The sequence below is a fragment of the Thamnophis elegans genome, chromosome Z, assembly GCF_009769535.1.
Source record: "Thamnophis elegans isolate rThaEle1 chromosome Z, rThaEle1.pri, whole genome shotgun sequence".
Taxonomy (NCBI): domain Eukaryota; kingdom Metazoa; phylum Chordata; class Lepidosauria; order Squamata; family Colubridae; genus Thamnophis; species Thamnophis elegans.
The window spans coordinates 92,516,432-93,055,918 of record NC_045558.1 but is presented as its reverse complement, the minus strand read 5'-3'; the positions used below and the strand labels follow the sequence as shown (position 1 = coordinate 93,055,918).

General features: G+C 39.8%; 9 protein-coding genes across 13 annotated transcripts; 3 read left to right on the top strand and 6 right to left on the bottom strand.

Moving 5' to 3' along the window:
- Positions 1–61,002: 61,002 nt before the first annotated feature.
- On the bottom strand, positions 61,003–70,083 carry WNT9B (Wnt family member 9B). Its single transcript, XM_032235917.1, has 4 exons — positions 69,947–70,083; positions 65,720–65,976; positions 63,563–63,828; positions 61,003–61,482 (listed from the first exon to the last, which is right to left on the bottom strand). Exons 1-4 carry the CDS (start codon positions 70,081–70,083, stop codon positions 61,003–61,005), a joined length of 1,140 nt encoding a protein of 379 aa, XP_032091808.1.
- A 34,341-nt stretch (positions 70,084–104,424) lies between these two features.
- WNT3 (Wnt family member 3) lies at positions 104,425–130,132 on the top strand. The gene is made up of 4 exons (XM_032237089.1): positions 104,425–104,504; positions 123,854–124,095; positions 128,555–128,820; positions 129,653–130,132. The coding sequence occupies exons 1-4, from the start codon at positions 104,425–104,427 to the stop codon at positions 130,130–130,132; spliced, it is 1,068 nt and encodes a 355-aa protein (XP_032092980.1).
- Positions 130,133–135,534: 5,402 nt separating this feature from the next.
- On the bottom strand, positions 135,535–202,244 carry NSF (N-ethylmaleimide sensitive factor, vesicle fusing ATPase). Of its 3 annotated transcripts, XR_004256933.1 has the most exons (22): positions 202,169–202,244; positions 195,827–195,912; positions 194,692–194,791; positions 193,232–193,271; positions 186,400–186,566; positions 184,763–184,870; positions 183,646–183,721; positions 177,153–177,308; positions 166,823–167,022; positions 162,145–162,310; positions 160,919–160,993; positions 159,750–159,937; positions 157,190–157,285; positions 156,908–157,064; positions 155,542–155,675; positions 152,556–152,622; positions 151,947–152,026; positions 142,575–142,709; positions 141,066–141,179; positions 138,776–138,831; positions 138,138–138,253; positions 135,535–137,744 (listed from the first exon to the last, which is right to left on the bottom strand). XR_004256933.1 is itself a non-coding variant. In XM_032236750.1 (21 exons), the coding sequence occupies exons 1-21, from the start codon at positions 202,178–202,180 to the stop codon at positions 138,190–138,192; spliced, it is 2,277 nt and encodes a 758-aa protein (XP_032092641.1). In that variant the 5' UTR covers positions 202,181–202,244; the 3' UTR covers positions 135,535–138,189. The 3 variants fall into 3 exon arrangements, 2 of the variants coding, with proteins under 2 accessions (XP_032092641.1, XP_032092642.1); XM_032236750.1 differs by having other exon boundaries at positions 135,535–138,253; XM_032236751.1 differs by lacking the exon at positions 138,138–138,253.
- A 6,922-nt stretch (positions 202,245–209,166) lies between these two features.
- On the top strand, positions 209,167–229,953 carry PSMD11 (proteasome 26S subunit, non-ATPase 11). The gene is made up of 14 exons (XM_032235665.1): positions 209,167–209,300; positions 213,021–213,122; positions 213,587–213,711; positions 213,843–213,914; positions 214,508–214,565; positions 218,303–218,497; positions 220,674–220,818; positions 221,748–221,808; positions 223,907–223,969; positions 225,170–225,295; positions 226,970–227,005; positions 227,366–227,417; positions 227,744–227,886; positions 227,988–229,953. Exons 1-13 carry the CDS (start codon positions 209,210–209,212, stop codon positions 227,884–227,886), a joined length of 1,269 nt encoding a protein of 422 aa, XP_032091556.1. The 5' UTR covers positions 209,167–209,209; the 3' UTR covers positions 227,988–229,953.
- A 6,650-nt stretch (positions 229,954–236,603) lies between these two features.
- Positions 236,604–329,213, top strand: FMNL1 (formin like 1). Its single transcript, XM_032237886.1, has 26 exons — positions 236,604–237,270; positions 273,761–273,844; positions 278,565–278,648; positions 281,323–281,396; positions 290,675–290,758; positions 296,593–296,730; positions 300,122–300,230; positions 301,565–301,641; positions 302,347–302,440; positions 306,316–306,390; positions 307,184–307,294; positions 307,925–308,074; positions 308,877–308,999; positions 310,916–311,150; positions 312,169–312,528; positions 315,909–316,033; positions 316,121–316,323; positions 316,553–316,787; positions 317,704–317,772; positions 318,868–318,948; positions 319,467–319,596; positions 320,395–320,558; positions 322,316–322,417; positions 323,767–323,865; positions 324,037–324,163; positions 326,654–329,213. Exons 1-26 carry the CDS (start codon positions 237,115–237,117, stop codon positions 326,755–326,757), a joined length of 3,393 nt encoding a protein of 1,130 aa, XP_032093777.1. The 5' UTR covers positions 236,604–237,114; the 3' UTR covers positions 326,758–329,213.
- A 1,870-nt stretch (positions 329,214–331,083) lies between these two features.
- On the bottom strand, positions 331,084–382,990 carry MAP3K14 (mitogen-activated protein kinase kinase kinase 14). The gene is made up of 16 exons (XM_032235638.1): positions 382,903–382,990; positions 361,528–361,803; positions 360,821–360,890; positions 359,324–359,537; positions 357,810–358,412; positions 352,960–353,097; positions 350,662–350,791; positions 349,369–349,500; positions 348,867–348,971; positions 346,920–347,083; positions 344,718–344,868; positions 342,994–343,323; positions 340,759–340,865; positions 338,315–338,459; positions 336,608–336,708; positions 331,084–336,084 (listed from the first exon to the last, which is right to left on the bottom strand). Exons 2-16 carry the CDS (start codon positions 361,781–361,783, stop codon positions 335,920–335,922), a joined length of 2,811 nt encoding a protein of 936 aa, XP_032091529.1. The 5' UTR covers positions 361,784–361,803; positions 382,903–382,990; the 3' UTR covers positions 331,084–335,919.
- Positions 382,991–417,290: 34,300 nt separating this feature from the next.
- On the bottom strand, positions 417,291–427,580 carry LOC116522194. 3 transcript variants are annotated; one of them, XM_032236961.1, is made up of 4 exons: positions 427,493–427,580; positions 424,568–424,854; positions 420,366–420,455; positions 417,291–418,704 (listed from the first exon to the last, which is right to left on the bottom strand). In XM_032236961.1, the coding sequence occupies exons 2-4, from the start codon at positions 424,815–424,817 to the stop codon at positions 417,596–417,598; spliced, it is 1,449 nt and encodes a 482-aa protein (XP_032092852.1). In that variant the 5' UTR covers positions 424,818–424,854; positions 427,493–427,580; the 3' UTR covers positions 417,291–417,595. The 3 variants fall into 3 exon arrangements, with proteins under 3 accessions (XP_032092852.1, XP_032092851.1, XP_032092854.1); XM_032236960.1 differs by lacking the exon at positions 427,493–427,580 and adding an exon at positions 427,307–427,483; XM_032236963.1 differs by lacking the exons at positions 420,366–420,455; positions 427,493–427,580 and adding an exon at positions 427,307–427,483.
- A 4,580-nt stretch (positions 427,581–432,160) lies between these two features.
- Positions 432,161–446,525, bottom strand: LOC116522195 (B-cell antigen receptor complex-associated protein beta chain-like). Its single transcript, XM_032236964.1, has 6 exons — positions 446,321–446,525; positions 441,564–441,617; positions 440,360–440,644; positions 437,488–437,606; positions 435,021–435,062; positions 432,161–434,486 (listed from the first exon to the last, which is right to left on the bottom strand). Exons 1-6 carry the CDS (start codon positions 446,388–446,390, stop codon positions 434,388–434,390), a joined length of 669 nt encoding a protein of 222 aa, XP_032092855.1. The 5' UTR covers positions 446,391–446,525; the 3' UTR covers positions 432,161–434,387.
- A 65,909-nt stretch (positions 446,526–512,434) lies between these two features.
- LOC116521226 (zinc finger BED domain-containing protein 5-like) lies at positions 512,435–513,469 on the bottom strand. The gene is made up of 2 exons (XM_032235916.1): positions 513,064–513,469; positions 512,435–513,015 (listed from the first exon to the last, which is right to left on the bottom strand). Exons 1-2 carry the CDS (start codon positions 513,467–513,469, stop codon positions 512,435–512,437), a joined length of 987 nt encoding a protein of 328 aa, XP_032091807.1.
- Between the last annotated feature and the right edge of the window lie 26,018 nt (positions 513,470–539,487).

The window sequence follows — 539,487 nt, the reverse complement described above, 5'->3', positions numbered from 1 at the left end:
TTTAATGAATAAAAGAAATATTGATAATTATAATTATAATGATTCTTTATTACCAGTGTACAACATGTACAATGAGATTGCTTGTGCTCCCTCAGTGCACACACCCCAACACAATACAAATCACAGTGAAGACCCCCCAAAAAGAAAAAAATATCCCTAACTCCATAAATCATTAAGAATACCCAGTCCCATTACACCAGTGTGAACATTGTGCCAGCCCTGCAAGTCTACTTAGTTATGATGTTATTTTGCGTTCAGGAGTCTGAGCTCACAGATAAAAACTGTTTTTCAGCCTGTTTGTGTGGCTGGCTATGCTTCTATATGAATAAAATTATACTGATCTTCTGCCAGTCCCATTTCCTCTATACTAGAAATAACACTAGTGGAGCAAATTAGATTTGCGATAGGCTCATTAAAGGGAGAAATCTACTTAGGTTGTGGTTGTCTTGTCAGTCATCCAGGTCATGATTGTCCTAAAGATGCTTTTTCAAGAGGCAATTGGGTTTTTTTTTCCCTTTGAAGACATTTCGCTTCTCCTCCAAGAAGCTTCTTCAGCTCTTAAAGAGAGAAGCAAACTAGAACTAAGGAGAATTTTCCTGTCAATGAGAATAATTAACCAGTGGAATGGCTTGCCTTCAGAAGTTATTGGTAGTTAATTACTGGAGGATTTTAAGAAGAAATAGAATAGCCACTTGTCTGAAATGTAAAGGGTCCCCTGGTTGATCTAGATTCTAGAAGACCTCCAAGGAACTCTGTATTCTGCCATTGTAACTAGCTTACCATTATCCCAAATTGAAACTTTGTCGCCCATGGGTTAGACTAATAACCCACTTTCAGGGCAACATTATTTTTAAATATGGCCAAATAGAGGGAGACCAGAAAATAATTTTCTTCCCATCACAGGATCACCAGCCTTCTTCTAATAGGAAAAACCAGCTCTGTCTGTCTGCTCAAAACCTTTATATAATCATATAAAATCATCTTTATATAATCATCCATCTTTTACTAACTTCAGGTGGCTCTCAATCAAAAAGTAAACTAATCACCTTAAAATATTAAAAAATAACAAAGACCTGGCACCAAGTCACACTTATAATGTGCAATTACCCAATTTACAGACAAGAGTAATGAAAAGGATTTACACTTGTTCTCTTTGGATCAAGCAAGGTTAGGGATCTTTACGGAACTTGTCAAAGAATTTACTTCACTGTCACCCATACAAATGAATACTTTTGCCAAAGAAAAATTTGCTGAAAATTCTTTTCATGCATCGCTTAGTGAATGGTTTGTGGAGGTGGGGGGAGGGAGAAGACGAGATCAACCTCAGAACTGAGCCGCAGCAGATCTTTTTTATGATCATGATTCCTGAATGCAAAACTGGGTACAGTCATTTGAAAATTACTTTTGAAAATCTAAGATAATGGTTCTCAGGAAATGCATGACCTTTGGCAGCTAATAGAGTAAAGAAAAACGTGCTTCTAATTATTCAGGGATAGGTCAAAGCAAGGCCTTTGCAAATTTTACAGGAAATTACTTTTGTATTAATGGAGCTAACTCTGCATTCTTTATCCATCCGCCTCTCAACCTATTCCATTTTTTTCTCACCTCACCTGGGGCCAGACAGCTTCAGAACGGATGTTCTGACCTAGTTAAAAGCATTCCAGCAAAACCCTGTGATTTACTTAAGCCAATTTGACCTATTGGACCATAAACTATATGCACAATCTCACCATACCATGTACTAAGCTAAAATGTTTGCAAATTCAATGCATGTGGACATGATTTATCTTTTTCTCCTTGACATTTTGAGTCAATTGTAAGTACATGTGTTAAATAAACAAAATTCATAAAAAGAGATACAGCAACACAATAATTATATCTGGATTCCATCTTTCTCTTCCCTACCACAATGAAATTAAATTTGAGACAGGATATTCACAGAGTAAAATATTGTCATTTTGGTTCCATATTTTGAGGATTCCGTGGCAATACCATTAACTCACCAAGCCAATAATCTTGCCAAAGGTGTTTACTTCTCGTGAGAAGATAGCATACCGCAGAGCCAAGATATTGCTATTCTAGTATTTACTTTATTCCTAGATCATCATTGATGCATTGTATGTATACAATCTATACATAAAGTGATGCTCATGATACTTAGCTGTGCCCAAGGTGGTACTTTTACACAACTTCATGTTGGGTATTAGTTGTGCCCCTATCTGGATCAGGAGACACTGTGTATAATCATTGACACTTCACTTATTTCCCGGGTGAATTATGGCCATGCATTCCATATGGTGCTGCCTGTAAAGAGCATCTGGAACTTGGTTTAGAACAGGCGTGTCCAACCCAGCCCATGGGCTACATGCAGCCCTGCACAGCTACTAATGTGGCCTCACAAGATTGTAAACTTTGTGTGTGTGTGTTTGTGTGTGTTTGTGTATGTTTGTGTGTAGATTTTCGTGGGTGTAGGTATGCTGGTCTTTTTGTATTTGGGTCTTTTCCCGTGTAAGATTGAGATTGTCTTGGCAACGTTTCGGCGAGGTCTCACTCACCAACTTCAGGCTGGTGCTTTCAGCTTAAAGCGTGGTCGGAGCTGCCGTCTGTCTATAAATCTTGGGTGGGTGTGGAGTGCTGGCTTTGTTTCAGCAAGTGGATGGATTGGCTGTATGGTTGTATCATGATTGGTAGATTGGTGCTGATTAGTGCTGGCTGTGTGTCCGTTGTTGTTTTGTGTTGTAACCGGTAGTGGGTGGGGCTTGTTTGTTGACTAGGGCTGGTTTCCAGGTGTCTGGTAGCTGGGAGGTATTGTCACATTTATTCATGTTGTGGGGGTGTTTCTCTATTTCGATAGCTTTAAGGTGCTGGAAAACGGAGAAAGTTTCTCTTCACCCAAGTGCCTATAAAAGAAGCATTGACAGCTATCCAGAACAAACACAACCCCCCTAAACACATCCTGGACCTGACCAACCACTGCCTAACCAACACATACTTCATCCATAATGGACAAAGATACAAACAGATAGAAGGAGCACCCATGGGATCACCCTCTCACCCGTCATCGCAAACTTCCACCGCAAACACACACCAACCACTACTTAAACGCACAATCCCATCACCACCCTGCACAGATCAACTCTGTAGCCAAGATCCTCATCTCCAAAACCAAATGCCTAGCCAACAAAGACCACCTCACAAACATATTAATCTCCAACGGATTCCAAAGAAGCACAATTACCAACCTAACCCAAAGGGAGACTCCCCCCAAGAACCAAGACACAGAACAGGACAATGGCATCGCCCTCCTCCCTTACATCAAAGGCATCACAGATAAAATCAGCAAAATTCTCCACAAACACAATAGGAAGACAACCTTCAACACTGACCAAAAAATAGCCAACATCTTAAGAAACCCCAAAGACAAAATCCAGCTAGAAAACCAAGGAGTCTACGACATACCATGCAAAATCTGCCCTGCAACATACATAGAACAAACGAACAGGAGAATAAATGCACGCATCACAGAACACAAGAACGCAGTAAGAAAAAAAGAAAAAAAGTCCTCCCTTTTCCAGCTACAGGACATGAAATTAATTAATTTTGAAGGAACCAAATTAATCTCCAAAACTGAACACTTCAACAAGAGAATAATTATGGAAGCTATCAAAACAGAGAAACACCCCCACAACATGAATAAACGTGATGATATCTCCCGCATTCCAGACATCTGGAAACCAGCCCTAGTCAACAAACAAGCCCCACCCACCACCCAGGCAGTTACAACACAAAACAACAACGGACATACAGCCAGCACCAATCAGCACCAATCTACCAATCATGATATAATCACACAGCCAATCAATCCACTTACTGAAACAAAGCCAGCACTTCACACACCCCCACCAAGATTTATAGACAGATGGCAGCTCTGACCACGCTTTAAGCCAAAAGCACCAGCCTGAATTTGGTGAGTGAGACTTCGCCAAAACGTTGCCAAGACAATCTCAATCTTGAGACCCAAAAAGACCCGAATACAACAAGACCAGCATATATATACATATACACACATACACACACACACACACACACACACACACATATTTAACTATATTATATATTTTATATACAGCCCAAGATAATTCCTCTTACTCAATGCAGCCTGGGGAAACCAAAAGATTGTACACTTATGGTTTAGAATGGGCAGGAGCGGCACAAACAGTTATGACTGCACCTTGGTATGTCCATGTAACATCATGTACTGGTTCTCAGTAGGATTCCATCTTCATGGCATGAGGCCAGGATATTTGAGGGATTGCCCTCTCTGAATGTTACTGCTCACTCTATCCAGTCTAGCAGGAGGGACATTTTTATTTATTTTATTAATTAATTTTTTTATGCCACCCGTCTCTTCTATAATGTGACAAATTAATGATAATACCAGCCCTTTGAAGATTAAATCTGCCCCAACTATGTTGGCCTTTCTAAAAGTGTTTTAAACTTTCTGTTAGGCAGAGGAAATGGGAAATAATGTGATTTCTAATTTGACCTAAGGCATGAAAGCCAGCCTGATGACTTTGGGCCAGTCACTCTTTTTTATCCCAAGCCACATCACAGGGTTGTTGTTGTGGGGAAATTAGGAGGAAGTAATGTGTATCTTTGCTGCTTTGAATTATCTATAAAAATAATAAAGATGGGATGTAAATAAGTAAATTAAATACATTATCAAATATGTGTTTATCCCTCATTGGCATTCTTCATTCTTCTAATTTTATTATTAAATTATTTTAATTACGTATTATATTGATATTTTAATCTTTTTCATTATACATTGTCACTTTGGAAGATGAGCAGCCATATAAATCAAATTAAATAAGCAAAGAAATAGTTCAATTTTAAAGGTGTAGTACCGTGATGGCAAATGTAGGGCATGCATGCCACAGATGGTCCGCGGAGCCATATTTGCTGGCACGGCAGCCCTCAGGTCTGGTGCACATGTGGGTTCCGGCCAGCTGATTTTTAGCCTTCTGAAGGGCCAGGGAAGGCTGTTTTCACCCTCCTCAGACTTCAGGAAAGCCTCCAGAGCCTAAGGAGGGTGAAAAATAGGCCCAACGGGGCAACCAGAAATTCATTTCCGAACTTCCCATTTGGCCGTTGGGCTGTTTTTCGCCCTACCCAGGCTTCAGGAAAGCCTCCAGAGCCTGGGGAAAACAGGCCCAACAGCCCAACCAGAAGTTCGGAAATGATCCCTTTCCACTTTTTAGAGGGCCTCTGGGGGCCAGGGGAGGCTGTTTTCATCCTCCCCAGGCTTCAGGAAGCCTCCAGAGCCTGGGGGGGGCCCCCCAAAAACTTCCCCCATGTATCAGGGCGCATGTGCGCATGCGTGTTGGGGTAGCTCGCGCAGGTGGGTGGGACACATTCCATTGTGGGTCTGGGCACATGTACGCAAACACAATTTTGGCACAGCTTTAGAAAAAAGTTAGCCATCACTGGTACAGCATATAACTGTCACTTATATCAATTTATTTATTTGTTTGTTTGTTTGTTTGTTTGTTTGTTTATTGCATGCAATTTACAACTCACACCAATCTCAAAGAACTCTGGGTAGTGGATAATGTCAAATATCAAAAGTTAACCACAAAAGAAAACTAAAAAGAAAGAGATGCTTGCAGTGGTCAACTGGGACAAAGGGCAAATTTGAAATAAAATAGCTTTCATTTGTTTATGGAATTGCAAACGTTTTGGGCTGCTTGTGTTTCTGGGAGGATAGTACTCCATAAGATGGTAGCTACTTCCGAGAAAGTCACTGCACACCTCATGAAGAGAGGGAACTTTTAGCAGGCCATTTCTCCATGCAGACCAGATGGCAGGGTGGCATGGGGTTGCTTGAATATGCTGAGGAAATACTATATTGGAGATGAACTATTAAAACCAAAACCTTGAATGAGCCAAGAAGCCTACTGGTAACCAATGCAGCAATTTTAATATAAGTATACTTATTTATTGTTGGGGTTCTCCTGCTAATAGTCTTGCTGCCACAATTTGTACCAGCTGCAGCTTCTGAATCATTCCCACATACAGCATATATAAATTGAGATATTGAGAAAATTGAGAAGAAGGTTTGAGTTACTAGTCAAGGTATGTCATTCAGGTAAGGTTGTAACTTGATACACCAGCCAAAGCTGGTGAAAGCCACTTTAGCTGCATCTTCCACATGCTGTTTAAACAGAAATCATAAATCCAGGAGGACCGCAAGACAACCATCTCATTCAGGAGAAGAAGACCCTTATCAGAGTAACTGTAATTGGGATTAATGTAAGGTTAAATATCTCTGCCTTGATAGGATTTGATACGATTTTGTTTCACCTCAACCAGACTCTGACTGCCTCTGTATTGAAGTGTTCTGAAGCATCATTTACTCAGCCCATTTTGAGAATGTATAATTGATTGCCAGCAACATAAAGAAGTGATATCTGACAGATGACCTCTTCTTGTGGTTTCATGTGGATGTTAAACGATGTGGACTCCAAAATACAGGACTCTACCTTGGAGCTCCCATAAATTCATGTATTCCTTCACTAAGATCACTGACTGAACTGCACTTTCAGATAGGAACAGAACCATTGTAAAACATGAATCCTGTAGATCAGTGGTCTCCAACCTTGGCAACTTTAAGACCTGTGGACTTCAACTCCCAGAGTTCCTCAGCCAGCAAAGCTGAGGAACTCTGGAAGTTGAAGTCCACAAGTCTTAAAGTTGCCAAGGTTGGAGACCACTGCTGTAGATGGTTCAGAAGGATGTTGTGCCCTATGATATTGAACACCACAAAATGGTGTATTAATGCCAAGGGTGGGTGTACTCCTTCCATCTAAGTCGCTGCAACGGTCATCTACCAGAACGAACAATGCCTGCCTCATGCCTGGGCCTGTATCCTGACTGAAAATGATCCAGGTAATCCATATCTTTTAGAATTCTCTGGTGCTGATTCTCCATCGTCTTCTCAACCACTTTCCCTAAAAGGAAAAGATGCAAACAGGGCGCAAATTACATTATTGCTGCTCAACTAACACACAAAAGAAGTAGAGAGTGTCTATATCCAGATTATAGCAAACATGATTTGCCTATCTAATCAATGGGCAAAATCACAAATGACATTTATTGGCAGGGATTGCATTACTTTTCTATTCTTCATAAAAGCTATTTTTCTGCTATAAGGGAAAAAGAAAGAGGCTAGCAAGATTACAGATAGTGACAATATCATGTGAAATCCCTCCCTATGTAAAATGCAAATAAATGATATATGACAATGGGACCTCAAGTAACGCAGAACACTGGGACCAGCGTAATTAACTGCTGCTGACCACAAAGAAGATGTTGCTCCAATGCTAAAGGCCTTGGCAGCTCTCAAGTTTGTTTAAAGACTCAATTTAAGATAGTTGATTTTGCTTTTAAAGCCATATGCAGCCTGGGGGTGATATATTTAAAAGCCTTTTCTCCACGTGAACCTGTGTGTCAATTATGATAATCTTCAGAATCCCTTCCCCAAGAACTTCTGCTTTCTGAGGTCAAGCAGGTTACCTGACAGAGGTCACTTTCTGATGTGTTGCCAGCCTGAGGTGCTCTTTTTCTAGATAGTTATACCTGGCAATATCTGTTATATCTTATGTAGAAGGCATTGAAGGGCAGACGGCAAAGGAACTGGGAAAGAATGGTGCTAAGAAATATTGAGAAGAGAGATATGAAAATTATACAACTAGTGTGGATTAGGCATGTATAGTATTGTCGGACTAGTTAGATGGCAACCAAGGAGGAAGGACAGATTCATTTGGTGTAAACCAGAGGTAGTCAAACTTTTTATACCTACCACTCGCTTTTGTATCTCTGTTAGTAGTAAAATTTTCTAACCACCCACCGGTTCCAGAGTAATGGTGATTTATAAAGTAGGGAAGTAACTTTACTTTATAAAATTTATAAAGCAGAGTTACAGCATACCACTACCGCCAACCATGAAAGCTGGAACGCCCACTCATGGGCGGTATGGACCAGGTTGACTACCGCTGGTGTAAACAGAATTATCCAGTTCCTTATCTAACTCCAGACTATTTACTAGCATGTGGATATGGAATAAATTACAGAATGGAAAAATGAGTCAGGGTTGCAGCTGAACCATGATTAGGACTGACATCATTTGAAGGGTATTAGATACATGAACTATGTATTTTTGTAACAGGAAATACTGTATGTTGATTTAGTTTACCTCAGAATACAGTAATAGAGCCAGGTGATCTCCCCCTTTCATTTTTTTAAGGGCTGTTTCCTTAAATCAACTTATTTCAAATAAATATGAGTCAGAGTGGTATTCAGCAGGTTCTGACCAGTTCTGAAGAACCAGTAGCGGAAATTTTGAGTAGTTCGGAGAACCGGTAAATACCACCTCTGACTGGCCCCGCCCCATCTATTCTCTGCCTCCAGAGGCCCAGCTGATCGGGAGGAAATGGGGATTTTGCAGTAACCATCCCCTGGAGTGGGGAGGGAATGGAGATTTTAGAGTATCCTTTCCCTGCCACGCCTACAAAGCCATGCCCACCAAGCCATGCCACGCCCACAAAACTGGTAGTAAAAAAAATTGAATCCCACCATTGATATGAGTTCTAGTCCCATTTGGGCATGAAAAACCAGCTGGGTGACTTTGAACCCGTCATTGTCTCCCAGACCAGCCTGCATCACAAGGTTGTTGTCATGGAAAAAATAGGAGGAGGAAGGAGTATTTATATGTACACTGCCTTGAGTTAAAAGCAGGATTTTAAAAATCTTATAAAAACAATCCTTTATTTTAGGTTGGCTGCTGTGCCTTTGCTGATGAGAAATAATAGTCTTGTTCTATTTAGATTTGACCCAATAAGGGGAAAAAAAAACCCAAGTTAGGTTTGGGATGTTGCTAATTAAGAATACAAGTCAACAGGAACGTGTTCAGAGGATGGTAAGAAGATTGTGATGGTATGGAGATAAAATTCTCTGAGGAAAGAATAAATAAACTATGTTCAGAAGAAAGTAAAGGGGTAGTCATATTCAGGTACCTGAAGAGCTGTCACATCCGATATGTTTTAAATATATTTTTTGTCTCTGATGTTGGTGAGGTCCAAAGCAACAGGCTTATAAGTCAAGAGAAACAATGTAGCTGGTATTGTCAAGACGCTCATTACTAAAAAGTCTTCAAACAATTAAACAATGGCTAAATATATGGACATCACCTGACACACAGAAATTAAATTAACTCTATTTCTGGTACAAGGAAGTGAAAACGCTCAGATATAACAGCAGAGCTAAGGCCAGGAGCTGACTGTAGAACAGATCATGCGAGGAAGGATCAAACAAATCAAAGAACGTTATGTACAATACAGATGGAACATGACAAAACAGACTGACATCCAGTTGGCAAAGAGGTGAAACAAGGCTGTGTGTTCTTCCCTTATTTATTCAATTTATATACCGAGGGAAGCTGAATTGGAAGAAGAATGTAGTTTTAAAATTGGAAGAAGAAGCCAGCACTGGCAGGTGGTATAATTTGCAAATGCTTTGCAAGCTCTAGTAATGAAAGTCAATGAACACAGTGAAAACAAAATGGACTAAAGTTAAATATAAAGACCAAATGAACATCAGGAGGCATAGCAACTAGCCTTAGAATTTACAATTAAGATATTAAAGTAGTAAATACTTCTGCCTTTTAAGATTAATTAAGGAACTAGAGATCAAGAAATATGATGTAGGCTGGTAGAGTAACAACAAAAGTTCTGGAAAAATACGAGATGCTGTGATGTGTTTATACTTGTTGTCATGCAAAGAATGATTTTCCCTCTTATGATTCTTTGATTACATGGTCTCAAGTCAATTTTACAGAACCAAAATTTGGATTTTGAAGAAACAAGAAAGGAAGAATATTGATACTTTTGAACTTTTGTGTTAGAGAAAACATGAAAATACAATGGATGTTCAAGAAAACAAAACCCAAGTGTATACTGAAGAAATCAATGCAGCATTCTTACTTGAAGCACAAATGAGCGAGCTCAAATGATCATCTTTGGACATATTGTGGGAAGACTTAGCTCTTTGGGAAAGGCAAAAGAACAACAAGAAGAGGATGACCCAAAACAAGTTGGATGGGTTCAGTTATAATGACGATGGGTGCACCAGTGGAAGACCTGAATTGGGGATGGATACTTCTGGAGGAACTCTATCTATGTGATGACTGCAATGTCCAGTCTCCTTCACAACAGTTATGATGACTGGTGCTGCTGATTTTCTTTTTGCAACATCTGCAAATCCTGCTTGTAATCTCTTCTCCTAATTCTCTTCCATCTGAATTATGAATAGGCCAAACTACAGGCCAAACTTTTAGCTTTTTTTGCCAGCGTTATAAAAACAACATTAAAAAAATACAGCAAACTTTGATGCAACTTTATTACTAGTACTATATTTAATCTATAATAATTGAAGGACAGAACAGTAGCTGGGTGGTAAACTCAGCTCTCTCATCTCTGTGACTCTTTAGAACAAGCATCCAAATTACAGACCTTTGCTCTCCCAGTGAAAAGGGCTAATTGATATTGATGCTTGTGTTCTGATTTTTGCAAACTGAACTTATTTGTTTGTTTAGTCCAGGTGCAGAAACCCATACATATCACAGAAAATCTGGGACCAGGCATTTGGCTCAAATAGCTGACAACAGCCAGGAGTGTGGAGGGGTAGGTTTGGAAGGGGTGGTGTGGAGGGAATGTTCTGTTTGAGGAAAAGCTATTGTATTGTAAACAGGATAAAGAGAGAGGGAGACAATCACTTAAGGCTTGTCTGATATACCCCCAGGTCATTTTGGAGGTTCTCCCACAGCAGTATTTGATGGAGAAAAAGCATGGGCCATTAGCATATCTTTTTAACTTTTGAGGGCAAAGGTGACAGATTCCTTGATCTGAGTGATCTTCAGATGCCTGGTGAATTCAGCAGAATCCTGGATGTGGTTTTCCACCGGTCTTCACAAGAACAAGAGCTACCCAAACTAGTATTCAACTATCCCCCTCATGTCTTCACCATCCTTTCACTATTCACCAACTGCAAGCTTCCATGCTCCTTCTCATCTTCTCTGCTTTTCAGAAGTTTTTCATTTCTTGAAAATAACAGCAGAATTCTCATATCCATGTTATTTTTAAATATGTCAAATGGGATTTTTTTTCATGACAGAATTGCCCTCCTGGATAATCAAATCTGAGAAAGTCCTTAATATGTCCCACAATTGCCCCGGTACAGAATAGTCCATTCTTGAATAGCGTTGCCAACAACTACTTTCCACTGAGCAAAATTCTTTTCACTCATGACAGGAAACATGTTTCAATCCTGGTTTTTTGCAGGTAGCAGCACTGATTGATCTTGGCTTGGTTTGGGAACTAAACAATATTGCAGCTTTAAATGGGAGACCACTAGATAATCCTATAGACTGGAAAAGAGCCACTCCTTCCTATTATCAAGAAAGCAATCCGAATGCAATCCTCATAATCATCAGGGATCAAGCTCATCTTGAGGGCATCTTCACAATATCCAGATTTATTTCTATCAATATCAGAATAGAAGAATATCCTGTTTTTCCCTGTTGTGAGTAAAATTATTTGTTTCAAAAGCCTGTTTGGAAAAAGGTGAAACAGCACAAAGTTCTCTAGTTCCCTCCTTATTCTGCTTTAACAACATATGTTCTTAAGACCATTATATATGCATACATGCCCCATACAAATAACATTCAAACAAATCTGTTGAAATATTTTAAACTATGTATGAAAAGTGTGTGCCAAGCCAGCAAAAGCACCACTGTTTAATTTTCCTGAACTCTCAAAACTGCATAAATATTACTGTGATGCAACAAGCTTCTTCCCAAGATTGAATGTTCAAGAAAATTTGGATTTTCCATCAACCATTTAGTAAGATATAAACATTTTGTAAGGTGCGAATCTGGCATTGGATTGCTCCTGTGCAATGTGTATTTGTGACACATGCAATAATTATTCCTTAAATAACTAGAAACGAGCAGGCTTTCTTAACAGTGATAATTTTACTGACTTTGTTTTTTGTTTTCCTTGAAGAGCCAAGGTGGGCTGGGCCTAAGGGGATAGGAGAGGAATGAGTTTAAGTGCAGCTAGACAGATGCTCCTCACTTGGTTGGTCTCCCTTCAGGCCACGTTGGGGCCGGTCTGTCCAAAGGTTGACAGATTCCCTCTTACACAAGCCAGATCTCAGGTTTTCAGGGACAAGGAAGGAAAAAGACAAGTGCCAGAAGTCTTCCAACAAAAAGTCTTTCCGATGATGGGCAGCTTGTAAGATCTCAGGTCCTTTTAAAACATCTGGAGAGCATACAGTCTCTCCCATCCTTTACATTTTAGGGGACTATCTTTTACAGAGATGGGGAGAGGAATGACAATGCCCTGCAGGTAAACATAGTTTTCTTACCTTAGCATTGCTATGTGGGAGGCTTCCAAATATCCTTGAAAGGATTTAATCTAGAAATGCAGTATAAATAAGAATAACATGAAAACATCAATAGTCCAAGAGGAACAAAATGAAAAACTTAGATAAGAGTAATGAACAGTAACGTAATGAAATTACTTTACTGTATGATTTTTATTCATGATAGTAAAAAATGCCATTATGTTCTAAATTAATACAATGGACCCCAAGTAATGACCATTTGTATGGAGCAATAAATATACTAGCAATGACAGTATGATACCCACTGCCTAGCAATAAGAGGATAAAAGATAGTCAAGATGGAACAGTCAAAAGGCTTTTTAAAAAAAACACCAGTCTTCTACTTACGTAAAGCTTAACTAAAATCCTTTAGGAGAATGTGTTCAGCACTCTGCAGTTTGTGTTCCCCAGCAATATTGGCAGTATTATGTCATCAGAACTAATGATCCTTGCTAATTAAGAAAAATGTTTATTTTTGTACATGACTGGATTAAGATGACAATATAATATTACAATTAAACAACTAAAGAAGAAAAGGAAGAAATCTGAATAATGATAATAAATGAAAATAAAATAACTCCAATTTATTTGCCCAATTTTTTGAAAACTTATCTTCTTTGCATTACCTCAAAAAAGTTTAATCCAATGGTTGGCACGTAATATACATTAAGAACCCATTGCCACAAAAGGTAAATGTCTGAAAAAAACCAAAAATGACTGAAAATAATAGGCAAAAAAATGTGCTGTAATCAGGGAAAATGTTTAGCAAAATATTTGGTATATTGGTAAGAGGAGAGCTGCCCCAAATTCAAACATATATTTTGTGCATTTTTTAAAAATTCAACTGAAACGTGATGGATCTAATTCTGAACTAGGAAAGGAGACATAGAAAGAAAGCATGGTGCACAGATTTGTCCATTTGTAATTAAGGTTTGGGGTTTTTTTATATCACAGAGAGAAACTCAACCTAATGTTAGGCAATGGACAGTCATTGCTACAAAAATCAGCTAGCACTTAAGAGACAGGAAAGTGTGGGCATCAACTCCCAGAATTCTCAGCAGCAGCAGAATTCTGGGAATTAAAGTTTATGCAGCTGGAATTTTGGGGAAACTATCCTAAGGATACTACTCCAATGGCAATTTCTGTACTTAGATGCCACTGGTTTTTATCATTAACAGGGGAAGGGCCTTATGTCATGGAAGGTCTTGGGGATCCCCTGAATACTCACATATGTTAGAGATCCCAGGAATCAACTTCAAAAGAGTAAAAACTGAATCTGGAATGACTTTTTTTTTCCCAAAAGGAGCAGATACTCTTATAATTAGTTAAATTAGACTATCTTCTTCCACCTTCCATTCTTTTATTGATGAAAAATCTAGGATGTTCTAGGTTCGGTGTTTTAAACCAAGGGAGTCTGCTTTAGAAGATATTTAAATTAGGCAAATAAAAGAGCACATTACAAATTTAAAATGTTCCACACTTAATTAAAACTGCCCCAATGGCATAATGGCATTTTCAAATGTTACATGAAAGAAATTCAACATCTTATTGTTTTTATAATATGAGCAGGACAATTAGAGAGAGGTCAAAAGTTGAAGATACGGTATAGAGCTAAGCAATTATTCATTGCAATATTTGAAAATCACCAAAATATCGTGGTTTTTACATTAGGTCTCATATGTGCACAAATGAAATTGAACAGAAATATGTTGTTTTCTCCCCTATTGCATCTGGATGCTTGGGAGGGGGGGATAGAACAAAAAATAACATTAAGAGATTTTTCAGTGATCTTACTCTCCTGCAGAATGAAACATTTCACCTTTGTTTATAAAAGGTGGACAACCAAGTCTCTTAATCCTCCCTTATTAATCATATGAAATATTTTATAGATCCTAAAGTTCCATTTGAATTTTCATGAACCAAAGTCATAAGATTAAGAGCATAGGAACATTTTCACCCTATTTGCCCTCTCTTTTTAATGTTTTCCCCTAAATTTTTTTAAAAATATACTCCAAATATTTCCTCACACGGTGCTCAGATTTTTTTTCTTACCATTTTCCATTGTTGATTTCTCATCTTTTCCACCATTCTTTTTAAGAGGGTAATGAAAACTATATAATCTTCCAAATATGGCCCCACATAGATTAGCATACAGTAAATACCAAATTCATTAATATATCACGAAGCGAAAAGATTGGACATCAGTATCTTGTGTAAATAAAATTATGCTTTCCACTGCAACTAAAGCTGGGAAAGAGCCCTGCCTGAAATCTCAGGGCAATGATCCTATACTATATGAGGGAGTTTCCTATATTTCCGAAAATACGCTCCATGTCATACAATTTAGGGGGAATATCACTGATGTGAAAGACTTCTTATTTTTAGAGTAAACAGCATAATCCTGCTCTTTAACACTCTTTCTAGATGGCTGCTGCTTTATTACAGTTTAATACAGGGTTGTGCCTGTTAGCCTGAAACTGACATAGATCCAAGGACAAAGGGTAGAAGGCTAGCAGAGGTGGTATTCAGCAGGTTCTGATCAGTTCTGGAGAACCGGTAGCAGAAATTTTGAGTAGTTCGGAGAACCACAAAATACCACCTCTGACTGGCCCCACCCCCCATCTAGTCTCTGCCTCCTGAGTCCCACCTGATTGGGAGGGAATGGAGATTTTACAGTATCCTTCCCCTGCCACACCCACCAAGCCACATCATGCCCACCAAGCCACACCCACAGAACCAGTAGGAAGAATTTTTGAATCCCACCACTGAAGACTAGGATTGATTAAGAGAGTCCTATATTTGTCTAGACAAGGGTGTCAAACTGGATTTCTTCTGAGGGCTGGATCAGCATTGTAGTTCTCCTCTGCAGGTTGGCAGGAGGGGGGGAGATAGGACAGACACTCTTGCAGCACCTTGCCAATCAAAACAGGGCACAATGGGACCCCATGCACCTCATTTTCAGCCTCCCCGGCCTCCTGCAGTACTCTGAGTTTGACGCCCCTGCTCTAGACCTTCAATATTATTTAGTCATCTAAATGAGCATTTAATGACAAGCATAAAATCAGAGAGACAAAGCAAATTCTTTACTGTCAAGGAGCTCTGGCTAAATAAGCATGTACATGAGATGTCTTGACTGATTACTTGAGGAACAAAAATAAATTAATAAAGTGGAAACAAAGAAAAAAAACCTATTGTGAGTCAATCAGTTAAAACCTTTACCCCTTCAGTCAATTCCTGATTGATAGGCTCTGTGGGAGAGTTCTAAGTTCCTTCATTGTTGAAATTAAACAAAGTGTGTTTTTTTCACAAATGTAGGGGGATTTCTCTTCTTTACCATGACCAGGGCATGGGTTAAATCTGGTTTTGCATGCAGTGGATTTTACCTGCATGATGAGCACATAAGAAATAGACTTTGTGAGTATGTGCTCTATAGGAATACCTGCATGTGGCTCATTGGAGATGGGAGAATACAATATATGAATGGTTCACTCCCAACTGATTGTCGGAGCTACCAGTTTGCTCGAACCAGTCCGAACTGGTAAAATCCCACCCCTGCTTTTACCACAGATAATAAAAATGTTAGTAATTTTGTTAAATGAAGGAAGGAAGTGAAAACAACTGCTTTTTGCCTTTACAATGACTGGCACTGTCTGTTTTATTTTGGATTTTTTTAAATTAAATCATTTAATTACAGTAGAAAGAGTGATCTCTTCTTATCTTCTCTTACAACATCCTTAATATATATCCTTAGTACATTTTTCTGAACTTGCACAACAAATTGAATCCTAAAGCAAGAAATACAAATTTATCCCATGATAAACCAAACAAATTGAGAAAGTTATATGAAGACAACCCAACTCAATGACTTGCCTAGGAAAAATGCAGTGCCTCCCAATCTAGGTTTGGACAGTAACCTGGGATTGTTACTGATGTGGTTTAATAGGTATGAATGTAGCTATTTTCTGACCTGGGCCAATATAAATAAACCTAACACTGAAAATTGTGAAATAGTGTGCTTTCCAGAACTACTTAGAGAAAGGATAGGAAAAAATTCTATTAATAATGTATGTTATGAATTGTTGGTTACATATTTAAATAGCTCAAAGTGATTAAACAAATTAATAAAGAAAAAGGGATAAACTATCCTGCCCTGCATCCAACAACTTTTTTCCACTTATGTGAACATGATATAAATATATCTTGACAACTTTTTTCCTGCTGTGTCCTCTTGATGTCCTTTCATCTAATCCATATCTTAAGAGCGAGTCACTTTTGAGTCACTCTTAGCCAAACAAAAACTGGAATGTATAATCTAATATACATCTAATTAATGAATAAAGTCATTATTCTTTTCCCTTGTTAGCCTGATATGGGTTTTGCCATATGGAGACAATCTGTAGAACTTCACCAAGCCTTCTGATGGTGGTATAATTAGATGGCCCCTACTGGGTTCAATAAGCCCACTTCCTACTGGTCACTTTAGGGTGGGGAAGAATTACTCCCTTCAACACCTTGGCCCTGATCTATTTTAGACTGGGGTATCTCTTCTGGCTATCAAATCTCTCAGCCAATTCCCAGCTCAGAGGCTTTGAAAGAAGGCTAGCTTGATCACTGCATAGAGAAGCAGCAAAATGAAACCCATTCATGGCTGGCCAGCTGCTATTCAGGCTCCTTTCTAAATATGATATTAGTCAAAGTGCATTCAAAAGGAACTGGAACAGTAGCTGAGCACCTTAAAAGGGAATAAGTGGTTTTGCCTCCCACCCACCCACTCAATTCAGTATTTGCAGCATAACTTTGTCCTGGTTGATGGCATTTGGTGGGAAAGGACCAAAATTAAGCCAGGTGAATCTCCCAGTCTCTGTCTTTAATATTCCCCATACATTATATATAAGAACAATAGTTTTAGCTGGCATCACATCAGACTGTGCTGGTATGAGAATAGCAAATGTTGAGAATTGGTTCAAGATCACATTTAGGTCAGTCGTGGGAGAAAGTTCTCACGTTTGCTGGATCATTTTGAACAACATTAACTAGATTGATACTTGGTCTGATTCACTCTTATAGTGAAGAGGTAAGGGGGAACCTCTACTGGGATTTAAAAATGGGTGGTGAGTCTAAGAATAGGAGACAATACCATCTAATGGGAAACCATGCTTGGTATGGGCACTTTTCTGACCATAGAATTCTGTTTCTGTATCAGCAATATTGAAATATTCAAATAAGCATATTGAGCTTTCACTACTGTGGAGGAGAGGGGATGTAGTGGCTCAGTAGCTAAGACACTGAGCTTGTTGATCAGAAAGGTCAGCAGTTTGGCAGTTTGAATCCCTAGTGCCATGTAACGGGTGCGCTCCTGTTACTTGTCCCAGCTTCTACCAACCTAGCAGTTCAAAAGCATGTAAAAATGCAAGTAGAAAAATAGGGACCACTTTGGTGGGAAGGTAACAGCATTCTGTGCGCCTTCGGCTTTTAGTCATGTCAGCTACATGACCACGGAGACGTCTTCTGACAGCGCTGACTCTTCAGCTTTGAAACGGAGATGAGCACCGCTCCCTAGAGTTAGGAATGACTAGCACATATGTACAAGGAGAACCTTTACCTTTAGTGTGGAGGAGAAGCAATGAGAACAGTTTTTCTTGCTTAATTTCTATGTTATGAACAGAACTACTATGTATATGTATATTACTCAATTAAAATGTTAAGAATTGAAAATACCACATTCATGGCATTTTTAAAAACTTGGGTCAAAGTTCAAAATGAGATTTCTACCCAAGACAGTTCTGCATTCTACATTAAACTTATTTCTGAAAGGGACATGGGTTTATAATCAGTCCATGCTACAAATCACACTTCTGTTATGGATAACAAATCTATGCAGTTTTCCATCCCATTGAATTAAAAGAAGGCTTGAATCAGTAACTAAACTTCACAGAGTGAGATTACACTTAAGAAAGCCGTGTGATGATATTTTTCTAGGAAGCTCTATCACCCTTTTTTTAAAAATCTACAACATAAGATATAAGAAATTTTCTATTGATTTGAGGACATTGTTGGTAACCTCGTAACAAAAGCCAAATCACTCCATATATTTGATGATGTATATCTGATGATACACATCCACTGCCATGTCAATGGATAGCCTGAAGCTATAGGTAAACTCACAACAAGCAAACTAAAGTTTTTGGATTTCAGTGAATGCTAAATGTTTGTAGAAACCTTTGACCTTGCACTAATGGCCAAAACTGACCACACCAAGTCTTGTTATAATCACCAGCCATCCATTAGATTCTGCTGCTTGTTTTGGTGTCACAAGTAGCATTGAGGCAAAACGATTCCAAGACAGATAGGTGTATAATTTACAAGATGCATATGTGTGTGTATGAAAGAGAGAGGGAGAGAAGGTGGGGGGGAAGCTATTTTACTGGAGGGACAAGAAAATAGCATAAGCACACTTCAGGAGACCAACTTGTCAGATTCATTACTGAGAATGTTTCACAAGGAAGATTAAAGAAAATCTATCTGAAGGTATTCACAGGTGCCCAGCAGCTAAAATGAAGTGGTCAAAGATGGAACAGAATAGAGAGCATGTTGTTGAAAAATATTTCTGCAAAAATCACAAAGAATATCAACATCTTAATTAACAAAATAATAACCTATAAATTCAGTGAAGATTTTTCACTAAACAAAATTTACAGGCAGTTCAATTTTACAGATACATTAGTCCAAAGCAACAAAAAGTAGAACTTCTGAGTTAAGAGCAGAGATAACATTTAAAAATTAAAAAGAAATAGCAAGCACATTGGAATGAAAGGTGCCTGGGATGATGGATGCTGTAGTCTAACAACTTAAGGGTATCATTTGAGACCAGGCTGCCTCCAATACTGAATTAGTTCTCACCTTTTTAAAAAATTACAGAATACACAAATTGTAATATTAGGTCTACAGTTCAGAATTTAAAGTGGCAGAAACCTCAACAATATCTTTCAAGTGGAGGAGAAATTGTGTATTAAATTAGGATATGCAGAGAAATTCACAGAAGAGAGTCAAACTCTGCAAAATGGCAGACACATTATTGTGACTGATTGCCTACCATCTTGTCCTGGATATTGGCAAACCTTCTCTCTGATGTGTGACTTTTGTGATGCCTTCACTTGTGGATCCTGCCCCAGTTCAAAAGCAGCTGGGGGGTCTTTCTGCTCCCACCTTACCAGCAATGCCGGAAAGGTGAGCTGATTTATTGCCAGTTCAAATAAAGTTCATCAGAAACTTCCGCAAAGCTATTTTTTCTTTTGAAATATCCAGCTGGTTGGCAGCCCAGTTTCTTTATTGATGGAGATTTTTGCCTCTCTGTCTTCTGTCTCCTTAATTTAAGGCAACACTGCAAACAAGCTCTTGATTTCCACTCGCTCCTGGAGCTTAAATTGAGGACACATTTCACAGAAATTCTGTTAAATCGGGCAAAAGAGAGGCAAACTCAGTCTAGAGGCAACAACAGCTCTTTATTAGTGTAGAACAGACTATGTACAATCCAGCGAAGGTTGAGTCTGACAGCAGCCTTTTATAAGGAGCTGTCAGACCCTTCAACTAATCAGGCTGAATCTCTGTTCCCGCCAGAACAGAGAGGACCTTGGTGTAAACCACTGTAACTGACTCTAGTATCAAACACCCCTCCCCTCTTAGATGGGATCAACCTACTTGTGACGTAGTCATGCAGGTAGGTGGGCTTTCTGGTGGCTCACCCAGACCTGCGCAGTTCAGTTGCTGGGTGTTCTTCAGTCAGGTTGGACTGATCTGTTGGCTCTGCGGCTTCGCCTGGTGGAAGCTCCTGGAATCTTTCCCAGGCCGCGGCTGGAGCTTCTAGAGCTGGTTCGCTCGGAGTTCACTGTGGGCCTGCAACACACGTAGATGAGTATCCCGGTGTCTTTGGGTTTGAGTTGACTGTGGAAGGAGTGACTTTGTGCTCCTTTTGGTAGGGCTTTGACTAACTCGTGCAGGAGTTACCTCTGGTTGCCTAATATTGGAGTTGGAGAGGTGGCCACAGAGTTGGTCAATGTGCCTTCTCCAATTCCTACCGTTCTCGAGCTCTACTAGGTAAGAGCGAGGTCCAGTGATGCCTATCATTGTGACAGGAATCCACAGAGTTCCCCCAGTGTAGTTGTGGGCATAAACTGAATCCCCTATGCTAAAATTCCATATTTTGCTTGTCGAATCTAGAGGCAATGCGGCAGAGTAGTTTGGGTATAGCCGGTCTAAGTGGGACCTTAGCCGGTAACCCATTAGAAGCTCGGAAGGCCTTCTCCCAGTGGTAGCAGTTGGCATGATGTGTTGAATTAGGAGAAATTAATCAACCCATATTTGCCAATCTCCCGGGCCCATCCTGGATAGGGCCTCTTTTGCAGATCTCACCATTCTCTCCGCCTGACCATTGGAGACCAGATGGAATAGAGCAACCAGGGTATTTTTGATTCCGTGCACTGCTAAGTAGATTTCGAACTGCATGGCCATAAATTGGGGCCCATTGTCACAGACCAAGACATCGGGCAGGCCATGTGTGGAGAAAAGTCTCTGTAGTGCCTTGATGACCACTTCTGCCCTGGTAGAGGTCATGAGGACTACCTCTAGCCATTTCGAGTAGGCATCCACAACTACCATGAAAGTCTGGCCGTGAACTGGGCCAGCGAAATCTATGTGCACCCTAGACCATGGTGCTTGAGGTGGCTCCCACTCCTGAGTGGGCGCCTCTGGGGGAGCTGGTCTCGACTCCTGGCACAGTGTGCAGCTATCTCTCTGTCCATGTTAGGCCATCATACATAACTCCTAGCCAAAGACTTCATCCTGACAATTCCAGGATGCCCTACCTGGAAAGCCTCTAATACTGCAATGTCTTTTGCAGTCTTTTGCAGTCTCGAACACTTCCTGTCTGCAGTAGCTTAGGAACATGTTCTTCTTGCGGCCTTCAGAAGGGCCCATGAGGTCGTTGGCTTCGAGGAAGCAGTCGAACCTCAGCATATAGGATTGCCAGTGCTTGGTGACTGGCTTGTATGGAGCCGATGGGGCGTGCATGGCCATCTTGTGTTCTGAGTGTATTTTGAATCTGCTGCTCAAAAATGGCTGCTCGATGCCACGCTGAGCTCCAGGCTGGATTTACTTGCTGGATTGTGGTGCTTTTTTTGTTTGCCTACTTGCCTTCCAATTCCATCCTCATCGCCAGTGTTAAATTGGGTAAAGGCAAACTCAGGCTAAATGCAACAACAACTCTTTATTAGTGTAGAACAAACTATGTACAATCCAGCGAAGGTTGAGTCTGACAGCAGCCCTTTTAGAGGGAGCTGTCAGACCCTTCGGCCAATCAGGTTGAATCTCTGTTCCCGCCGGAACAGAGGACCTTGGTGTAAACCACTGTAACTGACTCTAGTATCTAACAAATTCAGTATCAAGATGGTTCCTGAAAAGAAAGAAAAAGACTAAGCAGCAGTTTTTATTGTAGTTTTTACAGTATCTAGGTGACACCAACCAATGATAAAAGAGAAGTAGACACAGTTTTGTCAGTTTTACACTGCACTGAGGCTGCTATTGTGCACAGCAAACAGCTGTAAGGACAACAGTAAAAACAAGCCTCTCAATGTAGGGTGTCTACATTGTTTAGAATTTATCTCTTCTATTCCAATACCCCAAAAAGTTTGAATTTACAATTAAAAGAAATTTAGGAAAACAGCTGATTGCCCAAATGTTGACATGTTTACTTGTTCAATTCCACAGGTTGCCATTGCTTTTGTAATGCAAGCAGAAGAAATAGGACTGGAGCCTCCTGGAGCCTCCAATTGTTTTGAACTCTCAGATTTGGGAGGGGGGACTTGTTTTGTTTTGCAAAGGACAACAACTGTATGCAACATGTACTAAAAATATCCTTTTGTTGGAGTGGGAAGCAAGAACACTAATAGACATTGCATCCTATTTACACTTTCTGATTTATTAGCTTTAGGAAGCACTGGTGTCCCGTACTATTCCCAGTGTTTCAACTTCGACTGAAAGATAGTTTATTGGCCATTAGGGGCTTAAAGGGTAAAAACAAGAGGGGTTGCTTTACTTATTCAGAAATCCTCTACTTGCAGTTCAGTGGCTAAGTGCACAGTTCTACAACTTTAGTTTATCAGTATCTTTTAAAAGTTCTATCTCCGTTTTCCTTTTCAGATTGTATTCAAAACTGGATATCTCTATCTCATTCTGCTCCTACCTTAAATTCAAGACTCAACAACTGATTGCAACTGCTTTTACTAATGGTGGTCTGCTTATTTTGCATTGAACCATGCAAAAACATTCATTAACTAGGATTTATCTCTTTATTGGTTTAGTTTCCTTAAATATTTATTTTACTCTTGGCCACACTAGAAAACAAATTTTAAACAAAACCATTTCTTTCCACATTTTCACACTTTCATATCATCTAATCAGATTAGCTGGAATGGTGTAGAGTAATAAATTGGGAGTTGAATTATATCAGCTGAGAACCGAACCACCATTTTGTTCAACGTGGCTTATAAAATAAACCACAGTTGGTTGTTTCAAAACCTATCAAGTTTATTAAATATTTTGCATCCTTCAGTGCAAAACAAGTAGTATGTTTTTGCTGTTACAAAATTGTTCATGAATTGCCCTATAAATCTATATATCTAATTATAAGTCTATAAATCCTTTAATTTTGGAGGGGCAGTTGCTGTTTCAGTTCTGCAATTTATTTTTGGTTCAGTTATTTTTTAAAAGTTTTACATTTTTTAAACAATCCTATGATTGATCAATTTTATATAATGGTTGACTGTGAGTAATATGGACTACTTCCTCATCCTTTGTGCTTATAGAATGAAAGATATGATAGTAAAAACTTTGCCCAATGTTCAAAGTAACTACAATATTTTGATATATTATTTTTAACTCTGCCATTGTGGGGAAAAATACCTGTATGTGCACTGTTTCTAAGATCTCTTGGTGCTTTTAATAAAATATACATTAGGCAACTATTCAATCTTTTCCTGTTTAATAAGCATTTTCCCTGGGGGAATGAATAAGGGGAAGATGGAAGAAAAGATAAAAATGGTAACATAAGGGTCTTATCTTAATGTTCTAAAATGAAATGAAGCCATTTGCGGACTTTCTATGTGTAAATACAATGGCAGATGGTAATTTGAAGATTAGTTTTATCTTTAGGATAACCTGTTAACTGGTGGGTTTTTTTTACATATGTATTGTGAACAAATGTTTTGTCCATTTGATTATTAGGGAAATAGATTTCCACATAGGGATACTTGTTTATGTAATATAGCATTTTGTTAAATATAGATGGAAAAGTCTATAGCTATTTATAGATCTGTTATGTAAGAGGAGGAGAACATACTAACTTTTTGATGCATCTTTCTTAGCCTTCCATCCTTCTGAGGTGGGTAAAGTGAGCACCCAGACTGTTGGGGAAAATATGCTGACATTTGTAAATCACTTAGAGAGGGCTGTAAAAGCACTACAAAGTGATATATAAGCCTAAAGGCTATTGTGATTGCTCTTCAGCTGGAGTGGATTTTTCTATCCTTAATATAGATATATTTGATATATTTTTTCTTTTTTGGGATGCATGGATTTATTTTTGTTACTCTTAGTGTTGCATATTTATTAGTCTGTTTTTTCTTTCTTTTTGTTTTGTATTTTACCTTTGGTGAAACAAATAAATATGTTTAAAAATTACAAGTAGTCCACAATTGAGCCCAAAATTTCCATTGCTAAGCAAAAAAGCAATGTGTTTTGCCCCACTTCATAATTTTCCTTGCCACAGCTGTTAATCGCTCCGATTGTTAGTTTAATAATAGTTGTTAGTTTAATAATAATACAGTTGTTGTGTATATCTGACTTGGCTTGTCAGAAGATCGCAAAAGCTGATCATGTGACCCCAGGACAGCTTCCAACTTTTGATCACGTGATCGCAGGGATGCTGTAATAATAGTACGTGCCAATAATGGTCATAAGTCACCTTTTTTGGTGAGTTTGTAACTTTGAACAGTCACTAAATAAGTGTATATGTTGAAGACTACCTGTATGCATGAGAGAGTTGGGGATGATCAATTTTCCCATCAGACTGTCAAAGCAAAGATGGTCCTTTTGTAACACCAGAGTTGAGGGTCCTCTTGAACTTTCTGTCTCAGTTTATCTTTCTCCACTCTGGGAGCTGAAAAGAGTGGTTCAGGTAAGCCTCCTTCCCTCTCTGTCCAGCTGAGCCACCACTGATTTCAAACATTTTCTTTACTGATGAGCAAAATATAACACAGAAAATATGGTTTCATGTCTGATTATGGCATTGCTGATTTCCAGCAGCCTCTGTGGTAAGTCAAAGAAGTCAGGATGGCAGCCCAACAACATGATCAAACCCTAAGGAGCAAGGGTTTCATCGGGCAATTGAAGCCACTATCTTTACTTTTTAAAATCTTCTCTGCAGATGACCCTGGCTGATTGTGTGCTGTTGGTCCACAGTCACTTGCCTGCAGGGATGACGGTGATTATGTAAACAAAACCATCAAATATGTATTTTGCAAAGTAGCGCATGTTAATTCTGGCAGATAAATCAGTCTGCATTTTTGTCTGCCACTTCTCTTTCAATCTGAAAGAGATTTGGCTTTACACATTTGCCGAAAGGGAAGAAATGGTTTCATATGGGTGGAGATTTAGATGCAGGTTAGCCAAAGGGTATATGGGAAATTTATTTCATTGTGTGCTTATCTTCACGATGGTCTGTAGATCCATGGGATTTTCTCATTTCAATAACAAGAAAAAGTACATAGGAATTTTTCCACTTATCTTTTTCAAGTAGTAGTGTTGTTGTTACATAAAGGCAAAAATTGCCCTTGGGAAAATTTGAAAGAATTTTGAAAGGCCATTTGTGCCCAGTCTCAATGTATACTGGAGATGTTCTTATATTTTTAGCCCAAAGCCTTGGAAGGATCCAGAATATATTGAGGGTGGCAAGGATAGAAATATAAGGCTCAAAGATGATATAAGCCTAGAGATTTCTTCTTCCCCATGAACTGACCTTCCATGAAGAGTTCTTCCCTCCCTAGTTCTTGTTTGGTGGGAAGAAGCTTGTTGAGGTTAGGTGCTGGAATTTTAGCTGCAGGCATCTCAGATTTGATATGATTCAGCTCAGCAATCTACAGTGCTAATCTGGAGCTAAGTTGGAGACCAGTCTCTTGTCTGGAGACCAGACAAAGACTGAGCCATTCTGGAATTGCTTCAGGCTTTCCTTTTTGGCCTTCAGTCCCTTTCTTCTAAACTCTTTTTAAACCTTTAACATCTCTACAATTCTCCCAGGCTGGACCCTTCCACGTGGCTGAGCTGTCATAGAGGTAGCCAGACTGACCTTCCCTGGCCTGTGATACCAGGTAGCGCTGGTATCGGCTGCTCCTCTCATTAACTGCTCCTCTCATTAACTGCTTGCCATCTGCCTTAACTAAGGGTTGTAGGTAGCCAGGGAAGTGTGCTGTATAAAACACACAAGACTCCTGAGTTTGTCAGTTGGGGATGAATATCCAGTTTGTATGTTGTTTCCAGTAAGATTTTTACTGAGTTTGACCAAGAGTCCTTATAAAAAACCAGATTATACTTACTGGATTTAGTTCAATTTTCTTTCTAACATGCACTTTTCTGTCTCCTTGCTTCATATTAAGAAGAACAGCAATTTTCTCACAACCATAAATAGTTCCCAATTCCTTAAAGGAGAACAAAAATCCATGAAGCTAGCAACTCAAAGAATAATACAAAAAACTAAAGAGAACAAACAATTGCAATAAAATGGTCTATAACATAAGGTAACAAAAAAATATGCATTTTGACTGACAAGGAAGCTGACTGTCAACCATATAATATCACAACCTCATTGTATTTTCTTCTGTGATTCCTGCATTTTGGGGGGGAAAGGTTACCATTCAGTTATTATTCTCTTCAGTTCTTTTCAATTACTTATATAGGAATTTAGAGACATACAATCCCAGCAAATTTTGGGGGTTAAAATTGCAGAACCCCACTTGATATGGAGAGAGAAAAGAGGAGGAGGAGAGAGACAGTCAGAGGCAGAGAGAGAGACAGAGAGAGAGAGAGAGGTGATCAGCTTTTTATTTTTAAAACATTTTTGTTTTATAGCGAGCAATCAGGTCTAATAACATATAAATAGTCCTGCTTCTCATTTTAGTGCAACGTTTTGTTTCGTACAATGGGCAATTTTCTTGAAAAGTGTTGTTTATATTTTTTTATATTAACTTACATTTAACCATTTGTCATTTGTTAATCATTCACCAGTTTAAAAAAATATCTCTGGAGCTCTTCTGGAGTTTTTTTTTTAACCTTAGTTTGTAATTATGCAAAATGTCCATCTTATTGCTTAACTCCCTAGCAGAGTCAGAGTGGGGTCTGAAACGCATTGAAACAAGGGCTGGATTTAATAAATTAAGAAAGAAACCAGGATAAGGAAATTATGAACAAAATTTGGTAGGCTGTGGCCAGATCTTGTCACAGTATCCTCCTAGATTTTGGAGAGCCCATTATTGATTATGATCCCATGTACTGTACTGTATGATGAAAGTAATGATTATATTATAACTGAATTGATAAAATATTGGCCATTTCCTTCCATGGGGTGGCTTGATTCTCTTCATACCAAGCAAATGTGTATTGCAGTGATACAAAACCCACTCCCATCTCCATTCTTCCTAAATATGTCTGCCCTGATGGTCCATGAAGAATCTACAAAGAATTGCCCCAAGGAACTCCTAGTGATACATTCCTTCCCTGACAATCTCTCTCATCCAAGCAAAGCTCTCTCCCTAGGTAAATCTTCTGACACATTATGAAACCACAAGTATTTTAAGCTGAGTAAAAGGGATGACAGTGGTCTGTAATCCAAACTGACAAGCAACCCAAAGGGCAGTGGGTGAGGGGAGGAACAGAAAGGAAAAAGACTGTTTGAATAACAAAAATAATTATTTGTGGCAGGTGTGGTGGATAGAGTAAGAGGAGGTGTTGAGACTAGGAGGCGATGGGCAGAGATTAACTACTTGCCTCTGGGAAGATATATATTTATGTATTTAAGGCCTACTCTGATCAAGACTGGTCTACATATAAGAAGAGCTGGCATCACCATGACTCATAGTGTCAATAAAGCCAAAACAGAATAGCAAACTAATGAAAGCAGCACAGAGTAGAGCCATGTAAAACACTTGGGCTTACATAAAGACATGGGAATTGCTTTGGAAATAAGTTATGGAAGATTCTCAATCATCCAGGCCATGGTTGTCCCAAAGGTTCTTCTTCCAAAAGGCAACTGGATATTCTTGGGTGGTTTTTTTTTCTTTGAAAATGTTTCGCTTATCATCCAAGAAGTTTTTTCAATAGTTGAAGAAGAAGTTTCTTGAATGAGAAGCAAAATATTTTCAAAGGAAAAAAAAACAAGAAAGTTCAGTTGCCGTTTGGGAAAGAAACATCTTTGTGATATGTTTGTGAAAGTGCCAGCTGTGCATAATGGTGGTGCTGCCTCTTCAGGCACTCCAGTCTCCTATTTGCCCAAGGCAAAATGGCCATGGTGATCCCCATGGAAGAGAGAATGGAGGACAGCAGTGGTGGGATTCACTTACCTTCGCTACGGTTAACAAATGTGACTGTGTTCACATGCGCAGAAGGTCACACATTACATTGGGGCAGGTGGGCAGAGCCTCCAGCCACCACTACCAGTTCACCCAAACCAATAAGAACCAGCACAATACCACCACTGGAGGAGAGTGACCATGTCTATGAAGAGCCCAACATGGCCATAGGATTTGGGCAATTCCTAATTATGTCAGAAACCGTATTTTAGGTCAAGTGTTCCAGAACACATCCAAACATTATGTTGGGATAAAAGAGAATATACTATTTAAAACTGAAACAAGTAAGTCTAAAATGACCTCTACTATGGACTGGAGATGAGATGAAGGCAATGTGGTGGCAGAAAAAATGAGTTCCTGGGTCCTATTGTATTTACAATATGTGAGATTAAGCTTCATGGCACTCTCAATGAGTGCTGCCCAAACTTTATTTGGAAAACATAATGCTCTAAAAGAAGGAAATGAATGAAAGAGGGTGCTTTGTGATTAAATCATTGTTTCTCAACATCAGCAAATTTCTCCAATCAGCATGCTGGGAATTAAAATCTACATACATATTAAAGAGGTTGAGATTGAGAAACACTGGCCTAAACAAAAGAAAATATACACTGACAATGAATCTAAATCCAATTTTAATTGAATCTGGGGCTACCAAAATCATAAAAGTATAGAAATCTATTCAGTTTTTATTCCTTCCATGCACTAATAGATAAGATGAGGTTGTGTTTCCAATTCCAAGAAAAAGGGTCCTCTTTTAAATTTGTTGAATATTGGTATCTTTGGTGCTCACTGATCTTGGTTACTAGCTTGCATCTATTCTATCCAATTAGATAATATTATCAGCCCTAGTGAGTGTAGGGTTAGCACCTACAGTATGATTTGATTTTTTTTTTTTTTGATTTTTATTAATATTTGTAGGCCGCCCTTTTCCCTGAGGGGACTCAGGGCGGCTCACATAAAATCAGGGAGGGGGAATACAGACATTGACATAGTGACATATAATAAAATAGTAAACAACATACACTCATCATTCGGGAGGGGCGGCTATCCTTATCCCCAGGCCTGACGGGCTAGCCAGTTCTTAAGGGCTGTGCGGAAGGCCTGGACGGTGGAGAGGGTACGAATCTCCACGGGGAGCTCGTTCCAAAGGGTCGGGGCTACTACTGAGAAGGCCCTCCTCCTTGTAGTTGCCAGCCGGCACTGGCTGGCCGATGGAATACGGAGGAGGCCTAATCTATGTGATCTTATTGGTCGCAGGGAGGTAATTGGCAGGAGGCGGTCTCTCAAGTATCCGGATCCACTACCATGTAGGGCTTTATGGGTGACTAATAACACCTTGAAGCGCATCCGGAGACCGACAGGCAGCCAGCGCAGCTCGCGGAGGATAGGTGTTATGTGGGTGAACCGAGGTGCACCCACAATCACTCGCGCGGCCGCGTTCTGTACTAGCTGAAGTCGCCGGATGCTCTTCAAGGGCAGCCCCATGTAGAGCACATTGCAGTATTCCAGCCTAGAGGTCACAAGGGCCCGGGTGACTGTTGTGAGAGCCTCCCGATTCAGGTAGGGCCGCAACTGGCGCACCAGGCGAACCTGGGCGAATGCCCCCCTGGTCACAGCCGTCAAGTGGTGGTCAAACGATAGCTGTGGGTCCAGGAGGACTCCCAAGTTGCGAACCCTCTCTGAGGGGTATAGAATTTGACCCCCCAGCCTGAGAGATGGAATATTGGTGGAATCTTTGGGAGGGAAACACAACAGCCACTCGGTCTTTTCTGGGTTGAGCACAAGCTTGTTAACCCTCATCCAGTCCATAACGGCTTCAAGGCCTCGGTTCATCACGTCTGCCGCTTCATTGAGTTGGCACGGGGCGGACAGATACAGTTGAGTATCGTCCGCATATTGATGGTATCTGATCCCGTGCCTGCGGATGATCTCTCCCAGCGGTTTCATGTAGATGTTGAATAGTAGGGGGGATAAGACCGAGCCCTGAGGCACCCCATAAGTTAGGGGCCTAGGGGACGATCTCTGCCCCCCCACTAACACCGACTGCGACCTGTCCGAGAGGTAGGAGGAGAACCACCGCAACACGGTGCCTCCCACTCCCACCTCCCGCAGTCGTCGCAGAAGGATACCATGGTCGATGGTATCGAAAGCCGCTGAGAGGTCAAGGAGGACCAGGATGGAGGAATGTCCTCCATCTCTGGCCCTCCAGAGATCATCAGTCAATGCGACCAAAGCGGTTTCAGTGCTGTAACCGGGTCTGAAGCCTGACTGGAAGGGGTCGAGATAGTTTGCTTCCTCCAAGGACCGTTGGAGCTGGAAGGCCACCACCTTCTCAACAACCTTCCCAAGGAAGGGAAGGTTGGAGACTGGGCGATAGTTATTAAGAACAGCTGGATCCAGAGATGGCTTCTTTAGGAGGGGTCTCACCACCGCCGCTTTCAGAGCGGCGGGGAAGTTCCCCTCCCGAAGAGAGGCGGTCACAACCGCCTGGATCCAGCCTCGTGTCACCTCACTGCTGTTAGTAACCAGCCATGAGGGACACGGGTCCAGTACGCAGGTGGAGGCACTTACAGCCCTCATGGCCTTGTCCACATCCCCGGGGGTAACATCCTGAAACTCAACCCAGAGATGTTCCACCTGATCCTCTTGTGCCTCGGCTGGAACTGCGGGGATGGAGTCCAAGTCCGACCGAAACCGAGCAATTTTGTCCGCTAAGAATTGGGCATAATCCTCAGCTCTGCCCTGCAAGGGTTCCCCCGCTTCCCTTTTATTTAATAGGGAGCGGGTTATCCTAAACAGGGCGGCTGGGCGGGACTCAGCGGACGCAACCAAGGTGGCTATGTGAGATCTTTTCGCTGCCCTAAGTGCCCTGGTGTATTCCTTGGTGCAGGTGGTTACCATTGCTCGGTTCGATTCGGACTTATCGGACCTCCATCGGTGCTCTAGGCATCTCCTCCGGCGCTTCATCTCCCGGAGTTCCTCGGTGAACCAAGGAGGTCTCCGGGATCCGCCGCCTCGGAGGGGCCGTAGTGGCGCAATCCGGTCGAGGGCCTCTGATGCCGCCGAATGCCAAGCGGCAACCAGAGTCTCTACCGGACTGTGGGTGAAAGTATCAGGAATGACCCCAAGCTCTGTCTGGAACCTTAACGGTTCCATAAGTCGCCTGGGGCGGAACCACCTGGTCGGTTCCTCCTCCCTACAGTGGGGGTTTGGTCTCCGGAAGTCGAGCCTCAGTAGGCAGTGGTCTGACCACGACAGGGGTATGATGTCGTTACCCCTCAGACCAAGGTCACAAATCCACTGCTCCGAGAGGAATACGAGGTCAAGCGTGTGACCTGCCGAATGGGTTGGGCCCCGAATTACTTGGGTCAAGCCCATGGCTGTCATGGAAGCCATGAACTCCTGCGCCCCATCAGAGTTTTCACCGAGCGAAGGCAAATTAAAGTCCCCCAGGACCATCAACCTAGGGAACTCAATTGCCAGCTCGGCTACCGACTCGAGGAGCGAGGGGAGGGCTGCTGCAACGCTGTTGGGAGGCAGGTACGTTAACAGCAGACCCACTTGACCCTTGAGGTCCAACTTTATCAGCAGAGACTCACACCCGACAAGCTCCGGAGCAGGGACCCTACGAGGAGCTAACGACTCCCGGATAACAATGGCCACACCCCCACCCCTTCCCTGGGCTCTCGGCTGGTGCAGCACCTGAAATCCTTCTGGGCACAGTTCTACAAGGGGGAACTCCTCCCTCTGGGCCCAGCCAGGTTTCAGTAATACATGCCAGGTCTGCCCTCTCGTCTAAAATTAAGTCCCGGACGAGAGGAGCTTTATGTACCACAGACCTGGCATTTAGCGACAGCAGCCTGAGTCCAGGGTCCTGACTACTTCCGCCATCTGGTCTCGGAGTGGGACTCATAGGGCCGGAAGGAGGGATCTCTGTGATGTAGCGAACCCTCCTTCCCCGGTAATGGCCTGCCCTAAAGTCCCCACCATATCTGCCCCTCCCTGTTACGACCGTAATACCCCGACCCTCTCCCGTGTCTCTAGTCCCCTCAACCACCCCCATGGCCCCCGCTTCTCCCGGCAGGTCCTCCGAATCAGGCATACTCATTCACTCACCCAAACAGTCCCCACAGAAAAGTTAAAACACATAAAATACAATGATAATGAATAATAAAAGTGGGATCATTCACTCAACCACATACAATCCCATACACTCATCATACCAGATAAAAATTGTGCGGATGAGCAGTTGTGCGAATTGGTGAAGGCAAGATCTTAAAAATTGGCCTTCTCGTTAACAAGTCTAGTGGGAGTCCAATAAGAAGCTGTATAAGGTCCAGAAAAGTATATGGCCAGAAAGAAGTACCAATAGTGGCCACTGGAGGGAGTCCAAGTTCTTGGCACACTGCCTCTCTGATGTAATAGTGCTTGATGATAATAAGGGTATTTGATGGTCCAAGAAAAAAATAAAAAATACCCGTAATGGCCACTAGAGGGAGTCCAAGTTCCCAGCCAACACAGCACTCCTGAGGCAGTGATGATTGCAATGGTGGCAGCTGATGGTAATGGCTGCCGCAGGGAGCCCGTAATTGAGTTCTTACAGCTTTGCTTTTGAGCCAAGCAGGCAGATGGTCAAGCCGTTCAAAGTCCTGCAGGAACAGCGGCGAGATCGCAGTAAAACGCCGCTTCAAAGTGCAGGGGGGGAAATCAGCGAAGCTATAGTGGAGACAGGAAACCAGTTCCTCTGCCTCCCGGTCCCAGTCCCAGTCCAGTCCAAACATCTCTCCTGGACCTCCCACCCCCTCTTCGGGGCATAAACCAGCCCCACGATATTGTTCAGTCAGTGAGGGGGTTCGGCACCCCTCCAAACAGCGGGGCCAAAGCCTCCGCCTCTCGCACAGAGCCGTCGCCGCCGCTTCCCAGCTGTTTAAAAAGGCCGATGTAGAAAGCCACGCCAGGGGGGATATCGTTGTTCCGGAGCTGTTTCTGGAGCCGCTCAAAGGCGGCCCCCTCCCCAAACAACCACCACCCTGGGAAGGCTGAAGGCTGGCGCCCAAAAAGAACCCCTCCGTTACCATGTTAGGGGTCCTGGGCGCCGCGGTTAGTATCTTCTTGTTCTTAGGCATTCGGAGCGGCGGAGTTCGGCAGCCATTCTATTCTCACGCATGCGTATGTACAGTTGCTTGCCCTGCCAATATTGGTGGGGTATGATTTTCTCCTTGGTAGTTCCTTTATTAGGATATTAGTTTTTGTTGCTTTATTGTTTGTCTAGTATTAATCCCTGCTTATCTGAATGTAGGTTCATGAAGAGGAAATGTTCTGGAGGTTTTGTTTGTTTGTTCATTCATTTCCTTCTTAGTTTTTTTAAAAAATTGTTTCCTTTGGATGGCATGTAAATATGATTTATTTCTACTAATGGATAATTTGTCTGACAGCCAAACTTCCAGGTATTCTCTTGCATTTTTAAAAATTTGGATTGGTGTAAGATATTCAGAGTTTTCCAGTTGAGACTATGGTTGAGTCTGTCCATGTGTTCTGAGACTGAAGAGTTTTCATCACATCTTTGGACTGCTAAGTGGCATCCATGAAGGTATTTAATTTTCTTCTTTAAAAATAATATATGGCACTATGTAAGGAATTAATATATTCATGCTTTTTAGATATTTGGATATATAGCTCCCAGTAAGCCTTAGCAAGCAGAAATAATGACAATCAGCATGAGAACTTAATCCAAAACACTTGGGAAGTGCCAGATTGACTACTCTTATCCATAGTGACCCAGCAGTGGATCTATAGGATATAAAGAATGCTTTCCAGGCTTCAGTTATCTCCAGAAACGCTGTCTAATGTACCAGTGCTGAGTTGATCCTTAGAAGAGAGCACACACAAACATTTAACATGACCTCCTTATTTGATTTTTGCATCCCCCTCCTATAAAAATAAGCCTTTTCAGGTATAATAGAGATTTGTCTTTAGTTTTCTTATTAAAATAATACATGTCACATTTCTTATATGTTGGAAATGCCGATGTGAATTTGTTTTAAAATTCTCTTGCATATGATTAGTGACTATGCTCAATGTGGCCGGCCCAGACTTAGAAAGATTATTCTTGCATCTGATCATGACATGATCTGCGCCTCTAGATTGCCTTTATTTTTGGAGAGGCACCAAGAAGGAAGGTTATGCTTTTACACTTTACTTAATGGTAACTGTAATGAGGTCACATAACGTAGCCTTTTTCTCCAGAGACATTTGGGCATAGGCTCCCTTGTATAATGCATGATTCTGTTATCCCATCCTTGTACATTCCTGAAGGCACACCCCTTGGTTTTAGTTACACCAAAGAGTTCAAAGTTGAGCACCACAAGCCATTATTATTTCTTGGGACAAGTTGTTGTCTGTCCTGAAAGAATTCTACCTGGTCCCCTTGGGGCTAATAGTCACAGAAGATTTCTCATGTTTAAACCTGACCCGCCATCCTCTACACTTTGAGCAGGAGGAAACATGAGAAGTAAGGCTGGCAGGACTGGGATTGCAGTGTGTGTGCATGCGCGTAAGAGAGAGAGAATGTCACTTGCATGTCTCTTTCACACATACTTTCCCCATCAGCAATTCCTTGATCCCTTCTTGGAGCAAGCCAAGTGCACACCTGTGCACCTGTGCTGTTGGAGGCCTCCAGGCCTTGAAATGACATGGTACCGAAGGGGAGGAGGGTGGGGAAAAGTTAAGTTTCTTCTTGTTTAAAATCTGCAACATACTGGTTTCAGGTGACCCTCCCCTGATTTGGTTTCATTCCCTTACTCAGAATGAGGCATGTCAGGGGTTGAGGCTGAATGGAAGCCAAGAGCACTGAAAATGGTTCACTACTCAATCACTGGGCTAGTCTGGGCAGAAGGGCAGTAAATTGCTGGCAAATGGCATTCCCTCCTGGTGGAATTTCCTGCAAATACCTGAGTCACTCACATCTGTAGAAGTTTACTCTAGTGAGTCACTGCAGCCGGCAAGAGCAGAAACTTCCCTGCTGATGCCATCCAGATGTGCTGGCCTTTGATCTCATTTCCCAACCATTGTGGCCTCTGATGCTTGAACCAGGTCATTGCAGAAGGTGGCTTCTACATAGGCAGGAGCACAGCCAGGAAGGAGCAGAGAAGAGGGAAAGTTGGGGGAGGGGGCATTTTCAGCTCCTTTCTTTTCTTTTTATACCAGGGGTGTTGGTGGGGAAGAGAGGGAAGGGAAATGGAGAAGGGTAAATGGTACTGCTCATTTAAAGCCATTCTGTATATGTTCTATCTAGTTGGTCCCCACCCTAGCCTGGTTGCAGCTATCTTTTCCTTTTCTTTCCTGCTCAAAAATCCCCCTGGGTATGGCTCAGTAAATTGCTTGCTGAACAATTTAAAAATTGGGCCCATAGGATATTTGTTTATTTGCTTATTTATTGAGAAATATTTTCATCATACTTATGTGGCTGCCCATCTCACAATCCAGTGACTCTGGTTGGCAATGTACAACAAAACGTTGGAGCTACAGACTGCTCACCACCTTCTTCTGTAGGTCTGAACATTGGTGAGTGAAAAATATTTATCTGCACTCACCCCAAACAACATGTAACTTTCCAGATGTCCTGCATCTCCTTTTGCATCTATTCCCACTGACGTAAATATTCCTTAATTGCAAGACTTTTCCTTATCTTTGCTCTTGACATACGTAAATAATCATACCAGTCTATCTTTGGAGAGCTGTGGTAAACCGATAACCCAGATGATATAAAAGGTTTTGAAACTTGAAATGAGCACTTTAATATTTTAAACCCCTGAAATATGAGCAACCCTTCAGGTTCTAATCACTGCGCAGGCAAGCTCCAGGTTGTATCACCAAAGCTGAAAGTTGCATCAGCTAGCATTATTCCAGTTTGTTAGGCTTCAGGCTGATTGCATAGACAACATGGCTGAAATTGTGTGGTTTACAGGGGTATCCACGGGGTATGGTAAAAAGTATTATAGTTTTTGATACCTCTGCTGGTTTGTGATCCAATACACACACACACACACACACACACACACATCGACAAACATAGAAAGCGGCTTTGGATCTCAAATTTCTCAAATATATACATACATACATACATACATACATACACACACACACACACACACACACACATACATACATACTTTTAGAAAGAATCATAAGATTTCTGAATTGTACTTTTTGAACATTAAATTATACTTATAAGTATAGCTGTTGAATCATTTGGAACTTTAAAATATTTTTTCACTTATAATAATCTTTGTAATTTTAAATTAGGTAAACTGTGAATCAGCTGAAGGGAGTCCCTGGCTGACTTTGGATGATCTCAGGAAAGCTAAGCAGGGTGGAGACTATTGGGGGAGAGGGGGAAATCCTGTGTCTGTGAACTAAACTGAGAAGTTTTTTTAAAAATCATCCTGAAAGGTGGTATTAGCAAACCACATTGGCAAAGTTCCAGGAAAACAATGTGGAGTTTTCTAACTGACCACCAAAAGTTGAACCTGCTTGAACAGATTCATGCTTAGAAAGAAGCGGGGTAAATAGCTCATGAAATGCTAATTATTCTTATTAGCTATTAGTATCATAATTCAGGAAGTGAGAACAATGAAAACTATGACATATCCATAATATTAATTGGAACAGAAACTCTATCTACATTAATGCACAATTACTAAACAAGAATGTTGGGCCACTAAAGTTTACAGTTCAATGTATTTATTTTAATTTAATTTACTTTTAAGTAAAGATAAATGTTCATCTCTGACATATTTTACATCCATATATGCTAAGGTTCCCATTTGTGACATACAAATACTATAGCATGACACAATCATTGCTGTTATATTGGCACAATTGCTGGATGAATCTACTCTGAGTTATAACAGGGAATCTTGCCATAGAAATAAATACATTAGCAACAGCACTTAACATTTAGGCTTACATACCACTTCACAGTGCTTTACAGCCATCTCTAAGTGGTTTACAGAGTCAACATATTGCCTCCAATAATTTGGATCCTAATTTTACCAACCTCAAAAGGATGGAAGGCTGAGTCAACCTTGAGCCCCTCAGGATCGAATTCCTAGCAGTTGGCAGAATTAACCTGCAATTCTGCTTCAAGCCACTGCACCATCAGATTCTTATAGGAATAAGTTTATTTATAGGCCGCCCTTTTCCCTGAGGGGACTCAGGGCGGCTAACAACTTATATGGGAGGGGGATACATACAGTAACATATAACATAACACGTAATTAAAAGAATAAACAACATTCATTCAGCATTCGGGTGGGGGCGAATCAAATCTTTACCCCCAGGCCTGATGGGATAGCCAGTTCTTGAGGGCTGCGCGGAAGGTCTGAAGGGTGGTGAGGGTACGAATCTCCACGGGGAGATCGTTCCAAAGGGTCGGAGCTGCTACAGAAAAGGCTCATACTATTATTCTCCTATACTATTAGAAATAACATGGAAAGCAGAAAAGAGCCACTGAAAATAAACATAGCCAGATGAGCAAATTAATAAAGTGATTACCAGATGCCTTTAAAGAGGATTGAGGAGCTTCTAGCTCAAAGACTGACTCATAAAGTTTTACTTGAGATTTTTCTCACTCTCTCCCCTTCTTCCTCCATTTTGAGGGCTCTTTGGTACTCTCTGAACCTGGTTGGTTTTTTTGCAAATGTTTCATTACCCAAATTATGTAACATCATCAACAATCAGGTGCCCTGACTGATGCATCAGATTAAGTACTGAAGATGTTACCTAGTTTTGGTACTGAAACATCTACAAAAAAACAACCAAGTTCAGAGAGTACCAAACGCTGGTCATTTCAATCTTGAGCTACAAATATTCTCCTTTATTGGTCTCACCATTTTACTTGGAAGTACAAGTGAATCTTACCAGCTTTACTGTGGGAGTTCCAACAGAATTGGCTCCACTTTGCTAGCATCTTGAAATGACCTCCAAAGCCAAAACAAGAAATGAAGCTGGCACAAGCTGATCCTCCACCACATTGGCGGCACTTTGCCCACACTCTGCCAGTTCCTAAAAGAAAGAGACACGGGCAGAGCTTAATGAGAAATAATCTAGTTTAGCCTGTCTTCATCCTTCCTTTTAAGGGAAAAGATGGATCCATGGCTGAAGCAGTGGGATTACCAGAAGCTCCCTTTCTGAACTGGAGACTGTTACGGATTCATCTAGCCTATATTTTTTTCTGTGGTGGCATTTCTAAAGTGACTTGAGCAGTGGCAAAGATCCTAATAGGTGTTACTAAGCTAAGGAAGCAAATTGTAATTACCATAATTCATACTGATACATTGAGTGTTGAAAGAAATGTCCTTCTGGGTTCGGCTCCAAGTGGGGAAAAAGACACTGGAGACATGGAGGCTGCTTGGAAAGATGGTTTATTGGTGGACAGGACCACATGGCTTGAGCCCTGAACAGAAAAGGTGATCACATGCTTCAATGTTGGTGGAGAAAAGAGAAGGAAGGACTGAGATGCTGAGTCCCTGGTTTTATGCCCTCTCTGGCCTTTGATCTTGAGCTTGTATTCTGATTGGTTGTCAGATTCCCATGGGGCCATGCAGGGACAACTCTCTAGGCTGTGTTTTCAATCCAGGTTTGGTTGAGTTCTCAGATGCCGTGTGGTGAGTTGAATAAAGTGCCAATATTATCATGCCTTAATCCCATCCTCCTGGAGCTGAAGTAGAGCACTCTTTATTATGCAAAGGGACTAGCTTGGACTTCTTAATGGCCCATTGACAAAGTAGAGATGGGCAGGAAGCTACAGGCAGCTATTCTGTCTTTTAAAACACGTTTCTTTCTTTTCACATCCAGAGAAATATTCTGCCTTTTCAATATTTCCTAGGATATTTCATTTTTCTCGGAGAGGGCTGGGTGATAACTTCCTACATTACTGCAAAGAAAGTTAAGATGTAGTGAGTGGTGAGTATGTCAAATCAGAAGAAAAATAATGCCTTTCAGTCTCTCCTGCTGAAGTAGGTTGGATATGAGGAAGGGGACAAGTTTGGACAGAGGGTTAGAGCAGGGACCAATCAGACTGCTGTGCAATCTGAGCAATTGACCTGTCAGACCCATGTGGAAACAAACGCCCCATCAGCCAAGTTACTCTGTGGGATGCTACAGCAGAGCAATCTGCCTGTGGGACATTTATTATTATCTGATAGGGCGGTCATGTTAGAAGGTTTACTGCCCCCTCCAGTCATCTTGGGTGTTGCTGCTGTTCCTCTCCAGGTGTCATGTCAGTCATGAAGGCAAATCAGTGGCAACCAGAGAGAAAAGGGCATGCAGGCAGCAACCAAAAACTGCCAATAGCAGCTGAGCAGAAGATTCAGTCGCTACCAAATTGTCACAAAACCTTGCATAAAGCAGCAGATATGTTGGAGGAAGATGAAAAATATTGCCTCTTTGTCAGATCAGAAAAGTTATTGTTGGGCTGGGAATGAGAAGAAGGCTGCAGCCAATAGATACGCCTTTAAAGAACAGGTAGCAAGGCACCATCAAGCGATGTTAAAGGGACATGTGGACGTGCCTTTGAAGACAAATCAGCGGGCTCAGCAGGAACAGAGTTCAACTGTTTGAGTCCTTATTTGATAGAGCTGCGACTAGATAGATAAGTAGATCCTGTCACTTCCATCCTGCTGTTGGGCTTATGGGCTCCATTCAGAGTACTGGCTTTGATCTTTGACTCTGTAAATCAGGATTGAGCAACCAAGGAAAACATGGTCCCTTTGGCAGTCCTAAAGCCTCCACTGTCATGCTGCCAAAATTGAGCAGGATTTGATTAATGACGGAAGGAGGGGGGGTGTTTCTACTTGTTTGCATAAAAACTCTACTTGTTAGGATTCAGTCTCCACCCCCTTACTAAAGAGGCCTATTTTCCTTTCTAAAAATCCCACCATCATAAATAAAAAGAAAATGGAGATGACGTACGTTCTGCCTGATTTCCTTTGATTAAGTCAAATTCACCTGTCCTACAACTATTAAAGGAAAATAGTTTTGGAATTTCCAAACAATACTTTTGTTTATTTGATCTCTTCCTATTTTAAGGTGACTTAAAAAAAAAAACAGGTACGTTTTCTATTTTTATTGCATCTGCTCATTGCAGCAACCCCTCTTTCTTTGTTAATTAGATTTGGTATGAAGTTTTAACTACGTTTTGTTATTAAATCAGTTATAGAAATTGCTTTGTGATTTCAGAAATTCATTACAGTGAAACGGAGAGGATACATTTGTTTTAGATTCCTGGGGGAAAAGGCAATTTTGATTATGGCTGAGAGAGATATTAAATGCACAATAAAAATAACTGTGCAGGATGAGCAAGAAAGTAAATTAAGGTAATACAGCATACTACAGTAAAAAGAAAATTCAGTCTGGTGCAATGCAGAAAGATTACAGTGAGATACCTCCATAAAAAGCTAAAAAGAAATGAAAGATGTGCTTACAGAATTAGGAACAGGAATAGGGAGAAGGCGGAGGTTGTTAAACATCCATTTCTTTCCATTACCACTAGGTAATTTCACATTACTCACTCTCTTTTATTTTAGGTTCACATGGTTGCATCCTGGCCACAATTGTTCTGTTGAAGTGCCAGTCCTATTTCACTCTAAAAGGGCAAGGGCAAGTTTCAGCCATGAGCAAAGTTTCCCATTCTTGTAACAAAGTGATGGAGAATAAACAAAAAAAGGGGGGCTCTATGCAGCACAAAATCAGGGAACTGGATTTCCATTTCAGGTAACAAATATATTCCTGTTTGAGCTATTAGGTCTTCTTGGGTGGTAGAATTTAGAAGCTAAAGGGATTTTGTATCACAGGACACATGGTGGATTCTGATGCAACATTGATTATATACAGTACTAGCAGAGACAGCAAAATAGACTGTTTTAATTAGACAAAAGAACAGCTTTGTTTCTATTGGACTTGGTGCTTGAGAAAGGGGGGGGAAACCAAAATCTTGATTTAGGGTTTTGCTGACTAATCTAGTTGTAATAGAATTGACTAATACTGTTAAATTAATAAAGTAAAATGTAGAGTGTTTTGAAGTTGACATAGAGACTGCAATTCTATTTTGTATTCTGCTGAAAAAAAGTTGGAATTCAATGCTTTCTTTTTATTTCTCCATTTATCCTACACCTCTCTTTCCCTTTTCTTTCCCTTCCCTATTTTCCTATTATTTTTCTTTTCAATTGCATTTTATATCGCATAAACTTAATAAAATTCTTGGTGCAGCCCTCAATCTGACAGAGACTGTATTGCCCAAATTTAGGACTTGGGTCCTTATGGCTGATTATAATCCAGTCCGGAATTGCTTCTTTATATACATCTGTATTACTTGTATTTTGCCTGGAGATTATCTAGAAGTAAGAAACCTGTTCTGATTTTCTCTAAAAGTCCTACTAGTGTTCAAGCCATTTTTACAGGTGGTTTTGGTCTTCTAGTTGGACTCACTTGCTTTCTAGCAATTCCTTGCATGTTTTTCTTTCCTTCACCCCACAAAAAATCTTAAGAAATAAAAGACAAAATAGCTTCTCTTTTTTTTTCTTTTTGGTCTTTTCCTTAGTAGTGATGATGGTGCACCAGAAGAGCCGGATGGAGTTGATTGGTGACTTAATCATTAAAAAAGCTGTTGGGTGTGTGGAGTGAATAGGAGTACAAGTAGTCCTCAACTCAAAATCATTTTTAGTGACCATTCGAAGTTACAATGATTCTACAAAAGTGACTTGTCACAGTTTCTCACGCTTATGACTGTTGCAGCATCCTTGTAGCCGCGTGATCAAAATTTGGATAGAGGAAATGGATCCAAATGGAAAGTATTTATCATGGTTGGAGTGTCCCAGGGTCCCCTGGTCACCTTTTGCAACCTTTTGACAATCAGAGTCAATGGGGCACCAAATTCACTTAACAGCCATGATACTAACTTAACAACTGCAGTGATTCACTTAACAACGGTGGCAAGAAATGTTGTAAAATAGACTAAAACTCACTTAACAACATCTTGCTTAGCAACATAAATGTTGGGCTTCATTGTGGTCATAAGTCAAGAATGACCTGTAATAGCAAAAGTCTTCCAGGCATTGAGTTGTCTAGAACCCTGAGATTTGGGCTATTTCTCATTGTCTTCTTTCTTTTGCCTTGTGATTTCCCTCAATAGGAAACTGTCCTGCACAAAAATTAGGCCAGTCTTACTCAGAGACTTCTTTCCTAGTCACCATCCATCACATTTCAAGTCAGAATTGATGACCTTGTCTGTGTCACTATCAGCAACTTAAGACAGGATGTAGGAAAAATAACTGGGACATCTCAAGATCCTGTGATGGTACTTTCTCCCTTTTTTATGGTACGTCCCAAAGCAGTGATTCTTTGGCAACAAACCTAGATTGTATAAACCTCAGGAATATTCTACCTCAAGAGGTACTGTGGGAAATTCCCAGACCTTTACTTTTAGATCTTGGGGCGAAGGGAAAGGACGCGACAAGAAGTATGAGGAAAGTGACTTTTATTCAGCTCATAGTGGAAACGATTCAACGAGGCGTATTTCGCGCCCTACATTTATACCCCCAGGTTTGAGTGAGGGACCAATGGGCGTCGAGTAGCTCGACCAATCAGGGCGAGGATTGGACCGGCTCTGCCCGGGAACCAATCAGGAAGAGTCCTTTGTAGCTCGACCAATCAGGGCGAGGATTGAGCCGGCTCTGCCCGGGAGCCAATCAGGAAGAGTCCTTGTTCGCGCGCTTGTATTTCCCGCGCTAGTATTCAACACCCCTCCCCCCCCAGTCATAGAGTTCCTTTAGGAGGGGCAAACATAGTCTTGTAGGTAGGCGGGACGGTGGCGTTCTCGTCCCGATCTCCGTGGTTCCCCGGCGGTCGTCGACGGGGGGGGGGGCCGCTGGCGGAGGCGTGTCCGTGGTGGGGGCTTGAGCCGACGGCGCGGCCCCGCGAGAGGGCACTGGCTCCGGGTCCCGTGCCCGATGTCCGTCCGCCTGGGGTGGCGTCTCTGTGGCCAACGGGGTGTCTGGTAGGGGCCCCGTGCAGTCCGGTTGGGGTGTAGGTTCAGAGTCTCGAGAAGGGCTCCGCGGAAAGGAGTAACCAGCTGGGGTGCGCCTGCCCGGAAGGTTCGCGACGGCTTGACCCCCGTTCGCCGGGTGGAAACGGTCCGTGGGGAAAGGAGTCAATGGGGGTGGCTCCTGTTGAGAGCAGATTTCTGGGAAGCTGGGGCCGTCTCTTTCCGCAGGAAGGCGACGCCTTAACTGGTCCACGTGTCGCCTCCATTGTGTCCCGTCGGCCAGGCCGACCCTGAAGGAACAGGGGCCGGTCAGAGCTGTGATGGTTGCGGGAACCCACCGTGGATCCCCGGAAAAGGAACGGGCCCATACAGGATTCCCTAACTTAAACGCGTGGGACGGAAGGGCCCCCAGGTTGCTTGGCGGATCTCCTGCGTAAAGTGGATGGAGCCTGTCTAGGGGGGTTCGCAATCTCCTACCCATCAAGAGCTCCGCGGGACTTTTGTTGGTCGTTGGGCAGGGTATGGAGTGCTGGCTCAAGAGATAGGCCGCTACTCTTTCTTGCCAGTCGCCCTGGTCCATGCGGCCCAAGGCTTCTTTTGCTGAGCGAACTGCGCGCTCCGCCCGGCCGTTGCTAGCTGGGTGATAGGGGGCTGTGGCCGCGTGTCTGATCCCCTGTTCGGCCAGGAATTCTTGGAACGTGGTGGAGGTAAACTGGGGCCCGTTATCGGAGACTATCACATCCGGTAACCCATGGGTAGCGAACATCTTACGGAGGGCCCTTACTGTACTCTCTGCTGTGGTGGAGGTCATGATTACTAGCTCCACCCACTTGGAGTAAGCATCGACTACTATCATGAAGTTCCGGCCGTGGAAGGGGCCGGCAAAGTCGATGTGTAAACGGGACCATGGGCCTCTAGGGATCTCCCACTCTCGAGGGGCGGCTATGGGGGGATTCGGCCTAGAGTTTTGGCAGATCCTGCATCGGCCTACGTAGTCTGCGATTTCTGTGTCTAACAAGGGCCACCATACGTAGCTACGGGCTAAGGCTTTCATTCGTGCTATGCCTGGGTGGTTTTTGTGGAGTGCGGGCAGGATTCGTGCTCGTAGGGCTGTAGGGATCACTACCCTATCCCCCCAGACAAGGCAACCCCCGTGAAGGGCGAGTTCAGCCTGTCGCACTTTGAATGGGCGGAAGTGTTCCGCTACCCTTTCCGTGGGCCACCCCCTCAAAACCCATGAAGCGACCTGAGATAGGACGGGGTCAGCCTTTGTGCAGGCTGCCACGTCCGTGGCAGAAACGGGGAGGTCGGATTCGGCAATGGACAGAACAGAGAGCGCGGGCACGTGGGCTGTGTCCGTCTCTGGCAGGGGGCAGCGGCTCAGGGCGTCTGCGTGTCCTAGCTGTTTGCCCGGACGGTATAACAGCGTATACGAGTACGCCGTTAGGAACTCTGTCCAGCGTGTCATGCGGGGGGACAAGATGGGGGGAGTCGGCTTGTTACCCGCCAGTAGCCCCAGGAGGGGCTTGTGATCCGTGACTAGGGTGAACTTTCTACCATAAAGGTAGTCATGGAACCGCTTAATGCCGGACACTGCAGCCAGGGCTTCTTTATCGATTTGGCTGTAGTTCCGCTCCGTGGAGGAGAGTGTCCGGGAATAGAAGGCTATGGGGGCTTCTGAGCCGTTTGGGAGGACGTGGCTCAGCACCGCCCCTACGCCATAGGGGGAGGCATCGCAAGTCAGAATTAGAGGCATCCTATCGCTGTACTGGATTAGGACTGCCGATGAAGTTAAAATATCCTTTATAGCCGCGAACGCGTGCGCTTCACGGCTACCCCATTTCCAGGCTGCTGACCGGTCAAGTAGACGGTGTAGCGGCTCAGCTAGTGACGCCTTGTGGGGGATAAAAGGGGCGTAGAAATTTAAGAGCCCCAGGAATGCTTGTAACTCCGCCCTAGAGGTGGGTGCGGGTGCATTTTTGATGGCGGCAACTTTGGAAGGAGTGGGGTGGATGCCTTGGGCATCAATGAGGAACCCCAGGAATTCAACTTTGGGAACTGCAATTTCGCATTTGCTGCGCTTTAATTTCAGTCCCGCCTCCCTGAAACGTGTGAGGACCTCCCGCAGCGTTTTCAGGAGCTCCGAGTGGCTGGGGGCTGCGACCAGGACGTCGTCGAAATAGGGAACGACGCCTGGGAGCCCGTGGAGCAACCGCTCCATGAGGCTCTGGAAAATCCCAGGGGCGACCGAGACGCCGAATTGCAGACGGCGGCAACGGAAAGCTCCGCGGTGGGTGACGATAGTCTGGGCTGTAGCCGCATCGTCGTCTACGGGGAGCTGCTGGTAGGCCTGTGCCATGTCTAGCTTAGCGAAAATGCGGCCCTGTCCTAAGGAGTGGAGTAGGTGCTGTACTACGGGAACCGGATACGGGTTTGCCTGTAGGGCCAAATTGATGGTCGACTTGTAGTCGGCACATATTCTCACCGATCCGTCGGGTTTGACCGGGAGGACTATGGGGGTTTCCCAGCGGGCGTGATCTACGGGCTCGAGTACCCCTTGTTCAATTAACTTATCGAGTTCCGCATCTACCTTTGCTCTCAATGCGAAAGGGACCCTGCGTGCCTTTAGCCTAACCGGGGCGACCTGAGGATCGAGGCAGAGAGAAATGGGGGTACCCTTGTAACAACCCAATTTCCCGTCGAACACATCTGAGAACTCGTCTAGGACGCTATCTACGGGGAGGGAAACTACCCTGTGTACCCCTTCTATGGTGAGGCCCAAAGCGGAGAACCATTCTAACCCCAGGAGAGCGGGCAGGTTGTTCCTTACGACTAAAACTGGGAGTTTCCCTTTAAAATTTCCATATTCCACCCGGATGTGGTATAACCCAGCTGTGGGAATCCCATTTCCCTGGTAATCTAGGAGGGAGACCCTGGCGGGGCGCAGCTTTCTCTGGGGGACCCCGGGGCAAAGGCGGGAGAACAAAGCCCAAGATAGGAGAGAACGGGATGAACCGGAGTCCACCTCCATTTGGCAAAGCTGACCTTCGAGACGGACGGCGGTGCTTATTTTCCGGTGGCCGGCGGGAACGGGGGATGCCTGGTAGACCACGCAGTCGGCGCTGGGGGGCTGGTAGGTTGAGTGGCAGTCCTCCGTGCGCCTCGCGGGACGTGGCTGCTGGCGGCGTGGTGGTGCCGGGCGCTGGTCGCTGGGCTGCATAAACGACGGGGCTGGCAGGGGAGCCCGGCATACTCTGGCGAGGTGTCCTTCTCCTTGGCAACGGCGGCAGACGGCAGAACGGTACGGGCAGGCTGTGCGGCTGTGGCGGCCGCCGCATCCGCGGCAAGGTGCGTTTGAGGCCGGCTGAACGGGTGCCGGTGGTTGCTGGGGTGGCCTCCGTTTGGGCTGCAGCCTCATCTGGCCGACGATTTCCTCCTCCTCCTCCTCCTCGTTTTCGGCAGGGGAGAGGTCGTCGACGAGGTTCGTCTGGGCGAGCGGCCCCGCGACGGTTTGTGCGGGGGGGTTTAGCTGGAGGCGTTCCATGTCGGCCGTGGATTGCTCGGAGAGTTCGGCGGCTCGCGCTATTTCCACGGCTTGCATCAGGGTAATCTTGTGATTCCGGAGCAATCGGCCGCGTAAGTGTGCGTCGCGGACCCCGCACACAAATTGCTCCGCAAGGTTTTCCTCCAGGTCTGCAAAATCGCACTGGGCGGCCACAGTGCGCAAGGCCTCCAGAAATTGGCTAATGGATTCATTAGCCCTTTGTACTCGGCGGCGGAAAGCGAAACGGCGTGCAAATAAAGAGGGTGAGGGAGCGTAGTGGTTCCTCAGCCTGGACATCAGCTCGGCCCACCCAAGTTTGTATGCTGGCCTCGGGGCGGCCAGGGCTCTCGCAGAGGCGAACATGGACGGCTCACAGCAGGACAGGAAGAAGCTGCATTTCTCCTCATCGGTCTGAGCCTGGTTTTTCGAAGCGATCAGGTAACACTCGAACCGCTCCATGAATCCGTCCCATGATTCTCCGGTGGCTCCGCCGAATGGCGCGAAAGGAGGAAGCGATGACGCCATCGTGGTGTGGGGCCGGAGAGGGGAGAGGAAGGACGAAGAAAAATTCGCGTTCGCTGCCGGAGTTCTCGGTCTGACGATAGCGTTCTGGCTGGTTCAGACGCGGTGGCAGCTGGCTGTTCTTCTTCGTGGTCGCGGGAATCGGGATCCCATCCTCGTCGCCAGTTTTAGATCTTGGGGCGAAGGGAAAGGACGCGACAAGAAGTATGAGGAAAGTGACTTTTATTCAGCTCATAGTGGAAACGATTCAACGAGGCGTATTTCGCGCCCTACATTTATACCCCCAGGTTTGAGTGAGGGACCAATGGGCGTCGAGTAGCTCGACCAATCAGGGCGAGGATTGGACCGGCTCTGCCCGGGAACCAATCAGGAAGAGTCCTTTGTAGCTCGACCAATCAGGGCGAGGATTGAGCCGGCTCTGCCCGGGAGCCAATCAGGAAGAGTCCTTGTTCGCGCGCTTGTATTTCCCGCGCTAGTATTCAACATTTACCTCTATAGATTCAGGAGCAGCAGTACTTGTCAAGTCTTTAGCAGAGTCATATGGAATGTGGCTGCTTTGTTAAGTAACATTTTGGAAAATAGCCTTAACACCTGCAATAGCACAGCAAAGATAGCCAGAGGTTTGCAAAATTGGGAAGCTCTTGAAATCCAAGAAGCCTCCACACAGGCCTTTATGAATAAGGTCACACCTGGTTCCTGGGGGGGGGGGGGGCATGCATGCATTTGCCAAATATGTATGTGATCTAATATCTGTTATTACTCCAAGAGAACTAGAAGTTCTGTATCTGAAATTGCTGAGTCAGTTTGAGCCATGTAATGCTTCCCAATTCTTGCCAGAAAGAAGGATCATCTGCACTGCCCTACAATCTTGGTTCTGTCTGTGCCATAGAGAGAACCAAGTAACTCTTGTGTGAGACCATAATATGTGTGAACCTCTTTAAGAGCAGAGGCTTTTTCCTTAATCCATGGTAAACATTCTTCTGTAATCTGGCTCATTGTGATTATACTCCATGAATGCATACTTCTAACAACTTGTACATTCTGTAAACTGAGTATGTCCATAAGATATCAAATGGGCTGAGATGTATTCATATGTGAAGCATTAATAATCCCTTCGAAGTGCATGAACTTACTTGATCAAGATTGATAACTACGCCTGGATTCCTGTATCATTAGCAACCAGGCCATGAAACTTTTTACTCTGAGAGTGTGACACACAAACACAGCCATCGTGGTTTGTAAATCATAGTTTATAGCTTAGCATATTACATAAGCCTACTTAATTTGGCAGTGAAACTCTTTGCAGAAAGATAAAGCAGAATAATTTGGAACAGTTCTAAATTGAAGGTTCCTGGTCCTTCCAGTCAAGTTATGCTGAGTGTTAACTAAATATTAGGAGAAGATTGGTAACATCTTTCCCAATTAACAAATGACTTTGGGAAAAATGCAAAGAAGAGCAAATAAGATGATTAAATTAGATGAAGTCTTAGATGACTTCAACTCGTCCAGAATGCAGCCGCGCGAGCGATTGTGGGTGCACCTCGGTACACCCACGTTACACCTATCCTCTGCGAGCTGCACTGGCTACCGATCGGTCTCCGGATACGCTTCAAAGTGCTAGTCGTAACTTATAAAGCCCTTCATGGTATTGGACCTGGGTACTTGAGAGACCGTCTGCTGCCAATTACCTCCCAAAGACCCATTAGATCACACAGGGTCGGCCTCCTCCGGGTTCCGTCCACCAGCCAATGCCACCTGGCTACTACCCGGGGGAGGGCCTTCTCTGTGGCAGCTCCGGCCCTTTGGAACGAACTCCCTGCGGAGATTCGGACCCTCACCTCTCTCCAGGCCTTCTGGAAAGCCGTCAAAACCCGGCTGTGCCGGCAGGCCTGGGGTTGATGAGTTCCCCTCCCCTCTCGACTTGTATGGTTGTATGATTCTTGTTTATTTTAATCACATGTATTGTGCTTTATGTTCCCTTTTCCCCCTTTGAGTTGTTCGCCGCCCTGAGTCCTTCCCGGAGAAGGGCGGCATACAAATAAACTAAATCTAATCTAAATCTAAATCTAAAGGCCTGGAGACTAAAAATATGAATAATGGTTGCAGGATTTGGTGTGGTTAGTCTAGATAAAAGAAGGATTAGAGGTGACATGATAGCGGTATTCCAGTATTTGAGGTACTGCCACAAAGAAGAGGGGTTCAACTTATTTTCTAAAGCACCAGAAGGCAAGAGAAGAGACAATGGATGGAAACTAATCAAGGAGAGAAGCAACCTGGAATTGAGGAGAAACTTTCTAACAATGAGAATAATTAACCAATGAAACAGCTTGCCTTCAGAAGTTGTGGGTGCTTCATCATGGAGGTCTTTAAGAAGAGACTGGACAACTGCTTGTCTAAAACAGTAAAGGATCTCTTGCTTGAGCTTCCTTCTAATTAATTGATGTTATCAAAAGACAAATCCACAAATTACAACTTCTAAAGTTAAGGCCTTCTGAGGTAGCCAGAAATGTTTGATGGATGTAGATTCAGCAGTCTCAGTTGCCATAGTTTATTGCCCTATGGTAATTCTGAATTTTAAGGGAAGTTTGAGGAAGTTTGATATTGCAGAAACAATGAATGAATGAAGACAGATTTGCAAACTCTATGAATGAAAAGTAAATGGACTGAGAATGATAAAATCTAGCAAGCTGTGATAGGATGGAATTGATGAAACCCACAGAAAAGGATTTTCACAAACTTAAATAAAACTTAAAGCTTAGCAGTGTTTCTCAACCTTGGCAACTTGAAGATGTCCGGACTTCAACTTCCAGAATTCCCCAGCCAGGGAATGCTGGCTGGGGAATTCTGGGAGTTGAAGTCCGGACATCTTCAAGTTGCTAAGGTTGAGAAACACTGGCTTAAAGCAAGCAGTATATGGCTATATTGAAAGCAAGAATGATTTTAAAGGATACAAATGTAGGGAGCAGTGGAGTATGAATAACTGTATTTTAATTACTATAGTATTGCTTACTTATTTGCTTTGTCTGATGACTCTGAACTTGAAGGAAGCAGCATATTGGGTATGCATGTGTCTATAGGATAGAAAGCCAAAACAGTACAATGAGAAATAAAATGCTTTATTCATATATTGGAATGTGGCTGGACTGTTTAAAAGCCTGATTAGTGTTATTTTTAATAGAGTTTTAGAAATATATTGTCTGTGAAATCTATTTCCTAATAAGGTTCATCACTGCATTTTTCATCAAGCATCTGTTTTATTTTTAAATTGAAAGCAAAAAGCAGCAGTAGGATAGCAGTGAGCTCTCTAGGACTTAAAACTGAATTGCCGCAGATGTTGCAGTATAAAATTGTTTCAAAAACAATTTCAAAAAAGGCAATATATCTCCTGGAATTAAATTTGGACACAGAACCATCACTAGCTGACCTTATATGAGCATTTCCATGAAACTTTACAATGTTGGGGACAGAAGATGATATTCCTTCAGCCATACAAATAGTTCTTGACTTACAATCAAAATTGGGACCAGAACTTTTGTTTTTAAGCAAGACAATTGTTTAGTCATGCCTCATTTATTCTCATTTATGAGAATAGATTAGGTAGGGAGATGGTTGGACTAGGTCAAATGGGAAGCAATGGAGCTGGTTTGTCGTCATTTAACTAAATGACACATGAATATATGAACACACTTCACTGAAAAGCACTGTGTTTCAGGGAAGTGATACATGTTTAATGCAATTACTTTAACCACTGCTACTCCCCTTTTAAAAAAATATTTATTAATAAATGTATACAGTTGTTTATCTCATCAAAGATGACTCAAACATATTCTTGATTAAGTATCAAGATTTAAAGATTTAAACATACACAGATATATTGACATCACATCATATACAACAATAAGAACATAATTCATTAAACAATCTTGCAAAATATAAAACACCCCTCCAATTTTCCCAACATTCATAAAAGCAGGGAAAAGGAGGATTCAGAAGAGCTACCCAGAAATGGAATTCAGTGACTGCCGAAGAAGCACTGAAAGGTTAGTTTTGGTAGCCATTTCCTAGTCATTAAGGGGTTGTTGTCCGTCTACTGAAAAATTCAACTCAGCTTCATATGGCTTGGTTAGAGTTTCACCGTACTTATATTTTGCAATATCCAGCCTAAAATAATCCACTGCCCATCACTAACCATAGAGTTATATCTCTGAATTGTGCTGTGACAAAAAGGATGAAGGTCTCTCATGTTCCCTGCTCCAATCACAGCTGGGATTAAAATGTCATGGGAAATGGCACCTTGGCAAACAGCAAGAGCAAAATTTTGTTCAGCCATGCTGAAAATCCTCTCACTGCATGTTTCATTCGTGCCACAAACCTTCAGAAACCTTGAAGCAATGGTTTGCTGGTGGGAGTTGGCTTTAGGCCCAACTTTAAAAACTCATAGAAGAAAAAGCTAATTGAGCTGAAATCAATTCCTTATTCTTTAGATTCAATAACGTAGCGGTCCGAGATAAGAGCATGAAGACATTTTCATTCATCTTGGAATCCAGTGGCAGCTTCTCCAATATGTAAATATACTCATGAGATTGGATCAATGTATCAGTCAGTGGATTCAAACTTCACACTATTAATTGGTAAGACCCATTTTGGATCTGCAGATCAACTGCATGCTTGTTTCAGTTTTAAAGACTCCTGGAACTTGAAGCTAAGGCATTTAAGACAGTTTACCACAGTGAGTGACATTGTCATTAATTAATTAAATTACAAATTCAATAATTCCATAATATGTCGTTACTAAGGCTTCAGTGATATATTTTATCCCACTCGTCTTCCAAGGAACATAATGTAGCTAATATTGGGTTCTTTCCCCTTTCTTTATCCTCACAAGGCTGGGATATGTTCAGCTGCAAGTAAGACAAATTCAAGATTCTCATGAATTTTACATGGCAGACTATGGAACTGAAATCTTGGATCCACACTTTTGGCCTACAACCCTAACAGCTATTCCATATTTTTACAATAGTAGTACGTTATTAAGTCAAAGCTATTTAAATGGATTAACAATCCTATTTCTAATAAAAAATATTTTCCAATCAAAATAAATGGTTTTCGAGAGATCAGTAAACTGAATATCTACATTTCCTTTCTAGTGAAAGTAGCTATAATGGTGGCTAAAACTCACATTTTCATCTTTATATTACTGATCATAATCTTTATGCTAGCTTCTACTTTAAAAAAAGGAAACTCAAGATTAAAAAGCAGAGTTCTTTAAAATACAATATAAAAGATATTAATGGGATAATAGTAGGATTTAAGCATTGCAACATCTAAACATCTGGACAAATGATTACAGCAATATATTCCCATTAAAAATGAAAGGCTGTAGCTATGTATTATTTAAAAGTCATATATGATAGTGTTACATTTCAACAACCCAATACACAAATGTTATGAAAAATGTACAAGACCCATAAATAATATAAATATGCTCAAACGTTATACATTTTGAGGTAGGAAATAAAGCTCCTTCTCCTAAAAGCATGGACTCTCTTTTGCAATCATAATAATGTGTTAATGTAACTAAGATATATCAAGCTTTCCCTGTTGGTGTGGTCAAAATACCACGGAGTAGCCACCATGTGATACTCTGAAATTATTTGCTCCTTTTCAACTATTGTCTTCTTTCTACTTTGCTGTGCAGTCATCCACATTTTAAAATCTGTTTCTAGTGCTCTTAAAAAGGTTCCCCTCTGCCTCACCCTACAAGTTAATAAAATAAAAGGATGAGAAATTATTGGAGAGTGAAGCCACCTTTACATTGTACTATTTGAAGCAGAGAATTAGACGGTTCTCTGTCTGTAGCCAAAATTTACACTTTGGAACTGAACTTTAAACTTTAGCTCCAGAATAAAATATCTCCATTGCTCTACAAGGTTTGTTAAGCCTAACAAGGGAAGTGCAGGAGAGGTGGGCATATAATCAGGTCTGTATTTACACCACCTTCTACCATCACTCAAGTCCTTACAATAGAATCCTAAAGAGTTGAAATGACACTTAAATGAAAATTGGAGACAGTTGTAATCAAGTCTGGTTTAAATTACTTATCTGGTGATCCAGGCCAAACAGAGGATTTCCTGGGTTATTCTGGTAGCAATTATCTGGGCTGGTGACTCAAAAAACTTTGCAATAGTTATTTCTTTAAAATATATTTCGTGGCCTGATCAGGGTCAGAACTGCTCTACCCATTCCTCACTTTACTTTTGATTCTGCCTTGGAAAATGGAAAGAAGAGAAACAAGCAACGTGAGGACACCTACTTTTGTGAATACCGTAGGTCTTCCTGCCAGAAGCTGGAAGAGAAAGCTAAAATCCACATAGCTGTGCCATCTGGGTCTGTCGATGAGGAACCATAGATAGTGGTTTTAGCCAATAAAACAGTTATTGGACAGGTAAATGACCTCGCAACCCAGACATGCCTGGGTTTTCAGGTTCAGATACATGCTTGTCCCTGACGTTGCTTAAAATGTTGTATGAATGCTGCGTCTATATATTTTACAGGATTACCAGTTGTCAGGTATTTAAGCTGTTGATTCAGTATAGTAATTTTGAACATTTCAAGGTTGTATCATAGAAAATCAGTCATCTTATTGATTCTACTTTATGGCATATGTGCTATTTTCTACTTAGCATTTAAGAAGCCAAGGATTTGTAACCCAAATATGATGTGAAAGCTTGTTGATATTTTCCTCTTAACCTGGATATTTGAATGACCCTTAGAGAATTAATATGTTACTCATATATGGGATTGGGGAATTGTATTGTAGTAATAGTGTCACACCTTACTCTCATCTGGGATTTGTTCCCATGGAAGGACGCATCTCATTCCAAGATTTGGGTGAGAAGTGAATACGCTCCTTTTCAACTCACAGACACTGGAGCTGATTGAAGTTTGCATCAAGGTTTTTGCTGCTGGCTGAGATCCAGAATCCATTTTCAATCAGAGATAATAAAAATAGGAATATCTTCATTGCTAAACAACTTCTGCCTTTACATTCAGGAAATGTAGTAACTGCTTAAAAGGGAAAGACTAAAATGCAAGGAAGAGCCTTGGCAAAAACAGCTGCTTCATTCAACAGATTCATATTTGCATTCAAATATTATAAGGTGTAACTGTTTAACTAATTTATTTGAAGTGTCTACTAAAATACAGGAGTGGATGCTATATGTACTAAGTATTCATTGCCCTGTTATGATACTATATAGGAACCGGGTTGGGGATTAACAGCTCAAAGTATCTGGTGTGGGAAAGGGATAGGAAGATAATTTGGATGGGTTGGAGAAGTGTTTCTCATCCTTAGCAACTTTAAGATGTATGAACTTCAACTACTCAGAGTCCCCCACAAAGCAGAATTCTGGGAATGGCGGTCCACACATCTTAGGGTTGCTGACGTTGAGGAACACTAGGATAGAATTTTGTTCTTCCTCTGTATTTGATAGTCAAAAGCAGCGTGGGTTTAAACAAAAATTGAATACAAGAATGCCAAAGAATCTCTAAGTGGCTTAGGAGCTCTATTAAATAGTATTTCTCCTCGTCCCCAATTCCCATATGTTGCAGCAAAGTACAAACACTAAACTCCAAGAAACACTTCCTTATGACAAGATGGCTAGTACTAAACTGCAAGCTGGTTGGAAACCAAAAATATATTCTTTAAAAACTATCTGTGAAATAGATTGTACTACTGTATGGATTGTTTTCCTCACCTCTGATTCTTTTCTCTCCTTAGTTTCTGCTAGTGATTGTGGATTCTATTCCTCACATACCTTTTTCACTGCCAACAACTATGAAATATTGGCAGAGCTACCAATTTGCTATTTTGACACATACATAAATGACCCTTGTCACATATACAAATTTCTCATTTTTGCTGTTGTATCCAAAAGGCAAAATTATTGGATGAAGACTTGATAAAGCAGGTCACACCCAACATTATTTGCATGTTGTTAAGTCCCAAACTTGGGCAGGCCTACTTGAGGATTTAGCATAACTAATTTGCAGAGTCATATTTTTCAGAACCGAAAGCCTCACATTGTGATAAATCCATTTTATTCCATCTCCTAAATATAACTGTGCTGTTTGTGAGGTCAGTGAGGAGGAGAACAAATAGATGCCTTTCTCCCCCAGTTTTGTTTTAATAAACTAGCTAAATTTCACCAAATCCCACGGGAATCACCCAAGAAATATTCTCTTTACAGATTAATAAGGTTAGTACATAAATCTTGGGTCAACTAATGCTTAATAAGCATGAAGAGTGTTTGGGAATCAAGATCAATTAGAGTCCAACTGGTAATCCTGTGCAGATTAAAACTACATCAATGAAAATTAAGCTGCAATATTTATTTACAAGGGCAAGATTGAATAAAAGATTTAAAGAATTGCCGAGCATATGTAGTCAGAAGAAAAGCAGTAGCATAAATAAAACAAACTCAAGTGCTAATATGCACAATACCACACTGGCCTTCCCCAACATGGTGCCCTCTAATTTTTTTTTTTAAACTAAAACTGCAGTTCTGGTAGCATTTAGCAAGCTATGGTTTCAAGACATGTAGGGGATGGCAGTTTCAATTTGCCATATTCAGATATTCTAAAATTCAGAGTGCTCACCATGTCTGCACTTCAAAGAAGGAGGTCCCCTCCTTTCCAATATCTCTTGTGGGACATCAGTCTCCTGGAAATAGTTGCACATTCAATATAACTGTCTGCAGAAGGAACAGCTTGCTCATGAACCAGGACTCTGATAAGGCAAAGTCATATTGCGTTTGCAAGAGAAATATTCAAGATATGCTTGTTGTGAACACGGCAGACATTTGAATAATAGCCCAAATATGTAATGTAGCATGAAAACTTGGAATTCTTTTACACTAGGTATCATAGCACCAATAGCAGCTTCCTAGTACTAGAAGCAGGAGTAAATTATCTAGCTCTGTTGTATCATTAACTTCATATGTGGTTAATAGAAAGTTAATCAGATGAATATTCTTGTGTTCTCTGTGCCAAATTCCATTCCGCATTGCGTGCATTAAAAGTACAAATCAGATGTGTCCAACCCATGGCTCCACAAAATCATACACTTTTAACATTATCATGCTAATTATAAAACTATATTATATATATATATATATTATATGGAGCCCAAGATAATTCCTCTTCACTCAGTGCAGCCCAGCCAAGCCAAAAGGTTGGACATCCATAGTTTAGATGAAAAACTGCTTCACAAATGTATAGGTATAGGACTGGTGCAAGATATTGTACCACCCGCAACAAGAGTGTCCCCCCCTTTTGTTGCACCAGGATAGATTATCTTGCCAATTAACATCTTGCTTCAGAGCAAGACACCTTGGAGTAAACAATCAGGGTCCACCCCTGTTGTAAAGCACAGAGCTTACTCCCTGTATGGAGTCTCTGAAGCAGACAGACAAACCTCAATAGAAGGCAATCTGCTTTCCAATTATATTTGCAGCACCACAAAAACAAACTGAAATGTCTTCCAATGTTTTTAGGCTTAGGACACCTTACGTGACAGGATGTGGTATTTGTACCATTCTGAAGCTGGCAGCCAAGTACTTACAGCAATCAGAAAAGAGCATGTGATGTCTACCCTTGAGATGGAGATCTAATCCTACATTAAATCTATGTATTTAAAATTTGTGCAAAAGATCAGTTATTTTCATTCTTTTTTTATTCCTTCAAGGGAACTTTTTAATTTTTTACTCATAGAAAACTTGGGATGTAAACCAAACTGAAAAATAATGACCTACAGTATTCTACTCAAGCTCTTTCTTTACCCATTCCTTTCACTGCAAAACATTAATCTTTATCAGTATTCTCTTGGTCTACTAGTTTGTCATCTTGTATTATTACAACTCTCTATGTATCCAAATAGCTTTTGCACATTATCATTAATAGTATAATAATATCACATCATTCTGTATTTCTTTAAGTTCGCACTGAACAATGATTTGTACAGGGTCGCCCAGCTTGTGATCTACCAAAATCACAGTCTACCATTTTTAATGGCTTACAAAAGCTTAAATAAATCAGTTCAGCCAACTTTCATTCTTAGGTGTCTAACCAAAGTAGATATTTAATGTGTTGCTAAAAAGGAAATTCAATTTATTTTCTTTCTAGTTCTATATGCATATGTATAAACTTGTGTCTAGTTCTGTATTAATTTCTAATTCTATTTGTGCTAATTTAGACTCAGAAATAGTTAAATTGTGGATGTGCTCAGTCAGTTGCCCAGATGCTAATTGTGGATGGCAACTCTAAAGGCCATAATAATCTCCATTATTATTTAATTTTTAAGACACCTTTAAACTGGTAGATTGAAATAGAGAAATATCCTCTGAAAAATAAATTCTCATAGATTATGAAATATATGATTTCAATTACTATTCCTTCAACTTTGTCTCAATATTTTATATTCTATTTTAGCTTTCTTTATCCATATCAAGATAATATACTTGTATTAACATTAATATTAATGATTTCCACATACAAAAAAACTATGTTCTGCAAAGAAAACTAATCCCAAAGCATGCCATAAGGATTCTTAAATGGAAAGAACTCTAGTAATTCCTACAATTCAGGAGAACTAGTAAACTAGAGTTCTGCTATTATCTAATTTTAATACTTGCTAAAAATAATAAGACATAATGAAATAAAGGAAAGAAGTACCTAAACCACTGTGCAATATACCAAACATTCATTTTGTGTTGAAGCTGCCTGCCATCCTTTCCCCCCCTCTAAACCAGAGAAATGGACCTGTTCTAGGGCTTAACCTATTCCTAATGCAATACCTTGTCTAATAGATCAGGTGATACTACATATAGGATTTAACCAAAAAATATTGACAATACCCATTTCTCTCTTAATAGGGACAAACAGGGACCCACTTGGCAGAAGGACTAGTAAAATTTGTATCTGCCAGCTTTATTTACATCTTCCATTTTTTAATGAGGGGGAAAAAGAAGAGACTCAAGTGAAAGAGAGAGAATAAGAGAGAGAGAGAGAGAGAGACCCAAAGAAAGGAATAGAATTTTGGAGAAGCTTCATTACTTGAGGTTCTGCAGATGGTTCCACCACAAAACCGTGTAGGACAAAATCGCGCTCGACGAAAGCGTGCATTTGACGTCATCACAGCGCGACGAAAACATCACGCTGTGATCGAAAAATGTAAAAATAAAGCGAAAACCTTACCCTAACCCCCCCAAACCTAACCCTAAACCTAACCCTTAACCTAACCCTAAATCTAACCCTAAACATAACCCTTAACCTAACGCTAAACCTAACGCTAACCCTTAACCTAACGCTAAACGTAACCTTAACGCTCTAAACCTAACCCTAACCCTTAACCTAACCCTAACCCTAAACCTAACCCTTACCTTTATGTGAATCGGCTTGCTTTAATTTTAATTTTATTTCAATTTTTAATTTTTTTCGTCGCGCTGTGATGACGTCAAATGCGCGCTTTCGTCGAGCGCGATTTTGTCCTCTGCGGTTTTGACGGGTCACGTCTGCGGATAGCTCCATTTAGCAAGTAGATCCAGTGATGGGATTCAGCTTGTTTACACCACTTCAAGAGAACCGGTTGTTAAGTTTCTGAGCAGTTTGGTGAACTGGTTCTTGGAAAAAAATCATTAGGGCAGAGAACCGGTTGCTAAATTATTTGAATCCCACCACTGGTTAGATCTATTGATTCCCCATTCTAGTCCTAGATGTTAGTTTGGCTTTACAAATGTGGCATTCCAGAACATCAAAACCAGGAACTTTAGTTCTCATTTTATTCAAAGTATTGCAAATTAGATATCTTCTCTCACCCTCTCAAGTACTAAAATTATTATACTGAGTGTGCTTATGCTCCAAAACTTGCCTCTTTAAATCTTCTACAACTGATGTCAATAACTATTAACTAGGATATTTCACTGTGAACCAAAATTATACATTTCCACCACCACACCCAACTCTCATTTCCCCAAAGGCTTACAAATATTGGTAGTCTTTCTCAGGCTTACCGTATTGCTCACACTTATTCTGTCTCAGCCTTGAGGAATGTAGCCTTCAGCACAGATCCTACCCCTAAGTACATCAGGGGATAAATAATTCTGCCCTGGAGCTCTCTAATCAAGGACAAACATGATCGGCATGCAAGTTTTGGTTGACCAGTTTTGGGAGAACTTTCACCCAAATTTCCCCAGTAGCATTATTTTCCATCTCAGTAGAAATGGTAGCAGTGGTCAGCGGTGCTTAAAGAACAAGGTAGTCCTCAACATACAACCTTTCATTTGGTGACCGTTTGAAGTTACAATGGCATTGAAAAAAGTGACTTATGACCATTTTTCATACTTAGGACCATTGCAGCATCCCCTTGGTCACAAGATCAAAATTTTGATGCTAAATATTTATAACAGTTGCAGCATCCCAAAAGATCACCTTTTGTGACCTTCTGACAAGTAAATGGGAAAGCTAGATTCACAACTGTGTTACTACTTAATAATTGCGGTGATTGACTTAATAAGTATGGCAAGAAAGGTCATAAAATGGGACAAAACTCATGTAACAAATGTTTCACTTAGCAACAAAAATGATGGGCTCAGTTATGACCATAAATCGAGGACTCGGTGTAGATAGATATCAGCTGCCCAGAGTCACCCAACTACTTTTTTTTTCAAAAGGCCCAGGGGAGGATTCAGTAAATGTGGCCTTTCTAGAACAATAGGATTGCTACTAACTCAAGATGCCTTAGAATGATGTTGGACCTGAGAACAATTGGGAAGTTTTGATTTGTTTGCCTTCTATTCAGAACTGTTTTTACCATTTTGCTATTTATTACTAGTTGCTACCCAGATCTTTGATTTAAACAAGATATTTTGCTTGGTCTAACATAGCATGCCTATAGGAAATGATAAGGCTGAGGCCGAGGGACGGGTCAAATGCATCATCTGCCTCAAGTCCTTTCACACCTACAAGAGATCTAAGTCCAGCCCGCCTTGAATTTTGTTGACCTTTATTTGCTTTGACCATTAGACATTCAGATTATTTTAGAGAGCCTTGGATACAAACATTCATTAGATTTCCTGCGCTTGACAATATCCTAACTTGGAGCTTTCAGAGTTATTGTATCTCAAGCCTCATCATTCCCAAACAGAATAACCCATGACCATTGGAAATGAAGTTATATTACCTGCAGAGATTCAAGTTAGGGAATGCTACTTGCAAAATCAGGAAGTGGAGGGTAAAATTATTCATACTTCTCACATTTAAGGTTTCAATTTTCAGTTTCGGACTTCTCCACTTGGAAGAGGTCTTGGGTTAAGAAAGACATCTTACTTTGATCAGAATAAACAGCCCTAAGACAGGTGAACCAAGGTCCTGGTTCTGGTTAAGATAGGTCCTTAACCATCTTCTAGGCAGAGTTCTCCGACTCTGTCGAGACAATCCTGAGGATCGGTTTACACTTATTTTATGCTTTCTCCTTGCCTGCTGGACCTCAAATCAGTCATTTCAATGCTTTGACCTGGCACAAATTACTCCTATTTTAGGTTTCGGATTCAATATCGAGGTGGAAATTACTATATTAAAGAAGTCCAAGTCATCGTGATATTTAGACCTAGATGCAATCTTAATTGGAAACTAGCCATTGTTCGCCAACTCCCTGGTTCAATGTCTCATTGCTTGCAGCTGTAAACCACTTCTTCCTGCATGCACTGCTGGCATTCCACATAGCAGCACCATTGCACCTGGCAATGGCAAGAGAAGGTAACAATGTGGGTCTGGATATTGTAACCCCGGCCACAGCACATACTGTCACAGTTGGCCTCACGGGAACACGTCCTTCCAGCTGTGCCCACTGAATACCTGCTAGGTCGGCAGAAGCTAGGAGAATCTTCCATATAAACCAGATCGGTGGGGCGTGGAGCAGCAGGACCTTTAGCTAAGCGGCCATGATGCTGCTGGGGGCTCACGAGCTCTGATTGTCCCATGGCATCATTGGTGGCACTGAAGACTTTGACAGCAGCATCATAGCGTAGCTTCAGGAGCTTTCCTGTCTCATGGAAAGGAGACAACTGTTTCCAGCAAGTTCTCACAGCACACGAGCCAGACACACCGTGGCACTTGCAAGTAGTCTTCAGGCCATTTTTCACAGCCTGTGGAAGAGAAAGGAAAATAGCATTAGCCACGTTGCAGAGTTATCAATAAGTGGAAGGAAGGACAGAAGGAAGAAAATCAGAAAATTTATCAAGCAAGATCATCCATTCAAATAGCTTTGACCGTTCAGGTAATGACTTCTCCAAATAATTCACCAAAGAATCCAAGAATACACTCTTTGTTCAAGTCCAGTTCAGTCAAAATGCTTCCTCAGGCCTACTTGCCTCACAGAACTGTTACTATGTGTATAAACTCCCCAATAAGATATCTTGAGCTCTGGAGGAAAAACATAATGGAAATCTAACACTTTAATAAGCAAACTTGTATTCATAAAGGAAAAGGAAATCAAATTACAGTATACCTTAAAGACCAAGCAGTTTTTACTATAAGCTTTTGTAGACTAAAGTCATGTCCATGTATCCAATTGTACCAACTATATTGCTCAAATTTAACTTCTGGAAGTATAAGAATTGCATAATCCTGATTAACCCCAAAACACTTTAGCAATTTCATATTGGAATCTTCTTTTGGACATTATCAAAATCTAGAATATCAAATAGATATAAACCCAGACTGTGTCTGAAAATATTTTTATGAGTCTCAGCAAATGAAGATTTTAGATAAAGGAGGAGTAGATAAAGTGAAAATAATTAAACTTATCAATAATTGTTAGAAAATATAAAATGAAATCAGGGAACTGGCTACTGAAGGATTTGGTTTTCAATAGTTTTTTGTATGCACTGTTAAGAGAAACAAATTAAGGTAGACGACAGGACATTTAGAATTGAGCAACAGAAAACAATATTTGAAATTGAATTATGTACAAATGATAAATGTGTAATTGCAAAAATATAAAAACTTGCTGAAATTCATAGAAATTAACAAATGAAAGAGTATATGATAAAAATGAGCTAAGAATTTTAGGCATGATACATTGTTGGATCACTGAGAAAGCATGGGATTGAAAGGACTGAAATTCAAATTTTGTAATAATGTAAAAGAATTTTTTTAATAAAATGGTGGTACCTTTGATGTATGACTCCAGAAAGATTATCTAGAATGCATAAAGCGACTTCAAATTTATGTTGCAAATGTGGGCAACATGAAAGGTCATTTTACCCTGGTTGGTAGTTTTGTAAAAAAGCAAAATTTGGGGCAAAATTCAGTTAACTGTTTCTCTTAACAACCAAAATTTGGGGCTCAATTGTGGTCGTAGGTCAAGGACTACTTGTATATACATCATTGGGACTAAATTGCCTCCTTGTTATTTTAGGTTATAATACCACACACAGAGATGATATGATAGCCCACTGAATCAGTGCCTCTGATTTCTGCGTTGACACGCAGTACAGACATTCTGTACTGACTGTAGCACTTAAGCAAGTAATTCATCAGAGAATCAACTTTGCATCTGAAGATAATGTTTCTGAACAAAGCAATGTGTTTCCTGCTTTTAGATGGCATGCACATGTGTAGAAAACATCATCTTTTAGGGGGGGAAACAAGGGAAATCTTTTAAAATGCTTACTGCAGAGCTACAGCTTTTAAAAAATGTTTTACATTCTCTTTAAATGTCCATCCAGTTCAAGTCAAATTTAAACATCAAGATATAGTGAGGTGATCCATATAATCTAATTTATCTGGAGGTTGCCAGCTGACAAACATCTGCTGTAACCTGTACACAAGCATTTATCCTCTCTACTTCTTAAGCCCTATCCATGCAAGCTTTTAACGATTTCCAAATATTGTTTGTGCATTTCTGACTCAACCTTTGCATTAGGGTTGTCAATTTAGGATTTTGCACCTCTTTACAAAATCCTCAGAAACAACAGGATGAAACAAATGACCCATCTCATTAAAAATGCTTGCTTTATTCTACCCTGTTGCATAATCACTTTTATAATGTCACTGTGGAAACCACTGTTTTGACCATATGCTGCCAAGAAAGATACGGATCTAGTATTTCAGAGTTCAGTTAATCCCCCAGTGGGAGTGGAATGGTGATAAAGATTTAAAAAAAAATATTTTCCATCTCTTTCTCTCTCACCTGAACTGGTCCTGCAGCAAATTCACCCTTACCTTGATGCCCACGTTTGTGTTATGGATGTCCACCTTGGCCCTCAGATCTTTCCCAACCTTCTTCTGGCCCAAGAAATTCTTCAGGAACCTGATGCTATACTTGAGGTTGTCACCACACACACCCCACTGCCAAGCTTTGCGGTTCTCTAAGTCAGGTGAATCATCACAGGTACAGCGCTCCATTCTCCCAGCACTGCATGCTCGAGCAAGGGAATGAGTTAATGCTGCTGAAGACACTGCATAGAGAAATGCTGTTTCCTTGAAACCTAGGAAAACAAAGCCAAGCAGGAGTGAGGGTCATAAGAACTGAATAAATCTAAGCTGGAAGTGGAGATGCAGACAAGAATCCCTTGTACTATTTGCATGCCTCAACAGGCATCTGCAGAAGTACTGAAGTTTTGCTTCTGTATAGGCTTAACCTTTGCATGGGCTCCATCCTGTAAGAAAGGTAAATCCTGCTGTGGTCCTTAGCTCTTGAGACTAAGTTGTTGTTTTCTCTGCTAGAAAGGTGTTTAATTAAATGCCTGCAACAAGATAAGCTGAAACTTTTCTTCATGCCTTTGAGTTAGTCTTAACTTCTGACACTACATAAGTAAGTCCCTACAATTTTCTTAGCAACATTTTTCAGAAGTGCTTCTCATTCCTTCCTCCTAAGGGTAAACTAGAGTGCCTGGCCTAAAGTCATGTGTCTAAGGCAGGTGTCCAGCCTTGGCAACATTCACATTTGTGAGAGTTGAAGTCCACAAGTCTTAAAGTTGTCAACGTTGGACACTCGTGATCTGAGGCAAGTCTACAATTCTGATTTCCCCACTTCTGGTGTAGCTCCTTAATCAGTACACCAGACTGACATTCTAAGTAGACTCTTACTATTGATTAACATCTTGAAACTAAAGTGAATATTGGAAATGTTTTTCCTTAATTTTTTTTGACAAGGCACATTCTTTTATTAATAGTTTGTTTAAGTACTGCTTCGCTCCCCTCTCTTTTTTTAAATCATGCTACATAATCGTATATGAATGTATTCTCAGAAGTATCTCCAATTCCACACAGCTAGATTTATTGCAAAGCAAAGGTGTATGGGATTGGAGTCTTGGGCTACGAGCTATTGTGAAAGAGTTTTTAAAATCACATCCTATTGCTTTGCAAACAACTTTAAACAATGGAAACTGCTATAAAAGGTTTCATACAAATAAAAATGACCATACTTTTAGGATCAAAGCATACCTGAGTGCAAACATTGGAATATCACATCCTTATATTTAGCAAATGAAATGAAAAAGAAGTGAGAGGGAATTCCATGCAGACAACTCCACAGGATAGCAGAAGAGAAGCAGTTTGTTCTATTCCTTCCCCACTCGTGTGAACTACTTCCAATAACAATTGCACACAGGAAGAAAAAATACTTTCCTAAAAGCCTAGAGAATATCTCAAGCGAGGGGAGGATAAAAGATCATTGCTATCCAGCCTGCTAAAACTCTAATCACCTAGTGCTTATGTTTTGAGCCTAGAGAGGAAGGCTTCTTCTTATCTGCATTCTTAGACCGCCTTCTGCCAATTACCTCCCACAGACCCGTTAGATCGCACAGGGTCGGCCTCCTCCAGGTTCCGTCTACCAGCCAATGCCATCTGGCTACTACCCGGGGGAGGGCCTTCTCTGTTGCAGCTCCGGCCCTTTGGAATGAACTCCCCGCGGAGATTCGGACCCTCACCCCTCTCCAGGCCTTCCGGAAAGCCGTCAAAACCTGGCTGTGCCGGCAGGCCTGGGGTTGATGAGTTCCCCCCCCCTCTCGACTTGTATGGCCGTATGACTCTTGTGTATTTTAATTATATGTATTGTGTTTGTATCCCCTTTCCCCTTTGGAGTTGTTCGCTGCCCTGAGTCCGTCCCGGAGAAGGGCGGCATACAAATAAATTAAATCTGAAATCTGAAATCATTCAAAATTGAAAAATTAACTAAGTTAATTTAATATGGCAGTCTATCAATTTTGTGATTTGTTAACAAGGTTAAATTATCTCTCCCTGGATGCCTTTTTTCCTAGCTTCTTATTATGACTGAAGGAATTGGACAGCCCAAAGAGAAAGAACCCAGGAGGAGAAGCTTCTGGGGGGAGGTTTGGGGGGTGTCATAAACCTAATAGATCAGATGTTTCTGTTTACCTCTCTTCAACAGGTTTGTCCTCCCATCAAGGCTGCAGTTCCAACGCTCATTGCGAAACTGGTACTGGCACTCAAGGACTCCGAGACGGGTGGCATCTCGTAAAGTCTCGGCCAGCCCCGGCTCCCGACGACAAAGCCTCTTTTGCTTCTGGGAGAGCCTGAGCAGGTCACATTGCTTCAAGTGAGCCTTCCAATGGGCAGGATTTGTTGAAGATCCCAGCAGTGGAAACTGAATCAAGGTTTCTTTTCCGGTCAGGCTAAGAGAAAGAGAAGTAAGTTTTGCTTGGCTTGATAAACCAGAGAATGAATTATTGCCACTAGGCCTTAACAGATAATCAGTATATGATGGCCATCTCAGTTACCCATCCCATGTTAGCTCAGGTCTTGGTTACATGTAGAGAATTGAAATGGTTACAGAATTGATATGGGGTGGGAGAAAATGTGAAGCCCTTCTACTGAAAACTCCACATCTGAGACAAAGCAGAAGCAGCAGAAAAGATCTGTCTATGGATTGATAGGGATACACCTTGGGGGATTCAGCCGTAGGAAAGAAAAACAGCTTGCCAAGATTTCAAGAGAGATGAACAGACAAATTTTGGGGGTTGAATGTTTGACTCAATATATTTTTTCCATTAAAACAAGTTGTTGCAATATAAAGAAGATAAAAAGAACCAAGTAGCTTTCTTCTAATGGAGATTCTAAACGCTTAAAAAACTTCTGAGGTCAAGTCTGCAGTTTGGTGGTCAAAATTCAGATATCTTTAAGGAAGATTTGCCTTTGGAACAAGTTTTGGTAAAATAAAACTTTGAACAGGGAACAAACATTGGGATGGATTTTAGAACCATCTTCATTTAGTTAGTGCCCTCTACAGCTATTAAACAAAGTATCCAATTATTCCCCAATAGAATGACTATAGAAGATGATAGGAATTATACTAGTATTTGCACTACTTGTAGAAAAAGGAAAAGGAAAAGGAAAACTAAACTATATATTGTAGAGGTGTCTCACAGAGGCATAATTCTGGGAGTTGAAGTCTGCATAATTTAAGGCAGCTAAGGTCAAAAAACACTGATTTAGATGAATTACCAAAACTACACTTTGATTTACTTCCATTAAACTAGGTTCAGTCAGAAGTAGCAGAGACCACATTATTTTGCTGGATTTCTTGGGGGATGGGATGTCCACTGGAAGATTTCAGATGATCCAAAAAGCTCCAAAATCCACACATTTAGCTTAAACTAGAATATGTTAATCATTTCAAAGGGTGCCCCTTTGCTATACTGTAACCAGATACTTAAAATTATGTATTTATGTATGTACATATGTACGTACAAATACACACTTTATATAATAGTATTTTCAGAATTTGTCTTCAGAATTTAGATATCACCAGAAAAAAACATTAACAATAGTTTACTAGTGTTTTTTTATTCTTTTTATGAGGGTTTCTTTTAACATGGCATTATAATCTATCCTACTAGCCGGGGATTTACTCTCAACTTAGTTTCTCAATCAACCAAGGTTGGCCAGTTGTTGTCACATTAGCTAGATCATATGTGTACCACATAAGAACAATAATATAAAAGTAGTATAAGAAATATTTAGATGATATCTTTGCAAAGTGGAATGGTATTGAGATTATATCATAGTTTCTTTTTATCAGCCAGATTTTAAAGTTGAAAGCAAGTTATGAATTAAATCTTAAACTGACTGGGATTTTGTAGTCTTACCAAGTTTGGGAAGATGAATCTTTGAATACCCAGGTTCATTTATTCACAATACATTTTTCCAGCATTCTTGATATTGTATTTCATTATGATTCTATCATCTTTCCATCTGCTACCACATGCAAATTAATATATTGTAGAAGGGAAGATTACCAAGTTAGGGGAATCACTCAGTTTTTCATACAGGGCCAAGTGCTCATAGCTTAAGTTTAAAAGGAAAGTTATTGCAACAAATTGCCCAATAAAAGAACAATGCCCAATAAAATAAACATCACCGTTTTGTTCTTAGGAACAACAAACTTGGATTGTATTAAAATGTCTTTAGAGCTTACTACTCTTTCTATATCTCAAACAAATTATATCAGAAGTTCAGTTGAAAAATCACAGCCAAGAGAATACAATTGAAAATACAATTTATAACTCAGAGCCAAACTCTAAGTCATGTTACATACTTCTAAGCCATTTTCCCCTACCCTCTGCCCGCTCATTGCCCCCTCCCCCAAAAAACCTGAAATGCATTCTTAGACTCTAATGATTTTGTTGTTATACATGTTTCTTCCAACAGTTTTGTTTTAATGGGTAGAAAACACTTTAAGAGCAGGTGGATTGATTCTGAGTAATGTGAGAAAAGAGTCAAACATCTTCTCACTCAACCTCATCCTCCAAGGTTGCCTATTAGTAGAAGAAAAAGAGAGAGAGAAACTGCCAGGAAGTTCAACATAAGTCTCCCGGGGGGTTTTATTCTATAATTCATCCGCCATCCTGGCCATCATCATTCCAAATCAATCTCTTCAATATTACTCATGCCCCTGGTGGCTATTGCTCTCAAGATTTTGCCTCTGCTGCTTGTATATAACCCGGTCCTGAGATTGGGCATTTCCTGGACCTGACCCGAGTTCATTTACAGGACATGTTGTACATCGGAACCTGTGATCTATCAAGCATGCATACGCCTAGCGCCAGGCAGCCAAAAGGCCTCCAGTCTTGAGAGAGCATGCAAAGAAAGAGATGCTTATCACTTCCCAAGGGTGGAATGCTCAAACTCTTGCACCCACCCAGAGGTCTTCTTCCAGCCAATGCACGATGTTGGTTAATGATTAAGTAAGTAAATTTCCAAATAACCAACAGAGAACAAAATGGCTGCAATTTCATCAAGATACAAGCTGTGCCGATGCAGCATCCACATACAAGCTGAACTGTTCTAATTTCCTCTGGGCACTTTGAGCTCCAATCAGTTTGGAAGTGAACTAGAAGGACCTCAACAGAAGACCACAATTTCCAAATCATTTGAGGATTAATAATAATACTACAATATACTACAATACAATATAAACTTTCTGTAACTATCAATTTATAGAATTATTTGGATAATAGTACTTCTCAGATTAGACAAAATCCCAAGCTTTTGGTATTAGCTGAATTTCTAAGAAGTTATGTTCCTAAAGCTTGTTGTAAATTATGAGAAATATAGTTCTCCTATTCGGGGAATAGGGACAACTGATTTGGACATTAATCACTGTTTGCTGCATTAAATATTTGTACAGCTTTATGTTGTGCATGAGTTGCACCCCTTCCTGCACCACGAGGGTCTATTCACTATCACTCATGCCCTGGGTACTTCCAGGATGGATTACCATTATGCACTCTACCTGGAGCTGCCCTTGAAGAGCATTTGGAAGATTTAATTGCTGAATGTGGTTGCATGGGCAGTTATGTGTGCCTTTTGGATGGCACACCTTACACCTCGGCTCCACAAACTACATCGGTTGTAGTTTGGTTGGTTGGAACTACATTGGAACTGATTTGTTTCCAGGTGCATTTCAAGTTGCTGTGGTTACATCTATCCATCCCATCAGGTCCTGCAAAAGAGGTCTATGCTCCAGGTCTAGACTGCTAAGGAGATCATCCTGGTGGGTCACAAGAGGCAACTTTATTTTCTACTGTAGCTTCCACCCCCACCCCCCCACCCGCAGAACATCATTCTCTCTGAAATAAAATTAGCACTATCTAATCCTTCTGGAAAGTATTGGAATTGTGGTTCTTCCATCTACCTTGGGGATCAAATGGTGAGATTGCGAGGTGACTGAATGAGGCTAAATGATGGTTATCCTTCATCTCTCCTAGGATTCTTTATGTTTTTATGTTTTTGATTGAAACATAATTGTGGAGACACAATTAAACAAATTTGGATAATATTAAAATGAATGTTTTCAGTATAAAACACATTGAAAATAGTTGCCCTGGCATTGCTTTGTGAAAATATTAAAAATCACTGTTTAATAGAACATTGGTCCTAATTGGCTTGTCTCAGTTGTATTTGATGAAATAGGACTGACATATAAATTTATGGGCGCCTCAAATACATAGAATTCTGTCCATTGAGTCCTGTTATTTAAGTCTAGCCTCCAATACTTTGTCCCAAATTCCTTATTCTCAAAATGCTTTCTAGCTATCCGAAGAGTCTTTTCATCAATAGCTGTCAATTTGCTATCTATCCTACACTTCTCTGTTGGCAGAACTGTTTGTATATGGTTTGTAAGAGGCCTTAGCTGATGTTTCTGGGACCAATTCTAATACTTCCAGATGTGTTGAACCACAACTCCCTTCATCCTCAAGCAGCACCATTCCACAGAACATGGTTTAGCATCCTATGAGAAACTGCTCCCCAAGGATGAAGGGACATTCTAGTTCAACACATCTAGGTAGACCAGACCATGTTTCTAGATAGACTAGACCAAGAATCAACTCCACAGGATAACTATTTTTTTTATTAAGATTGGTTATAACAGTGATGGCTAACCTTTTTGTCGTTGCATGTCAAAAGCGCGTAACAGCACGCGCGTATGTGTGCCCACCCCCATAATGCAATGTGTGTATGACACCCACCCATGTGCCCCACCCCTCTGCACATGCACACACAAACACTCCCCCATGCACGCACGCATGACCCCTCCTTGCACCCCATTTTTGTCCTAGCAGGCCTCCTTGCAGTCTCCTGGGACCAAACATGGGTTGCATGGGGGAGCCACCCCCCACGCTTCCCTGCCCACCATGCACGTGCATCTCCTGCATGCACCCTGGCATGTGCAGCAGAGACCTGAAAAGCAGCTGGCCAGTGGGAGGCGTGCGTGCATGCATACGCGGTGGAGCTGAGGTGGGGCAACGGCTCATGTGCCTGCAGAAAGGGATCTGCATGCCACCTCTGGCATGTGTGCTATAGGTTCACCATCATGGAGTTATAACAACAGAATCTTGCAAGTATATACAATCATCTTCCTTCTTATAACAAATAAAATGAATAAGGGGGCCCTTCCCAGTTCACTGAGGCACTTATGTAGGCTGTTTCTTGTAGACTTAAAACAGAGTTCATTCATCATCACTCTAGTAACAGAACTTGCATATCTGTCAAGGTAATCTTCTTTACCCTCTACATCACCTCCCATGTCAGCCTTGGTTCCTTCCCCCTATGTGTCCAGAAAACTCTGAGTCAAGGTTATAGAACAAAATGTTGCTCTCCTCCTCCTCTGCTGCCAACTCCTCCAGATCATCTAAAGAAGTCCTGTAACACCAGCCATGCACTGAGGCCAGAGCATCAGGAGAGTTCTCTGAGCTGAAAGCAAGCACTCTCTCTCTCTCTCACTCACTCTCGCTCTTTCTCTCCCTCCCTCCCTATCTCTCTCTATTGCAGCCCCCACACAGCAATGTTTACAGGGCTAAAGACAAGTTGTCCACCAGAGGATGAGGAGGGTGATAAAGTTGCATCCTCCCCCAAAGCAGACCTGAGGAGCAAAACAGCAAATCATTGGATGCTGGTGAAGTTGGCAGAGATCCCAAGGGTTTCAATTCCATTGTGTGGTCAGCCCCTTGCTTTTCCAGACAATCCAACTGATTAGAGAAGAAAGGGGAAACTGAAAATGGCATTGATGCTAATGACCAAGCAATGGCAGCTTCTGGAGCATCAGCGGAGGAGAAAATGACTCTTTTCTCCATTGTCCTTGCTTGTTCACAGCAGTTCCTGTTGGAGCTCAGCACAACCAGGTTTCTTGAAGGGCAAGGAAGGACCTGGAATGCTAAGGATCTGCCCCATGGTACATATCTCCCCTGGCTTAACGACTTCTGTCCTCTGTTACATAGTGGCCAACTGGGTTTATTAGTGAAATTCACTTATGTCACTTCCCAGCAATATTTTTTTAAGGCAAAGTGCCTATGATTTTATAGATAGTATTATTACTCGCAAAGAGCCTTCCTTGAATCTACGGGTTTGCTCTTAAAACTATCCAACCTGGCTAGTGTTGACAAAGAGCATCAACAAGCCCATTCATTGGCTTTCAGAAACAGAAAGTAGAAGCTAGAAATTGCAACATTTATCTGTGGCTGGTCCTTGCTTTGAAAGGTTGGTAATAACAAACAGGAAACTCACTCAAAATATGCAACAGTTCCCATAAAGAACTGGAGTAAAATGTTTTATCAACGGAAGGAACACAGCTGTTGCAAGATTGTGGCTCCCTTAAGTTACTTAAGCAACCAAATCCACCTAAAGCAATAATCAATATTTGTTTTGCATTAAGGAAGTGATACATGGGAGAAAAAAAAATATTACCTCTTGCTTGGGGTATGAGCATGCACTTCCTGAAAGGAGAAACGGTTGACTGAGATCTCATTCTGAAATGCAGGCAGAGATAGACACAGCAACCCAGATGAGAGATGCTATGACAGGGGTCTTCTAAAACAAGACACTTCAATATGTTATAATTCTTGAAATTCCCAGCCAATATTTCGAAGTGTGCAGTCCCAACATACCAGGAACATGATAAAAGGATAGCCGGGCTGCTGGCTGGGAGATTCTCAGAATTGAAGTTCACAGATCTTTAAGCTGCCAAGATTTGAAGACACTAATGTAGAGAGTACTTGAGTTCCTATAAATTTTGACTAGGATTGTAATGATCATCTCTTCGGAGAAGAGAAACAATTACCTCTATAAAACTCTGTATGATAATGCTTGTATCCTTAGAGCAGATCCAGAGTTGATCCTAATTCACTCATCAACGTCCATAGAATGTATATAAATGGCTAGTGATTTCAAATACATTGAATCTGCTTCATAGTTTTGGATTCCAACAGTATTATTTGTACACTGCTGGATGCAGCATACAAAATTGAACACAGCATTTCAAACTTGCCACAAAATCACATAAGGTGGCTTAGTAGATCTTTGTTGCAAGGAAAAATATATGCATAAGTTCAAAAATATTGTATTATTCCTACCTTTCTCCAGAACAGGTGCTGAAAACAACTTAAATCTCAAAATCTCAATTTTGAACTTTTAGAATTCAATGCTCAGTATTTTTAAAAAAAAAAAAAACATCAAAGCCTTAAAGAGTATATGTATTGGTTTCTGTAACTCTTAATATTGAAGGGTAAGAATAACTACTAAGAAAAGACCCCTTTAGTCTAGAAACAGGCAATCTGGTTTTCTCCAGATCTTTTCGACTACAACTGCATTAGAATGGTCAATTGTCAGGGACGATGGGACCTGTACTTTGTAACATTTAAAGGCACTAGTTTGTCTAAAGTCCTAATCTAATTAGGCAGTATTGTACATTCCATTTTCTCCTCTTTAATAGACTTTGGGAGGGTGTGTGTGGAAGAAACAGTAGAAAAATATATGTGGAAATATCTACATTTGGGTCATATAAACTTATGGAAGAGGGTAAATACATAATAAACCCTTCTGGAACGCAAACTGTATTTAAGTGAAATCACTGGCCTATGCATTTATCCAATGTAGTAAACAAGGCTTAATTTTTGACATTATGTGAATTCCGTGACCCGTCAAAAGCGTGGTCCACAAAAGCGTGATCGACAAAAGCGCGCGTTTGACGTCATCACAGCGCGACAAAAAAAATTAAAAATTGAAATAAAAATAAAATTAAAGCAAGCCGATTCACATAAAGGTAAGGGTTAGGTTTAGGGTTAGGGTTAGGGTTAGGTTAAGGGTTAGGGTTAGGTTTAGAGCGTTAGGGTTACGTTTAGCGTTACGTTAAAGGTTAGCGTTAGGTTTAGCGTTAGGTTAAGGGTTAGGGTTAGGGTTAGATTTAGGCTTAGGTTAAGGGTTAGGGTTAGGTTTAGGGTTAGGTTTGGGGGGGTTAGGGTAAGGTTTTCGCTTTATTTTTACATTTTTCGATCACAGCGTGATGTTTTCCTCGCGCTGTGATGACGTCAAATGCGCGCTTTCGTCGACCGCGATTTTGTCGTCCGCGGTTTTGTGGTGGAACTGTGAATTCAACCAACATGGTTTGTATACAGTGGCTTATGCTTTAATGTATAACTAGAACTGAACAAACTGTAGTTTGTTTAGGAAACCATAAATCAACAAACCGTAGTTTAGTGTGCTGCAAGAAGGTCAGAAAACTCCCCTGACACTATTGCTTCTGCAGACAAACTCACTTTGCAATATATCTAAAAATACTGAATTTTGGGGAGAAATTGGACATAGAGATTGCCAAGATGGAGAAGGATAAAATTAAATCAGACTAAAATAATGTAAGTGGATCAAAACATGGATTACATCATGAACTCCTCTTAAACTTATGATCAGCAAACTAATTCTGCTTCCTGGTTTACTAAAAATATAAAAACACTTGCATTGTTGAAACTAAGTAGTGAAGCAGAGTTAGGCATTTAAATAAATGAAAAAAATTGCCTAATGTTTTGGAAAATGGAAGGATTGAGGTTTGAAAACTAAAATTGTACATGGATACGCAATCTCAGGTATTATATAAGAATCTTACAGATTAATATCTTTCCCTTGCTCATCAAGAGAAATTTGATGCATGCAGTATTTTACTGATGTATCTCCTGAGAACTTTTGAAATAATATAATACAATCTTAATCCTTCATAAATTGGTCTCAATAATTAAAACAGTGTTTACCTTTAGGTAAGCATTTGTATGTTTGCAGTCTTGAGCCAGAATGCAGGTTTTTATGCAAATACAATCTCTTGAAATTCAAATCTTAAGAGCATTTCAAATACCTGCATCACAAGGCACACATATATGCACCCTCACACTCCTTACAGTAAAGTGCAATGTACGTATAATCCCAAACTCTTGAGATTGTGTTATGTCATGGCTTGTAGACTGTAATGAAGAATAAAAAGGTGTAAAAATGTACTTGTAGTAGATTTTAACTTGTTTAGGGGTCCTCTGAAATTATAAGGAGTTCTAACTAGCGAGGAGCTGCCTCAATCATTCCAATGGAAATAAGCATGGTTGAGACTGTATCACCTTGTAAATCACACCACCTGTATGATTGAATGGCAAGACTTGTGGTCCTCTCTTCCAATGCTGGAACTCCTAGCAAATACACACGCGGATCAACCCAAATGATAGGCTTCCCGAGGGACCAAATTGGTCCTTATTTCAGTGAGCGCGTTCAGCAAAACTCCCAAAGCCCGGAGGGCATGGAAGAGTTTTCTGCATCTCTGGATGGGGGGAAGGGAGGACAATTAAAAGCCTCCTCCCAATCATAGAATGAAATACAGAACGCGTCGGAATCTTTAAAGGTTAAAATCCATAACTATAGTGAGACAAGAAAGTAATATGAAACAATTTACTTATCCCACATACCACCACCACCCTCCCCCAAAAAAGCTTGCAATGTTTATATGGTCGGATCTGGCCCCATGTCCGTTTTCGATCGACTACGCGCTTCTGTCTAGTAAATGCAACCTGCCCGAGTTTTGAGCTGGCGATGGATCTGTTGCAAAAACATTTACAGCCAGAAGGGTAGAAGAGGGGAGGAAGTGAAGGGTCACCTCCAGCAAATCTAACTGATGCCATCCCCTGTCAGGTTCCCCGACAGTTGAGCTGACTTTGTCATGTATTCATTCGCAAGATAACTGTAAAACCGGCAGTACGCCTGGCTAGCAATTAAGATGCAGCAACTTCCTTCAAACCGTAAAACTCTGGAGAAATAGAACTGTATAATCCTAGACAGCGTTTAGGATCGCAACTATGTATCCAACCACTCAGACTGGATTGTTTGACGGAAGGAAACGGAAGGGAAAGAGATAAGGAGAGAGGGATATGTACCATTTAAAGTCAACAGAACAGAAAGGGACAGGACAACTTTAGGCGTGTCCAGTGTTACGTCGGAAGTCAGTCGGACACCTGTTAAGGCGGCTTAGCTTCGCCATCTGAAAGCAAAGGGTTAGGGAGCAAAAAAGTAAGAAGGAAAGAAAGATTTTTTTGGGGGGGGGAGGTAAGGTTAGAGAAGAAAAGCAGGTGGAAGGAAATCCAATCAAAGGCAAAGAAAGAGACGGGAATCGTTCAGAAAAAGGAGGGGGCGGGGGGGGGAAGCAGGAAAGAAAATAGAAAAGAAATACAAAACCAAATTCGTACAAAAACGGAAATTAAAAGAGGAGGAGAACACCTGAAGAGAAAACATGTAATAATCTAAACTTAAGAGAAGAGGTTCCCACGTCCGAAGCCAAAGGAGAAAACGCCGCTGACCCGAAATACGCGTCCACTTGCAGGAACAGCAGGCAGTAAGTGGCGGCTGTGGCGACTAGAGAAGCGCGCAAAGGCAGCAGCGCGGACACCCCCGGCGGCAGACGCATGGTGCCAGATTCTGTTGCTGCGTCGCGATCCGCCGCTACCCTGGCTCGGCATGGCGCTGCGCTCTCAGCGCCCGGCGCTCCCGCATCACTTTTAAAAGGCACCTGGGCGGGCGAGGGACGCCCTCTCTCGGTCCCGCCTCCGAGCTGGAGGGCGAGGGCAAAGGGCCGCTGGAGGTGCGGCTCGCCTCAGGGGCTGAGAGGTGCGCGGATCCCTCGTGGAACCTCCGGCCAGTCCCGACAATGGCCCTGGCGCTTGGCCGCAGTTGGGCTCAGAGGATGGCTGTCAAACTGCAGTCCACGAGGAGACAAGAAGGGAGATTTATTTATTTATTTTATTTGTCAAGCATGTTTAAGATAACAGATATAAGTATAAACATGATTCTGAATATAGGAAATGGATACGAATAAAAAGGAACATTAGTACCTATCCTAATGTTCCTTTTTATTCGTATCCATTTCCTATATTCATAGGCACTCTGGTGTGTTTATGCACACCCTCTTACAGACTTCTTAGGAAGGGGGTGAGGTCAACAGTAGATAGTCTAAGGTTAAAGCTGTGGGGGGTTGGGGATGTAACAACAGAGTCATGTGGAGCATTCCAGGCATCCACTACTCTATTGCTGAAGTCATATTTTCTGCAATCAAGTTTGGAGCGGTTTGCCTTAAGTGTGTGTCTATTGTGTGCTCCTGTGTTGTGGTTGAAGCTGAAGTAGGTAGGACATTACAGCAGATAATTTTGTGTACTACGCTCAGGTCATACTGAAGGCAGCATAGTTCTAAATTATCTAAGCCCAAAATTTCAAGCCTGGTGGCATAAGGTATTCTTTTGGGAGCAGAGGTGTGGAGGACTCTTCTTATGAAATATCTCTGGCTCGATTGTATTAATATTCAATATGCAGTGAGTGTTTCGGGTAAATGAGCTGTATTCAAGATTTGGTCTAGCAAATGTTTTGTATGCTCTAGTTAGCAGTACAATATTACCAGAGAATAAGCTACACGAGATTAGATTAACAACTCTTAATTAGATGCTCCCTAGATCATTGGGGGTATTTCCGCCACTAGGCTGCCGCATTATAAGGAATATAAGTGGGCTGGCTGTGTTGTTTTAAGTTTGTAAAAGGGCCTTGTCGCCCCTCGTCTGGGAAACAGAAATGATCATTGCCCCACAACACAGAAGAGCATTTGAGTTTGCACCATTTACCAACTACAAAGTAGCCAGCCTAGTTTTACCTTGTTGTTCAAACCCAGTCAGGAAGGCCAGACTGGGTCACCCAGGATCCTAGCTCATTAGGAGGGTCTTAGCCCTGGCGGCCCCTATTTGCTCACTTGAAGTATCCGCTGAACATGATGCACCAGACAGGACTTTACACGATGTCTTCCTCCTATTTTTCCATTTTAACCTTCCATATTTTCCCAGCATTGTTTAACACACTTATACCTCATGGAGAAGACTAAAGTGGACTTTCTCACTAACTGGTAGAGCTGAGAACTGTCCCTCCAAAAGCACTCTAAAAAAGAAGCTTTTATTGGTGCAGAAGTCGGTCTTCTGAATTCAGGATTCATTTATGGAGTTAGAATATACAATACAGCACTGAATAAGCAGGAAAAAACCAAGGGCTTTTCTAGGAAAGATTTATGTTGCATGTGTGTATGGATACTGTGTTTAGCATCCCATTTGTACCCTCATCCTACTGGTATATCCTACTGTATCTTTGTCTTATGCAAATCACAATAGATTTGTTAAGCAAATATGACTTTGTCCGCCTTCAGTATTGGAATGGATGGCACCCAGTATTCTCTATTTTTAATGATGTTTAACATCAACCAGTGAAAGATTTACCCAATAGCATCTGATTGTTTATTTACATATTGTCTGATCCTTGCCACTGTGTCATCTTACAAAAGATGCTTATTTCTCCTGGTATTGGCACCTCTTTTTTATACCAAAATACAAAATAATCTTCAATGGAAAAACTGTCCTTCGTTTTTAAAAGGAAACGTTTCTGTATTTATATGAATATATTTAAGGGACATGGTGGCTCAGTGGCTAAGACACTGAGCTTGCCGATCAGAAAAGCTTGACAGTTCGATGGTTCGAATCCCTAGCGCCATGTAAGGGAGTGAGCTCCCCTTACTTGTCCCAGCTTCTGCCAACCTAGCAGTTTGAAAGCATGTAAAAATGCAAGTAGAAAAATAGGGACGACCTTTGGTGGGAAGGTAACAGTGTTCCGTGTGCCTTCAGCGTTTAGTCATGCCGGCCACATGACCATGGAGACATCTTCGGACAGCGCTGACTCTTCACTTTAGAAATGGAGATGAGCACCACCCCCTAGAGTTGGGAACAACTAGCACATATGTGCAAGGGGAACCTTTACCTTTACCTATGAATATATTTACAGCTAGTCCTTGACTTACAATCATATATAGGACCAGAATTTCCATTGCCATGCAATGCAATTGTAAAGTGAAACATCACATGACTTCCCGACCCTCAGTAAAGTGGGGATCCAACCTTCCAACTGCTGTTTCCAGGTCCCCCCACCCCCACCCACTTGTCTATTTCTCCCACCCCGTATCTGTCCTTTTGCCTGGTTTCCTAGTACATGGCAAACAACCCTCAAGTTGTGTGGTTCTGGAGTTGCTTGCCATTCCCCCAGGAAGCTGCAAGCACCCCCACCCAGTCCTATTTGCCCTTGCCACTCTGCACTCTGAGACTCCTCCCACTCTGCGCCCCACCACATCAGCTGATCTGCACCATCTTCTTGCTTCCACTGTTGATAAAGTGTGTTTGAGTTGGGCTGTGGCTGTGTTTTGGATGTGTCTGGTGGTGGGGAGGCTAAAAGAGGCATGACACCAGAAAATCCCCTTGCACTGAGAAGAAAAAAAAGTCAAAAGCAGCAACAGCACAAAGGGGAATTTTGTGGCTTTTTTCATTATTATTTTTTTTCTGTAGCATGGAGAGGCCTTTTGGTGTTACAGATCTGGGGCTGCTTGCTTGCTTGTTGTGATGTTCCAGGCTGGAAATGGGCTTCCTGTTATGTTGCAAGAAACAGGGACAAGCAAACAGCAGTCCCAGATCCTCAGTGCTCTATGGAGCACAGTCCCACATTGGGGCACCACAAAAAGCAAGCAGGGATGCGAGCAAGCATGCTGCCAAGGGATGCCTTGGTGTGAAGGACCAAGGGTGCGAAGGGATGCTTCGTCAGAAGTGGAAACAAAAAGATGCCAAAGGTCAGCTGGGATGGCAGAGTGCAGGGTGTCAGGAGGCCAAAAGGGCACAGATGGGTGGGAGGTGCTCAGCTGATGGCAGTTGAAGTGGCCCCATGATCATTGGAGTACCAAATTTTTGATCACATAATTGTGGATGAACTACAACAGCCATAAGGTCAGGCCCAGGTCATGTATGTCCCTTCATTGAGCACTGTCATAACTTTGAATGGTCGCTGTATGAATGGTCATAAATCAAGGATTAGCTATGTAGTCATTATTTCATAGGGACTTGTGAAACAGTTGCTTGCAAATAACCAATTTCCATCAGTAAGCATTTTTTTTTAAGATACTAGTGATCTAATTAGACACCTTGACTGATTGATGCATTTGGCAGCTAACTGACTGTAATTGCAAACATCATTGCAATTTTGAAGATGTTTGATTTATAACCCCGTTCCTACCCATTTGAAAAGATCTATTTCCAATGTAGCATATGCCCTAATACATGAGTACACCAGCATAGCTATGCTGTTAGGAATTCTCTTGTTGATGGGGTACAGAGAGTCCAGTGTGGGTAACCCAGATTAGGGCAATGTGGCTGACATTCTTTGAATTTAAGGCACCCATTTCTTAGAAAAATAACAAATTACACAATAAGAATGTATGGTTTGAATTATTTCCAAGCCACCTGATAATAAAACTTTTCTAAACAGATACTGAAGTTATTAAGATATCAAATTTTGGGAGATTTCAGGATTAGGGGAAAGATTTTGTCCCTTTCCCTTAAATATGAACATCTGAGACCATCTGATGATAGATAATATATGTAGAACAACAAAGAAGTATTAAATAAGATGCATAAATTCCATATATATGGACTTGTCAGCTTGGGAAAAAATTATAAATTGATTAGATAGGAGAAGCTAGTTACACAAGTGCTATTATTCCTTATTTAGGGGTTTCCTGGAACTTCTGGTTGGGCATTTTTTAATCTTTATTTTTCTTTTTTTGAAGCCCAAGTAATTATAACAAGGCTTTCAAGTTCTACGGGAGTTGTGCCTAATTAACCTAGAGTACAAGGAAATATTTAAATAATATTGTTTCATGCCAGAAGTTTAATTGACAGTATTTATTTGCATGGTCATTTGCATCTCTAATTAAAATCTAAATGCTATGATTTAGTTGGCTGAATGTCATTAGTTAAAATTTGGTGTGTTTTTGCAAGATGAGTCCATTCAAAAGCAAACCCTTTTGAACTATTCAAAACTGATGCGCATTCAAGGAGAAAGGGTGAAAAAAACTAAATAACAAATTATAATATAATATATTTAATGTTTTTATTTTCATATGTTTATCTTCATTACCGCCGTTACATTTGCAAATGTATAAGAGATATGGATTCACAGATGGGCTGTTACGTTTTCAGGATTTTATTGAATGCCATAATTGCCTAGGATTACATGTTGCACTAAAGCATAAAACATGGTTTACACAACATAGCACCTGAGTTCCCATAATATGCCAACATTACCAAAACAATCACATTGCGGTTATATTCATGTATCATAGTAAAACATGACATCTTTGGTTTGGTTTTTCTTAGTATGTTATGTGACTATGATGGCCATAAGGTAAAAGTAAAGATTCCCCTCACACATATGTGGTACTCGTTTCCGACTCCAGGGGGCAATGCTCATCTCTGTTTCAAAGCTGGTTGGCATGACTAAACACCGAAGGCACACAGACTGCTGTTACCTTCCCACCAAAGGTGGTCCTCATTTTTCTATTGGCATTTTTATGTGCTTTCAAACTGCTAAGTTGGCAGAAGCAGAACAAGTAACGGGAGCTCACTCCGTTATGTGGCAATAGGGATTTGAACCACCGAACTGTCGACCTTTCTGATAGACAAACTTAGCATCTTAGCCACTGAGCCACCACGTCCCTTTATGATGGCCACAGTATGCATTCTCCTTTCTCTGATATGAATGGATTTCTGGGGATAGCTATGGGAGTTGTGAGAATCTTCTCTAGCGCTTTCAGAGTAGTGGCAATACCAGTAAAGTTGGGTGTCTGTACTTTACAACCTATACGTCACCAGAAATTGCTCATTTGAAGGCCAGGGAAGAAACTCAAACCTGGTAAAAGTCCTATCTCTATTCACAGGTCATGTGGGCTAAAATGGGTTTATGAGCCAACACTGAAGGAACATTCTGTGTGAGATGAGAGGCATTTACCTTAAAATATAAATTTAATTTAAAAAATGAAGAATTTTACAAGTGACAAAGAGGAAGTGAATTTATAATTATATTTAAAATTGCTGTAAAGTTTGGAAGCTACCTGCTTGTATCTTTTTCCTTTCTTTTCTATTTTTTTATTTTTTCCCTTGCTTGCGTTTTTAACTTTCTCTTTGAATTCTTTCTTTTGAAAATGTTCAATATGATGCATGTTGCAGAACTTCACATAAATGTCAATGGAATTGAAGCTGGCAGAATATTAGAGCTGAAATAGTAGCTTCGTAAAAAAAATTGTACCTTGAAAATAGAAATAAAAAATCCTTAAGAAAGAAATAGGTGAAGGTTTTTTTTTAATATTCTAATATTTTTTAGAAAACAAAGAGTGAAGATAAAGGATAATGGTAGAAAGATAAGATATGGTTTATTTTGCTCTCAGTCCAAAATCTAATATTTCTGTGGACATTAATAATATCATCAATGCCATTCTTGCCAATGCTATCCTGATCTTCATTTGCTAGGATTAATAGAGTTCAACTTGCCTCATGTGAAAGAAATGCTTAGACTGTCAAAAACATATGTGATTAAAGAACAAAATGGTCCTATGTTAGAAACAATGATGTTGGTCATTAAGATATTCAAAATTAAGCAATACTTGAAATAAATGCCCAGTTTATTTTTTTTCTGAAAGAAAATATATGTTTCTATAGATGGGAACACCGCTGTTTAGATCAGGAATGTTTATATATATATTCCTTATGGCTGTCAGATCTGGGCTGCAAAATTCTAGAAAACCACTTGGTGGCAGTTATGAATTTGTCTTTCCCTTTGCTGCCATCTAGTGGGCATCTGAATATTTGCAGTTCAAATTTAGTAGCTCATTCCTTCATATGTCATTCAAATGGAAATGACAACATAAAACCACTATATAAGCCTAAATTTGCCATGCTGCATATCTTGTTTTGCATAAACCCCAAACTATCCACATTCAAATTTGGATGCTATGGTAAATCAATATATAACCAGATGATCAGTATTTATCCATTCTTTCACCTTTGGAAACAATCCTTTTTCGGTTTCTTTCCTCTTCCTTTTAGAAATCTAATTTTGAATGAAATGAATCCACCCATAAGCTTGCCTACTGAATTTATTCCAGCCTGAGGCACTTCTGGGCTCTATTTCCAAAAGATTGGAAGAGAAACCAATGCCTGTAAATGGATCAGACCACAGTGAAACCTTGCAATGAGGAAGACCACCTGCCCCTGATGTTTTCAGATATTTCTCCATGGCAGGCCTAAGCGCTTTATTTATGTCAAACATGTATATTTCACATAAATGTTAAAAGGGACTTCTTATAAGGTAAGATGCTCAGGCCTTTTCTGAGCCTTAATATCCAACTTTTGCACTGTTCATTTTGGGGCAGATTTTTTAACATTGTTCATCACTTTCTTGACACTTTTCCCACTTCAGCTTTGCTGAGAATGATGGCCAGTGTATGTACACACACCCATATTCCATTGATTGTAATTGGAAGAACGAGCTTGTCATTTTTATTTCCAAAACCGCTGGCTCTTCAGGCAGTATTTCTCTCCCTCTCTCCCCCCCTCTCTCTCCCTCCCTCTGTGTGTGTGTGTGTGTGTGTGTGTGTGTGTGTAAACTGCTTTTTTCTGGGCAGCAGAACAGAATTTTAATGCATCTGCGCGTGTGTGTGTGTGTGTGTGTGTGTGCTTGCACTTACATGTGTGCACGTGCACACACAATGTCTAGTTATATTGTACTTCTTAAAAAAACATGACGGGAGGTTTAAACAGAGAACAAAATACAGATCTGCCAAAATGTTGGCTCAGAAACTCTGGCATTTGAAGCACGTAAGTCTTAAAGCTGCCAAGTTACAAGGCCCTTGCACCCCTAACCGTTTAGAAAAAACCCCCAGGGGTGTTCAAACTTGACAGCTTTAAGACTTGTGGACTTCAATTCCCAGAATTCCTCCTCTCGCTCTTCATCTTGATGATGTGCGGACAGGTGGGGGGAGCGAGCTGGAACCGGTTCTAAACAACACTCTAGATTTGTGGAACCTCTTCTATAGAAGAGGTTAGAACTGGCAGGAACCCACCCCTGCCTTGCATTAAACAAAAAACAACCAGACACCACACTTTCTCCTGCTGTGCAGTTTGTAAACAGGTTTTTTTTTTAAATTAAATTTAATGTGCAGGGTTACCCAAGCCAACTGTGATTCATTTAAGAAGCCATGATTGAGTGAACCACATCTGGGGGAAAGTGTTGATCTAGGGGAGTCTTCATCCAAGCCCAACATTTTGTTGTCCTCCAAAAGATTCATGGTTCCTATAAAAGTAGTTTTAATTGCAGCCAAGTGGGACTTGGGAAATTACAGTCCAGAGGATTAATCTTTAGCTGTCAAAGGCACTTCTTCTGGAATCTCCTTTTTCCCATGGTAATTAAGCAAGAAAAAAAATGAAAGATTTCTACCAGTATTTCCAACTCGGATTAAAAACACAGATGTTAACTGTGGGCAATGCAGGTTTTGTGCACGTACACAGTAACTAAGTTTATAAAAACTGATTTGTATTAGACCTAATAGAATTTTGTCTTAAGTGACACAATAGAGGAAGATTTCCTTGGCAAGACATAACAAACAGCTTCACCCCTGTGGATTTTTTTTCTTCTTAAAATACTTCTCCCTGGCCATTAAGCTGAGGCACCATGCCTACATCTGTTGTGCTTAAGGATAATGAATTCAAACAAACCATCTCATTCTTTCAGATTTAGCATCTAAAAAGACACATCCATGAGAATTTGTTCTCACAGGGTGCAAAGAAAACTGCCTGATATAATATCTGGCTGTTTCTATTACAAGAGACAGATGGAAAATGTTTCTCCCACTTAAAGGGAATTACTTTTAGCCCTTTACATAGAGTGAGTGGGAGAAAGAGACACAAGAATTTGAACCCTGATTGCAGAAGAAATAAAACATATATTTGATACATAGAAGTTGCTTTTGATACATATGCTGTTTGGCATTTCTGAGAGAGAGAGAAAATACAAAGACCGGAAATTACTTTGAAGTAATTCAATGTGCGAATCTCTTCACCATTGGTTCTCTTTTGAAATACCCCCAATAGAAAGTTCACCACCTTCCAAAGCTATCTCTTCCATTGTTGAACAGTTGTTAACATACGGGCAATTTCCTCCGTGTCCAGGTGACATCTTCCTTGTATTTTAAATCCATTTTTTTCTTGTCCTGGTTTATGGAACAATTTGGCCCCCAACATCTATAGGACAAGCTTTCAGATACTTGGACAGATATCATGTCCAAGTCCTCTCCGAGCATCTTACTATCTGGGTTCTCCCCACTGAAAATGCTCCAATTTTTCAGTATCCTTCCTAAAATGTGTCCAAAACTGGATATAATAATATACTACGTGCACCTTGACCAATACTGAATACGAGTTCTCTTAATCTCAACTCTACATTTTCTCCACTACCTATAACATAGGATTTAATCTGCATTTGCATTTGATGAAAACTACCATTCCATGAAGGCAAAAAAGCATGTCTTTTAACTTATAGCTTATTCCAGTTATTCCTTATTTAAAAGCAGACTTTGATGTCCATCTCCATTAACTGGGCTAGTAGTAGAACTGGTTAGCAAGATTAGATGGATAGGGGGGGGAGGGAGGGGGAGAGAGAGAGAGAGGGAGGGCGAGAGAGAGAATATGAATAATATGAAGATGCTATTTTTATTTATTGCTGTAAATAAATAAAGCTCTACCTTTAATATCAGGAGCCATTGTGGCCCAGTGATTAAAATGAAGTATTGCAGGCTAATTATATCAACTGCCAGACATTCGATTCTCACCAGTTCAAGGTCAATTCAGCCTTCCATCCTTTCAAGGTTGGTAAAATGAGGACCCAAATGTTTGGGGGAAATAGGCTGACCCTGTAATCAGCTTAGAGAGGGCTGGAAAGCACTATAAAGCAGTGTATAAGTCTAAGTGCTGTTGCTATCATAAAACAGAAGATGCAAAAATATTTAGCACTGTGCATTCAAAAAGAAATTGTATTGCAGGGCTTGGGGGGGGGGGGGCTCTGTAAGCTTAGTTGTTTTCTTGCAGGTGTTTTAACTAGATTTAAAGTAAGAAACTGCATGTGCATTTTTACATGAATGGGAAACACCTAAATTTGTTAGAAATACAGAGGAGTCTATGGAACCTGTGGAGCCTAACCATTTTTAAGGTAATTAGTCTCTACCTAAATCCTGGGTTGCCAATCTCTGGCTTGGGAATGTTTCTGAGATAAATTTCCAAGCCATTCTTACTATTTTCTATGCATGTTGGATGGGACTGTTGTTCAGATTCAGCCTCATCTTCAAAGTCAGGGCTTGCCTATACTCCTCTGAGCAGAGAAAGACAAGCAAGTTGCCTATGAGAAACAATTGAAGTATCTCAGTAACACAGTCTTAAAAAATAGAAAGATTATTGGATATTACCAAGTATTTGATGCAATAATGATGCAATTCTCTCTTGCATCACAGAGCAGAATAAGAACTAAATTGCAAAGAATAGGATAGGATAGGATAGGGTAGGGTAGAGTAGAGTAGAGTAGAGTAGAGTAGAGTAGAGTAGAGTAGAGTAGAATAGAATAGAATAGAATAGAATAGAATAGAATAGAATAGAATAGAATTCTTTATTGGCCAAGTGTAATTGGACAAGGAATTTGTCTTTGGTGCATATGCTCTCACTGTACATAAAAATACAAGATACATTCATCAAGAATCATAAGGTACAACACTTAATTATAGTTATAGGGTACAAATAAGCAATATAAAATCCGTAGAGAATCACAGAGAATAATAAAAAAATAAAGAAACCATTAGAGAGCATTTCACCGAAGCAGCCATTGGCAGCACCATCTTGGATTAGAAGAACTAAGAAGAGCAGTTTATCCAAGGAAATGGGTACCTGCATTTTATTCATTGTGTTTAAGCAGAGGCTGAAGACCCAACTAGTAGTCAGTAGCATTTGCTATCTTGGATCTGGGTCAGAATGAACAAAAGCAACTTTACCTGTTAAATGTCTACTTGTTCACAAAGAGAAAATCTTGTTTTCCTGAAGCAGCCTTTCATCAATGTTGACAAATTTAATCTTCGAGTTGAGTTCAGGGGGAAAAAAAGGAGTTCCTACCTTGGACCTCGGTGTTCTCGGTCTAACACAACACAAATACATTCTAATGTGTTATGGTTTAGGAATCACAAACTTACATATACTTGGCAGCTACAATGGGGTTCAAAATATCTTCTTGAACAGAGACAGCAGTGGTTAGAGGACAGACTGTTTAATTGCTTAACAGCCAACCACCCGGCTGATAAGATGAAGATAAAATTATACTCCAATTTCTTCACAGTGAGGTGCAAATATTTAGCAAGGAGATTCCCAAAGGACTATTACCACAAAAAAAGGGAAAGGAGGGGCAGTGGGGGGGGGGAAGTTCCCTCATCACTGAGAGAAATGAGTTTGTCTCTGGGGTAGGACCATCCAGGAGGGTCTTACTTCCTGAAAGATTCCTTTTTAAAGTCAATTGATAAGTTAAATCAATATATATGATATATATTGTCATAGCAATATGGTAGAATTTGAGAAAACTCAAGATCCCCAACTCAAATCATTGCTGCTTTTTATTTTAAAGAAAAGCTCCTTGCTATAAGCTTTAAACCTACCTTGTAATTAAAATTCAAGAAATCTGCTAGGATAATGATGGCAAACCTTTGAGAGACCACGTGCCCAAACTACAACACAAAACCCACTTATTTATCACAAAGTGCCAACACGACACTGATACTTAGGTTTTACTACCTAAAATAATGATAAACAAGGCAGAGTTCAGCTACTTGTTCTAAGAAAAACAATGTACTTTTATGCCCCTTCATATTTTTCTGCTTTTGAAATATTACGTTTAGCAACAATAAAAAAGAAAAACTTTTGTAATATCATTTATCTCTTCCCCCACTCTTCCCCTCTTTCTTTCTCTCTCTCTTTCCCTCCTCTCTCTGTTTTTCTCTCTTTCTCTCCCTCCCTCTCTCTGTTTCTCTCTCTCTCTTTCTGCTTCACTCTGTATCATCCATCCATCCATCCATCCATCCATCCATCTATCCGTGCTTTCCTGCCCAGCTTCATGTGTCATGTGAATCCAATCACTTGGGCTGTGGCGTGGTAGTGGAGGCTGGCAGCAAAGCCAAGCATTAGAGATCTATCCAAAATAAGGCAACTCCAACCTAAATCCTGTCAGGGAGACACCTCCACCCATCCCTCTTCCTCTGTCCCCCCATGTCGGGGGCCTGGGCAGCCTGAGCGAAGCTCTTTTCTCGGAGGCAACCAGCAAGCAAACAAATGTGGGGCGATGACTGGGAGGCAACGGCCTGGAGCCCAACTTCTGGCCAGCAAGAGCAGAGCAGGCAGAATGCGCACCTTCCCTGACACCACAATGGTGGCGCTAGCCAGGAGGGACACGTGAGCTGAACATTTGAAGCTGCACTTAGTGGAGTTTGCAAGCGGACTCGGCAGGGCAACTTAGCGGGGAAGGAGACCCTGGCCCGTTTGGTTCACTTCAGCGTAGGGTGGGAACACAGAAGGCAGAGGAAATCCATGCCTCTTGGCGTTCAGCCCTCAAAACCTTTGGGGTGGCTGGGAGGGGAAGGCATGGGGCAGGGCCAGCCAGTGGTGGGATCACAAGAAAGGGAGCCACAGCAGAGGGATGAAAGAGCCCTCTATTTGCCAACCGCCCTATGGCATACTGTGCTTGGGCGATGGTGTGTGTGTCCACAGAGAAGCTCTGCATGCCACCTCTGGCACATGTGCCATAGGTTGGCCACCAGAGTGCTAGAATTTATTCTAATTGCTTTTCCACAAACTCAATACACTATGATTTAACAAAATTTTGAAATTTATTCCTCTCTGAAATTGTGTAAAAATATTGTGGCTGTCTGATACAGTTCTTTCGTGTGTGTGTGTGTGTGCGCGCGCACGCGCACATGCGTATAAATACATACATATGTATATGTCACAAACACACATGCACACCCATACATATATGTATGTGTGTGTATAAATATACGTACGTACATACGTACGTATGTATTGATACAGAATATACTTATATTCTGTATCAATACATATATTCTGTATCACTTTTCTTTTGGTTTCTCAAGAGTATTTGCTCTTCTGAAATAATACAATTTTGTCTTATTTAACGTAGAAATATTTTTAACTTTCCACTAGGTGGCAGCATTATGTCAAATAATAGAAAAAGAATAGAAAACTGTTTAGAATTCTACTAAATAAATAACATTTTATTCTGTTTGGGTGAAGCAATTACAATTATAGTAATCAATTATATTTTCCATTCCAGATTATTAGCAGCTTTTCTTTGTTTGTTGTTTCTTTTTTTTAATTATTTATTTATTTATTATTTATTTATTTATTTATTTATTTATTTATTTATTTATTCTTTCTTTCTTTCTTTCTTTCTTTCTTTCTTTCCCTTCCTTCCTTCTTTCTTTTTCCCCTCTCATCATTACAGACCAAGAAAGCATTTCTATTATACATTTCACTTTTTTACTGTTACAAATATGTAGTCCATACAGAATATCAGATAGTCCTAGAAAATGGATAAAGTTTTGTAAACAGATTAAACTGTGATGCCCCTCCAAAACAATAGAAGAAATAGATAGCAGAACCTATGTAAAGACTATACAAAAAAATGGGCTTGGGAATATTTTTCTGCTAAAGCATACTTGGAACCCACATATACTTCCTGCAGTTTTTTGTTGCTTGTCTGTGGGCATTTATGTGGCTTGGATGGGCCATTTGAAAGAAGCAAGACCAAGAACCAGTACTACTTGTACTAGGATCTTTTAAAGTAGCAACGAAATCCATTCGCTGACATCAAAAAGTTAAAATCCTCAAGTGCTCCTCCCTCCCAAAAAAACCCTCTAGGACCGGGCGAACCTATGACACACATGCCACAGGTGGTAAGCGGAGCCATTTGTCAGGGCATGCGAGACGTTGCCCTGTCAGCTGGCCAGCTGAGTTCAGCTTTTTTTAAAGCCATTTTTTGCCCTCCCCAGGCTCCAGAGGCTTTATAGGAGGCCCTCCAGAGGCTTCAGGAGCTTCCCTGAAGCCTCCGGAGTGCAAAAACCCGGCACTTTGGGAAAACTGGAAGTTTGGGAACAGACTTTTGGTTGCTTGTAGGGTCGGTATAAGCCCTCTGGAGGCTTCAGGGACTTTCAGGAGGCTTCCCTGAAGCCTCTGGAGGACTAAAAAGGACACTACGAGCAAACTGGAAGTCACTTCCAGTTTCCTAGTAGGGTCAGTTTAAGCCCTCCGGAGGCAAAAGCGCCCTACGAGCAAACCGGAAGGTCCCTGAAGCCTCCGGAGGGCCTCGGGGGTGGGGGGATGCGGGAGGTTGTTTTCACCCTCCCCGGGCTCCTATAATGCCTCTGGAGCGTGGGGAGGGCGAAAAAAGCATGCAAAAAATGAGGGAGTGCCTCTCATGCGTGCATACGCACTGAGGGAGTCACACGTTGCATTATGGGTGTGGCATGCCCACGCATGACCCCCCCCTGCGCTCCTCCCTTATGGCACGCGAGCCAAAAAAGGGTCACCATCGCTGCTCTAGGAGCATCTCACACTACATCTGTAAATCTGATTGAAATGCTTGCTCAGATAGCCCTTCTGCACTATCATTGCAGAACACACTAACCCTAACTATGGTTCACTAAATTGACTCAATTGTCTAACTTGAGCAACACATTGAGCTACATACTGACAAGCCGCATTTTAGTCTATGTGTTGTGGGAATTAAGCTTAACTTTAGTAGAGTATGCAACATCAAACTTCTGAAATAAATATAGTAAATAAATAATGACATTACAGAAAGCAACCATGTTTGGATATCTACCAAACCTAGCTATCTTTTCATATTAAAACACCACTGTTAATCTTCAAAAAGCATAAATTACATAACCAATACCTCCTTGCATTTAGTTTTTCTTAACTTGCACTTTCTTTCTTTATGCACAGCTCCCAAAGGAAGTGCATGGCTGGATATTTTGCCTTCCCTGGCAGCCAGACCGATGTTGGAGAGATTGTTCCTTTCCAGAATGATATTTGGAGATGTATCATAGGCAAATCCAGAGGATCCAATCGATGATTGGGTCTTTCACCGGTCTTTTTATAGTCAATTACTAGCCACAACAGTTCCTCTTCTTAAGGTAGTTGCAGATTATTTGAAGAAATATTAATTTTGTCTAAATTTATCATTAATCCTGAAACAAAAAGGGAGTATGGTTAAAGTGGTACTTTTATAATCTATATATTATATCTCCTTTGACAATTTTAAAGGGTGTGTGTGTGTGTGTGTGTGTGTGTACACATCTGTATTCATATGTGGGTATGTGATATATTCAGAGATTATTGTTGGGGACTCTTTTGTTAAATTTTCTTATGGTGCTATTATTAGCTGCCCAAGTATATATTGTATAAGATGGATGGTCATGTAAATCTTATAAATGATTAAATAAATGTACTAGGAAGACTTACACTTTTTAGCAATTTGTAAGTTGTCTTCTTTGGGTTATGTATACTTCCTGGTAATTAGTTTCCAAAGAATGAATCTTCTTGCAAAATGTTTGCTTTCATTACTCACTTCTTAGAAAAACAGACCCATCTTATTTTAATTGCCAGGGGCAGTTGTGGGAATTAAGCCTTTGATTTCATTAGCTCAAATAGAGATGTGATCAAGTGAGACACAATGCTGTAAATAAAATTTAAACCAAGTGACTCAAGTGACTATGGAGACTAGGCTGGTCAAGCTATAACAAGGCAGTGCCAAGAAATAAATTAAAATTCAGTGACATTTAATTAAAACTCCATTGGTCACGCCCAATAAATATCTTGGCAAAATTACCCTTTATTTTAAATAAACAAGTTAAACTTTTTTCAGACAGCTTATCTGTCTGGGCTGCAGAAATCGAAATGAACACCAGATGGCAGAAATGTATATGTTTCTGTGCTGCCACTGGTGGTCATCTAGATTTCTGCAGCCCAGATATTGAAGGCTTATATGAGACAATCCTGAAAGGTTTGTGTGTGTGTGTGTGTGTGTGTGTGTGTGTGTGTGTGTGTGTGTGTGTGTGTGTGTGTATCTGTGTGTGCACATTTATGCAGGCAGATTTTTAAATACCACAAATGGGTGCCAATGACTGCCCCCCCCCCCATTTTTACTACATATGCATTATAGGAAGTGATTTGCTTGCCTTTTGCTTTTGGTTCACAGTGGTGACAGAACAGCTTTTCTTAGCATATTTTAATGATACTTCATAAATCTTTAATCTAATATGAAATTCAGTGATAATATGCACACATAAAAAGAAGACACGCATGCAGTGGAGCTCAGGTCTTAACCAAACTTGTCATGAGGTTGATTAGACTTTCCACAGCTTCCGCAGATCATTTTATTTCACTAAGCTGCAAGTTAAGCTTAGAGGTAGGTGCCTGGCACTAATCTAAAATTTCCAGACTGGAGAGTCTAAGACAACAGGCCTCCCTTTGTGCATTTCCCCCATCATAGTCAATAAGTACAATAAATGATTTGTATTCCACTGTACATGAAAACTATAAAAAAATGTAACATTTGAAGGAGTTCTGGGCAAAATTACACTCAATTTGTAGCTATAGAATAGATTGCTGAGTTCCCACTGTAGAAGAAGCTTTCTTCGGATACCAAATGTTAAATATTAAATCTAGAGGGGTGGAATTTGAATGTGTAGTTCCTGGCTCAAGGTGCTTTCTTGCCTCTTTACTCTTTCTCCACAGTAATTTTCAGTAAGAGTAGTCGATATTGAAGCTGCTTGCCGAAATGTTTCCCCCCCCCGCTTCCTGTTACTTTAAGTAACATTAAGTGTAAATGTCCTTTACGTGATGTTTTTACAAGCTTGCCACTAATGATCTTGGGCATCTTCTTCACAGCATTTTGGAGCCCAAGTGCATGAAATTTCAGCCTTTCCCTCCCAAAAGGCATCAAAGAGCTGTAGCAATTACCACAATCTCGGGGCTGGAGAAAGCTTTGTTTAGTGGATTTCAGACTCTCTGCACCAGGGAAGAGAAGAAGCCGGGACACTGTATTTGTAAGGTAGCTTTGTGGATGAGTGAGGAATACTTGGGCAAAGAAAGTGCCCCTCCAGAATAAGAAATGGGAAGCTGCCTCTTGCTTGGCCCCACTTATGGGCAAGAGCCATTTCAAATATGGGGAGTGGGGGTGTTTGCCGTACATTCAGTATCTAGGAGGGCGAGCATAGGGACTGCTCTTCGTGGCTTGGGTGACGAGGAAGGTCAGGCTGGGATCAACGGCAGTGACAGATGGCGAGGGGGATCTGTAGCAGAGGCTAAGGACAGACACCCTCCCCGTCCTTGAGAAAGGAAGTTTTTGTGACACAAACAACAACCGCCACTGACAAAAGAGGAAAAGGAGTAAAGGCCTCCTGTGGGGCCGGTTGCCATGGAGACCCCAGGGAGGTTTGAATCATTGCCATCATTGCCTTGAGTTGTGGGAATCATTATGGGATGGCGATAACGAATGACATGCGCTCTTTCGGTCACAAGCGCTGACTCCTTTTCCCTTTGCGCCAGCCAGATGGGTGTCGAAGACTGGAAAACATTCCCTCTCTCTCTCTCTCTCTCTCCTCCTCAGTCCTATGCAAGATGGCAGGAAGCCGGCATCATGTCTCTGTTCAGACAGGATCTTTACTCTAACAGAGCACTGGGGTAAATTCCTCACTTGTTTGAGGCAGCTGGTATAGAGAGGCATTATTGTCTCATGTGCACAACTGGGGAATACACACACACACGAATACACATTCCTTTTAGGTTTTGATCTTTTAAAAATTCTTCGGACATGTACCTTGGCTGCTTAAAATGGAAGCATGAACGAAATGGCTATATACAAATCCAGACATATAATAAATGTTGCTAAACATGTTAGAGCTGCAATTATTCTATTACTGATGCACATGTTAAGATAGAATAAACAGGGCTAAAATGCACTTTTGGCACCTGTTGGACATAGCTGTGTTTAAGGAATTCTGAATAAATTCAATGCATTTCAGGGAAATGTATGTGTGAGAGGAGGGGAAGATTAAACAATAATTCTTGATGTTAAGGAGAGTGGCACTACTAGTTAGCAAGCATGTCCTTGTTTTCATCTACACAAGGAGCATGGGCAAAGGTGGGTTCCTCCCGGTTCAGCCCAGATCAAGAGACCTGGTAGTGGCGGTGATGGGAGACTCCGCCCACCCACCCAGATGCTTCTGCGCACGTGCAAAAGAGTCACACGCGTGAGCACACATGTAAGCACGAACAAACCGGTAGCGCCAGGATTTGAAACCCACCTCTGAGCATGGGTGTAATTTTTTGAAGTTATTACCCAGCTAGCCAGCCCAAAAACATTGAAATAATAATTCTGCCAAATGGCTCAAAGAAATGATACCATTCTCATAGCCTGTAGTTTTGTCACATCCTTTGTTGTAGAGCCTGTGGTTGGGACCTCACAAAATTTCCCTGCAATTCATATGTGAGCTTCTACGTTGAGGGGGGAAGCTTGCGAAGAAAAAGTAGGTCAGATCTACATAAATGGCAAATTATAGTAACAGATTCCTGTTGGAGAATAATGAGTTCACCATTTTAAATTGGCTGGTTAAATGTTCTGAATTAGAAAAATTGTCTGGAACTAGAAAACAAGAGAAGAGGATTCTGATCAGTTCTTTCAGTGTTTTGCATGTTTGCAATGGCAAAAGGGAAGGAATTGTTCAAATTTGTGTACCCACAAAGAAACAGAAAGTTCTGCTTATCTATAGGCAAGTTGTATATCTATAGGTATTTTGTATCCTTTTAGCACTGTTTATTAAAAGCTACTTTTATTTAACTATAGCACAGTTATGCTCTGCTGCGTCCTTGTGACGCAGCTTTTACTCTTCCACAGCTCATGAATGAGAAAGGTTATCTTTCTAGCTGTGGTATCAAAAATATTTATTCCCGCTTAGTTGCATATTGTCTAAGCCGGGGTGGGGCTGCATCTTCTGGGCAGTGGACCGCTACTGGGTCATCAACCCACTGAAGCAGGAGGTGAGCGCGCAAAGGTTAATTTGTGCATGCACAGGATTTAGGTTGCACACACAAAACCATTCTCTCCACTCCCCACTGCCAAAACTACCAAAGCTGTCGCTGCTGTGACTGTGTTACCAGTTTACAGAATCAAAAACGTTGGGGACCCCTGGTCTAAGTGTAGCTATGACATGTGTAAAATTTGTTAGGAGTAGTTAGAAACTAAAGATAGACCTACACTTAAGACCACAACTGAACCCAACATTTATGTTGCTAAACAAGACAGTTAAGTGCCACATTTTATGTCCTTTCTTATCACAGTGGTTAAATGAATCACTGTAGTTGTTAAGGTAGTAACAGAATGGTTATAAGAGGATCTGTCTTCCTTACCAACTTTGCTTGTGATGTCACAAAAAGTGATCACATGATCCCAGGACACTGCAAATGACATAAATATGTGCCAGTTGTCAAGCATCCAAAATTTGATCATGTGACCATGGGGATGCTGCAATTATTATAACTGAAACACAATCATAAAGTCACTTTTTCAGTGCTGTTGTAACTTCAGTCACTAAACAAATGGTTGTAAATTGAGGATTACCTCTACCACTCTGCCATGGGAAAATCCTCACAATAAAGTTTACATGGAGGATTCGGATGGTTCCAGATTCAGGTCAAGCATATATGACTGCACAATAGGTGAGGTCAGGTCCCCCCTTATTCATTTAAAGAAGAAGAAGAAGAAGGTTAAGTGTCATGTGGACTTTTAAGTCCAATTCCAGCATATGTTTTATAATCATTCTGGACCATCCTCCTATATCTAGTTGACAATATTTTCCTTTTATTCGTTGGCTGGCTCATCATCATAATTTATTGTATAGTTTATAAATTATACAGTAACGTAATCCTAGTCATTTTTAGTTTATTCAGTGATCTACAGTAATGCACAGCATGATTTAGTAGACTAGGTACAAGCAGACACAACATTTTTAGTTATCTTTTTACTGAAGAAGACTATCATGTGGCACAAAATTACTGCTGTGCTTCTGCCAAATTGTTACACCCTATGTCCCAGCTGGTAAGTATGGCCCAGAACACCCCTTAAAACCTAGATATGTTTAAACAAAGTGCATTCAAATGCTTCTCTTTGACTCCATGCTTCTAGATTTTGTTTGTTGTTTCAATATCAAGTTTTAAAATGTTAAGTTCATCCAAAAGGATCCAGTAATGGTAGGATGCTGAAAAGGACCATAGATACTGATGGTGTTGTGAGAATGTCATCAGATAATTAAACAGATAATTAGGTGGTGGAGGGGGGTCGCTTCATACAGCTAAATACAATAACTTCAAGCTTGTTTAGCTTGAAGGTAGTATATTAAATACATACTGACTGACTGAGTTTGACCATAACTTATGGCTTAGAATGAGATGTGAGTCATGCAATCTTGACCTACTCATCAAACCATCAAATGTACAATATTTAAGCAATCTTTCCTCTGCTCAAATTTTGATAAAACTCTAATCAAATATATTATTTATGTATTATATATTTAGATTAATTACATAAACATATGCTGCCAATTAAATTCATATGAAAAAATATATAGAGGAAAAAATAGTAATAAAATTAAAAAATTATTAGACCAGCATAAAACTTTCATTACTTAGCTATAAGCTTTATTTCTTAAAGCAAACCTTATTTGACAATTGAGTCTAGTGAAATCTCCTAGTAATGAACTAATTAGAGGTGGGGGATAGCTATTGTTGGAAAGGAGGCCATTAAACCAGAGATTAGAGCATCCTGGGCATTTTTTCCATTTGCATGATAATTCAAATTGAGCAAATGACACAAATAATTTTGCACTTGGTTCTACTAAAATTAGAGGAAATGTGTTTCAAAAAATGCCACTTTTGGAAAGGATTTTTTTTGAGGGGGGGGGGAATTGCCTACTTCATTTCAGCGGTTCACTGACAAATGCACGCTCGACAAAAGCGCAACCGACAAAACCGCGGCAAGGAAACCAAGAGTTCAAAATCGCGCCGACGAATGAGCGCAGAAGCGCGCCGACAACAGCGTGCCGACAAAAGCGCACCTTCAACAAACAAATAATAACAACCTAATAACCCTAACCCTAATCCTAAGCCTAAACCTAAACCTAACCCTAAACCTAACCCTGAACCTAACCCTTACCTTAACTGAAATCGCGCTTTTGTGGGCATGGTTTTGTCAGCGCGTTGTTGTGGGCGCATTTATGACATCACGGTTTTGTCGGCGCGCTTTTGTCGTGCGCGCATTTGTCGGGTCACACATTTCAGCAAAAGGGGCACCAGTAAAGGTTCATATATGAGGGAATAGTTGGTTAGTTATCCCAGGTCTAAGACAGAATTCCAACAATTAAAACCAGCTTTTTTAGTTGAGCCTTTAAAGATGTAATTGTCTTTTGAGACATGAAAATATAAATAGAACAATGCTTACTAAAAGAATCTAACTTGATGGAAACATCTTCTGAATCCTTTTCAAAAGTTCAGGGGAAAGTAAATTGTAGTAGCCAACCCAAGTCAAGGTCTTTAAGATCAGAGGGAGGGTGGGTGTCTAGCTGTTTTGCAGTCTTAATAAAAATTATACTACTTTATTGAAGGTCAGTGAGAAGATTAGAAGACCCTGGTTTTACTCAGATATTAGTCCAGGTGGTGTTTTGTTTTGGTTTTTGGGTTTTTTTCTCTGTTAGAGTAGTTTCTCCTTCAGGACACACAAACTAATTTCACTTATAGATGAAAACTTAAACTGAATTAAAACTGATCTTTTCCCCCCACTCAGGGTTGAACAATAATTTTTGCTATATTATATGTAATGCTTTCTCATCTTGCTTTGGTCTACTTCTAGATTTCAAATGGTACTTCTATGCCTCTTTATCTCAGTCTCCTGCTATTTTGGGCCAGCTATGCCATTCATGTAGGGGGCTATCTAGTCGAAATTATTGAAAGGAATGGGCCCTAGCAATGAACATGCATACATACTGCATTGTAGAAATCTTAATTGCCTATTACACATTTTACTTCAGGATTAACTTGTGATGTTCTTTCATATAATTAGCAATTCTCAAAAATACAGTGTGCATTATAACCAACTGAAGAAATTACAAACCTTAAGAAATCCTGCACTGTTTCCTAATTTGAGTAGGCTACCTAATTAAGCACAAAATTTGGATTTCCTTTACTATTGATTTGGAAAACAAATACTTAAAAGGACCTTCCAAGCATAGAACTTGTCTACCTTTTGAATATCAGATAGTAGTCTACAAGAGTTTTTCCTTATGCTTGTAGATTTGTAGCCCCATCTGTTTTGGCAGTTTTGGAAACCTGATGTTGGACTAGATGGAACTGTGGCTAGATCCACCAGGGCAATGGTTTCCAAACTGATGCCATGAGTTCCATGAGAACACGATGGTGTTCAATGAGAAATACTTAAGTAACAGGTTCCATTGTCTAAAAACCCCTCTAGAGCAATGGTCTCCTACCTTGGTAACTTTGAGACCTGTGGACTTCAAGTTTCAGAGTTCCTCAGCCAGCTTTGCTGGCTGAGGAAATTTTGAAATTTGAAATTTAATAAAATTTGTATGCTGCCCAATCCCTTGGGACTCTGGGCGGCTTACAGACAAGATAAAAAGCATTTAAAAATTAAGGTAAAAAATTAAAGGTGAAAATACAATTGTTAAAATTGCACACCATCCATTCTGTCTAAGTGGGGCTGGACATTGATCAACAGCCCCAGGCCTGCCGGAACAGACAGGTCTTGGTGGCTTTTCGGAAGGCCGGGAGAGTGGTAAGGGTCCAGATCTCTATGGGTAGATCGTTCCACAGGGCCGGCGCAGCTACAGAGAAGGCCCTCCCCCGGGGGACTGCCAGCCAGCATTGTCCGGCTGACAGCAACCGGAGGAGGCCCAACCTGTGGGATCTTGAAGGAACTCTGGGAGTTGAAGTCCACAGGTCTTAAAGTTGCCAAGGATGGAGACCACTACTCTAGAGCTTCTAGTTTGATGATTACAGACTCCATTCTTCCTTCCAGAAAGATGCCATTGTATCTTTACTGGGGCTAGTCATGCCATATCTTTTTCTTGTCTAGCTCTGGACTGAGGGGTTTATTTTCTGGCAGACTCTTCCAGACATCTTTCTGAATTTGTCGCTCAACTGACTTCCAAAACCGGTGTAAATCTCCTTGCTACCCCTTGCCTCAGGTAATTTTCAAGGAAATCAAGACAGCTGCTTAGTGGATGAATTTCACCCTTGGAAGGGCAGCGGGGGCCATTATGCTGCAGAATGCAGAACAAGTAGAGGCAAATACCTTAACTCAGCTTGTGCCCTGAAGCACAATCCAGTGGCCATTTACAGTTTGACTTTTTTTTAAGGGTTGGAGCAGAAGGAAGGGGGAGGTTTACAGATGAGAAAAGCAACACAGACAAGAGATGAGAGCTCTTCAACTTCAGGGAAACGCAACCTCTCTAAATCAGAGGAATCATTGCTTGCGAGGGATGGGCTGCTGAAATTTGACTGAATTAAACCAAGGATGTTCCCAGCAGGAAAATAATGTAGAGCTTGCTGCATCACATTGTGCCTCTGCTTCCCATAGAGATAAACCCGATGCCCTATTTTTTAAAATAATAATAATAATCCAAATAGTGCCTAGATTTACATCATACTTGGATACCAAGTTTTTAAAATCACAGTTGGTTAACTCAACTACAGATGATTGCAGTAGCAGCACACACTAAATCCAACAAACCACATTGTGGCTGTGTGTGCTATATATGCCCAGGCAGAAAGCACAAAACCTTTGTTTACTGCTTGTGGTCAGCATCCAGTATTCCTTTGGACATGAATTTTTCATTGGTGGTCCCTGTGTCCACAATTTAATGCCCTCCAGATATGTTGAACCAACTACCAGGCTCTCTAAGAAGACCAACATGATAGGAAATTGTCTCTAAACTATGGAAATGGCAGAATATATTTATACACTACTGAGAGAAGGGAGCTCTCCATTTGTCCTTCCTCATTTTGTTAAAAAAAATGTATGGCTACTGCTACTTACCACTTGTTTTTTATTCATCGTTACGGGATGGATCTATATTCATTGGTGATTCATGAGAACTGGGAGGGGCTGTAATTCCTGCTAAAAATTGCTTATCCTGCAAAGGTCTTTATGTACTAAGCCAACTATTCTTCAGTTTGAAATCTCAGTCCTGAAAGTTGGCTAATTAAAGTACATGAGTTTTACTGATTTATCACCATCAATATGCTCAGATTCTTTTTCCTAATAATATAAGCAAAGAGAATTTTAAAATACAGGAAGTCCTCAACCTATGACCACAATTAAGCCAAATTTCTGTTGCTAAGCAAGATAGTAGTGAAATGAGTTTTGCCCCATTTTGCCACTTTTTTTACCACAGTTCTTAAGTCTATTACACTGTAGTTGTTAAGTTAGTAAAACAGCTGTTACGTGAATCTCGTTTCCCCACTGACTTTTCTTGTCGGAAAGTCACCAAGAGTGATCACATGACCCTAGGACACTGCAGCTGTCATAAATACATGCCGGTTGCCAAGCATCCAAATTTTTATTGTGTGACCATACAGATGCTGCAACGAAGTGTGAAAAACAGTCATAAGTCACTTTTTCAGTGCTATATCTTTGGTTACTAAATGAATGGTTGTAACTCGAGGTTCCCCTCACATATATGTTAGTCATTTCCAACTCTAGGGGGTGGTGCTTATCTCCATTTCAAAGCCGAAGAGCTAGCCCTGTCCGAAGACATCTCTGTGGTCATGTGGCCGGCATGACTAAACGCCAAAGGCGCACAGAATGCTGTTACCTTCCCACCAAAGGTGGTTCCTATTTTTCTACTTGCATTTTTACATCCTTTCGAACTGCTAGGTTGGCAAAAGCTGAGACAAGTAATGGGAGCTCACTCCATTACGGGTTTTGAGATTTGGGATGAGTCACAAAGATGTAGTCAGGAGGGAGTGCTATGAACACTAACAAATAAGGGAAGAAAAAAAGCCAAATGCTGATAATATTAAATATTGTTAAATTTAAATGCTGCTTTCAAAGAACTAGAAGGATAATGTATAAAACTAGAAGGATAATGTATAAAAATATAAATGAGTCTTCTTTCTTCATCTTCTGCTCACTGGTTCAATCAGGAGCTATACCATCCCTCTTCCCTGTCTGCCTGCTTGGGACTATTTGGCTAAACAATTTCTAAAGTGAAAGCGATGGATGTTTTTCTGATCAGCTGATACTCTGTTTTCTGCTTCTTTAAGCTTCAAGGTTTGAACTGTTTTTGCCTGACTGTTTCTCCTGCTGACTGGAAACCAAGCTACTTGCTTGAAACTAAAAATCAATAGCCTTTGTGTTCCTTTGACTGCTGCTCTGAACTCTCCATGTATCAGTTGCTACAGCAGGCTTTCAAACAGAGCAGAAGCCTTCATCAAGCTAATAAAAGCAAGTTCGGCCTGAAATGGCAGACACAGCACAGGAATTTTCTCCTAAGTTTACAGCACCCTGTTTAGTTAATACATTAAATCCCTCCGGGTTCTATATTCACACTGTGGAATCCATTATTAGTTGAAAGGTGACACAATCCAATGGCACACAACATGTTTTTCTTGGAAAATATCCCTACATTAATTCCTGTCATTTCTAGTAGACTCTGGAGAATCACCATCTGAACATCACTGGATTCACTAACTTTAGGTTTTGCCATCATGGGTTCAATTGTCTTAAATTATATTTGGCTGGGCTTACACAACACAACAGTCAACACCCAAAAAAAACCACAGGATAACTCTAAGAGTGATGTAAAGTAGGTTAGTCCTGAGCTACGTAGACATTCCATTGGCCTAACAGTGTAAAAGACAATGTCTTCTGTTTCTATAAAAAGCAGGGAAAACAATTCATTTTGAGGGCACATATATCTTTTAACAGACTCGTACCTTTTTTTTCTTTTTAAAGTTTAGTGTTGTCACTATTTATGATTTGTGTTTAAAATTCCTGATTTTACAAGACAAAGACAAAATATTAGCCTTAGTTTTATTTATAAAGAAATAATCCATCAAATTTATTGTTCAGCCATATTATGAATTTTTTAATTTCACAAGTTGAGACATGGATTCATCCAGGCCTTTGGAGATAAACCAGTAGGGTGTCATAATTCTTTATTCCTGTCATGAAAACCATTTGCAGAAGTGAGAAAATTGGGTGGATCATACTTTTATCTTAAGAAAATTAACAAACCTGAAGGGTCCTTGTTTCTTACAATCCCTTGTTCAGGAGTAAAAGCATATTTTAAATCCTTCCTCCCAGATGGCTTAGTTTTTAGATTACATGCAGGGAAATGCTGTGAAGACCAGTAGCTTGAATGCAGAAAACTGCTTTTATAACCACTTGTTTACTTATCTATTTCTATATTCAATTATTGATCAATTATTTAATCATTCCCTCTTTGTTTCCTGACAACAATCCTGCAAGTTATGTCAAAGTCCCCTAGGGAGCTTCTGTAGCTGATAGAGAATTTGGAACCAGATCTCCTTGATGCTAATCCAGCATCTTAATCTTTATATGAAAGTGGCTCTCAGGAAAAAATGCTCAGTCTGAAATTGCAGGTCATATTTTATCCAAACATATAAATAACTGGTGACTGAGAATAGTTTTGGTTGAGAATAGAATCCCCTACTCCCAAGGCAATTTTACAGGTTATGCATCTTCACTGTCTTATAGATGAAAAATTATCTGTGTTTTTCAACTGAATATCTTTAATTATTTATTTAAACCATTTCTGCCTCATTTCCTCAAGGCAATTAAAAACAAATGTAGGAAAAGAAAAAATGGAAAAGAAAAAAATGCAAAATTGAATTAACAATATACCTATCTCTAAATACACGAATTACTGAAAGTCCTTCAATAGCGCCATGGAAGAACAATTACATTCAAAATATCTCCTATCCTTTTCTAGAGGCAGGCTTTAGGCTATGTGCATGCAGAGATGAGGCCAGGCGGGCTTCTTCAGGGAATCCATAATTGAAATGCAGTGACAGAGAAGACATTCATACTCTCCACCGAAGCTGACAGGACCAGGACTCCAGATAGTCACTGTCACTCAGGGGTGTGACATACTGAACTATTTCTCATAAGGCCACAGTATTGCCTCATCAATTGCATTCCATTTACTGATATTAATGGCCATAAAATATATTTCTTTGATTTCAAACACAATGATTTGCTTGCCATTCTACAGATTATCCAGGAGAACGTAGGAGTCCAAGGAAGGATATTCTTTTTCTGTTTCTTCAAATTATTAAAGTGTTCAGGATGTAATCAGTTTAATTGTAATCCAGCAAGGTGGTGTGGTGGTAATTCTCCTTTTATTTTTTACATTATTCTTGCACACGGTCAAAATAGTAGAATGTGTAAAATCTTTTTGAGTTCATGAATGATTTTTCCTGGATTTATTCAATGTATGTAACTGAAATATTAATCCTGTATTGGCCAAAATATGCATGTAGTTAAACATTCCTCTCTTCCTTCTCCTGGCCCCATTTAACCATATTATGGTAGGCAAATAGCACTAGAATCAGGACAGACAGGAGAGGCTTTTGACATAATGTTTTTTGCTAATATTTTGCCAATATGTTTTCAAATTTCTCCTTCCAAAGGCATATTAATATAGTCAATAGCCCATGCTTAGAATCCAATTTGATCATGCGACTCCCTCTATTAAATATGTGAATGAAGAATGAGTGAAAAGTTTATTACATACAGTCAAAGGACCCAAGAATAAAATAACATAAAAAGAAAACAGCATACATTTTGACATTTCACGGGAAACAAATTATTCAGAAAATGGTTTTTTCCCATGTGGATAAATTAATCTCTCTTGACCCAACTTGTTGCATCTCAACCTATAAATGTGTAAAGGATTTAAAAAAGAATGTTTAGAAATGTCGGTATCAGAATCAACTGAGACCTTGATGTAAGGTAGGAAATATAGTGCAGTTCATATATTAGCTCCTTAACATCAAAAAGCCTATCTTAAATGGCTGCAAATTCACATTTTGTACTTGCCATCCAACTGGCAGAGGAATACATAAGGAGCCCTAGAAAGCATACAAATGAAATTCAAGAATTTCCCCATTCTCACCTTACCTTCTAAGCTTAATCATGTCATGGCAGATGAGCCATAAACTGTACATCCCGTGGAGAGTTAAAAAAAATAGGGGAAAAAGACAAAGGGAATACACTAGAAAACTCTCTTTCAAGGTTTGCCTATTACTCTCTGTAACAAGCAGTACATTGCTGTGTTTGTGTGTGTGGGGAGAAATGTTGGGATGACTGACAGCCTTGAACTATAGGCTCATCCCTCACCTTAGGCCGTGCAATCTGATTGGATGCTTCCTGACATCTCCAAAGCACAGCACATTTTAATAGACGCTTTGGTAGTTTGTCAGGGGTGGGTGGGGGAAAAGGTTCAGCGAGGTGCATTTCTGACCAGCACAAAGTCATTTTCCACTTCAGGAATATTTCTTGGCTTTGGGTGTGTGTGTAAATGTGAGGGGGGAGGGTGGGGGGGGTAGAAATACCTGTGGGTTTTTTTTCAGGGTGGGATTGTTTGTTTTGATTTTTTGGGGGTCCTTAAATGTTTTTCTGCAAACTTCGTGGAGAGTGCTCTTCTCCTCAGCACCAAGCCTGGACTAATGGATTACCACCTGCTTGGATTAACTTTAGCTTTTTTCTTCGGTGATACAAAGGTCCTAGCCGGTTACCCTATTTGGTGGTAAGATTTCTTTTCTCCTCATCTCAAACTTTTTGGCAGCCTACCTCTTTCCCCCTCCTTCAGTATATTTGCATTCTCTCTGCATCCTGATTCATGTTTCTCTCATCATTTTGCTTTTTCAGAATTTGTGCAAAGTTCCTATGTGCTCGCCTCGCTTTTTTCATTTTGGAAGGGTGATACTTAAAAGATTTTTTCCTTTTGCTTGAAAAGCATTGTGTCTGTCTCAGTCATTTGTGGCATCAGAATAATATATTGGAATATAATTTATAAGCAGCAGGCATTGTAAGACAATCAACTAAAATAATATAAATATTAAACTACTATCAAGATTCACTATTAGGTATTTGCCAGCAAATCACAAATGTTTATTAACAGTGCTATGTAAAATGACTCTTCAAATGTGTTCTTTCACTTTAAATATATTTGCTTAATGATGCCAACATCTGCAGAAAAAAAAATCAAGAAAACAACCAAGATCTAAGTTTTAATTTCAATATTTTTTTGGAATGACAACAATTTGACATTTTAATTTCCTGCTTGCTTCATAAAAATCTTGACTCCATTTAAGCAAACCAAGAAGATAAAAGCTAAAAATTATTTTGCCAAAGATTCATTTCCCTGTACTAGGACATGGGATGATCTGAGATTTTTTTCAGCAAAACCAAAATTTAGGTTATTAAAAATACTTAGCATTTAATAATCTAATGTTGGCTTTTCCTGTTGCTTAATTAAAATATATCCTTATACAAAAATGTTTTAAATACTTGAAGTAGAAATATCAACAGCTTTAAGTTAACTTAATATGGCCTTCCATTACCACTTTCAAAGTTTTCTTTTTATGTAAATTATTCCCTTAATTCCTTTTTAAATATAATCAAAAGTGTGGTATAAATATAAATCAAAAAATGTTTAATTTTGAAAAATAGGTTGTGTTGTAAAATTTTGGTTTAGATGCCTACTATAAATAATAAAGAATAAACATTCAGTATATTTAACAATGTTTTTAACCTTATTTTGTCTGATTATATGAAGATAATTGAGAAAAATTAAATCACAGCAACATCAAAAAATGCTTGTATTTTCCATGCCAAATGGATATGACTCATATATATTAAAGTTCAAAAAGATTCTCCTGTCAGAATTTAGATTAATCAGATCTCTTTTAGCCTCAGGTTTGATGAAACAAACTTCCTATAAAAGAAGCTGTAAACTATTAAGAATCAAACGTTTTGTTTCAAGTAGAACTGTCAACGAGAACTGATTCAGAGAATTTAGTTCAGTAAACAGAATCTGGCTGTGCTGCTTATTTAAAGTTAAAAATTTCAGGGTATAAAGAAAAACCTTGGTGTTTTAGTAAAATTTTGCCCTTCCAATCATACTTATTAACGTAGAGAGAAGCACTATAAAAAATCTATTTTCTTCCAGTCTGCTTAATTTTTCTCTTCCCCTAAAACCTATTCTTCTGGTAGATATCTTTTGTCTCAAAGAAAAAGGATTAAGCCTCTGGATTTTAAAATACAGACATACATAATTCAACAACAATATGCACCTACGCATATTTTAGGATAATGAAAATTATCTATAGAGAATTTATAAAGCGTCACAGTGACTGAGCTGTGCTTTTGGCTTGTATAGTTGTGTTTTCTAGTACAGTATAGAGCAAATGTTGTAATAATTATATTGAAGAACAAGGCTCAGAAATGAACAAATCAATTATCAATAATTGATAATGAGCTGTAAGTTAGTATATACATTTCATAGCAATCCTCACATTGCATGTTTTCTAACTTCGTTATTCAGTTCCTTTCAAATTCAAGTGATTATTTTCACTTGATGTGAAAGTGTATGTACCTATATTTTGCATTATTTAGCAGGATTTAAGTGAATTGGGAAATATCTGAATTTATTTAAGTTTCTTGCAAATGTTCAATCCCTCTTCAGGATATAATTCCAGCTGAAGAAGATAGTCAGTAAATAATTGTTTAACAAACAATAATAAAAATTAATAACCATGCACAATTTTGCAGAAAAAGGCCAAAGTGCATACAATCAATGTATTAGTTTTATTAATGTATAGCAGGGGAGAGAAATTGTCAGTCATAAAATATGGGACAGCGGTCAACTTTCACATATATAAAACTGGGAACGTAATAATTTACTTCTGCATTAAAAAATAATCCAGCATTTTCAAAAAAGATTTAGAATTCTTCAAACTAAACAGTCTAACTATATAATGTAATTTTGATCACCTAGTCTTATCTTGAGTCAGTTTGTTTGAGCTACAAAACTGAAATTCCAGGTACAAAAGACAATGAGAAAGCTAGTTAGGAACCTGATGTTAGGAATAAAAAATGAATATATCGAAAAGTGTGAAAAAAGCAGGTTGCATAGTTTCAAATTGCCTGGAATGGGGGTGGGATGAGGCAAAGAGGAACAGGAACAGGTAGTGTGGGTGTACACACATACATACATATACATATATATAAAAGTGCAAAGGCTGGCTGAAAGCTTTGCATAAGGAAGAAAGCGAGCAAGAAAGGTGATACTAGCTTTAGTTTCATTACAATATTTTCATACGTAGTTCTGTATAGTAATACTATAGCACTATTAAATCTAGCCAACTGAGCACAAGAGCACAAATGTATAAAACCAGCCCCTAAAAAATGAGATTCGCAGAGAATATGTACCAGTATTTTTCTCCAGCACTCCATAGCCCATCATCTCAGGTTGTGATGACAGCTGTGTACGCTGTACATGTCATATATTAGAAGAATATAACTGAATAAGAGTGACCTGCATCTTTGACCCAAGCACATATTAGGTATAACAGATTTTTCCTGGGCATATGGAAAAGACAATGGCCAGCATAGAAGTCAACTCTTAAATGTCCGTGGAGATTCTCAGTTATCCAGGTCATAGTTGTCCCAAACGTTCTTTTCAAAAGGCAACTGGATTTCCTTTGTTTTTTCTTTGAAGACATTCTGCTTCTCATCCAGTTGGAAGCTGAAAGAACTGAAGAATCTTCTTGGAAGAGAAGCAAAATGTCTTCAAGGAGAAAGCAAAGAAAGTCCAGTTGCCTTTTGAAAAACTTCTTGGGCCAATTCTTAGATCCAAGTCTAAAGGTGCTGCCATATACATGACTTAAATTGTGTCCCATAAATTAGGATACAAATGGAAAAGCTATGTTGGCTTAGATTTCTATATTTGACCCCACCTTAGTAATATTCGCTCTTGTGGAAAAGTACTTCTCCAACATGATCTTCAATTTTCCAGAACCACTTTTGGAAATCTAAAAAACAATGACCTCTGGCTAACCTTTAAAATACATCGCTTGTATATGCTTTGTTTTTAAAAAAAAAATTGAAAGAGAAAGAGAGGTTGCTGTAGTTGAATTCAGATGCTAGTTTCTCCAAAACCTTCCTGATTTTCAACTGAATGATCTTTACATTGTTTGCTTTTTGTATAATCAAGTTCATACCATATAGAAATAAGATTTTAAAATTCAAGAAAATAGGGAGAGAAGCTTGATCATTAGGACAGGTGGTGGCATTCTTACTTGATTAAAAAGGGACCAAGAAATGGGAAAAGTCAAAATCTAGAATTGCATCAAACACAATGACTTTTTTTAAAAGGAGAAAATCTACTGTGATTTGTTTTTCTTTGTAAATCATGCTTTGGAACTGTATGTGTGTGTATATATATGTGTATATATATGTTTCTTTCACTGAATTTTATACAGTTTGAAAAGCTTCTGAGAATGCTGCAATATGTGTAAAAACAAAACCACAAAAAGAAGGTGCAATAATCTTTACAGCCTGGGCTCTGGTCCCTGCAGAGGGCTGCTTTCTTTCTAGAGCTGTGATGGATCTGGAGTTGGATTTGCCTCTTCAAAGTGATGTAGTCCAGGACTAATATAACCAGGGGTTGAATGGAGGAAGAATAAGAATGCCCTGGACCACCTACACAATCCTACTGAACATTCCTCAGTTTATAATTCAACACTTGGTCTTCTTTAGAAAGCATCCTTGAAACCAAGGAGGTAAGGTCATCCAAAATACAAGAATGCCATAGGAATTGTGGAGGGCTTTGGGAATTATTTTTAACTTCATTGGCACTCTTGATGAAGGGGAAATGGACTGCAGTAAGAAGACCTTACCAGCTTCTTGGTGACAGAAGAAAATACACAGTTTGGATTTACTTATTGTGCTAAGTCATTACAAGAAGCTATAATGTAGTTTGATTTGGCTCTACAAAGTTATAGGAATGGTACCTTACAAATTCTTTATTAATCACTATTTCTGAACTTAGATCTTTTCACTGGATACTTAGATCTTTTCACTGGAACTCTACTAAAATCAGACTTTCCCTGCCTGTCAAATGTGACACAATGCCATCTTGGTGGTTGGGAAGACAACAATACTTTAGCAGCTGAATTTCATCTTTAACATTTTGCCTGCTGGCTTCAGATATTAATTGACAACTGATGTTGCCAAAAGCCTATTGGCAAGTTGGATGCCAGCCAATGGATAAACAACAATTGAGTTCAACCAGTGAGATGAGCCATAATTATGTCTATGCATATCCAAAATCAGTATCAATAACATTTAAACTCCAGATGGTGCAAATGAATTTGGAAATTAGATCTACCAAGGAAGAAAGCACAGAGATGATTAAATTGGACAAAGCTCATATTCCAGAGCTGAATCTTGGCAGTAGAACATTCACCTTAGCTAAAGATCACACATCCTGATCAACTCGCCAATCTACAGAAACCCAATATTAGAGTGTCCTTTCCCAAGCTGACCTTTTCTAGATATGCTGAATTACAATAGCCGTCATTCTCAGCCCACAAGGCATTATCCCTGCTGGATATTGATAATCAATGCTATAATTAGATACTTAGAAATAGGTTGATAAATACTGTGCACCTCCATGGCCTCACTTTAAAGAAAGGTTTGGATAAACAGAATAATCCACCTGACCTTTGTCCAATGATTCTGTGAAAAATGTAGAAGTTTTTCAAAGATAGGAGAAAAGCATTTGCACATTCTCAAAGGTATTATTCCATCTCACCTATTAAGCAAACTCTTCCCTCCTTTTTTGTGACCTTTGTCTTCTTTCAGCCTTTTCATATTTAAACATTTATCCCACTTAGTAGAATATAACAAATGAAATGAGTGGAAATTCAGCTGTAAGATTTCAAGAGTAAGACATTTGGCAAAATTCTAGAATCAATAAATTGCAAAGAACATTTATTCCATTATCCTCCATAGTTTCCCTATGTATTCCCTAGATACTTACTGTGTAAAGAATGAATATCTCCCTTCCTTTATTTTTTAAAACATTTCTGAAACTTTCCATCAGGCTAATTAAAACCTTAGAAATGGCCAATACTGTATTAATAATTACCATGTTTCTAACATTTCCTATGACAGAAATGTATGTATGTACATGAATAGTACAGCATAAAATGTTTAAGACTGCTTATTATTTGTTTAGTTATTTACATGTAACTAGTTTACATAAAGTTGCTTAAATGATGTCCTCATAACTCTATACATAAAATGAAACACTCTGCATTCAAATATGACATTTCCATTTGGCTTTGTCTTCCACGAAAGAGGTTTTTCTCTTGAGATGGATTTCCTGCCTAGCATTTATTATTTGGTTTGGTTTAAAAAAGGAATGGTTACAGGCGTGCTTAATACCCACGGATGTTTGTTTTCAAGATGCACATTTTTAATTTCAGATTTTTTTAAAAAAAATCATTGAGTTTATGCTCCTGTGACCAGAAGTTTTAAAATTAAAATCTTGGATGCCACGAAATAGTTTCTAGAGTCAGGTATGTTCTTGACTTAAGACACAATTGGATAAATTTTGGTTAATTTCTTTCCATGCTTCCATCACAATTCAAGAAATAAAATTTACCTCAATCTTCCTTTGGGGTATTAGGGACAAATTTAAAATAGCCCATCTCACAGATATTGTAACAACATCTTTAGATAAACATTACTGATGCAATTTATACCACATACAAAACAAATATGAAATAAATTATAATTAGTATTAAGAAGGCAGCTAGATGTTAAAAGTTATATAAAACAAACTGACAGTCAGATTTATTTAAATATAAAAGGCTGGGGAAAATGGACAACCCAGTATCAATTTTATTCATATTCAAATTGGCTGAAAAGGAAGATTTACAACATATTTTTTTTCTGGAATTCAAATCCTAGGAGTGATCTGTTCTCCTCTAGAGCACCAGAGAACCAACTATAACTCTCCTCCTTATTTCTTTGGAAACTGTTAAGTTCTCCGTGGAATTAGAGATAATTAAAATTTACTCCCGACTCTTGTTCTGTCTGTTCAGGTACATTTAAAAAGGCCAAGCAGAAATTAACTGACAAACATGTTAGTTTTTAAATTATGGATTCCCGCCCACTCTAAAATATGATTCTATTATAACAAATTCTAGATTTTACCGTATTATCAGGTTGCGGGATTTCGAAAACATTATGAACACTTTTTGCTCGTCTAGTCTTCTACACCTTTATGTGAGTTCAGATCGATCGATCGATCGATCTCAGTGGGAATGATGGTTGAATTCTACACGATTGCACCATCTCTGCAGATTTATTTATTTTTAAATCGGGTTCGAATGTGATAACTGTTTGCCGACACTCGGGGGTCATTTGCTCCCTGTGAAGTAAGAAACGCGTATACTGGGAATTAGGAAAACAGGCTGGCTTGGAGAGAGGGGCCGCTGGCTAGTCGCGAGGGAAGAGTGAGGCACGGCAGATGAACCTGGGAAGCTGCTCAGGGCGGCCGGAAGGTGCGAAGGGAATTGACCCAACTTTCTGGAATGCAGCTGCTAATGTACAGTAAGGGAACAGGACTCCCGACATAAAACCTCCAGGCGGATCTGATAAAAGATGACAAGGCTTCTGAAAAAATGTTTAAACCTGTTCCCCTTCCCCTCCTCTCCTTTCTTTGGGCCACGACAGGGGAGGAAGCGTTAATGTACTCAAAACATTAAAGCCGATTAGGAGAGCCAACACTCAGAGTAGGAAAATAATTAAACACTTTTAAAACTAGTCCTGTTATTTCTAAATAGGCCATCGAGATTATTATTAAAACAAAAAGTTGGTGTCCCAAGTGCCTGGTGGGATTTAGATTTCTCAGATTAAGGAATTCTCTTCTAGACATATAAAAGGGGGGGGGATCGTCTCCATTTCAGCGTCTCCTTTGATTCAGATTTAGTAACATTAATTGTTTAGGAAAACAGACAGATTAGTAGTTAAAATCACAAGCAAATGAACTGATAAAAGGTAAATTGTTGTTATTTAACTTGATACTTTTGCAATAGTGTATTGTTTTATGTTTTATTTTTATTTACAACAGCTTTCCAAGGGCAGAGATAATCAAACAAAACCAATAATCTTCATACATCATTTGCAATCTAATATATAAGAAAACAAAGTAGAGAAACATTGAAAAAAACAATCTCTCTAAACAAACCAAGACCCATTACAAGGTTTTTATTACCATCGATACTAACTTTGACTAGTGTTAATTATGCAATTGCTTGGTTTTCGTTTAGCGTGCTGTATGAACAGTCATTCTAGAGTATGGTTTACAGCTTTATGTAAAAAGCATTTGGCTTGTTTAACCTATTATGGTTACAGAAATTGGCTTTGTGTTATACAGAATCTATTTTTACTTAGTTCAGATGTAAACCTGAACTCACCGGAAAAGTTAAAGGATGTAGCCAAGATATGATTAATCATGAATAATCATGCTTTTAGCCTACCTAATTATCTGAGTACATACAACTAATTGAACCAACATAGTTTTTCACAAATCACTAAATAACAGCTGGACAATTTATTATTCAGTCCATCATGAGCCTTCTATCTTTTTGTGAGATATACTATGCACAGCGCTACTAACTGATTAAAACTCAAGCTTTGATTAGAAAGAAAAGAACGAAGCTTAAGCTATTGCAACTCATTCATATCAAAGTAACCAAAGTAACCGCAAGATAACACATTGTAAGTAATGAAAATAAGGAGGAAAAATATCTGATTCTGAAGAAACTAAGCATTAAATCCAAGGACACACATCCCACAATATAATAAATTAAAGAGATTGGGGAACAGCTGTATTTTCCTTCCCTTCAGCCTCCTTGGACATTGATGGTCTCCTTTACAAAATGAAGTCAGGCAAGAAAGATTACTGGAAGAGGGAGGAACAACTCATACTTGGAGTCTCTAATGTTTACTGTAAAGGAGATGAATATTTTCTTCTGGTAACATCCTTGGAGTCTGCAGAGTTGACACCCACCTCCAATACACTTGACCCTTTGGCAGAGATTAAGAGGGGTGTTGGTGAGAGGGGAGAGAAGGAATGAGGGTTTTTTTTTCTATAGCTTCCTTTACTTGGGATGCAAGGCCAAGGTTATAGACTGATATATGTTATATGCTTCTCATTAATTTCATGGAGATTTCACTTTTACTTTTAATGTGAGACTATAAAGATGATGGCTGGGTTCACATACTGTTGTAAGCCATAATTGTTTGGTTTGGGCTTAGCGTGATGTTTGAAGCCAACCATTGATATATGGTTTACTTTGTAGAGTTAAACCAGCCAGTTTTGGCTTGTTTAACCAACAATAATGCAATGTATGAATTTAATAGGGTTTTATGATTTGGGGCTGCCCTATATCAAGTGAAATAATGAGCCTGAGTAAAGTAGAATTAACTTATAAAGCAATCCTGTTATTGTTGTTCTTTTATATGGCATGGGCACACAAATAAAAATAATATGCCCAGAATTGCCCAGATCTCATGGGCCCTATTGGTTTATTTGTTTTTTTTTAATTACTCTATATTTTAAAACAAGCTGATATATTCAAATCTCAAGGATGACTGGCATGTTATTTTGTCATAGTTAAAGTGCTCTCTCCGTGCAGGTTCCATTCACAGTGTATTCTCATGAGTGTTCCTTGGTGTCAGATCTTTATTCAACCAAGAGTGCTGATTCTGAACAATCCGAATAAAGAACTGGCATTCTTTCATCCAAAAATAGTTGTTGGAGTACATGTATTATACAACTCCTGAGCAGAGTAATGTGAATGGGTTCAGATATTTTATTGATTTCAAAATATATTTTGATTGGTTTTAGCTTAGTAAGTTGTGCAAAGAACTAGGTTGCATTTGCTTAATATTTGTGTGAACTTACCGTATTTATAGGATAGATACAGAATAATACTTGGAAGGGATCTTGGAGGTCTTCTTGTACAGCCCCATGCTTAAGCAGGAACCCCTATAACATTTCAGGCAAATGATTGTCCAATCTCTTCTTAAAAATTTCCAGTGTTGGAGCCCCCACAACCTCTGGAGGCAAATAGTTGCACTGATTGTTATAACTGTCAGGAAATTTTTCCTTAGTTCTAGGTTGCTTCTCTCTTTGATTGCTTTCTACACATTGCTTCTTGTTCTACCCCCCCCCCCCCGGTCCTTTGGAGAATAGGTTGCCCCCCCTCTTCTTTATGGAATCCTATTAGATATTGAAACCCTCCTATCATGTCACCCCTGGTCTTTCTTTTTATTAAACTAGACATACTCAATTCCTGCAGACGTTCTCCATGTTTTAGCCTCCAGTCCCACAATCATCTTTGTTGTTCTCTGCATTCTTTCTAGAGCAGAGGTGTCAAACTTGCATCATCATGACATCAAGTGACATATCACAATTTCCCCCCTTCGCTAAACCGGGTGTGGGGGTGGGTTCTACCACAAAACCGCGGACGACAAAATCGCGGTCGACGAAAGCGCGTATGTGACGTCATCACAGTGCGACGAAAAAGATCGAAAAAGATCGAAAAATGTACAAATAAAGCTAAAACCTTCCCCTAACCCCCCCAAACCTAACCCTAAACCTAACCCTAAACCTAACCCTAAACCTAACCCTTAACGTAACGAAAAACCTAACGCTAACCCTTAACCTAACGCTAAACGTAACGCTAACGCTCTAACCCTAACCCTTAACCTAACCCTAACCCTTAACCTAACCCTTACCTTTATGTGAATCGGCTTGCTGTAATTTAATTTTTATTTCAATTTTTTGATCTTTTTCGTCGCGTTGTGATGACGTCACATACGCGATTTCGTCGACCGCGCTTTTGTGGAACGCGCTTTTGATGGGTCACGGTGGGGGTGACTAGCGTATGACATATTCGGCCCAGGACCCGCAACTTTGACAGTCCTGTTTTAGAGACTTAACGTCTTTTTTATATTGTGGTGAGCAAAACTGGATGCAATAGTCCAAGTGTGGCCTTACCAGGTCATTATAAAATGATAACACTTCATGTGATTTGCAATAGTGGCGAATATCTGTAGCTCAGATGTAAGATGAGGATGAAGGTTCATTCTCTGAGCTTATGGGTTGGTTTCTGAATATTTCATAATAGGATAGGTAACATATTCAGTGTAATAAACAGCAGAACACTGACACTGACAACTCCTAAATTACATTGAAGATGTTACCTACGTACCTTGGTAACAAAATGTTCAGTAACCAATGCACAAGCTCAGAGAATGAACTTTCAACCTCACTTCACATGATCTTGATTCTATCTCTCTGTTACAGTGATAGGTTCCAGATCCCATTGCAACCGGTAAGGCTGCAATGGGGCCTGGCGTCCACCACATGTACGTGTACAATGCGCATGCACACACAGTGCATGCATGTGTCCTTACCTCTTGCAACACCTCCGTGAGCCTCAGTGATGCTCCAGCTGCTTGGCAGAGCATTGCGCAAGTGCCGTGTGCTCCGTGCGCATGCATGGAAGCGCCAAAGAACTCAAAGACATGTAAGGAGCTCAGGCAGGCAGCTGGGTCCTCCAGAGCACCGTACCAGAATAGTACCCAGTGCTTCAGGCAGGCACCGGTACGCCCGTACCGGGGCGTATTGCTTGAAACCCACCACTGCTCTGTTAATGCACCTCAGAACTGTATTGGGTTTTTTGGCAACTATGGCATACTGCTGGCTCATATTTAAGTAATTGTCAACTAGGACTACAAGATCCCATGTGAACTTACTACTATTGAGCCAGATACCACCTATTTGATATCAGTGCATTTGGTTTTTCCTGTCTAAATACAGAACCATCATTAGCACCATTTCTGGCTTTAGAGTTTACTGCAGCCTTCGAATAATCAAACAAGAATGTTCCAACTTCATGTCAGCCATTCATCTGGATAGGGTGGGGAGGACACTTGGTGACCTAACTTGTCATCTCTCTTTGGCAGGAGGCTTGTAACGGAACTGGTGCCAACAACTTAGCTGGCGCTGCCTGGGTGCTAAAAAATAAGTCATTTCTTGCCCTCAAGTCAGGTTCCCTCCAGAGATAATAACAACAAAGCAAGCAGCCTGCTAAAGAAGAATTATCTCAGGCTAATCACCTCCCTGGGGCAGAGAGCTTGTCAGAGTTCAGGCAAGCAAACAAGTGAGGCTGTTCCTAAAGCAAAGATAGAGAAGATTGACCACAGCTCTTCCCACACATGCTCATAGAAGACTCAGTCCTGACCTGCCAACAGGCCTAATGTCCTAATGTTTCAAAATTTGAAGCATATTTATTGTAGAAAATATCCACTGGAAATGTCTATGAAGATTCTCAGTCATACAGATCATGGTTGTCCCAAAGGTGTTTTTTTCCAAGAGGCAACTGGAATTTCTGATTTTTCTTGAAGATGTTTTACTTTTCATCCAAGACGCTTCTTCAGCTCAGAAGATTTGATTTGATCATCCAGGAACATACTTTCTCAGTAATGCTACTTTAAAAGTCTAAAACCCAATGGAGATAGTTTCATGGAACAAGGCTAGTAATGTTTGTTAGGGTTCAGTTAAGATCAGCGTAGTCCTTTAACTAATTTTCAGTTCTAGGCCGAAGAATCAATTTATTTTAAGAAGTGCTGGATTTTAAGAATCTTATTTTAAGAAGTGCCTATCTATGTTAACTGATTTTTAGTCAACAGATATTTCTATAGGACATGTTTTTTTTTAAAGTGAAAATGACAATCACAATCAAAGCTACAGCCATTTTTATGTGTGCCATAGAGCTTCGATTGCACCATCTAGGACTCTCATCCTCTCTCTTTTTTGCCACAACCTGCAGACAATCCTGCCCACCACATACTCCACTGGAGGAAAGGAAGACTGAAGGGATACCATCTCTAGTCACATTTTTGCTGTGCACCCACTTACTGGCATTACTAGATTACCTTCAAGGGAATGCAACTTGTAACAGAAAAGTGGGTCCCTACCTCTGCGCTACTCTCCATTGTAAATACATATATCTCCCAATTCCTTTTATGCTGGTGAATGCCCAAAAAGGCATTTAGGGGCAACATGTAGCATTTTAGGTTTTATTTTCAATATGGTTGGAAGAGCTGGGAAAGATGATTAGTGGTAGCCAAATTCAGACTGACCTTACTCAGAAACAAATTCTATTGCGTTGATGGAGCTTGTTTCCACAAATTGTCATAGATGCTCCAGGGTACCTTTTGAATGTACAGTTGTGGGTGATTTTGTGTTGCTTACATGGTGGGCTGATTCCATTGTGGAGGTCTATAGTAGAAAACTCCCATTATAGGGACAAGAGGATTTAAGCATCTTCTAATGAGGTAGCCAAGGAAACGGCCCACTAGGGTTAAGGATGCCATCAACCCCTGTGGTTGCCCTTTAGATAAGGAGCGCTCTCAGCTGGGAGAAAAGAAAGGATCACAAGGAAAAGAAGCTTTGGAAAGTCCTTAAGACATCTGAGGCTGTTGGACACTCCTCTTGTTCTGCCCTGCTTGCTTTTATAATAAAATTCAGACAATGGCATTTGTTGACACTCCCCTGCATTCAAGTAGGAATGCCAGAGAAATTCTCAACTTTTCTATTTCTTCAATAATATTCAGGTTCCATGCAAGCTCCTTGGTCTTATTTCTGGAGCAACACATCTACCTTATTTTAATTGTTATGGACTTCCTCTTGATCTCTCACATATGGAGTTTCTTCCAGTTCTTAGTTACTCTTTTTTATGCAGATAACTGATAGATATTTAAATAAATCCACACAAAGAAAAATATTATTCTGATTATGAAAGTGTAGTGTCATTCCTTTTGCACTCTGATTAAATGAAGGTACACATACTGTATGTACACAGCATCAAGCAATGAGTAAAATGATGGAAACAGAATTTCCATTCATTCCACCTGAGCCCATCCTAAAATTAATTTTAGAGATTCTAGAATATAGTCCTCAAATATTATGTAATGTTGCAATGGCAAAATGATGTGTGTGAATATATTAGATTCTGGAAAAGAGAAAAGCACCCTAGAAATCTTAAGTCACACTCTTAAGATTATACAAACAACATCTGTATTAATATTTTATTTCATTTTTTTTCAAACATTGGGTTCAAATTTTGATATTTTGCACACTTTGCAAGTTTACAGTCTCCCATTTTACAAGTTTTAACTTGGTTTATTAGTACTGTTTTGTTACAGTTATTTTACTTATATAAGCCATTTGTATATTTAGACAGACAGGCACTTGATGTTAATACTTTAGGGCTAGTTGCCAAGGTTGACTTCCCTCTTGACTGAAAATGTGGTTGCATGCGATTGTGATATGAATAGCTCAATGTAAACATCAGTTGGAGGAATTAAGCTAAAGGAGGGAAGGTAAGCAGGATAGCAGCTGATATGATCCATGCCTATTTGAGAGCAAAAGGAAAAAAGCAGCACATGAAGGAAGTTGAGAAGCTACTGTAATTAGTTTAATTAATTTTTCAGCTCCAAAAGGAATAACATGGGCATTATCCACATTACAAGCAGACATGGAGACAGTTTTTTCCCTTGTGCCATCACTCTGCTGAATACCTAATTCCCACAGTACAGTCCTATGCCTAAGTACATTTATCCATTTAGTATAGCTGTATCACTATTATCCTTCTCATCTTTTTTTACTACCTTCTCTTGTTGGTATCATTATTATGATTATTATTACTCTGAGAGTTTATGTACTGGCGACAAATTCCTTGTGTGTTCTGTTCTGGCTAGGTTACGTCGCGTACAAATACACGACCTAATAACTCATCACATAAAATTATGTTGTAGTTTCATTGCTTTGGAGTAAGGGGTATGGGTGAATCAGATCATTTTGTCTACATTGTAATCCATGTGCTTGTAATTTGTTTGTTTGTCAAAAAAACCCATCAAATATCCTTACCATTTTATTTCAGTTCAATCAATGATTCTACTCCCAAATTATATTAAGCCTTTTTTCTCTGTACTATATGTGAACCTACTGTGGCTTGGTAAAACAGATAATATCTTAGCCATGATCAGCTATATCATACATATAATCAAGTCAACAAGCTTTGTTTGGCTTGTTCCTAACTTGTTTTTCAGGCACCCATAATATTGCTAGCCATACTACTCCAAATATTCTATCAACTTTGGGGTATCTGAGCCATCTGTTTTCTATTTTTTGTGTGGTATGTTTTTTGCCCAAGTATTTGCTAGGAATTGGAGAAAGATCTTTGTGTAATGAAATTAAATGCCTGTTTGTTTATTGAAAATCAGGAATATGTTATAACCTTTCAGACTAGCACATTAAAAATTATAAGCTTTCACAACCTAATTACACCATGCATCTGATGGTCTGTGAATTATAGTTCACAAAAATATGCTAATAAAACATTTAATCTGAAAAGGTGCTATCAAATTCCTTCTGACATATGGCTTCCATAGACTAATACAGCTCTCCGACCATAGTATCGATTTATTTATCTCCCACCTTTATTGTTTTTATAAATAACTCAAGTGGCAAACAAAGATAATGACTCTTCTTCCTCCTATTTTTCTCCACAATTACAATCTTGTGAAGTGAATTTGGCTGAGAGCGAATGATTGGTGCAAAGCCACCCAGCTGGTTCTCACACCTAAGGGATTAGTCTACTGGTTTCTATCCTGTTGCCTCAACCACTACACCAAACTAGCTCTCGTGAGTTCCTGGGACTCTTTAATGTGGCGTGTCTCTGTCTGAGTTCTTGGTTTTTCTGTTTCTTTGTTGGAAACCATGTGAATTATGGAGAATGGAGGGCTGAGTGCTTTGCCTGTTTGTAACTGCCTACATGTATTTACCTCCAAAGGAAGCAAGGAGCAAAAGCAATTCAGAACCAGCAATACAAGTGAGTGGAGTGGATAATTTATCATGACTGCATCCCTCCTTTCCTTCAAGAAGCTGCAGGATGCATTTTTCCATTTCCCTCCCCTGTAGTAATCCTGTGGAACATGCTGAGAACTAGTGATTCAGGCAAGAAGCTGTGAAGCTAAGCCATTAATTCTACATTACTGATTCTGGTCAAAGGACAATAAACTTATGATGTTGTATTGGTTCTCAGGTGATAGTACTGGCATGTAAAACATGAAAATGAAACAGAACAATTCATTTTATATTTATGTAGCAAATGGGGAATGACCTGCTATAATGGGCTGTGAAAGTAATGTTAGGAAACAGGAGGAAAAGGAGCTACAGACTCAGCAGTGGCCAGACAAGAAATATCTCAGAAATATCTCCCACAGAAGAAATGGGGGCAGAAAAAGCATCTCAGAAGGGACTCTTTCTATTTCTCTGGAATTAAGGCAAGGAAGGGGAGAAGGGCTTTCAGACTTGCATGTTTCTGTTACTGCAACCTTACAATAAAGGTAAGTATTAGTATTTATGATTTTGGTTACTTATCTGGACTGCCTGGAAGGACTGACACCTGCTCATCCCAAATTAGAATACTGCGGATAGCCCCCCAAACCCCCCTTTTTTCCAATAACATGTCTTTTTGAGTAGAAGTGTAAGATAGGAATAATCAATATTTCTTTAATAGGCACTACATAACACTCTTTGGGCTTTTGGTTTGCTAATAATTGATTTTAATTTTGGATAGACTCTTTGAATATGGAAAAAATAATAGAAAGGTGCCATTTAAAGATTGGCTGAAAGGTAAAGTATTATTTTCTAGCACAGTTTTCTGAAAATGCCACTGGACTCCATTGTTAGGCAATGAAAGAGCTAGGATATTGGCTAACGATCAATATCCCCAATGTTCTCTGCTAAATGGGTATTGACTGGCCATGCTTATATGGGGAGCCCGTTAGTGAATAGACAAGACCCTCCTTACTAGCAGCAAGCATTGAGGACATGGGGTCAACCTTTCAAATTGTCCAAGAGCCCTCAAAGAATTGCACCTCTTTGATTATCACAAACCCAACTGCATCCAACATATTTGATAATATTTGGAAATACAAATGATTGTCAACAGCTGGATATCTATCCTTTATTGAGGAGTGATTAATGTTTCTCAATATAAATCAGGCTTATGATATTTTAGTCTTCTACCTGCAAACAAGATTACATGTTTCTTTCCAAATGTAGGTGGTGAGATTATTAATTTTCTTTTTTAATTATTTATTTTACTATTTTCCCTATTGTTCTAGGTTTGAATTTATAATAGGTTTAGAGAGACCCTTCTCACCACTCCATCCATTTGTTATACAGTTGTTGCCTAATGCTTTTGGGATTTGGATGACAGATCTAAAAATCTATGTTGACCAGAGAGGACACAAATTACAATTCATCACATATCATATTATCTGGGTAGGAAAGATTGAATCAGAAAACAGAGTCGATGGCATTAAATTGATCATAAGTCACAAAGGCATTGCTAGGTCAGACCATGCAGCACATCAAGATAATAAAATTCGTCTGCAGGTACTAAACCCCAGAAACTCAAGATTCAGCACTTTTTCTTGGATAGCTCCTTTTGCAAGAAAACTGACCAGCCCAACTTCTAAACATTCATCCTTTTTAAACAACTAACAATATGACTTTTTCAAATATTTAAACACAATATTCATTGTGCTCCAAAGAACACCCTAATACAGCAGGTTTGTTACTATGAACCTACCAGCCATGTAGTTAGGAAAGCAGCACCTTACTAGGCTTAAGTAGTAATGCCATCACCATACACTGGGGCCTTTACAGATCAATAAAAATGTACAGTACAGGTAGTCCTCAACTTACAACAGTTCATTTAGTGACTGTTCAAAGCAAAACAGCATTGAAAAAAGTTATGTATCATCATTTTTTACAATTATGTCAGTTGCAGCCTTCCCATGTTCATGTCATCAAAATTCACTTGCTTGCTAACTAATATTTATGATAGTTGTGGTGTCCCAGGGTCATCTGTTCACTTTTTGCAACCTCCTAACAAGCAAAGTCAATGGTGAAGCCAGATTCACTTAACAAACATGTTACTAACTTAACAACTGCAACAAGAATGGTTGTAAAATTGTTTTGTTTATTAATATAAATTTTGGACTCAATTGTGGTCATAAGTCAAGGACCACCTGTATGTGTAGGGAAAAGAATATTTCCACAGGGAGAAAGCAGAATTTATAGTCTATATTTTGGCAGCAGAAAAAGAGGTGAAGGATATGAATTACAAGACCCCTAGTTCATTCTAGAGGATTGATGAGGAGGGGGGAATCCTCTGGCTTCACAAACAGATTTTCTAAAGTACCACCCATACTTCCTGAACTTTGCCATCATATCATATGAAATGAATGTGCAATTCTAATATTTTCTGCTTACATCTGTGCAAATAAGAAAATTTAAGCAAGTTAAAAAATAAGTCCTAAAGATAAGCAGATTAATATGTTGATTTTGTAGTAAGGCTAAAAATATAATTTAGTGGTGTTAATAGTATCCATTGAGAACGAATGAGACATTGTGATTATGGTGTTGGATTATGGCTGGTAAAAGTCTCCCTTCAGCCACAGGACCTCACTCAGTCTCAGCCCAATCCATCTTGCAGAATCTTTGTGATAGGAATAAAATGAAAGGAGATTCTTAGATAAGACACATTTTGCTCCTGGGGAAGGGGCAGAATATAAATCTAACAAATAAAATTATATTCATTAATGGGGCAAACCGTGAATCAAAAAAGAGATAACAGTTATCTCATTCAAAAGTAACATCTTATAATTCTTCAGAAAGGGTGCCTCCAGGTTTTAAGAGAAATATTTTGAATGATGGAATTTAAGATGTCTAAGAGAGAGAGAGAGAGCACTTTGAACTTTATGCCATGCTGTAATAGTTTTTTGATAATTATTTTTTGGCATGAACCACTTATGCAGAATTAATGCTTATCTGACTGTGAAGTTCAGCAGGCATAGCATTGGCATCAGATATAAATTTTATCCCAGCCAAATTGGGATATTTCCAAATCCCAACACATTTAGCCAATGTGGATTGGATAATGCTATTGTAAGTAAGTGATGTAAAATTAAATGGGAACTTTTGCCCAGAATCTGTTTCAAACATATTAACAGAAGCACAGCCTGGGATTTAACATAAGGTAATTTTTCTGGCCATTTTGTGTTAAAATATCCTGGTTTCCTGTCTGGATTTATTCAAACAAGAACATTCAACATGTAAACCAAATCATACACAGTTTATGCAGTTATATTTTTTTCTAACTAATATGAATATTCTATTTTTCTGACTCTTCTATGATATCTATCATTGCATCTTTAATTTTATTTTCCAAATTTGTCTCATTTTATTTTATTTATTATTGCTTGTTTCCAATCAACAAGATCAGTTCCTATTTCTCCTTTCCTGCCTTTCATAATTTTATTCATTTTAAAGAATTTTTCAGGAAAAAAACACATTTTCAGCAGAATAAATTATTAATTAATCAATTAATTGTCTGCCTACCTCGAATGGGTTATGTTTGCAAAGACAATCAATGTAATCCATAAGTTGTTGAATTCCAGTGTTATTTAATACAACCAACGGTAAGGAATGATAGGAGCTATTTTCAACAATATATTGAAAACCACATATTGCTTACTTCCTTATTGCAGAAAAAACATTACTCATTTGAAAAAGAAAGTTAAAAGACAACTGAGATCTTTTAAACAAGTTATCCTAGATCAGTATGTAAATTACCGATTCTATGCTAGAATGTTTCAATATTATGCAAAAATAAATTAACAAATCTTGAGTAGAAATAGTTGAAGAAGGAAGCATTTGACTAACATATCTACACTACAGATAAACCAATCATTTCTGAGTTTATCTAGAAGAAAATGTAGTAATCATTGTATCTTTCAAGAGAAGAACCTATGAATTAATTATTATGTGAGATCCACTTTGGACAAACATAAATTGGTGGAACTTGACATGTTGGAGGCCCAGTACACTTTCAGCTATAGACTGTATCTATTCTCTCCATGCAGGTCCCTTGCATTAGGCCAACAATATACATCCCTGGGCTCCCAGCCAATTCTCTGTGGTTCAATTCCTGGCTTAGTGCCTAAGCAGCTTCGCTTCTGCCGAAACTACATTGAGATCATGCCTAGTGTGGCTGAAGGTGTGAAGTTGGGAATTCAAGAGTGCCAACATCAGTTCCGGGGGAGACGTTGGAATTGCACCACCATTGATGACAGCTTGGCTATTTTTGGGCCTGTTCTAGATAAAGGTATAACACATGGTATGCTGGGGGTGGGGGGGTGGGGGAAGAGGGCAGAACATTAGGCAATATGTTTTACATGCTGGAATATTAGTTTCTGTGTTCTCTAAGTATTAGGAATGTTGTGGGGGTCAGGACTGGGAAAGGCTCTGACATTGGGAGAATCAATTTCATCAGAGCAAAAAATGGTTAGATGAGAATAAGAAAAAAAAAAACCCTCCCAATATTCACATATTGTGATTAGCCATAGTTGATTTCCTTACCCTTGGTTGAATAAGTCATTGTGATTTTAATTAATTCTGCATGCTAGATCATAAATATTGGGTTGTAAACCACAAATGGCTTATACTAAAACCAAAACATTGTTATGACATAGTGTAATTTATGCACTCAGACTCTTTTAAAATAGTTGCATATGTTCATGCTTGGGTCATATTAAAATCTTAATATGAATTCTATAAACTGAATTCTAATGCTTTATGTGAATTCAGTTCCACACTGTAGCAAATTATAGTCCTGAACAAATTAAAGGAAATATACTGTATATGTCAGGGAAGCAATTATTAAGAGGATGGTAAGATATTCCCAAATATATTTTCATAGGGAGAGAGAGAAGCCTATTATTCAGTTATTGAGTAAACCAGAACAAAGTCTCTCAAAGTAAGTGCAAGTATAATTCCAAGGTTTCTTCTTCTTCTTTTTTCCTCCAATGTCCTCCAATCTACATTCCCAACTGGGAAGTAACTGAGATACTGTATCTTAAAATAAAATAGTCTTACTTGTAAGAACTGACCATTTTGTGAGAATGTGATTGCACTTCATTTGTATACCAGCAGTCCAGAGAAAATTATTAGGAATTGCAAGGCCCAAAGAATGAGGCTTTATTATTTGTTAAAATTTCTGAGTTTACTGAATATATTTTCTTTAGACAACTAAAAAAAATTAATGAAAAGGGTATTTTAAAAATGTGGGATTTTCACATAGAAACTAATCACTATCTAGAACACTATGATGCACTATATATAAAGCAATGGAAAAGATAGCAGTAATTTTTATAGATATGGCAATAACTTGAGGAAGGGGATGGTAGAAGAACAGAGCAAAAAGAATTGTAAACTATAGAGCTCTGATGATAGAAATAGGTAAATTAAACGAACGTTTATAATTAAACAATGTTTGACAACTAAATATTTTGGCTTTATCAATTGTGAATTTTAAAAAACACTTAGAATGAGCACACATTACATTTTATGATGTTACTTGCATAATTCTTAGGTTTTTGGCTGGAACTCGAATTTCAAATATGTGATTCGCTTTGTTTGTTCTTTGAACTGTTATTCATTAATAAACACAAATAATAATTGTAGTTCTATAATTATTATTTCATGTAGTAAGTCCCAATCAAGTGAAACAGAAGGGCTGCAGAAATGCCATGTTTTTGCATGATAAATACAACTCATTTTAAATTTTCTTTACATGTAAAGAGAAGGAAAAATGTGCATATATCTTTCACATTAAAAAAGAAATAATCCTATACAAAAGTAGCACTACTATTTTGAATAAAATATATATTAAATGCCAATCACTAAATAAACATATCCATATTAGTTTTTTGGCAAAATCATGTAAGCACTAAGAACTTACATTTTTTTCAGAAGCAATATTAAATGATTTACTTGTTTTTACACAGATACAAAACACACCTCCAAGTCAGTGTTTTGACTTCTGGTGACTGCTTAGGGAAATTTTCTTGGTAAGCTTTTTCAAAAATTGGCTTGCCATTTCCTAGATGAAGAGTGAATGACTGGCCCAATATCACCAGCTGGCTTTGTTCCTAAAATGGGACTAAAATCCACAATCTCTTGGTTTTTAGGCCAATGCCTTAACACTACACTGAAATAACTATGAGGACCATTATTTCAAACATTAAAAAGCAGGACTTCTACAGAATCACATCCAGAAACTATTATGTATATCATCATTATATGACTGTTGCTAATTACAAGATCTGAGATAGTAAATTAGCTATATTTAATAGACATACATTACTTGTTTTGTTTTGGCTGAATAAGGAGCTCCTATTTAGTTACACTCTTTTCATTAAGACAAGCATCCATCTGATCTGAAAATCTAGCAATGCAGCAAGAATTGTTCTGTGCTTTGAATCCAGAAAAAAAAGGCTGAGCAACGCAGCCTGCTTAGTACACCAATAACTGATTGGCATCTTAAGAACTTCCTGTGTTGATGACTTGTTTTTCACTAAAAGGGTAAATTTACTTTAGCGTGGAGGTTCAGATTGATATGCATATGTTTCTCTGTGCAATAAAGTTATGTTGATATAAATAACTAAATAGCACAAATCTTTGAATGCACATGTGACTTTTTTCCCCACTGTATGATGATTTGTTTTGTATAGGGCAACCGGCAAATATGTGAGCCCTACACAGGATTCTCTCCTCAGAAAATGCTCAGCCTAAGTAAAAAGACAGGTGAAAGGGTTGGGTTGTGGGTGGGGTATATGAAAAAAAACAACAACACTTGAGTCACATGGTATGCAGAGAGGTTAAAATGTGTAACCTATTTTTACAGATAATTGTTTTAGAATTCCATAACAAATTGAGGAAAGGAGCCTGCCCATATTTCTGTGGAACAAATAAGTACAACAAAACCTGTATCTCCAGGGCTTCTGTGTTTTGAGAAAAGAAGAGAGACTGCTTGGCTTTGCAGGCTGCAAATGGCCTACAGCATTGTGATAACCCAGCAGTGTTTTTCAGCTGTGACACAGATGACAAATTTGCATTTAAAGAGGAGCTGGGATCTAAATGGCAGAGATTTCAAGGCAGCACAGTCGGTGGGGAGGGAGAGAAAATGAGCTTATGGGCAAGAGAAAAGAGCTAAGCTGCAATCCCCACTGTGCACCAGAGCAAGGGATATCATTCCTGGCCTCGAACTGCTTCACAACCCCGCACCATTCACACGCCCTTTGGCCACTTAGAGCTCAGGAGGGGAGAAACAGCATTAGAGGACTCAATAGAGATTTCCGAGCCTGACTGGTGGGCTCTCAGGGGGATGGCAGGGCAGGGTGAGTACAGGCCCCGTTGCCAAGGGGTGGCCGCAGAGAATGCCAGCATGGGCACCACTGCGCCTGGCGGAAACATTCCACATTATGTGGGTAATACAGTGTGACACTCCACAAACAATGGCAAATCGAGTGTCCCAGCAGGTAACAGGGTCTGGATAGGAGGCCATGACAGTGAAGCTCTGTCAAGAGTCCCTAATCCACCCAAGCTCTGCTCCCCGCTTGCCCCCTTGATGCCTCTGAGAACTTCAGTTGTATCACTGGGAAACCTCTCCCAGCCACCCCCAGCCCCCTCTTCCCATCTACAAGAGAATTCCAGGGTATAATTGAGAGGGGGTCAGTGGGATGTGGGCTGATTCTTCTATATACACAGGCTCCAGGACAGTTTTAAATTACCCTCTGGATTCCCACTTTGAAGATAGCATCCCAGATCCAGTTACTCTGGTTCGTTCCCAAACTGCGAATCCTAGAGCTCTGCCTAATGAAAAGCAGTTGCATTCTCCCATTACTCTTCCTTTTCAGAGACAGAAGAACCATTTAACTCACGAGCCTCCCCTTGGTATGACTGCTTTACTTACTGTCCTGTTCAAATGTTTGCTGGGAACAATTGTTTAAATTATAAATGCCACTATTTTAAAAACTAACCTCAAGACTCTTCAAAACCAAGTCAGAATGGGCAGAATGATAGTCCTCGTCTTCTCCCTTTTCTTTTCTTCCTCTTTTAAAAGGGGTGCTTTTCCTGATTTATGGCTTAGGCTCTGGCTTAATGCAGTGTATCAAGGCAACTCAGCTGGTACTTTATTAAAATTAATGAAACTACAAAACCAGCCAAAAATAGAAAGGAAGGGCAGTCATGCACACGTATGTGAAAATGTACACAGACATTTAATGCTGTAAATGTAAATGATTGATCCAATTATTTGCAGGAGATTGTTTATTGTAACCAACTATGATTCTGTTTTGCACAGAACATATTCACTGGATCACCTTAATACTATGCCAGCCACAATTGTAGAGGTCAAATATTTTCTATGTCATTCTGGAGAGATCAGCTAAATAACTTTCTCATGTTTTGCTGCATTGTCCCACATACTATCCTTGTGCTCTGTTCTAATAACATCTTTGCTACTTAAGAGCTTCAATTGGCCCAGGAGAAAAATGTTTTCATGTCTGAAATAAGCAAGACAATTGCTAAATTCTTTTCATAGAATGTGAGGATCACTTCAGTATAATGCTGGAATTAACCTGGGATTTCTGGTGCTATGTAGTTACAAATTGAATTACTTTAGTTTTTAATTATTCATATTCCCATATTTTTGTTATACCATGGAATAGTTTTGATCATTGAGTGTAACTAAATAAATGGGGTCTTTCCACCTTCTTTTGCAGCTACACGAGAATCAGCTTTTGTGCATGCCATTGCCTCTGCTGGTGTAGCATTTGCCGTCACACGCTCATGTGCTGAAGGTACTTCAACTATTTGTGGCTGTGACTCACACCATAAGGGACCACCTGGTGAAGGATGGAAATGGGGAGGATGCAGTGAAGATGCTGACTTTGGAGTACTTGTCTCACGAGAGTTTGCAGATGCCCGAGAAAACCGTCCAGATGCTCGCTCTGCCATGAACAGGCACAATAACGAAGCTGGAAGAACGGTGAGTGGTTTGCCTCTTTAGATTCTTCTGAAAAAGAATGGGCAACAAATCATTTTTGCCCTTCATTCCTGGGGATTCACGGCTGGAAAGTTGGTCAGCACGAGTCCAAATCTCAGCAGTCCTCTGATCCAGACTGTTGATGGCCTCAATCAATGGCAGATAGAAACTTCTCCCTCTTTCCTCCTTATCAGCAGCAGCCACTCAAGGCCTGCCATTCAGTCATCTTCTTCCCCTTGTCACCATAGCTCATGACCCATCAAGAGACAGAAGAAAAACATATAAAACCCTCTGCCCTGAGAGCAACTGTGTGCCTATAGTGCTTTCTAAGAAGTAGCATTATCTGGAGATTAGGAAAAAGAAAGTAGATAGGTGTGTATTTGATGACTCAGGCAAAGGGTCTAGCCAGTTAAAGAGATCAATTACATTTTGGCTTATCCAAAATTCCTGAGGCATTTGCTTAAACTATCATGATAAGGGAATGACTGCCTGCATCATGCTGTCTGATGATGATTCAAGTTTTAACACTTCTAGACAGCATGAAGTTGGATAATGATGCTTTTTTTAAATTGTTCCTAAATTCATGCTATCCCAATTCATTATAAATTCTTAAAATAACATAGTTCTGTTACAATTTTGAAGAGTGCAATGCCCTAATAGTTTGATTAACCATCATTGGTCAAACTAAAGTTACTCCTCTAGAGGAGAGGACAGATGTGTTTGTCTTTTTAGTAGCAGGTCAAAAGGCTGCAAGGACAAAATTGTTCTAATGAAAATTGCATAGAGGAAATCCTAAAAGCTTGACTCGCCTCATTTTTTGTTTTCTTTTGCACAGACTATCTTGGATCACATGCATTTAAAATGCAAATGCCATGGCTTGTCTGGCAGCTGTGAGGTTAAAACATGCTGGTGGGCCCAGCCAGACTTCCGGGCCATTGGTGACTACTTGAAGGACAAGTATGACAGTGCTTCGGAGATGGTGGTAGAGAAGCATCGGGAATCCCGTGGTTGGGTGGAGACACTGCGTGCCAAGTATGCCCTCTTTAAGCCACCAACCGAGCGTGACTTGGTCTATTATGAGAACTCACCCAATTTTTGTGAACCCAACCCTGAGACTGGGTCATTTGGTACAAGGGACAGGATGTGCAATGTGACCTCACATGGGATTGATGGGTGTGATTTGCTCTGCTGTGGCCGTGGCCATAACACTAGGACAGAGAAAAGGAAAGAGAAATGCCATTGCATCTTCCACTGGTGCTGTTATGTCAGCTGCCAGGAATGCATTCGTGTTTATGATGTTCATACCTGCAAATAAAAAAAGGTATGTGTGGGGTAAAGGACTACCTAGAGCAAAATAGGTATTTTGTTGTTGTTGCAAAAGTAGCTAAAGAGTTTGAGAGGGAAAGTCAGTTTAAAGTTCACCTCCATCCTAAGCAATCTTAAATAACAGGCAGTATGGACATGCCTCACACCTGAAACATTTGTGAAGACTCCTGTGCTATCATTATCTGAAATGCTCAGGAAATACAAAATGCTCTGTAAGAGCACTCATTATTAAACAAAATCTTGCATGAATTTTAATGCAATGAATTTAGAACTTTCCCTAAGCTAGAAGACTTCCTTCCCAATGTTTTTGGCATTAGCTACTATTTCTTATACACAAGTATGCAAAGTGGGGTCCCCAATGTGATCTTCCTAGGATAGTTGCTCAGCAGATGACAGAAGACACTGGATATGGATATGTCACTATCCGAATAACTCTTAAGAACAGAGACTAGCATTCAACAGGACAGTAAACAAAACATAAGAGGCTGAATCATACGGGGAGAACAAATAAGGTGGTGTGTGAAATATAGAAAGAAATAATTCTGTGAGTACTGAAAAAAAATTATTTAGGAAAACACATTCCAGATATAAACACTTCTAAATTAGATTGTCATTAATACAGATACAACAGCTTTCTCAGCCCTTACTACCTTTCAGATGTGCTGAAGATAAGGCCCATAATTTCAATTGAGTACTCATGCTTCTTGGAACTTTTATGTCTGGAACTCACCATTGTTGGGGGAAACTGAATTATGAGCAAATGGAAAACACAGAAAGCTATTCTTCTACATGGCAGAGCTATCAAAATTGGGGTCCTATCACTATTCAATTTCCAGATTTTTGGAGGAGATATAAATAGCAAATTGACTATAAACCATTTCTTTCATGACTTCAGTTAGAAAGTGGAGGCTTATTAAATATGTAAGTCATAAATCAAACTCAAATAATAAATCAAGTTCTCTGAAGAACTTGAATACCTTCCATTTTATGCTATGTAGCTTATCATAATAAGCATTTTAACATAATTTTTTTGATTTTGGATCAACACAGCACAGATTATTAGAGAAAATTTGAATGAACAAATATGCTTGCAAATGCAATGCGTTGCTTCCATTCAAAGTGAAATGCTGTTAACACAATAGGACACAATTGGATTGAATGCAAAGTTGTTAAAAAAAAATCAAGGGTCAATGGGCTAGTTCAACTATGGAAGTATAGGGTCAATCAACAGACTAACCTGTTCCTCCCAAAGGGAATTCTATTTCTATCGCACCTTGTGAAGGTTACTAACTTAAAGAAAACCGAATCCATTCAGAGATAAGAGAAGCACAATTTAGTTTAGGAAAGAATTGGAAAGTTCATGTCACAACAAAAAAAATGTAATTATTCATACCATTTGCTTATTAATTTTCTGAGGAAATAGCTCTATGGTATTGCTGGAGGATAAAGTGAGTGACTGCCTGGAAACATGGTAGTTAAAGTTCCTGACTCAGGATAATGGAGAAGAAAAAAAGATAGCATGCCCAGCTTCCTTCTCAACTAAGGCAGGCAACGATGAAATAATCTCCTTGAAAACAATCCAACCGGACTTCTTCAGATAGCTTACTTAGCAACATCTGCATTTCTTCTTGAACAGGTTGCATTATGGCGGCTGACAATGAGCTCTGAAGTTCCTGAGGTAATGTTCCCAATATTTAAAGGTTATTTGTTTTGCACATATGAGAATATATTTGTTTAAAAATCCCTATGAAAGGAGTAAAGGTGTTGCAACTGTGACAGACACTCATTGTAACTATTCATGGTAGTAAATGATGTTCAAAATGCAGAGAAGGAAGAGCCAGGCTCAAAAAAATGTGAAAGGAACAAACTCAAATGATAGCAGGTTGTTTTTCCTAAACACTTCATCAAGTGCAGTTATTTTATGAATAATTTAATTTTCCCTCCATGTCCACATTCATACCCTGCCCTATAATCATGTTTTTTTTTTAAATCTGCAACATAGCTTGGATTTTGGAGCTGAAATCTTAGAGTGACAGCATTTCATTTTTTTTCAACTGACCAAGTTTTTGCTTAGTACAACTTTTAGTCTTTTGACCAACAATGATCCATCACACAGAAACACACATCATGTTTAACATACACAAACATATATAGTATGCATACCCCCACACTTTCAATTAGAGTCCCAGAACACATAAATAGAAATTACAGCAGGGGTGTCAGGCTGGATACGACATGTGATGGCCATGCCCATGCCGTTTAGCGAAGGGAAAAGTCACAATACGTCATGTGACACCACCACGACAATGCGAATTTGACACCCTTAGACTAGAGGAAGAGAAAGTGAGCCTCTGAAATACCAGCAGCCAGCTCCTTCTTCAAAATTTAAATTTCTAGCTAAACCTGCTTGAAAATGCTGAGTTAGACTGAATTAATAGAAGAAAGAGTTAAGATTGGCAACCAATCCATTGGGGCATGTTCTTTTTGTTCTGTTTTAACCAACAAAGCTAATAATTATTCTTGCTTCTCCCTCCAATGATTCAAGTGAGCAATTCTCTCTCTTCATTTAAGTGTCTCCACAGACACTTAAGATGTCAAGGTTCCTGGAGAACAATAAACATACTCAGACAATGTTGATACTTCTTCCCCTTCTACCTTTATTTTCAGACCTACATATTTCTGGATACTTAGAGGATACTATTAACTATCTTATTTTGGAGTGTTCTAATTTCTTTACATAGAGACATGAGACTTCCTACGTTAGCTAAGGTATCTGCCCCTCCCATCAATACTCCTCCTTTCCCACTGAATAGATTTAAGTTGCTGCTGCTGACTTCAGGATATTTTTCTTAAAATGATGCTCCCCCTGAAATTTTAATAATTTTAAGTTTTCTATTTTTATTTTTCTCAAACACATAATTTTGCTTCTGGCTCCTTCCAAAATACTGCAGTGGTACCACTAAGTCAACCCACCTAAAGTTGAATTGATGATTTGAACTCAACTGGAAAAGCTGAGGATGATTGTTGCTAACAAGAATAGATTTTCTACTTATAAGGTGCTCCAAAATATTTGAGATATGTAATTAACATCTGCTTCATATTACAGTTTCTTTTCTTCTGGTCCAAACTAATGTAGATCCTTGCTTCATTGGAATTTGCCATTTACACTCCCTTGTGCATAATGCTGTTTTCTTAAGCCTTCTCAAAATGTCCCACTTTGTATCGCAGAGATATGAAAATTTAATTCTTGGAATGGATTAGTACTGAACCTTTTTTCCCATTTTTTTGATATAGCATACACTGTGGGTAAAGATGGTCTAACTAATCTTATGTGACGCTAAGTCATGCTGATAAATTCACTCAACTGGCTTTATTTGCCAAACCATTCCCTACAGTGTGTTACCTGTACTATATTGTTTAGCTAACCACTATCAGCCAAAAGAAATATAATGTTTATCTACAGCCTTATCATCCACTTAATAAAACCTTTTCCATTTTTTCACTATTAGCATAACTTGCTGCACATCTATCATAGAGAATCTTTCTGTCCAATTTGATCCTTGCTTGCAAAAATAAAATAAGAAAACAAAAAGTATTTTTTCTAATAATCCCACTTATAATGATAGTATAAAGATAAATTAATGTTAACCAACATTCATATTAATTAATAAGTTAACAAAATTCAAACTCTGAGCAGAGTAACTACTGTTAGTCAGTTTTGACATCACTGAACATAGTTAAAATATTCTATCCTCAAATAGAAATATGTTCTACTAGAAAAACAGGAACAAGCTTATGATCAACTCAGCCTGCTTTTAATCTCTTAGAATAACTTAAAATGTAACCTTTGAGGAGGAAGGAATACTAGGTATGCTTGCCACCTTGAGTTATTTAAAAAAATATTGGTGAGCTATTAATAAAAATAATTAAATAGAGAAATAATTTGTCACTGCTGTTTCCCAGAATTTTTTTAAGCTTCTAAATTTAACTTCCAGCAGTAATATTTTCTGGTAATTCCTATCCAAGTACTAATCAGATCCAATTCTGCTTATTTTTTTTGAGATCAGCCAAATTCAGTGAGTTGCATGATCTAACTTCAATGGGTTTAAGAAACCTCTAATTTTAAGCATTTGTAGAAGAGGAGTAGAAATATGCATTCCAATAAGTTCTAAGCATCATTCAGGAAACATTGAAAATTGGTTTGAAAATGCACTTGCTACATTTCAAGAGAAATATTTTCCATATTTTTTGCCACATTTAGAATGTATGCTTGCTGTCACATTGAAAACTGACTTAAAAGTAAGGAAGTTGCTTCAAAAAGTATATACTCCTTATTAGACTACAGTGGCTTTGCCATTTTCTTGCTATGTAGATATTCTAGATTTAAAAAGGGATATATAGTTATATGAAAGAAAGCCTCACAATCTATCTGTTTCCTTTGCCCTCAACCTGCTGCATCCAAAATTCTTTATTAAGCAGAAGACATTTCCCACAACCTGGTGTTCCTTTAAGAGAGTTGGATCACAACTCGCAGAATCTTTAAACAGTTCATTTTAATAGATCAGCGAAGATGAGAGCTATCAAAGACATCTAGGAGAACACCAGGGGACAAAGCAGTTCTAGAGGGTATTCATCTTTTTTTAAGTTGTATTCTAAAAATGCTGTTTTTATAATTATTTATTATACAATGTATATACCTTTGAGTTAACTAAGATTATATATTATATAAATATATAGATATATTTGAAGAAAAATATTTCATCTTTTCCTTGGTTCTCATGTCAGTAAAGGTACATAGGCACTTAAAACAATATTTTTAATATTTTCATGCTGTTCCTGTGGAAGGTGTGGACGTAATCAACTATTATGTAAAGGAAGTGTTGCTGCCTATGATTTTTAAAGACTGTAATTTTTCTGGGTTATAAAAAGAGATCTGAGAAAATGCAGTTGGAATCCACGTACAGCAGAACAAAATTGCAATCAATTTTTTTTTTGCAATTTAAGTATAACTGCTTTCCATTCTTCTTAATGCTAAGAATTTCAGCAATTATATATAGTAGAGATACCAGGACTTCAGTATTGGCCCAAATTTTAGATAGGTATTTCACGTTTGCTCTTAGCTAACCCTAATCCCTAACTTTTGTATCTCAGTAAACGTAGCCCTGAAAGCATACCCCCCAGTCTAGTGAGGCCCAGTCAATTTTGGCCAGACGTTAAGCTTGGTAAAAAAATTTGTTCTCTCCCAACTCTATCACAGGTTAAATGTATCCTTTAATATGTAATAGTCAGTGATTGGTGGAGAAACCTTGTTCCTTTGAAATGAGCATTTTTTGCAGATCTTTCAGGAGAACTAATTTACTCATCCCGTCATTTCAACTCAGAAACCATCAATACATTTTAAACATCTGTGCCTTTTTATTGCATCCTGCATTTTAACATACAATCAATCTTTATATATATATATAATACAAATATATATATATATGTATTTTTCTTTCTCTATAGCTTTGGACAAAAAAAACAACAATAAAAATGTTTATATTATTTGATCAAGACAATACAATATGTATGCTTTGCTTTCAGTGAAAAATGAAGGGAAACGGGAGGGGGGGTGGAGGTTTGGGAGAACAGCAAAGTTCACCTAAAAGCAGTTCAATCATATCACCTACAAAACATGGGAGTCTTACATGTCCACTGTCATTCACACATTATCGTTCATGGCAGAAAAATCAATAAATATAAATCCAAGACAATGCTAATCCACAGTAAAATAAATATCCATTATAATTCAGGTACCCTGCAAGAGTTTCTAATACTGCAGGTCTGTCTTTTGCAGCACAGAATTGGAAGTTGTCAAGTATTGTTTTTATTCTTCTAAATTTAGCAACTTGAAGAAACAAGGAAAGGGAACCATGCCAATAATGGAATAGCCCATTTGTTAATTGTGAGTGAATGGGTTACATTTTAGGGCCATGCAATGAACTTTTTCTTAAAAGAGCTTAAGGGCCAATAAATGCTTCGCTGTAAGAAGGAATGGCAGCTGTGCATTTAGTTTCCTTCCCTTTCTACCTATTTAGAAGACCTTATACTCAGCTGCATCCCACTCCTGCTCTAGTTCATCACTCCCTATACTACTAGGCAAACTCCCTTTGATGAGAGTTGCAAACAAACTCCTTAGTATGATAGGAATGGATAAGATGTGTTATAATTAGTACTAGGAATAGGTGGCTAACTTGCTCCAGTTTAAGTAGCTACTACATTCTTTAGGATGTTGATCAGTGTGCTTTCCCTAAAGGATGGAATGGTAAGAAATAAGTGATAGAGCATTCTAAATAGCAGCCTATTACTCTCACTGATTCAATATTGCATTGCACACCAAAAATCACAGGAAAACACTTCTGGAAAAGGCAAATTAGGCTTTTCCCTAGTTTCTACTATACAAAATATGAGGCCAACAGCAGACAAGAGCAAGCACAGTGACTGAGATTAATTGCTAGACATGTGACTAAAGTATCAATAAACTACTTGCTAAGTGGCAGAGGAAGGAAAGTAGATACAGTATAAGCTCAACATCTTACACCTACACACTTGACAGATCTCTTAAAAATAATTTTGTGCAACATTTTCATAAAGGAGACAGATTGTAGCAGGTAAGGGCTAATGTGACAAAAGAAAGAAGAATGTTCTGAAAATGTTATGGCAATCAAGGGCAGTTTGTTGCCTGTTCGTAGTTTAAGTATGTCAGATGCTCTGCTGCTGCTTCTGTAGCTGGTGATCAAATTATATTGGACCTCAACTAGCTGAGCCACTGCAAATGCTGATATGTGCTTGCAGGCCAGCAGTTAATCTTGCCTAAAATCTAGATAGAAAGCAGCCCTTGGATCTTAATTCATCTGAAACTAGAGGCAGCACTTTACACCACTTTTTTTTTTCTTGAGAGGAGTCTGAAACCCCACAATGTGGGACAAATCTACAAGAACAAGCAGCTATTTAACAAGATTGGAGTGGGAAAAAATTATCACCAAGAATTTATAATCATGCAGACTGTTACCAGCTTTCACACTGGATTGATGTAAGCTAAGAATGGAGGGATTTCCCCATGTTTTATGCCTGAGTTTCAACATTAATGTCTGTAGGTCTGTACATGGTGCATTTCCACTCCTTTGCTTGTGCACCGATATCAATCAAGTGGGTGCATAACACCAAAGTAGTTATTCTAGAATAAGTTTGATTTGTCACAATACAGCAGGATATCAAAGACAAAGGTAAAGTACTTAATTGTGTCTAACATGCAAAAGAAAAAAAAGTTGAGGAGAATCTCTGAAGAGAACCAAGCATTATGCAGTTGTCCAAATGTGCCACATGGAAGAAGGTCCCAGAGAAGCAGTCTTCTGCTTGGCTGTTTTCCAGGTCACCAGCCTTTAACAAGGTTTAAGCTTCATTCTAAATCCAGTGGACTACTGCAAAGAGAGAGAGTGCAACAGCCACAAGGATAGGCAGGTCTTGGGGAATGGGTGGTGGCACACAGAGATGGTCATCCAAAAAGGGAAACTGCATGCAAATTCACAGGCCAGTTGTGCCCCAGATATTACTCTCAACAGCTGCAAAAAAAAGAAGGTTGTACTCTGACTGCATTAAGACAGGATGTGGGAAAATGGCAAAGCTAGAAACTCTTTTCCTAACATGCTGGTTAAAGAAGTGAATTCTATTTCATCCCAGCATTAGGTGGCCACCTGAACAGGGATCATTTGGAGCTCATTTACTAATGAATGAAGTAGCATTTTAATGTACTGGCCCAGTCCCTGTTCTGGAAGTTATGAAAGGATTACATAATAGACTTGTGAACACAAACGATGCACTATCCTTCCTATTAGACCTGAATAGATCTAACTAGAAGAAAAATGGTATCAACATCTAAAAATATCTCTAATACTATCTTTTGAGTTATTATGGTTTTACGTGGGCAAATAAATACATATGTAAGGAGAACACACATTACTGTAAATTTTCATTCACCAAAAACTCCCTCTACTCGAAGCCAGCATGTCATGGAGTCAAAGTGTTAGCTTTGCTTGCTCCTTGATGTGCTAGTTTTATATATTCAGAGAATCTGAAAAGGTAAAAGCCAGAAGAAAATTTAGGGTAGAAACATTTTTGAGCATGAAGCATTGAGTTTGAATCTGTTGGTGACAGAAAGTGGCCTGGAACTAGAATATAAACCAATGTGTGAGTTGGGATTGTAGAACAGGGAAAAGTATGTAACGTAACTAAGTCATCAAAGTCAGTCCTGAAATATTTATGCATATGACTTTGAGAAACACAAAGCATGGCTTATATGCATGCTTGAGAGATTAAAAGCTCCATCTCCTTTAATACATACACACACACGTATATGCATTTATATAGCAATATCATCTGTCAACACAACAGTGTGTCAAGCCCTAAACAATGGAACAGGCTGATTTGGGGGTGGAATAGTTCAACAGCTGTCATGAATTACAACAAATGTTTTTATAAAACAAAATTTACAAAGCAAACTCCCACAAAATCCCTATCTGGCCAGCAATAAATAGTTCTTAAGTATGCATGCAGATTAGGTAAGCACATTCCTAACAGTTATTTTATTACTTACGCTCCTTCCTCTCGTAGAAGTGCCAGGAATTTTCTCACACGGTACTCAGGATCCATCTTCATAAATTACATGTATTCAAAACACACATAGTTAACACACATACACATACACACACACATTCCAGTTAATCACAACAAATTCAATGAACAAAAGGAAAGTTAAGAGAGGCAGTATCAAATAGACCCCCCCAAAAACAATTTATCACAGTTAATATGTTTTTTTTTAAACTAAAGAACCAAAGATAGTGCATCTAGCCTTTCTGCTTCTATTCACCTCATTCCCAATTTGATGTTGGGAAACAGTGCCTGACTTCAAAAGTACTAATCCAATATTGTCAGAAAAAAAGAAAGCTAAGCAGATATATGACCATTCTGTAATTCCTGCATTCAGCCCAAAATTTACAAAAAAGAACTGCATGCTGAAATATTAAACCATGCAGATCTTTGCAGTTGCTAAAATAGTTTTCAGCAGGCAATGAACATGTTCGTATAACATACTAAGCTATAATAAGGATTAAGGGTAAACACACCAGGCTAGTCCTTACTGTTAATGCCTACAGGTTCCTCCCATGGATTGGAAAGTTGTGTCAATTTTACAGCTTCTATTTGCTCCCCATGTTTTTTGGCCATTGGCAAAAGACAAAATGAACATTAATCTTTCTTAAACAAAAGAGCCTGCTGAAAAACATGCTATATTCATGATTGCAGATCTACTATTCTATTTTTGCCTCATTTCAAATCTAATTTCAAATGCTAAGGAATATGTCTAATAAAAGGATAAGAATGATAGGATGACAAAAAATATATCAAATAAACTGTCTTCCATGATTCAGCCCCTATTCCCTTGTTAGCTAGAAAGGAAAGAGGGAACACAACACAATCTTTTCTTCATCATTCCATTCTGTAGCTCTTTCCCTTTGAATATTAAATCATATGAATTCAAGGTACTAAAATGCAGGATCAGTAAGAGGGATCTTCTTAAGGCAATAAAAAGAGTGAAATTGGACATCACCAGGCCAGAGTCAAATGGTACAGGTCTCTGCCTATTACACTTTAATAGGTGTGAGCAATAAGTTACTGACTTTTGCCTATAGCTATGAAAATAAAGAGACAAGGGAAAGAGAGGAAAAAGTAATCTAGATAAATGACTTCGTACCCTCAGGTGACATCCAGTCAAAGCAGATCCCAAGCCTTATACAAGTTTCAACAGAATTGCAAAGAACAAGTCACTCAGAAGGGAGTGGGGAAGCGTTATAACACAGTGACGAATTGCATATTTCTTGCCTTATACTTAAAAGCTGTCCGAAAAAGAGGTAAAAAGGTCTTCATTTATAGTTACACCAGCTGATTAGCAGGCATCAGTCCTAGAGAGGTATAAAATTGCCCATATGCATCTCAGTTATTAATGCATATCTGACCTCCATTTTCATTTGACTGGCACATTTATACCGAAGCTAAGACATGTAAACTTTAACTAGGTTCATGGACTATAGCCTTTGGCAGGTGATCGGATTTCACTAGCTTCTTTTGCATAAATTGTTAAGCCATCATTTTACAAAATAATTCACTAGTCGCCTGTGGAGAATTATTTTAGGTGGCCACTAATAATCTAGATGGCATGAAATTAATTTAAAAAACTATGTTGATTCAGATATATAACTTCTAAACACCTGTAGTTTTATATAGCAAATGTGAATGATAAAATCAATGTCAAACTCTAGTAGAAACTAGATCCCTAAAGTTTTGCTTCCTAATATATGAGAGGGAAAATGATTTAAACACATTTTTCCCTTTTGCATGACAGATGCAACAATTTATTGAAGCTTCCTATCCTCTGGAAATGAGTCCCATTAAATTTGGAGGGCCCTTGGTTAGAGAATGAATAGTTGTAAAATGTTTACAAGGGAGCCTTTACAAGAGAGTCTATGCAAAGAAGTTCCCTCTCTGCTAAGTGGAAATTGCTAACTTCTGCCCCACTGTAATCAAGTTACATTCTACTTTGTGAAGAAAAACAAAATATTTCAATACAGGGTTAACCTTTGTTAAAAGCCTTATTTTTCCCAATGCCCAGTGCCTTTTTAAAAAATATCCTGGCTTGACCAGGGGCCAAGCAACCCATATGTCTAGTTCAGAGATGGGCCAGATGTGGCCCTCCAAATATGTTTTTCTGCTCTTGACAACTGTAGGCGACATAAAAAAATGATAAGGAATCCTTAACTACAAACCAATGAAGTTCTGGAGAGCCACATCTTTTATTTTCTTGACTTGATCTAAGGGCAAAAGCATTTTACCTGCATTGACATCTCAATTAACATCAGCAGTTTCTTGATGCCAATCCAGACCTCCTTCCCTTTGACGTTCTGAGCGATAGTGCTGCGTTCCTTGTCTTTGAAGACACTCAGGAGCTAGAAGTTGGAAAAAGAAAGTTACCCAGGTTATAAGGAAAGCTGAGTCAAGGGAATGGATGGGATCTGGTTAACTCTGGACTCCATTTTCTTCTTATACAGCAGGATTTTTTATATTAACTACTCGAAGGGTAGAAATTATGAGTTCTATTGATGTTCAAATTTCTGCTCCAGACAGAAGCAGATCAAATTAAAAGCGAGGTGTGGACATGGGCACTGTTGTCTTCTTCACCTTATTCTATTATTTCAGGCATTTGTATAAACATGACACAATACCATAAGATTTAGAAGAGATTCCTTCCTACAAAATGTAAGAGGAAGCAATGTCTCTTTTGAAATGTTGTTAATTTTAACTAACAGGTTGTGAACAACTTAAGACTGTCACAGTCAGTAACTTCTAAAATCAATTGGGATTAATAACAAATTTAACTGTCACTTCACTGCAATTAGTAAATCCAGCTACTAAGAACTCTACAATATTGATAACATAAACAGAAATCCTAATTTAAATGGAAATACTAATGTTCATTGTAAATGTTGCAATAAGTTGATCTAATTAAACATTAGTTCAAAGATTGTTTTCAACAATTTCAGTTTATATAAAACCATCAGTATCTGGGATGGGTAATTATCTCTACTGCAAATTACATAATTCAAGAGATGTTAATTACAAAACAGCAGCTGTAATTTAAATATGTATACAATGCAATTTCATTAATTCTAAAATCTTCAAAATCAAGAATCTTCTAGAATCTTGCCTCTAAAGGAATAGCTGTATAAAACTGCATAGAAGCAGCCTTCACTGTTTAAACAAATAAATGTGGACATTATAGGACCTTTTAAAATAATGATCTGCAGACAAGTAGTATTTTTGGACAAGGAAACTTAACTACTGGTAAATCTTTCCTACGGAAATATTTTCATTTCAGATTGTAATTGTTCATGTATTTTAGATGGCAATTATTTCTCAATCATGGGCAGAAGAAATATTTATTGCCACTTCTACTCTTCATTCCAAGATAAAGTTCTGTTTTTCCAAGATAAAGTTATATTTTCACTCCTAAATATTGTTGTAGAAAGATGGCCTTGACAAAGATATGCAAGATCTGTTGGCTAGGCTAAAAGGGAGGAAATCTAAAACTGCTAGATAATATTCCGAAGTGGCTCAGACAGACAACTCCCTAATTCACAAAGTAGTGGGTGATGCAGAACATAGCCAATCTTAATACCAGTAGCTTCAGCATTCTTGTAAAGCAGATTTCCTGGTATGGGCTACCTATTAAGGATAACAAAATAATTTCAAAAGATTCACAGACTCAATTTGTCTGACACTCTGAAGAAATTCGATTCTTTTTTCAGATTTCTTCCTCCAGGGCACACTAGTGATCTCCTCACCTCCAGGGCCTCCATGAGATGATCACCAGTAGCAATGTTGGGAATATGGATAGTAGTGCTAAACGCATCCAGCATCTCCATCTCCTGCAGGACATCTTTGCGACTAGTAGTCCCAACAATCAAGAGCTTGCGACCCTAAATATTAATAAAAAATGCGAAGGTAAAAGGTAAATGAAACTGAACATTTTTGAAAATAACTCAAATTATAATTTAACCCTTTGGCTTTCATCATTCCTTTTCATAGTTGGCAGCTTAGTAAGCTCATCCTGCTGGACCAGTTCAGTGCTCCAAACCACTTTTTTACACTGAGGCAAGTCACATGAAGCCAAGAAAGCCAAAAGAGGCCGTGAAAGCAATGGTTTCTCAAATATTGTTTTTTTTTAAATAAGTAAACATGGAAATACCACTCTGTTACCAATGATAGTAGCTTTTGATATCCTTACACTCCATGCATTTTAACTCTTTAAAAAAAAAAAAACTTTAAATGCTCTTTCCAATAAATCTGAAAACTACTGTGACTTATGGAAGACCCTACATTCTTGTTAAATTATACTTTATAGATTTCAATTAAGCATAGCTTGGCTTAGGTTACTAGTATAGTATAAAAAAGGAAAAAGTTCCTATCAAGCAAATGAAAAGTATCAAACTGCCAGATTCATCACTAATCTTGCCTGAATTTCCAAACACCTCTGTCTCTCCTTGGTGAGATGCTGACTAAAACAGGAGACTGGAAAAGATAGCCCAAAATGCAACATGCTCAGATACTGCTTGAAAAGACACTAACAAGCCATTAAAGCAAAATTAACACTTCAATTGAAACTATTAAAATAAGTAATTTAAAAACTGTATTCATTTAATTACATTTCTGTAGCACTCAACATCTAAAACACTGTGGGAATTTCCCAAAATAAGTGATTTTATAGTAGATACTGTTCACAAAATTGTTTCCACTGTTCTTAAAAGTTAGTGGAGCAGTTGGTTTTCCCCATAAATTTATTTCTATCCTTCTGATTCTTGTGAGTCACCCCAGTGCTTGAACTAACCTCTGGCAAGATCAATCTGATTAAGCACAAACAGTGGTGAAATATGTGAAAGAGAACAGTTTTGTCAGCTGCTGGAAGTAGAGAAAGCTATGCTTTTAAAGCCATAAAGCAATTATTATGATGAAAGATGGAGCCCACCCAGGAAATAATTTTACATTGCCAACTGGAAGGTCATGAAGTTTAAATGGTGAGATGGATATCAAAACACCGATATAAAAAATGTACTTCCAGACAAATCTTTCATGTAAACTAGGAAAACAATTAAGGTACTGAAGTATTAAATGATATAATTTTTTAACTCAAATGGGCAAGTACTGCAGTTCTTCCAAAGTCCATTCAGCCAGGGTGGACTGGCACTAGAAACCAGGTTCTGGTCCACCCTCAGTGACAGAAGTCCTCTGAATGACCTTGGTCCAGTCATTCCTTTTCAGCCCAACCTGCTTTGCAATATGGTTACTTTGGAGAAAACCAGAGAGAATGCTATTTAGGTTTTCTTCAATGTCTGTAAAAAGGCAAGATATAAATCTAATAAACAAGGTGGTGTCAAGTGCTGGGGAAATCAGGAAATTCAGGCAGTTCAAATGAGTATAAAGATTTATTGTAAGCTCAGCTCTCTATAAGAACCTGGCCAAGTGACCATTAAGGGAATATGTGGGAGTTAAGAAAGGAATTCAAGGTGGCCTGGACTTAGATCTCTTGCAGGCGCACAGGGACTCATGACTTATGACACGTTTGACCCTCCCTCGGGTTCAGCCTGGTCATTTCCTACAGATGGTAAATAATGAGTTTAAACTAAACTTATTAGGTAAAATGAAATGGGAGCGCTAGCACATATCAGAGTGTGGAGTCCTGGTGCTTTCTAAGCTTCGTTGTTTTCTTGCAGATGTTTCACTATCCAACTAAGTCACATCTTCAGTGCTAGAAGGAAGGGTAGGAACAAAAATGCAGGTGCAGTGCAATAAACAAGTGCAGTGGACCATACTTCCTCACCCTCCAGATATTGCATCAAATCAAGTGAAACAATTCCTTTCTTAAAAATCAAACTTCAAAAGCAAACCATGATTGGCACTGCCATTTTTCCAAATAGAAGAAGCTAAAAAAGAATTGCAATTCTTTGCAATTTTTGACTCCCCAGGTTTTATCCAAATTGTTCAAGAGTAGGAAAACAATCTGTCTGAAAATTGGCCAATATATAGACAAAGATTTTTATTCTCCCCTTTCATCAAGAACATTCACTGTGGAATTTTGAGAACTTATTTTTAAGTTTTATTGGATCTTGCAAAAATGTATAAAACCTGGGCCAAATTATAGTAGCAATGGCTATTAAATAAAGCTGCTGGAAACAGATTCTAATTATTCAACAGACCATATTAATGCTACTTTGGGAGTGGGAGGGAAGCAAACAAACTCTCCCTCTCCAATTCAGGTGAATTCATAACAAAGAAAACCTAATATTCTATCACATCAGCATTCAATATTAAAAAAGTAAACAATTACAGTCTGACAATTACATCTCCAATTATGTGGCTCGTTCAATTTTCTGACTGCACGTCTAAGATATTACATTTTCTGAAGAGGGGAAGAATGCAGTACATATTACTCTTGTATGTACTGGATTCAAAACAGAGTAGCTGATTCATAAAGGGTATGGAAGGAAATCATCTCTATTTGTAAGCATTTCAACTAAAAGATGAGCTGTTTTTCTGAAGCCATGAGGACACCAGTTTTAATTATCAACCAATCCTAAGATCTAAGAAAGTAATTTCCACCAATGAAAGAGAATTGTTGTAGCTCAGGGCTAAACTGTGATGTCCTTGGTGCTCTCTGAGCTTTGTTGTTTCCAAGCTCAGAGAGCACTAAGAAGCCCACAACATACTTCCTCAAAGATATCAAATCTTTCTCTAAGTTTATAGAATGAGGTGGGCTATTAATTTAGTTTAGTTTAGTTTAGTTTATTATATTTATATGCTGTCCTTTTCCCCCGAAGGGGACTCAGGGCGGCTCACAACTCAAACCAGGGAAGGGGGATACAGACAAAAATTAAAAACGACACATAACAATGCATAATTTAAAACACATGACAGTCATACCATTCGAGACGGGGGCAACAGCTCTTTAGCCCCAGGCCTGTCGGAACAGCCAGGTTTTAAGGGCTATGCGGAAGGCCTAGAGGGTGGTGAGGGTTCGAATCTCCACGGGGAGTTCGTTCCAGAGGGTCGGAGCAGCCACAGAGAAGGCTCTCCGCTGGGGAGTCGCCAGTCGACACTGGCCGGCAGATGGAATTCGGAGGAGGCCTAATCTGTGGGATCTAATCGGTCTAGTGGAGGTAATTGGCAGCAGGCGGTCTCTCAAGTACCCAGGTCCAATACCATGAAGGGCTTTATAAGTGATGACTAGCGCCTTGAAGCGTATCCGGAGACCAATAGGCAGCCAGTGCAGCTCGCGGAGGATAGGTGTTACGTGGGTGAACCGAGGCTGCATTCTGAACAAGCTGGAGTCTCCGAATGCTCTTCAAGGGCTGCCCCATGTAGAGCATGTTGCAGTAGTCCAGTCTAGAGGTCACAAGGGCGCGAGTGACTGTTGTGAGGGCCTCCCGGTTCAGGTAGGGACGCAACTGGTGCACCAGGCGAACCTGGGCAAATGCCCCCCTGGTCACAGCCGACAAGTGGTGTTCAAAAGTCAGCTGTGGGTCCAGGAGGACTCCCAAATTGCGAACCCTGTCTGAGGGGCATACTGTTTGACCCCCCCAGCCTGAGAGATGGAACACTTGGCCAATTAGTAGGAGGGAAACACACCAGCCACTCGGTCTTATCTGGATTGAGTACAAGCTTGTTAACCCCCATCCAGTCCCTAACAGCCTCGAGGCACTAGCACATCACGTCAACCGCTTCACTGAGTTGGCACGGGGCGGACAGATACAGCTGCGTATCGTCCGCATACTGATGGTATTTTATCCCGTGCCGTCGAATGATCTCACCCAGCGGCTTCATGTAGATATTAAACAGGAGGGGGGACAGGACCGAACCCTGCGGCACCCCATAATTCAGGGGTCTAGGGGTCGATCTCTGCCCTCCGACCAACACCGACTGCGACCTGTCCAAGAGGTAAGAGGAGAACCACCGTAGAACAGTGCCTCCCACCCCCACCTCTCGCAGTCGTCGCAGAAGGATACCATGGTCGATGGTATCGAAAGCCGCTGAGAGGTCAAGGAGCACTAGGACGGAGGCACAACCTCCATCCCTGGCTCTCCAGAGATCATCGATCAATGCGACCAAAGCGGTTTCCGTGCTGTAGCCAGGCCTAAATCCCGACTGGAAGGGATCTAGATAATCAGTTTCCTCCAAGGACCGCCGGAGCTGAAAGGCTACCACCTTCTCAACAACCTTCCCCACAAAGGGGAGGTTGGAGACTGGACGATAGTTGTTTAAGACGGCTGGATCCAAAGATGGCTTCTTCAGAAGGGGTCTCACCACCGCCGCCTTTAGAGCGGGGGGAAAGAACCCCTCCCGAAGGGAGGCGGTAACAACCGCCTGGATCCAGCCCCGTGTCACCTCCCTGCTGTTAGCGACCAGCCAGGAGGGGCATGGGTCCAGTACACATGTGGAGGCACTTACAGCTCCCATGGCCTTGTCCACGTCCTCAGGGGTAACAGCTTGAAAATCAATCCAGTGATGTCCTGCCAGATTCTCCCCTGGTGCCTCAGCTGGCTCTGCGCAATTGGAGTCCAGGTCCGTCCGAAGCCGAGCAACTTTATCCGCGAGGAATTGGGCGTAATCCTCAGCTCTGCCTTGCAAAGGATCGCTCGTATCCCTCCTATTTAGGAGGGAACGGGTTATCCTAAACAAGGCGGCTGGGCGTGACTCAGCGGAAACAATCAGAGAGGCAATGTCTGTTCTTTTGGTCGTCCTAATTGCCCGAAGGTAGGCTCTGATGCTGGATGTTAAAAGCGCTCGGTCAGACTCAGACTTACTGGATCTCCATTGTTGCTCTGGGAGTCTCTTTCGGCGCTTCATCTCCCGGAGTTCCTCAGTAAACCAAGGAGCCCTCGTGGGTCCACTGCCTCGGATCGGCCGTAAAGGTGCAATCCGGTTAAGAGCCCCTGCCGCTGCTGAATTCCAAGCAGCAACCAGAGTCTCTGCCGGACTGCGGGCGAGGGTATCAGGAACAACGCCAAGCTCCGTCTGAAAGCCCAAAGGGTCCATAAGTCGCCTGGGGTGGAACCACCTAATCGGTTCCTCCTCCCTACAGTGGGGGTTTGGTCTCTGAAAGTCAAGCCTCAGTAGGTAGTGGTCCGGCCATGACAGGGGTAAGATCTCACTACCCCTCAAACCAAGATCACAACTCCACTGCTCCGAGAGGAATACGAGGTCGAGCATGTGACCCGCCAAGTGAGTTGGGCCCCGAATTACTTGGGTCAAGCCCATGGCTGTCATGGAAGCCATGAACTTCTGCGCTCCATCAAAGTGTTTACCGAGCGAAGGCAAATTGAAATCCCCCAGAACCATAAGCCTGGGAAACTCAATTGCCAGCTCGGCTACTGACTCGAGGAGCGAGGGGAGGGCTGCTGCAACACTGTTGGGAGGCAGGTACGTTAACAGCAAGCCCATTTGACCCTTGAGGTCCAACTTCACCAGCAGGGACTCACACCCGACAAGCTCCGGAGAAGGTATCCTACGAGGTACTAGAGACTCTCGGATAACAATAGCCACACCCCCACCCCTTCCTTGGGATCGCGGCTGATGAAGCACCTGAAAACCCTCTGGGCACATCTCTATGAGGGGGACTCCTCCCTCCGGGCCCAGCCAAGTTTACAATCTAAACTTGTTATGGGAGACTAATCTTATATCTCAAAGTTGTATCTGCAGTGTAAAGAAACTAGTATAGTGTTTCTATGAGCCTTACATAGCAAATTGTCCTCAAGAGAAAAGAAATGCAGCCCAGCTATCTGCTACAGCACACTCACGGCCACAATTAGCAAGTTGCTGACAGGGAGGCAATGACATTGTGCGAGACAGCATTTCCAATCACAGTGGAAGAGATTAGAAACATACATAAGCAGGTGCCTTTTTCCCAGCACAGTGTGGGGAGAAAGAAACCATCTTCCTTCCCTAGCACCAGACTATTAGGCTCTCTGCTACAACTACAGGGGCAGGTCTATGACAACAAAATGCCCTTAGGAATAGGATTTTTTTTTAAATATATGGCAAATTTCTAAGGTTGGTTGTCATTTTTATGGAAAGAAAGAAGAGATTTCATTCAGTATAAATTGTCTTGTGAAATGCCAAGACATTCTGGACATAATTCCTAGAAAGAAATTATTGTCTCTGGGGCTGGGAGGGGGGGGGGGATCAGTAACAGGTTACATTTCCCCATTATTCTAGCAATGTTAGTTGAACATTTTTAACTTTTTTACATTTTTATTCTCATGTATGGATTGCATGGTCCATCAGCTTTTAATAAAATATTGAATGAAGCTACAAAGAGTTGAACAAAATCTATACCATTCTTCCCAACTGCTGGCTATGCTTACTACAAATTCTGCAATGGGCATCGCTTACATTATTTAAACTCTGAGGCCATTGTTTCACTGAGAGTTTTCAAGTTCCAGAAAAAATAAAATTAAAGCCATCAAATTATGGACTATATCCTTCTCAAAGACAGCAGAATTAAGGCATCTCTATCCATAAAGACTATAGAAGTAAATAAGGTTACATAGGTATGTACATACGTACATACATACATAAGTACATACATACGTACAAACAAAATCTGTGAGGCTCACAAAATAATTGCTTTAGTCCCATAGTACGTACGTACGTACACACACACACACACACACACACACACACACACAGAAATTTGTAGGACAAACATAGGGAGGGTGTCTTAAGCAGGCCCCATTCAGAAGATCCCCAAAACAGTTTGCTGGGTTTTTCATAACATTACCAAAATTGTCAATCTAGCTTAAGGGGGAAGAGGGGGAAAGGGGGAAGAGTAGAAGAGAAGGATACTGCACTGGGCTTTTACCCTCTAAGTCTAATTGTTAGTTTTTTCATAGGAACCAGCAGGGAACCCCATGTGAAGCCTCTGTGGGGTTCCCGAGCAGAGCATCCAATGCCTTGTGTGACTCTGCATGTAGATGAAGGAAGCCTTTCGGGCTGCTGGGCTGTTACTGCTCCTTTCTCAGAGAAATGCTTTTTTCTCTGGCTTGGCTCCCTGCTGGGCCAGCGCTTTTCAATCTTCCTCTCTCCTTTCCCTCCCCCACTCCTCGGTCCTTGTAAAAAAAATCCTCTCCCCTCATCTCTCCTTTTTGCAAAACCCATGGAAACATGAAAAAAATAAGAGAGCGCAGAGACGTGGCATTATTATTTTTCTTTTCTTTTGGAAAATCTATATTAATTTTAAAAAGCTTTAAAAGTCTGTATAAGAAAATATACGAATTCGTGAATATAGACCACTTGTATGGAGGAAAAGAACTGGATATTTCTTTCTCTGGATGGATTTTTACAAGGACGCGCCACTTCTAAATGATGTCTGTCTGTCTGCACACACACACACACATATACACACACACACAGTGGAAAGCTGATAACCTGGTTTCGAAAACCAAGTGCCATGTAACAGAGTGAGCTCCCATTCTTATCCCAGCTTATGTCTACCTAGCAGTTCAAAAGCTTGCAAATGCAAGTAGATAAATAGGTACCACTTTGGTGGGAAGGTAACAGCATTCCATATGCCTTTGGTGTATAGCCATGCTGGCCACATAACCACAGAAAATGTCTTCAGACAACACTGCCTCCCTCAGCCAAGAAACAGGGATAAGCACTGCACCCTAGAGAGTGAGATATGACTGGACAGGGACCAGGACAGGCAGACAGACAGACAGACCCACACACACACACACACACACACGGAAGTACAGATCTACCTACATTAAGGGCCAAAATTGTGGAAATGTTTTGGGAAAGGTGTATTTTTAAGGTTTGATGGCTAATAACACCACTTTTTTTCAGTAGTACCATAAAATTATATATCAATGGAAAGATAATTTAATCAAGAATGTAATGCAATGAAGTTTATTCAATTATCTGTATTCTATGAAATGTTATAGACAAATAACCAGAAAAAGAAACCACAACTTGCTTAGGTTGATATCAGGTAGCTTTCCTTCATCTGATTGTAGCAAATGAGCATGAGTGTTTAGAGAGCCAATCAGGTCTCATCTTGTTTTAGCAATGAGCCAATTTGATCACAGTAGGATTCAATTATTGATGTCATGTATTGAAGCTGAGAGAAGAACATTTGTCAGTGTGTTATGTGATTGCTATTAAGATGGTTGAAGTTTTTATTATTATTATTCTTTCATTTGGTGAGCTTGTAAAAAGTAATAAAATTAAAGTAATGGTGCAAAGAGTTGACTAAAACATGGCTAAAATCATTTACCTGGACAGAGGAACAATGGGACAGTGTTATTTGGAGTGATGAGACCAAGATCTCCTTGTCTGGTAGTGATGGCATAAAAATACACTTTTCCTAAAAGGTTTTCACAATTTTTCCCACTACTGTATATATACAGCAAAAATGCCTCCCTGATTAACTGTTTTCAGTTTTTTATGGTAACCCCCAATGCAAATGTAGTGAAGTTATCTTCCAAACTAAAAAAAAGAGAGAGAGAGTAGATTTTAATTGTTAGGGCCCATTCTGAAATCAAATTTGGTTATCTCCTCCCCGAGATCCGGCATGCTCCTATCCTTCTAGTCTTTTAAAAAGCCTTAAAGACCTGGATTTTCCCATAAGCATCGAGGTAGTATATGTCTAGAGCCTAAAAAAGCTATATGTTGTATGTGAATGGTGTGATTTTCTTCAGGAGTTTTTATATTAATATAAATCAATGTTTTTATACTTTATTACTGTTTATAGGCCATGCAAAATTATTGATACATAGCATATCTATTTTAATCTAAAAAATAAAGCCTGAAAGCCTTTCTACAGCAGTTTCATAATGACATTACCATGCATAGCAATATCTATACAAGCATGCCACTATGCAGAATAACATGTTGAATTATTTTCCTCAATAATACCTCAGAACTCAGAAATGCTAATTTTCTCCTTAATATATACCCTAAACAGAAAGACAAATTGACTTATCATCCAATACAAAATATATTTAAAACTCTTCTAATTGAAAGGGAAAAAGACTGCCCTGTAAATACTTCATCTCTTTTATATGAAATTGTTTCATTGTTCTTAAAAAGGCTCTTGGTCTCAGATGAGCACATAGCTCAGCTAACAAATACTTTGTCTTGTTGCAAGACAGGATACTTACCTTAGGTGGTGCTTTTTTCAATAACACCAGAAGGGCCTGTAACACCAGGTTGGAGAAACGTGGCCCGATTGGAACATAATCTGAAAGTTTAAGATAACAAAATAACACACATATTTACACAGCTCATGGAAAGCCATACAGAGTGGCAATAAGTTGAAACATTGTTCCATTTCAAAGTTTGGAAGTCGGGTCAGTTATACTCTTCCAAGTGTAGTATTAAGCTAACTAGCGCTCCAATTTCATTTGAGCCTTGCTGCTGCCACCTCAAATGTGGTTAATATCAAATAATGCCAATTAGGAAACTAGCTATGATAACAATAAACCTTTGAGTTGATAAATTAGAGCAGGTTAAATAAAACTCTCCTTTAATTTAATCTCAGGACCCAACCATCCTTCCTTCTTCTAGTGTCATGTTACCTTCTCTTCCAAATAACTAAAGGTGGATACAAACTCTATCATCTACACCTGCATAAATTGCCTCCAAATTGCTACCTCCTTATCCAAGCTCAAGCACACCAGGCACAAGAACCTTTGATTTCATTAAAAAAATGGGGTTTTGTCCCAAGCTCATCTGTTCTTCACAGATATTTCCTTTACAGGCATTCTCACCAAGAAGCCGTTCAATGTCGTCCACTACCACACAGCTGAGCTGAGACTTGTAAGCATCATCAAAGATCTAAACATCAGGAAACAGAAGCAACAAAGCATTTTGTTAATGGAGTCTTCAAAGAAAATAATAATAAAGCTTTGCCACTTGGAACTTAAGATTTAAATTCTACCAAATTCAAGTGTTTTAGTTTAACTTATTTTAAAAGAAAAGCTCTTTAACTGAAGTTATATAACTACAAAGGGAGAAACTGATTCTGCACAAAGCACATTCTAAAATCAGAGATTAAGAAAAAATATTTTGTATTATAGATATCTAGTAATTTTGTTTTCCTCCTTTGAAGGGTTTATTAAATATTTGAAATTTTTGAATGGAACTGCCCTCCAATTTTTGGAAATTATTCCTCTTATCCAGCCCTATGCCATGTAAAATATGCTGAAAATATTTTTTTAAATTTCAATTTCCTAAAATTTGGAAGATGATGATGTTATCTGTGGCCCATCCACATTCTTAAAATTAATTTTTCCTTTGCTTTATGGCTCTTTCCTGCTGCAAATGCAGATATGTATCTTTCCTTACATAGAAATGTGAAGACCTTTTAATTAGATATATTAGATTTTTGTTCTCTGCACCACTCTTTTAGTAGATTCACAGATTACGTGAACTTGACTCATTTATACACCACCAAACTTCTCTTTTGTCTTCCCTAGCATTTCAGTTTAATATCCTACATAGCCTAAATTTATTATTCTATGTGACTAACCATAATGATCATTATTCACTCTGACAACATCCAGGGAATAACAATGAGATTCAAGATATCTACTGAAAATGATTTTTTCCTCCTGTGTTGGAAGCACTGTTTTAAGCAACATTATGAAACTGAAAATAAAGTAAGACAATTTATATTAAGCTAAAAAAAGGCATTCCCTTGCTCTTCAAAGAGTAGCTGTAGAAGACTATTTTAACTATCTATTGCACTTCAGACAGATTCTGTTTACATGGGTCTTTTTCATTAAATATGATCAAAATAACTGATACCCCTCTCTTCTCCCCCTCCTAATTTGCAGTAAAGTAAGTTGAAACTGATACAAGTAAATGACATCCAGAGACACTTAGCTTTTGATGCATGACTCTCATCCTTTTTCTAAATAACAGAGCAAATGAAAATGGCATGGAGAACATGCTATATCCCTTACAGGTAAAAAGTCACTACTGGATTTCAGTGATTTTTCAGGCAAACTATTTACTCAGGCTATTTGAATAGAAAAAAGTACTGTTTGACTATTTGACCAGGAAGACCCCATTTCTGAAAGGCAGATACAAAAGTCCAAATGTTTAAGATTATCATGCAAGTCCCCAAATGTGTATCTAGTGCAGCTTTAAGATGAGAACCAGAAATTACAAGTAGAGAGGTAATACCTAGATCTTTAATTATTGGCTAAAAGTAATATTTAATCCAACAGGCTGATTAGCATGGGTAACTTCCAATTTACTTGAAATGTATTCATTAGAGAAAAACTAGAAACCTATGGCTTCTCTAATGAGGATAGGATTTGACCAAGCAAAAAGATTCCTGAAGGACAGAGTCACTGACACAGGATGGCAACCAGAGCTAGACGCTCTTCTAGCACCATGCCAGTCAGTTATTAATAATCCTTAATAAATAACAGACATCACAAAACATTTGTTCTGGTTAGAGTCAATGCAGTCCCTCCAGCAGTTATTGACAGTAAGTATCAAAAAATTCCTTTCCATGAATAATTTTGCCTCATATGTAGAATGCACTGCTGCACTCAAAAATTTGCAAAAGTTCTGTAATTCTGTATAAGACTTCTACACTAGCAATTTGAGGAGTGGCCAAACATTTGTTTCTTCATTTATTAAATTCACATGTCATGCATTTCTCTGGGTGACTCTGGGTGGCTTACAGATCATAAATAAATAAAAACATTTAAAAATTATGCAAATTAAAAATGTTAAAACTAGCGGGGGGGACGGGGACCCAGAATCAAATGCTAGATGGTATAGGGATAGGATCTTCTTACTCTGTCAGCCATCTCCAGCAGTGAGACCCCCCCCCTCAGGGCCCCACACTAACTGGCCAAAACAAATTGTAACACCCTTCTGGAAGGCCAAAAGAGAGGGTGCAGTTTTCACCTGCTGTGGTAGAGTGTTCCACAGAGTTGAGGCCAAAGTGGAAAACAATTTTCTCTTTGGCCCCACCTTCTGGAATTCCTTGGCAGACAGTGTCTGTACAAACCTCTTCTGTTGGCCCAAGAGGGGCGGGCTAATGCTATTGGGGTGATTTGACCACTCCTCAAATTGCTAGTGTAGAAGTCTTATTCAGAATTACAGAAGGTACTTGATTGCAGTTATTGCCTCAAAGCAATCCCGTGCTATGAAATACTGATATCCCTAACTTAATATTTCATAGCACACTTTAAGGCAATAATTGCAGTCATCCTAAAATTGTGATTCTTTGGGGGAAAATATTTTTGGCAAGGCTGTACATCCAGTAGGAGAATTTGAGGAAATTTCCCCCAACAGGGAAGAATCACATTGAAGGCGGTTGATGAGTTAAGAGGCAATCCCCCTCATGCATTTTCCTCCCTCCTTCCCGATCTTTTTACTATAATTCTATTTTTCATTGTAATTTCCATTTTTATTGCCTTAGAAATATTTATATTTTATGATTTTAATGTTTTAATTCTATAAGCAACCCAGAGTCACTTCAAAACAAGATGGGTGATAAGTAAATAGATGAATAAATAAATAAATATCTGTTTTAGCTTTTTGAATATCTTTTCCTTTGCTACAATAAAATTATTTTCATACTTATGTTTCTTAGATCCTGATTTGAATTAAAAGCTACATAGCTAATTTGTAAAAATATTTAACAAACTGTTAAACAGAGCAATAGAGAAAAATTATTTAGTAATATATCAGAAAAAAATGATTAGTTATAAAACAGGTTAGTAATTATACCTTCTTAATTGCCTGGCACTTGGCAGTTTCTGAAAAGCCAATCATTTTATCAGGAGAACAGATCTTGATGAAGGGGAAATTAGATTCCTCTGCAATCTTTGCAGCTAAAGCTGTTTTCCCACTATGTGGGGGACCTGTTGGCGAAAAATAATCCAAGGATAGACAAAAGGAATAGCATGCCTTGCCAGTCATAAAAAGACAAAGTCTCTCCATGAAAACTGAGTACCCATGGAAGAAAAGATCTCTCCATTTGGCTGAGACTTACATGAACTTTCATGTTCTTAAAATAGCTATGAATCTAGAATCTTCATTGAGACACAAATCACTTTTAATACTAAACCATATGCTAACCTCTAGGAACTTCATTAAGTTTGTCTCCTTGATGCATTGGCTCTTATGATAGAACAGAGGTTTTATCTATCATCTATCTATCTATCTATCTATCTATCTATCTATCTATCTATCTATCTATCTATCTATCTATCACATTCAACCCACTGATCATCATTAACTGCTTGAAGTTATTTAAAAAATATACAGAATAATTTTGAAATTTCTTAAATTTGTGGGGTCAGGAGTGGAGATGGTATAGAACATCTTAAAATTTTATCAACTCCATTAATCTAAACAACAGAAATTGTAATTGTGGGTTTGAAACTAGCATCTCCCACTATTACTAGATACAAGGACTCCTTTCTTGATATTTTTTATAGCACTGAAGTTTCAGGCTTGCCTGGATAAAATTAATTAATTAAGCAATGCTATTACAAACTGAATGAAGACTTGGTGATGATCCTTTTGGATAATCTACTCCCAGAATTAGACAATGACAATGCTTCATTGTTGCTTTTGATGAAACTCTCAGCAGCTTTTGATATAAACAATTATTATATTTTTTTGGATTGCCTCTTTCCCAGTTCTAAACTCTACATCTATCTTCATGATTTGCACTCAGACACATAAATCTTTTAGAAATTTTAAGAAGATAAAGCAAGATAGAGAGTATGTATTATTTTAACCATAACATTAGATAGCAGCACTAATCATATGTAGAAAATCACTTCAATGGTTCCCAGTTTCAGTTTGCTAATTGTTAGAAACCAAGTTACAGCATTTCAGATATCACACTAAATATGATTTGAGGTTATGCTGAATTAAGTTTCTGTAAGTTGTTAAGAGGGAGAAGAATATACCAATCCTTTTTTTCTCACAGGGGTGCCAGAAACCCTTTTTATAATCCAATATGATACTAATAATCTTCCTTTAGAAATCGCAAATCATTTCAGATAGAAATAGTCTCTCTCAAGCCCAGCACCCTTTCTAGGAGACCACATTTAATCCATCCTCTGTAGAGCAACCAACATACCTTCCAAAAGAACACTGACCAAGGGAGTCCGATCACTATTTTTGGCCTGCTGAACAAGAAGCTCCCCATCATCCAGCACCCTAGTAACAGGGTCACCCCACTTAATAATGCCATTCATAACATAGCTTGTATAATCTTCCTGATTGGTCCCAAATGCCTGTGGTTGGAAAGAAACAAATGTAGTAAAGCAAATAATGAACAATTACCTCCATTTGCAAGAGTGGGAATGACATGAATTAGTTCTCCTGTTTAGCAACAAGAAGAAATGAGAGACACACTCACCGGCTTAATATCATTCTCCAATGAAGTCAAAAAGTCTCTCCTTGTCACCTGCAGAGATTCTGCTTTTTCCATATCAACTTCCACCTTAGTGCTGGCCTAATAAAAATGGGAGATAGCACATCAATAAGACAGCCAACAAAATCATAAATTAAAATAGGTCTACAATAAGTAAACAGAATGTATCAGAGTACAATTCATGAGTATATGCAGAAAGTAAAAGAAACAAGAAGTTTAAAGTATATAAACATAGGAACTGGTACATGTCTGATGAGTGTGAAGGATGGTTTGTAAGAACAAAAGGTATGGAATGGTATAAAAAAGTGTTTGAAATAAGTTAGTTTTAATTATTTCCCCTTTTCGTCTCCTGCTTTATGTTATACAAATAAATCAGTTGTACTATTTCTTATTTCTTTACTGCACCTTGCATAAATAATATTAGTTACTCCAAAAAAGAATCAATGAGTAAGTATGTACATATGCCTGCACGCCTTCATTCCTTTTTATTTGCTTCTGTCTATGCTACTGAACGTTGTGTAATTAGGACAGTTGAGCAAAATGTATGATTTGAACTTGGACCTTTTTATTCCACATTCATAAAAAGATCCCCAGCATTTTCTCTCTGAAATCCTTACACAACATGATTCTTTATTGAAGATTTACAATTCTTCCTTGTTAAGTGCCCAAGATAATGGAAAGATGTGCACATTTGGATTTCAATTAATGTGAGAATGCATACAATCTTTCTGTATATTAAACGATTGCATTAAGAAATGTGACAAAGAAGTGTGCAGAAGCTAACTAGCTTCGTAAGTGATTCTGAGCTGGGAGAACAAGGGAGTGACTTGATAAAACCAGGGAAAATAGATCAGCACCATGGAACCTGGCACTCTATGGAATTGCCATAGAAAAACTTTCTTCCACTTTAGATTTTAGACCATCTTTAAAGTGCATTTTCCTTCAGGTTCATTTTTATAAGCTACAAAGGTCTCCTGCCTCCCCAAATTCATCTGCAGAGCATACACACTAAGAGCTATGTGTTCCAGGATGCATTCCAAGCCCAACACCTGTTACAGTCACAGGCTAACAAAAATCAGCATTTCAACACTCTCCAATATAAAAAACTAATTTAGCTTGTTTCAGCTAATCTCTAATTTACTCATCCTGACATTTCACATCTGACATCACTCATTTCCTGCTAAAAGCCCAGTGACCTTTACAACCAAAAAATGAAGGAGAAAAAGAAAACAAGAGAAAGAGAAGAAAGGAAAGGAAAGAGAAACACTCCAATAAATATCTCACCCTGAAATCAGGCCTTTGGGAACTAAGCAATAAAACTGTTGTAGATGTTTACCCTCTTTGTGCATATAATTCATGATATATGCGTAAAATCTAATTCCATTTCAATATCTAATAGTAGACCAGGAAGACAATGTTTGTTTTAACTCAGAAATAAGGAGACAAATGTAATATGAAGGAGATACAATCTATTTCATGTATCCTACCAGTGTATCACTCTTAGCCTCTATATTCAAATTTGCATGTTTTTTGCCTGTGCACCTGCATACTTTTTATCTCTTTGTGAAGTGAACATTTCATTAGGTGAGCACAGGCATAACTTTGCACTGAATTTATTTAAAAATCCAATCCATATGAACAGGCAGCCAAATGTTATTTTCAAATTGAAAATAACTGGAAAATAGGTATGCATTCTATGAGGGAAACATTCCAATCCCAGATTGTTCCAAAATGGAAGTTAAAGTAGCTCCAAAACATTTAGAAGCTTCTGTTACAAAGTCAAAACATTCCATGATAGAATCTCACAGTACTATCAGGTATATGTACCTGCTCAGTCTTGTTATAGCATTTAACAAAGATGAACCCTGCCTCCAACAGCTGGCCTCAATACCTAGAAATTAGCAGGTAAGGGGAAAAAAAGCTTGGGACAATGGTGCTCAAAGAGCTAAGGGAAAGAAGATGTAGCTTTGAATCATACTGTCTAAATGATGTAGACATCTGAACAACAAATAGGGTGATCATTTATTTTATCTAGTTTTAGATTACAGCAGAAGAAGCTGCGTGCTTCAATATTCTTTCATCTTTTTTTGAAATAACATAAATCTCCCTTGAAAACTATTTTTACTTGTTACGTTTTCTTCCCCCAAATATTGCTAATTTAAAGATTTATTCTGCCTTTTAGGGTTAACTCTTAAATTATTTATAACTAAGCAAAACTCACAAGGGCATTTCTTTACCCTCCTACCATCAGGAAGGAGATAAAGAAGCATAGCCAGCTGCACAAACAAGCTGAAGAACAGTTTTTATCTGTGGGCTGTCAGACTCCTGAATGCAAAATAATATCATAACTACATAATACTTGCAGAACCGGCGCAACATGTAGCATGTTCACACTGGTGCAATAGGACTGGGTATCTGTTAATATAATTTATTGGGTTAGGGGTATTGTAAGAAGAACAAAAGAGGAAGCGGCACAAGAGGACAGGGCCCAAGCTCATTATCTAGTGCATCTGAAGAGACTGGGTAGTGCTAAGGAAGAGCAAACCTTAATATGTCTGTTCATAGCTGTGGACTGGGCTGCCCGAACCAGACCCTCAAGTTCAGCACCACTAAAGTTCTTGGTCTCCCCGGCCAGTTCTGTAATATCCACATCCACAGCCAGCAGTTGGTGGGTTCGCATCCTTGATGTGTGGATATTGAGAATCTGCATTCGACCTTTTTCATCAGGCAAGCCTAAACAGATAAGTTGTCATTTTGCTTTAAATCATTTTTTCACAATGATCTTTTCAGATGTAGTGTGTCTGCAACTTTCAAAGATCTTATAAAGATCTTAATTGGGGGATTCTGGAAGCAATTGTCCCCAATACATCTGGAGACAGCCAAGGAAAGGCTCTTTGGACGTTACTATTTTCTCCCATGATTGCAATATTGTAACAGGCTAAGTAACACCTTTCTTTCCCAAATGCCAGCCCCCTGAGTTGATTTTAATGAGTGGGAAATGGGGTAGAGATTGCACCTCATTTTCAACTAGGATGCAGTAGAGATTTATGAATCATTTCGTTACATTTAGGCACAAATAATGTCTAACTGAAGAGTTATGGAAACATCCAGGCAACTTTCTTAGCAATAAATCTTGCAATTGCCTAGGGTTTTTTTGGGATTTCCCAGTCTAGACTTTTTCCCTGATATTCCTTAGGAGAGTCCTATCCTATCCAAATCACATTTATACTTCCCCATATTTGCTACAGATGAATATAACTATGGATGAATATAGCTTAAACTTCTGTAGCTGTACCTACCTACAGTATACAAACTTGGGAATAAGAACAAGCCAACATGTGGAAGGAAACATTAAATGTCCTTCTCTATTGCTGAAAATGGAAAAGACACAAGAATTCAAGCTCAAGGCTTGTTGTAGCTTGATATTCTTCTAATATAAGAATTCAACCAGTTCTGTATGAGCCCATAGAGGAAAAGACAATGTACATGAAGCCAAACTAATGGCTTGTGATCTGCAGTAAATGTTGCTTTTGTCTTTTGTTCAATCTCTATGAGTATTTTTCAGTCATGGGTATCATGGTTCTGTAAGTGTTCAATAGAATTCATACTGCACATCTTCCTTATTCAACAGGCCATAGAACCATATTTACCAAATCATTTCCTACCAAAACTTTTCAAATAATTTTGAAAATAATTGTTGCCCTGATTATTTACCAATCTCCATTTTCACTTCCAGTCGTCCAGGTCGTAAGAGTGCTTCATCAATCAGATCTGGTCTATTGGTCATACCTGGACATCAATAAGAAATTACTACTAGGTTGAAAAAGAATGAGTCCAGATACTACACCTGATTCTTAGGTTAGCTGTTTGAGTCTTATAAGCACCAAGCAAACTTCTTATTTAATTGTTATATGTTTCCATTAAGCAAAAGTGACAAATCAAACATAGCATTCCCACCAGGCATGATAATGTTCCTTTTACGTTTTATTTATATATGGAGATCCCAAAAGGACCTCAAAAGAGGTGTAGGTGTGTGTGTGTGTGTGTGTGTGTGTGTGTAGGAGCTATATAGTCATATGAGAGATAACGAAATGAGGGAAATGAAAAAGGATTGTTCAGTCTTGAATTGTGATACATCTAGTAATATCTAAGGTTCCAAACTATGTTTCAGAGATATGTTGATACATCTGTTATCTGTGAGTTGCTGTCTCAAGTTTTACTATTCAAATGAATGAACATGTTGATAGGATTGCTACTAATCTACAAACTAATTTGCATGAAAACAAATATAAGATACAGTATGATAGAGAAAGAAAGAGAGGGGGAGGGAGGCAGGGAGGGAGAAAGGGTGGGGGGAAATACCACCACCTTGCCTTGTACTCCCACTAACATAAAGTAAAAGAACTGGTTCTTCCACCAGTATTATTTCTTGGGTTTGTTCTTACTTTTTCTTTTCCAAGCAGTTATCACATCTTTTTAACACCTTTTTTCTGTTTTCCATTTTGTCTCTTTTAATTATTAATTTAAATATTACAATTTAAAACCTTCTTTGAAAAACAGTAGTATAAAAACTTACTGCAAAAGATATCTTTGATAATACAAAAAGCTAAGAATGTCAATTAAGGATTAATAATTCTTAAGATTGAATATAACTCATAATGTATTGTTTTAGTTTTGTTACATGTTGTCCAGGTTAACTTGTTGTAATTGGCGGCTATATTAATAAGATAAAAAAATATAAAAATTCCCTATTATATTAGATAAATTATCTAAGTTTGTCTAAGGCTCTAAAACTTTTGCTTTAGTTTCAAGACTCTGAAGAGTGAGAGTCATTCTCTGCATCCAGAAATATCTTGCATCCATGTCTCCCTGCAAATACATCAAAGATATGGCAAAGTCTCCCTCTCAAGAGAACCCAAGAGAACAAGGCAACTGCATACCGATTACCAAGATATTGTTCAGCTGTTCAACACCATCAATTTTAGACAAGAGCTGGTTCACAACAGTGTCATGGACTCCAGTGCTGCCTGCCATACTCCCTCGTTGTTTGCAGATAGCATCAATTTCATCAAAGATGATGATATGGACACCACTGTTTGCCCCAAGCTGATGAAGAAAAAGCAAAGTATATGATTAAAATACTGTCATCCTTATTCTAATAGCTATCATAGTACTGTTTTAAGGAATGCAGAATAAAGCACTTAAGCTTGCAAAAAACAATTCCACTCTAATCATAATAAAGGGAGGAAGCTTTTAATATTCATTTGGTTTAAGGCTTATGGCCATAAATAAAGCATTGTGCACCCATTTCCAGCTTCAGTATTCCAGAACAGCTCAATTAACAGTAGATTAATTCATATTATTAAGATTACGAAGGCCGCTAAAATATCTTAGGGAATAGAATATTACAATATTACATTCAGAATTTTATGAACAAACATTTTTTTTAGAACCCATGATCCATTGGGTCATCCTTTCAAAGGTATTTCCTTACCGAATGAGAAATAGAATGACATGAATGGACAAAAAGGCAGTGACAACAGGAGTTGTCTGACTCTCCTTGTGGGAAACTGGCAGGGAGCATCATAAATCACAACACATAACCACAACTAAGAGTGATGATGATGCAGCAACCAGAGCTTTGTAAAAACAACTGATGAGAAGATCCTTGAAATTTCAATTACAGTAAAAGTAATGATGGTACTTCAATGGCAGTAATGGGTTCAAGATTTTGTACCATTAAATTAATAGATTTGAGGTACTTTGATTAAAGTAGAGAGCTGAGGTGGTGCAGTGGTTAAATGCAGCACTGCAGGCTACTTCAGCTGACTGCAGTTCTGCAGTTCGGCTGTTCAAATCTCACCGGCTCAGGGTTGACTCAGCCTTCCATCCTTCCGAGGTGGGTAAAATGAGGACCCGTATTGTTGTTGGGGGCAATATGCTGACTCTGTAAACCGCTTAGAGAGGGCTGAAAGCCCTATGAAGCGGTATATAAGTCTAACTGCTATTAAAGCATTTTTGCACTATGATGCATCATTTGGGCTAATGCTGCATCATAGTGCAATCAGAAAGATTATAAACAGACAGGGGAGTTTTAATAGCATATAAATATAGATGTAATTCACTCCAAAGACTCAGGTAAATTACAGAACTTCCAGTTACATTGACTGAATTCCATTTCTGGCCAAGTCAACAATTACAAATTTTTAAAGCTATTAGAAACAAAATAAACATATACAATATGAAGTATTATCGGATTGCAATTAAGCAGAATGAATTATAAGACACAAAGGATTGCAGTTCTTTTCTCAAGAATTATTACTTGTATTTTAGATTTTTGGATTTTCTGAATCTGTGTATCATTTTGCTGACTGATATATACAACATTTCAAGTGAATGTTCCTACTGATATAAAGACGAATGAGCAAATAACATTTAGAATTTGTTTATTTTATAAAGAAAATTATGTAATATTTGACATGGCAGAGTGAGAAATAAATTCTTTCTAGAGATTTAGTTAGAGGTACAATAATTGAAGCCATATTCTTCCTGCAGTTGCTGATAAGTCGCACCTATATGAATTTTAATCCAATCCTACATTGTTAATGGGTTCAACTCACTATCATTTGTTGATTTTCTAGGCTGAACTAATTATTTCAGATCCTGCCCAAAGTTTCTATGGAATCTGTAATTGGGTTTTCTATTTTCTTGAATACCTCATTTTATGTTTGGAAATATATTTTGCTGAATGTCCCATTTGTACTTCAGGCAATGCCTTGATATTATCCAGCAGGGTATCTAATACAATACAACAGTGGTCCACAAAGGCTTGAAGAAATGGTATGATTTAAATTCTGAGTTACGTTTTGGGGTTCCATAGCCATGGTTCATGGCCACAAAAGGGGATCCACAATGAAGAAAAGGGTGAGAACTATTGCAATAGAGGATTCCTTCCTTCCAATGATGACAAGTCATCCAAGTCTAAGTTACCCTCTAATTACCATCACCATGCTTATAGCTGGCACATATTTAATTATTATTTTTATGTTGCTTTTTTATTAGTTTTATGCTGCTGCAATCAATTGACTCTCAGAGTCTTACAAAACTTTAATCAACACTAAAAACATCAATATTGGCCAAACCCAATAATAATCTATAACTTGTCTATATATAGTATAGACAAGATATATAGTTATAGTATATCTATAACTTGTAACCTTCACTAAACATGCAGCATCACTCCTTTGGGAGCAGTAATCTTCCATCTCTACAGTTCTTACATAGTCAGGGCAGCATAATTCAATGCAGTAACAAGAATAGGGTTGTCTTCCCCTCCGGAACAGAGGAGAGGGACCTTCACTGAAAATACTTGCATCTTCCAGATATTGACATTGTCTCAAAAAAAGACTGGAGCTCCCTCTTGGAGCACATTGAAGGGGCAGATTGCATGAAACCTATGTCTTAATATGTAACTGAAAGTGATAACCAATATCCTGCTTGGATGCGGTGCTTGGAAGCTAAATGCTCCCCAGTACACCCCTTGTAATAAAAATCTTACATGCACAAAATAAACCAAGCTCACTACTACCCATGTGATTGCATTTTGGATAAATGGAAGCTACCAGAAGGTCTTCAAGGGTGGTCCTATGCAGTGCAACTTCCAAATGTGAGGTGACAATTACTTAAGGAACTGTCAATAGGCTTCCTGGCTCAAAAGTGGTCGCAACTGGTGCAGAAGGTAGAGTTACACTGAGGTCTTCCTTCAAGCAGAAAAAGAAAGTCCAAGAAGACCTCCAGATGGTAAACCACTTTTGAATAGGATGGAATAATTCATTCATGGTTAATGATTATTTCTGGAATCTGACAGCTTCCAAATCTATAGACATTCCCTCTTATTTGGATTACGTCTAAGCTATTTTTTCTCTATTTAGATCCTAACACAGTGTCTACACACATAGGAAAAGTATTGGATCCCATCTCTTATTTCTTCCAAACTGCACATTAATATCCTATGGAGCTAGATGGTCTCCTTTGGCAGCTTTATTTATATATTAATATTTTAAAAAAATAAAATATCTGTCTATCCAGGTCCTTGGGAAGGACTCAGTAGTTAGATAAAATCAAATTTAATATCTGGCTGACTATGTAGTCAATCAGTAATAATTTCAGGTTCTTAATAGGTGAATAAAAATGCCAAATCTTGTATAAATATCTGTCTGGGCTTTGGTGAAACTCTCAAACTTTCAAAATGGTTTTCCAGAATTATAGCCATCAGCGGATTGGGGTGGGGTTTTGTTTTTCGTTTTAGATTGTGATGTTTTTATTGAAGTCTAAATTTATTTTAACTGGAACATGATGTCCTTCTAGAATCTGTGGTGAGAAGTTCATTGTGATAAGGGCACATGGTTTGTAAAATGTATATAAAGGACAGCTGGCCCAAATCAGCTCTGATTGTTAAATGAAATTTTCACATAATTGGCCCTGACTATTTGAACTGAATAAATAGAGGCAAGAGCAATGGCTTTTTAATAGTGGATCAGAATGATGGAGGTCTTTGTTAATGAAAAAATGAAGTAAGAATCATCTTTGTTCACTTGGATTCTAGGAATATTTTAATAATGTTCAATAGCAAAGATTCATAAAAATCTAAAAGTGGGCAAACACAGAACTGTACAATATTTGAACTTTTTAATACTTAGAAAAATGACAAGTAAAGGAGGCTTGATAGTATTATAATAAATGCTATTTGTTGCCTCTAATAATATCAGACAATATTCCTCTAAATAAAATTGTTTGATTGATTAGTTAGATGGGTATCCTGACTTTCTTTGGAGAACTTAGTTTCTATAATAGCCATCCTCTGAGGTAAATTAGGCGGAGGGTATATAAAGGACAGAGAATAACATACTGAATTTTCCACAATTAATGGTAGATTTCTTTCTCCAATCCTAGTACAGTTCTTTAATGACTATATCACAGTGGTTCCAGATATTAAAAAGCATTTTCTGAAGGATTCTATGTATCCTTGCACTGTTTACTGACTTTTCAAATCAACTAGTTAGTCTCTGTGGGAACAAAAAATAACAGCCCTATTTGCAAACTGAATCAACTCTCCTGTCTCAGTCTTCCTCCACTCCATTCTATAGTTAGGGTAGCCAGACACATTGCTACGCTAAATTTCCAAATGAAAAGATTTCTAAAATTGACTGACAGTCATTGGAATAGATCCAAATTCTTTTCCTCCCCTAGAATACCCACATTAACAAAATTGCAATCCCATGAGCTACTACATCTCAAACTGTATATCACAGAGGCTGTTAAAAATAAAATATATCTTTGCCATTTCTTTCACTCATTAGGTCTAGTTATTTTTAATTGGGGATCGTTTCTGCCCAACTTTACTCAATTTCATTGTTTATGAGAACAGGAAAATATGCCATACAATGATGCAATCTCAAGCCACAAATTTCTTAATAATAATTATTACATGACATGAAGAAAAAAAGTTGCCACAAATTGCTCCTGTAGCAGTTAACATATGCTCTGATGATTCTACTACTAGCTTGAATCCTAACTCAAACAGAACACCATGTAATTTTTTTCATGTTTCTAAATTACCCTCTTTTGTTCTTCTTCAGCATCTGCAAAGAGCTTGCGAATGTTGGCCTCTGATTCTCCGACATATTTGTTAAGGATTTCGGGCCCATTCACAACTTTTGGCTCCCTGGCATTCAACATTTTGCCAATCTGCCTGGCCATAAGTGTCTTACCACAGCCAGGAGGACCGTATAAGAGGATACCTTTCACATGTTTGCAGCCTAAAAAGAAAGAAGAGAAAACACAATCATGAAACAAACAAAGAAAATCTTTTTTTCGCCAGAACAATAATGGGTGCAAAATAGAGCAGCAATTATTACTTGCTATTTATATCACAGTTTACCAGAAAACTGATAAACATATCATCTTACCAGCTGTCTATTTTTAGGCTTTCCTCCATACGTACAATTCAAAATCATAGGTATTACTATTTAAAATTACAGACAGGTTTGGATCAGAACAGAACTTATTCCCACTAGCCCAATAAATCTGCCCATCAGCCATTTTTGGAGACTGCTAAAACTGCTTTTATCTTCTGAGGGGCAAAGGATGATAACGGTATCCAGGCACTGGCTCAGAAATAGAACTATCTGCATTTTTTTTTCTTGGCAAAAATATGTAAAGGAAATCTTAGTGGAGGCTATAAATCTAGTAAGTGAAAGAAGAGGAGTGACTAAATGAAAGAGATAGGTACATGACCTTATTTCTGTAGAAGGAAATCTGAAATTAGAGCTATAAAGTTTCTTTCTGTAATTGTTGGGGAGTTGGGGATGAAGCACATGGTAAACATCCCTCTGATTTCAGTAACTCCTCCAGAATACCTCAGCTGAAGCAGATTATTTCCCTTTTTTGTTTCAGTCACACAATTATTTTCGTCATAGATTTTTATATTTTTTGAGATATCCCAGCATGTACTGAAATTAATACCTTATTTTGGGGTGATTTTCATTTCTTTTCTAAGAAACGTTATGAGTTTATTGTTTACAAAGATATACAGAAACATGCTGCTAAAGAGCTTCTTGGAGGCTTCCAGAAGGAATCTTCTAAATATGTTTTAGATTTCAAGGAGACATCTTCCTCTTTTCTGTTCTTTTGTAATTATCCCTTTAATGCTAATTAGGCTAAACAATTCAAGGGTGGAATGGGTTCTATCCCAACACTTTTTTTATTGCAGGGGAAAGACGTAGAACCAAATTTTTAAATCTCATGTTATATACTTACACAGACACACATCAACTCTAGCAGTCACCTCCAAAAATTACTAGCTATTATGAGATGAAGAAGACTAATCCTCTTCCTTTCTTCACAATTTTGGTGAACACTTTAAAATTTTCATGGCTCATCTGGTTAATTATTAGGCTCAGAATCTGCCAGTGTCCTGTATTCTGCTTTTACAACTACTTTTAACACTTAGTACCAAAACAATGAGCTAAAATGCAGACATTTTCCAAATAGGAATATTGTAGAGAGGAAAGTATATGCATTTTATATATTATATTTATAAAAATAAATAATTTCTGTGCAACTAAAAGAAGTATCTAGAAAATGATGGATACATAAGAAAATTATTTCTGAATAATCTTGTTTCTAACACTCTCAGTCACCTGAGTCTATATCAAATGTACTAAACAGCAACATTAATTAAGATGAGTGGGGCCATCTTCTGATGCTAGGTACTACACTTAACATCCATATGCATGTGAGAGAATAGCAGGTGAGAAGACGAAGAAAAGTAGACAGGGCCATGCCACAAACAGAATATGGCTAGGATTTCCCAGTTTTTCCAATACTTAGGTAAGGCAATAAGTTTTTGTTTGTTTCTTTGTATTTTCATGTGTAATACAAGACTTAATGCATTACCCAAATGATTGTAATGAAGGAGTATATAAAACACAAACATAGAAAATGTTTATGTATTGGGATATGAAAATAAACTTACTGGCAGATGACTAAAGGGAAGCACAGTCAAAAGGGCTAACTTTATTTCCGGCAAGCAAGATTTGGGACCTTTCTGAAAATGAAGATGTTTTAATGTTTTAATCCTATGTTATTTTATTCTGATATTCTGGTACTGTAAGCAGCCCAGAATCCTTTGACAGAAAAAAAGGTGATGTACAAATTCAATAAATAAGATAAATTAAGAGAATGATATTATACCAAGTTTCTGAATTTTAGCTCAGGTGGGCTTTCAAGTTGGAAAGGCAATATCATTTTAAGATGGGCTGAGTCATAGCAACCAATAATGGCTATGACTCATACTGTTGACATCTGTAATTTTTTCTAATGCATCTGCTTTGCCATTACCTTGATGGGGAACCGGACAGAGAAAAAAATATTATTCAACTCTTAGGTATTTTAGAGAGACAGATAGAAAAGCAAACACTCAGTGCAAATGGGGGGAAGGAAAGAAAAAAAACAGTGGAGGTGAAAGACTAATTATACATATGAACCAGCAAGGTGGTGATAAATTAAAGATGATCCTTGTCAAATTAGTGTCAAAGAAGAACCTGTTAACTCAGCAGATAGGGAACACGATCTCTTGTGTAGCCAAAAATCAGTGAGGTGGGATTTGAATGATGAGTGATGCCAGAAAAGGGGAATCCCAGTTTACTGAGATGAGAGAGGCTACAAAAAAGCTATGAACAAGTCAGAACAGATTTTGTACAAACAAGTTTAGGGAATTTCTGTTGCCAGGCAAACCAGTGAATGTAATCCCTTGATGCTGTACACTAGCCTCTTATTGAAAAGGCAACAAGGTAAAAGGGATACACCCAAAATCTCATCTACCTGAGGTATGCCATTATCAAGCAACTGCATGTAACTAGAATGACTGAGAGTTTGCACAAGACACACAGATATATTAACTTTTATTTGATTGTGATACCAAAAAGTAATTCTTAAGGGCTTATGCACACTAATCCTCTGTGATAACAATAATTTACTCTGGCAGAAACTTCAATGCTACCGGACTTCAATGAAGAGGAAACTGACTTGGCAGAAAACTAAACTTTTCTTTTTAGTGTTAGAGATACTATTAACAATGAACCATTGCTATAAGAGCACAAATGAGATTTGCAACTTGACGTTCACCAGATGTTTCATACAACATCCATAGTCCTATACTACTAGGCAGGTTGATTAGGACTGAAATCCAACACCTCTGGAGAATACAAGGTTACTATTCCAATATTAGATTCTTAGGGCCGTTACTTTAAAGATTGGTCTACATATTTAGTTCTATTCCTTGGCAGCTATAGCTCTTATAAATAGGGATGTGTTAACGCAATTGTCAAATGTATGTTACTTTTCTTATGTATATTTCCCAATTTTTATAGGTCTTCTTGCTATCCCCTCGTGACTGCATACAAGAAATAAATCAAATTAAATCTACTTAGAGGAGTTTGCCTATAAATCTGTATAATTTAGATGTGGCCTTGTTTCAGATTCTGTAACCTCTGTTATAGATCTGCCAACTATTTTGCAAAGGAAATTTTTCATTGATTAAAAAGGAAAAAAAAATTCTTCAAAATTACTCAAATGACTCTTGTCCCTTCATCTTCATGAGACATCACGTGGAACTTCAGAATCAATAAGTTACACAGCAATTTAGCAAGCCCTGGTGAAAAATATCTGATGAATACAGTATCTTTATTTTCTAATTTTTATTTTCAAATCCTCCTATACCTAATATTTATTTTATTTTGTGTAAGCCTTTTGATTCCTGGTGACTGCATGGACTAGTTCCTGCATTTTTCTTGGCAAGGTTTTCAGAAGTGATTTGACATTGACCCTTCTTAGGGCTGAGAGAGGGTAACTGGCCCAAAGACATCCAGTTTGAGTTATGCGTAAGCTGAGTATAATATTCATGGTCTCCTGATTCTAGTTTGGCACAATAATCTCTACACCAAACTAGCATTCTTTTACCTACATATTTACATTTTTTTGTAATGGCCCTCAGAGAGTGTACATTTTTCCAGTGCATTTAATTTCTTTGAAATTTCTGAAACTCTTTACACATGAAATGTCTTACATAGGTTTTTTTGGAAAAAAAACCATAATTATAAATTATATTAAATAATCTGTTCCCACTTGGTTTCACTAATAGTTTTAAGTTATAGATTACCACTTTCATATCGGTTGAGATTCAAAGTGTATTATACCAGAATTTTAGTGAAACTCCTTTCATATAATTCTTATTATTATAAACTTTCCAAGATATTGTCTTAATTTGTAGGATATAAATGATTAAAATTAAGCCTGCCATCAATTTTAATTCTGAAGAGAGTAAATTTAAGCATTCAGGAAAAGGATGCTGCTGACAGCTGAGCACTAAATGTATTATAATTCTCTGGGAGTTGTCAATCTCTGCTACAGTTTATATAACAGACTAGTTGCAAAAATAATGTCCATCAAGACAAGAGGTCTGAGGAGAAATATCCCCGTGGAGATTCGTACCCTCACCACCGTCCAGACCTTCCGCACAGCCCTCAAGATCTGGCTATCCCGTCAGGCCTGGGGATAAGACCCTAATCTCGCCCCACCCGAATGCTGAATGAATGTTGTGTTTTATTGTTTTATTTTATTATATTTCACATTTTCTTTTTGTGTTTTGTCTTGCACTCCCTTCCTACAAATTGTAAGCCGCCCTGAGTCCCCTCAGGGAAAAGGGCGGCCCATAAATGTCAAATAAATGACTAAATGACTAAAATTTTTCTACTCCCTTATCCTTGATCTCTGACCATTACATATAACTTTCTTCTGAAATAGTGATTAAGGATAACCTACCAATATTACAAGTTTCTGTTTTATTGGTCCGGAGAACGTAAGTAATAAAAGCCACTGTAGTCTCCCAGCCATATGGGTAATGACACTGCTATTCAGACATTTCAGAAATGACAGCACAAACCAGGTGAAATAACCCAGTATGTTGAAGACATGCAGCCCAATCCTCAAATCCTACTTGATAAATTTTGATTCAGATGGGGAATATGCACTAAAAACAAATGTTTTGAAACCATTGATAACAAAGAGCAATAGGAATTTATAAAGGTGCCACACATATGAAATCAAGTTATCCTAGATGGGTATAGCACTTTGTAATTAATAATTCTAATGGAAGCAAGTCGTGAGGGTAATCAGACTAGGTCTCTAAATATGGGGAAGTCCATCTGAGACCTAACAGTACTAATGGACCTATTCCCTCCCCCTCCATAAAATTGCCTAACCCCCTTTTAAAATTAAAACTGTTCATCATTGCAAAAAAAAAATTCATCTGCTCTGAATCTACCAGTTATCAGAGGGCTGCCCAGAGTTTAGTATTTACATCAGCAAGGGTAAAAGTCAGTAGAGCTGATTGGCAGGAACTTCAGGAGCTGGAGATGCCACAGATTAAACCTGGGACCTTCTCCATACAAAGCCTCTAGGCTGGAATACTGCAATGTGCTCTACATGGGGCTGCCCTTGAAGAGCATCCGACGACTTCAGCTAGTTCAGAACGCGGCCGCGCGAGTGATTATGGGCGCACCACGGTTCGCCCATATAACACCAATCCTCCGTGAGCTGCGCTGGCTACCTGTTGATCGTCGGGTGCACTTCAAGGTCCTACTTACCACCTATAAAGCGCTCCATGGTAGTGGATCTGACTATTTGAGAGACCGCCTCCTGCCAATTAGCTCCCTGCGTCCCATCAGATCGCACAGAGTAGGCCTCCTCCGAATTCCATCCGCCAGTCAGTGCCGACTGGCGACTACGCGGAGGAGAGCCTTCTCAGTTGCAGCTCCGACATTATGGAACACCCTCCCCGTGGAGATCCGTACCCTCACCACAGTCCAGGCCTTCCGCACAGCCCTGAAGACCTGGCTATCCCGTCAGGCCTGGGGATAGGATTACTCTCACCCCGCCCGAATGTTGAATGAATGTTGTGTTTTTATGGATAATTTTCTTTTATTCACGATTTTTTTTTCCTTTAAGTCTTGTCTTGCACCCCCTTCCCCTCACTATTGTAAGCCGCCCTGAGTCCCTCCAGGGAAAAGGGCGGCATATAAATTCTTAATAAAATCTAAAATCTAAAAAAGCACACACTCTACAGTTGAGCCCTCCCCCACACTTTCACCTCTTTGCACCTAATAGCGGTCTCTGTACAAAATGTCCCCACCTGGCCAACATGGAAGACTCTGAAAACATGAAGACAGGCCTCCTTTCAAATAGAGAGGTGATGACAAACTTCAAAATGAAGCTACTCTGCATTTACATCTTATCTCCCTTCTGAGAGAAAAGCAGGCAGTGTATCCAAATGTCAGCATTGTTAACAGACAGCTTTTAAAACTCAGCCTCTTCCTTAAGATAGGTGTATCTAAATGCCTCTGCTTACCATCATTTGCTGATCAAAGGTCACTCCTTAAATAGGGCACCAGTTTCTAATTATTTGCTCACCCACTTGTAACACACAATTCACATGGGAAACTATGCTCATCAAAATAACAGAAAAAGATATTACAAGGTCCAAAGACAATGTTGTCAGTATGCCATTCTCAGTAGCTTGACATTTGATACAAATGAAAAGGAGATAAACCACATCATTAAGGTAGTTTGCAAATGCCAGTCTGAAATGCCATTTACAGGATTATTTGTTTTGCTTTAGCTCCCAATATCCCATTCACTCAAACTGCCACATTTCTCATATTGTTTAGTGCATGGCTAAGTGATATTCGTATAACAGAAATAAACCACATTGGGAAAAGAATTTAACACACAATTATTAGGCACAATAACTTGGCTGGTTAAGGACAATGGGATGTGTAGTTAAAATAACAGGCCTAGAAAGCTGTAAGTTTATGACAGATGCTTTAACAGGTTAGATTACAGAAATCACAAATATATACATGGAGAGGAGTGAGAGAGAGAGCCAAGAAATTTTAGAATTCTAATAGCATCATTTCTATAACATCTTACAGTATTTCATAAGCAAAAGGAGAAATGTTTGAAGATTATACTTCAAATATCAACAAGAAAGGACAAATGGGAGATGAGGAGAATACTGTATCGGATGTTAGCAAATGTACTTTCTGTATTTAGGCATGACTGCAAGTGGGAATTAAAATGAAAAGTTGCACAAGTTGCTTAGTTAAGGAAACTATTGTCCAGACTGAAAGTCCCAAATGCTTACATCAAGACATGACATTGGTCCAGGAAATATACTGTAATTCAGTGAAAATGACAGTATTATGGAATGTATTGAAAAATTCCTGTAGACATTTTTGTAATCAAGTTGTAAAAATTTCTGGCCTTCTTGTATCACCCATATCCAATGATAAGAGTCAGAGCAAGTAAATTTATACTCTAAGGCAGATAAGATAATAGCTAAATGCATTGTGGCTCTTTCTAGTGATTACAAAGTTTCTGAGCATAATTTCTATTGGCCTCCAGTGCTATAGTAAAACCAAGACCACCTGCAGGAAAAATGACAATGAAAGAAGATGAATTGGAACCAATAGACCCTCTAGGATTTATGCAAACTGGAGAACAATTATCTCTTCTGATGGAATGCAAACAAAATCAGATTAAAGCAAGAATTCCTAATGCGTATTGAGAAAAGCCCTGGGCTAAAAATAAAAATTGCACATATTTAAACATAACTTGAGCCCAAAAGTGGGACTGAGAGCTTGCTTTTTATTATTATTATTTAACTACATTTCATTTACTGTAATTTTAGGCTTTTAGCAAAATCACAGCTGCAGAGGAGACACACCAACAGCCTAACTTTCTAAGAGCTCGAAATGAGAAGGCAGCCCAAAACGTGCTTGAAGATTACAGAATAGGCCACCAGCATTGATGGGTTACAGCCCACTTAACCTTACTTTCAGCCATTGAATTCTAAATTTTATATTATTGATCCATAATTGCTAGCAATTTTCTATAGGTTTTAAAAATCTAGCATGAGTATTTATTGTAAAATACAGAGCTATAAATCTAGTGTTATTTTCTGCCATACGCTTCTTTGACACAAGTAAACTTACACACATGTCCATTCTATTTTGGAGTTGATTACAATATTTACCCATCAAGCATTGCTTTCATTAACTCAGGTTTATGGTGTGGCAATATTTATTAACATTCCTAGAAACTGCAGTTATGGAAAATGCTTCTGGGTATTATGTATAGGAAGATCCTTATTTCCTTAAATGATCAGATCATTGAAATGATATTTAAGGACCTTAATTCACAAATATTCAAAGTTATTTGTGGATAAATAAAAAATACAATGAAAATCACATGATCTGGGAAATGATAAAGAGGCCTAATATACCTTAAACATTTACATTTATTGCAGTAAGGATTTTATCATTTGATACTGCTGATTTTTTCCATTATGCATAGATTAGTCTTTAAGAAGCCAGAAGTTTCCTCATTTTGTTGTTAAACTCCAACTAATAAGCTTCCCTTTGGCATTTGAGAAGAAGAGTCAATGCAGTTTCTTCACTGTAATAAACTTGTTTCTTTCTCCATACTGCATCTTGAATAGTTACTATTCACTTCAAAGATAAACTAGATGATCTCAGGATGAAAGCTACCTCCAATTCTACCATTCCATATCTATGGCCTCATAATAGGCATGTCTTTGTGGATTCGGCAGAGTGTAGTTGATTTATATTCCTGTTTTTCCCCCCACTTCATTTTACAAATGGAAGAATTATAGAACCCCTATTCTGAAGCAAACTGTAATGCAGATGATCAATCCCGCCAGGCTACACAGGTGGCACATTTATCATTTTTCATTTTTGAGGCAGAAGAACAGAGAAATGAAAACATAGAGAGGGAGAAGATCTTCTCCTGCTATACATAGACTCTAAGTTTTTTTTCTTTTCCCCTCATGAATTATTATGGTAAACCTGAACAGATGTCAACCTGGCATTTGAGCTCTGAAATATAGTTGGAAAAGCAAGTTATAACTAATGCAGAGAAAAAGGATGGGTGTCAGGAAGCAGCCCTCTTCTTCAAATTTCAGATAAGTTTCTCTTGCCTAAGGGAGGGGACTGTCGGGGAAAAAATGGAACTGCAATGGGAAGTTTTGCTTACTAAAAAGCAACTTCTTTATTTGAAAACGACTGTAGCTTATCAGGGGAAACAAGCCTTTTTAGGCTATAAGAGCCTCAATCCCCATCATCTTCTGTCAGGAAGTCACAAATTTGCTGACTTCTGAAAAATTAACTCAGTCCATGGCCAACAGAAATTTAAGAAGTGTAAACTGGTTGAGGTAGAACTCCATGAGACAAAGAATGGCTGCCCACTGTATCTCTGCCATATCTTGTCTACTTTCCCTTCCAATCTATAATTTTGGAAGATTGCCTGGACAAGTCCGTGTAGTTTTCTTGGCAAGGTTTTTCAGAAGTGGTTTACACATTGCCTCCTTCCTAAGGCTGAGAGAAAGCCACTGGTCCAAGGTTACCAAGCTGGCCTTATGCCCCAGGCAGAACTAGAACTCATGGTCTCCTAGTTTCTAGCCTGATGCCTTAACCACTACACCAAACTGGCTGCCTTGTGTCCTTAACTGCACTTTAAAATGAAATATACTGAAGCATAACAAAGGAATGTTTCCAATTTTAATTAAGAAGTAAGCTTGCATCATTAGACATTTAAGCTGGCAGAGTAGCCAATCTAGAAACTGTTCTAGAAACAGTAAAAATAATATAATTTTATCTTTGTCTTGTTAGTTGAATTGTTTTGTACGAAAAAACAGTTTATCCAATCCTGCCCATTTCCTTAGATTGATTTGAAAGTGATTAAATAGATACTTACTGTCATAGGAGGAGCCTTTAAGTCTTCACTTTAGCTAAGTGAAATTTTTAATTCGTACTACATAAGCACTTTAAAGCTAAGCAAACATTGAATTGGCTATGTTGGCAGACTGAATATGTTTCAAATCTTTAAAGCAGGGATCCCCAAGTCCCAATCCATGGACCGCGCCACGGCATGCCAGAAACTGGAATGTGCAACAAAACCACTCTCCCTCTGGTCTGTAGAAAAACCTCTCTCCATGGAACCAATCCCTCGTGCCCAAAAGGTTAGAGCCCACTGCTTTAGAGTATCTGTTGATTGTGCAATGAACATACTATCATCCACCCAGCTATTTTTATTGACCTTACCTAGTTTAGAGCTATGGGGAAACTATCTCACAAATCTTTTCTACATTTCTTGCTATGACAGTTTTTATATTTCATTTCTCTCAATCCATATTTTCATCCTTGCACTAGCCCTTATTGTGTTCTTTTGGACAGGGCTGTAATTTCTGTGATGTGCACTGGGGGTCATATAATATCGTTAACATCTACTCATGTTTATGTTTGGTACAAACCCATTTGCTCCACAATCTCAGGTGGGAATACTCGAGAGGCAAATGCCCTTCGGAATATGTCAGAAAATTCTTTATCAAGACCTCCAATACCCATCTTCTCAAAATTCCAATCAGGGTTGATGATAGACTGACGATTTTCACGAGTTTTGGATTTGCCTGCAGGAAAAAAGAGCAAATTCAAGGCCAATAATTTTAATCAGAACTGTTATAGATGGCTACGATACATTTCATACACTATTACATATGTCTGATGCACAGAACAGTTTATTAAGAACATGAGCTAAGAATTATTTCAAACTTATTTAGTTAAGAATAGACTGAAAGATTGCAGAAAACTTCATTAAAATAGAAAATATTACCCTTGTCTAAAATGTGTTTGCATGTATACGCACACTCAAACAAAACATACATACAGTATATCTTCAGACTTAACAAGAATTTAGTTAGCCAAGCTCGCCATCATTTCATCATGTTTTAATAAATTATGTATGTAGGTGTAGATTGCATACAAACAAAAAGCACTATTTTAAATTAGTTAAAGCATTCTTTGTTTTTTTATACGTAAAGGATCTAATAAGATATAATAAGTCACAGAATCATATAATAATACATCACAGAGACTGCACTAGATTTCCTATATTTTAATGGGGACAGTCCAGTACACCATGCTGAACTTTTGATATTTGCTCATGACCTGACATGTTATGAAAGATTATTGAAATATCTGAAAACCTTACTTTTCCTTTTGTTTAGGAGAACCAATTTTCTAGATTTCATAGATTTGGAAATATTTTTGAAAACACTGCAGAGCACTGTAGTCATCTAAGCGATTGTGTTTTCCATCACTCCAGCAGCTTTCCTCTAAGAATAATATTCTAACAATGCCAAACTAGAAATCTATCCATGATTAACTTGAGGTTGAGAAACAAAGAATGTTCTCTTCCTTCCTCCTTCTCTTTATCTATCTTTCATATTTCTTATCCACCCATCTCCCTCAGAGAGGAGCTCTGGTTCGTATACGATACACTTTGGCATAAGGAAACTGACAAGAGAGGCACAATAGGCATAACACCCTTATTTTTTTGCAGGAGATTTCATCAACAATTTGTTTCCAATAATGACTTAATTAATTTGAAATAGTAATTAATAAGTCAAAAATCTGAATGAACTTTATAAATTAATATTAGCACCCAAGGTTAATTTTAAGAAACTATAAATGACTAAAGAGCAAAAATATATTTTTCTCAATGCATGAAAGGGGGGGGGGAGAGAAGATGTATTTAACCACTATGTATTAAGGGGCCAGTATATCTAACTATTCTAACCATAAATCATTCTAATGGGCACAAAGAAAGTTACTTATATATTTCTACACAGGAGATATAGTAGTTATTGGTAAATTAGATCCTGCCCTTCATTTCACCAATCCATTTTGAAAACAAATTAGAATTAAAAATCGGTCTCACATTTTTCTTAAAACTAAAAGGGAAAGAAGAATTTAGAAAACCATAGTAATGGCTGCAATAATATGCATCATCTTATGTATGCCTATTTATTGTTGCAGAGCCTTTTATAACACCAAATTCTTTCCTGCAATAGTCTCACATGATAACTCTTCTGGGGCCCAGAAATGTGCTTTAAACTGATAGAGCTCAGCCCCTTCACACAAAAATCGGGTTTTTTAAAATTTGAGTAAAATAACTGAAGAGAAAACAGAACATTGTTTCTACAACACTTGGGAATCAAGAATGTTGGCTGGGCTGTTGCAAATGGCTCAGAGTTCTAACAATCTATTCAGCTAATGTACTTCCCGCTTCTGCCTTCCATTAAATTTCTATCTTGAAAAGCCAATCTAGCAGGCCTATCGTTTGTAAGGTACATCACCTAGGGAGTTAAAGCTGGTGTAATTCAGTCTTCTTGAACTTGAGGATCTATTTTAAGGTGTGGAATTCACCTCCCAGAATTTTTCAGTTAACATTGAAATCCTGGGAACTGAGGTCTACACTATTTATATGGCAAAGTCTGTCAAGCTTTTTAAATAATATTTCTATTATATTTTCACAAAAGAACAGATAAATGACTCAGACCAGTCAGTGGAACCTAGGTGAAATAAAGGATTAAAAATAAAAAGGAAGACTAAGAGTTGACATGAGTCCAAGTAAGAATGAAGGGAAAATAGGTAAGAAACAAGGATAAGAAAAAGGGAAGAAAACAAATCTACAGCAAAAACGGCTAATTAGAGAAGGAGTTTGAAAAATGTACTGGTACGGAGATCTAGAACACCTGAATGCTTTGGACAGTTGTGCTGTGAGGATTGATAGAGTCTGACAAAATCCAATCTAGGAGTTCACATGTACATTACATCCCTTTTTTCTTCATCAGTTCTTCTTGCTCTTGCTCTCTAATTCTCATTGTTCCTAGCACTCTATAATCTCCATGGATGAGGGCTAACAAGCTTGTACTCAACCCGGAGAAGACCGAGTGGCTGTTGTGTTTTCCTCCCAATAATTCGATCAGTGTTCCATCGCTCAGGCTGGGGGATCAAATTTTATACCCCTCAGAGAGGGTTCGCAACTTGGGAGTCCTCCTGGATCCACAGTTGACTTTCGACCACCATTTGACGGCTGTGACCAGGGGGGCATTTGCCCAGGTTCGCCTGGTGCGCCAGTTGCGACCCTACCTGAACCGGGAGGCCCTCACAACAGTCACTCGGGCCCTTGTGACCTCTAGGCTGGAATACTGCAATGTGCTCTACATGGGGCTGCCCTTGAAGAGCATCCGGCGACTTCAGCTAGTCCAGAACGCGGCCGCGCGAGTGATTGTGGGTGCACCTCGGTTCGCCCACATAACACCTATCCTCCGCAAGCTGCGCTGGCTACCTGTTGATCTCCGGGTGCGCTTCAAGGTGCTACTTGTCACTCATAAAGCCCTCCATGGTAGTGGATCTGCGTACTTGAGAGACCGCCTCCTGCCAATTACCTCCCTGCGACCAATTAGATCGCATAGATTAGGCCTCCTCCGAGTTCCATCTGCCAGTCAGTGCCGACTGGCAACTACACGGAGGAGAGCCTTTTCAGTAATAGCTCCGACCCTTTGGAACGACCTCCCCGTGGAGATTCGTACCCTCACCACCGTCCAGACCTTCCGCACAGCCCTTAAGACCTGGCTAGCCCGTCAGGCCTGGGGATAAAGCTAATTTGTCCCCACCCGAATGATGAATGAATGTTGCTTACTATTTTACTTCTATGTATTGTTTGTGTCTATTGTCTGTACCCTCCCTTCCTTATTTTATGTAAGCCGCCCTGAGTCCCCTCAGGGAAAAGGGCGGCCTATAAATACTAATAAAATCCTAAAAATCCTAAATCCATGCCCCACACACATTCTTCCTATTTCATATGGTTGCGTTTTGGCATCTTTTTTCTTAAATGCAAAACTACACTGGCCCTTGACATGTTAGTTTCTCCAAAAGGTCTTAAGGAGGAGTGAAACAGGAACTCTGCTGAAGTATTTTGTTATTATGTGCAACATATTGGACAATGGTATCATATAACCAGGGGTGGGTTTCAACCGGTTCGCGGCGGTCCCTGCGAACTGGTTGGTCGGCGAACCCGGAAGTAAGTAACTTCCAGGAATGGCGAAGGGGCCACCCGCCCGCCCGCGCTCCTTACCCGGTTTTGACGAGTTCTGCGCTTCCACGCATGCGCAGGACGCATACAGCGCCTGCGCGATCCTCCAGGAGCAGCTGGAGCATCGCACAGATGCTAGTACACATGTGTGCACCGCGCGCGTGCACGAGGACGCCGCCAGCTCCATTCCAACCGAACCGGTTGGAATGGGGCAAGAAACCCACCCCTGCATATAACCATGTCAGAAGATCTAGATAGCAATAGGCCAGTGATGGCGAACCTTTTAGACACCAAGTGCCCAAACTTTGCATGTGTGCATGCCCAAACTGAAAGGTGCATGTGTGTGCAAATGCACGCATGAGCAGACATGCACATGCACAAACATGTGCAGGTGCAAGCACAGATATGTGCACATACGCAGCAGAGACCTGAAGACCAGCTGGCCAATGGGAGGCAGGGCACCCCAACACTGGCAGCGCAGTAAGAGGTAAGATTTTTTTGTTTTGTGAGCTTCTGTTTCGTCATTTTCAGGGAAACAGAGGTTCACAAAAGAAACATCACAGAGATCTGATCTGGGGGGATGGCGCATGTGCCAACAGAGAAGGCTCTCCATGCCACCTCTGGCACGTTGCCATAGGTTCACCATCACTGCAATAGGCCTATGGCTTTGGAGTCAAAATAAAAAAAAGTGTTCAATGAATTGGCAATTTGCAGGCTACAAGAATTTGACCAACAAAAAAGTGGAAACAAGAATGAGAAGGAATAAAGAAAATAATGGGGGAAGTACAAGACCACAGTTAGAGCTTTGGTTATGAGGGGCTGTATAAATTGACAGGAAGGAAAGTACGAAGGCTTGAACTCATATATTAAAGAATCAAAGGTAAGGGCGGGGGGGGGGGGAGAAGGATTATGTCTTTACTTTAGTCTAGATTTGGAGGGGGGGCAGACTTCATTGTTATCATTCTTGTCTATGAAAAAGGTGCAGGGAGGTCATAGGGAAATTCATTAAGAGAATTAAGGTAAATGGTTAGCTTTTAAGTTGCAGGGCTCTAGTATTTTATGTTATTTCCAAGGAAGCAGCAAAATTAACCACTCAGCTTTTCCATTTTATTTTTCTTATTCGATACTGCCACATCCTGGCCATAAGTGGTATTTGAAACTCTGACAGCAAAATAATTGCAGCTTTTCTTTCATTCCACAATACATGATTTATTAACCATCAAATCCCACAAGCATTCTCCAATCCCAAAAAATGGTTATAACATAGCAAACCCAAACATATTTAGTAGAGCCAGCAAAACAATGCAAGTTTCTGCTAAATTAGGAAGATAATTTTCAAAAATATACCACAAATTTATTTAAAACACAAGGTTGTCATAAAATGTAATATTTATCAGGCTATACAACATGTAATCATAAAAGCATGTATAGATTGTTCCCAGATCCTGATAAAATCCTTCAAATGTCAGATTACTAGCATATCTATATTATCAGCCTTTTACCTAGGCATGGCATACTGCATATAATAAATCCAGAGGTAGAATAAATCCAGAGAATAATTTCCCACATCCAAATGAAAAAAATGAAATAAAATGTAGAAAATCCCTTAGTATTCAATCAGTTTCAATGAAATGACTTTCCCAGGGGTCATCAGTGATGTGGATTTTTGTCATCTGAAGAAACAGCAGAGAAAGGAACTGTCTAGCCAAAATATGATATAATGGTTAAGGAATTTGACCAAGACTTGAGAAACCCAGATTCCTCATTCAGCCAGGCAGACACATTGATCTAGGGCAATCATTGTTTCTCAACCCACCCATCCATAATGGCTTTGCTGGGAAGACAAGATTAGAAGAGTACTATATATGCCACCTTGAGATAAAGAGTGAGATATATACCGATCATAAGCCTCATTGTCATTGATTCTAAGTCCCCTCAGGATAGAATACAATTCTACATGATCAATAAAATAGAGAGGCTGTACAAGAACAATTGGCAGCATCAACATACAACAGTCAGTATATCTGTGAAGAAATATATATATAACAAATCAGTGGTAGGTTGCCAATTTTTTACTACCAGTTCGGGCACGCAAAAACATCTGGGTGGGTGGGCGGCAGAGCCTCTACTACCGGTTCCCACAATCCAGGCCGAATCAGGAGCAACCCACCTCTATAACAAATGTATTTTAATATGTATTTCCCATGATGTATTTGTTTTTGCCAACTTTCCTCCTAATGCATCTCTTTAATTTGCACATTTTTAGATATTCTTAGTATATTTACTAAAAAGGAGTACATTTCTAAAAGCAGTTTAAAAATGAAATAAATGTATTTAACCACCATTCACTTTATATTTCAATTCAAAGGAATATGACTAAAATAGATTTATCTAAGAATGTGAGCCAACAAAGGTATCTAAAATTTATAAATGCCAATAAAAAAAGTAACTGGGTTCACATTCTCATGACCTGGCTATAGGATCTTTGATTATTAAGTGGGTGACATCTCTCCTTATACTTCTGGATACTGAAACTTTTTCCATGCTTCTTTTAAAGGCTCAAAAATGGTAATTTTCCTTTGCATCTAGTTATTACCAACTCTTTTCTATATTCTTGTTTTTCTTAAACCAAGATGTCATTAGTACCTTTGGTTAAAAAACAGTGTCTTCAGGAAACTGAAGCATCTGATGTTTGTAGCTCCTAAAAGCTTATCCCCTTTAATAATATCTGTTGGTCAGAAAAGATGAACTTGACTTCTACTACTACTAAATCCATATAAATGGGGAGACAGACTAGTTAAAAATGGATTAATAACTTTTGTGACTTCTAGTTGGAATCCAAAACTATTTCTCATCATTAGACTTACCAATAAGAGTGAGAGAAGAACTCTCAGCCTTCTCAAATGCAACTTGACTATTTCCCACAACAAGACCAATTTCAATCTAAGCATGGAAACAAAATACACAAATAAAAGCCTTTAGGAATAATGACATTTTTAATATTTCCCACTGAGATGCAGAAGGCAAGAAACAAATTGGCCAACAACAGAATATAAAGTTATTTTAATCCGACTGGCATTCTGCCTTTACGCTATTTTCAGCAGCATGTTTAAAGGAGGCTAATTCATGATTATCTGCTCCCTGCTCAAACTATGAAAACAGGAAGAGGATCAGGCATCTAAGATTCTAGAAAGGAAAACAGCTGCCAGCACAGAAGGTAGATGCAGAAAATACCATCACTCACACTGGGAAATGATACAAGTGGGAACAGAACAATTCTAATATAAGAACATAATAAAGTAAACAAAATTTGCCATATTTATATATGACTAATATACATGATGTACATTTGGCACAGGATTTGATCTCGATTTCTAGAAGCATTGTTGAGCCATATGCTGTTTCTTAAAGTGTTTATTTTCTGTATTATTTCTTCAACTTTTCAAGGTTGGTTTGATTTTCACTGAGTATGAAATTCTCTTCTTAGTCTGAGAACTAGGATTGTGATAGTTTTGCATGGTTCATTTTATGAAAAATTAATGTTAATTCACCAAATAATAAAAGTACAATGCTTTCCTCCCTTTAAAAATCAAATAATTACTTTGTTTGGGGTGCCTTTTGTTTAGATTTCAGACAATTTCAGAGACACAGTGATGACATCCCGGAATCAGGAGGATCTGAACTCTGCAGTTCATTTTTCATCTTAACATGTCAGCTTGTTTTGTAAGAAAATCAAGTTTTCAAAGACTTCAATTTTTCTGCCAAATTTCAAGAGATGTGGTCTTGGAGAATTATAGGAACCCCTCAAGCTTGCTCAATCAAATGAGATATTCAGATATAATTAATACAAAATTGGCCAAAGTACCAGCAAGAAGTCCACCACAAGTGCTCTTTCCCAAATTCTGGGGCTTGAAAGTTCAGATGCTATTTTTCATGTCATGATCTTTGTCTTAAGACTGTATACATATACAATTTGCAACTTACCTTCTGTTTTTTACTTGCGGTAGAATCTCCTTTAAGAATACTAGGATCCATAGCTTCAATGTCCTTGACCAATAAGCCAAAAAGTTTGTCATTAAAGCTAAATACAAGCTGCAGGAGTAAAGAAAAATACACATTAAAATAATATAGCAGGATAGACAACCAATATTCCACATACAAAATTGGGCAATATGGTTTATCCTAGTTATCAGGAGATGGTACATTGTATGGTACATACCATGAAGATCAGGGCCTCTGCTGATCTGCAAAGTACAGGCAGTCCTCAACTTACAACAGTTCATTTAGTAACAATTCAAAGTTATAACAGCACTTATGACAACCACGTGCATAGTCATATGAACAAAATTCAAATGTTGGCAACTGACTCATATTTACGACAGTTGCAGTGGCCCTGGGTCATGTGATTCGCTTTTGTAAGCTTCTTACGAAGTCAATGGGGAAGCGAGATTTACTTAATAAACAAGTAACAACTGCAGTGATTCAATTAATAACAATGGCACAAAAGATTAGAAAATGGAGCAAAATTCATTTAGCAACAAAAAATTTGGACTCAATTGTGGTTGTAAATCGAAGACTTCTTCTATAAATTGAACTACAGGTTGCTGAAAAATCACATCCCTAAGTAACAGTCTCTTCATGTCTCCTTTAATCACTATCAGGTTGTATCTTATATTATACAGTCTATCTGTTCATCCATCTTTATTATTAGATGGTGAGGGTAGAGAAAGAACAATGTCACTGATTATATTATAATCCAGAATTAAGAAAAAATGTTTTGGGTTAAAGAAACACTCCAACCATTCTTCATACACAATGGGAACTTTGGAAGTAATCACCTGAATGCATCTGGAAGGCATTGTTTTTCAATTTCAAACCCAATATCAATTATACCTTATTTACTTCTATTCTGTATTAATCACCTTGGGTACAAAGTCAGCTAAATCACTTTCTCTCAGCCCCAGGAAGGAGGTAAAGTCAGATTATTTCTGAAAAACCTGCAGGAAGTCTCTGAGAGTCAGACACAACTGAATGGAAGAAGAAAAACACTATTATGCATTCTTTGATCTCTTATAGCATGGATCACTGGATCCATCTACACTTAGCAGCAGAAATAATTTTAAGAAATGGTGAAAATATAACTTATTTTTTATTTTCTATTTTCTATTGCAATTATTATCCCATCTAATGGTTACAATAAACATATAGCTTGACTTGTACCATCCCTAAACAGGCCTAGCTAGCTTCTTCCCTTTTCTGCTCTGATAAATTTGGCTAAAGATTCTAGCAAGCAGAAGTCTTGTCCAACAAATGTTGCAGAATACTATGGATTACTTGAGATATTCTGGCTGCATAAATACATTATATCATTCAACAGCTTTTTAAGTGATGTCCTTTAAAATGTTGCCTACATCTAGGCATCAAGAGCCCAAAATAATCTCCAAAAGTTTGTAGCCTACAAAAATATATGTAAAAGCCAACAGAAAGCCTTTTATTATTTGCAATATAAAAGGAAGTGTATGCAACTTATCATTCATAATTATTCCATATCTTGGTATCAAATATAAAAGTTATTGCTAAGTGAGAAACATACAAATGTGTAAAACCATTGGAGCACGAACCTGCTGTCCAACTGTGAATGCTTGGTTATTGAATTGCTGGATGAACTCTGCTGCCATTTTGTCTGAGTCATAGGGATTTGAGTCAATACTTTTCTTCTGCAGGAAGTCTATCTCAATAGTCATAGTGCCAATACATTGCTTGGTCTTATCAAAGTTATACAAGGAAACTGTGAGAAAACAAAAAACATTCTTCAACCATGATTCTTTTTAGCAGAACTTTGTGCCCAAAGAAAATAAAAAAAAAACATTACTCATTTAATAAAAAACATGGATATTATAAATTGCTCATAATATTATGTGCCTCTAATGCACTGATTGATTGATTGATATTGCACTTATAAATGACTGGAGGGGGGGTAATTTAATTCTAAAATGAATATATGAGCCAAAAATGTCTTTTTAGAAGAAAATTTTGTTATCATTTTGTGTGAATTCTAAGAACTCTGCAGGTGCCTATAGACTTTTTATCCCTTTGAATCATTTGTGAATATTTAATTTCTTTTTTAATTAGCAACTTTCTAGATAGCAGGTTAAAGACGGTTAATCATCTGTTCATGTATAATGTCAAAACAAATGGTATGAAAATCTAAATGGTTTCTATTTGGAAGAACATACTCTTCCCCTAAAAAAAATAGATAATGAATACTCTGGTTTATGTTTATTTATTTTTAAACACAGATAAAACTATTAACACTGACATAAACAGGATAAGGACTATAAAACATTATTATTTTAATAATTCCAGAGACAAAATAAATTGAGCTTACACACTATATTTTATTTCTTTTTTTTTAACCGGTCCACATTTTTTTCACAAAACAATAAAGGTCCTTTTCAGTTAAGAAAATTTTTTATAAAAGACCACCAATACATATTAATATATATCTTTAAAGTCATAATTGTCCACAAAAAAAGTCTTTATCAAATCATGCTATTAATTCAGGCTTGGAAATTAAGATGGGGTTTTTAGCCAAATAAACCAGAGGGCTATCTTTTATTGTCTAAAGCAGGGATACATATTTTGGCTTACAATTCTTATGATAATTTCTTACAATCCATGACCATTTCTGAAACTAAATTCAAGAACATTTGGAAAACATCAAAGTGGCTATTATTGATGCAAAGGTATAAAATAATTATATATAGAATCTAAAAGGCTATCTTTAATTGATTTCTTTTCTCCTTCCAAAAAAAGTTTAACACCTGTTGACTTTTGGGCCCCGAATGTTGTTAATTTTATTTTTAAAAAATCACATTTTAATTTAACATTGAAACATGTTAATTCAGAATACAACCAGATGAAAAAAGGAAATTATGGGGGAGAAATAAAAGAAATGAAAGGCTTTTTGCATGATACTTTACTTTCTTTAATTACAATAATTCTTTAATTACAATAATCAATCCTATCCCTTCACAATTTTTTTCTTTCATTATGTCAAATCCTTCCTGCTCACAAAAAGAAAAATCTTAAATACTTACAAAATATCAACAATTATCACTTGAAGCACACAACAGGAAGTAATAGTAATGTTTTATACACGGGTGACACAATTATTTTATTGTTTTTGTTGGCTTTATTGTGATCAGTTTAGGATTACTGCATTTAAAATAGGTATCCATAATAAATTTAATAAGTAAATAAATGTGAAATTTAGCAGAAATAAAGGTATGATTGTTGCTACATTTGTATTTGCAATTAGTTGCATATTTGTATTGTGGTACATACATTTGTATTTGATTTGGGAAAGCCACACAATTCTTTTTCCCACATGTAACATGTTAGAAACGGGAGGGAATATTATTTGCAGCTGATATCATATAAATAGTCAGTCAACTCTACATACTTTGTAGAAAAATAAGTCTTAATAATGCTTAGAAGAATTAATACTTAACATTAGTTTCCTTCTATAATGAACTATCTTTCAGAATTGTTATATTTTATCATATTGTCACCAAGTGTGAAAAAAATATCCTGTTCCTACTTTTTTGAATTGTTTGTTATTCCAGTTATTTTAAAATTCTGAACCAATAAGGCATTTTTGACAATTGTTTCAAAAAAATTCATCTTTATTAAATCTTGCAATAAATATGAATTCTCTATCATCTGATCACTTTTTGTATGAACACTTTCATGAAAATAAATATTTAATACTGAAGCAAGTGGTAATAGGGCCAGAGTAAATCATCTATATTTATTATATACTATTACATGCTGTTTTTAATTACTGAATAATCTCTTATAAAATAACATCTATATTTGCATCCAACCAAAAATATTTTTGTAAACATTCTCTATGGCAATATGATTCAATCTGTAAACCAACTTAAACTTTTGGTTCCATAATAAATTTTATTATCAATAAGATTTGATATAGGCAGGCCATATTTTTCTTTCACATCTTGAATTCTAAATTTAATCAAAAATTGCATAACAAAATAAGGTGAGTTATTTCTCACAATCTATTCAGTTCTTATTGCTAATATTTGAAATAAAATATTGGCCTTGGGTAAAATGTTCATTTTTACCACAGATATTCTTTCTAACCAGAAAAAGTTTATTTTTTTCTATGTGATGATTTCTGCCATAAGTTTGTGAGTAATTATTCTTGAATAAATTTGGATATTTTTATAAATCTATCAATAAAAAAGATAAAATGCTTTTTGTTACTTAGACCAACAAATATCTGTTTTGGATTAAATTTTATAATAAACAAGTAGATGGATTATTTTTCTAAAGGATATTTAGGTCTCCATGTGTTTAAGAGAAAATGCAAAGACATGCAGTGTAGAATACTTTTCCTATTCATTTCCTTTTGTAAGAACCAGAGTTGTAAATATTTTAAGAGAAATATTAGTATCACCAAGAACCTGCATGTCTCTCATTGTAATTTTCATAAGATTTTGCTTCACTATTGTTTCAAGCATTAATTGCAGCAACTGCATTTTTCCCCAGTTCCATGTGAACTCCCTGTTTCATTAAGCACATATTTTCCAAATTCCCTTCTCTGATTCAGTGCATTTTTTCCTGTCTGCTAGGGGCCACAAACTTTTGATCTCTCTATGTTCTAGCAAATTAATTGTCTTTTTTAAAATATAGACTTTTATTAGACATACATATGTATTTCCCTTTTTCAATTTTCAACAATCTCTTCCCTTTTAAATTGGTTTTTTTTAGTTCATTAATATCTGTTGAGAATATTTTTCAATTTTTAAATTAATTAATTAATTAATCCATGGTGTTGGCTATCAATTATCTTTATGAAAGGACAGCTACTGCTTGATCCATTATTTGATCTGTCTGGAAGTTCTTTAGCTTACTCCGTTGCTATTAATGATGCAAGTATTTTATTAATCTCTTGTATTATTGCTACCATTTCTAAAAAACCTTCAGATCAGATTGAGATGCCCATTTGCATTTAATCTCTCTTTTTTGGAGTTCTCAAAAACCTCATATCTCTTCACCTTCTATTCAATGACATCTGATAAAATCACATATGTTCAGGTTTTAAAGAATGCTACACCTTTTTAAAGCCAGCATTGCCTCAGCATTTCCTGATAATATATACATGGTAAGTTTCTTCTATATATTGTCCATGAGTTTATTCTGTAGATTTCTCAAATTTGTAATGATTCTTCTTCATTCAAAGTCATTGACAGTGAGGTAACATACATGTTTAAATTATCGCTTATCAATTATCAATATCATCTAGATCAATCTATTTTTTAAATAGGTGTTCCACTTCTCTTTCTAAATTATATCTTTTCAAAATATTATGGAATTCCTCTGAATTTTATATATTTTCTCTGACAATTTTTTTTTACTATTTATAATCTAGCCTCCATTTTATCTCTGACCTTCAGATTCCTTATCTGGAGGATAATACTTGTCATTCTGCATCTATATCTTGCCTATTTATTTATAGGCATCACATTTAATCTAGAAGCATTCATTACATAAGTAGTCAAAATGTATAACTTCTAGTCAGTTATAAAAGCATATTAAAATATTTCTAGCTTTTGTAATAATGTGCTTTTTATTTTATATTAAAAATTGCTATTACAAAAAAGGAGTAATGGAAATAAATGTTAAACATGGATAGATACAATATCTCTCCTAGCTGCCCATGAATGGACAAGTCCCTATACAATATTAAAGAATCAAGTCTCCCACTTCAAAGACAAAAAAAAAAGTTTTGCCATCAGCATGTTTCCTCAGATGCAATTGACTTAATTTCCTGTTTATGAATTTGGAGTTAACAACTGCATATATCAGGGACACAAACAGTATTGCAGAGAGTAGAATTCATTTTCTAATAACTTTGACAACTGTAGCAAAAATTAAGTACAGGTATCTCTCTTTTTGTCTTAATTGCAATCAGTTTTATTTCATTCGACAAAATTTTCAAAGCTTTTAAAAGGCTAACTGCATAGCTATGCCCTGAATTACAGTCACTAAAAATGAAAAAAGTGACAGTGGCAGAAATTAGAATATGCCACACAAAGGTGTATATTTCCATGCATCAAACATAGGAAACAACCTCCAAATTTAGATACAGGTGGGAATTATACCATTGCAATCACTAATTAGCCTTCCTGTTTTGTAAGTATCTACTTTGTAGGAAAAGATTTCCACACTCCCTATGGGAGATTTTCTGATAAAAAAGCTGAGAAGCAAACACCTTTAACTGAAAAGAGAATACATCTGTGATGGTAATGTTAGATTTAACAGATGCAAAGAGGCAATATATGCAGTTATTATACCGCAATGGCTATACAGTTTTGTCTAAATCATCAAAAAGCAATTTAGGATGCTTGAAGAGTGTATTCATTTGTTTTCTTATATTACTGAGCAATAAAAATATGAGCTTTTAGTGTGTAAGATGAAATGATAGAATCCATCTCTTTCTAAAAACTTGCTTCTCATAGAATTATAACTAACTGCAGTTATAAAACAACAGACACGCACTCCAGAAAATATTAGCACCTTGATAATTGAGACAAGAATCTCATTGCTAACATTCTTTTTGAGAGAGACTGGGGTGAAAAGAAGGAAAATTCCATTAGATACCACTGTAGGAATACAATACAATATAATACAATACAATACAATAGCAGAGTTGGAAGGGACCTTGAAGGTCTTCTAGTCCAACCCCCTGCCTAGGCAGGAAACCCTATACCATTCCAGACAAATGGCTATCCAACATCTTCTTAAAGACTTCCAGTGTTGGGGCATTCACAACTTCTGGAGGCAAGCTGTTCCACTGATTAATTGTTCTAACTGTCAGGAACTTTCTCCTCAGTTCTAAGTTGCTTCTCTCCTTGATTAGTTTCCACCCATTGCTTTTTGTTCTCCCCTCAGGTGCCTTGGAGAATAGTTTGATTCCCTCTTCTTTGTGGCAACTCCTGAGATATTGGAAAACTGCTATCATGTCTCCCCTAGTCTTTCTTTTCATTAAACTACACATACCCAGTTCCTGCAACCATTCTTCATATGTTTTAGTCTCCAGTCCCCTAATCATCTTTGTTGTCTTCTCTGCACTCTTTCTAAAGTCTCCACATCTTTTTTACATCATGGCGACCAAAAATGAATGCAGTATTCCAAGTGTGGCCTTACCAAGGCATTATAAAGTGGTATTAACACTTCACGTGATCTTGATTCTATCCCTCTGTGTATGTAGCCTAGAATTGTGTTGGCTTTTTTGACAGCTGCTGAACACTGCTGGCTCATATTTAAATGGTTGCTACTAGGACTCCAAGGCCCCTCTTATAGGTACTACTATTGAGCAAGGTACCACCTATACTGTACCTGTGCATTTCGTTTTTGTTGCCTAAATGTAGAACTTTACTTTTTTCACCACTGAATTTCATTTTATTAGATAGTGCCCAATGTTCAAGTTTGTCAAGATCCTTCTGTATCAAGCCTATCTTCTGGAGTGTTGGCTATTCCTGCCAGTTTTGTGTCATCTGCAAATTTGATGAGTTCCTCATTTATTCCCTCTTCCAAATCATTGATGGAGATGTTGAAGAGTACTGGGCCTAAAACAGAGCCTTGGGGTACTCCACTGCATACATCCCTCCATGTAGATGCAGTTCCATTGAGGACTACACGTTGAGTGCGGTTGGTTAGCCAGTTACGAATCCATAAGCAAGATGCATGCATGCAGATCAATAACAATAGCACTTAGCCTTATATACCACTTCACAATGCTTTACAGAGTCAGCATATTGCCCCCAACAATCTGGGTCCTCAATTTACCGACCTTGGAAAGATGGAAGGCTGAGTCAACCTTGAGCTGGTGAGCACTGAACTACCCAACTGCTGGCAGTCAGCAATCAGAAGAATTAGCCTGTAGTAATGCATTCCAATCACTGTGCCACCATAGCTCAAATGCAAAAATCATGTAGGTATCTATTTACAGTTGTTAGTTTTTCACCAATTCATTTCTAACTTCATCCAAAGGGATATTTTATTTGCACCTTTGATTATTTAATAAGGTAAAATGCACTGTGTCCCCATTTCTCTTTTCCGATGTATCTATTTGTTTGGCTCTTTTCTCTTTTGATCTGCTTGTTTTATCTTTATCATCATTAATTTTTAAATATCTTACATAAAGCTTTTATTTAGAAATGAGAAATAATAATAATAAAAAACAGGCATTTAAAGATCAGTGTAACTATCCCAGCACAGTATTTCATATAGATCATGCCAAATAGAAAAAAGAGGATTAAAAAAACCTGCACTGCAACAGAATTCAATCCAACATAAAGAGCTTTAGAAAAAAAAAGTTTCAATTATATTAAATCAAATATACTAATTATAGTAAAAACTTACCATCTATTTCTTGCCCAATAGAAAGACCAGCCCATTTTCTCTAGAGAAAAAAATGCATACCAGAAAAAGAACAATCATTTACCTACATTAAATATGCATATATATTCACAGAGGAAAATATCTATCTGAAGTTATAATGAATAACTTTTGTGTAGCAGCCATAAGCACAGTAAAATTCATGTCAGGCTAAAACATAGTTGCAATCCTAGATTACTTTGTCCCCTATAGGCAACATGCGATTATTGGCCTATTATACTGTACATAGTTGTTATGAACATAACCAGATATCACTTCATTAGCAACGTCATAGTTATGGAATGAAGAGCCTCAAGATCCAGATGGCTTCCATCCTGTTAGTGTTTGAAGGGATCTGATTGTTCTCCCAGACCCTGTGCTAATGTGAGTGAAAGACCCTTCTTCTAAGATGAAATGGATGGATATTTATGGTGTCTTCCAGGTTCCACATCTATTTCTATTTCTTTTTCTTTTTATCTAATTTGGTTTTCTTGTATTTATTTAAAAGGTGAGTTTTATATCTTCAAAATGAATAGCAAATAATTTTGTGCTTTTTCTAGTAATCATGCTCTGGCCAGGGGTTGTTATTGAATGACTGGGGCCAATTTTTCCTACGTCTGATCTAGAGCAGCTTTCCTCAGACTGGTACCCTCCAATGTTAAGTATGCTGAAGAGGAGTTCTAGTAGCTATGATTCCAGCATATTTAGTATTTACCTACTTTTAAGAACTGCTAGACCAGATTATTTTTACTATGTCTTGATACATAAAACCGTAGAACTCAAAGAGAGTGTACCTTTTTTCCCCACATGATCGTAACTCTATTAAACAAAATAATAGAAGTAAAACATTATTTTGCAGCTCAGCAAGCTGCTTTTTTATTCTTTTATTAGAATGAGTCCTATTCACTCACATAAATTCAAGGCTACGCTGTTCTTCATTCACAAGTCCAAACTGTTAGCTAACACCACAGGGGAATCAGGGAAGCCGCAAAGATTAGTCACATTTTCTGAAGGTTTGTTGCTAAATAGCTGATGAGAAGCTACATTTGAAAGGTGTTGGTACAAGAAACTGAAGTTGTTAGATCATACATAAATTATTATTTTTTTTTCAATATTGGAGCTATACAGAATGCTTATTCTGCAATAACAATCCTCATATCTTGCATCATAGCTACAGAGGTCATCAATCCAGCTGCTTGATTGCCTATATTGTATCTTACATAACATAGGTCTCTGTTCTCAAACAACCCACTTTTCCTAATATTTTATCAATAAAAGGTGCTTTACTAGAACTGAATAATTTGCTTTCATTTTCATACGATATCCAGAAAGCATACTTTTCTTTTGAGCCCCTGCAATTTTAATTTTTGTTGAAAATAGTTACTTTTAGTAGCAATATTGCTTGTATTTGGGATCAAAAAGGAAGCAAATAATCAAAGCCATACCTGTGGCAGACTGAAAGCAATGCTACTTGGCACAACAGATGTATGACTTCTCAAGGTAAAAACATATTTGTGGTTGGGTGAGGTCTTCACAAGTACATGCCTATAAAGAGTTTGGGAGAAGAGGAACAAGAGGTGGAAAAAGCATAATTATTAAAACCTTTCAATATCTCAGTCAGCTCAAGCAATATCTGTTCTATGAAATAATTGAAGTCTAATATCCAAAACTATGCTTTGCAATAAATATAGTACAGTATTTTATTTCTTGAGATTTTTTTAATGAAATAATTTCTGACTGGATAGAAAAGAGTTAATCATAATAAAACAGCAAAAAAAGCCAAAGGATTGGAAAGGTCCTTTTTTTAAAAAACTTCAAAACGATTTTCCAGAAACATTCTTTCTTACATGTTGATAATGAAGCTTCCAGAAGGCAATTTGCAGGTGAAAGTTATCATACACCTTAGTTTACTTAATAGTTAAAAAATTGATATACATACTCTATATATTGTAGTTTTGGTTTGAGCCAAACTAAACAAATGAAGTCACTATGATTTTGTTGTCTTCAAGTAGACTTGACTTCTGGCAAACCACACACACAAAACCTTGATGTCTTTAGAGGGTTTTTTTTGGGGGGGGGGGCTATTTCTTTATTTCTAGGATTAAAAGTGAGAGTGGCTGGCCCAAACTTATCCAGATGACTTTCATGTCTTAAGACAGGATTCCAATTCACATTCTTCCACTGCTAGGCCAAATTGGCTTTCCTATCTTCTTTGATTGTTAAGATGGAAAACATGAAAAATTAATCAATATTAATTTTTGCCAGTAATATGTAAATCTGATTAACAATCAGATCAATAAACAAATAACTTTCTATAGCCTAAATATCAAAGATAATGCCTCGTCTTTTCCCCCTTTCCACACAAAAAATTCTAATGCCAAATAAAATACAATTCACAGAACTGGTGTTTTATTAACAGTATGTGTGTGTGTGTGAGAGAGAGAGAGAGAACTCATTTAGCACATTGCTAATAATAATCATATAATTTCAATATTTACTATGTATAACTTTGGGGGGGGAAACAGGCTGAAGAAAGTCTATTTCTGCAATCTTCTCTAAAAAGAGACCAATCGAACTTACAAGCCAGATTGAAAGTCCTTTTCATTGACCACAGCACAATTGCTTAAGGAGAGTTCATCTGTGGGACATCTTGCAGCTTGCATAATCTGAAAATAAAATAAAAGACAAGTGGTCAATAATGAAGAGCATGAATACAAAATGGCTTTAATTTTTGAAGTTCGATTTTATTTTAGAATAAGCTGTGCAAATTCACTGTTTCCCATTTGTTTAGCATTTATATATTTTTGAAAACTTGTGTATGTTTGGAAAGAGAGCTGTCACACACCATTTACAAACATAGCTGGCTGATTATTAGTATAAGAAACAGAAACTATGATAGAAGGTAGGACAGGTTAATCAAAAAAACACAATGATGTTGTACACAAATTGCATCACTTCAAAATGTAAGCAGTTATGTACATCTGAACGAAGAAATGGTGAAGATGGTTCTGTGAAAAGCGAAGCCAACAAACTCAGTGAAAAACCATGAGCTCGTGTATATACCAGTTCTTTGGAATCTCCCCAGCCAGGTAATAGCCCACAATCACTCTAAACATCTGCTCTTCAGCAGGGAGATTACAAGACAACTATCACTGGAAGAGTTTGAGTACTCAGAGATGACAGGAGTAATCATCTTGCTCATAACCATTATTGAGGCCTTTTAAAAGACACCAAGTTTGCAAATTTCCTTTCCTAATCATATTCAGAAATTGCTTTATAACTGCTTTTAAGCTACCCGAGACCTTCAGTCAAGTCTGAAAAGTCTGAAAACATTCGGTAAGTTTTCTTTTAATCCTTAATAAAAAAATTTTTTTTTTTCAAAATTGAAATAAACAGCAAAAAGCTAAACAAGCCTTTGGTCTGATAAAGTTATAAATAGATTAAGGAATCAGAGGAATTTGGAATAACAGTTTGGAATTAATTATTAAAAAATCCTTCTTGTAAGAAATAGATTTGTTTCGCATTTTTGTAAAGATGACTAGTTTTAAAAATTGGTCATAATAGGGAACTAAAGTTTTTATTTAAAGGAGAAAAATACATTAACGTGCTTAACAGCTAATTAACTGGACTTATAAAATGATGTAAAACATTAAAATATTGAAAATACTGAAGGACACATTTGAAAAATGGAATTGAAAATTAGTAACAATGTCAATAGTGATGTTTACTTCTACGGACAGAATTTGTTCAGAAGACATTATGGAAGAAATAGCAGAGGAACAAGTATTATATGAGAAGATAGAGATGGCATTGAAATTGGATCTACAAATAACAGGCAACACAGTTGATATAAAAAATGATGTCTCACAGGAAAAATCAGTCGACATTTCAAAAATCAAAAGCGCAATAAATGAAGAAACTGACCTGGATTGTGTATTTATTTTCTATCTTGAAATCAAAAACATTTAAGCATATGTCCTGCAAACCTGAACTGTAAAATAATGTAGCTCTGATCTCACCACAACACGGCTACTACATAAATAAGAAAAAGTGAGTTTTATAATGTCCTCAAAAATCTGGGTCATGAGACAAGTTGCCAGAGATGGTATGGGTGGGGGAGATGGCAACAGAAGCAAGAATATGATCGAAGAAAGGAAATACCTTTAAATTAGGAAGAGGGATTGGGCACTAGAGTACAGGGAGAAGCACTAAGCAAAGTGCACAAGGAATAGTCTTGCACTTAACCCTACATCAGTTTAGCATTAAATTAACATGCTAAGAGATTACACAAAGATGAAAGCAAATAACAATGACAGATGGTGCCCAGATTTACGGACAATTTTAGTATAAAGGACTAAATGACCTCAGAGCTATGCTGAGCAAGAGCCAATATAGGAGGATCCATAGTTTCATCCTGAGCAGTAAAAATAAATTATTATCCTATTATTTAAGATTGTCTTCAGGGTGTAAATACAACTGTTCTACGTCTAACTACAATATTTATATCTAGGACATATACTCTCTTAAGATTAAGTACAAGTAGAGTATCCAGGCCATACTAAGTCATCATTTTGGAGATATTTTCTCTGGTGTGTTTCGGACTGTACAAGAGGCGCCATATGGTCAGAGATGGTATGATGGAGAGAGCAGTATGGATCGAGAAGGGTATGTGAGACAACAGTGAGGATCATGGTGTGTGAGAAAAGTGCTGTATGTGTCAAGGAGAGCATGCTGGATCAGAAAAGGGTTTTGGGGTGTTTAAGAGATGCCATGGGTATCAGGGAAGGCTCAAGGAGGGAGGGCGTATGGGTTGGGGAGGGTGCAAAGGGATGCACCAAAGGTGCTGCATGAATTGGAAAGGTGGGGGGACAGCTTGGGTAGGTGACTTATGGGGGTGTTGCCTGAGTTGGGAAGCTGTGTAAAATTTCCTTCCTCCCTGTTCTTCCCTCCCTCCTTTTTTTCCTCTTCTCTTCCTAGTAGGCAGGTATCTTTGCACAGAGATATGTTTCTATGGGGAACACAATGAAGCTGACTAACCTACATTTGGTTGCCAGGCTGATGTCCTTGCTTTTCCATTATTTGGCTCATGTTCATCATTGCTGTATGACCCAGTGCAATCTGATGTTTCTTTCTGGGCTGCATTCACTACTGAGTGATCTGACACCCTAGGAAAGTGAATTTTTCCATGAATTTTATCTCTTCACCATTAATTTATATTTTAATGTTTTCATTCCTTGCAGAGATCATCTTTGTGTTGTTTATAAAGAGACCAAACTCCTCATGCCTAAGACCTCCTGCTTGAAAAAAACATGGCTGCAACTTGCACAGAAGACAAAATTAGATAAATCTCTCCAGGTCATGATCAGGAAAGTCCAGGAAAAATTCCAATCCAGAAATCTTTTACTTTCTAAACTTCATACCACTCCGTTTTGATTACAGATCTCATCATTCTCAGCCTATATATTAGTGGGTAAGATGATTGGAATGATGGTCCCAAAGACCTGGAAAGCACTAGGTTAGGGAAGCCTACTCAGCCATAATATCTTTGATTAAACTTATTTCTAGCCTGATAAAGTTAATAGTCCATATGATGTGCACTTGATTTATAAAAGCTGAAGCAATGGAGTCTATACATGTAGATCTACCCCATAGCCTAAATAAGTACTTGAGATTAATAACAAAGCTGGAAAGACATGTAAACAGCATAGGGGCTAGGAAAGTGAGGAAGACTAGTTTGGGTGTAACAGAAGGTTAGCAATCTTCACTTTTTATTTGCTAGGCTGATTAAGACTAAAATTCAAGATGTTTCAAAACATTCATATTTCATTTACTCTTGGAATACATCCATCCCTATATGAAGAAACATATCACTATAATTGCTCAGTGGTATGTATTTCATCGACAATGACTATTTAAATGGATGCATTTTAAAAGATCACATCTCTACTAGGATGATTAAGCAGAATCTGCTCAGCTTATGGCAAGCCTACATGTCCTTTGGATTTTCTTTCCAGAATGACTAGCGCTGATTTATATGGCAAATAGCCAGGCCAAATATTTGGCATTGCAAGTCCAGTTTCTTTAAACTTAAACAAACACAGCATTGTTACTATATGTATCCTTTCAAATCTTTTGCACAATTTGAATAGAATTCAAATCCTTTCTAGTCACCCTTTTTGTTGCTTTAACCAATCTTGCTGGATGTCCTTTAAAAATGAAAGCTCCCAGACTATTTCAGGAATTGATTCATAACTGAATGATGGGTACAATTCTATAGCTATCAATCAGCATGGTCATTACAATTTTGAGACTGATAAAAACATTTTTGCACATCCTCTAAGCTGCTAATGCTCAATGTGCAGTCCACTTCAGCCTACCTCTGTAAAAGCATCACAGCCTCCTCCTCAGTCAGTCTAACCAACAACAGCCCATCCATCTTCTCAGCTCCATTTCCCTGCATGCTCTAACTAGCAGCTGTTCATGAGAATGGGTTAGGGATGATAAGTGGTTCACAAACCATACAAGTAAACAGGTACTAACGTGAACATTACGAATGACAGTAACAGACTTAAGGTAGTTATCAGTTGTTGAAGATACATATGCTATTCTAAGTGCATTGTGCTCTTGGAAAAATAATATCAAAAAAAGAAAAAGAAAATTGGAATAGGAAATACGATGGATGTCTTAAAATGGAGTTTCATTACACTGAAAATCCACTTGCTCCAGCAGCTCAGTATTAAGAGATTTTACTGAAGAAAATTCTTGACCAGCATACTATGATAAGAATCATTGTTCTCGTGGTTTGGAGTACATAAAATAATAAAGGGATAAATACTAAATTTTATATTGAACTTTTTGGGTTAAATATAATTTTTAAAAGCCTTCAAGGACAAAGAGGATGGAAAAACATGAACAAATACAAAGGCAACCATAATTATAATTCTATTCACCAATAACTGAAAAGTCTCATTTTCTTAAAATGTACGAAAGACATCCTTGTTTCATTGGGTGGTCACATTTTTGTTGAGAAATTAAAATTAACTAAGTTTAACAACAAAAATTTCAGCCCAAAATTAAGTATTTGTCACTTGAATGGGAAAGAAACAATAAGTATTAGTACCTTTTGTTTGAATGACAGTTCCTACTGGATTCAATAAAATATTCCCACTGGCATATTTTACGGTATTTTCACACTAGTGTTTCTAATTTCCATGTGACAGTCACATTTTTTCAAGCCACAGAATCTCGAATAGATCACATGTCTAAGTCAAACAGTGTTCAATCCAATGACTCTCTGAACATATGAAGTCATAAAAATTCCCTCACACCTCCTATGTAAGAATGCAGTATAAAACAAATTTAGATGTTCTCCCATACAATGGGAAACCACTGCAGAAAACATCCAAGTTGTCTTCCACCATTTTCTTCACTGCAGTTAAAAGCCTCCAATGAAGTGGCAGTATATTAATAAAAGTGGGAGGATACTGAGGAGTCAATTCTCAAAACCAGCCAACATCTTGTGACAGTGTAGGTTGGAGCTGTTTTTGAACTTGTTCAATGTTCTTACATGAAAATGCCCTAAGATTTTCACAAAGCTCAAGAAACAGATTTTTTTTTACTATTAACTATCAGGATACTTAAATGTACACTGGCATAATGCCTTGAGTTAAAATAAAAGTAGATGTCTAATTTATAAATTTTTAATACTGTAACTAAACTCACATTTTTGTATAGGTTTGTATATTATGTTTATTATAGTATACTTCCTGAAGCTATCTGGATATGTTATAATATGCAGAGAATGAGAAAATTATTCTGCTAGGTTCCTAAGTCAACACTGTCCTTTTTCAAATGGAAGTACTGTAGCCAAAGTCTATAAGGTTTGGTGATGTTTAAAAACATTTATTGAAAGGACATCTTTATATAATGACCCTTTTTTCAATATAGCCCATTTTTGTTGTACTCCTGGTTTTAAGAAACCAAGTGGCAGGCATAGAATAAGCCACTTGAAAATAAAGCAGCAGTATATTTATCTGAGTTAATAGCATAACTGTGGAATCTGAAGGCAGGGTGCTCCATCACTAGCCAAATACATTGCAGTAAAAGTGTGAACTGCATCAACAGCTTGACACTCCCACCTTTTCACCCACCGGATCCTCCTGTTCCAAATGGAGGAAGTAACACAACAAGAGCTAATTACTGGGAGGCCACCAATGAATGAATATTTGTTACACAGAGAAACATTTCAGCAATGACAAGTGAAGCCTTCCCTGCCTGTGCAATGCCTTATTTAAGAGTAACAAACGTAGGAGAAAAGGAAGTTTTTGTCAAGTTTTCAAAACAAGGGGGAAAAAAACACCTCCTCATCTATTTCAAGAATATGGAAATGAGGTTTGCCCTCCCTTCTGTTCCCCTTCTAGGTTCACTGCAGTGATCTGAACCTAAGAAATGGGAGGGGGGGAGCAATTTGCTAAAGGCTGGCGAAGAGATGCTACTCTATGACTCACTGTGATGGTTCTCACAGAGGAAACGTAGCTAGATAGTACATGCATTTGTTCTGCGGTTGTTATTTTCACGTACGAAATTTTTCCAGGGTTATTAAACAAATCCCACTTCAAAAGGCGGGAGGATCATCGTGTAATCGAAGATCTCCTCCCTTATCAATCCCTTGAGTTTTAGGAGCCCGGAGGAGAGCGTTTGCCACTACTCCATAAATCCTTCAAATAGGCTCTGATGCAGATTCGGGTCCTGCCGGTCCTACTTAAAAAAAAAAGGCAGATACACCAGTCCAAAAAAGAAGAGGGGAACTGAGCTCTTAAAATAATACGGCTGTAATAATTTGAGAAAGAAAAGGGTGGGGGCAGAAAGTGACTTGCTGACACGTCATTGCCCCCGCCTTCAGTCATTCATCGGTTCACTCACCCGGGCCGCCATCTTGCTGTTCCGCAGCCGAAGTCGCGACTGACAGGGGATGCGAAGACTCCAAGCGCGAAATCTGCCGAGGAGGGGGCGGGAGGAAACAGTTACATCACTTGCTGGAGGCGTGGCCAATCCGCCTCCCGCCCACTTCCGGTCTTTCCTGCTTTACTCGTTCCTGTGTACATGGGGAGCCAGGGGGGGATGAGCATCTGCATTGCTGGATGGCGTCTGTAAAATATTCTCCCTGATTAGACCCACGAGTACCGTACAGAAGAGGGTAGTGAATGCTTATTTAGTATCATAGAAAATTATTAGCTTGAAGGGAGGAGGGTAGGCAATCGCCAAGATGGACATTAATAGAAAGCTTTGCGGGATTTTATTAAATGCTGTCATCTTGCAGATAAGCCTAAGGTTTTTCCACTGGCAATGCTCATGGCTACTTCACAAGCTGAGAGAATGAAGGTGGCTTAGAAAATCTATTGTAGCTTTTTATAGTATATATAAACGACTCAGCCAAAGCCATAAGTATTTCTGCATCCATAGTGGGGATTTATTTTTAAAATGTACATTTAAAATCAACTAATGGCTAAAAGCAAGCATAATGACTTCAACTTGTTTAAGAACTCTTTGAGAAGAATAAATATTTCAGCCATCCATACCACTGAGGAGGACAGTATATTAAAAGCCAATGAGCCTGTCACCTGATCCATGCTTTGAAAAGGGGCCAGACCTTTCACCTCTCTATATTGTAGAGGCATTATACAACCTCTAACAATACTATTGACCCTCTCTATATTCTTGGATTAAGTGGGTAGATTGTGTGCTATGAAAGAAAGAAGAAACATGGGGAAACCTTCAGCCCATTTTGGTGCAGAGAATGATCTCTGAGCAACTGATTCAACAGCATCAATCCAATAAGGATGCATGTCCTGAGCTGTAGTTATAGACACTAGGATGTTCATGTATTTTTAAAGTGTTTAAAAAGACCAAGAAGTAAATATAAACATGAAAATACATACATGCCAAAAAGAGCATATTTTAATAAACTGCTTGAAATGAATTTCCCTTGCAATTTGCAAATAGATCAGCAGATCATGCTGTCAATATGGCTCTGCACTACATTCTATAATATCACAGGTGGATTGTTCCCGGTTTGGCCCGGATTGGGAAAACCGGTAGTAGCTTCGCCCACCCACCCTGACACTTTTGTGCATGGGCAGAAGCACCCCGTGTGCGCAGAAGCGCACCCGAACTGATAGTAAAAAAATTGACAACCCACCACTGTACAATATACTGAATCTCCAAGGAGTTATGCAATCAGTCTTTTTTGTAGACTTCAGCTCAGCTTTCAAAACCATTATTCCAGATATTCTTTTAACTAAACTGATTCAGCTAGCCATAGCTGACAACACTTGTAAGTGGATCATAAGCTTTCTAACAGGAAGCAGCAGGTGAAGCTAGGCAAAATCACATCAGATATCTGTAGAATTAGCATAGACCTCTCAAGGGCTGTGTGCTCTCTCTATTTCTCTCTATGCACCAATGACTGCATCTCAAAAGATCCCTTTAGTAAAGTACTGAAGTTTGCAAATGATACAACAGTGATTGGTCTCATTTGAGACAATGATGAATCTGCATACAGACTGGAAGTTGAACAACTAGCCTTATGGTGTGGCCAGAACAATCTTGAACTGAATACACTAAAAACTGTAGAAATGATAAGAGATTTTAGGAGAAGCCCTCCTACCACCTCTTACAATATTAGGTAAAGGTAAAGGTTCTTTTTGCACATATGTGCTAATCATTCCCAATTCTAGGGGGTGGTGCTCATCTCCATTTCAAAGCCGAATAGCTAGCGCTGTCCGAAGACTTCTCCCTGGTCATGTGCCTGTCATGACTAAATGCTAAAGGCACACGGAACGCTGTTATCTTCCCACCAAGGTGGTCCCTATTTTTCTACTTGCATTTTTATATGCTTTCAAACTGCTAGATTGGCAGAAGTTGGGGCAAGTAATGCAAGTTCATTCCGTTACATGGCACTGGGGATTCAAACCACCAAACTGCCGACCTTTCTGATCGACAAGCTCAGCATCTTAGCCACTGAGCTATCACATCCCTCTTACAATATTAGGCAAGACAATATCAGCAGTAGCGTCCTTCAAGTTTCCAGGTTCTATAATATCTCAAGACTTAAAATGGACACCTAACATCAAAAATGTCATTAAAAAGGCACAATAAGAATGTTCTTCCTGCACCAACTCAGAAAGTTGATACTGCCCAAAGAGCTGCTGATACAGCTATCAGTGGTGAAATCAATTTTTTTTTTACTACTGGTTCTGTGGGCGTGGCTTTGTGGGTGTGGCAGGGGAAGGATACTGCAAAATCCCCATTCCCTCCCCAATCCTGTGGGAAGGATATTGCAAAATCTCCGTGCCCACCCCACTCTGGGGCCAGCCAGAGGTGGTATTTGCCGGTTCTCCAAACTACTCAAAATTTCTGCTATCAGTTCTCCAGAACCTGTCAGAACCTGCTGAATTTCACCCCTGAGTTCTACAAAGGACTTATTGAGTTTGTCATTTGCACCTCTCTAACAGGCTGATTTGGCACTGCAACCAAACAAGACAGACAGACTTCAGTGGATAATTAGAATTGCAGACAAAACAATTGCTACTAGCCTGCCTTCCATTGAGCACCTGTATATTGCATGAGCCAGAAAGAGGGCTGTGAAAATATCTACAGACCCCTCACATCCTGGGCATAAACACTGTCATCTTTTTCCTTCAAAATGACGTTATACAGCAGGGATGTCAAACTCAAGGCCCCAGGGCCAGATCTGGCCAGTGGGGTACTTAGATCCATCTTATAGGGGAGCCCTGGAAATAGCGAAGGATGAGTCTGCAGTGTGTCTGCCAGCGAAAAAGTGGCCCTCCCTAGCTCCATTTTTGCTGGCAGAGCATTGCAGGAGGCCATCCCAGCCAAAAAATGGAGGTTGGGAATCTGTTTTCTTTGGCAGAGGACTTGGGCCTCAGGCACCCCTGCAAAGGTGGGTTCCTACCAGTTCACACCTATTCGGTAGAACCGGTTCATAAATCTACTGAACAGGTTAGAAGAGGTTCCACCATTGGACCTGGAAAGCAGGCCACACCTACAGAAGAGGTTCCAAAATTTTTTGAAACCCACCACTGCACCCTTGACACATGTGATGTCAAGCTGGCCATCCTGACCCTGGCCACACCCACTCCAGCCCTGAGGTCCAACACAACCCTGATGCGGCCCTAAATGAAATCGAGTTTGCTCTATAGAAAATTGCACACAAAACAGACACAAGGACAGTTACATCCCTGCCCCCCACTAAACAAATAATCCCACAACATTCTCAAACCACCTACTAGGACTGTATTACCATTCTTCTCATCTTTCCTATTATCTCTTATTATCTCTTATTTATTTTCTTATAACTATAGCTTTGTTGCTTGCATCTTATGATTTATATTGTTTTATTTAGTATCCCAGTATGATTTATATTGATTGCTTATTTCGTAGCTTATGACTGTCACTAAGTATTGTATCTTATGATTTCTGATGAATGTATCTTATCAAATTATTACCATAATTTTCACTTGTTCCTCGTATGTACACTGAGAGCTTATGCACTGGAGACAAATTAAGATAAGATAAGATACTTTATTTGTATGCCGCCCTTTTCCCTGGGGGACTCAGGGCGGCTCACAGTTCAGGGGGAGGGGAGGACAAACCAAGTTACATATAAGACAATACATCATTAAAAGCACAACATTCATACTATTCGGGCAGGGTTAAGGTCTTTAGCCCCAGGCCTGTCGGGACAGCCAGGTTTTAAGGGCTATGCGGAAGGTCTGGAGGGTGGTGAGGGTACGGATCTCCACGGGGAGATCGTTCCATAGGGTCGGAGCTGCCACAGAGAAGGCTCTCCTCCGCGTGGTTGCCAGTCGACATTGACTGGCTGATGGAACTCAGAGGAGGCCTAATCTGTGGGATCTAATTGGTCGAGTGGAGGTGATTGGCAGTAGGCGGTCTCTCAAGTACCCAGATCCAATACCATGAAGGGCTTTGTAGGTGACAACTAGCACCTTGAAGCGTACCCGGAGATCAACAGGTAGCCAGTGCAGCTCGCGGAGGATAGGTGTTATGTGGGTGAAACGAGGCGCAAATTCCTTGTGTGTCCAATCACACTTGGCCAATAAAAATTCTACATTAATTATTCATAATTTATTTCAATGTACACTATGTTTTTGTAAATAAACACATGGTCTTAGTTCCTTAGTTCCTATCATAGGATAGAATTAGTTCAGCATTCTATTTCCAATCATAGCTGCAATAATGTCTAATATAAATTATTATTACTGATTTTTTCCTCTAGTGCACTGCCATGCCAGACTCAGTCTGCTGCAGACTGCAGTGAACATATTGCAGTACTGAAGCTATTGAAACTTAGAGAATAAAAAAGCTAGGAAGTGTTGCATTGCACAAAAATGTGTGTGTAATATGTGTGTTTATTTAACATGACTTTTTGTTTTGGGAAAATAAGTGTGCTTTCCATGGTATATATAACACAAAAGAAAAGCAGACAAACTGGGACATTTTTCAATAATTTAAAGAATGTTTTGGATGGAAAAATTGAAAACATATTACAGTAAAAGTGGAGGAAAACATTGCTATGGAAACTAGAATTCTAACAAGAATCTGCTATCTATTGTCTGTGCATGCGTGCGTGTGTATGCATGCATGTTGGAATATAGTTTTATTATAGAAAAGATACTATACATAGAGCAGAGTGTATTGTATGATATATAAGTAGTCCTCAAATTATGACCATAATTGATCCCAAAATTTACATTGCTAAGTAAGACAGTTATTAGTAGGTTTTGCCCCATTTTCTGATCTTTCTTGCCACAGTTATTAAATGAACCACTGCAGTTGTTAGTTACACAGTTGCTAAATGAATCAGACTTCCCAATTGACTTTGCTGAGTATTTTGGTCACGTGACCATGGGGATGCTGCAACCATCATGTGAAAAACTGCCATAAGTCTCTTTTTTCTGTGCCATTGATTGTAACTTTGAACAGTTGCTATACCAATGGTTGTAAGTTGAGGACTACCTGCGCTAAACAATTATGGTAAGTGCAACAACTAAGCAAAATCTAGAAAACCACTATTTAATTATTCTTTATTGCCATGAAATCATTAGAGACTTTAGATCATTTCCTATATCTGAGTTGAGTCCTTAAGCTAAATTCTCATCTTAAAACCATAATTGAGCACAGTTGTTGAATGAATTTTGCTCCATTTTACAACCTTTCTTGCCACAGTTGTTAAGTGAATCTGGCTTCTCCATTGAGTTTGTCTGTCAGAAATTCACAAAAAATAATCACATGACCCCAGGACACCTCAACCATCATAAATATGAGTTGATTTCCAAGCATCTGAATTTTTAATTGTGTGACCATGGAGATGCTGCAAACGTTGTGTGAAAAACGGTCATGTCATTTTTTTCAGTGCAGTTGTAACTTCGAATGGCCATTAAATAAATTATTGTAAGTGGATGATTACATATAATTTAGATAATGGCAATCTACTTTGCAAGTCTGTAATAATTCTCAGATAATCTAAGCTAGTGGTGTCAAACTCATGACGACACTTCGTCACATGACATATCACAACTTTTCCCTTCGCTAAACCAGGGGTGGGTGTGATCAGCGCAAGACACATCCGGCTTGCAGGCCACGAGTTTGACACTCCGGATCTAAGCTTTGGGTAGCAAGTGCTATTAATGAGCACAGAAGCATTAAGTAAAAAATTCAAGCTGCCATGTGTTGGAAGAAGTGTCCTTCTGGCTTCAGTTCCAAGTGGGGAGAAAGACACTGGAAACATGGTGGCTGTTTGGAAAGATGGCTTTAATGGTAGACAGAATAACATGCCTTGAAGATGTTGGATGAAGAAAAAAAGGGGAGAGTTTTATACTCTCTCTGGGCTCTTGAATTTGAGCTTGTATTCTGATTGGTTGTCAGACTCCCATGGGGCCATGCAGGAGCAAATGTAGGCTGTCCTGAATCCCAGGCTTGGTTGAGCCTTGCTGGGTGATGTAATCTTCCCAGGTGGCATGTGATGAGATGGGTAGAGGGCTAATCCTAACATGTCCTGAGGAACATGTCTTAATTCCATCACTCTAGAGCTGAAGGGGGGGTGGGGGTTGCGGACAGGGAGCTGTAGGAAGCTGCTTCGTCTTTAAAAACAGATTTCTCCTTTTCTTAGCCAGGGAAATGTAATATTCTTCTAGCAGGGTGGGTGCTAACTTCCTATACATGAAAGCAATATACATATACTGTACACCTTTCTTTCACAGCAACTTGAATTTGATTTGCCTTCTGACTCTATGCAGTTTTAATTACGTGCCATGTAATTCTTAGTATCTTAAATTCTGTGGTCTAGCATCATAGATCTACTCTACTGAATTTCAAAACATTTGTGTTTCATTTAAAATAAATGGCTTTCCATTAAAACTTTTTTTCAAAAAAAAAGTTGGACTGGGGCTAAATCACTTGATTTTGACTTGAAATAGTGGTCTCTATTCTGGATTTATAAGGGATTCTGTAGAAACGTTTAGAAACAGTCCTATTTGAAATCAGTCTGGTTACAGCCGTTACAGAATGAGCAAACATCTAATAAATTTCAGTCAATTGCAGGTGTGTTTGTTTGTACCTAACAATGGGCGTATTCTGCGTACTTCTATGATGTTGAATTAGCGAAGAGCGTAGACAGCTTAACGCCTCCTCCCTCGCTTCACCGGTTTCCTAGTAGCAACAAGTAACCCGCTTGATTCCGAAGATGTTAATAAAGCACTACATATCCCAGCCAACACTGCTTCTTGGTGGGGTAATCATAGAGTTGTATCATTACAGCTTGACGCAGCAAAGTCGAAGGGGAGGAAGTGAGACAAGCAGTTTCCGGTGGAAATAAGGCCCTCTGATTCCGGCCGGCGTGAGTGAGCGAGTTTGGCTTTTAAGATGGCGGCTGCGGCGGGCTTGGAGTTCCAGCGCGCCCAGTCTTTACTGAGCACCGATCGCGAGGCCTCCATCGGCATTCTGCACTCCATAGGTGAGTTGGGCCGGCCCGAAAGGGGGAAACCGGCAGGTAAATCTGGCTGCCGAGGGTGCAAAGAGATTTGGTGATGATGGGCCTGTGGACGGGATAGGCTGGAACCGCTGCTGACTCACTGTGTGCAACCCCGAAGGGAAGCCGGATCTCCCGGGAAGGTGGGATTTGGAAACTGGGAGCCTTAGTGGGAAAGGTCTCTAAGATGCTCAGCGTGGCTTCGTGGGAAACGGAGAAAGCAAGTGGGGATCGGAAGACGGTAATCGCGTGGGGGGGGAGGGGAATGGAGCTGAGGCGAAGGTGGGGGTTAACAGGTGGCCAGGCGGTCTCTCTGACCTGCCTGCCCTCGTGGCTTTCATTCAGAAGAGGCGACTTAAAGATCAGAAGGTAAACCCGGCGGATTTGCCTGATAGGAATGGGTTTCTCTGCCGCTTTTCACCTGCTTTGTAGCCCTGGGCCAGTCAGGCTACTTTGTAACTTCCTAAGCGGGCAGTCGGGCCTGCTTCATTTACCCCATGTCACTTTTTCGACTCTCGGTTCCAAGGCGCCAAAGGTAATGAATGGCCGGGAGTGGACAGGGCGCCTTGGAGAGAAGCGTGTATGAGGTTCTGAAATGTAGGTTGATTTTCTGATGTGAGTGGAAAGTGGACTCTCGGTTACAGTTAATAGTAAGTGACTATATTGCACTTGCTTTGCTAGTGGTTTAATATGTTCATCATTCAGTATTTATATTGCAAGTTTTGACAGGCAGGTAAAGTCCATCATAATACATTTTAAAATTTTCACTTGTTGGTTGTGGAAAGCCAAGGCACTCTATTAATGAGTGTAAATTAATATACCCTGAATATTTTATTGATTCATTTTTAGTTGGGATTTTTTTTTAGGTAATAGTTTGCTTTTGATGGGATTGTCCTGCTACAGAATGGAAAAGGAGAAACATGTTCTAAGTAAAACTGAGGTGACTTTTTAAGGAGATGGAATGTTATATGGTGCAGAGATGGCACTAAGATGGGCAATGTGAAGAGTAAGAATGGTGGATCTAAAAAAAGGCTAAATTGGATGTAGAAAAAAAATGGCAAAGCAACATGAATAAAGCTATTGGTGTAGCATATGTTATATGTTCCTGATTTTTCCCTGTAAAGGTATTTCTGGTTACAGCTTGTCATGTTCCAGAAGTCCTCATAAGTAAATACAGATAGTCCTCAACATATGACCATAACAGAGTCCAATTTTTTTGTTGTTAAATGGAAATTTTAAATGAATTTTGCCCCATTTTACGACCTTTTGCCACATTAAGAGAATGATTGCAGTTGTTAAATTAGTAACACGGTTGTTAAGTAAATCTGGTTTCCCCATTGACTTTGCTTGTCAGAAGGTTGCAAAAGGAGATCACATGACCCTGGGATACTGCCACAGTTATAAATATGAGTCAGTTGTCAAACATCCGAATATAAATCATGTGACCATGGGTGATTCCTCAACAGTCTTAAGTGTGAAAAATGGTCGGAAGTCCCTTCTTTCTGTGCTGCTGTAACTTTGGTTACTAAATGAACTGTTGTGTGTCGAGGACTGTCTGTATATGGTGTGGAAATATCAGCTGCTGTTATTAAACAAGTAGCTACTATTCTTATGTCCATTTATGAGAGTGGTTAACTACAAAATTATATAAGATCTTGTTCTGATTTTAGAAGAACGGTCTTTGTAATGTTCTTATGTAAAAAGAATTTTGTTGAATTAATTATATAATTCTAAACACATTCCAGAAAGGTCTATGACAACTTGCCAGGGCCAACGCGCTGCAGGACAACTCATTCAGGACAAGAGTTACACTAATATTAAAGAAATAGTGGAATAGAATCATTAAAGAAAGGAGGCAAAAGGAGGGACAGAATGAAATGTAAATGGCAAAAATTAAAAGAATTAAATAGAAATTTTAAATTGTTTCCCAATGAGTTGTCCCACTGGGTGTTCACCATAGTGAGTTGTCTTGCAGCAAGGTGGCTATGGTGAGTTAGCCCATTCTGTTCCAGAAAGAGTAGGTTTTCCAAATCCAATAATAAGAGAAAATCCAATTGGCTATAACAAAGGTTATGTATGAGAGTCTCCCTTTTTTCTTCGGTGCAGATCTTCTTACACACCTATCTGAATAGTCTAATCCAATGATCTTCAACCTGTGGACTGGGGACCACTGGGAGACTGTAATGTTATCGCAGGGTGGGGTGGGGGTGTCTATGAAAGCTTGAAGAAATGTTATAGCAATAGCAGTTAGACTTATATACCGCTTCATAGGGCTTTCAGCCCTCTCTAAGCGGTTTACAGAGTCAGCATATCGCCCCCACAGTCTGTGTCCTCATTTTACCCACCTCGGAAGGATGGAAGGCTGAGTCAACCCTGAGCCGGTGAGATTTGAACCGCCGAACTGCAGATAACAGTCAGCTGAAATGGCTGCAGTACAGCACTCTAACCACTGCGCCACCTTGGCTCAAGATTTATGATTTAAATCTTGACTTAAGTCTTTGAGGGTGGGGTCTGTGCCCATGGTCTTCAGCTATAAAAGGTATTTAAATGTGGTCTGTGGTGAAGAAAATGTTGAGAGAACCACTGCTCTACTCCATACATTTCACATTTAACTTGATTTTCTGTAGAACATGCTGCTTGGTAACACAGTTAGACAGCATAACTTCCTCTCTTAGACAAAATAAATAAGTAAGGACATCTGCTTTAAAGGTTTTTTACTTTTGTGAGCATGCCAGCAGTGAAGAGATAAGGGAGATGAGTACACCAGAGGACAAACTGCTACTACCTTTGTTGTCCACCAAAAGTTCCCTGGTATTGCTTAGTGAATCCTGGTAGTAAGTTACTGGAATTTATAAAGAGACAACTGACTTAGGGAATTGGTTCCTATGCATTTTCACTGTGCTAGACAATGAATATTTAGCCTAGGACAAAATAAATTTTATGAGATTCTGATTTTTCTATTTAAAAAATTGGTTCAAAAATTAGTATTAATTTGGCTGTAACTTTGCTATTGGGAACTGTTGGTTCTTAAGAGTGTTTTAAGGTTGCAGACCCCTGTCTTAAGATGAAAAGAAGATAGAGTGGACTAATTCTGCCAATGAGCCTTTGTAAGCAATAGTAGATTATAGTGGAGATACGTGTTTTGTTTTGTTTTTGTTTTGTTTCAAGACAGTATATGATCTCAGTATTGCTAAAGAAAGTTGGATGATCTTTCAAGCAAGAAGTTTGTATTTCCTTCATGCCTTAAATTTGAACATTGCACTGGGCAGAAACAAGCTTACTGTATTGGCTTCTCTGAATAATAGTGGTTTTGTGTCTATTTGTTCATACAAATACATTAGCACTGATGACATATCTGTTTTCATGTTGAATATCTTTGTAATAAGACAATATACATTGTCTTATTTTCAATATCTAGTAACACATTCAAGAGTGTGGCGGATTCATTTCATTGTTGAGGACATATTTATGCTGATTCAAGTATTAACACCAAATGAGGTAACATCAAGCCCTTGTATAAATATTCTATGCTTTGAGCTGCCTCATCATGCAAAACTTTCTGCTCCTTTCCAAGACTCAACAATTTGTCAGGCATATGTTTTTGGCTTATAAGAAGCAAATTTAAAATGGAAGTTTGGGAGACTTGTAAACACTCTTTGATTTGACATATACCTCTTCTTTCATCAAAACCTTTTATTTTCCCAGTAAAACGTGATGTTCAAGAGAATGATGAAGAAGCAGTCCAAGTCAAAGAACAGAGCATTCTGGAACTTGGGAGTCTCTTGGCCAAGACAGGACAAGCCGAAGGTGAATCCTATGTTTAAAGCAATTTAATGGTCACATTACTAGCGATTTTTTTACAATTAGCATAAATGCTAGAATAGGATTTCAACTTGATTTTCATCAAAACATCAAACAATTTAAACATTCTTTCCTCCTCATCACCTTTCTCTATGTTAAATTATGATTTAAACATGGCTGGTTTCACACATTTCATAAAGCCATAAACTAAAAACACTGCCTAGGTGCAAATAATAATTAGGCAAAGTGACATTTCAATTACACATGGAGAAAGACCCCTGTAGTAAAACTGTAATGGAAATCAGAAGAAGTTTAAATTAATATGCCTTTTGTGTCTCAGATAACTGACTGCTAAAATCTATGTGTGGTCATTTTTTCTAGAATATGAACATAACCTTTTACAATGCATTCTGATAACAATTTCAGATCCTGAACTATATTTCTACTTGATTATTTTATTGTTAATATAGAGCTTGGAGGACTACTGAAGTATGTGCGTCCTTTTTTGAATTCCATTAGCAAGGCAAAGGCAGCTCGTCTGGTTCGGTCCCTGCTAGACCTATTCCTAGATATGGAAGCTGCAACAGGACAAGAGGTGAGACAATTGAAATTCAGGCATATCTCTGCAAATGTTCAGAGACAGTTTATGTAGAAAATGATATAATGACAGCAGTGATTGTGCAAATAGTAGAAAAAATAATTGAATAAATGTGGTCTTTCTTTTAGGTTGACCTATGTCTTGAATGCATTGAATGGGCCAAATCGGAGAAGAGGACATTCTTGCGCCAAGCTCTGGAGGTAGGATATGACATATGCCCGTTGTAGTTAATGGAATAATGCACAGTATTCTTTCCCTTGTTATTGGGTATGGAACCTGACATCCTATATGTCAATCTATTATACTCAAAACATTTGTTATTACTTTTTCTCTAGGTTCTTGACAGCATATTCTCAAGTAATAGTTTGGAGCATGATAAGCTTCCAAACTGATTCACATGTTATTACAGGCAATTTTCCTGCAGCTTATAATGCAAATGTATTTTTCTTCCTAAAGAGCTTTCTCAGATATGGTTGACCTAAGATTTTATCTTATAAGATTGTAAATGTGTTAATAAAATGGTGCTCCTACCTGCAAGGATTAACACATGCAGTTCCACGTAGGCCTTTAGTCCATGTTTCTATCCTTGCCATTTCAAAAACATTACTTCTGATTTCTTTTGTACTACTGTGGTTGTGTTTTATAATATGGGTTTTCTTCCTATGTTTTCTTGCCACTCCTAAAACATTTTCCCGAGAGTATTTCCTGGTTCATATTTTACACATTTTGGCTCTTAGATCAGTATTTAATCATCATAAGTTTTCACAACAATTCTTTACTTTTCTCCCTTTAGGCAAGGCTGGTTTCTTTGTATTTTGATACAAAAAGGTATCAAGAAGCTTTGCAGTTAGGTAAGTTGACTTCTGTAATCATCCCTAAAGTGACCCCAATGATTAATTATCATTATTCTAGGAATGTATACAATGGTGAATGCATGGAGCAGCTAGTTTGAGGTGATTTCTACATGAACTGAGAACATGTTTGATCTCAACATGAAATGAATTATCACTGTTTTTGATCTGGAAACAGTTTGAAAAATTTGTTAAAAACGGATGTGTTTTTAGATATGATGCAAGAAAGAAGAGATGGCAAAAATCAAGGCCAGTGAGGTTGGTAGAGGCTATGGGGAGATGGGAAGATCCTAGAAAAATTGGAGATGAGCAAGAGAGAGGGATACATTGCACTGGAAATTGCTAAGGGAAGAAAAAAGGTGATCTGCACCAGGCTTTGCCATATTTATCCCATAAAATCACTCCACAAAATATCATAACCCAGAAGTATTTCTCTTTTCTTTTTCTGCTGAACTACAGCCAATCCAAGATGGTTTGGTAAAATGTCCAGAACCCAATGTGTTTGTTGTAGGTTTGAAACAATATGTTCTTAATTTTTCAGATTCAGTTTATGAATAAATTCATAGTGACTTAGTTAAGCAACTGGAACTGCTGGGTTCTTCATGTTGTCAAGAATAATAAAATATCTTATTAATGGCTAATACCCTTAATTAGGCAGATAACTAAGGTATGTAGAAGCACACCACAATAGTAATGGGAGATTTTAACTACCCTGACATCAACTGGGAAACAAACTGCACCAAGTGGAAGATCCAACAGGTTCCTAATGAACCTAGCAGACAACTTTGTTTCCCGAAAAGTAGAGAAAGGAACAAGGGGATTGGCCATATTAGACTTAATTCTCACTAACAGAGAGGAAATGATAGAAGGTGTTGAAGCCATAGGAACCCTGGGGGCAAGTGACCATGCAATATTGGAATTCAACATTATGCAAATACAAGTAGTAGAACAAAGTCAAAGAGTCTTGGACTTTAAGAGAGCTAATTTCAATAAACTTAGAGCGCTTAGGAAGAATTCCATGGATGAGAATCCTCAAGGGGAAAACAACTCAAGAAGCTTGGGAAATTTTGAAAAATGAGATTACAAAAGCTCAGTCTAGCACAATACCAATGAAGAAGAAAAATAACAGCTCCCAAAAGAAACTAGCATGGCTGCATAAAGAACTCTCTAACAAATTGAAAGACAAAAAAGGTAAATATAAAAAGTGGAAAGGGGGGGACATAACTAAGGCAGAATATTAGCAAATAGCCCGAGCCTGTAAAGATGAAGTAAGGAAAGCTAAGGCTCACAATGAACAAAGGCTTGCCACAAAAGTAAAAAATAACAAAAAAGCTTCTTCCAACATGTTAAAAACAAGAAAAAAGTTAAGGAAACAATTGATCCATTGCTGGGAGAAAGTGGCAAGAAGGTGACAAGCAACAGGGACAGAACAGAACTATTTAACTCATTTTTTGCATCTGTCTTTACACAAAGGGATAAAACAGTCCAACCTATCAAAAACAGCAGCACAAAAATCAGATTAGGAACACAAATTGAAATAGGGAACAAAATGGTAAGTGAGCACCTGTCTACCCTAGATGAGTTCAAATCACCAGGACCAGACGGATTACAGGAACTGTACAGACGAGATCTCAGAACCCTGAACTATATCTTTCAGTGATCCTGGAGCACTGGGGAACTGCCAGAGGACTGGAAAAGAGCTGATGTGGTTCCTATCTTCAAAAAGGGGAAAAAATAGATCCAGGAAACCATAGACCTATCAGCCTGACCTCAATATCAGGAAAGATTCTGGAAAAGATAATTAAGCAACAAATTAGCGAACACATAGAAGTAAACAAACTAATAGCCAAAAGCCAAGATGGCTTTGTCAAAAACAGATCATGCCAGAGTAATGTTACTGCATTCTTTGACAATGTGACAAAATTAGTGGACCAGAGGAGTACCGTCGATATAGTTTACTTGGACTTCAGTAAGGCATTTGATAAGGTAGACCATAACCTACTACTAGATAAAGTAGAAGAATGTGGATTAGACAGCGTTCTCACCAGATGGATTCGTAACTGCCTGATCAACTGCACTCAACGTGTAGTCCTCAATGGAACTGCATCTACATGGACGGAAGTATGTAGTGGAGTACCCTGAGGCTCTGTTTTAGGCCCAGTACTCTTCAACATCTCATCAATGATTTGGATAAGGGGATAAGGGGAACTCATCAAATTTGCAGATGACACCAAACTGGCAGGAATAGCCAACACTCCAGAAGACAGGCTTAAGATACAGAAGGATCTTGACAAACGTGAACATTGGGCATTATTTAATAAAATGAAATTCAATGGTGAAAAGAGTTAGGCTACATTTAGGCAAGAAAAATGAAATGCACAGGTAACTTGGAGGGATCTTGGAGTCCTAGTGGACAACCATTTAAATATGAGCCAGCAGTGTGCAGCAGCTGCCAAAAAAGCCAACACAGTTTGAGGCTACATAAACAAAGGGATAGAATCAAGATCACGTGAAGTGTTAATACCACTTTATAAGGCCTTGGTAAGACCACACTTGGAATACTGCATTCAGTTTTGGTCGCCACAATGTAGAAAAGATGTGGAGACTTTAGAAAGTGCAGAGAAGAGCAACAAAGATGATTAGGGGACTGGAGACTAAAACATATGAAGAATGGTTGCAGGAACTGGGTATGTGTAGTTTAATGAAAAGAAAGACTAGGGGAGACATGATAGCAGTTTTCCAATATCTCAGGGGTTGCCACAAAGAAGAGGGAATCAAACTATTCTCCAAGGCACCTGAGGGGAGAACAAAAAGCAATGGGTGGAAACTAATCAAGGAGAGAAGCAACTTAGAACTGAGGAGAAATTTCCTGACAGAACAATTAACCAGAAGTTGCCTCCAGAAGTTGTGAATGCCCCAACACTGGAAGTCTTTAAGAAGATGTTGGATAGCCATTTGTCTGAACTGGTGTGACCCATCAAAACTGCGCTCGACTAAACCGTGCCCCATTAAACCGCGTCGCTGACGTCATCAACAAGGCGACAACAGCCAGCGCGGAGAAAGAAGGGCGCTTTAAATAGCGCTTTGAAAGCAAGCCGATTCAACTTAAGGTAAGGGTTAGGTTTAGGGTTAGGTTAAGGGTTAGGGTTAGAGTTACGTTAAGGGTTAGGGTTAGGGTTAGGTTAAGGGTTAGGTTTAGGTTAGGTTAAGGGTTAGGTTTAGGGTTAGGTTAAGGGTTAGGATTAGATTAAGGGTTAGGTTTAGGGTTAAGTTTAGGATTAGGTTTAGGGGGGCTAAGTTTAGGGTTAGGGGTTAATTTTAGGTTTAGGGTTTACAGCGTGCTTCTGTCTCCGCGCTGTTGTCGCCCTGTTGATGATGTCAGCTACGCGGTTTAGTCGGACACGGTTTAGTCGAGTGTGGTTTTGTGGTGGAACCCTGAATTGGTATAGGGTTTCCTGCCTAGGCAGGGGGTTGGACTAGAAGACCTCCAAGGTCCCTTCCAACTCTACTATTGTATTATATTGTATTTAGAAGCTTTGTGGATATACTGATACTGTAAAAGAGAAATGTTGGTTTTTGTATTTAATGTATTAGCTTTTTATGTGCTGTTTTCAGTCTTCCTACATTTTGATCAACTGATGTTTTAGACTTTTCTTTTTCTGATCAAATTAAAGGATTCAGAGGAAAGCCTTTAATATGGTATCTGTAAATGCCACCATCCACATTGTTTTTATCAGGCTCACAGCTTTTGCGGGAGTTAAAGAAGATGGATGACAAGGCCTTGTTGGTGGAAGTGCAACTATTAGAGAGCAAAACGTACCATGCTTTGAGCAATCTGCCAAAAGCCAGAGCAGCATTAACCTCTGCCCGAACCACAGCCAATGCAATCTATTGTCCACCCAAGTTGCAGGCAGCACTGGATATGCAATCAGGTAAAGCCTTATGCTTTTTTGTATTATGAATGCCTTCATTGATCTTGGGTCTTCAGTACTTGCACAATCAGAGAAATAAAATCCAGTGTTTTCAAGTCTTGAGTATCTGGATTATTTCAATCTGCAATATATCCCCAGCCACCTTGCTAGCTGTCCAGGACCATAAGAATTCTTGCATTCTTATAACAATCGGAGCACAAAATGGGAAAAGATTGGCTTATAATGTCATGCAAAACAAACTAGGTCACAGAAAAAAAAGAAAAAAAGCCAGTTTGGGATAGTCATTAAGGTGCTGGCCTAGAAACCAGAAGGTGGGGGTGGGGGAAATTCTCTAAGCATGAAAGTTGGCTGGATAACTTTGGGCCAGTCACTCCCCCTCAGTGTTTTACCTATATATTAGGCATGTTCACTACCTTGAGTTACTGTATTTTCGGACTATAAGACACTCTGGACTATAAAAACCTAGCTTTTGGGGAGGAAAACAAGAAAATAATATCTGCCTCCCAGCAATTTGCCTCTTTACAGCAAACAGCTTGGTCAGCTTCAGCCCAACCTGATTTAGCACAAGCTGCTAAAGCAGTTGGATCTGTCTCCCAGAATATCACCCATCAGCTGTTCCAGGCTACGGAGATCATCACCGCCATTGCCACCTATCGCCACTGCTGCTTCTGCGCACCCCATTTTTGGCCTCTGGTGTCCCATTTTCAGCCTCTGCGTGTCTCATTTTCGGCCGGTTCCAGGCAGCAGGGATTGCTGCTGCTGCTGCCTATCCCCACCGGCTGGAATGGGCCTAAATCAGGACACACAGAGGCCGAAAATGGGGTATGCAGATGCCAGAAATGGGGAATGTGGGGGCAGTGGCAGTGGCACCGGGTGACGCTGGTGCCAATGGGCGATGACGATCCCTGCAGCCTGGAACAGCTGATTGGTGGTATTCTGGGAGGCAGCTCAAACATCAATCAGCTGCTTGCACTAAATTAGGTTGACCAGGCTGTTTGCTGCAAGAAGGGAAATTGCTGGGAGGTGGAGGCCGAAGAATGGTGACCATCAGGTGGGTGAGGCTTTATAAGATGTGCAGACATTTCCACCCATTTGGGGAGGGGGGAGTGCATCTTATAGTCCAATTTTTTTTAATCTTATATAAAAACAGGATAAAAACCTAATACTAATATTGCAAAAATGTTTATAAGACAGAATCACACTAAAGCAGTCTGTCTAGGGAAAATTGTACTATGTACTGTATGTTCCAAAGATTATTGAATAATTATTGTAAGCTGAGAATATTTGATTTGAATGGTAAGTTAGTCCTCGAGTTACAATGGCAGTTGAGACAGAGATTGCCATTAGTAAGCAACAGCAACCATTATTAAGCAAGGGACTCATGACCATGACTTCTGACCATGACTTCTGATTACTTTGATTTTGCTTGTGAGAAGTAACAGGGAACATCAGAAATTGTGCTCACGTGATTGTGCCTTGCAGCAGTATTATAATTTCAGGCAGTACTGTGGGAACATTTTAGTGGCTAGAACTCAGAGGGTCCGTAATACGTCCCCTCCTTAAGAGCCATTGTAAGTTTGAGCAGTTGCTGAACGAATAGTGGTAACCCAATGACTGCCTGTAATTTCTGGATTTCTTGTAGCATTTTGAAAAGAATTGCTTTATTTTATTATTCATGCAAAATAGAAAAATGACCAATGTTTGAGTGATTACAGGAACAGATATGGTTTTTTATAAGTGTTTAGATGCAGTCATTAGCAATTAGTTACAGAACTGAATAGTTTGATAATGTTCTTTTGTTAAACTTTATCCTGAATTATACAGTTGAACATCACTTGATTATTTCCTTGACATGATTTCTGTGATTTAGCAGATACTTAATATAGTTGGTGTTGTTTTGAGTCTCATTCAATCTGCTATCAGAAAAGTTGGTGAAACTTTAAATATTGGAACAAATTATATCTACTATTTTGCATGAATATATGAAAATGAATTTTGTGAAGATTAGAAATTCTTTAGCTATATGCATAAATTTATGTTTTCTTTCCCTACCCCACAACAGGAAAGTTCAAGAATTTTCTGCTTAGAGAAATAAATAGGATTTGGCAGCAGTGTTTTCCCTTATCTTGTTCTCCAGTTACCTCTGTTATATTCTTTTTTATTTTCCCTTTAATAGGTATTATCCATGCAGCAGAAGAAAAGGACTGGAAGACAGCATATTCTTACTTCTATGAGGCATTTGAAGGTTATGATTCCATTGACAGCCCCAAAGCCATCACTGCGTTGAAGTATATGCTGCTGTGCAAGATCATGTTAAACTTGTATGTGATTTTATTGCATCAAATAGGGAATGCAACATGTACTTGTTTCCTTATTTTACACCTGCACAGAGGACAGTTGCTCTGATCATACCACAGGCTGCAGTTAATTAAACTCTTGTATGGATAAATTGATTTTCAAATCCTGATGGTGGCTGAAAAAATATGAACACAAAGGGGGAAAGAGGGGCAGGGATTAAAAGCCAGGAAAAGGAGCAAAGAAGGGTAGAATGTTTGCCTTTGTGTCCCATTTAGATTTTTCCATATTGGAATTGCGTTATCACTGGCAAAATATTACTTTTTTCAGCTGTGCTCTAAGAAACCTATGGGTGCTTAATAGAAGCAAACCCTTAAAAGTGAAAAGGCCACTATATTTGAGCTCCTTGCCATCTAACAGAATTGAGTGTCTTATAGTATGCTTTCCTAGTCAAAATATGATTTGGTCTAGGGAGTTAACTATTGAGAAAGCTGGAGGTTCTTGAAATATAACTTGTTTACTTTTCATTTCTGACAGCTAAGAGAAAGCAAAGGTTCTCTTGATTTTTCTTCCGCATGGTGAATGGCATTTGAAAAAGGAAATCCTAGAAACATTTTGTCCAATCCCTTATATCAATGCTGTTATTTTGTTCTTGATGTCAACATTTGGTTTGTAGTTTCATGTATATTTCTTGATTTTTTTAAAATTATAACTCTGGCATTTCCAGTGTCTACAAGCAAAAGTTACTCTTTATGCCTGGAGTCAAAAATATTCAAATAGCTGGTTTCTTTTTTTCTTGATTATCTTTGGTTCATGCTTATTTGGCATTCCCTTAAATATATTAATATAAAATTGATTGTAGAATGCAGATTTTTCTGGAAAGCAATGATTATATGGTGAGGTACTTTTGTAGGCTGAATTCATGGACTCAATAAATATCTATGCTTTTTTATAGACCTGAGGACGTGCAGGCATTGGTGAGTGGGAAGCTTGCATTGCGGTATGCAGGCAGGCAGGTATAAAAATCCTGAACTACTATTCTTTGTTCCTGAAATGTTTTCCAATCCTTGTTGACTTTTTAATCCTGCTCAAAACAGTTAGCTACTAATTTGTTCTACTCCTAGCAGTATTTTATGACATGTCTTTTATGCATCCTGAGTGGTTTGGGAGCCAATCAATTTGCATTTGTTCCCACCTGAATGGAGAAAGATGGGTCAGCAGCATTAATGATGTGATTCATCAAAATGGGCTTATGATCTTATATCGTTGGATTACTGTCTTTGAGCCAATTGAATTGGGAGGCTGGTAGCCTTGACTGTCTGTGGTGTTGATGCATCAGTTTCCTTTTGTCCCCTTTCGTGGTCTGAGTCAGAGAAGTCAAAATGGATCAGATCTCATACAGATTGGCATGATTAAAGCAAATTAGACCACTTTGGACTTGTTAAAGTGTGAAATATTTCCCTGCTTTGATGAGGGAGTTAAATTGTAGGGCTCTTGAGATTTATAAAGGCTTTCTGCATTGTTATCAAATTCAAGGATACCAAGTCAGTGTTTTGGCGGTTGCATCCATTATTTCTAGTTTTTAAATTCATTGTATTCTCAGTATTTTTTTCTCACAGTTAGGTCCAGAAGAATTAATTACTACTGTTTCTAAGGCCTCATCTGCAACATGTTTTTGGCATTATTTTAGGAGTATTATTTCAACTTTGTCTTGACAAGAATGCTAGGGTTACTGGTTGCTGTGGTTTTTATAATTTGGCATGCTGCCCTTGGCATTGGGTAAGATAATTTCTGCTCAGGGTAATGGATTGAATGCACTCCTTTTTTCATCCTGAAAAATGCAGAGTTGATATATCTGAAAAATGCCCCTCAAAGTGCCCAAAACATGAAGGAATTGTAATTGATTAAATGACAACAAAATAATTTGATATCCTGCCACAGTTGGTTATTTTGAACAGCAAACAGCACTTTGAAAAATAGCGGCTAAATGCTAGAATATAGTAATAGATTTTCTAGTAAGCCAGCACCCACTATTAATTCTATTAAAGTGTAAATTTAAACAACTTGATTCATTTGAATTGTATAAAACTGTGTCTGTTTAGATTTCTTTTGAGCTGTCCACTGCTAAGTGGCAGTCTTTTAAGCTTCTGTGGAAACTGCTAATCTATCTGCAACTTTTGCCCAAGAGTTTCAAAAGCTGTTTTTTAAGGAATCCATATTCTTGTTTATAGATGGTTAATATTCGAAGATAAAAATTACTGTTCGGACAGTCAGTAGGCATCTTCTGGCAACAAGGTCTGTTCAAATTGTACGAATTGTTGCTTCAGGATGAAAGCTAAAGAAGCATTCTGATCACCTGTTTCCTTGTTTATAAGAGGAAGACAGCTCTAGAAATGCTTGTCTTTTAAGTTCTATTTCCAAATCCCAATTCAGATGGTCATATATATTTGAGGTGTGAATAAAGTCAGATTTGTCTTGTTAGTTTTATTTACAATTTTTGTCCAGCATAATCATTTTGTCTTCTTGATTTAGGTAAAATATGGACTTCTTCTGTTGTATAGGGGAGGTGATTTTGTCTTTTATCTTCAGAGGTTAAACTGGATTAAATTCAGTATTTCAGGGTAGTATAGCTATCTAATCTTCAGGGGATAGTTAACACTGAGTAACAGATTTAAATAAAATAAGGATAATATAGATAAAATGAGAAAAAGCAAATTGATTCTCCTTTTGGTTCACCAGAGCCAGTTTCCCACTTCCAGTCCTAGTTTGCACTTCTATATTTTAATGAGTTTAGATCCCGATGGATGGATTTGAGTTGCATTGACTCCTTGGATGCTTTCAGGTACTTCATTATCACAACCTAAATCTCCATTTCCACATTGAAGTCATTTTGTCTGGACAGTTTTTCAAAAACATAACTCAATACTTCTGTGATTTAACAAATGTGTGAGTTAATGAGGGTAGAAGAATCAAAGCAGTCGTAGTATTTTGATCCAAGTATCCTTCCTGAATTACATTCTATCCAACTTAATCAATTTTCTCATATGAGAATACAAGCAATATTACTATCTAAAGGTTCAGAAGAATGTAAGTATTGGCTCTACTGTTTTACAGACAGAAGCACTGAAATGTGTAGCTCAAGCCAGTAAGAATCGATCACTGGATGATTTCAAAAAGGTAAGCAGCAATAATAAGGAAAATGGGTTGAATATCTTTGGATTAGATTAATTCTTAGACTTAGAAAAGGCACCTCTACACTGAAAAGCAAAAAAAAAGAGGGGGGAGATGTCTTCCCTATACTCAGTTTTTGGGTCTTCAAGATACACTTTTCAAGGTCACATTTTCAGTTGTTAAGACCTTAAGTCAAAGGTCTGATTTCTTCAGAAGATGCATTTTAGGTTGCAGATTTTTTCTTCATTGAAAGTCAGAAAAATCAATAACTTGGATCCTGCTATTGTATGATAAGTCAAAGCATGTGACAGTGAAAATATTCTGAAGATAAACCAAAGCCAACTAGAAAAACTCTTGGAACAGAAAGAAAAAAATGTAACTTCTGTTGCTAGGAAATAAAGTACTATGTTCAAATATTTCCTTCAAATGTTTACCTCTGTATATATCTTGGGAGAGTGTTGAATATCTTGATTTGCATAACTAATCAGAATTCAGGCTTATTTACAAAATTAAATTTTAGTTTGATTAGGGCTACTTCTGTATGAGAAGCCATTTACAGCCAAAGTGGAAATGATGCTTTTAAGAAAGCATGGGAATGTTTGCTATCCCTCTTTATATCTCCATAAAAAGACGGCAACATATTCATTGATACCTACATTCCCTTCAAGGTGCTATTTTTCCTTCAGTTCTGAACAAAAATGCATCACTACCTAGGAATACCATATGGTTGCTGCAAGAAATGAAAAGACCAAGTGCCTAATGGATGCTCATAGGTCTGTGTATTTTTAGTGAATGTTATTTTCATTAGTCAGATAATAATTTCAGTCCTATAAGTAATTTAAAAAGAATTACAGTTTTTATTCTAAATATAGCTATAAATGATCTGCAGGATCCAGTCTGGGTCAGTGACCGGGATCAGAGGTTTAGTCTTCCTAGCTTTTTAACTTGTGCTGGAGCCCATTTTCAGGGAACCTCTCTCTACCAGGAAAAAAACCCCACACATTTCAGTAGAAAAAAACTTCCCTGAAGATGGGCTCCATCTTCAAGTCCCCATCACAAGTCCAAAAACTTGGAAAACTGAACATCTGGCACTGGTGACTGACCCAGATTGGATTTGCAACATTATCCCAACTTCAGGTAACCTAGTCAGAATGGTAGTGAAATAGTCTCCTGCATTCAGTAATGATTGAACTTGATCTGCTACAGGCACTGAAAGATTATAAAATGGAACTCAGGGATGACCCCATCATCAGCACTCATTTGGGCAAACTGTACGATAACTTATTGGAACAAAACCTCATCCGGGTTATTGAGCCTTTCTCCAGAGTGCAGGTAAAATGTTTCTGTAGAGCTACCCATGCCATTTTTCTGTTTCTCTTAAGTCATGGTTTTATCTCTCTCACCATTAAACTGGGCATTAAAAGTTTATTTTAAAACATTGACATTTTCACATAAAAGTAATCCAAGATTTGCTTTACATCTTTTAAATATCTGTCTTGTTGAACAAGTTAGAGTCTCTTAATTATGTCTTATTTAGCCAATTCTGATTTGCCTTCTTTCTGCTTCTTTTGGATGGAGTACAAAACCAAACTGGGACTAAACTATTATTGTGACCTCAAACAAAATGACAAGCCCTGGTTAAAACAGGGAAGGATTTGTAAACTTGGAGCATTGTATTGTGGTTTATTATATTTATAAAAAATCATGTTTTTTCCCCCTTATATTGTATTTTTATTTATTTGATTGTTTTGGTCATCATGCTAAACATAGTATGACATAGTATTTTAGAAGAAAAGATATACTGTATATACTCGAGTATAAGCCTAGTTTTTCAGCCCACTTTTTGGGCTGAAAAAAAGCCGCCTCGGCTTATACTCGAGTCAGTGAAAAATTTGCCCGAAATGGAGGAGAAAAAGGGGCGGGGCCATGCCGCTGGGTGACACTCGTGAATGGCCCAGTGCCCCTGTGAGTTTCCCCTCCCTCTGTGTCAGTTTGCCGCGCAGCGCGCACCGCACCATCCCCCCTCCTCACGTTCTAATGTAATGCAGGGCTGCCTTACGATTCCCCTTCCTCCCCCTCCTGCCGCTCTGCAACGATGTCCCACCTCCTCCTTGTTATGGCAAGCAGCCACATAGCGATGTCCCACCTCCTCTGGTACAGTGATCCAATGATAGGAATCACTGTGCCGTGTGTCATAGGAGGCGGGACATCGCTCCCGCGGCTGCACGGGACATCATCATCACAGCGGGACATCAGCATCATGAGGTGAGTGAAGTATTTCATTGAATACACCGCTAGTTTACTGTTTTTCTTTGAAATAAATATTCAAAAACATTATTGGTATCTATTTTTATTTTTGAAATTTACCGGTAGCTGCTGCATTTCCCACCCTAGGCTTATACTCGAGTCAATAACTTTTCCAGTTTTTTGTGGTAAAATTAGGTGCCTCGGCTTATATTCGGGTCGGCCTATACTCGAGTATATACGGTATATGCATAAATAAAATAATAAAATAATTTTGTTTAAGCCGGGCGATTTTGAAATTTTCTGTACACAATTTAGGACAAAAGTAGTACAGAAAGAAAAAATCGGAAGATTCAAAGTTAAAATTATGTAGAGATTAAGGAAGGTAAACTTGACAGATCCATTGTAATATCCATTAGCAAGGAGAAAGCATATATTAAGTCTACAACAAGCAGAAAATATCTGGAAAAGACTCAGACAAATACCTCCCTAATTCACATGAACATAAAAAGGCAATGAGGTATAGCACAATCAAATATGTAAGATTCCGTTATTATAACTACTCTTAATATAAGTTGTTTTAGCCTTCTATGGAGTGGATTCTTGACCTGGTCTATCTGGTAAGGCTGATAATTTCACACAATCAATTGTGTGAATGCAGTGGTAGAGGCAAATAGTGTGAAGATTAACTCCATATTGACTGTTTCTATCAAAAAAAAATAGCACTTCCTCATTGTGGCCCCATCTTATTTTCTTTTGCAGATTGACCACATATCTAGCCTTATCAAGTTATCAAAGGTAAGAGCTTAAATATAGTTGTCTCCATAATGCTATTTTCAGTCATTTTTTGTTTCAATGTCAATTACAGTTGTGGGGAAAAATCACATTTTCTTAAGCAGCAGAAGTGATATAATAAGAAATTCCAAATTCAATTTAATGAAAAGAAAAAAGAACTTAGGAAGCCTGAAATACTGTAACCAGACACTAGTAGAACTCAGCTGTATTGCTAAGCAGATATTCATGGGTTGAACTGTGAGGATTTTGGCAACTGTTTCTTTGAAATAAGTAGTGGAAAATAACTTTTCAAGGGAAAAAAGGAAAGCATTGTTCTAAGCAAGGAGCATTCTCTCACTTGAATGTTTCCTGGTTCAATTTCAGGCAGATGTGGAAAGAAAGCTCTCTCAGATGATCCTGGACAAAAAATTCCATGGTGAGTCAATTCTCAAGAAAAGAGTTTGTTTCTGCCCTTAGTAATATTTGATGGTATTTTTTTCTGAATAAATATGATGTACCTCAACAAGCATTAACAATATAATATAGATTGAATTATATTGAGGAATTCCCACAACTTGTAGGGTTTTTCCTTTATCTTTAAAAGTTTTGCATTTGGAATCTATAGAGTTGGGGTATGATTTTTATTTATTAAGTACGTAATCCTACTCTGGTCCTTTGAAGTCTGTCAAAATTAAAGTAGAACATTCTGTGTTGGAAATGTAAGTTATCCAACAATCTTAATTGAAACTTTTCTCTCATCAGGGATTCTTGACCAAGGGGAAGGTGTCCTGATTATTTTTGATGAACCACCTGTAGACAAAACATACGAAGCTGCCCTGGAGACCATTCAGAATATGAGTAAAGTAGTGGATTCATTATACAACAAAGCCAAGAAGCTAACATAGGTGAGCGGGTTCTTACAGCCCATGGTTAAAACGGTAACAGATTTTACAGAAGGATTGTGCTATTGAGTGATATGTCTCCATCTTTTTTTTCCCCCTTGCAGAGTTGAAAACTGTTGGCTGTTTGCAGCGTTGGTGCGTGAAACCTTTGGGGGGTGGGTGGAACAAAAGGCTTAGAAGACGGTGGGGGTTTTTTGGGTTCCCCATGCCCCTTTTGCTCTCCTCCTCACTTAAAAAGTTTAAGACAGCCTTCCCCAACTAAGTGGCCTCCAGATGTGATGGAACTACAGGTCTTTCAATTCCTAATCAACATAGCCAGGGATTCTAGGATTTGTAGTCCCAATATATCTGGAGGCCACCAGGGTAGGGAAGGCTGTTTTAAGACTTCCTCATCTGATCCATCTTGTCTATACAATTGTGTGTTCCAGTTTCCATGTAACCTTTTATCTGCTGAACTTTGTACTGGGATGGGGAAATAATGTTAAAAAGAAAAAAGAAATGTTTCAGGGGTGGGGGGAAGGGAAGCAGTGGCAGCATCCTAAATAAAAGGAGTGATGCATATGCTACCTTTAAAAATGAACCTGCTTTTCATTTTCTTGAAGGTGGCAAAGGGATAGGCCAAGATGTCTTGTAAGTCACAAGAACCCAGCCACACAAAATTCCTGCATAGAAGTTATTTCTTGTGTGCATTGTGTCCAACATGATTGTCCACAGGTGTACATGCATTGGGTAATCAAGGTTGATTACTGCAGCTAAGCATGTGCCCAAGTAGCAAATGTCCATGGGTGCATGTTGGTTTCCCACAAACTCCTTCCATAGCATTGTGTTCTATGTAGGAATTTTGTCATCTGTAAAGGGTAAAATTAGAAATTGGGAGCTATATTAACTTTGTGTTCAGAATTCAGGAATCAGAATGGCTAAGCCACATCAATGTTCACACTTATTGAAGAATCAGTAAAAAAAAATGTTACAGGTCTCTGTCATCCTTAAGTGCCCCATCTACAATTCTAAGGCCTTATCACAAGGGGCCTGCTTAAAATACAGTTTTCCATATTAGAAAAAGGGCAGATAATAGCCACTCTTGAACAGTGGTATTCAAGGTTTCCTGATTCTGCACTGCATGCTTTTTTTTAAAGGCTAGAATGTACTTGCCTTTTAATTTTACAAGATATGCCATTGAAAGTACAATTGAGCTTCTGTTCCTAATTGTTTATTTTTTAAAAAAAACAACAGTACATGGGTTTTGACGGAAGGCTGGTTTGGGCCATCCAGAGGTATTTTTAACCTTTGTTCCATTTCCCGAGCATCAAGAATAAAGCTGCCCTTTGAGGGTGAAGGCATGGCTGCATATTACACTACCCATGTGGCTGCTATCTGAAACTGCATTCTTCTGTTACTATGCCAGATACCTAAGGGGATTTACTGAAGAACAGATTTCCTAAATTTTACCATACTGTCATTTCAGCAGTGAATTTCATCATAGTCTGTGTTAAGAATCAAGCAACTAGTTGCTCCAATACCAAATTAATCTGACTACTAGATATAATGGTGGAGCAAGTAATAATTATTGAATTTTTTGGCAGCCTATTTTTTACAATGGTAAGAGGGATCCCTGCCTGCTCCACTATTACTTCCAGAAAGCAATTATTGGCCATAAACATTTCATCAGGGAGAGGGAAGATCTTTTCAGAGGCAACCCTGCAGCAAAAGTAAAGTAGCCTTCTAACTCCTAGTGCCCACAAATTACCTTGGAATTCAACTCCAGTAATTCCAAGCTGGCATGGTCTGAAGAGCCGGGGGTAGGGTGGGGGATCCTAGAATGAAGAAGACTGGTGTAAATGATTTGCCTCTTAAAACTCTCTCTATTCAAATCTAGAGGAACTTTAGAGTGGTGGTTTTGTGTGGGAGAGACGACACTCTTCACCCTGGTGTTTTGTCATTGAATAATGAAGTTATATATAAGGTGTTGCTTGACATACGAGTAGTGTAACCTTCCACATCATTGCCCTCATCTTCCATTTTCTTTCCCTGCTTTCTCATAATTATTTTGTAAGCTTGCTTCTCCTATGCCACAATGTTTTTGCATACGCATGACATCTCTTAACTGGCTGTATCTACCCCTCTTTTTTCATGCTGCTTTTCTCTTTATTTTTTTTCTTTTGTCTACTTAGCATTTTTAAAGTTTCATTCTGTGTCAGCCAATTCAAATATTCTGGGGAGAGGTGGGTTTGGGTTTTTTGTTTTTGTTTTGGTCTTGGGGGAGGGTTTGGCACCATGAATTTCAAAATGTACAAATGGTTCACGCTAACACACACCAGGTATATCTGATGTTCAGATGGCATACAAATAAAAAATATTCTTTTTCAAAAAGAACCTGTCTGTTGTCATTGGCTACAGAGGCACAAATGTAAACTCTTGATGGTATCAATGGCATGGTGACTCAGTCCCTATCATTATTAATCTCCATAATACGTTGCCTTAGTAAGATTGTTCTCTTTATAATTATTCATTACTAAAATCAGTCAATCAGATAATTCACTCCATCCTACTTCATGTGATCTCGCTAGATCTTGTCTGAATATGGAAGCATTTTATTGCACCTTGTCAGCAATAGGACAATCTTCTGGAGAAAACCTACTATCTGAATATGTTAAGTGAGAATTTTGAGTTGTAAAGTCTTAATCAGCAACACCAGTCATGTACTTGCAAGTAGCCACTTTGCACCTCTAATCTTATACAAATTCAGTAAATAGCCATAGGTTAAAATTTATCCTTACATTCTACCCCCCTCTGCATAGTATCTGTAAAGAATTGTTGATTGCATATAAAGTGCAATATAATTGAAGGGACTATAACAGAAGTAAGCATTAATTCAAAAACATTGTTTAGCTGAAAATAGCTAAAGACAGGGGTGTCAAACTTACGGCATCACAGCACCATCACGTGATGTATCGGGACTTTTGCCCCTTCGCTAAATTGGGCATCGGCGTGGTCAGCACATGACGCACCCAGCCTGTGGGCCATGAGTGTGACAGCCCTGGCTAAAGGGATGATGCTATCGATGTTGTGGAAAACTTAAATGCCTTCTCTAGAATTTATCAAATGTGTAGCCTGTGGGGATGGTCGAAGTGTAGAATTGGATCAGGGACTATTTTAAAAAAAGTCTTCTATGAAAATTCTTTAGTTTATAGAAATTTTATAGTTTTATTTACATGCTTTGTCTTTATAGATTTTGTTTCAGAGAAAGCTTTAACACCAACCTGTAGTACTTAAAAGTGACTTATTTACATTTTGAGATTTTTATTCTTTCCGTCCTTTCATGTTGAGGTACTTCAGAAATGAGCTAGCTCTAATGCAAATACTTATTTATAATTATAAATAATTAAATTTTTCCATAGCATCATAGCCTGTGCTTGCTGTCTTAATACCAGTATCAGTTTTTCACATCAACTATGAAAGCTTGTTTACAACCTTTATGGTGGTCAGTTGTGTATTATTGGTTGCAATATCTGAAGATTTACTTTTTTTAAAATATCCCATCTTGATAATGTGTGTGTGTGTGTGTGTGTGTGTGTGTGAGAGAGAGAGAGAGAGAGAGAGAGAGAGAGAGAGAGAGAAATACCACTCACACATCATCACAAAATCTCCAGAACCGTAAAGCTTACAAACTTCAAGTCCACCTCCCTCCCCTTCAGTCCTCTTCTGAACCTTTACACAACCTTCTCACCCACCAGCATCAAATGAGAAAGCTCTTCTTTTCTGCTGTCCGGAAGTACAATGTTTCCAAATGACATATTTTGGAGCCAGAGAGGTGAAGGAGGGAAATTTTATACCAACATTCAAAAGTGCAAGGGCAGGCCTACCACAGGATAGGGAGTATCATGGCGGGGCCTCAGCACCAGCCTTCATTTCTCCAGATGTACTTTGTTGGTGATGATGACATCCGTTGTGGAATCTACCCAGGTGTTAATCCACAACTGGTTAGCCAACTGCAGAAGTTGCTGCGTGAACACCAGAAGCATATTCTGGAACTTAAGGCTGCTGTTGATTCTGTGCCTAAGGAGTTCTACGTGATGATTAATGCCGATAGGAAACCTGGAGAATATCGAGGTCATTTCAATGCCCCCATAGCTATAGAAGTGGCTGTTCTCATTGTTGGCCAGGATTTTGAGACAAGAGATTGTTCTCCACAGCAGAGACAACAGGTTGTTACTAATCAGTGAGATGCACAATGCCTATGACACTCTCCAGTACCCTCTGATGTTCTGCCATGGAGAAGATGGCTATTACATCAATATACCTCAGTGCGAACCAAACACCAAGGTTCCTCTCAAGAAGACCATATCTGCTGCTGCCTTTTTTTAAAAAATTTTTTTAACAAACATGTAAAATACACACACAACTTAGATGTACACCGCATTTACCCAATGCAACACAAACAGGAGCTGCCTGTTCTTTCTAATAGCAATTATCAATTACCAAGACACCTCCTATTTTAACTAAAACAGCTGGCCTTATGTCATGGCGGTTTTCATGGCTAAGGCAGGACTAGAACTCACAGTCTCCGCTTTCTAGTCTGGTGCCTTAAGCACTCCCATATATCTTGTGATAAAGGATGAATTATTGGGCATTTTAGTTTATCAAGATTAGAACAAACGTGAAAATTACTGAATATAATCATTTCCATGATAGCAAAAAAGTCTCCCCCCTACTATTGCAATCTACGTCAACTCCATATTATAAAGATTTTGTTACAGCTTGCTTCTTTTAAATGTTAGCAGTGTTCAGAAATCCCCATAGGCAATTCTATGACGGATTCTGGAGATAAAAAAAAGGCTGGATCTGTTCTAATGTGGCTTATGCTCAGTGATGGTTCTGAGAACACTGTGCTTGTTGAATATCTTTTACTTTGTATAGACTCATAATTGGACAGGATTCATGGAGAAACACATGTTTAGTTGGCCTGAACTTCCTGGGAGATGTTCTTTCACATGGATCTTTCCTAGCCCAAGGAACTATTGACTAAAAAAAAAAAAGATGGAAAAGACTTGCTCAGATTTTGAATAGTATAGCTACTGAAATACATATTTTTTTCAAAAGTGTATTTTTTTCAAAACTGTATGTATAAATATAGATATACGTACTTCATAAAATTAAGAGATAAAAGTCGTCATCTTAAAGGGTTCAAAAGCATTGGGATGAAGCAGGGAGATAAATGAAATAATAAAATTAAACATACCAGAATACACACAATGAGTTGTTTTACAACTGGACAGCCTTGCCCATCAATTTTGTTAACAATGGCTTCCTGAAACTGAACGAAAAGTTATTTTACTATTTTCTGTTGTGATTCTTGCCTTTAAGAATATTAAGTAACTCCAGAACCTTTCATGTTCTATAACAGTGATGGCAAACCTTTTTTGCCTCGGTTGCCAAAATCATGCGTGTGCGTGCTATCACGCTCGCGTACCCACCCCCATAATTTAACGTCTCCCCTGCGGCATGCCCCATGCATGCACAACTTTCTTGGAGCCTGGGAAGGGCGAAAATGGCCTCCCCAGGCTCCATTTTCCAACGTCTGGTGGGCTCAATAGGCTAGTTTTTTGCCCTCCTCAGGCTCCAGAGGCTTTCTAAGAGCCTGGGGAGAGCAAAAAACGGCCCAACACACAAACCAGATGTTTGGGAATGGACTTCCAAGTTGCCAGTTGGGCATTTTTCTTCCTCAGGAGGCTTCCCTAAAGCCTCCAGAGAGTAAAAAAACAGCCTAAAATGCAAATTGGAAGTCCGTTCCCAAACTTCGGATTTGTCTGTTGGGCGATTTTTTGCCCTCTGGAGGCTTCAGGAAAGCCTCCGGAGAGTGAAAAATTGCCGAAAATGAAGGCTGAAAATCAACTGGCCAGCGCACACGTGAACTGGAGCTTAGAGGACAGTGCCTCAGAAATGGCTCCGTGTGCCATCTGTAGGAGACATGCCATAGGTTCGCTATCACAGTTCTATAATAAGCTAAAGCAGTACAAGATAGGGATAAAAGCAATTCAGCATTTAGAACCGTGATGGCGAACCTATGGCACTCATGCCATAGGTGGCACATGGAGCCCTTTATTAGGGCACATGAGGCATTGCTGTCAGCTCCAGCACGTATGCATGCACTGGCCAACTGACTTTGGCCTTCTTTTGAGACCATTTTTTGCCCTCCTGAAGCTTTCCTGAAGCCTCCAGAGTATGAAAAACCAGCCCTATAGCCGAACCATAAGTTCGGGAATGGACTTCTGGTTTGCTCGTAGGGCCGTTTTTTGCCCTCCGGAGCCTTCAGGAGGCTTCCCTGAAGGCTCCGGAGAGCAAAAAATGGCCCTATGAGCAAATAGGAAGTTACTTCTGGTTTTGCTATAAGGCCGTTATTTGCCCTCCGGAGTCTTCAGGGAGGCTTCCTGAAGCCTCCGGGGTGGGGTTGGGGAGGCTGTTTTTGCTCTCACTGGGCTCCTAGAAAGCTTCTGGAACCTGGAAAGTGAAAAAAGAGCGCCAAAAGCGGGGGAGGGGAAGTGCTGGTCACACAGGCATGTGCACAGAGGGGGAAAGCATCTGCATGTGTGGCACACACCCACGCACGACCCCCTGCGCACTCCCCCTACTTTTTGCACGCAAGCCAAAAAAGGTTCACCATCACTGATTTAGAAGATTGATTAAGCTTGGGATATAGAAAAACTATACTGCAGAAATGAATTAGAAAGGAATACTGGCCAGATTTTTTTAAGGAAGTTTCCTCAAAGGGAGAAAGTACGAACAGTTGGAGAATAAGAAATCTTACTCACTGTGGACAATAGTACACCACAGTGTTCTGCAATATGGCTATTGATTTTTACAACTGTTTATGGTCTTTAACATTAGAATCTCAGTGCCAGCTGCTTTGGACCAGTAATGGGAGTATGATAATATTATTGAGCTTTTCAAAGATATTTGCTTGACCAGTGTGAGAGCAAAAGGCTAAATTAGAAGAGCTTTCTAATTTAATAGTAGTTCCTCAGATTTTAAGAAGCAAAACCAGAATGATAAATAGCATGAATCTTGCCAAGTTTGCTTGTCAATAGTCTCTCCATTTTTGCTTGCCTTCCTTGGATGTTGTGATTTTGTTATTGCATCTTGATAATTAATAAAATCTGCTTCCGCAGAATTTTGTGGTGGAAGTAAAAATGTAAATATTATAATAAAAATCGAGAAGACTAACTTGGCCCTTGCCTCTTTTAGTGGCCTCCAGTTCTTTCCTGTTAGGAATGTAAGCAGGACTAATCAATAGGTGCGCTAATCAGGGCTTACTCTTATCAGAAGGCTACTGGAATCTTTTAACACCCAATTGTTTTTGGTAAAAATGTGAAGGAAGAGATCGGTTGGCTCCCATTAAAAGTTTGCTGAAGAGAGCCATTTTAACCATCTGCCACTAGAGGGTGGATTTTAGGATCTACTTTGATAGAACGCGCCTCTACCATGGCTGCTTCGAAAGAGACCCGAAGATGCTGATGTCCTTTAATGCAAATAGGTTTAGCGACGTGGGTTTATAGAAATAATGTATTTTGTTCCTCTAGCGTTGCCCTTTTCTGCCTCCATTGCTGGGGAGATTAGCTGTGTTAGCTGAGGGCCCGGTGAGACGAGGTTATCCAGCAATTTTGCGGGATGTATCTTTTGAAAGAATGATGGCGTGGGCGCAGGGTGCGTGCACTCAGCGCCGCACCGTCAAAATGACGTCTATTTCCTCCCTTCAAAAGGTGGCAAAGATTTGAGGAACCTAAAGCCCTCCATTCTTGGCACGTGATTCCTCCCGCCCTCTTCTCTCTTTTCCAATGTTATATGTATACATGCACCTACATTCTAAGGTGGATCTAGCTGAACGTGGTATATATCCCTACCTCGGGTACCCAATGCCCATTCCCTCTTCTCTTATCCCAGTTACGGCTCTATGATCGTCTTCACACTCTCTAAGACAGCCTTCCTCCGCTGTGCGCCCATCACCACCACTTTTGCTGACCGAGGATAATAGGACTTGTAATCCAGCATATCTGGAAAGCGCCGACTTGGATAAGGAGCCTGGCCTTCAATACCTGCAGTCCTGGCAAAAATTCTGAAGCTCGTTCTATTTTGGAAAGGAATTAAGAATAAGCTAATAACATTCCCCGAACGGGAAACCGTGGGCTTTGAGACCCAGGGAGCTCTCCTTCCGTCTCTTGCCTCGGTTGCTATTACTGCCCGAGACCCTCATTCCACTAGCAGGTGACTGCTACTTCGTCCCCCTCCTTCCCCACCCCCCGGCGTCTCCTCCCTTCTAGGCCAAGGCTCCTGCCTAAGGGAATGGGCAAGCTGTGTCGTCCCTTTCGGCTCTCTTCCCCTGCTTTCCCCATCTACCCATCCCAGTCTTTGCAAAATCCGCGCGCTCCCTCTGCGGCTGCTTTCTGCCTTTCAGCCCAACGGAGACCTTCCGTGCCAATGGACGAAGCCACCGGAGGAGAGATCTAACGTTTTCGCTTGCGACCTCTACAGAAGGGGACCTGCAGCGCAGCGGTGTAGAAAAGTTGCCGCTAGCTTATTTTCGGCGCACGAATATTCCAAGCCAAAACACCTGCATTTTGACTTCCTGTGCTCTCGCTTTCGAGCCTTCCTCTTTTGGGGGTGGAGGCGAGGGGGAAGTTAAGCTGAGCAGCTCGTCACTTCTCGCCTTCCCAATAGCAGCCACGCGTTTTTTCTCTCTCTCTCCGCCGCTTGCAGCGGATCAGAGGATGCACCTCCCTTTTCTGAAAAAAAGTTGCGTTGCTACCTTCGCGTGGAAATTGAGCCCATCTATTTGAATGCAGAAAAGCGCGAGGCAGCGCTCTCCTGCCTGGTGGTGGCCCCAAAGGAGCGGAGCTTAGCGGTCACCGCGTTGGGCGACGTTCCCTCTAGTCCGCCGCGGCCGTTATATTTCTCCTGTTTCCGGTAACTCCAGACGCCAGAGCAAAGTCATGGACAACCGTCACGGCTCCTTCTTGCCATAGAAGATTTTTTTAAAAGCACGTGCAAGGAGTTTCTGGAACACCCTCCATCTTTTTCCCGCCTGTTTTTATTTTATTTTATTTTATGGGTGTGATTTTTCTTATAGGAGACTCTTCCTCCCCTTGAACCGTTTTCTGCTTCAGGGGAAAATCCGGGGAATTTTCAACTCGCAGCCTTTTCCCAGATTTTTAATTTTGTAATCTTAAAAATCTGAGAATGGGTAATGCAGCCAGCAGCCTGGAAATGTCTCCAGCGAAGGAGATTAAAACCCAACCGACTGCTTCTTCGCCTTTACCCCCTAAACAACCTGCACCCCCCAAACTACCGATGCCTAATGCTGAGGAATTGGAAGAACGATTCGGACATGTTCTGGTAAGTCTCTCGGAAGCCTTCCTCAACCTTTTACCTCCTCCTCCTCCTCCTCTTCCTCCTCCTGCCGCGGCTTCTACCGCGGCAAAAGCCGATTTTTAACTTCACCTTCCTTTCCCCTTCATCATTCTAGTTACTTGGATGTGGGGGTCTTTAACATCAAACGGGTATCAAGGGCGAGGTAATCTAACAAGGGGAAAGAGGTATTATGTGCCGAACAGGGAGGGTGTTAATGTAGAGCACTTTGAAGTGACCATGACTGGTGATGTGATAATGTTTGAGACTTCTGTTTGTGGGTTATATGTTAACATTAACACTTCTTGTGCCATATCTCTCTCTCTCTCTCTCTCTCTGATTAAAATGGCATGAAATGGAGTTCCCGGGCTGAGAATATAGTCGGAATGAGCAGTATTCATTGGAATGAACAGTATTCACAGACTCATATTATGTCTTGTTAGGATTCCTATCTAAGTTGGAGGGTGTGACTATGGAGGGAGCAGAGAGATTCATTGATCTGGAGAGGTGTGTGCTCATACGTTGCCTCCAGTTCCTCATGGAGGTTAAATCTTGCTTAATGTTTCCATAAATATGTGTCTGTTATAGACTACAGATCAGCTTCATAAAAAAAAAACAGCTCTCCCCGTTTTTTTCCTCTTTTCTTGTTTGATGTTAGTAACAGTAGCCAATTCCTCACTGCCCTTTTGTAACCTTGAGTGCCTAAATGAAGTTGAACTAACATCACTCACTGCCGCCCAGCTCAGGGAATAATGTCCACCCCCTCCCCAAAAAAGGGGTAACTGTCCAAATTCTACAGAGCAGTGTATCTCTGATGCTGCTGTTACAGACCACACAGCTACGTTCCTTAAAGCAGCCTTCTTGGTCCCTCTGGATGTCTTGAGACTTCGTAGTCGTCCTCTGCCTTCATCATGGTGGCTGAGATTTCAAGGGAATTGTAATCCCGGCACAATGGAGAAAACTGAATTGAAAAAGCCTGGCCATATTTGAAGGGGTTTCCACCCCCACCCCTACCCCCGGATTTGGTATTTTCAGGTTCATGTTGGATTTTGTCTCTAAGGAGACAGCCATTCTGAGCACTTAAGTTTAGATGTGACTTGACAAATCCCTAGCAAGCCACTTTTAAGACATAGAAAATAAACTCTTTTGAGAACCATGACTGAACTTTGTACTCCATAGCTTCAGGGTTTTTTTGTTTTTGTTTTTTTTTTAAATCAAATACTAATATACCCTTATCCTATTAGTTTGCTTCAAAGCTTTACTAATAACCATGTGCCTGCCACCAAAAAGAAGTTTGGTTTATTTTAAGTATCCTGAAATGAATGATCTGCTCTCTAGTATTGAAGATGGTGGCAGAAGGATGTATGATCTACAGTTCTCTATTTGAAGCTGGAGTTGTGCCTCCAAATTGTTCCTGTTCTTTTGTGTGTGGCATTTTGTGTAAATTCATAGTTTGTGGGAATTACCTTTGTAGGACCTGCTAGAAATGGTACCTGTTCTATTATAATCAATAATTTAAATACTTGCTGTGCCAGTTTTCTTGAACATTATTTTGAGTAACCAAGATTCCTTTGGAGAAAAGATGATGAAGATTGAAAAAAAAGGATTAACTTGAAAAGCAGGGGATAATGGGTATTGTCAGCAAAGAGAGTTGACTGAGCATTATTTCACCTGTAGATGTTTAGAAACGTATGCTCATAAATTGCTAAAAGCAGATTATTCTCCCTTATTTTTAATAATTCTTGTAGAACCATAAAAAAGTAAATGTTCATTTTCATATCCATAGTTGCAGGGACTCCTTGACTTACAAAAGTTCAGATAGTGACCATTCGAAGTTACAATATGACCATTGCAGCATCCCCATGGTCACGTGGTTTACATTTGGATGTTTCAGAACTGGCTCGCATTTATGACGGTTGCAGTGTTCTTGAGTTTATGTGACTCTCTTTTGTGACCTTCTGACAAGCAAAATCAATGGTGAAACCAGGTTCACTTAACAACCGTGTTATTAATTTAAGAACTGCAGTGATTTACCTAACAAATGTGGCAAAAATCGTAAAATGGGGCAAAACTCACTTAATATATTTCTCACTTAACAGCAAAAATTCATCGTAAAATGAGTACTACTTATATTAGCAAAATCTTGTAAAACCAAAAGTAAGAGTGTAAAATAGAGAAGGCATCTCTAGTTCTGGGTTTGTATGTATAATAGCATAAATTTAGACTGCAACAATGAGGAATGGAACTTTCAACCTGTTTTCTATACATAGTGAGGATTTGTATGACTCTCCTGACTTCTTTCAAAAGCTATTATCCAGGTTTTGAGAATGATTCAACTTTTGGTTGAAATTGCTGCATAGCTTGACCTACCATGTTTATGTTCCTGGAATATGTTCCTTTAAAAAATGGGCATTGACTAAGCAAAGAAATTTGCAGTTCAGAGATCCTCAATTTCCAGGCAAATAGGCAGAGAAGGTTTTACACAAAGGAAAGGATGGGTTGCAAATTATCCTTTCCTAAATGTGAAAAAAACAAACCTGATTGACAGAAGGTGGAAGAAGAAAAAAATAACAAGTGTTTCTCTGCAAAATTGATTGTTGAGCCAATCAGCAAGTTAGCACAATTTGTGTAATTATGACAATTGCTCAGAATCAGGTGTAACGGATAGTGAAGTTAAACTTTTGACCCAAGGTCAGGCCACTTTTGTCAAAGTGGGATAATTGAGGTAATCAGCAGTCACAAGCCAAATCTGCTGTTACATTGCTTCAGTGCTCCCTCTCAATCCCCTTTGCCTCCACATTACAGCATTTTACACATAGAATAAAAAGTTTTCAGCTTGCCACAACACTGCCACTTACAGCATACAAGAAAAACAGATTGGGACTATTGCTCTGTGGAGATGCCCTTATATATATGGTCCAACAATTCACATTTTTAAATGCCATGAAATAAAATCAAAGCACTTTGCTCTCTACACCATTCAGAAGCAATTTTTTTTCTAGGCAAAAATCTGTGTGATGAGTATGGAGTAACTTAATTTACTACCCTGCTTGCAATAGAGCAGCTTTCTGAATACAACATCCTGCAAATATGTTAGGATTACAGCTTCCAGAATTTTCAGCCAATATGCTAATAGGATTTCTGGGACTTACAGTCCAATAATTCTGCAAAGCAAAAGGATAGAAATGCTAAATCAGAAAACAGTAATTAAAATACATGAGAACCCAATAATGGGATGTACTCTTTCCAGATAAGAGATCAACTCAAGCAATGAGAGACACACATCCTGGTTAATAATAATTCTTTTCACATTCATTGCCAATCCATGCGGAGAGAGGGATTGCTCTGCTATTGAACCTGTCAGCAATCTGCTTTTGAGATAGCAGTATCTCAATTTCTCAGAACAAAATAGCCATTGGGAAAAGTGGTAGTTGACTTGATTGCCTACAGGGTACTTTTGTAAGTATTGAAATTTACATTAAAATTTGTTATCACTGAAAAAGGATGCATCATACTACATTTTATTTAAAAGCATGGAATTCAGAAAAGAAATAGTTAAACATGGACTTATAGGGTTCTTCCACCAACAAAATAAATCTCCACCCATAAGATATGGAAGAACAGGGGTGACATCTTAATTGCCCTACATTTTTATGCTATCTGAATGGGTGGTATATGCCCGTAATGGTGAACCTATGGCATGCGTTCCTGAACTTCCAGTTTGCCCGTAGGAGCGGTTTTTCGTGCTCCAGAGGCTTCAGGGAAGCTCCTGAAGCCTTCGGGGAGGCAGGGGAGGCTGTTTTCAACCTCACCAGGCTCCTATAAAGCCTCTGGAGCCTGGGGAGGGTGTAAAAAGCATGCAAAAAATGTGGGGGGGAGCGCTGGTCATGCACATAGCATTATGGGTGTGGCATGCCTGCACACGATCCCCCTGCGCTCCCCCCACTTTTGGCACGCCAACAAAAAAAGGCTCCCCATCACTGGTATATGCAAACCAAACTATAAGTGTAATCCAGAAAACACTGGATCAGGCCATGGCTCATTTCCCAAAATGACTAGTTAGATAGGAATCACCTTAGAATGAGATCAACCACATTTTCTCCTAGAAATTGTTATCATTCAGAGATTCCCTACTTGTGTTCTTAGAAAAGCCATATATAGCTGTTAGCATATATGGCATATAGCATATAGCCAGATTTTTAACACGGGTAAAAAACTCTCTGCTTTGAATCTGATGCCCATGTCTTTTCTTCCTTCTATGGAGAGTTAACAGTGATTGGAGGGACATGTAGAGGGGTTTGGGAACAATTGCTCTAGACTCCTCAATCCTCAATTACTTGTGAATCTGTCTAGTTTGCTGTTAAGGATATCCAAGATGGTAGGTATTATTATATGTTAATTAAATGAACTCGAATTATGTGCTCTGTGGTGAAATGCCAGTTTTGTTTTACCTGCCATTCAAGTTCATTAAATGTTACAATTCTAGTATTATAAGAAATGGGGGGGGGGGGGGTTCCATTTTCTTTACTCCATGTGTAATTTTATGTACATTTATCATCTTTCCTGCTATTTATCCTCAAGGATCCATCATTTTCCAGCTGGGGTCATGGGATGCCTTCTGAAGCGGAGTAAACAGGATACTTTCCTCTGTAGTTTCTGTCCAGGACCAGGAATCAAAAGGGCTGAATATAGAATTCCTTTGACTCCCGTAGAATGGTAGTGCATGACTCTAATAGTAATTCATTTCATAAGAAGCTCTCTAAACCAGATAATTACTTGACAGAATTTTCGGAGAAGTTTTGGGGATAATTGACATAAGCACATTTTTCTTTTTAAGAAGAAAAAACACTTAATAAACAATATTATTTAGTAAGTTAAGTACATTACTTTTTATTCCAGGAATACATATACACTAGAAAAAGTTTGGGTATTATAAACAAATGAAAATTGATCGCTTGCTCCACCCTTAGACTACTTCACTCATTCCACTGGTCTGCAAAGTAATGTGTGAGGATCAGTATCATGTCTGTTATTCAAGATCAAAGGATGCTGTGCAGGTATATGTACACAGGATTAGTATTAAAGGAGAAAAAGTTTTTTAAAAACCGTTAATACATTTCTGTGACACTTCTTTTTACTATAGAATTGAAGTGCACCCATTTCTCCTTGCTGCGTTTTCCTTCTCTTGTTGCAATTAGGCCTATAAAGTGCTTTATTCCAGAAAGATACTTTGGAGTTTTGCAGAGGTGTGAATTTGTAACATTGGTCTCAAATTCATAAAAGTAGCTGTAACTTTTCTCAAGATATCAGACTGCCCTCTAAAGCTGCCATTGTCAGACAAGTGCTACTTTAGGTAGCCCTTGACTTACAACCACAGTTGAGCCCAAAATTGATGTTGCTAAGTGAGACAGTTGTTAAGTGAGTTTCCCCCATTTTATGACCTTTCTGGCCACAGCTGTTAATCACTGCAGTTGTTAAGTTAGCAATGTGGTTAATTGAATCTGGTTTCCCCATTGACTTTGCTTGTCAGAGGGTCACAAAAGATGGTCACATGGCCTTGGGAACTGCCACTGTCATAAATCTGAGTCAGTTTCCAAGCGTCTGAATTTTGATCACATGACCATGGGGGTGCAGCGACAGGCATGTGAAAGATGGTCATAAGTTACTTGTTTCGGTCCCACTGTAACTTTGAACGGTCACTAAATGAATTGTTGTAAATCGAGGATTGCAGTCACACATGCAATGAAATATATTGTTTTGAAATTGAATTTAAAGAATTGCCAAGCATTAACAGCATCAATATATTTAATAATCAAGAGTTGATTGTTTTCTTTGTCACCTCTTGACTTCCTCTTTGTGTTTGCACCAAGGGAAGATTTATGGAGATAAGAAAGAAGACTCTTGAACCCGTTTCCTAGAATGAATGGATGCTCCATTAACACTGTGTACCTTTTCCTATGAAACCCAAATAATAGAGCCTCCCGTTGTAATCTGCTGGATAATAATATGACCTAACAGGATTGTTATAAGATTACAGTTTGATAATGCAAGTAACGTGCTCTATACACTTGGAAACACTACGTAAATATATGTAAGAAATGCAAATAATTGTTTGCAAGAAAAAGAACTCATTCAAACTCTAAGGACAAACATTTGGGGCATTCATCAGACACAATTAGGAAAGGTTGCTTAACATTAGGTAGTAGTTTATTTTGAAGTGTATGCTTTATAATTTATTTATTTTATTAGGTTTATATGCTGCTCCAATCAATACCATTTCTAAGTGGCTTACCTACCTAAATATATAATAAGACGTTACGGTTTGTTCCCTTACAAACATTACAGCTTCCTAGAATATAAATATAATATATTCCAGACACTCTGCCTCCCACTGACAGTCTACTGAAGTTCAGCATGAATGCTATCAGATTACATCAATCAGGCTTGCATTGAATAGGAAGACAAAAGTTTTTATTGGTGTTTAATACTCTTTACAATGTCATAACCAGCTTACCTGGAAGTCAAACACGGTTACTGGCATATCTTGGTAAATGAACAAAGGCTGGCCTGGATTAATAGCATAGAAAGACAATATGTGGAAGATGCTAACTTGAAAGAGGCCTTTACTTTTCCTTTTGGGTTGCTGGAATTCCCTTGTGTACAGGTGTCATCTTAATTATTGATGAAAATCTCCAACTGCTGCCTATAGAGTGCTTAGAACAACCTTTCTCATCTTCAGAACATAACCTTCATCATCTCTAGTGGGGTATTCTAACCTATATAGAAAGCGTTAGTCAGAAAAGCTGGCACAGATCTCTTTAAATTGCTGCTGGCAAACTAAAGCAATTACTGGTGCAAAGATGGAAACCCTTGCACCTTATGTGTCTTTGAAACCATTTTATATAACTTCTATAGTACTCAAAAGTTTGCACTGTGTTAACATTTGTGGGCAAATTACCCAAAAATTGGAAGCAGGATTTCCTCTTGCTCCCCATGAAAAATGAACTAAATACAAATCTGTTAAGTTTAGTTTAAAGGGACTAAACTGGGACATCGTGGCTCACTGGCTAAGACGTTGAGCTTGTCAATCAGAAGGTCTGCATTTTGGCGGTTCGAATCTCTAGCGCCATGTAATGGAGTGATCGCCCGTTACTTGTCCCAGCTTCTGCCAACCTAACAGTTCGAAAGCATGTACAAGTAGAAAAATGGGAACCATCTTTGGTGGGAAGGTAACAGCGTTCCGTGCTCCTTCGGCGTTTAGTCATGCCGACCACATGACCACAGAGACGTCTTCGGACAGCGCTGGCTTTTCCGCTTTGAAACAGATGAGCACCGCCCCCTAGAGTCAGGAACGATTAGCACATATGTACGAGGGGAACCTTTACCTTTACATTTAAATTTAGTTTATTTAAATCAGAAAAAAAATAACACTTCCAACTCGGAACACTGTCAACTATTTTGGAAAAAATATTCTGAATGCTCAATTGCACAACATGTTTGGTGTGGTAGTTGAGGCATTAGAAACTCGGAGGTCTTGCTAGTCCTGCCTTGGGCACTAAGCCAGCTGGGTGACCCTTGGCCAATCACTGTCTCTCAACTCTAGGAAAGACTACAAGACAAACAATTTATTAGAAATTTGGATTTTTAATCATAATAGGAATAATACTAATATTAATAACAATGTCTCTTGTTGAAGTCATCCTGGTTTCTGAAAAGCCGTGGAAAATAATTTTCAATAACTGTAAAGTATTATATTCAATGAAAAACCAACATTTTAAAATGTAAGGTGAAATACCTCCAGTTTGGTGCTAAGAAAAAAACGTACAGTTATGTGATAGTCTCTAGAAAGCCTGTGTGTGTCTATGTGCAGCTACTAGTTATAAGGGAAGGTCAAGAATCTAGGGGCTATCAGAATTTTACTTAGTTATTTATTTAATCAATTTATATGGCCACCTATTTCGCAAATTGTGACTCTGGGTGACTTTATGTTTATAGTATTAAAGCAGAAAACAATTTACAAAACCAAAAGCATGGCATAAATTCATTATCCCCCATTACAAAATGGGTTAATGCCCAAAAGAAAGCATTAGCTTTCCATCAGGTGCCCTAACAGGCCGTTAAACTACATCTTTGAGACCAAGTAATCTTTTTCATTTTGGGCAAGCGCTGGTCTGGAATTGCCCTTTGCATAGGAAAGCTTCAAAAGAACTCTGGCTTTCTGGAATATTTCTCTTTTGCAAGGTGATCACAAAGAAACATCCCATCTGTGGCTGCAGCTTCTCATCAAAATCCCTGGGGATTTCCCTATTATTTACTTTCTCAACTGCAAGTGAAAATTTTCCCACCTTTTATTTCTCATGGTTGAACTGAAACATGAGTTTATCAAGGGCAAAGCCATCACTGCCTGGTCTATATACTAGTAGCTTTTGCCTCCCTATTTTTGAAATTGTTTTGATTTTCCTGAGGTTACATTATTACACAGCTGTCTTGTCCTCCCTTCTCTCAATAATCAGCCCCTGAAAAGGGGAGGAAAACTGCAGGTGGGGAAGAAGCCTGATAACCACTGATTCTTAAAAGTGGAGATGCTCAAACTTATTTTATCCAGGCATGGAAGTTTTGAAGTTGTAAATCTCTCACCAAGCTTTATCAGTGCAATCCTATGTATTTTTACGCAAAAGTAAACCTTATTGTTCAAGGGAGGTTGTTCCTCCATAAACATTAGCACTGAAATCCATTATTTATGAATTTTAAAAGGCTGCATCTTTAATTGAAAGGCTTACCTACTGCCATACAGTAGAGCTTCCAGGCCATTCCATAAAAGACAAGGTAGAATTTATAAATAAAATATATTAAATTGAAGGCAAAATACACACAGTTATGGTGTCCCCAGAATTCCCTATAGGATCCTGGCTCTAAGAGTTGCATTTCCAATACATTAGGGGCAGAGGTGGGTTCCTACTGGTTCGGCCCGGTTCAGCAAAGTAGATAGTAACTTGGCCTGCCACGCCCCTGAACCCGTTCTCTTGGCAGTGCCGATCTTGTTTTTTGCTTCTGTGCATGCGCAGAAGTAATTTTTTTAGTACTGTGCATGCGTGCGTTGCGTGCTCATGCGGTGCATCCCTGAACAAGCCGGCAGTAGCAGCAGCCGGAACCCAAGCCTGATTAGGGGGATGCCAAAATGGGGAAGAGTGAAATCCATTGAAAATTCTAGGGAAGAAAAGAGCCTTCCCTGTGCCAAAAGACACTGATTGATTATGCTTCACCATGTTGGTGTCTTAGCAACCCCATAGATAGATTTTCTGCATGCCAGTCTATTCCTAACTTGGTATTTCAGATCTTCCAAACTTTAGTTGCCTCTGTATCTGAGAACATCCATTTTGCTGCTGGTTGTCCTCTTCTCTTTCCTTCCAATTATAGAAGGAATGATAGGATCACAGTATAGACCTCTCTAAAAACTCTATGTAATGTGTCCCAAATAGAACAATCTGAGCTTAGTCATTTGTGAGAACGCTGTGCCAAAAGATAGCAATAGTGTTAATAGGTAGGTCTCTATAGTGGGAATTTAAGATGGGTTTTCCCTTTCTCTACTGTTTTTCTATGAGTGGCGGAAGCTGCCTGGAGGAAAGATCTCTCCTCACCTGTCTTTATGGATGAGTCAGTTGGTATGGGAGTACAGTCAGTCCTCAACTTACAGCCACAATTGAGCCCAAAATTTATGTTGCTAAGTGAGGCATTTGTTAAATGAGTTTTGCCTCACTTTATTACTTTTCTGCCCACAGTTGTTAATAGCAGTTAGCAGTAGCAATAGCAGTTAGACCTATATACCGCTTCATAGGGCTTTCAGCCCTCTCTAAGGGGTTTACAGAGTCAGCATATCGCCCCCACAATCCGGGTCCTCATTTCACCCACCTCGGAAGGATGGAAGGCTGAGTCAACCCTGAGCCGGTGAGATTTGAACCGCCGAACTGCAGATAACAGTCAGCTGAAGTGGCTGCAGTACAGCACTCTAACCACTGTGCCACCTCGGCTCAAGTGAATCGGTTCACTTCGGCTCAAGTGAATCGGTTCACTTAACCTCGGTTAAGTGAATCATTGCAGTTATTACATAAAGTAATAACTTGGGGAAGCCAAGTTCATAAAGTGAACTTGGCTTCCCCATTGACTTTGCTTGTCAGAAAGTCGCAAAAGCTGGTCACATAACCCCAGGACACTGTAACCATCATAAATATGAACCAGTTGCCAAGCATCCGAATTTTGACTATGTGATCACCATAGGGATGCTGCAATGGTCATAAGTGCGAAGATGGTTATAAGTCACTTTGTTCAGTGCTGTTGTAACTTTGAACAGTGAGAAAACAAACTGTTTGTAAGCCGAGGACTACCTGTGGATGGATTTTCAATATCTACATCCTAAACCATGTAGAATTTTAAAGGGACTTTGAACCAGTTTGGGAAATATATATTAAATACCTTTAAATATATTCTTATTTAACAGTTAAGGAGCTGTACTTTATATTAAATTTTCTAAACAAGGCCATCCCCAGATTGTAAAAAGAGTAAAAAGAGCCAGACTGCCCAGTATTGAAGAGATTCTTATTCATCTGTCTTTGAGCCAGCTTAGTAACTGATTAAATTTAAATGCATTTGCATATTACTAAAAATGGAAGACCACTGCCTTTTTGTGACAATGAAGGAAGTGTGAAAGAATGCACAGTTTTAAGAGATTATTACTATCCATTATTAAGGAGAAGGTATTTTATGTTTTGTATTATATTATCACAGCAATAATATATGAAAACCAATGTAGCATAAAAAATGAAGTATGCTTTTAATCCATATTTTCTGATTTAAAGTCGGTGCTCTAATCATTTCCAGCTTTAGAAATAAAGCAGCCCTCAAAACAAAAAGTTCATTAAACTAGGTCAAATCTGAAAAGATCCCTGCATATTATATATATATATATATATATATATATATATATATATATATATATATATATATATATATATATATATATATATATATATATATATATATATATAAAAAACTTAATACACTCAAAATTAGCTGTGAAATAGACACGTGCACATTCATGTTGGACAAATTGTTTTCTTGGGTTCTGTTTATAGTTTCAAACCTGCACTGAGATGGCATAGACATTATTTTTGTAATGATTAAATGATTGCATGTCATAAAGGAACATGGTAAACAAAAGGACTGTTTCTAAACGTATAGCTTCTAGTAGGCAGGCCAGGCAGGCAGGAATGAAAGGAAAGAGGGGAAAGAAAGGAAAAGGAAAAGAAAGGAGAAAGTTATTCTGGGATTTCTTTTCAGTGGTAAGGAAAAGATACAGACAGCGATGGAAAATATGGGTGGGCTACAAGTGTCTTCTCCCCATATTTTGAAGCAGAAAGGTGATACAGAGTGAAGCCCTTTAAGGCAAGAGCTCCAGCTATGGAGGTGCTAATGTACACATCTGGAATTTTGACAACAGGTCATGGATGCTCCCATACATTGGTTGCCACAGTAACTATGTCCACCCACAAGGCATTCATGTAAACAGGTAGTCCTTGGTTTACAACCATTCATTTAGTGGCTTCAAAATTATAGCAGCACTAAAATAAATGACTTATGGTCATGTTTTAGACAGCCGTTCCAGCATCCTCATAGTCACATGATCAAAATTCAGATGTTTGCAACTGGCATGTATTTATAAAGGTTGCAGTGTCCCAGGGCCATTTTACGATCTTCTGACAAGCAGTCAATGGGGAAAGTGTTACTAGCAATAGCACTTAGACATATACCGCTTCATGGTGCTTTTATAGCCCTTTCTAAGTGGTTTACAGAGTCAGCATGTTGCCCCCGATAATCTGTTTGTCCTCATTTTACACACCTCGGAAGGATGGAAGGATGGATCAATCTTGAGCCTGGTGGGATTCGAGCTGCCAAACTGCAGGCGGCTGGCAGTCAGCAGAAGTAGCCTACAGTACTGCACTCTAACCACTGCGCCACCGCAACTCTACTTAACAACTGCAGTGAATCACTTAACAATTGTGATAGGAAAGATCATACAATGGAGCAAAACTCACTTAACAACTCTCTCACTTACCAACTGAAATTTTGGGCTCAGTTGTGATCATAAGTCGAGGACTACTTTTACCAGCAAGCAAGCAAAATACTTGGCTGGAGTCACTCATTTTTGAACTGCATCAGGATGTGTTGAGGTTCAAAAGCTTTGTTACGCATATAGGATATGCTTGAAGCTGATGCACTGAAGCATATTCTGAAAATCAATCATTTGCTAATTATAAAAATCTTAATTAATTACAATTAATCATCACTTTGATGGCTTAAGTCCTATGGTCTCTGCCAGACCCTATGAAAGAGCAAGATATTGGGAACAACATAAGTGAAGAATGACAGGAGGAATAACATAATTTCTTCCCTTACTGAAAGAGCCAATATGAGTTGAAGCCAAGAAGCTATTTAACCTGGGTCTCCAGTGGGAAGACAGGTCCTGAAGAAGAGAAATAGGAAGGAGATGAATAACAGTGAAGTGAAAGAACAGTAAATCTGCTTGAAGTAACAAGGCAACGCTGTAGCTAGGGACATCTAATAAGTTTTCAAACTTCAGTTGCTTATGTTAACCCACATACTCTTCATGAACAGGAAGTAGATTTGTGCAAGACATTTCCGTCTTTTGAGAGCTCAGCTCTTGCAAAAGCATATGGACCGTTTGTCAATAACTTTAAGGAAATGTGGTGAAGAGTAAACGGTTAAGATGAAACTGATCACTGCCAAAGGCAAATGTAGTACGCCAGCAGCTGTCCAAAAATTTTAAAAGAACCATGGAAAATTTTTATTTCTGCGGTTTTTATAATCTAATTTTGTAGTTCAGACCAGCCTGTACATATAAATAGCAGCTTTTTCTCCTTTTTGGTTGTGATGTTGGTCCATTCTATGCAACAACAGTAGCCTATGGAGCAAGTCCGCAGGTGCAAAGATGTAACTTGGGTGTAAATGACCTTGGTTAGAAAGGTGAATGGATGCCTTTAATAGAACTGCGTGACTTGAACTGGGGAGAAGGTAGTTGCCAAGTATAATCTCTACAATGCCAAAGTTTCCATGCCCAATCCTTGCCATATCTGGAACAGAAAATTGGAGAGCTAGGATAGGAAGGGGGGGGGGGAATCCTGAATGACCTGAAGAGATTCTGGCAATCAAAGTAGCTAATACAGAACTGGATAATCCAATGGTCTGACTGGACATAAAGCATTTCAACCATGCAGGCTAATTTGCAATGCTATTTACTAGGAAAGTTTGTATGTTATGCATCTATCCACATGTAACACCAGATAATTACTGCATCAATATATTCAGTACAGAAATCTAGTGGTGTATGTAGGTATCAGCTATGCTTTAAGCAATCAACATCTTATGTGCTAGATCTGGTTTCCAGGCTTTTAAAAACAAGTCTGTTAACGATATCCAATCTTTTTCATGAAGAGATAATTATAAAGTTGGAGCTGGTTGGGTTGGGTTGGTTGGTTGGCTGGCTGGCTGGTTGGCTGGCTGGCTGGCTGGCTGGCTGGCTGGCTGGCTGGCTGGCTGGCTGGCTGGCTGGCTGGCTGGCTGGCTGGCTGGCTGGATGGATGGATGGATGGATGGATGGATGGCTGGCTGGCTGGCTGGCTGGCTGGCTGGTTCATTGGTAGCAATCAGTGTGGTGTTAACATCCACATAAATAGACCCTTTTCAGAACGATCTGCCTGGAACCTAGTTTTTCAGGTTTTCAAATGGTATAATCACTGCCACAATTGGGTTAATCAAGCTTGTGGCTTTTCTTCTATTTCTAGTTCCTTCTGCCTTTTCTAGTTTATAACTCTGCAAAGGAGTTGGATCTTTTCATAATATTTCTAAAATGAGATAATTTGAGGTTAATCATTTTTAGAGTGAGAACTAGATTGATTTGTTCTACATTCCCATTTGTTTGCTTTCTTGGCTACCCATGGTATTCTCAGGAATCTTCTCCAACGCTAAAATTCAAAAAGCAAAAAAGCTCTTCCTGATTTGCTTCTTCAAAGTCTAATTTCCATTTCCATAGACTGTCACAGGAAAACCACTTCCTGCAACATTCTAATCCTCGTACATACAGACACCAATATGGCATCTGGATATCTGTTCCATGCCCTCCGTTGCTCCTCTACCAAATGCTAGGCTGTGATGTGTTTCTTGATTGCTGATTCCTTTATTGTTAATAGTCAACCTTAAAAACCAGAAGTTATCCATCACTTCAATATCTTCACTGTCAATTCTGGTTGCCATGTCTGTTTGCTTTTATTTATAGATAATCACAGCCCTGCTTTCTTATTATGCTCCTTGACTTTTGTGATTGGAGAATATAAATCACTTGTAGTTTAATAGTTATAAAAGCCAAGACATGAAGTAAAGAAAAAGCTACTATTCTGCTCATTTGATTTTAAAAACTCCCTTTCCATTACTTTAAAAAAAATTTTTTTGGTAAATGAAAGAAGGCACAGCAAAAGAAATTTTCTGATTTCCTTTTCACAATAAGACATAGTATTTTTAAACAATATTTCATGAGGAGAAGTGATTGTTGCTCTTGGGGGGGGGGGATCAGAATCTAGTCATATATTTATTTTAAAACAAATACACAAAACCAAAGAACAAAGACAAGAATTTAATATTTCCAGCTATTGGACTTTTTAGTGGCTTAGTGATTTTCTGACTGTTGAAACTTAAAAATAATCCTGCCAATGCATGCAGGTTGTTATGTAAGCTCCACACTGGGACAGCGAGTGCATTCAGAGAAGCGTTGTGAGAGTTGTGTTGGAGAACACACAAACCAGCACACAGATACACTGTAGTTTAAATAGTCTTTTATTTTCGTGGAAATAGAGGTATCAGAGTCCATCAAACAGTCCAAGTCATACATGGATAAGACAGTCAGTCATCAGTGTCTTTCAGTTAAGGGATAATCAAAATAACATAGTCCATAAACATACAAACAGTCTGGTACTCAAAGTTTGCTAACAGTTGCAAAACTTACAATAGCTCACAGCGCTTTCTAACAGCCAGCTTCCAAAACACTCAGATCAGATCAGCCCAGTATCTAATAAACAGAGAGCTAACAGTCATTCCCTCTTATGGCCGATTGAGGAATCAGCAACCAATCACATTTTACAGTATGATTTAAAGAAACAGGTATAGCATTGCTGCATGATTTATATATTGACAACCCAACCGTTAAATTATATTCCTAACACAGGTAAAGTCCGCATTATTATATCCACATTGCAGGAGGCTGAAAACTAGCATACTGACATGGTAAGATTGTCCAGAGTTTGTTGTACCTGTTTTTCTGAGGAAGGGAATGAAACTTGTGAATGGGAGCCCTTCAATATAGTTCAATACTGCTGACTTTTCTCCAGGAGTTTTTGTTATGGGAGATTCAGGGGAATGCCCTGGAGATGCATTCGAAATTAATTTAATTAGTATTACTATTTGTAATATTATATTATTGTAGTATTGAATGTAAAGCAGAGTAACCAATATCAGTTTCTTGTTTCTTATGGTTTGGGCTGCCTCTTTTTCTCTTGGTGAAAATATTGCAGCTGAGATAGCATGCCACATAGGTGAGCAATAATGAGAGTTTTTTGTGTATTACAAAAGTAAATATTATCCTGGTATATTGGAAAGCAAAACCTTGGAAAGGACAACAAGTTGGGTTACACTATATAAGTAAAAAAAGTGGAAACAATAGTGATCTGAGTTATATCTCATTGCCCATCTCTAAAAAACTGGCAGACCAATAGTAAGAAAATTAAAGATAAAAGAATTATAAGTAACAATCATAAAAAAAACTATTCTTTGCTCACTGGCAAAATGGCTGAAAAGTCTAAACTCCATTGACACCTACTGAGAAGGTCTCATATGGCTGATTTTGTGATAAGGTAAGAAAGAAGGCTGTTTCCTCAACTATCCTAAAGCCCAGATAGACTTCTGTGGGACAATGTACTCAGATAAGCTAAGCAGCAGAAAGAGCCTTCAAACCTTCTAGAAACAAGTGAGTAATTATTGGATTTGTTTAAATGGAGTCACACAAGTCTCATATACAGATCATTCACATTACTCTGGATCAGCAAAGTTTGCACATTAAATGTCCAGATGGGAATGCATCAAAAGCATACATCACCATGGGCTCATGTAGAACAGATGCAATCAGTGAATAGACCTGTGGATCTGGTAGATAGATCTAACAACTAAGTACCTGTGTAGTAAGTCTATGAAACTACATATGACCTTATACCAGGTATTATCTCTTGTTTCCAGGCCTAGCGCTTGTTCTTAATTTATACACCTGTTGAATGGAGAATACTTAGGGATCGCATCTAGTATAGGAGCAAGTATGCAGTTCATAACAGGATGAGTTTGTATACATAAAATGTTGAAGGGAGGGCAGCAGGCTGCACCTGTGTCTCATTTGAATTAAGGTTTAGTTTATGGTACAGTAACAATACTTAACTTCCTAACTTCAATTGAAACACAGTTGGATAGATCCCAAATATTTACCGTACTATGGTAGAGTGTAACAATATGTGCTATATAATATATAAACTAGCAATATACACTACATTACAGTATAGTACAGTATAGGTGATGGTAATATTTATAGGTGTAAGTATAGTATAGTATAGTATAGTATAGTATAGTATAGTATAGTATAGTATAGTATAGCATAGCATAGCATAGCATAGCATAGCATAGCATAGCATAGCATAGTATAGCATAGTAGCATTAATACTTAAAATCATAGTTTCATATAGTAATACTTACAGATATAGGTATAATATAGTATAATATAACAATTTCTCTAAGTTCCTACCTAGCTTGATAGATAAAATCAGTGCAATTTTTGTCCAAATTGTATAGTTCATCAGAAACGGCAGAAATTGTATATCTTTTTTCTAATGCTGCTGTTAGTTAAAAATTATTATTAAACATTCAATTAGGCACGCATTCTGTAGTTCCAGAAGCAAAAAGGCCAAAAGTGGTAAGTTAACTGCTGAATACAGTGTGTGAGTAACACTATAAAAGTAAAGCAGATTCAAACCCCTGCCAATGTCACTCATTTCTTCCTGTAAAATGATTTCTACAGGAGTCACTTCTCCAGTATTTTCTCAGAATGATTTTCAAGATGTTTCTTATCCACAGTTACTAAGTCTGGAGTATTATGGAATAGGTGCTTGCCTGTTTGAATTCTAATGTCCTAGAGCCGTGATAGCACATGGAGCCATTTGTTAAGGCACCCGAGGCGTTGCCCTGTCAGCTGGCCAGTGCGCATGCGTCAGAGGTGGGTTCCTACCAGTTCGCATCTATTCAGTAGAACCGGTTCGTCAAATCTACCGAACTGGTTAGAAGAGGTTCCACCAGTGGACCTAGAAAGCAGGCCACACCTACAGAAGAGGTTCCAAAATTTTTTGAAACCCACCACTGGTCCTTGGATATGATTATTCTACACTATCATACTCATATTTCTAAAACTCAGTGCCTCTGTGAAAGGTAAGGATGACTACTGCATTTGTGGTGCAATCAGAACATTGTGTGTATTGAAGTTGTTTTAACGCAAACCAAAAATGCCATTTAAAAAACAAGTTTACACATATTCTTATGCATGCCAGTGCTGTGTGTGAAGTAATTTAAGGTGGTTCTGACAAGTGTTGTCGGCATCTTCATATCCAGTCACATGAGCGGCAAACCACTCCCATCCAGTCACATGGGCAGCAACCCACTCCCACAAAGGAGGCCACACCCACAGAGTAGGTTCGAACAATTTTTGAAACCCACTACTGGCATGCGTGTGCTGGCCAGCTGACTTTGGCTTTCTTTTGAGATCATTTTTCATCTCCAGAGGCGAAAAAACAGCCTTATGGGCAAACTGGAAGTTTGGGAATGTACTTCCAGTTTGCTCATAGGGACAGTTTTATCCCTCTGGAGCCCTCAGGAGGCTTCCCTGAAGGCTCCGGTGGGCAAAAAATGTGACTTCCACTTTGCTTGTAGGTTCATTTTTTTGCCCTCCGGAGCCTTCTGGGAAGCCTCCTGAAGGCTCCTAAAGATTCCGGAGGACAAAAAACAGCCCTACAGACAAACCAGACTTGCAGTTTGTCCATAGGGCTGTTTTTTGTCCTCCGGAGCCTTTAGGGAAGCCTAAACAGTTCTTGCTTGCAGATATTCCAATGTACCATTGCTGGTACCTTGACCTACAATCTTCTTGCAACAACTAACTTTGAAGAAGCAGCATTATCTGTTGCCACCTTCTCAATCCTGGCCTTATAAGCATTTGTTCTTAAGGATTGGCTTTTTGCAGCCAGAATTTAGCCTCTTCTTCCTCCTCCTCCTCCTCCTCCTTTAATTATTGCAACCTCAGCCAGATGTTCAGATTGGAGTTGGTATTTTTGTCTACCTAGCAAGTCCTTACCAAGGAACTGGGATAGGCAAATCTGGATATTTGACAGTGTGACAGATATCGTCACAGGATGGAAGCTGATCTAAATAAGGCAGCCTTCTGCAATTGACTAATGCCTAATTTGTCAATACCAATGGTGCTCAAGTGGTGCTCCAGTTGTTTTGGGATTGCATCCAAGTGGTGCTCCAGTTGTTTTGGGATCACTCCCAAGACGCCTATTACTACTACTACTGCTGCTGCTGTTTCGGTTACTGCTACTACTACTTCTACTACTATTACAACTACTACTACTACTATTATTATTGTTGTTGTTCATTTAATCTTCAATTTGATTCACAGTCTGGGACTGGTAGAAATTTAACAATTCAAGCCCTAACCAAGGACCTAAGAGCTGTTAATGTAACATTTGAGTACATAGGCAGCTCCAGATATGGTGGGTTTTTGCAAAACAAGAATATTCAGGTCTGATAAGTTCAAAATTTCCATGTATCTAGGCATGGGTACTGTGCCAAAGGCTCCTATTTCTATTGATACAACCATATTGTTGTTGTTGTTGTTGTTGTTGTTGTTGTTGTTATTTAAGATTTAATCTTCAATTCGATTCATAGTCTGGAACTTGTAAAAACTTAACAGTTCAAGTCCTAAGAGCTTTATAGGCAATTCTAAGTAAGGTAGTTTTTTGCAAAGTCATTATTTTTATTATTGTTGTTATTGTTATTTAAACCTGTTTGTAATTTGTATGCAGAGCTCCATATGGATAAAAACATTCCTAGGAAACTTGTTTATTAACAATAATTTGTCATATTTGTGAAGTGGAAATAATGAGTTCAGAGGCAAACGTACCTCTTAATTTTACAATTTGGGGGCCAAAATCTGGCTAGGAAGCCACATTTTTCTTTCATAACAAGACCCACTTCCTGTTGATGTCTTCTCACAGTGCCCAAGTGCTACATACAGTATATGAACACACCCAAAACTGTACTTTCATTTCAGTGTAGTGCAGAAAGAAAGTGCCTCCTATAGGAGGCCTCAAGACCCAGCAACTTTTTTGTATGAAGTTCCCAGCAGGGCTGTCCTGCTCAATAGGTAGTCTTTTGGTCTATCAAATCCATCAACTGTAAACTTAGAAAAGGCAGAAACTGAGAGGTAAAGAATTGAGTGCCTCAAAACATTTTTGCAGACAATGTATTTCACCTGGGCCTTTGGTGAAGGAGAGAGAGATCCCTCACGTCCTTGTACTTACTTACTTCTTTATCTTTACTTTTTATTGATTTTATTGACATTTCTTTGATTCTCTTGAGCTTATCAGAGACCTTAACAATAGGTTAAGGTATAATAAATAATATTCAGGTGTTATAAATAATAATTTTAAATAATATTTCTATCCTGCCTTTATTATTTTTATGAATAACTCAAGGGTGCAAACATACCTAATACACTTTCCTTCTCATATTTTTCTCACAACAATGAACCTGTGATGTGGATTGGAGTGAGAGAGAGTATGACTGGCCCAATGTTACCCAGATGGCTTTCATGCCTTAAGGTGGGACTATAAATCACTGATTCCTGGTTTTTAGTCTGGTGCCTTAACTATTGGACCAAACTCGCTCTTCCATTCTAGTCCAATACTAAATTATCAGTTAGTTAGTTAGTGTTAGTATTACTGTGCCAAAATTGTGCCAAATCCCTTCAAAAGGGTTTGGAGTGAAAAGGCCTTTTTAGAAAAAGAAGTGATGCGGAACCTCTGTTTGCTATTATGCTTTAGCATTTGTATGTTCTTTCCAGCTATAGTGAACAGATGTATGTTGAATATGAAAAGAGATGAAAACATTTCTGTAAAATAATTCAGGAAAAAAAATCTAACTATATTAGCAAGGGAATCTACTCTCTTAGTCCTACCAGTATACAACAACGTGGAGCCCTGACAGGGTTAATTGACAGACAACAGGTAAAATGAATATAAAGAAAGGCATAGGGGTTGGGAATAGTTCATTCTACTTCTCTTGCATTGTTGACATCACATCTCCAATATTGATATTTATCAACTTGTAATTATTTCTTAAATCTTATTCTAGCATATAAACTTAAAACATTACAAGGAGCAGGATTTCTATAACATTTCTCCTATTCCAAGCATACTGCTATCTCAGTGCTTAACAATATGTGCTTTCTTGCTCTGCTTCCCCTCTTCCAGTTTTCCACAGCTGTTATTTCCTTTTTATCTTGCAAATCATTGTTTTGCACTAAGCCAGGAGTAATAAAACATATCCCTTAAGAACACTGATAACTGAAAACCAATGCATAAGAAAAGACTATAGAAAAATAAATTTAGGGCCAAGGCCTCCAAGGTCTGTAATTAGGGAGATTGATGAACCTTGAATGGTAATGAACTCAAGGGAAACTTTCTACCCTGCTTCTGCCAATTGGACCAGTTTTGGCATTGAACAATAAATAGGAGCTTCCACTACAGATCTTAGAGCAGAATGGGCTGGCTTGGATTGATACAAGTAATTTGGTCCCACCTCATTCAAGGTACCAGAGATTAAGAGACATTTTAGATTTCACTCAGAAATGGCACTGAGAATCAGTGAGAATCGAAATTACCTAAACCCAATTGTAAATCTTCCTCCAGAGTGCTAGATTTTTTTTCTTTGCAACAACTCTGTCTTACATAGATTATATTACAATTTGTTTGTTCTCATCAGTTACAAGAGACTGTTCCAAACATCAACATATGAGTTTCACATCTTCCTAAGCTTGAGAAATAAAAACAAGAGGTAATGTTGAAGATAGTCTAAACTTTGCAATTTTCAGGGCCATCGCTCAAAGATTTAGGGTAAAATCAAATCTTTCCGCCTTTGTGAATATAACAGTTTGCTACAGTTTATCACAATGTTCCATAGTTCCCCCCCGCCAGCTGCTTATCCATCAAATCTCAAAAAGTCAATTGTATATGACTTTTTAAAATCTTCTGTATTTGTTATATGTAATTGAGTCTAAACTTTCTGGCATTTTACATGTCTACCAAGTGATAAAATGTCCCTACTTGTTGGTTATATTTCCAGGATAAGTTTGAAGAACCTTTATACATTCTAGTCAGTTGTTTCAGTGATGTGTCAAAGAGGTAGCATTTTATAAAAATTCTCTTTTAAGACTATAACATAGCATAAATTTCAGACCTTACAGCACATAGTCTCTCATTTATCCATAGATACACTATCTGTGACATTTTAAGCTCATTTTATTCTGTATTCTTTCACTTGTCCTTTTGTTTCGTATGTCAATAAAAGTTTATACATTTAGTAGTAATATAATCATAATTTTCATAACTTTAAAGAGCCAAGGTGGCGCAGTGGTTAAATGCAGCACTGCAGGCTACTGCTAGATCAGCAGGTCAGCGGTTCAAATCTCACCGGCTCAGGGTTGACTCAGCCTTCCATCCTTCCGAGGTGGGTAAAATGAGGACCCAGATTGTTGGGGGCAATATGCTGACTCTCTGTAAACCGCTTAGAGAGACCTGAAAGGCCTATGAAGCGGTATATAAGTCTACTGCTATTGCTATTGCTATAATTTTCATCCAGTTCCATTTCGAATTCAGTCTTATGTCATTCAAAACCATGCACCGTTTTAACCACTTTAAAGCTAACAATTAGGCATACACATCTATGGAGATTCTCAGTCCAGGTCATGGTTGTCCCAAAGGTGCTTTTTTCCCCTTTTTTTAAACATACTTTAATGGACCTCCTTTTTCCTTGAAGACATTTAACTTCTTGGATGAGAGGCAAAATGTCCTCAAGGAAAACGGAATCTACCATTATTTTTCAGAGTATAAGACACACCAGAGTATAAGACTCACCAAGGTTTTGAAGAGGCAAATAAAAAAAGTAGGTAGGTCGATAGAGGGAGAGAGAGGGAGAGAAAGAGAGAGAAATACAATAGGTAGGTAGGGAGAGAGGGTGTGTGTGTGTAGGTAGGTAGGTAGGTAGGTAGGTAGATGGAGAGAGAGAGAAATAGAGAGAGAAATACAGTAGATAGGGAGAGAGAGAGAATAGGTAGGTTGGTAAGTAGGATAGATAGAAATAGAGTGTGAGAGAGAGAAAAATACAGTAGATAGGGAGGGAGAGAGAGAGAGAGTAGGTAGGTACATCGGTAGATAGATAGAGAAATATAGTAGGTAGGGAGAGAGAGAGAGAGTAGGTAGGTGGGAGGGAGGGAGAGAGAGAGAGAGAAATACAGTAGGTATATAGGGAGAGAATGAGTGGTAGGTAGGTAGATGTTTCCAGGTGTATTTATCCATGTGCTGGAGAATGAAATTGCTGACAATCTGCAGCACCTAAGACTTTGTTTCTGCTGGCACAGCACTTGATCAATGTAATTCTCATCAATTAGTTAAGAGCTTTCCAAAAGGAAAAAAAAAGTTTCTGCACTCTGCTAACCTCCCAAAAATGCCCCCCTCCCTTTTACAAAAAGGCATGAATAGCCTGAGGGGGCTTGCAGAGTGCTCCTGGAGGGTGGGGGGCCAAAAACAAGCAAAAAACGGCCCATTTTTCACAAAAATGGGCCTGTTTTTTTGTCAAAAAAATTACATGCATAGCCTTATGGAGGCTTATAGAGTGCTGCTGGGGGCTGGAGAGGGAAATGGCCATTTTTTGCTCATTTCTGGTCTCCCCAGCCCCCAGGAGCTCTCTGAAAGCCTGCATAAGGCCATTTTTGGGAAGGGGGCGGGGCTTCGGGAGGCAAAAATTGGTGTATTCGATGTGTAAGACACATCCAGATTTTCAGCCTTTTTTTTTTTTTTTTTTTGAGGAAAAAATGTGTGTCTTATATTCTGAAAAATGCGGTAGTTCCCTTTAAAAACCAAAAAGCACCTTTAGGACAATTGTACATACAAGATATCATTGACATATACTTCTAACACTAATTCTTCTCTGAAGAAAAATTCTACATCCTTCCTGACAAAATTCTAATATATCAGAGTAAATCAACCATTTGTGTTTAGTGATAATTTCTGTAAAATACTTTCTGTGCAGAGAGTCACAAAGGTATTTTCAGTCGCAGCCTAGATTTATATCTGTTATGGCACATCAAACAAAACAATTTTTAAATCTACATTAACCCCAGTTTTGTTACACCATAGATATTTATATCACCCAAATATGAAACCATGCCCTTCTGAGTCCAAAAGCTTCCTGTTTCTTAGCAACATCCGCTATTTCATCCAGACCAAACAGTAGGCTGCAAAATATAATTTCAAATCTGATAAGCCCAATTCTCCTTTTTCTTCTGCCTCTTGCAGTGTCTTTTATTTAAATTACCAGTATTTTTTCCCTCTGCCATACAATACAATACAATATAAATTTAGTTATGTCTTTTTGGACATTATTTAAATTGTACATTAGATGTCAAAATTGGTATTGTCTAAAATAAAAATAAAAAATCATTTTAAGCAAGACATTCATCTTAATCACAGAAACTCTTCACAACAATGACAGTTGTGGTTTCATCCATCTTAATATCTATTTGTTTATTACAATCCAAGTCTTAACATAGTTATTTTGAAACAACATACAGATCATATATTAATACTCAAATATTTTATCTTCTCAACCTTAAAACCCATGTTATTCATCAATTCTATTTTATCAGGGTATTCATATTTTCTGTTAACATCTTTGCTTTCTGTTTATTGATCATAAAATCTGCAAATGCATCAAATTCATTTAATTTTCCCATTAAAGTTTCAATTTCATTTAAAGGGTCCTTGAAGATAAGAACCAAGTCATCTACAAAGGCTCTTAATTGATAAGGTGTTTTGTTTTACAAAATTATATCCTTAAATCTTCTCCTCTCATCTTATGTCTCTGCTTAATATTTCTAAAGTTGGAATAAACAAGAGAGGAGACAATGGACAATCCTGCCTTGTTCCTTTTTGTATTGCAGAGTTTAGATGAAATTCCATTGCATGTGCCTTTGTGAATACAATACAATAGCAGAGTTGGAAGGGACCTTGGAGGTCTTCTAGTCCAACTCCCTGCCTAGGCAGGAAACCCTATACCATTTCAGACAAATGGTTATCCAACATCTTCTTAAAGACTTACAGTGTTGGGGCATTCACAACTTCTGGAGGCAAGCTGTTCTACTGATTAATTGTTCTAACTGTCAGGAACTTTCTCCTCAGTTCTAAGTTGCTTCTCTCCTTGATTAGTTTCCATCCATTGTTTCTTGTTCTACCCTCAGGTGCCTTGGAAAATAGTTTGACTCCCTCTTCTTTGTAGCAATCCCTATGATATTAGAACACTGCTATCATGTCTTCCCTAGTCCTTCTTTTCATTAAACTAGACATACACAGTTCCTGTAACTGTTCTTCATATGTTTTAGTCTCCAGTCCCCTAATCATCTTTGTTGCTCTTCTCTGTATTAATGTTATATATGTACTTTTCCATGTCTCAGGCAACTTTCCTGCCTCTAAGGTAAAATTCATCTCATATTGCAAAGATTGCTAAACTTTCTAAACAATTTCTGATCCTTTTTATATTCAGTCATAAGGGAATTCTTTTGGAAATCTAATTCTTAGAGTCTATTGGAGAAATGATCCCTTAAAGACTTTCTAATTTGTATCATTAAAGTGAGATTCCACTAAAGTTATTTAATATGCAAGTACCCAGGCCTGATTTGTGATTTGTTGTGATAGCAAATATGGGCAGCTCTGTAAGGGACAAATCTTTTACTTTTATAAGAAAGAAGCTGAAAACTAAGGGAAAATAGTGAATGCTGTTTTTTTGTTCCCCTTCTGAATAGTTAATTTAAGAATGGTGCTGTCACTGCAGAATCTAGATGGCTGAGTCCATCGATAATCCTAGATGGCTGGAAATTGGGATGTTAGCCCAGAAACTGTCATTCAGAATTTCATTTAAGATTCTGCAAGACTTTGGGCAAGCCAAATCTATAAAACAAGTAGAATTGAGTAGATTTTTACTGGCTGTTGATAGATCCATGCAAATCTTAGAGGCCATGACTTAGTTTTGGCTATGTAAACATTAATTAATATGTTACTGTATAATATTTCAATCTTTTGAAGGCTAGAGGTCACCAGAAGCTTTTTATAGCCTTATCAGAGTCCATAGTTTAAAAGTTGAGCATGGTCAGGATAAAGAAATAAGTGGCATTAGAAAAATTACTTGATACATACTGCACCAGTTTGGTGCAGTGTTAAGGCATCAAGCTAGAAACAGGGAAGCCAACATCTTTCCATGTTTCACCGTATGCTCTCTGTTGAGCCATCATATCATGCCACATGACCATGGAAATGTCTTGACAACACTAGCTCTTTGGTTGAAGAAACAGAAATGAGCACTGCCCCTTAAAGTCGGTCACAGCTAGCAGGATAAAACCCACAGGGACAACATAGGCACAAGGCCAGATGGGTGACTTTGGGCCAGTCATTCTGTATCAGCCCTAGGAAGGAGGCAATGGCAAACTACTTACAAAATCTTGCCAAGAAAACTGCATGAATTTGTCCTGGCAGTCACCAAGAGCCAACACTGAGAGGCAGACACAAACACATACACACACAAACCAAAACATTAACTAATATGTTTATAAATTTCCCCTATCTAAAACATATGATATGGCTGAAAGTTTTCATAGATTTTGGGGAACTTGTGGCCATCTCTTTTGCCCAGATTCATTTATTGATTCATTTCTTTTAAGTATTGGGTCTTAAAAGATGCAAACTTTCAGCCCAAGACTGGCTCCTTCAATAATGTTGAAGTTGCAACTTCTCAAATTCCTGGCTAATGTATTTAATAAGATTAGAATTTCAGAATGGGGAATGTTGATGTAAATAAATGAGAGGCTACAATGAATTATTCTCTAAAGGAAATTTTAACCTAAAGAAAGTGCAAGCCAGACTTCTTCAAACCACTCAATGGCAGTAGGAATCCCGCATTTCTCCCCCTCACCATTATTTATAAATATACAGTAGTTTAAAAAGTAGGTAAACAAGTCTGATATTTAAAAAAACCTGAAGGACAAGTGGGAAGAGGTTGGATCCATTAAGCTCATTGTAAAAACACTTAACTGATGATTTCAAGTTGGCAAATGGCTTCAAATAAGTACCTTTACAGGGAGAAGGCCGTGAGATACTAAAGAGATTCTTAATGGAGAGATAGAAATAGGCCCACAAATATTTGAAGCAGTAATGGGCAGGGTGCTTCAAAATCAAATTGTGGGAGTCAAAACAATACAAAAATGTTTTCTCTGTTCCCTAGGTTATTTCAATTTATTGCAGTCCTCATTGACAGAAAATTGATCTTTCAAAATCTATTAGATTATCTTGCAGCACACATTTTAACACCCATCCCAAGAAATACATAAGATGGTCCTTGACCATTTGAAGTTACTACACTACAGCACAGGAAAAAGTGACATAATCGTGTTTCACACTTATGCCCATTATAGCATCCCCACAGTCACATGATCAAAATTCAGACACTTGACAACTGACTCATATTTATGACACAGCCACAGTGTCCCAGGGTCATGTGATCCCTTTTTGTGACCTTCTGACAAGCAAAGTCAAAGGGGAAGCGAGATTCACTTAACAACCGTGTTATTAATTTTAACTATTGCAGTCATTCATTTAACAACTAGGATAGGAAATTTCATAAAAAGAGGCAGTTAACAATTGTTTCACAGCCAATTGGGCTCTTTTGGGCTCAATTCTGTTTGTAAGTTAAGAACTATATTACCATGGTTCTGGAGAATAGTGCTGATAACCTGGAGTTGTGTTCAGTCTGTGTAGCAAGTGACTTTACGTGTCTTACATCATAAAACCTATTCAATGATTAAAATAATACTAACTAAATATATTAGTTATAGTTATATATATATATTATAGTATGCAATTTAGCCCAGGTTCAAATCCCAGTAAGGGTATGGCTAGCTGATGAGAGCTAAATAGCTTGAAATAGATCTATACTAGTCTCCCCTTTATTTATTTATCAGCACAAATTAAAAAAAAACATATATATGTATGTATGTATGTATGTATGTATGTATGTATGTATGTATGTGTGTGTGTGTGTGTGTGTATATATATATATATATATATATATATATATATATATATATATATATATATATATATATATATATAGGCACCCCAGATTAAAGTGTTACTATGGATGTACTATGGACCCAGGCGTTTGTTTTAAGAATCTCTAAAAATAAAATAGCAGTTTGTTCTAATCTCATGTCATCAAGAAGTCTTTCCTAATGTTCACGCCACATCCCTTCTCTTATTTTTGGAAACATTTGATTCAGTCTCTGCCCTTGGACTACGGTGTAGAGAAGAGGTCAATGGCATCTCCATAGAAGAATGATATTGTTTTTATTTCTTAATGTTCTGATCCTGAGAAGTGCTGACAAGAATAATGAAAGCAAATCATGCACCAGTGATTGTGGGGACAGGATTTATTTTCAAGTCGAAGGAACAGATCCTCAAAGAAATCAGTGGCAGAGGAGGAATAAGAGTAGTTAACTGCAGTGGTTTGGGGTGGCTAATTTGAAATTAAGGAGATTATGTTCATCCTTTTAAAAGGAGTGCTCTGTTCCATGACGCTTTAAAAGAGAATTTTGAAAAATAGCTAGGCACCTATCATAATAGTTACCATATTTTTTGGACTATAAGACGCACAAAGATTTGGAAGAGGTAAATTTAAAAAAAATTTTTTTTTTGCACTCTGCAGGCATGCAAACCCTCTGCATGCCTTGTTTTTTTTTGTGAAAAACAGGGCATGCAGAGAGTTTGAGAAACCTGCAAAGTGTTCCTGAGGGCGGCCGGGGGGGGGGGGGGAGGAACAGCACGTTTTTTTTCGTGAAAACAGACCCATTTTTTGCAAAAACAAAACAAAACAGGACATGCATAGGCTTTGGGAGGCTTGTAGAGTGCTCCTAGGGGGTTCAGGGGGCAAAAACGGCCCATTTTTCAAACCCTCTGCATGTCCATTTTTGCAAAAATTGGGTGTGCAGGGTGTGTGTGCGTGTGTCGGGAGGCTAAAAAATGCTGTATTCAGTGTATAAGACGCACCCAGATTTTCACCCTCCTTTTTGTCTTATACTCCAAAAAACATGGTAAGTAATTTCCTAAACAATATGCTGTGGTAGATTTGTTGGAGGCTCAGGAAATGGGTATCTTACTTTCAAGGAACCTTTTCTGTCTGCTCTTCATTTTCCAGGGGGACACCCTTGTGTCAAAGATTCCTCCCTTTATAGTGGGTTCACCATAGGTGGCCTAGCACCATACAGATAGTCCTTGACTTATGAGCACAATTGAGCCCAAAATTTATGCTGCTAAGTGGGACATTTGTTAAGTGCGTTTTGCCCCATTTTATAGCCTTTCTTGCCACAGTTGTTAAGTGAATCATTACTAACATGGTTGTAAAGTAAATCTGGCTTCCCCATTGAATTTGCTTGTCAAAAGTCACAGAAGGTGACCTCCGGGATGCTGCAACCATCATAAATATGAACCAGGTGCCAAGCATCGGAATTTTGATTATGGGATTATGGAGATGCTGCAATGGTTGTAAATATGAAAAATGGTCACTGAAAGTCACTTTTTTTCAGTGCTGTTGTAACTTTGAATGATCACTAAATAAACTGCTATAAATAGAGGATTACATGTATTTTACAAAAACAACCTTTTAGGATTTGCATTCGTTTGCATATGATCAATGGGTAGCTGACTTTGGCTGATTCAAGAATAATCTGGATTGGACTTAATTGGTATTTGGGAGAGGAAAGAATGTCACCAGATATTCCAGGGCTATATTGTAAACTGGAAGTATTCCCAAGAAAAATCAATGGTGAACTAGTTTCATATAGCTGTCCAATAAATTATGTGAACATGACTGGGAGTCAGGAGACCTTACTTTTTAATAGATATAGAAGACAATCTAATATTGGTAAATATGGCAGTACTTGGGAGGCCTACATATTTCTGTATCAGTGTTTCTCAATCTTGGTAACTTTAAGATATAGGCACTTTCATTCTCAGAATACTTCAGCTAACCCTGTTGGCTAGCGAATCCTAGGAGTTGAATTCCCTACATCTTCAAGTTGCCAAGATTGAAAAACACTACTCTATATCGTATATGGGATACCATACCTCAGTGGCTAAGATGCTGAGCTTGTCGATCAGAAAGTTCAGTAGTTCGGCAGTTTGAATGTTGGCCACATGAACACGGAGACATCTTTGAACAGCGCTGGCTCTTTGCCTTTGAAACGGAGATGAGCACTACCCCCTAGAGTCGGGAATGACTAGCACATATGTGCGAGGGGAACCTTTACCTTTACTCTATATCATAGTGCCCTCTAGATGTCTTGCACTATAGCCCCAGAGACCCAACTGGTAAAGCCTAGAGGCAGCACTTAGTCCAAGTGTATTTGCCTCTCTAGTATTCTCCAGCGATATAATACCTCCGATATATTTCTTCCAGTGAAAATAACTGGCTTTACAGATTCCAGATCAGGTACAGTGATGAAGCAAAAAGATGATACATCAGCTTATGTCTAGGTGACATTTAGCACCTTGTGAGTGGAAATTCAGTCAAAATATCTCACTAAGGGAGAATGGGCCAACAAATTTTAAGAAAACTGAAGTGTTCCGAGAATGTATATGTATATGAGGATCTCCTGGAATTGGATGTGGCCAATAAATGGACTATTTGTTTAAACAAAAGTCAATGGTAAATATCTGTGCCATTCCTTATTTTAAGAAACCATTATTTGCTTAATAGCTTCCTCTAGAAAAAAGTGTTACCATCTCACAAAAATCCTAATCATTCCTTAACTGAACACTCTATCAACCATTAGCCTTTTTAAAAACTAAATTGCAAAATTTTTCACATTTCTTTTTAGTACTCATCACCCAAATGAGGCAATGAAATAAGGCTAAAAGGTGTGGGTTTTGTTGCCTAGGGCACACAGCAGAAAATAATCAGAAAAACAAGGATCAGAGCGAAGTCAAACACCAACTAATACTATTGTCTCCCAATTCTACAAAGCCTTTTGATCATCTGGAGAAAGTCTTTTTCACTTCTGAAAACAGAAATTTTGGCAGGAGTTTACTCTTGGCAATTGAATATTTTTATAATATTTCATCAGCTCACATCAAAATTGACAACTTTTAAGTCTGATTGCTTTTGGACACATTCACAGGTGAATTAGGCTGCCCTGCTTTTTGGTTTATCAATTGACCCATTTACAAAAGCAATTTGTGGCAGGACCTCTTATTTCATACCACTTGTGTAAATTTTGAATGAGGTTTCGTTTGATGGACATGTCTTAAAAGATGCAGTGCAGCAAAATAATAAACAGATCTACAAACTAGCTCCCAAGCAGAAGTTGCTATGTTTCTGATGCTGAGTTATCCACAGGGTTTCCAGTAACCAACACCACATATAAGTGACCATGAGCCACATCCTTATCATATGTCTTCATCATTGCAGCACACTAAACTACTTTTGAAAATGACTTGGAAGCTATAACTGGTCCATAATATAGTACCTATTCTGAAGTTACTGCACTGGATGCTAGTAGACTCGGATTCAATCCAGAGTTCTGATTATGACTCACAGATCTGTGCATGGCACAGTATTAAGATGAATTAGAGATAATCTTATTCAGAATTGTTCTGGCCATTCTGTAAGGTCATTTAAAGAGGGTCTGATTAGGATTCTGTACTCTTCAAACGTGAAAGGGATGTGGGTCTGAGAGCAGGTCTCATAGAAAAGACCTTCCCAAAGGTGGCTTGCCCCTCTCAATTCTAATGTTCTGTCCCTAGATTAGGATTGCAGCCCAAACCAGATTTGAACCTCCAGGCCTCCTACATCAGAGAATCTTGTATCACCTTATTATGCAATTATGCAATGATGCCATGGAAGCCAGCATTCACCATAGTGCTGAATTGCAAGTCCTCTGGAAGATAAGAAAATGCTATATGAGATCTATGAACATCAACACAATGATGACGCCTTATATGTTTTCTTGCTATGAGTTTCCTCTGAAAAGAGCTGGAATTCTTCCTTTTCATATCAGATAGAGGAAACCTATTAATTTCTATATTATGACAGATTTGTGATTGCCTGGTAATTTGAATGCCATCAGTTTCTTTCAATGTGGCTGCTATTAATAACAACTAAGATGTAAATTCCCATAGAGTCTCAAAATCACATATTCCTAATATCCAAGAAATTTTGAAAATTAGAAAGAGGAGTATTAGATTCATCTATGAGGCCATTATGGAGCATTCCCCAATAATTCAAGGTTTATTAATTTAAGACCTTTGTTTCTTTCTGAATGCATTTATTTGGAATGTTTCATTATGTTTTTAACCCCTCTCTGAATTTGCACTGCTAAAATGTATTAATTTTTCCAGTGGTGGGATTCAAATCATTTTACTACTGGTTCTGTGAGCATGGCTTGGTGGGCATGGCAGTGAAAGTTTACTGCAAAATCTCCATCCCAATGGTGGGTTACAACCCGTGCCTGCCTAGAGCACTAGGACCATTCCAATACAGTGCTCAGGAGGGCTTCTGCGCATGCACACAGAGCGTATGGCGCCTGTGCAATGCTCTGCCGTGCAGCTGGAGCATCGTTGCACTGCTGTCGGGGAGCATTGTGGGCAATAAGTATGCATGCACATGCTGCACGTGTGTGTGTGTGTGTGTGTGTGTGTGTGTGTGTGTGTGTGTGCTGTGTACGTTCATGTGGTGGATGCCCAGCCCTGTTGCACCGTACCGGAACCCACCATTGCTCCATTCCCTCTCCACTCCAGGGGACGGTTACTGTGAAATTTCCATTCCCTCCCCACTCCAGGAGAAGAATACTGTAAAATCTCCATTTCCTCCCAATCAGCTGGGACTTGGGAGGTAGAGAATACAGGGAGGCGGGGTCAGACAGAGGTGGTATTTACCGGTTCTCTGAACTATTCAAAATTTCTTCAGAACTGTCAGAACCTGCTGAATATCACCTCTGAATTGTTACTATATTTCAATTTTTTAATTGCTCAGGTCAAGGCACGATATTAGGACTAGGATCTGCCTTCCCACTCTAAACATAAACCATGGTTTATAAACTACGGCGCTTGAAACTTAAATTGCACTAAGCCAAAACAAAACCAACCATATCGTGGCCTATCACAATATGTGAGCCCATCTCTTCACTCATTGAGTTGGATCTAGATTCATAATGAATCCAACACAGAGCATTTTGTAAAGCAGTAGAGATGGTCCTTAATTTACAACCATTCGTTTAAGGGTCGTTCAAAGTTGCAATGGCACTGAAAAAAAAAAGACTTATGATTGTTTTTCACATTTATAGTCATCCCATCTCCATTGGGCATGTGATCAAAAAAATTTGCGCTGTCCCAGGATAATGGGATCACCAATTGTAACCTCCCCAGCTGGTTTCGGGCAAGCAAAGCCAATCGAGGAAGCCAGATTCACTTAACAACCAAATAATTCAATAATGCCTGCAGTGATTCATTCGACAACTGTGGGAAAATTGTCGTAAAGTGGAGCACTAGTCATTCAATAATGGTCTTGCTTAGCAATGGAAATTTTGGACTCTGTTGTGATCATAAATTGAGGAATACCCGTAGTTCTCCTAAATGAAGTTTAATTGTCTTAAAGCTGCTGAGATTGAAAAATGCTGCTGTGAAGAGGAGATCTGGGAAAGAGGCTCAAGTGAATATTGACTGATTTTTAAGCATTTTAAAGAAAGTTTTTTTTTTTAATATATTCATCTCTGCTGGTTTAAAGTTGGTTTTCAGGTCAAAATGAAGTTCGGTCCTTCAACGGGATGACTTTTGCCATGGGAAATGGAATGCTGCTCTTGGAAACCTCATCAGCCTTCCATCCCAGCCATCCCAAACCCTTTCTGAATGAGTCATCCAAATTGGCCATTGGTGGCAATGCCTTTCCTCAACTTGGATTACCATTTCCCAGAAATGTGCTGTGGGCATTAACGCTTGGGGAGAGAATGGGAAAAGGAGACAAACAGTTGATCACTGGACAGAATTTATAGTGGGAAAGGAGGAGGAGGAGGAGCTGAAGATCTCTTGGAATTAACTGTTGAAGATTTTTGATGACATACATAGGTTCATGTCCCAGTTACATAAAATTCTAATTGTTTATCATTAGCTGATCCTCTGGATCAGGGGTCTCCAACCTTGGCAACTTAAGACTTCGTGACTTCAACTCCCAGAGTTCCTCAGGTAGCAAAGCTGGCTGAGGAACTCTGGGAGTTGAAGTCCACAAATCTTACAGTTGCCAAGGTTGGAGATCCCTGCTCTAGATGAATGAAATATAAAATATTCTCCCCCTCCACCCCAGCATATGTACCTCTGAGATAATATACATTTTTTTTTTAGTAGGAACAGCAAAACTTTAAACTGTCTAGGAAACTGTGCCACTTCTGACCAAATAAGCCTAATTTCATCTTATTATACTACTATTGATCTCAATTATTTTTTTTACATTCGTAAGATGATATATAGGTAGTCCTCAATTTACAACCATTGTTGGGATCAGAAATTCTATTACTAAGTGAGTCATGCCTGATTTTATTACCTTTTATTGCGATTGTTAAGCCAATCATCATTAAGTGAAGCATATGTTCATTAGGCAAATTAAAATTGGCAGGCCTAGATAAAGGGATTTACTTTTGAATCTCACTAGCTGCTTGAAGAAATTTTGATACCTTTCAGCATTTTTTTTTCTCTTGATAGTTCATTTTACTTGCAGACAATATTCAGGCAATCTCAAATCAAACAAAAGGACTAAGATAAAGGGTTAAGGTAGGAGTTTAATTAATTATAATTTGAGATAATTGCAACTCAAAGTAGGTGATTTGGTAAATCTGCATAGTGGAAGCCAAGAAAATCTTTTCACATGGATAGTGTCACTCATTGATCAAAGAAAGTTTTTATTCAATTTAGTGTTTCGGAGAGGGGGGGGCAGTCTGAGCCTGGTTACTTTCCTACAGGTGTTTCATTAACCTAACTAGGTAACATCATCAATTAATTAGCACAAGCTCAGAGAGCATCAAGGATCCTGAGCTACAAATATGAACTTTTATTAGTTTTTTTCTATTGTTAAGAAAATTGGCACATCATCACCAGTCAGTTTTGACCAATGGCCCTGTTTTTCCATCCTACGTGGAATGGTTCAATCAGCAAGTTGTAAGGGAAATGAGAACAGATTGGGTTGAGAAAGAATGGTTGCAAGAACCAAACACAGAGCCAGCTTGCAACTTCCTGCCACTGAGATAATCTCCTCTAAATACATGCTGATTTCATTCAAGCATAATCACAAGGAGCCAAAGACTTCTCTTTTTTTTTTGTTCTTTATGTTGAAGCAAAAGAGGAACACGGCGGTCCATGAATATGAGCATTATTTGGGTAGCCAGGCCTTTTGTACAATGAGCCAGGCCTTTTGAGTGTACCATGTGACTATTAGTAGATTTAGCAGGTCATCCCAAGGAAAGTTTAATTTCCATTTAATGGAATTTCCATACTGCAGTGCAGTAGAAATAAGTGGGAGAAGCTCCTGAACTTTATTTGTTGAGAGTTTATTTAACTATACTGGGGATGTTTCCAGCCATCTTGTAAATGCACCTCCAGCTGAATGTAGGAAACCTTTTTTTTAAATATTAGCTGTAAATCAAAGACACAATTAATGTGCAACATCTTAGACCTTTGCCAAATAATATTTATTTCACAGTATACAACTGCTGTCCCAGTTATAGACTCTGGGAAGCTCACATAAAAATGGGAAAATGTACACTTGAATCATACAATTTAGAGGATCCAGATTTTTTTTAAATTGCTCTTAAAATGATTTCTGGAAATGATTCCCCAGCCTCTGCATTTATTCCATTCTCCCCATCAATCGTCCACTAGCCCCTTCCTATATATCACTGGGTCTATACAGAACTGGTTTTTTTTCTCTATAGTTGATGTTTAGGTATGAGCCTCTTATAATAAGCACAAAATGGCATCATCCATATAGAAGAGGAAAATACCAATTCTAACACTTTCAGAAGTACAAAAAAAAAAAAACCTCTTAGAGGAAATAATCATAAGGAGGGGAATTTCCCCAACCCCCACCCCCACCCCAAGTATCAGATGCTGCTGACACAGAACAAAGAACCTCTGCAGAAGATTGCTTAACATGGAGTATGTCTGCATCTGCATTAAGATTGTCTGGTAAAATATAAAGAAAATGAATTAAGTATAGTTTCATAGAAAACTTTGATGAAAAAGTTGTGGGAGCACTGAAGAAAAACCATGATTGTGGGAGCAACTCACTACAAAGGGATCAAATAAGTTCCTTTCTACACTCAAAGCAGAGACATCTTGGGGAACGGGGGAAAAAAAATCAAGATGAAAGTTATGATTGTACAACTGAATTCTTCTCTGTGTACCTTCAAATTGCTCTCTTGCTGCCTTGCCTTTTTCTTCCAGTATTACAGGTAGTTCTCAACCTACAACCATTCAAAGTTACAGTGGCCGTGAAAAAAATGACTTATGACCATTTTTACACATACGACCATTGCAAGATCCCCTTGGTCACATGATCAAAATCCAGATGCCTGGCACCTGGCTCGTATTTATGTCAGTTACAGTGTCCCAGGAACATGTGATTACTTTTTACAACCTTCCAACAGATAAAGTTAATGGGGAAACCAGGTTAACCCTAACTTAACAACTGTATTGATCCACTTAACAACTGTGGCAAAAAAGGTTGTAAGATGGAGCAAGACTCACTTAACAAATGTTTCCCTCAGCAACATAAATTTTGGGCTCAATTGTGGTCGTAAGTCGAGGACTACCTGCATGAAAAACTGCATGATTGAACGTATCACAATTCTTGTTATGCAATTATTTTGTATAAACAATATTTTCTCCCCCCCCTTTCTTTTATTTAGAATTCAATGAATCTGCCACCAGACAAAATGAAGCTTCTGAGCCAGTATGATAATGAAAAGAAATGGGAATTAATATGTGACCAGGTAAGAGACCAGAGTGCTCTATTTAAAGTAGCTACATATATGAATCATATTTTAAAGTAGCTTCCAATGTGGTTTAATCTTCAAAGCTCCTCATACGTCTGAGAATTCTGAGAGTTGTAGTTTTTGTGGTTGGTGATCATGACAAGCAAGCAATCTTCTAAAGTATTCTGGGCCTATATTGTAAAGGGGAGGACCAATAGCAAAATGCCTATTTATTGAAAAGAAAAGTGGTGAATTTATTTCTTGCAGTTGCCTGAGCCCCCCTAAATTTATCTTTGTGGGGTGCTGTTTTCTTAATAGGTAAAGGTGTTTTTCCAAACAAAGGGTTATATGAAAGTCTATAGCTTTGTTTTGCAACTTAATATCTTCCTATTAATTTATTTTTTAAATAAAGGGTCTAAAAAAATAGGTTTGCGTAGAGAGTTTATAGACACCGAAAGATATTCCACAAGCATTTTGGTGTTTGTGGATAGTATTATAATCATGTTCCTTTTAGCTTTGACCTAACATGATAAATGTCAGGGATCCCTGATAGGACACCTGTGGCAGTTCAATGTAATTAGAAGTCTAGTGTGGTTTGTCCTTGAGAAGACTGGATAAACAAGGCTATTTCTATCTTTACTTTCCCACCGGAAACTGTTAGAGGAAAAGAAAATACCTTAAGTAGGTCTGTGACAGGATTGCAAACATCATCCAGAAGTTCAGAATTGATGCCCTAATACAAGTAGCTTAGGTTCTGAGAAATATAATATACTCAAAAGACCAATTTATGAGATTATAGTTGCATTCACCATGTACACTATCTTGCTCTTCACAAGTGTCTAATTTTCTATGAATGCCAATTTTTCCTTCAGATGTTCACAGAAATTTATTTTGGATAGAAGCAATAGGCATGATTTTATCCCTGAGTAGATGCTTTCATTAGCTGTTTGAATAAGGCCAAAAGTGTAAATTCAGGAGATCTGCTAGGCAGATTGCAGCCTCTCAGTCAAATCTCACTGCATTGCATTTGGGTTAAAAGGAAGCACATCTGTTTTTTGGAGCATTAAATCAGGTTTACTACATGGTAGGAAAAACTGGGCCCCTGTGAATGTGGGGAGGGGTAACACTTGCTTTTAGGTCTGTTTTGTACCTACCCAGATGAATCAAAAGTGGCATCAAAAGAAGCATTTTTCACTGGACTCATTTAGTGTCAAACTGGTTGCTTTGTCTAAACCGTTGTTTGTGAGTTTATACTTTCTGCTAAGCCAAAACTAAAGAAGCCACTCTGTGATATGAACCTAGACAAAAAAAAATCCACTATCACCTTGGTTGAAACACTTCAAAATCCTGCCAAGGTTAAATGGGTACATATGAAAGTGAGCTGTGTCATAACAAACAGCTGTTCCTTCTTTTCCGTTGCCTTCATGAGTTTAGTAGTGATGGAGAAACAATCTTTCCCCATCCTGAGTTAAACAAGGAAGGTGGTTACTTAAGGTTCCCTTGTGAAAACAAGCTGTTGGCAGAGACACATGGGGGAAATGGCACCTGTTCATGCTGTGAAACTATATATTCCTCAGTTTAATAAAGGCACAGGCTTGCGAATGATGCCGAAGAGAAAAAGAGAAGAATGACTCATTCTGGGTTATGTGAATATCTCTGTGATCCAGCTCTTCACAGATCTGCTAAAGCAGCTCTGGGACAAGGTGGTTTCCTAATGTCCTTTATTTCAGAGAGTAATCCTAAGGTGTTCTTTGGGTGAGCATTTAGGAACCAAGAAAATATCCCACCCACTGTTCTGTGTTTGAATGATATCAGGTCACAGGATCCTTGTGAAGTGGAATTTATTCGTGTCTGCTTTAGCTCACAACAAATACAGCTGAGTGAGTGATGGGCCAAAAAAAGCTTGGCCTTTCATTTAGCATGAATCATATAGGAAGTGGCAATGTGGGTAATATAGATGTTCCTGTTGATCTTTGATTGGGAAGACACAAATGGCGCCTGTATAACTCTTCACACAGAACATTTAACTCAATCACTTGTTGCTGAGTGAAAACATACTGACTCCTAACTGGATTACTAAGGGGTGAGTTTACAGATCAGTTAAACCATTAAATAACTAATCCCTGTGTTCTGCTTCAAATTAAGCTTAGGATCTGGTATTCATTGATGCAATGAATAGGGGCAAATAGTGGAGTATAGAGGAGCCTGGCATGCTATGGTCCATGGGAAAAGTTGGGTACAACTTAGTGACTGAACAACAACAGTGTGCTATGCATAACTCCACCAGGCAGCCTTGTGCTAATTATGCTGTTGCATTAATGAAATTCTAATGAAAAATGGCAATGGATACAAGACTGTAGCTCACAGAAAAATGGAACAAATATACAAAAGGGCAGCAGCTCTGCCATGAATCAAAGCATTTACATCAAGGGGTAGATAATAATTATATAAAACATGTTGAGGATGTACGAACAGCTTCTAATTACAGGTCACCCTTGACTTATGACCACAATTGAGCCCAAAATTCCCATTGCTAAGCAAGATGGTTGTTACGTTTTGCCTAATTTTACAGACTTTCTTGGCACAGTTGTTAAGTGAATCACAGCAGCTGTAAAGTTAGTAACACAGTTGTTAATTGAATCTGACTCCCCACTGACTTCGCTTGTCAGAAGGTTGCAAAAAGATCACATGATCCTGGGACACTGCAACTACCTCGAATACATGGCCATTGTCAAGCCTCTGAAATTTGATCACATGGGGATGTAGCAATGGTCGTAAGTGTGAAAAAATGGTCATAAGTCACTTTTTTCAGTGCTGTTGTAATTTTGAACAGCTTCTAAACAAATGATTGTTAGTTGAGGACTACCTGTATCCACCACAATTGTAAAATTATTTTCTGCCCTGACATTACCATCTCGGGATCTTCTGCTTGTAAGGAAAAGTGGTTCTTTTATGGATTCAAACAGGCAGGCTGAAAGCAGCACCCCCACTTTTACAGATGGAAGCAGCTGAGTTTTTGAATTTTTCATATCTCCTAGACCTCAGATCCCAGGCTACAAAAGACAAGAATCAAGCGATTTTTTGCAGGCCAATGTTTTAGACCAAGGCTGTCAAACTCCCAGCCCACGTCCCAGATGTGTCACGCGCTGGCCACACCCACACCTGATTTAGCGAAGGGGGGGGGGAAGTCCCAATATATCATGTGACATCACCATGACAACCTGAGTTTGACACCCCTGTTATAAACTTAGACTCTGCAAAACTATCAGAAATACATAGAATTAAAAATTCTTTGCCAAGCACATCATCCAAGGAAGCATTAGTCCGCAGACTTATACAAAAACTCTCTTTTTCTTTCTTTTTTTGCATGTATGTACACATACACATCTCCTTGTTAACTCTCATTTTTTCGTGAACTCTCCAGAGATGTCTACAAGGACTGGTCAGCCCCCCTCCCCCCCCCCAAAATGGTGACTGCTATAATAAAGTAAAAGAATTTACCATAGTCTGAGGACACTCCTGCCTTAGTCTATTTTTTTAAACACTTTCATTCAATTACACATCCAAGTTTTAAACTGGTACCATTTTAACAATGTATCCTTTAATTATTGCAGACTCTTTTGAAGCAAATGTTTCATGTGCTTCAGAAAGTAAGAACAGGAGGCAGCACACAATCACTCTTGTGAAACATTGTGTCACATTGTGGCACAGGGTGATGCAATGCAGTTGTTATGGGAAAAAGAAGCAGGCATGACTTACAGGGGACTAAATGATCTGAGTTCTGCATTTAAGAAGGAAAGGATTATCTACAACTTATTTTTACAGATCCCACTGATTCTTTAAAGTTTACAGTTTACAATGACCGGAGTGGGGTGAAAACTATAGAACTTTGTAAGCAAACATTCCAAAGTATACACTTTGCAGGCTAAAGTGTTTGAAGAGATGGGTTTTGTTGTGATAGAAGCCCTGATGGGGAACAGGTGGTCCTCAACTTACAACAGTTTGTTTAATGGCCATTCAAAGCCTCCACAGCACTGAAAAAAGATGACTTATGACCTTTTTGCAGCATCTTCATAGTTTCCTGATCAAAATTCAGATGCTTGGAAACTGACTCGTATTTTTGATGACCGCAGTGTCCTGGGGTCATGTGATCATCTTTTGCGACCTATGACAAGTGAAGTCAATGGGGAAGCCAGATTTACTTAACAGTCACGTTACTAACTTAACAACTGCAGTGATTCACTTAATAAAGGGTAGAAAGGTAGTAAAATATGACAAAGCTCACTTAATACTGTGTTGCTTAGCAATGGAAATTTTGGGCTCAGTTTTCATAAGTTGGGAACTCCTGTAATGACTGGGCTGTAAAATTGGGAGTTTCCTAAACTTTAACAGGCCTGAATATATCATAAAGGCCTTGAATATTGATTTATATTTTTTTCTCTTTGTGTCTCTCTCTCTCTCACCCTTTTGCAGCTTAGCATGATTCATAAATATCTACGTCTGGCAGCTAAAGGCTGCTAGTGCCTGGACTCAGAAGCACCTGAAATATTTGTAATTTTGGTCAAGTTTAACAATAGTGTCCTCAACATCTACAAAAAAAGATAAAAAAAGTGATACCTAACTTGCCTGCCCTCATAACATGTTTGCATTTTCAGAACCCTCTCTATTAATCATGGATTTAATGGAAAAAAATGTGTGTTGTTTCTCCTCTTCTACCCCCATCTCTGCCTGTCTGTAGGAACGATTCCAGGTCAAAAACCCACCATCTGCCTATATCCAGAAACTGAAGAGCTATCTAGACACAGGTGGATTCAGTGGAAAGGTAACTTGTGGCTAATATGGCAATTTCATATTCTCTCCTTCCCATAATTGCTTCTGTGTTCTTTCTATTCTCTCTCAGTTGGAAATATATATATGTCTAAAATACTCATTCCCATAACCTTTAACTAGGCAAAATGCTGCATCATAAGGCAATAATTTTGGAACCAATATACTCAAGTGGACTAACTTACAGAATGTGTCCAAAATCTTGGACTGATGACTCCTGTGGATTTCAAATGCGGCAAACTGTATAAAGCATTTTACGACATAAAAATAATCATAAAATGTTTTATGGCATAATACAAAATATCATTAAAAATTTCCTGCAGTGATGTTTGACTGTACTATACAATTCAGCATGGGCTATTTTCCAGGCAGATACATCTCTGAAAGTATCCCAGCTTTTTCCAGTAAAAGCAGTAATTAGACATTCTGTCACAATTGGGAAATATAGTAAGGAAACATCTCTGAAAAGATGGCTTCATGAGACACAATCTGTCTAGTTTTACATACAGTAAAAGTAAGAAAGATATCCTTTTGCTGACAAACCATTAGCAGTGGTGTCTCAGTGGCTAAAACACTGAGGTTGTAGATCAGAAAAATCAGCAGTTTAGCGGTTCGAATCCTTAGTGCCACATAATGGAGTGAGCTCCCATTATTTGTCCCAGCTTCTGCCAACCTAGCAGTTTGAAAACATGTAAAAATGCAAGTAGAAAAATAGGGACCACCTTTGATGGGAAGGTAACAGTGTTCTGTGCACCTTTGGCATTTAGTCATGTCAACCACATGACCACAGAGATGTCATCGGACAGTGCTGGCTCTTCAGCTTTGAAATGGCGATGAGCACTGGCCCCTAGAGTCAGGAACAACAAGCACATATGTGCGAGCAGAACCTTTGTCTGTATCATAGTTTTCTTCCCTGATTTTGCTTTTAGGAAAAATGGAGCAAAAAACAACCAAACAAAAATGTTCAGCAGGCAAATACTAATTTTTTAAAATATTTTTTTTTGATTTCCTGAATGAGTAGAAATTGCTATTCTGCACGCAGTTACAAAATTATTTTTTATTTACTGCAGCTATTTGCATTTCAGAGTAAGAATCCTTCATTAGTTTGAGAACAATGAAAGCAATTGTAGATAAAATACAATGAACATTACTGAAAAAGAAATGAAGTCACAGGATCCTTTACACAGAGCAAGTTATGCTTCAGGCCTGATAGGGTGAGGGGTTGGGGGAAGCATACTTACATTTTCTAAGTGGTCTATAGCAACACCTGTGCATCTAATACAAAATATAGACTGGCATGCACAATATTTCTTTCTGAGTCTGACTAGAAACATGGAGGTGTAATTTTCAGGAATCATTGTGTTATGAGTAAAATAGAAAATGCCCAGACAGCCTTAAGTTGAGGAGTTAGATTGGTATCACTCTCTTAACTGATGTCACACACCTGCATTTTTCTATGAAAAAGCTTGACTCTTAAAAGATTCACATTTCATTAATAAAAATTATCAGTTTTGAATGACTCGTGTACTTTGATATACCTGCCAGAAACTCACAGTTCCTATAGTCTTAGTTATTTAAAATTTGATCCATAGGCTTTATTTGAACAGATCCTTTTATATTGGGTACTTTTATCACTTGCTCTCTGGGTGTATGATTTTTCTTTGCTCATAACACAGACTTCCTGCAATCAATATGAAAATGCAACCAGCAAAAGAACTGTTTTGTAATTCACTATTGATTGCAAGGCACGCTCACAATCTGAAATTCCTAGTGCTTTCTATATTATTTCCCATTGACGTGTAGATACTTTTTCATTTTTTAATGTGTCGTGGCACGACAAAACCGCGCTACGCAAAATAGCGGAGATTAAATCGCATCGCTAAAGTCGCGACGTCATCACCGCGCATCATCACTGCGGGGACAACAGCGCGGTGACAGAAGGGCGTTCTACATGCTTCGTTCTTTGCCTCCAAAGGTAGCCCTCCTCCTCCAGCTGACAGCGGCAGCGGGCACGGGGCAAAGCGGGCTGCCCAGCAGCAGCAGCCTGCGGGAAGGGTCCAGCACAGCCACGGGGGGCAGCAGGAAGCCCGCGGGGGGCCGAGCAGGGCCGCCGACGCTGGCGGCGGAGGAGGACGCAGCAGTGGCGGTGGCTGAGGCTCTCCCGGGGCCGGCGAAGCAGGCTTGCCCAGCAGAGGCAGGCCGCCCTCTTCTTCCTCAACAACATCTCCTTGGATGGGTGGCTGCCGCCACTGGGCAAGCCCGCTTCGCCGGCCCTGGGAGAGCCTCAGCCGCCGCCACTGCCGCGTCCTCTTCCACTTCCTGCTGCCCCCCGCGGCTGAGCTGGACCCTTCCCGCGGGCTGCTGCTGCTGAGCAGCCCGCTTTGCCCTGTGCCCGCTGCCACTGTCAGCTGGAGGAGGAGGGCTACCTTTGGAGGCAAAGAACGAAGCATGTAGAACGCCCTTCTGTCACCGCGCTGTTGTTGCGGCGGTAGGGTCGTTTTTTTCTTAGCGCTTCGGACGCCGTGGATTTGCCTCCGCACTTATGTCGGCACGGATAAGGGCATCGCGGTTTTGTGGTGGAACCTAATATGTAAGTCACAGATAGATAAACATATGCCAGATTTTTTAATTTCTATGGGATTTTAATTTGCTTTGCTTTCTTTATCCAGTTTAAGAGACGAGTTCAAGAATCTACCCAGATTCTTCGGGAGTTAGAGATATCCCTGAGAACAAACCACATTGGGTGAGTATCTGTGGAAAACAAATTCATTGGTTATTCACTTACTTGCTATGCACTCTCCAACTTGCTATTCCTAGTCATAAGCAATTATAACTTATTCATTATTAGCAATTATAATATATTCATTACTTGAATGTTATTTGACAAACCTGAAGCATCATGGCCACTTCAGAGACTATCATTCAGCACTTTGGTAATTCATTGACTCATTCAGAGTCATTGGCTGAGGTGAGCAGCTATAGAAATAGAATGAATGAATCAACAAATGAACGAATGAATGAATTCTCAAAATAGTTTATATTTTACAAGAAATGTACTCTGCTTTCCAAAATGAGAAATAATACTTTTTAAAAAAATAAATGCTCCAAAGAATCCTATGCCTTTTGGAGATAGAAGAAGGTATGTTTGGGCAAGAATACAGAGGATTTCTGATTGTGCTCAGTGGGATCTGTGAAAATCAAAATGGCCTGGGTAGGGTTAAACTTACGTTTGGTAACCCGCCTACATCCTAACAATCTCCAGGTACTGGGATAGAACATTGATAGCATTGCTTGGATGGCCAGGGATCAAGATGTACAAAATATACAAATGTACAAATCAGCATACAGATAATATCTGACTCCATGCCATTGGATAACTTCCCCCTATAAACTCTGGTAGATGTTAAATAAGACTAGGTTAAATAGATTGAATAGATTGAATAGGAATAAGAGATCCATGAACCTAAAATTCCACCTCTTCCTTTTTACATGGAAAGGTGGAATTAATCCCAAAGTGGAACTACTGAGTGGAATTACCCCAAAGAAAGCAGAATAACAGAGTTGGAAGGGACCTTTGAGATCTTCTAGTCCAACCTCCTACTCAGCCAGCATCAGTCCGTGGCATACAAGAAACCTAGCCATATAAACAAGCCAAGCCCCATCCAAGGGATGCAGGCAGAACACAGAACCACACCCCCTCCAGTCTGTGGAAAAACATTTTCCACAGAACTGGTGCCCCCAAAATTGGGGGCCATTGCCCTATACAATTTCAGACAAATGGTTATCCAATCTCTTCTTAAAAACCTTTGGTAATGGGGTACCCACGTCATCTGAAGGCAAGTCATTCAGGGAAGCCACCAGAGGGTGAAAAATGGTCAAAAATCAGCTGGCCAGCACACAGATGCGTACTGAAGCTGACAGGACAACACCTTGTGTGCCCTCAAAAATGGCTCAGTGTGCCACCTGCAATAATTCATCATATGTTTTAGTCTCCAGTTCCCTAACCTTTATTGCTCTTCATTCACTCTTTCTAAAATCTCGTCATCTTTTTTTATATTGTGGTGAGCAAAACTGGATTCAACATTCCAAGTGTGGTTCTACCAAGACATTATAAAGTACTAGAGACACTTCATTTGATATTGAGTCTATCTCTCTGTTAATGCAATCTAGAACTGTGTTAGTTTTTTTTTTTATGGTGCCATACATTGCTGGCTCATATTTAAGTGATTGTTCATTAGGATGCCTAAGATACCTCTCACAGTTACTACTATTGAACCAGATACCGTCTATTCTATATTTGTGTATTTGGTTATTGCCTAAGTGTATAACTTTACTTTTCTCATCATTGAATTTCATTTTGTTAGATACAGCCCAGTGTTCAAGTCTATAATGATCCATCTGTACCTTGAGCCCATTTCCTGGAATGTTGGCTATTCCTGCCAGCTTATTTGCAAATTTGATTAGTTCCCTTTCTATTCCTTCATCTAAATCATTTATGAAGACATTGAAGAGTACTGGGCCTAAGACAGAGCCTTGAAATAGCCCACTACATACTTCCTTCCATGTAGATGCAGTTCCATTAAGGGCTAATGTTGAGTGTGATTGGTTAGCCAGTTACTAATCCATCTGGTGGTGATGCTGTCTAATCCACATTTTTCTATCTTATCAAAATATCTATTGATCAAGCTTTCAATTGGTTATTTAATCAAGAAGAACTACTATAAAATAGTGCTACTACTCCCAAAGTTAGTCCATGTGTTACTATGATAAATGGTATCAAAAGCCACTGAGGTATCAAGATCAAAGATGAGCAGGAGAATTACATCACCCACAGTCCCACCAGAAACCATCCACCAAGTTGTCTCATTGCTACACTCCAGTCTGAAACCTTGCTGAGAAGTATCCAATATTCCACAATCTCCTTACCCCAAGCTCCCTGGAACTGCTGCCCATTCTCTTTGATTCCCTCCCTCAAGGAAGTTTGGAGAAAAAATACGTAGTGTAATTGGGTCCAGTGACAAGGAAGGGGCATATCACTGCCTCTTTCAAAAATAAATTCATTGCCACCTGGACCTAACAATGTGTCATCTCCTAGGTGGCTTTGAGTAGTCAGAAGGGACATGGATCTCAAGGGTCTGCATTTGGCTTCAAGAGAAGAGAAAAGGAACAATAAATCATGACAGAAAAAACAAGAGATAACTCAGTCCTAAGAAAGTAGAAAGAAACTCAAAATATTCCTGCCTTGATCTTGTTTAGAAAGAGAAAGAACAGAGAGAAACTCTGACAGGCTTTCAGGAGTCTATTCTTCTACCCTATAGCAATAAAATGCATTCTTGGAATCCATCCAGTTTCTATTTCTTGATCTTACCTATTTTTAATGACTGGCTTTGAATGGCTTTCACTCACAGCTCAGAAAACCTTATGCAATTCCTCAAGACTGGTAGGCTCAAATTCCTCCCAGATAACGGAGCTTAACCCACTTCAGTAGGATTCACTTAGTCAGAAATAATAATCTAAGTGATTGTATCTATCAGAAACTTAGCACGCCCCTCACAGCTTTTCTTTAAGATGTTCATCAAGACATTCCCTTTCCAGAAAAGTACAGCTTACCCTGAATATGGTCAATTGGGTAGCACATATGCTAAGAGTGGGAAAAATGTTTTATTGCTATTACTGCCATAAGATACTCCTTAATCTAAAGTCTTGTACATGTCTAATCAGAGTTGCTCCCTGTTTTTCTCCAACAATGTCATAGATGTTTCTCCTGTTGCTTCATTTCCTAGAGCTTCTCAGTAAACCAAGAGGTATTTAGGATTGATAGATAAAGAGTTGCTACTTAAGAGAAATCCAATGAAAGGCTATCAACCTCCATTCATTCCAAGTGTTGACTGCAATCTCAGTTTAACGGCCCACCACAATCTTAGGGAACTCCCCAACCATTCTCTGTAAAGCAACAGGATCCATAAGGCTCCTGGACAAACTGATCCAACAGATCTCACTTTCCCGATGGACTAGTCCAGGGTAACCAAAGACGTGGCACAGAAGATAATGGCCCTTGGCCTGAAGTAGATTGGATGTTCTTCCAGAGAATTTATCAACTGCAGATACAGCTGGGAGGGTGGAGAGTATTTAGAATCTGGGTGATTGTTTTTAATACTTATTTCCTTCATTCCATTTTTGGCCTGCTCTTTTCTTAGGGCTCAATAAGAATGACAGCTTGACAGTATAGCACATATTTAAATAGAAATTAGAATTGAAACTAGAGTCTGTAATATATAGTATGTCAACAGTTCAAAGCCATGAGACAAGGCCCTTGCTTGTTAAATAGCTATTTATAACTTTTTCTTCAAATACTCAAATTTCTGATTAGTTTCTGGATAGGAAGAAAAACCCATATTTGTAGAAAAGTCAGAAAAATGCCATTTTATGTCATTTGTTCTCCAGGTTTGACATGCAAATTGATTAATCCCCAGGGGTATCCCCAGGGCTTATACAGAAGGTCTGTTTTTAGTTTTGCAAACAATGACATTAATGGTGTTCTGATCTTAAGCAGCAGAGGCATTGTAGAGTCCAAATAAAATTATGGGTTCTTATAATGTCTTTGGCAAACTGCCCACAGCTCATCAATAAAGTATATGCTCTGAGACCACTGGCTTTTTGAATTATATCTGGCAACTACCAGACTGAATGATTAATGTTGGTACTGGCCATTCTGGACTTATTGCTTTACTTGTTGAGTCAATTGCATTGCTTGCAATTTGAAGGATTTGGTGCTGATTTGTTCCTCGTTTCTACTATTGCTTTTTGTTTCCTATGTTCTACCTGTTAACCTTCCTGAATTGTTGGGAATCAGGCAATATACAAATGTAACCAGTAAATAATGAAATGGATCTTTGAATGATACAAGACCAATAAATTTTTTAATTTCTTCATTTTGTATAGCCACTCATCTCATCAAATGATTCCCAACACCAAATAAAAATTGTAAAATAAAAAAACAAACTAATTATTTTCTGTTAAGATTAACTTTAAAGCTAAGTTTTATATATTTTTGCTCACAATAGTCTGATAGCTACTGTAACTAACTCCATATTTTTTTAATAGTTCTCTCCCGCCCCCATCTTTTGAAATTTTGGCACACTCTTAATTCTTAGTTAGGTTTTGTATTTGTAAACTTCAACATAAGTAATATAGTTATTAATAAGTAAATGGTCCAATCCTCATTATGAATAGTTTGAATAAGGCTATCTGAATAACTAGATAACTTGATTATACATATCCAATATTCATTTATCTGTCAAATCATATCAAACAGGGTCAACTTCAGATCCAGCCAATCTATCATCTGATGAGAGCTAGGAAAGAAGTATTTCCAGTCACTGCCCCAGTTTATGGAATCCTCTCCATATGGAGATTCCTTCCTGAGTTGTAGCTGAGAAGTTAAGAGCTGGCCTTGCCATCTAAATCAGGAGGAACAAATGCTTTGAATGTCAGAATGCATACACATGACTTTGCATATCTATTTTTAATCCTTTATGATGCTGATGAGATTTCTAACGAAGTGGGAGAGTATCATTTTTATTGAAGACTTTTTAAAATGAAGTTTCTTGCTGTTAGCCACTGAGATCCTCTGGGGTGGAGGAGCATATCAATCTAAGGAATGAATAAATAAAGTTTCCTTTGTAGTATATCTGAAATGCTGAACTAAAAGAAATTAAATTGATTATAACAATGCTGGAATGCACATATTACACATAATATGCCTTTGTTGGTTTCCAATTTAGAATGCAGTTTGTGAGCTCATCACTAGGGGTATAATGTTATTTTTTACTTAATCAAGAAACTATGGCTTGGTATAATTTGTGATAGATAATGTCTCCTTGCTGTTGCTACTGATGACTTCATATGTATTAACTTCAAGCTCATTAAATTCTTATCTCTGGCTTTTATAAGAACTATTTCATACAATCTGTTTTGACCTAGAAAGTGCCTGTGAAGTGGGGAAGTGACCCTTGAAAGGAGATAAACCCAGCCTTGATCCTCTCTTTCTCAGCCTTGAAGTAGGCAAGAATGCCTAGGGATTCTCTACCTGTGTTTGGAATGAACAATTAGTGTAATAAGGGGAAGTGCGGCGATTTTTTTGCTTGTGACTATTGAATGGGAAGAAGATAAATGCAGTACATAATATCAATAGGACCTTTGGAATCAGGGCCAAGCTGGGAACTTATGAAAGAAGCTAAACTGAATTTATTGACTGCAGTTCCCTGTCCTATGGTTCAGTCTTGCATTTTCTTTTCCAATCCTTCAACTAGTAATTCTACACCAACTTATTCTTCCTTTGGTGTCTTATTTTTTGGAACGAATAAATTAATGACTGAAGAGAAGAAACCAAGACAAAGGAGAACAGAATTAATTCATTTCTCACTTGTTTGCCATCTGCTGAAACACCAGGGAAATGAAAAATGTGTTAAGGATTGTCTGGGTGATGTTACATTTTAATCGTTAAAATGAACATCAGCCTCAGTTGAGGTTAATCTGGTTAACTGACTAATTTCTTTTGCCGGGAGCTAAGCTAAGAACTCCACCCCACTCTTTTCCTCTGAGGTTTGCAGCAAAGGCCTTGGCCCTGTGTAGAGAAGGTGACCCCAGCATATTGGAGGCAGCAGCCAACACCATTAAGGACAGTGATGTATGCAGGCTAATTAACAGCTTGAATGAGAAAGCATTTATCTCTCTGGACCAACTGCCTGCCAAGCAGTGGGGAGATAAAAGGGAAGCCAACAAGCCCAAGTTTTGTCAGCATTTTATGATCAAAGATACCGTCAAGCCCAAGACAGTGTAAAAGACAAAACAAATTACACATTAGACTGAGATATAGGACCTGGGCACCAGGAGAGGCAATGCAGCCCAGGAGAAATGGTACTAAATAATTTTCTCATGACATAGTGGAATTCACAGTATGTACATTGAGAGTTTATGCACAGGAGACAAATTCCAATCACACTTGGCCAATAAAGAATCTCCTCCTCCTGCATTTGTATCATATTTGCAATTTGTTGTACATTACCTACATTAACGAGGTGCTACATGATAGCACTGAGTACCTTTTCCCTTTTGATTGCAAGTGATGCATAGTACTAATTCATACTACCTTGGGCCAGACTAGAAAAGACTAATAAAGAAAGTACTCTATATAATTAGAATTGCACATATATCTGTACAAAAGTAGGTTGTAGGCACATATACCCGTTACATACTTGCACACACTTTGTTGGGATGGCAAGCTATCCTGTAATACTTTGCTATGCACCATCTCAGTTTAGATCCCCCTTGTGTCTGCACTGTGAAAAATAGCTCCCATTTTCTGCATGGAAAGCTCATGGGGGGGGGGGGGAGCTGAAATCCAGGATAGAAGTAAGATCTTAATGGTAGACAAGCTATTAATGACTTCCATCTGTCACAGTAGGGTACCACTCTGCTTTTGCATTTCAAGAAGCAATAGCTAATTATATGAATAGTGCCATATTTAGTTTTATTACTTAACTACTACTAATTTAAAAACACATCCCAAAAGAAACTGCATAATACAAAAGTTTGGAATATAAAAATATTGTAAGAGATAAGTAAGCAGAATTTTTGGGTGGAGATGGACACGGGTGCAAAGTCTCAAGTTCCATCATTTTAGAATTTCAGGCACTGAAATGTATTTTAGTCCCCTGTCTCTTTTTTTTCTGTGCAAATGAGAAATTCAGTCTTTCAATCTTAATGTTCATAGTATAAATCATTGTTTTTCAAACTTGGCAACTGAGTGGACTTCAATTCCACAAGTTGGCTGACGAACTCAAAATTGCCAAATTTGAAAACATTGGTATAAATAAATATTTTTCATGGAGGAAAAGTAACGTTATTTTGAGTAACACCAAAAATGAGGGTGATCTAAGAGCAGGATGGGGATAGGCAGGAGAGAAGGCATGCCAGCATCATTGAATGTGTCCTTCCCAATACTTGATTTTCTGGGAATGTACACTACTTACCCGAATGATTGTTCAAGAATTTTAGTGATTTACATAAATGTAAATTTCAGTTCATGCTTGAAAATGTTGGTGAAATGGATAATATGTGAACTTGGAAGTTGAATTCCAAAGTCGATCCTCAGTTTATGAGTTCATTGATCATCTTTCTTAGTGCTGAAATTTCAGAATCCTTGCAAATAAGTCAAAACATGTTTCTATCTACCATAGTTTTTGCTAGTTCATTTGTTCATATGCCCTTAAATAAGATTTTTTCTTGTAGAACATTGCCAGTTTAAAAGGGTGAAACATTTTGTTTCTGAATTACAAATAAATAAGTAAGCAATTAAATAAATAAATAAATAAATAAAGGCAATTTAGTTCTTTCCAGGCAGGTGATTAAATGGCTAATTATAAGCTAAAAATGTGCCAGTATAATTGATGTTCTATGCAGCTTCAAAGCTGGAATATCAAGGAAAGATATCTAATTTTTCTATAACGTGTGTAATACGTCATGGAGCATACTAGGACATTACAGAATATCTGATTCCTCCATGTTTAATCTAAAGTGCTCCCATCTAGGATAATTTGGACCTATCCTATACCAATGCAGAAGAATCTTCACTTAAGTTTCTTTGTTTTAATGCAAGGCAGATAGAATATAGGATTACAACACAACAAATATAACTTGCAGTACATTTGTTAAGAAAAATGAAATAAGATACTAATGCACACAAAATTTGATATAGCATGTTAATTAACAGTGAAAACACTTAAAGATGAATGCTAGGACTCAGCTTTCTCAAATTTCTGTCCTTCAAATATCAGCAAAGAATTATGGTAGTTACAATATACAGCTGAAGAACCTTTGATTTAGTAAAAAAATATGTGTAAGCAAGCAAATATTCTCTACTATAGCAATAGCAATAGCAGTAGACTTATATACCGCTTCATAGGGCTTTCAGCCCTCTCTAAGCGGTTTACAGAGAGTCAGCATATTGCCCCCAACAATCTGGGTCCTCATTTTACCCACCTCGGAAGGATGGAAGGCTGAGTCAACCCTGAGCCGGTGAGATTTGAACCGCTGAACTGCTGATCTAGCAGTAGCCTGCAGTGCTGCATTTAACCACTGCGCCACCTTGGCTCTTGGCTCTATAGAATCTTTGGTACTTTCTGAGCTTGATTGTTTCCTTGCAGGCATTTCATTACTGATTAAGTAACATCTTCACTGCTAGAAGAGAGTGGTGTTTGCTTTCTGTTTATATGTGATAGCTTGCTCCCATTGATGGGGTTTTTGATTTCTCCTGGATAGTTCCTTGGTTAGGATATTCTTTCTGACTTGATCATTTATATAGTGTAAACCTCTGCTTATCTGGGGTGAGGATTGGTGTTATGATGTTTTTGTTTCCCTTTTAGCTTTTTTCAATTGCCTCTTTTGAATGGCATGTAAATGGTTATCTCTATGTGCCTGTTGATGGCTGAGTTGTCTAAGTGCCAAGTTTCCAAGAAGTCTCTAGTATTTTTGGATTTATCCTGGTTTAGGATGCTCAGTTTTACAATTGAAACTGTGATTAAGACTGTCCATGTATAGTGAAATTATGGAATTATCTTCAAAATGACCAGAACACCTCTTTCACCACTCAATACCTAGATAAGCAGGGATTTGCACTAGATAAATAAGCAGTAAATACTCTAATCAAGGAACTACCAACTTAGAGAAACAATCAAACATTAAGAAACAGCCTGATCAAGAAACTATCGACAAAACAGTGCTTCTACCAAGTTATTGTATGTAAACAGAGAATAAATCCTTTGTAGCGCTGAAGATGTTACCTAGCCAAAACATTTGCAAGCTCAAACAGCACCAAGCACTCCGTAGTTCAGCCCTGAGCTTCATGCTTCTATTGGAAGCAAATGTCCTGGAGAAGTTCCAGGCTGAGAGAGAAGCAAATGTGCTACCTTCTTTCATTCAAGGGAGAGTAAATTCATGTATGTTTTCTCCTCTCCACAGTTGGGTCCAGGAGTTCCTAAATGAAGAGAATAGAGGTCTTGATGTGTTGGTGGATTATCTTGCTTTTGCCCAGTGCTCTGTCACGTAAGTTCATTGTTGTTAACTAAAAGTAATAATAAGGAACAAAGCAGAATGGTGATGAAACTTCTGTCATAAACATAGCTTTAAAATCAGGAGTTGCTTGATCCAATTGTGCAGGGAACTCAAGCCTGGGCAACCAATGATATAAGGATGCCAGTAGCTGCTTTATCTCAGTAGTATCACTCTCTAGGTAGGTTTGATATTGATTAGAGAGAATTAAATCAATTAAGTTCCTTATTTAATTATAAACTGCTTGAAACATTACCAAAGGAATTTTGAGGTTATGTTCAGGAGAAGCCTGCTATCCTGTTTAGTGGAGAAAGAGTCTAAAGGCTCCTTGACCTCACAGAAATAATGTCCATGACCTTTTGAGAATTGGACATACATTACATTTTGTCTGTATATACATATGCATGAACTGGGGTATCAGATTATCCTTTTAGAAGGGAGTTCTACCTAATGAAACCTATCCAAGATTATATACTCATTCAATTCTTGTCTCATCCCTGTGAAATAACTCTATGTCAGGAATTAACTTTCCAATGAATCAGTTGACCCAAAACAATTACAATACATATTAAACCTCAAACAAAATAGCTTGCAAACTTGTTGATAACAAGAAAGGTGATAATAACTGTTTGGGCCCAAACCATATAGGAAAGGCACAGGAAAGCAAGATTTCCCATCACATTGTTTTCTTCTAGTTTTAAGTTTGGAATTGCAATGCAACAATTGGAAAAACATTTCTAATATAGGTTAATATCAGTTCCAACTATGTCAAGAAGGGATCATCAAGAGAAATATAAAGTTTCACTAATAAGAGTGTTCACTGTTTTTGTTGAAATTGTGCTCCCAAATAAGGATAGATGAGTCATATAGGAGCCATAAGAGTTTCCCCCTCCTACTTCCTGGTACAGGAAACTAGAGGTGGCAAACTTGTAATTCCTTGCCTGGTTTTACAAACTTCTACTTAATTTCAGGAGACTTCTGCAAGGTATCAGTTCTGAAAAAGCTATTTTTTAATATTAAGGAAGCCAATGGGAAAAAGAAAGTGTGAGCTTCTGCTAATAGACTCGCATTTGTCTTACTAAAATGGGCCCTCTGTAAATTATTTTAAAGGAAATGTAATACTTAGTAGAAAAAAACCCTTTTCTATTAAATATATTTTAATCACATACAACTTTACTGAGGAGTGATGAAAGGATTTAAGGCATAGTGATATGAGTGGTTGCTTCTCTAACAATGACTGCCAGTCTAACACAAGCTTACAACCAGTTCATTTCCTCAAGGCCAAGTATTATTATTATTATTATTTATTAAATTTTTATGCTACCCATTTCCCTATAAGGTGACTCTGGCCAGCTTACAGGTTATAAAAGAATAGAAAAATAATTAAAATATTAAAACACTAAAACTTCACAGATTAAAATTACAGAAGGTATATTAAAACCAGAACTAAGAGATGGACAGGATGGGGGATGAGGTCTTCTTACCCTCTCAACCACCTCCAGCAATGAGCAACCTCTTGAATGCCCCAGGCCAACCAGCAAAGCCAAAAGGTTGGGAGCCAGAGGTGGGTTGCTCCCGTTCAGCCCGGTTCGGTGGAATTCAGGCCTGGTTACAGAACTGACAGCGGCCCAGGCCTGCCACGCCCCCGAACTGGTTCCCTCGCTGCCACTGGGCCACCACCATTTTGGTTTTTAGTGACTGCGCATGGGCAGTTCACTGTAAATTGTTCTGCACATGCACGAAGAGCAATTTACATTGAACTATATGCATTGCTCGCGGGTTGTGAACCGGTAGTAAAACTGGCAGCAACCCACCTGTGGTGGGAGTGGTTCTCAAGCATGGGGCCACAGTGGAAAAGGCTCTTCTACTTGAATCTGCTTGCTGGAATTCTTTAGCAGAAAGAATCCCTAGCAGGTTCCTTCTGCTGACACAAGCTTATCCCATCAGGAAAGATGGCTCCTCAGATGCCCTGGACCCAAGCCATGTAGGGCTTTAAAGGTAGCAACCAACACCTTGAATTGGACCAAGAAGCAAAATCACGCAACTCACACAGTAGTGGTGTGATATGCACAGTCCTGGAATTCCCAGGACTGTGTGCACTACTGCATTCTATACCAGCTGCAGCTTCCAAATACTCTCCAAGGACAGTCCCATGTAGAATCTGTTGAAGTAATCCATCTGAGAGATGATTAGGGCAATAGTAACCATGCTCAGTGCCTCCCAGTCCAGGTAAGGGTGCTATTGGGGCATAACACAAGGCCCTCCTAGCCCAACTATCACCTGCTCCTTGTGCAGGAGTCATGAGTACAGGAGGAGTCTTAAATTTCCCACCAGACCTGTCTGAGATAATACAATTCTATCCAGAGTTAACAATGATAAACAATTGGATTTGGAGGTCCCTTGCACCCACATCCATTCCATCTTGCCTGGGTTAAGCTGAAGCCTGTTGTCCTGCATTTGGATCCCTAGAGCCTCCGGGCACTGAGAAAGGATGGCCACAGCATCATTTGGATCACCAGTGGATGGAGTATGTAAAGCTGCATCATGGCGATGCATATACTGATGATATCTCATCCCATGGGGTCGGATGATTTTACCCATGTAAATGTTAAAAAGGAGTGTACCAAGTACATCTTGCTGCCTATTAACATCTATTGGGACTGACCTTGGAGGAAGGAGCTGAACCAGTGCAATACAGTGCCAATTAGCCCCAAAGCTCATAGATGGCCAAAAGGATACTGTGGTTAATGGTTTTGAAATCTGCAGAATGACCAACTCCCATGCTGCTCTGACTTGAGATCATCCACAAATGTGACCAATCCCATTTCCATCACATGACCCAACCTGAAATCTGAGTGAAAAGGATCCAGGTAAACCATTTCATCCAAGACCCTTTAGAGCTGCAAGGCAACCACTTTTTCCCTTTCTAGGGAAGGTGAGAAACTGGATGAAAGTTGTCCAAAGAACTTGGGTTCAATGACAGTTTCTTAAGGAGGTGCCACACTAAGGTCTCCTTTAATGGTGCTGGAAACACTTTCCCTTGCACTGATATGTTAAACCCACTTGGACCAGTGGTGGATTTCCATTTTTTTTACTACCAGTTTGCTCACACATGCATGCTTGTGCATGCGCGGAACACTTCTGCGTATGTGCAGAATCGTCCGGGCAGGTGGGTAGAGCCTCCTACTGTCACTACTACCAATTTGCCCAATCAGGGCCAAACTGGGAGCAACCCACCTCTGGCTTGGACCCATTTGCCGGTCACCATCTTGGAAGTTTTCACCAAGCAAGAGGGATCTAATAAGCAAGTAGTTGCCTTAAGAGCCCCAAAGATCCTGTCCAGTTCCTCAGATCCAATAGGATCAAACCATTCCAGATAATTTGGGAAGTCCATTTCCCAGGCATCTCCAATGGACATGCTCCACACTTGGATTCAAACTGAGAACGGATCTGAGTGATTTTGTTCATTACATGTTCAACAAATTCCTCTGCATGGCCCTATAAATGATTATCAAGAAGGGACTTTGAACAAGGCTGTTGGCAACACTCTGCAAATGCAATAAGACTGGAGAAATAGCAATGTTTCGCCACTCTTACTGCCATGAGGCAGGCCTTAATTGTGGCCCTAATCTGTATCCAGTCAGCTTCATTCTAGTTTTCCTCCAGCAGTGCTCTAGCTATCTTTTGTCTCTTTTCAGCACCCTCAGCTCCTTCATAAACCACAGGAAGTTTTGGGACTATTGGGTCAGGAGAATGTGCACGGGTATAATCCTGTCCAGGGCCTCAGCCACTTTCTGATTCCAAGTTGCAGCCAAGGCCTCCCCTGGGCCAAGCGGCAGAACCCCCAGGATATCCCCCAGCTCCTTCTGAAACCTTTGTGTGTCCATTAATCAGTGGGGGCAGACTATTCAAATAGGTCCTGCCTCCCTGCATGGCGGGGAGCATTGGAAAATCTCACAGCTACCGGGTGTGGCCTGACCGTGACATGGAAATAATGAACAATTCCCTGCCAGATCACATTGCCACTGCTCCAGCAAGAAAATAGCATCTGGAATGTGACTGCAATAGTGAGGTGGGCTTGGGTGACCTGCCACAGCAGCCATGAACTCTGAGCTGCCTCTGAGGCAGTTTGAAAGGATGGCAGATTGAAGCCGTCCAAAACCACAAACCTGAGATCTCCACGGACAGCCCTGAGATGCCTTCCAGCAGTTCAAGCAGAGAGGTTGCTATGCAGTAAGGAGGCTGGTACAGAAGCCACCCTCCTAACTGATCTCATGTGCCCAGCTTTGATAGGAGTTATAAAGGAAGCATTGTTTACAAATGAAACAATTATATAGGCTCATGTAGCATAATTTTCTTCTGCTGCTGCCGGCAGACAATTGGCCACCTGCATTTTTTAGGCCCATACCTAAAAGCAAGCATCACTGCATATTGTAGGAAAAATATAGACAGTCCTTGACTTACGACCAAAATTGAGCCCAACATTTCTGATGCTAAGTGAGATATTTGTTAAGTGAATTTTGCCATATTTTATGACCTTTCTTGCCACATTTGTTAAGTGAATCACTGCAATTGTTAAGGTGATCACATGATCCCAGGACACTGAAACTGTCATAAATATGAGTCAGCTGCCAAGTGTCGAGTTTTTGATCCTGTGACCATGGGATAGTGTGAAAAATAGTCATTCCACTTTTGTCAGTGCCATTGTAACTTCGAACAGTCACTAAACGAATGGTTGTAAGTTGAGGACTCTCTGTAAACATATCTTAACAATATCTTGTCGAGATGAGTTGGATCCAAATCCCTTGCGGTACAGATAATCCTTGATTTATGACTACAATTGGAACTAGAATGTTTGTCATAAATTGGGAAGGTCATAAAGCAAATCATCACATGAGCAACCTGATTTTACAACCATTTATATCACAATTTCTAAATGAATCACATCATTAAGTGAATCGCACAGTCATTAAGCAAATCCAGCTTCCCTAGTTAGTTTTTTTTTTAATGGAAATGAAATTGAGAAATTTGATTGTCAATCTATTTACCCCAAATGACTGCAGAATGCTGCAACCAGTTATAAATGCCAGCCAGTTGCCAAGTGCTCAAACTGTGATCACACATGACTGCAGGGTGTGTATGTGTGATACAGTGGTTGAAAGTCTGAGGACGGGCTTTTAATCACTTTTTTTCCAAAACTGTCATAATGTTGAACTGTTGTTATACAAAATGGTTGTAACTCAAGGGCTAGTTTGATGATTTCTTGACAACATTTCATTGGTTTTAAATATTAATTATAACAATAAAACAATTAACAGTTTATTTTAAAAAAATAAGCTGCTAATATTCCTAATCTGAAGTAATGTAGATACAGATTTGTATTTATGTGGAAGCCAACTTCCATGTAAAGTATGTAATGACTCCGCCTCCTAAGCCACCTATTTTCCATCTTGTTCCACTTATTCCACCTATAACATTGTGCCTGAATCCAGCCAATCTAGTAGACCTCAGGAACCTAGTTAAAAAGAGAAAGACGATCATGGAAGCTGGAAGTCTGTACACACCAAAGTAAAAAACACAAAGACAGTTTGCTCAGCACCTTGGATAGCGGCCCAGCTCTGAGGCTGCCAAAGCAAAAATGGAGCCTAAGCCATGTTTATTTCAGCACTGAGTTGTGAATCTTTACAGAGAGGAGAATTTATTGACATGTACACAACGGTCATGCCCTGAAAAACAGTTCTCCTTTCTCCTATTTCCCTGCCAGAGCCTCAATAAACCCCACCCACCCACCTGTTGACGCACATTATTGTTTGTCTGTGTGGCTCCAGGTATGATATGGACAGCACTGACAATGGGAGCCCTGGGTCGGACAAGGGAAAGGCCCTGGACAGATCTGTAGAGGACCTCAGCAGAAGCAATTGCTCTCCCACACAGGGTTCCATCAAAGCGAGGCACTTGACTGTCAGGTAACCAAATGAAGTCCGGGTAGGTTTTCTTAAACAACTTTCCCACTACTGAGATGAAGCCTATGGGACAGGAAGAGAAGCAGTCCCATTTTATATTTTCCCTGCACAACAAACTGCTCTAGAAAATAAAATGTGAAAGTTATACAAAAGCTAGCAAATTAAATCTTAGGCAGCGACCCCCAACCTTTTGGCCACCGTGGAGAAAGTTTTTTCCGTGGACCAGACAGGGTGTGGTTTGGTGCATTGCCTGCACTCCACATATGGGGCTTCCCTTGTGTGCACAACCCAGTTTCTGACATGCTGCGGACTGGTGCCAGTCCATAGACCAGGGGTTGGGGACCCCTGTCTTAGGGTTTGGCACATGTTAAAAAGTCTTTGCTATAAAGTACCATTTACTATAATATAAGCACCATGGAAATCAGAGGCCGTTTCAGTTAGTATAAGGCACTAACTCTTACTTTTTATATCACGTCAGAATGATGCCAAATGAAATAAATGAGTGACAAAGGATGGCAGGCTGATTAGATGTATATGTATAGGGTGACTCTCAGAACCTTCATCTGAAACAACCAGAAATATTTTGGATTTAAGGTAGCTCTGAGTTTAAATGGAACAATGAGATTAATTGCTTATTAAAATGAGCTCATTAGGGAACAGTATGAAGAAATGCTCCACACAGATTGTTTTCTGTTTTTTTAACTTCTGCAGATCATCTTAGCACTCAAACTGAAAACTCTGATCCCATCAGATTTATATATATATATACAACGCAACACAAATGTAACAAAGGCAACAGTAAAAATAATGGCTTTCTGTCTGGTTGGTCTCTTGAGATGAGCCGATAGACAGAGAAAGGAAGCAGTATGCTTCCTCGCATACCAAGGGTTGTGACATTATATATATATATATATATATATATATATATATATATATATATATATATATATATATATATATATATATATATATATTCGTATTCAAGAGATTACTCATTTAAAAGTCCACTTCTCTGGCAATGCAAAGAACACAGTATGCACTGGTTTTTCCCCCCAGAAAATAATGTCTAGAAAAAAGCCAACTTATAATTAGATAGTTTTTAAACATTTTTTGCATGCTATGATTACTATATTAAGTAAATCAACCTAAAATAATAGTAAGGAGTCACTCATAATCTAGTTTCTAAACTTTTCACGTCTATGATCACCTCAAAAGTAGTGCTTTAAATGACGAATCTGAGAAGATGGGTGCCTGTTGGTGTTAACTGCTAACTTTCCAACAAACTTGCAAATTCAGTTTCTCTTTTTCTCTTCTTTCTCTCATCTCTGTCCTAACTCCTTTTCTTTCTCCTTATTCTAACCTCACACTTCTTTTGCATGCTTCCATTGGGGAAATGCCTCATGGTAGGTACCCAGACGTTGTCTTCCTGGATAGGGGGAAAATAGTTGATGGGATATAGTACATGTGTAGTTTGGGGTCATCAGTTCTGGAGAGTTTCAACACTGTGATCTATTAGATCACAGGGTATGAAAAACATGTATGCCTTTTCTCTTTCACTTTCATTTTTGAGAGGCAAAATCATATATTGAGGCATTAAGGTGGCCTGGCATCTCTTAGGAGTGCACCAAAGCCCCCTTCCATGCTTTGTTAATGTGGCTTCCTATGCAGCATTAGAAGCCTTTCTGTCTACTTACATTTCAGAAGTGAAGTGATACCAATACAAGACCTTCCTTCAAGACTGGAGGGGCTGGCCCTTGTGATTCAATGGGCTGAATGCTATAACTGATCAGCCTTTTTGTTACATAAGGTCCTGATCCTGAATAGGATGGTGTTGACCTTGGAGAACAACTGACTTAACTGACCCAAGGGAGATTCTCAGTCCTGCCGGCAAATTTCCTCCCAGCCCCAGACTTGGGATATACAGGGCCACCCAATTTACAGGAGAGAACATTCCTGCCATACCATAGAGAAAACCTCAAAATGTAGAAGTAGGTTTGCATTGGAAAAAATGGGTAGTAATGGGCTCCTTTTGCTGGATTTACCAAAAAATTGCTAAAGGGGTATCAAGATTGCTTTTCAAGTGACAGTAAAATGTCCCTCCCTGTAATTCCCAAAAAACTGTCACTTTTCCCCCATGCTTGGGGAGGGGGAGGGGAAGGGAGGCGTCCACCTGAAGCATCCTATTTTTCCCTCCTGTCCTGCAGGGTTGCATTCTTCCACCTCCTTCAGGTGTTGCCATTTGAACCAGCAGATCCAAACATTCTTTCAACAAGTCCACCCCAGCATCCCCTCCTCCAGCGCCCCTGGCACCGAGCAGGACTGTAAGCCCAGGCCACCTGTCAACTCTTACTCACCCCGGTGAGCCTCTCCCAGACTTCATGAGATGAGAACCCTCTGCCCCACGAATGCAGCCAGAGGGCGTAGGAATGGCTGGGCAAGGGCACACTCGTCCTTTCACTTCTGTGTGTTCATGCACAGGCACTCCAGATAACTGAACATTGGGGCACCTTGAGGGCTGGACGTTTGCTATTTTAAATATCCCAAATAAGGCAATCCATCCCTAAAAGTTCAGTCACTTGAAAATCTGGGATATTTGCATGCTTAGATTCTCATTGTTTTCATAGTCATCCCAAGGGTTTTTTGGTTTTTGTTTGTTTTGGCTTTAGTTTTTTTGTTGCTACTGTCATGAAGCTTAGGGGATTGGCTGAGATGCACAGAGGTTGAGGTTAGGGAATGTTGAGCAATGAAAAGAGCCTGAAGTTTCACAAAAATAACGTTAAGTTTCATCTGGCTTGTTCTTCAATCATGGCAACTAGAAACCTTCCGTAAGGCTAACAAAAAAGCCGTCAGTTTTTCAGAACCTGAAGAACTGATACCAGCATCCATCCTCAGTATTGCCCTTCCACCATATCCATATGAAAGGCTTCTCTGTAGTCGTCTCAGCTCCATTCTTGAGCTTCTTTTCCAGGCTTAATCATATGGAAGCAGCAATGCCCTGGAAACTGGACTGGAAGTCTTCACAGGTGGCAGCATTCTCTAGGCCTGAATTTCCCATCTTGTTGCCTTCCAGATATGTTGGGCTTTAACTTCTATAATGTTCAGTCAGTCACAGCTAGAGATTATAGGGAGTAAAGTGCAACACAGCTGCAGGACAACAGATTGGATAAGGTTATTCCTGGATTAGTTATTCCTGGATGCTATTTGTACTGGAAACTTAGAAGGAAAGGAAAATTTAAACTACTAACCTGCTACTAATACTGACTCCTGCTGCTCTCCTTCAAATTCTTCTCATATGCTATTCTTTATACTTTTGGACTGTTGTATGAGATTGGCATTCACGGTCATTGAGCTGTTTTTTCCCCCCTCCCTCACTTTAAATTTATTTTTACCCCAGATTCAATCCGGCACACAGCAGGAAGGCATTACGGAACTCACGCATCGTCAGCCAGAAGGATGATGTTCATGTGTGCATCATGTGTCTCCGTGCCATTATGAATTATCAGGTAATGGAAGAAGTGGATAAGAAAGGTGAAAGATTCCATGTGTATGAAATAAATGACTTGGGAAACGCATATATAACATTGGGAAGGAATTTTGAAACGTGACTAGATTTCAGAATTGATGTGTGAAGGGACATATATTCATGGTATCAGAGAGAGGCAAAGAGGAAAAAACCCATGAAACGTACCGTACAAGAAAACCCATCCCCAATATTTTCAGGTAGGTCTAGAAAGACTCCCATATGAAGAGCTAGTCTGAAGAAACCAATGTCCATTACTTGGCAGTTTTCTAATATGTTATCTCAATTGACCCATAAATCAGGTGTTTGGAGTAATGTGGCTATAAGCATTCTCAGAAAAATCCTAATATTTTAATGTTAGAATTCTGGGTTTCATTGTTTTGCAGTTCTCTGAGATAATGAGGTGTAAAATACAGAAGATGCAATCAAGTGTTTTTCCAAAATTGTTGGACTTTGTTATCCGTCATTAGGAAATGATCTGTGTGTATGGAGCTTTTAACCATTGACATATAACAAGCATTTGGTTGTTGGCCACAGTAAACAAATTGAGAAGGGAGAATTCAATAGCCCTTGTTGTCAGTGATGTCAGTAAGTTGCAAGCCAGTGTTAGATTTGATGAACCCCCATTTTATTTATTTATTTGTTTAAAATATTTATGCAAGTGCTCATTTTACATCAAACTGGGTAGCTCACAATCAAAAATTAAAATGACATAAACACCATATTATTAAAATTATTAAAAGCAAACATATTATAAATTTAAACACTGGAGTTTTCCTTACAGTACAGGCAGATTTCCACAACCTGCCTGCAATGACTTCTGAGTAAGTAGGCAGATATTTTGCACTATTATTTTTGAAAGGAAGATGTTGCCCAGTAGTGTTACTCCCATCAGACATGGCTGTGGGAATTGGTGGAATGCTGTGAGTTTATATATCCCAATATTTGATCATTAATCAAATGTTTGAGGCGACTTGGGTGTCTTAAAGAGTTGCATGGCCTTTTAAACTTTTATATGCTACAGTTAAATGACATCACGCACAATTTGGTTAAAATGTGAAAGTGTGTGTTTATGTGTGATTTTAAAGCTGTCTATGCAAAGTTAGATTCATAACTATCACTTGAAAACGAGTAACCAGCAGTTTGGCTTGCCACAATCAACCATGTCCATATGGCCTTAGCTTGCTAAAATATATATACATTCTTTGAATTTCTGTGTAACCAAAGAGCCATGCTTGTGTGTGCTTTTACTTTCAGTTATCTAGATTCACCTTCAACTGCTAATTTGGGCTGCTAACTTTCTCACTTTTCCCTTAGTCTGGATTCAGCCTTGTGATGAACCACCCTGCCTGTGTAAATGAGATCACACTCAGCCTCAACAATAAGAATCCCAGGTAGGAATTCTGTCCTCCTTTATGGTTATATTTCTTAATCTGAGTGGTTGTGTTAGCCAATTGCTATCCAGGTTAGTTTCAGAGATGAATTCATATATCATTTCTGCATTAAACACTACTTTTATTTTAAAATATGGTATAAAATGAGTGTTTTCTAGAATACATTACTTTTCAATATATTTTCTAAAAATGTGCACTCTGTATGCACTATGGCATGTATTTTGAGCTGAGAATGGGTCGCATCTAAAGTTGGCACAGATGTTTGAGAGGTGTGGAGCAGGTTGCTTCATTTCACAGTGCTGATTGCAATACAAAGCAAACAAAATCCCCAAGCATCCTGACTTGTTCTCAGTATTCATTCATTTAGTTTTATGGAGTGAGTTACTGGAACTCAGTGAGTTATTTAAATCTCATAGTATTCTGACTATAATAACAATTATCTGAGTTCATATTAGGGCAAAGAATACAATATTGTATACTAGTGGTAAGGAATGTGGAATTTACCTCCATTCAACAGAAAGATTCACACATTGCATAAAATTGTAATGTAGTTTGGCTGTCTTTGCCTTAATGTGTTATGCAAATCTAATCATCCATCAGTCTGCCTGCCTGCCTGTCGGCCTCACGCTCTTCCAAGTCTGCCTGTTCCATTCTTACACTCCAGTTTCTTTGGAAAAATGTAAAATCTTTGCTCCCATATTGCAGAACTAAAGCTCTTGTCCTTGAGCTATTGGCTGCTGTTTGCTTGGTCCGAGGAGGACACGACATTATTCTGGCTGCCTTTGACAACTTCAAAGAGGTTTGTGAGCTCTACCTTGTTGTTTTGTCACTGGTGCTTATTTCAAGTGATGTTGCTTTAATATAAACTATTTAAAAAAAATATTTTAGGTATACAACTAGCTAAAGTTAAATATTAAACTCTAGATGTAATGGTCTTACAAAAAAACCCTCTCCCAGATGGCAGTGAATATATTTTCTTCAAAATGCAGTAAATCAATCTTGTTATTTCACCACTTTTTTTCTATTGAGTGGAGCCCTTCTCAAAATATCTGTCAAGACTAGTGCCAAAATATGTTCTAGAACAATGATGGCAAAACTTTTAGACACTGAGTGCCTAAACCGCATGCACGCATGCCCAAACTGAAAGGGGCACGTGCACACAAATGTGTGCATGCACAGATATGTGCAGACGTCTGGATATGCACGGACATGCACACGCACAGACATGCGCACATGTGCAGCAGAGACCCAAAGACCAGCTGCGCGGCGGGAGGTGGGGCATCCCAACACCGGCAGCGCAGCAAGAGGAAGGATCTTTTTCTTTCATGAGCTTCTGTTTCGTCGTTTGCAGGGAAAGAGAAGCTTGCGAAAGAAATGTCACAGAGATCTGACCTGGGAAGATGGCACGCATGCCAGCAGAGGGATGCCCTCTCTGTGTGCCCCCTCTGGCACGTGAGCCATAGATTCGCCATCATGGCTGTAGAAAATCATGTGTTAATTGGTGGCATTGCTTAATGTTCAGACCCTTTTATCTTTCCAAAAATGCTCCAGTGAAAATTATTCAATTTTGCTATGAGTTTGTTTGAAATCTGATTGGTACATATGTTTCATTGCTACCTCACACAAAGTTGCAGCAGAATAGTCCACCCACAGAGGAAGCATTCCTAGGACAATCGCTATGTGGAATAACAGATCCTAAACTTCCATAGAAGCAGGTCAATAATTACTTGTTTTTCAAAAGAAACTTTTCAACTTTTCAGAGTGTAACATACTTTCAGATTTAAACCAGTGTGAGCAGTAGGCAATGTGCAGAGGCTGTGAAATGGGATAAATGTGAGGCCACAGCCATAGAAACTAGCTCCATATATTCTATTCTGGATCCCTTTGCTGTTATTGCCTGAACACTATTCAGCCCTTGCCCAAGTGAACTGAAGTGCTAAGAGCCGAAGAATGAAAGCAGAGGTTTTAAAAGCTTCCACATTTTTTTGATTTTTTTTCCAATGGCTTTTAAAAATGAAAGCAGAAGCAATACAAGAGGATATGTTCTCTCACTATACTGTAGTATGTACATATGAATAGGGAAGATGAATGTAGTATCCACATACATGATTTAAAAATAACTTTGTGTTTAGCACTGTTCCTTTTAAAATGCAAATTGAATCACTTGGGAGGCAGAGTGGGAATTAATGAGATCACAGCAAGTCTTTCAGTGCTGCCATCCAGAAAAAAAATATTTTTCATTTCAAGCTTGTGATTGCATCAGGAGGAAATCACCCATTTTTGTTTAACTTGGTTTTTAAAGATATTCCTTGGGAATTCCTGGAGATGTTGCAAAAGCTTCTGGAAATGAAATACACTAGATAGATAGATAGATAGATAGATAGATAGATAGATAGATAGATAGATGGATGGATGGATGGATGGATGGATGGATGGATGGATGGATGGATGGATGGATGGGTGCGTGGGTGGGTGGGTGGGTGGGTAGGTAGATAGATAGATAGATAGATAGATAGATAGATAGATAGATAGATAGATAGATATAGAAGGAAAAGTTGGGTTTTTGGTCTTCATACTGCTCTCTCTAAACTGATGAAGCTACTTAAATTACCCAGTATAGTAGGCAATAGAACAGGTGGTTTGCACTAAAGCAGGGGTCTCCAATCTTGACAACTTTAAGACTTGTGGACTTCAACTCCCAGAATTCTCCAGCCAGCTGGATGGAGAATTCTGGGAGTTGAAGTCCACAAGTCTTAAAGTTGCCAAGTTTGAAGACCTCTGCCCTAATGGCTTTTTAGGAATGGGAGAATTCTAGTTACTGAACAGAAAGATGCAAACTGATCCTATTCCCAACATGAATGAACAACCTGCAGTTGGCTCATAAAGTGGCTATGAGAATCAGACTAAAACCAAGGTTATTGAGATAAACTCAGAATACCAGTAAATTCAGTAGATATTAAAATAATGATAATCCCTGAACCGAGAGCAACTGCACTAACTCAGAATCTGTTTATGTCACTGAGCTTACGGGAATGAATACTAAATACCGTAATCTTCCTGTACTGATCAAGCTGCCAAGTATTCTGTTGTTCTAGAAGCAAATTCTTATAAATAAGTAATTATGAAACATATTATCACCATTGAGAGCTTGGTGACCATTGAGAGCTCTTGTCAGTGTGTACCTGATAGGAAACACAGCAAATGAGTTAATTCTACATTATTGTTAAGCTACACTAACAGAATCTTGCAAATCTAAAAGTACTCCCACCATCTCCTTTACAGCCTGAGAAACTAAACATGGGTCCCTTCTAAGCATCTTGCCCTGTCCATTATCTAGCTGCAGGCTATGCTGTCTCTTATCTGGTTATTCCCTAGGCAGCATCTTTGCCTCAACTCCCAAAGTTTTTCCCACATGCCATTTCAGTTTTACATTTACAGTTGCCTGAAATGGACTGGCTCTATGTAAGGGTATTTTGCTCTTTTAAGAGTTCAAAATATGTTCTCGAAAAGGTTTCTTCACTTAGAGATGGAAAGCAGTACATCTGAGTGTTTCAAACATCCTGAATTACAAGACTAGGACTGGAAAAATCTGGGTGACCAATAGAAAAATATAACACTCTGCTGCTCTCTAATAATTATCTAGATTTCTGCAATCAGATCTGGTAGCTTATCTACATTATAACTGGCAACTGGGCAAAAGAGAGGCAACAGCCCCTCATGGAAGCACTCTCTTTCCTCCCTTCTCTTATCAACCAGTACCCACTAAATCAACATCAATCATAAGCGGAGGAGCTGGCTGCATCAGTAATACTTGGAGGAGTTATGCAATATACACTAAATAACCAACCTCACTTTTAGTAAGACAAATAAAATGGTAGTACCATTACAAAATCTCATTTTAGAATTGTGCTGAAATTGTTATGATCTCCTGTCCAAAACTGGCATGGCTTCCATTCTAAGGGAATCTGGGAACCAGAGCGAGGGAAAAGAGGAAAAGGGTATTCTCTTATTCCCCCACAGAAGTCATTTTTCAGGACATAGGAACTAGGACTGAAAGAGTAAAGTAAGTGGGAGAAGATAGGATACATGTGAGATGGAAGGACTTGGGCCAGCTAGCTGGTAAGCAATGAAACACAGACTCAAATAGCAATATTATAGTTGCTGAACTATACTTACTAATCGGGATGGAGCCAGAGGCTTTCTAGCGGTGTGTACAAACTGAGACTCAAAGCCATGTGTTCCCAAGCTTCTCGTAGAAGAGCTGTCTGCCAAACTATAATTTCAAATGTGACAAAAGGGGCAAAAAACAAATATTAAACTATACACTATCTCTCTCTTTTTGGAGAGAGGGTCCTGGCCCCACTTATTTTATCTTGATCTCACTAAGTTTTTGGAATACCACTAACAAAATGCAACAAAGGCTGTACCATTATTGCTCTCTCAAAGGGTTTGCTAAAATTCATTTGACCTGTCATCTAATACATTAATTAAAACAAATTTAAGCAGTGAGTGGTTCCATTTTTGTTGACTGCCCCCGAGAGTACAGAGAATAAAATACTTCGGTCTGGTTGCTAGAAACTACTCATATGTATATAAACAGTTTAAACTCTTTATTGTCATGGCAGGTCTGCAGTGTCCCATCAAACAGAATTCCCCTCCTTTCTCTCCTTAAAGGTTTGTGGTGAGAAGAACCGTTTTGAGAAGCTGATGGAGTATTTCCGAAATGAAGACAGCAACATAGATTTCATGGTAACAAAATGCATCAGAGGGGATGGTTGCTTGGTCATCCGTAAGATTTCCTCTAATACTCTTCTCCAACAGGCATAGTCTGCCAGGAGATTAGTTGTTGCTCATGCCATGTTTCCTATCCCTAATTAACAAAGAATAAGTTACATGTTTTAAATTTATGCAGTAATTCATGCTTCAGGATCAGAAAAGCAATTCTCAAAAAGGAAGCATCAGCCCTTATGGAGGCACAGGTTGGAGAAATGGACGAACAATGTCTCTAGCGGTTTTAGGCTTGGGTAAAATCTTTAGCATGCCTTCTGAATCATTTTCAAAGCATACTCAGTAAGTGCTCAATAAAGCATCATTAAAATTATCAATAAAGGGCTTAAAAACTAAATCAACTATAAAATGATATTCCCCATAATTAAAAAAAAGTCATTGAAACTCTCAATGTCAGTAAACACTTTTTCTAATTTTCAAAAGCCCAAAGTTATTCCTTTCTTGTGTGCCTTCAAGTTCCTGTTGACTCCTTCTGACCCAATAGCTCACCCAATTGGCTTTATACCTATTTTAGGAATAGAAGTCACAATCTCTCTCTCTTTCTCTCTCTCTCCCTCCCTCCCTCCCTCTCCCCCTATTACACTTAACTGGTTCTCCCAAAGATAATATCTGATTATTTAAAAAATATAACTTGGGTATAATGAGTTCACATGACAAGATAGTTTTAACCACCAAAATCCCAGCCCTTCAAAACTATAAATCCTCTAGAAAACTTTTTCTTTTCCCTTTTTCTTCTCCATTCCCAAACATCTAGGTGGCTTGTATGCAGTTCATCAATATTGTGGTTCATTCTGTGGAGAACATGAACTTCCGTGCCTTCTTACAATATGAGTTTACACAGTTGGGACTTGATGAGTACCTACAGGTATGTGGTTATTTTTAATGGCTCTTAATTTCACCTTAATTGTTCTTCATTTGAAAAGTGCTTAGCAATTCTGAAATGTATACCATTGTTGGAAGCAAGCAATAGAAGTTAGCTAACACAGTAAATATGCTTATTACTCAGAGTAAGAGATAGTGATGGGATATTTGAATGCTTCTCTACCTAATTTGCTGATGCTGTTTTATTACTTTTGGAAATTTTTCTCTATATACTGATAGAAATTAGAATTAAGTTCTTCATAGCTGAATTTCCCTTTTTTATTTACTTTCCTTATAAACAACACTTTACAATCTAAGTAATTCATTTTAAAACTGAAGCATTAATCTATAATATATAGGTTTTGAAGGAATAAAAGAATTTGGAGGTGATAAGAGCATTTTCCAAAAATGTTCCGGGAAAATTTTATGCCCTGGTTCTTTTAGCAAGTTTATTTGGGTTTTGTGTCATAAAACAACAACACCAATGCCTATAAACTTTTTATTAAAAATAAGAAAAAGAAACACATGCAGATGGACCATGTACTGACATTTATAATTCCAAAAGTTTATACTGTAAAGAATGACCACCCTGGCCAGATTTTTAAATCAAGATTTTCTTCCTGTGATTTAACAGAAGCTGCGTTGTACAGAAAGTGATAAACTGCAAGTGCAGATCCAAGCCTATCTGGATAATATCTTTGATGTTGGTGCCTTACTGGAGGATACCGAGACCAAAAATGCCATCCTGGAACACATAGAGGATTTGCAAGAAGAGGTTGGACAGGTAGGGAACTGACTAAACAAATCCTATGGACAATGCACATCTTAAGATGGTCAAGAAGCAGCAATTCAGGAAGGTGGGTGGTTGTATTGTATTGTATAAGTTTATTTATAGGCCACCCTTTTCCCTGAGGGGACTCAGGGCGGCTTACAACTTAGGGGGAAGGGGAATACACACAATGACGTATAAAGACAATACATAATTAAAAATAGAAACAACATTCATCATTCGGGTGGGGGCGGATTATAATCTTTAACTCCAGGCCTGACGGGATAGCCAGATCTTAAGGGCTGTGCGGAAAGTCTGGAGGGTGGTGAGGGTACGAATCTCCACGGGGTCAGGTCACCGGGAGACAGTGGTGGGTTGCAGGCGGTACGCCCCGGTACAAGTGTGCCCAGAGCACTGGATACCTTTCCAGTACAGTGCTCCGGAGGGCCCACACACCCGCCTGAGCTCCTTACCAGTCTTTTAAGTCTTCAGCACTTCCACACACATGTACAGTGCCTATGTGATGCTCTGCTGAGCAGCTGGAGCATCATGGAAGCTTGCGGAGGCACTAAGACACATGCGTGCATGTACATGTGTGCTGCACACGTCCATGTGGATACCGCCGGGCCCGTTCCAATCGCACCAGTTGGAACGGGATCCGGAACTCACCACTGCTGGGAGAATGTATTCCATCCCTGCACCTGAAGTTCATATGCACAAAGTTCATCGTTGGTTGAGTACATAGGATATTTGTTGACTCTGCTTTACAGCTTGGACCTCCCAAAACATATTCTCAGTACATTGATTCTTTTCACAGCTCACTGAGAAACTCCAGGATGCAGAAAACGAATCCGAGGCCAAAATTGCTGAGCTAGAGAAACAGCTGTATCAGTCACGCAATGAGCTGGAGATCCTGAGAGCAAGAACTAGTGATGAGCCGGTATGGAAGCAAATGGAAAAGTATTAGGAGAGCTTTTGATCAGAATGGATTTCAAAATAAGATCAGGGCAAAAAGTTACAATCTTTGTTATTAGCATTACTGCACACTTCTGCAGTAAACTCAGGTTGTTGCTTTCAAACCTCAGTTGATATTGAACCTGTATGTTTCATTTTTTTAAAAAAAATCTGTGTCTATTGTATAAATTTTAAAATTATTAGATGGAATTCATGTACCTGCAGTCTCCCGCATCACCATCTCACTGGAAGTGGGAAAAGAAATGCAGAGCATTTCAAGCTAAAACATTTTGGACCCGAAATATCCCCTTCCAACTTTAGAAAGTCTGATTTTACAAGAAGAATTCAGACTCATCTCAACCTTTCATGAACAGATCTAACCTTAACATAGATTGTTCCAGATGTGCAACTAAAGCCAGGTTCCGAAATCCTGGTAGGCTCAGAATCTTTTAAATAAATTCCATATGTAATTAGAAGATTTGCTGCATCAGGTCAAGTATCCATCTAACATAGTTGCCCCTCCACAAAGCTCACAAGCTGCATGCGGCGGGCAGATATGTAGAATTAATTGGAAATAACAGATGATGAGAAGGTCCTATAATAGAGGAAGAATATTAATGTGCTCCACATAATTGCCATGTACACATGAAAGGGCTGACCTGATCATTCACTCTTTCCCTCATCTTTTCTTCTTCGCAACATACAACCTGTAGATGGCTAGACAATGATTGGTCAACTGATTAGTCATCCCAGTTTAGTCCTCCCAACAGTTGCAAAACTTAGTTAGAAATTTGTGTCCTTTCCCCACCTCACCTTCTGGCTTCTAAATGTATTTATTTATCTATTTGTTTTATTTCGTAAAAGTTAAAAAATGTGGTGCCACTAGGATCAGCTCTGCAAAAGCCAGCAACAGGGCTGGTTTCCTCACTCTTCACTTTTTCTTTTTGATGTGTTACATCCCACAGGAAGAAAATGGGTAAAGGAAAAACACTGGAGGAAAAGTGAATAGAAAGGCTTCATTTTTGTAGAAGACATTAAACTCATTTGAACAAAAGAAAGTTAATTTAGTCCCAAATTTCTTTTGGAGCAAAAATCAAACCTCTCAAGATTACTTGAGTGGATTGATTGGGTGGGTTATATTGTTTGCCTGACACATCAGTCTTCCCTGTGTCATGATCAATCATGAAAATGGGAATATTTGCAATTCAGAACCTGTCACATTGACATGGGCTTCTTTCTCTTAGGAGTATCTGTCCTATGGTTTTTTCCCCCTAAACTGATATGAGCTAGTGAGCTGTATAAAATGATTTTTTTTAAAAAAAAAAATCTAATAAGCCCAGAATATTTTTTCTTAAAAAAAAAAAAGGAAAATAAGTGTCAAGTATTTGTATTGTATTTGTATTTATTTATCTTGTATGCCGCCCACTCCCGAAGGACTCCGGGCGGCTCACAATAGACAAGGGAAGGGGAAAACTGGACAAAGACAACACTTTAAAACAAAAACCGCAACATTCACAATTTCCGTGGGGCTGGATGTTTCACAAGCCCCCGGGCCTGCTGGAGCAGCCAGAACTTGGTGGCTTTGCGGAAGGCCGGGAGGGTAGTAAGGGTCCGGATCTCGACAGGGAGATCATTCCAGAGGGCTGGAGCTGCAACAGAGAAGGCTCTCCCCCGGGGGGTTGCCAGCCGACATTGGCTGGCGGATGGGATCCGGAGGAGACCCAACCTGTGAGATCTAATCGGTCTATGGGAGGTAATCGGCAGGAGGCGGTCTCTCAGGTACCCAGTCCATACCATAGCAGCATATTCAAGATCCTAGAAAATAAGAGCTGCTCAAATTCAGAATAACAGAATAAATTCACTAGGTTTTCTATTCAAAACTCTCTAAACTTTTTCTCTTAGGAGAAGCTAGATGAAATCAGCAAAGTTAACAAGCCAGAAAGTCCTTCTTGGTTCCCAATGCAGCTTCCACCAGAGTCAAAAATAACTCCACAATACTCTGCCTTGGAGCACAACCTGGAAGAACTAGAAGACAGAGGTTTTATCCGGATCCAGCGGGGGCCTGGCAGTGATAGCATCATTGGCATTGAGGTCCTCCCTGTTATTAATATTGAAGCATCTTCATCAACTAGCACAGGTACATCCTCATGGGACAAGCAAGGCAAAGCCTTTCACTTGGAGCATTTTGCAATATAAATGAAGAAGTATAATTTTTTGCTGTTGAATGTTGTTTAACATTGCAATTCTGTGGTAGCCCCAATATAGTAATTTCTGGTCTGACCTCTCATTGAATAAAATAAAATATTACATTGGGCAAGAAATATACTGCTTAGTTCTACAAATTAAATGTTAAATCTACATGTGAAGCAAGTGAGGTAAAGAACCTCATAACTTCATGTACAAAGAGGGTAAAAATACTGAACTTTATTTAGACATATATTTCTTTAGTCACTCCAAAGAATTTAAATTTCCTGGAAATTCCAGAGGGAAACAAGTATATCTGAAAGAAGCCAAACACGGTTATCACTAGTCTTTATCAATTGATTGTAAATATCCAATAATAGTTGGATATTTTTTACAAATTCTTCTTTTTAGCCATCACTCTAGTGGGCAACCATAATAAGTAAATAAATAGATAGGTGTTAGTTGTACTGTGCGGCACATAGATTTTTTGCCATTTAAATTGCGTTAAAGTTCCCATCTATTAAATGCATTGAAAATAATCACCAAGTTGCCAATGTGCCCTGATAATTCACTATTCCCAGTTTGAGAAACCCTGCCCTATATGAATACATTCCCACATGCAGCTAGTAGATCAAGGACAAGATTGGTTTAGAACTTTTCCTCCTCGGTTAATGTAGAGGATTTGTTTCCTTTGCCTCATTTTGCCTTAATGGACATTCAGGTAAAAAACACTCCAATTTGAATTGCTCCAACCCATCAACATTTGAACTATATGGTCTCCCAAATGGCTTATCTCCTGGAGACTACTCCATGATATGCAGCAGCTAAGAAATCATCACTTATCATACAGGAACAAGTATTTTAATATGGTTGGCTCATATACTTTTTCTTTCCAAGAGATTTAGACAGGATTATCTTCCAGTGGGCAAGACAGGAAGGCATTCCTCATATCTTGTTCTGTTTTCTTTCAGATTATCCCTCCCCATCTACATCTCCTGTCCGCAGTCTTGCTCCAGAAATACCACCAGCACCACCTCTACCTTCCACGAAAGGCAGTGATTCTGTGGCTTTCTATTCTTCTCAAGAGGAGGAGTTGCCACCTATTCCATCTTCTCTTCCACCACCACCACCACCACCCTTACCAGGGATCAATGAGCCTCCACCTGCCCCACCACTGCCTGTGATTGTAACTACATCTCAAGCTTCATCAATGCCTCCTCCTCCTCCGCCACCACCCCTCTTAACATTTGGTGGCCCAGTTGCTCCTCCTCCTCCACCACCGCCTCCCATGATTGATGGAGCAACTTTGCCAGCCAGTACAGTTACTGCAGGTAAATTGTATATAGTATAGTAGATCTTTCTTAAACAGCCATTCTATTTGCATTGTAAGATATATATTCATTTACCTCTCTCTTGAAATCAGAAGCTCACAAAAGAATTGTGAATTCAATGACATATAAATTTTTCATCAGTCAATAAATCAGTGAATCTGAACGGAAATATAATTAGAAATCTCAAACAATAGTCTGCATTGTTCAGTTCCTAATTCAAGAAAAGGATTGTTTGAATTTAAAAATATTGATGTATATGGTTCCTTGGGTATCTTATTGTATATAGCAGAAAGATATAATCTTAATATTTAAAACAACTATATATAAATGATATATTCAGTTACTTTAGAGTTGGGATACTTCCTCTGAGCTGGTGCTTTCATTCTGCACTTTTATAAAAATTTCCATTTACTGTAAATCATAATTTGTAATTCTGAAGAAATTTATTTTTAAAATTAATCTAAATCATCATTTATAGATTTTTGTTCATGCATTTGATTAATTAAAAGGGCAATTCTAAACTGGACATGTCTACTCAGTACCCGGATGAGCTCAGTAAAACTCACTGAACCTAACAGGTTTTCAGCCCAACAGGTTACATCATACATTCCTAGCAATGTTAATTTGATTTTCTTGAGGATGACAGAGATTTTGTGGTATTTACTGCTAAGTGTAAAGGGGATACAATAACTTTGGGGAAAAAGGAAGTATGGCAAATTACTTGCCAGACATCTTTTTTTTTTCAATTGCTCTTCCTTAAAATATCATATGACCATATTATATGATCATATAATATTACCAAGCTTTTCTTCAATAACAGAAGCAGCAGCCTTTTAAATAAATTAAAGTTGAGATCTTTCATCTCCAAAGTCTAGCTCCTAGCCTGAAGAATACTCAAGGCTAGAAATTAGAAACTGAGTAGAATTTATATTCCATGTTAACTCTATTTAGTTACTGTGTTTATTTCTTGCTTTTGCTTATAACGGCATTCATTAAAAAAAAAGAATTATGCTGAAAGACAATGAACAGGTCCAAATATTGTGCTAAACAGTTATTTTTTTAACCATGGTTTATTGCATGGCCCACACATGGGATCATACATTACTGCTAAGTCTTAAACTATACTTTAGGTATTTTTATTATGTATTGGTAAGTTAAAATCAAAAGGGACGCGGTGGCCCAGTGGCTAAGACGCTGAGCTTGTCGATTGAAAGGTTAACAGTTTGGCAGTTCAAATCCCTAGCGCCGCATAATGGGGTAAGCTCCCGTTACTTGTCCAAGTTTCTGTCACCTAGCAGTTTGAAAGAACATAAAAAATGCAATTAGCAAAATAGGGACCACTTTGGTGGGAAGGTAACAGCGTTCTGTGTGCTTTCAGCATTTAGTCATGCCAGCCACATGACCACAGAGACGTCTTCAGACAGCACTGGCTTTTTGGCTTTGAAATAGGGATGAGCACTGCCCCCTAGAATCAGGAACGACTAACACATATGTGTGAGGGGAACCTTTACCTTTACCTTAAGATAAAATCAGATTTGTGGAACAGTGAGGTTTTTTTTTAAATAGTTTGAGCATTATTTAATATTGCTTTTTTTGTATTGAAAAATATTTATTTATTTGGAAAACATATATGGCTCACAATGAAATCCAATGAGAACACAATAAATATAACCAACACCACCCCACAATAACACCATGCATCCCAAACCCAGCCCCATAATGCCTCATTAACTTTACGTTTACATTTGCTGGGTTTGCTTCTGGGCCAATGCCTGGGCAAAGAGCCAGATCTTCACAGTCTTCCAGAAGGTTAATATGAAATCTAATTTAAATTGATATTGTCCATCTCTTTGGGCTGCACTATATTTTTCATATCTGCTTACAAACTGTTATTGCTGTGATCTTCCAAGGTTTTAAAACGGTTCTGCTAGTATTTCCTCAACTCCTTTATCTTTATTTTTAGTAGTATTTTCTGGGATTCTCTTAAATTCACTTTCCAAAATGTCTGGCTTTACCTTCATTTAAAGTGAAGGTGGGGTGTATAGTTTCCCCAGCAAGTTTTTGATGATCCAGGTAGCCTTTTGTAAGGCTGTTAGGACCTGGCTTTTCCCTCACTGTTCAGGTTTGGAGGTTAGGTAAGCCTTGTTCCTGGTGCAGTTTTATGATTGGAAAAGGTCATGTAGCCAGGATGCCATGAGTTATTGTTTTTTTTTTTAAATACAAATCTTTTTATTTCCATTTCATTCTATACAATCACATGTTTACTGTGCAACCGAGGCATATAACATTGGGTAATAAACACAGCCCTCACTTTTATAGAAAATGCCCCCTACAATACAAACCGAATATACCGCCTTAGCCCACCATACACCCTCTTTCATCCCCCTCCAACTTTCATTCTTCCTTCTCTCATACCCCTCTACACCTACTTCCCCTCCCCCTCTATCTAACCCTAACCCTATCACTCCCTCTCTTCCATTCCCTCCCTTCCTTCTCCTCCTCCTCTCTCTCACTCTCTCTACTCTCCTTCTTCTTTCATTCAGCTCCTCCCTTCGGTATACTTCTATTACTTTCCAATATATTCAGTTTGTTCTGTTTTGACACTAACATTAAAAAAACCACAGTATACAAGTGCAATCATGCTTTAAAATTTAACACATATTATATTTCCCCCCTCCCCCCCCTCCCCCTAGATCCCCGCCTCCCTTCCCTCCCCCCGACGGTTCTGCTAGTATTTCCTCAACTCCTTTATCTTTATTTTTAGTAGTATTTTCTGGGATTCTCTTAAATTCACTTTCCAAAATGTCTGGCTTTACCTTCGTTTAAAGTGAAGGTGGGGTGTATAGTTTCCCCAGCAAGTTTTTGATGATCCAGGTAGCCTTTTGTAAGGCTGTTAGGACCTGGCTTTTCCCTCACTGTTCAGGTTTGGAGGTTAGGTAAGCCTTGTTCCTGGTGCAGTTTTATGATTGGAAAAGGTCATGTAGCCAGGATGCCATGAGTTATTGTTTTAACTGGTGGATTTTAATTTTTGTGTTATGCCAAAGGTTGTGAGGCGCATCTCTAAATAAATAAGCAACCTTATGGCTTAATATGTTGTGGGAATCAGCCAGCTTCACTCTTTAGACACTCATGAAATTACATAAATTGTATAAATTGGAACCTAGGTCTTCTCAATCCAATATTTTATCAATGATTGCTCAACGTTTCTACTAGTTTAGAAAGATTTAACTACATCCAAATTATCACAGATGAGAGTTTATCTTTCATTTTATGCCCAATCTGTGAGAAGGCCCTTGCTGAAAAATAAAATTGGGAAGAGACAAATCTCTGAGATGGTAGAAGTTTATAAAGTACTTACAAACTTTCTTATTTGTTGGAAGCTGTCAAGATCAAGAAGCCTATACAGACCAAATTCCGTATGCCTGTCTTCAATTGGGTTGCTTTGAAGCCTAACCAGATCAATGGGACCATCTTCAATGAACTCAATGATGAAAAAGTCCTTCAGGTGGGTGCCTCTACCTTTTTGCTTTTCTCTTCCTTGCTCACCCAATACATATATCACTTTGTTCATTTTGGCTTCCCCTTGGTGCAGGAGCTGGACATGAATGACTTTGAAGAACAATTCAAAACCAAAGCTCAGGGTCCAGACAAAGAATTCAGTTCCATAAAGACCAAGACTTTACAGAAAGCTCCCACTAAGGTTTCACTGATTGAATGCAACCGGGCCAAGAACCTGGCCATCACCCTCCGTAAAGGGGGGCTCAGTATCGACAGCATTTGCAAAGCCATTCAGACGTAAGTATGTCCAGCTTTTCTTGCTAATTTCACCTGCCATTCAAAAGGGAAGATTGAATTGAACACATTATGCATGTGCTCATGATCCACATTAGATATACGCAAAACAGTTAATTTTGTGATGGGAAGCTACTTACTGGAATGACATATATAGTTCTGTCATCTAGAAAAACCCTTTAGGCCTCTCCTACCTAACCAGTTACTCCCGGCCTACTTTATTCTTGTTTAGATACGACTTACAAACCCTCAATCTGGATTTTCTGGAGTTACTGATGCGCTTCATCCCAACGGAATATGAGATGACACTAATCCGCAAATATGAAAAAGAGCAACGTCCACTAGATGAGCTTTCAGATGAGGACCAATTCATGATCAAATTCAGCAAAATTCCCCGCCTTACAGAACGCATGAACATCATGACATTCTTAGGCAGTTTTGCAGATACTGTACAACTCCTTCTGCCAGTAAGGAACAAAGCAGGCAACTGATTATAACCAAGAAGTGGTGTCAATCATAATATCTTGGGTTAATACCAATTGGAAGAGCCTGAAAATGGTTATAAAAGTTGATATAGTATCTTGACTAATGATTCTTCTAAAATAGTATTTTTCTTCTTTTTCCGTCTTCTTATTTATTACAGGTTGCAGGAAAAAAATGGCATGATTTGCTGAATGGCTTAATAAGAGCAGCAGAATGTAAATTGCAACTTTGCATAGGAAGTAGATCGGGGCTAAATGTAGCGAAGCATTTTCAAGTATCCAATATTGTTGGGGGAGAGAGAGCAACAAATCTGGCACTTAAGACATCTAATAGCAGCAGGCAGCAAATCCTTTTTATGTTTTTTTTTTAACTTTTTATTCTACCAACTATTTTCTTCTTCTTCTATCAACTTGTGCTGATTGTGGAAGTAATTCTAACCCTTGCCAAGCCTTTATGTGGAATTATCCACTATGGCATTATCAGGGTTTGTCATCGAATTCCCAAGCCACGTTAAATTACCTCAGGGGAAAGGTTGCAATTATCTGAAAAGATCCAGGTCTACACCTTGCATGATAAGCTAGCATTATTAAGTATCTTATGCAGCATTTAGCAGTGTTGGCAGCTAAAATGGTACTTTAAAAGTTATTGTTTTTTCCTGTTCTGATTGTATTCAAAATATTCATTTCCAATTTCATTATTTTTTTTAAATGTCAAGAAATGTTTGTGGAGTAAAGTCACAAAACAGGAAAACAGAAATTTTAGAGGTTTAAAAAGTTTAAAATATCCACATTTATATTTAGTTCCAATAAGTAGTATCTATTAAGGTAGGTAGGATAATTTCAGGTAGTTGTCAAACCAAGTAGGAAATCTGATTATGTCATTCTCACATTTCATTTGCAGCAACTAAATTTTGTGATTGTTGCTTCAATGTCAGTCAAGTCATCTACCAAACTGCGTCAGATTTTAGAGGTGAGGTTCCTTAAAGATAAGGTCTCCACAATCATTTAAGTTGAAGGACAATTTTTCTTTGGTCTTGGGTAGTAATAATTGTTGGCTCCCAGAATGTTGACAACCAAGTTGCAAACTGTTGTCTACATATTCTTAAACCTCAGAATACTTTCTACATTCAATTTAATTGTTTTATGTATTTGTTAGATGTGTAAACCACTATTTCCTCCAGGAAGTCAGTGGCATGCATTGTATTCTATGTATTCCCACACACAAACACACATACACAACAATCCCATGAGACTGAAAATTGGACGGTCTCAAAGTTATTTAGTATGCCACATTGGCATGAATTTTTAATAACATTAAGCAACAGAGGTCTACCCAGTTCACTTCTTTGTGAATTTGTGGTGTGAGTATGGATTGGGGGGGGCATGGAAGGAGTGAGGGAGGAAGAAAGGAAGGATGGAAGGAAGGAAAAAGAAGGAAGGAAGGAAGGAAAAAGAAGGAAGGTAGGAAGGAAGGAAAGTAGGAAGGAATGAAAGAAGGTAGGAAGGAAAGAAGGAAGGAAGAGAAGGAAGGAAGGAAGGAAGGAAGGAAGGAAGGAAGGAAGGAAGGAAGGAAGGAAGGAAAGATTGATTCTTGGAGCTTGACAGCAGACAGAATCTGCTATGTGGGTCCCTTTGATTCATGAACTTATTGGGTTATGTGACACAACCAATTGATTGTCATAATAGAATCCTGCTCTATTATATATGTCTGGAAATATTATGCTGTAAAGACATCAGACATTGTAGACATTTATTTCCCAAGCCTAAAGGTGGAACTTGAGGTTTTCACCCACTGTTTCCCAGGAGTAAAAGAAATAGTAAAATCACTATTATAATGATTATGGTTAATAACCATTCATATGCTTTTTCATGAATATGTATAATCTTTCAAAGCCATCATTAATATATCCACCTCCCCCCCCCCCAGTAGCTGGCTATTTTTATAAGATAAAATGATATCCTCTTGTCCTCCTCCCTTTATCTTGGCCTATCAATGCTTTTAGATTCAGCTAAGAGATTCCAGTCAAATATGACTCATTTTAATTGCCTGTCTGCCTCTCCATAGATTGTCCTGGCATTTGGGAATTATTTGAACAGCAGCAAACGGGGAGCGGCTTATGGATTCCGGTTGCAGAGCCTTGATGCGGTAGGTGTGGAGAAGGCATAGAATCCTTAGGACCTGCTTCTAGAAGAAAACAAATAGTAGGGTGTTAACTTGAAAGTTGGTTGTGGCCACAAATGAGGAACGAGCTAAGGCTGAGAGTAACGTGCATGACACAGAGCTCCAATTATGCATCAGCCACAGAGGAAAAATGCACACACTCACACACCACCCAATATGGGTCCTTGAGCATTTCAAACAGACTTTCATAATAGCAGTAGGTTGTGCTTTCCAGTAATCTTTCCCAAGCTACTATAGTATGAGTCATTCAGCATTTCCTTACCTTGGATTCCCTGATGATGTTCAAGTTATCAGGAGTGATAGTACTGTACTCCAAGGACATGTCTTCACAATATCAGAGGTATGTTTATAAAATACATCACCCAAACCCATGGGAATTAAGAAGAGGTGGGAAGAAAATTGCTGCAACAGAAAGGGCAGGTGTTCTGTAATGCCTTGATATCTTAGTTTTTTCTTAACCTAATTGCTATTTTTCTCTGTAGCTTCTGGATATGAAATCAACAGACCGGAAACAGACACTACTTCATTATATAGTGCGGGTGATCCAAGAAAAATACCCTGAGTTCCTGAACTTTTCCAGTGAGCTGCATTTTCTGGACAAAGCAGGGGCAGGTATGGAGTAGCCGCCCGGAGTCCTACGGAATTGGGCGGCATATAAATTTATTAAAAGTTAAAGTTAAGTTAAAGTGGTAGATTATGGGCAAGAAGAGAACAGTGAGTGTCTTTCCTAGTGAAAAATAGAGTGCTGATTTTTCTCTTTGGATGGCTGTTAGGTAAGCTCCCTGTTGGGAGAAAGAGTACGTTCAGTGAAGTGTTGTGAGAGTTGTGTTGGAGAACACACAAACCAGCATACAGAGACACTGCAGTTTAAATAGGCTTTTACTTTCGTGGAAATAGAGGTATCAGAGTCCATCAAACAATCCAAGTCATACACGGATAAGACAGTCAGTCATCAATGTCTTTCAGTTAAGAGATAATCCAAATAACATAGTCCAGTATCATATAATCAGTCTGGTACTCAAAGTTTGCTAACAGTTGCAAAACTTACAATAGCTCACAGCACTTTCTAACAGCCAGCTTCCAAAACACTCAGATCAGATCAGCCCAGCATCTAACAAACAGAGAGCTAACAGTTGTTCTGGTTTCCTCTTATGGCCGATTGAGGAAAACAGCAACCAATCACATTTTACAGTATGATTTAAAGAAACAGGTACAACATTGTTACATGGTTTATATATTGCCAACCCAACCGTTAGATTATATTCCTAACAATGGCAATTAGATAGAAGAGCATCTGCCCTATAAAAATAACGAATCTAAAAGTGAAAGTAAGTGAGACGGAAGTAATCCAGACTGGCTGTTCTTGCTTCACCTCTCCATACTTTTTCTCTTTCCTTCCCATCTTTGTAGTGTCACTGGACAGTGTGCTTCAAGATGTGAGAAGCCTACAGCGGGGCATGGAGCTAACACGCAAAGAATTCATGCGCCAGGATGACAGTATCGTACTCAAGGATTTCCTAAAGACGAACATAGAAATGATGGAAAAGCTTCAGGCAGACAGTAAAACTGCACAGGTAAGGACAAAATTGTTCTGATCTAGGCTTCCCAAGCAGCTGGAAGCCAAATCCTCATCCCAATAAACCCCTTTTATTTAATTTATAGTGAATTCCTCTCCAGCAAAGTCTTTCCCGCAGTCTTTCAAGATAGTTCACAATTACTGACATTTATCAGGTTTGGAGAGTGGCCAAGCTGATATCTTTCAGATGCCGCAATGCTTGGCAAGAATGCAGGAATGAACTAATTGTCTTCTGCAAACACTCCTCTCCTTTTGCTTCTTTATTCTCTATGGGAGGGGCCATTCACGTCTACCTCTGGCCTTACTCCCAAGTCGAACCTTGTTCCTTAGCTGTTCCCTTCATCTGGAAACTCTGTGCATGTGCACATTGGGTAACAGGCTTCAGCTGTTCATTTGCCTCACTGATGTCTGACTCCGAAAGCAGCTGATAACTGTCAGATGTGCCCTGGCCTCATCTCTGTCTCTGACACAGAGCACTCGTTAGAATCTTCCCCAGACTCCAGGACTGTCCCATGTACCTCCCCAACCTTTTCACTGTCCGAATCTGCTGTCAGGGGGAGGTCATAACAAAATAACCAGAAAGCTGCGGTGCCTCTTTATTTAAAAGAGGTATCACAGCAAGTGTCTATGGGCTTGGAAGAGAATTCATCCACAGGTTGGGAAAGCAGAACTGTTTTCTTTTTCCACAATCTATTTATGAACTCTCGTACCATAAATCATGTTTTAAATGGATGTTATACATTCTTATACAGGCATAGATTTAAAATCCAAGCGAGGTTGCTCTTTCTCTGTGCCTGGAGGCTATGAGGGTCTGGATGGGGGACAATAGGCTTCAACAGACACCAGGCACGATGCTTTGGGTGCAAGAGGATCTGATAGTTTATCAACTGGGTGGCTAGGAGGGCCTTTGTGCAACTTTGAGTTGTGCAGCAGTTGTGTCCTTATGTGGATTATGAGGCCCTGCCCACGGTCCATAGTCATTCATGCCCTGTCTCCTGACTAGATTACTGCAATGCATTCTATATTGAGCTATCCTTGAAGAGTATTCAAAAGCTGCAGTTAGTGTAAAATGTAATGGTGTGCAGTCCTGGGAGCTTCTAAGGCTCCACTTATAAGTGTGCAAGTTGCATTGGCTGCCAGTTTGCTTCCAGACCCAATTCAGGGTGTTGGTTGTTACCTTTAATGCCCTACATGGCATGGTCCAAGATATCTGAGGAGCTGTCTCTCCCTAATGGGACAAGCCTGCCTCTTTGTGCCAACAAAAGAGGCCTGCTACATATCCTGTCTGCTAAGAAATTGAAGCAGGCAGTATCAAGGGGAAAAGCCTTTTCCACTGTTTTCCTATCCCTGTGAAACATTTTTTTCATTGGAGGTTAGAACTCCCCTTCCTTTTTATCTTCTGGAAGAGTATCAAGGCCTGGCTTTGCGGTTGCCCTGGAGCCTTGAGAAGGATGCTCATCACTGGAAGTTGCTGACAGGATAAGAAGATCTCATCCTTGTCCTGTGTGCTCTTGGCTCTTGTAGGCATGGTTTTAGTGCAGTTTTTAATAATATTTTAATATTGGTTTGTTTTAATCTTTTAGCTCTTTTCACTTGTTTCTATAATTTTAAGCCATCTAGAATCACCTTGTAGGGGGGATGGGAAGCATAGAAAGGTAATGATAGATAGATAGAGATAATAAAGAGCTTTTGATTGACAGAATGGCTCTTATAACCATAAGTGTGAATCAGTTATTGTTTTTACTTGCTCCATAGGAGGCATACGAGTCAACAGTGGAGTACTTTGGGGAGAATCCCAAGACTACTCCTCCAACTATGTTCTTCCCTACATTTGTACGCTTTATTAAAGCATACCAGGTAAAAAAAAAACTGTTTCCAATACATTATAGCCTAATGTTTTAGCCTAATGACCCAAGGAGACTATTTGGGTTCATCTCTCGTCTGAATCATGGATTCTCAAGATGGCTGCTCTCTTCTGTTTTCATGTGTCACTTTTGCAATATGAAGATTATCAAAGTAGTTTCCTCTACTGAAGTTTTGTAAAGCTTGGTCAGAAGATAGATATAAGGAACCTTGAATTATTGAAATATACGAAATCAGTTTTTCTTTAACCTAAAACCCCATTGGTCACCTGGGCTGAGAGTGATGAAATACACAATTCCATTATACCTGGAGGGTATCGCAATGGAGAGGGCTGCACTAAATCTATGTAAAGCTGAGACAATAATTGTGGTGTAGAAATTAATTAAATAATTATGAAAATTGTTCAGTCTCAGTTGATCTATTCGGGGGTGAGGGGAGGTTGACTGAGTCCATCAGTTCTCTTCCAAATTGCAACTATTAAGCTATTTTCATCATGGAAATTATCCCATTTTCATGTCTCATTTTGAAATACCATTCTGTAGATAGCATTTGCTGCTAATTTCTATTGTTTTCATGACAATTATTATTGCAGGGATAAAAAACAACCTTGTGGAAAAGGACTACTGATGATATTGACAAAAAAATTGCATGAATGTAATTGTAGTTCATAAGCAAGGGTGTTAAAATAGTTTCTTCCAATAATATCAGCTCATTCTTATATCTTAATTCCTTCTAATATGAAAAAAGAAACTTATTAAAAACTGTTTTTTCTTTCACCTGACGTAAAGTACGGGTGTATTATTTTTAAATTGAAGCTTAGGCTTGTTGGGATTGATTAATGCCACCCTTACCATTTTGATTTTTCGTTTTTGTGGCTTTCATGTAATTTATATATATGCATTTTCACACAGTGAACAGTGAGAAGAATTACAATAATATTGATGGCCAAATGTGAGGGAACACTATACCAGTTGGAAGAAATAGAAAAGAATAATGTATCACTTTATTTGTGCTTCTAAGAAGGTGCAGTTTCTTGAAAAACGGGGATAAGAGAATGTATGCTGTGAGCTTAAAAGCTCATTCCTATAGTACATGGGTTATTTAAAAGAAAGAAAAGCAGAGCTTGCAAAGGAGAAATGGGCCATAATCTTTGTTGAGGAGAAAACATCTTATTGTATAATAAATCAGTGTTTCTCAACCATGGCAATTTTAAGGTGTGTGAACTTCACTGTTCAGAATGCCTCATCAGCAAAGTTACTAAGGTTGAAAAACAGTGATCTAGTTGAGATATACATGTTTGCTTAATGGGATTATTGCTTTTCTCTCATTCCACTAATATAAAGAAAGCAGAGGAAGATATAAAAGTGTGGAAGAAGCAAGAAGCAGCTGCCAAAGAGGAGGAACAAGTTTCCCCCGGCAAAGGGGAACAGGCAGTACCCAAGGTATGTGTTAAGATTTTCTTATCCTTTCCTCCTGTTCCAAAATCTACAGCATCTCCTACTCCATAAGTGGACTTACTTCCCATACGGCACTGTTGGGTGAGCTGGCTTTACAGACACCTTCGGTTTCATCATGATACATGGGTAACCATAGCAACGGTTTCTCTTCCTTAGCAATCTCCCACCCATAAGGCCAAGCGACAACAGATGGACCTCATAACTGAGCTGAAGAAAAAGCAGATGGTGAAAGAGCCTCTCATTTATGAAGAAAAAGATGGTGCCATTGAAGACATTATTTCAGGTGAGAAGGGAAATTGGCAGCTTGAACAAAAAATTCTGAAGTCTCTGCAGATCCATCCTAGAAGCCCAAAGATTAAAGTGAGAACTGCTCAGAATCCTATTGACAGGGAAAAGTGATCTTAGTGACCTACAAATAATTTGCCCTGAATTACTGTTTTTCTTTAGATACCTGCTCCTAGGTGGGAAAGCAAATGTCTAGCAATATTTTTCATTGCATGGATACTGTTGATGATCTTCCTTCATATCTCTGTGTAGCAAGAAGCTGGCATGTGGTTTTTAATTCTTTGGGTCCCTGTCACATTCGTTGAGAAGGTATCATTATGTAGCACATTTCTAAGGTCCATTGAAGCTGCACATTTAATTTTCCTTATTGCAGATGTGAACTGTTATTTTTTCTTACAGTTTTATTCTGCTTATTTTTTCCCCCGGGGGTAATATGCTTAAAGCACTATCAAAACATTAAACTTTTTAAACCCATCAATAGAAATAGAAAGTACAATTCAGGAAATTATATATAAATGTATAAATAATAATCACCATGAGCAAGATGAGTTTAGATTTAGATATACAACTGGATTGATGAAGGCAAATTTCCCCTCCCAGCACTGAAAAATACTATAGTGTGCAGGGGATTGAAACTTTGTAGAAGAAAACAAGTTGTAGTATAGTGAAAATGGGGAACTTCTGAAAGCCAAAGGAGATTAAAACGTATGAGCAGAGCTCTGATCATGGAAGATACCTTTGCTTCTGGTTCTCCCCCCACCCCTCCTTCCCCTCAGTTCCCTGTGTCTTCCATGATGCTCCATGTAGCCTTTTCAGAAACCCAGAAAAGTTTCTGTGGGGGGGGGGAGGGAAATAATAAGTATCTCTATTTCTGTAACCCTAAATTTGGATCCAAACCAGTCTGTTTACATCTTCCCTGGCAAATTTTGTACAGATTGGTAGAATTTAGCAGTACATGGGCACATGATCTTGAAGCTCTGTGGGACTTTAAAAGGATACTAGCTTTCTGAAACTAGCTGTTCATTTACTTCTGACTTTTTGACTTGCTTCCCTTTTGCCCTTCTTAAGCCTTATCACTTGTTTTGGAAGTCATGTTCATTTGCTTTTACTAATCCCTGCAAGATACCACACTGAATTTAGACATACCCATATCTTTCTCTGCCCTGGATTCTCAAAGAATACATCCATCTCACAAGCAGGGAATTTGGGGATGAATATTGTATCATGGCCTCAGCATCTAACCAACTGTGCTAATTTCAGAAACTGAGGAGCTCAGTCTTAGTTAATTAGTTAGTTAGTTAATTATTTGGTTTCTATTCCACCTCGTTCAGGAACTCAGGATGGTATCCATAATCCTCCTGCCTCCTATTTTTTTACACAGCAATGATCTGTTAGTATTGGATGGGGAGCACCTGATAACAGGAGATTGTTGCTAAACTGAGAAACGTGGAAGGAGGGGAAAAATGGGTAATCACTTAGATATTATTGCCAAGTAAACTGCACTGACTAAGCCAATAGCTCACTCAAGGGCATCTTGACCTTGAATCTGACCTGGGGAGTTGAATCTGACCTGGGAGTTGCAGTGTGGGGAGCGGGAACTCGACTGCTCTGGAGAGTCTCTAAGGGAGAGCAGGTAGCCTATTCCCTAGATAACTTTTTTAGTAAGTACAGTAATGCAGCTGCACTATCAAGGTATATTTCTTTGAACAATCCATTCTTTCACTTGCCTACTGCTTTTCCTTTCTCTTTTCCTTTCTTTGATTCCTTTCTTTCTTCCCTGAACTGTCCCTTTTTAGCTTTGAAAACTATTCCTTTTACTGCTCGGACGGGGAAACGCTCATCTCGCCTCTTCTGCGATGCCAGCTTCAATGAAGAAAGCCCACTGTAGCTTGTGGCTTTAGGTAACATTGGTCAGCAGCAGAATTTATTTGGGGGAAGGAACATGGCAGTTAGCAATCAGCATGGCATATTAACTCTTTCCAACAGTGAGAAGATTCTTTGAATGTATTTGGAGTGCTTATCCTCATTGAGTCTGGCAGAATGGACCACAAGACCCTCTTTTTATCCTCAAATTCCCCTCCAACAGGAAAATTACACACTCTCTATGAGCATCGTGACTGGAGATTTAATCTTGTCTCCCCATTATATCCATCTTGCTTATAAGTAGATAAATATTTATATATTTCCCAATTAAAGAGCAAAGGATAAATACTTTTATGATGCATGCTTATTTTTAATATTTACTGGAATGTTAGTGTCTGATGCAAAGATTTAGTTTTCTTGGCAACTGCCAAGTTTTAGATACTCTTAACAAAAGTCTTTCTCAAGGCTGGAATCCCAATTTTTCCCCCAAAACATAATGAATACTAAGAAGCAGGTAAAAATTTCTTCCCTATGTATTAAAATGTTCTGCATTATAAAAATATTGCTGGGTAGAGAATATGTACCTTCAAAAGTCATAATTGAGTTTTGTTTTATTTTGTGGCAGGTCTACGTATCCAGCCATACCGGCGGGGGGACACTGGTCGGCACAGTGGCAAAAAACGAACCACTGGGCAGATTCTCCAGGCAACCTCCGAGATCTCACTGTGACAGATTTGAATGAGAACAAGCTAAATAAGCCTTGGTTTGCTGGGTGAAACAAGGACTCAGACCAAGAGGCCTGGACCAAAGACTTTTCCCTCCAAGGAATAAAGGGACTCAGGCCAGGATGACTGTCCTCTCCTCTCCCCACATACACACTTAATTATAACCTTTGCACATGTAAATCTTGCTGGCTATGTTGCCCGCTGGATCAACAATATTTCTTCATCTAATAAGCAACTAATATCTTGGCCACATTTGACTGACCTACCATGGCAGCAGTGGGCAGGATGGGGAGGCTCAAGTCTCTAATAATAGGGACAGCCAATGGTGCTACAAACCTCCACCACCAAATCAATAAGAAACATCTTCCACCTCCAAAAATCTTTGTGGCGACTGCTGCCTCTAAAGAAGAAGAAAGCAATTTGATCCAGATCCTTTCTCCCTGCTTTCTTTTCTATCCAACCTATTCTGGTTTCCTTATCTAGGGCATTCGTTCTATTTTAGTTTTTCAATTCCGCTTCTATCCTAGAGACAAGGTGGGAGAGGATTGTCTGTTTTCTTTCAAGTGTCACAAAAATTATGTTAGTCTAAGTACTGATGTACTTGTAGGATGATTACTTCCTGGGAAGGTGTAACCTCAGGATCATTTAAGCCATTATAACATAGCAAAACAGGGCTAATTAATTAGTAAATCCAAGCTGTTTGTAAGTGGAGCAAACACCCTGTATACAATAGCATCCTGCCACATCATTTCTTTATTTTTTATTTGCAAAGGTGCTGCATTAATTTCATCACTTTAGAATCGAAATCATATTCAGCATTTCAGCTTTCTGATGTAGAATGATTTGGCTTCAGTGGCCTGTAGCCTTTTCTTTTGCAAAATTTCATGATTGATTCTGGGCACACAATCCTGTTGCTTCCTTAGAATTATGAATAATTTTTTGCCCTCTTTATACATTTCCATACAGTCCAGATCTGCCCCTTATTGTGATCTATATTCAACTACATGTCAACTGTAACTGCATGATCATAGTTGCATCCAATGTAATTAGAAACCCATTGAAAACAATGTTGCTCTTCTCCCTCTCTAGCAAAGTTCCCCATGATTATATATTCTTCTTGAATATTTAAAGAATTCAGCATCCTTTTCTATCACAACAATCAGTCTAGGGAATTAATCTGATCAGTTGAACAGCATCTCAGGATTTAGCAAAAGTTTGGCACTTTCAAAAACTACTCATTTGAGTATTGGTGACAATCACACTGGCTATGGGAATTGCTGTTCTTTTCCTTGCCACATGGTGTCATTCTTCTGTGGGCTGAACAATTTTTTCTTCCGGGTTGCTGGCAGTATGTGTTATGTATGAAATATAATACATTATCTCCCCACCTCCATTCTTCAGATGTATACTCTTAAGAGCTTTCTAAGAGACAGAAAAATATAGACTGGAGGTGACAGTAATTAGATAACTCAGGAAATCTTTAATAAAGATTTCATCATTGCAATGCATAGTTATAATTCTATACTGAGATTTACACACTGTTAGTTCACCTGAAGGATACCACATCCTAATCCAAATGCATGTTTCCCTACTTGCTGAAAACCTGAGGAATAGGGTTAACTTGTGAAAAATGCTCCCACCCCTTTTTTTCTCCTTTTCTTTCTTTTTTTCTTTTTTGTAGTTCCACTGCACATGAAACAATACATCTTACTCCCTCTCCCAAATCAAGCCAGATTTTTATGGTTCCTAGCTTTTCTTTCATTTGCCGAGGGAGAACAATTATTATATCTCCTAAAATATGTAGAGGGGAAGAGCAATGTGTTCATGCCCCTCTTTTTGGGTGGGTGGGTATGCAGGAGGCGTGGGTTACAGTACCATCATTTTGTATAATCTGGCTCCATCTGGAGCACTTTATGCCTGCAGGGACACACTTATGCAGAGTTGCACTTTTGCTTTCCCTCTCAAACTCCAGCATGCAAGCTTCACAGCAATAACTACCTATTTCAGGAGAGATTAGATATGCATGGACAAATTTGTTCAGTCTCAACTTGGATGAAACAAAATCCTCAACTGCCTTTAGCAATACTATGGCCAGGTCCCTACTGTCCGTCCCAAACTTGCTGTAGACTAGATATGCTTAGAAGCCCAGTTTTAGGCTACCATTGCTTTTCCCATAATTTAAGAAAAACTAAAATTATCGCAGCAAATGCTCAGAATAGCACAATTCTTTATGCCATGTCTGGGAGCAACGGGAATGGTGTGGGGAGGGAGGGTTAATAAAACAACTGAATGTGGAACTTAATTTTCTTAAAATGCCTTGAATTCTGTAGATGAGCTACAACGCTCTACATGACTTGTTACTTTGTATACATTATTTTTATATATGGTGTGTGAATTGCATTTAATCCAAAGCAAGTTAACAAATGAGAGAATATAATACATGTATTGTAACTATGAAAATTATGTTCTTACTGTTTGGGAAGTACACTGGGCTGGATTCTTAAGACAGGAAATATTCAAAAAAGTTTGCAAAAAATCTGTCAAAGAGGAACCAATACAATTTGCAATATCAAAATGTCTAGAGATTCATCCTATGATCATAAACACATGGCAGCTCAGAATTCTGTTCAAGATGTAGTGTTCAAGCGAAAGTGTTTAGAGACTACACAACGTGGTAAAACTTACTTGCCCTACAAAATCATCTTTGTCTGGTTTTTAAATAATGACTCTTCATAGTCTTCTCAAGCTTCATGCCCTCCAGATGATATGGTTGAGAAAAACTATCCCAGTGAATAGTAATAACAAGTACCTATTTTACCACTAACAGCAAAACCTGCCGCCTTATTCATTGTCACCTAGACTTCACAGGCCATTTCTCCTCCTCCCTTCCAAAAAGAATAAAACCATCAGTTTAGGTGACATATAAAAGATGTTGCAACTTAATTCAAATGCAGGTGGCTATATCCATGCACTTTTTCTCAGCAGATGTAGTTTGCCTTTCAGAATGTGTTTTCAACGTCCCAGTTCAGCCAAGGAACTAGAAACATTTAAGTACCGCAAGCATATCTGTTGTTAACCCATGATAGATTCAGAACGATTTCCCTCTGAGTACTACATGTTGCATAGATAAATTGACCATTTTCAGAAATCAAATGTTTGAGAGACTAACCTTTACAGTGATACTACAGTTTTGTTTATATAACTAGTAGACTCTAATCCCTGACTCTACTATTGTGATTAAAATCTATACAGTACTCTAAATTTTCAGATCAGGCTTCTACCACACTAAGCCTTTAATTGTACATGAATATCCCACCATTTTATTTGATTTGTAAACCCATATTTGTTCGAGACTTAAGGTGACTTTCATGGGGCTCCATTTTATCCCAACAGCCACCCTGGGCTGTGCTGACAACAAATGGCTGACCTAAAGATGCCTCTTAAATATCCTTAGTAAGTATTCAAGTGACCATGGATGAACTTGGAACTTTATTGAAGACCAGTCATGCCCACAATAGTTTAAAGCCCTTCCTGTTGTATGATTTGAATCAAAGATTGAAACCTGCAATGTTATCTAGAACCGAAAGGGTGACTATTTTGGTTTTACAAAATTCAGCCTTGCACTTTATGACAAGGCCAAGTTGCTAAGCTTCAATGATCATTGTTTTGGATCCAGACAACAAAATAGACCTCGAATTGGATAAAATGCAACATGGAGGGGAATTAAAAAATATGACGACTTTGAGTTGAGATTTTAAGTTGCACATGGGTAAAGATAGTCTTTCTAGTGTTGTTTTGGCAAAAGAAAGGGTACTTGTCAAACTCATTCACACAAAGCCAAATCTTGCAGCAGCCCTCCTGATAATGGCTCTTCCCCAGCTTTTCCCATAATTGGCAAGAATTTTATTCTCAAATGTTTATTCCCAAATTACAAATCATTTGTAAGCGGTATGAATTACAATTTAAGATGTGGGAAATGAAATATTTCTTCAAAAGGCAAACACTTATCAATGTTGGGCATTAATTTCTTTATGAAGCAATCCCTACTATAAAGGACAGCAGACAGCCCAGAACATTAGCATGAGTTAGTTTATGATCTAAGACAGTATGGGAGACAGTATGCTGGCTTTGGTATGTGATGAGACCGCCACATCTGCACTAAAATCACAGAGGTTGTATATACCTGTTGCAAATTCATAAACTGCACTTCGTCATTAGTAAGTAACCACAACATTTTTAGATATTCACCCATCCTTAGTCAAAAGTTCTATAGAAAAGAGAAACAGTAGAAAAACATCTAGCTAAATAAAGACACTACCAAAATATGAGCTAAAGGCACAGTGATTTAATTTCTTTGATTGAAAAAAGGTACATTTAGCTTTCATTAGGGTTACAACTTCATTGACAGTTAAAAATAACATCAGACATTCTTAATTTTCACAGAATCACAGACAATATATATTGTGCTTGTATAAAATGATCCATAATTAATAAAATTTACTTTTCTGGATTGAAACATCACACTGAACCATAAACTAAACACAGCACAAATCTTCAGAACACACTAGACTAAATATCACTGGCAAGTTTTTGGTTCAGTGCACCATATGAATGTAATCAGTGATTTTCATTTAAAATATATTTCTATGTTCTTACTTTCCCCTTCCATTAAAAATATTTTTTAAATTGAAAACAACAAAATGAACACTTTTAATTGAAATATTAAGAACACAGTTTGGAAGGATCTTTAGGCCACTCTGGTTACTACCCTGGTTTTGGCAAAAGCAACTCCAATTTAAAGATCTGTTTCAAATAATTCTTTCATTCTATTCATTTTAAAAAGCTTTTTGGCATTTCTGAAGCTGAACTAGAGGAAAAAGTATTTAAGATAACAGGCTGTAAGACTGAGGCTTTCTAGCGTTCCATCTCTCGGCTTTTTCAAAACCAAGATAATTTTAACATTGAAAAAATAGACAAACTTCTAAGCTTATTTTTGCAAGCAAAATAGTTATTTAACAGTTTAAACACTGGAAGCAAGGAAGTTAATAAATTCTCCACACAGAAAGCTCACACAGAAAGTAAATATTTTAACATAAATTCTCTAGAGTTAAAAAAAAAAATGGTTTGGTTCATATAGTGCTCCTAAACACTATGGCCAAATGATTTTCACCATTTGTTCAATATGCCATTGTGGCTTGACTTGATGCTACAGAGTTGATTTATATATCACAGTAAAAAAAAACATACACATGCAGAGACATAATATGATCTATGAGCACACTATCATTAAGTCATCACAATGCAAATCTGACAAAAAACTTCTTTATACCAAAAAACAAAACAAATAGAGAAAATATACATGAAGTAAATTAATGAAGAAGAAAAAATATTGTGCTTTTCTGTATATTAGATCCCTATTTCTTGATTTAGGGTCTGCTACTTCATTCGCAGGAATCAATATGCTGTAAGTAGATTGAAGTTTTAAGAACTGACAGTTGGATTACAGCCACAAATACTTTAGATATCACGATAAACTTTCAGATTTTTCTGTGAGGGTAGTTTACTCCCCTATTGCATTTAGATACATCATACTGCTACATTTTTTTTCTTTTGATTGGATAAATCAGCCATTCTTGCAAATTAAGAAAAGTGCTTGAAAAAGTCAAGATTTCCACAAATGATGTTTTTAGGAACACTTAGGAGAATTTCATTGGTAACTAGGAGCCATTTCCACAAACAGAATGGATAAGCTCAAGTTGTACTATCTATAGAGGGCAATTTATTTATTTTTTAAAAATATTATCTACAGTTAGGAATAGATTGACAGCTGTGATTGGCTCTGCAGCCAATTTCTCCTCTATAATTTTTAAAAATCATTCCTTGAATTCCAACTTGAAACTAGGTATGACAGCGAAAAATAGAGTTTACTCATCTATCTAGATATATTAGAACAATTAAACTCTTTCCTAATGCCAAGCGAGTGAGGGACAGATCCGCCGTGGTTTCCCTTTCAGGATCCTTTTGGAGCCGTCCCTAGAGGCTTTGGGGGTGAGCCTGTGGAAAATCTCTCTCTGATGGGAAAAGACCACTCACTTCTGGAGAAAAATGGAGCAGCCAGAGATGCTGGAGAAAATCAGTTCAAGGTCTGCAGTAAAACTGGAGGCTCTTCTGTTTTCAGACAACTACACTGCTCAGCATGCCCTCCAGCTAGCTCAGCTGTCAAAGGAGCTTAGAGAACTCAACCAAGCCCTTGCTCTGAAGGAGGCCCTGGTTCAGAACCTGGCTCTGTCACAAAAATGCTCCAACATCATTGCCAAGACAAATATATTGTCAAGAAACCTACCCAGGTGACCCTAAGAGAATGCTTTATTTGAGCCTCCTGCAGCCAAACCGAAAAGAAAGTCAGATTTGTTAACTGATGATTCCACGGCATTTCCCCAAATCAGCTGGTTCAGATTGGATAAAAGCACCCAGGTCCCTGAAGGAAAAATGGAGCAGGATGCCTTGGAAGTTCCCAAGAGCAGCACCTCAATTCTTTCCTGCTGCTTGCACCCACAATGCTGCTGCCCGCAATGAACTAATGTCAAATATGTTTCTTATGCTAATTCTTATTCTTTATAATACAGTGTTGCATTTTTTTTTAAAACCCTCTTTCTTGTACATGAACTGTACCAGCTACTAAGAGAGTACAATACAGAATGATTTTACAGATTGCAGTCCCAAACAACAGTACTTATACATTTTAGTTTTCAATAACAAAATAAGAGGCTGTTTGCTCTTTCCAACAAACACGATCCTGAGGAGATATTTTAACCAGTGTCTCCCAATACTTGTGGCAATTTTGTAAATCATGAAACTCCACAAGTTCATTAGGTTACTGAATTGCAAGAGCAATGATTCCAATTCTGAATAGCATTTAATTTTGCGCATAATTAAATAGGGACCACAATATGAACTTCAGACAATTGAAATTACATACAATCATAAACACATAGTGGCCTATTTCAGCATTCTGTTGTATACCACCTGGAAAGATATTGCCTCTTAGAGCACAACTATGATCAAATTAGCAGGATATTCAAGCAAGATTTCAAATGCAGCAGTACAACTTCTAATAGACCAGACTACAAAAGCCTCTTGCCAATTAAGAAAAAATCGATTATTAAGGCACAACTTCAAGCTTCTAGAAAATAATCTACTTGCTTAGAATTGCAGTAGATTTAGAAGCAGCAACAGACAAATTTTATTATCCAATAGTGAAGTCAAGTTAGAAATGAAGACATTTAACTCTGATGTGAAATGAAACTTTTAAAAGGAAAAATATTATAGAGTTTTGAGTTGCTCTATGGCCATTTTTTTGTAATTTACACATTCACTCCAGCTGCCTAAGAATTACATTTGAAAAGATGGATTGAAAGATGTTGCCCTCCAGAATGGCTGGTTACCTTGGTACAGAAGTAGGCATATTTGGGAGAGGAAGTAGAAAACCTTGAAAATTTAGTTGGAATTTAGGCAACTAAATTCAGGTTGGTCTATTGCCCTCAAATACAAATGTTACTTTTTTTTTGAGAGAAAGGAATAACAGTCAGACACGTTTTAAAATCCTCCCCCTCCCCTCCAATTTTGTCAATTGGATTTATCTTTTTTATATCATTTCAAAGTTTAACCAAAAACAATTATGAGTGAACACATTCCAGATGTAGCTCCAAACATGCCAGATGAGGTTTTGTGAATGAGATATCTTTACACCTATCAAGAGAAAAGGATATACCAGGGGTGTCAAGGATATACCAGGGATCTCAAACTCGATTTCATTGAGGGCCACATCAGGGTTGTGTTTGACATCAGGGGGCTGGGGAGGGCATGATCAGCTCAACATCACTTGTATTGGGGGCGCCTGTGGAGGCCCGAACATTCTGTCTGCAAAAATTGGCTCCTGAGTTCCGTTTTCGTCTGCAACAGCCTTTTGCAACCCTCTGCCAGCGAAAACAGAGCTTGGGAGGGCCACACACAGCCCTCCTAAGCTCAGTTTTTGTCTGCAGAGGCACTGTGGGCTGTTCCTTTGCTGTGGGCCAGATCTAAACACCCCGTGGGCCAGATCCGGTACATGGGCCTTGAGTTTGACACCCCTGCTATATACCATATATTTTATTCCTTTTACACCCTAGTCCAATGATATTCATTTACACGACCAGAGTTCTTCACACAAATCTATCAAAATTAATAAAATCAATATGGTCAACTAAAAATAAGACTATAAGGATTTGCCTAAACTATCTTAAGTTTAGATTTTTGCTTCAAATTATCTTTGACATAGGTGGAATCTACTGAGCATTGAAGTCTTGGTGCATTCAAAAGGGCTTACTTCTATATCATAAACAGTAATAGATTGATGTGGTTCTCTCTGATTTAGAATTACAAAAAATAAAAATTAATGCTCTCCTGAAAAGTATGATTTATTTAATATTAAAAAGCTATTTGTATTATATTGTAGTTAAAAGTTTCCCTGATAAGAATTTAATTTTAATTCTGTAAAACAGGTGTGTGCAAACTTTTTGCTTTCCTGGGCCACACAGAATGGAAAAGAATTGTCTTGGACCGTAAGTAAAATATATAGTATAGTTAATGTATCTAAATAACAAACTTCCTTTTATATATTGAACATGCCTGCTGTAAATTGTGCAGGAAGAAAATGAAATAACATATAGTAAAAGAGTTTCTATATGAATGATGAAGTTACTGCTTCTGCAGAGATATTGGTTATGCACTCATTACACACTGCCTGTTATATTGGAGGTCATATATTCCTCCAAAGAATTCAAAAGCAATATTCAATGCTCAAACTGAAAAAAGGCAGGTTAAAAGATGACACCCCCCCGCAAGCACTATTGGGATAGTAGTGAGATTAAGGAAGATTTATCTGCCTAAACTACAGCAACCTATGTTTCCAAGCTTCTGAGGTTGATTTTGTTAAATGCAGTCCAATCATTCAATTCTGCATAGACGTTCATCCCACACCACCATCTGTAGGCACTGGATGTGGCAAAGAAGCAGACAAGGAACCTATAATCTACTTTGGCAGCCAGCTGTCACCAATGAATTCCTACATTGACTTTTCTGCAGAGTCAGATTTGCTTCAATATAAGAAGTGAGGAGGAAAAAGACCTTACAGCCGCTTCTCTAACTGACCATGTTTGACCCTCCACTTCCAGCCAGAACTACAATCAGGAGCCAAAGTGCACTGAAGTTCAATGCCTGAATCAGGGACAGTCATATCACAATGAACAGGATCGCCTTCTTTTGAGAAGAAGCTGAATGCAGGGGCTGGTATCTAAGAAAACAAAAATAAAAAATAAAAAGCAGGTAAACAAAATCCACTCTACTATAGATACATATTACTAGCAATCCTAATTAATGCCTGTATAAATCTGCCAAATCATTCTGTGAACCCATCAGATCCGTGTTTAGTGACCCATGGCACACCTCTGGACAATTACAAATCTTGGCCTGGGATGAATGTAAGGATGGAATAAATCATGTACTATGTTTAAATAATAGTAGTAAACAGTGAAAATATGAATAAAGTAGCATTTTAAATCTTTCAGAGTATCCAGTCCCTCCCCAAATTAGGCTAATTTCCCCAATTGGGGGAGCACTATGGCATCCCAAATCCTCAGATTGGACTGGAAACTGTAGCCACACCCACTTCAACAATATCTATTCTAAGAGATAAAAATTATCACTGTGCATCCTCTGCTATAAAAAAGTTGCCTTGCAAAATTTATATTTCCTTCACTGAAAACTCTATTTTAATACATAGCCAAAAAAGACCGGCTCTTCTGTGCAATATCTACCTGGCTGCTGATTCCAGTGGCAACATCTCCCACCTTAGTTCCATGGAATTCTCTGATGTGGAGGCTTTCCCCACTAAGCAAGCAGATCTCAATTTTCACCCCTGGTAGAAAATAAAAAAGAATAGAGAAAAGAACTTTTTGTTCCAATTTTATTCCAAAGAGCCTTATTCTGTAGAGCAGTGGTAGTCAACCTGGTCCCTACTGCCCACTAGTGGGCGTTCCAGCTTTCATGGTGGGCGGTAGGGGTTTGCTGTAACTCTGCTTCATAAATTTTACAAAGTAAAGTTACTTCCCTACTTTATAAATTACCATTACTGTGGAACCGGTGGGCGGTTAGAAAATTTTACTACTAACAGAGATACAAAAGTGGGCGGTAGGTATAAAAAGGTTGACTACCCCTGCTGCAGAGATTAATAGCTCTCAATTTTTCTTCCACCCATCCTTGGACTAAAATGCCTATCAAATATAAGACGTTCTCAACCCGGAGAATACTAGTGTAAAAATAGATTAGGCCAGTATTTCCAACACTGGTGGCTTTAAGATATGTGGATTTCAAATCACAGCATGATGGCTGGGAAACTTGAACTCCAAACATGTTTAAAGTTGGTAAGATTGAGAAATATGGATTTAGATTATGATTCTCCAACATTTTGGCTTCTTTGAGCTGTACTTAGTGAAGAGGAATTTTTAGGTCACACATTAAAATATATAATATAGTTATTATATATAAATAACAAACTTCTTTAATCTTCCCAAATACAGCCTGCCTAATAATTGTGCACAGAGTGTAATGTAGTATACACTTAACCAGATTAATCTTTGAAAGCTCATGTCACACTTAAGTTGCTTTCCAAACAGCCAGAGTCTTCACCATTTAACTTTATCAAATAAACATTTTCCAGAAACGTAGGTTAGATTGTTACTAGAAAAATTTAGTAAACAATGGGAAAGAATAATTATCTTCCAGGCTGCTATCCTGTTGTTCTAGCTCATGTCCATAATTCAAGTACCGTATTTTTCAGACAATAAGACGCACTATGATTTTGAAGAGGTAATTTTTAAAAAAATGTTTCTGCACTCTGCAGGCCTTCCAAACCCTCTGCATGCCTTGTTTTTTGCAAAAAAAAAAAAAAAAAAAAAAGGAAGGGGAGATGCAGAGCTTTAGGAGGCTTGTAGAGTGCTCCTGCGGGCTGGGGGGGGGGGGCAAAACGAGCAAAAACCGGGTCATTTTTTGAAAAAAAAAAAGGGGGGGTGCATACAGAGCTTTGGGAGGCTTGTAGAGTGCTCCTGGGTGATGGGGGTGAGGCAAAAACAAGCAAAAAACAGGCCATTTTTCACACACACACAAAAAGGGCATGCAGAGCTTTGGGAGGCTTGTAGAGTGCTTCTGGGGGCTGGGGCAAAAATGAGGCAAAATGGCCCATTTTTTGCTCAATTTTACCCTCCCCAGACCTCAGGAGTACTTTTCAAGCTCCCAAACCCTCTGCATGTTCATTTTTGCAAAGGGGCCGGGGTTTCAGGTGGCCAAAAATGCTGTATTCAGTGTATAAAACATACCCAGATTTTCATCCTCTTTTTTGGGGGGGAAAAGGTGCGTCTTATACTCCAAAAAATACAATAGTAACTAATTTTGATTTTTTTAAAAATCATATCTGACAAATACCATCAAAAATAATTTGTGGCTATCATCCTATAACCATGTCTTACCATTAACATAAGTGGGCATATCTGTATTCCTGCTGCGATTCAGCCAGCTGTTCCAGCTGTTGCTCTGGCCATCTGCTTGACTGTTCCAGGAATGTACACCTGAACTCATGGTGTCCTTCAGACTGTGGGACATTTTCAATGAACCCTAAAGAATCAAAAAGGAGGAGCAACTCCATTTTGGGGGGGGGGCTTGGATGCCAGATGTATCTTTTTGTTACATTCCTTTTTGCATTCCTTTCTGTATTCCCCCCTCCTTTGCTGTAGCTCCAAACGCGCATACACACACATTCTCAAGAAATGCTAGACAATATAAATCTCTACATGGGCTTGTATTTGACACCTGGTATATGGAGAAAAAAATAAATGTGAATACTTTCAAGCATGAGAAGTAAGAAATGTATTTTGCATGCTAACGTTGCTAAAGAAAAACTATCTGTGAAAGACATAGAAACAAGAAGAGAGAAGAAGACAATTTTATTTCAGTATGTATGTGTATTCAGTATGCATATGCATGTGTTTTGGAATGGAATGGAATGTCTAACCAACCGTTCATAAAGTTGATCATTTGTCCAAGTGCCATGCCTCACTACTGAAACATTCTAAATGGGAAAGATGCATCAGCCAATTTTTGCATAGGCAGAGAAGGTGGACATACAGAGAATAGCTCAGCTTGTTTGTAAGATTCTGGGGTAAGAAGTTCAAAGATTCAGAGGTGATGTGATATGAAAGAAAAATGTGAACATTCCTTAGGAATTTCTATAACCTTTTATTATAGGATACTTTTATTACATTTAGCTATATTTAGATTCCACTTATTATGGCAGATCTTCACATTTTGGCTGAGAGTGAGTAACTGGCCAAAATCAATCTAGTTGATTCCACAGTTGAGTGAGGGTTTGAACCTGATCTCCCTGTGTCCAGTCCAACAACATAAACACTACACTGTACTGATGCAATTCAATTGCAGTGAGCAGTTTTTGTAGTTTTCGAGAAAAGCACAAAGCCCTAGGAATGATCTGCAGCGAATGGGAAAGAGACTGGAAAAAAATGCTGAAGTTTATGATTATTCATTCAATGCTCATTTGAAGTTACAACACTACTGAAAAAATGGTCTTATGACTGTTCCCTGAAGTTATTGTCATTGCAGTATCCCATGGTCATGTGATCAGAATTTGGATTCTTGGCAGTCTGCCCTCACTTATAACCATAGAGGACCTTCGACTTCCCCCTCCTGCTTATCTCTTGCCCGTCTATCCTTTTGGCCACCTTGAACAGCAACACTCCTTAGCAGAAGCATCAAAGCAGGGACTGAACTAGAGGCTCAAGGCCTTCTGCTAGCCAACTACTATTATCCTTTAGGCCTTTATTGCAGTCACGGAGCTGCAGTTGCCCCTGAGAAATGCTCCCTCAAGCCACAAATCTCAACTAGCTACCTCAAGATCACAGCAGAAAGCACTAATGGCTTTCATTTACCTCCACCCTGCCACACCCAGCTGACCTTTGCCACCTTCCTCCCGCTATTCACAAGGTATGCCCTGCCTGACTCTTTACAAAGCAGCTGCTGGCTCCACCAGGCCTTCTTCCCAAGGTAACATTCTCTAAATTGTGTTCCCGGTGCTTGTAATGCTTCAGAAAGCCTTTGGAAGTTTTCTGAGGCCTTCCAAACCACTGCAAGAGCTGAGTGTTTGCCTTTCACCAAATAGGGTGCCCATTCTCAAAGATCTGGCGAAGACTTTTCTGAAGGCTTTCTAAAGCATTGGGAGAACAAGATGCACTATTTGGAGAGCGGAACACACAATTTGGAGAATGGAGCAAGCAACCTTGGAAAGAAGGCCTGGCATGGGCAGCAGTTGTCCTGTGAAGGTCCAAGGCAGCCACACCTCAGCAGCAGCAGGAGCTGCTATCTGATTGATGTGATCAGTGGATATGTATTTATTTGGGATTCTCTCCACTTCCTGCTTAAAGACAACCCTCCTCCCCAAGTATTTGGAATTATGATGGCCACCAGGACTGCCAGCATTGCCAGTTCTAAGTAATGCAGTCACATGACATCACACTTTACAACTGCATTTCTTGGTGACAGAAATTCTGGTCCCAATTATGGTTGTCAAGTCAAGGATTACTTGTCCCCTTTCTGACCCAGAAGATTGGGTGAGCAACTGAATATATTAGATCAGTCACTCATTTTATTATTTATTTCTTCAATTACTGGAGGAAATTAGTGGAGGAAATAAATATGCTTTTCTCAATAGAATCTAGATTGGGGTTCTATTAACAGGACACAAACTTGAAGCAGGATTAGTGAAAGATATGAATGCACAAGGCCTTCAAATATGCTCAAATTCTTCTGAATAGGAATTCTGTACAATCCTTCTTGGAATATTCTGACTTGAACAATCTGCTACAATTCCAAAACAGCAACTGCCCATCCTCATGTAAGTTACCTTTTCACTAGCATCTGATGAGAGGAAGCTATCCAAGCTGAAGCAGGTCAACATTTGTTCCTGTTCTTCCAGTGAAAAGGGTTGAGAGAGGCTGTTCAGAATCAGATCTATGGAAACGAGAATGGACTAAAATGAAGACGTTGAAGACTGTCGGCTGTCGGCATCCATGATTACCCTAAACTGATCTGGAGTAACCATCATCTCATTTCTGGATTCATTATTAAAACAGATAAGGGCTTCATTATCTCATTAACATTTCAAAATACAATGGTTATAGTTTTGATTTTGCTTCCAATAATAAATTAAATGGATTTGCTTTTTTTTAAAATAAATGTGTATTGTATTTATACTAATTCTTGCTTGGCAGCTATTATATTTAGTTTTAAACATACTGGCATGCATTTCTCATTCTTACTATTTAATTTCTCCTTCTCTAAAACACACCTTTCTTTCCTCAAAAGTTCAACCCAGTTAAAGCCTTTTTTTGTCTTTTGTGTTTCCAATATAATATGCCAATAAAGAATTATTTTAATTTTAATTTAGTTTATTTGTAAATAGAATATTTGTAACTCTAAAAAAACAATGGATATTTTGCCCATTAGCATATACTGGAATAAAACCTGTTTCTTCTGAATCCTGCTAGAACAACCGTATTTTTCAGAGTATAAGACACTCCAGAGTATAAGACGCACCTTAGTTTTTGGGAAGGAAAATGAGAAGAAGAAAAATTCTGCCTCTGCCTACCAGCATCCATGGTATTCAGCTGGTTAATTTCCTGTCAGTTGTGAGAGTTCATGACTTGGTTAGCCAATTAATAGGAATAGCAACTAAGTCAGCAATGAAGGTCATTTGGACTCTGAAACTGTATTTGCTGGGTGAGCAACAAGGAGACATGAAGGAGCCTGGCTTAGCTGAGAACTGAAAGTGAAACTGCTTGTGTTTTGCTTGTATTTACCTTGGAAAACCTGCTTTTGGTATTGTATTGTATATTATTATTATTATTATTTTGAATCCTGCTGAATCAGTTACTAGTATGTGCTTTCTGAATGTGACTGCTGCTGCAAACTCTGACCAGACAGGTCAGCTTTAGCACTCATTGCAACCTGATTCAGCACAGCTGATTGGCGGGTGGATCGGACTACCAGAATACTCCCAGGCTGCAGGGATTGCCACAGACCATCATGTTTTTTGCCTCAAGGGGTAGGGGCTACATTCAGTGTATGTACGTTGCACCCAAATTTTCACCCTCTTTTTTTTGGGTGGGGGGGAAGGTTATACTCTGAAAAATACGGCAATTAAAAACTTTAGGTGCTTCAAAATGATTTGGAAGAAGGGCTTTGGATTTCATGCATGAACACAGCACCTTTCTACTATTTATTAAAGCAGCCACATTGAAACTGTTTTAATGAAAAGTAAGACAGTATTATGCCAAAGCAAATAAACACTTCTTCCAAATTATTTTTGAAACATTGAACTACATTAATAATGAATCCCTTTCACAACTTAAATAAAGGAGTGAAATTGGATTACCAAGTTTATTGACTCATCTAAAGAACATTTTACTTACATTAACACTTTTTTAACCGAGAATCTAATGCAAGGTTTTCAAAGACCTTTCATTTTCTGATTCTACTATTAAATTTAAATATTACATATGCTCATTCTCTAAAATGTATACTATCAGATACCCCTGGCTACTTTCACACTCCAACATACTCAATTTCCTTCATGGATGTCTGGGTATTTGCAGGTTCTTTTGATTCTGCTACCATCATTACCCTCACCTTCTTTTAAACTTTAAATTATATGACTGGCTTCTTCAACTAAATTAACAAGCAGGTAGAAATGTAAGCAGGTATACACCATTCAGAAAAAATGTCTATGATGTGGACAGCTGTACAAAAAGCTTGGGGGGAAAAAGAGAGGTCACAAAAATAGATGGCAAACAAAGAAGCAGCTTTAATTATAAGAAAGCCAGTTTGGTCTGCTGATTAAAGCATCAGGCTAGAAAACAGGAGATTGTGAGTTCTAGTCCCACTTCAGCCATGAAAGCCAGCCTGGGCTGGTCATTGTTTCTCACTGTTTCTTTCCTTCCTTCTCCTATTTTGGGAAAATAGGAGGAAGGAGGAGTTAGATATGTTTGCTGCCTTGAGTTATTTATAAAAACAATAAAGGAAATGAATGGATGGATGGATAGATAAATGAACGAATCAATCAATCCTGATCCATGATTACCAAACTCCAGCTGCTGAAGGTCGTGGTCAATGCTGGGAGTCCTCCATTCTGTCATGTTGTATTTCCTAATACTGGCTGGTAACAGGAAGGAGGGTAGAAGGGAGTCACATGGTGGCAGTAATTCCTTGCCCATATCTGGGTGAGTTAACTGCTTTCTCTCAGTCAGATCCTGACATGGTAGTGGAGGTCTAGGGCTTCTAGACAACACCTTTTGGCTATCCGGGAGTTCAGGTATGGATAACAATAGTTCTGTGAGAATAGCTTTCTGTGTTGACTGCAGGCATCTAGGTTCTCTGTATTCACCACTCCAAGAACTCTTCAGTCCTCCCACTACAAAACAGAAGCACACATGGAAAAATCTATGATAAAACACCTCAGGAACACTGGGACCCCTGTTCAACCACCACTTACACATTTAACACAAGGTAAGATACCTCCAAAGTTTCAGATGATATACCTAGATGTTCTTAGTTCTTCTAAATTCCCTGTAGCAATCAATTATGAAGAGGGAAAATATAAATACATTCTATAATAAATATATTAATAAAATGGTGACTACTGTGACATGGTTTTATTTTCTACTGTTCAGCAGAATAATGTTTTATCATATTTTCAAACAAAACCAAACCAAAAGACCATAAACAGTAAATCACTTTCGTCTTATTTGACAAAAGACATAGCATATACATATGGAAATCAGGAGTGAGTTTGACTATTTGTTTCAGTGCTGTATCACTAAGCACAGAAAGATGACTGGAATTTATAACAATAAAAGCATACTGCTTTCTAAAATATCACAAAAATTGTTGCCAACAGGAACAACTGGGAAGGCTGTCCCACAGAGTGCAAACCACTACCATGAGCTAAATTATTTGGTGCTTTTATCAGGGCAAATACATGTTTTTGATTTGTAGCCAGAAGCCTGCTGATAAAACAGTCCCATGCTCACAGTCCAGGAATTACTCAACTATAATGGTTCTTATTTGTCAGCTTGTAGGAGACATTATCTTGATCTGTTTTATTAACCAGCCACATAGAAGGACTGTTTTTAGCAGCACTCAGTAATACATCATCCTTTTACTAATATACAACTTCAGAATTTTGCACTCACGGATCAGAGAACAAAAAAGAAGAAATGTATGTATGTATGTATGTACGTATATCATGAAGTTACCAGAAACATTCTGCGGACAATAAATTAGTATAATTTTATTTGATCAATGTAGGAGAAGGATTGGCAGAGCCAGAAAGAGAGGTAAAACAAGGAATTAGTTTAGTTGTTATGTAATCTCAAACAAGCTAAGTCGAACTTCCTTTGAACCTTATCTAGCTCTAATCAGTTGTTGATTGTTTATTGAGAAGATTCCCGTGCATATGTTTTTAGCAATAAATCAGTTAAATTGAACCTTCACGTGTGACCCTGGTTTTCATGCATGACACTAGGGAAGGCAATCAAATTCATTTACAGACAATGCTTGCCCTGTGACATGCTGTGTACTTTTACTTTCTTCCAATTTATAGCACACAAGTTACTAAACAAAACCTGACTTCTATGTTTTCTCTTACACAACCAAATGTGAAAATGATTCATGGAAGCAACATAAAGAGAAATGTCAGGAACAAAATAAAAGAGGAAGGTTTTCTTCAGGGGACTGTGGGGACAGATGCAAGAAAGGAAGAAATTGCCAGCCAGTTGCATGTTCAGTTGGGCAAAGCAATCTCACCTTGCTTAAGTGCTATGCAGGTTTTCTTCTTTAGCTCTGCTGCAGAAGCTCGTTTTGTAGGATCTTTCTCAAGGCCAGAGATAATGACCCTAACAGTGGATGGGTGACAGGAGGGAGGAATTTCTCTGAGAGGGGGTAGTTCTTTGGCTATCTGCAATGCAGAGATACAGGAAAATGGATACTGATCAAAAGCAATCAGAAAGCTACAGGCCTACAAATGGTAACTATTTAACAAACAATGACAACTACTATTGTATATATACTATATGAAATAGAAATCAATTTCTCACTTTTTTGAAAACAAGGCATAGATAATACTATGTGACCAACAACTGCAATACAGGCAAAGACCCTTAATATTCTGGCACGAAAATATTAATCTATATAGTAATTCTACCAGGCACACACTATAGACTGATAGGTTGTCTTAAAGGCAATACTCAAAAGGGACAAAATATGGGGCGTGGCTTGCAAATAGGACCAGTGCTATCCAAATATCTTAGATAGATAGAAATTGTGTTTCCTCACTGGACAACATTTGCCCAGCTCTTAAATCCAAGCCTACTATATTTCATCAGGCTGAATTAAGAAGACAAAAATTAGAATCATTTTAGCCCCCAGTGAAAAGACAGAATAATTATATTCTTTGAAAACCTGAAAGGTTTTACGCTACATTTTCAATTGTTTAAAATAATGTTCTTTTGCATTAAGAATAGCCAACTGCAACCTAAATAGTATTTTATACATCAAAAATTATATAATTATTAGATACGACTTGCATCCACACTAAACTTCTCAAATAGAGTGTCAGGCTTGGAAGCCATCTTTTACAGTGGGCCTCAAGCCTACCACATATTCTACTGTGGGAAACTGGGAAGGGGGATTGTATGGAGCATGAGACCTAAGTAGTCAAAATAACATTATTTCTCAGAAAATCAAGGTCATTTTGTCTTGACACCTGGAGGGGCATTGCTGGGAGGAATCTCCCTGTGGGATAGTGACTGATTGGACTATGTGATGGACATGTGGGTGCTGATTCAGATTTGGTGTTTCCCAGATGTGCCAACATGGCTCTTCTAATAAATTGGAATTTTGAGGAACCTCTAGCCTCTGACTTTTATTTTATGGAGGATGCTATTTGGAATCCTGAAACCCTGACCTTAACCCATATCTTGACATAGAGGTTTTTGTCTAAGAGCTGATTCCTGAAGCTGCTCTATATTAAAGATTCAAAGAAAATTGTCTTTTGCATTTTCCTAATTATAGCCCTTCAGCTTCTGAGTGATCATTTCTATATGGACTAAATACTGTGTTGTTTCAGAATTGAATCAGCTTACTTCATGTTTGTCCTTTATCTTCCATTATATATGCAAACTGATTTACTAAAGGTCTCATTGTTTTAATTAAAATTCAACTTCAGGTAAATGAGACCAGAATTGCAGTCTAAATGCCAACTTCACCCATCCATTCTTGCAGGTTCTGCGTAGAACTAAGTAGGCACATACTCATTTTCTAACAAATATTTATGTAAGAGAAAAATGACCCTGAATTTAAAATGTCCCAAAAGTGCTTTTTTCAGGAGGCAACTGGACTTTCTGGTTTTTCTCCAAAGATGTTTTGCTTCTCATCCAAGAAGCTTCTTCAGCTCTGACAGGATGGTGGGGAATGAAAGAATCATCCATCCAAATATATTTGTTTGGGACTGGATAAGCTATAGCCACAATCCCAAGAAACCCCTTTTTATAGACTGTTGTTCACTTTGAACTTATCATTATAAGGATCTTACCATTTAACAAATATTGCTGATTTTTTGCTAAAAGGTTCAAGCAAATGGCTTTTGTCACCAAACAACTAGACAGAATAGAGACTGTGTATTTCAGTGTAAACCACAATTTCTAGAGATCTGAAAATTTGAAGTAATCCCGAGGTGGGACCTGTATTAAAAAAATTACCATTCAACATAATGCACTTATTTTAGATTAACTATTGGTCTCCAGAAGACCAATATTTAATATAAAATAAGTGCATCGTATTGAATGGTAAACGTTTTGGATTTTAAGCTACCAACAAAATATGTATTTACTAACAAAAGATACATTTTTTAGATTGGTTGAGAACACTAAGTATTTCATGCCACAATTATCTGTTTTGTCTTTCAAATAAATGAACCAACAATTTATCCATTAATAACTGATGACTTACTTTGAGGCACAGAGGATGATTATAGTACTTGATCCAAGGATGATACCCATTCAGTAGGTGCAGCATCATACAGCAACTACTCCAGATATCTATCTTGAAATCACAGTGCTTCCCCATTATGATTTCAGGAGCCAAGTGGGTCTCAGTGCCTGGGACATAATCCCCTAAAAGTGGAATAGAGAAAATTGGTTCTTTGGGGTCCTGCTGGGCCCTGTTCCATACAAGCAGCCATGCTGAGACATTCTTAAACTAATAAAGGCTAGCCCCTTCACTGTAGAAGACCAGACACCACACAAAAAAATTAATATTGGAGTATTACAACTGAGAGACAAGGCAAGAATACAGAAAACTTGAGTTCAGATTCATGCTGGTAGGAAACTCTCTGGAAAGAAGTACTGCTTGGGAAATAGGAGTACCCAAAATGTTTTGCATTCACAAGGTTTCAAATCTGAAAGAGGTATTTTAAAGCCAAACAATCAGCCGCTTCATTCTCAAAACACTTCTGGAATGGTCCCCACCCCTGCTTCCCCATTCATGGGTTAAGTGGAGTACGTGATGCTTCAGGAGTAGGGGAAGAACCTGTGGGCCTAGTGCAGGCACAAGCCCACTTGTCTCCATCCTCTTAAAGCCTCTCCCCACCCTGACACCCCATGCTCCACTTCCCATCCTTTGCAGTCCCCACAGTTCCTTGAGCCTCCTCCCCACCCCCATCCCTGTCACTGATTGCTCATTTACCTTTTCAAGATCTCCAGAGTTCAAGAGGCTGAGGTAGGGAAGGATGACAGGCTTGTTCATTGCTGGGCCATTTGGCAGAATTCTACAAGCAGCAATCTTTTTGTGAGATGCTGGTGAAGCTCTTGGCTTTCCTTTCCTCTCTAGCCCTAACCTTCCTTTCCAAGGCATTAGCATATGCTGCTAAACTTGGGGGGGGGGGAGGAGCCAGGGGTTGCAAGATAAGATCCTTTTTGCTTTTCCTTCCTCCCTAGCCTTAGTCAAAGCAAAGAGAATTTTATCTCCTATGAAACTTATATCTAAGTTTATATTACCCAGGATTTTTGACATAATTTCATTTTTTCTCAATTTTAAGGCAATTTTCTTGTTGGTAAAGTACCCACAGTAGCTCAATTTGAATAATATCTAAAGTTCTTGGGTAAAGATTATGGGCAGAAGATATATAACATACACTATATTGCCAAAAGTATTTGCTCAACTGCCTTTACTCGCATATGAACTTATTGTGACATCCCATTCCTAATCCATAGGGTTCAATATGATGTCGGTCCATCCTTCGCAGCTATAACAGCTTGAACTCTTCTGGGAAGGCTGTCCACAAGGTTCAGGAGTGTGTTTATGGGAATTTTTGACCATTCTTCAAGAAGCGCATTTGTGAGGTGACACACTGATGTTGGACGAGTTTACGTGGCCCACCACTTCGTAGCTGAGTTGCTGTCATTCCCAAACACTTCCATGTACAGTTGACTGTGGAATATTTAGGAGCGAGGAAATTTCACAACTGGATTTGTTGCACAGGTGGCATCCTATCACAGTTGCACGCTGGAATTCACTGAGCTCCTGAGAGCGATCCATTCTTTCACAAATGTTTGTAAAAGCAGTTTGCATGCCTAGAGACTTGATTCTATACACCTGTGGCCATGGAAGTGATTAGAACACCTGATTCTGATTATTTGGATGGGTGAGCGAATACTTTTGGCAATATAGTGTATATAACACCATATAACATTTTTTAAAAATAATGCCCTTAGAAATTATGCCTAAAATATTGAGTCAGATATAAAGATACATTTTCATATCTGATGCTAGAAGATAGTGAGACAGACACCTCTATGTTATTTATATTTGGGGCTGAGTTGCAAATTTAGAACATAAAGGAAACAGTCGTCCAATGTTTGTACATCAACAGCCTCTTCAGAACCTCCCATAGGTTACCTGTGATTAAATAGTTCCTTATGCCATCTGGATGAAGTTGAGCTGCATGACCAAAGTCACAGAGAACAGCATGGCTTTTGTTACCAGATAAAAGGACATTGTCAGCTGCCAAAAGAAAAATTGCAAGTTTTCAAACCATCAATATCTATCTATAATATTGTTAGCAAAACCATCTAGTTCTTCTCCTTAGGTTCTCACCTGACATTTTGACTTTATTACTGGGGACCAGAAGTGCAGATTTACATGATTAAGTGTTCCTCCATAGAAATTCTAATATGAGAGAAATTAACATCTCAGGCAGAAGCCTAAAGAGAGTCCCTCTCCCTCAAAGTTAGTTTTCTATGTGAAAGGAGGCTGCCAGAACATTCACATAATCTTCTATTGAAGGCAAAGACAAGCTGACTAATTCACATCACCTCCTATTTTCTGAAACTGCAGCAATTAATGCAATTTTGAGCAAATTCTCTGCTACTTAGAGTTGGCTGTTTAATGCTGATCTTACCTTTTACATCTCCATGGAGAATATTGTGGGAGTGGAGGTATTCCAAGGCCTCCAGTGTTTGGCTGAGATAATCAAGAGCTCTGTCCTCAGGGAGGTATCCACATTTCTTAACTAGCTGGCCTAGTGACCCACCTAGAAGAAAAAAGTCCCATCACTCAGAGAAAATTATTCCTGTTATTAGCTAATCACCAAGAAGTACATTAGCTTCTTCAGTCTATAGAAAAATATCAAGTGGCATCATAGTCAAGAAATCTGCAATCGTGGCTCTTATAGTTAAAGGGCAACAATGTACAAAGAAGACATGGTGACTACAATTTGGAAAGTCTGGGACCGCATGTGGCCCTTGAACCATAAGTTACACACATTAACTTTAGAGTTTCTTCCTCTTCCTAGTGTATTCCCGCTAGTGCAGGGTCAGCTAATTAGCTATAAAACTTCTTCATCTGTAATCTAATACATATTTTTATAGCAAGACTATAAAAGCAAGAAGTAAATATTCAGGAGGGTGTTTTTTTCTTCTTCTGTTCAATCATGCCCAATTCTCAGAGATTACTTGAACAAGTCCCTGCAGTTTTCTTGGCAAGGTTTTTCAGAAGTGGTTTGACATTGACTTCCTCCTGGGGCTGGGAGAAACTCAGTTGGCTTTGTGCCAAAGGCAGAGCTAGAATTCACAGCCTCCCATGTGAGTTCAACCACTGGACCAATAGGTTCTAACTTAATATTCAGTTATCCTCTACTAAAAATAAAAAATACTTATCCCCAATTAAAAGAGAAATTAACACTAAAGTCAGGAAACAGTTGTGATCCTTGGCTTTTAGGGAAATAAAATGAAATAAAGCATAAATTGACGGCTAGAGAAAAACAGGCAAAATCAGGTCAGGAAAGATATTCTGCTTCTCTACTAAAATTTTAAAGCATTCTATATTTATAGGATCATTAAAACCAAGATGTTAAAAGTTCATTATATTTTAATATGATGAACAAGTAAGGCCCAAATAATATTATTTTTTAAAAAAAGCAAATCTAAGATTGAAGGAAAGTGGAGTGGTTTAGATAGTGTTTGAAGAAAAGTATTCCATCAAGTTTCAGTTCCATATCCCACAACAACCACATCAGGCAACATTTAATGGTTGTTTAAATGTTGCAGAAGCAATTCCCTACAAACTTAAATTGACTAAATTAGATTCCTGCTTCAGATCTAGTCAACCAATTTATTTTTGCCTCTGCCAATAGTCTGTGATTTCTATTGTTCATAATATTGCTAATATCTTTTCTCTGTTCCTGATCACCTACCTTCCATCAGTTTCATGAAGATGGTAACCCACTGGCCTTCTTTCACTGCTCCATATAATGGAAGGACTTTGGCATGTGTTACTCCAGCACATGTTGACAACTCTTCTGCACGAAAGTGTTCAACTTGTACCTAGAAAGAGAAGTATGAGTTAAAAAGGCTCAAACAATATTGGCTTTAAATAGAAAAACTATGCCTTTCACAAACAATTAAAATAAGCAATATCTTGTTTCTTCAAATGAATTAAGCATGAGTGGAGTGGGGAAAGAAACCCAGGACTAGGGAAGTTTAGAGCAGTGAGAAAGCAGAAGATGGAGCAAGCTGAGATATTTGGATTTCTTATCTTTAAGGAAATTTGAGAGGCAAACAGACCACTTGGTACTTATACCTGCTTAACCTTAATTACAAAGGATTGTGATTCTCAGCTGCTTAAATGAAGAAAAGATGAGAATGAGAGGCAGAAAACATTGAAATGGAAGAAACAGATCCTAATAAATTTTTATAAAGAAAATTATGGCAACAAATAAAGCTAAAATACAAGCTGGCAGAAAAAGAAGTAAAACCAAATTAACAATTAAAAAACAAGACGAGTAAGCAATGAGCCAAGGAAACATTTAGGCTCATGATAATTCTAAAGTAATTGAGAAAAATATGATCACCAGGGTTGGGGAGAAAGGGAAGCTATTGTTTAACAAGGTAAGCATTTGCTTGGGAAAACCAGAGCTGGTTTTGATTCTTCAGTACCAAAATAGTGTATCCAATAAAGTTTTACTTTTGAGAATGCAAAGCTCCCTAGAGTGTTTACTTGTTTTGGGCACACTAGTGACATTTGGTCCCACTGAAGCTGCATTTTCAACATTGAAGTTACAGAAAGCAGAATAACAAAAAACACAAAAATCCTGGCATAAGCATGGGTCTTTATAAAGAAACTGATATAAAAATATGACTAGTGCCAAAAAGAGTAAGAAGGATCAAGGAATTGGAGGAGGGGAGCAAACAAGAGTAGTTTTAATTGAAAAGTGTTTCTTTTTCATGGCTTTGACCTCACATCTCTGTGGCCTGAACAGATAAGACAAACAAGCAAGAACAAACCAATATTATACTTTGATACAGTAATACGTTCTCATCGAAACAAGCTGAGATCTGAAAGCTAAAGTCACATTGTGCGTTCAGTTCAAAAATAAGCTAAACATATCCTAGTATTTTTTTGTATGAATGAAGCTAAATATTCTTTTTCCAGCTTGTTTTTTCAACCCAGACATTAAAATACAGTCTGCCTCTAGTTATAGACAAGAGAAAAGCTAAAATGACAGCTGATTATATATAGTCTGGTAAAACAAAAAGTCTGTAAAGAAGAATAGCCAGAAGAAAAATATTAGTCATTAACATGCTAGTTGCTGGTAATTGTTGGATCAGAGAATGAAATAAAGAATTGAAATTCAGACCCGAGGAAAAAAAGGAATTACAAAAATAGCCTCAGGATTTTTGCACAAAGTCATCAGAGAAACTTTCAGGCATCTGAGCTTCCCAACTTGTTAACTTAGCTCCCCCTTGTGTCTTAAACATAATATCAGCATTAAACATAAGAAAGTGTATGATGCAATACAAGGAGGAAGTCTAGACAGCTGCTGGAGGTGCCACCAAAGCACACTATGTGTCACAAAAAGAATTAAACACCTACAAATCAGCTCCAGCTAGTAGCTTAAAGCTACAGCTTTGTCTAATAAAACTGCATAAAAGTTGTGATGTATGCTCTCACACCATACTTTGTATTTAAATATAGAGATTGGTGGTATTTTTAAGACTAATACTTTAATTACATCATGAGCTGTTGTGGCTGGAGCCCATTTAATTGGATGAGGAGTAAACCACGACTACAATTATATTCTAAAAGAAGTAAGCCAGACAAATTGCCAGGATACAATGATCAGATTAAAGAAAGTTCCATTATTATTAATACCTGACCCTGTTACAAATTGTACAAATGATTTCTGCCATGTAAGAAAGCAGCTAAGATTGCCTCAGCAGGACAATATTTTGGCCTCTATACAAGAGTGATCCTTCCCTAGCAGCCCATTACACCCACAGCCAGCTGGAGATTCCGCTGTTTGGTGTCACTATGGCGACGGCTTCTGGCTTGACCTTGAGGATGTGACAAACAAGTTTCAGCAAAGCATCACTGCTGTGACTGCTCCAGCCTTCAGCAGTTCCACTGAAAAGGGAAGCAACTTTCATTTCCTCTTTTTGATGCTGCTTTCCCTCCCTTGGAGACAACAGATTTGCATAATGTACCACTGTACCTTTTTGGCTGCGCACTGAAAGCCGGTCTGTTTGTCCTCCATTTTGTACACTTCTCCAAAAGAGCCTGTGCCGAGCAAACCTTGAGATTTAGTCCAGTGAACCTCTTCTCGGTACTCATAATCGACTGCTTTGAGTTTCTGCAGATTAGCAACCAGGAAACAAAAGAGGAAAAGAGCCCTTGAAAAGAGAATGAATTAACGGACACTGCCAAAATTATTGTTAAGAACAGGAGAAAAAAAACATTTCAGAGCTTGCCTTTTAAAGACAAATTATCCTGCCATTAGTTCACATGTTTATTAATTCTTCTATATCCTTGAGCCTTAGAAATTTACTTTTATTTATTTTTTTGGAAGACTAGCCCTCCCCAATCCAGTATGTGTTCTCTTTCTCTCTCTCTAACTGCAACTCACATAATTGTAGCTATTCTAGTTTTAATGCCCAGAATCTACAGTGAGAAAGTTGGATGGTTACCTACTTATTTCTCCTGCCCCTAGAAAAGAACAACAGCTGTCTTTTGCTTCAAATGAAGCTTACATAATCCTAGGAAGAAGCATAATTTGGAGAGAGAACAAATATGCATCACAAAATAAGATCTGCAAACAGAGAGTGACAAAGTGACATGAATTCAGGAGGCACCCCAGAAATTCTCTCTGTATACCTTCCATCTTTGACTCTGTGAGAAATCTAGAATTTCTATTAGCAGATTCATGCAATAAAAATAAATGCTTGTCTTACATGGAAAGATTTTAAACTCTTTCGAGTTTAAATTGTTTCTATGAACAATTTATTTAAAAAAATAAATGCTCTTTAGACATCATGATCATCAAAAATATACCAAGTTACAGCATCACGTTCACAAAGCCTTAACAACATAGCAGAACAAGAGTCTTCCTCACCATATACATAACAGTTACCAGGACTCAAGAGTATTCTTACTGCTACCATGCTTCCCCGAAAATAAGGGTCTTATTTTCTTTTGACTCCCGAAATAAGCACTTGGACTTATTTTTGGGGAAGTCTTATTATTTTTGAGGTGCAGGAGGTGGCGAGCGTGGTCACCTCATGGCTGCTGCTATGTTGCAATATTTTTGTGGAGGGCTTATTTTTGGGGAAAGCTTATTTTAGCCCATGTGCTCAAAAGTCCGAATTGGGCTTATTAATCAGGGAGGTCTTATTTTTGGGAAAACAGGGTATATTACTCACAAATTACAGCTTCATAGGGATAAAGTCATGAATTCATATAATGCTTTCCAACATTACTGAAACTAGGGATCACCTCCTTTTCTATTGGCAATAAATTTCATGGGGGGGGGGAAGGGGAGAATCACAATGCTATGTCATGATATATTTCTTTCTGCCTGTCCAGAATCTAGAACCAGTCTATCTACCCAAATGTTCAGCTTTATTATTGGGAGCCAAATATTAAGCCATAGTTCGCTTAATTAAAATGCTCTAGTTCTCACATAAACCTTAAAAACAGCATCTGCATTTCAATACCAAAACCAAATGAAGCTATTATGGCATGTTGTATGAATAGCCAGTGAAACTCGCAACATGGATTTATAAATGCTAAATGATAAATTATGAGTTTATAAAGAACTGCAACTTTCTTCACACATCACACTATAGTAAATAAAAAGCAAACACATTAAGGTTTAACATAAAGAGTGAACTCAGCAATTTCTTCTGATAATATTCAAACAGAAACAAGTAGGATGCAAAAACAGGTTCAATCAAAATGGACTCAAATGTCTATATACCAAGCACAGAGTATAAAGAATAAACAGGGTGAATTAGAAATTCAAGAAAATGAGGACAGATATGATATTGATGCCATTACGGAAACTTTGTGGGATGAAACCCACAAATGGAATACACAGCTAGAGGGATTTAAATTATTTAAAAGAAATAGACCAAATAAAAGAGGAGGTAGAGTTGTACTATATATAAGAAATAACTGTATCTCTACAGAAATAGAGCACTACAATGATGAAAATTATCTTGAATGCATTTGGGTCAATATTAGGTTTGGGGGGGGGGGGCTGACATTGCCATAGGTCTATACTATAGGCTACCAACCAGAGGAACAGAGGAAATAGACGAACTATTTGCTAGTCAGCTAACTAAGATATGTAGGAAGCACATCACAATAGTAATGGGGGATTTTAACTACCCTGACATCAACTGGGAGACAAACTCTGCACCAAGTGGAAGATCCAACAGGTTCCTAACAGCCATATTGGACTTAATTCTCACTAAGAGATTAAATGATAGAACGTATTGAAGCTACAGGAAGGAGAGCCTTCTCTGTGGCTGCTACTACCCTCTGGAACGAACTCCCTGTGGAGATTCGAACCCTCACCACCCTCCAGGCATTCTGCAAAGCCCTTAAAACCTGGCTGTTCCGACAGGCCTGGGGCTAAAGAGCTGTTGCCCCCGTCTCGAATGGTATGACTGTTGTGTGTTTTAAATTATGCATTGTTATGTGTCGTTTTTTAATTTTTTGTCTGTACCCCCCTTCCCTGGTTTGAGTTGTGAGCCGCCCCGAGTCCCCTTTGGGGGAAAAGGGCGGCATATAAATATAATAAACAAACAAACAACAAACTTTGGGGGCAAGTGATCATGCAATATTGGAATTCAACATTATGCAAGCACAAATAGTAGAAGAAAGTCAAACTAGAGTCTTGGATTTTAAGAGAGCTAATTTAAATAAACTTAGAGAGCGCTTGGGAAGAATTCCATGGATAAGAATCCTCAAGGGGAAAACAACACAAGAAGCTTGAGAAATTTTGAAAAGTGAGATTATAAAAGCCCAGTCTAGCACAATACCAATGAAGAAGAAAAATAACAGCTCTCAAAAGAAACCAGCATGGCAGCATAAAGAACTTTCTGGCAAATTGAAAGATAAAAAGGACAAGTATAAAAAATGGAAAGAGGAGCACATAACTAAGGCAGAATATCAGCAAATAGCCTGAGCCTGTAAAGATGAAGTGAGGAAAGGCTCACAATGAACAAAGGCTTGCCACAGAAGTAAAAAATAACCAAAAAAAGCTTCTTCCAACATGTTAAGAACAAGAAAAAAGTCAAGGAAATAATTGGTCCATTGCTGGAGGAAAGTGGCAAGAAGGTGACACGTAACAGGGAGAAAGCAGAACTACTTAACTTGTTTTTTTGCATCTGTCTTTACACAAAGGGAACAAACAGTCCAACTATCAAAAACAGCACCACAAAAAACAGATTAGGAACATAAGTTAAAATAGGGAAGAAAATGATAAGTGAGCACCTGTCTACTCTAGACGAGTTCAAATCACCAGGACTGGATGGATTACACCCCAAGGTTCTGAAGGAACTAGTAGATGAGATCTCAGAACCACCGAACTATATCTTTCAAAGATCCTGGAGCAATGGAACTGCATCTACATGGAGGGAAGTATGCAGTGGAGTACCCCAAGGCTCTGTTTTAGGCCCAGTACTCTTCAACGTCTTCATCAACGATTTGGACCAGGGGATAGATGGAGAACTCATCAAATTTGCAGATAACACCAAGCTGGCAGGAATAGCCACGAATATTCCAGAAGATAGGCTTAAGATACAGAAGGATCTTGACAGACTTGAACATTGGGCGCTATCTAACAAAATGAAATTCAATGGTGAAAAAAGTAAGGTTCTACATTTAGGCAAGAAAAACAAAACATACAGGTAAAGTATATGTGGTACTTTGCTCAATAGTAGTATGTGAGAGGGATCTTGGGAGTCCTAGTGGACAACCATTTAAATATGAGCCAACAATGTGTAGCAGCTGCCAAAAAAGCCAACACAGTTCTAGGCTGCATAAACAGAGAGAGGGAATCAAGATCACGTGAAGTGTAATACCACTTTATAATGCCTTGGTAAGACCACACTTGGAATACTGCATCCAGTTTTGGTCGCCACGATGTAGAAAAGATGTGGAGACTGTAGAAAGAGTGCAGAGAAGAGCAACAAAGATGATTAGGGGACTGGAGGCTAAAACATATGAAGAAAGGTTGCAGGAACTGAGTATGTCTAGCTTAATGAAAAGAAGGACTAGGAGAAACATGATAGCAGTGTTCCAGTATCTCAGGGGTTGTCACAAAGAAGAGGGAGCCAAGCTATTCTCCAAAGCACCTAAGGTCAAGAAAAGAAGCAATGGGTGGAAGTTGATCAAGGAGAGAGGCAACTTGGAACTGAGGAGAAATTTCCTGACAGAACAATTAATCAGTGGACCAACTTGCCTCCAGAAGTTGTGAATGCTCCAACACTGGAAGTATTTTTAAGGATGGGACGGATAAATTGTTTCTATTTCAAATGAGGACCCTACTACCTTCCGTATTAATTCATTTATTGAAAATAACTTAAAAGTTCATTAAAATGATTTTTCAAGTTATTTTCAATAAATGAAGTTCATTAAAATGAACTTTTACTCTAAGATCATAATAGTTATTCCTTTATTATACCAGACATAAGAAATTGAATCTCTTTGTTAAAAGCTCATTTTCTTAAGAAAGCTAGCCCAATGGAGAGTAAAATTGCAGTCTCATCTTTTCTTTCTATGCCAGATTTTTAGTACTTTTCCCACTTAAGGAAATATAGAAAGATACAATGCCCCTGGCCCCACGCAGTTTCAAATATTTTAACACAAATATCCTATCTTGTAATACTTTTAATTGTATGTTTTGCCTTTGACCAAGCTTTGCCTTTGACCAAGCTTTGACCCTGTTTATAGGAATATGGCTCCAGGTGATGATCCCTATCTTTTCTTTGCATAATACAGCATGATTGATCAAAAAGTATACAGTTGGTACCCTGTTAACAGTTTTCAAAGGCTCACCTCTGTAAGCAACACTCCTTCATTTTCATTGATTTCCTGTAGGCACACTTTTGAACTTGATCCATTTTTCCAAGTCTTGGCCAAGCAAGCTAGGTTTCTTGGTTCTCCAAGAATAACATTTCCCTTCAATGCATCTACTAGAAAATCATCCATAGAAAAAGTATCTGAGGTGTTTTTTGCAGACTGGTGACATTTGGAAAAGCTATGCGCCAGATTTAAGTCTGAAAGGTAACGTTCATCATCTACATTTGAAAGATCATCAAAAAGATAAGTCTTCAGGGGGCCAGGTTTCAAAGCAGGAAGCAAATAGCTATGGTTATACAAATAAGGAGCAAATTTGTTTGAATGGGAGGGATGTACAATCTCCAATTGAGAGCCCAAATTGTCCTGTGTATAGGATTTCCAAACATGACTCAAGCACTGAGCAGGGCTGATCAACTTGTGTAACTCTAGTTTTGCTTGGTTCTTTATCATGTGCAACTTGCTAGTAGATAAAACTTGGCTTGGTTTCTCAAAGGAACTGAAATCAGAACCAAAATCCTTACATAGTTCTGAATGCCATGAAGTGATATTGAAGAGGGTGCCCAAATGAGAGTCATCTTCCTGGAAGAAAAATGAACTAGTTAGCTACTCAAGGAAAGCTAACCAATAGGATTACACTCTAAACCCCATCAATAATTAGGAAAGGTATTTTCTCAATTGTCAGATTCCTATAAGTTAAAAGGAAAATAACTAAAAGCTGGGAACCAAGAACATGAATTTCTAACATATCAGAGGAATGATTTTACATGAAATTTATCTATAAATAAATATGAACCAATAATTTACAGATAATCCTGGACTCACCATCATTCCTTTAATAATGTTAATTATTTATAACTATTGTACCAATTGATCACGGTCTGGGCTCTTAGTTCTTTACCACCACTTGCAGTGTTCTGCAGTGACATGATTGTGAGTGTTTTTATCAATTTCTAGCAAAAATGCCCACTGGGGAAGCTGGATTAATTTAATGACTATGTGATTCACTTAATGACTACTTTAAAAATTATAATAAAAGTATCATAAATAAAACATATTTACGTATTTATCCACTTTAGTATGTTGGATCTCAATTTCAATATTGTCTGGGATGAATTGAAGTTAAAGTCCTAAATGTTTCAGAGATGGTAAATTACAAAAAAGTGGTCTAATACTGCTAAGCTATCTAGTGATCTTTGTCCTCTTTTGTATTGTCATCATACAGGTCATCTAATGTAGATTGTAATTTTAAAAATTTCCCCCCCAAATGATTTAGAATCTCCTTGTTTTATAACACATTTTGCAACAGGATACATTTCATAAAGGTGAAAAATGGAATCTGAACTGTTGCTCATTTGTACATTGTTAATTCAATTACAAACACATATATGCCTCTGAGGAAGAAAACAGGCACTACTGAGGTTAAGTTCCATTATGCCCATCATTAATACTATATTCAAGCATGATTTGAGGCAGTGTAGAATATGCTCTACCTGCACAGGTATGGGTACACAGCTCTCCTGCTCCGGAGTCCTTGGCTTTTGAATTAGGGAGGTTGCTTTTTTTGCTGTTTTAAGGGAGGATTTTCTCTTTCGCTGTTTCTTCCGGGATTTGCCGCGATGTAAGGCCTTCCAGGAACATGGAGCCATTTTTCCTTCAGTTGCATGAGCCACATTATTGGGGATTTGATCAAGGCTGCAAGACCGGCTGACAGAAAGTAGTAATACAGATATATATACTTTAGCTCAATTCACAAAAACAGTCATTTAGTAGATCTGAAAACTACACACTAAGATCTTGAGAACATTTTGAGTAATCATAATAAGTAAGTTCTCAAACTAAAGAATTTATGTTTGTAAAAAATGCTCTTTTTAATCTTATAATATCCTTCATCTTTAATTTCCAATAAAATATATCTATAAAATTATATATTTTTAAATCATACATTGAAGCACTATAGACACATATTTTATCAGATGTTTCCTTGTCAACAGTATTTTAATATGAGTATCAAAAGTGAGTCAAAGTATTTAGACTTATGAGAATGAAAGCAATGCCATGCCATGCCAGGCACTGGATTTATTTGCTCACAGCAATGTTGAAACATTCATTGTTTTAACTTTACTGACTTTTAGACTTCCTGAATGATATTTTGGGGTGATATGGGCAAAGAGGCAAACTTAGACATAACAGAATAGAAAATGACTGTGAATAACACGAAACAGAATATGTGGGGGGTCTTTCCTAGAAACATTTTATTCTGCTGGTATTATTGCTTCTTGTCACAATAAAAACATTTTATTTTTTCAAAATACAAAACCTAAGAATGAGTCATGCAATGGCTCCCTTTGATACATAATATTGATTCTTTACTCATCTTTCCCTTCTTTTAAAACATTCACTCCTATCTTTTTACAATCAAAGAATAATTTACTTGAATGTTGCTTATAAAATTTAGCCTTGATACTCCACTCTTGCTGAAAATCTGCAAGACAACTTTGTAGTTATCCCATAGCAACTAAGACCTTACATAAATCATGCTACATCTGCAGGGGTATACAATGTTTTTTATCAACACTATATACTTGCCAAGTCCTGACAGTCTCCAAAGAACAATTTCAAAGATAGCATTTCAAATAAAAAATTATGTCATGTAATGCAGAAAATTCTGAAGTATGAAATTTGCTAATTCTAGCACAATGGTTTGGATACCAGTCTATGATAAAAAGTGAAATTAAATGGAATACACTTAACTTAACCTCCGCTGAATGGGGTGCATGAATCAAAGCAGGCAAGGTGGCAGTCATCAAAATATGGTTGAAGAGCCCTGCCCTTGACTATTTTGATGTTTCTCCGGGCCCTGGATATGGATGTGGAATACTCTTTCCAATATGATGATTCAAAGGATCCTTCTCTTTTTAAGCAAGTGAATAGGGGATAAGGAACAGGAGAGGGCATTGTGGTTTTGTATTTTATGAAGGATTACTTACCTATATTGTTTTGTGTGAGCAATAAAAGGCCTCTCTGAATAAGTGGGACTGAACTCCTGGCTTATCTCACCTGAAGAAAGTTATGAGAAAAAGAAGTTGAAATATGCCACAATGAAGCAAGAAATACCAAAATCACACATTGACAGTTGATCAGACTGTCTGTCTGACTGGACTTCAGATGCAAGATCTGTTCAGCATTTTAACATGTAATGCCATATTATGAATGCATTGAATTTTATTTGACATTAGCTGTTACATAACAATTTATCTTTGTATATAATGGTATAACACATGTATACATTCTCTTTCAACATTTCATGAACATTCAGATATAGCAGATCCTCTTGCCCCCAGCAGTCTGTTAAGTCAAGGGTTCATTGTATTTACTCTATGTCACTTACAGTTTCAAAGTTAGAGGTTTCTACCAGAATTAAGACTCAGGGTGACAGAGAGAGATGGAAATGCCAGGACAAATGGAAAATAAAAGTGAATTAAGAACAGTCAATTCTCCCTTCATCATCATAGTATCCAATTGAATGTCCTTATTAAGACTGAAAATCTATTATAGGGCTACCAATATCTTTCCAGAACAGAAAGTTATACTTTCATATACTGTATGTTCCCTCCTTCCCTGCTCCCCCCTCCCCCCCCTCTCACATACAGCTTCATCTTCTTCTCCTTTCATTAATATGTTGTTTTCCACTTACATTCTGCCTGGGCAATGATGGAGATTGAGGTTAAGCTCCCTTGTCCGCTGTCTTCCTTGGCAGTTCCTTTAGCAATCACATCGTTCAGGATCTTCCATGATTCATGGAATATCTTCTCATCTGGCTCCTCTACTTTGCAAACGCTGCTTTTCTTTTCACTCACTACTTCTTCTGGCCCTTTGCCCATTAGGAGATCCTTTGGAGATCCAGTAGCTGGATCTGTATGGTCCTGACAAGCTATTTCCATTACTGCCATCTCTTATTTCGGGTATGTTACTAAAAGATAAAGCCCAAGAAAAGAACGATTAAATGTCAATTTTTAAGCATTTGTTCTGATAAAGCTTGTGGATATCGATGTCTGTCTATATTGAACAATGAAAAGTACTTTTTCTTGAAGAAAACATATTATTTTGTAGCAGAAAAAACACAATACTTAAGTGACTACTTAGAAATCCCAAACCATCTTTTACAACACCCTTTAAAATCCCCCCAAAATGTATGATTTCTGGTTAAGAAAAACCTAGGAATTGTTGCAAAATACTGTAGTACATCCTTGGCAGAGCTACAGTGAACCCCAAAAATGAGACTGGTTTATGCTTTATGAAGAGAAGAAAGTATTTAATTTATTATTTAGATCAATTTTATCCCAAGCATCATCCAAAAAGATCCCAGAGCAGCGTAAGCACAATTAATGAGTGAGACAGAACTTCTCCTCTGCTTTAAGGAATTAAGAAAAATAGTTACTTACATGTTCTAAATGTTATCAGCAAGCATTTATGCAAACATCCTGCAATTATTACAAATGTTTTCTTTCCTTTTTTAAAATAAGGATAAAATAAAATATTATTTTATTTGATAAACTATAATTACATTGTATATTATTTTGAGAATAAAATTTTCTTTAAAGACATAACCTTACATACACCTATATTTTGCATCCTTATCAAAAATGTATTTATAATGACTGTGTTTATCATTCATAATTCTAAAGTTGCCCAATTTCTCGAAAATAGACAGTGTACAAAGTGAAAACCACAGAAAGAACTATTATCAGGCAATGGGAAGATGGTTATTCGTGCAGAAGACATAAGAAAATCTAAGAGCACATAAGCAGCCCAATTCCAAATGTTGGGAAAGAGACAAGCCACATTTAAAGAACAGCAGGCTTGCAATTGTGCTAATCAAAGCATAAGGGATGGTGAGAAAAGCTTCCCAATTCAGGAACAAAGGCATTAGTATACAAGATGAATCTGTGAGCTTTGAGCAGGACTCAAATTGTATATCAGTTTCATCTGTGGAAATGTAACCTTATTTAGAATTAGAGATGCAAACTTCCAGTTTAAGATGGAAGTCCATATCCATATCAATATTTACTTTGTCTTGCTTCAATCTGTTTCCCCTATCCATTGCCCTACAACCTCCAAACATTGCTTCAAGTCTTTTATGATATATAAAAGACTCAAAGAACTCAAGATGCGCATGATACTGAGTTATATAATCAGCATACCAATTATACTTGACCCAGTGGTGGGTTTTAAAATTTTTTATTACTGGTTCTGTGGCCGTGGTTTATTTTGTGGGTGTGGCTTGGCAGTCATGTGGCCAGGTGGGAGTGGCTTGGCGATCATGGGACCAGGTAGGCATGACTAGGTAGGCATGGTCATGTGACTGGGTGGGTGTGCCATCTTAATGTTACTCACATGGAGGTGAACCTTGCCTGGCTTCTCCTCGCCCCTTCCCTCCCAGTCAGTCCTTGCCTCATCTTGCATGTTATGGTGGGAGAGGAAGCTTTTTCAAAGTCATCTTCCCCTTGATACTAGCCAATAAGATGAGATTTTGCTGTCTGAAGACTGCCTGATATACATTTCCAAATACCATGTATCACCATTCTCTTAGTAAGACTGAGTGGAGAGATTTATAAAGAATAATAATAGGGAAGGGACCTTGGAGGTTTTCTAGTCCAACTCCTGCTGAAGCATGAGATGAGACCCTATACTATTATGGACAAATTTCTTCTTAAAAACCTCCAGTGAACCGATCTGCCAGCTGCCGCCGCTATGGTTGAAATGGGGACAGGGGCACTGGCCACCACCACCACTGCCCTCTCCTCCCACCATTGCCCTCTCTTGCCACCACCCTCTTCTTCCGCTGCCGCCCTCTCCAGCATGTGAAGCTTGCCAGGTTGCCCTCATCCCCGCCGCAATGCTTACCTGTGTGTACGCAGGAGGAGGCAGTGGATGCACATGGCGAAGACAAGGCAGGGCAAGCGTCCAGACCAGTTCGGGGGCATGGCCAACCAGAGGTCACTACCGGTTCTGTGACCCAGGCTGGCATACCATTACCGGTTTGGCCGAACCCATCCAAATTGGTAGGAACCCACCTCTGACCTGATCCATATAATCCATATAATATTATATGGATCCATATAATCCATATAATAACCACACAGGAGTTTCAACAAGCAAGATCCACTCATGAAGGGTCTAAGTTAGCTGCTTTACTGTGTTCTACCTTTAATACAAGAAATCTTCCAAACTCTTTGCCTTCTCTTGGGAACAATGGGATAAAGTTCCATGGAATTGGGGGGGGGGGGGGCAGGCGATGTCAGGCTTATTCCCCACTTGACACCATTTCCCTGCCTGGCTGGGAGAACTCCTCACACATTCCTTTACAAGTCCTGAGGCACTCCACAGATCAGGGACTTTGGGCTCAATCTCTACTCTCTATTAGTACTATCTAGAACTGGCCACAGGGAAAATCAATCCACTGCAATGCCATACCTCTCATTCCCAATCCCTATTGTTGATGACGAAGAATACCATGACTGATGGTTTTAAAGGTAAGTGAGAGATCAAGGAGAACCACTATCTCATTCTCAGTCATACCAATGCCAGCTCTATGCTTTGGCTGTAACGATTGAAAAGATCCAAATAATCCATTTTCTCCTAGCAATCTGAAGCTGCAGCATGATAACCTTTTCAACAGTTTTTCTCAGAAATAAAAGGCTGAAATCTGGGCAAAGGTTGACATAAACTGTTGGGTCCAGTGATCGTTTCTTAATAAGACATTGTTTCTTGTAAAGGCATGGGGAATCACTATTCTAGGATGAGTTTATCACCACATGATTCCAACTTTTATCATCTCTCTGGAGACCTTAACCAAACAGGAAGGGTATGAATCTAACAGTGGGAAGTTAACAGATCCAAGGATCCTATTCATTTCTACAGAAATTATGCCAAAGTTGCCTCAACTGAACCAACCCAGTCAGAGTACAACTCCAAGAGAATCCAAGTGATTGAATATTCTTCACAATGGCCCTGTAGATATTCCAGGGATCCATCTCTCTTAGCAGAGAACAGATTATTTTAAAAAGAGCCAATTGTAGCCCCTAATATAGGTTCTTACATATTATTAGTCAAATTCACTTTACTACTTACTCCAAAAGTGCTCTAAGCTTTTGTTATTTAATTTTCCAGAGCATCTCAGAAAATTAGAGTCACTTGGGATCAAAGTCGCCTCTTTCTCAATTAGAGAGTCACCTGGGAACAAGAAAGATCATATAAAGCAAACCTTTCTAAGATGCTCATCACAGGCTCACTTCAGGAAAAAACCCAAGCACCGTCTAAAACCTATCATAGTCCAGTAGTGGAAGTCAGTCAATCTCCTGAGAAACAGGGGGAGCAAAAGTACGAAGCAAACTGAAGAGCAACCAGAGAGTGATCTGATTGTAACAAAAGACTGATGGTAATGTCTCCATCCTCAGATCATGGTACAATGTCTATGAGATAAAAAAACAAACCTAAAATGTGATCACCTGTATGTCTCAAGCTCTCAGGGACCTGGATCAGGTCAACTGTTGTCATTGTAGCATGAATTCCTGAGCCTCTACAGGTTCTACATCACACAAACCTAGCAGTGAAGTCAAGCAGCTCAGGTAAGATGCTTTTGCAGAACACAGGGGCCAGCAGGACAACAAATGTGTACATAAATTTAAAAAAACCCAATGAATTATAACCACTGTGGTCAAAAAGATTCTGGGCAATTTAAAGTACAGCTACCAAATGACTCCATAAATAAATAATCATGGTACAATTAAATAACATAACAAAACAAAATCAGAATTCTAACCACATAATAAGGAACAGAATATGATTTCACTCCTATCCAAGAATTAGGTTTGCAGCTTAGAACTACTCTTGAATGGAATTGGCTGTTAAGCAGCAGCTGCAGTCAGAAATGGCTCAGCCTTGGCTGGCCTTCACAATCTCTCTTTCTTAGAGAAAGTAGATTGTGCTGACACAGTGAGGCATTACTAGATTTTCTGTTCTGCCTCTACCAAAATGGAAACATCATTTTTATATTGACTGGCCTGCCTTTTCATTTTCTTTGTTTGCCCCCCTCCCCAAAAAGTAAAAAGCATTTCACAAAAACCTTAATATTTCTCTTTTGCACTGTTTTACACATTTTATATTCAAATAAATCAGTTGTATATAAAATATGTATATGTGTATAGCAGTTTTACTGAGTAATGTTAAGCATACATTTACCTGACAATAGGAAAAAGTTATGAAATTGGGCATCAAAATTGGAACATACAATCTAAATTACTGCAGAGATCCCTAATTAGAATTCCCTGCTGTAAATGCTTATTTAATTATCACTTTTGGAGTATAACATAATTGGCATTCAATTTGTTGCCAAATACAAGATATTCAGGGCCAAATGAGTTTGTCTTTATATTTTTACAGAGCTGCATTAAGCCAAAATAAGGAGAGCAACTTTTCAATAGTATCATGCCCATAACAGAGTCTCTTTCAAAAGAGATTAAAAGTAACTGGGAATGAGATTAGATTAATGTACACATTTTTATACTATTTGATATTCACACAGACATATACATTTCAGTTTCAATTTTCTCTCTCTTTGTTTGGTGGAATCTTTTTTTTAAAGTAATTGGGACATCTTTGTGACAATTAAAAAGGAACATTAAAATTGTTTTAGTATAAGAATCCAATCACTTTTTTACTTATACATATTATAAAATAATGAACTAGGAGGGCATGGCTTTTTAAGATTCAACTACAGCTAAATGGGCCTGCCTGAGTGCTCAGGCTCTAATATCTTTCTATGGCAAGGATCCTCTTTCTCTTTTGCAAGGCTAGAATCCAAGAAAGAAACTTTGCTTCTCCTTTGATCATGGCATCTTGAAACTTTAGGGAAGCCAGAAACATTGGACTTTAAACTCTGCTGGGGTGAGGCATGCAAGGTAAAGTTTCCTGCCACCAGGCGAGTTAAATGAGAAATTGTTTCCTGTAGTTGAAGGAAGCGTAAAGAGATCTCCAGAAATATTGGCTAGCCAGGAAGGGTGGGGCTGCATTTGAAACTCATTTAAGGAGTTTGCCTAACACAATGATGGCGAACCTTTTGGACAGTTGGAGGGAGCGTGTGTGCATATTGCATGCGCTCGTCAGGGCCACAACCCAGAAGAAGAGCTACTCAGAAGGCATGCATGTGCTGGGAAATGAAATTCTGGTTTCCGACATGGACATGTGCAATGGCCATCTGGTCTTCCAGTTTCTGGCATGCATGCACATGTGACGATCAGCTGGCCAGCATGCATGTGCATAATCGAAACCAGATGACCAGCTCTTCTGGTTTTCAGCACTGCCACACGCATAAAGGCCAGCTTACTGTCATGCACACATGTGCTCCAAAAATCCAGAAGATGAATGGGCGATGCCATGCAGGTCAGGCAACATGGCATGTGCCCCACTTGGCCACATGCGCCATAAGTATGCCATCACGGGCCTAGCATATATGCTTCATTCCCCTTCTACTTTCTTCCATGAGAGGTCCCCATACACAAAAACGCTTCTATTTGTTTTAGGCTATTTTCCCTAAAGCTGTTTTGTTTTTAAATAGATGCTACACATTACATATAAATCTTGAATCTTTTCCAAGCACTCCCATATTTTATCTGGTCCTCCTTCTGTCAATACAGCTGCCCACGCAGAGGGAAGGGCCTATCATTAAAGGATATGATAATCACAGTCTCAATTGTTTATTATTGGTCTGAGAATTGTAGGCAATGAGCACATATTCCATTTGCAGAAGAAAATATTGCTGAATTGATCTAAGCATATGAGAAGAACCAATCTGGTGTAGTAATTAAAGGCACCAAGCTAGAAATTGGGAGATTGTGAATTGTAGTCCTATCTTAATTGTGCCCTAGAAAGAAAGTCATGGCAAACCACTAACCCTTAACCCATCAGTAGGAGCTGAGAAGCCCTATACAACTCAATTTAGTTGAGGAATTTATAATTGTCGCCTTCCTCTTTGGAACTAAAGAAGTCATTTCTAATTAAGATCCTGTCTCATCTTTTCTACCTAGGATTTTTTAAATATTTTGATAGGTCTCATTCTCTAAAGTTACATTTCCCATTTTTAAAAATTGGTCAAAATGGTTTGTTGCATAACGCAGTGCAAAACACAGCAGCAGGTAAAGCAAATATTCATATAGCTCACTTCAAACACAGATCGCAGAAGGTCCTTGCCAAAAAAACCCACCCCCTCATTTCTATCATTTAGCAGAAAGCCACCTAAGGAAAAATAGCATCTATGTCCTTTCTTATCTTTGCCACTACACTGACTTTGTTAAACTTATTATTTTATGGATACTACTCTTAGTCTCCTTTTTTACATATGCTTCATCAGGTTTGAATTTGCATATAGTAGTTGCACTCTTGGCTGACGGCTTGCTCCTGCCTGTTTCAGCTGCTAAACCTTTTCTTGTAAAGAACACCCACTTCCGGGATCCCACACAAACAATGCTCTCACAGTAGGTTAAATGACTTCTCTCTTCTCCAGCTTTAGCTGGCTGCTTAGAAAGCCTTTTTAACATTTCAGAATCCAGATACATTCCCTTCTTAAAGAACAGAAGGATGTTGCATCTCAAAAGCAAAACCAATTTGCGATATTGTCCCCAGTTAGGCTCATGATCTCAAGGGATTTGCTTCAATTAGGCAAGCAATGCTCATTTTCCTAAGCAACACAGGAAGGGGAAAATAATTTTTAACTGAATTTGTTTATGGAAGAGCCACAAATGCTGGGCATTCTTGATTTCCACAGACCCAAAGTTGGTACCTGCAGGTTCCTCTTGGTTTTATGAATCATTTGAACCTTTTGAAGTCCTCTATAAGCATTATCTGTGTTCCCTGAGAGAAACATATGCTCCAAGTTTGCTTGACATTACTATAATTCCAACCACAGATATGCTACAAAAGTATAATGGATGACCCTCTCCATCATGCTTTCTCATTATCCCAAACTGAAGACAAAATATTTGCCTGTATCAGGAATAAGCAGTCCTACTGGGTGCATTCTGTTTCTGATATACCTCAAAGGTCTACCATAAAAGTGTTTAGATCAGTCCAAATGTAATCCATAGCAGTGTCACATACTGTACACTACGTTGCATCATACTATATAATCCTTCTCTAAAGTATTATGTACTTAAATTCTTAAACTACCTTACGATTAGCTTTAAAAACATAACTTCTGCAATTTGAATTTTTGTTCGTTTTTCCAAAGGGCATTATTTTATTTTTATACTATTTTTTTTAGGTGAAAAAGCTGTAATACAAGCAGGTTGTTAGTGCCATTTTTAACCCCCTCCCCCAAAAAATCCTAGCTGATCATCCCATTATTATCTTAAAAATAATAAATGGTAGGTATAGTACTTTTCACTTCTTAGGAATCAGGATATGCATACTTAGTATTAAGAAATACAATGTCTTTCAGCGTCAAAAATAACAGCAAATAAGTTACAATTTTACATGTCTAAATCTTTCATATCAAAATACAACCAAAATACAACCACAACCACCTTGTAAGCCTTCTTTCATGTTTAAGTTTTAGGAAATCTACTTAAGTTGCTAATGTTAAAAATGTGTGCCAACCTAGTATGATTAAACAATACCTTTTTGAAATATCCCCAAGTTCTGGGAAGAAATAAATAGGTATATTAATTTTATTGTGATAATATTCCATATTTTCAAATATTGAACTGTATACACTTGTGTACATCGAAAGTGTACATGGACAATGCCAATGGATTCTTTATGCCATTCTTACAGCAATGGTAAGAGATAAATCCTTCAATATTACAAATTTAAATTTATAAAACCATTTATTCAATGTTGCCTGTGTGAGGCACAAGTAACCCAAACCACTCATGAAGTCTCAAGAGAAGCAAAGCATTAGTCACCTATAATACAAGTACTATATTTTTCAGAGTATAAGACACACCTTCCCCCCCCTCCTAAAAGAGCGTGGAAGTGTTGGTGCGGCTTATATACCGAATACAGCCATTTTTTGGCCTCCCAGAGACTTTTTGCCTTCCCTCAGCCCCCAGCAGCCCGTTCTATGTTTCAGCAAAGCTGGGGCAACACAAAAATGTCCATTTTTGCTAAAAACGGACTGTTTTTCACAAAAACCAAGGCTTTTTTGCCTTCCCTCAGCCCCCAGCAGCACTCTGCAGGCTACATCAGGGCTGGAGCAAGGCAAACACTTTTTTTTCCTTATTTACCTCTTTTAAATCTTGATGCGTCTTATACACTGGTGCATCTTATAGTCTGAAAAATACAGTACATAAGCAGACTGCCTTTCCTTAGAGAAAGATCAGATAAGGCTTCCAGGGTTCTGGGGAAGGTCAGGCCTAGTACTGCTTCCTGTAATGGAAGGACTCTAAGCTCGGTCCCACTCTCCCTCTAGCTGAGATTCCACCATACCTATGATTTTGAAAAATAAATATTTATACACATAGAAAATGTATGGACAATTACAATGAAATATGCTTATCCTTTATTAATATTTCTTGAGATTATCCAGCACCATGGGTTGAGGTATCTGCGGTATGCACTTGGCCCTGGTGAGAAAAGTGATGCTGTTACTGTCCTCTTGCAGTGCCTGTGATAGCCTATATGGGGCACAACAGGCTTCAGCTGTACCGATGGCAAGACCAAGTGACTTTGAATGCATGGACCCCCAAATCCAGGTTTTTTGACATATTTAATGCTGGATGGAATGGCATTATTCCAGTTGGATCCAACTTGACTCCTGGCTCCTGATGAAAGAGCAGGTGGCAGTCATGCCAAGAGAGCCTTTGCATAACTTCATGTTGTGCATCAATTGTGGCCACTCCTGCACTAGGAGTCCTTGTGCTCACTCATTCAAGCCTAGTCATCTTGTGGTTGGACTATTGCAATGCGCTCTACATGGAGAGACCCTTGAAGAGCCTTTACAAACTACACCTGGTGCAGAATGCAGCAGCATGGACAGTTCTTGAGGTCCCAAGAGCAGCCCATTTAATACCACTGCTCTGTGAGTTGTCCTGACTGCCAGTTTACTTCTGGGTACAATTCAAGGTGTAGATAATCACATTTAAAGGCAGAGAAGGCATGCTGCAGGTCCCACTGGTTTCCCAGCTGGAGGGGTCCAGGAGAAAATCCTTTTCTGTTGTTGCTTCTGTCCTTTGGAAATCTCCCCTCCCCCAGTGAAATTAGCTTCAACCCGCTTGATTGTTATTCAACATTGCTCAAAAGCATTATATACCTTAATTCTACACATATGTACTTTGATTCCCAACTATTTTGTATCAGCCTTAAGTGTTCTACAGAATTGCAAAAAATCAATAGGCTTCGGTTCTATCTACTGTGCCTATGCTTATATAGACAATCATGCTAGCAAAGCAGATTTAAAACAAAATCTTCCAGAACCCTTTTAAAGCAAACTGCCCAATACACTGAATTGGTAATCTAGTTAACCCAAAAGCTAACCACCTCAGAAAGTGTTTTAAGACAAGTGAAAAAAATTCCTTTTGAATTCAGTTTTGAAGTAAGTGAAGAAAATGTGTTTAAAAAAGAACTATTTTAAAAATGTTGAAGCAGTTGCCAGAATTCTTTGATCATATTAATGAGAAAAATATGTTATGTGCCATGGGGAGGGCGTGACCATTCAAGAAACCACTACAGAGAAGCCAGTCCAGTTTAAGAGGTGTCCAAAGAAGTTAATCCTCAGCTAAATGTATCCTATGACTCCACAGTTGCAAATATGCTGTATAAAGATCCTCATGGAACTTGGCAAGCCACCGAGCCAGACAGGATGAATCACCAGATGATTAGATATCTGAACTTTAAAATGCAGCATGCACAGCCTTGCAGCAAGTGCTACAGGCCAGTTCTCTACAGAGTTTGGTGTTTCCTCTGCACCCACGCTTTTATACACAGTCGTCTGCAATTCCTCCTGCTATTTAAATGTAACTTGAAAGAAAAAAATGTGAGCAACTAATGACTCATCCTACAGTATATCTACAGCATCCTACACCCAAAGCATATTGCCCTGCTGCTAAGTCAAGGACTAGGAATGACTGTTGAACCTTATAAATGGGAAAACAGTCATTTAATTTCTATAAACAAAATTAAAATATCCAAAACAAAACCTGGGCAGAGTTTTACTATAGATTTATTGCAAAGACTGTTATAGAAGGATGATACTAGAAATACTTTCAATACAAAATTGCCTTTTAAAAAGAAACTTCAGCTGGTGCAATATTGATTCAACATGTGCAACTAAATGGCCTTTACATATATTCTTTTGTTCTGACATTGGATACTTTTTCAAAGATAACGAAGAGTTCTCTACTTGGACCAAATGTCTGAGAGCTTCTAAGCAAGTGGAAGTCAAACAGAAGTTTTGTCAAGGAGTTTAACATTAAGCTTCAGAATTGTGAATGGCATGAGACCATTTACTTGATGAACTATTACATTTTTATGACTTTGCCTAAGCTTTATAATAAGTTCCAAAGGCTAATCTTTCTACTAGCCCACTAGTCACTGATAATATTAGAACCCATAATGACAAATGATTGACCCATGTTGTTGGAATCCAAATTTAAAAACTGGGAAACTTTATTTCATCAAATGCTACATTGCTGGCTATTCTGTGCTTTAGGATCTCATCTATTCCAAGACAGCCCAATTTTCTCATTCCTCATTAATCAAATTTTGGGTTCCTCTTTACATATATCATTATATGCTGCTATGGTGACAATAAGGGGGAAAAAGCATTATGTATATTCACCACCTAGAGTTATATATAAAATAATAAAGCCTAGATAAAAAATAATTAATAATCATAATTCTCAGTTCACCTCTTACATGACAAAAGTGGGGAAATAATATTACATAAAATTATGGATGAGGTTAGAAGAGTATATTTAATGCTACTGTTAATAGACACAGTTTTTTTCCCCTAAAATCCTATTTTTTCCCCAAAGTTAAGATGAAGATTCATCATTGCAATGCCTCATATCTACTGATCTTCAGAAAATAAAACAAATTATGATCTTCATTTAAATCATTCTCACATATTTCTATTACCAGTGCAGCTTTTGATCAATGACTAAATAAAAAGGCATATTTAATTGCTTTCTGAAGGATAGATTGGTTCTGAATCAACTGGAAGATCCAATCATGTTCAAAAAGAGCTGCACTACATTACTTGTTCTCCAGATGTCACATCATGTGACATGTGATGACTTCTGGCTTGTTTACTTCTTTAAGAATATCAGTTTCACTCACAATAGATAGTCTGAGAATTAGTAAAAAAAAAGTTTTCAGTATAGGATTCAAGAGATCATGCTCTTTCCATTCTTATTTTGCCATATTTCCTACAGATATGGACATCACTGTTAATTACTCCTGATTTCTATTTCCAGGAATCCACCTCCTATAGTATTCTCCTTTTAGCCAGAAGACGTGCAACTTGCCTACCCAAATTAGGTAGTTGCAAATATAAGGTTCAAAATTCTGATCATGAATTTCTCTGATATTATTCAATAAACAAATTATTCTTTTGGCTGGTAACTATATTATATAAACAATGTCTGATGGAAGTCAGAAAATGTATTGAGGATATCCTGGAGATTCAAGGGAGCCTTTCTTTTGCTGTAAACTCTGCAACAGATAGTTACAAAAGGCATTATAAAGAAATATCTAAATAATCATAACCTGGCTATCACATGTGCAGTAGCAAATTCTACAATGACAAGGAAAATCTGATTACTGAATTAAAGATGTTTACTGCACCAATTTCTTGTAGATATCCCTAACAATTTTTAGAGAATCTGTATTTATACACATACTTACCCGCTCTTTCATTATGTAACCAAAGGCATGAGCCATACTATTTGATACCATATATTTTATTATTATGGATGTTAATAATAATAATAATAATAATAATAAGTAGTAGTAGTAGTAGTAGTAGTAGTAGTAGTAGTAATATCATTTACTATTGTAAACTGATAATTTTGTCTATTGCTGATCTGTGACCATAATAAAGTTGTTTATTATTATTACAATTGTATCACAGCGGCCAGTTGTTTCGCCGGATATGGCATTGGTTACTAGTCGGGCCCCACCCAGGGGCCTAGGACGTCGTAACGTATTTTCGTAATATGCGTGCAGATCCAAGCAGTTCGGCTTTTTGCATTTGACTGATGGTGATTTTGTCAATTTTTAACTGTTTTAAATGTAATTCCAGTGCTTTTGGAATAGCACCCAGTGTGCCAATTACCACTGGAATTACCACTGCTGGTTTGTGCCATAGTCGTTGAATTTCGATTTTTAAGTTCTGGTATCTTGCGATTTTTTCATGTTCCTTCTCGGCGACCCTGCTATCACCTGGTATTGCGATGTCTATGATTGTGACCTTACTTTTCTCAACCAGTGTGATGTCTGGTGTATTATGCGCCAGTATTTTGTCGGTTTGTATACGGAAATCCCACAAGATCTTGACCATCGGATTTTCGGTGACTTTTTCAGGCTGATGTTCCCACCAGTTTATTGCTGTTTTAATATTATAATTTTTGCACAAATTCCAATGGATCATTTGTGCTACTGAATTGTGCCGCAATTTATAATCAGTCTGTGCAATATTTTTACAGCAGCTCAGTATGTGATCAACAGTTTCATCAGCTTCTTTGCAAAGTCTGCATTTGGCATCATCAGAGGATTTTTCGATTTTGGCCTTAATGGCATTTGTGCAGATAGCTTGTTCTTGTGCAGCCAGGATTAGTGACTCTGTTTCTTTCTTTAATGTACCTGTTGTTAACCATAACCAAGTTTGTTCACTGTCTACTTTATCTTTTATTTTTTCCAGAAATTGGCCATGCAGTGCTTTGTTTTGCCAACTCTCCATTCTTGATTTTATCACGTCTTTTCTGTATTCTTGTTACGTCTGTGGGACCTTCAGTTGATTTTTGTTCTTTACTTCGATTAATAGATGTTCTTGACTTTCTTTTAAATAATCAGCCAGTGCATGTTTTTCTTCTTCAACTGTTTGCTTCACTTGTAATAATCCTCTGCCACCTGATTTTCAAGGCAGATATAGTCTATCAGTATCACCACGTGGATGTAAACTGTAGTGCATTGTCATTAGTTTCCTGGTTTTTCGGTCCAAAAGGTCCAAATCAGCTTGTGTCCAGTTAACTATACCAGCTGTGTATCTTATAACTGGTATTGCCCAGGTATTTATGGCCTTGATTGTATTTCCACCATTCAATTTAGATTTCAAAATGTTCCTAACTCTGTTGGTGTACTCTCGCCTGACAATAGTTTTTACTTCTCCATGCTTGATGTTATCCAACTGCAGAATGCCTAAGTATTTGTAGGCTTCATTTTCTTTGCATTTAATTAATTGGCCATTGGGCATTTCAATTCCCTCACATGCAGTGATTTTGCCCCTTTTTATGGATACAGTGGCACATTTTTCCATGCCAAACTGCATTGAAATATCGGTGCTGAATACTCGGACTGTGTTTGTCAATGATTGGATTTCTATTTCTGACTTTCCATAGAGTTTCAAATCATCCATATATAGTAAATGCGAAATTTTTTCAGCTTCTTTGGCTGTTTGGTAGCCTAATTTCATTTTTTTAAAGATTACTGATAGTGGGATCATTGCGATGATGAAGAGAAGAGGTGAAAGTGAATCACCCTGGAAAATTCCTCGCCTGATATTAACCATTCCGTAGATCTCATTCCCTACTGCCAACTCAGTTCTCCATTGTTTCATTGCCTTTTCAGTAAAGGATGTAATATTTTTGCTAATGCCAGTTGTTTCTAAGCATTTTATGATCCAACTATGTGGCAGTGAGTCAAATGCCTTTTTGTAATCAATCCAGACCATATTCAAGTTCATTTTTATGTTCTTACAATTTTCTAATATCATTTTATCAATTAGGAGCTGATCTTTTGTGCCCCTGCTCCTTCTTTTGTTGCCTTTTTGCTCTACTGGCAAGATGTTGTTTGTTTCCAAATAATCCATCATGTTATTGGCAATAATGCCTGTGAGTAATTTGAAGGTTGTTGGCAAGCATGTTATTGATCTGTAGTTTTCAGGTGTTGTTCCTTTAGTTGCATCTTTCTGAATCAAGTATGTTTTTCCAGTTGTCAACCATTCATCAATTTGGCCCTTTTGTAAAATTTCATTCAGTTGCCTGGCCAATATTGCATGTAAACTGGTCAGATATTTGAGCCAGAAACCATGTAATTGGTCCTTTCCAGGTGATGTCCAATTCTTTACCTTTTTAACTCGATTTTTGACCATCTCAGTTGTTATTTCTAATACTTGCATTTGTTTGTTGCCAATGCTTTTCTCAAAGTCATGTATCCACTTTGCTTCCTTGTTGTAGTCCTTTGCATTTTCCCACAATTCTTTCCAGAATTCAACTGTTTTCTGGTTGTTCACTTTTGGTGTCACCATTCACATTAAGACTTTGATAAAAACGCCGTTGGTCTGATCGAAATTGCTGATTTTGTTTATATTGGATGATTCATGTCTCATATCTTTCAATTTTTCTAGCTGTTGCTGTTATCTGCTGTTTTACAATCTCTACAGCTTCTTTGATGTTTCTTGTATCCAATCTATATCTTCCGATTAGCCCATCTATGATTTTGTTGTTTTTAAGCTGTTGCTCATGCATGTTCTTTAAGTTACTAGCATCTGCCCTTAATTTTTTTATTTTTTGTTCTAAACGGATTTTCCACTTTGGCTTTGATGCTTTTTCTGTTGTGTGACTAGGTACTTTAATTTTAATGCCTAGTTCATTAGTGACTATTACAGCTGCGCTGTACATTAACTGGTTTGTTTCCAAGATGGATCCCGGTTCAATTGTTGAAAACACTGCATTAACCATTTTCATGATAGGGGCCAAAATTTTCTTAGGCACAGTTTTTAGTGATGGTAAACGTTGCCTTTCCTCATTAAGCAGAAAATACTCCATGATCTTATCCTTCAATTCTTTTTGTTTTTGAGTTAGTTCATCAGTTGGTTCAGTGATAACTGGTTCTAGTGGTGGTGATGTTATTTCCTCCCCGAGAGCTTCTTCTGGGAGTTCTACTATAATGTCTTTAGTTCTGTCTTGAATATCAGTTATTTCCGCTTGTGATATTGTTTTTTGGGTTTTGCAATTTGCCTGAATTTCCTCATGTTCAACTACACTAAACACTTTATTCCATATAATAAATCACCTTTGATCTGCTAGTCGTTGTTCACTAACATTTGAATCTGGATATTGTTGTTTCCATAATTCATACATTCGCTTTAAATAGCCTCTTTTTTCTGGCTCTGAGTTGTAGTAACAGGCCATTATGGCACGGTTTTCATCTGCACTATATTATTATTATTATTATTATTATTATTATTATTATTATTATTATTATTATTATGCTTTGATAGCAGTCTAAAAAATCATGCAGGGTAATACAGTAGACCTCAACTTATACATGCAAGATAATTGTACCCCAGATTTCTGTGCTAAGTGAGAGTTGTTAACTGAATTTTGTCCCATTTTATAACCTTTCTTGACACAGTTGTGAATCACTGCAATTGTTAAGTTAGCCCCATTGACTTTGGTTGTCACAATGTCCCAAAAGATGACCACATGACCTTGGGATTCTGCAACCATCATGAATATGAGTCAGCTGCCAAGTGTCTGAATTTTGATCATAGTATTCTTCAATGGTCATATATGTGAAAAACGGTTTAAAGTATAGTACCATTATAACTTCGAATGGTCCCTAAATGAACTGTTGTAAGTCAAGGGCAACCTGTACTACACCAACTACAAGAAAAAATGTTTAATAAAGGCTAGTCTTGCTTCAGTATAACTCTGAAGAATCATAAAACTGGAACTTCTACTGTTAAAAACAATAAATTAATATAACAGAATAAGTCTGCTACAGCAAACAGGAAAGGCGGATCTTTGATTAAACTGAGGAAAAGCTCAATTACCACAAAAGAAGAGGAGGATGTAATAGATGTCTCTTCTAGTCATAAAGTGGTTTAATCCAAAACATTTACAATATTTTGAACCTCTAACATCAGCTCACAGATGTATATTGAATTGCAAGTCCAACTGAGGAGTGGAAAATCCCTCTGTTTTATTTAAAATATATAAAACCATATAAAATATATATTAAAAAAAAACTGAATGGGCAGGTAGAACCATACTAATAGTAGCCATAAAATTGCCAGAAACTCCACAGACATCCTCAGACCTGGGAAGAGAGCCAGCCATTTATTGTTTATTTAAAAGCTTTGTATAGCTGCCCATCTTAAACAATGCCGGGTGGCTCAGAAAAACATTAATTCCAGTAACTATAAACAATTGAACAAAAAACCCCACAACTTTGAGCCTTAATCATCTTGTTAAGATCTTCATTCTATTTCTTCTAATTTAATCTATCTTCCCAAGGGCTGAAAGGATGATGGTCCTGCCAAATTGTTGGAAGGACAATATTCCATGAGTTCTTAAAGAGGTTTATGAAATACTAGCTAGATACCCATGCTTCAGTAGGAAACTATGTGATTGGGCTTGATAAATTGACATTTAAAGCTTGAAAATTAACAAGTAGTTAAGGTCGAAGATGCTGTACATTACCCTGTAGAGTTCTTACACACTCTCAACCCACCAGGATTACCAGCTCATGTCCTCTAACCTCAAGGTTGGAGCTCCAATCACGCTGTTACTGTGCAATGGCACCAGGCTTCAGATGAAGACTATGCAAACACATAATCAAAGCCACAATTTTCACAGGTGTCAATCAGGGAGAAACTGTTTTCCTCCACTGAATTCCTCTGATCTCATCAGACTACTATTTCGAGTTCAAACACCAACAATTTCCCATTAAGGTGTGATACGCCATCACCATCAATAAGGCACAGTGACAGACTTTGAAAGTAGGTGGTGTGCATCTGAAGAATGACTGTTTCTCCCATGGCCAGTTGTATGTGACATGCTCCAGAGTCAGTTCACCTGACACCTGGTCATCCTCCAGCCAGAGAGCAAAATCAGGAATGTTGTTTACAGGGAGGTCCTGAGCAACTCATCTGAGGGAGGAATTGAAAGGCTATGCTTATGCAAGTTATTAGCCTGGCTACATAGATCAAAAAGCCAGGGGTGCTGGTGGCATTTTCCCCTCTTTTCTCTTTAACTGATCTTACAGTAGAAGGAACAGATTTGTCTGAACTGAGGAGGTCAGTGTAGCTATATATTTGAAGGGAGAGAACTATACTTATCTTGGGAGGAAACATATGCTTTTCAGAGACCAGATACCATATCAGAGAAGATGTGCCTCCTTGGAAAATGGATGTTGTCCATTGATGGCAATATTTAATATAAGGAAGTAAGATCATATCCACTTTGCTTGATTTTACTAGATGAGTGGAAACTATTGGAGACAGGTACTCCCTCAAATAATCAGATCTTTCCAGGAAGGGCCTTATAGCTAACAACCAGCAACTTGAATTCTACCTGGAAGTCAAACAGCAACCAATACTATTCACAAAGCACCGATAATATACAGACATTAACATGAAATACTCATTACTGCCTGCATCCCTGCTTTTATGTACTTGTTTCAAGAGTTGAATTTCAGAATCCAGTACTGAAATCCTATATAAGAGGAAGGTGTTTTGTCACCTATAAAATATGAGGATGCACTTTGTTCTTCAATAAAAAAAATTCAGGCTTATTTGGCTCTAACTTCAGTTTATTAGATACACAATCCTCCTTTTACACAACCCTAATGTTGTCTTCCAGCTATCTGGGCTTATCACTTTATGTTCTTTTCTTCCTTTCCTATCCTATACAACTACCTCCCCCCACCTTCATCTATGAGAAGATAGGGTGGGGTGGGATGAGAGTAGGTAGTCTTGAAAATATGGAAAGAGAAACAAGGTGTGCAAGCAATGAAAGCAATTTGTCCAATTAGGATCACCAACTGCTGGAGGCTATAACCAACTTTGTAATCATTAACAGCCAGTTTTTCTTTTTGTAATCAGGACTCTATAGCAGGCTGCAGACATCAGTTAGCTTTGGATAATAGTTAAGAACTAAGATCTTTCTTCATCTCTATAGCAGAAAGTATATCTGGTAAACTGTGTCAGTAAATTAAATAGAGATAGTCCTACACTTATGACCATAATTCAGCACAAAATCTATGTTACTAAGAGAGAAATTTGCTGAGTTTTGTTTCATTTTACAACTTCTTACCATATTTGTTAAGTGAATCACTGCAGTTGTTAAATTAGTAACACAGTTGCTAAGTGAATCCGGCTTTCCCATATACCTTGCTTGTCAGAAAGTCACAAAAGGGGATCACATATCTCTGGGACAGTGCAACCATCATAAATATTAATCACTTACCAAGTGTCTGAATTATGATTACGGGAATACTGTAATGATCATGTGTGAAAAATAGTCATAAGTCACTTTTTCAATGCAATGTGACTTTGAATGGCCACTAAATGAACTGTTGTAAATCGAGGACTACCTTTACTTACTCAAAAGTAAGTCAAATTATATTCAGGGAATCTTATTGTCAGATATTTGTATATAGAATCATAGTCTTTACCACTGAATTTACATTGTGGATGCAATTATATTGTATTAAACCTTTATTTACTGAACATGCCACAGCTGGTTGAATTTTGGCAACACAGAGCCCAAATCAAGTAAATATTATAATTTATCATGCTATATGAACTAGGCCAGAATGCCCATGTGATGCCAATCAAAATATCATTTTTTGTTCCAATTCTGAAGCTGGGAAAGAGACCAAGATTCTGCCTTCTACGGGACAGCTTTCTTCTTTAAATATCAATGTACAAGAATGAAATGGACAGAAATCATCTCCTTCATACACGAAAGTTCTCTGCAAGTGAGGAAGATCCTTACCTATTTTTCAAATCTAGCTTGTGACAACTTTGTCACCATTAGCAGAAATGTGAAACTGTGACCTAAGAAATCCATTTGTCTTCTCTTCAATTTATTTGTATAGAAACTAAAGACATTCTCTTGATAGGCTTTTCTATATTTCAGAATTTTTTTAACAATTACTTTCAAGAGGTTTAAATTAATGACTGGGGGTGAAGGGTTTACTCAATTGGAACACTTGTAAATGAAACTGGAGTCTGAGGTGTAAATGTCTTTATAAATATTAAATCTTTGGGCCTGGAGATAAATATGTTTATTATCTGAAAGCTTATCAGAAACTATTGTATTGGATCAAGGCAGATCATGAAGGAAGATAAAAACTAGTCAAGATATGTGAAAGGAACCTGGAAATGTACTGTAATTGCAGTAAATAAATATGGTGCCTCTGAAGTTTCAAGATAGGAATAATCTATCATTGAATAGAAGTGTGTGAGTGAGTGTGTGTGTGTGCACGCACATATGAATGCACACAAATATCCAAGAAAAGTTAGCCTAATACACACTGGGGCAGAAAGACAAATATTAATTAGTTGTACATTTTGTTGCCACATCTTGTTCTTTTAGTCTTCTAGATGACACAATACAAACACTACTTTTATGGCAAATTTACAACTTTAACCCTATCAACATTGTCCTTATAATTTTTTAGATATAGTTCCTTTTATGCTAAGGCTGTTGATTGCAAAGCCTGATTTTACTTTATATTCAATTAGAACAGAACAACAGAGCTGGAAGAGACCTTAGAGGTCTTTTAAATGGTTGTCCAATCTCTTCATACTCAAAGATATTATCCACCCACTATACAATATTGTATTCTTTTAATGCATACAGGTAGTCCCTGACTTACAACAGTTCACTTAATGACCATTCAAAGGTACAACTGCATTGAAAAAAGTGACTTACAACCATTTTTCACACTTGTAGCCACTGCAGCATCCCCATAACGGTTGCAGTGTCTTGGGGTCATGTGATCACCTTCTGACAAGCAAAGTCAATGGGTAGTCACTTAAACCAGATTCATTTAAAGTGTTTTTAATAACTGCAGTACTTAACAAATGTGGCAAGAAAAGTAAAATGGGGCAAAAATCACTTAGCAAATTTCTCACTTAGCAACATAAATTTAGGGCTCAATTGTGGTCATAAGTTGAGGACTACCTATGCATAGGCTCGGAGATTGCACGATTCAAGAGCCTGACCCCAGACTCAGACTAAGTGAGAATCTGAATCTAAATGCTAATGAAGGATTATGCCAATCCATCATTTGTAGATGAAAACACTCAGAAACGGTTAACTATAACGGAGTTCGGGTCTTTACTGGTTCCGCCAAAATGAGACAGACAACGCTCAGAGAGACATTCTTCTGGTTGGTAGTGCGACCACCAAAAAGGGCCACCGCGCACATATAAAATGATTTTGCTGCATAAAACGGAAGGAGAAGCAATGAGAAAATGAAAGTGTTACGAATGAAATACGACTTTGAGAACTCCCATACAGTACAATATCACGAACACTTTTTTTTTGTTTCGCGGGGACGAACTTGCTAGCGAAGGTCAGACACCATTCAGCACAGAAAACCTGCGGGGGCGGAAGGCAGGCTACGGTATCGGGTTGCAACAATGGCAACGTCTGGGAGTTTGGGAAAAGGGGACCAAGAAAACAGCAAAACCCCTCGAAAGAAGCAGAAAGCGGGCCGATTCTCAGACGCTGCTCACTTCCCTCCGTATTTTAACTCCTCCTCCCGGGGCGCTCAGTCGGGGGAGTTAATTAAATTAAAAAAGCGCAAGAAGCGGTCCCGGCATTCCGAAGTTAAACGGGGCGATGGAAAAGAAACTCTACGGACAGTTAAGCGAGGTACAAAGATAAATGGGAAGACTAAATTTTTAAAAAAGCGAATAAATAAAAAAGGGATTGTTTGAAGAAGCCGTGCCGCTCCTCTCTCTCTCTCCCCCACTCATTTCTGACAGCAGAAACAGGGATCCGCCATAACCAGCCCTTTGAAAGGCGAGTAGAGGCGGCGCAGAGCAGAAACCCACCTGTCGGGGGGGAGAAAGGAGAAAGAGAAGCCGGGCGACCACTTGCAGCCTCCTCCGCAGCTCAGCCTCAGACTATGAAGAAAGTGGACGGCCACGGAGAGGGGAAGGAGATAACCGGTACCGCCCCCGCCTTGCCCGTCGCGCAATCACATCCTCCCGTTAGCCTGAAATCCCGCCCTCTGACGGCCGCTCCCGCGCGGGGGAAGGCCAATCCCCAAATCTTCTCGAGGAAGCCGGTCGGCCATTCGCTTCTAAGAGCAGTTGCGTCACTCACACAGAACCTCCTTGGCGTGGCTTGTCCCTCAAAGCTTTCTAATCACGCCTCTTTTCAGACCGGTGGCTGCCGGCGCTCGTGATTTCTTTTAAATCATTCGGGCTATAGAGAAATGCTAGCCTGTCTCCTGGTTTTCTTTTTTGGACATCTTTTGTCTTCTTCTTCTTCTTTCTCCTCCTCCTCTTCCCTAAGCGGAAGTGAAAACTGACTGTACACATTTAATGGAGAATATTAAGATGGCATGACGTGTCTATAACATCCATGTTAGAAACATGCACGCAATGATTTTCTGTATCATAGACCCTGAAAGAGAAAGCTGGAAGAAACAAGATAAAGCGTATTGACACTTTGGAAATTTAATATTAGAGAAAACTAAAAATGCCAAGTAAACAAACAAATAGATCATGTAACCAATCAAATCAGAGTTCTCACCTGTGGCACTGATAATCCAATTATATTTTGCACACATTACATGAAGACTTTGCTTTCTCTAGAAGTCCATTATGCTGGGAACAAAAAAAGAAAAAGAAGAATAAGACAATCAGAAATAAAAGTCAATTACAGCCATGATGGGTGTCCTGTTATAAGGTCTGAAGGGGCAAATTAGAGGCAGATCATCCAGACTGTCCACCTGTGGGGTTGCTAAAACTCAATGCAGATTTGATAGGAAATAATCAAGAGTTTTACCTAGTTGTGGTCTATCAATATGCTCCTATTACAAAATATCACATAAAGAAAACCATTCTTCTCCACATTGGTAATTTGTGTTTAAAACATCAACCAATCATAGAGCTGCAGCAGGAACTGAGCAGTTCTGTCTGCAAGACTCAAGTCTATTATCACTCATCTGCTTCCCAATTTGTCATGACTTCTGAAGATTTTTTGTCAAAGTACTGTAATGAAGGTATCTACCAGTGAATTTCATGTACCTGTGGATGGTGTTCACTTATTTTGGCTATCTCACAACCCCCCGCCCCCGAAAATGGGTTAAAGTTAGAATCCTGTTATAAGGTCTGAAGGGGCAAATTAGAGGCAGATCATCCAGACTGTCCAGGTTATTGATTGATGGTTGATAGTTACGTCTGCAAATTTTTTTACGCACAACTCTTCTAGCTCATAGAACACAGAATATAGAATATTAGAGTTGGAAGGGGCCTTGGAGAGCTTCTAGTCCAACTCCCTGCTCAAGCAGGAGATTCTATATAAAGGATGTCAAACTTGCATAATATGCTGGCCCAGCCCCCAGCCAGTTTAGCTAAACGGAAAAAAGTCCTGATACGTCATGATGACGCCGTTATGACGCAAGTTTGACACTCCTGCTCTATCATTTCAGATAAATGGTTCTCCAATCTCTTTTTGAAAGCCTCCAATAATGGAGTTCCCACAACTTCTGAAGGTAAGCTATTGCATTGGTTGATTGCTTTCACCGTTAGGAAATTTCTTGTTAATTCTAGATTGCTTCTCTCCTTGGTTAGTTTCCATCCATTGTTTCTCATCTTGCTTTTTGGTGATTTGGAAAATAGTTTAATCCCCTCATCTTTGTAGAAGCCCCTCAAATATTGGAACATTGCTATCATGTCTCCTCTATTTCTTATTTTCATTAGACTACCCAATGCCTGTATCCATTCTTTGTATGTTTTGGCTTTCAGCCCCCTGATAATTATTGCTCTTCTCTCCACCCAGAGTCTCAACATCTTTTTTTTTTATATTGTGGTGATCAGAACTGGATGCAGTACTCCAAGTATTACTATGGCTTTGTAAAGTGATACTAGAATGTTATGTGATTTGATTCTATCCCTGTTGGATAGAATCCAATGCAGCCTAGGATTGCATTGACTTTTTTGGTGGCTGCCCACACTGTTGGCTTATATTTAAGTGATTATCCATTAGGACTCCAAGATCCCTCTCACAGTTACTGGCATTAAGCCAAGTTTCACCTAGCCTGTATTATACAGTTGGTTTTTCGTCCCTACGTTTAAAACTTTACTTTTGTTTACATTATATTTCATTTTGTTAAATAGAGCCGTGTTCAAGTCTCTCAAGATCTTTAGATCTTGATTTTGTCTTCTGACATGTTGGCTATTCCTGTCAGCTTACTGTTATCTACAAATTTGCCACCTTCTACTTCTCTTGTCTAGATTGTTTATGAAGATACTGAAGAGCATTGGGCCCAAAATGGAACCTTGGGGTACCCTACTGCTTACTTCCTACCATGTAGATGTAGTTCAATTGAGAACTACATGTTGAGTATGATTTGTCAGCCAGTTCCAAAGCCATCTAGTGGTAATGCTGTCTATTCCACATTTTGCTAGTTTGCCAAGAAGTAGGTTGTGGTTTTATCAAATGCTTTACTGAAATTTAGTAAATAGTATGTTCACTAATTTAGTCACTTTGTCGAAGAATCAAATCAGATTTGTTTGGCATTATCTGTTTTTGATGAACCCATATTGGCTACTGGTTATAAGTTTATTTGCTTCTAAAGATAAAGGTAAAAGTTCCCCATACACATATGTACTAGTCATTCCTGACTCTAGGGGACCATGCTCATCTCTGTTTCAAAGCCAAAAAGTCAGCGCTGTCTGAAGATGTCTCCATGGTCATGTGGCTGACATGACTAAATGCCAAAGGAGCACAGAACACTGTTATCTTCCCACCAAAGTTGGTTCCTATTTTTCACATGCTTTTGAACTGCTAGGTTGGCAGAAGCTGGGACAAGTAACAGGAGTTCACTCCATTATGCAGCGCTAGGGATTCGAACTACCAAACTGCCAATCTTTTGGATCAACAAGCTCAGTGTCTTAGGCACTGAACCACTGAGTCCCTAGATTATTTGCTTCTAGGTTTTTGCAAATTTGTTGCTTGATTATCTTTACCAAGATCTTCCTACAACTGCCTGACTCACAACAAGAATGTTGTACCAATCAATTACATTTGCAGCATGCAAAAGCTTTTCAATTACAAGTTATATTTTTTTACTAATGGGCAGGAATGAAGGGTCCTTGATGCTCTCTGATTTTTTCTGATCTCAGGACACCTTTATATTCATAAAAATGATTGTGGATCTCAAAGAGCTTGGGTTATGTAGTTATATCTATTGATATTCACTGTATTAGAAATTGACACTAAGAAAATTTCAGAATATTTATTTGACTTAGTAGACTTCCTGAACAGATCACATTTTGAGAACTACTTCAGGAAACTATTAAGGACAATAAAGATTTATAGTACTGCTAGCTACACAATTCTGACACTCACATCAACACAGTACACATTGTTTATTTAGCATATGGTACGTCATATATGGTATATTAACATCTCAGCTAGATTAGCAAAACATGTTAAAATATAAATGTTTAAAAGATCTGTATTCAAATACCAATTCTAGGTCAACTAACAATTGAAGTACTGTGTTGTTTATATATAAAAAAATAAGATACTGGATCAGTATATGCCCTCAACTTAAAGCCAGTCACAATGTGTCCTACAGTTTGATGCGGATCCCAGCAGTCACACTGAGGGAACAATTCTATGCCCCTTCTATCCAGAGAGTCCTGGCACAAATCCTATTCAGAATTGTCCATTGCTAACATGGTCGTTCAAAGCCTGGCACCTTTTTGGGGGGTCATTTGTATGTCTGCCTATGTCTGGGCATTCAGAAACCTATTCATCTTTCCATTGGAAATCTGTGTTAAAATTGTTGGGCAGATGTACGTGTGCCAGTATGGTCTTCTATTTGAGCCATTTGAGTCTTCTAGCAAATAAATGAGGAAGATTGACATGCATCGGTAAGATTGCCTTTGTAAAGCTGGTGTGCTATATGGCTCAGAAAAGGAAGCCAGAAAGTTGGAGTGGTTTTAATATATCCACTTATAAACTTCAAGGTGTCATTGAGTCTGGCATCTAGCTTACTAGTATGGCAACTATTGAGCCATATAGGGGCATAGTATTCTGTTATGGAATAGACCAACCTTTGTAGTTGATGATGTGAGGGTAGCAGCTGAAGTTCCTCACTTAGTTCTACAAAATTGTTGTATGTTGTTCCTACTATTTATTTTAGCTGTCATATTCTCTGTAGAAGAGAGTCCAGTCCAGTCAATGTTTCTCCAAGATACTTTGAATGGGGATTATAGGGGAATAAGATATTTAATTAGACCTTTGAAGCTTCATATGCTAGTTTATTGTTAAGGTGGAAGCATCTAGTTATTGTTTTACTGGTGCTAGGAGTGAGCCTTCGGTCAGTGAAGAATTTTCCTAAGATTTTAAGATCTTTGGGCAGGAGGCTGTTTGTCACTTTCATGTGTTTTTCTTATATTGTTATGGCCAAATCATCAGCGTATCCAAAATTGTGATCCCTTATCACGAGCATATCTGATATGTGTTAAGTTGAATAGCCTTGTGGGAGACTGTTGTTTAATCACCTTATCTTACTTATGTTGTCTCCCATTATCTGAAAGGATTTATCACTAATCATGTTATTAGTCACCAGAGATTTTTGCAGAGGATAATATGGCACAGTTTGTATATCAGCCTGTCCTTCCAACTAAGTCATCTGTCTCAATTAGATCGACAAATACAGCCGTGGTTTTGAGACTCATTGGAATCCTACTTCAATAAAGCCTGCTATTGCTTAGCACCTGGTTTATACAACTCTTATCTTGTCAGAAGCTGGCTTGTTCCACAGGCAGATGTTCATTTATTATGGAACCTACTCTGTTTATAATTAATCTTTCCAGGAGTTTGTAGCAGGAGTTCAAAAGGGTGGTTGGGTGGTGACTTTCAACTCTGTCTTGTGGTTTGCCAGGTTTTAGAAGTGAGGTCATTTTAGCTTTTTGGAATTCTGGTGGGAATTGAAAACTTGAAAACTACTGAAGCAGCTATTGAAAACCACATCTGAGAGAAATTTTCCAGTCCAACTGTGTGTGCCTCAAAGAGTTTATCAGGATTTCTGCATGAATGCCACCAAAGTCTGGTGCTTTACCAGATTTTCAACTACCAATGGCAGTGTCAATTTGCTTTATAGAGAAGGGATTACAATACTTAGAAAGCGTTTGGCCTGACCATGAAAAACTGAAAGGGCTTACTTGATGAGAGTGGAGTATCTTTTCACCCTTGGAACTTTAGAGAGAGATACAACTCAAGAGACTATTTAGTCAAAACTTATATGGGGTGTTTGCCATTGGTTTGTCTAGCTCCACCCAATTTCCTTAATAGGCTCCAAGTTTTCCTGCTAGATTTGAAATTGAGTGATTCTGTGTATTTTTCCCACTTCTTACATCAAATTGCATTCAAGCTGTGTAAGAGATCACTGACAATCTCCAGATTACCACTCTGTAGGAAGATCTGGTAGAGTCCTTCAGTTTCTTTATTCCATCCTTGGATGTATTCTTTTCTAAATACTCAAGGTATATGTCTTTTTGCTGAGATGATTATTGCTTTCACAAATAGTGAATAGTGCTGATAGTAATAGTAATGATAGTGCTGACTACTTGGTGGAATCCACCGTGTAGTTTTATCAAGATTTTAGGCAAATTTGGACCAATTGGCTTTTTTGAAAGTTCCATCTGGGTTTAGGAATAGAATGAATTAAGGGAATTTAAACTCCAACTTCTAGCAAGATAGGTTGTGTGGGAATATTATCCACTACTTTTCTTTTTATCAGGACAGGCTGCAAGTTTGTGCTTTCTGTGACGAAGCACAAATCTGGGTTGTTTTTGTAATTACGTGCCACTGATTTAAATGTGCCCTTGTTTTTAGCATTGAAAATCAGCTGGACTTTGTTGAAGTTTGGGCCTTCTTGTTGGGCAATAATTTACTGTTGTCATCAGTGGAATGGTATTTCCAATTAACATGATGGTTATTGAAGTTGCTTGCATAGATTGTTGGGTGTGGCTTCATTTTCAGGACAAGCTATGTCAAAAGGTGGTTTATAGATGTTCACTATTGTTAGATCACCTAGCGCAGAAGTGCACCAGTGTGCCTAATGTCCCTGTCCTACTGTCCCCATTTATTTGTACCCATTTTCTCTGTCCTTATTCATGTTTATTCTTATTCCTGTTATCTTGTAAATGAATGACTAAACAAATAAATAAATAAATAAAAACTAACTAAATAAATAAGGTTGACAATAAGGAATCATTTTCTATATTTCTTTTAACATGTGTAGCCACACCATAGCTGGGATGGTAGGTGGCTCCCAACATGTCATAATCATGAATCTTGCCTCTGCTGAGTTGCTGTCCTTTGTTTTCTATGTGTGTTTCTTGGAAGATAGTCATATATTACTGTCCAATAAAAGTTTGGAAACACATTGGCTCTTGGATCTGCTGAGCCCCTCGATATTGATTTGGCAAATTCAAATAATATTCCCAATCTCTCTTATCATTTGGGCCTGAAATGATCGATTTTTTTGAAATCATTTTTGTTGAGTATTGTGATGTGGATTGGCTGCCATTTAGGCGGGAGTAATGCCTGTCTCTGATTGATTGATTGATTGCGGTTGACAGTGGGGTGTTTTACTTGTGTTTAAAGTTGCAGTTCTCTGTGGCCTAATAAAGAAGTTGACTTAACCGAGACTTTGCCTAAGTTATTGAGTCTGAATCTTATAATTAAACAAAACAAAGTAGTTACCAAGATGGGATTCAATAATTGGCTGGTTAAGTAGTAAAATCAGTAGAAGCAGATTGTTCCACTAGTGACATTGTCTGCGGAAAGACAGCGTTACCTCAGACTCTGTTGGTGGTAATGGAGATGGTTTCGCCAATGGCTTTTGCACCTTTCAGTACACATTTGGAAACAGGGGAGTCCTATATAGCAAGATTTGAGTTTTTCCTCCAGGTACATGAATTGTCAGAAATTTCAGTTGAGTGAAAATGTGCTTACTTTTTAATGGTGTGTGGTGCAGAGATGTTTGACGCTGCTATATCATTAATGGCACCCACATCTATTCATGAAGCATCTTGGGAAACTCTGAAGTCTAAATGAAAAGACCACTATGCCCCAACACCTTCTAAAATAGGTCATCATCATGAGTTTCATAGAAGGAATCAGGCAGAAGGGAAATCAATTAATAATTGTGTGGCTGCGTTGAGATCTTCTGCTTTGAATTCCGAATTTAAACACTTGGATGATGCCCTATTAGATCTCCTAATCTGTGGGGTCCGAGATTTAAAATTACAACGGAGATTGCTTGCAAAGCCTGATTTAACATTCCAGTCAGTGCTGGATAAGGCTAGGGCAGCCAAGATGTCCGAGAAGTCATTAGTTGCCATTCAAAGTAGTCAGAGCCAACCAAACAACAGGAATTTAGTTCCCGTTCCTAGGACTAAGGTTGACCAAAATGATGGGGTTTGTGAGGCAGAAGATGAAGAATTAGATGAGGAGAACCAAGTGAAGGAAGCGAAGAAGAAACTTGGAAGCCTGGGGGTAAACCACGTTATGAGCATTGCCTGGGTTGTGGGGAGGATCATTCCCGAAGCGATTGCCGATTTAAATTAGCAGTCTGTCAGCATTGCAATAGGAAGGGTCATCTCACCTGAGTATGCAAGGGTTCATAGCCCACTATAATGCAGCCAGCAAATTCCCAAATGAGCTGATGGCCCCCAGCTAAGAAGCTTCGGCTAGGAAATGACTGTCACACTGTCCATACTGGATCAGAGGATATAATCAGTCAAACTAATAATGGCCTTAAAAAGAAAATTCAATTAATAGTACAAATTTAAGGAGTTGACTGTGTAATGGAGGTGGAGACAGGTTCTGCCTCCTCCATAGTGTCCTGGAGTACTATTAAAAGGCTTATCCCTTCCATGCCAAAATGCCAAGGGCTTTGATGTAGTGTGGCAATTTAATGATTAGTTCACAGAGTGATAAAGAATCAGATTGTAGGGTAAACAGACAGCTGCAATTTTTTCCATTATGGTATCTGCAAAAAAGGTGCACCTCCATTGCAGTTTACAGAGAAGTCTTTAAGTACCTTTCTGCCCTAAAATATTTTAGAGAATACATTAGTTCTGCATGAGCAATTAATCAGTTGCTAAAATTCCGGTAAACCTGTTGCTTCCTGCTCAATAAATCATGCTCTGTAAGAAACTTGCTTGAAAGAGTTACCGTATTTTTCAGAGTATGATGGACCTTTTTCCCTCAAAAAAGAGGCTGAAAATCTGGATGCATGTTATGCACTGAATACAGCATTTTTGCCTCCTGAAACCATACCCCTTCACCAAAATGGCCATGCATAGCCTTAGGGAGGCTTTCAGAGAGTTCCTTGGGGCTGGGAGGGCAGAAACGAGCAAAGAATGGGCTGGTTTTGCTCAATCCCCCACACACCCTGCAGGAGCACTCTATAAGTGACCTAAAGGTTATCCATGCCCCCTTTAAAAAAACCAGGGCCATTTTTGGGAGGTTTCCAGAGTGCAAAAACTTTTTTTTAATTTGCCTCTTCAAAACCTTGGTGCGTCTTATATTCCAGTGCATCTTATACTCCAAAAATATGGTACTTTAAGTTTGAAACAGTTGATCATAACTTAACAGGGTAGAGGCAAGTGGGGAAAGACCAGCTGAGGAAAAAAAAACACTGACAAAAACATACAAACAAACCACTATTCAATTCTTTCAGTCAATGACATTGAGGCATAGAACCAATTTTACACCAGCCAAAGCATTATTATGGAGCCTTCCCCTTTGATGGGCATCTGTACAAGCTGCTTTTTTTTGGTCAGCATTGCATTACAAGTGCTACCCATTTTGAGCATATATACAACATCATGATGCGCATACAAAAGTGGTAGGGATTACATGTGATGCCACATCATTGCTTTAGATAGTCTGTGCATGCGCCTACTGCCAAGATGCTGCAATCTGTTCTGCTATGAGGCTCCCAGGTGCTCTCCAGTTAACACATTTCAGACCCAAACTGTTTCTTAAAAGGTTCTCTTATTTCTGTTGTTATAATAACACATTGATAGCCCATTGTTTGAAGAGTGTCACACAATAATGCATCAATCAAGCATGACAACAAAGAAAAATGAAGACTTGCTCAGGGGAAAAGTGAAACTGAACCTAGTATAAGTATATGCAAATCTGCATATATAACGCATATACACATTCATTGAGTCTAGCTGCAACTTCCCTAGCTTTCACCTTAGGAACGGTTAAAAGTAATCTACAGTGCGGTCGTATAGCTTATAACTCAGACTTTTATATTAACCCAGGCAATTGAGATAATTTAGTAAACAGTTCATTAACTATGAGCTAATGTACTATAGAAAGATAGTAATAAGGTCCTAAGGATACACTCTCCTGAGTTGAACTTGACTCTTGTTGACTCAGTTTTCTTGGCAACAATACAACAATACAAAAGTACTTTGCCATTGCCTTCTTCCAGTATCTTTTTAAACTTTCCAAGCTACCCTATAACCATGGGTTTCCCTGCAGGAATAATTGTTTCAGTCATCCAGATCATGGTTGTCCCAAAGATGATTTTTTTCAAGAGGCAACTGGACTTTTTGTTACTTAGGTCAAGATCGAAACACAGGAATTGGAAGCATTCACCAAACATATCAACTGCGTGGACAGATACATCAAATTCACATGGAAAGATGTTGAGGAAAATACTCTACCCTTTCTGGACTTTTTGGGTCACATTAAAGAAGACAGAAGCCTTAACTTTGAAGTGTACAGAAAACCCACACACAGAGATCAATATTTAAATTTTGATTCCCACCATCCACTGGAGCACAAAATGAGAGTCATCAGAACCCTACGGCACTGAGTTGCTTACCAGCAAAGAATGGGAAAGAAAAAAACTAAAGTATCTAAAGGAAGCCCTCAGAATGTGTGGCTATCCCAAGTGGGCCTTCATTAAATTTCAAAAAAGACCCTACGAGAGCTCCTCCATAACAGACAATGAAGAGAACAATAAACAAAGCAACATTGTCATTCCATACATTGCAGGAATATCAGAAAAGCTCAGGAGGATCTTCAGCCAACACAACATACGTGCACACTTCAAACCCAAGAATACACTACATTTGTCTACCCCAAGGATAAAACACCCAGACACAAACTAAGCAACATAGTATATGCAATACAATGCATTGAGCCATGTGCAGATCTATACATTGAGGAAACAAAACAACCACTTCATAAACGCATGGCACAACATAGGGAACAAACCCTTCAATATAAGATTCAGCTTGTTCATCTGCATTTAAAAGCAAAGGCCATTGTTCTGAATACAGCAAAGTCCACATTTTGGACAGAGGTGATTACTGGCTTGAAAGAAGGGTCAAAGATGCCATCTATGTCAAAACTGAATAGTCCTCTCTCAACAGAGGAGGAGGGATGCAACATCATTTATCTCTAGTCTACAACACAGTCCTTTCAATCGTTCCAAGGAAGGTCCACACCCATTTGCACTACTCAGGTAATCCTGAAGACACAGATAAACATCCAGGTGGCCTCAACCACTTGCTAAAAGAATGCAAGTGACCAGCTGTCTTCAAGGAGTATAAATCCTTCCATTCCTCACCATATAGTCAGAACTGTAGATGCTTCTTTGATGAAAAGCAAAATGTTTTCAAAGAAAAACTAGGAAGTCCAGTTTCCTTTTGAAAAAAAACACCTTTGAGAAATTCAATCACAGAGTGGACCTGACCACCTTCAGTTATTGAGATGAGCCGTGGTCAATGGAATGCTCTCACCTAGCATAGACAGGAATAGGAATAGAATAGAATAGGTAACTGTTTTTTCTGTCTACCCAGAAATGGAACAATATCTGTGGTGGTTGTTATTGTATTGGGCAAGACAGTATTGTCTCTCAACAATTCTAATTTGTTTGGGGAAAGCAGTTGATCAGCAATATTAATATCATATCATTTATTATTATTATGTGGTTAATCTTTGGTGAGATTCACAGCCTTTGGGACTGGTTGGTAGCTCAACAGCTTGAGTCCTAATCAAGGACCAAGGAACTGTTAAGGTAACGTCGAACGATATAAGCTGTTCCAAGTAGGGTGGTTTTTTGTGGACTCAGAATGTTCAAGTCTGATAAATTTAAAATTTCCAAATAGCGAGGTAGCCCATTGGGTATTGCTCCAAGGGCTCCAATTACAATTGGGACAACACATGATTTCTTTTTCCACAGTCGCTCAACTTCAATTTGCAAGTCCCAGTACTTTGTGATTTTTTTCTTGCTGTTTATCTTCAATTTGTGCATCTCCAGGTATTGCAATCTCAATGAACCATACTTTTTTCTTTTCAACTATTATTATGTCAGGTGTGTTGTGGACCAAGTGCCTGTCAGTCTGAATTTTGAAATCCCACAAGATCTTGACTTTCTCATTCTCTAAAACCTTCTGAACCTGATATTCCCAGTGGTTTTTGCTGTACTCAAATCTAAACTTTTGGCACAATTTCCTCCTCCTCCACCACCACCACCACCACCACCACCACCACCACCACCACCACCACCACCATCATCATTATTATTATCGCAACAAAAGAATTGTACCACAGTGGCCAGTTGTTTTGCCGGATTTGGCATTGATTACTAGTCGGGCCCCACCTAGGGGCCTAGGACGTCGTAACATATTTACGTAATATGCGTGCAGATCCAAGCAGTGCGGCATTTTGCATTTGACTGATGGTGATTTTGTCAATTTTTAACTGTTTTAAATGTAATTCCAGTGCTTTTGGAATAGCACCCAGTGTGCCGATTACCACTGGAATTACCATTGCTGGTTTGTGCCATAATCGTTAAATTTCAATTTTTAAGTCCTGGTATTTCGCATTTTTTTCATGTTCCTTCTCATCGACCCTGTTATCACCTGGTATTACGATGTCTATGATTGGCAATTTGCCTGAATTTCCTCAAGTTCAACTTCACTAAACACTTTATTCCATATAACAAATCGCCTTTGATCTGCTAGTTGTTCACTAACATTTGAATCTGGATATTGTTGTTTCCATAATTCATACATTCGCTTTAAATAGCCTCTTTTTTCTGGCTCTGAGTTGTAATAACAGGCCATTATGGCACGATTTTCATCTGCACTATATTTTTGTCGTTTTGTTGACTGGTCCACTTGTAGTCCACTTGTTGACGGATGCCCAGGGACCTCAACATCTGCTGCAGCCCTTGTTAACCCGCGTGACGACCGATGTGGTATAGAATTTTATTCGTTTCTTTCACCATGTTGTATGGGTTGGCGAGTTTTTTTTATGGGGCCAGGTTGCCAGCCTGACCCCAACCCTCATCATCCGGGCTTGGGACCAGCAACGGCGGAGTTCTTGTTGTTGTTGTTATTATTTTACATTTGTAATTGTAGCAAGATTATTCTAAGAAGAAATAATAAAATGCTCACAGTAGAAGAATGCATTATAAAATGACAGAACTTGAGGAAATGGCAAAGCCAATCAATTTAGACAAAAAGCAATAAAGATATTTTTAAAAACAGGAAGCCTTATATGGACCTTTTGTTGAAAGAAGAAAAGAATGAATTAAAGATTTATGTATTTGGGGGATTTAAAAGGTCAAAGAGAAAGGGAAAAGAATAAGATGGCATCTGATAGAAAGAGGGACAAAAGTAATCAATTTATATTTATATCCTCCTTACTTTTTATTCTCTATATTTTAGAAAAACAAGATTTAAAAAAGTGTATCTTAATTTTCTTAATTTTGTATGTTCTAATAAATTGGAAGAATTCTAATAGAAAGGAATATACATTTGTGTTTTACAATGCTAATAAACTTTTTTAAATAAATGGCCAGTCCTCATAGTTCTTAAGAGTAATTATAAATATATAAATATATTCTGTAAAATAAAATATCTAAAACAATTAAATAAATTACACATTTAAATAAAAAGGTTCTGGTCTGCACCAAACACATGTTGCAGTCATTTTAATTACCAGCTCAATGTGTAAACTATATTCAATGGACCTACTAGGAAGTATTTTGAAATTGCTGCCTGCGTTCTAAGGATGCTGGAGGCTTTGATAACAGACAAACTATTAGTAAAAAAACTTTGCTTAGTAATTGAAAACTTGTTTAAGAAAAATACGTTCCAGTCTATATTTTTAGTTAGCTCATTTGGGTGTCTTTTTAGCCTTTTTAGAATTCATTCGTGTTTGGTTTTTTTTTAAAAAAAAATCTTTATAAATATATTCTCTGGAATGTATCACTTCCAAAGAAACTATATTAATTCTACTTCGGAAAAGTAATTGGAACACAAGATAGATGACTGAGTCATCTCCCAACAGACTACAAGTATGAAAGCAATGTAAAGTTGTAATGCTCAAACTTTACAAATATCAGGAAATGACTGCCCTAACATAAGATGGAAAATTTGATTTCTTTCCAATACTGGCACAATTATTTTCATTTAATTTAACTTTAATTAAAATGTATTTTTAAAAAATAAAAGCTAATTTTGCAAGCCTCTGAAAAAAGAGAGGAAGGGAATAATAAAGATAAAATTATTGGTGAGGTAAAATTAATAGAGTGAAATGATACTGAAATGACTGCTTTGCTTTTATTAAGGAGTCTGCATGTGTTCCAGAAAGCTTATGCATCAAGATATTTATGGAGATGATTGCTGACACGTGAAACCCATTAGTATTCTCCCATTAGGAGATCATATATTGACTTTTGGACACAACTCAGATTGAAGTACTAGCCATTGGTCCTTGGGTTGGCAGGAAAATATGGTAGAATAAAACTTGTGGCATCAATTAACAAATTATATCCTGCTATATTAATGAGGCTGGTCTTTGCTGTTTTAATAAGGGGCAATTTTATACACTGAATATAGCATTTTTGGCCTTCTGAAACCCCACCCCTTTTGCAAAAATGGTCGTGTATAGCCTTTAGGAAGCTTCCAGAGTGCTCTTGGGGGCTGGAGAGGGCAAAAATGAGCAAAAAAGGGCCATTTCTTGCTCATTTTTGCTCCCCCAGCCCCCCAGGAGCATCCGATAAGCCTCCTAAAGGCTATGCATGCCCTTTTTAGGGGCAAAAAACGGGCTAATTTTGGGAGGTCTGCAGAGTGCAAAAACTTTTTTTTTTTTTTTTAATTTGCCTCTTCAAAATCTTGGTGCATCTTATTCTCTGGTGCATTTTATACTCCGAAAAATATGGTAGTTCACTTCTAACCAGGCCTTGATTGTGGATAAGAAAACAACTAACAATTAGTGGAATGGAGCAAGGTTGGATGAATGTAGATAGGTGCTTATTAAGCATATTAAGGCATCTGTCAGTAAGTTTTAGGTGTAGAAATATTGCATTGTAATCTCTCAATTTAGGTGTCTCTGAATGTGAGTTTAAATTCTCTTCTAAAACACCATAAAACTTGCTATTTTTGAAATAGATGACAGGCATGGTAAAGGGGCAAAAAATAAAACAGAGAATAATTCAGGTAGTCCTCAACTTACCACCACAATTAAGCCCAAAATTTATGTTGTTAAGTGAGATTTTTTAAGTGAGTTTTGCCCCATTTTATGACCTTTCTTGCCACAGTTGTTAAGTGAATCATTACAATTGATAAGTTAGTAATAGTTGTTAAGTGAATCCGGCTTCCCCATTGACTTTGCTTGTCAGAAGGTTGCAAAAGGGGATCATGATCTTGGGATGTAGCCATAGTTATAAATGTAAACCAGATGCCAAGCACCTGAATTTTCTTCACATGATCACGGGGGTCCACATAAGTCAGTTTTTCCAGTGTCATTTAACTTTGAATAGTCACTAAATGAACTGTCGTAAGTTGAGGACTACTTGTAAAGAGGGGACTGGTACTGTTTTAATACTGTTTGAAAAAAGGATTAAGATAGTTTAGAAATTGCCTGCATAAAATTTGATAAGGTGTCTAGTCTTTCTTATGATTCAAAATAGTTATGAATGTGAGGACAGAGAATCTTAAGATCCGCCTTGAGTGGACAGATCCCAACTCTGGCCATATAAATGATTGTTAGATTGTTTTCATGGAAAAAAAGGTGTCAAGGGAAGACGGAAAATGTTATGACCGGAATGGCTGATAGCTATAACTTTAGGCTGATAGCTATAGGAAGGGTGGTTCAACAAGATTTTAAGCATGTGGCAGGCATAGTGCTTACAAAGGGAATTTGCACCAATTAAGTGCATAGGCATTTGCTGGGATAAAATATGATGGGTTATTTGTTCATTTATAATCTGGTGCATTATGCAAAACCCAGGCAATTTAGCTGATGAATCATGGTTCAGCTAACACATGTTACTAGTATGTTATGCAAATGTAGCCCACCTGCTTGTGAGAAATGATAAAAGCAACTTTGAGGCAGAAGAGAGAAAGAGTGGTGAAATCAGCTGAAGTCTAAAATCAAATCTCATTATGAGTTAATCATGTTTATGCCAAATGAGAGACCTTCTTTCAAAATGAAAGATAATCCTGGAACTCTGTACAGTTGGTGGCTTCCTTTTTCTTTCTCTATATGTATATACTTACGTTCTTTTCATATATCTGCATTATTTGTTGAAAAGCAACCAAACTTTTCCCCATATGTAGGACTATATGTTGGGCAATGACATCTTTTTATTCTGACCAAGGAAGCTGGGCTGAAAAAAATAATCATTGGCTTTCCTTTCCAATTGCCTCTTGGGTTAGAAAAATCTAGGACACCAGAGACACAATCAGACTGATGGACATCTGATTATAATTTGCTCCTTGAGGGACTCTTGGAAAAAAGCAACTGGCAGAAGAGAAACCACTCCATTGTGTCAGAATCCTCATCTTCAAACAGAAACCCCAGGAACATATATAAATGGATTAGATTAAATACAATCTTCAAATTAGTAGAGGCAACCTGGAAGCTTTGCTTAAAGCCAGAAAGACATATGTTCTGGTTTCAGCAGCCAGGAAAAACACCAAAGTCTCAGACAGGCTAGATACATTCATTCGTTTGTACACTTTCTATTTAATTCTATGTCTTTTAACAGTTGGGATTGAAAAGTTAGCTGGTTTATTTTATTTTTTTAAAATGAAGACAAACCTCCCTTAATTGGCACTCAGTTCTTGATGACATCATGGACATGTGCATGCAATTGCTAACCAAAAATCGTCCAAAATTAATTGCGACTGAAATTAACTCAGACAAAATAAAACTATTCAACTCTTTAGTTGACTGTTGATAAGCTGAGCTCTAATGTCAACAAAGCACTCTTACCTAGAATCAGTAAAACTTCTTTGTAGGAAAATGAAATCATCTTCCCAATTAATGAATGTGTGTTGTAGTTTGGACATCTGCTATTTTTTTAATGACTATTGCTAAGCTTTGATCTCACAACTTATCACTTGAGAAAAGATGAAGTTAATACCTTGCACCCTACTAGATTTACCCTTGAAACAGTTGGCTGTAAACTCCCAAATTAAGCAATTTTTGCTTTGTAAAGTTATGGTAAAAAAACTCCACTCTTCCTGCTTTCTCTGGGACTTTTCCCAGATGTTCAGGAACTTTTCCTTTTGGACCTATTTTCAGTCATAAGGAGGTATCAAGCCTATAGTTAGGGGCTAGGGAATTGCCCCCTCGATGTTTTCCCCATATTCTCATCTTAAAACCCAACTGGGCCCAAACAAACAATTCCTCCTCATCTTGATTTATGGGCTTTTTACAGGCCTGGGAAAGATAAATGTAATGTTGCAATATTTTGTTTGCCATTCGATCCCTAATCATAATGCAAAGATTGGGCATTAGCTTTTGAGGTGTCCTTGGTGCTCTCTGATCTTGGTTGGTTCTTGCAGACATTTTGTTATCCAAACTAGATAACATGGTTTATAATGGCTTTTGAAAGACTAACTGGGGCTGATGCCAAGATTGATTTTAAGTCTTTCCAGCTTTGCACCAGCTTCTTATCCTACCCTCTCCTGTTTAACACCGTTTCTTATTTTGATATAATTAAGAAACAGCAGTGTGTGTCAGTGATCTTAGATTTATCAGGAATGAAAATATGATTTTCCCCTCTCCTAATTTCCATTATCACTACCTTTTAATCTGCTTCTTCTGTATAACTTTGAAAATACATTTTAAAAATATGCAGGAAAAAAATAAAATGCATAGGAGAATATGCTTTCCTTTCCTTTGTAGGTGTGTCCTTTACAGGAATTACTGAATGCCCCTAAAGTTTGATTATTTCCAATGAATGCAGAAATAAGCATTTCAGCCTAAATGTAATAGAACTTATTGAGAAATAATTGGATTTTTGTTCTTGCTATTCTTCAGAATAGTGGTGAAATAAAATCTAAGTAAAGGAATCGTCAATGTGAAAAAGAATACAGTATGGAATAATTAAGTAGCATCAAGTTTTATTCGAGGACAAAACGTTGCAGGAACAGAATACTTGTCTTGGATGCAGATTACAAGATTAGCTCAGCTATCAAGGTATGTTAACATTATACAGTATTTGAGATAAAAAGTAGATTTATTTAAAAGCACAAAAATAGGAAGAAAACAGGATAGGATAGGATAGGATAGGATAGGATAGGATAGAAGAGAGAGAGAGAGAGAGAGAGAGAGAGAGAGAGAGAGAGGGAGGAAAGCACCTAGTTTCTTAAACACTATTCATTTTTCTAACAATAAACCAGAGACAGACACAGAGAAAGTATATAAACATAGATTAAGTGAGCTTGTTTCTGATTTTTGGTGACTTCTTCAATTTTTGGTAACTTCTTCCTGGTAACTTCTTCTTCTTCTGTGAATGGAACTCAACCTAATTTTTTGGTTTTCTCTGATAGGTTCGTTCCTATTCTAATGCACTAATCTATAAAAGTTGTAGATTACATGCATTTGCATTCTCAGTATGAAGTAATGCCATCAGCATAGCACAAAGTGATGTTTTTCCTCTCCATTTTGAAAACCATGTTAATCTTTTTTCCAATGCATGTTTTCACACTTCATATTTAGCAGTGGTTGAATAAATAACAAGAGAGCACTCAGCCTACCAGTAGTCTGTGTGGCTATGTTCTGTTCTGTCTGTGGCTTCCTGATTCTGTATAGGTTTTGCATGTGGACAGTGAAATATTATGGCATTCCCATTTTGTTAAGCACAGACCCAGCTTTATTGGGGCTTTTCTATACAAAGGTCTTTCTGTAGTCAATGAAACAAACATTGACAACTTCTTAGTATTCCTTGGCTTTCTCCAGACACATACCTCTTGTTCCTTGGCTTTTTTAAAAAAAGCCATCTTAAACACCTGGAATTTATCTCTCCATACACAACTCTAATCTGCAGTGAACGATCCTAAATATTATTTTATTATTCGGCGTTTAGTCATGCCGGCCACATGACCATGGAGAACATTTTCTGATAGTGCTGGCTCTTCGGCTTAGAAATGGAGATGAGCACTGCTCCTAGAGCTGGAAATGACTAGCACGCATGTGGTGGTGGTGGTGGGGGAACCTTTACCTTTAATATTAAAAATATTGTAATAGTTTGCATAATCTGTTCAGTCCCTTTTCTTTGATATTGTTGACTAGTGTATCATTCTTCAGATTTTCTAGCATTGTTTGATTAGAATCTCTATTGATTCTTCTATATTTCTTTAGAAATTCCACAAATTCCTATAGCCTTCTGATTTGGTAATGGCCTGAATGCAAATCTAACTTCCTCTTTCGCTTGATATTTGGATTTCAATATGCACCATCCACTCTGATTCTTTCTGAATCAGTTCCTAGCTACCGTATTCCTCCCGTAACTGTGTAACACACCAATTTCAGGTTGGAACCTCCTTTTTTGTTGGAGACTTTTTTTTTAGCATACTTTCTTTGTTTTTTCCCCTCCCGGTGATTCTTTCCTTCCTTAATTCTTTACAGATGGCAATAGCACTTATATGCCACTTCACAGTGCTTTACAACCGTCTCTAAGCGGTTTACAGGGTCAGCATATTTCCCCCAACAATTTGGCTCCTCATTTTACCGATCTCTGAAGGATGGAAGCTGAGTCAACCTTGAGCTGGTGAGACTTGAACTGCCAAATTGAAGGCAGTCGGCAGTCGGCATTCAGCAGTTAGCAGTGACGTGCAGTGAGATTTATGGCTGGTGAGGCACTGACACAGGGGTTTCAAATTTTTTTAGACTTGTGGACTTCAACTCCCAGAATTCCACAGCCAGGCATGCTCAGTTCCGATTTAAAGTGACAACATTTGTTTTTCTCCTTTGCGAAAAAGTTTTCCTTCATTCTTTTTCTTCTCCCTCTCCCTCCTTCTGCCCTCTCTCCCTCCCTCCCCCCTCTTTCAAACAGACACATGCACACAGAGAAGTTGGATCCCTCTCTCACTCATTCAATCTCAAACACAAACACAGAAGTTGGATTGGATGTATTTTCCAATGGCTTGAAAGCAGCTCCTCTGCCATACCCACCCCCATTCCCCTGCTGCCCTCCGATCCGAGCCTTTGATTGCAGATGGAGCCACGTTGCCTTTTCAAACTTGTAATCAGTGAAGCTGGGCTTATATACTTTTATCCAGGTGTGTGTGTGTGTGTGTGTGTGTGTGTGTGTGTGTAAAGGAAACGTAGCTCTGCATGCAATCAAACTACACTTGAGGAGGGATCTACACTTGAGGATGAAGTTTGAATTCCTCCCACTCCCTTCGACCTACTCACATACCTTTTCCAGCTGTTTCAGAGAGGCCATGCTTGCCATAATGAAAAGAAAAAAAATGTAAAAGGAAAAAGGCAAGAGCTGAGATTAGGCTGAGCTAGTTGTTGCCAGACTCACCGTATGGATGACTCTGCTTAACTGTTTAAAAAAGCCGCTAAAAAAAGCCCTCTAAAGGAGGCAGGAGAACGACGTGCCTCATTACGTCAGGAATTTTTCGGCTTTTAACCCTTGCTTAGCTCTGCTCGAGTGATCATAAAGTCAGACTAGATGAGGCACCTCGTTCTCCCGCCTCCTCCTGTAGAGGGCACTTTTAAGAGGCTTTTTTAAACAGTTAATCACTAAGCAGAGTCATCCACTGTGACTCTGGAAGCAACCAGCCCAGCCTTTTTTCCTTTTACGTTTTTTTTCATTTCATGATGACAGTGGTGCCTCTCCTGCCTCCCCTGATTGCACGTCCCTGGCAGTTAGCAGAAGTAGCCTGCAGTACTGCATTCTAACCACTGCATCATCATGGCTCATGCTATAATACAGTTAATATTACTATACTAATACTGCCATTCTGTTTCTATGCTGGTCAATTGCAACAATGTTAAGTAAGTATAATACTATTCCCTGTTTCTTTTAATAACCTTCTGAAATGCTTTGTGAAATTCCCTTCTGAAATGTTTATATTTCTTGATTATGGCTTATCTTCATTTCCTGGTAATTTTCTCAGTTGATTCTAACACGCAGTTTGCTTTTTTCTGTTTCTTGGTTTTTAATAGTCTCTTTTCACATTATCCACAATAATTTCAATTTATTTTCATTGCATAACTACTTTGGTTTTCTATCAATGAGATTCAGGATGGTTAGAATGGGAGCAAACCACTTTACCTGCAGCTTCCTATAAAAATAAAGCCAAATCCCTCACAGTTCTGTAGGAAGTTGACATGATGGGTCAAATACCTCCCCTCCCCAATCAATGATCAGTTTCTGAATTTTTATACATTTGAACTTTAAATTATAAAATAACAGTAAGTGCTAACTAGTCAAGCACTACCAAAATATTTGACCTATGGTTCCAAATAGCTATTATCTATGGCTTGGAACAAACCTAATTAAACATGAAATCTTACTTGCAGGACTTCATTGTAACTTTTGTAGGATTAGCTCCCTCTTGAGGAAGAACAGTGAACCTAGTTTATATGCATTCTATCAACCATGAAAAATCAGTTGCTGTAAGAAACAGTAGCTTCATTTTGTTCATGATACAGAATATAGCCTAGTACAAATCATAGAGAAGTTGTTAGGAGGGTTGATGTGATAATGGGGTTGTATATTTATTCATGCATTATTACATTTCTGGGGTCCTGTTTGTTTTATTTGTATTTTTAGTCTGGGCTGTATTTTTGATGTTTTATCTGTTTTTATGAATTGTATACTTTTTCTACCATTGGAGTTGGGCAGCTAATAAATGTGAATGAATATGAATGAAATGTTCTAGGGGCAAACATTTCTTAAACCCAATGGTTAGAGAGCAATAATCTGGGAAGCCATTTGTGCACTAACTGACTGGCTGTTCTTCCACCCTTAATAAACAGCAAACAAGAATCCAAAGTAACTTATCAGACCAGAGGTGAGAAATGAAACACCGCCAAACTGGGCAAGATCAAGAAAGCATATTAGAAATATTTTAATTCTATTATTTTATTGTATGTATGTTTTTATTCAAATTGTATCTTTTGGTGTGATTTGTTTATAATGAATCACACATTAAACAGGTGAATTGTAGTTTTATTTGTTTATTTAGAACATTTAACAACTGCGCATCTCTCTCAGAGCCAAGGTGGCGCAGTGGTTAAATGCAGCACTGCAGGCTACTGCTAGATCAGCAGGTCAGCGGTTCAAATCTCACCGGCTCAGGGTTGACTCAGCCTTCCATCCTTCCAAGGTGGGTAAAATGAGGACCCAGATTGTTGGGGGCAATATGCTGACTCTCTGTAAACCGCTTAGAGAGGCCTGGAAGGCCTATGAAGCGGTATATAAGTCTACTGCTATTGCTATTGCTATTGCTCATAGAGAGGGTGGTGTACAGTCAAATATTAAAAGCATAAAATATTTAAAATTTAAGAGAAACAATGAATGTTAAAGTTTACCTCCCAAAGACCGATTCGATCTCACAGGCTTGGCCTTCTCCGGGTTCCATCGGCCAGCCAATGTCGGCTGGCAAACCCCCGGGGGAGAGCCTTCTCTCTTGCTGCGCCGGCCCTCTGGAATGAACTCCCCGTGGAGATCCGGACCCTTACTACCCTCCTGGCCTTCCGCAAAGCCACTAAGATCTGGCTGCTCCGGCAGGCTGGGGGCTGTTGAAATATCCAGCCCCACCTCAATTGTGAATGTTGTGCATTTTTAAATTCTTTGTATTGTCTTATTTATTTCCCTTTCCTTGTTTATTGTGAGCCGCCCGGAGTCCTTCGGGAGTGGGCGACATGCAAAACTAACAAACAAACAAACAATTATGAATGGAGGGAGACTTTTCAGGTCACATCCCCTTCCTGCATGTTTCTTTATGTACCCCAGACAAGGTTGCAGAACCATATTTGTACCTTTTACAAAAGGCCAAGAGAGCAGGGAGGCTGCTTCAGCTCTTGGGAAGTGTCCCACAGGGTGGGGGAAACAGTAGAGAAGGCTCCTTTTCTGGATCCCACCGGTTGGAATTATTTGGCCAAATGGGTCTGCATCATATCTTCCCTGCTTGATTGGCTGGGATGGGCTGATGTAAAAGGATGAAGATAGTTCTATAGGTAACCTGACCCGATGCCATGTAGGACTTTAAAAGTTATAATCAACACCTGATTGGATCTGGAAGCACATTGGCACTCAATGCAGCTCACGCAGAAGAGGATTACATGTTTCCTGTGTAGTTGCAATCTGTAGCAGCAGTTCTAGAGACAGTTGCATGCTTACTCAAAATAACATTAAACCAAATATATCATTGGCCATTTTTAATTAACAATTACATACCAGTATATAGTGGACGGCCACTGCTTTCTGGACAGGATTTTATTAATGCAAACTTTTCATTATTTTGAGCTTCACCTTTATTCTTCATGTCTATGTTTCACAACAAAGTATAATGCTTCAATATAAATATTTTCATTAATGCAAAATATCAAACAAATAACACTGGATATAACTAAATGTTATATCTCAATTATCTAGGTCATGGTTGTCCCAAAGACCATCAGTTCTGAACTGAACTGAAGAAACATCTTGGGTGAGAAGCAAAATGTTTTCAAAGAAAAAAGAACAAGAAAGTCAGTTGTCTTTTGGAAAAGCACTTTTGGGGAAACTTCGATATACAAAAAATTATATAGCATTATATTGGTCAGTGACTAATTACAAAACTGAAAAATATCCATAAAGATAGAAAGCAAAATAATGTCTTGTTTGTTTTGGAAGTTAATAAGAGAATTCTCTTCAAATAGTTAAAACACAATTCTCTTAACCTTTGTTTTACATCTTCACTTTTTAATTTCATTAATCAAACTGCCTGCCAAACGTGTGTGGTGTGTGTGTGTTTGTGCGTGATATAATGCTTCAATGCCTTTACGACTCTAATGCATACCAAAATAAGTATTTGGAATTATACACAATAGCTGGAGTAGAGCTGTTAATTATGTTATACTTTTTTCTCTTTATTTTTTTTGTCTATACTAAAATTGAGACATCAAAATTATTTTTGCTTTAATGTCTTTTATGAATGTGAATTGCCATGAGCATTTACTGATTAAATAAATTGTTATGCAGTTTTTTGTGGGAACCAAACTGTCGCCATAACAGGCTAGGTAAAATAGCTAGGAAACAAAGAACAAAGCTATCTGAATTAAGAACCTAGTGGACATTTACCAAGGCCAGTTGGCTGATGTGCCAAGGAAACAATTCTGAGAAAAACAAGATAAGAAAGTTGGCAGCAGAAAATAGACATTGTGAAGCCTGGCTTAGCTGCAACTTTAGCAAGAACATTCCGCACCTGGAAGAAATGAGTAGATCGGTACGAAAGTGCTTAAGATGTATGTGTGACGCTTTTCTATTGGTTCAAAACGTATGGTACAGTCGTGTCAATAAAAAAGCACTCTGAAGAGATAGAGATTGCCATTTCACCCAGATCGCAGCCTCGTTGTCATTCTTGAGCATGATCTTAGGAATTGGATCGTGAAGTGGACCATCGGTTGGGGAGACCCCTGCACCCTGCAGGCGCAGTCTCTTCAAGTGGTGACCCCGACGTGATTCATTTTTACAACGCCTTTTACAGGAACCAGTCGAGGTGCAACGCGGAGAGACAGAAGGGGCTCATCGTGTGCCCAACACCCTCATCTCTTACCCAGTGCAAATTCGTAAGTATGGGGGCAGATTTGTCTAAAGAGCAGGTGGCTCACCTTAAGGAAATTGGACAAATAGTTGGAGCTCACAAAAATATATTAAAAAATAGAGGTGAACTTCCTACAAAAAAAGGGGTTCAGGAATTATTGAAATATATTTGGCAAAACTGTCCATCATATCCCCCATATAGGTCATTGGATATTAAAACATGGACAGATATAGGTTCTTATTTACATGAGGAACCTAGGGCACCTCCATCCATATTGATAAATTGGAAGGCTGTTTTAACTGCCCTTTGTTTGCATCAGGGAGATACTTATACTCTCTCAAAAAAGCAAAGTAATGAATTGAAACCTGTAATAAGTCCAAGCGCTCCTCCTAAATATGAAGAAGTAGCAACAGAGGTTGTAGAGAAAGTAAAGGAGGAAAATAAAGAGGAGATCATACAACAAACTCCTCAGGGAGAAAAATCTAACATTTATCCGGTTTTAAATACTGGGTGTCCATACGGCCCTTTGACCACGGGAGTCCAGGCCGCGAGAAGCAGCGGACACGTAGATTTAGATGATTTACAGATGATGGCTGCTTTTCCTGTTGATTTTGCAGGAGCAAATCCTGTTCATACTCCCTTGGCATATCAAGTTTTAAAAGACTTAAAAAATGCAATATCAACATATGGATTACTATCTCCATATGTACAGGGTTTAATTCAAAACTTATCTGACAATTATGTTTTACTGCCAAATGAATGGTACTCTGTTGCAAAAGCGGTTCTGAGTATGACACAAGCTATGTTATGGAAGGCTATTTTCCGAGAACAATGTGTGGTATTGCATGGTACTAATGCCAATTTTCCCACCGATCAATTACAAGGAGTGGGCAACTTTGCCACACATGATCAACAAATGGCCATTCCAAGAGCTTCTTTAAAGGTCTCTGGAAAAGCAGCTGTATTTGCCTTTGCTCATCTGGATGATATGGGATCCGCTAGTACATCTAGTTTTACTTCCATTAAACAAGAGAATGGGGAACCATATAGTAGCTTTATAGAAAAATAGCAAAAAGTAATAAATAGGGAAATTAGTAATGCATTAGCCAGAAAAGAACTAATGATAAAATTGGCCTTTGAGAATGCTAATGAAGATTGTAAAAGGGTTCTGGAACCATTGAGGGGGGATCCAACGAAAACCCTGGTAGACTACTTGCGCAAAGCTGCGGTAGTAGGATCAATTGCCTATCAGACGCAACTGATGGCTGATGCGCTAGTAATTAGCCAAAATAATAATCAAAAACCTAAAGGCCCTAGGATGGGAAATTGTTTTAATTGTGGAAAACCTGGACATTTTAAAAACCAATGTAGAGCCCCGGGAGGAGGAGCAGGACCATCAAATAATAGAAATGAAGGAGTCCGACCAAATATTCCTTGTCCAAAATGTGGGAAAAATGGCCATTGGGCAAGAGAATGCAGAGGAAAAGGTAACCAGAGGGAAAGTGAGAATAGACAACAGTCTTCGGGAAACTAGATAGTGGGCGAGGTTCCAGCCCGGTAATTAAAGGAGCCATTTTTAACATAAATTGTCCAAATTTTATTTCAAAAAATCATAAATCTATAGTTTCATTACCATCTGATAAACCAGAACCCATGGCTATTGTAACTTCCCCTAGAGAACCAGTGGATTTTGCAGAAAAAGAAGCAGTTGTGCAATCAGTGGTAATTCAAGCTTCAGAAACCATTGAAATGTTTACTCCAGGATTAGTGTACTTTTTGCCATTAAATATGTCAGCGGCTCATTTTCCACCAGCAACTCCCTTAATCATGTATTCCCACAGGGATCTTATATCCCGTAAAGTTTTGGCTTCACCCTTTTTATTAGAGGACACAGATATCTCCTCTCTAGCCTTGGCATGTATTTGCGGTAGTCCGCTCACAGTCAGGGCGGGGGAGGACGCTGCTATTGTAATACCTGTTTCCTTAGAAGCCAACCCCTACGGATATAACCCCCTGAGGCATTGTGAAAAAATGCCTTTGGGAGACTTAATAACTACCCATGAAGAATATTTTACTACAGGGGTAAAAGCTCAAAAACCATTTCTGACTGTAGTACTTAATGGTGTTCCCTTTACTGGTATTCTAGATACTGGTGCTGATGTGTCAGTAATCAGTTCTACACAGTGGCCAGCTTCTTGGCCCTTGCAAACTGCAGCAGCTGTTAAAGGAGTGGGAGGTGTTCAACTGGCTCAATCCAGTGCGGAGTGGCTAGAGGCTTCTATCCCGGGTTCTACAACCAAGGCACGTATTCGTCCGGTTGTTTTAAAATTACATGTTAATTTGTGGGGTAGAGATTTGATGTCCCAATTTGGAGCAACCTTGACATTGGAATAAAATGGACCCACTTATGAAGCTTACATTAAAAGATAGCACCCCCATATGGATTGACCAGTGGCCACTCCCTAATGTTAAATTGGAAGCTTTAGAAATAATTGTTCAACAATTACTATTAGATCAAAAAATAGAATTATCAAATAGTCCGTATAACACGCCCGTTTTTGTAATAAAAAAGAAATCAGGAAAATGGAGAATGCTTCAAGATTTAAGAAAAATAAATGAAGTAATACAACCAATGGGTCCTTTACAGTGTGGACTACCCAATCCTAATATTATTCCTCAGAACTATGAATTAATGGTTATTGATTTAAAGGATGCTTTCTTTTCAATACCCTTGCATAAAAAGGATAGGATATTATTTGCATTCACTATTCCTGTGTTGAATTATAGTAGACCGACAGTAAGATATCAATGGAAAGTTTTGCCTCAAGGAATGTTAAATAGTCCAACACTTTGTCAATACTATATTAATAATATTTTAAAAATTTTTAGGTTAAAATATAGGGGAATTTTATTTTATCACTATATGGACGATATTTTAATTGCAACAGAAAAGAATGCGCAAGGTGTACATTTACAAATAATGATGGAGATAATACAAGAATTTAATAACAAAAGATTTGTAATAGCTAAAGAAAAAATTCAAAAAATGCCACCGTATTTGTATTTAGGACATAAAATAATGATGGCTTATGCTTCGCCAGTAATCCCAAAACTGCCTGAAATGGATAAATGTACCTTAGTACAATTGCAACAATACTTGGGTTCAATTAATTGGGCGCGTCCATATACGGGACTAACCATAGGTCAACTACAACCATTGTTTGCACTTTTGGCGGGAGGAAAAGAACCTGCCACAGTACTGACAATCGGAGAGAAAGAAAGGCAATGTATTCAACTAATCCAAACCGCCATGACAAAGAGATGGGTGGATAGAATGATTCCACAAGTACCCCTTTCAGCAGCTATTTTTAATACCGAGAATTTGCCCACAGGGTGCTTATTGCAAGCACAACAGAAAAAAGCCTTTGTTGTTGAATGGATACATTTAGCCAATACTCCAAAGAGAACAGTTTCAACTAAGCCGCTACTGTTATCTCAGATAATATTAAAAATTAGAGAAAGAACCCGAGCTATAATGGGAATGGATCCAATTGCAATTTACGTTCCGTATCCATTACCGTGGTGGGAAAAATATTTTCAAATATCAGATGAACTTCAATTGGCTTTAAGTGATTATTTAGGGACAATTAAATATCACCTTCCTACGGACTATAGGTTTTTGTTACTAAATCAACAACATTTACAATTGGCCTCGCTACAAAGTAAGCTACCAATAAAGGATGCGGTCACAGTCTTTGCCGACGGTACAAAAAATAGAGGTGCCTGTGTATACCAAATCCAAGGGCAATGGGTAGTTTATCACACCACCCCTCAGAGTTCAGCCCAACGCTCAGAGTTGGCCGCCTCTATTTTGGCCTTTGAAAAGCTGAAAGATCAAGAATTTAATTTGATTGTGGACTCACTGTATGTTTTTCAGATAATTAATAACTTGTTTGATGCCTATCTTTCACCAGCTTTGGATAGACAATTGTTGAAAATGTTTATGCAATTGCAACAATTAATTGTGGATAGAAAATTTCAATATTTTGTAGCTCATATTAGAAGCCATCAATCACTTCCTGGAATGTTAACAGAAGGAAATGATTATGCAGATAAAGCCGCAAGGGAAGGTTTTATCGGGTTCGCAACTCCTTGGGAAAGTCATGAATATTTTCATCAAAATGCAAAGGCACTAATGAAAATGTATAAAATTTCAAAAGCGGAAGCTACAGCAATAATACAACAATGTCCTACTTGTAGTAAGCAAGGAACAGCAGTTCCTATGGGAGTTAATCCCCGAGGAATCAATCGCTGTGAAATATGGCAAATGGATGTTACTCAATATCCTCCTTTTGCACCCTGGAAGTATATTCACGTTACGGTGGATACCTTTTCAGGATTTATTTTTGCAACCCCACAGCGAGGAGAGACAACCAAGCAAGTGATTAATCACTGTATGCGTTCCTTCTCAGTTTTAGGAAGTCCATTGGAAATTAAAACAGACAATGGACCTGCATACAGTAGTGCTGCCTTTGCCACCTTCTGTGATCAGTGGAAGATTGTTCATAAATTTGGAATTCCATATAATTCCCAAGGACAAGGAATAGTAGAGAGAGCAAATTTGACATTAAAAATGATGCTTGATAAGCAACAAGATCCCTTTAAAATAGGGTTGCCTGAAATTCAAAACCGTTTGAGTAAAGCCTTGTATACTCAGAATTTTTTAAATCTTACAGGCTCGCCTATAGCCTCCACAGCTGCAGAGAGGCATTTTCAGAACAGTGTAGTTTCTCCCCACCCTCTTGTTTATTACAGACAATTGCCAGATCCTCAGTGGAAAGGACCTGTGGAACTCGTTACCTGGGGAAGAGGTTACGCTGCAGTACAACTCCCAGATAAGGTTTTGTGGGTCCCCGGTAGATGCATACGACCGTTTCATGAAAAATCGGTAGAAACGGATAATAAAAAGGATCCAGAAGCAAGCCTGTCATTTTTGTTCCAAGCAACAGACTACTAATTTGCTATTGTGGCCAATGTGTTGGTTCTGCCTTTGCCCCTGTGAAGCCTGTTGTTGCTTCCATTGCCCCTACTGTGTGCTTTGCAATTTGTGCAAGATCCCATGTGACATTGTGATAATTGAACAGTGCCTTCGGGAATACTTTTCCTATACTAACCCATCCCATACAGACCTTCGTCTTACACCGACAGTGCAACAAGCTATTGACAATCCCTTTTACAATAGTTATCACGAATCGACCACCGAAACTCCATTTTATATCAGTTACGAAGGATGAAAATTCGTCCGGAACAAGTCATTGGCCGTTCTTATGTCCCAAGGGCACGACAACCTCGATGTCCCTTTTTCAGACGACCATTGCCCGGATAGAAAATGGGATTTTGGGACTATTGGGTTCCTCCTATGTCTTGTAAGCATTTTCTGTTGCATTTTTTAGTTATGATGTTGGGGATGGGGATTATACTCTTAATAATGTGGGGGGCACTTGAATATGAACATACAAATAAGAAGGAAATAATGGAGGATATCCAAGAAATTCCTTTCCCACATAATCGCTCAAAAAGAGCGATAATTCCGTACTCCACTAGGGAAAACTGCAATTCTCAAGGGATATGTATTTACCCTCACAATACGTATGGGGAAGCTAATACCCAAATTACCTTGACTTGTTGGTTACAAACACCGGAGGCACCATGCCTTACTAGATGGAGAATCTGGCCTGCGAATAAAGATACCCCCAGGTATGTGAGAGGTACTTCATATCCCAAAGAGGAAAGATGTTTGTCACATATAATTGTCACAATAACAGAACAAACCATAGGATGGTATCAATGCACCCAGTATCAGATAAGATTAATTGATAAATCAATAATGGTGGAAGTAACCTCCAGGGCAAGCATGAAATACCCTCCGGTCAGTGAATGGTTTCTGTCCTTTCTGGAATATCAGCAAACAATGGGAGGAGGCAGTTTTCGCCACCTTACAAACAGAGAGGTAAAATCTATTGATGCTGAGGTATGCAAAAAATGCATAACCACAGTTAGGACAGAAGGTAAAATTGGCACTACATTAATCTATAAAAATAAATATTACTGTGAAGGACAGTAACCACGGGATGTGTATTTCATAATATTACATATAACGCATGTACCAAGGGGAATCAAGTCACTTGTTATAATCCAACACAAAAAGCCATATCGTATATATTAGAATTAAGGCAAGGGAATAGCAATGGACAATTTATAACTAATGTACGATTGGATACCGAAGATAGTAAAGCTTCGCTAATTTCTGACCCTTGTAAAATTGCTAGATGGCCCAATACATGTGGTACTATGGATTGGCAGAGATATTATACACACCAGGATAAATATATTTGCCCTAAAAAATGGAGTCAAGGGAAAGATCCGGACTGTGACAATTCGGATGAATTGTTTTGCCCCTATTGGAGATGTGTGACATGGGCTACATACAATAGGAATAGTCAAAGTTCCACAGCCATGTTAACCAGGGTAGTAGTCAAAAGCGATTGCGCTTGTAGATACGTGTAACCAAGTAAATTTTACTATATTTAAAACAAAAACCTTTCTTCAACAATGGGGAAATCAATTCGGCATTAGAATATATGGTACAGGAAGAGATCCTGGTGGTTTACTTTGGTTAAGAATTATAACCATGACAGAGACAGGGCAGGATTTACAGCAGTCATTTTTTAGTGATTTTTGGGAAAGTCAAAAATCCCCTATTCAATTTCCAAAAATACCTTTATTGCCCTTGCAGAAGGAATAGCAAAAACTTTACAAGTTAAGAACTGTTACATATGCGGGGGAACCAATATGGGGTCTGCTTGGCCCTGGCTGGCATCTGAATGGAACTTGACTACACCTTATAATCAAACAAATTTTAATATAACAGATATTAAATCATCATATAGTACTTGGCCCCTAAAATATGAGGTGATTGGACAATGGTGCATTGAGAGAATAAATTCATCCCGTAATTCTGTAGGGAGTACTAAGTGTCATACTGCCACTATATTAAATACTACAGCCAATGAAATTCAATACTGGCCCAACCAGACAATGGTAAATGAAAGTTTAATTAACAATACCTTATGGACAAAACAAATGCTGAAATGGTTAAACATTACCTATAAAGGACCTTGGATAGCACCGCCAGGGTTGTATTGGATATGTGGGAGAACTGCTCTTTCTGTCTTACCAGGGGGATGGTATGGATCTTGTATACTAGGTACCATACGACCATCATTCTTTATGATCCCCTTGGATGATGGAATTGAACTTAGCCATACGGTTTATAATAAAAGAAAGAAAAGATCAATAGCTATAGGAAATTGGAAGGAAAATGAATGGCCACCTGAAAGAATTGTTGCTTATTATGACCCAGCCTCATGGGCACAAGATGGCTCGTGGGGGTACCGTACACCAATATATATGCTAAATAGAATTATTAGATTGCAAGCTGTGGTTGAATTAATTACTAACGAAACTGCTAGTGCGTTTAGAGCAATAGGAAAAACCCAACGTCAACTTCGAAATGCAGTATATCAAAATCGCTTGGCATTAGATTATTTGCTTGCTGCTGAAGGAGGCGTATGCGGGAAATTTAATCTTACAAATTGCTGTTTGGAAATTGGTGATGATGGCAAAGTGTTACAAAAAATATCTGATAGAATTACTAAACTTGCGCATGTTCCAGTACAAACTTGGAAAGGTATGTTGGATACCGATGGATGGTTGGGAGGTATATTTCACAATTGGAAACAAGGATTGTTTTTTATTGGTATGATTTTATTAGGTCTAATAATGTTACCATGTATTTTACCATTATTACGCTCCACTATGCAAAGTATTGCTGAAGCTGCAGTTCAAAAACATAATGCAATGTTAGTAGCTGCCAATGCACCAGAATTAACAATTCCTGGCTGCCCGATGAAAAAGGGACTTACGAGAAAGAAACAACCCATGGTAATTGCCTCCCCTTTAAAGAAATAGAAGGGAGGAGATGTGGGAACCAAACTGTCGCCATAACAGGCTAGGTAAAATAGCTAGGAAACAAAGAACAAAGCTATCTGAATTAAGAACCTAGTGGACATTTACCAAGGCCAGTTGGCTGATGTGCCAAGGAAACAATTCTGAGAAAAACAAGATAAGAAAGTTGGCAGCAGAAAATAGACATTGTGAAGCCTGGCTTAGCTGCAACTTTAGCAAGAACATTCCGCGCCTGGAAGAAATGAGTAGATCGGTACGAAAGTGCTTAAGATGTATGTGTGACGCTTTTCTATTGGCTCAAAACGTATGGTACAGTCGTGTCAATAAAAAAGCACTCTGAAGAGACAGAGATTGCCATTTCACCCAGATCGCAGCCTCGTTGTCATTCTTGAGCATGATCTTAGGAATTGGATCGTGAAGTGGACCATCGGTTGGGGAGACCCCTGCACCCTGCAGGCGCAGTCTCTTCAGTTTTTGGAATTATTCAATCTCATATTTTGACAGACAAATTGTGCAAAGTCAGCTGGAATAGTCAGCTATTTTGTTGCTGCCTTGTCAAGCCCATGAAGATTTTTCAGAAGTTGATTGCCATTTCCTTGTTCCTAGAACAAGAGCCACTGGTCCAAAGTCACCCAGCTGGCCTTTTGCTTAAGGTTCAGGGGTCCTGATGTCATTAACCATTATATCAATCTGCCTTTCAGTATCTATATAATCTTTATTAAATGGAACCATGTAACTTAATAGTCCTTGGCAATATTCAGCCCTTGACTCATTAGCTACAGACATCGGGGATACCAAAAGTTCCTATTGACCCTTCCCTAATTGTGTAACTTTCCATGATTTATTTGCACTGCTGGCCAAAAATTATCTTTTTCTTCATTCAACAATTAACATCCAGATTAATATCCAGCTTAATAATAGACCAACAATCAAGAGATAAACAATATCCCAATCAAAGAATTACCATTTAGACAATCAATCAGTAAACAACACCCTAAACAAAGAAATACCAAGAACACTCCCACTAACACTGAAAGGGCAAACTATTTGTATGTAAAAAGATCAAACCCCATTCCCCTCTAGCATTGATGATGTTACCTAGTTGGATAATGAAATGTGTCAGCACTCCTCCATTGAATAATTAGAAAAGAAAACCACGAGACTCCATTGATAGAAATCAAGTGTACTTTTACTAATTATAAATGATTAGAAGCGTAGCAAAGCGAAAACTGATTATTTAGGCGCGAAAGCAAATGATATATAGAATAACCCATTCCCCACCCCTTGGCATCCCAGTTACAGTCCAATCATAATTCTCCCAAGTGTCAGGTGTGAGATAACGTCGAAAGGCATCACCCAGATGGAATGTCGGTGCCGTTGGCCTTGGTGGGAAACCTCCTCCGCATGCGCAGTAAGAGAGGCAGCAGAAACTCAAGAATCTTCCTCCAGCACAATTAGTATTCCCCTCCCAAATACCATGCCCCCCCTCCCCGTTTCAATGGCAGCCGAAGCAGCAGCAAAGCAGAGGCTGACAGAAATGTTTGCAAAAAAGCAAGAAAGTAAGCTGAAAGAGCACCAAGGACCCCACAGTCATACATCTATAGCTATTTAGTCAAGACTAAGCTTCACTAAATTCTGCATGAATGCATAAAGGATTGTCAATTTCTTCTACAGCAATGTTTCCCAAATATATTTTATTATTATTTCAAATATATTGACAAAATATATTTCAGAAAAAGGAAGGTTTTGTAATGAAAAACTTGATATTTCAGTGTGTATGTATGTATGTGTGTGTGTGTGTGTGTGTGTGTGTGTGTATGTATGTATGTATGTATGTATGTATGTATGTATGTACGTACTCTTTGAAAAATGAACCTTGAATCTCTAAAAACTAATATTAACAAATTTTTAATTGGTTTATAAACATTTTACTTTCCAGTCATTCCATTTATATATGTAAAGGAAACACTATCTTGAGTGCCTATTTGTTTACCCAAAAATCTTGAATAGGCTGACTGGCTTTTTTCTTCACAAATCTGCTTTTCTAATAGTGGTGTGTGTGTGTGTGTGTGTGTGTGTGTGTGTGTGTGTGTATGTATATATGTATGTATATAAAAGAAACAGACATTGTGATCTCCAGAACTTTAAAATATATTGCTCACTAAGCTTTTGTTAGCCACTGCTAACATCGTCAGAGTGTAAACGCCATTAGAGATACCTGCCTTTATACAATGTTAATCAATTTTGAGAAATCAACATGGCTGCTGCTTTTACATCTGCTTTTTGTAGCTAAAAAAATGGGGGAGGGGAACGTGACAACGACAAAGAAACATGAATTCTCCCTCAGCCAAGCATCCAATCACAAATTATCATTTGCAATTTAATCAAGCAATGAATGGACATTTTCAGTGGAATACTGAATCTACACTTGCAACTTCTGACTGAAAGATGATTTGCTTTCATTATTAGGATATAGAACATTCTCGAAAGCATTTAACTTTATCCGTTTATACAGTGCTAGAACAGGCAGCACAATTTCCACCACAATATCTTTTAAAAAAGATACAGATTCAGCAAAGGAATCATTAGCTCGTATCTCACAAAGAAATCCATTAGAGGAGATAACTTCAGAAGATTTAACATTTAGAACAGCCATGTTAAATTGCAAGGCAAATTCAACCTCCTTTTTTAGCCTTTGTGAATTTGTAAAATCTTTTTTATCCTGAATTGCTAGAATACTATAATTTGGGTCATCTGGCAATTTGAACTGTAATACATTCTCGGCTATGAAGCAGGGGTATGATTGGTGCTCATGACTGCAAATGTAATTGAAAGATATTCTTTCGCTGTAATTATTCTTTTTTTTTTCATGCCATCTCTCAATGGCCATTCTGGAATCTTTATCCAGACCATGTTCTTCTATCACATCACTATCTTCATTACCAGGTTTATGTTCAATGGCCATTCTGGAATCTTTATCTGGCCAATGCCCTTCTATCACATCACTAGCTTCATTACCAGGTTTATGTTCAATGGCCATTCTGGAATCTTTATCTGGCCAATGCCCTTCTATCACATCACTATCTTCATTACCAGGTTTATGTTCAAGTGGATGATTCGGGGTATTTTCATTTTCAATTGTAAGTGGAGCTTTATCTGGCATATTATCATAATCATCATCATCAATAGACTGCTTCTTTTTCAAATTAATTTTGCCTTCTGTCTGGATTGGTTCCTTGAACTTTCTTTTATGGTTGGTTTTTTTCTGAGAGAACAGAACGTTTAAAAGTTTCACAGGTATTTTTTTTGATTGACCATTAATATTTTTCAAAAATTCTTTGAGTTCATTGTTTTTAAACAAGTCGTAATATTTCTGAGCAGTAAATGGAAGAAACTTTTTCAGCACACTAGACATCAGCTGTTTTTTCAGTGCATTAAATCCAGCAGGTTCAAGGATGTTTTCTAGGTGCATTATTAGTTGGTCTTGATTCTTTGTTGCATAGTCTTCCAGATCAAAAAGTGTGTATTTACCTACAGGTGGGGAAAACATGAATGAACGACAGCTTTAAAGTGTTGCAATAAAATTCTAGTTGTCATGAAAATCAAGTCTTACAGATTGGCTAATGTATTGAAAATCAAGGTTTATTTCATGTATTCAGAGGCAGGTTGATAATAAGTAAAATGATTCTTTATTAAAATTATTTAGTTAGTAATCAGCAGCAACATTGCATGAATGGAAAAAATACTTTGTTTCTGTTAAAGGAAATCTATTTTCCATGCTTATTAATATTTGATTAGCAATAGGTACCAGAATATTGTTTTGCGTTTGTTTTATAGTACCTATGTATATGTATATATATATATATATATATGTTTTTGTGTGTCTGTATGTAGAAAACTTTTTCTTTTGGTTTTCCTCTTTTTTCCTGAACCTTTCTCTTATCCTAAATCTTTATTCCTTAGTACTTTTGACTGTAAGGCTGCCTTCTGAAAAGTGCCCAATTAACCTTTTTTTTGCATAAACAGGAAACAAAAAAATATTGTTTTGCTTACAGGTAGAAATAGTAAATATGGAAGTTTACACTGTAAATTTATTGCAGATTTTAAAAAAATAATTTATTTTTTTTACAATTCAAAAGAATTGTCCAATTAAGATCCTCCAGTCAATGTTTTTCAGCGCTGAGCATAATTAGGCTGCTGGTTTAATTTTTAACACATATTATTGTTTAAAATAGTGCTAATAATTAATTGAAAGTATTTTTATTTTTCATTAGTAAACTTTTACCTATATTTCCATACCAGCCATACCAGCTAGGCATTATAAGAATTATAACCTATTATAAAATAATTGGTATGAATGATTTTATGTACTAAGATAAAGGAATAATAGAATATACATATTTGCATTTGATTTTCATGATCTGGAGTTATATGCATGGCATTGGCCTCAGTCAGTTCTAACAATTAAACAAACATAGATCTTGGCATCTTCTAGGTTTTAAATAAATTTTATTGAATAATTCTTTTATATTATTAACCTGCATTTTTATATATACCGTGCATTGCTGTTACTATTATAATAAAAATGTTAAGAATGTTTGGGAGAGTCAGACAGGAGCAAAAAACAAACTGGAAGGATCACTGGTTAATAAAAGTATGCATAAAGTCATCTATGCACAACAAGCAAAATTTCTATATATCAGTAGGATAACCAAATCTTTGAAAACCTGTTAATTCATAGAATTCAATACCATACCATTGGGATTTCAGTGAGTTATTGATACACATAAACAAACTATATGTTTTAAATAATGTTTTAAATACAAACACATTTATGAACAAATATTGCTTCTAATTGTCTGGTAGGTCCACAGTGAGAATTGTTCAAAATGTCAGCCAAACAATAATTCTAAAGCAAAAATAAGTTAAATCTCAGTTATTTTAAAAATGTGAACACCTTCACTTCACTTGCACCACTTACCACTCTGGACATATTTTATAGTATGTCATCTTCATTTGCTTAGCTATGAAGCTATAATTTAGTGACATTGAGATTATTTTAAGGAAACAAAATCCATTGCGCATTATCATGTCAACATGTGGAAATATAGTTCTAGAGACAGTTGCATGTTTACTCAAAATAATATTAAACCAAATATATCATTGGCCATTTTTAATTAACAATTACATACCAGTATATGGTGGACGGCCACTGCTTCCTGGACAGGATTTTATTAATACAAAGTTTTCATTATTTTGAGCTTCACCTTTATTCTTCATGTCTATGTTTCACAACAAAGTATAATGCTTCAATATAAATATTTTCATTAATGCAAAATATCAAACAAATAACATTGGCTATAACTAAATGTTATATGTCAATTATCTAGGTCATGGTTGTCCCAAAAGTGCTTTTCCAAAAGGCAAATGGACTTTGTTTTTTTTCCCCTTGAAAACATTTTGCTTCTCATCCATGAAGCTCCTTCAGTTCTGAAGGAGCTTTATTAAATGGAATCTTTATTAAATGGAACCATGTAACTTAATAGTCCTTGGCAATATTCAGCCCTTGAGTCCTTAGCTACAGACATTAGGGATACCAAAAGTTCCTATTGACCCTTCCCATATTGTGTAACTTTCCATGATTTATTGGCACTGCTGGCCAGAAATTATCTTTTTCTTCATTCATCCTGCAATAAGCAGAGTAGAGGAAAGTGGAATTCAAACACTTTATTTCTGCACAGGAACAAAATGCCCCCCTCTGCTGACAGTTTCTGCAAGCTTCAATCTCACTCGTTGATTATCTAACATGTCCTAGGCATTCAGATTGTGCACACACTCACAGGTGCTCCAAAAGACTTAGTATGTTTAGCATGATCTCTATGTTGCTCATTTAAATACAAGGATTGAGTTTTTAGTATATTAATGATGAACTTTTGTTCGCTTCTGGACCCCTGCCCTGTAAGCTACAGTCACAGTTAAATTACCTCTAAGTAATGGCCCCCTTGCAACAGAATTGTTTTCAGACCACATCCTGTCATCAAACTCCCTCTAAGTGGTTTCTGCTTGAGTTCTTTCTAGCAAGTAACAAAGCTGATTCTTATCTTTGGTTTATTTCTGCTGGCAAGCTTCCATTTATCTGTTGCAAAAAGCTTCCGTTTAAATAATAATAATGCAATTTATCTGAGACTCCTTTGTAAGTTAATATTAAAGTACCTCACCTTCCATGACTAGGCCTTCACTGGACCAAGATTGAACAACTATGTCTTCAGTATTGCAGTTGCTGCCCTGACTGTGTATTTATGGAAAGGCCCCTATTTCTAAAAAATGGGAGACTGTGAAATCTTCTCTATAACAACTGAGAGCATTTAACTGTTTGACTTCTGCTCCAAGTAGACTGGAAGAGAAACTCACCTTGCAAAATAACTGCATCATTGATACATTTTTGTAAGGTGAAATGTTTGGTTTGAATAACAATATACTAAATTCTACTCTCAGTATCATAAATTTTATAGAGATTTAGAAAAAACTAATTATGGAGTATCCTGTGCCTTTAGAAACTTCATCTACTATCTTCTATGCACTACGCATCATTTTCACTATAGCTAATTATTATAAGAGTAATAAAACATTAAGAATTGGTGCCTACTCGTGATCTCTTTCCACCATAATTCCTTCACTGTGTTATCATTTCAGATAGTAGGCAGTAGGGTTATGCAACACTCTGAATGCAAAGGGGAAAAGATGATTGAAAGCATGAGTGGGGGCTCATGGATTGTAATTCCCTAAAACATTTACACGTGATCCCAAGGAAAATGTGTTTTAGGGGATGCTAACTGTTGTGATGCATGCACCAATGCATGCTATCAATCACCTTTCTTTCCTTTTATGAATACAGATGACTACAAAGTCCTTATGACTGTGAAAAGAGAGACTTTTTCTATGTTTTCTATAAAACATTATTCTATGTTACTCTAAGTCTTTCTGGTTGAAAAATAGAGCATGCACATTAAATAAATGAAGAAACCACAAAACCAATGTACAGGTCTCTTATCTGATCACTTACATAGTAAATAGAAACATTGTACAAATCTATGACTACCCTGTTTCCCTGAAAATAAGAACCTCCCCGGATATTAAGGCCAATCTGGCTTTTGAGCTCATGGACTAAAATAAGCCTTCCCCCGAAAATAAATGCTCCCCCCAAATATTGCCATGAGGTGACCACACTCGCCACCTCCTGCACCTCAAAAATAATAAGACCAAGTGCTTATTTTGGGGGTAAAAAAAAAAAGACCCTGCCTTATTTTGGGGGAAAGAAGGTATATGATTTTTCCAAACTATGCATTTTGCATTCATCTCATAAGAAGCTGGGGACTTGCTACTGAAAGTATCCATCTTCAGTGCATAGCTATTGAATCCTCAGTGGCCCTGGGCTTTGGCTGCTGATTTTATCTGTAACAAAGCTGCCTTCCATGTCATCCTGAAACTTAGTTGGGCTTGGCAAGGATGTGCATGTATGTATCCGTTCTTTGGGGAGAGGGCAAGGAGGAAGAGTGCCTGTTATCACCTGTGAACTGTTGCAAGCTTTCAGAGGCTTCCTTCTCCATAACTGGATTGGAGATAGCAATAGCAATAGCAGTTAGACTTATATACCGCTTCATAGGGCTTTCAGCCCTCTCTAAGCGGTTTACAGAGTCAGCATATTGCCCCCAACAACAGTCCGGGTCCTGTGATCTGGCAGTGGATTGCCAAGGACGGATCACATTGACTGTCTTTTGGCACTGGTGTCACTCTCCCTTGGGTTTTCCTAAGGATTGGGAGGCAATTCAGCTAAGGCATAATTGCTGCTAAACATAGTATTTTTCTGAACTAAGGAAGAACATTGGCTGAGGACAGAAGTCACCATTTTGTATGTTTTTCTTCCTTTCTTGGGGCTGGTTCAGTTGTTGATTGGAGGGCTGGGAGAGATGGCTTCCTAGGCTCCTCTTTTGTAGGATACCTTAGGGTTCTATCCTCTTTCTCTCCTATTCAACACTTACAAAATAGTTGGTTTAGAGCTGAATATCCTCAGTAGATTGATGATACCCAATTATATATTTTAGCCTTAATCCAGTCAAGTAAGGTTGTCAAAGTTCTGTCCCAGAGCCTGGAGGCTGTGCCAGAGGAATTGCTTCTGACTTAATATGCAACTATGGGTATCTGCCCCCCCCCCCCCAGATATGGAGATTTTTCATCTTTAATCTTGGATGGAATAGCATTATTCTATTCAAGAATGATGTGCAGCCTGGGGAATATCCTGGATTCACAATTCATACTCAATCAATAGTTAGTAATGGTGAACAGAAAGGCCATACTTTCATCTGGTAGGCTAGTAGCACCCTCTCCTAGATTGCGAGGCCATTTAGACAGTCATGTCTCAGTCACCTTGTGGTTTAACTACTACAATACACTCTATACAGGGCTTCTCTTGAAGGCCATCTGGAAGTTTTGACTGGTCCAGAACGCAGAGCTGAAGGCAGGGATGGGCATGCCTCACTACACTTATTTAATATTTCTGTTCCATAAGCTCAATGATTGCAGCTTGTGGCGCACTGGTTGCACTGGTTGCTGGAGCACTGGTTGCATTTGCCTCGGAATGTGATTCAAGCTGCTGGTTGTTACCTCTAGAGGACTGCAAGGCATAGAGTAAGTTATTTGTGGGATCTTCTTTTTCCATAGTATCTACAGCCAATTTGATCTGGTAGAATTGATGCATACTGGGTTTCTTCAGTTAAACAATACTATCTAAGTATCTAATATAATACTATATAAGAGCCGAGGTGGCGCAGTGGGTAGAGTGCAGTACTGCAGCCACTTCAGCTGACTCTTAGCTGCAGTTCGGCGGTTCAAATCTCACTGGCTCAGGGTTGACTCAGCCTTCCATCCTTCCGAGGTGGGTAAAATGAGGACCCGGATTGTTGTTGGGGGCGATATGCTGACTCTGTAAACGGCTTAGAGAGGGCTGAAAGCCCTATGAAGCGGTATATAAGTCTAACTGCTATTGCTATTGCTATCTGGCAAGATCCCAGAACTGCACTTGATCTGCTTTAGTATCTACCCTCTGGAATGAAATTCCCCCAAAATATGGATGGCTCCTATCCTGCTGGCATTTGAAGACCACGCTCTTTACCCAGGCCCAAGTTCCTTCTAGGTAATGTGGGTGTGCCTTAGTTGTTGTGTAGTTTGTGCTATCTTTTGATCATTGTCTTTTTATCACCGTACATTGCATTGTTTTATTGTTCTGTAAGGTTTGATCTGTAGGCACTGCATAGCATTCCTAAAGAATCAGGAAGTGTAAAAATTCAGTAAATCAATTATGGCTCATTTGGAAATATACAAACTTCACTCAACTTACCAGCTTCAATTTTAGCACTGATGTTTTGAATAAGATCAATTCTGGGAATCTGCTCCAGCCACCAACTAAGTGTTTTTAGAGGTGTGTAAGAAGTAGTCATCAATAATTCTGCTGCCTTTTTTGCATCAAGATTCTCTAGCCGATTTTTTGTTATTTGACCATCGTTGAGTAAAAATTCGAGTTTCCCCATTTGAGTCAAGCTCAAGTCTTCAAGGATTTCCAATATGAATTTTCTATTATTGTCTGCCATGTTTCTTAAGATTCTATATGGTATTGTGTAGACAGACCTGGAGAGGAATTTGAGGGATGGGTCAAAGCTGTCAGTACTAACAGTTAATTGAGTTCAATTTCACCTAGCATGCACAACTTTTTCAAAACTTTTCACAACTTTGACTGATGTAGCACTCTTATAAATATTAGATAAGGCTAAATTTTATTTAGTCTATGTATATACAGTAGCTTACTTAAATAAAGTTAACCCTACACTTTAATATTCAGTACTTCTATTTTATCACATTAAAAATACAATGTGGCAGTAACTCTGGAAGAATCTTAAAAATACTTTTGTAGATCACCTGAAGCTCAGAGCCCTCTGGTTGTACACTTCTGATTGATTCTACACGTGAAGGATAGTGACACATGAAATTATGCAAATGAGGCACATATTCTCTCGCCTCCTGTAGAGGGCATTTTTAGAGGCTTTTTAGAGTTCTCTGGGAGCAACTAGCTCAGTCTGACAGAGTTCTGGCTTTTCAAGAGGTCAGGGCAGGGCAGGGAGAAGCAGAGTTGAAATCGTCTCTGAAACAGCTGGAAAAGGTGTGTGTGTGGGGAGGGGGGAGGAATTCAAAACGTTTGATCGGAAGGCAGCAGGGGAAGGGGGGGTATGGCAGAGGAGCTGCTTTCAAGCCTTTGGAAAATATATCCAATCCAACTTCTGTGTTTGTGTTTGAGAGTGAGTGAATGAGAGAGGGATCAAAGTTCTCTGTGTGCGTGTGTCTGTTTGAGAGAGGGGGGAGGGAGGGAGAGAGGGAGGAAGGAGGGGGAGGGAGAAGAAAAAGAATGGGAAAACTTATTTTACAAGGGGGAAAATGCTGTTGCTTTAAATCGGAACTGAGCATGCCTGGCTGTGGAATTCTGGGAGTTGAAGTCCACAAGTCTAAAAAGTGCTTCACCAGGGCTAAAGCTGACCGCACGTCACTGCATCATGTGGTATAAAAAGATGATGAATTGGCTTCCATGTTGAGGGGAAGCATGTGTTGCTTCTCTGGTTCACAGTGACATTTAAAATGACTGACTTTGTTTTGTGTGCAGGTAGAATGTCCCAGTGGTCAATCCGAAACACAAATATGATCACATGTCATGGAACTACATTTCCCATAAGGCAGTCTCTGACTACATTCCCAGGAGGTAGTTTCTTAAAGGAGACAGCTCTTAATTCCTACACCATCTATATACTATTGAGGCAGCTCACACCATTTATCTTTCTTCACTCATTAACTTTTTATCTGTAAGGGCTTAGATAGCAACCAGTTGTTTTCAGGCAAAAACAGCAGTTACATGCCATATAATAAGTTAGGTTTTGCAGTAATTTCTCATTTTGTTTAACATTCAGTAGGATAATAGGACTTGTGATTTAAAAAAACACACACACACATTAGCACTTGCTTTAAGCCCTGATTTACCAGACCTCTGAAAGTATAGCAATTATGTTGACAAAAATAAGGTTTTTTTTTTTTAAAATATCCATTGTACTACACAAAAGTAAAGATTTGGAGAAATAGCAATAGCAATTAGACTTATATACCGCTTCATAGGGCTTTCAGCCCTCTCTAAGCGGTTTACAGAGTCAGCATATTGCCCCCGCAGTCTGGGTCCTCATTTTACCCACCTCGGAAGGATGGAAGGCTGAGTCAACCTTGAGCCGGTGAGATTTGAACCGCCGAACTGCAGCTAACAGTCAGCTGAAGTGGCTGCAATACTGCACTCTAACCACTGCGCCACCTCGGCTCATCAAATGTTCCCAAATTCAACATTTCACCAGATAAGAGTCTTTATCAAAAACAACTGTGATAATAAACCGTGTATGAATTGGACTCTGCCAGTGGTGGGTTCTATTCTGTGGGTGTGGCCTATTTTATGGGCGTGGATTGGCAGTCATATGACTGGGCAGGTATAGCCAACTTGACATCACTCATGCATACTCAGTCACATAACGCCCCCCCCCCTCCCCGCCAGCCATGTGGCAAAAATTTTTGGGACTCCTATGAGGGGGGGGAGAGAGGGGAAAACCTCCCAAAAATAGACAATTGGAGATTAAGGGCCGAAATTAAGGAGATCGGAGAAGGCAGGAGAGAGAGGAATCCAGTAGAAAGCTATCACATGCTGGGAAAAGAACTTTGGGAGATCTGAGGAGGCAAGACAGAGGGGAATCCAGGACAAAGCTATCACTCTGCATAACTCTATTCCACAGAAGTCCAACACTATCTTTACAATTCAGTGTCTCCATATGCTGGTTTGTGTGTTCTACACCACTCTCACTACGCTTCTCTGCACGCACTCGTTCTCCTAACGGGGAGCATTAACCACAACGGATAGACAGATATAGATCAGCACACTCACTTCCTTTGGGGGCTCTCGAAAGAGTGTCTCGGGACTCTTGAGATGAATGGTTGTACTTAGATCTAGAATCTCGCAAAACTGGAGCATAACAGATTCCTTTCCTAACCTTCCAGAACTTACCTTACAATACAAATACTTCCGCGGTAGTGCTGGTACAGGTGCTGGCTTGCTCAAGTCTTGTAATGAGAGTGGCCAGTTGATGGAGGAAAAGGCGGCGTGGAATAGCATGACCGGGAAAGCTCCCTTTATATAGACTCTGCAGATTGGCGCCACCTTTCCCACCTTCCAGAATTTCCCAGAATTTACCTTACAATACAAACACTTCCGCGATGCGATGATAGTGCTGGCACAAGTGCTGGCACAGGTGCTGGCTTCCTCAAGTCTTTGAAGTTTAGCGGCAAAGCCTGAGAGTGGCCAGCTGATGGAGGAAAAGGCGGGATGGAATAGGATGACCCGGAACGCTCCCTTTATACAGACTCTGCAGTTGGCGCGTTAGAGGTAAACATGAGAAAAGCTATAAAACCGAAAGCTCTAAATCTTTAAACGTCCGATAATCTAAAATCGAACTATCCCGGACTCTCACTTCCCTAAAAGCTTTTGTGGTAGAGCTAGTGTGAGAGATACTGTTGGGAGAATTACATGAGAGAAAGAGATAGAGCTTAAAAAATAAACAGGTCTATAGCTGCGGTCCACTGCTTTGCTTGGAAGCCTGAGTAACCCCCGCCCCCACAAAGGAGAACAATAAATGGAGGGGATAGAGAGTTTTCAAGACGGGGACAGGCTACTAGGAAGAACTTTTTTCTTCTTCTTCTGATGAAAATATTAGCTGGGGAATTTTGGGAATTGAAGTCTACTGAGATTGAGAAAAACTGCTATATTATGCATTCTGTGAAAGTACCCATAAAACGCCGTCGTTTCCAAAATGTGTGTGCTTTAAAATTATAAGGAAAATGAGATATATTTTAAATCATTAGACTAAGAAGAGTATAAAATCATTTTGGCTAACCAGAATGAACAGCTGAGTCCATATATTCAGATAAATCTTGCATATGGTTCAGTTAAGCATATTTGCAAATTATGGGGGAAAAAATCTCTTAGTGATTTGTTTGTCTGAATGCCCTGTCATGCTTAGCTTACTAATAATATCTTTGGATATTATTTTTGCCTAATTTAAGCACTAATTGATAAACTGATATGGTACATTCACAAAAACATTTTCTGATTGCTAACTATATTTAAGTTCCTGATATTTTAAGCAATGAATAAAAAATAACATTTAATTGTATTCCCATCAGCTGGTGTGTGTGTGTGTTTGTGTGTGTGTGTGTGTGTGTGTAAGTAATTTACCTGATTCCAATACTTGTTCTGTGGTTAGGTTGGTTCTAATTTTTCAATGGACAATAACCCAGACTAGAAAGTACACATTTACTTAAGAAAACATTTTTAAAAGACAATTTAAAATTACCATGTACTATTAAGTTATCTTGAGAATGTATTTTTTTTAAATTTGTATTCCTGATAGGGAAGAGGCAAAGACTGGTGGATTAGTGCAATTAAAGTAACCTGGTTCTAAATATTAATAAAAACAAAGGAGATTATTGTAGATTTTAGGAAGAGCCAGCAGTCATACTCCATCCATGAAGGATGCAGCTGAAGATGTGGTCAACAGTATTAAGCATCTGAGGGTGCAGATAACTAACAGTCTGAATTGGTCTCTCCACACACCATCCTTAGTGAAGCGTGCAAATCTGCGTCTGCATTTCCTGCATTGGATGAGGAGAGCATATCTTTCTCCTTCTGTACTGGACACTTTTTACAGAGGCGTGATGAAGAGCAATTTAACAAACTGCATTACTATTTGGTTCAATGGCAGCAGTGCCTCAGATAGAAAGTCCATACAGAGAGTGGTAAGGACAGCCAAGAAGATTATAGGAAGCTCGGTTCCTGTTATTCAGGATACTGCTTATAAGCACTATGTGCTTAAAGCTCAAAGCATTGTTAGAGATTCCACACAACCACTTTACAGTCTGTTTCTATTTTTCCCCCTCTGGGAGGAAGTTTCAAAGTATTTCTAGCAGGACTACCAGATTGTGTAACCCTATGCCATCTGTCTGGTAAATTCGCAAGATTCATTTTTCTCATGAAGGGGAATAGTAATAAGGATACAAACTTGTTGGTTTTAATAGAAACATTTGTTTTCTGTAACACACATATATTATGCCTTGTATTTGTAACATATAAGCTCACATGCTGTGCCTTTTGTTCCCTGCAACTGACTTCCTGTGGCACTGTTGTTAGGGTCTGTAGAATAACTGGCAAATGTCAAAATGTATAATCCTTGCCATTTGAACTCTGATCAATCTGCAATCTATGGGCATAGAATTTATCCTGGAATGGAGCTGTAAAGAGCTGTAAAATTTACACCTTTGATATGTCCCCCACCTTCTGCCTGAGAACCTTTGATCTGTGCCCTTCACAACAGGGGGCCAAATGGCCAATCATGGGAACAGAGGAAAAAGATAATGCTGATAAGTCTAGTGAGGAGTATTGTAAAGCCAGGTTGTTATTCTATGATGTCTCTAACCTTCTCTGAAGAGTAGTTCTTCCCTGCATATCCTTGGGGTTTGTTGGGAATAACTGATCATCATGTCTTTAAACTTTGATCAAAGATTAAATGCTGATTGTTATTCAAGCCCCCATTTAAGTCTCATGTTTGGCTCATTGTGACTTGGATAGGTTCTCAAACTTCCATGGATCTCAACATATTCTCAAACCTTACATTCACCATGTACATATATACGTCTTATACATATATGTTTTATCCTGTGTCATATAATATATGTGTGCATATGGATAGTTTTATATTTATTTATTTATTTTGTCATGTTTATGTAGTGTATATTGGAGGTGATAACTCTTTGAAAGCTGTATGCAACAAAATTGCATTTTAATGTATGCTGATTAGTGTACATTCAAAGTGACAAAGTTATTCTATTCTATTCTTCTTTATTTCTAAAAAAACACACAAGAGAGTGAACATATCCAGTATACCTTCCTCCTCCTATTTTCCCTGCAACAACAATCTTGTAATAGACCTGGTTTGATTCATCAGACTTAATCAGTATGACTAAGCCAATATTTAACTCATTTCTGTATTTAATCCTTAAACAATGTATTATTCCTTTCCAAAATATTAAATATTATTAAATAACTAAGTTAAAAATTTAGGTTAAGCAGGAGTCAGTCATGTCCCTTACTTCGGAAGCTAGCTTGAGTCTGTCTCTGAATGAATCCATTATGTGTTTCCTTTATACTCGTGGTTGGCTGTAATGGGATTTTGATGATTTGGAGGGTCTTCCTTCCATATCTTTTTCCAATTTGTTGTTGTACAATTCAATTTCCACATGTTTCCTCTTTAATTTTCGAAGCAGAAAGTCAGAAGCAAAAGAGTTGCTGAGGGATTACAGTTTGTTACCTACCTGCATCATGATGGAAGAGATGACTCTAGTTCTTACTATTTCTCCATAGGAGCTATGACAATTGGCCAATCCCTTGTTCCTCCTGGAGTTATACAATACAATACAATACAATAGCAGAGTTGGAAGGGACCTTGGAGGTCTTCTAGTCCAAACCCCTACCTAGGCAGGAGACCCTATACTGTTTCAGACAAATGGTTATCCAACATCTTCTTAAAGACTTCCAGTGTTGGGGCATTCACAACTTCTTGAGGCAAGCTGTTCCACTGATTAATTGTTCTAACTGTCAGGAAATTTCTCCTCAGTTCTAAGTTGCTTCTCTCCTTGATTAGTTTCCACCCATTGCTTCTTGTTCTACCCTCAGGTGCCTTGGAAAATAGTTTGACTCTCTCTTTCTTCTTTGTGGCAACCCCTGAGATATTGGAACACTGCTATCATGTCCCCCTAGTCCTTCTTTCTATTAATATAGACCTACCCAGTTCCTCCCGTTCTTCATATGTTTTAGTCTCCAGTCCCCTAATCATCTTTGTTGCTCTTCTCTGCACTCTTTCTAGAATCTCATCATCTTTTCTACATTGTGGTGACCAAAACCGAATGCAGTATTCCAAGTGTGGCCTTACCAAGGCATTATAAAGGGGGTATTAACACTTCACATGATCTTGATTCTATCCCTCTGTTTATGCAGCCTAGAACTGTGTTGGCTTTTTTGGCAGCTGCTGCACACTGCTGGCTCATATTTAAATGGTTGCCCACTAGAACTCCAAGATCCCTTTCACAGTTACTACTGTTGAGCAAGGTACCACCTATACTGTACCTATGCATTTCATTTTTGTTGCCTAAATGTAGAACCTTACTCTTTTCACCATTGAATTTCATTTTATTAGATAGTGCCCAATGTTCAAGTTTGTCAAAATCCTTCTGTATCTTTAGCCTATCTTCTGGAGTGTTGGCTATTCCTGCCAGCTTGGTGTCATCTGCAAATTTGATGAGTTCCCCATTTATTCCCTCATCCAAATCATTGATGAAGATGTTGAAGAGTACTGGGCCCAAAACAGAGCCTTGGGGTACTCCACTGCATACTACCCTCCATGAAGATTCGGTTCAATTGAGGACTACACGTTGAGTGCATTTGGTCAGCCAGTTACAAATCCATCTGGTGGTGATGCTGTCTAACCCACATTCTTCTACTTTATCTAGTAGTAGGTTATGGTCTACCTTATCAAATGCCTTACTGAAGTCCAAGTAAACTATATCAACGGCATTCCTCTGGTCCACTAATTTTGTCACATTATCAAAGAATGCAATAAGATTAGACTGGCATGATCTGTTTTTGACAAACCCATGTTGGCTTTTGGCTGTTACTTTGTTTGCTTCTAGGTGTTCGCTAATTCATTGCTTGATTATCTTTTCCAGAATCTTTCCTGCTATTGAGGTCAGGCTGATAGGGCTGTAGTTTCCTGGATCTGTTTTTTCCCCTTTTTTGAAGATGGGAACCACATCAGCTCTTTTCCAGTCCTCTGGTAGTTCCCTGGTGTTCCAGGATCTCTGAAAGATATAGTTAACTGAGGATTGCAGGCAATGGTAAAAATAAGGGGGGGGGGGGAAATAGTATTTTCCTATCTGAGATCCCCAGGATACTGCCTCTGCAGGGACTGTTGTGACTGATAGTCATTGATAGCCTTATGCTCCCTTATCTGTCTTTCAGTTGGCATAAAACAGGCTTTGGGTCTAGTTGGTTCAGGACAACTTAAGTTCTTACAGACTGGAAAGAAGAAGTGGGACATTGCCTTTTAAATGCAGCTGAATTTGAATCCCAGCTTTGAGATTCATTATAAATTGAAAAATGCAGAGAGGTAGAAGCAGACTATGAAAAGCACAGTAGGCAGAACTGAAACTTAATTATGAAAATTAACTTTTTGACTCTCTGGTTTTGTCTGTGCATGAAGCTATTTCCCCCAGTCCCCCCAGCTTCCTACATCAATTTTATTTTCTGAGAAGAGGAGGTATTTAGCTATGCTTTGTGAAAAAAACAGGAAGTAAATGGTTCCAGTCAGTAATTTGCAGAAAAACATGCCCAAACAGTATGAAATTGAGCATCCCTGAAACAAGGACATTTGGGGCAGTGTCTTGATAATAACTGTATATGTGTTTTATATGTGGAATGTGGCTTTGAATTGCCACTTTCTTGATGTGAAGATTGTTTAGTGGCAGGATAACCTTAGCAAGTATGAAAAGATGATACATGGTTAGTTATTGTTTTCTTATGGACTTTCTCTGGTCAAGCAATGGAAATATTGCTGGCAGTATCTTCTGCCTCAAGTGTTCACTGAAACACTTGATCTGGATGAGGGAACAAGAGACACGTAGGCGTTTCGGAAGAAGTGCTAAATTTGCAAAACATCTGCAACACAACTCTGGCTCTTAGATATCCGTGTGTGCAACATTAGTACAAAAGGTGTAGTTTGTGTTATCACTTCACAACAAGCCTTTCATTATTTTTGTTTTGGAAATAGATGTCTACGCAAACACAGTTGTTCCATTTTGGGCAACAAAATATCTATCACCAGGTTGGTTTTTAGCAAAGCTTCTGTGCTTGCCAACAGTGACTAGATCTCTACTTCAAAAAGGATTTTTAAAAAAATACTTTGGTTTTCAAAATGCAATCTCTGAAGGTCTATGACAGATGTGTTCACCAAGGAATAAAAATCTTCACAGCCCTTACCATAATATATCATTCTTCCAATCTGGTGCTTTTCAGATGTGTTTGAATTAAACTCTTGTAATCTTCACCCAGTTTTGGCAACTGACAATCAACCCAGCTGGAGGGCACTTGGAGCTCCCTTAGACCCAAAATATAATTATTTACAAGTAGTTCTGAAAACTACTTGGTTAAAAGGTTATTCTTAAGAAATTGGTTATGCATATTGAGCTAAAAATGTTACATCTTCAGATTTCTGTGGTAGAAATTTGAAAACACACTTTTTCCCCATGCTCCTGAAACAAAGAAGTAATATGCTAAGTCAAAATTTGGGGGGAAAACCATTAGTATTAAATGTTTTTTTTATTATTTTGAAAAGTTCAGCATATATGTTTGAAATTATTTCATAAGGATGCTAGATATTTTTTTAAAACATGAGCCTAAAGAAGGAAAATCCTAACTGCAAAACTGTAAATCTCAGTAGGAAACATTATGTCCTATATAGCTTATATATTCCAGATATTTTCACCATAGACATCTTGGTAAGGAATTCTGGGAGCATTGGTCCCAGACCATCTGGAGGGTCTTGGGTTAAAGAAACTAAAGCAATGTGATGCTAGATACTAGTTTATCAGATTCAATGCTCTGTTGCCTAGCCAGGAAAGAGCAGAAAATGTTCAATTTTTAAAAATGCCATTTGGGGAATGGAATGTTGAGCAAACTCAAGCCAGAAAGCCCATCTACTTACATATTCTTCTCAGTTCTTTTTGTTTTCATTTTTATGGTGTGCCTCAAATTGTCTCTGCCTATCTTCTCCCCATTTGAATGTCTTTGATTCAACATTCCCGGCGAATCTGGAGATTGTGAATACTGCTCTTTAGTAGTTTCTAGCAGAGTGGCTGCAAGCAAGAGATAAGCACCTTTTAAAAGCTTCTCTAGAGTGGAATTTTTACAGTGGACCCTGTTTGCCCCAGGAATTGGGGCCCTTTGGTTAAGTCAGCTGTGGTTGACCAAGCTGCTAGCCTTTTTATTCTTCACACGGATGTTCCCCCAAATCCCACTTCTCTGGTCTGTCTTGGTAAACCCCAATGTCTTCATACGTATCAGCTAGTTCAACCGTCAGCCCCTGGTGAAGAAGAAAAATAGAACCAGTCAACGAATGGAAAGTGTTTCAACCAGGGCAACAAGCACTTTGTTGTGTTTTTTGGGGAGGAGAGGGGAGGGGGTAGAAACATACTGTCCAACTCCATTTTGTTCTTTCTACAGGCTAGTAAAAGAACTGCCCAAAAGATGTCCTATGGACATAAAAAGAATCCTCCTCAATGAGGCCCTTCTAGTCCAGTTCTTGACTGGTGGACTGTTCAGCCAGAAGTCAAGAATGAAAGAAGCCGACTTGTACAGTATTGAACTAGGTCCATAATCCATCCAGGAGAGAAGTATTTGTTTAAAGTGGCAGTGGCTCCCCAGAGTTTCAGAAAGGGTGTTTCCAAGCCCCTCCTGGAGAAGAGGGGAATTGAACATTTTGGCAAAAGAATGAAAGGCTTCTCCATGGCTGGCTGCAATTCTCTGGCCTGAAGACAACAGGCAAACATGGAATGTGAAGAAAAATGCATATATTTTTATGTGGTTAAGACTAAGAATCTCTCACTCTGTTGCTTACCTCGTAAGTATGATCCTCCCCAGAGGCATCTTTTCTGTCACCCTAAGTAGTAGAGAGAGATATAATCAAACTTCAGATAGTTTGATATTTCTTTTGATAATCATTTGAGACCCATTGGCTAAGCATTCCTGATCCTTTCCCTTTTTAAATTCTTGCTGGGCTTATTTACCAGTAATCTTAATGTTTTATTTAAATATCATATTTTGAAGATCTTTGTTAATGGACAAAAGAAAAGCCTAACTAATTGGAGAAGGTCCTTTGAGATGAAATGTGATGATTTGAAAGAGAAGTTGCTTCCTGGTCTGGTTTTGAAATATTTGTGGTTGTTCTGAAGTCCATTTGATTATGAGCAAAACCAAGAAAACACTCTGTTCACCATCTTCTTTGTAGGGTCCTCTTGCCATTGGTTTGGGATTTGTGCTCATATTTTTTACAGAATATATGCTTCCTCCTAAGAAAGGCCCTTGACTTTACCCCATCCCATTACCTCAGCTTCTGCTTTGATGATTTATTTCAGTGTCTGCTCATGATGGGAACTGTAGCCCAATAAATCTGGAGGATGAAAGGGATTATGACATCCATTGGGTGAGGTGAGGTGGAGGGAATCCATGACTCAGAATCAAGCTTAAAAGCAGGAGTTTTCTCAGCCTTCATTAAGCAGATTTGAGTTGGCTCAATTTGTTGCTTCTGGAGGCAACAATCTTCAAATAATCATTTGCCAGTTTGCATGTTATTGAAATATTTCAAGTGTTTTCTCACTTATTTGTCCATAATTTACATTTGTTCATTTATTAATACAAAAGAAATTGATGGATTTAAGGAGTGGAACTTTGATAAAAGCACTACGGATAACCAAAGATAAGCTGATTAAAGAAACTGATCGAGGCTTTCGAGAATTTTTAAGATATGCAACAAGCAACAAGGTGCGAATAGAAGTCCACACAAAGTTGATTAAGGAAATAACCAGAAGATTAATGCCACATAAAGCAAAAGAAATAAGACTGTACTACTACTGGAAAGATACAGGTTGAGACATATTAACAAAATACTAGCTAAATAGTTAAAAATAGAGCATTATATTAAAAATGAAGTGATAATGGATATAGCTAGATAGATAATGATATAATGTATACATATGTATTGGTTTGACAATAGAAAATTTGGCATAAATTTTTAAATGGTTACCATGAAAGGAAGTTTTGAAACTTAGTTATGTATGAAAGCCTATAATATTGAAATTGGATATAGATTGTAAACAGTGATTAAGAAAGGAGGTTTAGAAACTTTGTTATCAAACATAATTAATTTTTATTTAGAACGTTTCACAAAGATAGAATGTTGTTGGATGATATTGAAAATAGACAATAGAATGTCATTATGTGATTTTGCTTTGAATTTTGGAATATTTGTTATAAAGGGGTGTTAAAACAACTATAGTCATATGAAGGATGATGTATGATGATAGTAATGTATATTAATATATTTGATGTAAAATATATAATTTGATATGGATTATAGGTGATGACTGTGGAAGGGATGCACGAAAGTTATTTGTAACCAATTGACACACTTTTTATAATTTGTAATGGAATATGTTTTTATGGTATTTGTTGTCTTGTTTGTGTCTATTCAAAAAATATATTTAAATTTTTTTTTTTAAAAAAAGAATCATAATCATGCCAGATATATTATTATGCTGGCACAATGTACCAGTGAAATATCCCAAACTTCCTCCAGAAGAGCCAGATCTTAGTAGGTCTCCAGAATGAAAATAAGGAAGAGCCCACCTTTGTATCTGGAGTCAACTGTTCTAGAGGAAAGGGACTGAGAATAAGAAGGTGAGCCCTAAGACACTTGCAACTGCATTCCTGCAACCCTTCAAAATAGCAATAACACTTAGACTTATATACAGTTTCATTATGCTTTTACAGTCCTCTCTAAGTGGTTTACAGAGTCAGCATATTGTCCCCAACAATCTGAGTCCTCGTTTTACCCAGCTCGGAAGCAGCGGTGAGATTCACTTACCTTCCCTACCAGTTCACAAATGTGAGTGCATGCACCATATCTGCAAATGTGCACATTCTGCACATGTGCAGTGCTCCCGCATTATGTCAGGGTGGATGGGCAGAGCCTCCTGCAACTGCCGTTATTGGTTCACTTGAACCAGAGAGAACCAGCTGAATGCCACATCTGCTCGGAAGGATGGAAGGCTGGGTCAACCTTGAGCCGGTGAGATTTGAATTGTTGAACTGCAGCTAGCAGTCAGCTGAAGTAGCCTGCAGTACTGCACTCTAACCACTATGCCACCTCTGCTCTAAAAATGCCCAAAAGACCCTCCCTGATTCATGAAGAAGCTACCCACATGCTCTAATATTAAAAAAAATCACCATTATAATCACAAATTTGATTATAGTCTAGTGGTCAGTCAAGGCTCTACTGAACGATTATGACTATTCCATTCACTCACCTTCCCTTGGGTTAGCAACACAGGTATGCTCACAAAAAGGACAAGAAGAATTGTCTGGATTAAGATGATAGCATCTTTCACGTTGTGCCGACTCTGCACTTGCTCATAGGTGCTGATACCTTCAAAACAACAAAATAACGCACTTCACTTCTGTGCTTTGCTTATCATAACATGATTGTGTAACCCTCTATCCTAGGACTACACTGACAGAAATATCCAGTTTTGACCACTGTTTTCATTTCCATCTTTGACATGAAAATAGTCTGTACTATATCCAGGACATAATTCAGATCCTGCGATGCAGTTTAGGTACCGCATGTCTCTAGCTAAATATCCTTTAAATCCTGTAAATTTAGGAAAGGATACAGAGGTTTTGAAAGAGGTTTGATGTCTGCCAGGTGCTACTACTAACAGAGACGAGGGGCGTATTTTTGAGATAGTCAAGGATGCTATTAAGGACTGTGATGCTGATACTATTGTATCTCTTGGCACAAATGATCTGTCCCCAAAAGATGTACTTTTTGTGCAGAATGATTTGCAGAGCTTGGGGCAGGAATTTAGTAGGATAGGATGTAGGCTTTACTTTTCAGAAGTTTTCCAATATATAAGGAAACATATAAGGAAACAAAAAGAAAAAGGCCAGCGTATAACGGAGTTCAATGTGTGGCTAAAGGAGTGGTGTAAAAGTGAAGGCTTTGGGTATATTAATCACGATGTCTGCAGCTGGTCCAAAGAAAAACTGTACAAAAGAGATTGTTTGCATCCATCAAAGAAAGGAACTGAGTTCCTTGGCATTGTATTGATTTTCTGGAGAAACATTTAAACTAAACAACGGGGACATAGAATGCATTGATACAGAACATTTCTGTCCCCAGTAATCTAGAATTAATATGGCCATGATGGAGAACCTATTGCACCTATTGCACATATGCAACAAGTGGCACGTGGAACACTCTCTGTGGGTTGCGAGCCATCGCCCCAGCTCAACTTCACCACATATGCATACATGCCTCTCACTGGCCAACTGATTTTTGGGTTTCTGCCATGCATGCGTGTGGAGGGGGGCAGGGGGTGTGCATGCACGCCAGGGGGCACAGGGGGCGCAATGCCCCCCGCGCCCCGTTTTTGGTCTCAGGAGGATTCAGGAAGGGTTGCGCATGGCGTTATGGGTGTGGGCACACACGCCTTGCAACATTGCTGTCAAGCAAAATCAAACATTTAATAGTGAGTGCCATACCATGTGCAGCTGGTAAGGAAGCAGAGGAATTCAGGCACAAAACAGGTTATGTAGAAAGTAAACACAGGGTCAGCCAAAAAAACCTCAAATGTCTATACACCAATGCACAGTGTATAAGGAATACATAGGGGGAATTAGAAATTCAAATAAATGAGAGCAGATATGATATTGTTGCCATTACAGAAACTTGGTGGGATGAAACATAGGAAATAGATGGATTTTTTGCTAGTCAGTAAACTAAGATATATAGGAAGCACATCAACTGGAAGACAAACTCTGTACTGTGGTAGATTAATCAGGTTCCTGACAAACCTAGCAGACAACTTTGTTTCCCAAAAAACAGAGAAGGGAAATAGGGGATCAGCCAATTTAATTCTTACTAACAGAGATGGAAAAATGATATAAGGTGTTGAAGCTACAGGAACCTTGAGGGTGAGTGATCACGCAGTATTGGAATTCAGCATTATGCCAGCACGAGCAATAGAACAAAGTCAAACTAGAGTCTTTGACATTAAGAGAGCTACTTTCAATAGAGAGAACTTGGGAAGGATGACACCAAGCTGGCACGAATAGCCAAGACTCCAGAAGATAGGCTTAAGTTACAGAAGGATCTTGACAAACTTCAACATTGGGCGCTATCTAACAAAATGAAATTCAATGGTGAAAAAAGTAAGGTTCTACATTTAGGCAAGAAAAACACAATGTAACGATATAGTATATGTGGTACCTCACTCAACAGTAGTAACTATGAAAGGGATCTTGGAGTCCTAGTAGACATCCATGTAATTATGAGCCAGCAGTGTGCTGCAGCTGCCAAAAAAGCCAACAGTTTTTGACTGTATTGACAGAGGGATGGAATCAGGATCACATGAAGTGTTAACACCACTTTATAATGGTTTGGTAAGGTCACACTTGGAATACCGTATCCAGTTTTTGTCCCCACGATGAAAAAAGATGTTGAGACTCTAGAAAGAGTAACAAAGATAATTAGGGGACTGGAGGCTAAAACATATAAAGAATGGTTGCTGGAATTGGGTATGTCTAGTTTAATAAAAAGAAGGACTGGGGGGGTGACATGATAGCAGTGTTCAATATCTCAGGAGTTGCCACAAAAAAGTGGGGGTTAATCTATTCTCCAAAGCACCTGAAGGCAGGACAAGAAGCAATGGATGGAAACTAATCAAGGAGAGAAGCAACCTAGAACTAAGGAGAAATTTCCCGGCAGAAGAATTAATCAGTGGAACAACTTGCCTCCAGAAGTTGTGAATGCTGCAACACTGGAAGTTTTTAAGAAGAGATTGGACAACTATTTGTCTGAAATGGTATAGGGTTTCCTGCCTAAGTGAGGGTTGGACTTTAAGACCTCTAAGGACCCTTCAAACTTTTGCATTGTATTGTATTGCATTGCATTGTTCTATTCTATTCTATTCTATTCTAATCTAATCTATTCTAATTCATTACGTGTCTAGCTAAGACAGGCTGCCAGTATGAACAGACAGAATCTCAGAAATTAGCTGGTATATTTTTCTCTAGGAACAGAATGTATGGCCTTGTGTCAAGAAGTATTGTCCCTACATAGCGATACCCAAGCATGTAGCATCCGAGAGGGCAGTATTTAGAAGATTAAAGATTTACCCATGACTTTGAGTTCAGTACCACATGTCGCCTTCAATGAGTCCTTGTTCTTACAGTGGTAGATACCATTGTCGGTGTGCTGGAGTTTGTTGATCTGCATCACTACAATTGAATTATTTCTAGTCACATGGACTCTGGAGCTGTTCATAATCTCCTGGTGTTTGCCCTGATCAGTCTCTTTATGCCAACTTGCCTGAGTACCAAAATAACAGCTAAGGGTAATTCGGCTGCCCCCTCTTGCAGCAATGAAACGTGTATTTATCACATTCATGAAAGTGGTTGCATCTGTATAAAAGAAGAAAAATCCACAGTAAAGAGAGAAAAGTGGAGAGCAGGATGGAAAAGAAGGGTAAATATCTTTATTGGACTTTCTGCCAATCTTCTCCAGCCAGGTTACCTCTAGAAATGCTGCATTAATGGGCTCATTACATGTAACCTGTATCTGGATCATGGTAGACTAGGAAGACAGGTGGCTCTGAATAAGCTATTGAAGCATGTATCAAGTTCCAGCTAATTCCTGACTAGAAGAATGAGTTTATCAATTCCTCTTCATTGGAGATGTGGAGCTGTTCTTATCTAGGAATGTCCTTGTATCCTTAAAAGCTTTGTGGCAAACATTTATGCAATAGTCCAGGACTTCCCAAACCCATGGAGAATTCCCGGGTGGGGAGAGCTAGTTTTAATTGGGACACATATTTGTCTTGTGCCTTCATTCGGCTACAGAGCACAGTAGATTGGGACTCCTAAACCTACTTTGCTTTTCCTTTACCTTTGGGGTGAAACTGACAGATGGAGCAGGTAACTGGATAGAGTCAGTCACTATTTGGTCCTTTCTCAGTTCAGGCTGGCTTTTTTGGATTTGAAGGGCTCATCATCTTACAGAGTCCAAGTCTCTTTGGATGAAAAGGTAGCCAGATGGGGGAAGGGAGGTATTGGCAGAGCTTTTTAATCAAACACAATACAGGTGGAAACACAATCCATAAGGTCCATAAGGCACCCAATGACCTGACATAAATGTGAACATTGGGTTCTTTTACACGACCTAAATTGTTCCAAAAATTGCAGCCATACAGCTCTGGTAATGCTCAAAATCAGGCAATCATTTTACAACTAACAAATAACACAGCCTTGGAAAAAGGATTTTGCAAGGAAATTTCAGAATTAGGAACTGGAAGACAATATCATCTTGAAAGTACACATATACCTTGTTTTTGGGAAACGTTATTTCTTTCACCAGAAGCTTTGACGATTGTCATACCTGGGGAAAGAGGAAAAATGCTCTGAAAAACAGCCAGTATACCCATTCAACTAAAATTGAAATTGGTGCTCTTTGATTTTTTCCCCCTGTCTTCTATGCCTTCAAGCAGAATGATCTAAACAAATGAAGAAAAAAATGAAGCAACATTTTCCTCCCCCAAATTCACTTCAATAAATTTTGATGGTGAAGAAGGATATTTTTATTATTACATCCAAAGATTCAACAGTTCCAAACAGTGTTCACTGCAATCTGACAAAGGCTGCAAGAGTGGATAGAAATTGATCTTTGGCAAGATATAACAAAAATGCAGTGCACCCCCCAAGGGAGATAAATAGACAGCTATGTTAACATGTTTCCCTTCAGCCCTTGAACTGCCAGAGAAGTAGACTGGCATCAATTGCCCTGCCTCAACTGATGCCCTGATTCAGAAATGAGGATGGCAAATGTTCTCTTTACAGTTTCAGTGTGGAACAAGATAAAAAGTTGATACGTAGTTTCTTCCATCACCATCACTGAGCATTATTATTGTATTAAAAAAAAAAACAATCACCCGTTGCTGTCCTTAATATCAGTGATCTGGGCACTTGAGGGGCTTGAGCACCCTCTTCTTAAGTTGCCCACGTCATACATGAAGCCCGTGTCCAAAATAGCCACTCAAATAGGCTACAGGCCTAGAAGAGATGTGCAGGGTGAAGAAGAAAACACAATTGATAATGAGGAAATTCCATCTTCACTACGCTGCAAAAGGATGGCCATGCCTGTGATAGGAGTGCAGAGGCAGCCTGTGGAGAAAGAAAAACTATATTCCTAAGTAATAGACACAATAGAAAATATAGTCCCAGAGCGATATCAATAGGAGGCAATAGTGGGGGAGGGGGGAAGAATGGTGAAAGCAGAATTACTAGGAAAACCAACTTCTTTTGTACACACATTGTGATTTGTATGCATGTGCAAAAGGGCCAGAGCTGTGGGGCCACACCAAGCCACAGATGCCTGAGCAGGAATTTGAAATCGCTTGTCAGCAAAACAATAGAAAGCCTGTAATGCACTCACTGGTGACAGAATCAGCAGACACAGCTGGCAGAGTCTTTCCTGATTTGAATCCAACTTCTCTGGAGCATGGGGTTGAAATTTTTCCAAGAAAACATCAATCTTGTTTTTATACTGTGGATTAACACTCTTTTAACGAGTGCCATCTTGTATAAATGAGGAGGCTGTGTAGGCCTGACAAGTGGTTTGGAATGTGATGGCCAGGCCTTATGCATGCAGATGTCTCTTTGGAAGCCAAGGGTCTGCCACCCAAAATGGTCATGGTGGACCCGGAAGGACCAGCCATCAGAAGTGGGAAGTGCCCTCTGTAGCAGTCTAATGGGCCAAACGATTCTAGGTATGCCACCAACCCCTGACCATATCACCAACTGCATCTAGGATCAGATTCATGGGTAATATTGTGCTGGAAGAAGTCCCACTTCAAATTTAGACCTGCTGAAAACACCATACATTGCCTCCTCTGTGAGCTGGAGAATTATAAGAAAGCAAACCTCATGAAGGCACTCATAAAAACTGCCGTCAGGGGGATGTGGGGATGAACCTTCAACCAAAGACATTTTTTTACTGAGTTGTGTAAGCCAATCTGACTTAGTGCACTTTGTAGACCAAGGCTAAGAATGGCCATGGATTTCTGATAAAAACCACAGGGACCTACTTGATATCTACCTAAATTCTGCAGATGGCTACCTGGCTGACTATTCAGGACTTCTCTACTCATCGTGGCTTTTCTCTAATACGAGTTCGTAGTCATGGCTAAGTGACCTCAGGTTTTTCTGAACCACCAAAGCTGAAGTGGAATTTTCAATGTTCCCTAACTATCTTGGGGGCAATTAAGCTGATGATTCAAAAATGGGGGTGAAGGTTGGAGGTCTATCTGGGCACATTCTCTGTAGTGGCTGGTGCTGTGTGTGTGTCACATGGTGAGGAGAGTGTGCTTGAAATAACATTTTGTCTCCCGTCCCAGGTTCCCTGCATGGTGTGCTGGCAGCCCAGTTAACAGATCACATATGGTGGGTGCTAAAATGGGAGATCAACCATCAGAAGGTCAAAAACAACATTGTGCTGGCTGGCATTCCTCCAATTTTTCCACTTCAGTCTTTCTACCTCAACCTTCCTTGTCATGAAGAGGGGAACTGGGCCAGCAAGTCTGAAGGGGTGGCATCAGGTGTTTCAGGGATACGGGAGATGTCCTCCCCGTAGCTCAGATACTGCAGGCAGCCCAGAAAATTGGCAGATGTTGAAGAGAGGCAGGGCTTGGTAGAACTAAACCTATGAGCCTTGGCCACCCACATAGGTTTCAGCAGCAAAAGCACTATACTGAATGGCCTGCCTCTTGGTCCCCACTGGTGGGCAGTGCACAATAGCAAAAGAACTCCAGGGGGCAATTTTATTTTCAATAAAACTCACATCAACCTCTACCCATTCCATGGACACTTGCACCATCTAATACATGGGGTCAGGTGACAGTCCAAGTTATATCTAGAGGATTTACGGAAAGCTGGAGAGTCTCTCTTACTCATTTGAATAATGCCCAATCAACTTCTGACAGACAGCTAAGTCCTCCTCTCTAATTCATTTGTCTGAACCTGCCTCTTCTCTTAGTGCCAGAAGGGCAATTGGATCTTTTTCTCATGGATGAGAAAATTCTCCAGTCTCTGCCTCTTAACTTGCCTTGCACTGCACATTCTCCTCTCTTGTCCCTGACAATATGTTAAACTGGCTGTCTAGATATGCTGCCCTGAGAAAAGCAAGTAGCAGAAAGAGATTAAGTGAGATCTGAATTCAGAATGGAGGACCTGCAAGGAAGCTTTGAAGACTAGAGTATTCATACCTTTGAAGAGACCCTCTAATCTATCCCCTCACACTTCTGCCTTTCTATGTTTTCAAGACTCACTGTCTCTTTCCCACAATGGTGTATTTGTAAATTGTATGCTCTGTAAACCTAGCCATTGACTGGGTTCATGCTAAGTCATAATGTTATTTGATTTTGCCTTAGTGTACTGAATGAACATAACAACTATGGTTTATTCAATACTCCATGATTACATAGAAGATGTTAATGTGGTGTTTGAATCTACTTCATAACAATCTTTCTAAAACTGTATTCTTTCCATGGGCTAACCATTTTTTAAATTATTACAAGAAACAATATAATAATGTTCACTTTTCACTTCTTGTTATTGGATCATGCTTTAGGCATGTTTTTTCAGTAAAAGTTGAGGGTTAAAGATCCCATCTTGTTATACTTAATCTCTTCCCTGGAAGATGAAATCTGATCAATTCTATTTGTGCATTTACTGAAAGGTAAAATGTGTAATGCCAGGTAGCTTAAGTCCAATATTATTATAAGGCTGAAATGCAAAGATTACTTGGAAGGAAGCTCCTTTGCACTTAAGAAAAAACTTACTTCTGAGAATAGCTAGGATTACATTGTGCGCACCACCTTAAACTCTTTAGAAATAAAGTGAGAGAAATGTATGATTCACAACAGCCATGTTTTCTACAGTATTCCTAGTCTTAATTTTACAAAAGCCCTATTTAAGTCAAGGAGAAGTTTGAAAAAAAGGACAGGGCCCCATATATTAATTGTTGAATAAAAAACCTCAAATGATTCTATTTTACACCCAGATTTGCTGAAAGGACCTCTTTTATGCTGCATCCTATTATTTAAGATGGATAAAGAAGTTTCAGTCCTTCTATCCTTTTATTCAGCCCAAATAATTTACGAATGCCCATTTTCATTGCTTTGCCCTTCACTGGAGAGCTTCAGAAAGAATGTTTCTCATTTTAGATAGCAAACATGATATGTGTCAGATTCTCTCTACATTCAAAGCAGCTGGACAGGAAGCGTTGCAGTTCTGGTGACACAGCTCAATGAACACAGTTCTTTCTTTCTTGCTTCTATGAAATTTCCCCTAAACTATTCTGGGAGGGGAGGGGAGGGGAGGTTGAGGGGGATGAAGAAGGTCCTGGGCTCTTTCTTAGACATTTCCATCTCCCACCAAAATCCCCAAGTAATATCTCCACCATCACGAAAAAAACCATACTCTTTGTAAAATGTGGCTTCAGGTATTTAGTTACAGTTTTGTAAAATTTCATTTTCTAAAATAAAACATGCTCAGTAACTTAAGAGGATGTCATTATCTCTTATTTGATACAGTATTGCTTTTATTGAATTCTCAGAAGAATTTTTTGCTAATCCCTCTATCCCCTTCTCTCTTTTGCTACTTTTCCCTCCAATCTCACAGAATCACTGGAAAACCAACCCGTCTTTTCCAGGTGGGTTTTAGGTTGTCTACCTTGTTTATTTATAAATCAAATCTTCACCTGGGATCCAACTGTCAGCCTACTATGAATTTAGATCAGACTTCTCAATAAGGTATCCTCTTTATGCATTAACAATACCAATCTTAGTCAACTTGCAGTGTGGAAATTCTAGTGCTATCATCCGAATGGTATCAATTTAGAAAAGCCAATGAACATAGTTTTTATCCATTTATTTGCTGATTTGGGTCCTATCATTCAATCCAAAAGATTAGCCTCATAAGAGAGAGGGGGAAACACATCAAAAAATTCAACTAACATTAAGCTACGTAGGACTTTAAACCATCTTCATCAAAGGATTTGCCCAAAGGAGATGAAAGAAACCATACCTGTGACTACAAGCAAGAGCCCCAGGGTGGCCCCAAAGTCTCTGCAAATCCGGAAGGAAGAAGCTGCCATAGCTGAACAAAAGTTGCCTTGCAGGGACTGGTTTACTTCTCCCTAGTAAAATGCAGAGGCACAGCTATCACTAGGAAGGAATGTATCTTGGGTTGAATTCAATCAGAGGTTTGCAAAAACACCTTCAGCCCTCACTTTCTTCTTTCTTTTGACAAAGAGCTGAGGCTCCTGGGCTGAGCTCTTGTTTCCTGTCCATGTAAATTCAGTTGTCATGGGACAGTCCCTTGGGTGACTTTATTGGCAAGAGCTGCACTTAGTGACTAGGTCTCACATTGAAAGTGGAGGAAGTTATTCTGGTTCACCACCTTTTCTCTTGTGGATATTGTGCTTTGAATTGCTTGATTTGAATTACTTTATTTATATTGTTCCTTTCCAAAGACTCCAGATTGGTGGCTTCTTCCTTCCTGCATAAAATTCAGAGTGGGAATTTCCCTCCCTTCTGGCTGTCCCATAGTGGTATCCCATAGTGGTAGCTGTGCCTCTGCATTTTACTAGGCAGAAGTAAACCAGTCCCTGCAAGGCAACTCTTCTTCATATCTGATGCTGATCAGGGCTGCTTGCTAAAGGGTCACCTTGACATGCAGGCACAACTGCCCACACAGACAGAATGTAAATTTATCAGCCCCTTCATCATCCATTCCTGTTCATCACCAAATCAGGTTTCATGTTAACTTCTTGGTGCCAATAAAAACGGCCATTGTATCAGGTGATAAACTGTGTGGATCCTCCCTCTTGCTCTGTTGTCTGCACTATTTGTTCTCACGGGACACTTCTTGGACATTCAGAATTAATGTTCAACAGGGACACACCGTTCCCACAAATAAGGGAAACATTACATCATGGATATATTAACAAAAGAATTGAAAATAGGAAACAAAGGACATCATCAAACGGCCATGGAAAGAGAACTCACATTGCTTGTTTTAAAAGTAATGCAGCACCCAGCTAAGATGGGGAACTTAAAACCTTTGCCTGCATATGCTGTATTCACCAAGGCTGCTTTGTATTTTACCTTACTGATTACTGGTACTATTCTGGTTTTTAAAAAAATGAAATCGGAGATTTCCCACCACAATGTCCTTTCTCATATCTAAGAATTAGTTTTAAATTAGTATTTAGTATTTAGTATTTTATTAGGATTTATAGGCCGCCCTTTTCCCTGAGGGGACTCAGGGCGGCTTACAATCATTAGGGAGGGGGTGCAATTCAAAATAAACAATATGTGAACAAAATAGAGTAATAAAAACACAACTTGCATTCAACATTCAACACTTGGGTGGGGCAAATTAAAGACTTATCCCCAGGCCTGTTGGGAGAGCCAGGTCTTGAGGGCTGCGCGGAAGGCCTGGACGGTGGTGAGGGTGCGTATCTCGACGGGGAGATCGTTCCACAGGGTCGGAGCTGCAACAGAAAAGGCTCTCCTCCGTGTAGTCGCCAGTCGACATTGACTGGCGGATGGGATTCGGAGGAGGCCCAGTCTGTGCGATCTTATCGGTCGGAGGGAGGTAATCGGCAGAAGGCGGTCTCTCAAGTAAATTAGTTTTTTTTTAAAAAAAAAGATCATTAATTTATGGTAGAGAGTAAGAAGCAGTGGCTTAGATGGGGCCTGCTTCCAGTGGGGCATCCAGGAGTGTGAGGCTTTGATTCCAAACATCCCTCTCCAAAAGATGGAGTTAGATCCGAAGCGCATTTCTGCACATGAGGATAAAACAGGTGACTTGGATTGTTGTCTCCCTAAAGCAGTCTTTTCCAATCAGCTTTTTCCAACATGAAGCTGAATGGAATAATAGACAAATACACAAAATACATATAACTGTAAGACATGCTTTACACAATTGGTTCAATATACATTTCACATTTAATTGCAAACAAATCGGATTTTCCCTTCAAACTTTATGAATCAGTCATTGTGATTTACTCCAATTTTCTGGTCATCCACAGTTCGCCACAATATGGGAACTATGTCATAAAAATGCCTATCAAAATAGTTCAAAATACTGCTTTTTTCCTAAATAGCATATATTTGGACATTTTAAATTGTCAGTCATCTAGAAATTACAGGTGTTGGATAGGCTGGGCTCCAGACCATTGGGGGTTACAATGGCCTTTTTCTCATTCTACAGAGAGAAGCTAGAGTGGTTCTGAATTACCTCTACTTGAGCAGAAAATAGAGATGCCTCCTGTTCCTGAAGGCAGCTGATTGGCTTATAGGATCCAGAACACATGGTGAGAAGCGGGAGAAACTGCCAAATTCCGAAGGAACTGCTGGGAAGCTGCCATCTTTGTCCCTAGTACTATCAATATGGAGCGATATCCTGCCTGGCTTAAATCTTTAAAACTCAATCAGGAACAGCTACTTTTAGAGAGAGTACAACAGAGACTTCAATTACCAAGTAAAAGCCAACCTATATTAAACACTGCAACCAATCCTAAAGCATATTTATTCATAAGTAAGCCTAATTGAGCCTAATATATTCCCCAAATGACAGGATTGCCTTTTTAATTTTGGTATTTATCTAAACAAATTTAAGTAACTATCTAACTCACACAAAAGTGATTCCACTAAAGTATTTGGCTGGTTAGAGGCATATTGAACCAAAGTATCCTTTAGATTGATCTAGTTAAAGTAGTCACACTTTAAGTTTTATTATTATTCTTAATATTAGGTAATTCAGGCTTGCCTGAGCCACATCTGTAATACCTACAGGAATGTAGAGCCATATTTTTCAGATCCAATAATAAAATTGAATATAGCCAGATCACCAGTGATTGCTTCTGCATTTACAAACCTATTTTTTGAGTGTATTTTTCTTTTTCTACTCTGAAATGTCCTTAAAGAAACAATTAAAGAGAAAAAATCGTGAGATCATATACTGGATAAAACCCTTTTGACAATGTTCAAATCAAATATGGCAGGGGTGTTAAACTCGCAGCCTCATGTTGTCATCACATGACATATCACGACTTTTATCCCCTTTGCTAAACTGGGCTGGGTGTGGCCAGCTCGTGACGCATCTGGCCCATGTGCCGCAAGTTTAACACCCTTGATATATGGCATATATTTCTGTATTGGGGGAGCACACAAACTCCTATCATTTAAGTAAAAGATGTACAGTATATATTTCCATTTCTCAAAATGGACTCAAAAGGCCTTTTTAGTCACAAGACTTTTCTGAGCAAGCAATAACCAAGCAGCAGAAGCCTTAATTGCCTCTTATGCTGAAACACATGCCTGCATTTCTCTCCATAGCTTTAAGAGTGTAAGTTGCAGGTAACCGCTTAGCTGTGGGCTACTTCTTTTTGGCTTTGGTAACATGCATGCCCACCTGACAATCTCAAGTTTAATGTTTATCCAGCACTGAAAATTGTTTAAAGTTGCAAAGAAGAATGGAGAATCAAGGATATGGGACAGTGGGAATGTAGCAGGAAGGCAATGCTATACAGCAGGCAACAATGCAGATTATTCAGCAATGTTTTCAGTTTTACAACTTTTATATGCAACATGATATGAACTAAAATTTGCTTTTCAAAAGTGAAACTCATAAGGGTGTTGCCAATAAATCTTGAGACTAGTCCTTGTAAACAGGATTTTCAGAGTAACAAGTTGCAAATAACTAGGTATCTCCAGCGAAGAGTTACTGTTTCTCCTGAGGGGTTCCTTCCATAACTTTTGAAGAGCAATGGGAACAGATTTGTTTACTCAGCCCCAAAATTATTCCTCAAGATGTACAATATTTATAGTTCTTTATAGTCCTCAACAGATCAGTTTACTCTTTCCAAGTTCTCCAAAAAATCTTTTTTTAATTTTTCTTCTTTCAACTCTTAAGCAGTTATCAGACAACATTTATAACCCTAAGTGATCCATCAGATTTTCCACAGTCTTAAGCCATACAGTCAACTCTTCAGTTTCAGTGATAATTTCAGGTATTGGTAATCCGCTCTACTTAGAAATTTTCAAAAGTCTCACAATTTGTTCCTCCTCAGCCATGAAGCAAATAGGTATAAAATAATATGCAAAAAGGCAGTCTTCCAGGTGTTGTTTGTCTCCACTCTCTTTTCTATTTTATCAATTCTCAGATTATTTCAGGGTTATTCCCAGTCTTATAAAAATATAATATATTTTATAATATAATAATAGAATATAATAAATATTATTTCACCAGTAGATGGCACCTTCGCCTAAAATGTCAACATTACTCAAAATCAAATGGCTGATTGCTATTCTGATTTTCTTCAAGCAATTTCTTCTAACAATCGACCAAATATTTCCAGCATTTTAAAATGCCTTTTCAAAATATTGCCAATATAATATTCGAGTCCAGTTTTTCTATATATTATATTGTGTTCTCCATTTAGATTTCACTTTCTTTTGGGTCTATAATCTTTCTCTGAGTGTTTATTCACAGCTTTTTCATTGCTTTAGAGAGTCTTTCTTCTGGAATTTCTTTTCTTTGAGATTAAATCTCTAGTATAGAAGTTGAAAATCACCTCACCCACTCCCAGTCCACTGTTCACAAACCACTCCAGTACATTTCTTGCTTCGATTGTCCCAGCTTCACGGCAGCCACAATGGCCGCTTATCCTCTTTGTTGTTGGATGGGAGGGAACCTTGGATCAAGCAGAAGAGCCACCGTTCTCTGCGACCTCTCCTTTTTTTCATCTGTATCTGCTACCCACAACCATCCTGCGGTAATGCCAAACTTAAAGATAACTACCCAGGGGACATTTGGGAAATAGACTTCAATGAATTAAGTATGTTTTGGTACTAGTATATACCTTTACAGGATAGCCTGAGGCTTTTGCTTGCAGGACTAATAAAGCCTATGAAGTAGTAAGAGTTCTACTGAAAGAAATTATTCCTAGGTTTGGGCTGCCAAATTGTACATAGTTTGATTGTGGGCCATAATTCACAGCTAAGGTTGGGCAATAATTGTGAACCTTGAAAGCAACCAGACTCTTTGAGGCCATTTTTGGGTAACCATATCTCTTCCTAGGAAAGGGATATGGTTATACCAATATGTAAGGCAACTCTCTGTGGTTGTGAATTTTTTCCCCTGTTTCTGTAGGAAAACCGGTACCCCAGATTAGATCATCCAGTGCATCCATTTCAGCCTGGAGACTGGATCCTCATAAAGATATGGGGCCCAACAACCTCCTTGTTCTCAACTTTTTTATTTTTCTTTAAAAAAAACAAACACAAATATGTCATCATTTGTCAATCATTAAGACATTGAAGTACAATTTTTTTTTTGTTGTGTGTATCCCTCCCTCCCTCCACCCCCCCACCCCCCCTCCTCCTTCCCCCCCCCCCCGACTTCCCAGAACCCGTACACGGTATGGATTTTTAACTAACACAGTCTAAAATCTATTGAGAAAAAAGAAATAAAGAAATTAATGACATTCTAGATTGACCTTAGCTTCTTCTTACTGAACTGACTTTTAACAGTTTAAATCATTTCTGATCTTAAGCATAGGCTAACTGGAATTTCTTAGTCCCGTATTTATTTTGTATATAGTCAATCCATTTTTTCCAGTCTCGTTTATATCTCTCATTTGAATGATCTTTGAGATATGCCGATATTTTAGCCATTTCAGCTAAGTTTGTTACTTTCAATGTCCATTCTTGGATTGTAGGCAAGTCTTCCTTCTTCCAATATTGCGCCACCAACAGTCTTGCTGCAGTTATCAGGTGCAGAGTCAAATTGGTCTCTACCACTGTAAAATCAGTACATATACCTAGTAAAAATAACTGAGGACTAAACTTTATCCTTCTTTTAAAAACATTTTGCATGACCCACCATATTTTTATCCAAAATGCCTTAACCTTTTGGCAGGTCCACCATATATGATAATATGTAGCATCGAGAGAACCACACCTCCAACATTTAGGCTGTACATTCGGATACATAGAAGCCAACTTTTTAGGATCTAAATGCCATCTATAGAACATCTTGTAAAAATTTTCTCTCAGATTTTGAGCTTGTGTAAATTTCACATTTCTTACCCAGATTCTTTCCCATGTATCCAACATTATTGGTTCCTCAATATTTTGAGCCCATTTTATCATACAATCTTTAACTAATTCTGTTTCCGAATCCATCTGTATTAATACATTATATATCCTCTTTATATGCATTAAGCTTTGATCTCTTATTTGTTTAAACAGATTATCCTCAACTTGAATAAAACCAATTTTTTGATCTATTTTCCACCTAGCCTGTAATTGCCCATACTGGAACCATGTTTGAACTACCTTCTCCTCTTTTAATACCTCTAAACATTTTAATTGTAATACCCCCCTTTCCGAGGTAAGAAGCTGTCTGTAAGTAATTCTGTCCTGTTTTTGTGCTGTATTCATATTTTCAATTGCGTGTCTAGGAATTGCCCACATGGGTATCTTGTCATTTAATTTATATTGATATTTCTTCCAGACCCGCAATAAAGCATTTCTTAAAATATGACTTTTAAAGGTCTTATCCAATTTTTTGTTGAATAACAGGTAAGCATGCCAACCAAATACCAGATCGTGTCCCTCAATGTTCAATATTCTATCATTAGTTAAATGAATCCAATCACTAATTACAGATAATGCCACTGCATCATAATATAGTTTTAAATTAGGTAGTTTCAATCCTCCTCTCTCACGTACATCTTGCATTATTTTCATCTTTACCCTCGGCTTCTTTCCTGCCCACACAAATTTGTTGATACCCTTCTGCCATTCTAAAAGGTTCGCATCTTTTTTAAGTATAGGTAACATTTGGAAGAGAAATAAAAATTTTGGTAAAATGTTCATTTTCACTGCCGCTATCCTACCCAGCAAAGATAAGTGCAATTTCTCCCATTTTTTCATCTCTGTCTGTATGCTATACCAAAGTGGTTCATAATTATGCTTATATAATTTCCCATTTGAAGTTAAAATGTTAACTCCAAGATATTTGACTTTTTTAACTACCTCACATCCTAGCATCACTCCTAATTCTTCCTTTTGTTTAATATTCATATTTATAGCTAATATTTTCGTTTTTCCTAAGTTTATTTTAAAGCCCGACACTTGACCATATTGATTAATCATATTCATTAAAACCATACTGGATTCCTGCGGTTGTTCCAATATTATGACCAAATCATCCGCAAAAGCGCGGACTCTATATTCTTGCTGCCTAATCTTGATCCCTTTTAAACCATCCAAGCCCCGTATTTTATTCAACAATACTTCCAAAGTTATAATAAACAATAATGGGGACAAAGGACAGCCCTGTCTTGTACCTTTTCCAATTTGAAAAGAGTCTGTCAGACTTCCATTGACTATGATTTGTGCTGTTTGCTGTTGGTATATTGCTTTAATTGACTGTAAAAAATTATCTCCTATCTGCATTTTTTGCAGTATCTTCAACAGAAATTGCCAATTAACTCGATCAAAGGCCTTCTCAGCATCCAAAAATATAAACGCAGCAGGGATCTGGTTGTTCTTTCCCAAATATTCTAATGCATTAATAATTAATCTAACATTACTTTTCATCTGTCTCCCTTGTATAAAACCTGTTTGGTCCGTATGTATCAATTGTTGAATGACCAACATTAACCTATTTGCTAATATTTTAGTAAAAATTTTATAATCCACATTCAGTAATGAAATGGGTCTATAATTTTTGGGTTGAGTAGTATCTTGATCTTCTTTGGGTATCAAAGATATAAACGCTGTCTTCCAAGATGGAGGGACTTTACCTTCCGTTTGAATCATATTAAATAATTCTCTAAGAGGTTCTACCATTTCTAACTGTAAGTTTTTGTAGTAAACCGCTGTCAAGCCATCTGTACCTGGTGCTTTCCCTGGCTTTAATTGCTTAATTACCTGCAGGATTTCCCCCGAGGTTATTGGTTGATTCAATTTTTGCCTGTGTTCTTCTCTAACTGAAGGTATTTTCTCCTTGTCTAAATATTTGTCTATGTCTAAACCATTAATTTTATCCCCTTTATACAGTTCTGTAAAAAATTCCCAGAAAGCCTTTTGAATCTCTTCCTGTTGGAACACCTCCTTCCCTCTGTAAATCAGTTTAGATATATTTCGAGTTTTCCTTTTTTTCCTAATCTGATAAGCTAACCATCTGCCAGGTTTGTTTGCATTACAAAAAGTATTGTGTTTTGCATATAATAAATTAGTAGCTACCTGGTCAGAGATCAACATGTCGAATTGAGATTTTAATATGTTAATAGCTTCCTTAACCTTTGTATCGTCTGGTTTCCTTGTTAACTCCAGCTCTTTTCTCTTAATTTCCTCTTCCAGTTCTGTTCGTTTTAACCCTTGCTTATTTCTATGTGTTTTATTTATATTCATCAAAACTCCTCTCATATACGCTTTGCTTGCATCCCATACAAATTCCATAGATGTACCCTTATTCATATTCAAAACAAAATATTCAGATAGTAATTTTTTACAATCATTAATATAGTTTTCATATCTAAATAAATTTTCATTCAGTTTCCAAAACCTTCTTGCCTGCACTACCCTTCCCAACTCCATCCAAACTGGGTTATGGTCCGAAAGGACTCTAGCTGCAATCTTTGTTTTCTTGACCCTAGAAAGCAAATCATTAGTGGTTAGAATAAAATCAATCCTTGAAAGGGATTGATGCCTGTCCGAGAAGAAAGTGAAGTCATATTCCTCTGCATTTCTTTCTCGCCAGATATCTCTCAATTCGAAATCATCCATAATGTCAAAGAAAGATTTGGGTAACTTTGCTCGCATCTTGGTATTTAGGCGGGAAATCTTCTTATCTCTCTTAGTGTCTATCACTCCATTCCAGTCACCCAATAGTATACAGGAACTATAGTCCCACTGTACTAATTTAGCATGAAGATTTCTATAGAATCTATCTTGCTGTTGATTGGGAGCATAAATTCCCAAAAGTAATGTCTTTTTCCCTTCTAAGATTAAGTCTAAAGCAATATATCTTCCGAAGGGATCTGCTTCTATTAATTCAGCTTTCATATCTTTTCTTAAGTATACAACTATACCATTCTTCTTTTCCATAGCAGAAGCTGCAAAATGTTGACCAAGTTTTGAGTTGATCAAATATTTTTGATCAGTTGACTTGATATGAGTTTCTTGCAAACAAATTACATCGTTCTTAAACTGTTTAAGATAATGAAATATTTTCTTCCTCTTCTGTGGAGAGTTCAGTCCGTTGACATTCCATGTTAAAATCTTAGTTGTCATCTTTGGTTGGTTGAAGCATTTTTAGAGCTTCCTGCACGGCCTGTTTAACCTTAGGTCTAGCTCCTCCCACTGCTTCCAGATTTGTTGTTGTAGTTCCTTGATCGATGGCCGATGATTGTTGATGCTGTTGCTTCTTAGCTTGTTTCTCCATACGTCTAGTAGTCATGCGGCTAGGTCTTGGTTCCATAGCACCTTGCACTTCTAGAGAAGAGAGATGCTCCATCTTGTCTGGTGGTTGTATAGTTTGCTGTCTATCCTGTCCTTCTTGTGGTCTTTCTCTAGGTCCAGATGGTGCAGGGTGTCCGGCCTTCAATATATTATAATAAAAATCTCGGGCTTTCCATACAGAGTTGAGGCGGTACCTTTGCTTATCAAATGTAAATATGATGCCGAATGGTGCATCCCATCTATACTGTATCTGACGATTTCTGAGTTCTTCGACCAAAAAAGCGTAGTCTCTTCTGGCTCTTAACATTTGAGGTGGTATCTCTTTCAAAACAGCCAGGTCTTCACCGCCAATTTGAAGCTTAGTGTTATAAGACGCTTGCAGTACCATATTTCTGAACTCTCTTGTAGTAAAATATATAACGATGTCTCGAGGAAGCTGCTTCTGCTTTGCCAGCCAGGAGTTAACGCGGTAAGCTTTGTCAATTTGCCAGCCTTGGTTGGTCCCTGGTCTTCCCATCAGGCGGTCAAAAGCTTCCGATAGGATCTGTTTCAGGTTCTCCTGTTTCTCCTCACGCAGCCCCCTTACTCTTAATGCGAACTCCATTTGTCGGTACTGTATCATAATAGTTTCTTTTTCAGCATTTTCCACTTTTTGTTCCACCACCTCTGTTTTCAATGTCAAGTTAGCATTGGCATCATTAAGAACCTCTAGAGTATCTTCCACTCCAGAAATATGTTCTGTTAATACAGTTACAAGACTCAGCATGTCATCTCTAATTTTATCAACCTTAGCCTCAAATTTCTCATACAACTCCTGTTTAAGTCCTTTTATTTCACTTTTAATTTCACTTTTAATTTCTTCTTTCATTTCTTTTATTTCCTCTTTTCCCTCCTCTCTATTATCTCTAAATTTATCTTCCATTTTAATTGTCTGTGCATTAAGAGCCTCGCTTAGATTACTCAGAAAAAATTCTTTCGTTAACACATCCCCAGCAGGGGGCGTAGGAAGCGGAGGCTGCAGCTTTGTGCCAGGCACTGAGGATGTGCCCCTGGAAGTGGAGGGTGACGACTTCAAGTTAATATTTGGTTTTGAGGCCATTTCAAAATTTGTCTGCCTGCAGTTAATAAAACTCTATTGCCTAAATATGCAGCTTTAAGTAAAGAGGCTTTTATTTTGAAGTTTAAGGCTTGGCAAAAGTTTCAGTGAGTAAACATTGTAACAAGACCGTTCAACAGATTCGTCACCATTTAACTTCCAAATAAGCAAAGTTAATGAAGGAGTAAAATTCTTCTATTGTGAAACCAAAACATATGATAAGCTATCTCTTTTGTTTTGAATTCTTTTGAAGTCTTGTGAGAATTAGCAAAAAGTGTTCGTTATTACCGGAGAAACCAGCCTGCTCGGCGCCATTTTAAAAGCCTCTGAGTAAATAATTTTTCGGAGGAGAAAAAGAGAAGAAGCTAAAATGTTGATAAGCAATTATTGTCCTCGCAGTAAACGGATTCAGCTCGTGATAAGATTAAATCAAACAAAACTTAGAGCAGAGTGGGAGAGACCTACTTTGTCCTGCACAAGGCAGTTTGAAGTTCCCAGCACGGACAGCCGTTCTGCCTTGGGCTAGCCCCCCTTTCCTTGCAAGCACAAAAGCTGCAAAAATCAAAGAGCATTTGCCAGCAAAACAGTTTCTTCTTTCCCTCTTGCCTGAAGGATAAGAAAACCTGATAAGACGTCAGATGGAAGATCCTCTAAACAGGTACGTAGCCAGGAATTCGGAGGCAGCTGATTTTTTGCTGCCTTCACCAGTAGGCTCCTCCCAGGAAGTCCAGGGCCCAACAACCTCCTTGGATGAAAAGTGGAAGGGATCATTTCAAGTGCTTCTGACTACCTATAAGGCCCTAAAAGTGGAAGGCCTGGCATCTTGGATACATCACTCCAGAGTGAAGAAATACCCATGATCTGCCACTTCTGATTTTTGGACTATGTACCCTGTGACTCTGAAGACAATTTGGGACTTAAGTTATTATTCTGGAAACAAAAGCTTCTGGAACCATACTTGAATGGGAGGAGAAATACCACCTCCCATAGTTGTTTTCTTAATTAGAAGTTTCCCCCCAAAGGTATTAGTAGCTACCTTAGAAGAGTTACCTAATCATTATCACTAGCAGATTGGGAGGTGAAGGATAAGATGGATAAGAGCCAAGGTGGTGCAGTGGTTAAATGCAGCACTGCAGGCTACTTCAGCTGACTGCAGTTCTGCAGTTCGGCTGTTCAAATCTCACCGGCTCAGGGTTGACTCAGCCTTCCATCCTTCCGAAGTGGGTAAAATAAGGACCCGGATTGTTGTGGGGGCAATCTGCTGACTCTATAAACCACGCTAGCTCCGTGTGTCCTTTTAAGGCTGCCATTTGCCACAGGTGTAATAAGAAAGGACACCTGGCCCAAGTATGCCACGCCACCTTACCGCCTGCCTCGCAACTAGGCGCCCGGTCACCGCTTTACAGCCAATCGGCACAGCCGCGCCTCCTGCAGCCCCGCCACCAGCAGCGGCAGAAAAACGACTGTTTCACCATTAATAAAAATCCACTGGATGCCCCTGCAGTGTCGGTTAGCAAGACATCGGCTGACTCTAAGAAGATCACCGTGTCTCTGCTGCTGGAGGGATCGCAACCTCCGCCCGTGGAGGTTGACTCCTTCCGCTCCCTCTTCTCTTGGGCCACCTTGTCCCAGTTGTGCTCGACCGTCTCCCGTGACCATCTGATGCCACCTGATACTACCCTCAAAGACTACCAGGGAACTCAAATTCCCACCCTAGGTTGTTACTCTGTATGGGTGGATTATGGGGGCTTTCCATGGTAAACTCCCCATCCTGGTTGTGGAAAAGCTGTTGCCTGCCCTGTTGGTTCCCCTCACTGGGTCTTTCCCTCTTAGGGGGTTCATCAAACCGCGGCCACTCCACCTACCGTTGAGGACGTCATTTCAGACTTCGCTGACATCTTCGACAGTAAATTGGGGGAATATAAAGGGACTCCTATCTCCTTGAATTTGGACCCCCAGATTGCCCCTCTCAGGCTGAAGGCTTGCAGGGTGCTTTTTGCTGAAATTGACAAGCTGTTGGCGCAGGGAATCCTGGAGCCCATTGACCACTCCAAGTGAGAAACCCCGATAGTGCTCCCAGTTAAGGCCGACAGGTCTATCAGGATCTGTGCTGATTATAAGTTGACCATCAACCTTGGCCTCCAGGCAAACCCCTATCCAGTCCCTGTGGTGCAGCACCTGCTCCATTCCTTTGCCAAACTGGACATGGTGCAGGTCTACCAGCAGCTCCCAGTGGATGATGAGGCAGTGGTGGCCCAGACCATTGTCACTCTCCGCGGGGCTTTCTGTTGCTGCCACCTTCAGTTTGGCATTTTCGTTGCCCCAGGAATCTTTCAGAGCATCATGCAGCTCTTGTTCCATGGACTCCCAGGCGTAGTCCCCTATTTCGATGACGTCCTGATCGCTGCCCACAGCCGCTCAGGTCTCAGTGAAGTCCTACGGAAAGTCCTCGAGCGTTTCAGTGGTGCAGGCTTAAAATTAAAACGCAGCAAGTGCTCATTTGCTATACTGTGGGTGGAGTTCCTGGGCTTCTTAATAGATGCCCAGGGCATCCACCCTACCCCCTCCAAAGTCGCCGCCATCTGGTCTGCCCCCATGCCCGGCTCTAAGGTGGAGCTGCAGGTGTTCCTTGGCCTCTTGAATTTTTACATGCCTTTTCTACCTCATAATGCATCACTAGCTGAGCCACTACATCAGTTGCTTGACCGATCCGCAGCCTGGTGCTGGGGCAGCTGTGAAGTGCATGCGTTTGCGACTGTCAAAACTATGCTTATGTCAGCAGCTGCCTTAATGCAGTACAGTGACAAGCTGCCACTGGCGCTGGCATGTGACGCCTCCTCTTTTGGTCTGGGGGCAGTTCTGAGCCATGTTCTCCCCAAGGGCTCAGAGGCCCCCATAGCTTTTTATTTCTGGGCACTCTCTCCCGCTGAGAGGAGCTACAGCCATATTGACAAGGAGACTCTGGGATTAAAAAGTTCCATGACTATTCATATGGATGGCATTTTACGCTCTTCACTGACCGCAAGCCACTCCTTGGGCTTCTGGACGGTGACCGTCCAGCCCCTCCCATTCTCTCTCCTCGGATGATCCGCTGGATGGAGTTCCTTGCAGAGTATTCCTATATGCTGCAGTACCGTCCGGGCAAGTAGCTTGGGCATGCTAATGCCCTTAGCCGCTGCCCCCTCCCTGCTACTGACCCGCAACCAGTGCCCTCCATGTCTGTGCTATCCATTGCCTCTTTAGACCTGCCTCGGACGTGGCGGCCCACTCTATGGCCAACCCTGTCCTGTCTCAGATTTTCTCGTGGGTCTTAAGGATTTGGCCATTGGGCAAGGTCTCTGAGGAATTCTGCCCCTTTAAAACCCGCCAGCTGGAGCTTTCTATCCACAGCGGGTGCTTGCTTTGGGGAGACGGGGTCATCATCCCTCCCTCCCTCCTCCACCAGGTGCTTGACCGCCTCCATAGGGACCACCCAGGCATAGCTCGCATGAAGGCGTTAGCTCACAGCTATGTCTGGTGGCCCTGCATGGATGAGGAGATAGCGGCCTGGGTGGGCCATTGCTCCCCTTGCCAGTTGTCCCGCTTTGCTCCGCCCTTGACAGAGGGATGGAATCAGGATCATGTGAAATGTTAACACCACTTTATAATGTCTTGGTAAGGTCACACTTGGAATACTCTATCCAGTTTTTGTCCCCACGATGAAAAAAGATGTTGAGATTCTAGATAGAGTAACAAAGATTATTAGGGGACTAGAGGGTAAAACATATAAAGAATGGTTGCAGGAACTGGGTATGTCTAGTTTAATGAAAAGAAGGATTAGGGGAGACATGATAGCAGTGTTCCAATATCTCAGGGGTGCCACAAAGAAGAGGGAGTCAAACTGTTCTCAAGGAAAGCCTCTGGAGCTCGGGGAGGGCAAAAACCTCCACCATGGTGCAGGAGGCTGACTAGGCCATGCCCACCTAGCAACCAGGCAGAGAATCCCTTGCTAAAATTTTTGAAGCCCAGGCCTGGATTATAGACTTTGTCCTGCAAATAGGGAATTGTTTAATCCTCGTATTTACGAATGACAGCCAGCAACAGCCAGGCGGCACCTGACTGGCTCTGGCGTGGCATGGCTGAGCGCGGGTTGTCAGATGCGCAGCTATTGGCCTCCCTGCTTGATAGCTCCATATAAATAGCTGTCAAGCAGCGGGGAGGTCCCTGTCTACTGCTAACTTGTCTGTTGTCCAGTTCTGTTAATAAATTGCTGTTGACTCACCTCAGGAGTCTCCTGCTTCATTCCTTCAGGGAACTTATCATTGGCGACAAGCTGGTGGGATCTACAGGCCCTGACCAACAGCCTAAACAGAGACAGACCAGTCAATTATTTTGGCTCTCCGCGCTGCCGAGAGATCTAATTGCATCAAACTATGGCTGCTATTCCCCCGTTCACTCCTTTTGGGACCACCGGCAAGTCGTGGGCCGGGTTCCTGGAGCACTTCGAGTGCTTTTTAATAGCCAACAACAGATAGGGGTACTTGCAGGAATGGAAGTGTAGTTTTTTTCTAAGTGCCTGCGGTCCCGAAATGTTCGGGACAGCCCATTCTTTTGCAGCTCCGAGACCTGTCTATGAGTTGAGTTGGGACGAGCTAATGGCTGGACTTAAAAATCATTATGCCCCAACTCCCTCTAAAATAACGTGCCACTATGCCTTCTGCCAGTGCGTGCAGAAGGAAACTGAATCAGTCAGTCAGTTCCTTCAATCCTTCAGGGTTGCCGCCATCCAATGTGAGTTTCTCAACCTAGAGGACAACTTGGTTGAACAATTCATTTGCGGCATGAGGGACATTTGCCTCAAGTGGCAGCTGCTCACTAAGGCGGACATCACCCTGCCTCAAGCAGTTGATGAGGCTAGAGCGGCGGAGCTGTCAGAGCAGTCAACCGTCGAGATGGCCAGGTTCATGCCTCCGCCTTCGCTGCCTTCTCCGTGAGCCTGCCTGATCAACGAGCTAGCCCTGCTGCCTGACCCAGACAATGAAGACCAGGTCGACCACCTGAGAGCTGTTCCTCGGTGGCAGCCGCTATCTCAATCCTGAGCCGCTGCGGCAGCCACCGCCTGCCTTGGTTGCGGAGGCAACCATGCCCAGGCGTCCTGCCCATTCAAAGCGTCAGTGTGTCACCACTGCGGCAAGAAGGGGCACCTGGTGAGCCACCTCTGCCTTCCCATGGCCCATCTGCCCAACTGAGAAGCCAGCAACCCCGCCATCAGCAGCGCCACCACAATGACTGCTTCACCATCGATAAAGACCTCCCTGCCACCCCTGCAGAATCGGTCAGCCAGGCGACGGTCGGCTCAAAGATTTAAGTGACTGTCCTCATCGAGGGGGCGCTGTGCCTGATGGAGGTGGACTCTGGGTCCTCCCGGTCCCTGCTGTCTTGGGCCACCTTCAACCGCCTCTGCCCCGGCATCCCCAAGTTGCAGTTGTCGCCTCCGGACACTGTGCTAAGAGACTACCAGGGGACTCAGATTCTGACCCTGGGCTGCTGTGGGGTGCGGGTGGAGTATGGGGAAAAATGCTGCTCCCTCCCGGTCTTAGTAGTTCAAGAGCCGCTGCCGGCTCTCTTGGGCCTGGACTGGTTCACCCCATTGGGTCTCTCCCTCTCCAGGGTGCACCTTGCGGTGGACACGCCCCCTGACATTGAGGGCGTCCTGGCGGACTACGCCGATGTGTTTGATGGTGAGCTGGGGAGGTATAAAGGGACCCCTATCTCCCTCAACCTAGACCCCCCAGGTTGCCCCTATTAGGCTGAAGGCCCACCAGGTGCCTTTTGCCTTGAGGCCCAAGGTTGATGCCGAACTTGACAAGCTGTTGGCGCAGGGTGTCCTGGAACCCGTTGATCACTCGCGATGAGAGACCCCAATAGTGGTACTTGTCAAGACCGACGGGTCTATCAGGATCTGCGCTGACTATAAGTCGACCATCAACCTTGGCCTCCAGGCAAACCCCTATCCAGTCCCTGTGGTGCAGCACCTGCTCCATTCCTTGGGGCGGGGCTGCACCTTTGCCAAACTGGGCATGGTGCAGGCCTACTAGCAGCTCCCGGTGGATGATGATGCGGTGGCCGCCCAGACCATCGTCACCCACCGTGGGGCATTCCGTTGTCGCCGCCTTCAATTTGGCGTCTCTGTTGCCCCGGGGATCTTCCAGAGCCTCATGGAGCGGCTGCTCCATAGGCTCCCTGGTGTTGTTCCGTACTTTGATGACATCCTGATTGCTGCCACCAGCCGTTCAGGGCTCATCGAAGTACTACGGAAGGTCCTCGACCATTTCAGGAGTGCGGGTCTTAAATTGAAGCGCAGCAAGTGCTCCTTTGCTATGCCCAAGGTGGAATTCCTGGGCTTCATGATTGATGCCCAGGAAATCCACCCTACCCCCTCTAAAATCACGCCCATCAGGAACGCCCCTGCACCCACTTCCAAGGCAGAGCTGCAAGCGTTCCTTGGCCTTTTAAATTTCTACGTGCCTTTTTTGCCATACAAAGCGTCACTAGCCGAGCCGCTGCATCGGTTGCTCAACTGATCTGTGGCCTGGTGCTGGGGCAGTCACGAGGCACATGCGTTCGTGGCTGTCAAAGCCATGCTGACATCAGAGGCAGTCTTAGTTCAGTATAGCGACAAGATGCCACTGACGTTGGCATGTGATGCCTCCCCCGTGGGCTTGGGGGCGCTCCTGAGCCATGTTCTTCCCAATGGCTCGGAGGCCCCCATGGGTTTTTATTCCTGGACACTTTCCTCGGCCGAGAGGAACTACAGCCAGATTGACAAGGAGGCTCTGGCTGCGGTGTCCGGGATTAAAAAGTTCCACGATTATTTGTACGGTCGGCACTTTACTCTCTACACCGACCACAAGCCGCTCCATGGGCTTCTGGCCAGTGATAGGCCGACTCCCCCCATCCTGTCTCCCAGGATGACCCGCTGGACGGAGTTTCTCACAGCATACTCCTACACGCTGAGATACTGAACTGGCAAGCAGCTAGGGCATGTGGATGCCCTTAGCCGCTGCTCTCTACCCTGTTCTGACTCTCAACCGGGCCCTTGCCTCTCGGTCCTCTCCATTTCTGAGTTGGACCTTCCGCTCTCAGCCACTGATGTGGCCGCCCACTCTGAAGCCGACCCTGTCCTATCGCGAGTCATGGCATGGGTCCTGAGGGGCTGGCCTACAGGGGGAGTCTCTCTGGGGTTCCGCTCCTTCAAAACGCGTCAGCTGGAGCTGTCACTCCATTGCAGTTCCCTGTTGTGGGGCGACCGGGTTGTCATTCCCCCCTCCCTCTGGCCCCAGGTCCTCTCTCGTCTCCACTCAGACCATGCCGAGGTTGCGTGCATGAAGGCACTTGCCCAGAGTTACGTCTGGTGGCCCTGCCTGGATGATGAGATTGAGGGCTGGGTGGGGATGTGTGTGCCCTACCAGGTGTCCTGCCCTGCAGCCCCCTCTGCCTATTCTCGGGAGTGGGAGTTTCCTAGGGGGTCCTGCCTACATCTTGATTTTGCGGGTCCCTTCCATGGCCAGGTATTCCTGGTGGCTGTGGATACCTACTCTTGCTGGGTGGAGTTGGTTCTTATGACCTCCACCACTGAAGGGAATACAGTGTGGGCCTTGCGGCGTCTTTTCGCCACACATGGCCTGCCGGACGTTGTGGTATCCGACAATGGGCCGCAATTTTCATCCCCAGTGTTCCAGGCCTTCCTGGCCACCAAGGGGATCCGCCACACTCCAGTGGGCCCTTACCATCCGGCCAGCAATGGCTGGGTGGAGAGGGCGGTCCAATCGGCCAAGGAGGCTTTGGGACGAATGGGCCGTGGTCACTGGCAGGCAAAGGTGGATGCTTATCTTATGGCCCAGCACTCCACTCCTTGCCGCCTCATGTGGAGAAGCCCCATGGAGCTGTTGATGGGCCAGTGCCTGCCCTGGATAGATTGCACCCACTCTATTCAGGGACACAGCCTGGCAACCTGAGGGCCGCTTCCCGTCCCTTTGGGGTGGGTGATTTAGTGTGGGCCAGGAACTATACAGGGGACCCTCGGTGGATGCCTGCCACCATCACCGAAATAACCGGCCCCTGTTCCTACAGGGCCCACCTACCCAACGACAGCGAATGGCGGCACCATGTGGACCAACTGAGGCGCCGCCAACCCCGGAAGCCACGACTCCATCCAATACACAGAGGCCAGCCACCATCGCCTTGTAGCCAACCCTGCGCAGTTGCATTCCAACACTCCGCTTATGGCCTTCCCCGAGTCAGACCTAGGACAGAGCGAGAAGGGATTCAGCTATATTCTCTACGCTCCCTGTCTACCCTCTCTCGAGTCTACTGAACTGACACTTCTCCTGCGGCGAACATGGCATCCGCCTTACCGCCCTTCGCTCCCTTCGAAGCCGCTGGTGAAACCTGGGAAGGTTTCATGGAGCGATTCGAATGCTATTTAATAGCATCTAAGAACCACAATCAACTGGAGGCAGAAAAATGCAGCTTCTTTTTGAGCTGTTGCGGACCCGTGATGTTTGTGTCTGCCAGGGCTTTAGCCGCACCGCGGCCTGTATACCAGCTCAGCTGGGACACACTAATGTCCCGGCTGAAAAATCACTACGCCCCAGCACCCTCTCGCATTGCTCGCTGCTTCGCGTTCTGCCGGTGCATTCAGAAGCCAGCGGAAAGCATCAGCCAATTTCTGGAGTCGCTCCGCGTAACGGCGGCCCAGTGTGACTTCCAGAATTTGGATAAAAATCTGGTCGAGAAATTTGTGTGCGGGGTGAAGGACATTAACTTGTGAAGCCGCCTTCTGCGACACCCCGACATCACGATGCAGCAGGCCGTGGAATCTGCCAGAGCAGCTGAACTGTCTGAGCAGTCCACGGCCAATATGCAACGCCTGCAGCTCTCCTTGCCTCCTCCTCCAATGCTGCCTGGATGCCCTCCACCTGCCACACAAGCCTGCCTCATGGACAAGTTGGTGCCACCCAAAGACCCCTGCTCTGAATTAGTTGGCCAGCTCCAGGGGCAGCCTAGGCACCCTCCACCGCCTCCTCCAGTTGCCCCTGCCACGGCCGGTTGTGTGGATTGCGGTGGTCACCATGCCCGCACAGCTTGCCCCTTCAAAGGGACAGTCTGTCGCCGTTGCAACAAGAAGGGCCACATTGCCCAGGTTTGCCATGCCTCTCTTCCTGCACCATCTTTCCTGCAACAGCCTGCCGCTTCACAACTGCAGCCGCGCTGCCAGCCGCCGCTGGGTGGGCTGAAGATTGCCACACCGTCTACCAGTCGGAGATCGTCGGTGAAACAGTCAGCCAGGCGTCCACCGGAGACCGGAAGGTTTCTGCCGCACTCCAGCTGGAAGGTCAACCCTGCTGAATGGAGGTGGACTCTGGCTCCTCCCACTCCCTGCTCTCCTGGGCCACCTTCTCCCGCCTGTGTCCCCACATCTCCTGTGCCCAGCTGCAACCTGTGGACACCTCCCTTAGGGACTACCAGGGGACTCTCATTCCCACCCTGGGTTCTTTCCCTATTTGGGTTGACTATGGGGATTTTCATGGCCGTTTGCCTATTCTTATTGTAAGAGACTTCCTGCCTGCTTTGTTGTGGCTCGATTGGTTTCCTGCCTTGGAGCTATCTATCAGGGGTGGGGGGCATAGTGTGGTTACCTCCTCTCTGGAGGATGTCCTCACAGAGTTCTCTGACGTCTTCGACGGCCAGCTGGGTTCTTACAAGGGCACCCCTATTTCCCTCAACCTCGACCCCCAGGTTGCTCCAATTCGGCTTAAGGCTCACAGGGTACCTTTTGCCTTGAGGGCTAAGGTTGATGCTGAGCTTGATAAGCTTCTGGTGCAGGGCGTACTCGAACCCATCGACCACTCGCGATGGGAGACCCCGATTGTGGTCCCTGTCAAGCCAGACGGGTCGGTGCGGATCTGCGCCGATTACAAGTCAACTATCAACCTTGCCCTCCAGGCAAACCCCTATCCAGTCCCTGTGGTGCAGCACCTGCTCCATTCCCTGGGGCGGGGCTTCACATTTGCAAAACTGGATATGGTGCAGGCCTACCAACAGCTCCCGGTGGATGACGATGCGGTGGCCGCCCAGACCATCATCACCCATCGTGGGGCTTTTCATTGCCGCCGCCTCCAATTTGGCGTTTCCATGGCCCCGGGGATCTTCCAGAGCCTCATGGAATGGCTGCTCCATGGGCTCCCTGGCGTGGTTCCGTATTTTGATGACGTTCTGATCGCTGCTTCCAGCCGCTCAGAACTCATTGAAATCCTTAGGAAGGTCCTCCTTCGTTTTAGGGGCGCGGGTTTAAAACTCAAACGCAGCAAATGCTCGTTTGCTGTCCCTAGGGTGGAGTTCTTGGGTTTCTTGATTGACGCCCAAGGAATAGACCCTACACCTGCAAAGGTGTCAGCCATCAGGAATGCCCCCACTCCCCCCTCCAGGCGGAGCTGCAGGTGTTCCTGGGGCTTTTGAATTTTTATGCGCCATTCGTGCCGCATAAGGCGTCACTAGTCGAGCCGCTGCATCGGTTGCTTGACCGATCCGGGGGCTGGCACTGGGGCAGCCGCAAAGCGCATGTGTTCGCAGCTGTCAAAGACACGCTTACGTCAGCGGCTGTCTTAGTACAGTATAGCGACAAGTTTATTGTTACTAAAGTTGAAAGTTGTATAACACGTGGAGTCTGTATTTTTGTTCTTCGTCGAAAGATGGGCGGAGTCACTCACAGAGACGGGTTATATATGTGGCTAATTAATTATTAATCAGACTCAGTCCAATAAGAGAAGGGACAGGGTTGTGGATTCTATCTCCACTCTATTAGAAGAGGCGTACCAGGTAAGTACTAACGCCCTTACTCATGTGCATCTGTATTTGCAAATATATATAAATTGTAAGGTCCCAGAAGTTTGCCTGAGCCACTGAGATGCCAAAGAGAGTAAGACTTGAGACGAGGCTTGCAAAAAACAACAGCTTTTTTATTTATGGCCAAAGTAAATAGGCTGGGTGACAAAACTATATCCAAAACATACAAACAAAAGGCATGTAAAGAATAGCCTGTGAGAGTGGCTCAGAGTATTTTATACATTTTACACTGACAGGAACAAAGTTTACCCAATCAGAGACAAAGATTCATTAGTGGTAGAGTTGTTAATTTTAATAACAGTAAAGCTGCAATAGTAACCATATAAATTAGATGTTGCTTTAAACAAAATAATTACTTAGAAATAAAGGAGTACAAAAATTCTAAGTTAAAAAACAGCCCTTGACAGACTATACTATTCACTCAGTCTTTGGAGTGGTTTCACTTGTAGGCATTTCTTTTTCAGACCTGACAAAGAAGAGAAAGGTGTTTTAACAGAATAGAAGTTAAAAAGAACTCTGCTATAACTGAGATTGTGGCTTTCCTAGGGACACATTATCCTTGGAAGGATAATGGGTCATTTCTTTCAAATATTGATGGGGCAAGCCACTGGTATATGAAAATAAGATGAAGCTCCACTCCCTTCTAGTACTGATGATGTTACCTAGTTTGGTAATGTTGGAAAAAATATTCATCTGAGTTCAGTTCCAAGTGGGGAGAAAGACACTGGAACATGGAGACTGCTTGGAAGGATGGTTTTAATGATGGACAAGACCACATGGTTTGGTCCTGGGCAGAATGAGCACATGGGTGAGAGAGGGATGGATTTATACCCTCTCCATTCAAGGTTTTTTATTTTTTAATACAAATTATATATTTCATAGGAACAAAGAGTTATCCAAGTCTTTTCTTTTACATCCTCTCATTTATATAGTCCTTTTTACATCATAGTTTTGTTTTCACTTTCTGCCAAATTGTTCTCTTCCATTATTTTTCATCTTTATGATTATTTTTTCTTAATACATAAACAATATCTTCAATTGCCCCTTCCAATTTATACCCTCTCTTGGGCTGTGACTTTGCTTCCTGTTCCTGAGGCAAGGGCAAGTATCCTGATTGGTTGTAGGCTACCCTGTGGGGTCATGATTCTGATGCAATTATATAACACCAGTTGAGGAATGCAACAGGAAGCCAGTGCTTTACATACAAATTCAGCCAGCAAAAAAACGGATTATTCAGCCATGTTCTCAGTGATTTCAACTTTTACATGCAGCATCCTGTGCTTTTTAAAAGTGAAACTCACAGGTGCATTGCCAAAAAATCTTGAGACTGGTCCTCATAAAGAGATTTTTAGAGCAGAGAGTTGCAAATAACTAAGTATTTCCAGGCAAGAGTTACCGTTTTTCCAGAGGGGTCCCTTCCAATCCTTTGGCAGTTTGATAAGAATAGATCTGTTTAACCCAAAAAGAGAGACGTGATTGTGAGGGAAAAATGTAAAGATTTTTCACAGCGAGGAAAAAGAAGCAACGATTGGCTAGAGAACAATGTCTTTTTCTCTGTTTCCCAGTAAGAAACTCTTCCTTTTCTCCATCTTCTGTGTGTAAAAAGGCCTTTGTCTCCCACGTGGTTCGATAAGCCTCATAAGGAGGTCTTATGGACCAAACCAAACCTTCCAGCCCAGTGTTCCCTATAGGACTTGAATCCAACTCTACACACCCATTTAGTTATCTCTATTTGCATCCCCTCACCAATAATTTTACAAAAACTAGTCCCACCCTTTCTTGTGACGTTGCTATGGCACTATCACATCTGCTGCGGCTCTCTGTGGTTCAATATATTATATTAAATCCTGCTGCAGTAATGGAATCTCCCTGAGTTAGTGTTTAAGGAAATGTTAGCTCTTCACGAAAGCAATATTTTGAAAGTTGGAAACGTTTATTTTTTTAATTACTGGGCTTTGAGATATAGTCCGTTAATAAATTAATACAAGGATCTCTAGTAAAATATTTTAGCTTACCTTAATTAAAATCAGCATTGCAATAATAATCATTACCAATATTGTCACAGAAAGAGCCAATTCAAAATGAATAATGTTGCCATTCTTGTATTTTGGAATTTCCTGCCTTGCTATCTGCAAGGTTAAACAAAGAGAAGCAAAATAGAACATAAGTTTTCATGTATTGCAACATTTTCTTCATCCTGACTAATGATATAGAAGGCAACTTGTACTCATCAGATATATTGGACTGTTCTGTAACAGCTTAGTTGTCATATAATGTTAATCAAGAACTTGCTTAATTTGAATGTCTTAGCCCATATCACAATATAAAAATTTAGCAACAACTATAACCGAAACCCATTTCTTGAAGATACTCTACTAATCCATAATATGTTTTTAATCATGTTTTATTAACTTCTAACTTGTACTTAGAATCCTGGTTTATTATTGATTTATACTTTGCCATACCAGAGGCCCTTACCAATTCATGGTAAACTCAAGATAAGACAAAGGCAAGTTTCAGAATTTTTGTTCCCCTCCAGGCAGTCTTGTAATTTTCCTTGGCAACTTTTACCCATCTATCTTGTCTACTGAATATCAGACAGATGGAAGAGTCGGAAGTCTTTATGCCAAAGCATCTATTAGCCCCACAAAACCTGACAAAATACCCATTGGATTATATCAGGAAAAAAAAAATCCCATAGGCAAGTCTTATAAATGCAAATTTATAATAAACCCACTTTGGAATTATTAAAGTACAGTGAACATGCAAATCATATATTTTATAAAAATTAAGTTTACAAAATATTAACAAAATCTTCATAAACAACTGACCAAATGTACTCCTATAAATATAGATGGGAAAAGTATTATTGGTGCTAGGACATGGGAGAAACTAAGTATCAGGATAAAAAATATTTTCAGAAAGGAGGCAGGAATTAGGTAAACAAGCAATGATTATTTCTTTATGTGCAACGCTGTGTAAAGATTATTACAAACTTTCAATTAAAGTAAACCTTATTTATTATTGTTTGAATAGAGATATGTACTGTATATTATTGTCCAAGTTTAATTTTTACTTACTGTTTAGGAAACTTTTATCAAATTTACTATTTTAAAAAAAATAGATATTTATTACAGTATCCATTTTGTCCCTTTAAAATAGTGTATCAAAATTCAAAAGCAGAAATTAAGTTGAAAAATCTGGCCAGTGAAAATGGTCCATCATCATCTTGTGTAGGAAACATTTGACACTGCCATTGTTCAGTAATTCCGTTTTTTTATAGACCAGTTATCATCTTTACACAAGAAACTGCAGACTCTTGCAATTCTTCCAATCCATAAAAAGCTCCTTCCCCCCCCGGGGGGGGGACGTATATTTTGATCCACTTACCCTTTAATAACAACAACAGTTCTACCAATCCAGTTTTCTTAAAACCATATAATTTTATCTGAAATCTCTGTTTTAATTCCAGTGAACTTCATTTTGTTCTTCTTTGTCTTCACATTTCAGTTACTTTACCTTTGTGCTATATGCCACTCTTCCCAGATGCTGAGAAGCATCTGTAAGAACTTTACATAAAAACACGTCACTTTTGCTTGAGAATAGACATACAGTCATTCAGAGAAATGGCATTCTCACATTACTATAATCAATCTAAAAGAGCTTTTACTCTAGAACAGTAACTGCTTTTACAGAAATGAATGTACAAATAATTTACACCAATTTGGTCTTAGAAGACACACTTCTAAGTAACCAAGTCTTGGTAAAACTCCTAAGAGTGCACTTGTTAGGACTACTTATCTAGGTTATTTTTACTTCATCAGGGGGCTTCTCCATTTCTCTGGAACTTCCTGCAGAAATATTGCTTCCATTTATAGCTAGCAAAAGGTGTCTCAGAGCAGATAACCTCACTATGTCTGCAGATCTAATGAATTTTCTCAGGAAAAAATGCATTATATTGATCAGTTGAGGATAAGATTTCTGTATGACGGGTTCTTGGCAGTCTATTTTCAAGACACGCATAAATTTGGCAATTATGTTCCTGAAATTCTTATTTGGAAATATAGTTGCCAATTTTTTTTTGCCACTCAGATTCAAAGGCATAATGTTGAAGAAGAAAATTATGAGTTGTTGATAAAAAATCAAAAGAAGAGGGAGCAGAGGTCAAGTGTCCATTATGCTTCCAAAAGGTCTCATCATGCAATAGTTCTTTCAAAGTTTTAGACAACTCAGTAGTGATTCTGGAATTTCTTCCTCCGATTATTAAATGTCTGGGAAGGTTTTTCTCTTTTGATTGCTGAGCCTCATGTTCCTTCTCCCAAAGTTTCTCTCTGATATATTCATTGTCAATACTTTTCAATTTTTCCTGATCATTATTTAAAATGTGTTTTACCTGGCTGGGCCTTGCTGATCTGTTGCCAGATTTTACAATGAAGATAACTTTACCAGACTGATCCTCACCACCATCATCCACTACAACCGAAGAAGTAAAAGGAGGCAGCTGAGTCGGAAGATGTAAAATGGAGCACTTCCGCAAGGAGTGAACTGATGGTTGAGGAAACCTCTGATGGGAAGAAACCTGCTGAGGATCTTGTAGTTCTACAGGCTTCCCAGTTTTTTCAACCATTGTATGTGAAGCAGGTGACTAGATGTCCCAATTTCAGCGGGACAGTTACGATTTCTAACAATTTGTCCCATGTCCTGGGTGTTTTAAAAAAATCCCGATTTTCTGGCTTCATGTTGAAAGCCCAGTGGATTTGCTTAAGAAATCCTAACCGGGCAAGACAAAAGACACTCTGTCTAATCCCTCTCTCTGTCTCAGTACTTTCATTGAAGATATTAAAACATTAAAGCAACAAAATTAACCCCCCCGCACCCCTTTTATCTCATTTTATAAGAAAAAATGACCCATTACCATAGAGCTGCAGGAAATACTTGGCTAGAGAGGGACTGTTACTTCCTGGATTTTCCAGAGGGGAGGGGCACGGAGGTTGGAGGTCGGCTCATGTTGGAAAAATGGCAAAGTTTCTTTGAAAAATATTTCCCTGACTAATTTCACCATTTTAATTTGCTCGGTTATTTGTATTAACATCTATATCATTTTGGATTGACTTGAAGTGCTCACTTGTGCCTGCTGGTAAGTGAGCTGAGTTTTTTTCTTTTATTTTTTAATGTATTTTAAAATAATATTTTATTTATTGTGCATAGGATTTTTTTAAAGTTTTATTCTGTGTGGATTCTTTTTTTAAATTGTCTTAGACTATTTAAAAAAAAGATTCTATCCAAAATAAATTGAAGTGAAACCATTTTTAAAAATTCTATGCACAATACTTTGAAATGTTTTACTTCAATTTATTCTGTGTGGATTCTTTTTTTAAATTGTCTTAGACTATTTAAAAAAAGATTCTATCCAAAATACAAAATACCAGCTGCAGTTATTCACTTAAGAACTGTGGCAAGAAAGGTGGTATAGTGACCAAAGTTACAATGGCATTGAAAAAAGTGACTGATGACCATTTTTCACACTTAGCGACCATTTTCACACTTAGCGACCGTTGCAGCATCCTCATGGTCACACGATCAAAATTTTGATGTTTGGCAACAGATTCGTATTTATGATGGTTTTAGTATCCTGGGGTCATTTTAATTGCCTTTTGACAAAGTCAAATGGGGAAACCAGATTCACTTATGTTACTAACTTATCAGCTGCAGTTATTCACTTAAGAACTGTGGCAAGGAAGGTGGTATAGTGACCAAAGTTACAATGGCATTGAAAAAAGTGACTGATGACCATTTTTCACACTTAGCGACCGTTGCAGCATCCTCATTCGTCACGTGATCAAAATTTTGATATTTGGCAACAGTTAGGGGAATAAGAGGAATTGATGTAATTATTATTTAATACTATATGATACGGGCTATGTATAGTATACATGTGAGTGTGTGTTATGAAAATGAAAATGGAAATAAAAAATATTCACAAAAAAACCCTCAGAGTGACTTTAAAACAGGAACAGCTACATTAGGGAGATGGTTAGAGATTTCAGTTACCTAGTAAAAGCCAACCTATGTTAAACACTGCACCCAATCCTGAAGCATATTTACTCAGAAGTAAATCTCATTGAGTTTAATATACTCCCAAAATGACAGGATTATATTTATTTATTTAAACAAATATAAGTAACTATAAAACTCACAAATAAGTGATTCCAGGCAGCTTGCAAAATTTTAAAAAATCCACCATTCAGTGACACATTAATTTGTATAATTATTGAGGATGATGATGATGATTAAATTCAGGCTTGTCTGAGCTACATCTGTAATACTTATGGAAATGTTGATCCATGTTTTTCAGATCCAATAAGAAAATTGAACATCACCAGTGGTTGCTTCTGCATTTACATGCCTGTTTTATAGGTGTATCTTTCTTCTGTCTATCCAGAAACGTCCTTAAAGAAAACAATTAAAGAGAAAAATAGATCTTAGACTGGATAAAACTCTTTGACAATGTTCAAATCAAATATGGCATCCATTTCTCTACTGGAGGAGTATATAAACTCCTATCATGTAATGAAATATGTATACATTTCTGTTTCTCAAAATGGACTTAAAAGGCTTTTCAGTCACAAGACTCTTTTGTGCATATACAAACTATAACCAAGCAGCAGAAGCCTTAATTGTCTCTTATGCTGCAATTGTCTTCAAAGTTTTAAGAATAAATGTTGCAGGTAACCACGTAGCTGTTTGGGGTTTTACTTAACAGTATTTTTGGCTTTGTTAGCATGCATGTCATCCTGGTAATCCGAACTTTAATGTTTGTTTAGTACTGAAAATAATTGAAAGTTGCCAAGAGAAGAAGGGAGAAAAGGATATGAGGCCACATGAAGAATGTAGCAGGAAGCCAATTATAAACTTACAAATTCGGCCAGCAAAAAAATCAAATTATTTGGCAATGTTTTCAGTGTTTTCAACTTTTAGATGCATCATCTTGTGAACAAAAATTTGCTTTTTAAGAGTGAAACTTATAAGTGCATTGCCACTTAATCTTGAGACTGTTCCTCATAAACAGGATTTTCACAGTAGAGTTGCAAATAATTAAGTATCTTCAGGCAAGAATTACAGTTTTACAGGAGGGGTTCCTACTGTTCCTTTGTAAGTTTGATAACAACAGATCTGTTGAATTCAAAAAGAGAGGTGTAGTGAGGGATAAATGTAAATATTTTTCATACTGAGGAAAAAGAATCAATGACTATCACAGACTATCAGTGTGACTTCTCTGTTTCTCAATAAGAAACTTTTCTTTTTCTCCATCTTCTGCTTATAAAAAGATGTGGGGTCTCCAACATGGTCTTGGTAAACCTTATAAGAAGTTCTTATGGAGCAAATCAAACCTACCAGCCAGACGTTCCCTCTCAGAATTGAAGATGGATGAATCCAAGCTTAATACACACATTTAGATACCCCTATTCATTCCCCTCACCAATAATTTTAAAAATCAATCCCACGCTATTTTTGAGGTTACGGTTGGAGTTAGGGTTAGGTTAGGGTAACCCTAACCCTAACTGCCAACCTCCATTGATGCCATTCCTATATTGTCAAATTCCCTGCTTTGGTACAGTATCTTCAAGGTTAAAGAAAGAGAAGTTAAGTGGAAGATGGGCCTTCATGTATTTTAACATAAAAGCTCTTTTCCCCAGAAGAAAGGTATATCCAGACCCTTTAAAAGCAACCACAGTTTTATCAATTTAATTTTATTAAAATAATCATATCTGAAATTTCTGATTTAATACTAACAAACCTAATTTGGTTTTTCCTGTTTTCACGTTTCAATTACTTTAGCTTTGTGATATACGGGCTCTCCCCAGATGCTGATCACAATTTGTAAGAACCTTACATGTTGCTTATCCTTGTATATAGAGATGGGAATCAGGAAGAGAAGTGGTCTTGGCCCATACACATTACAATAAACAATCTAACTAGGCTTTTACTCAAAAACAGTATATATCCTTGAAGAAATGAATGCACAATTTACATCAATTGGGCCTTCTGGAGAAAAAAGGCGCCCATCTAAGTAACCAAATCTTGTAATACTCCTTTTAATGCACTTGTTAGAATTATTTATGTAGATTGCTTTTACCTCATCAGAAGGTTTCTCCATTTTTCTGGAGCTTTCTGTAGTCATATTGATTTCATTTTTAGTCAGCAACAAGTAGGATTTCAACAGAGCAGATGGTTCCTGGATGGGTTTTCTCTTATTGAAGACTCATTGCAAGCCCTATTCTAGAGATGAGAAAATCACAGGATGTCTGGGTAGTCAGTTCTCTGCAGTTCACTTTTATCATATGGATCAACTGGGCAATTAGGATCCTCAGAGGCTCATTAAGGATCAGGTGTGCCAACTGTTTTTGCACCTCAGTTACAAACACATTGGCCTGAAGAAAATAGTTATCAGTGCTTGACAAAGTCAGATAAAAGGGAAGCAGAGGTGGTTTGTTCTTGGTACTCCCAATGTGCTTCATTGGAGAATGTTTTATTAGGCAACAGTTCGTTCAAAGTTTCAGACTCCTCAGTAGTAATTAATTTATATCCCAGATTTAATAATTGGAGTTGTTTCCTCCAATTATTAAGTATCTGAAAAGGTTTTCCTTTCTTGATTCCTGCAACTCAAGTTTCTTCTCCAAATGCTTCTCTGCTATTTGTTCATTCTGGATATTTTTTCTTTCACCTGCTCACTAATTACAAGGTGTTTCACATGGCTGGGCCTTGCTGATCTGTTGCCAGATTTCAGAAAAAGGCCACTTTCCCTGGCTGTTCCTCACCACTACCATCCACTACAATAGAAGTAGTCAAAAGAGGCAGCTCAGTTGGAAGGTGTAAAATTGAATGCTTGTGTAAAGAGTGAATGGATGCTTGAGGAAGTCTCTTAAGGGAAGAAAACTGCTGAGGATCTAGTAGCACTGCAGGCTTCCCTGCTTTTTCAGCCACGGAATGTGAAGCAACTTTTCCTCGCTCTGCTGAAAGTCTAACAGTTTTTGTTTTTTTTTTGCAAATCCTCATCTTTTGGTTAAGAACCTAGCAAATAAATATTCTTCACTTGGTTTGTTTCCAAGCTCATGAACTTTCTGTACCATTGTCCGATGGATCTTTAACTTTTCCATAGGGTTTTTAACACTCAGGCTGATGTCTCCAGAAGCTTCTGAAATTTTGGTAGCCACTTCCTTTTGGATCTCCAACTGATGAGATTTCTCTTCTTCCTTTTATTTTTGCTTTGGGGGTGACTAGTGGCCACTTTTTAATCTTCAGAGCTATTTTAGCACTGCAGGCTTCTACCATTGTTGAGGCCTAGTACATGAAGCAGGTGTTACTTGCTCTTCTGCATGTTTTCTGATAGTTTTTGCAAATTGTTCCCCTATTGTCAGCAACCTAACAAAAAAAAATCTTTTTTCACTTGGTTTGTTTCCAAGCTCATGATCTTTCTGTACCATTGCCGGCGGCTTTTTAACCTTTCCATGGGGCTGATTTCACCAGAAGCTTCTGAAATTTCAATAGCTACTTCCTTCTGAATCTTCAATTCATGAGTTTTCTCTTTGTTTTACAACAGGATGCAGTGCTAAAAATGGATGCTTTTCAGGGGGGCTTTGGAGAGAGAAGTAAGCTGCATGTTTCAAACAGAAAAAGGGGAGGGGAAGGAAATGAGTTTGTGCAAGGAGATAAAAGAGTTGACATGTGCCTTGACATGCTTCACCTTTGCTAGGCCCGTTTTTGCTACTTTCAAGTTATTGTCTCGGGTAGTTCCATATGTGAACGTTTATCACACCATCAATGAGGAAAAAAATAGAAAAATGATCCTATTGATTTTGACACCAGTTTACCATGGATTTTCTTTTTGCTGACCCTCCCTTACCCCCAACGATGCCCCCTTCAATTCCATTTAAAGCAAAGAATAGAAGCCTCCTCACTGGTTCACAGGGCGCCTCAAGGGTAAATCCTAATAAGGGAATTGCACCTAGCACGCGGAAAGGGACCCAGTGTAGTGGAGTGCCTAAGGCAAGACTAGAATCCAGGAGCCTGCTGAGCGACCTTTAGCCAGTCACTCTTTCCCGGCCTTAGGAAGGACACAATGGTAGATCATTTCACAAATCTTTCCAAGAAAAGTTCAGGGGCTTCTCCAGGCAGTCTCCAGGGTAACACCAGATAAGTCAGATAAGGACTTATCAGCTTCCCCAACAATTGCCATTGTGAAATATAAAGTATTGCTTCTAAAGTTTTAATTACAGTTAAAGACCTTTTTGAAAAATTAGTATTATTACAGTTAACAAAATGGCTCCCAAAACAGATAAGGGAGGGGGTGTGTGCTTTCTGAGCTGTAGTTAGGGAGACTTTGCCCTGTATCTAGAGAGATTTTAGACTTTGCCCTGCAGCTAGGAAATGTTTGTTAATAAGTACTCCGGATAGGTTGTGAGCTTGTTAGTATCCAGCCAATGGGAAAACAGAACAGTGTTGAGCGCTGGGAGAGGGGTATAAAAACCCATTTTGTGTTTTGATCTAGGTCCCCCTCATGTGCACCTATATTTTTAAATATATTAATAAAACTTTGCTACTTTTTTGTATGGGATAAATTAAAAATATATAGCAATAAACAATGTTTTATATCAGTAGGATTAGTCTTCTTCCTCTTCTGAACTTCTGTAGATGTAAAAAGAATAAAAGATGAGATTACGATGTGGCTATAAAATTATGCATTTTTCTAATAAGTCTGTTCAACTTTTGTCAAGCTATTATTATTATAATTGATCCATTATGATTATTCTTAGGTGCTTCTAAAGAAATATCCTTATATTGAGGTGCCATTATTTTTTTAATGAAGAGCAAGAATTTCAGTATTTCAGAGCTGCATTTCAACAACCCTCTCATAGCCAGTTGCTCTAAGAGAAAAGGCTTCTGTAACCACCCATAGAATCTTCTCACAATGGCTACTTTGGGTCTGGCACCATCACTTTCTATCTATGGTGAGGATAGGGAAAGGAAGAAGTGAAGCCCTAAGGCGAGCCGTAGGTTTCCTCATATTGCACTTCCAACAAGACTGAGGAAAGAACTACTGTGTTCTGGCTTCTCTTTTTTGGCATGTTTGAATAAATGTTATAACCCACCTGGAATTACCTATATGTGAGTTGGGCTGTTATATACGTTTGTTTAATAAATAAATGAAAGGCATGACTATTTCTTCCTGTAAACAAGCATCTGTGCTAAGTAAAATATTTCAATAGGAGGAATGCAATGGGTGCAACTAAAAAAAACAGTAGCCTTTATTCCTAGTAAAGCAGTGTTTGGGAGGATTCTTATTGTGGCATCCAAATGGAAATGTACTTAGGAGTAAGACACACTATATTCTCTGGGGTTCATCTGTGAATTGGTTATACAGATCAGAATGCACATTCTTGTATCAAAACCATAATTATAACAGGAAGAACACAATATTATTTTGCTTACTGAGATACTTCAACGAGTCTTTTGAGTTTCTGTTTGTTTTTCACTTCTCAACAATCATGGAATCTTTTTCTGTATTTTGCCAACTCATCCTCATCCTGCACCTCACTATACTTTCAGTTCTGAGTAGTACAGCTAATGACTAGTATGCAGTATTGCAGGCTAACGCTGCCCACAGCCAAAAGTTATACCCTGATCGGCACAAGACTGACTTTCCCTTTTCCCCTTCCAAGGTTGGTATTGCCACCATATTGTTGGGGCTATTATTTTGACACTATAAACAGCTCAGAGAATGCTGTAAAGCATTGTGGGGTTGTATAGAAGTCTGTTATTGCTTTTGCTAATTTTGTTGCAAGATACTAGCTTCTTTGACAGAAAACAACAATTGACTTCTAAATCTGCATTTCAGTTTCTATTAAACCAAGCTAATATGAAAACATTATATATTTTAACATACATTGGATCATTGGATGATCCCCCAAACTGAATATATTAAGGAAATCTGGAATGTCAGATATTCATGTGAAAATTATTATATTCTCTCCATGAATTATAATGTTGCTAGACTAGATTTTTTTGGAAAGGACATACATTTTCTCTGAGGAAATCTAGATGAACATAAGAAAATCACCTAAAAATAATTAAAGCTTGAACTTTTCATATCTAGTAAACATACCTTTGTTTGTGTGTCCTGTATGCTAACAAAAAAGTCACACACACAAACAAAATAGGGGAGGAAAGTCCATTCCTTCTTTATATTTTTAGAGAGGAATAATAGTTTTATTATTTAATGTTTTACTTTAGATTTCATGCTATTTTAATTATGTAGCGCTCTAGCAGTGGGTTTATTAATTTACCAAGCACTTCCATTTCAAAAAAGAGCCATTTGTCCATAGGTTACCGCAGGTTTTCTGACTATTCTTGAAAGAGTAAATATAGGATCCAATTTAAATATAAACGCAAAAACAAAACTGAAAAATCTGTTAGAATCAGATAGATAGAAAAATGATAGGAAATTACACCCACATGAATGCAACAGAAACATACAATGAATATACACTGAAAGGATCATCTGCTACAGGGGTGGGTTGCTACAGGCATTACTGCTAGTTCAGTGTGCACAAAAATTTTAGTGAAAAAATGATAATAAAACCAGTCTAAGATTTTAATGTTTGTGTTACATTAACTTTTTATTTATATCCCAGATTCAAATTCCAGTTCCTGGAATGGAAGTTCTTCTTGTAAGAATATGTGACTAGCAAATTAGAGCAAACTTAACTGTAAACTCCTAATTAGGTCACGAGTCTTTATCTATGATAGAGAATTCTGGAATGTATTTTGTATTTCTGCTAATTAAGTGTTAGAAGCCAGTAACATTAGTAGTTAGTTGCAGTTAAAAAGGTATTAGCATTCCTAAACTTTGTTGTTATGCTTAAGGTGACCAGATTTTCAGATTTGTAAAGAGGGATACCTTTGACTGGGGTGGGGGTTGATTAAAAATTGTATACGGAGCAAACAATATGTATATCGGCTGTGACCAGGGGGGCGTTCGCCCAGGTTCGCCTGGTGCGCCAGTTGCGACCCTACCTGAACCGGGAGGCCCTCACAACAGTCACTCGAGCCCTTGTGATCTCTAGGCTGGAATACTGCAATGTGCTCTACATGGGGCTGCCCTTGAAGAGCATCCGGCAACTTCAGCTAGTCCAGAATGCGGCCGCGCGAGTGATTGTGGGCGCACCACGGTTCGCCCACATAACATCCATCCTCCGCGAGCCGCGCTGGCTACCTGTTGATCTCCGGGTGCGCTTCAAGGTGCTGCTTACCATCCATAAATCTCTCCATGGTAGTGGATCTGCGTACTTGAGAGACCGCCTCCTGCCGATTACCTCCCTTCGACCTATCAGATCGCACAGATTAGGCCTCCTCCGAGTTCCATCCGCCAGTCAGTGCCGACTGGCGACTACATGGAGGAGAGCCTTCTCAGTTGCAGCTCCGACCCTTTGGAACGATCTCCCCGTGGAGATTCGTACCCTCACCACCGTCCAGACCTTCCGCACAGCCCTTAAGATCTGGCTATCCCATCAGGCCTGGGGATAAGATTCTAATCCGCCCCACCCGAATGTTGAATGAAAGTTGTGTTTTATTGTTATTTTCTTTTTTTTATTATTCACGCACAGTTTTATGTTTTGTTTTGTTTTGTCTTGCACTCCCCTTCCCATGATTTGTAAGCCGCCCTGAGTCCCCTCAGGGAAAAGGGCGGCCTATAAGCTTTAATAAAATAAAATAAAAAAATAAAATAAACAAAAAATTTCATATAACGCAAAAATAGTATTGTATTTTTTTTTTATTTCAACATAACTACAATTTACAAATATAAATTGTAACGGTTGCCAAATATCAAAATTCTGATCACGTGACCATGAGGATGCTGCAACGGTCGCTAAGTGTGAAAATGGTCACTAAGTGTGAAAAATGGTCATCAGTCACTTTTTTCAATGCCATTGTAACTTTGATCACTATACCACCTTCCTTGCCACAGTTCTTAAGTGAATAACTGCAGCTGATAAGTTAGTAACATAAGTGAATCTGGTTTCCCCATTTGACTTTGTCAAAAGGCAATTAAAATGACCTCAGGATACTGAAACCATCATAAATACGAATCTGTTGCCAAACATCAAAATTTTGATCACGTGACCATGAGGATGCTGCAACGGTCGCTAAGTGTGAAAATGGTCGCTAAGTGTGAAAAATGGTCATCAGTCACTTTTTTCAATGCCATTGTAACTTTGGTCACTATACCACCTTCCTTGCCACAGTTCTTAAGTGAATAACTGCAGCTGATAAGTTAGTAACATAAGTGAATCTGGTTTCCCCATTTGACTTTGTCAAAAGGCAATTAAAATGACCCCAGGATACTAAAACCATCATAAATACGAATCTGTTGCCAAACATCAAAATTTTGATCGTGTGACCATGAGGATGCTGCAACGGTCGCTAAGTGTGAAAATGGTCGCTAAGTGTGAAAAATGGTCATCAGTCACTTTTTTCAATGCCATTGTAACTTTGGTCACTATACCACCTTTCTTGCCACAGTTCTTAAGTGAATAACTGCAGCTGGTATTTTGTATTTTGGATAGAATCTTTTTTTAAATAGTCTAAGACAATTTAAAAAAAGAATCCACACAGAATAAATTGAAGCAAAACATTTCAAAATATTGTGCATAGAATTTTTTAAAATGGTTTCACTTCAATTTATTTTGGATAGAATCTTTTTTTAAATAGTCTAAGACAATTTTAAAAAAAGAATCCACACAGAATAAAACTTTTAAAAAATCCTATGCACAATAAATAAAATATTATTTTAAAATACATTAAAAAATAAAAGAAAAAAACCCAGCTCACTTACCAGCAGGCACAAGTGAGCACTTCAAGTCAATCCAGAATGATATAAATGTTAATACAAAGAACTGAACAAATTAAAATGGTGAAATTAGTCAGGGAAATATTTTTCAAAGAAACTTTGCCATTTTTCCAACATGAGCTGACCTCCAACCTCCGTGCCCCTCCCCTCTGGAAAATTCAGGAAGTAACAGTCGCTTCCCTCCCTAGCCAAGTATTTCCTGCAGCTCTATGATAATGGGTCATTTTTTCTTATAAAATGAGGTAAAAGGGGTGCGGGGGGGGTTCATTTTGTTGCTTTAATGTTTTAATATCTTCAATGAAAGTACTGAGACAGAGAGAGGGATTAGACAGAGTGTCTTTTGTCTTGCCTCGGTTAGGATTTCTTAAGCAAATCCACTGGGCTTTCAACATGAAGCCAGAAAATCGGGACTTTTTAAAAACACCCCGGGACATGGGACAAATTGTTAGAAATTGTGACTGTCCCGCTGAAATTGGGACGTCTGGTCACTTTAAGTAACACCTGCTTCACATACAATGGTTGAAAAAACTGGGAAGCCTGTAGCACTACTAGATCCTCCGCAGGTTTCTTCCCATCAGAGGTTTCCTCAACCATCAGTTCACTCCTTGCGGAAGCGCTCCATTTTACATCTTCCGACTCAGCTGCCTCCTTTTACTTCTTCGGTTGTAGTGGATGATGGTGGTGAGGATCAGTCTGGTAAAGTTATCTTCATTGTAAAATCTGGCAACAGATCAGCAAGGCCCAGCCAGGTAAAACACATTTTAAATAATGATCAGGAAAAATTGAAAAATATTGACAATGAATATATCAGAGAGAAACTTTGGGAGAAGGAACATGAGGCTCAGCAATCAAAAAAGAAAAACCTTCCCAGACATTTAATAATCAGAGGAAGAAACTCCAGAATAACTACTGAGTTTTCTAAAACTTTGAAAGAACTATTGCATGATGAGACTTATTGGAAGCATAATGGACACTTGACCTCTGCTCCCCCTTCTTTTGATTTTTTATCAACAACTCATAATTTTCTTCTTCAACGTTATGCCTTTGAATCTGAATGGCAAAAAAAAATTGGCAACTATATTTCCAAATAAAAATTTCAGGAACATAATTGCCAAATTTATGCGTGTCTTGAAAATAGACTGCCAAGAACCCGTCATACAGAAATCTTGTCCTCAACTGATCAATATAATGCATTTTTTCCTGAGAAAATTCATTAGATCTGCAGACATAGCAGTAACTTTGGTGAAGCCGATCAAGGTTGGTTTGGAAGCAGTGACCCATTAACAACTCTGCAGAGCTATGTTTAGTCAATGGTCAGGGTACAGTTTGCTATACTAAAAGGTATTTATTCACCCAGGCTTGCCAATCCCTTGGGTCTAACCTCGCTAGGGATTCCTTAACCGATTGTACCGTTCGCTCTGCCATACCATTACTCGCGGAGTGGTAAGGAGCCACCAGGGCATGACGTATGCAATGCTATCTGGAAAGGGGTAGCCATTAGTTGGGCCCCATTATCGGACACCACAATGTCTGGACTCCCGTGGGTCGTGAACAGTCATTGCAATGCCCATATGAGAGCCTCGGTAGTGGTCGATGGCATTAGAACAACCTCCACCCAGTTAGAATATGCATCGACCAGTACCAAGAACATCTGTCCGTGAATAGGGCCTCCAAAATCCAAATGGATCCACGACCACGGGCCTTTTGGCACTTCCCATTTTCGTGGCGGTGCGACAGGTGGGGGGGTGCAGGCCTGGTTTGCTGGCACTCCTGACATCCCTCTACCCAACAGGTAATGTTGTGATCTAACCCCGGCCACCATACATAACTCCCTAAAGCCTTCATCCGGACTATGCCAGAATGACCTTCATGCAAACAATGGAGAATGGGTTTCCTTATCTGAGGGGGCACTACCAGTCTATGGCCCCACAGTAAACAGTCTCCTTGCAGAGGCAGTTCGTGCTGTCTGTGCTTGAATGGAAGAAATTGGGAGGAAACCTGCACCTTTGGCCAGCCCCTCTTGACCCAGTCGATAACCTGAGCTATGGTAGGATCTTTGGCAGTACAGAGGCCACCATCGGTGGCTGAAAGAGGGACTGTAAGTTCCTCTATCAACAGGACATTAGAGTCAGGGACAGGATCAGACCCTACACCAGGGAGAGGACAGTGGCTCAATGCGTCTGCGTGCCCTATCTGTTTCCCAGAGTGGTGGACCAGTTTATAATTATATGTAGCCAAGAACACTGTCCAGCGGGATATGTGTGGCGACAAGATGGATGGGGATTGTTTGTCACCTGCCAAAAGACCGAGTAATGGCTTATGGTCAGTTATCAATTCAAAAAAACACCCATAGAGGTAATTATGAAAACGCTGGATACCAGCTACTGCGGCTAGGGCCTCCTTGTCTAATTGACTATAATTTATCTCCGTAGAGTTCTAGAGAAATAGGTCAAAGGTGCTTCAGACCCATTAGGCAACCTATGACTAAGGACAGTACCCACCCCATAAGGGGAAGTGTCACAAGTTAGAGTCAGGAGAAGGTGTTCACTGTATTGGATAAGAACAGCATTGGAAGTCAAAAGATCTTTCACAGCTGTGAATGCTTCTGCTCCTTGTGACCCCACTCCCATACAGCTTTGGCATCTAGGAGCCTATGCAGTAGATCTGCCACTGATACCTATGGGGCAAAAACACAGCATAAAAATTTTAAAGCCCCAGGAAAACTTGTAACTGTGCCTTACTAGTAGGCACTGGCACCTGTTTAATGGCTGCCAACTTTGAGGGGGTTGGATGAATGCCTATGGCATCAATCAAGTACCCTAAAAATTCAACTTCAGAAACCCAATTTTGCATTTGGAAGGTTTGAGTTTTAACCCCACTTCTGGGAACTTTGACAAAACTGCTCGCACTTTAGATCAGTGCTATCCCTGGCAGAGATGAACACAGGGACTATAAGGGACTATTCCAGAGATACAATGGAGCAACCACTCCATAAGACCCTGAAAGATGCTGGGGCAACACTTACACCAAACTGGAGCCGCCAGCACTTAAAAGCTCCTCTGTGGGTAACGATGGCCTGCGCTTCAGCCGTCACATCGTCCACAAGGAGCTGCTGATATGCCTGGGCAAGGTCCAATTTGGTGAAGATATAACCCTGCCCCAATGTGTGGAGCAATTCCTGGACAACGGGGACAGGTAAGGATTAGGCTGAAGCCCCTTATTTATTGTGCACCGCGCACAATCTGATAGAACCATCTGACTTCGAAGGTATAACAAAAGGGGTCTCCCACTTAGCATAATCCACTGGCTCTAATACCCCCTGGGCTATTAATTTGTCTAATTCAGCATCCACCTTTGGACTCAAAGCCAGAGGCACCTTTCTAGGTTTAAAGCGGATGGGTGGTACTTGAGGGTCTAGGTTAAAACTAATGGGGGTTCCTCAATAATTACCTAGAGATCCATCAAAGACGGTGGCAAATTCATTCTTCAGGATGGCCCACTCGTCACTGCCCCTAGTGGTATGTACGCCAGCAATGCTGAGCCCAATAGACTGGGAAGAGTGCCCTGGACCACGATGAGGGGCAGGTACCCTGAAAATTTCATGGTGGCCACTTTAAATTTACCACTGCCCACAATTGTGATATTATTCCCTTGGTAGTCCCGCAATTTGAGGGAGCAAGGGAATAGGAGCTTCTTTGAAAGGGATGGCATCAAATGCTTCAAGGTAGACCAGGACAGAATGGAATTGGATGAGCCGGTGTCCACTTCCATGTGACAGGGATTGCCTTCAATGTGGACGTCGAAGTAAATTTTGCTGCCTGACATTTTGCAGTCTGATGTGCTTTGGCAGCTGGTGTACAATAGGCTGGATGATCATTGGCTTGGTTAGGAAGAGGGGGAGTTGAGCGGCACACCTTCGCCAGATGTCCTTTCTTTCTGTAATTCCGGCACACAGCATTTTTAAAACGGCACCAAGCATGGGGATGGTTTCTTCCACAGCCTGCGCAATAGTTGTGAGGTGACTCCTTCCTCGGGCACCCTGCTCTAACCACAGTGGCTTTAAGGCAGCTGAGGCCAGCCTCGTCAGGATCAGACAAAAGGTGTTCAACTACCTCTTCCTGATGTACTTGCACAGTCTTCGGAGGTGGCATTGCTGTTTGGAACCTCTGAATCTCAGCAGAGGATTCATTTGACATTTCAGAAGTCTGAGCCTCATCTAATGCTGACTGGAGGCTGATGTCCTGATGGGCTAGCAACCAGAGCCAGAGTCTCATATTATTCCGCACATAAGTTGCTCTAACAATGAGTCATCTAGATTAGGGAAATCACAATTCAATGTGGCAGAGTGGAGGGCAGCCATGTAATGATTTATGGACTTGCCTTCCTTCTGCAATCTTTGCCTGAAAGCATAGCACCTTGCAATGTGCGATGGTGCTGGAACATAATGATTCTGTAACCTCTGCAGTAGAACTTCCCAGGACGGGGATTGAACTGGCTGTGGGGCAGCTAAAGCCCGGGCCGTTCCAAACATTTCGCACCCACAGACACTCAGGAACTGAGCCCTCTTTGTACTGCTTGGTAGATCAGTGAGGCTATTTGCACTCAAAGCGTTCTATATATGCCTCCCAGTACTCCGATGCCAGTGAGAAAACCTCGAAGTTATTTAAAGTTGCCATTCTGATGTGGACGGGTCTGAGGAGATTGCTTCATGAGTAGTCAGCCAGTGAGGAGAGGGAAAGACAAAATTCAGCTTTACTGTATTTCGATCTTCCTATTCCTCAGTCAATCCCCTCCTTGTCTCCAATATTAAATCCTCAGAGGGGTATTGATTGAGGTGAGGCAGCAGTTTAAACCAACCGTTTATTTCCAACTGGCAACAACTTCAAAACCAAGGCAAAATGACAGTTCCCCACTTGACAGCTATTTATATGTATGCTGTCAAGCGGGGCAGCCAATCAACGGCCACCTAATGTCCCGCCCTGGCGAGCATCACTCCCACTTGGCTGGAGTGTGCATGGCTATGTCCTTGGGGCACGGACATAATAAAAGTTATAGTTGTGGGGGATAAATGTAAATATTTTTCACACCGAGGAAAAAGAATTAATGACTATCACAGAGAACAAGGTGTGGGATCTCCAACATGGTCTTGGTAAACACATAAGAAGGTCTTATGGAGCAAATCATGTCTACAGCCAGACATTCCCTCTCAGAATTGAAGATGGAATGAATCCTAGCTTAATACACCTATTCAGTCATGAGTTATCTCACCCACCAATAATTTTACAAAAATCAATCCACCCTTTTTTGAAGTTGAATATATTATATTAACCAAGGGACGTGACAGCTCAGTGGCTAAGACACTGAGCTTGTTGATCAGAAAGGTCAGCAGTTTGGTGGTTTGAATCCCTAGTACCGCGTAACGGAGTGAGCTACCGTTACTTGTACCAGCTTCTGCTAACCTAGTAGTTCAAAAGCATGTAAAAATACAAATAAAAAAAGTTACCATTGGTGGGAAGGTATCAGTATTTTATGGCTGTTCGGCATTTAGTTATTCTGGCTACATGGGCATGATAGCGTTGGCTCTTCGGCTTTGAAATGGAGATGAACACCACCTCCTAGAGTAGGGAACAGCTAGCACATATGTGTGAGGGGAACCTTTACCTTTTTATATTATATTAATTTCCTGGTTGCAGTAATGTGTCTCTGAGTTACAGTGTTCAAAGAAATGCTAGCTTTTCACTAAAATAGTATATTGACACTACAATAGGAGAAGTCAAAGGAGGCAGCTTAGTTGAAAGGTGTAAAATGGAGCGCTTTAGGAGTTTGGCTAGACTCTTGTTGGTGGTAGAGCTTGGTGTGACGTGCTGGATCAGGAGGTATTTAGCTATCCATGTTTGCCAGTCCCACATGCCCATCCTTGCCAGTGCTTTCTTTGCTGATTGGATTATCTGCTCAGACTGTCTGTTGTTAGCAGGATGGAATGATGCAATTAGGGCATGACGAATGCCGTGACCCACCAGAAACAACTCGAACTGGCTTGATGTGAGCTATGGCCCATTGTCCAAAACAAGGACATCTGGCAGTCCATGGGTCACAAACAGCATTTTAAGGGGCTTGATCACAGCGTCATGATCGGTCCCAAGATCAAATGATTTGCCGTAGAGGTATTCATGGAAGCATTTTACTCCCGTGACTACAGCTAAAGCTTCCTTGTCCAGCTATCTGTAGTTTCATTCAGCTGATGACAAGGTCGTTGAGAAGAAAGGGGTCTCTCTTCCTTCCGGGAATCGGTGCCTTAGAACGGCGCTGACACTGAATAGAGAGGTGTCGCAGGTGAAAACAAAGGAAGATTCTTGTTTTATTGCTCCAGGACACTCTTTGAGGATAGGGAGTCATTGGCCAATGGCCTCAGTGTTGCGGTGACCAGCTGGAGGGCGGCAGTGTCCAGGGCCCTTGGATCAGTGGGTGCGCGGTCTCGAGGGGCAGTCGTCTCCTCAACTGATCCACGTGGCGCCTCCATTCAGTGCCATCGGCCAGGGAGACTCTCTAAGAGCAGGGACCGGTTATGGAAAGAATAGTGGCGGCCACCCACTTAGGGTCCCCTGAAAAGGAGTGAGCCCATACTAGATCCCCCACCCCAAAGAAGTGGGGGGGGGAGCGCCCAGGTTGCAAGGCTGCTCCCCTGAATAGAGTGGATGAAGACTATCCAGAGGGGTTCGCAGGTGCCCGACCCATCAGGAGCTCAGCGGGGCGGAGCTTTTGTTGGTAGTGAGGTGAAAACAAAGGAAGATTCTTGTTTTACTGATCCCCCACCCTAAAGAAGCACTGGGGAGCCCCCAGGTTGCAAGGCTGCTCCCCTGAATAGAGTAGATGAAGCCTATCCAGAGGGGTTCGCAGGCGCCCGACCCATCAGGAGCTCAGCAGGGCTTTTGTTGGTAGTGGGGCAAGGGGTGGAGTGCTGGCTTGGCAGATAAGCCGCCACCCTTGCCAGCCAGTCACCCCGTTCCATATTGCCGAGGGCCTCCTTGGCCGAATGGACAGCACTTTCCGCCTGGCTGTTGTAGGCCAGATGATAGGGGATGGTTGGTGTGTGCCAGATGCCCTGCAAGGCCAGGAACTCTTGGAACGTGGCAGAAGCGAATTGCGGGCCATTTTCGGACACCACGATGTCCAGCAAGCTGTGTGTCGCGAACAAGCGGCACAAGGCCCTGATAGTACTCTCAGCTGTGGTGGAGGTCATGAGGACCAGCTCCACCGAGCGTGAGTACGTGTCCACCATGACCAGGAATACCTGACCATGAAAGGGTCCAGCAAAATCAATGTGAAGCCATGACCAAGGGCCTCTTGGAGCCTCCCACTCCCTAGAGGGGACTGCTGGAGGGGCGGGGTGGGAAAGTTGGCAGGGGGAGCAGCGAGCCACCCAGGCCACTATCTCAGCATCCAATTGGGGCCACCAGACATAGCTGCACGTCAAGCCCTTCATGCGCGCTATGCCCAGGTGGTCCCTATGGAGCTGAGAGAGGACCCTGTGGTGAAGGGAGGGAGGAATGATCACCCTGTCCCCCCAGATGGGACACCTGCCATGGATGGCTAACTCCATCTGGCGGATTTTAAAAGTCCTGAATCCGGCACCTTCCCTAGAGGCCAACCCCTGAGAACCCAGGAGTACACCTTGGACAGGATAGGGTTGGCCAAGGTGTGGGCTGCCACGTCCGTGGTGGTAAGAGGGAGGTCTAGGGAAGTAATGGACAAAACAGAGAGGGATGGCACCGGGGAAAGGTCGGTGTCCGGCAGGGGGCAGCGGCTGAGGGCATAAGTATGTCCCAGCTGCTTGCCAGGACAGTACAGCAGTGTATATGAATGTGCTGCCAAGAATTCCATCCAACGGGTCATCCTAGGTGAAAGGATGGGAGAGTTCAGCTTGTTCCCACCCAGAAGCCCATGGAACGGCTTGTGGTCCATGACAAGAGTGAAGTGCCGACCTTGTCAATCTGGCTGTAGTTCCTCTCAGCCGAGGAGAGTGTCCGGGAATAGAAATCCATGGGGGCCTCTGAGCCATTTGGGAGGACATGGCTCAGGACAGCCCCCAGACCAAAGGGGGAGGTGTCACATGCAAGCGTCAGCGGCAACTTGTCACTATATTGGACTAAGACAGCCGCTGACATAAGCATGTCTTTGACAGCCACAAACGCATACACTTCGTGGCTGCCCCAGTGCCAGGCCGCAGATCGGTCAAGCAACCGATGCAGCGGCTCGACTAGTGACGCCTTGTGCGGCAAAAATAGCGCGTAAAAATTCAGGAGGCCCAGGAACCCCTGCAGCTCCACCTTAGAGGAGGGAGTGAGGGCGTTCCTGATGACAGCAACCTTAGAGGGGGTAGAGTGGATCCCTTGGGCATCAATCATGAAGCCCAAGAACTCCACCCTCGGCACAGCAAAGGAGCATTTGCTGCACTTTAATTTAAGCTTGCACCCCTAAAATGATGGAGGACCTTCCTGAGCACTTCAATGAGTTCTAAGCGGCTGTTTGCAGCAATCAGAATATCATTGAAGTAGGGGACAACGCCAGGGAGCTTAGCCTCCATGAGGCTCTGGAAGATGCCTGGGGCAACGGAGATGCTGAATTGGAGGCGGCTGCCACCGCATCGTCATCCACCAGGAGCTGCTGGTAGGCCTGCACCATATCCAGTTTGGCAAAGGTGCATCCCTGCCCCAAGTAATGGAGCAGGTGCTGCACCACAGGGACTGGATAGGGGTTTGCTTGGAGGCCGAGGTTGATGGTGGACTTGTAGTCAGTGCAGATCCTGATGGACCCATCGGCCTTGACAGGGACCACTATTGAGGTCTCCCATCTAGAGTGGTCAACGGGCTCCAGGACACCCTGCGCCAACAACTTGTCCAATTCCGCATCCACCTTCGGCCTCAAGGCAAAAGGCACACTGCGAGCCTTTAGCCTAATAGGAGCAACTTGGGAGTCAAGATTAAGAGAGATGGGGGATCCCCTTGTATTCCCCCAGCTGTCCATCGAAGATGTCCGCAAACTCAGCGAGGATTTCTTCTAAGCTGGGGGAGGAGGCAGCCACCCAATGCACCCCCTCAATAGTCAATCCCAGGGCAGAGAACCAGTCCAACCCCAATAAGGCAGGTAAAGCATTTTCTACAATTAAAACAGGAAGGCGGCCATGAAAAGAGCTGTAGTCCACCCAAATAGGGAAACAGTCCAGGGTGGGAATTAGAGTTCCCTGGTAGTCTCTCAGGGAGGTGGCAGCCGGTGGCAGCTGGTCACGGCTGATCTTAGGGCACAGCTGGGTGAAAGATGACCAGGACACAGGGAACAGGAGGACCCAGAGTCGACTTCTATCTGGCAGGGCTGACCTTCCAGGTGTAGGGACGCTGAGATAGCAATAGCAATATAGCAATAGCAGTGGACTTATATACCGCTTCATAGGCCTTTCAGGCCTCTCTAAGCGGTTTACAGAGAGTCAGCATATTGCCCCCAACAATCTGGGTCCTCATTTTACCCACCTCGGAAGGATGGAAGGCTGAGTCAACCCTGAGCTGGTGAGATTTGAACTGCTGAACTGCTGATCTAGCAGTAGCCTGCAGTGCTGCATTTAACCACTGCACCACCAAAGATCTTCTTTGAGCCAGCCGTTGTTTGGGTGACAGACTCCCTGGGGTCATCAGGCAGGGACACAGCATAGCAGTCTTCGGCCCGCCGCTGTGGCCAGCAATCCAGTTGGCAGCGAGGCTGCGCCAGCGGTGTAGCCTGCGGTTGCTGGGCAATAGGAGCTGGCAAAGCGGCCCGGCCGACCTGCACCAAGTGCCCCTTTTTACCACAGCGGCGGCATACTGAGTCTTTAAAAGGGCAAATGGAACGGCTATGTTTGCCCTGCAGCCCAGGCAGAGAGAGATGGCAGGGCCAGCAGGCTGAGGTGGCAGGTGCCTTGGCTGGGCATGGAGCAGGTCGACCTAGTCGTAGTCAGGCTCGTCCAACAAAACGAGCTTGTCTATGAGGCAGGCACGGGTGGGAGGAGGAGGTAGCTGGAACCTCTGCATGTCAGCTGTGGACTGTTTGGAGAGCTTTGCAGCTCTGGCCTCGTTCATGGCCTGCTGCGGGGTGACCTCCACCTGTGCCAGCAAACGGCGTTTCAGGTGAGGGTCCTTCACGCTGCAGACGAACTGCTCCACTAAATTGTCATCTAAATCAAGAAACTCACATTGGATCGCCACCGTACGCAAAGACTGAAGGAATTGGCTGACAGTCTCCAATGGCTTTTGTACGCATTGCTGGAATGCGTAACGGTGGGCAATCTGTGAGGGAGTAGGAGCATAATGATTGTGAAGTTTAGTCATTAAAGTCTCCCAGTTCAGTTGGTAGACAGGTAATGGAGAGGCTAGAGCTCTGGCTGAGGCATACATCGCCAGTCCACAACATCTGAGGAAAAAACTACACTTTTCCTCAGGTGGCAGGTTGTGGTTCTTTGAGGCGATGAGCTAGCATTTGAACCGTTCCAGGAACCCAGCCCACAATTCGTAATATGTGTGCAGATCCAAACAGTGCGGCTTTTTGCATTTGACTGATGGTGATTTTGTCAATTTTTAACTGTTTTAAATGTAATTCCAGTGCTTTTGGAATAGCACCCAGTGTGCCAATTACCACTGGAATTACCACTGCTGGTTGTGCCATAATCATTAAATTTCTATTTTTAAGTCCTGGTATTTCGTGATTTTTTTCATGTTCCTTCTTTTTGACCCTGCTATCACCTGATATTGCGATGTCTATGATTGTCACCTTATTTTTCTCAACCAGTGTGATGTCTGGTGTATTATGCGCCAGTATTTTGTCCGTTTGTATGAGAAAATCCAACAAGATCTTGACCATCTGATTTTCGGTGACTTTTTCAGGCTTATGTTCCCACCAGTTTGTTGCTGTTTTAATATTATATTTTTTCCACAAATTCCAGTGCATCATTTGTGCTACTGAATTGTGTCGCAATTTATAATCAGTCTGTGCAATTTTTTTACAGCAGCTGAGTATGTGATCAACAGTTTCATCAGCTTCTTTGCAAAGTCTGCATTTGGCATCATCAGAGGATTTTTCGATTTTGGCCCTAATGGCATTTGTGCAGATAGCTTTTTCTTGCGCAGCCAGGATTGGTGACTCTGCTTCTTTCTTTAATGTACCTGTTGCTAACCATAACCAAGTTTTTTCACTGTCCACTTTATCTTTTATTTTTTCCAGAAATTGGCCATGCAGTGCTTTGTTCTGCCAACTCTCCATTCTTGATATTATCACATGTTTTCTGTATTCTTGTTTCGTCTGTCGGACCTTTACTTCGATTAATAGATGTTCTGGACTTTCTTTTAAATAATCAGCCAGTGCATGTTTTTCTTCTTCAACTATTGGCTTCACTTGTAATAATCCTCTGCCACCTGATTTTCGGGGCAGGTATAGTCTATCGGTGTCACCACGTGGATGTAAACTGTAGTGCATTGTCATTAGTTTCCTGGTTTTCCATCCAAAATGTCAAAATCAGCTTGTGTCCAGTTAATGATACCAGCTGTGTATTTTATAACTGGTATTGCCCAGGTATTTATGGCCTTGATTGTATTTCCACCATTCAATTTAGATTTCAAAATTTTCCTAACTCTATTAGTGTACTCTCCCCTGACAATAGTTTTTACTTCTCCATGCTTGATGTTATCCAACTACAGAATGCCTAAATATTTGTAGGCTTCATTTTCATTGCATTTAATTAGTTGGCCATTGGGCATTTCAATTCCCTCACATGTAGTGATTTTGCCCCTTTTTATGGATACATTGGCACATTTTTCCATGCCAAACTGCATTGAAAAATCAGTGCTGAATACTCGGACTGTGTTTGTCAGTGATTGGATTTCTATTTCTGGCTTTCCATAGAGTTTCAAATCATCCATATATAATAAATGAGAAGTTTTTCAGCTTCTTTGGCTGTTTGGTAGCCTAATTTCATTTTTTTAAGATTACTGAAAGTGGAATCATCGCGATGATGAAGAGAAGAGGTGAAAGTGAATCACCCTGGAAAATTCCTTGCTTGATATTAACCATTCCGTAATTCTCATTCCCTAATGCCAACTCAATTCTCCACTATTTCATCGCCTTTTCAGTAAAGGATGTAATATTTTTGCTAATGCCAATTGTTTCTAAGCATTTTATGATCCAACTATTTGGTAATGAGTCAAATGCCTTTTTGTAATCAATCCAGACCATATTCAAGTTCGTTTTTCTGTTCTTACAATTTTCTAATATCATTTTATCAATTAGGAGCTGATCTTTTGTGCCCCTGCTCCTTCTTTTGTTGCCTTTTTGCTCTAGTGGCAAGATGTTATTTGTTTCCAAATAATCCATAATGTTATCTGCAATAATGCCTGTGAGTAATTTGAAGGTTGTTGGCAAGCATGTTATTAATTTTCAGGTATTTTTCCTGTTCTGTCCCCCCTTCACGGCTCTTAACAGACGGCAGGACAAATAAACTTAAAAGGAACTTTTCTTTATCAGTTCACAGTTCAAACTGGCTTCAAGCCCAAAAATAACATAAATACAAGTCTTTGACCAGATAACGTAATGAAAACAAATCTTTCTTACGGCAACTCAATTTGAACAAAACGAAAGCAAAAGACTTCTTCCCAAAGTCTCTATGAATTAGGGTTACAGACATACAGAGCACTTATCCAAGTGAATCTTACATAAACCACGGTTGATGATCAAACAATGTTGTTCAAACCAAGGCACACACGAAGGAACGTATATTGACTCCTGCAACTAGGGCGTGGCAGTATCCGACCTTTTATCTCCAAACCTGCCTCCCACAAGCCCCAGCTGCATAATGAATCTTGTATCCTGAAAAAACTCACAGAAGAACTGCTGAGTCACAACACTATCCCTCACCGCAGGGCCCTTTCCCCAGGGTCCGATGGTCTGGATGACATGTCCCCAAAATGACCCACACCCATTTCCTTGGTGCCTTTTTCATGAACCCCAAACCTCTGGAGGTATAGCCCCCTTGAATCGGAACTCTTTAGGTATCCGGTGGCCACCATGTTTCCTTCCACCCTTCCCGGCGTCAACACCCCGTCCAGGGTCATCCACCCTCCACAGGGCCAACCCACCAGCCCTCCTACCATCGGAGGTTGATGGCAGCTCTACTGACTGCAGCCGAGCATTCACTCCCTGTCTAGGGTCCTCCATCCTCTGCACAGCCGACCCACCAACCCCCTTTCCATTGGAGGTTGATGGCAGCTCTACGACTTTGGCCAAGCCTTAACACCCTGTCCAGGGTCCTCCACCCTCTGCATGGCCGACCCACCAACCCCCTTTCCGTCGGAGGTTGACAGCAGCTCTACCGACTTCGGCTGAGCCTCTTTTTTTTTTATTAGAAAGTTTTTTAATTTTAATTTGAAACAAGTACAACATCTTTCTTTACATCTATAAAAAATGTATCAGTCGATCACAAATAAACTTTGGTACATCTCCTCCACAGTCAACAAACATAACTCATATTAACTCGAGCATTTTAACTCAGATATTCATACATATCACCATCGTCATATATCCATTTTCATTTGACTGTTATTATTATTTAAAAATATTAATAAAAGTAATAATCTTGAACAATACATGCCCACACCAGTGGGAAAAGAAAAAATCAAAAAGAAAAAGCAAATAAAATAAAATAAAATAAAGCAAAAATAAAACAAAAAAAAAGACAAAAAGGACAAAAGACAAGGCAGGAAAGAAAAAACACAAAAAGGAAAAAAGAAAGAACACAAGTATCTATTATAAAAAAGAAAAAGTATATCAACTGGTTACAACATGCTTTGGTGCATCTCTTCCATTAACTCATATTAATTCAAATATCTTAACTCAAATGTTTATCATATTAACATCATTATACCTCCACTTTTAGTTAACTATATTTATTTAAACATCCTTCATCCTTAACTATGCCAAAGAATTAATCCATAACACATGCTGACATTTCATTTACTTGTTTGTAAAATCCTCTATTAACATCAAATCCTCATATCCTATTTTAGCTGAACATCCATAATATTTAGTTATATCATATATCATAACATTTTCCCCATATTAATTAACATTTAGCTGTATATATTTTATTTAGTTTTTTAATAGTGATAATTATTGTAATTAATACCCTTTATGTATAATCCAAAAATGTTTTCTCATATCCAATTGTTATTTATCATATCAACTCCACATTATATACATTACTATCAATATCAATTATTATTCAGCTATATCTATTACAAAAAAGAGTAATTAGATTTAGTTAATTTTCCATTGTATTCTTCAGTCTATCAGCCTATGTCTCTCCAATAGCAAAACTTCCTTAGTCCTCTTACCATTCCTAAAACAAATTCCCCAAACGTTTTTATAAGCAAGTCCAAACAGAAATATCTTCGCACCTTTTTGCTTAGGATGCCTCTGACATAATAACTTTGTCCTTGGCTTGTTCCAATCAATTTATCTTTGACTTTCAAGGGTGGTGTCGAAAGTTCTGCAAATAATGTTTCATAAAGTATAGATTCTTTGATGTTACTCATTCCTCCTGGAATCTGTCTTTTGAGATAAATTTTCTGTATGGCCCCCCCTTTTTCAAACATTACATCTCTTTCTCTTTCTGCCTCCAAAGTAAAACAGACGCCCGGCGTGTCAGCAGATTGAGAAACTTCCTTTCTGACATTCTTCATTTGGATTTCAGGAACACTCAAACATTCAACGCTCTGACTCTTTTTTTCATAGTTTGATGTTAAAAACAAGAGATAGTCAATTTTTTTTTCAGATTTCTTTTCAGATTTTTCATAAATATCAAACAACTTCTGGAAAACGGAGAAAATCTTTTGAAATGAATCACTTGAAGCAAGTACAGACGCCATGATGATGTGACGCAGATGAAATTGCAAGTAGGGACACGCTGGGAGCTATACAGTCTTATCTGATCTTAGACCAACACAGCCAAGCAATAAAGGTGTCAAATTATAGTAAATTGGTTTACAGCCCACTTAAGGAGAGCCGTGAGGGAGTGTTGAAGTAAGATAAACTTTCCTTTATCCACGTAAACAGCATTCAAAACATTTAAGAAATAAAGTAACCACCAACCATAAATCCATTAAAAAAAACCAATTCGCCGCTAGATTCTTCTGTTCTTTGGTTTCAATTAGCTTAAATTTTAGTGTGGACCGTCTCTCTCTTTGAGTAATAAAATCAGCTTACCAGATGGAAACACTTCTACCATTCTTAGGGGCTGCCTGCAGTTTCGGTTAGCATAGAGCTAATCCAGGAAGGTATGGCAAAAGGGGTTAAGTTCTGAGCCCCCCCGAGACCTGCGAACGTCTCTGAGGTTCTCCCCAAACCTTCACTGTCTCTCCAGGACAGCTAGGGTCGTAAACGGCCCGTCCATTTCTTCCGGAATAGGGGAATTTCAGGAATGGCCTGAAACTCCGTCTTCTCACTGCTAAGCCCCGCCTTCTTCCTTCGGCTGAGCCTTAACACCCTGTCCAGGGTCTTCCACCCTCTGCAAGGCCGACCCACCAACCCCCTTTCTGTCAGAGGTTGACGGCAGCTCTACCGACTTTGGCCGAACCTTAATATCCTGTCCAGGGTCCTCCACCTTCTGCAAGGCCGACCCACCAACCCCCTTTCCATCGGAGGTTGATGGCACCTCTACCAGCTTTGGCCGAGCCACCACGCAATCCCCTCCCACAGAGCCCTTTCCCCAGTTTTGATGATCGGAGTGTGGCCCAGAAGGGTTGGTGATGGTCCCCAACCCCAGAGCACGGTCTAAGACCCTTGTACCCTTCTGGGACCCTAAAGACAAAGTCCAATGCTGCGGGGACCAGAGTCGACAACGGCTGGAATCTCGGCGGAGTTCTCTTTGTAGACCTGGCCCAATGACACTGGACACAGGACTTCATGCACCTCCATACGTCATTTTTCAGAAGGGGCCACCAAAATTGATGGGAGGCCAGGCGCAATGTCTGAACAAACCCCCAATGTCTTGATGCAGACGCGCAATGAATCTTCGAGAGCACCTGTCGACGGATGTGCCCTGCGGGAACATAGAGCCGGCCCCGACACTTCAAAAGATTCCCTTCCAAAGTCCATGGGGACGCCGGCCTCACTTCCGCCTTTTGTCGCTCCACCCAGTCGTCACCCCGCTGCGCATCCCATACCAGAGACTGCATGCTCCCAGGATGACAAACGGCAGCGCAAGTTGCAACGGGTGGAACAGTCCAAGGTGGAAGCGAGTTTGCAGGGTTGGAGTTATTTACTTTACTCGGCAGGGCATCTGCCCTGGGACTCCACAACCCCCGAACACATGCTATCTTGTGCGAACGGGGTAACATGGCCGCACCAACGTGCTGGTTGTCCGACTTGATCGTGCGTTGCTGAGGGACAGCTGCAGTCCGCGCAACCCTTCGGTTCTTCTCAGGGCAGCTCCCTGCCAGGTGTCCAAGATCCTCACAGTAAAAACACAATCCCTCCGCATGTCTTCTGTCCCTCTCTGTCCGTGACACCCGAGGTCGGACAGCACCCAACTCCATGGGCTCCTCCCAGTCCACTGCGGTCTCTTGCTGAAGTGGCATGCTGGTGGTCTCCTGGAATACATGGCGAGGCCTTTGCCTCTGCAGCCGGGTGTCTATCCGGAGGCACAGGTGGACCAACGCGTCGAACGGTGGCCTGTCCACCCTCGCCAGTTCATCCTGCAAGGCCTCAGATAATCCATCTTGGAACGTGTCCATTAGAGCTGGTTCATTCCATGTGGAATCCTGGCTACGTAGCCTGAATTCAGACACATAGTCCTGCAGTGACCCAGTCCCCTGCTGCAGTGATTTCAAACTTCTGGCAGCTGTTTCCCCTTTGATTGGATCTTCAAACATCCATCTGAAATATTGGCAGAAGCCCTGGAAGTCATCCAACAAAGGGCTCTGCTGGACTAACAAGGGGGTAGCCCACCGGGCAGCTGTGCCTGAGAGCAAACTGATCATGAATCCCACCTTCATCCGGTCAGTGGGAAAGTCCTCCGCTCTCAGGCTAATAAACAGCTGGCATTGTCTCAAGAATGCTGCAAACATGGCCAGACTCCCATCATATTTATCTAGCATGGCTACTGGGCACTTTCTCCTTGGCTGGGGGGGTCTTGCAGCTCTCTGCAACTGTTGAATTTGATCTGACAGGACAGCCATTTGCTGCGCGAGTTGCATCTGTGCAGCATGTAATTGCTCCATAGTTAATGAAATGGAGGCTTATCAGGCAGGAGTCAATCTGTTCTGTCCCCCTTTCACGGCTCTTAACAGATGGCAAGACAAATAAACTTAAAAGGAACTTTTCTTTATCAGTTCACAGTTCAAACTGGCTTCGAGCCCAAAAATAACATAAATACAAGTCTTTGACCAGATAACGTAATGAAAACAAATCTTTCTTACGGCAACTCAATTTGAACAAAACGAAAGCAAAACACTTCTTCCCAAAGTCTCTATGAATCAGGGTTACAGACATACAGAGCACTTATCCAAGTGAATCTTACATAAACCACAGTTGATGATCAAATAATGTTGTACAAACCAAGGCACGCTTGAAGGAACGTATGTTGACTCCTGCAATTAGGGCGTGGCAGTATCTGACCTGTTACCTGCCTCCCCCAAGCCCCAGCTGCATAATGAATCTTGTATCCTGAAAAAACTCACAGCAGAACTGCTGAGTCACAACACTTCCTTTAGTTGCATCCTTCTGAATCAAGTATTGTGTGACTAGGTTTTTTCATTTTAATGCCTAGTTCTTTAGTGACTATTACAGCTGCACTGTACATTAATTGATTTGTTTCCAAGATGGATCCCAGTTTGATTGTTGAAAGCACTGCATTAACCATTTTCATAATAGGGGCCAAAATTTTCTTAGGCACAGTTTTTAATGATGGTAAACTTTCCCTTTCCTCATTAGACAGAAAATGCTCCATGATCTTGTCCTTCAATTCTTTTTGTTTTTGAGTTAGTTCATCAGTTGGTTCAATGATATCTGGTTCTGGTGGTAGTGTTATTTCCTCCCCGACATCTTGGAGTTCTACTACAATGTATTTAGTTGTGTCTTGAATATTGGTTTCAAGAATGCCTGGAATTCAGTCTTGTTCTTGGGTGTGAGAGTTTCCTGGATGGCTTGAAACTTTTACTGTGTAGGGTGTAACCGAGAGGCATTGATAAGTTAGCCAGGAATTCTACTGTTCGTCATCATGTCCCACAGCACAGACTGAATGGCGAGTAGAGCGAGGAGAGCTTCTCTGCAATTTGTTCATTCTGAGTATTTTTCTCTTTCGTCTGCTCGTTGATTACAAGGTGCTTTACTTGGCTGGGCCTTGCTGATTTATTGCCAGATTTCAGAATGAAGTCCACTTTATCAGGCTGTTCCTCACCACCACCATCCACTACAATAGAAGAAGTCAAAGGAGGCAGCTCAGTTGGAAGGTGTAAAATGGAGTGTTTCTGTAAGGAGTGAACAGATGCTTGAGGTTTCTCTTGCTCACCTACAGGTCCAATGATTTTTGCACATCTTCAGCTTTTTGTTAACAACTCCACAAAAAAATATCCTCTTCCTTTAGATCTTTTCCAAGCTGATGATCATTGTGTACTATTGTTTCATGGATCTTTAAAGATTCCAGAAGACCTTTAATCCTGAGGAGGATGTGACCAGAAACTTCTGAAATATCTGTATTTACTTCCTTTTGAATCAATTCATGAGTTTCTTCCTTGTTTTCTCTACTAACTAGCAGATCTGGAAATCACTATTCTTTTGCTCCCATCACTGAAGTGATAACTCTTTGAGCCTGGCTGATCCATAATCCTGAGCCTTTGGTTGTCCTTTTCTCCTAATTGCCTTTGGAATATGCACCCACGTATTGCTTCCAAAAACCTTTAAATGTGCCAGAGATGGTTTTCTCCTATATAGCACTGCATATGGAGTATCATTAATAGATGAACTCTACTGCCTATTGATTAAATAATTAGCAGTCACCCCAATATGACTTTCGCAGACCAGAATCCTCCAACAGTGAGTTCTTCATGGTTTGCAAGACTTCATTTCGCTCTCAGCTACACCATTCTCAGCTGCTGTGTATGGATTTGTGCATCTGGGTTTTATTCCTAACTGTCCCAACTATTGTAACTTAAGAATGAAGACAGAGGCTCTGGTTCGGTAACGCTGTAACCAATTTAATATAACAGTAGCAAGTAACAAGTATCTAAGTAAGACCGGCTGTGAGCACGGTAGAAACAATTGTAACAAAGATTAGACCGGTAGTCTGTGGAGAAGAAGCAGCGAAGCAGTTCCAGGTGGACTGGTATGTTCGGCTGCTCAGCTGAAGAACAGTTGACAGTTGGAAAAGCCTGCCTTTTATACACCAGCAGACTCGTGCTTGACAGCTCGGCAACTGACAGGCGCGTCTGATTGGCTAAGACGCGCCTGGCTGTTACCGAGCTGTCATTCGTAACTGCGAGGACTTTCTTTCAGTATACAACACTTCTTCCCCCCCAGCTGTGCGCATGCGTGATGTTTGCGCACGCGTATTCTTCTAAATAGGCAGGAGAATGGCAGACACGCCCCGAACGCCGCAATTGGATTGCAGGCGGATCCTCAAGAAGATGTCCCTGTCTGAGCTCCTCCCTTCGGGGAGTGAAGCTCCAGGTGACGTCTGATTGACGTGAATCCCTGAATGGAAAATTGCAACTGTATGGTAAGCTGGACAAAGGGGGCGCGGCCGAGGATGGTGTCGGATTGTAGGCGGCCTCTGAGTGGGTTGGACTAGGTCTATATTGATCTAAGGGGTTTGCGAGAACGGATTGAGAAGGAATAACTAACTCATCAGGGTTTTCTCCCCTTGATGATAACAATGTGCTAGGCTGGCCTGAATTGGAGAAGGCTGGAGTGTTTTGATTATTAGATTGCGATTGCGGTTTCAGGGCTGGCCGAGCTGCGTCTACGCCAGACCCTTGCGTGTCGGCTTGAGGAGTAGATCCGGATGCCTTTCGTTGCCTTAACTGATCCAGGTGCCTCCTCCAGGTGGATCCATCTGGTATTCGAGCCCTGTAGGAAACGGGTCCTGTTACTTCAGTGATAACTGCAGGAACCCATCTAGTTTCCCCTCCGTAATTCCTAGCCCAAACTAGGTCCCCAGGTTTGAAAGTGCGGGAGGGAGTTGGATGCCCCAGGTTGCCAGACTGAATTCCTGAATAGACGGGATGCAATCTATCCAGGGTGGTCCGCAGGCGCCTGCCCATCAGCATCTCCGCGGGGCTTTTCTGCATCAGGGGGCAAGGAGTGGAATGCTGTGCCAGTAAGTACGCATCCACCCTTGCCTGCCAGTCCCCTCGGTTTAGCCGGCCCAAAGCCTCCCTGGCCGATCTAACCGCCCTTTCTGCTCGGCCATTGCTGGCTGGATGGTAAGGGGCAACCAGCGCGTGGCGGACCCCTTGCTCGGCCAGGAAGGTTTGAAACGTTGTGGACATGAATTGCGGGGTGTTGTCGGACACTACTGTGTCCGGTAACCCATGGGTTGCGAACAACCGTCGCAAAGCTCGCACAGTACTTTCAGATGTGGTGGAGTGCATGAGCAGTACTTTCACCCATCGAGAGTACGCGTCCACAACTATAAGGAAAACCTGTCCGTGGAAGGGGCCAGCAAAGTCTAAATGTATTCTTGACCATGGTCCACGAGGCATCTCCCATTCCCGGGAGGGAGAGGAAGGAGGGGATGGTCGTGACTGCTGGCATGTTTCGCATTTGGCGACCCAGGCTTTGATATCTGTATCTAATCCTGGCCACCAAACGAAACTGCGAGCAAGAGCTTTCATTCTGCTGACTCCAGGATGATTTTCATGCAGGCGTTGCAAGATCTGTTGTCGGAGGACTGTTGGGATGACCACACGGTCGCCCCACAACAGACAGCCTGAATGAATGGAAAGCTCTAACTGTCTGTTTTTGAAATGTTTGAACTGCGGAGGTAATGCACCCGCAGGCCAGCCTCTCAGGACCCAATTCAGTAGTTGTGACAATGTAGGGTCAGACCGAGAGTGAGCAGCCACATCTGTAGCTGTCAACGGCAACTCCAGCTGTGCAATTGCCAGGACTGAAAGGCAAGGAACCGCTTTAACTTCCTTGTCCGGAAGTGGGCAGCGACTAAGGGCATCTGCATGCCCTATTTGCTTGCCCGGACAGTAGCGTAAGGCGTAGGAGTACGCCGCTAAGAACTCCGTCCAGCGGGTCATCCTTGGGGACAGGATAGGAGGGGTCGGCCTATCACCAGCCAGAAGCCCAAGGAGTGGCTTATGATCTGTGAATAGGGTGAAATGCCGCCCATATAAGTAATCGTGGAACTTTTTAATTCCTGACACTGCAGCCAGAGCCTCCTTGTCAATCTGGCTGTAGTTCCTCTCTGCTGAGGACAGTGTCCGGGAGTAAAAAGCTATGGGAGCTTCTGAGCCATTGGGCAGGACGTGGCTCAGAACAGCCCCCAAACCCACGGGAGAGGCATCACAGGCTAGAGTCAGGGGCATCTTGTCACTATATTGCACTAAGACTGCCTCTGACGTCAGCAGGGATTTGACAGCTGCGAACGCATGTGCTTCGCGGCTGCCCCATTGCCAAGGCGCGGATCGGTCGAGCAACCGATGTAGCGGCTCGGCTAGTGATGCCTTGTGGGGAATGAAAGGCGCGTAAAAATTTAAAAGTCCCAGGAACGATTGTAGCTGCGCCTTCGATGTAGGGGCGGGAGCGTTCCTGATGGCTGCCAATTTAGAAGGGGTAGGGTGGATTCCCTGGGCATCAATTGTGAAGCCCAGGAAGTCCACTTGGGGCACAGCAAAGAAACATTTGCTGCGTTTTAATTTGAGTCCCGCGCCCCTGAAACGGTCAAGGACTTTCCTTAATACTTTGATGAGGTCTGAGCGGCTGTTTGCAGCGATCAGGACGTCATCAAAGTACGGTACCACGCCAGGGAGCCCATGGAGCAGCCGCTCCATGAGGCTCTGGAAAATCCCCGGGGCAACGGATACGCCGAATTGGAGGCGGCGACAACGGAAAGCCCCCCGGTGGGTGACGATGGTTTGGGCAGCCGCCGCATCGTCATCCACAGGAAGCTGCTGGTAGGCCTGCGCCATATCCAGTTTGGAGAAAATACAGCCCTGCCCCAAGGAATGGAGCAGGTGCTGCACCACAGGGACTGGATAGGGGTTTGCCTGAAGGCCAAGGTTGATGGTCGACTTATAGTCGGCGCAGATCCTAATGGAGCCGTCGGCCTTCACAGGAATGACAATGGGGGTTTCCCAACGTGAATGGTCGACGGGCTCCAGTATGCCCTGCGCCACAAGCTTGTCGAGCTCGGCTTCAACCTTAGGCCTTAAGGCAAAAGGCACCCTGCGGGCCTTCAGTCTGATTGGGGCAACCTGGGGATCCAAGTTGAGGGAAATAGGGCTGCCCTTGTATTGGCCCAGCTGTCCATCGAATATGTCAGCGTAGTCTGACAAGACTGCTGCCACATCAGGAGGCGTGTCCGCAGTGAAATGAATTCCCTGTAGGGAAAGACCCAATGGGGTAAACCATTCTAACCCTAAAATTGAGGGTAAGGGTTTTAGGACAATTAATGCAGGTAAAATTGCGCAATACCTGCCATATGAAACCCTTAAGTCGTAGGAGCCGAGAATGGCAATGTTGGATCCCTGATAATCCCTTAGGATGGCATCAGGGGGTGACAGCTGGCAGCGTTTTACATGGGGGCACAACAGGGAAAATTTGTCCCAAGACAGAAGCGATTTGGAGGATCCGGAGTCCACTTCCATTTTGCATGGTCGACCTTCAATCAGTGGGGTGATAAAGATTTTGTCCGTACCCTCAGAGGATGAGTTGATCGAGGTGTCAGGAAGAGGCGAGGAATCTTGATTGACATTAAAACAGTCTTCTTGTCGCTGTGTAGGCTTGCAGGGCTGAGAACTTCTTGGCGGAGGTGGAGGACCATATGGTGGTGGTGGTTCAATAGATGCAGCAGGAACAGGCAGGGAGGCTCTGCATACTTGTGCTAGGTGTCCCTTCTTCCCGCAGCGGCGGCAAACCGCTGCCTTAAAGGGACAGGTAGCTCGGGCGTGCGCTCCGCCGCAGCCAAGGCAGGTAGAAGAGCTTGCAAAAGGCTGGCTGATGGCTTGAGTTGGACGAGGTTGCTGACGGCGGGGCTGTGCCCCAAGTCTGTCCACTTGTAATTGGCGTAAGTGGTCTGGCAGAGGAGCGAGTTCATCGATGAGATTTGTGATGTAAGATGGCTGTTGCAGAGGAGGCGGTCCCAAAGCGGTTGAGGCTTGCGCGGCGGGTAAACCGCCAGTAACTGTCAATTGCGCAAGGTAGCGTTCGATTTCAGTTGATGAGGAATCTGCTAACTCTGCGGCGCGAGCCTCATCTATAGCGAATATCAATGTGACTTTAGGCTTACCTAAAAGTCTGCGCCTAAGGAAAATGTCTTTTAGGCCACAGACAAACTGTTCAGCTAGGTTTGCCTCCAAATCAGGGAACTCGCATTGTGCTGCGGCTACTCGCAGAGCCTGCAGAAATTGATTAACAGTTTCTGAAGGCTTTTGGACGTGCCTGCGGTACGCAAAACGTCTTGCAATTTGCGAGGGAGTAGGAGCATAATACGCCTGGAGGCCGTCCGTTAGTTCCTGCCAGGAGAGGTCGTAGACTGCTCTTGGAGCGGCAAAAGACCTTGCGGTGGCAAACATCTCTGGTCCACAAGCAGTTAGGAAAACCCCACATTTTCTTGCTTGCGAGTAGCCCTGGCGGTTATTCGCAATCAGGAAACATTCAAATCTTTCAAGGAATGCTTCCCACGTTTCTCTTGCAACCCCGAAAGGAGCGAATGCTGGCATACCAGCCATTACAGACAATTAAGAGTATTGAGCTGAAGAGAAGTTTGTGCTGAGTTTTTTCTTCTGGTTACAGTTCCCCAGTCCTCGTCGCCAGTATTGTAACTTAAGAATGAAGACAGAGGCTCTGGTTCGGTAACGCTGTAACCAATTTAATATAACAGTAGCAAGTAACAAGTATCTAAGTAAGACCGGCTGTGAGCACAATTGTAACAAAGATTAGACCGGTAGTCTGTGGAGAAGAAGCAGCGAAGCAGTTCCAGGTGGACTGGTATGTTCGGCTGCTCAGCTGAAGAACAGTTGACAGTTGGAAAAGCCTGCCTTTTATACACCAGCAGACTCGCGCTTGACAGCACGGCAACTGACAGGCGCGTCTGATTGGCTAAGACGCGCCTGGCTGTTACCGAGCTGTCATTCGTAACTGCGAGGACTTTCTTTCAGTATACAACACCAACCATTGTGGAAAACTTGCTAACATAAATTCTGAACCTCTGTTAGTTTACAACTGACATACCTGTTGCTTACATCTCCTTTCCACGAAGCTTACCCCTTGCTTAAATTTCTGTTGCACCTCTATTTTACTCTTTAGTAAATAGCAGAACCCAAACTTGCTGTAGTCATCTATAATGACCAGTGCATACTTTGCTTCTCTCAAACTGGCTTGCATTGGCCCAGCCAAATCTGCATGTACCAGCTCTAGAGTTCTTGCTGTCTGCCTTGTGCTACTCTTGCTTACTGGGAATGCCTTGGACTTTGATGATTTTCATATTGCACAGTCCAAGTATGCCTTACACCCCTTTAAGTTTATACCCTCTGCAAATTGTTGCATCCTTTGCAAAACTCTGAAGCTAGCATGGCCAAGCTTTCTGTGCAAAAGATGACCACATGAGTCATGTTGTGCCATATTCCCAAATGTCTTTTGTCTGTACAACATATAAAGATTATCCTCCTCTTTTTTGCCCTGTGCACATACATTCCCATTCTTCTTTATGAGACACCTCCCATTTACAAATCCTTGCTTGTCTAAACTAGAGATACTCAGCAGATTATGCTCCATTTCAGGAATACACAATATATCATTAAACCTCATTTCCAGATATGGAATTTGCACACTGCCTATTCCAATGATTTTAGCCTTCTGAACATTTGCCAAGGCTACTGCATCTCCAGCAGCTGGCTCCATCGTGTAAAACAATTTATAATTATTAACAATTGTTTGACTTGCCCCACTGACTATCAACCATTTGTCTCTGCTATTGCAATAGTTGACTTGCCACAGCAACTTGTCCATCAGCTAATTTTCTTTCATGCAAATTGTTTCTGTCTTGCAAATAATTTCTTCCTTGCAAATAGTTTTTTCTTTGCAAACAGTCCTTCTTTAAATGTGTTTTTTCATCACAAAGGAACCTCCACATTGTCGTTGTACTTTCTGCTTAAAAAGACTTTGCTGGGCTCTTTTGTTATCTTTTGCTTCTTCTCTCTTCTTCATATACATCCAGTCTGTGGAACTTTTCATTGCTCTTCTCTCTCTGCTCCTTGGACCACTCAGGAATTTCTCCTTGTGGCTTTGCCTAAAATGGCGCTTGTTCTTCTCAGCCATCAAACAAGGCCTTTAAGACCTCCAACCACAACTCCTGCATTCAAATACTGCAGAAACAATGACCCACGTTTCATCCATATTGTTTAACACCAACAGCACCTTTGGAGATTCAGGAATATTCATTTCACATTGCTCTAATTCCACAAATTAAGTTTGCTTGTGTACAAAATGCTGTTCTACAGATTCTCCTGGTTGCAAACAGGCTCTATATCATTTTCTTGATAATTGAACAATGCATGCAGACACACTTACATGCACACTTCTCAACTTCAGCCAGACTTCATTCTCAGTCTTTAAATCAGCAACATTAATAAATTGTTCATCTTCTAAATTTAAGATGATGTAGTCCATTGCTTTATCATGCTGCCTTTGATCTGCTGCTGCTAATGGTACATGGGTTGGACTAACAACAATATCCTAGAGCTCCTTAGCCTTCAAGAAACATTCCATCTTTGCAGGCCAAATTATATAATTCTTCTGCCCCAAATGAGGCACAGAGCTCTCCTTAATTTTAGCAGCAACTATCCTGCAATCTTTCTCTGCCTTATTTCTCTTTTAACACAGGCAGACTCTCAGCTTAAGTAACAAACTCAGCCTTTCTCTGTGTTCTGGGCCCATAACCTGTCAGAGTTTGTTGCAAAAATCAAATCCAGAAAGCACACACAGATAACTGATTCAGCAGGATTCATTAACTTATTTATATTGATAATAACACATAGGTAAATGTACAATACAAAGAGTGGTTCTTCAGTTTCAGATCAGACCAGCAAGTCCTGACTAGTTTCATTTCCAGCACAGAGCTTAATACAGACAAATAAATTTCAATTCTCAGCATAGCACTCAGAGCTGCAGGGTTAAACCATGTCAAGACTCCAAGCTGTTTCATCTCCCATTGGCTGACCTTGTTACTAAGCCTTATTCATTGGCTGACCTTGTTACCATGTCTCTGCCTGTCATGAATTCTCTGACATTTTTGTTTAATTTTTCTTTGAAAGTCACCTTTGGCCACATCTTACCTTCAGAGCTTCTGAAATTTCTCTAGTGCTTTCTTTTGAATCTCCAACTCATGTTTTTTCTATGTTTCCTCTTTGTGAACTGTGGTCCATTGTCCGAAATGAGGATGTCTGGCAGTCCATGGGTCATAAACAGTGTTTTAAAGGCCTTGATAACATTATCCGAGATGGTTGATGTCGTGAGTACCATCTCAAGCCATTTTGAGTGGCATCCACAACCATAGTAAAAGTCTGCCCTGGAAAGGCCCTCTAAAGTCAATATGCATCCACAACCAAGGTGTCTTAGGTGCTTCCCACAAGTGTGCTGGAGCGGATGGTGGGGCTGGCCTTGGCTTTTGGCAAGCTCATAAGATGCAAGCCAATCAGTGATGGTCTTGTTTAATTTAGGCCACCAGACTGAACTGCGGGCAAGTGCCTTCATCTGCATGATGCCTGGATGGCCTACATGAAGAGCTGCCAAAATTGGCCATCACCACCTCTGGAGTACCACCACATGACTCCCTCAGAGTAGACAGCTCCATTGAGCAGACACCTCAGGTTGCCGGGTGTGGAAGGGAAGGAACTCTGTGCTGACTGGCCCCTTTGGACACTCATTCCAAACACAGTTGAGCATTTGGAGGATGACTTGGTCCTTGGGGAAGTGTGCAGCGGTCTCCGATGCAGTAATTGGACTGGATAGCATGTCTTCAATTCATAAGACAGATGATGCTGGAGCTGGATCCTCCGCAACAGTTGGGAACAGCTTGAACTGGCTTCCAAGGGAAGATTCTTATTGTACTGCACCAGGACACTGTTTTAAGATAGTAGCTCCTTGACAGTGGAGAAGGCAGTAGCTTCTTTTTGGCCCCTGGGCCAAGACTTCTTAACGAGCAAGCAATGGAGAGGTTCATCTATGAAACCTTTGTGTGGCAAGAAGATGCTGTAGAAGTTTAGGAGTTCCAAGAATGCCTGGAGTTCAGTCTTGTTCTTGGGTATGGGAGCTTCCTGGATGGCTTTGACCTTTTACTCTGTAGGGTATAACTGAGAGGCATCAATAAGTTAGCTAAGGAAATCTATCTGTGGAACAGCGATATTGCACTTCTCTTTTTTAACTTTGAGGTCAACTTCCTGGGAACGGCTTGCAGATGGTCAAGGAGTTCAACGTTGTTGGCTGCTGACACTAAGACATCATCAAAATATGGGACTACACCTGGGACTGCACAAATGTGGGCAGAACAGTCTGGCTTCACAGGGGTCACAATGGGAGTCTCCCATTTTATGTGGTTGACAGGTTCCAGGTTTCCTTGGCTGATGAGCTAGTCGAGTTGCTCATCAACCTTTGAGTGCAAAGCAAATGGTCTGTGGTGAAATCTAAAAAATTTCTCTGCAGTCTTGGTGGGCGTGGCTTGGTGGGCATGTGACCAGATGGGCGTGGCCAAGTCACCATAACTTCTTTGCCCTTATGACCTTAAAAAACAAAATGTACAAATTATTTTGTGCATTTAATACTTAAACAAGAATAATGAAGAATACTTACATAAGAGCAATAAAATGTCTGAGGCACCAGTGATAATAATGAGCTACAAAAAGAAGATATACCATGACATACAAATCTAACCATTTAATACTTAAATAAGAATAAAAAAAGTACACAAAAGAATAAAAGAGGTACACAAATACTTACATAAGAGCAATAAAAATGTTGTCCTTGACCTCACTTCTTCTTCTAAGAATAAAAGAAGTACACAAAACAATAAAAGAGGTGCACAAATACTTACATAAAAATGCTAGTGGTATTTCACTTTAAGATGTTTACACATCGATTTCACATTGGCACTCTCCTTTTCTTGATCTTGAGTCTGGGATCATCGGCTGAGCGATGATGTTCTCATAGCCACTTTCTCACTGGAGGAATAGGGTCCCATTTAGGAAGTCATAGGCCAGTAATATTGTCATGTGGTTGGTAAAATTAGAAACAGTAAGGTGACGACTGTAGAGTTAATCGTGGAACTTTTTAACCCCGGACACTGCAGCCAGAGCCTCCTTGTCGATCTGGCTGTAGTTCCTCTCGGCCAAGGAAAGTGTCCGGGAGTAAAAAGCGATGGGGGCCTCCGAGCCATTGGGTAGAACATGGCTCAGGACCACCCCCAAGCCCACTGGAGAGGCGTCACAAGCTAAAGTCAGGGGCATCTTGTCGCTATACTGGACTAAGACTGCTTCTGATGTCAGCAAGGATTTGACAGCCGCGAATGCATGTGCTTCGCGGCTGCCCCATTGCCAGGCCGCGGATCGGTCGAGCAACCGATGCAGCAGCTCGGCTAGTGGCGCCTTGCGAGGGAGGAACGGCGCATAAAAGTTTAAAAGGCCGAGGAACGCTTGCAGCTCTGCAGCCCTCGCCTCTTCAATGGCTTGAGTCAGCGTGATGTCTGTCTTTGAGAGGAGGTGCCGCCTGAGGTAGATGTCCTTCAACCCACAGACGAACTGCTCAGCCAGATTGTCCTCCAGGTCAGGGAAGTCGCATTGGATAGTGGCGACCCGTAGCGCCTGGAGGAACCGGCTGATCGAGTCGGCCACCTTTTGGACACACCGGTGGAAAGTGTATCGGCGCTTAATCTTAGAAGGCGTTGGGGCGTTGTGAGCCTTTAGCCCTGCCATGAGTTTGTCCCAGCTCAAGTCGTAGACGGGCCGCGGGGCCACGAAGGAGCGAGCCATCCCAAACATCTCGGGGCCATAGGCAGTCAGGAAGAACCCGTACTTCCTAGCCTGTGAATACCCCTGCCTGTTATTGGCGATTAGAAAACATTCAAACCGCTCCAGGAAGGCGGCCCAAGATTCGCCGGCCATCCCGAAGGGAGCAAACGCGGGCATTGCAGCCATAGTGAGATGCTGTTGAGGAGTAGCGAGGCACGATGAAGATTTCCCGGCAATGCGGGGCGCCTAATAATTGCTTGCTTGCCCTGTAGGTTGAACTCAGAGCCCGTAATCCCACCAGCTTGTCGCCAGTGTTAAGTTCCCTAGAACAGTGTTTTTCAACCTTTTTTGTGCAAAGGCACACTTTTTTCATGAAAAAAATCACGAGGCACACCACCATTAGAAAATGTTAAAAAAAATTAACTCTGTGCCTATATTGACTATATATAAAGTAATTCTCTTGAATAGGAATCAAATAAACAAAAAGAAATTATTTTATAATTGTTCATATTTCTGTTTACTTACTCAGTGCGAAACCTGGGCCTGTTTTTCTGAACACAAAGCTGATATTTTGGCAGGAATCGAAGAAAGACACACACGTAGCTCTTCATCAACAGCTCTCAGTCTCTCTCTGTCTTTAGTTTTTATAGCAGTCAGGCTTGAAAAGCTCATCTCACACAGATATGTAGTGGAAAATGGGAGCAATGTCAAAATAGCTTTGTTTGCCAGAACGGGGAACTCCTTGGCAGTATCCAACCAAAAACTGTCCAAAGGTAGATCAGCAAATCTTAGCTTGAAACCACGATTTTGTCTCAGTTCAGTTAGTTCCTCCTGCTCCTGTAAAGTCATGTCCTTTCCACCAATTGATGCTGAGCTAAAAGGGTCCCTAACCCAGTCAAGGCATTCAGTGGAGACTGAAGAGAAATAAAATGACAACTTCTCCTCGAGAGTTTTTAAATGTTTAACTATTATCTCACACAGTGCAGCAGTGTGAACACTTTGCCATTGCTTGGTGAGTGTGAACATTTCAAGATTGCCACTTTCCACGTGTTGATGCCAGAGTTGCACCTTTGAACGGAATCCATTTATTTTATCTGTACTTGTAAGCAGGTTTTCATTTCGGCCTTGCATTCATGTGTTCAGTTCATTCAGATGATGAAAAATATCTGCCAGGTATGCCAGCCTTGCACACCACTCATCACTTGCAAGCAGCTTTGCGTAATCTGACCTCTCATTTGTCAGAAACACTTTAAGTTCCTCCCGCAGCTCATACACACGAACCAAGACCTTGCCACGCGACAACCACCGGACCTCCGTATGAAACAGCAAGGTTTTATGCTTCGCTCCCATCTCCTCACACAAAGCTGCAAATATGCGACTTTGCACGGGTCGTGACTTTACAAAGTTTACCATGCGCACAACATCATCCAACACAGGAACTAGGTCTGCTGGTAAAGTCTTGGCTACGAGGGCCTCACGGTGTAAAAAACAATGTGTAACAATCACATCTGGATTTCTTTCCTTCACTCTGCTTACAAAGCCTTTGGTGCGCCCGACCATGGCTGCAGCTCCATCGGTGCAGACACTTGTGCAGTTTTCCCACTTAAGTCCTCCTTGTTCAAGGTATTCTGATGTGACCTGAAAAATTTCTTCTCCTGTTGTTTTTTCTGGCAATGCCTTGCAAAAAAAGAAGTTTTCTCTAATTGCATCACCATCCACAAAACGCACATTGGCCAAAAGTTGAGCATGTCCACTGATATCAGTAGACTCGTCAAGTTGCAATGCAAATTTCTCACTTATAAAGGATCTTTTCCAAAACCACACTTTCGATGTCTGCAGACATGGCATTAATACGTCTGGAAATTGTGTTGTCTGAGAGTGGGACTTTGGCTATTTCCTTAGCTGCTTCAGGTCCTAGCATCTCCTCTACAATAGCTTTGCAGGCGGGAAGTATTAATGTCTCTGCCACGGTGTGCAACTTTTTTGACTTGGCTATAAGTTCAGCAACTTGATAGCTAGCTTTAAGAGCTCTTTCATTTACCTTTGTGGTTTTTCTCATTAAAGTTGCCTGTTTCTCCGTGTTTTCACGCAGGTGAACAAAATAGTCCGCATTCTTATTTTGAAGCAAAGGGTGTTTCGTTTGGAGATGGCGTTTAAGTTTACTTGGGACCATAGCACTGTTAGATAGCTTTTCACCACACACCACGCACAGTGGAGTTGGTTTCTTTGCATCTCCAGTGAAAGTAAATCCAAATGAAATATAGCTTTCGCTATATTGCCTTGTGCCAGAGAATTTGCTTGAGCTAACCATCTTTGCTTTCTTTTGATCCCCACTCATACTTGGGCTCTCATCTGGCTGCAAATTTTGTTCAGAGTCCAGTTCCTTCCTTTTCAAAAACTTGTCCATCACTGCAGTATTTAGCAACCACAATTGGAACTGGCAACTTGGTTATTAAGTGAAATTGCCTCTAAATAAAACTACTAAAACTACAACTGTGCTTATAATCTTACTTCAATTTTCCTTCCACCCTGACACACACACACCGAATCTACTTGCAATAGGACAACATGGGAATGTGGAATTATGGCAGAGCCCTCCTCCCGCCCCAAAAGACGAGGCAAGCCACGTTGAAGCAAACAGCCTCCGTCACAATTTTTTTTAAAAAAAACCAATGTCAGTTGTAGGAAAGGGGAAGAATGGCTGGAGGGGGAAGGGATTTTATAAATTACCTCTCTCTCTCACACACACACACACACATTCTCCCACGCACAGAGCGGGAAAGGCAAGCAGCGATGCCGGGATGCTTCCTCCTCCTCCTCCTCCTCCTCCTCCGCCGCCTTCACTACCCAGCAGACAAAAGCGAGGGCCGGCTGGTGGGGGCTGCTTTCGCCGCAGCTGTCAGTCCCGGCGAAGACCGCGCGTTGCTTAGCCTTAGCCGCCGGACCCACTCCTAGCCCTTCTGGAGAGCGCAACGTGCACATTCCCTCTCTCTCAATTTCTCTTGGCTTGCAGCTGCAGCTGCTCTCAGGCAGGGTCAGCCCAGAGCCTGCAATGACAAGCCCCACCCTTGCGCGGCTCCCTCTTCCTCGGGCTCGTCGTCCCCTGGAGAAAATAGGATCACGCACGTGTGCAACGGCCACGGGGTTTGCCCTAGCTCTGGTTCGGGTGAAAGGGACGACGGCGGCGGGAGATTAAGCGAATTCGCCCCCGAAGGCTCCCAAGACAACAGAGGCCGAGTTCAGAAAGCGCATTTTAAAAATGATTTTTGGGGGAGGAGGGGGAGGAGGGGGGGCAAGTGTTTTTCCCACGGCACACCTCACACTGTGCCGCGGCACACTAGTGTGCCGCGGCACAGTGGTTGAAAAACACTGCCCTAGAAGAACCAGACGGGAGGCATCTGAGGTAATTTAACTCAACCAACTTTTATTCACAGGCATTCGCAACAAGAACAGTAGACCGGCACCCCCTCCCTGTCTGACAGCTATTTATACGGAGCTGTCAGACAGGGAAACCAATAGCCGCACATTTGACAGCCTGGCAACTGCAGGTTGCATCTGATTGGCTCCGGTGCGCCTGGCTGTTGCCAAGCTGTCATTCGTAAGTCCGAGGACTTAATACTGAGAAACCCCTTTCCGCTTCTGAACAACTGACAGCAATTGTTCTGACAATCTCTTTTGCTTTTTTAACATTTCAGGAATTGCATAGTTCTTCGAATCTTTTAACACATACTTCAAAAAATCACTGTAGTTGTTGATGTTAACGTTGTAATTGAAAATGTCACCAAATGTATGCAGTTGTTCCTTAGCTGCTGTCCATGATATTACTACTTCTGAAAAATCCTAGTACTCTGGCATCAAAAAATGTAAACATTATAATTTATTCATGGTGTCTTGCAATTGGCTACTTGTTTTTAAATGTTCTCAGTCCATTAGACTTTTCTTCAAAATTTGTTATGATGCTTCCTAAAAGTCTTTCACAATGAAGTCCAACAAATCGATGATTTTTCACAAAGTTTATGTTTTTGGAGGTTTCTGAAATAATTAGTCCATCAACTTTTCTTTTGTATGGACCCTTTCCCTTTGGCCTGTTGGCTGTTGCCACCTCTGGGGTACCACCACATGACTCCCCCAGAGTAGATAGCCCCATTGAGTTGACAGCTCATGTAGCCAGGTAGGGAAGACAAGGAACTCTGTGCTGACCGGCTCCTTCGGCCACCCCCTCCACACACAGTTGAGCATTTGGACGATGACTCGGTCCTTCAGGGAATGTGCAGTGATCTCTGATGCTGTAATGGGACCGGACAGCAGGTCTTCAATTAATAAGATAGATGATTCTGGAGCTGGATCCTCCACAACACTCAGGAATGAGCATTGGCTGAGGATTTCGGCGTGGCTATATGTCTTACCTGGCCAATGCAGGAGGTGGCTTTATGGAGCTAGGCTCACAGTCCAGCACAGCATGTGAGGGGACAAAACTTGTAGGGTTTGGCAGTCGCCAGTGAGCAGGCCCAGTAGCGGCTTGTGATTGGTCACAAGCTGAAATGGTTTGCTGTACAGTCACCTTTGGCCTCATATTAACCTTCAGAGCTTCTGAAATTTCTCTAGTTTCTTCCATCTGCACCTCCATCTCATGCATTTTCTCTTTGTTGACATTTTTTCTTTGAGAGTCACCTTCGCCTCGTATTAACATTTAGAGCTTCTGAAATTTCTGTAGGCACTTCTGTAGGCAAGCTCCAGGGCCTTGACTAGATGGTGTGGCAGATGCTATTTTAGGTGTAGCTTGCAGCAGTAGTAAGGGTTAGTCACTGGTTCTTCTATCACCAGGGTAACCAAGACAACAGGCATCTATGAATCATTACAATAGTCAGTACTGTGGTTTATAGTGGCTGAGTGGGCATTGTAAAAGGGACCTCTTACCCCGTTGACGACACCTCTGGAACTGAGGCGTTCTAGGCGTGTCCATGGGGTAAGAGGTCCCTGTAGAAGCTCCTCCCTGAAGGGAGTGTAGCTCCGGGTGACATCATCTGGGCCTACCTCTGAAGGTGGATCCAACGGAACAGGTAGGATGGGGCGAGGGGGTGCATCCGATGGAGGTGGATTAGAGCAAGCCTGCTGGTAGGTGGCGGCTGGGCAGGCGAGGCCTGACTAAGGGAAGGTTTGGGGAAAACCAGGAGGAATGTGTACGGAGGGATTTGGCACATGGAACGGCTGCCGGAAGGCGGTAGCAGGGCAGGAGAGGCCCGACTGGGGAAAGGCCTCGAATGGGGCCGCAATTGAAGGGATAATTGCAGGCTGTGGCGGGATGGAGGCCGGCTGCTGGGCGACGGTGTCTGGGCTCGACGGGCCGGATTGAGAGTAGGCCTCAGGTGGAAGGCAGTGCCTCAATTGATCCACATGGTGCCTCCACTTGGTGCCATCTGGGAGGGCGACCCTGTAAGAACAGGGACCAGTTACTGCGGTGATGGTGGCAGGCATCCACTTCGGATCCCTAGAAAAACTTCTAGCCCAGACAAGGTCCCCATCCCTGAAAGTGTGGGGGGCCCATAGATTGCCAGGCTGTCGCCCGGAGTAGAGTGGATGTAATCTATCTAGGATAGTTTGCAGGCGCCAGCCCATCAGCAGCTTAGCGGGACTCGTGTGTGATAGGGCAAGGGGGTGGAGTGCTGACCCAGGAGGTAAGCGGCCACCCTTGCTGGCCAGTCACCCTGATCCATCCTGCCCAATGTCTCTTTGGCAAGCAGACCACTCGGTCAATTGCAGGCCGGATGGTAAGGGGTGGTGGGCGTGTGGCGGATGCCCTGCGTTACCAGGAATTTCTGGAAGGTCATGGACGCAAACTGTGGCCCATTGTCAGCAACAATGTCTGGCAAACCGCGGGTGGCGAAAATGCACCGCAGAGCCCGCAAGGTACTCTCCGTGGTGGTGGATGACATGAGGATGAGTTCCACCCAGCGGGAGTAAGCGTCCGGGACCACCAGGGACTCTGCAGTAGCTTCTTTTCAGCCCCAAGGCCAAGACATCTTCTTGTTGAGCAAGCAATGGAGAGGTTCAGCTATGAAACCTTTGTGTGGCAAGAAGATGCTGTAGAAGTTTAGGAGTCTCAAGAATGCCTGGAGTTCAGTCTTGTTCTTGGGTGTTAGAGCTTTCTGGATGGCTTGAAACTTTTACTGTGTAGGGTGTAACCGAGAGGCATTGATAGGTTGGCCAAGGAACTCTGCTGTTCGTCAGCATGTCCCACAGCACAGACTGAATGGCCAGTGGAGCGAGGAGAGTTTCTTTGCGATTTGTTCATTCTGAGTATTTTTCTCTTTTGGCTGCTCACTGATTACAAGGTGCTTTACTTGGCTGGGCCTTGCTGATCTATTGCCAGATTTCAGAATGAAGACCACTTTACCAGGCTGTTCCTAACCACCACCATCCACTACAATAGAAGAAGTCAAAGGAGGCAGCTCAGTTGGAAGGTGTTGCTCCCTACAGGTTTTCCAATGATTTTTGCACATCTTTGGCTTTTTGTTAGCAACTCCACAAAAAAATTCCTCTTCTTTTAGACCTTTTCCGATGATCATTGTGTACCATTATTTCATGGATCTTTAAACATTCCAGAAGGCCTTTAATCCCAAGGAGGATGTGACCAGAAGCTTTTGTAATTCCTGAATCCACTTCCTTTTGAATCACCAACTCATGAATTTCTTCCTTCTTTTCTCTTTATTTTTTCTTTATTTTTTCTTGGAGGTCAGAAGTCTCTATGTGGGCCCTGCACTTACCTGCCATGACGAATGGGTCATGTAGAGACTCCAGGGAGGGATAGGGTTGGAGGGGCCAGCTGGTCCTTGCAACAACCAGTTTGGTGAACTGGATGCAAAGTTCTCTCAAACCAATGCAAACCAGCTGAATCCCATTCCTGGCTCTAAATAAGCCCTTTGTTGAGGTTCGACAGAACAGATGAGGCGTGAGGCAGCTGAGGTAAGCGAACAGCTATTTATTGAGTAATAGCAACAGTCAACTATATACAGAGAGAGTTCAGCACCTTACTTTTTCTTTGAGAGTCACCTTTGGCCCTGTATTAACCTCGGGGCTTCTGAAATCTCTGTATTTACTTCCTTTTGAATCTCCAACTCATGACTTTTCTCTTTGTTTCCTCTTATCTTTTCTTTGAGAATCACTTTAGGCCACCTCTCAACATTTATAGCAGTGATGGCTACCCTTTTTTGGCTCCCATGCCAAAAGCGGGGGGACCACAGAGGGGTCATGCGCATGCGTGCCACACCCATAATGTTGTGCAACCAGTGCCCTCTCCCTCACTTTTGGCACAGTTTCTTGCCCTCCCCAGGCTCCAGAGGGTTTCTAGGAGTTGGAAAGGTGAAAACAGCCCCCCCCCCGCCCCCTTGGAGGCCCTCTGGAGGCTTCAGGAGCTTCCCTGAAGGCTCCAGAGGGTGAAAAACAGGCCTATGGGGAACCTGGAAGTTTGGGAAGTTTTAAAGACGAAGCTCTGAGGTAAACTAAGGAAACTTTATTGCGTGAAGAACAGTCAACAAAACAGAACATGAACAAGGAACGGAGCCCACCTGATAGCTATTTATACTTGACCGCTGTCAGGCGGGTAGCCAATTGGCGGTGAGCATTTTTCCCACTGGCCGGCTGGCGTGCCAGAGCCAATCAGAAGCCTGAGGCTCTGGCCGTGCCTGCCAGTTGCCTCAAAAGTACGCAACATCCCTTCCCCCCAGACAGCGCATGCGTAGTCCCTTAAATAGGATGGTTTTCTGAGCATGCGCTGTGAACACCGAGGAATAGGAGTGTCCATCGTCGCTGGAGGAGGAGGTCTGTTGCTGTGATGCACCAGATCGGAAGGCCCAGCCCCCGGACAAGCGGGAATGTTTGAAGGCAAGTGTTCTTCGCTTGAAGCGGTGGATGGTGCGCGGCAGCACATAGAGGGGAAGGCGGCTGGAGAAGGTTGAGCTGCGGTTGGGCAGGTCAGGTGGCCGACGGGCAAGCAGGCCTCGGTTGGAGAGGCGGAAGAAGAGCCAACGAAGGGAGGAATTGATCCCGAGGCCCTGGTAGGCTGGCCTGAATGGGAGAAGGCCATCGGATTGTCGGATTGCGTCCACTGTTGCGGAACTGGGGCCGGTTGCGAGGCATCGGTGGCCAGCCTCTGCGGGTCGGGTTGAGATGGATCGTCTGGGTTGTGGTGGCTTCTTAATTGATCCAGGTGCTGCCGCCACACGGTGGCATTGGATATTCTGGCCCTGTTGGAGACGGGTTCTGTTACCTCGGTGATGGTGGCAGGCACCCACCGAGGGTCCCCAGAGTAGTTGCGAGCCCATACAGTGTTCCCCGGGAAGGAAGGAACGGGAGGGAGACCCCAGGTTGCCAGGCTGAATTCCTGAATAGAGGGGGTGTAGTCTATCCAGGGTGGTCCGCAGACGACGACCCATCAATAGCTCTGCGGGGCTTTGCCATGTTAGGGGGCAAGGAGTGGAGTGCTGTGCCATTAGGTAAGCGTCCACCCTTGCCTGCCAGTCGCCTCGGTTCATGCGGCCCAAAGCCTCCTTGGCCGATCGGACCACCCTTTCCGCCCGGCCATTGCTGGCCAGATGGTAAGGGGCGACTGGTGCATGGCGGATTCCTTGGGCGGCCAGGAATGTTTGGAAGGCAGCAGACATAAATTGCGGGCCGTTGTCGGACACAACCGTGTCCGGCAACCCATGGGTAGCAAACAACCATCGCAGAGCCCGCACCGTGCTCTCGGCTGTGGTGGAGTGCATTAAGACCAGCTCCACCCAGCGGGAGTAGGCATCTACAGCCACCAAGAATACCTGGCCATGGAAGGGGCCCACAAAGTCCAAGTGAATGCGGGACCAGGGCCCGCGCGGTATCTCTCACTCCCGGGAGGGGGAGGAGGGGGGAGATGGGTGGGATTCCTGGCATGGAATGCAGCGGCCGACCCAGGCCTCGATCTCGGAGTCGAGGCCGGGCCACCACACATAGCTTCGGGCCAGTGCCTTCATGCGCGCAACCCCGGGGTGATCGGCATGGAGCCATTGTAGGACTTGGGTGCGGAGGACCGATGGGATGACCACACGGTCGCCCCAGAGGAGGCAGCCTGAGTGAAGGGAGAGTTCCAACTGGCGGGACTTGAAGGCCTGGCAGTCCAGGCGGACAGCCTCTGTAGGCCAACCTCTCAGGATCCATGCCATGACTTGGGAAAGTACAGGGTCCGCTTGAGAGTGGGAGGCCACGTCAGTAGAGGTCAGGGGCAGGTCCAGCTCAGCAATGGAGAGGACTGACAGGCAGGGGACTGGCAGGGGGTCCTCGCAGGGGAGGGGGCAGCGGCTAAGGGCAGCCGCATGCCCTATATGCTTGCCCGGATGGTAGCATAGCGCGTAGGAGTATGCAGCTAGGAACTCCGTCCAATGGGTCACCCTAGGGGATAGGATGGGAGGGGTCAGCCTATCGCCAGCCAGAAGCCCAAGGAGAGGCTTGTGGTTGGTGTAGAGTGTAAAGTGCTGACCATAGATATAGTCGTGGAACTTTTTAACCCCAGACACCGCAGCCAGAGCCTCCTTGTCAATCTGGCTGTAGTTCCTCTCGGCAGAGGAAAGTGTCCGGGAGTAAAAAGCTATGGGGGCTTCTGAGCCGTTGGGAAGGACATGGCTCAGAACCGCCCCCAAACCCACGGGGGAGGTGTCACATGCCAAAGTCAGGGGCAGCTTGTCACTATATTGGACTAAGACTGCCTCTGACGTCAGCAGGGATTTGACAGCCGCGAACGCATGCACTTCACGGCTGCCCCAGGTCGGTCGAGCAACCGATGCAGCGGTTTGGCTAGTGACGCTTTGTGAGGAATAAATGGTGCGTAAAAATTTAAAAGGCCGAGGAACGCTTGGAGTTGCGCCTTTGAGGTAGGAGGGGGCACGTTCCTTATGGCCGCTATTTTGGAAGGGGTGGGGTGGATTCCCTGGGCGTCAATCAAGAAGCCCAGGAATTCCACTTGGGGCACAGCAAATGAGCATTTGCTGCGCTTCAATTTTAAACCTGCGCCCCTAAAACGGTCGAGGACCTTCCTTAAGACTTCGATGAGTCCTGAGCGGCTGTTTGCAGCGATCAGGACGTCATCGAAGTAGGGGACGATGCCTGGGAGCCCATGGAGCAAGCGCTCCATGAGGCTCTGGAAGATCTCTGGGGCAACGGAGATGCCGAATTGGAGGCGGCGACAGCGGAAAGCCCCCCGGTGGGTGACGATGGTTTGGGCAGCCGCCGCATCGTTATCCACAGGGAGCTGCTGGTAGGCCTGCGCCATATCCAGTTTGGAGAAAATGCAGCCCTGCCCCAAAGAGTGGAACAGATGCTGCATGACAGGGACTGGATAGGGGTTTGCCTGGAGGCCAAGGTTGATCATCGACTTGTAGTCGGTGCAGATCTTGATGGACCTGTCGGCCTTCATGGGGATGACTATGGGGGTCTCCCAGCGCGAATGGTCGACGGGCTCCAGGATGCCCTGCGCCAAAAGCTTATTGAGCTCGGCGTCAACCTTTGGCCTCAAGGCAAAAGGCACCCTGCGGGCCTTCAACCTGATGGGGGCAACCTGGGGGTCCAAGTTAAGGGAGATTGGGGTGCCCTTGTATTGGCCAAGTTCCCCATTAAAGATGTCAGCATAGTCCTTAAGGACTGCTGCTACATCAGGGGGCGTGTCCACCACAGTATGCACTCCTGTCAGGGATAAACCTAAAGGAGTGAACCAATCTAGGCCCAGGATTGATGGGAGGGGTTTTAAGACAATCAGGGCTTGGAGGACTGCACAATGGCTCCCATAAGAAACCCGCATCCCATAGCATCCCAGGGTGGGAATATTAGTCCCCTGGTAGTCCTTTAAGACAGCGTCCGATGGAGAAAGCTGGGACTTTGACACATGGGGGCATAGTTTAGTGAAGGTAGCCCAGGAAAGGAGGGAGTGGGAGGAGCCCGAATCGACCTCCATTAAGCAATGGTCACTTTAATGGCGATCTTCTGCATACCCGCTGAGGCCAGGTTGATCTACACCGCAGGGGTGGCAGGCACATTCTCGGTCAGGGCATAGCAGTCTTCACGGCGCGGCTGCTGCCGTCTGGCCGGTTGGTTCTTGGGAGGAGGAGGTGGGCCGTAGACAGGAGGCTGTTCGGCCAGAGGAAGAGGTGGCAGGGAGGCCTGGCAGACCTGCGCCAAGTGGCCCTTCTTGCCACAGCGGCAGCTGACGGCGGCCTTGAATGGGCAGGCAGAGCGGGCATGGGAGCCTCCGCAGCTGAGGCAAGCAGGGGCGGCCGCAGGAGCACGGATCAGGGCTGGCTGCTGTTGTGGAGGCCGGCGAGGGGTGGCCCTTAGGCGATCCACTTGGTCCGCGTAAAATTGTTCAGGCAAGGGTGCCAACTCATCAATCAGGTTGGTAATGTACGTAGATGGCTGTGGTGGTGCGGGGGCAGGCCCCTGTGAGGCTGGCAAGGCAGGCATAAGAGCGGAAGCGGCCGCTTGTGGTAGATAGCGGTCGATCTCCACTGAGGAGAGGTCGGCAAGCTCGGCAGCCCTGGCTTCGTCGATGGCATAGACTAGGGTGACTTTAGGCTTCCCAAGGAGCCGACGCCTCAGGAATATATCTTTGAGGCCACACACAAATTGCTCCACTAGATTATCTTCCAAGTCAGGGAAGTCGCATTGTGCCGCAGCGACTTGCAGAGCCTGTAAGAATTGGTTCACTGATTTGGACGGCTTCTGCACTCGCCGGCGGTAGGCGAAACGGTGGGCAATCTGAGATGGGGTTGGTGCATAGTAAGCTTGGAGCCCCTCAGTTAGTTCCTCCCAGGACAGATCGTATACAGCCCGAGGGGCTGCGAATGAGCAGGCCGTCGCGAACATCTCGGGTCCGCATGCAGTTAAAAAAAACCTGCACTTCCTGGCTTGAGAATAGCCTTGCCGATTGTTGGCGATTAGGAAGCATTCTTTCTAAAAATGCGGCCCAGGACTCTCCGGCGGCTCCAAACAGAGCGAAGGCTGGCATGCCGGCCATAGTGGTTCATGGCTGAGGCGGCGAGGTGGCTGAGGCGATTTGAGGCACGACTTTATTGTCCGGTCTAAGTGCCTAAACTCGATCGTTGCTTGCCCTCTAGGTCATGCTCAGAGCCGGTGATTCCACTGCTCGTCGCCAGTGTTAGATCGGCGGAAGGAAAAGCAGAGGTGTCTGAGGTAACCGTAAGAAACTCTTTATTACAGGCAAGAACAGTAACTGTAAGTAGAACGGCACCTCTCCTCCGTCTGACAGCTTTTTATATGGAGCTGTCAGACGGACAGCTAGTTCAGCTACATTCATGGAATTATATATATAATTGAATGTTGAATGAATGTTTCTATCACAGAAGTTGAAGAGATCTGTCGGCTTATTTGGTTAGTTGCTGGTTGCTGGAAGCTGGCTTGAGCAGCCAAATGTTTAGTCTTGCCACCAACTCCGTCGCATGCTGATTTGGTGAAACAAAATCACATGGTGAAACATTCTCCCTTATCTCTCAACAAAATACATTAGACTGAATTTGCCTAGTAAGAAGCTAGGACCTAGATTTCTAGGACATTTCCCAATAGTGAAAGCGATTAACCCAGTAATGTTGCAGTTCAACCTCCCCTGCATACTAGGGAAAGTACATCCAGTTTTTCATTGTAGCTTATTGAAGCCTGCTGTCAGTTGAAGGTTGAGACCGCAGCAAGCAGTACCTCCCAAACTGATTGTAGTACAGAGTTACTCACTATGAAGTGAAGAAGATTTTAGATTCTAAACTACTTAGAGGTAAGATTGTAGTATTTAGTTCCATCTTTTTTGTTGAAGCTTCAGGTCTGTCGCATTTAGTGCCTAGGAAAATGGGAGGGGGGATTGCGATGAGATGGTGGAAGATTAGCCATAACAACATTCCTTTCTCTCAGAGTCAAGGATACACAGCTGGCACCTGGATGGGAGGGACTGGGGGTTGTCTCCACTTGGAACAGTAAAATGATTGGGACATGTAAAGCAGATTTTTTAAATTATTTTTTCCCTTCTACAACACCTTACAGTCATTATATCAACATTGTTATGTCATCATACCTGTACATGTATATAATATTTCACTTCTATATTTACACACCTTTATACACAGTTCTATATATATTTATATATATTGTTTTTTGACTTAATTAATTTTATTCTTGTTTTGCAGCCATTTGTACCAATTGTTCCAAATTTCATGATATTCCATCTCCACCTCTGCACAATCCAATTTTTTTTTAATCACTAATTCATCCGAGGGGGTATTATTTTGTTTCCAGCATTGGGCAAAATGCTACTCTAGCTGTAGTTAGCAGATGTGTTAATATGTACTTAATTTTCTTTGTATGTTTCCCTTTGATTATTCCCAGCAGAAAGATTTCGGGTTTGTATTTCCAAATTTTTGTCCAATATTTTTGTGTTTCCGGGCAGGTCCACCATATGTTATAAAAAGTCCCTTGTACTTTTTTACACTTCCAACAGGTCGGCTTCATGTTTGGGTACTTTTTAGTCAATCTTGTTTGTGGTAAATGCCCTCTATAAAACATTTTGTACATATTTTCTTTAAGTGCTGCTGATCGTGTTAGTTTATAATTTGTGTTCCAAATTCTTTCCCAATCCACTAGATTATGTTGTAATCAAAGTTTTTGGCCCACGCTAACATGCAACCTTTAACTTTTTCTTCTTCTAATGTTACTTCTAATAAATATTTGTAAATTTTCATTATGAATTTATTTTCCGGGCCAATTAAACTTTTATCTATTTGTTGTAATTCTGAATATATTCCATATTCTTTTACATCTTTTTTGTATCTCAATTGTAGTTGGAGATATTGCCACCAATCTATATTAATATTTTGCTCCTTTAATTCTGGATTTGTTTTCAAATTCCCTTGGCTGTCTAAAATTTCACTATATCTAACCATTTTTGATAGATTTAGTGTATTGGGATGTGTCATGGCTTCCATAGTGGAAAGCCATGTTGGTATTTTCATGTAATGTTTTTCTCTAATTTTATTCCAGACCTGTATCAGTGCATCTCTAATATAGTGTCTGTGAAAGTATTTTTGTTTCTTTTTACACTCTTCCCATAGGAAAAAATGCCATCCCATTTGCAAATCGTGGCCCTCTAATGTTAGTATTCTTTTATTTTTTAAATTTATCCAATCCCTGATCCATGTTAGTGCTGCTGCTTTGTATTAAAGCTCCCAGTCAGGGAGTCCCATACCACCTCTGCTTCTGTCATCCTGTAGAACTTTCAACTTTATCCTGGCTTTCTTCCCTTGCCATATAAATTTTAATATAATCTTATTCAATTCAGTAAAAAAAATTTTTTCCTAATTTTATTTCTCTCAGAGTCAAGGCTACTCAGCTGGCACCTGGATGGGAGGGACTGGGGGTTGTCTCCAGTTGGGACAGTAAAATGATTGGGACATGTGATGGACTGGTGGATGCAGGGGATGGATCTTTGACTTTCTTTTGGGGGACGACGACCCAGATTCGGGTTTTCCCTGATGTGCCAGTATGATATCGCTAATAAAATGGACCTTTGAGGAATTGCTGGTGTTGAAGTCTTCTTTCATTGGGGGTGTTACTTGGAACCCTGACATTAGAACTGCTGGAAACACTATAAGTGGCCTCTTCTGAACTTGAGAATGGTAAGAAGGCAAACCTCATGAAGGCACTCATATAAAAGCTGCCATCAGTGGGGATGTGAGGATGAACCTTCAACCAAAGATTATTATTATTATTATTTTTTGCTGAGTTGTGTAAGCCAGTCTGTCTGACTTACAGGGGTGGGTTCCTACCAGTTTGGCCGAACCATTAGTAAAAATCGGGGCTGGTTCTCCGAACCGCTAGTAGCTAGCAGGCGTCTGTCAGACGGCAGGCTGAATGGAGCTGGGAAGCGGCTGGCTGGCAAAAAAGCCTGTCAGTCGCCTCTTTGAGTGCCAAAGGATCGGTGGCTTCTTTCCACCTAGCTGCTTGCTGGCAGGGTCCAAAAGTCCTTCAGCCAGTGAGAAGAAAGCTGCGCATATGTAAAGAGGGTGGCAGTGACTGGCGGTCTTTTCAGCGCCCTGCGCCTCCAGCTGGTGGAAAAGAAGTTGAGCAGCAGGCTCGGTCCATTCACAGGGTCACTTTTCTCTAAACCTGAGAAAGATCAAAAGGTGCGGAACATAGCTGCCTACACACAGCTAAGAATTCATTATTCTATCCCCCCTTCCTATTGGCAAGCATTTCCGGAAGCAGCCACCGTGGCTAATGGGGTAGCCTGGCAAGCTTCATAGCCATGTGGCTATGAAGGTTACTGGGCCTGGCGGCCCCCTCCTCTCTGGGATGAAACCGCCCTGTTGAAGCTCCTGAAGAGCTCTCCAAACCAGTAGTACCAGCTAACCAGTCCCCCGGTCGCCACTTGCTTCCAAGTTCAGCAGCAGGCTCAGGGTCGCTTTTTCCCACACCCGAGGAAGATCATAAGGAGCGGAGCAGCAGCCTTTAAGGACAAAGCTAGCATAGTCGGCTACACATAGGTAAGCATTCACACTAGTCTACCCCCCTTCCCACTGGCCAGCATCTCCCAAAAACCCCACTGTTGCAGCTGTGATGGGGATGGGGCAGTCTTGCCAGACTACAAAGGTTGCTGGTCTGGTCTAGGATGAAGCTGCCACTCTTGCAGCTCCTGGAGAGCCACGCTCATGTTGGCGATATGGAGGGCAGAGGGAACTGGCCTCTGCCTCCTAACTTGGGAGCCAGCTGGGGGCAAACTGGCCAGTGGTGATAGCAATGGTGGAGTCCGGTGCTTGGGGATGGCAAGGTTAGCACACTCCAAGCCGTGTCTGCGGTGTCTGTCCATTGGCTCAGGGCAGTGGGCTCAGCTGCAACCCAGATGAGTTGAGGTTGTGGGGAGCCCCTCCCCCCCACATGTTGCACCCCCTTCCCAGCCTTTGCCTGTGCCTCCATGCTGTTTTCGTGTGCCCAGCTTGCCAGGCTGCCCCCATCCCATTCCCACTGTGGCTTCAATGGCAGCAGCTTCAGGAGATGCTAGATTGGTAGGGAGGGGGCTGCCGGCCCAGCAACCATTGTAGCCACATAACTGAGTGCGAGGCAACTAACAACTTCTCGCACTCGTGAGAAATTTTTCTTTAAGTGTGCAAGGACCAGGAATTGCTCCAAGGCTGCAGGCTCAGAGGCTTCGAGGTTGCAGGAGCCCAGGCAGTGGGGGGAAACACTGCCAAATTTCCCCCTCCTGAAGCAACCTCAGACGTTTTCAAGTTCATCTGCACAGGCTTTTTAAAAAAGAGAAAACCTCAAAAAAGCCGCAAGATCCAGAGCTGCCAGTGCCTGGTAAGATGCGCATCTCATGGCCCGTCCTGCTCTGTCCCATCCTCTGCCCTACCTGTCCCCCCCAAATTGTACACAACTGCCAGTGTCTCTCAGCCATTGTGTACAGGAAAAACCCTTGCACAGTAAAGAAAAACTTCCCAAGAGTGCGAGAAGTTGCTAATTGCCTTGCACTCACCTTTTAAAGCAGTGCCCAGCCGTGGCTTTAAAAGGTTTAGGGCAGCGGGAAAAGGGAGCTGACCCCACTAAACCTCACACACCCATCCTGGTTGTTAGGCTCGGACAAAGTCCTCACTCATCAGCCAATCTCCCCACATCTCGCTCTGTCTGTCTGTCTGTCTGTCTGTCTGTGTCTGTCTGTCTGTCTATCTATCTTGCGCACTATCTATCTATCTATCTTGCTCTCTCTCTCTGTGGCAGGGTCAGGAGGGTGCACACATGCAGGAACCCCCCCCCCCCCCACAAGTGAGCACCAAAGGACAATAAAGGCCTGAGCGGGGCGGCTGGGTGCTCACTTAAGGAGGGTCATAGCAGTATGCAAAAGAACGTGGCTTCTCTCCTGCACTAAGGCCCTAGCCATCGCCTTGCCGTGTCCCCCCAACAGCTCCTCAGCCGAGCATGGAGGGTGCAAGTCCAGCCTGAAGCGGCAGGAAGCTAAGGCTGCCTTACACACAAATGTGGTATGAAGGGAGGTACAGGGCTGCTTCACTTCTGCTCTATGGCTCCGGTGACCCTCCTCCTCCTCCTGCCCTCCTCCTGCCCTCCTCTTCCTGTCGTGGGGGGTGGGGAAGACAATTGCTGGAGCCTTAGTGCAGGAGAGAAGCCGTGTCCTTTTGCATCCTGTTAAGACACTAGTTAAGCGAGCAGCCACCCACCACACGTGGGCCTTTGCTGCTCTTTGGCGCTCGCTTGAGTGGTGTCTCTCTGTACACACATACCCTCCTGGCTGCACAAAGTAGCTAGATGAGGTGTGTGTGTATGTGTAGGGGGTGGGGGAATGGATCATTTGGGGCTGAGGGAGAAGCAGCTGTGGCAGCGGGAAAGCAAAGCTGCTTTGCCAGCCTCCCATCTGGCAAAACCAAAATTTTCGCTGGTTCTGGGGAGGGGGCATATGACGGAGTGGGCATGGGCATGAGTGATGGCAAGTTGGCCACACCCATTCAGTCACATGCCGCCATCTAGCCACGCCCACAGAACAAGTAGTAATTTTTTTTAAAAAAAACCTACTGCTGCTGACTTTGTGCACTATGTAGACCAAGACTAAGAAGGGCCATGGATTTCTGATAAAAACCACAGGGACTATTTGATATCTACCTAAATTCTGCAGGCAGCTACCTGGCTGGCTATTCAGGACTTCTCTACTCATCATGGCCTTTCTCTAATATGAGTTCGTAGTCATGGCTAAGTGACCTCAGGTTTTTCTGAACCACCAAAGCTGAAGTGGAATTTTCAATGTTCCCTAAGTACCTTAGGGGCAATTAAGCTGATGATTCAAAAATGGGGGTGAAGGTTGGAGGTCTATCTGGGCACATTCTCTGAAGTGGCTGGTACGGTGTGTGTGTCACATGGTGAGGAGAGTGTGCTTGAATAATATTTTCTCTTCCATCCCAGGTTCCCTGCATGGTGTGCTGGCAGCCCAGTTAACAGATCACATATGGTGGGTGCTAAAATGGGAGATCAACCATCAGAGACGGTCAAATACAACATTGTGCTGGCTGACATTCCTCCAGTTTTTCCACTTCAGTCTTTCTACCTCAACCTTCCTTGTCATGAACAGGGGAACTGGGCCAGCAAGTCTGAAGGGGTGGCATCAGGTGTTTCAGGGAAACGGGAGATGTCCTCCCTGTAGCTCAGATACTGCAGGCAGCCCAGAAAATTGGCAGATGTTGAAGAGAGGCAGGGCTCAGTAGAACTAAACCTATGAGCCTTGGCCACCCACATAGGTTTCAGCAGCAAAAGCACTATACTGAATGGCCTGCCTCTTGGTCCCCACTGGTGGGCAGTGCACAATAGCAAAAGAACTCCAGGGGGCAATTTTATTTTCAATAAAACTCACATCAACCTCTACCCATTCCATGGACACTTGCACCATCTAATACATGGGGTCAGGTGACAGTCCAAGTTATATCTAGAGGATTTACGGAAAGCTGGAGAGTCTCTCTTACTCATTTGAATAATGCCCAATCAACTTCTGACAGACAGCTAAGTCCTCCTCTCTAATTCATTTGTCTGAACCTGCCTCTTCTCTTAGTGCCAGAAGGGCAATTGGATCTTTTTCTCATGGATGAGAAAATTCTCCAGTCTCTGCCTCTTAACTTGCCTTGCACTGCACATTCTCCCCTCTTGTCCCTGACAATATGTTAAACTGGCTGTCTAGATATGCTGCCTTGAGAAAAGCAAGTAGCAGAAAGAGATTAAGTGAGATCTGAATTCAGAATGGAGGACCTGCAAGGAAGCTTTGAAGACTAGAGTATTCATACCTTTGAAGATAAGAGAGCCGCTAATCTATCCCCTCACACTTCTGACTTTCTATGTTTTCAAGACTATTTCCCACAATGGTACATTTGCAAATTGTATTTTCTTAACCATGATTTACCAATAAACTACAATTGCATACGTTAAGCCAAAATTCAACTAACTATATTATGCCTTATCTGTGTCTTCAGATAAGTGAGGCAAATGGGTGTGGAGCCTTCTTGGAACTATTGAAAGAACTGTGTTGTAGATTGGAGACAGATGATGTTGTATCCCTGTCCCTGACTAGAGGTCAGCAATCCACCTGCATTTAAAAGACACAGGCATCTCTTTTTTTTTTTGAGAAACGTTTGTTATTTTTTGTTACATATTTAAAATTCATTTGTAAATAGTGTGTTCTCTGGTTTCCCCCCTTTAACATTTTCACATATACATAATTCATTTTACATTATATTTCCAATTCCCATTTTAGCCGTATTATTTTCTTCCCATATTTTCCAACTTTAAATTTAATTTTTTAAATATATATAAAGCATGTCATTTTTATCCCTTTAAAAATAAACCAAATTTATCATTTCATTTCCATCTATTTTCTATAAGTAACATGTATCTTCAAGTTCAGTTTTTTATATAATCAACATTTTCTTAATTAATATGCACAATTATTAATATTAGTATACTGCACTCACATCTTAATTAGTTACATACCATTACCATGGTTAACATTTCATTTTATTTTACTAATCCTCTGTTCCTAGTTTCTTTTTTTTCTCCTTTTCTTCTTTTTATATGTATTATTTCTTTGGTTTTTTTTCTCTAACTTTTCGATAGGTTTTTTTGGATTACCTTCCCCAGGATTTTTCTTTTTTGCTTCCCACTGTTTCTCTCTTTATTTTTGGCTAATTTCTTTTTTTTGATTCCATTTCCCTTTTTCTCTCTATTCTTTTTATGCATCTGTAAATCTCAATCACATAGTCTAACTGTTTTTTATTTTTTTGTTTCTTTTTCTACACTGTTAACTTCTTGTTTCTCATTTGTTTCTCATTTATGTTCTTTGCCAGTTCCTCTTCTATCTCTTGTTCTTCGTGTTTTAACAATTTTTCTGCCTCTTTTTCTGGCTCTTTATTATCTTTTAATGTTGTTTATGCATTTTAAATAGTTCCTCAATCATCCCACCCCCCCATGTTCAAATTTAACATACTATTAATATCTTTATATTTTCCCACAGTTAAATTAAGTCCCCCATTTGTTTCCACCTTTTAATATCAGATCCCAAAGAAGTTTAGTCCACTTCAAAAAAAATGTTTTCTTCCTCAGCCATAGACAAAACAAAATCAAACTTAGAAAGGGACCACACCCTCCTTCAACATTCTCAATATATCTGTTCTGTGGTCAAGGTTGGGTTTTTACTACAAGGCTTTGTTTCAAAATGTTACTGTACTTCTTTTCTCCAGTTGGTGGCTTTTACAATCTCTCTATACAATTGAGTCAATAATTTGTCAAAAATTACCATGAATCAAACCAAAAGCCCTAAATCCATGCACAAATTTTCCAAGGTTTTTTTTCCTTTTATTGTTTTGAGTTTCTCCAATTCCAATTTTATTAATCAAAATTCTCTTGGGCTTTGTATTTAATCACTGATGGTTCTACCCCCCTTTTCCCCTCCCTCCTTGTTCTGGGGGATGTCTAGCTGCTATTTTAAGCTCCAGAAAAAAAATTAAGCTTCAAAATAAAAATCTTTTACTCTTGCATTGGCCACTCTTTCTCTGGTCCTAGCACTCCATCCGTAACACTGCTCCTGCCCAAACTTATTCTGGTTGCCCTGGCTCCAGAGCGGTCATTTGAAGATGGCCACCACTCCCACTCTCGATCTTGGAGGAATTTTGCCTTGCTCCTCAAAGTTGTCCGAAATGCCTCTTTTTGTACCCTGTCCCTTCAGGATGGTTCTGGTCTGAGGTTCTCTTGGCGACGGTTTGCTAGCTGGATTTTCGTAAAGCTCCAGGGAGCTCGCTATTTCCCCAGCCATTTTGACCAAGATGCTTCCAGGTTCCTCCAAGATACAGGCAAAAGACAGCGAAATCCATATTTTGTATAGAGAGGCTTGCTGGTTTGAAAGAGGAGTGAAAGAGGCCATCTGTATCAAAATTGAACAGCCCTCTCTCAGCAGAGAGAGTAGGGATACTACACCATGTTTCCAAACTACAATACAGTCCTTTTAACAGTTCCAAGAAGGTTACACACGCATTTGCACCACTCAGTTGACCCTGATGACACAGATAAATCTCCAGATGACCTTAATGGCTCGCTAAAAGACTGCAAATGACCAGCTTTCTGCAAGAAGTATAAATCCTTCCATTCCCCACCATCCAGTCAGAGCTGAAGAAGCTTTGTGAATGAGAAGTGAAAATTCTTCAAAGCAAAACCAAAAAGTCTAATTACCTCTTGAAAAAGCACCTTTGGGACTCTCACATTTTGTTATTTGATTATTTTTAGGCATGCTTTTTCAGTACAAGTTGAGGGTTAAAGATCCCATCCTGTTATACTTAATCTCTGACCTGGAAGATGAAATCTGGTCAATTCTATTTGTGCATTTACTAAAAGGTAAAATGTGCAAGGCCAGGCAACTTAGGTCCAATATTATTATTAGGCTGAAATGTAAGGCTTAGTTGGAAAGAAGCTCTTTTGCACTTAAAAAAATCTTACTTCTGAGAAATCATAGCTAGGATTATACTGTGGAACTCCCGTGTGCAGCACATTAAACTCTTTAAAAGTAAGAGAGAAGTAAGATTGGAGAAAAGTCCTATTTAGCCTAGGAGAAATTTGAAAAAAAGAACAGGAGCCCATATATTAATCATTGAATTAAAAAAACCTCAAATGATTCTATTTTACATCAATTTGCTGAAAAGAACTTTTTTACAGAAGAAATTTTTTTCTCCGCTGCATCCTATTATACAAGGTGGATAAAGAAGCCTCAAACCTTCCATCCTTTTATTCAACCCAAATAATTTATGAACACCCATTTTCATCACTTTGCCCTTCTCTGGAGAACTTCAGAAAGAAAGAGGGCATTGGTACTGATACCTGATACGCCTCTTCTAATAAGGTGGAGATAGCATCCATGCATGGGCTGACACTGTCCGCTCTCTGATTGGACTGAGTCTGATTAATAATTAATTAATACCCTTTATAACTCGCCCTTGTGGGTAGCTCCACCCAGCTTTCGATGAAGAAAACATACACACAGACTCAGCATGTTCTCCAAGAAATCAAAACTTTAGTAACAAAGAAGTGCAAACCGTTTAGTAATTCATCACATCAAGTTCCAATATAACTCTTTATACAGTCAAACAGTGACACACACACACCCATATGTGGTAATGAGGACCAGTTTCCTCTCAGGATGGGGCTGGATGCTATCTCCACCTTAATAGAAGAGGCGTATCAGATAAGTACCAATGCCCTTTCTCAACAGAGGTGGAGATAGCATCCATGCATGGCACATACCCAAGCTGGATTTTCCTTATGGGAGGTATCAAAACTGGTTTGAATTATCTGTCAGAATTGAACCATTGCAAAACCCTATGTGTTAAGTCTTCATAGATATGACCACAGCTGTCAATCAACAAGACGGAAGTCATCGCTGATTGGAGGAGGCATGCCAAACCCCAGCCAGAGAGAAGCAAGTTTCTGATTGGCCAGTCATCTGACAGCTCTCATATAAGAGTTGGGTTAACTTGCTCATTGCCTCAGCCTGTTATTTGCCAATTTATTAAACATAACATTGGCGACGAGGATGAGATCCTTGTAAAGTGAGATCCACAATATCAAAAGGGGGGGGGGATTAATTACCTCAGAACCCACCATCAGGCAACGGCTGCTTGTAATACGTTCACTGCTTTCAGCCCTGAAAGAGAATCTTGGGATTCATTCATGGATCATTTTGAATGTTTACTGGTCACACAAGATTTTAAAGAACTGATTGCAGACAGAAGAATTTTCTTCTGACAGAATATTTTCCGAGCTTGTATGGCCCAGAAGTGTTTAGTTTGGCCAGAGCTTTAGCAGCACCACTGTCATTTCATGCTATTCCATGGGAGCCCCTTCTTTTAAAGCTAAAAAATCACTGCACTACACTACACTCCGACTCCCTCGAAAATTGCCCGCAGACATGCGTTCCGCAATTGTACTCAGCATGAAGGGGAAACAATTAGCCAATATATGGTTTCCCTCAGGGAAGCAGCTGGAAAGATATGAACAGAGTCTCTGATCGTCGGAATTCTGATGTTCTGTGGATGTAGAGTTTCAGAGCATGCCAAACATTGAGCTTGTGCCACTGTTTGTCTAATGGTCAGGTTGGGGATTGACAGAGGTTCAGCAAGACAACTTCTTGTGCCCAAAACATGAACTAATTTTGGGTGTAAAGGAGGGATCTAACCTAAGCACCACCCTGTCCCCATGGAAGGTACACAAGTCCTCTCTAACAGACAGGGCATGCAATTCTGAAATCCTCCTGGTGGAGGTGATGGCTACCAAGAAGGCTACCTTCAAGGTGAGAAACTGCAGTGAAATAGTGCAGAGGGGCTCGAATGGCAGTTTGGTGAGAGCAGTGAGCCTCTTTGGCAAGTCCCACATGGGGTACCTGTGAATTGCAGGCAGCCTGAGATTAGAAGCTCCTGGTAAGAACCTCCATACGGTGGGATGTTGTGATAGGGATTGACCCCTCCCCAGATCAATATAGTAGTTAGAGCAGCCACCTGTCTCCTGATTGTATTGGGGCATATGACGGGCTATCAGTGGAGTTGGAGGGAAAGCGTATAGGAGTCCCCAAGGCCAGGGATAATGAAGGGCATCCACTCCCTCTGCATCTGACATATGGAACCTCGTAAGGTACCTGGGCAACTGTGAATTGGTGGGGGAGGCAAACAGGTTCATAACCAGAACCCCAAAGCGCTGCAGAGTCTCTTGGAAGAGATAAGGGTGCAGTCTTCATTCTGCTTGGTGAACTGTGGCCCGACTGAGCCAATCAGCTTGAACATTTTCCATCCCTGAGATGTGTTTAGCCATGATAGAAAGGAGGTGATCCTCCACCCAGCCGCCCATTCACTAGCTTCCCTCATCAGCCACTTCAATCTTATGCCCCCCCCCTGCCTGTTCACATATGCCTTAGCAGTCATGTTATAGGTTAGAATTAAAACATGTTGTCCTCTGATGGAGTGGGTGAAGCACAGGAGGGTGAGCTGTATTGCTGTGAGCTCCAGCAGATTAATCCTCTGGGCTGCCTCCTCTGGGTTCCACTGGCCCTGTGCCATCTGTCTCCCAAGATGTGTCCCCCGGCCATTGAGATTGGCGTCTGTTGTAATTGTGACCCTATTGTCCACCCTAAAGTGGCACCCCTTATCAATGGCTAGAGATCTCCACCAGCATATAGGGAATGACAGACCTCCCTCGTTATGGTGACCTTAGCTAAATATGTGCTGGTTCGTCTCTTTTGAAAGGGCAAAAGAAACCATTGCAGACCCCTGGTGTGTAACCTAGCCCAGGGCACAATTGCAATGATAGATACCATTTTCTCCAGCAGCTTCGAAAGTGTAGCTAATGCGACTTTATTCTCCCTCTCCACCTGGGTTACCAGCTGCTGAAGGCTGTCCAGTATCTCCTCAGAGAGGAATACCTGCTCTGCGGTCGTGTCAATCCAAGCCTCCAGGTGCAGAATCCTGGTGGTAGGAGAAAAATGACTCTTTGCCTCATTAATGGAGAAACCATGGGATTGGAGACCCTGTATTGTGATAGAGAAATTGCATCTGGCCCCATCCTTTGAGACTGATTGCACTAAAATGTTATTGAGATAGCAGTGTACCCAGACAAGTACAGTTCTGAGATGTGCTGCTAGTACTGCTAAAATCTTAGTAAAGGCTCGAGGAGTGAAGGAAAGACCAAAGGGCAAGGCCCTATATTGATAATGAAAATTGCCATAACAGAATCATAAAAATTGACGGTGACATTGAAGGATAGGTACATGCAACTACATCTCTATTAAGTCAATAGAGGTAAGAAAGTCCCCTTGCCATAACCTTTCTAAAATTGTTTGCAATGAGTGCATTTTAAACTTTCTATACTTCATTAAATCCCAAATAGCTCTCCCCTGAAGACTTGGGGATAATGAATAGGATGGAGTAAAACCCCTGATGGCTCTGGTCCTCCGGCACTGTCTGGATGGCATCAATATCCAAAAGGTGCTGGGTAGCCAAGCACATCAGGAGCTGTCTTTGAGGGTTTCAGGAAATGGGGAAACGAATAAAAAACCTGGGGGGGGGGGATGGAGATGAACTCAAGGGCTAAACCTGCCCTAACCGGGGACCTAATCTAGCAGTCAGAAGTAGTGGAGTCCCACTGATCAGCAAAATGTAACAACCGCCCACCAATGGGGAACCGATCTTGGAATTGCTTATGGCTTACAATAGTACCGGTTCTCCCCTCCTCGAAAGGGCTGCTTGGCTTGTTTGCCCTTTTGCTGTCTATAAGGCTGCTGATGCTGGCACTGGCCGAAGCTGCCCTGTGATCAAAAACCTGGTGGGTTGTAATCTGAGCCCTGAAAAGAACCCCCGTACTCTTGCTGCCTATACAGCTGCAGTCTGGGATAGGGACCAGGGTGGGAGAAACCCTTCTTAGTGTTCGAGGGCCAAATCTTATGTTTGTCCTATCCCTCAACTAATAATGGCATGAGGGCATCCCTGAATAGAGCCCCCCCTTTGTAGGGTTCAGCTGTCAATCGCCACTTATGTCTCATGTCAGTTTGCCATTGCCTCAACCAGAGGAGCCTATGGGAGGCCACTGAGGAGGCCATGGTCTGGGAGGCGAACCTTGCTGGAGGGTCTGGTCAGCTCGTTTGTCCTCAGACTTGAGGACTTCTTGCAAACCAGGCAGTGTGGTGTTGGAATGGAGAGTTGCTATTGGGGCATCCACAGTAGACCATTGGAGCAACTTATCAAGTCCCTCAGCTACATTGTAGAAGTGCTTATCATTGGCGGAGGGTGCCAGGCCGGAAGTAGGTGAAGACCACTGCTTCTGGTCCGTGTCCACGAACAACTGTGGGGCAGGTGTGGTGTTGGCCTCCAACTTATGTGAACCACGCACTGGCAGAAGTGGTTGGTGCACCTCCAACTTATGTGAACCACACACTGGCAGAAGTGGTTGGTGCACCTCCAACTTATGTGAACCACACACTGGCAGAAGTAGCTGGCACACCTTTATGACCTAGCAGCTTGTTTACAGAGAGTGATAAGAAGAGCACAGGGTGTTTATGCTGGTATTCTTTTGAACCTTATTGCCAGCTGGAGAAAAGTGAAACAAGGTCTTATTGTGAGAGATTATAAATGAATTTGTGCTTAATCTAATAAAAAGTCTTGAAAGCCAGAGTGGCAGTGTTTACCAGTTGGAAGAATGGCACAACATCAACATTAAAAAAAAAAACTTTAACATTGCAAGAGATAATTCAAAAATTATTAGAAGTATCAGAGAGAATTGAGGAGAAACTGGAAAATCTAGAGCATATAACAGCAAAATATGATGGAGAATCTCAATAGGAAAAAGTGGAGGCTAGAGTCCTAAAAATTGAAGAGAAAAATGAGCACAAAGACAAGAAATTTGTTGACATTTACAGTGAATGGAGTGTGGTTGGAAATGCAGAGTGTGGAATATGGAAGGCCAGGAACTCTACCTCAGATAGCAAGGTACAGAAGAAGAAAAAGGGAAGAATTGATGGATTTAAGGAGAGAAATCTTATCAGAAGCACCATTGATGACCAAAGATATGCTGATTAAAGAAACAGATGGAGGGTATCGAGATTATATAAGAGATGCAACAAGCAATGAGCTGCAAAGAGAAGTCCGGACAAATATTATTAAGGGAATAATCAGAAGATTAATTCCACAAATGGCAAAAGACATAAGATTGCATTATTACTGGAAAGATACAGGTTGATAAATGAAAGCTTATAATAAAAAATTAGTTAAACTTAGTTAAATTTAGAGCATTGTGTAACAAATTAAGTGATAATGGATATAGTTAAATAAATAATTGACAATGATAATAATGTATACATATGTAGTGGTTTGATAAGAATTAATTGGATATGAATGGTAAATGGTGATGATGAAAGGAAGATTAGAAATTTTGTTGACATAAAAGCTAATAATAAAAAATTGAATTGAATCTAGTTAAACTTTGAGTATTATGTCAAAAATGTTATGATAATGGACATAGTCAAATAAATGTTTGATAATGATAATGATAATAATGTATGTATGTATGTATGTATGTATGTATGTATGTATTGGTTTAATAAAAGGAAATTGGATATAAATTTTAAACAGTGATTTGAAAAGGAGGACTAGAAACTTGGTTACTAAATATTATTGATTTTTATTTAGAATAGTTTATAAGGATTTAATATTATTGGATGATATTGGAAATAGCTAACAAAATGCCGCTTTGTGGTTATGCTTTAAACTTTGGAATATTTTATACAAAAGGATGTTAAAACAATTGTGGTCAAATGAAAATTGAGATATGATGATAATATCTATAAATATATTTGATTTAAAATATATGATTTGATATGTATTATAGGGGATGACTGTGGAAGAGATGCACAAAAGCTTCTTGTAACCAATTGACACACTTTCTATAGTATGTAAAGAAAGAGGATTCTTTTGTTGTATTTGGTGCCCCCA

Bases quoted from the DNA above. Each gene is read 5' to 3' on its own strand.
- WNT9B (XM_032235917.1), bottom strand. From the start codon at position 70,083: ATGTTCTGTGGAATGGTGCTGCTTGAGGATGAAGGGAGTTGTGGTTCA. The intron at 65,977-69,946 runs GTAGGATAGATA...TCTTTCTCTTAG, and splicing joins AGTTCTGCCAACAGAGAAGT to CCTGACCGGAAAAGAAACCT. The intron at 63,829-65,719 runs GTAAACAGAAAC...TTGTTTTCCTAG, and splicing joins GACAAACCTGTTGAAGAGAG to GTTTCAAGGAAACAGCATTT.
- WNT3 (XM_032237089.1), top strand. From the start codon at position 104,425: ATGGATTACCACCTGCTTGGATTAACTTTAGCTTTTTTCTTCGGTGAT. The intron at 104,505-123,853 runs GTAAGATTTCTT...CTCTCCATGCAG, and splicing joins GCCGGTTACCCTATTTGGTG to GTCCCTTGCATTAGGCCAAC. The intron at 124,096-128,554 runs GTATAACACATG...CTTCTTTTGCAG, and splicing joins TGGGCCTGTTCTAGATAAAG to CTACACGAGAATCAGCTTTT.
- NSF (XM_032236750.1), bottom strand. The intron at 167,023-177,152 runs GTTTGTACCAAA...CTTTCTTTTTAG, and splicing joins TGAGATTGTGGAGCAAATGG to GCTGCAAACATGTGAAAGGT. The intron at 138,254-138,775 runs GTAAGTAATAAA...TTACCTTTTCAG, and splicing joins CTTCTACGAGAGGAAGGAGC to ATTCTCTGAATATATAAAAC.
- PSMD11 (XM_032235665.1), top strand. From the start codon at position 209,210: ATGGCGGCTGCGGCGGGCTTGGAGTTCCAGCGCGCCCAGTCTTTACTG. The intron at 214,566-218,302 runs GTAAGTTGACTT...TGTTTTTATCAG, and splicing joins TCAAGAAGCTTTGCAGTTAG to GCTCACAGCTTTTGCGGGAG. The intron at 218,498-220,673 runs GTAAAGCCTTAT...TCCCTTTAATAG, and splicing joins AGCACTGGATATGCAATCAG to GTATTATCCATGCAGCAGAA.
- FMNL1 (XM_032237886.1), top strand. From the start codon at position 237,115: ATGGGTAATGCAGCCAGCAGCCTGGAAATGTCTCCAGCGAAGGAGATT. The intron at 302,441-306,315 runs GTTTGTGAGCTC...CTCTCCTTAAAG, and splicing joins CCTTTGACAACTTCAAAGAG to GTTTGTGGTGAGAAGAACCG. The intron at 312,529-315,908 runs GTAAATTGTATA...ATTTGTTGGAAG, and splicing joins AGCCAGTACAGTTACTGCAG to CTGTCAAGATCAAGAAGCCT.
- MAP3K14 (XM_032235638.1), bottom strand. From the start codon at position 361,783: ATGGCAGTAATGGAAATAGCTTGTCAGGACCATACAGATCCAGCTACT. The intron at 359,538-360,820 runs GTAAGTAATCCT...ACTTTCTGTCAG, and splicing joins GCTCACACAAAACAATATAG to CCGGTCTTGCAGCCTTGATC. The intron at 336,085-336,607 runs GTAGATATTGCA...TTGTTTTCTTAG, and splicing joins CCACTGGAATCAGCAGCCAG to ATACCAGCCCCTGCATTCAG.
- LOC116522194 (XM_032236961.1), bottom strand. From the start codon at position 424,817: ATGGCAGACAATAATAGAAAATTCATATTGGAAATCCTTGAAGACTTG. The intron at 420,456-424,567 runs GTAAGTTGAGTG...TGTGAAACATAG, and splicing joins CAGTGCTAAAATTGAAGCTG to ACATGAAGAATAAAGGTGAA. The intron at 418,705-420,365 runs GTATGTAATTGT...CCCCACCTGTAG, and splicing joins TGGCCGTCCACCATATACTG to GTAAATACACACTTTTTGAT.
- LOC116522195 (XM_032236964.1), bottom strand. From the start codon at position 446,390: ATGGCAGCTTCTTCCTTCCGGATTTGCAGAGACTTTGGGGCCACCCTG. The intron at 437,607-440,359 runs GTAAATCTTTAA...GTTGTTTTGAAG, and splicing joins TACTGAACTCAAAGTCATGG to GTATCAGCACCTATGAGCAA. The intron at 434,487-435,020 runs GTAAGCAACAGA...CTTCTTCACCAG, and splicing joins GGGAGGATCATACTTACGAG to GGGCTGACGGTTGAACTAGC.
- LOC116521226 (XM_032235916.1), bottom strand. From the start codon at position 513,469: ATGGTCGGGCGCACCAAAGGCTTTGTAAGCAGAGTGAAGGAAAGAAAT. The intron at 513,016-513,063 runs ATCTGAATGAAC...ATGAAAACCTGC, and splicing joins CCTGGCAGATATTTTTCATC to TTACAAGTACAGATAAAATA.